General features: G+C 40.3%; 2 protein-coding genes across 2 annotated transcripts; both read left to right on the forward strand.

Annotated features, from left to right (window-relative positions):
• Nucleotides 1-15,335: 15,335 nt before the first annotated feature.
• Nucleotides 15,336-354,079, forward strand: usp43a (ubiquitin specific peptidase 43a). Its single transcript, XM_052033131.1, has 16 exons — nucleotides 15,336-16,292; nucleotides 23,147-23,284; nucleotides 110,245-110,330; nucleotides 157,925-158,017; nucleotides 218,723-218,858; nucleotides 220,999-221,146; nucleotides 293,261-293,408; nucleotides 307,718-307,829; nucleotides 315,503-315,606; nucleotides 331,432-331,509; nucleotides 334,232-334,361; nucleotides 336,326-336,445; nucleotides 339,663-339,891; nucleotides 346,722-346,880; nucleotides 349,694-349,852; nucleotides 352,295-354,079. The coding sequence occupies exons 1-16, from the start codon at nucleotides 15,645-15,647 to the stop codon at nucleotides 353,554-353,556; spliced, it is 3,750 nt and encodes a 1,249-aa protein (XP_051889091.1). The 5' UTR covers nucleotides 15,336-15,644; the 3' UTR covers nucleotides 353,557-354,079.
• A 15,118-nt stretch (nucleotides 354,080-369,197) lies between these two features.
• pik3r5 (phosphoinositide-3-kinase, regulatory subunit 5) lies at nucleotides 369,198-466,254 on the forward strand. The gene is made up of 20 exons (XM_052033187.1): nucleotides 369,198-369,250; nucleotides 376,517-376,642; nucleotides 400,611-400,717; nucleotides 417,020-417,120; nucleotides 420,846-420,914; nucleotides 421,895-422,033; nucleotides 429,409-429,478; nucleotides 432,913-433,087; nucleotides 434,660-434,813; nucleotides 439,750-439,833; nucleotides 441,628-442,321; nucleotides 445,119-445,263; nucleotides 449,121-449,252; nucleotides 451,919-452,047; nucleotides 453,455-453,548; nucleotides 454,364-454,440; nucleotides 458,154-458,247; nucleotides 458,545-458,627; nucleotides 459,935-460,050; nucleotides 461,424-466,254. The coding sequence occupies exons 3-20, from the start codon at nucleotides 400,624-400,626 to the stop codon at nucleotides 461,569-461,571; spliced, it is 2,598 nt and encodes an 865-aa protein (XP_051889147.1). The 5' UTR covers nucleotides 369,198-369,250; nucleotides 376,517-376,642; nucleotides 400,611-400,623; the 3' UTR covers nucleotides 461,572-466,254.
• The last annotated feature ends 14,200 nt before the right edge of the window (nucleotides 466,255-480,454 follow it).

Here is a 480,454-nt window from a genome sequence, read left to right on the forward strand (position 1 = left end):
ATAAGCAGGTGAAGTTTTATAATGTCTGCCTTTTTGTGCCTTCCCTGCTGATTGATGTCATATGAGGTCTGTTGTAACTGAGGAAAGTTGATATGATTCAAAGACGTATCACTGGAGTTAAAGGCGATGTGATACTTTGCTCATCAGAGCTCTGAGTTAACCATGATCTTCCTTCTACAGGGTTTAATTGAGTATTTGCATCGCCTTGGAAAAATATGCTCAGTTGCCATTAATACAGTGTATAATCAGCATCGATATTACTGTTGCCAAAGTCAATGCAGCATAAATTCTGGAAAGAATAAGGTCTGTCTGCTAATCCTGAATAGGATTCTCACAAGGATGTTCAAAGGATTTGGAACAAACTCAAAACAAGCTCATTGCTTATATATTTAACAGCTTGCTTTCTGGAATCAGGACACTTTCAAAGATTTGGAATGATAAGAGTTGTACCAATATTCAAAAAGAACATCAGAAACAAGGTATTTTAGTTATAACACAGATTTGAGTTACATAGCATTTTCTGAACTTACTCGGGTATAGTACAGGCCGGTAAACTTGACAGGCTATTGTCTAGTTCCTATTAGGATAATGGAGGTCTCCTGAACCGGAAAAGGGTAATTAATGTCACTTCTCAACAGGAAGGTCCAGTGCAAGTAATATGGCTGAATTTTCATGAGCTATTAATTAGATTGGAGGATGAAAAAGCCTAATTGGGATGTATTCTTTCACTTTCGAAATGACATGACAGAGTGACACATGATAGGCTAATTTATAAGATAGAACCCTATAGACTTATAGGGGTTGAGTTGGGAATTAAAGATCCTAAGGTGAAATAAAAAAGGTAGCCACTGATTGCTGTGTTCAAACTGGTTTCATGTGGAGATCAGCAGTTAAAGCTCTTCACTAATCAGCTGAAAAGCAGAGCCCCAGTGGTGCAGTGATTAAAATCACAGGCGCACAAAAGCCAGAATTGGATAAGTGCACGATATAGAAGGGCTGGAAGAAGTTGAGAAGGGAGAATGGGGGTGGTGGGGTGCAATGTTAGGCCATGGAGGGACTTTCAAACAAATACGAGGATCTTAAAATCAAGGTGCTATTAGAATTGGAGCCAATGTAGGTCAGAAAGCATGGAGTGCTTATTGAACAAGACTTGGACTGAATTAGAATGCAAGCAGTAGGTTTTTGAATGGGCCAAAGATTTTCGAGGGTGGAAGATAGGAGATGTGCCAAAGTAACAAAGGCATAAGTGGGGGTTTCAGCAACACAGGGATGGAATGTGATCAAAAACATGTCTGGGTTAAATAAAACATCAAGCTTGCAAGTAGTCTGACTTAGCTCCAGAGATTTACTTGAAATAGGCATGGTGGTCAGGAAACTGTGTCTATGAAGTGGTTCAAAGACAAACCAACCTCACCATATTTAGTTGTAAGATATTACTGAGTATTCACTATTGAAACAGTGGGATGTCAAGTGGTGAGGTTGAGTTGAGTGTTATCAGCACACATGTGGTATTTGTTTTGTGCCTTCAAGTGATATTACCATGTAGTAAGGGAGAAGTAGGAAGGTGGCAAAGCTAGAACCTTGGAGAACTTCATTGAGGGAGTGGGAAGAGATGTCATAGGTGATCATCAGGCCAGGATCTAACAAATAAAAATGGACCCAAGTCATGGTGGTCAACCCAACTGAAGTGTGAAGGTCTGGTGGAGGCTTGAGAGTTCAGCTGTGTTAAAAATTGCTGGCAAGGCAAGAAAGATGAGGAAAAAGAGTTTACCACAGTCCTGGTCAGTCAGAATGTCATTTGTAACTTGGAAAGGATCACTTTAGTATCGTGGTAAATCAAGAAAAGGTTGAAGGGCTTCAAACTTAGGCAGGTGGGAAAGATGGACACAGATTTGAGAGGCAGCAAAGCTGTCAAGGACTGGAGAGGAAAGGAAGTTTGAAGATTGGGCTGAAAATAACAGACCAAGGAGTCAATGGTGGATTTTTGACAAAGGTTTTGAAAGTGAGGTGAGCTGTACTTGAGAAGTGAGATTTGGTAACAACATCAGCTAACGCTGAGAGAGTTGAGTGGTCAATAATTTGGTTAGAATAGGAGCAACTGAACACTGAAGTAGGCCTCAGTGACATGACATTTGGAGAAAACAAGGGAAGAGAGAGGACAGAATCTGGAAAAATGTGTAACTCAAGTACAAGGGTGTTAGGGGGACTTTGAACTGCTGAGCAAGGAGAAAAGGCAACTGAAGGAAGTAGCAAAGGCAACTGAACAGTTAGTCTGGATCACCGTGGTCAGCAAAACACATGAGCCTCTTCCATTTCTTGTTGGAAGGGTGAAGGAGGCAAAGTAGTGTGTTTAAGAAGACTGTGATGGAGAAGAGAAGCCTTGGATACAAGCACGACCTGTTCATGACAATCAGCTTTAGTGAGGGTGAGGAACACCCATTGAGGAGTAATGCAGTCCAGATATCTCTAGAAATTGATGCTTAGGCATTTTGATGCTAATGACATTCAAACCTAGGTCCCAACGTCCTAGGAGTGCTGAGATGAGAGGTACACAATGGGAATGACCGGCATGAAAGAGGGTGTTGGCTTCAGTTGGGAACAAGGGCATCAAAGGAATAAGTGAGGGAGATTTTGAGCTAATTAGCAGATGCAAAAATACTATGGTGATAAAGCCTAGAGGTATGCAGATGAAAATCTGGTAGGATTTGAGGGAGTATGTTTTGCTGGGGATCACGGAAAAACTGGGGTCTGGATGGAGATCAAAGGAATTGATGAGCAATTATCATATTGGCAGGGACTGATTAAAGCACAGGCTCATGTTCAGATCCACACATCCCAGCCAATCAGGTGCCCTACTAGGAAAACACAATTTTAGCCAAGAGGTAGCTGAAGGGGAAGGAATCTAAGTCCAGGAATACCTGAGGAGCAGCTTGGCATGTGCCCATACATCTGGGGTTCCTCCATGACCATGTGCACCTACAGGTCCTGGGCATGGTGGAGGGGAGCAAGTAGAGGATGTCAAAGGTCAAATAAGGTGAAAGTGGGTTCTTGCTCCTTTGGCAGGGGTCGCACCCACAGGATGTGAGTGAGGGTACTGCAGTGATCCAGGGGTCATGGATTTGAAAGAGTAAATATTGTGACATCATTCAAAGCACAGGGTGAGAATGCTCAATATTGTGCTTTCTTAAATGTATCCAGTTTCATTCCTTGAACAGCTTTAATCTTTGGAAACCCTACTTTTCCTCTAATTTTCTTTGTTGGTTAATGGTATATATGCCTTATACACACATCTGTGTAAAGAAAGAAAACTTAAGCAAGAAAACATTATAAATGCTTCTTTGCTTCAAAAGTTAGCAACCACTGTCCATTATTTCAGTGAGAGAGAGAAAAGAAACAAGAAACTGCAGACCGTGGAGATCACAGCAATGGTTTGGCAGACAGTGCTTCTGACGTTGTAGGCCTTCAGCACAAATACAAAGCAGCAGACCACAAAAAGGAGGAAAACAGATGAACTGAGACCAAGTCATGCAGGTGAAACAAATTCAATTGGTGCAGTGATTGTGGATTGTGGAGTAACACTGATGACAGTTACAGGAGTTTTTGCATTAATGCTGCCTGTTGAAACAATGTGTAAGAAAAATCTTTGCACCTGTTCAGTTGATTGGAGAGAAGGTACATACATTGAGATCTGTTTTCTTGTCAACTGTACAATGGTGATGATGTTATGCAAAAATAGCTTATTTACTCACCAACTTTTGCTTTCCCCGCAAACCTCTTTCTATCAAAGTGAATGAACTTATTTAAAGAGTTAATGATTGGAAATACCCTGAGTACCTTTTGGAACATAAGAGTAGCCCAGAACAACATGCTAGCAAGGACACAGTGTGCAAAAGCAACAGGGCCAGTAAATGCAGATCTAGGCTGACAATTTCAATCACAAAAACAGCATTGAAAAATGTGCCTTCAAGTCCTTAAGTGTTTGAAGCAATTATCAAATTCCTAAGTGAATGCCAACTTGCATCCTGCAGGCGTGATGAGCAGCTTGGATCATCACATAATGGAAACATTTGGGGGATTTTGGAATTGATTATTAAATTTGATCTATTTTTGGATGATTACTTGGCTAAGATTGGACAGAAGGGCAAAGCTAATCCTTCCTATCTGTTATCAAGTACTTGTGAAGAATTCATTAATTTGATGAGGTGGAAAATTAAAATCACATATGTAGGAGAACTGTAACAAGCTAAATATTTTTTATTGATCCTGAATTTATCAGCAGATTTATTATATGTCGATCAGCTGACTTTTGCATTCAGAATTGTTAATTCAAAGGGGGAATCTGTAGAAAGATTGCATTTGAACTACTGGAGAATCAGTGGTTCCAGATACAAGTCTTGCTGATTGTGTACTTGCAATGGCGAACAACTTTGGACACATCTAATTGCCATGGACAATTATATGACAATGTTAGTGATATGTCAGGGCGATACAACAGTTTACAGGTACACCTAAAATGATTGTCTACTAATTTGCTATTGTCCTTGTGTTGTCCTTTCTCTAAATTTGGTGAATGCTAACAGTATTAACAACAGGTCTTCAAAATCCATTTTTCTATCTAATTTGTCCGGTTGCTTTATGCTTTGTGTTCAACATCCACATTTCACTGAAACATGTTTTCCAAAATGTGTGTAGCCAATTATTGCTGGCACTCCTGTCCGTTGGACACAAGAGGGAGCCGTTGTGCAAATTCCATTAACACCATGTGTCAAAACGAGAATTCAGCAAGCTTCATCAAAACAGACAGACCAGACACTTGACACCCAACTGGAAGTTGAGCAAGATGAAACAATTGGAAACCCCCTGTATGGTATCATTTGGGGATTGCATTCTTCAATGAAAATCAAAAAAAAACTGCAGATGCTGGAAATCTAAAATGAAATTGGAAAATACTGGAAATATTCAACAGGTCAGGCTGCATCTGTGGGAAGAGAAAGTGCTAACATCTGCCACTAATGGGTTAGCTACATTTACTCTGATGATGAACCTTTCCATATAAGTGCCTCTGAAATGTCTCCCTTCTTCCATTGTTAACAAAGCCCTCGACTGCATTTTATCCATTTCCCGTGCCTCTGCTCTCACCCCTCTACTCTCGGACAGAACAAGGATAGAGGTCCCCTGGTCCTCTCCTTCCACCTCACCAGCCTCCACAGTCAACAGATCATTCTCTGCAATTTCCAACACCTTCAAAGAGATTCCACCACAAGACTCATCTCCTTCTCCTCCCTTTTTGGCAATTCGCCGGCTGTTCCATGAATCCCTGGTCTACTCCTTTACTCTCACCAACCACCCCTACCAATGGCACTTTTCCTTGCAACTGCAGGATATGTAACACTGTCCTTTCACCTCTTCCTTTCCCACCATCCAGGGACCCAAATTTACTTGAACTTCTTCCAATCTAGTGTACTGCATTCTGTGTACACAATGTGGTCTCCTCAACACTGGAGAAACCAAACGCAGATTGAGTGACCACTTTGTGGAGCACCTGTGTTCAGTTCACAGGGGTAACCCTGAGTTTCCCGTTGCCTGCCACTTTAATTCTCCACCTATCAGTCTGTTGCCTCCCCGACTTACACTGCAAGCCCAATGCAAGCTTGAAGAACAGGGCCTCATCTTCCATCTGGGCATATGGAAGTTGAGTTTATTGTTTCATCCTTCTGGACTCAATCTTGAATTTTACATCTTCAGGTAACTTGATTTCTCCGTCTGTATCTGTCAATCATCTGTGATTATTGACTCCACTTGTTTGATTTCTTCTCTTTTTCCTTTTTTGTGCTCTGGAAGTGGAGAACTTGCCTAACCTGACCTGCTGTTGAATGAGCTTCTTAACCTTTCCCTGTTTTGACAAAGGGTCTTCAACCTGATCTGTTAACTTGGTTTCTCTTCCCACAAATGCAGCCTGACCTGCTGAGTATTTCTGGCATTTTCTGTTTTTATTTTGCATTCATCAATTATTTTAAATGACTCACATGTGGAGACAGAAAAGTGACATTGAGCCTCAATACAGCATTTCAATTACAGCAGTTGTTTGAATCATTTAAGGCTTCCCTTCAAGATAAGTTTCAGCAGTTTAAAAATGGTGTTAAAAACACACTCCAAGCTATTTCACAAACGTATCAAAATGATCTGACTCATACACAGAATTATAAAGCTTGTGGTTGAACATATAAGACTTTGAGGGAAACCAAAATGTTTGCATTGAAACCATCCATGTTGTAATTGACCAATTATTAGTTAATCTTCATTACCAACTGGATGTCTATAAGATGCTGGACAATTGCATTGGAGTATTGTTTGAACACAACTTGTTAGATGTCACTAACATTTGGTAGTGTGCCAGAAGCATATGTGATGCAGATATAGACTATGTGATTCCTTGTGTTTGCTCTGCCAAGCAATAAGGTCATGGGCTGATCTTTTATCTCAGTGCCACACACCTGCACTAACCCCTATCCCTTGATTCCTTCAATATCCAAAACACCAATCAATTTCTGTTTTGACTATGCTCAGTGAAAGATTCTCCACAGCCTTCTTGGGTAGAGAATGCCAAAGGTTCATTATTTTTTGGTGACGGAGCTTCTCATCTCAGTATTTTGAGACTATGACCCTGAGTCTAGACCCCAGCCAGGTGAAACATCATCCCTGCATCTTCTCTGCCAAGCCCTGTAAAAATGTGTCATGAAACAGCCTTGAATGTATTTTTAGCACCATTTTGAAAATTCTGGAACAGATCTCGAGGAGGAATAGGAGCAGTGACTGTTTAAGAAGGCAGGGTCCAGGTAAGAGACTGAGCAGCATATAACAGGGACACAAGCTCTAGCAGGAGGGCCATTTTGAGATGGGCAGTCTTGAGGTGGAAGTGCTACTGTTGAGGTCAAAGTGCAGGCTTTGGTGAGCAGTGACAAGGTAAGATTTTTTTCCCTCTCTTTCTTACAGTCTTACTCAAAGGGAATAGTTATAAAGGTTATGGAGGGCAGGGCAGGATGTGGGAGATTGGGGACACCAGGAAATGTGCTTAGCTGCAGCTCCTGGCAAACCCTGGAGCACTTGAAGCTGCATACAGACTCACTATGGACCATCCAGGAGGCAGAAGTCATCTCCCATTCACGCAAACTTGAGACAGGCTCAGTCTAATCTTTCCTTATATGTAGAACCTGCCATCCCAAGATTTAATCTGGTGAATCTTTGTTACACTCCTTCTACTGCAAGTATTTCCTTCTTTAGTTAGGGAGGCGTGACCTGTACACAATATTCCTGAAGGTGTGTCTGAGGCCCCATATAATTGAAGCAAGATATCATAACCCTTGAACTCAAATCCTCTTGCAATAAAGACTAACATACTATTTGCCTTCTTAATTGTCTGCTGTACCTGCATGTTAACTTTAAGTGACTTACATACATGGACAATTAGGTCCCTCTGAACATCAACATTATTTAGAAAATATTCTGCTTTTCTACTTTTTCCATGAAAATGGATGACTTCACATTTGTCACATTCTATTCCATTAACTTCGTCCTTGCCCATTCACTTAACCCACCTCAATCCCCATTAATCTTTCTGCATCCTCTCATGACTTTGTTTTATTTGCAAACTCGCTGAACTTGTTGTGGTTTACTCTGATGAGTTGGAATCGAACTTTCCTGATAAATTCATACAACTCAAAGTCTTTGTAGAGAGAAGTCAGACAAACCTATTGCAAAATTACTGCCTGTTTTAGCACAAAGTGGCTTTGAGCCTGCATTCTCTGACACACTACATTGTTGTCAGACTTTTCCTGACCCTGCCAGTCACCAACTGTGAAGGAGAATATACTTTATTGATGAGGGCAAGGATAAAAATGAAACTGAGACCTAAATTTCTTGTGTCTGATGATGGTTGAATCAGAATTGGTGCACCAAATTGATTTTGATGCCATTATACAGGATTTTTCTTCTCTCAAAGCTCAGAACAAACTGATCATTTTGAAGGCACAAAAGGCAGTTGAGTGAGATTTTATATGTTTGCTTTCTTTCACATTTCAGTTTCAAAATTATAAGAAAGATTGATTGAGTATAAGAAGTTTAGTTCTTGTTTGGTGTTTCAGAAATTATTTAAAAAGAAGCATTGAGATGAAGGAAATCATCTGGCTAAGTGAATGGGCAAAGATCTGACAAATGGAGGACAATGTATGAAAAGGTGAAATTATATATTTTGGCAGGAAAAATAACAACACAGAATCATATTATCCACATAATGAAAGATTGCAGAGCTCTGAGCTGTGGAGAGATCTGTGTGTCCCAGTGTATTATTCACAGAAGGTTAGTATACTGGTACAGTGATGATATTGTTTATTGCTTTGGAAATTAAGTGCAGAAATAGGGAAATTATGCTTCAGATATATAGAGCATTAGTGAGACCACATCTGGAGCAATAATGTATCATATTGGTCTCATTTAAGAAAGGATGTTAATGCAATGGAAGCAATTCAGAGAAGGTTTACACAAGTAATACATAGAAAGGGCAGGTTGCCTTATGAGGAAGATTAGACCAGCCAGACATATATCTGTTGGAGTTTAGAAGAATGAAAGGGGAATTGATTGGAACATAAAAGATCCTGAGGGATCTTGACAGGGTGGATATGGAGAGAATGTTTCCTCTTGTGGAAGAATTGAACTAGTGATCAATGCTTAAAAATAAAGGACTACCCACTTAAGACAAAGTTATTTTTCTCTCAGGATATTGTGAGTCTTTGAAACTCACTCAAAGGGTGTTGGAAGCTGAGTCTTTTTAAGGAAGAGGTAGACAGATTTTTGATGAGGAAGGACATGAAAGGTTATCATGGCTACACAGAAATGCAGAGTTGATGTTACAAGCAGATCACTGATGGTCTTATCAAATGGAGGAGCAGGCTTGAGGGCTGATTGGCCTCTTCCTGCTTCTACTTCATATGTTTGTATGTGTGTTTGTATGTTTTGTGAGGGCCTACTGATTTATTCCAACAGTACTCTTGGGATCATGCTTGACGTTATTGGAATTGCCTGTACTTTTCCTACAGCAGTTTACCATGGGTTAGCTGTAATGTAAAATGCATATTTTTTTTAAAATGCCTCACATTTCTGCAATTTTCTCAAGGCAATTGTTCTCGTTAGTTGTGTGTGACAAAATTGAACAGTTAACTTAAAGATCACATATTCAGCTTTATTTAATATTTTAAAAATATTTAATGGCTTTAAGCTTTAATGCTCTTTGATACGTTATATTTTTAATGGGGTTGGGGGCAGGAAGGGGCTTCTGATTTATCATCTGCTCAGGGCCCCCCAAAATTCCCAATCTGTTTTCTTGTATTTATGATGATTACAAATGGAGTAGAAAAGCCACTTAAGATCAAGGGTTCATTGTGATTTTGAATGGGAGAGAAGATATATAGGGAGAGATTTAATGAGGAAGGGTTAGTGAAAAAGAGAAGCTGAAGAAAATTAAAATCCTTGAGAGGTTAATCAATGGAAAGGCCGAAGGAGGAACGCAGGGAAAGACTCATTAGGAAACTTGCCAAGATGGCTGGTGAATGAGAAAAAGTATTTTAAGTGAGAGGTGGGATAAATGAAACTGGATTATCCTCAAGAGCTGAGCAGTCGGAAAGAAATGAGGGAAATAAAAAAACAAGGAATAGTTTGGAGATAAATGCTGTGTGGGAATTTGAACAATGTAAGTGATAGAAATTTAGTCAGATGGGGAAACTTAATTCAGAGGAATGAAATAATCATTTCTCAGCTGTCTCCTTTGAGGCCAAGGTGTTAACCACAAAATGCATGTGGATGGCAAGGCTCTTGTCCACGATGTATATTGTGGAGACAGACACAGAGGAGGGGTGTAAACTAATCTGAAGAGCAGGGATTGGTGAGTGAAATGTGAAGGCTGGTGAAATTAGACCAGGGAACATGCACAGGGAGGGAAACAAAGGCCAAGGCACATTGGGTTGGCATTTGCTAACAGGCCATGACAAATGTCTCAGAGGTCCTTTTGGAGAATGCCAGAGAGGCTCAGAGGAAAGCTGTGGGATAATCCAAGCATGGGATGAGGACAGGATGTAAGAAAAAGTAAAGGAAACTGAAGGAAGGGGCAGAGAAAGGGGAAGCCAAGGGAAAGGGAAATAGGATTAAAGGGCTCAGCTTCTGAGCAAAATGGACACAGGGAAGATGAAATTAATTGCATGTTAATTCATTTGAATTAATAAATATGCCTGCTTTTAAATCATGTTTTTTTGGGGTTTGGAGAAAATCTTAGTACCTGAAATTGAATTTCAGTTTTGTACAAAGTTAAATAAGTTCATCCTGTGGTAAATACATGTTATTTCAAAAGTTGAAAAGTGAAATTTATTCTCATATGCACAAGTATGTACAGGTGCAATGAAAAGCTTACTTGCAGCAGCGTCACAGGCACATAGCCTCAGATACACAATATTAACAAGGAAAACATAAAGATAAATTTTACAAAATTATACAAGAAAGAATACAATTAGAACAAAAAGAACAAAGACCATTGCAGTGCAAAGTGGTCAAAGTGATCATAGTGTTGCTATACTGAGGTAGTGATTAGGGTGGTGCAGGTTAGTTCAAGAACCGAATGGTTGAAAGGAAGTAACTAACTTCTCTACCCTCAATTAATCATTTTTATCCATTCCTGGCAGCTGACAAAGAAATTGCCTCTGAGCTTTAACCAAAGAACATGTGATTTCTTTCTTCCAAAGCTTGCCATTTTTACCTGCTCCTGCATTAAATTACTGGATACCTTTACTGATCCATGTTCAGTTAAATCGACTGATCTTGGATTTAAAGTAATAGCTCTCCAGTCAAAGAAAAATATTTTTTCTCATGTTTTGAGACTGTACTTTGATATAACAGGGAATAAATTGGATAGCACTTGAAAACAGGCACCGGGATTCAGAAGAACAATTAACCCGTGCCCATTGATTGCAAAAGACCCAGCAGGCAAAATGTTGTGATACCTGCCAATTTGTATTGTGTGATGCCACACCAGCTGTTGAGAAACTAGTGAGACAAATATCATAAGTAGTTAGTATCACTTAAAGGGGCAGTGCATTGTAGCCCCAGTGGTTGTTGGAGTGATTATGACTTGCTAATTAGATCACGGAAAAACATGGGAGCGAGTGCGGTCTTTGATTCTCATCCTCTGCATTGGAGGCATGAGTGAAGGAGATGGAAAGGAAAAGAGATATTTTACATCCACAGGGAATCAGGAGGCCCTCAGACTAATTGAACAAAGGCAGAGGTTGTCGATAGGCTTACATATTGGTGTTGGGGGAGCAGTGTGGAAAAAAGAACAATGACCTCACACACACATTGACAAGGTTAGTGAATGCCACCTCCTTCCAACTTCACCAGTACCCTCAGACTTTGGTCATCACAGCACATTCCTGCCATCCACTTCTCAATGATCTCTACCTGTCAAAGATTATCCCAAGGTTTCATGTGTTTCACCTCAGCTTACATTGCTGCAAGCCCTGCATCTACAACTCACACATGTGCGCACTGCTAGCTATTCAATCACATTGAGGAAATGTGCTCATTGGATTCTATTTGATCCAATGATTTGGGTCAGCATTAGCTGGTAACATTGAAACTTTGTTGACAGCAGGCCCAAATTAGCACACCACAATGTTTAATCATTTTAAACAAATTACATATAATCCATTCAATCCTGAGCACTGAAGCATACAACAGTACTCTCCTTTCTTGATTGTTGTTTCTTCTACTACTTCCCTTTTGGCTGTACTCGTGCCCTATTTTGTAAGGCTTGCATTCTCCTGTTCCAAACTTCAGCATATGCCCTGTTATTACACATGTGTCCCAATATCATTTGACTACCAGCTTTTACATGTGGACCCTTGATCTAACCTTTGTAGTCCATCAGCCTGATCAGGTCAATGCCATGCAAGTAAACCACCACTGGTCTGAAGATATGGTTGATCTCCTGTGTCAATGTCTCTGATGATAACCGGTGTCTGAATTGGTTCAATTGCACACTGCTTCTTTACTCTAGTACCTGCCTTCAACATAGGTGAGCAGAAATCAAGTTGCATGTGTGTGAGTGTGCCATTTACTAACTTTTACTGACAATATTCAAGTGTAGATCCACAGATTATCTCAGACATGACAACCATAGCTCCTGAGCACATCGCATGACCAAACATATTTTGTGACGTCTCGGACAACAAGGTGGCACAGACCAGCTGCAGCAAGGGTTATCCGAAGGGGTGTAGATATGCATCCGTGACTTCATGCCAATGGAGGCGATGGTGCTTGCCATCATTAAAGAAGCTGTTGCTGAGACTGGAGCTGATGTTGGAGCAGAAATGACAGACGATAGTATCCTACTCCTCAAGTCCTGGCCATCCTTCACATCACACTCTCTCCTCTGATTTACAAGCTGCCCATGGTGTAAACATCCTTCTTGCTCACCTCCTTCACCACAACTTAACCCTTGTGCGCTTCTCCTTTAAGATATTCAAGAGCTCCAACCTGACCAAATAGTGAAAGCAGAAGCAGAAGCCAGTGAAGATGAAGGCACATTGTCACTGGATTTTACACCTGCAAACTCAAGTTTAGTTACCGAAGCGGTGCATTAATTTAGGAATTAGCTTAAGGACAAAGAGCCACTGAGCATGAATGAGCTGTGGCAAGGAATGGGGGAGATGGTAGAACTGTCCTAGAGGGTAACATTGTGTGTCACTTCTGCAAAGGACTGTAGTGGGGATTTTGAAGGGACTGGTCACAAAGAAAGCTGATGACATTGATAAGTTTGCTGCAACAGTAGGGTGGCAGGAAATCCAAAGGAGCATGGAGGTCTGGGAATAGTAAAACTTCATTCATCCAGTGCACTTGGGACAGTGCTGGTGCCAGACTGGCAGATTTTCCAGACTATTGGATGTTATTCTAATTAATGCTCCAACACACTTTTAATTCATTTTTTTTTCATTAGATGTTACACATTCTTTGAGTGAACCCAGTAAGTTTAAAGGGAACATGGGAGACAGAACCTGGTGAGTATCAAGTGAGCGCAGGAACTAGGGACCTCGTGAGTAAAAAGAAAGTGTGGGAACTGCAGACCCTGTTGAAGGGAGCATGGGAACCCCAGTCCCTGGTGTGTTGAGGGGAGAACAGAGATCAGTGCCCAGTGAGCCAGATACTGAACCATCATGATATCTGAACAGTTCCTTGTGTCTGCATTATCTGAGTTTTATTGTGATATTTTGTTACTGAGCTTGGAGATTTTTTCCAGCATGGAATTGGCAGTCAATTCCATTATCACATGTAGACCCATGTGAGACAATGTCTCACCTGAACATATATGGATGCACCGAATATTTGACTCCAGCAATGAAAACTTCCATTGTGGATGTGGACACAATGGATTGGGGTGCATTTCAAACTATCACAACAAACCGGGCAATGAGAACACTGATTTACCTGTTCTCTCTTTCACACTATGGCATTGTTGCCCTTATTTGAAAAAAAAGTAGTTCAAGGAGCAACTGAAACTGTGGAAGAGGAAAAGGATGGTGGGAAGAAATAGCAGAATTATAAATATGACTTTGGAAACAGTGAACAGAAAACTGTTTATCTCCACATCAGAGAGGAACGCATAAAAATACAATCTGGTATGTTGCACGGCAGATCATTGAGTGACCTCTGTATCCTGTGCGGTATAAACTTTGAGAAATTGTCCAATAAAGGACACATATTTGCCTTCGTGGAACTCTTCTGTTCTCCGATTAGAATGCCAGGATCCTTGTGTCGGTATCTGAGACTATTCCTGATACCACGATCAGTGTTTTGATTTGTTTTTATTCATCCAGTTGAGATGTAATTATTAAAGGTCGTTGATTTTAATTTGATTAATTTATTGGTATTCTGACAGAAAATATCCATTCTAAATGATGCCCGTTTCTCAAAAATAAAAGAAATTATGTTTTCAGCTTTTATCAATAAAGTGGAAAATATTCAGTTTTTCTGTTTTTAGCGATCTCATCGCTGCGCTGTTTTTCCTGGTTTTTAACAATTTTCTTGTACGCAACCTAAAGTTGGATAAGAGTCAAATTTCACTACAGCAGTGTTTCCCCCACTGAACATTTTGTGTTGAATTTGAAGCATCGTTTCATCAACAGATCAGGTATCGCGTTCTTGGTTCAACGATGGGTTTGAAGAAAATTCCTCACATTTTGGCTTACTTCCATCCATCCATCTACCTGTCCAGATCCCCTGGTGTCGACTGATTAACTTTCCCAGATGATACACTTGCCGCTCGCCCCGTGGAATAACGATAATAAAGATCCGACTCTGTTTAACGACTTGGCGGTTCATGTTTGCTGACCCTGTTGTTGAACGTTAGTAAAAAAAAATGATTTTGAATGTACATGGTGTTGTGAAACTTCGCAGGATAACATAATGTTTTCCGTTTCCTATGTGCTAAGCGTTTTGCCATAATGCCAGTTGCTCAGTTGAATGTAAACAGCCAGACCCTGACGAATAAATCTATTAATATTCCCGACGGATATCTATGTGATAGAATTTTTGTCTGCACCCTTGCTTGGACACCGGTACAATCTATATACCACTGCTCATGGGCACTTTAAACAGTCCCAATGATTGTGTCAGGGCAGATGCCAGGAAGGCATGCATAGCGCCTAGGATGTTGTGACACGAGTGCCCTAAAATGGCATGGGTTGTATCAGCCTACCGCATGCAACTCCACGCCTCTGAAGAGGCGCCAGTGCGACTCCTACCGTTGGGTTGGATTAACCTTTAAGAGAAACTCATTCCAAAGGTGGAGTTCTGGACTTGTCTGGATTTTGTCCAGAAAGGATGGATTTGAGTTGCTGACATGTCCAAGAACGCCAATGGCCCTCATATCAACAGGTGGACATGCACACTTTGAAATTCAGTCTCACCACAAACAAAATATCACGGGGTTAGCCGAAATAATCATTGCTTCACACTTCATATTTGCACACACACACGTCAGCATATCAAATGCACGAGTGTGAACTACCCACGGCACACACAATCTTATTTAGGGAAACAAATAAGGAGACATCGTAGAGGGACGTGAATCCTGGAACTGGGGTGCTGTCAAGTTTTTTTTCAAGTGGACGCGGTGTCGGGAGAGGCGGCGGCTCCGCGCTGAGTGACAGCCGGGCCTCCCAGCGGCCGGCCGGCGCCTCCCGTGATGGACTGAAGGGCGAAGGGGGCTGGACGGGGGAGGGCGGAGCAACGCGGCACCTCCGCCAAACAGCTGCACCCATTCAAATGATGGTTCAGCGACAACATGGAGTCAGGTAACAACACACCTCGCCTGCACTCGGAATTCTGCCAAAAAATAAGGTGGCGTTAACTGGCGAGGGACTCCGGCGATCGCTTGAACTCTTTTCGTTGTTGCATCGGGAAGGAAGCAAGCCCAGCCTGGTTGGATTGAGGGCGGAGAGAGGGAGAGAGATGGGATGGTGCGGGGGTGCGGCGGCGTGCTCCTGCCGGGAGATCTAGTGCGCTGTGCCCAGGTGATGAAGCCGCGGGGAGGGTGAAGCCAAGCGATGGACGCGGCGGCGGCGGAGGAGCAGCCGAAGGCGGCCAAAGCCACCCTGAAGGTGTCCAGGGCCAAGCGGAGGAAGAGCCTGTCGGGCAGGCTGTTCAGGAGGAGGTCGCTGAGGTCGGTCGGCAGCTTCGTGAGGGGGGTCTTCAAAACTTTGTTCACTTTAGCACCTTTCGGAGAGGCGGCGCCCACCGAGGGAGAAGAAGGAGGAGGCGGCGGAGGGGGAGAGGTGGAGGAGGAGGACGACGGGGGGTTCGGGGACGGCGCCGTCACCCTCGCCACCTGCAGCGAAGCGGGCACCGAAGGGCAGCAGGAGCCCGGCGCCGCCAGGAGTCAGCCGCAGCCCGGGAAGGAGCGGGTGTCCTGGGGCCACGGGGAGAAACCCCCCGGCGTGTTGGGCTTGAAGAACCACGGCAACACCTGCTTCATGAACGCCGTGGTGCAGTGCTTGAGCAACACTGAGCTGTTCGCCGAGTACCTGGGCTTGGAGCAGTATCGCTCGGAGCTGAAGCAACTGCGAGCCAACGGCACCCTGGGCAGCCGAGAGCCGCCGCGCCAGGGCAGCGCCGAAGTGACCGAGCAGCTCGCCGTGCTGGTCCGGGCGCTCTGGACCCTGGAGTACACGCCGCAGCTCTCCGTGCAGTTCAAGGTAGGAACTCATCCCGCTTGGGGAAAGGGTTGTGCGGAGTAGGATTGTTGCCCCGGTGGTGAGCAGACAGCCAGGGTGAATTTTCTCGGAAAGTTCCCTAAGTCACTCACTTTTGCAACTACCAAAGTGAGGAAAAAGTAGCGCACGTTGTGTTTCAGAATGCTGGGTGAGGTGCAGTCGACCGCTTATCATTTGGGGGAAGTTGGAAAGACATTTGGTTTCTAGGGGAAGGGTATTTAAAAATTAAAAGCAGAATCACACGCATAAATTTCAAACTTTTTTTTACACCGCTGCAGTTGCACTGTGGTGGTGTGAAATTACAGGATGAAGGTGGTCTTGCACTTTTGAACCAACGTGAATTACACATGTACCACTGAAACTCAACAAACCTGCTAATATTTACAGGACGTGAAATGAGGTGTGTGTTTCTGTCGATGTGATGTACAGTAATCTTTTCTGCACCGATTGAAATGGATTGACGTTTGCTGATTTTTAAGGTTTAGCAAATGACCAGAAATTTGTTTCTCTAACACTAATCGTCACTCGGTCAACTTTCAGGGCGTTGCGTTAATCTCCCAGCACTGCTGGGTGACTAATACTGATGGTCTGACATTAAACACAATACCACAGTCTTCGCTTTATTGTGCAGCAGCATTCAGTGTCCAATTCCACATCCTGATTTTTTTTTCGCCGCATCTAGTCTATCCATAACTTCGCATTTGCATCAGTGACAGTAAAGATTATTCTGCAAGTTATTTTTGGAGGTTGCTTCACTTGAAAGCAATGCTGCAAGTTTGAAAAGTTATCATTTTCCCCTCTGGTGAAATTGGGAATTGAAAGTGCAACTCTTTTACTTAACATAAGCAATCGGCAGTGTGGCAGTAGGAAATTCTAAAGGTGTTAGTGTACAGCCACTGGTAATGAGAATGAAAGGTGATGCGAGATTTACTTAAAATGGATTTTTGATTGCTTCCTGGAGTTAATTGTGTCAATTATCTGCCATTGAAATAGTTGCATATTTGATTCACACCTCCGTGGAGTTGTGATTTGGCGGGTGGTAGTTTCAGTGCAGTTCCTGCTCTCCCCAGAAACGCGAGTTTTCACATTTAGAGAGCTCTCACCGGCCTCTGGTTAAACTTTAATATTAGTAAAGTGTCACTGCTTCTTGACATAAAAAATGAATTGTTATGGACTCCGATTTGGCTTTCAAACTTGATTTTTTTTACACCACTGCAGTTGTATTGTAGTGGGTGTGAAATTACAGGATGGGAGTGGTCTAGAGCCAAGGTGAACACACCTACCACTGAAACTCAAACCTACTGATGTTCAGAGGACATGAAATGAACTGTTTGTTTCCTGTCTCATTTTGAAATTCTCCACCAAGAAAAGACGATGTGAACCTCCATTAAGTTTTACAAACAGCTATGCATAGAGGTATCTTCTGTCTTGGATAAATCCTTCCTCAATTCCAAGTCGTTTTGCACACTACTATTGGAGATGTTGAATGCTTCCTGGAATTGATCTTATCAATTGTTTATGTAACCTTAACCATTCCTAACATCCTCAACTGTCAGATAATTATGGGTTTTAACATTTCCCCAAGTCATTAACATCAATAAGATTTGGATTTCAGGGGGGCCATTAGTTCACAGTGAAGTTTTTGAAATGGTGCTTTTAAATCTCAGCAAAATTATGAACCAAAACCTTATTTATACAAAGCATTTCACATTTGAAGCATCTTAAATAAGTTCACAATTATTTCCTAATAGAGGTTGACATGGAGACAGTAGGTTTTCTGTCAGCAACACTTGCAGATGGCTGTAAAGTGGTTGGCCATTCTGTGGGAATAAAACAAAAAATCCTGGAAATGTGTTGAACCTTTAGTACTTGACTTTATCCCTTTTGTTATTGTCACATATCAACACCCTCTTCCTTTTTTTTATTCTTGCTTACCTTTGCCTGCCACTTACTGTAGCCTTTAATCTCTAATGTCCAGTTCTGATTTTAAAAAAAAAAGTCAATTTGTGATGCCAGTCATCTGCCTCTCTCTGCCTCTCTCTGCCTCTCTCCCTCCATAAACTGTCTGATCTGCTGTGTGTTTACATTATTTTCTATTTTTATCACATTTCCAGCATCTGTAGGATCACGTTTTCATTATTTGCTTATGTCGGTTCAACTAGGTCACTTCATTATTCTTTGGAATGTGTTACGGAATCTTTTACACATGAATCATAGGAACATGCAAACTGATACTTCAAGTTAATTTCTTATCAGGTATCCTAAATAGTACTCTGTTTGATTCTACCCCAGTGCATATTATCGCAAAGCAAATTCCATTGATTGAAAAACAGAATCCATTACCTTTAAACTGGTCAGCATTTCCTTTTCAGTAATAATTACATTAAATGTACAAAGACATAAGTGAAATTTCACCTTGTGGAGCAGCTGCCTAAACACTTTTCCTGTTGCGACAAAAATTGGAGAAAGGATATGCCGAATTCAAAGACTGTACTTGTTTACATTTTTGAATGTTTTTGATGCCTCTGATTATTAAATTTACAGTGATATTATTACTTGTGTTGTCTAAAATTGAGCATAAAGAAAGTAGGATAGACAGCTGGTTGTCCATTCCCTGTATGACTATATTAGGGCTTAGCAAGGTACATATATATAATACCTTTCTGCTTTTAAAAAGGCAGACCTATTGAGGGACAATAAGGGACAACAACTCTTTGTTCACCTCTTTTCCCCACCCCCCCCTTTCCAGTTGTAACCATCTGGGCCTCCAGCCAAAAGCCCACCTCTGGGCACCATTGCCCTGGCCCTGAACTTCCTTCCTTCTCTACATTTTCAACTGTTTCCCTTCATGTTGACCTTGATATTGAGACCCACCTGCCACTCCATTTACCCCACTTCCACCAAACTGATCACCAAACATTGTGAATAATGACCCCATTCTGCTTCAAGTTAGTAATCACTTCCTCAGTCAGGTTTCCACCCTGCCACTGCCCCAAGCAACCCTGAGCAATGGCAGTAATGTTGTGACTGTGGACATGGTCTCTCATCGATCCTTATCCAACATGACCTTGCTGCTGCTGTTTCACAGTGGGTCATACAGTCCTATTTGATGTGGGTGTGATTGACCGAAAGGCTTTTCATGCAATCACTGAAAGATCCTTAAAACTCTGGGGAAGCAAAGGACTGCAGATGTTGGAATCTAGATGAAAAAAACAAGAAGATGCCAGAGGAATTCAGCAGATCAGGAAGCGTCTGTGGAGAAAAGCAAACAGTCAACGTTTCGGGTCAGGACCCTTCTTCAGAACAGGAGATAGGAAAAGAGGAAGCCCAATATATAGGGGGGAGAAACAGCAGTGATAGGTGGACAGAAGTGGGGAGGCAGGGTGGGCCCAAGGTGGTGATAGATAGATGCAGGTAAGAGATAGTGATAGGCAGGTGTGGGGGAGGAGGGGAGCAGATCCACCGACGGAAGGGTCAAAGGTATGGAGGCAGGCAGTATGGGGGGAGGGGAGGAGAGGAAAAGAAGATGTTGGGGAAAGAGAGAGAGGCTAGGAAAGGGAAGAAAAGAAGAGGCAAGGTGGGGGTGTTGGGGGGGGGGGGGCGGGGTTTGGTTTACTTAACATGGGAGAATTCGATGTTCATGCAATTAGGCTGTAAGATCCCAAGACAGAAAATGAAGTGCTGTTCCTCCAGTTTGCATTTGGACTTCTCCCGGCAGTGGAGGAGGCCAAGGACTGTGGGAGGGGGAGTTGAAGTGACTGACAACAGGGAGATGCAGATCGTGGTTATGGACGGAGCGCAGGTGTTCTACGAAACAGTCACCTTGTCTGTGTTTGGTCTCACCAATGTAGAGGAGGCCACACTTGGAGCACCGAATGCAGTAGATGATATTAGGGGAAGTGCAGGTAAATCTCTGCCTCACCTGAAAGGACCGTGATGGAGGTGGTGTAGGGGCAGGTGTTACACCTATGGCAGGGGCAGTGGAAAGTCCTCGAGGTGGGAGCGCGATGCATGGGGAGGGAGGAGTGAACTAGGGAGTCGTGGAGAGCGCAGTCGCTACAAAAGGGGCTGGAGAGGGGAAGATGTGCTTGGTGGTGGGGTCCCGTTGGAGATGGTGAAAGTGGTGGAGAATGATGTGTTGCATATGTAGGCTGGTAGGAGGAAATGTAAGGATAAGTGGGATCCTATCCCTGTTGGGTCTGGGAGGGGTGGGGGTGAGAGCAGAGGTGCGGGAAATAGCAGAGAAGTGGGTGTGAGCTTTCCCGACCACAGTAGGGGGGAAGCCACGGTTAGTAAAGAAGTTGGACATCTCGGAGGTCCTGGAGTGGAAAGCCTCATCATGGGAGCAGATGTGGTGGAAGCGGAGAAATTGAGAGAAAGGGATAGCGTCCTTGCAAGAGACAGGGTGAGAGGAGCTGTAATCAAGGTAGCTGAGGGCGTTGGTGGGTTTGTAGAAGATGGTGGATAATGAATCTCCTGAGATATTTACTAACCATGGCCCCAGTTACTTTGAGAGTTTGGCCTTTAAATATACAAATACATAAACAATAGAAACAGTACAATTGTTACTTGGCTGTGCAGTGATTGTAGTAATTTATTAGAGATTTTCAGCAAAGTTACTGGCAACAAATGTTCTTAAATATATATTATGGTACCTTTTATTTTGCTCTTTTGTGACTTTTTTCCACCCATCCCCTATTTGTGGAACTTTCAATTTCTCTTCTGGTCAGCTTCCAAATTCATTTGGTTAACAATTTGTTGCCATTAATCCACTGATATGTTCCAACTTTTTGGCTATTCCTTCTCCAGAGGTTCAAGAGCACTCGAGGTCAGGACCTCATTATCCCAATTATGAAATTTTTTGTGACTTCATTACATTATTTTTATCTAGATGAATGAAATATTTACCACTTGTAAAATGATGAAAAACTAGAATGACTGCCTTGCCAAGCCACTTAGCAGTCCAGATGAAGGGTCTCAATCCAAAATGTTGACTGTCCATTTCCCTCTACAGATGTTGCCTGACCTGCTGAGTTCCTCCAGCAGTTTGTTTTTCGTTCAAAATAACAAAGTTAGTGACATATGTCTAGGAATTGGGGCTGCACAGTAGCGCAGCCAACAGAGTTGCTGCCTCACAGCCTCAGTGACTGGGATTCAATCCTGACCTCTGGCACAGTCTGTCTGGAGTTTGATGACTGCTTGGGTTTCCTTTTGGTACTCTGGTTCCCTCCCACATCTCAAAGACGTGCAGGTTGGTAGGCTGATTGGCCACTGTAAATTGTCCCTTCTATAAAGGGATGTGGTAGAATCTGGAGGAGTTGATGAGAATGCAGGGAGAATAAAATGAGATTCATGCAAGATTAGTACAAATGGGTGCTTGATGCTGGATATGGACTTGATGGGCTGAAGGGCCTGTTTCCATTCTGGATAAATCTGAGTCTAAGTCTTGAGATTTGCTGTCAGTGTTATTTTTTTTATTAACATTATTGGAGTTTTATTTTGTGAAGAAATTATGTGCATGCCATCCCTGGGTAACGAACACCCAACTTTCATAGCTGTTTAAATGGCTGTCTCCCTGAAAGTTGCCGCACAAGTTGATAGGGTGGTAAAGAAGGCGTACGGCATGCTTTTGCCTTCATTAATCGAGGCACTGAGTTCAAGAGTCGGTGAGCTATGTTGCAGCTTCTGGTTAGATTGCACCTGGAGGATTGCATTCAATTCTGGTCGCTCCATTATAGGAACAATGTGAAGGCTTTAGAGAGGGTGCAGAAGAGGTTACCAGGATGCTGCCTGGATTAGAGGGCATGTGCTATAAGGAGAGGGTGAACAAACCTTTGTTTTCTCTGGAGCAGTGGAGACTGAGGGGAGATCTGATAGAAGTTTATAAAGTTATGAGAGGCATAGATAGAGTAGATGGCTGGTATCTTTTTCCCAGGGTTGGTGTGTTTAATACTAGAGGGCATGCATTTAAGGTGAGGGGGGGATGTTCAAAGGCTGTACAGGGCAAGTTTTCTAACACAGAAAATGGTGGGTGCCTGCAATGTACTGCCAGGGGCAGTGGTGGAGGCAGATATGATGGAGACTTTTAAGAGATTCTTAGGTAGGCACGTGAATATGCAGGGAATGGAGGGAGATTGGCCATGTGCAGGCAGAAGGAATTAGTTTAATTAGGCTTAATTAGTTCAGCACAACGTCGTGGGCTGAAGGGCTTGTTCCTGTGCTGCACTGTTCTATGACATACAAGTACCCCTACAAACGAGCTCCATGATAGTATTAAATTCAAAAATCTGGCATTTGTATATATGTTTGTTTTTATAAATGGTAGAATTAGTTTCCCCCTCTCTCCACTTTTAGTAATTATTTTTTATCAGTCTTGTGTGTTTCTGGTGCCATTCATTACGATATTATAAGGTATGGTTACCATATTGAGTGACTTTTGTGTATTTTCGGACTTGCGGACAAAATTAACTTATGGACATCTGTAGGGATGGAACCTGTTCCTTAGGCCAGAGATGGCCTGTATACTGTTAATGGAAACACTCAGCTGGTCTGTCAGCATCCACAGAGAAGAGGTAGCTAACATTTCACATTTGTTTCTCCTTCAACATTGGATGCTGGCAAAACTCTGCACTTCCAGGGCTTTCCACTTTTGTTTCCAATATCCAGCATTAACTCTTGTCATTTTTTAAATCATCTTCACGTAGATAGTGTTTCCAGGGTGGATCAACTGAATTGCTGAACAAGTGATCTCTGGGTTTTAACAGCTACAAATTCTCACCTATTTTGAAGCATTGTGATGAATCTTGTTTTAATGAGGAATGATTATTTTGTTTCAGAATATAGTTGCAAAATATGGATCCCAATTTCGTGGCAATTCCCAGCATGATGCACTCGAGTTCCTTCTGTGGTTACTGAACAGAGTTCATGAGGACCTCAATTGTTCACCCAACAAAAAGGTGAAGCCTTCTGTAAAGGTACGTTAGTGCAAACTGCTTAATTCATTTTATTGCAGGAACCTCCTCTTACAATCACATTTTGTCTTGTTCAGAGGGCATTTGTCCTGTTCCCAATTCAGGAATAACAAATAGTCTGGTAAACTACTTCAAAATATTCTCCAAAAACCAGTTAGGTACGTGTGGATTAATGAAATGTTCTGGTCGTAATATTTCCCCCATGACACTTTATCTGTCAATTTCGTGGAGAAATTTTACACAATGTAGGCTTTAAATGTTTTACTGTTTGTCAATGTAGCCAATCAATCTAAAACTTGAATAAAAACAGAGAATATTGGTAATATTTACCAAATTAGTGAGCATCTTTGGAGAAAAACACGAAGCAGCTGCCTTTCTTCTTTTTTGATACAGAACCATTAGCCTGGAATATTAAATCCCTTTTTCCATGGGTGCTGCCTGACTTGCTATTTCCACCATTTTCTGTTTCTATTTTTAGATTTTCTAGCATGGACAGTATTTTGCTTTAGTATTTGAAATTTTGTTTCAGTAATCAACATTTACATGACAGTAATATGCGGTGACATGATTATTGCTGATAAAAAGTATATAAGCAATGAATGATAGTTCTTTGAATATAAAGGTGAACAATTATTCTTTTACATGAAATTATGGCTTCTGGTCTTAAATTTATATACAACAACAATGCTTTTGGCTTTTTTACTTATTTAAGAGTATGCTTAGAAATTTTAACACACACGAAATTCTGGAGGAACTCAGCAGGCCAGGCAGCATCTGGAGGGAAATGAACAGTCGACGTTTCGGGCCAAGACTCTTCTTCAGGACCAGAAAGAAAGAGGCTGAAGCCAGAATAAAAGGATGTGGGGGAGTGGGAGGAGCATGAGCTTGCTTGTGATAGGTGGATCAAGGTGGGGGGGGGGTAGTCGGAAAGATGTGAGAAGCTTTGCGGTGATAGAGGTGAGCTTATAAATATTATTGGTCATTGATTAACTACTATTAAAAGTTGCCATGATTAACGCAAAGCAATTTATCTATGATCCTTTCCTAAGCATTTTTGCACACTTTGTAAACAAAAATAACTTTTATATATTTGAAAGAATGAAAATTAAAATTTACAGGTGTCATAACTAAACATTTGGAGCCATTCAATTTGTCATATCTACCTTGGTCAGTGATCATTGCCAGCATATAATAAACAACACTGCAGAATTGATTATGTTATGTATGGTGGCACTATCTATGTAAGCACCAACATGTGATGTCGCAGGGTGTACATGTGGATCAGTGCCATTCTTTAATACACCTTCCGCAGCCACCTCAGCAAATGGCTAATTTGTGTGAAATTTCTAATTTTCGCTTTGTTTTGAACAAGGTGTGAATTAGCCATTTATTGTAATGTTAACACAAATTCAAATCCTGTATGTGGAGGAGAAAAAGCAAAATATTTCAGACCATAGTAATCCTGCTTCAAAGAATCATGGTCTTTGACTTCCTTGAAACTGCGGAGAACGTCATGGGAGGATCCAAAACTTTCCAATAGAGTGTTTGTGTATTATGTGTGTTGGTAAGGGCCTGTCTGTGCTAACACTCTATTTCTCTATAAATACCAGAGCAAAACAATTGATTATTGGCTCATTGTTCTTGCCAGTTGGAAACCAGAAAAGTACCTTGCGTTATTTCAAATGTACATTCGAATCCTATGAGGATATTCAGAAATTATCAATGATGCCATGTTCTTTGTGTGAGACTGAGAATTAAGTTTATTTTTAGCATTTTTATTTATCTTATTGTATGAGATAAGTTTTCTATAAGAAAACAGTCAACATTTCTGCCATGCAAATAAACTTCAAAATGGTCTTGTCGTACCCAGCAATTGCTTTCATTTATGAGATGTCATACTTCCTATTTTAGTAGATTTTATATTTATCAAAGTGTTTTTCTTTGCTGCCCAATGAGAAATTCGTTATGACTGATATCTCCTGGCAAAGTATAGATCGGTGAATAGTGGTTTCTAAATCGTGAATCAATTTGCAAAGCGTAATATTGACTTAAATCAAAAACAAAGGGTGTGGTATCTGCCTATGTGCTTTGTATCTGAGAATTGTTCTCTGAAATGTTGGAGGTGTACCTTCTGTAGCATGCATTAGTTCATCTTTGTTGCACATTCAGTGATATTTGGTGCTTAAGAAGTAATTTCCATCTTTTTTATTAGGAAAACGTTGGTTTGCACAATGTGACGGTGAACATTGCACCCTGCGAGCATTTTTTCCCTGAAGTTTTTCTAGTAATTCCCTTCATTGTTACACTATGACAGCTTTCAAATTGTTTTTGCTTTGTAAAAGTACTATTGTCATAGAAGCAAATTGGCTTAATGTATTTTGACAATGTTCAACAAATCACATTATTTGACTTCCATGTTATATCAAGAAGCATGTTTGCATGATTTGGTGGAAAATTTGTCTATCAATCAGTAACAGAAAGTTTATTATGAAATTTTTATTATGAAAAGGCTTCTGAGACAATTTTAGCCTTTATTGCCTGCAATATTACACCATCATTTCTGCCCCCTATTATGAGATGGAGAGGTTAGAAGAGAAGAGAAGAAATGTAATGTAGACAAATGCAACAGGTGCACAATGGAGGTAAAATGGGAAATGGGGACACTCCATGATTGGTGCTGCATTAATGACGTTGAATAAGATCCAGCAACTTAGTAGATTTGATGCTCAAAGTATCAAATCATTGTAAAAACAGCAAGGGTCAAAACCTACCGATTTAAAGGCAAAACGTAGTGATCAGAAAAGATCGTCATCGTGATGTTATTAATCTGCTTAAATCTTACCTGGAGTGCTGTGCATTTTGGGCCAATGGGGTTTGGGGAGCCTATTCAGACAAACCTAGCAGGTTGATCACTAATTAAGATGAGTCTTTTGTATTGGGTGTTTCACATTTGGAAATAGGCAAGTGAGAGTTGATCTTGTGGAGAATATGAACTTGTGAACTGAACAGAAAAGGTAGAAGTGGAAAATGATTCCAAGCTAAGTTCTACTAGTAGTGCAAGGAACCAGAGGTTCAAACTCATAAGGGGTAAATTCATGACTAACATCGGGAAGTTGCTCTTGTGACATAAGCATCAGTTTGACTCTGGCATAATGTAACATGTATTATTGTGAAGTGTGTTTGTTAGTTCTGTTTTAGAAACAAACCTACAGCACAACATAGGCCCTTCGGGCCCCAAAGTTGTGCCGAACATGTCCCTACCTTAGAAATTACTAGGTTTACCCATAGCCCTGTATTTTTCTAAGCTCCATGTACCTATCCAAAAGTCTCTTAAAAGACCCTATCATATCCGCCTCCACCACCGTTGCTGGCAGCCCATTCCATGCATTCACCACTCTCTGAGTAAAAAACTTACCTCTGATATCTCCTCTGTACACTGTACCTACTCCCCAGCATCTTAAACCTGTGTCCTCTTGTGGCAACCATTTCAGCCCTGGGAAAAAGCCTCTGACTAGCCACACGATCAATGCCTCTTATCATCTTTACACCTCTATCAGGTCACCACTCATCTTCTGTCGCTTCAAGGAGAAAAGGCAAAGTTCCCTCAACCTGTTTTCATAAGGCATGCTCCGCAATCCAGGCAGCATCCTTGTAATTCTCCTCTGCACCCTTTCTATGGCTTCCACATCCTTCCTGTAGTGAGACGACCAGAACTGAGCACAGTACTCCAAGTGGGGTCTGACCAAGGTCCTTTATAGCTGCAACATTACCTCTCGGCTCCTAAATTCAATTCCATGATTGATGAAGGACAATACACCATATGCTTTCTTCACCACAGAGTCAACCTGTGCAGCTGCTTTGAGCATCCTCTGGACTCGGACCCCAAGATCCTTCTGATCCTCCACACTGCCGAGAGTCTTACCATTAATACTATATCCTGCCATCATATTTGACCTACCAAAATGAACCACTTCACACTTATCTGGGTTGAACTCCATCTGCCACTTCTCAGCCCAGTTTTGTATCCTACCTATGTCCTGCTGTAACCTCTGACAGCCCTCTTTTATTTGCAAGAAAATAAAAATCAGAGGAGATGTAGATCACAGACTTGTTGATGAATGCTGTTGATACTGTACACTGATGTGTAAGGTCAAAATCTGCTGGCTGACTGAAAACACATGGGACAAATTCCCAGATAGGACATTGGAGAGAAAACATAAGATTTGTTTAATGATTGATGGGGGTATTGGAAAGAGTGTAGGGTCATTTTAGATGCATAAACTAAGAGTGACCAAATAACATATTCATTTGCAATTATTCATTGACACTGTTATGGTTGATACAGTGCTGCACCATGACTGGCCAATAGAAGGTTGAATTTGCAAGCTGACTGGCTTTGTACACAGGTTGTCTCTGGATAGTGAATGAATCTCTTTTTACAGACACCTGTAAGTCAATTTTTGTTCATAGGTCGAAAAGGACACAAAAATCACTCAATACCTCCACAGCATTGTAATGTATGACATCAAAAACACATGAGACTGATAAAGAAAGAACAATTACTAAAGGTGGAGAGTCAGAGGAAACTAGTTCTGCCATCTGTAGGAATGAATGTGTGTACATGCATTGGACTTTTGAGTTTAATAATATGGAAGTTCGTTTGCATGTAAGGGTGTCCCTTAGTCGGGCATTCGTAACCTGGGGGCGGCCTGTGTTCTTTTACCCTTCTGTACACTCAGCAACTTGAGCTGGGCTGAAGTGTTCTGATGGAGGTCGTGTGGTTAAGGCTTAGTGAACTAACAAATCATACTGCATTCAGAATTTAAACTGCAGATTAAAAATACTTCTTTTTCCTTTAGGGAACTGAAGGCAGTACTTTACAACAGGAGTTACTAGGCAGTTTTGTAAACTCAGAACGTTCTGCTGTTTTGGAATTGCCATTTCTCGAGATGGTTTCTGATATTTTTGTGTTTTAATTGATGCATAAGATCATTGTTTCTGAAAGTGGTTTCACTTGGGGTCGATTGGGAGTTGGCATCTAATTGTGCCACGTAGACCAGAGAGTTGGAAGTTTTATTTCTCATGCACATGGTATTGGCTAATCTCTGCTTGGTTGATGCTGACAGTGCTACAAATGCTGGAGTTGTGGGTTATTGTAAAATGTAATTTGACTACACTCCTGTTAAGTGCTTTGGCAAGTTACTCTACGCTAAGGATGCAAAATAAATAAAAGCTGGTATTGGAATGTAATGATAGTTTTCAGGGCAGTGTGGGGTGGGAAGAATAAATGGAAGAAGGGGTTCATAAGTTTACAAGCAGCATCACTATTTATTCAACAAGGGGATGTGGGCATCATGGGCAAATTCAGTGATTATTGTCCATCCCTGACTTGGGAAGATGCTGACGAGCCACCTTTTTGCCTTCTGCAGTCCTTTTGACAAGAACGCTCCCACAGTGTTGTTGGGTAGGGAGTTCAAGGATTTAGATCTAGCAACGCTGGAGAAACAGTGATTATGTGTTCAGTCTTTGTTTTCCGCAAAGGATGGGGCAAAGATATCCTGCAGATAACAAAAACCATGGGTTCCACTAAGGCCCTCTCTTTTGTACCCAATATTCCCACCCCTCAAACAAATGTAAATATGCCCTTTTAATGTTCTAAACACATTAACATGTGTTTAAAAAAAAGTTTAGCTAACAAACTACATCCATTGAAACTTATCAGCATAGATCAGTTTTGAAACTCCAAGATGTAGCTGTGAAACCAAAGTCTGATCTTTATTAGAACATTGCACAATAGGGAACCATTTAACACAGGTGGTCTGCAAACTGCTCATATTTACACAATGTGTACATGTATATAGGTGCATTAACTGGGGAAAAATTCGAGCTAGCGTCTGGGGCTGACCTGTTGAATACATGGATCAGCAGTTGGCAAATCAATGGCTTACAGGGACTGAGTGTATTTCTGAGTCAGGGTGGTGTGTGATTTGGAGGGGAATAAGAACATGAGAATCAGGAGCAGGTGTAGGCCATTTGGTCTTTCAAGCTGATATGAAATCTCAACACCATTTTCCATATCCCACGATTTCTCTAATATCCCAAAATCTATTTGTGCATTTTGAATGCAATCAATGACAGAGCCTTCATCGTCCTTCACAGTGGAGAATTCCAAAGATTCACTGCCCCTTGAAACATTTCTTCTCGTTTCAGTTGTAAATGACCTGTGATTTATTTTGAGACTTTGACCCTTAGTTATAAACTACTTAGACAGGGGAAACATCCACTCCCTATCCAGCTTGTTGAACCCTGTAAGAATTGTGTAGGTTTCAATGAGATTGGAAGAATTCTATGATTCTAAATAGAGGTCTGGCATTTTTTTTAATACAAAATAAACTTTATTCATAATAAAAGACAAACTATATACAATTACAAAACAGTGCAAACCTTTACATTCTTGTACTGATCATTCATTAGTGTTACCTTTTTATATACAAAACAGCACTGATGCCATACGTGTGGCTCCCTAGAAGCTACCCAGTCCCGTATTTACAATATTTAGGGGCTTTCTCGCCTGTCCCTGCCCCTCCCTTTCCAGTGGCAGAAGAACCCTAAACTATAGTCCTTCCCCACTGAGCCTTTGCGTTGGCTGCGCCCAGCTTCAGTACGTCCCTCAGCATGTACTCCTGCGGCGTGGAATGTGCCAGCCGGCAGCATTCCCCTACCAACATCTCGCAGTGCTGGAAGACCAACAAGTTTCGGGCAGATCAAAGAACGTCTTTCACCGAGTTGATGACCTTCCAGCAGCAGTTGATGTCCGTCTCTGTGTGTGTCCCTGGGAACAGCCCGTAGATCAGAGAATCCTGTGTTACGCTGCTGCTGGGAATGAACCGTGACAAGGACCCTTGCATCTTTTGCCACACCCTCCTTGCAAACCTACAGCCCGCAAAGAGGTGGGCGACCGTCTCGTCCCCAGCGCAGGGGTCTGGCATTGTCACTCTCTCCCTTGTGTATTAGTTATGTCACCCCAGGCAAATCTTTGCTGCACTCCTGCCATAACAATTATATCCTTTTTTTAGTTAGGGTGACCAGAATTATGCACAATGCTCCAGGTGTGGTTGCTCCAAGGCTACACTATTACTATACACCATATATTACTGTATACTGTATTACTATAATTGTAGTAAGGCATCTGTACTCAAACCCTCTTGCAATTAGAAGCCAACCTACTGGTTGCTTTGCTATTGATGCTGCACCTGCAATGTTAACTTTCAGTGACTTTTGTACAAAGACACCCAAATCCTTTTGAACATCAACATTTCCCAATATCTCACCATTAAACAAAAACTTGGCCTTTTTTTGCTACCAAAGTTGATAACCGCACATTTCCCACGTTGGAGTCTGTCATGTTGCCTGTTCATTTAGTTTGTCACTATCTCCATGAGGGATTTGCATCGTCATTACTGATCACATTCCCATTTTTTCCATATCATCAGCAAACTTGGAGGTGTTATATTTGTGAAGGTGGTGTTGCCCTAGACTGTCAAAGTGGTAGGGACTGTAGGTTTGGGAGTTGCTTTTGGAATAGCCTAGCCAAGTAACTGGTGCTTTTGCAGATGGTACACTTTATTGCTTTGGCACATTGACAGTGGAGGGAATGAATGATTTGGATGTTGTATGCGGGGTCAGTCAAACAGGCTCTGCTGTGGATAAAGTTGAGCTTCTTGTACTTCCAGGCAGGTGAAGAATATTTGATTCTGCTCCTGACTTGTGTCAACGCAGATTGGGGAGTAAGGATGAGGGTTACTTGGCACCAGATAACCAGCTTCTGACTTGCTCTTGCAGCTGTAGTATTTATTTGGCTGGTTCAATTAAAGTTCTTGCTTGACATTAACTCCCAGGTTGTGGACATGGCAATGCCCGTTAGGGACATTAGAATCTCTTTTATCAGTGATGATTATTATCCAGCACTTGTGTTGTAGCAATGAATCAAACTGGCTGCAGACTGGCGTCTGTGATAGTGAGGCCTCGAAAGGAGACCAACAGGATTACCCACCACTGGCTGAAGCTCATCCTCCTTACTCACATGCTGGACTCTTCTGTTCTTTGATCCTACTTCTCCTGGCTGTTTAATTGTTCACCATTCATGACCAAATATGTGAGGATTGTGGAGCACATATGTCGATTTCAGGTTAGAATAGAATCTGTCTTGATGTTTCCCATCAATGTATATTCTAGCAACACACTTTATCCAGATAGCTGCCTAGTAGCCGGAGTTATGTGCTAGTGTCTGAGGAATCTTATTGCTAGAGGGGTCAACTCCTTTTTGTAGGGAGGAAGGATCAAAATGGCAAAAGGAATTTAATTTAATAATAGGAGTCAGTCTCCCCTTTGTCATTTTTGAGCTGTTGAAACCATTTATTAGGAAATTAATCCAACACCTCATCCATGAGGCCATTTTTCAATGAGTGTTGGCAGGCGTTTTGGATATGTTAAAATAGCTAGTATACTTCACCTTCAGTGTCCTTTAGATCAACACGCATACATATTGGTAATGAGCCCCTAGAAGTAGTGACATAATAAAGGGAAATGATGGCAGCAATGTTCATTTTGCAAGGTTTCATGTACATATGAGGCAATTTTTTTTCTGTTTTTGAAGCTATCGTGAGAAAACCAGGTGGATTATATCATTTCAGAAAAAGTAGTGAAGAAAATTTACTTAATGCTGTGACTGTTATGTGCACAGATGCAGACTAAACGATCAAGTTAATATTTTGTGTTCTCACTAAATCCAGGTTTGTGTTGTAGCACATTGTGCTTGAGTAAATTCAACTTTCCATTCACAGCCTTTACCTAGAGATGGAGGTCCTTCCTCCCAGGGGTATGGAGAGTGACATAGGTTTTTAAATCACATTTCCTTTATTTATTGAATTCCTCGTACCTGCTTACAGAGCAACATTAGCAGAGCCATGGGAATAGGGTTCCTTTCTATTTTTGGTTGGCATTCAGAATGTACAACTTTGAGTCTCCAAACCCTTCTCCTTGCCTGATGCAGAAGACATTTTTCACTCAATACCAAATAAAAATCAAAGTTAAGGGATCTGAATCATTTGCAGCATTTAGTCCAAGCTTTATTGCTTGTTTATGAGTAGCACATGTATTGCTTTAGCTTCCATAAGCATCAGTAGCATTTGCTTGTGGCTTTTTGTTACATGGGTATTGGTACAAGGGAATTTGGGTTTCTTGTAAGAATGAAGGGTGGATGTTGGATAGGCTGCTAATGACCCTTAGACAACTTCCAACTGTCAACCATGATATACTGAACAAATGTCATGGCTCTGATTTTACTACCAATTTTATTGGTGATCTGAAAGAACTTTCTGAAAAGAATTGCATTGTGTTAGCAAGAAAGTGTTCCAAAGTAGGGAAGAATTGACCATGGGAGTGGTGCTTTCCTCACACTTTTATTGGGCTTCTATTTCTTTTGTTTCCTTTCTCACAAAACACAATAACCTCAAGTCATATGGTTTTCCCTAAAAATGTTTGATATTCCAGTCAAGGAAATAAATTTTGATAAAGCATTAATACCAGTCTGCTAAAACAAAATCATTGGTCTTAGTTTATTTATTTCTGACAGAAGGGGATTTTCCCAGTCATCCTTGCAACATCAAGGAGTTAATCAGTTACTGAGCATTAACTCCCTGATGGATTGGATTGCTGGAAAATACATTTTTTACACTAATTTATGCATTTGAAACCAACGTACTTTGCTGATCACTAATAATAGGGTCCTGCAGCCACTGAGAATTTGGGAAAGCTCAGGTGGGTAGCAAAAAAGAAAACAGGAATAAAGAAAGAGGAGAATGATCCCGATGTGAAGAAATCTGAAAGGTTTTCATCGGCATAAAAATAAACAAAAAATGGGCATTATCAGAGTTGAATGGAAATTCAAAGCTCAGCAATGAAAGCTTAAAATATTCTGAAGTAATGCATGATAACAAATATTAACAAAAGTGCTAGAGTAAACCTGCCCAAAATGCAACTTTAATTGTCCAGTGCATAAAAATATATTGTTTTTACACTTTGCTCTTCAAATTCTACTTGGTGCTTCCTCATTGATGTGGAGAGATGTCTCCCCTTGTGGGAGAATCTAGAACTAGGGGTTACTGTTTTTTAAAAAAAATAAGAGGTTATCCATTTAAAGCAGATGAGGTGACATTTTTTCTGAGCATTGAGCCTTTGGAACACTCTTCCTCGGAGCGTGGAAAAAGATTCTTTGAATATTCAGAGGAAGATGTTCTTAATAAGCAAGAAGGTGAAAGGTTACTGTGAGTATACAGAGATGCAGAATTAAGATTGGAGTACAATTAGCTATGATATTAAATAGCAGGGCAGGCTTGAGGGGCAGAATGGCCTACTCTTTATTGTAATTTGTGTGTTCTAAACTACGTCAAGGTATTTATCGAATGAAGCACTTTTAGTCATTGAGCTGGTGCATAAATGCATAAATGTCATCATTTATGTAGGAAGCTTTGGGCTCCTTAGAAGGTGTTTGATGGAATTTACCTTTGGAAATCTAAAATGTACAAGTTACCAAGGCTACCAGCTTTGTGTTTATATGTGGAAGGAACATCTCTTGATTTTAAATTGGTTCCTCTTCTGCCCTCAGTAACAATCAAAAACCTCCAGCAAGAAAATACTTCAAAAATAAGAACATAACATAAGAAATAGGAGCAGGAGTAGGCCATCTGGTCGTCATTTAATAAGATCATGATCTGTTCATGGACTCGGATCCACTTACCTGCCTTTTCCCCATAACCCTTAATTCCCCTACTGTGCAAAAATCCAGCTGTGTATTAAGTAATTTAATGAGGTAGCCTCCACTGCTTCCCTGGGCAGAGAATTCCATAGATTCACTGGGAATAGCAGTGTCTCTTCATCTCTGTCATAAATCTATTCCTCTGAATCTTGGGGCTATGTCCCCTGGTTCTAGTCTCACCTACCAGTGGAAACGACCTTCCTGTGGTAGGTTGCAAATAAAGGCCACCATGTTAAATCTATGGTGCTGTTTTGAAAATAATTATCTTACTTTGTCATTTTTAATAGAGCTTTGTGATGATTAACATTGTCATAAGCTCACTCCCTTTAAGATAACGTGCATTTAAAAAAAACTCATTTAAAGACTGCATCACAGCTTTAGAGTGCTGCCATTTTAATATTGAACTCAAAATAAAAAGTTAATGTGCTCACCACATGAATACTGAAAACTAAGTGTTCAACTGCAAAGTCTTCCTCGGGCCTCTGAATCAGAAAGATTGCTCTTCATTCTGTCACAATAACCCTGTCCAAACATTTCTCATAAATGTTTATCGAAAGAACACTCGCAAAGTCTTGCTTTAACTGTGCTGTATTATAAGGAATGAAAAGTGTGTTATTTTGTGTACAGAATGTGATCCGTAGGTAAGTTGGTTTTGAGCGGAGGGGCAATGAAGGGCTGAAGATGACTTTCTATCTTGTTGCTCTTTTATTTTGCACCAGATGGCTGTGTAGTAGTGACTTTACAGATGAGGACCATTCGCAACACTAAGGGAAAAATATGGATGGATAAAGTGGTGACTTATTGAACCCCTAACCTTCCCAGTTTCTTACTGAGACCAGAGGGAAACTTGGGTAACTAAAATTCTTTGCACGATGAATGACATTCATGATGCTAACTTATAGCATCAGTAAATTTGTTTAGAATATACTCATCCTTCACTCAAGTCAATAATATAAAGAGAAAATTGTTGAATCTCCAGTGCAGATTCCTGAAGCATTCTACTCCTTATAGCTTGTAAATCTGAAAATGAACTATTTATCCTGACTCTGTTTTCCATAAGTTGGCTAGAGATCTACCCATGTTACTATCTTACCTCTGATGCATGAGTTCTTGCCTTCTGCAGTAACTTTTTAAGTGGTATCTTTTCAATTGCCTTTTTGGAAATCCAAATGCATCACCTACGTACTCGTTTGCCTTTATCCACCTTGCTTGTTCAAAGACCAATAAATTTGGCACATTTTGTTTTCCTTTCATAAAGCCACATTGACTCAGCTTGATGGTATTATGATTTGCTAAATGTCCTGCTGCTGCTACTTTAATATAGTCTAGCATTCTCCTAATGATAGACATTGGGCTAACTGACTTCATACTTTCCTGCTTTCTGTCTCTCTCCTTTCTTGAATAGGGGCACTACGTTTGTTTTAACTTGTGTCTTCCTTTTGTAACAGTCCTTCCACATTCAAGGGCAGGCAGGAGCTCAGTTTATCACCTTGCCCAAAAGATGGCATCACTGACAGTGCTGAATTCTTCCAGCATTGCAATGAAATGTGGTTGCTCAGCGGGACTTGAACCCATGATTTTCTGTCTGAGACAGAAGAACACTACAAGTGAAGCCTGACACTTGCAGAAGGCATCCCTTGGGATTGTACCTGAAGCTGGACTTGTGGATGCTGTCACTGGAAATACTTGTTACTGAGATTCTTTGAATTAGTTGCTGTAACTTGAACGTAAACCCACAATGAATTACATAAACAGCCTTCTTAATGATTATCCTTGAGTTGCAACACTCAATCAGAAGGGCTGCCAAAGAAATTCCTAACTGAAACTTTTACAGTAACAACTATTTTATACCTGGAGACCACACGTTGGAGCTATCTGGAAAATAGATGCCCATGACACACTTGTGCATTTGTGAGCTATGTGACAGGTTTAGTATCTGTAAACTACTGGCTCCTGAACTTGCTTGAAACAGTAGGGATTACTGATTTATATGGTAATATTTCAGATGTATAGATAGAATTTTAACATCTCTCATAGATGGTGAAGTCACCTTCCACTTCATTTGTGTTTATGATTAATGTGTTTTCTTTAGTCAGGCAAATACCCTTTGGTGAAATCTTGTGCTCGCTTGTGAGGAAGGTATCTGCTCTCTGAAATTAATTGTTTTTTGTTTACAACTCCTAGTTCAGATGCATGTTGAAATGTAGACTAAAGCATTCTTTGCCTTCTACAGTGTATTGTCTTAAATTTAGAATTGTGTTTTTAAACTTTTAAAAAAAGCACAGTTGCCTATTAGTGTGATATCAGTTTTTCCCTTAATTTCCCACAACAAGTTTGATGCTCAGTGATCTATTTGTATTGCTTCTTGGAGTGGATTTTGGATTATTCTGATTTTTTTTCTTTTGTCCTTGATCAGACCTAAGGAATCCTGCAACCCACTAGTCAATGCAGAGTTGGGAGAATCTGTAGTCTGAATTATTTATACAGTCAATTGTAAACCAGAGCACAGTAGAAATTGGAATTGTTCCAATTTACAAGCAGGGCTTGAGAGAGTGCCTATTAGTTTTGTAATGAATGCAGAGCCACACCCTGGAATCTAGGTTCACATTGGCCCTCCTTGTATAAAGCCAGATCATATGACTGGCAATAAAAGGTTACTTACATTCATTGATTTTTTTTCTGTGCTTTCACATCCAGCCCCAGAACCGAAAGGGCAATGAGGTTAACTGAGGCTTCACCACACAGCTGTTTTCATTAAAAAGCAATCAGATGGTTATAACCATTTGTTTAAAATTTGTAACTTTAACCTCATAATAAGGAGATACATTTTGAAATAGATATGATTTCCTTCAGCAAACATCTTTAGGTTCTTTCTTACATTACCCTCGTGTGCTGTAAATCATGCAATGACATTTAACATATTCACTGTATATGTTTGCTGATGGGCTATTCCCTATTGCTGCTTCAGAATGTATTGTGACCTCGTATCATTCTTGGTTCTTTTATGCATCTGTCATACTTCAAAGGGTCACATTTGGAAGATTGGTGTAAGTAATTCATGAAAAAAGTGAGAGACGAACAGAGAATGAGGCCAAAAATTAACAAATGGCATCTTAAAGAATAGAAAGAAAACCATTCATTTCCTTCTGACCTTCAGCCAGGAATTTGTTGCTAAACTACTGCAACTACTTTAGCACTGGCAGTTGGCCTTACACCATAGGTTATTCCCATTTACAGTAATTAGACATTGTGGCCTTAAGAAATACATTGCAGAATAGTAGCTTGTAGAATGTGGCATAACTACTTATAACAATGCATCTTCTCAGTTACTGTGATTTCATGCTGTGGGGGATCTGAATGTGTATGCACATTGGCACAGCATTTTAAATGAACCTAAATGTGACTTAAAAGGAAATAGATATCCCCAGAATGTGTGACTCTGTGTGGTGTGAGGCTGAGAGTCTGACATTTGGTGAAGGCTGTTTTGGTGCTGTAATTATAGATACTGTAAAGCTTCTGAATATACAGATTTGACATTGGTCTGGCTGGCTAAGATAAATTGGATAATTGATGCTTTCAGTAGCTACTTTCATTTTCTTTAAAGCAATATTGATCTAATTATTTAAAGAAGAGAAATTGACATTTGAGAACATTAAAACACATTTACCAAAGTGAAAACTGAGCAAAAAGGAAGAGGAAATAAAGCAGGAATTGGTCATAAGATGACACGTTGGTTTTGGATGCCTCTGGGTAATCAAAGATTGCTTGATTTATCTTTCAGTCATTTTTCTGTGATTCAGTTGTCTCTGGAACACTGCGCTCTCAAACAATATTTGAATTTCTTTTTGAATTCCATTTGGGTCACTGGTGTTTGGCTTCAGGTTTAGAATCTACTTCTCTGTTTTTTGGCTTGTTTTGTTTTTCACTGGTGACTCTGCCAAATGGAAAGTAGACCAGGGTTAATGGTTGAATTTTCTATAAATAAGTACTGCAATGCCGGGTCACAACCTGAATGTTTGAGTAATGGAAGTTTTATTGCAGTGAAATACCTCAACAGTTACAAATCAATTCCAGGCTGCTTTCTAAAACTAATTTACAAATGCTATTTAAAACTCTGCTATGGAGTAATAACAATCAGGTCTGTTCCAAAAAAATGCCCGAACACCTCAATAGGCATGATGTACTCAATATAAAATTTAATGCACATTTTTACTGGGAAGTTTTCTTTGCCAGAAATTAAAATTATTTTTAATTAAGTGCTGGAAAAAATTGCTCCATTGAAAGTAAGTTTATTGTAGGCACATCTGAAATATAACTTGTTGAAAGATTATTCTTCCCCCACCTCATTTGAATTGAACTGTCCATCAACTAATGTGTGAGCAAATTGCTTAAGTTAGTTAAAAATAGTTTGATAGGTTTAATTGTGAGTGGAAAAACTGCTCTGTGCCACAGTTAAATTATTGTGATCCATTAATGGGTGATTAAAAACATTTTTGTCTTTAGTAACATTTTTCAGATTGTCTCATTTACCTGGCAGCAGTGGTTGGCATGATCTTAGTTCTCCATCATGGTAGGCACAGGTCTGGTCTTGGCTTCCTCATGGATTTTTTATCATTCTTCATTGTACCCAATGTTCGGGACTTTAGCAGTTGTTATGGGGATTGCTTTCTGTAGTTCAGTATATTTTTCCATGAAGACCTTGCGCTCAGGAGATGGGGGGAAACATTGGCAAGGCTTTGATTTCGTTACTTTGGTGTTGTAAATTAGTTTGACTGCATTTCTTAATTAAACTTTTAAAAAAGATAAATTCAAATTCTGTCCATCTTTCCATATAAGTGGAATTGGACTCTGGAGAAGGGAAAATATTATGTTCATTTAGCTGGTAGAGAAACTGAGAAATTTCATATAATTAATAATTTCATTCATTGAAGTGCTGTGTAGTTTCTATCCCTATGTTGCCCTGTTTAATTTTTCCATGTATTTCATTTCTACAGTGGAACTGGCCATGCAGCCCTGAGCACTGCACTCTCACTGAATTAAAAATGTACAAATCCATACGCAGAGGAGGCAGTGCAGGAATTCCCAATTGCTTCAGTACTCTAGCCAAGGACTTTGATTTTTTGCAAAAAAAACTCAGTCAACAGTGATCCCTGCCCTCTGTATGCTCTGAGACTAGGACTACTAACTCTAGGTACCCTGAGTAACTGGAGACAAACCACATGTCTCTTCAAAATTCTGCAAATGCACTTCAAGGATGAATGAACCAACAAAGCCAGCTTTGAGCCACTAATTGCACTCATTCAGCTCCATTTGTCAGGCCATGATGTTCATGTTCTCAACACCAGACCCCCAAAACAGACACTGTGCAGGGCTCTGTCATAGGAAGAGATTACCAGGTAGACCATCGAAAAGATCCAAAAATGCTTTTAAAGCCTCCCTGAGAAAATGCAACTTTCTCATCATCTCTTGTGAATCCCTGGTCTTTGACAGGCCAAAGTAGAGAAGGAGCATTCAGGATGGCACCAGGAACCTCGAGTCCTGTGCAGGAGCACACTAGCCCAGCATAAGTGTCCAGAAGGATCTCGACCACCCGTGCCATCAGGCACCTTCTGTGCCGACTGTGGAAGAGTCTTGCTTCTCCCACTGGCCTCATCAGTCACCTCAGAATGTCCAGAACCAGAGTGGAAGCAAGTCAGCTTTGATCCTGCCTAAGAATAAGAGTTCTAAAGATTCACCCAGCATTCTGCTTGTATGAGCACACTGATTGGCTGACTGTTTGGCTGAAGTACACCTTGGAGGTGTTGGCCTGGACTTTGTAGTTTGCCCACAATGCCAAATAGGTTTGTGCACTGGCATTTCCTGTGCTTGGAAATCCATGTGGCTATGGCTGTATCAAGGACATGGGACCTCTGCGGACAGGCCAATGGTTAGTTTGCTGGACTAGTGGCCATCGTACTGGCCCTTCGATCCAGAGATGTGAGCTTAACATCCCACCATGGCAATCAGGGAATATAAACTAAAATAATTAAGTAAATCTGCCATTAAGGTGTTAGTCTCAATAATGGTAAGCATGAAACTATGGGTTTACTGATGTCCTTCAGTAAAGGAAATCTGCTGTCATTGCCCAGTCTGACCCATGTATAACTCCAGTCCCATCACTGTGGTTGACTTTTTCTGCCTCGTTGGTCTGGGACAATTAAATTCTAGTTTTCCCGAAATGTGGACATCATTGGCAGTGAAGTTAAAAAATCCCCATTAATAAGTCATATAGAGATTGAAATAGTGAAGGAGAGAGAGTATTTAATGCAATGCCAAATCATTCTGTGATACAAAATGAATGTAGAGAGATTAAAGGCAGGAAAATGTAAACTTTATAAAACACAACAACAAAATTTAAGAACTGAATCTTAACACTCAGCATTTAGAAAAATGTATTTTCAGAGCCAGACCAATTGCTTGTGGGTAATTCAGACATGATGTCCCTTTTTTTAATTTGATTTGAATGTTTAAGCCCTAAGTCCTACTTATGTTTGAGTGGGTGTGAATCATGTAGGAATATCAGCTCAATGCCACTTTACATAAGTTCTGGTTGCTTTCTAAGCTGCCGGGGAACATGGCAACTCCTGACTTTCACATTTAACTGCTCATGTACAGTTGTGGAAAGTTGCTGTTAGATTTACCCGAATTAAGTAATTACTCAAGGCTTGGTTGCTATTTTGACCACAAAATCTAGACTATTATTTGCATATCAGAGGCAATAAATAAAAATACAGAAAGCTAATTGATAGAAGCAAAAACTGAGCACAAGATTAGAAAATGGCACAATCAAATCACAGTCTATAGTTGATGTCACTCTTCTAAATGAGGACTTGGGTCAACAGAGCAATCTTAACCTGTCTCAGTCAAATCATATCTGTTTATCTCTTGCTGCAGTGTCCATAAGTGCACCATATCAGCTGGTGTAATTATCACGGACACATACTGCAGAGAACTAAAGTAAAAGAGCCAAAAACAGTTTTCTGATGTGTGTGGCAAAACAATTCTCATTGGTAACTCAAGAAGATGAGCTGTGTGGTGAGAAACTTGAACAATATAATTGTAACTGTGTTTAGGGAAATATTCTTCCAGATATACCGAAGCCATGAACTTTGTTTTTATGAAGCTCGGAGCTATAGTGGTAGCTATTGTAACTTCGAATAAATTTGCCTCTGTAGATTAGCTCTGATGTAAAAATAGATTTTCCCCTGCAGCAATTTGGATAGGTATCTTTACAAGGCAGTGATGGCACTTAAGGGGCTAGCTCACTCCATGGTATTCCCTAAGTAGATTTCTAGCCCCGACACAATCTGGCTCATTGAATCACTAAATTTAAAAGTGTTTTCATTTTAAGCACGATGGTTTCATTAACTAGTTACTTATTTTTTGATGAGGAAGAATTGAAAAACAAGCCAAATTATGTCACTCTTCTATGCATCTCAACAATCCATTCAACAGTTCTGGGATGTGTCTGAGGTCAAATCAAGTCCCCAATTTCAGGTGGTGAGGAAAAATCCAAAGCAAATATGCAAAAGAATTTAATCAGTGGAGTGGAGAAACATGAAGTCCACCAAATTGAGTTTCAGAAGCACTATGATGCAGCAGTCAGTTGTTTGAAAGTAACAACTGCCTTGTGGTTCTTTTTATTACTTTGAAGTAATTTGCAGATGCACAATGACAAATCCCACAAATAGACTGTTTTGCTGTGCTGGCATTGACCAATTTATCAGCTGCTGCTTGCTTATTCTGGAAAAGAAGTTGTGCCCAAAATTATAATATGGTAAATATAGTTATAAACATTATGATAATATATTAACTTAAATCTTAATATGGATGCAATTAAAATGTATGCTTTGACCACTAGAAGACAAGTGTTTGCTTTGGCCTTTGAGTCCACTGAGATCATATTTTATCTTACTGTGAAGGGACCATGTGTCCAAGTTGTGGTAGGCATTCTGCTCTGGTGTCCCACTCGCAGCAGGAAGGTGAATAACTAGGTAATCTGTTCTAGAGGCGCTCTGAGAGACTAATGTTCTGTAGGAAACCTTTCTTCTCTAAATACTCTCATGAGATTATTTGCTTTTACTTGAACAAACCTTTCACTTCAGTTAGAAAGTTGTGACCATCAGTTGAAACTTGGGATCTTACAGCTTTTCTGTGTTTTATTTTACAGATGTTATGGTAAATGGATTGCTGATTATTGCTTCAGAGCAGCAATAATGGGGTTTGTGTCCCCTGTGCACGCTGGGTTCTGGGCTGCCAGTTATTATTATCTTTGATTCCACTTCTCCAAAACTTGCTCCTTTTCCTCTCCCTTTGCTCATTTATTCAACTGATGGTTGTGTTTTGTTTTTGATGAATTCTGCTCTGCTTGCGTGCTGTTGCTCAATTCAGTCATCCACTAGTTTATGCACGGATAATGGGGTGTATGTACATCTTGCAGCAGGAAAGGTCTTGGCAGATTTAAGAGGTGTTCAAAATGATGAGGGATTTTGAAAAATTAAAGGGAAACTATTTCCATAACAAGAAGGACAGACTCAAAACAAAGGTAATAAGGAAAGGCGAGAGGATCACTTTTAAATTGGCAAGCTGTCATGAGCTGGAATCTGATTCAATATTACCCTTCAAAAGAAAATTGGATATGTGTTTGGAGGTGGGACTTCAGGGCTATGGTAAAAGCAGGCTGTGGGATTAATTTGCTTAATCTTTTGAAGGGGAGGCATGAGTAATCTTCTTGTGTTGCACAGTTCTATGAGTCTAATTTTGTTTGAATTTGGGAGTCTTTGCAATAAGGAACTAAGATTGTTCAAATTTACAGAATTAACCTGGTGCTTCAGTGTAAGTACAGAGGGAATTTCTTGCTCGTTAGCGAGCCATCCAATTCTTAGTCTTAGGCCACTCTATGATGGAGCATCCTGACTCTCGCTCTTTTAATGAGCACAGTGCAATTGATTTAATTGTATGTTGGTTGGAAGACATCACCTTTCATACTAGAGGGAGAGGCAGTGGGGGGGGGGGGGGAAACTGAAATTAGGCATCAGAATCAGATTTATTATCACTGACATATGATGTCAAATTTGTTGTTTTGAGGCAGCAGTACAGTGCAAAGACACAAAAATTTATAAATTACAAAAATAAATTGTGCAAAAAAAAGGAATGATAAGGTAGTATTCATAGTTCAGAAATCTGATGGCAGAGGAGAAGAAGCTGCTCTGGAATTGTTGATTTTGGGTCTTCAGGCTCCTGTACCTCCTCCCTGATTGTAGTAACGAGAAGAGAGCATGTCCCAGATGGTGAGGGTCCTTAATGATGGATGCTGCCTTCTTGAGCCACCGCCTCTTGAAGTTGTCCTTGATGGCAGGGAGGGTTGTGCCAGTGGTGGAGCTGGCTGAGTCTACAACCCTCTGCAGCCTCTTGCGATCCTGTGCATTGGATCCTCCATACCAGGCTGCAATGCAATCAGTCAGAAAACTCTCTACCGTACATCTATAGAAATTTGTAAGAGTCTTTGATAATATGATACTCATCTGGCTTGGAAAACATTGGGGAGAACATTGTGCATCTCATCATAGAGAGATTGCAAGCATTCATGGCCCACAATCCAAATCGTGTTCATTTCTTTACTGATCTTAATGTTCTTAAAACCTTGCTGGGGAGCACGTTGCCATTATTTTTGTTTACTCTTCCCTTCTACTTCTTTGCAGTGTGGGCCTAAAAAAAAGTGTGACTGCTATAAATTAGAAAATCTGCAAACTTTTTTTTATTGCCATTCACGTAACGGGATATTTCTTACCACCCACTAACTTGAAGGGAGTCAGTGCCACCATTTTTTTTCAAAAGGCTATTAGTATCCAGTCATGTGCCTCGCAAAGTATTAGTGGGGCTATGTTGACTTTTGCTCTCCTCTGAGCATTGGCCAGCTGGTTCATTGCTATTTAAAGCAGTAATTAGAGTGATGAGGGTACAGGGTTAATCCCACTGGCAGTGTTCCTCAGGATTAACCAGAATGCTAATGTTCTGATTACATTGCAACTAAAATTAGCCTTTTACTTAAATCGTGGTTTTCATGGGCTGACATACTTGTGAGAAGACGTAAAATGATATAGAAGTGGTTCCAAATGATATGTGTCAGGAACTTTGCTGATGAATTTTGTCGGACTAGTATTTCTTTCCAACAGTGACCTGGAGATGTAGAATAATGGAAAATACCAGATTAAATTCTGCAGTTAAATTAAAGTCAAGAATAACGATGAAATATGTGTAGATATGAACCTCATTTTAAGATTGAGGTTGAATACTGAGAAAAGATGCCAGACATGATGCCATTAAGTACTGAATGCTATTTCTGTGGAAGTGGTTGGATAGTTCTTGGAGTTATAATCCAGAGGAAATAAGAGGAGTTCTAGAAGGCTGTTGCCACTGTTTTTAATGAACATTGCCCTTGACTCAGACTTTCTTCCTTCCCTGGTAACTCAGAACAGAAATTTTTTTGGGATTAAGTGCAGTGAATATTGTTAGCAGGTTCATTTACAGTATAGGTTGCAAACAATTTTCAGAAAAGCTTTCTCAAACTTTTTTCTGAAATTTGTTTGTAACCTATTCAAGGGTGTGCTCTACCACCACCGAGGGATGCTGATGGGGGCTAGCTGCAATTTCAGTAACTCGGGGAGTGGCGACTGGGGGATTGCTGTGCGTGAGGTTGGGCAATGGGGGATAAGCAGGGCAGAGTGAGCCCTGACTCGAAGATGAGCATGGAATTTACTTTCAGAGCTTTCCAAACTGCCTCTGCTGTGGAAACATGACTGGTATTGGTTTGCTATTGTCACTTGTACTGAGGTACAGTGAAAAACTTGTCTTGCATGCCGATCGTACAGGTCAATTCATTACGCAGTGCAGTTACATTGAGTTAGTACGGAGTGCATTGAGGTAGTACAGATAAAAACTAACAGTACAGAGTAAAGTGTCACAGCTACACAAAGTGCAGTGCAATAAGGTGCAAGGTCACAACAAGGTAGATTGTGAGGTCAGAGTCCATCTTATTGTATGATTGTCTCAGAAGTGACCAATGATTGGTTGTTCATGAGGAAGTATGATGTCCCCTCCCATGCTCCAAAAGGAGTGTGGCACAAAGATGATGTCATTCGATGTAATGTTGATGCAGAAATCATGTCAGATGTGCCAGCACAACTTGCTTGCAAGTGCCAGATCAGATATCCACAATGATGTGAAAAGATCTGTAATTGGCTGTAACCTGTTTCATTTCATCTGGAGTTTATTTCCAGAAACAGCATTATGTGATTTAATTTCTCTGCCTTTTGTCATAGCTGCTCTGAGTCCTTTGTCCACTATTTTCAACTAAAAATGTGTAGCAGGATATTGGCTGGGGTAGTGGTGATGGGGCTTCTTTATTATGTGCTGTGCTTTTAAAATAACTTGTGTGTGACAGCCCATGAACAGAAAATTTGTGTCAAATTGAATGCTGCTTCAGTCACATCATGCAGCTCAGTTCTCACAGTGTCATGTACAGAGAGTGCTGGCCACCACCCTCTGCCCCTATGAATGAAATTACTGCAGTAGAAATTCATGATGTTCACAAAAGGAGACCAGAAGGCAGTGGTGGGGGATTTAGTGTAATTGAAACAAAATTCTACACACAATGTCTGCTCCTGGGCCTGCTTTGCCTTAAAGGAGAACTAACAGTCCAGAGGAGGATTGAGAGAAGTGTGTGAATATATAGGAAACAGACTATTTAATATTTTGCATCACTTCCATTAGCTATAGCTCTTAAGCAGTAGAGTTCAGCTTCTAGCGGTGTGTTTAGGCATCAGAACTGCAAGTTGCATTTCAACACTGATTTATATGTGGTATTTTGTGATTATTATGTTCTATGCATATATTTTCTGCATCGTTGGGAAGTATTTTATCACCAGATGATATCAAAGCACCATTTGCTGCAGTACAAGCACTTGTTGAAATGTACAGAAATCAAACATAGCTCTAGATTATTTTCATCTTTTCAATTTTTATCAAGACACAAAATTTGCGATTTTTCACCCATGAAATCAGGAAGCCCTGGACTGTGGTCACTAGGTAAAAAAATACATAATCTTTGCTAAAGAGTAAATGGGAGCTATTGGTTTAAAATGAGGGAGGGGAAGGATAGGGGGTATTTCTGTAATTTTTTTTGTCAAAAGAATGCTACTAACTAAGCATTGCAAGTGTTCAGTATAGTGAATAAAAGTTATTTAGAAGCTAGACTCTTTTTAGCAAAGCCATGAAATTATTGTCCATTTTCAATTCATTGAACTGTATCACACAAGCTTTTTTAAAACTAGGCTCATGTGGAGTGTGGACTCCTTGGGCTGAATAGTTTGCCGTGTTCTGTAAATACTTGGTAAGCAGAAATGCTGTTAGCAGAAATGCATCATTTGTTTTGAATGGACAATAAGCACAGATCCCACTTGACAATTCCTGAGACACATTCCTAAAGGAGCTGCTGTGATGGACTTTGCTTTCACTGAATTAAAAAGCCTCTATTTCTATAGGGGAATATGCCTCTCTATTTAACTGTTAGCCAGGCTCGTCACTGCTTACTTTATAAAGCTGCTCAAGCTTGTGTTAAGAATGAGTCTTTTATTTCACCGATTTCTGGTTTCCTCAGTTTTATTGTGTATTTTGGCGGACAGTCAGACAAAGAAGTGGTGGCTAATTTCATCATCAGTACGTTTGAATACCTTTTCGTTTTTAAAAAGAAATGTTTTATTTTTGGGAGAAAAGTAGACTTCTTCATGTCTGAAGGGGTAACTTAATCCCACTACCACCTACTACCCTGGATGGCTCTACCCAGAGCTGTTCACATTTAGCTTGACCCACCCACTGTGGGTGGCGTGGTTGTGGGGCTGGGGTAAGCTGAGAGGGTGGTGCTTTCTCTGCTCCGTTGCCACCCTCTGCTCTCTTCTACTTCTTGCCCACAAGGTTTCACATTTTTTTACATCTTGGGCCTTGATTGGGGTTTTTCCACCAGATGTTCCATCTTTTATTGCACGAATCTTGCTGGGAGATATCTGAAGGTGTGGGAGTTTACTGCTGTAGGTGCTGGCAAGTTCAGACTTCATCCACATGTCTCTAAAGGTGGAAGTCACAAACTTGCTGACAAATTCCAGCTGGTGTATCTGTCTGCACGCTCTTGCTGGACTTCACACAGTTATACTGGTGCAGAATCTGCAAGCCCATTTATTGTTTACAACTGCTTGGGAGAAAGATAAGAATAAGGTAAATTACATTTTTAGAAAATTATTTGTCTTTGCAGCAACATTTTAGCGAATGTTTTTAATTTGGTAAAGCAAGAGCTTGACTGCTGTGATAAATGGCAAAGCTAGGCCAAGGGCTTAACTGTCTGTCAAACATTTTGTTAAAGATATTTATTTATTAGTCACATGTACATCAAAACACGCAGTGAAATGTGTCTCTTTACGTTACTGAGAATGTGCTGGGGGCAGCTTGCAAGTGTCACCACTCTTCCTAGGAGCATGCCCACAGCTCCTAACCTGTATGTCTTTGGAATGTGGGAGGAAGCCGGAGCACCCGGAGGAAACACACGAAGACACCGGGAGAATGTACAAACTCCTTAGAGATGGTGGTGGAATAGAACCCGGGTCGCTGGTGCTGCAAGAGCGTTACACTAACTGCTACACTACCGTGCCGCCAGTACAGCCTCAATGCTGATGCAGATTCTCAACCTGAAATGTCGACCTCTGCCTCCACAGATGCTGCTCGACCTGCTGAGTTCCTGCAGCAGTTTGCTTTTTGCTCCAGATGCCAACACCTGCAGTCTCTTCTCTCCATTTTCTTAATTTTTCACTGGCAGAGCTTGTTCTGGCCTACCAATGTGACTTGGTAGTGCCTCATGAAACACTGGCATGACAGTCAATTGCATCCAGGATGCTCACTGCCACCAAGTTTGGCCTTCCATATCTGAGTCGGGTGTGGAGTCTGATCAAAGGGTATGTGGTAGTCCATGTTACTTTTTTGTGATTCAAAGTAAATGTGCCAAAATTACTGCTGGAAGTAAATGCCCAATCCAAGTAAAATAAAAACAAATAATTAACTTTGGATCCCTGAAACAGCATAATAGAATTAGACCCAATGTCAAGTAATTCTCTGCTTTGGTTTGAGTTTTACTCAAGATTTAGAGTATCCAGGCTTTCATGTTGGAACAGTTGTAAGTAGCCAACGTACTCTATGTGTTTAAGACGCGATATATCATGAAACTATATAAGGACATATCGTAGCAGGAAATGGTGAGAAAATGTTGAAATTTTAACTGGAAAACTAAATAATCAGGAATAGAGGGGTATGGGGAGAGAGTGGGAAAGTGCTTTTTATGCCTAGATTGGATCAACTGTGATCTTAATGAATGGCAGAGCAAGTTTAAGAAGTCAATCTATCTATTACTATCCGTGTTTCTTATGTTCTTATGAAAGTCATTATTGTCATTATTTTCTGATAATTCAGATATTCTGAAAAATGGATGATATCTTTTTTTAAAAAAGCATTGTTTTTCTGAAGGTGAAACTTGAACAAGATAAAGGATTGCCTTTAATTGGTTCTTATTAATCACTATCTCTGTGCCATAATTATTATGTTAAAATTCCCATGATTTGGGAGTGATGACAGTTCAATATAATTTATCACAGCTTTTATGGATTGTATTCAAGATGAAGCAATCCATCGTTATCAGTGAGTTCAGTGGAAAAAAAATGTTGCTGATTTCTCCTGTATTTCTCCCTTTTAAACCCACATTCAATAACATGAATTAGTAGAACTGACAATTGAACAGAACCAAGTGAGTCAGCTCAGCTGGGACATCTAATTACTCTTCATTATTGCTGATCATTTTCTTTCTACAGCTGTACACTTTATTCTGCCTTGAGTTTCATTGTTGTATTTCTGTTACCCAACTGAACTTTTAAGCATAGTTTTGTTTTGACATTTTCTTTGAAAATGTTTTAACCCTTTATAAGCTTTAGTTCCACATTTCCCATTCCTTCACATCTTTGCAAAGCCAAATCAATCTGCAGCACTTGCATTGATAGTGGTCTTTATCACATGATTATCACAAGATTCCAGATGAATGTCTGGTGGCTATTTATTTAAACTCCATTTTTGTGGTTATTCAACTCTTCAACAAATTGTACTAGTTTGCTACCATAAGTCTACGCAAAGCCTTAAATCCATCCCTTCAGCTGTACTTTAAGTCCCCTGTGCTCACCAATATTAAATATTAATATACTTCTGTGAAGGGATCGGGGATGTTTATTGTGCCATTATAGATGAGATATAAACGCAGAGTATTGATCTCATGATTTGCTCCCAACCATGACAGGAATCTGCTTCCATTTGGTCTGCAGTACCCTTACTTGCTTTGTGTGACCTCATTTGTTCAGAGGCCTGATTTCTTGAAGACAGTATGGTTAAAGAGTTCCCTTGGTTCTTGCCTCACCCCACCAACCTCCACATCCAACGTATCCTTTACCATTTCCGCCAGCTCCGATGTAATCCCACCACCAATCACATCTTCCCCTCTCCCCGCTTTCTGCTCTCCACAGGGACCACTCACTTTGTGACTCCCTGGTCTGCTCATACTTTCTTGCCCTCCTCTCCCAGTCCCACTGCACATTCCCCTGCAATTGTAACACCTGCCGCTACACCGCTTCCCTCACCACCATCCAGGGACCTAAACAGCCCTTTCTGGTGAGGCAGAGGTTCACCTGCACCTCTTTTCACCCGATGTACTGCATTTGGTGCAGACAAAGTGGCCTCCTCTACATTGGAGAAACCAAGTATAGACTTGGCGACCGTTTTGTGGAGCACCTGCCCTCTGTCCACTACAGCCACCCCAAGCTTTTGGTTGTATGTCTTTTGAGCACTCTTTCCTACTCCCACAGCAACCTTGTCCTTCTCCTTTGCTGTAGATAGGCCAAATACAAATTGGAAGAACTGTATCTAGAATTCGTTTGGGTAGATCACAACCCAATGGTGTGAACATTTGAATTTTCCAATTTCTGGTTACCCACACCCCCTGTGTTCTTCTCCCACACATGACTGCTTGTCCAGTGAGGTGTTTTCTCCCTTTATTCTCTCTTCCCATTTCAAAACCCCACCCTCCCCATCTAGTTTTACCTATCACTTACAGCCTCTGTCCCACCCACCCCTTGTACTACTATTAACTCAAATTCTTTCCTTTTCCTTCTCAGTCCTGATGAAAAACCTCAACCCAAAACACTGACTTACACCTTGTGCCTCCATGGATGCTGCTTGACCCGCTGACCTCTTCCAGTCTTCTGTTTTTGTTCCAGATTCCAGCATTTGTGGTCTCTTTTGTTGTCTTATAACCATATTGGCAATTTCAGCAGAGCATTCTCATCATGCCTTGTGGTTACAATATGTACAGGTTATATATTAAATATTAAATAACCTAGCAAACTGTACAGAATTTGTTGAAGTTACTGGTTCTATTGTGCATGGTTGTGCTGTTTTGACATTTGCTGTGGAAACTTGAAAATTTGAGGCCTGCTTTGGCATGGGACATTTGAGGAATTGAGTTTCTGGCACGGAGATCCTTTGAGAATTTTGCTTAATGTTTGTTCCCATGCTAGACCCTCCCGCCCCCCCCAGCACCCCCCCTTCCCCCCACACAATCCCTTCACTAGAAACCCCAATGTTGTTCATATCTCCAAATGCATCTGACCAGATTGTGCATCCACCCTCTGATGAATCTTCCTCCATTGTTGTCACTTCTCTTGATGCTCTGGGATCCATGGCTCACACAATTGCCTTTTGTGCTTGTTTTTTCTCACGCAATGTCAGTTCTTTTGGGTCTTGTTTGAATTAGACTATGGCTAGCAGGGATCTGAGCTAAAACCCGTGCAGGCCACCCACACCATGCTGGTATAATACACTTTTTTTTTAGGTGTTGTGGCATTTCTAGTTCAGAATGTTTTAAGTCCCCTGTATCTGTGCCTATTAAACTGACAGCTTGAATCTTGAGATGGCCATTTCTTCCCAACTTTTTTCATGCATGTTTGTGAGGACCTTTCTTGTTCCTTTCCTGTAATTCATATAAAATCGGAAAATGCCATGCCAGGAATCATTGGCATAAGCTCAGCTGTCTATTTCCATGTAATATGTTGTTGCCATTAGACTTATCGAGTCAAAGTGCATGGAAATGGGCCATTCAGTCCACTACGTCCAAGCTGACCGTTAGGCATCCATCTGTATTAATCCCATCTTTCAGCACTTGGCCCGTAGCCTTCGATGCCCAGACAATTCAAGTGCCCATCTCGATGCCTCTTAAATGCTGTCAGTGACTATGCTTCCACCACCTGTGCTGGCAGTGCATTCTCGGTACTTCCCCCTCTCTGGCTGAAAAAGGTCCCTCTCAGATCGCTTCGGAATCACTTTTCCCTTACTCTAAATCTATGTCCTCTTGTTTTATTCACCTCTGATAAGGGGTGAAGATTCCTGCAGGCTACCCTATCTGTACCCCTCATAGTTTTATATACCTCACTCATGTCTCCTCGTAACCTCTTCCACTCCAGGAAAAGCAGATCTAGCCTCTCCGATCTCTCCTCATAACTAAAGCTCTTCATCGTAGGCAACATCCCAGTGAACCTCTCTCCAGTGCTATCGCATCCTTCCTATTGTGTGGTGACCAGAACTACATGCAGGACTCCAGCTAAGGTATAACCAACGTTTTATGAAGTTGGAGCATAACCTCCCGACTCTTTTATTCAATCCCCTGATGGTTCACCTTTTGATTAAACCATCGCTGTCACAATTGGATTGAAAACATTAAATTAAATTCAATTGAAAGGGCATTGCACCTTTACAACCTGAAAGCCTGTGGTTTGGAAACGAGACCATAGGAATAAGAAACATGAGCAGTAAGTTGATGGCTCCTTGAGCCTGCTCACCATTCAGTAACATCATGGCTGATCCTATGCTTCAAGTCTGATTCCCATGGGTCCAAAACATCATTCCCACTCTTGAATAAACTCGACCACTCAGCATCCACAGTCCACTGAGGCAAACTTTTAAAAGAAAAATTACAAAACTCTACAAAAGGAAATTTCTCCTCATTCCTAAACACCTGACCCTTTATCCTAAGATTATGCTGTGTAATTCTAGACTCTCCAGTCTGCGGAATTAGCTTCTGGGCATCAAAACTTCTCAGAATTCTTGCATGCTCCAATAATTTCACCTCTCATTCTTTTAAACTCTGAGAGGAGCCAAGCCGAAATCAATTATATAGAAGGGGAGAAAATTCAAAGTACAGAAGTACAAAGGGACTTGGGGGTACTCGTGCAGGATACCCTAAAGGTTAACCACCAGGTTGGATCGGCAGTAAGGAAAGCAAATGCTATGTTGGCATTCACCTTGAGAGGTATAGTGTATAAAAGTAGAAGTGTTGATGAGGCTCTACGGGGCACTAGTGAGACCTCATTTGGAATACTGTGTGCAGTTTTGGGCCCCATATCTTAGGAAGGATGTTGGAGAGAGTTCAGAGGAGATTTACGAGGATGATTCCCGGAATGAAAGGGCTTACATTCTATGAGCGTTTGTCGGCTCTTGGACCGTACTCACTGGAGTACAGAAAAATGAGAGGGGATCTCATAGAAACATTTAGAATGTTGAAAGGACTGGACAGAGTAGATGTGGCTAAGCTGTTTCCCTTGGTGGGCAAGTCCAGGATCAGAGGGCACAATCTTAGAATTAGAGGGTACAGGTTTAAAACAGAGATGAGGAGAAATTTCTTTAGCCAGAGGGTAGTGAATTTATGGAATTCTTTGCCACGTAGAGCAGTGGAGGCCCGATCATTGGAGGCGTTTAAGGAGGAGATAGATAGGTATCTAATTAGTCAAGGTATTGAGGGATATGGGGTAAGGCCAGAAGGTGGGGCTAGAAAGGAATAGTTTTTTCTCCCCATTTCTTTTTTCCCTTTCTCTTTCTCTTTTTTCTTTTCCTTTAGTTCATGGAGCAGACTCGATGGGCCGAATGGCCTACTTCTGCTCCCTTGCCTTGTGGTCTTGTGATCTTGTGAATTTATCCCTGCGAGACAACTTCACTTCCAGCTTTTTATAACATATGTATAATTCTGTTTTTCATTTCACCAGTGCATAAGCTTACACTTTCCCATGGTTCACTTTATATACCATCATCCAGTGCTTAACGTGTATATACCTCCTTACAGACTCTTTGCATTTTCCTCACGTTTCACTTTCCTATCTAGCTCTGTATCATCAGCAAACTTGGATGCCTTACACACTCTGGGAGAGTCACGAACAGGGGGATGTAGCTGCAAGATAAGGGTCCAGTCATTCAAAACTGAGGTGTGTAGAAATTGCTTCTCTCAGAGGGCAGTGAATCTCTGGAATCTCTTGCCCATGAGGGTGGTGGAGGCCAGATCATTAGAAACATTTAAGTTGGAGATAGATAAATGTTTTGAAAGATCGAGGAATTGAGGGTTATGGGGAACTGGCATAGAAGAGGAGTTGAGGCCAGCAGAAATTAGCTGCGATCACATTGAATGATGGGGCAGACTTGAGGGGCCTGGTGACCTACTCCTGCTCCTGTTTTCTTGTTCTTGTGTATGCTGTCTTTTCATGTAAATTATTGCTGTGGATTGTGAATGTCTCTGGGCCAGGTAACAGTGTGCCAACTTCAAACCAGCTCACTGTTTTGTTCAACACACACAAAATGCTGGAGGAACTCAGCAGGTCAAGAGAACCAAACAGTCGACGTCTTGGGTCGAGACCCTTCATTGGGACTGGTAAGGAAGAGAGCGGAAGCTGGAATAAGAAGGTCGGGGGAGGGGGAGGAGCACAAGCTGGCAGGTGATAGGTGAGTCCAGGTGAGAGGGGGAGGGGGGATGAAAGGGAGTGAAGTAAGAAGCTGAGAGGTGATAGGTAGAAGAGGCAAAGGGCTGAAGAAGAAGGAATCCGATAGGAGAGGACAGTAGACCATGGAATAAAGGGAAGGAAGGATGAAGGGTCTCAACCTGAAATGTTGACTGTTTATTTCCCTGCCTGATCTGAGTTCCTCCAGCATTTTGTGTGTGTTGCTCCAGATTCCAGCATCTGCAGAATCTCATGTCATTGTTTTGTTCTCTGTTCTCTACTTCATGTCAATTAACAAATTTTCCATCCAGGCCAACGTGCTGCTTATAAGGCAGGAGGGCCTTGTTTTAGTTAACTTTTATGTAACCCCAGGTGAGAGTGAAGTCTCCAATAGATACTGCAGAAGAACAGACTTTGCCACATGACTTCAGTGCCATGGGCATATTTGCAATTTAAAGAAAAATCTTTGGGGGGCAATTGGTTGAATGTGTGACAACTGCAAAATGCACACTAGGTCTGAACTAGGGCTTACTTTGGGGAAAAATGGAAGGGAATCCATGTTTTGGAAATGTTCATGTAGACCTTAGAGGTGGAGATTCACAACGTTAATGTAATGGAAACTGTCAGAATAGTGACAACATTACTAATTACTGAGGGGGTTGGGATGGGGAAAGAAAGAATACAACTTGTATAAGAACAATGGCATGTACGATGGTCTACATATAATAAGTAAACAAAGGTTGGTAAGTATGTATGATGCAAGGAATGTTTCCTGGTATTATTATTGACATGCTTCAATACTGATATTGAATTATTGGAATTCATAGGGGACTGAGAGATCAGAGCTCGTAAAACTTCACAAGAAAACAGTAGAGATTACCAAATCTAATGACAAATTACTTCAACGGTAAATCATTTTTTTGTGGTGCAAAGTTTTAGAAATGGACTATGCTGCCTGTGCCACTTGCACCAAGTCATCTTGCTCCACTGTGAGTAATAAAGAGTGGACTCCTTGTTCTCTGCTCACTTAACAGCAACTGGTTGAATACTACTGCAGTCATAAGGTGCATTCACGATCAGAACCTGGAAACAAGACCCTCAGTTCCAGTGACTGCCAGCTGTGCATTGCATTTGATGTGAAAATCCCAATGGAAAAATAAGATGACCGATATCTCAATGGATGCTAAAACACCCAGAAATGTGCAGAAAATTCTTCTATTCCAAGTTAAGCTAATTTTCAACAAAAAGCCATTTTCACTGCCATTTTCGTGAGAAACACACCTTGCTCTTGATCCAAAGCATGGGGGACAGGGGAGGGTGTGGGGGAGGTTTGTTCTTCCAGTCTGCATGAAGTTCGGTTCCGCTTAGACTTGAATGTAAGGAGTGGAACGGCTACAGTTGGCAGCGAGTATTGGTTTGTTGGTGGTGAGCTGCGATCACAAGTTGCCAGTGCTTTTGTTTGCCTTTTAAGTCACCCACTAATAAGAGCAGTTTTATCTTAATTTATGCTATTCTATAGATTGCATCAAGTAAAGCTATAGCTGCAGACTATTGCAGGTACAACATATTAAAAGACCAATTCAGGATAAAGTATGAAGAACTGTCATAGTAAAAATGCAAATCATTGTTTCCCCAAAACCCATAAATCCTCCACACTCACCATGTATGCACACAAATAACATTTTAAATTTTGAATTACATTTTCAACAGTGAAAGTAACATTGCAACCCATCATGCTGCCTGGCAAATCTTGGAACCAAATGAAATTTCAAGTAACTGCCCAGAATGGAACATAGATCTCACTTCAAAGTTAATCATTGCCAGTTAATTTAAGGTGTTTCTCAGATGTTAAAGTTACTTGGAACATAAAACATTACAGCACAGTACAGGCCCTTCAGCCCACGATGTTGTGCTGACCTTTTAACCTACTCTCAGAGTAATCGAACCGTTCCCTCCCACATACCCCTCCATTTTTTCTATCATCCATGCGCCTATCTAAGATTCTCTGAAATGTCCCTAATGTATCTGCCTCTACCAGCACCTCTGGCAGTACGTTCCACACACCCACCAGTCTGTGTAACAAAAAAAAAACTGCCTCTGATATCCCCCTGTACCTTCCTCCAATAACCTTAAAATTATGTCCTGTCGTGTTGGCCATTTCTGCCCTTGGAAAAAGTCTCTGTCTGTCCACTCGATCTATGCCTCTTATCAGCTTGTACACGTCTCATCCTCCTTCGCTCCAAAGGGAAAAGTCGTAGCTCGCTCAACCTAGTCTCATAAGACATGCTCTCTGGTCCAGGTAGCATCCTGGTAAATCTCCTCTGCACCCTTTCTAAAGCTTCCACATCCTTCCAATAGTGAGGCAGCCAGAACTGAACACAATATTCTAAGTGTGTTCTAACCAGGGTTTTTATAGAGCTGCAACACTACCTCGTGTCTCTTGAACTGCTGGAAAATAAAGATTATTTTGATTGCTTTGGAGAATAGGAATGCAGGAGGCTGGCCTTTTTTTTTAGATATAGCAGCTAAATACCTGGTTCAGCACCCCACTCAGGTGTTTGGTCTCCTGGTAACTGAGTCATGGCTGGTTTGCAATTTCCCTTTGAAGCCTTTAACAGAGGAGTTTTGATTTTCCGTGGAGCACGTGCCTAGTATTGCAAAAGGTTGCACACTGGCCAGCCCCATGTGTTTATTGTGCATTCGTCAGCCAATCCCATCCCCAACATAACCACTGATGTTACACTTGTCCATATGTCTGCTTCCTCCGGACTTGACTGTCCCAGTGCACTTCCAGCAGGTGCCATTTGTCCTAGTCTGCATAAATGTGAGGTCAACGGAAACTCTGCTGCACCAAGTCCTACTCACCTTTGAGTGGCACAGAGCCGCAGCGAGTGGAGCTGCTACTGCACAGCTCTGGCCACTCAGCTTTAATCCTGACCTCTGGTGTTATTAGTGTGGTGATTTCACACTCTTCCTGTGACCATGTGGGTTTCCCATGGGCAATCTGGTTTCCTCCCACATTCTGCACATGTGGGTTTGTGGATTAATTGGCCAGTGTTGGTGAATGGTGGAATCTGGAGAGAGAACATATTTGCCCATGGGGTGAATGTTACCAAGAAAGTTAGTGGTGGAAAGAGGTCGAGTCTCTGCCAGCTCACAGAACAATGAGCCCAAATGGCCAGTTACAGGGAAATACAGAATATACTGGCCCCTACTTGTTGGTCTGCATCACTTGTACAATGTTGGTAAATGCGGAGTCATCCACTTTGGAAGGAAACATAGAAGATTACATAGATTATTATTTAAATGGTGAAAGATTGCAGCATGTTGTTGTGCAGAGAAACTTGGGAGTGCTTGTGTGTGAATCGCAAAAGGTTGGTTTGCAGGTGCAACAGGTCATCAAGAGGGCAAATAGACTGCTGGCCTTCGTTGCTAGAGGGATTGAATTCAAGAGCAGGGAGGTTATGCTGCAACTGTACAGGGCACTGGTGAGGCTGCACCTGGAGAACTGTGTGCAATTCTGGTCTTCTTACTTGAGGAAAGATGTACTGCCTTTGGAGGCGGTGCAGAGGAGGTTCACCGGTTTGATTCTGGAGATGAGGGGGTTAGCATATGAGGAGAGATTGAGTCGACTGGAACTATACTCACTGGAATTCAGAAGAATGAGAGGGGATCTTGTAGAAATATATAAAATTATGAAAGAGATAGATAAGATAGAGGCAGGGAGGTTGCTTCCACTGGTAGGTGAGACTAGAACTAGGAGACGTGGTCAAGATTCGGGGGAATAGATTTAGGACGGAGACAGGAGAGAAGGGTTAGATAGATATTAGAACGGGATAAAATGTCAGCACAACATTGTGGGCCGAAGGGCCTGTACTGTGCTGTAATGTTCTATGTTAAACTGCTTTTCCCAGGGAGTAGTGAATCTATGGAATTCTCTGCCCAGGGAAGCAGTGGAGGCTACCTCATTAAGTATATTTAAGATACAGTTAGATAGATTTTTGCATAGTCGTACAATTCAGGGTTATGGGGAAAAGGCAGGTAGGTGGGTCTTAGTCCACGGACAGATCAGCCATGATCTTATTGAATGGCGGAGCAGGCTCGACGGGCCACATGGCGTACTCCTGCTCCTATTTCTTATGTTCTAATATTTTTATGTTGTGTTCCACTTAAAGAGAAAGCAGCTTCACTGGCTTAATGGAGAGGTGGTGACTGAGAAAACTTTATATCTACCTTAAAACTGATGTATTCATGAGAGATTATCACTAGACTAGTCAGGCATAGTGCCCTAATTGGCCAGTGGAATGAGAGAAACCTCTGTTTCATGGTGGTTTAAAATATTTCAGTGTTGATACATGCTTGCAATACTGACACAGCCCTGGAGGCTATCTGTCCATTGCTACTGCTAGAAATATGAAACATTATACAAAAGTGCTGAAACTATGCAACTGATCCACCAGTATCTATATAGCAAAGGACAGGATAAGGTTTTGGGTGTAATCATCAGTTGGTGTGAAGGATTATGCCTGGGACACTAACCTGTCTTCATAAATTCTCAGTGACCTGTCTGATTTCCATCATGTTCTGTTGGTATCCCTTGAGAGGGTATTGGCTAAAGGAAACATTCTGTTGCTGCAGAAGGATTTTTTTTTAGTTGTGGTAGGGAACTACAGAAGGGATGGATACTGCTTGTCATTTTTACCACCCAGCAGAGAGGCTCGTCCAGCTGTTGGAAAACTAGCTCTATTTACATCCCATTGAAATCTGTGGAGTGAAAGTCCATTGGGCAGACTCTGTGCTCTGCCGAACCACAATCCGGGTAGTGAGGGCGTAAGTCAACCCCAAGTATTCCTTGCACCTTTCCTTTTCTTCAAGCAAGTCAGCAATCTTGGGGCTCTGATCTCTTAGACCCCCAAGAAAGTGTTTTGAAGTGCTTTGTGCAATGTACTCATGAGAACTCCTCTTGGTGTTCCATTCCTGTTCAAAAAGGAGCTGCACACAATGCAATTGGTGTAACTCCGTGAAACAGAATGATAATTTTGCCAATGTTAATGTTTGCTTTTTCTGTGTTTCCTTTGTTAGCATGTGGCATTTGCGGTTTACTGCACTGAGTGCACATTTCTACCACAACTGCATCACCATGTGGAAGACTTGGTATTCTCAGAAACTTTCAATTTTGCTTAATATTTGGGAAAAAAACCCAAACAGTTTGTGTTTTATAATCTGCAATCAGAGCTCATCAGTGACAAGATTCAGCCTAGAGCTGGAGATTACTGCCTCTTCTGTGTTAATACGCTGACCATGGTAGATATTGGAATGTCAACTATTATTTTAAATGATCATTTTGAATCATACATTACAATATTTAACCTACTTTACACTGAACTGTGAATGTTAACCATGAGAAGATGCAGGTTCAAAGGAGTGAAAGGCACATTTAGGACACACTGGGAGGGGTTAAGGTTAGGGTTAGGCTGTCTGAGCCGCAGCTGTCACCATTCACCGGGAGGTTTGTGGAGACTTTGGGAATATCTCCGAATTGTGTCTTTTTAAAAAAAAATTCACACATTGCGAAACAAGTCGACCAAATCTGACTAAATTTAATCAGATAACTTAATCTGGGAACTGGCTGGCAGGAGTTTCCCTGCAATATGGAAGTTGAAATAATAGTTGACAAGGACAACAGGGATTTGTAACTTCAGTGTCAGCTTAGACTGTAAACTGTGGAGTGTGGCCCTCCCGTGAGTGAAAGTCTGCCACTTTAATACTCTGGTAAATTCACCACCTGTTTGGAGAAAATGTGGTAGCGGATTGACAGTCAAATTGCCCCAATTCTCCCATATGTTTCTGCCAGCTCTTTCAAACACCTTTAATGAACAAATCTCAGCTGCTTATTATTCAGTCAGGAAACAAAGATCTAGAAATTGGATGGGTGTTGCAGTTGCTGCTTGTCCTGACCCACCCCAGTGCTGCAGACTTCAATTACGACTGAGGCCCAAGGGCTTGGCCACAATTAAACGAGTGTTTCACATTCAGGATTGAAAGTCCACCGGCCAGTATTTAGTCTTCAGTCTGGTTTGGGGTTCGAATGGCTGGTGGCCATGGACCCTATTGGGTTTGTGCTGTGTTCAGGTGTGGTGGTTGTGGACAACTGCCAGCACCTGTGTTGTGTGATCAGGGGGTTCGAGAAGGTCTTTGGGGGGGAATCAATGCCCAGTCAGGGAGGGGGATCACACTGACTACAGTTTCTTCAACAGCACCTCCCAAATCTGTGATGACAAATGTGACTTGAGGCAGCAGGGACATGGAAGTTCCACTGAGTTTAAATTCCCCTTGATGTCACAACCGTCCTGACATGGGCATATGCCATCATTCCTCTGTTGCTGGGTCTAAATATTAGAGCTCACTACCCAATAGTCCAGAGGAAATACCTTCACCAAAAAGACTGCAGAGGGGTTTAAGGGTGTGGCTCACCACCACCACCTCAAAGTCAATTAGGGATGGGCAGTAAACATTGACTTTTGCAGTGATGTTTGTGCCTTGAATGAGGGAAAAGCTATAGATTGGTCAGCCATGAGTCTGTTCACATCACAATTCCTCCTCCTCCTCCTGCTTCCTGCTGTGATTGGAGCCTCCTGGTAATCGAAGACATGGCATCTTTTGTCCTAGTCTTATAATGTTCCTTATTGGAACAAAATCTAAGCCTTTTATTCTGTTTATACCAGATGCCTATATATCATTATTCATGAGTTGTTTCCTTGCTTTACTCTGATAAATCCTGCATTTATCCCAGTAGAAGAATATAATCCCAGTGTTTTGTGGTTCTACAGATCTCGCAGAGAGATGTAGAAGCCAGGTTTAGTAATGTAAATGCCAAAAATTGTTCACAAATGTCACTATCTTGAGTTTGACCTATAAGATGAATTGAGAAGAATGATGCACAAGATAGAACTCAAAGCAACTGCTTGAATGGGGCTTGATTTACTTCTTTAAGATTCTGTGTTGAGATGGTTATAAAAACGTGAATGAATCTTAAATGGGGCCTCTGCACCCATCTGCTTTCCTTCAGTTTAAGCAGGGCATTAGTCCATTTGATTTCATCTTCTTACACCGCCTGACTTCCAAAACCATGTGAAGGATACAAGGGTCCATCGTGTTTTCCATTGTTCTGTTTGTGCGGGCACACTCTCCGATGGAACTTTAACTGGACTAATCCTCTAGTGTTTTTATAAAAGACCTCAGCCAGCGCTTTCTGCAGAGGAAGTATCGATTTTGATGTTTGAACTACCCAATAGCTACCTTGAGTTCTGCCATTTAAGTAATGAATGTTTTATTTTGGAAATTCCCATGTAGTAGCTGGCAGATGTGAGTTAATTGTTTGCGATTGTTGTCCCGCTTGTGACTGATGCCATCGAAGCTGTGTATTTTCTTAAATGAGAGCTCAGTCTGGTGCCCATTGAGCTTTCTGAAATCTGTTTTGATTGACAGGTGTGGTATCCAGGGCTTCCTAACAGAGATAAATAATGCAGTCTCTGCTCAGTTTGGCAGTTGATGTGTTTCAACTATTTAGTTCCGTGTCATGGGTATAAGCTGGAACTCCATGGTGTTTAGAGCTCAAGCAGAGCGTATAACTTAAGCTAAAGAAGCCTGATGAAAGAAAACTAATCTCTAAATAATTTATTTTGTTGAATTTGGGAAGTTGATTAAGGTACATTTTGAAAATAAAGTATTTATTCTTCTGTATAATTTTACTCCTTTGCAAAGGATTGATGATACATAATCTGCCAGTAAATGGCCTATTGATGAGAGTTCATTCATCTGATACCTTCTATCCCAGACATGTTGTGCCTGGTTCAATTTTAGATTCATAGGTTAATTTATGGAACTTTATAAATTAAAAAGAAGCCTGAATTGTGCAGATAAAATTATTTATTACAATATCCGTTACTATCACTTACGCAAGGGCTGAAGAATTGTTGCATCAAGTAGAATGGGGAAAAACCACAACATGATAAAGATTATTTTACTGTCTTGATAAGCCTTTGGTATGAGAATTTATGCTGTTGGTGATTCTGGTCCAAAGTGAAAGGTGCTTTGTCTGCCTCCATTTTCATCACTAATTTGCAAGTGCAAAACCTTCATGAATTAGTTTGATCAACAATGTTTTAAAGCATAGTTTATAAAAATTGAACTTCTAAAACACTATAAAAGCATATTTTATATTGAGTTGGAAATTGATAAAGATTAATAAACACTACACAACTATCACCAAACCCGCACTGTTATAAATAATCTAATTTTTATTTTGAATTATTGAATTTTAAGAAACAAAAAATACTTGCTCGATAATTTGGAATATTGTTGCTTTTTGAATTTTTTTTTCAGAAGGATTCAGGAAGTCATGTTGCAGCTTTATGAAACTCTAGCTAGGCTGCATCTGGAGTATTGCATTCAATTCTGGTCACTCCATGTGGGAAGTGTGTGGAGGCTTTGAGAGGATGCAGAAGAGGTTTACCAGGATGCTGCCTGGATTAGACGGCATGTGCTAACGGGTTGGACAAACTTGGGTTGTCTTTGGAGCGGCGGATGAGAGGCATAGATAGAGTAGCCAGATTGTATCTTTTTTTCCCAGGGTCGAGATATCTAATACTAGAGGGTGTGAATTTAAGGTGAGGGGGAATGTTCAAAGGAGATGTGTGGGGCAAGTTTTTTTTAACACAGAGTGGTAGGTTCCTGGAATGTGCTGCCAGGAGCAGTGATGGAGGCAGATGCGACAGAGGTGTTTAAGAGGCTCTTGGACAGGCACATGAATATGCAGAGAATGGATGGATATGGGCATTATGTAGGCAGAAGGGATTAGTTTAATGTGGCATCATTAGCTTAACAACATCATGGGCCAGAGGGCCTGTTCCTGTGCAGTCCTGTTCTATGTTCTAATGTGAAACCTTTGAAAGTAGATCTCTTGGTGTTCTTGAACCCTGAACAGGTGAACGTATGAAATTAGGAACAAGATTAGGTCACTCAGCCCCTTGAGCCTGCAGCACTATTCAATGATGGCTGGTCTGGTTGTAACCTCAACTATCCATTCCTGTTCACCTGCTCTAACCTTTTCATGTCTTTACTTATCAAGAAGCTATCTACCTTTGCTTTAAAATTACAAGTTTGCAGATGATACCACCATTGTCGGCCGTATCTCAAACAGCGATGAGTCGGAGTACAGGAAGGAGATAGAGAGCTTAGTGGAATGGTGTCATGACAACAACCTTGCCCTCAATGTCAACAAAACAAAAGAGCTGGTCATTGACTTCAGGAAAAGGGGCAGTGTACATGCACCTGTTCACATCAATGGTGCTGACGTCAAGAGGGTTGCGAGCTTCAAGTTCCTGGGAGTGAACATCACCAACAGCCTGTCCTGGTCAGATCACGTAGAAGCCACGGCCAAGAAAGCTCAGCAGTGCCTCTACTTCCTCAGGAGGCTAAAGAAATTTGGTTTGTCCCCCTTGACTCTCACCAACTTTTACAGATGCACCATTGAAAGCATCCTATCTGGATGCATCACAGCTTGGTACAGCAACTGCTCTGCCCAAGACCGCAAGAAACTGCAGAGAGTTGTGGATACAGCCCAGAGCATTACAGACACCAGCCTCCCCTCCTTGGACTCTGTCTTTACCTCTCGCTGTCTTGAAGCAGCCAGCATAATCAAAGACCCCACCCACCTGGGACATTCTCTCTTCTCTCCTCTTCCATCGGGTAGAAGAAACAGGAGCCTGAAGGCACATACCGCCAGATTTAAGGACAGCTTCTACCCCACTGTGATAAGACTATTGAACAGTTCCCTTATACAATGAGATGGACTCTGACCTCACAATCTACCTTGTTGTGACCGCGCACCTTATTGCACTGCACTTTCTCTGTAGCTGTGACACTTTACTCTGTACTGTTATTGTTTTTACCTGTACTACATCAATGCACTCTACTGACTCAATGTAACTGCACTATGTAATGAATTGATCTGTATGATCGGTTTGTAAGACAAGCTTTTCACTGTACCTCAGTACAAGTGACAATAATATACCAATACCAAAAATAGGCTCTACTTCCAGAGTTCCAGAGACCTGCGACATTTTGTGAGGGGGGGTAAAAATTGCCTCACTCTGTCCTAAAATCCCTAGCTCTAGATTCTCTCACTCAAAGAAACAACGTCTTTGTGTGCAGCCTGTTGAGACTCCTCAGGATCTTGTATCTCAATCAAGTCCCGTCTCACTCTTCTAAAAATCCAGCAGACAGAAGCCTAGCCTTTCCTCATTAAGGCATCCATCCACCCAATCCAAGTATTAGTCTCGTAAACCTTTGAACTGCTTTCAATGCATTTATGCCCTTCGTTTAATTAGGGACTAGTACTATGCACAGTATTCCAGATGTGGCCTCAACGATGCCCTATGTAGCTGAGGCGCAACCTCACTACTTTTGTAGTCAATTCCCCCAGCAACAAGCGTAAACTTTCTGTTTGCTTTCCCAATTACTTGCTGTATCGGCATAATAGTTTTTTAGTGAATTGTGCACAAAAACACGCAGATCCCTTTGCATGTTAGATCGTTGCAATTTCTCTCCAATTAGATTGAAAAATTTCTATTGCCAAAATGGACAATTTCACATTTTCCTTCAGATCCATTTCTCACTGACTTACAGTATCTATATCTCTTTCCAGTCTTTGTGTCATTTGCAAATTTAGTAACTATACTTTTGGTGTGTTCATTGAAGTCACTTATTTAAATTGTAACAAGTTGCAGCCTGGTGCCAGTCCCTGTGGCACACCACTCATTAAATCTTGCTATCCAGAGAAAAGACCCTTTTGTGTCTACTTGCTGCTTCCTTTTAGCCAGATAATCTTCTATGTATTGCCAGAATGTTACCTTTTACACCATGAGCTTTCGTTGCCTCAGTAACTGATGATGCAGCATCTTATCAAAGGCCTTCTGGAAATATAATTTAGTACATCCACTGATTCGCCCCTATCCACACCGCATATTATTTCTTCAAAGAATTCCAATGAATTGCTCAAATATGATTTCCTGTTCAAAAAGAGAGATTGACTTTGTCTGATTACCTTGAATTTTTCTGTCCGCTATAACATCTATAAAAATGAGATTTTTAACATTCTAGCATTTATGCTTCTAATTATGCTTCTAACATTTTCTTTACAACAGATGTTAAGCTAACTGGCCTGTAGTTTCCTGACTTCTATTTCCTTTCTTAAGTAAAGGAGTTACATTTGCTGTTTTCCAATCTAATTCCTGAAGTTCTTATTTCTTGGGAAATCTGAAAATAAATTGAAACTCCCATTGGTGATAATTTCACATTTGGCTGCAAAGTCATCTTCTGGGTAGGGCTTGCTTTGAGTGCGATGTTCTTAAAACCACTTCCAGAAATCACTGAAACTCTATTGTACTGAATCTAATTTGTGCTTTAATATTCCAAGATCTTGTGTGACAGTTATGCCAATGTCAAGGGAGTTACTTCAAAATCAGCTCAATTCAGTAGCAGAAAGAATGCTCTGTAGCACTTCAATTCCATATTCCAATGTCAGGCAGAAGAACTACATTTTTCATTTGTTTCCACTTGGTGAGATGTGGAGTAAATGTAGCTGGGGATATATCACTAGCCAGTATAAAGCTATTCAGATGTTTTGAAACAAGAAGAATAAAATGCAAGTAGTTTAAGCAATCTCATCCACTGCTGGAGACTTACCAGTCTTCAACCTTGCTCTAAGGATAGTCTATGTGACTTTTTTTTTAATGAGGGTCAAAGACAGGTTTTGGGGTCCACTCGTTTTGTCAAGAAGTGTCCATGGGTGTGCTCTGCTGATTGGATGCAGAAGAATGACTTTAGACATTAGATATGAGCTGAACAAAATAAAATTTCCTCAAATGTTTATTGAGTGGAAGTTTACTTGTGATTGGACATCCAATGTATTCAAGTGCTAATATTGACATTAAATACCAAAAATAATTGTGCTCAGAATATAAAGGTGCAAGGTTTTGGTTCCCAGTTTTGTTATATTTAATAGGTTGGCTGCTGAATTTCAGTCTTGACTTGTGTACAGCTGACCTCATTTACTATAACTGGTTATAAAATAAAAATGCATGTCTGTTGTGAATGACATTACCTGCCATTTCGGGGCTAGAAACAGAACTGAATTTCAGTTGATAGCTATGTATTATTAAAGCTTGCTTCAGTCACTACTACAAAATCAAGTTACTGTATATTGTTTTGGGCTGTAAGTTATTTTGCCAGCTTGTTGCCTGGAGAATTTTGTAAATTGTCATACAAGAATTTGTCTCAGCCTTGAAAATTATTTTCCCTATGATGTAAGAGACTGTGTACAAGAAGCTGTATTGTGACTGTTATGTCAAGGGCCAGGCATGGGGAAATGGGCCACATTTGTATTAGATCCCCAGGCAATGATATTTGATTGTATGAGGCCCAAGCTGAGATGGTGCGAGAGAGGATAATGGGTGCCAGGGAAAGAAATTGTGGAATTGAGGAAGATAGTCATTTGGGGAGGGGAAGTGGAGACAGTATTGGGGGTATCAAAGGACTTTGCCAATGAGGAATGGGGACAGGAAGAAAGAATTAAAGGTCCTACCTCCAATAAGATGGGCAGCTTGTTCTCCCTGCAGCATCTTGGGTAAACTTGGGCTTTCTTTAAATAACCCTTGTCTGAGGCCTGCTTCAGTGCACAGGGCCTGTGTTAATTGCTGACCTCGTGCGTGCTACACAATTTTGCTCTTGACACCAAAATGAGTGCTGCCACTTTTGATGTCACTTGGCATGTCCATCAATGCCATAGGACATAAATGTAATAATGTTCTGCTGATTTTTGTTTTGTTTCCTTTGTAAAGTTGAAATGACAATAAAGGTGATCTTTAATAAACTTTGGGATTAATGTTGGTGACTTTCTGCGGATGCTGTTCTTCTTGGGTGTCCTATGTCCAGGCAGGCTATCTGCGGTAATTGCACTGGAAAAGTGCACTGAGAGTACTTGAGTGAAGGCTGACACTAGTGTGCTGCAATTTGAATTTTTTCACTGTATTAAGGTGTTGAAATTTATGCAGTCAAAGCAATGGTGTCACCTTTTATGTTATGAGTCAGATAAAACAAAAGACAGCAGCTAATTTCAAGGTTGCCTGTTTTATTGTTGGGAATCCAGAAGTAGTCTTTAATGTTCAGCACTATTATTTTGGTACCTTTTTTAAAAAAAATCTGTTTTCTGTTGATAAGATTGTGGAATTATGTCCTGGTGTTTTGAGATTGGGCCCTGCAAATCTATCATCTTGTAATTAGTCTCACTGGTTTATGGTCAGTGATGAGAATAAATACTATTTTTGTTGTGAATTTGCAAGAACGTTGCAAAATTTTAAATGATATTCAGAGGATATGAGAAGAGCCAGACCATTCATCTTTAGTTTTAGAGGCAGTTCACTAATCTTTTTCATAAAATACTGAAGCATTTAAAAGATATGTTTGTGATGCTGCTTGCAGTGAAGTGAGTTGTGGGAGCTTCAATTTGTTCCTTTCTCCTGAGATGGTATGATGAGATGTGTGGAGGTGCTTTAATGTGAAGTCTGGCCAAGTGCTGACAGAATTCATTACACATCTGGTTGGCATATTGTGTTGACAACCAGCACTGGGAAGAAACCCATGACCTCTCCATGCTGACTTGAATGCTTGGCTGAACTCTTGGGTCAGTTACTTATTAGAAAATCACTTCATTCTGGATGTTTTTGACCTCATTACTCCAACTCTCATTTGTACCCAGTTGGCATCTCTCTCAAACTTCCAGACTAGCAGATTGGACGGCAAGAGACCCTTGGTGGCTTCTGTTCCAACAAGCAATGTAATTCCATAGAAAAAGCTGTTCGTGACTTAGATGCCAGCTGATGGGCAAGAAACTGGTTTGCTGGATGTTCACATGAAATGACTGCTATGATCCTAATATAATTTGTCACTCCTTGTATGAATGAGGTTTCGCTCAATTGCATCCATCTCAGGGACCATCACCCTCCCCATCCCACCCCACTCACAAACCCCCTACCACCTCTAGCCACAGTCAGCTAGCTAAATGCTGACTTATGATGGAACATGTTTCTGTTAGTTGACCATTTATAGCTAGATTGTTCTGGCGATGTAAACCAGGACAACTAGGCTTAATGTGGTGCAACACACAAAGTACTGAAGGAAGTGGGTCAGGCATCATCGATGGTGGGTGACAGGCAGATGGAGAGAGAGTGATGGGCCAGGTGAATCATGAGAGAGAAGGGACGGGGGGATTGTGGGGAGGCGGTAACTGGAAGTTTGAGAATTAGATATTCATGCTGCCAAGTTGGATGCTGCCCAGGCGGAGGTACTGCCCACATGAGGTGCTGTTCCTCTAATTTGCATTTTAGCCTCGACTTGGTAGTGGAGGAGGCCGAGGACAGACATGTCGGTATAGGAAATGGAATTAAAATGGCTGGCAACGGGGAAATCCCGGCTGGCACAGCAGATGGAGTGAAGGTGCTCGGCGAGGTGGTCACCCAGTCTGTGTCCAGTCTCACCAGTGTAGAGGAGGCTGCAACAGGAGCACTGAATGCAATAAATAACACTGTACGTGAAAGACCGCCACACCTGGAAGGGCTGTTTAGGACTCTGTATATCGGTGAGGGAGGAGGTGTAGGGGCAGGTGTTGCACATTTTTTTTTTTGCAGGTACAGGGGTGAGTGCCTGGGAAGGGAAGGGGATGGGTAGGGAGGGATGAGCTGACAGGGAGTCACGGAGAGAGTGATCCCTGCAGAAAGCTGGGCAGGGAGGGGAAGGTGTGTCTGTTGGGGTCTCCTGTTGTAGGTGGAGGAAGTTGTGAAGAATGAGCTGTTTATTGATTCCAGCTTGGTGTTCAATACCATCATCCCTTTGCTTCACCAAATCACCAAGCTTCAAAAACTGGGCCTCTGTACCTCCCTCTGCAACTGGATCCTCGACTTCCTTATCAGGAGACCACAGTTAGTGCGGATTGGTAATAACATCTCCTCCTTGCTGACAGTCAACACAGGCTCAGCCCACTGCTCTACTCTCTACACCCATGACTGTGTGGCTAAGCACAGCTCAAATGCGATCTATAAATTTGCTGATGAAACCACTGTTGTTGGTAGAATCTCAGATGGCAATGAGGAGGCGTACAGGAGTGAGATAGATTGGTTGGTTGAGTGCTGTCGCACCAACAACCTCGCGCACGATGTCAGCAAGACCAAGGAATTGATTGTGGCGTTTAGAAAGGGGAAGTCAGGAGAACGCACAGCAGTCCTCATTGAGGGGTCAGCGGCGGAAAGGGTGAGCAGCTTCAAGTTCCTGGGCATCAAGATCTTAGAGGATCTAATCTGGGCCCAACACAATCACACCAGTGTCTCTACTTAGTCATCAGAACTAAAGAGCTGATTGTTGACCTCGGGAAGGGGGAGGAGGGTGAAGATGCACCAGTCTACATTGGGCGATCAGTGGTGGAGAGAGTCATAGCTTTAAATTTTTCAGTGTTAACATATCGGATGACCTGTCCTGTGCCCAGCACACAGATGCAATCATAAGGAAAGCGCACCAGCGTCTTTACTTTCTTAGGAGGTTAAGGAGGTTTGGCTTGTCACCCAACACTCTAACAAACTTCTACAGATGTACTGTTGAAAATATCCTGACTGGTTGCATCATGGTCTGGTACAACAATTCAAATGTTCAAGAACGTAAGAAGTTGTAGAGAGTAGCAGACTCTGTCCATTACGTCATGGGCACATCCCTCCCCACCATTGGTAGTATCTACAGGAGACGGTGCCTCAAGAACACAACATCCATCATCAAAGATCCCTACCATCCAGGCTATACCATCTTTTTCAGCTACCATTGAGCAGGAGGTACAGGAGCCTGAAGTCCTGCACCACCAAGTTCAAAAACAGCTATTTCCCTTCAACCATTCGGTTCTTGAACCAACTGGCAAAACCCTAATCACTTCAGTTTAGCAAAACTATGAACACTTCGCACTAAAATAGACTTTTTGTTTTGTTCTAATTATGTTTTTTCTTGTAAAAAAAAATGTATATAATTTGTTTAATTTATGTTTTTTCTTGTGAATACTGCTTATATGATGCTATGTGCCTGTGATGCTGCTTCAAGTGAGTTTTTCATTGCACCTGTGCATACACGTACCTGTGCATATGACAATAAACATGACTTCAACTTTGACTTCATTAGGAGTTTGAGAAGATTCAGTATGTCATCAAACACTCTTACAATATCAATAGATGTACGGTGGAGAGCATTCTGACTGGTTGCATCACAGCCTGGTATGGAGGCTCCAATGCACAAGATTGCAAGATGCTGCAGTGGGTTGTAGATTCAACCAGCTCCATGAAGGGCACAACCCTCCCCGCCATCGAGGACATCTTCAAGAGATGGTGCCTCAAGAAGGCAGCATCCATCATTAAGGACCCTCACCATCTGATATCTCTTCTCATTGGGGAGGAGCTACAGGAGCCTGAAGACTTGCACTCAACTATTCAGGAACAGCTTCTTCTCTTTCGCTATCAGATTTCTGAATGGTCCATGAGCTCATGAACACTACCTCATTTTTCCTTTCTTTTTGCACTATTTATTTTTGTAATTTATAGTAATTTTATGTCTTTGAACTGCACTGCTGTTGCAAGACGACAAATTTCACGTCATATGAGTCAGTGATAATAAATCTGATTCTGATATGTTGGATGTATAGACTGGTAGGGTGGAGGTGGGTGAGTCTAGGGGAATGCTTTCCCTTTTTTGCCTGGTGGGGGAGTGGGATGAAGGCAGAAGTGCGGGAAACGGATGAGATGTGGGTGACAGCTCCATCAATAGCAGGGAGAACTCTGGTTCCTGAAAAAGGAGGATATCTCAGACGTCCTGGAGTGGAAGGCCTCATCACCAGAACGGATGCGGTGGAGCTGCAGGAACTAAGAAAAGGCCTCCTCACGAGAACAGGTGTTGCCCATGTGTATGTATTCAGCCAATGCCATTTAGTAATGCTGGGAATCCAGTCTATTTTGTTCACTTGGCTTTGTAAGGTCTGGTCAACTCCAATTCAACCTACAGTTTTATGATATGTTTCTTTACGGGGGTAGAGGTTTTGAACAAGTTGTTCGTACAATTTAAAATTTAATATAGAATTGGGTGAAGAGGTCCTTCAAAATTCATCTGAGCAAACTAACATAATAAAACAAAATGGAACTATGGAGTGACAGTCTTTCAAGCAATGTGGTTTTTATCCCAAGGTTTAAAAGAAATAGATGTAAAATTGCAGATAATCCAGCTACAAGTTCTATTGTGTCATTAGGTCAGATGATTGAAACAAATGAAACTGGAGGCAAATTCGTGACCTGCCCAAGAAATTGGCTGAGTGACAAAAGACTGAAAGTGCGATGAGTACGCACGGAGGGTATCACGCATTAATTGTGTTGGGGCTACAACTATTCTCAATAGTTGCAAGTAGTGCAATTGACAGGATAGTAAACCTGATGCCCAGGTTTGCTAATGACATGAATGTAGGCGGCAAGCATTAGATTGCAAATTGTCATTAATCGAGAATGGCTAAAACTGCGCCAAATGGATTTCACTGTGTGCAAATGTGGGGTCATCCACTTTGTTCCCAAAAACATCAGAGAACAGAGCCTAGAAATTAGTCACATCGACCTTTTTTATTGCTACGGTACTGAAATAACTGTTTACTCCTTTCCATAAATCTGACTGAAATGCCTGGTGGGGATCACTCATCAGGATTTCTGTGATAGGCATACATGAAATCATATTGTTCCCCATGCAAACCTCCTCCTTCCTTCCCTTCCCTCTTCCAACCCCCCAAAAATCATTGATCTCCAGACAGAATTCACCACCTTGCTTCCTTGATGACCAGCCATCTATCATTACCAATGCCTCCCACTAGTGATTCAGTGGTACCCAAGGCCTTAGTCCACTAACATTTGGTATTCCAAGCTCAATTGCCAGGTTGGAGTGCTCTGTAAGTAGTAAGAAGTAGAGCAAGAAAATCCAAATGTCTGTGCGGGATTGGGGTTCAAATTCTTAAATTATTAGAATTGCATGGCAGTTCCAGAAGATGATCAAAAAGTCAAATGGATCGTGGACCTTCATGATTGTACCTTGAAGACGAGAATTATAAAGGAGAAGAAATTATTACACAGTTAAACAAACCCACTGGTCTGATGTATTGTTAGCAGTACTAAGCCCTGCACCTCAGGAAGTATCTCAGCCTAGGATGGAATGCAGCTTGGATTTACCAAAATAGTGCCAGGGTTCGAAGGATTAAAACACAAAATATGGTAGAAATTAGGGTCGTGTTCCATTTAAATTTAGATTGAAAGTTGATTTGATTGAATTTTCATGGTACTAGTTAGAATTGGTTGATGAAGAGAAACTGATTTTGCAGATTTGGAGTCCAGGATTGGGGTATGTAAACAGAAACTTAGAGCCAGGACTCTCAGGACTGAAGTTGGGAAATAGTTCTAAACACACAGAGGGCAGGTGAGATTTGGAACTCTTGGAAATTTTAAATCTGAGATGGATGGATTGTTGTTAACCAAAGGTGTTGAGGGATGTAGGGAAAAAGAAAGTTATATGGAGCTGTCATAGATCACATCTTGAGAATGGGAGGATAGTGATTTTGTCATTTGAACTAATAATAAAGAGGCTCGATCTCATTTTCCAGGCATGAGTTCATGTCCCACCAGCTCATCGGGGTAATTTAAATTCAGCAAAATGTATGAATCTAGGATAAAGAAGATTGGAATCAGTAATGGTGACAATGAAACAAGAGGATTGTTGTAAATGTCCATGTATTTCACTAACATCCTTGAGGGAAGGTAATCTGTCATCCTTATCTTGTCTGGCTTGTGTGTGACTCAGACTTGCATCAATTTGTTTGACATTTTACCAGGTGCTGAAATGATTTAGCAAGCTACTCAGTTCAATGGAGTTGGAGATAGTCAGTAAATTCTGGCCTTGTCAGCTACTCTTGCGTGCCATGAATGAATCTTAAATAAATATTATGATCCATTGTGGGAGAAAAGGGTCTGGGAACCCAATAGCCTACTCTGGTTCCAATGGTGAATAAATCCTAAAATTCTACACTAGGTAACAACATAAGTTTTCAGCAAATTAGTGGACTTTAACCTTATTCTTGTTACCTGAAGTCTGTAGGAGTACAATAAGTTCAAAGTTCAGTCTAACATTATGTGACAGGTTCTCATCAGCGATTGTTTGCTGTGCCAGTCACCAAATGCACAATGAACCATTTTTGATTATGAGTGTTATGTAAAATATCTGTAAAAAAAAATGTTATCTCCTTGTTATTTCAATAGTTCTCTTGCAATATGTTGAAACATTCAAAAATAAAGCTCATTTTGACAGGTTCCTGGTTCTATGACCAGATTCATTTTTTTTAAAAAGGCAGATACTCTCTATTTCTGGATGCCTTTTAATTTTAAAATTAATTTATCTTTGTAGGAAGTGGGGGGGAAAATCATTGTGTCATTAAGGATGTCATAAGATAACTTCTGATTACTGTATACAAGCCTGCTGAAGAGTTGAGAGAATGCGATTTTTGGCTGCAACTGGGTTCATTATTCATCCAGTTACTGGAGTGAGACAGATGCACAGTGATCTCTACACTGCCTATGTGCCCCAGGGGAAAAAAAATAAAAGCTTTGTCCCTAATCGGTCTCACTTTACTGGCTCTATGAAAAACATTAAAATTGAAGAGATACAGAAATTCTTTGACTTTCCAGTTTTTGTTATATGTAGTTCCTTCACAGAATTTTAACATGTGACAGTACTCTTGCTAAAGATCAAAGCAGTTGAATGCTGTTGTCCTCTATAAGCTACATATTCAAGATGCAGTTATTCAGACTTTATTTCAAATGGAGGCAGCCCTGAATGGCTTTAACACACAAAACATTGTGTGTTCCAGCACTATAGACAGGAGTTTTTTTTTATATGCGATGGGTGCCAGGTAAAGAGACTGTTGGATTATGCAAAATTGCCAAAAATAAATGTATATTTCTGAACAGCAATTTCATAGCAAAACTCAAAATGAAATAATCATTTACATTAAGTTGACACTTTTCATTTGTTTTGCATTTAAAAAAAAACACAACCTTAAACCTAACACACAATGTTTTCATGGTTTTGTGTCATCCTATTCAATACCTTTACTACTTTTCACTTCATTACTCCACTGAACCTGTCAAAGTGGAAATTCAACTAATTGGATTTCACTGGCTTAATTGTAAAGCAATCTAACTCTGGAGTAACAGCTGATGTTTCTGTGTTTCATCAAGTAATTGTTGGCTCATTTGAGAAGTGTGGTTCAATTCATTTTTAAAAAAAATCTGGCAATTATAATGCATGTTTGAACATCCACTGGCAGGTCAAGTGTTGATTTGAAATCCTAGTAGTACAGATACACATTGAGAATGGGAAAGAAGTGCATGATAGATTACAGCTGAAAACCCATCATTACGTTGCCAATGGATGTAAGTTCTGCTCAACCTTTAAGGTGAGCAGGGAGGCTAGAATGTCTTGACATTAAGCCAATATTTGACAACGTGAGATCAAGTCATCTGGTAAAAAATAATGAGAATCGGGGAAATGCCATTCTTCTGGAATTGTACCAACCACAAAGAAAAATGATTGGGATTGTTGGAGGCCAATCATCTTAGCTGCAGGATGTCACTGTGGGTATTCCTCAGACTGATGTCTTTGGCCCAAACATCTTCAGCTAATTTCATCAATGACTTTCCTTCAGCCACAAGGCAGAAGTGGGAATGGTCAATTGATGGTTGCAGTATTTGAGTTCATGTACAACTCTCTTTGAGAATGAAATGGCCTCTGTCACAGGAAGCAAGAGATCTACACAGCATTTAGACTCGAGCCGATGAGCAACAGGTAAAATATAATGCCAGTCACCAACAAGAATAAGCTTTAACTCCTCCCCTTGATAGTCAATAGTATTACAATTATAGGTTCAGCCATGGAAGTGAGAAGAGCAGGTCAAGTGCTGGGTATCCTGTGGTGAGTGACTCACCTGCTGACTCCTCAAAGAATTTCCACCATTTGCAGTGCACTTATTAGGAGTTTGATGGAATACTTTTTATTTGCCTGGACGAGCATATTTCTTGTGCTCAAGCATTCAATGCCCTACAGGACAAACCACCCCATCCTTAATTTTTCGTAGTAACTCCTTCCACCACTGTCACACCATGGCTGCAGTTATAACAGTCTCCTAAATATATTGCAATAATTTGCCAGGGCTGCTCTGACAGCACCTCCCAAGCAAATCACCTTTAACACTTAGTAAGCCATGTGTAGGAGATTCTTGGGAGACAACTCAACACTTCCCTTCAAGGATCCACTCCACAGTAAAACTCCGATAATCTGCCATCCTGATGATTTGGCACCTGGTTTGTTTCCCGCGCTCCTTTTAGACTCGCTGGGGCCCAGGTTCCTGCTCCTTTTAGACTTGCTGGGGCCCAGGTTCCTGTTCCCTTTAGACTTACTGGGCCCCTTGTTTCCCACTCCCTTTGGTCTCACTGGGGCATTGGCTCCCGCTCCCTTTAGACTCACTGGCACCGTGGTTTCCCACTCTCTTTGGGCTTGGGCATTGGTTCCCACTATCCTTTTAAACTTCTTGGGATCATTGCTGTGAAAAACCTTTTTTCTTAAAGTAAAGTGAGTTAGAACTGAACTGGGGTATGAATGGAAGTAATATCCATAGTCCAGAAAATCTGTCAGTCCAGCATCACCAAAGTCTCAAGGGTGCCATGTTATTGAAGCTTTACAGTATCTTGATTTGGAAATCTATCTCTAGGCCTCATCAACTTGGGTTGCAGGGCTTTCTCTGCCTTGTATTTCTTATTTTCGTTGTGGCATATTATTGACATCAAATAATCCAAAGCAGCATATTTTCTTTTGGATGGGGGTGGTTTTCATTGGTAGACAGGATGTATGCTCACCTTCGCAATGCTAAGAGGACTGAGTATAGACGTGTTGGAAGATGATGAAGGAATTTGGAATCATTTCTTGGCAACTTTTCAGAGCTGCCAGTGGAGTTCCTGCTGCACGTGAAATAGCCTCATTCCTAAGGGCAGACCTGAGGTCATCCTGGTCTTGCAGGGCATTCACCTCCGTGTTGCCGAGATGCCACATGCCATGTGTTTTTTTTTTGTGGTTTTATTACTTTTCCCTGATTTTGGTGGAATGAAGTTGGACTAGGTCATCAGTGAAGGCTGCCTTCTCATCATTAAGTTGGTAGATTTCCACCTGTTCATCATCTGCGGTGGAGTCAAAAAGGTTTATGCAGTAAATGTACTTGCTATTCTATTCCTGTCAGCAAATTCTGTTTGTTATCTGTGAAAACCTCCCTCAGTCTCTGACCTTAGTGGCCTGCTGCAGTGAAAGAAGGCAGAGATGTGGAACAAGTATTGATCCTGCCCTTGTCCCTAGTGGCTGAAAATTGGGGCATGATGTGGAGGAGCAAGAAAACTAAGAGGAGAAAATACAACCAGATTTAACTTGGATTTGAGGCCATGCACTTATTTATGTCCAACAAATTCTGTCTTTGAAGTCGTCATTTAATATGATTATCTGCTCTCTGGATTTTTTTTCAAGCTGCTATATGGCTTTGTATCTGTTTAAGTTGTCCAATGGAAATAAAGTATACTATTTCAAAATTTTCCCCTGCGGGGGTGGGGGGATGCCCTCCTGGTGGAGAGGGCAGTGTGTACGCTATGTCAATAGATTTAGGTTTTTTTTAAATGATTTAAACTGAACAGTTGTTAAACTTTTCAACTTTCAATTGACGTCTCCTTAATGATTGTACTAATGTTTGTTCAGGATGGTGTGACTGATGATGCAATTTGCATTGGTCATTTTTGTGTGTCTTTTTTTTTGTGTGGCTGTGATTTGAGTATTACAGTATCCTAATTGAAGCAATGTCACCAAAGAAGCAACCTGATTTGAGAAATGATGCACATATCTATGACCTCATAGCTATTATGTTGGTACTTTTTGCTTTAAAGTTTAGCATGTGAAAACATTAAGAGGTTGCCCCTTAAGTGGAAAATAGTTGTTAGTTTATTTTCTCAGGGAAAAAGGCACATTCTTGTTAATTTTCTGATCAAAATTTTAAGAAAAAAGGAAAAATATTTTAAGTTTTCTGAATAATTAAATGCTTAATCCCCTTTTTTCTTAAAGTTGCCTATGTTTGCACATGTGACAATTAAAAAAAACAAACGGATTGGCGATATGTGTAGGGCTCACAGTCACTGTTGATTTTGGGGAAAATAAATGTTCCTTGGTCAAGATTTGATTCATACTTAATATGTAGATTGCACTGGCAAGACTGACATTTATTGCCTATCCTTAGTTGCCTGTGAATGGCTGGTGGTGAGCTCCTTGCATGAACTTCTGTGGTCCTTTGTGATCCTTGCAGTCAGAAACATGTGGGTTATTTCACTAACTGTTTGCAAATCCATCACACAACTATGAGTCTTGATAGGACTTTCTGTAAACTACTGTGGAGTGCTAGTATTATTTGGATGCATAGCTGGGCCCTATTTCGATTTGTTTGGCTCTTCGACCTCACAGTTCCAGTGAAGTTCCAACCTTTGGTACTCAAAATTAACTTCAATTTCGAGCCAAACCTACTTTGTTAACAGTTAGCAGGTGCGGTTGATGGTCCTGCTGTTGCCATTGACTGTTTTCCCCAGACCATGTCATGTTTCTTACATGATATATTGCTGCAGAGTAGTTGAAGGTGTTTGCTGAGCCAGTGTTATTGTAGTGCTGGTAAGTGCTATTTAACATCTCCAGGGGAGTTCAGGTGCTTCAAAATGGGTGCATCCTTTATTGAAGACAAACAACAACCAAACTGTACCTGTGTCATGTTTGATGACAACATTAAATGATGTCCATATGTGGATCCTTTATAAACAAAGATACTGCATCACTTTTGCATTCATACAGTTATTAGAAATTCAGTCTATTAACTATGTTTCTCAGATACTCAATCCTCTTTAACTATGTTTGGGCTTCTGACAGTGTAATTACTTCTTGATCTCAAGAATATGTGACATTCTGACTCTGACTTGTCTCTTCACATCAGTAGTTTGTTCTGTATTCACTTATGGAATAAATTTTTCATCAACTACTGTTTCAGTATGTTCTGATATATCTGTCCCTGCCATCACTTGGTCAATGTGGATAAAAAGTGACTTTCCTCAAAGTAGATATCCTTCTGTTCCTGCATCCCTTCTAGAACAGTATCCCTTATTCTATACTGCATTTATTTAAATTCCTCAACTGTTAAACTGGGATTTGAAATCTAATCACTGGTTTGTTGGACCAAATCTATGGATTACTAATTTTGTAACTTAATTGCTTCACTGTCACTGCACCTTGCTTTGTTTATTTCCTTGCTCTACATGCTCTCCCTTAGCTGAAAAATGAGTTGATGAGCTGCTTCTTAGATATTGCCAGTCATAGAATTATACAGAGCAGAAGGAGGCCATTTGATTCATTGTGCCTATGCTTGTGTCTGTGCCAGAGCTGTCCAATTAGTTCCACACCCCTGCTCTTTCCCCATAGCCTTGCAGTTTTGCTTTCTTTTCAATTACATACATTTTGGCATAATTATGGGATCGGTTTCTTTGGCATTTTCAGTGCAGTGCATCCCAGATCATAACGATATGTAAAGCAGTCTGCCCTCATCTCTTCTTTCATTGTTTTGCCAAGTTTTTTTGAACCTGTATCTTGTTCTTATCAACTCTTTCCCACCCTTGTCAGCAGTGATACTTTCACTTTAATGACTTTTCATAAAACTCTTCATAATTTAGAACACCTCTATTAAATCCCAGCCCCCAACCACCTCTACTCTAAGGAGAATGCTCACTATTTTGTAAAGTAGATGTTGCTGGTAAGACTTCGATAAATTCGTTCCTTCTACACTCTCAAACCATGATTAGAAGCTCAGTTCAGCATTCAAGATCTCATTATTTATCATGTTGTTACCTGCTTCCTTACGACATGGAAAGAGGCCATTTCAACCCATCGCATTTATGCTAGCTCACAGTGAAATCCTATTTTCCCCACTGGTTTTCCTTTTGATCTATTCTCTGCCCATTCCCATCAGTCCCCCCTCCCTCCCAGATTTTACTACTCACCTGTGCACAAGGGGAAATTTACAGTGGCCAATTAAGCTACCAACTTGGACGTCTTTGTGATTCTGAGCCAGAATGTTCTGGGCTGAAGTCCCACTCGAGACTTGAGCACAAATATCTAGGCTGACAATCCACAGCAGTAGTGAAGGTATGTTGCATTGTCAGAGGGGCTGTCTTTCGGATGAGATGTTAACCCATGTCTTTCAGGTGGACATCATAAGGAGCCCATATTGGTATCTTATTTGTGTCTTTACCTCCAATCCCCTACCTATATTTGCTCCTTCCTTATCTGTTCATGATTACATTACTGCTTGTGAAACCATTTTGAATGCAAATTGACTGCAGTTTTTCCTATATCAGAACAGTAACTGCACTTTACAAATACTTCATTGGTTGCAAAGTGATTTCGGATATGAAAGTTGTGTGTATTCATTGCCTCTTATACATGCAGTTCATTAGCTTGAGAAATTAAGAAGTGCAGTTGTTTATTTGTTGTGAGGATGTACAAGCTGGGTGTATAGGCTTTAAAATCTAATCACTTTAATGGCAATTAAGGAATTTTGAAAGTATAATGTGGCTTTGAACATGATTAAAATGGATTCTGATCCTTGTGTAATCTTACAATGACACGTGAAGGAGATAAATTCATCCACCATGCTTAAGTGGCTAGCTATAGTACTCATGTGCCCTAGCATTTCTGATTGTGTAGAATTTGATTATCTGAAGAGACTCAAGAAGAGCATTACAATGTAGAACATAACTGTGTCGAATACAATGGCCCACTCTTTGCTGGGTATGTAACCCAATGACTGGCGGCACTGATGAGATGAGCTGGATCATTTGTGCCACTTCACTGTTGGCCCTGATGGGCGCTTCTCCATGATGATCTTTAAGCAATTGGTGCATTTAAAAACACAAATACCCCTTTAATGATCAGATTTATTATCCTGGAATGCAATTAATATCTGAGACCTAAAAAGGGAACAAATGAAGCAGTACAGTCCATAATTGCAGGGAGTGAATTAGTTTGAAAGAGTATTTTTGACATGGTTCTCCTCCTTGTCTTTTTCTCCCCTCAGCCATTGATGTATTTTCCTCTATTTCAGCCTGCACTGCTTTCATTCTAATTCTTGCTCTTCTTGGCTGGTCCTGTTTTTTTATCCATCACTCTCACTTGTTAAGGAGACTTGTATCATTTTCAACTTGTTGCACAATAATTGTGGAAGGAAAATAATCAAACTTACTGGTCTCGTCACAAACTGCCCCACTCCAAATTCTGTCTTAAAACAGTGTGAACTGTGCTGTTATGTGGAAGATAATCCAACTTGCATGAATGATTACTATTCTCTTTGTGTTTTGCAGACATCGTCACAGTTAGGTAGTCATTACATGAGTTAGGTTCAGCTAGTTGCTGGCACTTTGCAATACAGCATCTGGACACCAAAAGAAAGGGAGTGCATATGGGCTGGTCCAGGAACAGTCATGATGGTGAATGGCAGAGCAGGCTGAAGGGATTACTGGCCACTCCTGCTTTTGTTTTATTTTGCTCTACTTGTACAGTGCAGTGAGGATGTGCCTGCCATTTCCTTCCCTCTTGGCGTCCTCTTCCAGATTGCCAGAAATGTGAACTTATTGGGAATCAGAGAGGTAAATTCATTTGCCATTGTGACATGTACTTTGTTAGTACATTGGTCCTGATATCTCCCTGCCCACTATCTCAGAATAACATTTCAAAATAACATCCAAAAGCAATCTCATTTATGTCAGATTCTGTATTGTTAAGATGTGCTCTGGAAACTCTGATCTCTCTCTCCCTTCACCACAGTCACCAAACCATTACAAAGGAATTGGCCTGTTAACATTGTTTTCAAGTACATTCATTTTAGCTGACAACTTTCATTAAGACGAGCTACGTTTTATTTCCTTTTATTATTTCTTCAAGCATTGTGCCCATTGATGGCAAGGCCAGCATTTATTGCCCATCTCTAATTGCTATTGAACTAACTGGCTTGCTTGGTCATATGGGAGGGCAGCTAAGTATCAACCACATTAATGTTGGTTTAGGGTTACAAATAGGCTGAACTGGATACGGACAGTAGATTTCCTTCCCTAAAGGGAATTGGTGCACCGGCTGGGTTCATTATTTAATGTTTTCTATTGGAGATACATGCATTGTACTTTAGATTTATATAATTAATTGAATTTAAATGCATCTGTTTCTGCAATAGGATTTGAACTTCTGTTTCTAGATCATCAGTTCAGGTCTTAGAATTAACATAATTAATAGATTAGTTAATAATATAACAGCTACACAACTATACCCTATTAAGAGATCAAGCACCTACTGAGATTTTCAGAAGTGCAGCTTTATCTCAGATCCACTTGAGAACATTGTGGGTGCCATTGTTGAACCAGCCCATTAATTCCTGTTTATACCATTTTACAAAGTGGATCAAATTTGTCATCTTTCATAGTGTGCAGAGAAAAACAGCATTCCTGCCAAAGTGCTTTATTTAATAAAAAGTGCAAAATGAAAATAAAGTCTCCATATTGTTCACAGTCTCGAGTCGGTGGCATTACTATGTTTGACTGTGAAAGTTAAGTCCAGTGTTTTCAATGTTACTGCGTCAACAACAAATATCTATAATTGGAGTGTAATTGTGAGTGATAGTGCTATTATGTCCTGCTAAAAGTAGAACAAGCCTTCTAAGATGTCTGAGGCACAAGAGATTCTGCACTTGCTGGAATCTGGAGCAAACACAAAATGCTGGAGGAACTCAGCAGGTCAGGCAGCGTCTACAGAGAGAAATAAACAGTCGACATTTCAGGTCGAGACCCTTCATTGAGACTTGGAAAGGAAGAGGGCAGAAGCCAGAATAAGAAGGTTGGGGGGGGGGGGGGGGGGGGGGGAGGAGTAGGAGCACAAACTGGCAGGTGATAGGTGAGTTCAGGTGAGAGGGGGAAGGTAGGAGGCTGGGGGAGGGGGGAGATGTAAGAAGCTGAGAGGTGATGGGTAGAAGAGGCAAAGGGCTGAAGGAGGAGGAATCTGGTAGGAGGGGGCAGTGGACCATGGAATAAAGGGAAGGAGGTGGGGAATAGATGGGCAGGTCATGGGGGGTGGGGAAGGGAAAGAGAAGGGAGAAGGGGGCCAAAGGAATGAAAAAGGACAAAGGAAGGGGGGAGAAGAGGGGACAGCTTACCAGAAGTTAGAGAAATCGATGTTGAGGCCATCAGGTTTGAGACTACCAAGACGGAATATAAGGTATTGCTCCTCCAACCTGCATCTGGCCTCAATGTGGCAGTAGAGGAGACCATGGATAGACATGTCAGAATGGGAGTGGGATGTGGAATTGAAATGGATGGCCACCGGGGAGATCCTTGCTTTTGTGGTGAACTGAGCGAAGGTGCTCAACGAAGTGGTCACTCAGTCTGCGTCGGGTCTCAGCGATGTAGAGGGGACCGCACCAGGAGCACCGGATGCAATAAATGACACCCTTGGATTCACGGGTGAAGCGCTGCCTCACCTGGAAGGACTGTCCAGGGGCCCTGAATGGTTGTGAGGGAGGACGTGTAGGGGCAGGTGCAGCACTTAGTGCAGTTGCAGGGATAAGTGCCGGGAGGGTCATCTGTGGGGAGGGGTGGGTGGACAAGGGAGTTGCAGAGAGAGCAATTCCTGCAGAAGGCAGGTGGGGGGCGGGGGTGGTAGTGAGGGAAAGAAGTGCTTGATGGTGGGATCATGTTGGAAGTGGTGGAAGTTGCGGAGAATGATGTGTTGGATGTAGAGGCTCGTGGGGTGGTAGTGGAGGACAGGAGGAACTCTCCCTGTTATGTCAGGGGGAGGGGTGTGTGGGTGAAATGGAGTGAGGGTGGTTATGAGGGAAATGGAGGAGATGCGGGTGAGGGGAGCATTGATGGTGGTGGAAGGGAAACCCCGTTTACTGAAAAAGAAGGCTCTCTCAGATGTCCTGGAGTGGAAAGCCTCATCGTGGCATCATTTCTCTAACTTCCGGTAACCCCTCCCCTCTGCTCCCCTCCTTTTTTATTCCTCCCCCGCCCCCCCCCCCCCGCCACCCTTTATCTTACCTCATTCCTGTGGCCCCTTCCCCCGCCCTCATGACCAGCCATCCTTTCCCCCGCCCACATGACTTGCCCATCTATTCCCCACCTCCTTCCCTTTATCCCATGGTCCACTGCCCCCTCCTACCAGATTCCTTCTTCCTCCCTTTTGCCTCTTCTACCTATCACCTCTCAGCTTCTTACATCTCCCCCTTCCCCACCCTCTCACCTTCCCCCTCTCACCTAGACTCGCCTATCACCTGAACTCACCTATCACCTGCCAGTTTGTGCTCCTCCCCCTCCCCCAAACTTCTTATTCTGGCTTCTGCCCTCTTCCTTTCCAGTCCTGATGAAGGGTCTTGACCTGAAACATCACCTGTTTATTTCTCTCCATTGATGCTGCCTGACCTGCCGAGTTCCTCCAGCATTTTGTATGTGTTGCTTCTAAAATGACCAATATTTGTCAATTTTATTTAATAAGGCTTCCATTTATTTCCATGAGCATGACCTTTAGTGATGTGTTTATAATGCTGGACTAAATTTGCACCAATATATTTACTCCTGAAGAAATTTCTAGTGGTATTTAAGCAAAAATAGGCATGTTTCATATTTCGTAATAACATAGAAGACCGTTTGGCCATCATATCTATGCTGACTCTCAAAGCAATTGCATCAGCTTCATTCCCTCACTTACTTCTCGGCAATCTATTCACTCGTATGCCTATCAACGCCCCTGTGATTTTCCTTCCACTCACCTACGTTAGGGGTAATCTGCAATTAATCTACTACCCCCTTGTGTCTTTGGAGCATGAGAAGAAACTGGAGCACCTGGGGGAGACTCGTGCAGTCATAGGGAGAATTTGCAAACTCCACACAGATGGCACCAGAGACTAGGATTGAACCCAGGTCACTGGAGTTGTGAGGCAGCAGTTCTACCTGCTGCGCCACTGTTGCCTTTCTTTAAATATACATGTTCTTATACTTACTACTTCATTCTGTGTCAGATGATGTACTTGTTTCAAGCAACTTGCATCAAACAATGTAGTTTGGAAAAAAAAGTGCAGCTGAGAACTGCCTAAGCCAAAAAAACAAAATGATTCTTAAAAACTTCCACTACAATTGTGAAGAAATCATCACTTCATATACTGGCCTGAATGAGGGAAGGATATCATTGACCCATTATCATTGCTCTGGTACCAAAAATGCAAAGTGACCATTGGCAATGTTCAGCCAAGTCCAGCAAGATCACACAGAGGTGGACTGACTGCTCCTCTACTAAGCAGCTGGTTATGTCCGTTATCATTGCGAACATGCCTGAAGCATCACGATGGCTCTTGATGGTCCTCAGAGTTGGAAATGCACTAAAACATCAAACAGCAGCAATATCGAGACAGCATTGCAGAGCATGATGCATCAAACGTTCCAGAGGAACAAATGGATCAATCTGCTGACCCACAGGTTCAATGGGCTTAGTGTAGTGCGAAAGAGATCCAACCTCTCTGCTGTTGGTTTTGGTGAGAGCCTGCACATTAGTTGACCTTCAACTCTAACTCCAGTCAGGGACTTGATGCATGGAAGCACTTGCTGAATATATCCATTGTTGAACCTGAAATAAAATCTCCCTTTCCCTTTTCCCTGAAATTGTTTCTTTTGATGGTCTACTGCAAAACTTTTTTTTAAAAAGAACAGATGGATATTCATTTCAAAAGATCAGCTGATATACAATATTACCTGGCAGCAGGTCTAACTGGAGTAATTGGATGTGACTGTTCACATGTTTGATGCTGTTCATTACAAATCCAATAGTTAGTCCAGTTCTTCCATGATTTTCCTGAAGCATCTTACAAAGGTGTATTGCGGTAAGTTTAGGAATGAATGCAGTGAGATCTTTTTTCATCCTGAAGATGCTTTGAACAGGACTGCAAGGTGACGATGAATATAAGAAGTCCACCTGAATTTTTTAATTGGAATTCTATTTCACCATTCTCAGATGGGTTAATTTGTCTAAATGAGAACAACATTCAATGGATTTAGCTAATTTCTTTAATTGAGAACAACATTGAAAACTTTGCCTATAATATTCACATCTATTATTTCTCCTAATACAACTATTGATTTACATTAACTGCTTTGCCTAGTTTGTGTTTTCATTGCATAGTTTTGAATGTATCAAGTGGGGTATTGCAATTCTGTATTTTGGAAGAAAAAGGAATGGCTAGACTTGTGATCCATGATTTTTGTGCCACATGGGTAATTTTTAAATTGGAATCTGTAGGAATTGTTCTGTACTTCATTGGATTTAAGTTTCCAGACAAAAACTTGTTTCACTCTTTTGGTTAGTTCATACTTTCCACTTAACTCAGTATGTGTGCTTATTTTGAGGCCTGGGCGATCAATAGATTTGTCCGATTCCCAAAACAGGTCATGTTGTATTGAAGGAGCAGTGTGCATAAGATCATGAAGAAAATGCTGGTTGAGAGTAATTTACATGAGAAATGGGGTTAAGAATTAGGGATTATTGTCTTTGTTTTTAGGTTTGGCTATGGAAATGAGGATTATTTTGCGTTGGGGCGATTTTGTGTTTAGTAGTCGTGTTCAAGGCTCATTAAGTATATTTTAGGCTGAGGATTAAAAGTTAAAAGGGTAATGAGTGCTGCTATAAAATAGTTGCTATCTGTTCCTGCCAACCATCCGTTTCCATTTGCCACTTGTTCAAAACCTCTTGTTTGCCTTCCATGATAGACATATTACACAATGCTCAAGATGCATATTGGTGAGATTCCTTTCATTTTTACAACTAATCCTATCTTAATATAATAGTCCTCTTGATGTTGTAACTGACAATCAATGTAACTTGATATTCACACTTCTGTATTAGATGTTAGTCTAAATTGTGGGCCTGAATCCTCATTGAGAGAAATTCGTGAACTGAGATGATCTTTATTTATCCACTGATCCCTGGATGATATGAGAAATACTACTAGATTTGGCCTGGAGTTTGCAGAACCTATTAGACCTCTTCCCATTGCACTGGGATTCCCAGGTCTTAGTCAACTCCATTGGAAGGGCTAGGTGATGTATTGCCCTATTCTTTGAGCCCACACTTCCTTTTTAATTCTCACTTGGTCATCTCAATGATTTGGTTTCTTGAGGCTTGCCATTACCCCTTTGTTATGCATGGTTGGTTCAAAGCTTGCTGGGGTTACATCATCACTTGGTACATTTTAATGGTATTTATTTCAAGAATGATAACTGATGGCTAATTATGTTTCTATTTCTTGGATTGTGATTTGATATAGTTTAACTATTATTAAAGTTCTGCTCAGTTCTATATCTAGTATTTTTGAGTTAAAATTGTTGTTAGTAATGCTTAGAACAGACTTTTTATCTTCATTTTATTATGAAATTACAATGTGAGTGTAGCAATAAACAAATTTTATGTATGGTGGGGATTCTTCCTGCCATTTGAAATGAATAGAGAATGGCTTGGTGAGAATGTAAGGATAAAGGAAGACTAAAAATCTCACCTGATTTGGGCACAATGGAATACCTGAAGGGATATTGTAGTGGTTATTCCATTCTGCCTCTTGAGAGAGAGATTGCTTTTGGCATTAAAAATGTTTGAACCACTTTAAAACTGCATTGACTGCCTGTTTGTGGAATCAGTTTAAGAAGATCAGGTTGTGGGTGCTGACAGCTTGAAACCCACTTCATAAGCCTCCTGTGTATACTTGTCTTTGTGTAACTGTGATACCATGAAAAAAAAGATTAATTTACTGGAAGCAATAACACTGAAAGATAAAACCAATTCAAATACCCGCTGGGGATCTTGAATGATCAGTGGGGGGGGACAAAACTGCTGGAATATTTCAGAGAAGCTTTGGAATATTTTATTTAACATGGGGTTAGATCCAAGTTGGATTTATAAATTTCAGATTGAATGAAGATATTTGGGGAAATAAGCACAACTAAGGCAACAAGTTGAAAATCTTAAGTATTTAATTTTCTTTGTAATGTGATGCCATCAGGACAGCTGCCATTTAGGATGGGATTTTCCTTTTCCTCTGTGAGATGTGGGTGAACTGGGTGAAACCAGGAGCTGAATGGGGAGCGGCATTGTCCTTCAGTTGTATGACTGAGGTTACAAACTCACTGAACGAAGCTGGGAACATGATGAAGAAGGTGAGAAAGTTCCATAGGCAGAGCACACTGTATCCTAGCATGGTTGCATATCACCACAATAAGCTGCTGAGTGAAAATTCCTGCATTTCCTGCTCTTTACAGCTAAATAGTTGGAATTGGATATGCATTCACATGTGGATTACCTCGCCTGAGCTCTGCTCAATTCACTTTATTGAGGACATTAAAAAAAATTAATTGCCTGTTGTTTATGATGCATAATTCAAATTATTAGCTAATTCAAATGTGTAGAGCAGAATAAATAAAATAAAACCTTCTTGAAGTATATGGAATGGACTATATCCTGATACATTAAATGTACTTTACCCTATGGACTGTTTCTATTTGGTCAGAGCCCATTAGTGCAACGGTGGTGGATTCAAATGTCAAAACTCCAAAACTATTTGATTAGTTCCCCATATCAAATTGAAAACTTTAATCAGATCATCTCTGAGGCTACATTCTTTAGAAGAGAATAATCCCAACTTTCTAATTTTTTTATTTTAACAATTATTATTTATTGCATGCTTCTGTGTACACCAATGATTAGACGACCTGAAGGGCACATCCTTAAAAACACTGAACGGACATTATTATTGAAGCAGATGTATGAGGGGGTATGATTTCTAATAAGTTCTATTGAGCCTTATGATAACATTTGTGAGAACATTTTAATTGTATCGTTATGATCTGTTTTGACCTTCAATATAATTTATATGAATTTTGAACAAGATGCTGCAGTTGTTCAGGCAGAATTGTAATTTTTGAAGAGTTGTAATTTTTAAAGAATGCAGAACTGCTTTTACAACAGAATCACAAATAGAATAGAATCAATGCTTCTCAAGTAACCACTGAGCTCTTTAATCACTCTGTCAAAAATACCAATCTGCGTGGTATGTATAATAATTTTGAGGAGTGGTTTCATGAGCAAGACTTGTATTATCAATATACTGGATAATCAAAGATACACAGTGCAGCTTTTGGTGAGGGGAAGGTAGAGGAACTGCTGAACATGGCTATAGAGCAAGTGAAATTGGTTGTCTTTGTTGGAAAGAATTTGGCTGGAGGAAAGGAAGAACTTGCACAATTTCGAGATATCAGGGCTTGACTGTTACTGTGAAATTAGTAGCTTATGGAATTGATTGACATGAAGAAAATTTGGTTTTATTTATTTTTAGTTCATTATGTTTGATGTTGCACGAGCAACGTTTGTTGCTTTGAGTAACTGGAGAGGAAAGGGACAATCACGTTCATCATGAAAGCTCATTATATTGCACATGTGGGTAAACTATGAAGAAAGGAAGCACAGGTTCAATCGATGAACCATCTAGGTTCATGACATTCAGCTGATTTGAGGCTGAGTACCAGCATAAAGTGCTAATGGATAGACTGGAAGTAATCAACACTAGAAATCCACAATAAAGGAAAAAATATTCAACTTGTTTTCCTCTGGTTTCAAAATGGTTTGGTGGTCAGAATTCGGTATGTGATAATGATTGCAACATTAATCAAGTACAGTCTTATTAGAACTTATGCATCCTGTAAATGCTGAAATTGCTGCATTAAATTTTGGACTTCAGGATGGATTGGTGATTTACTTCAGTTTTTTTGATTGGCTTTGGAGCAATTCTATGTCCACGTTTTTGATCTCTGGTTAGAAGACGATGCTGTCTAGCCATGGGGACTCATTGAATAGCCCAGGAACAACTGATTGGCATCAATATATAACAGGCAAATTCTGCTTCTACCAAAACAGGTTACATCGCTTCTTTGTACTTGTTGCAGTTGCCCAGTCCATTCTGCAGCTATTAGTGTAGTTACTTCAAATAACATTGTGGAGCATTAGGAGAGTGGACATTGAAACCTAATATGGAATAACATTTGCTGTGAGAGATGTTGAGATCTCCTTTGGATATTCAACGAAACAAATGTGCTTTCAGAAGAGAAGCATTTCATACACTCTCAAGTTAATTGCATAAAAATCCCTTCCAGTCCCTGAAATTGTAAAACTTGTCAGCTTCCATCAATAATCCTGAGTTACTTTCAGAACCAAGTCATCAGAAACAATCACACACCAAAAGGGCAGGTATGCAGACAGACCAAACTGTCCTTTTCTCCAGTGCAATTTGCATTGTATTTTGAACTTTCTTTTTAATATTTGACAACTGAAAGATAATGGCTTTTTTGGAAATGAACAGGATGAGAAGGAAGGAGGCATATTATGATGAAGGAAATTCTTGACTACCTCACAGCATCCATTGGGTGGGGGGGGGGGAGCAGAGGGTCTGTAGGTTGAGGAAAAGAAGCAAAAAGATACATGTGCTGCTGGAAATCTGAAATAAGAACAAAAAGTAATGGCAATACTTGGCATGGCATGCAGCATTTGTGGAGAAGAAAATGTATAATGTTTTGGGTCGATGCCCTTTCATCAGAACTTGAAATTATAAAGCAGTTTTTTTTTGAATTGCAAAGAAGGGGAAGGGATGGAGACAACAAAAGGAATGTCCCTGCTTGGGTGGAGAACAAGGAAGACTGATATGGTGGCGCTGGCTTTGAGATGGTGTGGAAGGCTTATTGTTGGCTTAGGGAGAGACAAGTTCGACAGTGGTATTGTGAGATAAACCACTGCAGCATCTGGAAAACAAATAAAAGAAGACTAATTTCCCACACTTTCTGATCTTATTATTAAAGTTGTGAATCGTGGAATAAATAACTGGGTCAGGGGAGAAGAGGATCTGTGGTGCAGCAGAGAGTTTAGAGGTATATAATCTGGGTAATGGATGAAATTCAGGAGATAGAGAGTTAATTGGAAAGCAGAACAGCAGATCGAAAGGTAGTGGCTGAGATTTGTAGTCACATTTTTCAGTAATTTTTATTAGAAGATGCAATTCTGATTTTTTTTTGTTGCAATAACAGTGTGCTGCACTGTGACCTCACATCCTCCTACCTCTCTGTTTTGGATATTACTGTTAGAGAATAAATTGCTTTTGGTAATACTGAACAAGACCCTTTTTCCACTGTCACAGAGGTATCTCTTGGTCCACCCACCTATGATATACCTTCTAAACTGAAAATAAAGAACAACTAAAATGTTTAATTACCATTTATGAATGGCAATTATTTCTGATTTTGTACTTTCAGCATCAATTTACCCGGCTTAAAATCAGAAGTCTGCCATAATTCATTTTGTGCATCTGCATGACCAAAGGAAGGGGTGAAATGAAGAGCAATTTGGGTTGAATGGTAGGCAAGGTAAAATTTGGCTCATTTTTCTGCTTCAGAAACTTTTGGAAGTGAGCCCATTGTAAAGAATTAATTTGAAGAGTTTGTTCCCTTCTGTTCACAATGATTTCTAAGTCTGGTAAGTCATAGGGTACTGACCCAGAACCTAGTGCAGGAGTACAGCATTCTCTTTGAAAGAGACTGAGATACAAGCAGAACATCAAAGACACTGTGTTCTTTGTGCTTGGCTTATTGAGAATTTTGCTGAAGTGCTTAGTGAAGCATTTTCTAAGGAGTTGCAATCACAGTGATGGAAATTGTGCACATTTTAATTGGAAGCTTTCTTTATTCTGTAAATTGCAAGTGCTATAATTCAAACAGTGATCAGTTAATGATGATTCCTCCATAATTACAGTTTTACATTGTCTTAATTATGATTTTCAACAAGAAGCAATTAATGAGTTTCAGAAATCCTTAAATGTACAGTAGCAACAGGAAAATGGTAGCTAATTATAGTGTTTGCACAAATGGAGAGAAACAATTGGGCCACAAATGTTTTTTTTCTGCAATATCTTGTTTTGTTGTTGAAATGGTTCTTGATGGCAAATGAGAATAAGAATTCTTTACACCTCCGCAGTTGTTTCAGTGGAGTTTGTTAACTTATCCGATAATGCTTTGTCCATCTCTCTTGCAACATCTGTAACAGTTGGCTTTGAAGAGAATGTAGGGAAAGAATCTGGATTCTTAAACTATTGTTAAGGTTGAAGAGATGAGCTTTGGTTCAGATATTTTCAAAAAAAACTATACAAGAAACTAATGGCAAAGAATCAATATTTAGGCCTCGGATTTTTACAGTTTCTCAGGTTAGAATCAGCATGTGCAAGTCATGCACACACAAGGCACAAGCCACACGTTCACACCGAGAAATTCCTAGGGGGCACTATAAAGTCACCTGATCCATCAAACAGGTAAAACTTTGAATATGTAAAAGAAAATGCCACAGATTTTCAGCAGGTCAGACTGCAGCTGTGGAGTGAGAAGCAGTTAATGTTTCATCTGATGTCCTTTCATCTGATGACCATCAACAAATGTGTTGAGTCATGGAATCGTAGAGATGTACAGCACAGAAATGGGCCATTCAGCCCAACTCGTCCATGCCACCTGTGATGCCTGTCTTCACTCATTATGCCCTTATCCCTCTACTCCTTTCCTATCCAGGTACCTGTCCAAATGCCTTTTAAACACTGTACTTGTATCTGCCTCCACCACCTCCTCTGGCAGCTCGTTCCAAATTACCATCACACTCTGTGTGGGGGAGAAACCTGCTCTTCAGATCTCCTTTAAATTTCCCCCTTCTCACCTTAAATCTATGCCCTCTAGTGTTAGACTCCCCTGCCCAGGGGAAAAAAGCCTCTGACTACGTACTCTATCCATGACCCTCTATAACCTCTATAAGGTCATCCTTCAGCCTCTATCACTCCAGTGAGAACAAACCCAGCTATCAAATCTCTCCTTATAATAAAAGCCCTCCATTCCAGGCAACATCCTGGTGAATCTCTTCTGCACTCTTTCTAATGCTACCACGTTCTTCTTGTAGTGTGGTGACCGGAAAAGTACATGATACTCCAATGTTTTGTATAGCTGCAAGAAGACATCCTAACTCTACTACTCTTAGCCTCAACCCATGAAGGCAACCATGCCAAATTCCTTCTCCACCACCCAATCATCGACCTGAAAAACTAACATGTTTTTTTTTCTCTCAACAGATGCTGCCCAACCTGTTGAGCATTTATGGCATTTTTTTGAAGTTTCACATTCCTGGCATCTGCAGTATTTTACTTTTGGTTTAAAATCCTGATTGTTTGAAAATAGGGTTTTTCATTCACCTGTAATAAGTAAGTTCATAGATTCTTTTTCTTTGCAACTTCCTTCATTGGAGAGAATGGATTTGTCTATGCTGTTTAATTCTCTTAATTGTGACAACTGTTCCAATAACTGCAAACGTATTGATTTCAGTCCGCTATGCCATGTGGATATGCTATTTGTTCATGAAGATTACAGAATAAAAATGCAGATCAGAAGGACTTTGTTCACAGCCTTGCAGAATTTCAGATCTGAGACTTTGAAAACTGTAAGGAGTTAGAAGGGACCAATCATCCGTCCAAGATATCACAGTTTCTTGACTTGAATCAATACAAATTCCCAATGGTGAAATAAATATTTAACTAGCAGCCAATTGACAGTGCTTTGCTTAATGAAGAAACTTTTACATTGCAAAGCTGGTGTTCTACTGGGTTTTGATCAACATGTTCTTTTGCTTTGGTGACTTGCGCATGTCCTTATTTTTGTTTCATACCTGTTTGTGTTGAATCCAATATGTGCAAGTTGCAGGCCAGGCAGCATCCCCTCTTCTGACCACCTGTCACTGCTCTGCTTTTCCATCCTGTATATTGGAGGAAAAAAGGGCTAGGAAAGGGAAGAAGAGAAGAAACATGGTGGGAGGGGGGTTGTGGGGAGGGGGTGGGTTGTGGGGAAGGGGTGTGGGGGTTACCTAAAGTGGGAGAATTCAATATTCATGCCATTAGGCTTCAAGGTCCCAAGATGGAAAATGAGGTGCTGTTCCTCCTGTTTGCTCTTGGAATTCTCCTGGCAGTGGAGGAAGCCGAGGACTGTCATATCAGTGATAGTGTGGGAGGGGGAGTTGAAGTGACTGGAAGATGCAGGTCGCGGTTACGGAAAGACTGCAGGTGTTCTGCGAAATGGTCACCTAGTCTGCGTTTGGTTTCGCCAATGTAGAGGAGGCCACACTTGGAGCACCGAATGCAGTAGATGATGTTAAGGGAGGTGCAGGTGAATCTCTGTCTCACCTGAAAGGACTGTTTGGGTCCCTGGATGGAGGTGGTGCAGAGGCAGGTGTTGCACCTATGGCAGGGGCAGTGGAAAGTTCTCAGGGTGGGAGCAGGATGGATGGGGAGGGAGGAGTGAACGAGGGAGTTGCAGAGAGAGCGGTCCCTGTAACAGGCAGAAAGGGGTGGGGAAGGGAAGATATGCTTGGTGGTGGGGTCCTGTTGGAGATGGCGGAAGTGGCGGAGAATAATATATCGGATATGTAGGCTGGTGGGATGAAATATGAGGACAAGGGGCACCCTATCCCTGTTGGGTCTGGGAGGGGTGGGGGTGAGAGCGGAGATGCAGGAAATGGCAGAGATACGGGTGCAAGCTCTCTCGACCACAGTTGGGGGGATGCCCTGGTTAGAAAAGAAGTTGGACATCTCGGATGTCCGGGAGTGGAAAGCCTCATCGTGGGGACAGCTGCTGTGGAGGAGGAGAAATTGAGAAAAAGGGATAGCATCCTTGCAAGAGACAGTGTGGGAGTAGCTGTAATTGAGGTAGCTGTGGGCATCAGGAGAATTCCAAGTGCAAACTGGAGGAACAGCACCTCATTTTCCGTCTCGGAACCTTGCAGCCTAATGGCATGAACATTGAATTCTCCCACTTTAGATAATCCTCACACCCCTTCCCCACAACCCCACCCCCCACCTTCTTCTCTTCTTTCCTTTCCTAGCACTTTTTTCCCTCTCTCTTTTTTTACCCATCCCCCGGTGGATCTGCACTCCCCTCCCCCGCACCTGCCTATCACTATCTCTTACCTGCATCTACCTATCACCTCCCTATGCCCACCCCACCTCCCCTCTTCTGACTACCTATCACTGCTCTGCTTTTCCCTCCTGTATATTGGGTTTCCCCTTTTCCTATCTTCAGTCCTGAGTAAGGGTCCTGACCCAAAACGTTGACTGCCTGCTTTTCTCCACGGATGTTGCCTGGCCTGCTGAGTTCCTCCATCATTGCAGTGTTTTTCATGTAGATTCCAGCATCTGCAGTCCTTTGTTTCTCTTGCAAAGTGCAGGTTTTTACAGTTGATGCTTTGTGTCAGACAATTTTGTAACCTACCTGGTAGTCATTCAGTGAAGTAGTAGGTGGCAGGTACAGACTTTGTGGTTGACAAACATGTGGGTTACACAGAGCCACTGGAAAACTGTGGCACCAATTTTGGGAGTTTTCATGCTACTTTAATGGAGACATTTCTGACCATTATGTTGTTTCTCTCACTAAATCTAATCGAACATCAGAAGGCTATTGGTTCTCTCAGTTTGAGGAGTTACTGGGGATAAAGTTAGGCAAGAGCACCCAAGTCTTCAGCCAGTTTTACCTTTTATTACCAATTTATCAGGCAGGCTGTTACTCAGCTGCTGTTTTTTTGGCATTATTCACATTGCACATCTGTCATTGTGAATTTTACTCCTTCAGAGTCTATAAAAGAACCTTGCTTCTCCCTCCCTTCCACCAGTGTTTCTCCCCCTTTTCTTTCACCTCTTTCCTCACCTCCTGCCCCATGTGCATGCCTCTCCCCCAACGCCTCACACACATTCTTTGTACGCTGTCTTTATTGTTTGCCCAGGAAAATCCCACTATCTCACTTTGCTGCATTCCAGGATTCATGATCTCTCAAAACATCCACAAAATTTGGAGCCACAGGGTAAGCAGCAGGGAGATGGTGGGGTGGGATGGGTGAGGTGATTATAGTGGTGGAGAAGAATGAGTTTCCTCGCATATAGTCTCTTAAAAGTGCATGTGTATGTGCTCAGAAATATTTATGTCTGATTAAATATCGGCTCTGGGTATAGTACTTATCTAAAGTCAAATCTTGAGCATATCACTGCAGTATTCAAACAACCAGTAATGACACTGACACAATTCTGTTCACTGGTTATATTCTGTTAGATTTTGACATTTAAGCTATCAATAAAAATTCTTAATGTATCAGCTATATATATATCCTGCCATTCTCGAGTGTGATCGCTGCAGGCTTTATAAGGGCCAAAAGATTACTCTGGTTTGAGATTAAAATTTTGCTATTGGTGATTTGAGATACTGGGAGACAGAGATTTGTTCTTTCACACTGGATATAGCATTATGAGAGAAAAAGAAATACCAGAAAATGTTTGAAATATTCAGCATATCAGGCTATGTAGGAGAGTTGATGTTTTAACTTGACATTTTCATCAACTAAATCAATCTATTCCATGTCAAAATATTGGGATACCTTCTGTAGCTTCTCTGATATGCTGGCCACATCTGCTTCTGCTCGTATTATAAACAGTTTAGTAGCTCCAAAATTGGATTTGAGAAATAAGGTATCATGTAAGTAATTGTAATAAATACCCATGTCTCCTAATTGCAGGGCCCCTAATTACTATATAGAGGTGTTTCAAATTGACTGACATTAAGTCAATGTCAGTACTGTTGAGAATTCCACCGTGTGACCAACAGTGCACAAAGCTGAAAAAGTGCTGTTAGCTAATGCCAGTAATAATTTCACTGCGTTACATATCAGTACAATTATGAATTGTCAGATTTGGGCTTGCAACATTGGAGTTGACACAAAGATCTATGAGCATGTTGAAATGAAATAAGAACAGAATGCAATAAATACTCAGCAGGTCAGGCGGCATCTGTGGAGAGAAAGAGAGTTAATGTCTCAAGTCAATGGTCTTTCATTAGAATTTGGCAAGCTTAGAAATCAAACATGATTTAAGTTGAAGAGAAGGGGCAGTGGTTGAGGGAACACAGGGTATGTGTCAGATGGGGTGCAGTCCAGGAGAGACTCGTGATGAACACTATTTAATTGTAACTGATCTATCTGGAGAGATGCAAATAGAAGGTGAATGCTGGAACTTGATACAACACTGCAGTTGCTTGAAATCTGTAATAGAAGGTTCCTCCCATGCTCCAGTTTCTGCTTGCATTCCAAAGATATGTTGGGAGGTTAATTAGCTGCTGTGAAGTACTCTTTTGTGTAGGTTGATGGGAATGTGGGAGAGGGAATAAGTTGCAGGGATACAGGGAAATGAGAAGGGAAATGGTTCTGAGATGATGCAGGCATGGACCCGATGGGGGTGAATAGCCACTTCCTATGCTGTTATAAGGGCAGATAATGCATTCCACAAAGCGGTCACCCAATCTGCAATCTGCTTTTCCAATGCAGAGAAGACCACGTCATGAGCACTGAATATAGTACACCAAATTGGTCGAACTGCAAGTGAATCGCTGCTTCACCTGGAAGGAGTGTTTTGGTCCGTGCATGATGGGGGTAGTGGGAGACCTATTAAGGCAAATGTTGCAGTTCTTGTGGCTGCATGGGAAGGTGTCAGGACAAGAGGAGTGGCTGTATCCTTGCTCAGGGAGGGGTGAAAGGGGCAAAGCAGAGGTATGGGAAATAGAATAGATGTGGTTAAGAGCCCTAATAATTATGGTTTAGGGAAACTATGCTTAAGGAGAAAGAAAGACATCTCAATGGCAGTGATATAGAAGGTGTCGTCATAAGAACTGATACAATGAAGCTGGAGAAACTAGGGAAAGGGAATGGCATCCTTGCAGGAAGCAAGCTTGGAAGAAGTCAGCTTAGAAAACTGTGAGAATTTGTGTGCTTGTAATGGATATTGGACACCAACCTTCCTCCTGAGATGGTGGTAGAGAGAATAAAGCATCTCCATTCAGTTTGTAAGAGTGACCCAGATTTTTCATTTGCCTGTCACTTTAACTCTTCATCCAATTCCTGCCACTCTCTGGCTTCTTGTTACCAAATATTGAATCACCAACTTCAGATAACCAACCTTTCCAGTTTGTATCAGAACTGGCTATAGTTCTGGTGAAAGGTCATCAATTTGTAATGTTAACATTATCTTACTCTCTCCGCAGATGCTTCCTGACCCACTGAGTAATTCCAGCTTTTTCTTTTATTTCAGGTTTCCAGCAACTGCAGTGTTAAATTTCTCACAGTTCCAGCTTTGTTTTGTTTTCCTCCTTCAGATCTCATTCATCTTCAATCTGTACCTCCTCCCTTCAGATCATCTGCAGTCACTGAGCTTTTTACACTCTCTCTCAGCTTCTTGGCTGGCACCATCCCTGTCTTGCTATTCAGATTCTCTTGGTCTCCACTCAATCACAGACATTCCCATTGTTGTCCCCCATCCCTCATTCTTCGAAGCTCAAAACATGTTTGTTTTTTTACTTTTCCTCTATGTTCCTCTCTCCACAGGTGCTGCCTGACCCTCCAAACTTTTCCTTCATTTTCTAATTTCAGATTTACAACATCTTCAACTTCTTTTGCTTTTTAGTATTAACTTGGAAAAATGACATGGCATTAAAGCCACACAGAGTGTGAACCTTGCACCACTCCCTAACAGACCCAGCACCCCCCACCCTCACCTTGCCACTCCCATCTTTCACCCAAAGTAAGCCAAAGTCTCTGCAGGTTTTCAACGACTACGTTAAGGCTTGGGTGTGCTTCAAATACACGATTCTGAATTCTCAGCCATCCATTATACCCTTTGGGAACTTCATTCAAAATATTTTTAACGTTTGAACAAAGAAATGTCTGCCATGCACTTGGCAGCAGTAAGTATTTATATGGCACCTTTGATGTGGTAAAGTATCCCATAGCATTTAACAGACAAAGTCATTATCAAACAAAATTCATCACCGAGCTACATGAGGAAGTATTGGGGCAGATGGGCGAAAGCTTGATCGAAGTAGAAGCTTTTGAAGAGTATCTTAAAGATGGAAGTGCTGGTGGAAGGTTTAAGGGAAAGAATTCCAGTATACAGAGTGAGACACAAGAGACTGCAGGTGCTGGAATTTGGATCAATGAACAAATTGCTGGAGGAACTCAGCGGGTCCCGAAATGTCGACTCCACAAATGCTGCCTGACCCGCTGAGTTCCTCCAGCGGTTTTTTTTCCAATATACAAGATGATAAGAGGCATAGATTGAGTGGACAGTCAGAGACTTTTTCCCAGGGTGACAATGGCTAACATGAGGAGACGTAATTTTAAGGTGATTGGAGGATGGTGTAAGGGGGATGTCAGGGGTAAATTTTTCACACAGAGAGTGGTGGGTGCGTGAAACGCACTGCCTGCAGAGGTTGTGGTGGCAGATACATTAGGGACATTTAAGTGACTCTCAGATAGACACATGAATGATAGAGAAATGGAGGGTGATGTGGGAGGGAAGGTTAGATAGAATGTCTGCACAACATTGTGGGCTGAAGGGTCTGTAATGTGCTGCAGTGTTCTATGTTCTATATAGAGACTTGGGTGGGCGAGAGCACAGCTGCTGGTTTTGGAGCAATTAGCATATGTTTAGCTGCTGGGGAAGCAGAACTCTTGTGTCCTTAGCAAGAACATGGAAGTGGAACAGTTCCCCATGCATTTGAACTGAGAATTGGCTGTAGCATAATGAAAGTTCCTGTGCAGCCATGTGTGGTCTCAGATGGGTTGTTGCATTGCACTCTACAGATTAACTTCTTTATACAGAAATCCATTTTGCCACCTGTATGGTTCCAAGATAGAAAGGGACATCTGTACTTCAATTCCATTTATCTACATTTGTTCCATCTCCCTTGATATCCTTGTCTAACTGAAGCTTAGCCTTGAAATTCAAGGACTTATCTTAAGAGTGAGTTTCACACTCACTGCCCTTTGAGAAAAAGGGGGCCTCCTGTTTTCTAGCTAAGTAGTTCGTCTGACTTTTAAATTATGTCTCTTATTCTGAATTTCCCTTTCAGACAAAATACTTTCTGAATAGCCACTCCTTAATTCCTTAATCATATTAAATATCTCATTTGGATATTTCCCCCCCCCCACACCTCCTCACACGTTCAGAGAATACAAGGCAAATTGATGGTATCTGATGTATCAATTTAACCCTTTATTCTCTGGTATAATGCTAATGAAGCCCCAGAATTTCCTTCCCAAGGTGTAGCCTTCAACATTGAATGCAATACTCCAGCTGTAGCCATGCCAAGGTTTTGCACAAGTGAAGCAAAATTTTCTCCCCTTTTACTTTCAACTCTGTTTAAGTTAAGGTGTTCAATACCATTACATTTTGATTTGAAACACTAAAGCCTACAGATGCTGGAAATATGAAGAGAAATGGAAAATGCTCAGTGAGGCAGGCAGCATCTGTGGAGAGAAAAGCTGAGTTAGTGGGCTGGATCTTGCCGGACTAGACTTGCCATCTGTAGTCTCCCACAAGGATGTACTCTTGCTGGGCCTCTGGATCTTGGGGGCACTTAGCAAGGTGTCATCAGTCAATGAATGAGACCCCTCCCATCCATGAATGCCCTGAGACAAACTTTGACCATTGGCCAAACTGTTAATGCATTCAGAGAAGTTTTAAAAATTATTAATATTGACATCGATATATTGATATTTAACATTAATTAAAAACAAATACTTTACTGATTTTCACTTTTGTGGATTTATATTTTAAATAAAAATTCAGTTGTCTGTTCCATTCCACAGGCCAAGAATCCCCATTGAAATGAATGAGGCCACTGATCCTATGCCAGGGCTTGGTGTAGAATTGAAGTGGCAATTCTCTGGCGTTATCCTGGACATTCCCAGTAGCATTGGGATCTGTATGGAGCCAAGTGACAGATGTAGCATTGCATGTCCCAATACATAGATGGTCTGATTCTCCAGAATATTTGTGTGAATGGCTGAATGCTAGTGGTTCCCTTCTGAAATCACTGGCCACAGCCAACACTCTTAGGCCGAATGTTTTGGGGAGATGAAAGTTCTAATGAACATTCTTTCATCTGAAACATTTTTTCAGAACCTGCTGCCAGTGTCAAACAACCCACATATACTGCTGACATACAGAAAAAGTGCAGGCTAACCTTTTGTGGATTCCCTGATGTTGACTTCCTGGTAACCGAGGTTCAAACTGTAATTGACAATACCCCGCAAGGCAGAAGCTTTTACATGATGATCCCTTTATCCTTGCTGTCTGCCTCGTAGCTCCTAACCAGCACTGCTGCAAGATGGATTTAAGAGGCTATAATTTTTGCCAATAAACTTTTGTGCAGATCCTTATTGGAAAGCCTCTTGGAGACGATATCTTGTGCACCATGTTATTCCTCATTCTTATAAAACTTCACCTTGCTGAGATTTAACCTTTTGGTTTGTGATTCATTTTCCTTCTCAAGCTAGCATCAAATTCAATCATCATATAATTGCAAGATGCTTCCCTACCATCAGACTATTAACCTTTCCTTGTTGATTATTCATTGCTTATTCTAGTGTGGCCTACTCCCTTCTGGCTCTGGAAAGCTAAATGCATTTCTAGAAACTATTCATTGCCTTTAATCCCTGAGCTGTTCTGTTTCTCCCAATCCATGTGCAAATAAAATCTCTTGTCAGAACTTTATTTACTGTGAGCTTCCCATTTATCAAAAGTTGGCAAATAGTTCTCTTGCATGCTTTGTGTTCTTTACTTCTACCCTAACTGTTCCTGCTTCTTGATCGCCATGACTGTGGTAATTGTGTCTTTCATAGTTTTTGCTATTTTTCTGATCATTTTGTATGTTCTAAAGGCTTTATAGCTTAGATGTGGTTTCTGGTGCTGATTTTAGCCTTTTAACTTGCTCATTTTGTTTTAGAAGCTGTGTACTTTCTTTGTTGAGATGACAAGCTTCTGTTCTACTGGTGTGTGTTTTAAAGTCCTGTTTGAAGCCTTGTTTATCCTTCTAAGACATAGGACTCAGCAGTTAAGCTGGAATCTATTCCCAATGCTAATTCTGAGTATCTCATCAAATGGAGCCCTTCCTTCCAACATACCTTTATCATTGAAAATCAGAAAAAAGAAGCAGATGCTGGAAACCTGAAACTCCTGCTGAGTTTTTCCAGCATTTTCTGTTTTTATGGAGGCACAAAAGACTGCATATGCTGGAATCCGGAACAAAAAGTTCAGCCGAGCAGAACTTGTTCTTCTCCTTAACTACTTCCCTTTTGATTCCTCTCACTTCCTACAAATCAAAGGTGTAGCCATGGGCACTCACATGGGCCCCAGCTTCGCCTATCTTTTCATTGGCTACGTGGAACAGTCCTTGATCCAAATCGTCCCTGGTATCACTCCCCAACTCCTTCTCTATTATATTGACTGCCTTGGTGCTGCTTCCTGCACCTGTGTGGAACTCGTCAATTTTATCACCTTCACTAGTAACTTCCACTCCGCTCTCAAATTCATTTGGACCACTTCTGATATTTTTCTCCCTTTTCTGGATCTCTCTGTCTCCATCTCAGAATACAAACTATCCACTGACATTTACTACAATTGCACTGTCTCCCACAGCAACCTAGACTACACCTTTTTTCACCCTGTCTTCTTTAAGGATTCCATTGCTATCTCCCAGTTTCTTTGTCTCTGCAGCATCTGCTCTCAAGATGAGGCCAAAGAACCATAGAACAAAACCATAGGACAATACAGCACAATACAGGCCCTTCGGCCCACCATGTTGTGCCATCAGGACCTCTGAAATGTCCTTTTTTTTAGGAAACGTGACTTCCCTTCTACTGTAGTTGATGGAGCCCTCTCTTGCATTTCCTCTGTTTCCTGGACTTCTGCTCTCACCTCACCTTCTTCTAAACGAAACAGAGCTCCCTTAGTCCTCGCCTTTCTCCCAACAGTCTCTGCATTCTGCAGAGTAACGAGAAGAGGGCATATCCCAGATGGTGAGGGTCCTTAGTGATGAATTCTGCCTTCTTGAGGCACTGCCTCTTGCAGATGTCCTTGATGGTGGGGAGGGTTGTGCCCATGATGGAGCTGGCTGAGTCTACAACCCTCTTCAGCCTCTTGCAATCCTGTGCATTGGCACTTCCATACCAGGATGTGGTGCAACCAGTCAATATGATCTCCACCGTACATCTATAGAAATTTGTAAGAGTCTTGGGTGACATACCGAATCTTCTCAAACTCCTAACAAAGTAGAGCTGCTCGTGTGTCTTTTTCATGATTGCATCAATGAGTTGGGTCCAGGATAGATTTTCCAAGATGTTGATACCCAGGAAGCTGAAGCTGCTCACCCTTTCCACCACTGACCCCTCAGTGAAAACTGGTGTGTTTCTCCTGACTCTGTCACCACCTTCACCCTTCCCTTTACTACTTGGTTCCATCTGCCTCCTTTTCTTTTTCTTCCACCTATCACCCACCTGCCTCTGTTCCTCAACTCCACACCTCCTCGCTCCCTCTGCCAATCATCCTTCACCTCTCCTTGATCTCCTCTTTACATAGGCTACCTTCCTTCTCCACTGTCAGTTCTGATGTTGAGTCTCAACCTGAAACTTCGACAATTCCTTCCTCCCCCCACAGATGCTGCTCAACCTGCTGAGTTCCTCCTGCAGTTTGTTGTTTGTTCTTTTCTGTTTTTGTTACGCCCTTAACATTCTCTTTCCTTACCTGTTCAATCATTAAGCCTGTAACAAATAACTTGGTGATTTATCAGACCAATCATTGAACTGACATGGAATAATGGTGCAGATCTTCCAACAAATCCACACAGATCTGCTGGCAGCTACGCCTGTATCAGGATAACTCCAAAGTAGCCGCTGTAGTGTTGTCTCTGCTCAGCAGACTGTTGGCTTCTGGGCATTTACATTATATTGGTGGGAACTTAATGTTCAACAGATTTCCCAACTCTTAGGCTTGCAATCCAGTTGTAGAACCCTCATCAGGTTAACCTGGTTCAAGTCCAGGAATCCATTCAAATAATGGGAGAAATGAGAGGTAAGTGGAGCATTTCCTCTTTTGGGTGTTTTAATGAGAGATCCGGCACAGAGACCAGTCCTACAGCCCACCAAGTCGAGCATCAAGCACAAATTTTTACACTAATCCTACCCTAGCCTATTGTATTCTTCCCATGGTGTGTGTGTTTACTCTTGAAGCTTTTAATTATTTTTAATATATATTTTTATAAATCTTCAGTGAGTTTACTGTATGAAAACATAATTGACATTTGCAAACATTCAATTTAAATGGCGGCTTTGGTGAGTTGGGGAGGTGGGACCTCATTGGGACTTTCAAAACTCTTTGTCACCACAGTTGATCACTTGCAATTAGGAGAGGCACTGCACTGACTTGGACCTCACTGCTGAGCTCAGAACCAGGCTCCCAGTGGACCCAGAAGTAGCATGGCTCAGGGTGCAGGTGACCTTGGGACAACAGAAGATCTGCCTCAATATTGGCAGAATATGGCATCAGAGAAATCCCGAATGAAATTGCATTGAAAGTAAATTGCTCAGCTGAGCAATTTTATTTGTTACCCATCAATCACATCTGAAGCATTAAGGTATTTGCATGGATATAGTAAACACAATCTAAATCTCTCACATTTGGCATTTCTCATGATCTTTAGTCTTTTACATTTTCAGAAATAGCTGCATCATATTGTCATTTACATAGCATCCATCACAGCACTGCCGGATTGTACCTTATGATAAGCCTATTACAATAGACAGTAAATCTGGATTATAACAATGTGTCAATTTTAATGGAAAGTCTTGTATCTATTATACTGCATTGCATGTTAACCATATTTGATGCCAAGAAATTAGGTCATGTAGGCACTTCTGCAAACTTTGTGATTTAGGTTCCAAGAGAAAAATCAACCCTAAAGGAGAAGTGAGGACTTGGTATTTGTTGGAAGTTGGTGCCTTTCTTTCATTGAGAACTTTGGACATGTGCAGTGGCATCACGTATTTGGATGCCAGTTCCACAATTGTGAACCATGCAATCATGACCTGCAGGTAACGTGAGGCATTTGTGTGGAAGCAAGCCTTCACAGCACCTGAAACCTACATCAGCACTACTTAAAGAACACTTGACTCACTTGGTCCCTGCATGGGGATTCCAGGGCTAGGAACCCACTTCAGGTTGGTCCCTTTTTGAGTCATGAAACTCTCCTTTGTCTCTACAGTGACAAGGAGCATGAAGGCTCAGCCATTCGCTGTGGAAGATCTCTTGTGAATTTGTGGAAATAAGACACTTCTCACCCTGCCTGCATTGCCCCATAATTGTGCCTTTGTCAGTGTTCTCTGGCCATTGGTTCTCAGGCCATTGGCCGTAAGGTGAATGGTATAGCATTTACTAGGCAACTGCACCTATGTCATCTGGAATAAAACTGATTTTGCAGAAATGCAAATTCAAGGAATTTTTCTTTTCACAAAATGTATAGGATTTCAAATACTTCCTCTCCTGCAATCCTGACTTTTACATTTCTGACCAGATATGATCTTCAAAAAATGTATTCCAACTTGCAGCAAATTTCAATCTTTATTTACTTTTTTGAGAATTGAGTCCTAAAATCCAAGATTGAATGAAATGCCAGAAGTTGAAAAGGGCTCACTGAGTGTGTAAAAAAAAAGCATGTTATGAATACCTTTGCATCCTCTTCTTGTGTGCATGTAATTAAGAATAAAGCACATTGAAGAAGAAACTGTTGAGTCAGTGAACATGTTAATATACCAATTTTACTGTGTGCCAACTTGAGACGGATTCATAGAGTCACAGAAGAGGCCCTTTGGTCCATTGAGTCTGCGGCAACCATTTTTACCCTAATCCTACCCTAACCCATTTTATTCCTCCACGTTCCTATCAATTCCCCAACACCCCCTCCCAAATTCTATAACATGTATACATCCAGAGCAATTTACAGTAGTCAGTTAACCTACCAACTTTTACATGTTTGGATGTAGGAGGAAACTAGAGCACCCAGAGGAACCCCAATGGTCACTGGGAGAATGTGCAAACTCCACACAGTGCCAGAGGTCAGGATTGAACCCAGGTCATTGGAGCTGTGAGGCAGCAGCTCCATCAGCTGTGCCACCCATTGCCCATTACAAAAGATCACAAGAAATAGGCGTAGAAGCAGGTCATTCAGCTGCTCAATCCTCAACAAGATGGCTGAACTTCCATCTCAAAACTATTTCCTACCCAATCTCCTTTCTCTTGATTCCTTAATATTTTTGATGTGAACTCATTATTTTGAAAAATGTATTCTTTTAAATAAAACTTCAGGTTGCCATTTACTTGGGTGAGGACAGGGGCAACAATTTGCAGGAGTAACAATTTGCAGAAGTCTAGAAAGAAATTGGTGGGGGGGGGGGGTAGAGAGAAAAAAGGACTGCTTGGTGATAATCAATTTGTACATTGTGATTTTGGTATTATTGCAAGAGTAAGGGTTTCTCATGAATAGTCATTACAACTCTGTGAAAGGCCAAATACATCTCTGTTTTTCAGAAGATGGTCTTTGTGGAGATTTCCTTATCTGCCTTGCCAGGTTTGGAACTTTACCTTAAATAACCAAATGATTTAAGAAAATGAAAATATACATTTAAAATAAGTCTTTGGCTTTCAAACTCTCAAGATTTAAGGAAATTTCTAGTTTATAATGGCTGAGAAATAGAGATTTTTATAAAAGTGAGGACCTGATGATCTAAATATAGCTTTGTGTACCATTGGTTTCATTATGGGAAGCTGTTGGAGAAAGTTGTAGAAAAGATAACCATTTAAAATGTGAAGAGCTGGAAAATGCAATGTTTTCCATAACAATAACAGAGAATCCAAGTAGTTAGCTAGTGACATTTATCATGCAGTTCATTCCATTCACTCTGCTTCACAATTGACCACTGGGGTGCTGATGACATTAGAATTGTTTCCATTAAGGCATGAATAATTTGCTTGCCAGAGAATAACTGCTTTCACAAGCTATTGTGTGGTTTTGTAAATATAAACTGGAAAGCCAGTCTCTGCAGAGGGCAAATCCTAGAAACTCCTTCAGTCTGATATTTTAAAGTTTGAAAGGAAACTTACTTGTGCTTTAATTTTGTCCATTCCACTACCTCCCTTCCCACCCACCATCCTGCAGCCCACTCTCACCATAACCTTTCACTAGCTTCAGAAATTTGCAAAATCTTTGCATTCCTCTAACTCTGGCCTTTGCACATTTATCAATTTTCATTGCTTCACCATCGACAAGTCTACTTTCAGCTTCCCAGGCCCTGAACTCTGGTGTTTCGTCCCTAAGCTGCTTTACACTTGCATTTCATTTCCTCTTTCAAAATGCTTCTTAAAACCCACCTGCTTAGCCAGGCTTTTGATTTCCTGCCCTTATATCTCCTCTTGTGGCTGGTGTCAAATATAGTTTGACGAATGTTTTGTTTCAGGGGCCTTGGAATGCATTGCTTTGTTAAATGTTCTATAGAAGCGCAGGTTGCTGTTGACATAACAAACTATCATTATTGGGCAGTTCTGAGGTTGCTCCTTTAACAGAAGACTAGATATGCAAGATTTTAATCACTTAAAACATTCCTATCCTCAACACACGCCATGTTTGGAAATGTATCATTGTTCTTGCATTGTCATGAACAGAATCTTCAAGCTCCCTATCCTTCCACACCATGGTAGGAACTTTACTTGAGGTATTTGCAGTGGTTGCAAAGCTCTCATTCTGTATATGAATGGGGGAGAAAAATTCTTTGGGTGAAGCAGAACATATATTGTCCATTTAGTTGTGAGAAAGCAAAGCTTCACCGGAGTGGCATATGAGACCTGGGAATAGAAGAAGAGCCAGGCAAGCTGTGTTGATGTAATTTTATGTCATAGGTCAAAATGGGTTAAGCTTACTAAGTGCTACGTTACCAGAATATAAACAGAATGGTCTCCGCAATACTGACAGCGCCATTGGTGATACAAGGTCCAGGAGTTTGTTCTGCTTGATGCAGAAGTGTTCTAAATCGTGAACAAGACTGTTTAGGTTTTAGCTGGTAATTATTCCGAAAGAAATATATTAGCTCATCAGTCTTATTAGATATAAATTCTTGCTTTAGTTTCTCCTGCATTGTCTAAAGATGCACAGTGGATTTATTGGCTCCAGGTTCTGAGGAGTTGCTTTGGGATTCTATTCTATGCAGGAGCAAGGGAAGTAAAATCTTAATGAACATTTATAAAATGGTCAGCTAATTTCGATTGATGCATTATGATATTGTCAGATTTAACCAGCAGCATACTGTCTTTGAATTTTTCAAAATCCACCTCAGCTTTAACAAATTGACCCTTGTTGGTAGAGCCCACTTGTACTTTAGCAACAGCAGTGCTTTGTACTCTGCCTCTGAAATTCAGTTCTGTTGACTTATATGGAACTAAGTTTCGTGAGCGGTGCAGCTTGCACTTCTGCTATTATGTGGCGTGTTCAGCATTACTGACCGAGGATGAACTTCCAGGCAAAGGTGTAAGTGTTACTTTTGTTTGTGTTCATGGTATCTCATCTTTCATTTTATTATTCAGTTGTCATTCAAAAAGATAACCGTGGAGAAGGCGTCATCTTCTAAATGTCTACCTTGCTGTCAAAGAGGCAAAGGTGATTCTGAATAAGCTAATTCATAACATTGTTATGGATAGTTTAAACAGTGAAGTAGGTTAGCAGTTAATGCTGTTATTTTTTTTGCTGATCTATATTTGGTGATTTTTATCATTTCTTGAGTTACACAAATATTTATACAGTTTTAATAAAGGAAGTAGAAGAATCATGGGATGATGCAGTGCTGGAGACCAATGGAATCAAACTTCTGTTGGGAAGAGGTCATCCAAGTAGTGTCAGTTTTCCCATAACACTAAATTTTATTCCTTCATCAGCATTTGTCAAACTGTCTTTTGAAATTGAAAATAAAAAAAAATTGCAGGTGCTGGAAATCTGAAATGAAAACAGAAAATACTGGAAAAATTTAGAGGGTAAGGTAACATCAGTGGAAAGAGAAATAGGAAAGGTCTTCAACTGGAAAGGTTAACTCTGTTTCTTTGTCTGCAGATGCTGCCTGACTTGCATTTCCTTTTGTTTTTAAGTGCTATTTTAAAATTTGCTGTTAAACTGGTTTTCAACTCCTTTTCAGGAGGTGTACCTTAACAAACATTGGCAAGCAAAGCAATAAGAGGAAACTGTTGGATTAAATCTGCATGCTGTGGCCACTGATTCTTTTGTCACTAGACCTCTTTTCTACTCACTTATTCGCTCTAACATCATCGTAGTTTTTTTTAATCAAACAGCTTCTTAAGCTTCCTTGCCTATGGAAAACAGCACCAATGATTTCATATTACTAGAGTTCCCCATTCCTGCTACCCTCCTAAATCTATCCACCAGCAGAGTCTATAAAAAGAGTACCTTGCAGACTTTCATTAATGGGATCAGCCCTCTGAAAATGGACAGCATGAGTTGTTGTAAAGGCAGCAAATAACTTTATAAACAAGCCATTTTACCTTTTCACATAGTCACCTTCTTTAATGCTATATATATATTTTTTGTTGTTAATTTTTGGGAACCTCCACATTTATGGAAGATCTGCCTTGTGAGGTAATGTGCATGGCCTTGACTTGACAAACCTACCTAACTACTTTCTCTGAGAACTTTCTCTTGTTCCCTATTCTTTTTTTTCCCTCCTTTGGACCCTGTTTTTCTCTCATGATATTTCAACAGGCCCCACCTCGTCTCTCTTTCTTCACTAACATGGGGAGTCCTGATCAGGCTCATGGTTTGGTCAGTGGACAGTCACATGATTTAGTTCAGTCCATAACCACCAGGAAACCAGGGTCCACGAGGATCATAGATTTGCAGGGTAACCAAGTACAAAGGAAGACTTGTTTATTTAGGGCAAACTCGTTTCATGTGTAAGATTTTGTCCCCCCACAGCAGTGCATAGTTTTGATGAGACTGCTATTCTGTTTATAGTGACTTTATTAAATAAAACTGGATATCACAATATGTGCAAGATTAACCAGGCTTAGTTGGCAGCATATTACCACTGCAATGTTGGTCAGAAAGGTTAGACAGTGTCACATGAGTGGAGTGTTTTTTTTTCACCTAATTCATCTCATTTGCCTCTGACCAATCTTTCCATTCTGTGTGATGGTTAAAATGTTTATTTATATACACTATGTTAGGGATTAATGATCCTTCATGCCTTTATGAAACTAATTAATCCACCCTCCCAATTACCCTTTTTCAAGGGAATGTGTACATGGCATTCCATTTTATTACCCCAATCCTTATAAACGTTCCTTATTTTACAACCCCAGTCCTAGGTCTCCCATTACTTAATTGTTTTATTGTGGTTTGGTTATTTGGATTTGCTGCCATTTGTCTGCGGCTGCAGCAAGGACTGGAAGGTTTATACTTTCAAGGATGTGTCGACAGAGTGTATGAAGGCACATGTGAATCAGATTAGTCAGGCCATCCTTTTGTACTTCAGAGATTCTTGCCTCAGTCTTGTGTGCATTAATTCCATAATTTAAACATTTACCTAAGGTAAAGTGGAAGACCGTATTCAATTTTCTGAATCTTCATAAAGAAGATGGAGTGCAGACATAATTTTTTCACAGTCATTATCATTTGCCTACTTGCACAGCGGAACTATGCAAGATCATAGTTCCTGGTAATCCATCTGCTGCTATTTAAAAAGGCATTATAGAAAACTTTATGTCCCCATGTATGACAAAGATCAATAATGAATGTTTTTTAAGAACTTAAGTCTTTGATTAATCTTGAAATTTCATTTTTAACTTGATTTTTAACAATTTTTTGTTTCAGTCTTCCATTGGTGAAAATTCTACAGGAAGCTCCCAGCAGCCTGGAATTCAGAGTTTTGTTCAAGAACTTTTCCAAGCACAGTACAGGTAATTTAATTAATCTTCTATCCCACCAGCAGGTGTAAAAAAAGAATGGATCAAAGGATTTTATTTTACGCATCCCTGAAACACAATGGGTAGTTTATCAGCAGGGATTTGGAGATGGCACTGCATTTTCACCTGCTAATCCATTGATGTCACGGATGGTGGATGGCTGTCTTGCATTCTGAAACTGCTTCACAATAAATAATGTTTCACAGTAAATAAATGCTAGTTGTAGACATACTTGAAATTTGTACGGAACCACAGGACCATGGAATCCTTGTAGAGTGGAGCAGCTCCAGTTTATTAAAGAGGCTTCTGAGAATTTTGTATCTCAGGACCAGCTCTGAGTTGTGTATGAAAATTACAGCACTTTCCATTTCTTATGGAGCTGCACTTTTCGTTAATCCTGCTATTGGTATGGCTAATTAGGGATGTTTCCAGACATATCTAGTGTGTATGTGATTTTGTTCAATACGATGGGCTGGTACTTTGAACACTCCTTCCCTGTCCTCCAGTTTATGAAATACCTGCTGAGAGACAAAACTTAATCAGATCAGTTTTCTCTATTCAAAGAAAATATACCAGAAATTTTTTGCCCAGGAGTATTGATTTATTTGTGTTTAAATGCAACATAACTTAATCATTAATGTACATAGAAAACATTCTTGTCAGTAAGTCAAGTGTAACAAATTAAGTTGTTTATTGAATACATGGAGAAGATCTCCTTTGTTAGTTTATTGCAGTCTGAAATACCTAGTTGAGGAAATTCCTTCCACATCACCCATGGGTGTCACAATCTACAGTCATTTATAGTATGTTACTGTAGAAATTAAAGATGTATTTGGAAATCTGCTTTAGTGATTTATAGACTCTAATGTTGTCAGGGCATAAACTAACTTGACTACATTTATTTCAGTTAACCTTGTAGTCAAGTTGGAGACAAACTCAGAAACTTGAAAATCATCATTCTTCTGGAGATTAGTTTGTGAGGAAGAAGAGGCAGGAAAGTGCTAACAGATTCTAGATTTGCTGGATTCTTTTCATTGCACTGATGCATGTTCCAAGCATTTCATTTGCAAAAGCTTTGGCAATTAAATCTTCCAGAACAAGGTAGTTTGCAGTAAGAGGCAATAGTATATTTGCTTCATAGAAAACCTTTAATCCTGCTTTATGTCATGAACCAGCAACAAAAGAAACACACTGAGTCATGATTCAGTGTTAACAACTATTTTATTAATCACTACTTATAATAATACGTAAAATAAAAGTAAAAATGTTAGTATGTTAGAATTCAAAAATGTTAAACCTTGAACATTAACCCCAAAAACTAAACTCTTCGTATGTGTGTGTGTGGCAAAGTCCCAAACTCCAAGTTCAGGAATAGTTCTTAAAGTTCAGTTCTGCAAGCCATAAGGTGAAACATGAGCAAAGGCTGCTTTAACAACCACCGTTGTCTGAAGATAAGACGTAGATGTAGAGAAACATAGAGAGAGTAATTATGAAATCCAAATATTCCACGATGGAACCCAAACGACACTTCAGTGTTTACTCGGTAGTGACTTCCTCACCCTGAAAAGCATCAGAATCGTGGTCGTCCACACACAAATACCTGTTTCCTTCTACAGGTCAGCAACAAAGTGAACTCCACCGGATTACTTCCAATTTCCATACATGGATTTCTGTGGCAGACACAGTTATTGTTTCTCATCCATCGATAGAGAAACTAGCAGGCTGGTGTCTCTCTCCCTTCTCTCTCTCTCTCCCTTCGACTGACCTCTTCAACAACGTCATTATGTCCTTTATCTTCTGTTGACGTAAGCACGGCACACACGCACGCGCGCGCGCGCACACACACACACACACACACACAAAATCTTAAAGGGACTTTCACCGAGTCCGTAACATTTATGATAAATTCTTTTATGTTGGAAACGTGAACTGCTTCATATCAGCATTGTTTGTGAATACTCCAGTGATCTGCTTTGAAGTGCTTTACTGTGCTATATGGATCCAGATTGTGATATCAATACCTGAGCAAATTTATACATTGAATGGTTTGCTTTCAGTTCTTTTCGACATAAAATGGCTTGCTTGTCCTCTGTTTCTCTTAAGATTGTTACTGTATAACGTAGAAACTTATTGTGCATTTTAAGGATTTTCAGTTTTGTGTTTGCTTGGACATTTTACAGCATGCTTGGGTGTACATTAATCAAGCTGAGAGAGGTTAAACTTCAAGGCAGTAGAGTAATTTCCTTTGCAAATTCTACTTGTGTCGTGATGCAGAAACAGGACAATGCATAGTGAGTCATGCTGGAGGTAATCAGTAACAGTTCTTGCATTATTCAGCATTCTGAGATTGAGCGATGGTGTGGCCTTGGTGTTTGGGACTATTGCATTATTTGGGTGCAGTTAATTCTGGGAAGTCAGGTGGGAGAGATGGACCTATAAGGAAGGCTGGCCAATTTTATTTCATTTAAATTAGTAGATATAAAGTTATCTGGAATCTGTGTTTGCATATCTCCTCCCTCACATTTTTAAATTGCATTCAGTGCCACAAAGTGATTCAATAGACCAGACACAAGTTAAATTGGCTGTGGTGGACTGTGTAACTCGGTAACAAAGTCAATGATTCCAGTGAAAATCCACCTCTTTCGTGTGTCTGTCTTGTTTGTTCTCTGTGTGCAAATTGCAGATTGAATACTGATAATTTCAGTCATTCATAATTTTCATTGAAATGTCATAATTTCTATGACTCTGTGACTCCATTCCTACTGCTGTGGTTAGCACTTAATTGATCCCTGAAAAGGCCGAGCAAGCCAATCTGTTCGACCAAGACAGCAGCTACAATCAATTACAGTAATAATGGACCACCATCAGCAGTGACCAAGGTACAAGAATCGACCAGGATGGCAGTGTACCCAACTCGGTTGACCCTGCAAAATGCTCTTTTCAGACCTCCATGGACTTGTGTCAGAATTGGAAAAGCTTTACCATAGACTTGTCAAGCAAGTCTGACATGATCCTACTCTCAAAATCATTTCAGGACCTTTCAGCTAGTATTCCAGACTCTTCCGGTACCATCCTTGGGCATGTCCTGTCCCATCAGCAGAACAGTGTGATCAGAGGTGATGTGGTAATGGTACATTCAGGAGAGAAGGACTATAGTAATCCCCAACATGTCTCCAAACCCATGAAGTTTCATGGCATTGGATGACACATGACCAAGAAAACTTCTTGCTACCGTCCTTGAGAGATGGTCATACAGCATAGATACAGGTCCTCTGGCCCAACTTGTACATGCCGACCATCAAAAACCGATACTAAGTAATCCCATTCCCAACACTTGAATAGTGTTCAAAAGGTGCAACTTAAGTGTTGTGAGAGTACCTGTCTCTACCACCCCTTCAGGCACTATGCTCCTTTGCTTGATGAATCTGTACACTTACTTGATGAACAACACTTGTATAAAACAATAATGGCAGAAAGGGTCGGGAACTTTCATGGCCAGAACCAACAGGGATTACGTAACTCCAAGACAGCCAAGCCAGCTATCATGAAAGACAGGATTTAAATATTTTTTATATGTTGCTATCCTTTGTTTATTTCTTTAATCAAAATTGAAATTGCTGGAAGTACTCAGCAGGTTAGGCAGCATCCATGGAGAAAGAAACACAATTAACATTTCAGGTTGATGACCTTTCATCAGAACTAGGAAAGGTTAGAAAATATGCACGTTTTAAGTTGCAGAGAAGGTGAGGGAGGGGAACCATGGGAGTGAAGGGGTGGAGACCAAGAAAGAAGGAATGATGTAAATAATGGTGGTGTGGGCTGAGCAGGTGGTGAAGGCTTGTTGGTTGCAACTGATCTGTCTAGAGGAGAAATAGACAGAGGTAGATGAATGAGAATGCAGAAGAGAGAAAAGAAGCTCTGCTGGAACTGCTTTGTACATGATGTAGTTTTTGCTGGGCATCTGAAGTAAAGGAGAATGCTTGTCAGCTAGCATCTCTGGAGGGAGAAAGTTCAAAGTTTGGAGCACAGAATGATGACCTTGCAACAGAACTAGCTCATTCTGACAAATAGTAAAAGCTAGTTATCTGAAATTGTAGAATTCAGTGTCGTGTCCTCATGATGTTTACTTGAGAAGCTGTTCCTTGAGGTAAAATTGGGCTTTATTGGAACAGAGTAAAGACCAAAGATGCACAAAGCTCAGAGTGGGACTAAAATGGAGAACAGAAGTGACAGGCAACTAGAAGCTTAGAATTGCCCTTATGGGCTGAATTGAGATGGTTTGCAATGTGGTCAGCCTATCTCCGTTTAGTTTCTTCATGGAAGAGGAGACCACTTTTTAGCGGTACGCTAAAATGAAAGAAGTGCAAGTGAATTGCTACTTCACGTGGAAGGAGTGTTTGGATCTCTGGGTGGTTGGAAGAGCAGAGGTAAAAGGATAGGTGATGCATCTCCTGCAATTGGATAGGAAGGTGCGATGAGAAGAGACTTCCAGGGACAGCTGTGTTCTGCATCTCACTGTTCCAGCATTGATTTCCCCCCACTCTGTCCTCGCTCATCTCCCTTTATTTATAACACCACCAGACAGATCTTCTGTGATTAACAAGCCTTTGGGCTACTGTCCTTTCATCAGTTTCTTAAGTCTGTTTCTCTCTTCACGGATACTGCCTGACTCCCTGAGTATTTCCAGTATTTTCTGCTTAATGGGAGCAATTGAGGTCATTAGGAAGGTGGAGCGAAGCACTGGCGACGAGGTGAATGGACCAGCAGGGGGAGAATAAGGAGGCAGTGAGTGAAGCAGTCAGACATATCGCATTTGTATTTTTAAACTTGTCTGATAGGATCAGTGTCTGATTATGTGTGACTACAATAAAATGTGTTTGTTGTGATCGTCCCTCAGAAGTAGTTTGGATTGTAAATCTGCCCCCACTGCAAAAACGGTGTGTACCACTTGTCTTGCCCTCAATATTCTGATTCTTCCAGCCTACATGTTCTGAATTCTTTTACTTGATTTTTTTTGTGCATTTACCCCACCAGTGGTAGATGATCTGAAGTCCTCTGCCACTCTAATTCCTATTTCTCTTTTAAAATTCTCCTTAAACCCAAGTCATTGACCAAACTTTTCTTTCTTCTTTGGCTATGGATTCATTTTAATAGTGCAAAGGAAATGCAAGTCGTCAGTACTGTACAGTTCCAGAAAATGTGACAGCTTTGTTTCCACAGTCATGATTTTCTGCTCGCCATATGTCTTTATTTCGTGACATTAACTTGGATTTAAAGCAGAAAATGCAGGAAACAGTCAGCAGGTCAGGCAGCGTGGAAAGTGAAACAAAGTTTGCACTTTAAGTTGAAAACCTTTGGTTAGAATGAAGACCCTTCATCGATTTCAGATTTCTAGCGTCTGCAGTTTTGCTTTGATTTTTATTAGCTTAGATTGCTTATTTTATTGTATTGCAATTTTAACTATTCCTGAAAATGTACATTTGTGTAAATTAACAGATACTGCAGGAATTGTTATGATTCCAGTTACTTTAACCTTTATTGTTTTATTGTTGGTCAATATAAGATCTTGGTTCTTCCAAAGTGTTCACATTTCATTTTGAATTGATAACACAAAATCGTTCCACTGAGCTTGGGTAGTCTGCTGCAACAGTGGCTTGCTGTGCCAATATGCTGCCTCATCAGTAACAAGGTGGACACTTAGTCTCATGCTGGCATTTTAGTGCTAGCTGGTCAACACAGCAGTTTAGAGGTGGGAACCCAAGTAATTTATTTGCTGCTTGAATACCTCCTTGTTGGCATAATAATTACCTCTTTAACATAGAAGAACATGCTGATGGATTCGATGGGTATAACTGGAGTTGAGGTTGGGGACTGAGGTACTGATGGAACCCCAAAACATGGGTTCCTGTCGCTGTTTGCTGTGTAACTCTTGTGATCAATGGTAAATTAACTGAATTTAAAATTGTCATTTATTGTAGTTGATAAGCAGATTCCAGGGGAAAGGACAATTGCAGAATTACCTTAAAGCAATTTAAGAAATAGTATAAAATGCCAAGATTCTAGAAGTCAGCAGATTTTGACTTGTTCAGTAACTGTAATGCAGACAGGTCTAACACAACAACAACAACTTGAGCTTGTATTTCATTTTTAATACAGCAAACTTTTCAAGGCTTTTCACGGGCGCATCATTAGACTAATTTCCAAAAGGAAAATTCTGCAGATCTGGGAAATCTGGTGTGGAAACAGTGTTGGAAATGCTCAGCAAGTCAGGCAGCGTCTGTTGAGAGAGAAACAGTCACTGGTTGGTGAAAGGTTATTGATGTGAACCATTAACTCTTTCTCTTTGCAGAGATGCTTCACAACCACCCGGGTATTTCCAGCATTCTATCTTTATTTCATCATCAGACAAATTTTGACACCAGGCCACATGGGAAGGATGTGGGGTCAGATGAGCAAATTTTTGGGCAAGATAGGTTTTAAGTAGCTTCATAAAAGTGGAAACAGAGGCAGTGAGGTGAAGGTTGAGGGACTCAACTCAAGAGCATGGAGCTTGCCAATGGAAGTCACTGTTGGCAGTGGAGTGATTTCATTTGGAGATGGGAAAGAAGGCAGAATTAAGTGAAGGCAGATAACCGGGAGAGCTTTAGACCTAGAGAAGATTACAAATACGAGTAGAGTATGGCCACAGAGAAACATGAGGAATAAAATGGGAATTTTGAAATTAAGGCATTGCTTAACTTGTGCAGAAGGCAGACAGAAAAATGTTGGAATAATTAAATTCAGACACAAGCTCTTCTTGTACTGCACAATGATTGCAATTCACTTGGGGAATGTATAACCAAATGCAATATATTTAGATTGCAGATGGAATTTTCATTTGCATTAAGTTAATTTCTCTGAGTATGCATTGACCTGAGATGATTAAAATTTGTTGGTTCTTGGAGAAATGTTGTATGCTTTTATTCAAGCCAGTTAAACCATTCAATCATTGTTTGACCCAATAAAGGGAAACTCTGAATACTGTGTTTAAATCAAACTTGCCTACTATAGTATTATCCTTGAGCTGCAAATAAAGCAGTGGTAATTATTTGATCTGTAAATATTTGCTGTTTTAATATCTACCAGTATTTTGCATAAATGGAACCTTAAAGAAAAATATATATTGAGTTCTTTGAGCTAATGCATCATATTTCTTGGAAGGAGATTGTATGTCATGATTACAGCACTTGCACAAATTTTTTCAATACAGTCCTTCTCTAAACAGCAAATTTATCTTTATGTAGTGTATTTATGATTGCAAACTCTCAAAGTGCTCTATGCAATTAATAATTTATTTTGAAGTCTCATTCACAGTTGTAGTTTAAGAAAACGGGTACTTTCCAACCCCAAGGTCCCACAACCAACAATGTAATAGGCAGATCATCTTTCTGTGGAGTTGGCTGAGGGATGTATTTTGTCCATGTAATCGGGGGTTGCCTGGTCTTCTTTTTGGGGGCGGGGGGGGGGATGGTTGTGGGGGAGAGAAATGAGATCACAAGACCACAAGACCACAAGGCAAGGGAGCAGAAGTAGGCCATTCGGCCCATCGAGTCTGCTCATGGCAGAAGAAACCTTGGTTTGAGGCCTTGTGCAGAAGATACCATTTTCGATGGAGCTCTTTTTCTCAGTACTGTGCTGATCTTTCAGCACAAATTATATGCTAAAGCGACTGGAGTTATCTTCAATCCACAGCATGAGGTGATCAAGGAAGAATCCTGCCATTGAGGGAAGTTTCACCAACATCTTGCACACAAGGAACAAAATCCTCCTAATAATTTCACCGAAAAGTGTGGCATGTGTTTCATTTTCTACTTGTACACCTACTCATTATTTTGAGTAAAATTAATTAGCAACATATATGCTATTCCAAGTAAATTGTAATGCGTGCTTCAGTGCAGAAGTACGTGCAGGTAACATTGACATTGGTCAGGTCATGCTGCAAGCCAATGTATAGTGCAATGTTTAGTTTATTCTCCATAGATCTGATAATTATCTTCCATCAGATCCACAAGCAAAGCTGGGGACTGCTTGTTCCAGTACAGTGAGTGTACCAGTGATGCACAAATCCCAATGCTGTGTGATATCCAATGGCTCCCACTGTGATATCAAAGTATTTTTATATTACAAATAACTGTAAAGGCTGAGGTAAATTCACCGTGGCTGAGCTGAAAGAGAGTACAGCACAGCATTAGTACTGCCTGCTTGTCTGCTTTAGGGAATGCATTATCGATGAATCTATGCCACCACACTTCGTCTTTTCCGTCAGGCTGAATTCTGTCACTAGCATTCCTGAACACCAATAGGACAAAATTTGCTTTGTCTTGCATCTACATCTCAAGCTCCAGCATTTCCGTCCTTTAAGCTTTCTGCTCCTTTCTCTCTTAGTTTTTGTTTGCTTCGCATCTACATCTGAATCTGTAATGTTTGGGAGCCTGCCTAATACTCCTTGCTTTGAAGCATTGTCAGATTCTGATACTGCTCCTCTGAAGTACTTCAGGAAATTTTACTACATTAAACAATGCTATGTAAATATAAGCTCTTGCCGATATATAATTTCACCTCAGAATCAAGTGTAAAACAACCAATCCCAATAGAGAAAACAATGACCGCACCCCATGTTTTGGAGTTCTGTTCATACTTCAGTCCCCTACTTCAGCTCCAGTTATACCCACTGAGTCCAACCAACAATTATACCTGGATATCTAGCACCCAATTGCTGTGCACTTCTCACTTCTCAGATAATGCCTAGCCATGACCATGAGGCAAAACAATACTATGAAAGGAAGTTGTTGAGATGGAGGTCTGGGTTAATGTCAAACATCCTGTTGTGCTAAACAGGTCCTATTGCATCACATCATTGTACTGTGATCCTTTTGACCCTGGCTAGTTTTTGAACTAGTTTTTGACAGAGCTGTCCAGACACCAAATAGGTTTAGATGTTAGCTCGAGAGAAGTCACTTTGCCAGTATTCTCCCTGTGTTGAATGGTCATGAATTTCATTTGTATGTAGCATTTTGGATGCATGCCCATGGAACTCTGCCTTTCTGTGTGTGTTTTTTGAAGTCGAGAGTGCTTTTGTTGGACAAGTATGCATCGTTGCTTATCAATATATCCAACATTCATTCCAATACAAATATAACAAGGGCTGCAGATATTTTGGCATTTACTTAATAATTCTGACATGTACTGACATAGTTTTTTTTCTCCAGAACCAAGTGCAACAAATTCTCCAATAAGTGTTTAGAAGATTCACATCTTCCTGTTGTTAAGATGGCTAATCTACAGAAAGCAGATATTTTGGTCTCTGACATTCTAACTTTTTGCCAACTTGTATATTGCAGCTGATCAGTCTGGAGGAGCTGTAAAATTTCATTTCCTTCTATGAAAGAGGACAGAGAAGAGGGCAAAAAAATCAAGAATAAAAACATGCTGGAACTGTGAGGTAGAGCACTGCAGTTCCTGGAAATCTCAACTAAAAGAGAATTCTAGAGCAGCATTTGTGGAGGGAGCAAACCTGAGTTAATGATAACCTTATGTCAGAACTGTTCACTTCTAATGCAAAGCACTACACTGCCATCATTTGCACTGATTTCTGTTCACCCACTGCATTTGCATTATTGGCATATCTGTCCTCTTTATTTAGTTTCTCATCTTAAAATCCAGGGCATTTAGTGTGACGAGTCAGATAAGAAAACACCCAGGGTTCACTTGCAATAACCAGATATGCAAAGTCCTACGAGCTTGTTTGTTGATGAAAGAGAATTAAATTAAAAAATGATAACATAATCAGAAATCAGGCAAAGGATTGTGCTCTCCCTACTGGGTAGTCCTATATTCTTTTACTTAATGCAACCAATAGTACGGCCACTTGGCTGACAGTTTCACCCTTGGTCTCACTATAGTCTTTTGCTGGGGCTATATATCGGTTGATTGTCCAGATCTGTCTTTGGCAGTAGATGGCCTGCTTGGGAAGAAGATATTGTGAGGACCTAATGACAAGATAACTTTTCATTTTCTAGGGCTGGTCTGCTAGTCACTGATATCATTGGCTGGTCTGTGATCCAACTCCACATAGATATATTTTCCCCACCTTCCCTATTGCAAAAAATCTTATGAATTTTGGATTTTAAGTTGATTCTTAGCTTAATGTCACTTCCCACTTACTGAAGAGAGTTCCAAACGTTGACCTTCCTATGCATTTAAAAGTATTTCCCAATACCAGTTCAGAAAAGCCTAACTCTCATTTTCAGACCGTTTCCACTAGTTATGGACTCTCCAACCCATGGGAATCATTTCTTTTTATCTACCCTAACACTTGCCCCTTAACTCTTCGACAACTTCAGTCCAACTGCATTATAACCATATAATCACAGGCACTGTCCTTGTGTTTCTGCACATGAATAGTGTGGAAATCTTGTGTTAATGAAAGTTATAGGAATCGAATGCTAGGCTGGACTGTTATATGGACGCTATCAATGAAGTTCTGGGGAATCTTTCATTTTGTTACTGGGTTTCTAGGGGAAAATGACACAAGCTGTTTGCCTCATCATTAACAATTGGATTGACATTATTGAAGTTCCCCTTGGGAACTTGGATTGAAGATCTGACATAGAAATTCAGGGGCTTTGGTGATGTTGACGGCCATCAGCAATTCTAACTGTGCTGGAGGTTATCTGCATGTCAGCTTCAAGGGAGAAGCCACTTCTGTCACTGGCCCCTTGTTGAAATGGAGCCTGCAACGGCAGTTTCCTTTGAAATTCTCAGCTGGATTTGTCTGCATCTTTAGGTGTAGAAATCACAAAATGGATATTCTGCTATGAGTGCATCTCCCATTCATCCTTCCTCCCAGAACATTTGTCCTCCTTTAAGTGAGGCAAGAAATAAATGCCTTTTGAAATTCCCGAATCTGGGTTTTAGATTGCAGCAGACATTTATTTCAGCCAATACTCTGGGACATAAACAACAAACACTTTCTTAAAAAAAAGCTGCACTTTCAACTATGGTAAACCTTAATTTAAAATACACATGGAAATTAAAAATGCAGTTTTTCCCCTCTGTAAACACTTGTCAGTGTAGACTGTGTTTGACCTTCGACAACCATTTCCTATAATTAAACAGAGTACACACTCCCAGGGAAAATGAAGAAACCCCATCTATTTTGCATGAACAATTTAGACTTAGCCATGCGAGCTAACTAACAGATGAGGAGGGCAGAAGCTGGGTGCCGATTTGGAGAATTCTGTTTGATTTACTAGTCACAAGGTTGTTTGTTCCACTGTTATAAAATGGGTCAATGCAGTTGGTCTGCCCTTCTTTACAACTCAAGGCTGGGATTTTGGCAGGTTTTTATAGTAGCCCCCATGTAATATTTTTGGTACCTTTTTTGTTTCCTTTCTTATATGTAAATTCAAATTTCATTACATGCCTTGTTACCATTTCCAAAGATATTTAACTGTGCCATCTTCTAGTGTCTAAGCTTACTAGTAGTTTGAAATCACGTAGAAACTTGCCTGGAGCATTTTGTTAAATAACTGTAGTTCTGATATTTCAATATCACATTCTAAAGTTTTGTCATTTTTCCCATTGCACTTCAGAGAAGTCATCAGAATATTAGTTTAAAGGAAAAACATGGGCAAAAACATAAGAAGATCAGAAATGCATTCATGTTGCTTCATTTTCCAAACCTATACGTCCCCATGTTTAATGAAATAGTTTTTGAAGTAATGGCATTCTAGAAAGGCTCTACCTTCTCTACACTCATGACTGTGTGGCTAGGCACAGATCAAATGCCATCTATAAATTTGCCGATGACACCACTGTTGGCAGAATCTCAGATGGCGATGAGAAGGTGTACAGGAGTGAGATAGATCCACTGGTTGAGTGGTGTCACAGCAACAACCTCGCACTCAATGTCAGCAAGACCAAGGAATTGATTGTGGAGTTCAGGAGGGGGAAGTCGGGAGAACACACACCGGTCTTCATTGAGGGGTGAGCAATGGAAAGGGTGAGCAGCTTCAAGTTCCTGGGCATCAACATCTCAGAGGATCTACCTTGGGCCCAACACATTGATGCAATCACGAAGAAGGCACGCCAGCGGCTCTACTTCATTAGGAGTTTGAGGAAATTTGGTATATCACCAAAGACTCCTGCAAATTTCTACAGATGTACAGTGGAGAGCATTCTGACTGCTTGCATCACCGCCTAGTATGGAGGCTCCAATATGCAGGATCGTACGAGGTTGCAGAAGGTTGTAGACTCAGTCAGCTCCATCACGGGCACCACCCTCCCCACCATCGAGGACATCTTCAAGAGGCGGTGCCTCAAAAAAGCGGTATCCAATATTAAGGACGCTTGTCACCTTGGTCATGCCCCCTTCATGTTACTACCATCAGGGAGGAGTCTGAAGACTCGCACTCAATGTTTCAGGAACCGCTTCTTACCCTCCACCATCAGATTTCTGAACAGTCCATGAACACTACCTCATTATTCCTCTTTTGCACTACTTATTTATTTTTGTAACTTACAGTAATTTATATTGTCTTTATGTCTTGCACTGTACTGCTGCCACAACACAACATATTTCACGGCAAAAATCAGTGATAATAAACCTGATCCTGATTCTGAGGTGCTTTTATTTCCCTGACCTGCTCAAAAGATTGATGTAGAGATGTGATTCTTCATGTGATTGGCATTTGTTCACTTCTCACCTCAGATAGACATTGTTCACATGCCAAGCTAGACAATGTTTGGCAGCAAAGTAGTTGATGATTGTGACGAAACAATCATTGCTGAGTCTGATTCTGTCCATGTTTATGGGGACCAACATTTTTGCACTACCTGTCATTCAAAAATACCTCATTGATTGTAAGGGTTCACTTTTAGTGCACCATGTAAATGCAAGACTCACAAACGTAGAAACCAATTTCTGTCCTCTAAGCTGTTATACAGTGCACCAACAGTTGCTTTGACCGTCTACCTGCCAAGACCTGAGAGACACAGAATTGTCATTGGACAGTTTGTGCACCGAAGGGCTAACAAAGGAAAATGTGGCAAGCAAAGGTGAGGGAGGAGTGGTGGTGGCTGGATGAACGTAGGGTTGGAGGGCTGATCGCAATGGGAAGGGGTGGGAGTATACAGGGTATGGGAAGCTGGCTAGTTGTTGAGCATCTGATTGGAGTCAAAAGGGTTGCTGATGGCAGGAGTGTTAGTGACAACTGGACAGAGATTATTGCCCTGTGAGCTTGTTCAGGGCCTGGGCCAGCCTGAAGTTGAGAAGATGGAAGTCGGGGGGGCGGACTTGTGATGGAGTTGGAAGGAAAGAGTAGATATACTGGGAGTAAGTTCGTAAAGGGAAGGAGGTAAGTAATGGGAATTAGCTCAGGTGTTTCATTGTTGAATTTCTGGTTGTTCTGGGAAGGCATGATGATGGATGGGCTTTGGAACAACATGCACTAATTCCCTAGGTAATGCTTACAAGGAGAATGATTTCATTCTGAAAATTCTGACATGGAAATTGAGGCACATGCACAAGGTGATTTATGATTGGATGTGACCTGTCAAAGTTGTAGTGTAGTTTTGTTCACTGTGGATAAATTTTTTTTTATGTGTACAACTGAAGAAACCTTTGTCTAAAAATTCTAGACTATTCTCTGTGTACATGTTAGGAGGTGATGAACAGACTAAATTCTTCTCTGCAGAAAGGAGGCACCTCAGGCCGACTTGAAAGTGACCTGTAGCATTATAGAAGAGTTTGATCAGGTATACTTAGAGAAGATGATTTCACTTACAGAAGAGACCAGAGCAGAAGATGATGCAAAATAAGAACAGGATTATAGCCCCTTGAGCCAATTCCACCATTCGGTAAGATCATTGTTGCTCTAATCTTGGATTTTACTTGCACAGGATGAACCAAAGTTCTTTAAAGCTAATGAAATATTTGCTATATGTAACCACTGAGGCGATATAGGAGTAATTATTGACTGCATCAATCAATGAGTTGGTGATAGTAGAATCTACTTCAGACCAACCAAAGGGCGCTGGAAAACTATTTAAAGAATGGAGGAAACAGGAACTACTGAAACTTCCACCAATAAAAGCAGGATAATTTATCCAGAAAAATGCTGTGAGTGGAGGATGGTTGTACATTATGTGCATAAAATTAAGCTCAGTCACAAACTTGTTTGACAGGGACATTACTTGGTCACCTACTCTAACTGATTTGCAGTCTATACATTGAGTGCAGCCTTCCCACAAACAGTGATGTGATAAGACCAGATAATCATTAAGGGGTAAAACATTGGATAGGATGCAGGTGATAATTCTACTGCATTCCAAATTAGTTCCATAAGGATGTTTTACTCCAACCTGGGCAGCTGGGACTTTGGTTTTTGTCTCATTGAAAGAAGTCACCTTCAATGGTAAATACTTTCCTCAGCGCTGCAGTACCTTCACAGTAGCAGAATGCTTCAAGATACTCAGGACCGACAGAGAAAGGAGTGAGGTAGGCAGGAGTGTGGACTTGGTCAGATGATGAAATGAAAATTATGCTCATTTATTAAAACTCTTCTCATTTGGTGTATAAGCAGGAGAAAGTGACAACTGGGAAGATACCTTTTTGTCTTTACAAACTGCTTCTGAGTGGATGGCTGCCTTTTAGCGTGTTCAGCCAAATCGTACTTGTGGGTGCAATAAACTGGGAAAACAACCTTCAGCATTGATAAAGTAACCTGATAGAATCAAACCTCTAAAGTGGGTTATCTTAAGCCAATAAACTGTTATTTTATTACGCTCACGTTACTAGAAATCTGCCTAGGAAAGGAAATATGACACTCCTCCACCTCTGCCATGCAGTCCCAAATTACAATTTTCTGTTGCAATGAGTTAAATGAACTACAAAGAGAATTGTTTTCAGAGATTGAGAGCAACTGCTTATTGCTCTCCAGGGACCATCTGCAGTGTTTCCATGCCCTGCAAGTGAGGAGCCAAGGGCAAGTGTGCAGGACATGCTCACAAGTGAAAAAATCGCATACACAAGCAATAAATCAGCAAACAAGGACTAAACAACACCATGCATGACTCTTGAAATATTGCTGGTTGAAATCTACTGTTAAACTGCATACTATCAGGCATAGGGCTTCCAGGATTCCAGAAGGGCATTCCTGGCTTGCCTAGGTCACCTGATCCCTGACTCTCCATTAGCAGATCAATGCTTTCTTTGGTGTTTTCTTTGTTTTCCTAGAGGTCAATGTTTACAGGACATCCTGGAGGATGGTTTAAAGAAATACGATGGATTTTGCAGATGTAATGATAGCAGAACTGTCAATCTAGCCATTACATCGTGAAACGGATGGCAGCACATGGTGAATGAACATGCAGTTAAATGCACAGATTCTGAAGTTACTCTCAGTGATTTCCTGCTGTGAAACTGCGCCTCTTGACAGAGTGCATGGTTTCCCAGCTTTCTGCACTGCATTCAAAGGAGACAGGTGATCTGTCAAGACTTGAGGAATTTGCAAGATACTCTTCCTGTCAGATACCCAGAAAGTATTATGCTTTATTGCTTCAGGAATATGTAGGTTATGTTGTACTAAACCCAGATTACTGTTTAGGAAAACCTCTGCTTCTAAAATATTAAACTGATTCATGTAGATTGTAATCTGCTCAGATATTTTAAATTTAGCAACTGCCACCTTAGTTTATCTGTGTTCCCATCTTCATGCTCTGTAAAATGTTTAAGGTTGCGGGGGACGATTAGGTTATTTGCTGCTGGTACATTACCCATGAGAATTCTGTGATTGGCTATGATTGGATGACATCACAGCTGCAGGATGCCATGGATCCTTTTGAATTGATGGTGGAAAGGAATATGACGAGACATTTGTAGGGCCCTGTCATTGAACCTGGCAGAAAGCAACGTCGCCTAACAACTCAGTACACAACCCAGGCCAGGTTACTGCTGTTATAATTTCTCATCACTAGGCAGTTTGCGGGAAGACTTACTTTGAACGTTTTCATAATAAATTCAGGCTAGAGCTGAGGAAATATTTGCTGGCACAGATCAATGAAGTGGATGATATAAGAGGATCTGAAATGGAGAGAAAATGGAATTGAGCATGTGGAGAGTATCTAGGTGGGACTGATTTGTGGAAGAAACAAAGTAAGCTTCCATGTCATGACCTTTATCCTGTTCCTCCATTTTTCTTTTAAGTCTTTTAACGTCAACATCTGTGCTGGAATTTTAGCCTATGTGGAATGAAATGGAGGAAAAAGGTGAATAAATGCAAATGTGAAATTTAAGCTTATAAGATTGAAAAGTCTGGTTCAATAAAACTTCATTAATCCCTCTGGATAATTGAATGAGATGAAGATTTTGTAACCAATTGCATGTCAGTTCAGTAAAAATGTTTGTGTTTTCTGGGGCCCAAAATGGTTTCCCTTTGCTTCAAGGGAGTCATTAAAATGTCAGAAAATAAGTAGAATTTATAAATTAAACTGAATAGTGTCTTCTTGTGTAAGAGCTGCACAAAAGGAGATTGTTGCTGCTATGCCATCCATTCAGAAAAAAAAGTTTATTGCATGTTGTTTAAGAATGGACTCTTACTACATTTTCAAAACTTTAAGCTCGTGTTTTGAATCATTTCCTTCAGAAACTTGTGTTTGTTACAGATAAGTAGTCTTTTTTGTGTTGAAGTTTTTAATTTCAACTGAAAAATGAGGGGATTGGGAAATAAAATATACCAGTTATCATTCAGCTGTTGAACAAAACTCTGTTCATTTCAGATTCGTTTATTCATTTGGTGGTGCTAGCCAGAATTTTATCTTTACAAAGCACTCCGTCCATTTGAGAATGTGACTTAACAAGGTGATGTTTGGTTTAGCTGGTTTTGATAAAACTGAATATTTTGTTTTGTTTGTGAACTGAGGGATTTTATATTTCATATTGAAACAGGAATTTGAAAAATGATTTATCTGTGGAGTAAAAATAATTGGTATTTGCCTTCTAATTCTCAAGCTGTGTGCTAAAGAAGCAAGTTGTTTAAACATGAGCCAGCAATAGGCATAAGCTATTGGTTGCTGCCAGGGGCGAATTTCAAAACTTAAGTAGAGTTGTGTAACTTTTTTTTACTCTCTATATAACAACACAAAAGATCCTTTTGAGAAGATTAAAAATGTCTGTGTTTTTGAGCAGTTAATTTTATACAAGTGGACTCTTAAAATCCCACATGGATCAAGTTGCACATGTGATAAGTAACTCTTTGATTGACCCCTCTGTTAAGTACTTCAAAGTTTGAATTTTTATTCACAGCAGGATGTGATGATATTATCCATTGTTCGATCCCAGCACTGCAGTCACAAGCAGAGGAGGACTTGAAGTGCCACTGATGCTTCAAGAGGCCAAATCATCGTTCTGTTTAAAACCACCCATATCATTTGAGGCAGGTGAAAACCGGGGACCCTTACAACTGGGTCTTGAATGAGTTCCTTCATCTTTCTTGGTGGAATGTGACCTAACTCTCTCAGTTCATGACTAATGTCACCATATCAGTGACTGGAAGTTAAGAAAAGAAAAAATCCCAAAGGAACACTTTCAAAGCTTCTCAGTAGTATTTATCTTTTACCTTTTGGGGGGAAAAAATCTAGGTATCCACTATTGGATGAAAAATAGATTGGTCATTTACCCCAAAGTGTTGATCAGTCGTTGGAGCCCTCTGAGGAACTGGGTACAAAAGCAAACCTATTACTGTTGAAAATAGTTGGAATAATGAATGTCTCCTCCACTGGTATACCACTAGAGATTATAAACCAATTTGATTAGCCACGAGATAACATGAATGTATATCTAACAGGAGATAATATCATAGACTTTTTCAGATCAGGAAGCCATATATCTTCATGTCTGTTCCAACTGTCTATTCGAACAATATAAAGTTAATCTCACTATTCTTCTCTCTCCGCTAGGGTCCATACATTCTGTACTTCATAGAGTTCAGACTGTGATGTTAGCTTTTTAATAAAGAAACCAAATTGGATTTGAACTCCCACAAAGGTGAGAAATACTAAATAGATTAGATCATTTTATCTTCAGAAGCCATTTTATATTTCTCACCTATGTGAGGAAAGCTGTTTCATTGGGTGGAGGAATACTTAAAATGGTTCTGTTAGCAGTACAAGGAGCAAAGAGTTGACTTAACCTCCTGTTCTGATCCTGGTGATTTTCCAGTTTACCTCATTGGGGGAAATGTTAAGCGGAGATGAGCTGCCATCCTATAAAGAGAGAAAATTGAAGGCAGTCTGGTCACTGAGCTTCTGTTAAATATCTGTAGTTATCTGGCAGAAGAGTTGTGTTCAAAGATCCTTGAAACCTGGCTTCAGTTTCTTGGCTGCAGTGGTGTATGGCTGGGAATGAACTTGGCCCTTGTCCTTGTTTTACTGCTTCTCTTGGTTAAACAGATACTCTTTTTTTGTTACTGATTTAATGGTGATGGCTGCAGGCTCCTTCTGAAAGCCTAAGTAATGATTTAACACAACATGTTGCATTTTAAATTTGGACTATTTGGCACCTGTTTTATCCTTGTGAAATTTTTCCTGAAGGGATTGAGTAAGATTGTTTCCTTCTGGTATTAGAGGTTCTGAGGTAATTCACTGAGGCCGCTAGAGGTTGGCCAGCAAATTCCTGAGTGGATGGATAGGTGGATAATTTGTGAGATGATGTGCTCCTTCTGCCATCTATACTGAGCAGTTTTTGATGCACAGACTCGAGGTTCTCAGCATCATCTTCCATGCTCCCTTTCCTCTTTGAGAGGTCATTGGCCTGGGATTCTGAGAAGCTGGTGGAAGTGTTGCACTTTTTCAAGGAGTCTGTAAACAAACACTCGATTGTTTTTCCTCTATCCATCTCTTCCTGTGACAAAGCTTGGACGAGTGTATCCATTTTCGAATCTGGTCTTGGACATGCAAACAGTGTTGTTTGTGATAAATGGTTTGGACAAAATTGTAGCTAGTCTAGTAAGTTTGCAAATGACACAAAAACTGATGGGGTTGTGGATAGTGAGGAAGGTTGTCAAATGATACAGCAGGGTATAGACCAGTTGGAAATTTGGGTGGAGAAATGGCAGATGGAGTTTAATCCTGAAAAGTGTGAGATGTTGCATTTTGGGAGGTCAAATGTAAGAGGACAGTGTACAGTGAGTGGCAGGACCCTTAAGACCACTGATATACAGAGGGATTTTGGGGTGTAAGTCCATAGCTCTCTGAAAGTGGCACACAGGTAGATAGGGTGATAAAGAAGGTGCTTGGAATGCTTGCATTCATCAATTGGGGGACTGAATATAAAAAGTAAGGAAATCATGTTGCAGCTGTATAGAACTTTGGTTAGGCCACATTTGGCATATTGCATGCAGTTATGGTCCCCACACTATAAGTCGAGGCTTTGGACAGGTGCAGAAGAGATTCACCAGGATGTTGCTGGGATTCTAATGTATTCGCTAGAAGGAGAGGTTGGAAAATCTTGAATTGTTTTCACCGGGGTGTTGGAGGGTGAGGGGTGACCTGTTACAAGTATCTAAAAACATGAGAGGCAAAGGTAGCGTAGATAGTCTTTCTCCTGGGGTGGAAATATCAAATACTAGAGGACATAGCTTTAAGGTGAGAGGAGGAAAGTTTAAAGGAGATTTGCAAGGTAAGTTTTTTTTACACAGAGAGTGATAGGTGCCTGGAACATGCTGCCATGGGAGGTGGTGGAAGCAGTTACAATAGTAATGTTTAACAGGCATTTAGACAGACACGTGAACAGGCAGGAAAGAGAGGGAGATGGACTATGTGCAGGCAGATGGGATTAGTTTAGATTGGCATCATTTTAGGTGCAGACGTGATGAGCCGAAGGGCCTGTTCCTGCGGTGTACAGTTCTATGTGCTGAACAGTTGACTGATTGTAATTGGGAACAGCCTCAGTAACAAGGACAAAATTCTAATCTGTGTCCCTGATGAACAGCAAGGATATTCCAAGCATCACACTCCAGTGCCTGTGAAATGATTTGAAGCGAGTGATTAACAAGCCAAAATAATTTCCTTTGTTTATTAACCTCTTGTTTACAAAAGAATTGTCTCTTTAGACAACTTCCTCCTATGGAGAGGCAATGACCATGATTCCTTCTAATCCTAGGTTACATTCTACCTCATGAACAATGTGCTATTTTTAAACAGCTGTGTGACCATCTTCTTCATAGTTCATTTCAAAGTGTAGAGTTTATTCTTATAAGGACAGGCTTAGCCTTTAATGTCACACCTGATGCTGCCCTCATGAGGACACTGATTTCAGCATTGTTGCGCCAATCCCAGCTCATGATACTTAATGAATACTGCATCATATTATACACTCCAATGAGCTGGAGAACAATGAAGCTTTCAGAATACCTCCAGCCAGCAACTTACCAGCAGAGATTCACCAAAGGGCAGCCAATGTATCAGTCTGAGTGCACTTCTTTTCATGAAGAAAAGTGACATGTGTGAATTGTCCAGAAATCCTTCAAGGAATAAAAGGAGAGCAAACTAGACATTGCATTCCCAGGGGCAAGGATCAGTTTTCCATTCTAGATACACTGCACATGTACTGCACATCATCTACCTGACCCACATGGGCATTTATTAGGCTAAAAGCTCATCTGCAGGAAATTGGTACAAATTGTTTCAGTTGAACAACATTGAAATGGGAATTATGTGCTATGAAGTTTTAATATCAGACAAGTAAACTGAGTCTCGCACTCTCACTCCTCCTTCAACCCCACCGCCCCCCACCACTTCCCCAAACCTCCTTTGGATTCCAACTCAGTCAAGAACCTGTTCCTTCTTAGGGTCGCATTCAGAGGACCTCTTGCCACTCAGCTTCCCAGGTGATCTGGAAAATCTCAGTGGAAAGGGGAGGCTGCCTCTCAATGGATAGACCTGGGTCATTACGCTCCCAGCAGTGTGGCAAGGGATCCTCTTCACCAGTGGCTGGTCTGATGATGGATTTCTTTATGAACTCTTTTGGGTTTCAGCAACCGGGCGAACTTCTGCTGGGGGGGAGGGGGTGGAACTATGTAAAGGCAGTTATATTCACAACTGCTGGCTTGTGCCTCAAAATATATGGTTAATAAAATGGCAGCTGTTTATGTTGTTTGATGTGGATGTCATACACCCATCTCATCACACTGACCTTACTCCCAGTTGTGATACAACATCTGAAACAACAGATCCTTCATTCTTTATGCAAGGGAAGTGAAAGACAGAATTTTGATACCTGCCATGATTATCCCTTGATTACCTGCATTAAAAAAAATCATCTTATCGTACTGTTTGTGCAAATTTTTTGTGTGTAAATCTTTTGTATAACAACAGTAAACCCTTCAAATTTACTTAAAGATGGAAAATATTAAAGACACTCAGCTGGTCAGTCTGCATCTGTGGAAAGAGAAACAGAGTTAACATTTCAAGTTGAAGTCTCTTCAACAGAACAGGGAAAAAGAGTAAACAAGTCTGTTAAATTATAAGGAAAGTGGGGGTGGGTGGGATAGGGCAAGGGGAATGTCTCTGATAAAGAGAAGCCAAGGTTGCTTTGGGGTTAACCTGTTGATGAAGTTAACTGACTGATGTATTATTGAGGGCAGTTAGAGAGAAACTGAGCAAAGGAACACAAAAGATTTGAATTGGAGGCTGTTGGAAAGTGAGAACAAAATCAAAAGAATGCAAAAGTTGTGAAATGCAGAGCTGCAGGACATTCCTGGCGTGGGAGAGAGTGCAACTGAGCCAATATCACAGATGGACTGGCCAGTTCTGGTACTGAGAAAGCAAGTTACCTAAAGTTGTGGAATTTGATACAAAATCTGAAGGCTGCAAAGTCCCTAGAAGAATGATGAAGTGTTATTTCTCAGCCTTATGTTGGGCCTCACTATATTAGTTTAGGGGGCCAAGAAAGAGAGTGGGATGAAGAATTAAAATGGCAGATAGTAAGAAGCTGAGGGTCACCCCTGCAGACTGCTGGAGAGCTCCGCAAAGCAGTCACCAAATCTGCATTTGGTTTCTCCCGTGTAGAGGAACCCACATTGTGAGCACCAAATGCAATACAGTTGATTAGAAGAAGTGCAAGTGAAACACTGCTTCACCTGGAAGGATGTTTCTGAGATCGTGGATGGTGGGAAGAGAAGAGGTTAGAGGGCAGGTGGTGCAGTTGTCTGGGGGAGTGGTTGGTGGAGGTGGTGGATCAGGGAGCAGCAAAGGGAGCAGTTCAGTGAGATTCCACTATCGGACACATATCATCCCCCTCTTTCTTCCCTTCCAGCATTTTGAAAGGATCATTCCCTTTGTGACTGCCCGGTCCACTCTTCTGTCTCCACCAGCCACTCCTCTTACAGCACTTTTCCATTAAACTGCAGGAGATGCAACACCAGTACTTTCAGCACCTAGGGACCTACTGTGGGAAGAAAAGTGGATCCTTCAGTTGGGAGGAAGGATAAGAATGTCTCTGTGAACTAGGGAGGTGAGGAAGACTATGCTCAGGAAGTGACAGAAGCACGTTACAGGGGGAGCAGAAGAAGGTGGAGGATGAATGAATGCCATGTTACTAACAAATGGAGAACTAAAGTAGTATGTTTAGTGAACAGATTTCAACAAATAGTTCTAATTTCTGTACAAGAAATGAGGGAAAGAACTCTCCTTTTGTTGCTGTTGAATTAATAATTTTTTTCATACACCTACATTGTAAATCATAATAAGTTCATACCCCACAGTACTTACACAATGCAGGTTTAAATCTGGTGGTAGACTCATCAATTTTTCGTGCTATTTTAGCTTTTCCAGGGCCAATATGTTCAAACTGAGATGGAGTATCCAGAACTGAATTCCAATTGCAATCTAACCACTACTCTGTATCACACCTTCAACCCTCTTGGGTTAGACTTGCTGTTAGACTTCTAAATTATTTTTTCTCCCTGTCCACTAGAATTAGTAATTCCTGTGCTTGGATCCCTAAATCTCATTGCCCATCCATAACCTCCGGGTTCCCTTGGATCCAAAGTGAATCTGTCAGTCTTTTTGCAATTTTCTGTTCTCATCTATTTACCATGGTTCCTAACTTGGTGTTGTCAGCAAACTTCGATTTACAAATTTTTATTCCTTCAAACAAGTCATTTATAGCTGCAATTAAAAGCTGAGCCCCTAGTGTGGGTTCCTGAAGGGCACCATTTGTCACATTCTGTCAATTTGAGTCCAGTCTCATTATTGTTACTCTCTTGCACTTGTTTCCTAACCAATTTCCGATCCAAGACAATAAGCTTCCTTCAATTGTTAATGGTCTCTTATGCATTTGCTCGTTGAATGCCTTCCAGATGTCTATGAAAATAATGTTATAGACAGTACCTTGTTTGCTTTACGTCAAAAAAGAGTGACATTATTGGACAAGATTTGCCCTCTATACATCCATGTTGGGTCTTCAGAATATCTATTTACATGGATGCTCATTCAAATAACTTTTTTGTCATGTGAGACTAAAAGAAAATGCTGGAAAAACTCAGCAGGTTGGGCAGAATCTGTAGAAAGAGAAACCAAGTTAATGTTTAAGGTCAAAGACCCCGTTATCAGACCTTATGAGTGTTTTCAGCATTTTCAGTTTTTATTTGATTCCCAGTATCTGCAATTTATTTTTGATTTTCAGTGTTTTATCATCTGTCTGACAAATGATTTTAGTGCAGCAGTTTCATTTCTACCACCACATACGAAATTGACCATGCCATTTTTAGATTTATTAGTTTGCATTTAAAATAATGTTACCTCATTAAAGCAACAACCATCCATTCTTTTAAATTAATGAGTGGCTTCTCTTTGAATGGTTTGATGCCTTTTTTTTGTTTGTTAATATCTCTGGGAAGTGCCTTGAGATATTTTTGCTGAGCTGAAGGTTCCATATAGATGTTGATATTGAAAAATCAAGGGAATATTTTTGTCATTGCAGGTAACGTATTATTTATTTTCTAATTAATAACTTGATTTCATTTTGAGTTGGTTTGTCTCTTCCTACCTTCTGTTTTGGATTTCTGAGTGGACTACTTATAGAAGTATACTTGGCACAGTTTGATAGGATCTTTGCCACTTCCACTCCCCAGAGGGTTTGTGCAGTGTCAACAGCTTTTTACAATCTGTAATTACTTCTGGAGTTACCAGCAACCCGTAATGCCTTGGAGATTATCGAGAATTGATGCATGCTTGCAGGAGAGGCTGTGTGTGTTTGAGAATGTAAGATTATGATGTGTTCAATTGTTCATCAAATCAGGGAGGCCTGTTGGAAGTTTTCATTTTTGCCCTTTATCAAAAATTAAGTAATGTTCCAGAAGACTGGGGAAAAAATACATAATATTAGAACAGAATGCTAATAAAACAATAAAATCTTCCATAACTGTCATCTCAAAATCTCATAAGGGAAATTAAACAAATCAATATTAACTATGGGCAGCGACATGAATCAATGACACATTCATGCTGTAAGCCTAGTTTTGATGAAAAGCTGATTTGGGTTTAGACTGACATTAAATTTGATGCATAACGTGTCAAGAATGTCTGCCTTCTCGTTCTCGCTCTCTCTACAGTTGGAATGTACCTGGGTATGATAATAGCCTGGGTTCTGACAATTTGGCTTAACGAATATTTGACATTGTAAAGTGTAAACCATGTTCATGTCAAGTGGAACATTAGAGAAAAGGGATAAGTCACAAAATGAGGACAGAAAAGAACAGTTTAAGTTGGAATAGGCAGTTCCTCTGACTTGAAGTTCATCACAGATTTCCTTCGATATTAACTCACTCAGGGAAGGATCACTGAGAACGAAAGAGTTGCTCAATATACTCCTCAATATAAGGAATAGAAAATGGTGGATGGAATGATGACGATGATTAGTTAGTGTTCAGCACGTCACCGAACATTCTAACCTCTACAGATATACTGTTGAAAGTATCCTGACTGGTTGCATCATGATCTGCTACGGCAGTTCAAATGCGCAGGAAAGTAAGCTGCAGAGAGTAGTGGACTGAGCCCAATACATCATGGGCACATCGCTCTGCACCATTGGTGGTAGCTACACCAGGCGCTGCCTCAAGAAGGCAACATCTATCATCAAAGATCCCCACCATCTGGGCTATGCCATCTTCTCGTAGCTGCCATTTGCACTACAATGGGCTTTTTTTTTGTTCTAATTGTGTTCTTTCTTGTAAAAATTGTGTATAATTTGTGTTTAATTTATGTTTTGCTTTTGAATATTGTGTACCTGATGTTACGTGCCTGTGATGCTATTTCAAGTAAGTTTTTCAGTGTATCTGTGCATACATGTACTTGTACATATGACAATAAACTTGACTTTTGAATGCACCTAAAAAGTCACCACCTGTTAATAGAATACTTGGGCTTAAAGGAAAGCTGATTGAGTTATTCTTGAGCCTCTGAGAAAGCCAAGAATTCAAGTTGCTGTGCTTTTGGATACCCTAAAACTGAAAGGGCTCACTGTGTCCCCCACTAGCTGCTGGATATAGTTGAATGATAGAACAGAAGGTTACATGACATTAGAGCTAACATTGTGCAAGCAAAAAGAATGATCTTTTGACCTGGTGAGGTCTAATGAGACCGGTCCATTAAAAAAAGAGCAAATATGAAAGAGAAACAAACAAATGGCAGTCAACAAGTCTAGAGATCAAAGCAATCATACAGACTGAAAATAATGCAGATTATTGAGCAAGGCCATCCACTTGTCAGTGCTTTGTTGCATGGAGGTTTGTGTGACTTCACATAGAAGTTCCAATCGATCCTCAAGAATGATGGGATGGTGGATGGGGAAAGTGTAAGGAAAGTGAAGCATTGAAAGAAAAAAGAGGAGTGAAGAATAATTTGCTTTGAAGTATAGATTGGTCAGAAGAGAAAAGTGGGTGCAGTGGTGGTTGGTCAGGGTAGTATAACACCAGGTGCAGAGTAGGCGAGGCACTTTGGTTGGAATGAATAGGTCCTTACAGAAGACATTTTTGTCTACAAACATCAAAGGCTTGAGTCAGTACAATGAAGGGAAAAAAAACTCAGAATTGAAGCAGCTGAGCGTATCCAGGTCAATGGCCCCAGCTTGACGAGAATCATTATCCTGAAAATACTTGAGCAGTCAGGGAAGAGAGAGCTTGGGGATAGAGATATGTGAAAGGACTTTTACCTCTTTTTTTTCATTTGCATATCTTTTCCTTTCATGTGCTTCATCTTCAGTGATACTGGGTTAATTACTGTTGTGTACTGGTTCCACTCGGAATCTTTCCACATGCTGCAGGTGCTGTTTCCTGAGCAGATGCACACAATTATAATACTGTTGTTGCCTTGGTCTACTCTTAAGGATGTATTTTTTTTATTAGAGCCAGGAAAGTTGAAGGCAGTCATGTGAGTCAGGGACTTTATAATTGGTAAACACAGTGATGAGTGGAATTTCTATTATGCAGTTTTGACCTAGGTGGGACAGAAGTAGGTAATATATTACTAAGTGGCATTTTAATAGCTTGGAATAATTACCTTTTAGAGTACAGGCAAATATATTAATTTGCAGGATGTTATGGTTTAATTAATACCAAATTTTAAGTTCGACTTAATTGTTCACCTTTGATTGTTTGCCTTCTCCTGCAAGCAATGCCACAGGAGACATCTGTATTACAACAGATTATATTATTATTTGTATTAACAGAATTAATTTGCAGTGGCTCTTTTAAATATTGTTTTTCTTCTTGTCTACAAGGGTTCAGTGAAGTTTTCAACAACAAAAAAAACAGCAGCAGCATAGTTCTTTGGTATAGTTAAGCATTCCAGACATTTCGCAGAGCATTACTGAACAAGCCATGACACTGAGGCATGCATCCAGCTTTCAGGACAAATGACCAAAAGTGTTGTCAAAGAGGTAGGTTTTAGGGAGTGTTAACAAGAGTAGAGAGATTTGAGGTGGATCCTCCAGAGTTTGAAGCTTAGCAATTGAGGGCATCTCCAGCAAAGAAGAATGAAGAATATTGGTAAAATCGTTATGTATCTATTAATTAGGGAAATAATAGTGAAAGAATTTATTGGATGATAGGATCTGGTATTGCTACACTGGTCTATTCACAGTGGAAACTTCACCATTTGGACTGAGCAGAGCCCAAAAGGACAATTGGTTTAGCAAAAGGAAGAATAGAATACAAAGAGAAAATGCTGGAAACACTCAGCAGGTCAGGCAGCGTCTGTAGAAAGAGCAACAGTTCATATTTAAAGTCAAAGATCCTCTGCAACTTTTATATTCCTCCATTTGTGCTTTTACTCACTAACTGCCCTCTTTATCCCCTCGACTGGAAGTCCCTGTTTACAGCTTATCTTTTGGCAATCCTGGCCTTGCTTTATAAGAAAGATTCCCTTTGTCCTATTTATTTTCCCACTCCTGCCCACCTTCTCTGGAAACTTAAAACCAACATTTTCTCTTTTTCCCAGTTCTGAAGAATGGACTTCAACCTGAAATATTAACTATGTTTATCTTTCCACAGGTGCTTCCTGACCTTCTGAGTGTTCCTCACATTTTCTGTTTTTATTTCAGATCTCCAGCATCTGTAGTTTTTGATTTTCATTCACAGAAGGATTAAGTGTTGGCTTTGTGACTTCTCCCCCATTCGAAACTGATAGCCAGTCAAATCAATGAACCACACACACAAAGTCAGACCATCATCCCTTCTCTCAGAAATTTCCCCCCAAATTTCAGAATGAAGCCAATGATTCAATATTCTTTCAAACAGTCGGGGCTACTGCTGATTCTGTACACCCTTTTGTTCTGCTTTGACCCTTTGTCGTTCAGTCACTTCTGCCTTCCACATGATCGCAGGCCCTGCATTTTTTATTCTTGCGTCCCCTCCTGCCCCCTCCCCCCCCCACACACATACTTTCCCTGACTCTTGTTTAAAACCCATTCCATCAGTAACATTTACAAGGGAAGCTTTCTCTGGCTGTCTTTCTGCAGATGTTGCCTGACCTGTTGAGTACTTTTGTTCTGACTTTGGATTTCTAGCATCTGCAAGGTTTTATATTTTCACCTTTTGATGGATCTTGCTTGTATTCTTACATAGGAATTTTCCCTTTTTCATATTTAATGTCGTGGAACCAAATATTTAATTGAATTTGCATTCAAGATGGGATCATATTAGTATAAGAGACAATGATGACATATCATTGGATCAAACTGTTGGACGTAACAAACAAAATGGTAAAAACAAAATACTGAAGAGACTGAGCAAGTTGGGCAGCATCCCTGCAGGGAGAAATACCCCTTTCCATTTTGTGTCCTCAAAAGTGCCCACGTTGCCTAATGCAGGCCCTATTGCATCAACCTTTCTGTGATTCACACACCAGTTGCACAGGTTTTGAATTTGGGTTTGAAGTAAGTCAAATATTTTTATTAAATCTTTCCTCCACCATAGTTCAAGAACACTCCTATTAAAGGATAGGCAGCATATGTAGCTCTTCAATACTGCAGAAATAGATCATTCCAAATATTTAACGCTGTTTATACTAATACCTTTAATTAAATGTACTTTCCATGGTATTTCATTTATATCCTCTGTTTTCCTTTCCTGGATACTTTGCAAATATTGATAAAAAGAGAAATAAAGAATTTAAAATGAAATTTACAAGTTTCTCTGAATTGCTTCACAACCTGAAGTGAATCTAATGTTACAATGGAAAATAGCAAAGTCCTACAAATGACAATGCAACAGATGACCAGTCATCTTTTTAAGGTGCTGGTTGCAGGATAAGACTTGGTCCGGACAGTGGGAGAATTCATCTGTTCTTGTGCAGGGTCTGAGAGGGCAAACAATTCAGCACATCATCTGAAGGAAGACAGCTCTGATAAATGCAGTACTCCCTGAACACTGCACTGAAGTGTCATATTGGATTATGTGCCAGGTCTTTGGAGTGAGGCATGAACCCACAACCTTTCAGTTCAGTGCAGTGAGACCCAGATTTGGGTTAGACATTTCACATTTATCCTTAACAAGACACAAAATTGGTCCTCATTTCCCTCCAATTTGATGCCAGTGAAATGGGCGCAAAGTGATCAAATCTCTAAACCAGAGATTTTACATTTATAGTGGGAAATTGGGGGAAAAATCCTTCCAATGGTTTCTACTTTTAGTGTGGACTCCCTAAGACATGTTGCTGCGTGAGCTGAACTTTGCATCTTAGTTTGTTGGCAGTGACTGCTCAGAGTGAACAGTAAGGTTTGGTCATTAGCCTTTGTAGCCTATTATGCCTCGTATTAAAAATATCTCATCATTGACCTTGCTTTTCTCCAAATCCATTAATACATTTGCTTAAAAAAGTCTATTAATCTTAGATTTAAATGTGATTGTTACATTTGCCTTTTGTGGAAGAGAGATCCAATTTTTCACAGCGTCTTTTCCAGTTTTATTCCTGGAAAAACTGACAGGATGGCCCCTGGTTCTGGATGCACCAATCAGCTAGAAGTTTTCATTTGATTGATCTTATCAGTTTCACTTAATAACATTGAAATTTTCAAGTTTCAGCCAATGCAACTCCCAAGTTGTGCCATCCCTCCTCATATTTTAGCTCTTGAAGTCCACATATCCTTCTGATCCATTGCATTTCCCAGGTAAAATATGAGGTACTGTTCTTCTAGTTTGTATTTGGTCTCACCCTAGCAGTGGAGGATACCAAGGACAGACAGGTTGGTGTGGGAGTGGGAAGGGGAATTAACATGGCTTCCAACCAGGAGTTCCAGATCACCACTGCGGACACAGCGCAGGTGCTCGGCAAAGCAGCCACCAAGTCTGTGTACGTGAAGCCCCAAGGTTAAGAGTCTCCACCTACTGTTCACCAATCTATTAGGGTGGGGGGCTCTTACCCTGAACATTTCAGCTGATGTTTGGTTAGGCCATCCTTAATTTAGACTCTAGTAATTTATTACTGTTTTCTTTCCTCAAGTAGGAGAGTGACCTGTCAAATTTTCCAAACTAAGGGATTGGTTTCAGATTTTGGAAAAAAAAAGTAATTAATGAAGGTGAGGAGATCCACAGTGTTTTCACCCACTTCCTTCAAAATCCTGAGATGGGAACTGTCTGTTCTGGGGATTTGGTGCGCTTTATTGCCATTGTTTCTTCATTATTGTCCCTTTGCTTATGTGATTTCTAAAAAATTTTGTAGTCCCTCATCAATCCCATAACAACATTTAAAAGACATTCAGACAAGTATGTGGAAAGGAGGGGTTTCGAGGGATATGGGCCAAGCACGGGCAAATGGGACTAGCTTGGTGGGCACCATGGTCGGCGAGGACAATTTGGGCCGAAGGGCATGTGTCCATGCTGTATTACTCTATGAGTATAGCTAATCCCTGATTCTTCATTAGTACCCTTGACATATCCAATATATTATACTCTTCATCTGCTCTGAGTTGAGATTCAAAGCCATTTCCATATATTTTCTCATTTGACATTATCACTTTTCTGAGCAATTCCTCTGTTGGGTTTTATACTAGTCCTGCACCACATTGAATTCTTTAGAACACTTCCTGCTGATCTGTTGTCTTTTCACCCATTAACATGCTAATTTACGATGGATGTTTGGTCTCAACTTATTGAAATTGGCCTATGTCTAGGATTTTGGTAGCTGATGCAGCTTTCTTCTTTTCAAAGACAGCAATGAACTCAATTATGTTATGATCAATGTTCTTGCAGCACTTGGCTATTAGTGAAACTTGGCTCATTCCACTAATATTGCCAGGACCCTTGATGGTTCTAGGAAGTATTGTTGCAGAAGGTTCTTTTGAACACTCTCAGGAAATTTGCTCCATTCTGTCATGCTTATCTGCTTTCCTCAAGTTGAGATCTGCTGTTATAACCATTTTGCCTTTACTACGTGCTTGCCTAATCACTCCATTAATACTCTGTGCTGCTAGGGAAGCTGTACACAATTCCCACTGCAGCCTTCAATCCTTTTAATTTCTTTGTTCTACCCATAACATCTCCCCTGTCTGCTCATCCTCTGTTACATCTTCTTATCATAAAAGTATACTGCTCTCTGAAGAACAACAGGGTAACTTGCATGTCTTGTAATTTGATAGTAGCTGTCATAGCTTGGAAAAACCAAACCCTTGAAATTTCACTGTGGTATAATTACTTCCCATCATATCTTACTGTAAGAGCTAACCTATTTAACACAAATGTGATAACATGATTGCTGAAATAACTAACAGTGGAGCTTTAGACAAATATATTAAGTGTTAGTATATTGTTGCCCCATGGTGTTATTTCAGGGCAAAATTATTAGCTGCCACTTTGTTAGGGAATAAATCAATAGGTTAATGTAAAATTGAAAGCAACTGAAGTCTCCATTAGTGACATGAGCTTATTTCTTGTCACACTGAACAAGGCCACTTATAACTCTCAAATTTGTAATAATCCCAGATGTATGACCTTTATATGTAGCTGAGGTAATGGTGTGAAACAGTACAACTTCACCTTTCCTTGTTATTATATTTTCAGCTTTCCCTGATTTTTATATTACATCTGACTGTGACAATTCATTGTTCCCGACAGCTGTCCTCCCTAATTGACAGATAGCAGCTGACAAATTTTTTTCTGTTATAATTTTGCTGTGGAACAAGAATGCAATGTTATAGATATTCAGGTTAGTTGGATTGGTTGAACAGGCAGCAATCCATATTTAACATGGTCGTTTGCGGTATCTAAGTACCTGTGAACTACTTCACAAGTGTAGGCTGCAGATGATAATTAATAGCAAGTGCATTAATTTGATTAAGAAAGATGCAGGCCATCTGTGCAAAGAAATAAATGCCAATTTTCCTTCAGACGTTACAAAATATTTCTTTTCACGAATGACTAGGTTGAACTTCAGGATACTTTTTTAAAAAGGAAATATGTCACCATGTTATTAAATCAAGCAAGTACTGGTTTTGGAAGAAAAACATGGAGTCTGTTCATATGAGGGGAGGGGACAGCAAATCAGAACAATCAAGCAGGGTTGAGAATATCTACAGTCAGTGCAGGAAACCTCTTAAGTAAAAATCATAACACCACCAACAAAAGATAGGAGCAAACTGAGACATGTTAAATGCATCAGTAAAATCTATTATTATGTGGACCTATGAAATTCCAAGTGGTTGTTTAAATCAGTTTGACAGTTTCTCAAGTTAACTTGAAGTAAGTATAAGGCTAATGCTCTAAACTGATCTGGACAAAATAGGCAGTTTGAAATAGGAACAAATGCATATGAATCCTGGTTTGCCATTTCATGTCCAGGCTGGTAATGTGGATACAAATAACCTGATGCTTCATCAGACAAGCAAATCTTTCGAGATGCATTACCTATTTTTATTCGTATGCTGGAGCATGCATCTAAAATTTTAAGGTTCAATAATATAAAATTGTGTCCCTACTGAACTTTGTGTGGGAGGATGCCTCTGGCTCCAAGGACGGATTTGTCCCAAATAAACCTGACAGTTTAAAAAGAAGGCTTGTTTAGATGAGAAAGTCTTGTCCTAAATAGTTTCTATACTGAAACAAGGAAATCAGAAGTTATGCTTCAAAATTCTACTTAAACTCTTTTGAATGAAGTTTGCTTCATGCATGTTCAGCATTTGATAATAGGTTGTACAAAAGTAAAGATGAGGAATTAGCTAACATAGCTGGAATTATGGTTCTCAAATGTTGTGTAGTGTTTAACATCTAGCTTTTAACTTATAGCTCCAGCCTCTGCAACCACCAGTACAACCTATAAATTTACAATTGTTCTGTCAAAAGAATGAGGAGTAAATAACACACAGGAGCACTGAGGTACAGTGGCACAGCAAAGGATGAATTAGTCCCCATCACTACGGTGGCAAAGTGACAAGAATTTTGCCACAATGAGAGGAAACCAAGGAGGAGGAATGTCTCCAAGCTATGTTTGCTTATCATTTGACGGGAAACATTCAGAGAGCTTCATTATGTGATTCGCCTGAGTTGCATCCAGTGGAAACCATCCATCAGTTCTTTCTTGGTTAACTTATGAGTTTGATCAGATAATCTGCCTTGGTACTCCAGTGCATTGCTGAGGAAGTGCTGAATGTCCTATCACTTGGGTGATTTATTAAACTGAACTCCTGGCATATCTTTTCTGATTAACGTTGATGATATTTTATGAAATATAGGCAGAAAATTGTGGAAATACTCAGCAGGCCAGGCATTGTCTGTGCAGAGTCTAACAGTTAACCTTTCAGGTCAATGACCTTTCATCAGAACTAGGAAAAGTTAGAAATCGAACTTGGTTATATTGTGGAGAAGGAGGTAGTGTGGAGAGAACAAAGGGAATGGCTGTGATAGGGTGGTGACCTGGAGACATTGAATGGCAAAGCGGTGATGGTGCTTGCTGAGTGAGGTGATGGGCTTGTTAATTGCAGTGGATCTAGAAGCAGGGATTGTTTGAAAGAAAATGGGGCAACCTCTTGTGATCTGGCCAATGTTTCTTTCTCAATTAATGCCCGACATATAGATTAAGTGCTCATTCATTGTTACTGAAGAATGGATGAAGATTTCTCTACAAAATAAATGTCATTATAGTTTAAAAGAAATGAATAGTGTGAAGTGCCTTGAAATAATTTAACATGAAAGATGCTGGATTCCGGAAAGATTCCAGGATAATGGAAGATTTTATTACTCTGCTATCAATGTTATTAACCATAAAGACTGCTAGATGCTAAAGTAATTCGTTGACCAGAGATTAAATGTGGTATAAAATTGCCTTTTGGTTTTACTTTGAGGATCCAGACTTTATACAACAAATGGAGACAATTTGTTGATAATGTGGGTTCAGGTGGTGAAGGGGGCTGATGAAAGGTGTATGGTGCTCAAGCAGTAGAAAATAAATCAGGGATCTCCTTGGAGTTCCAGCTTTAACTTGTCTGGTGATGCAGAGGAAGTCCATTTTATCCATCAACATTTCTGCTTTAAATTTAAATACTGTATCATGAAACTTATTTCTTCAGTTTAATTAGAATTATTTCCAAAATGGGATGACTTACACATTGCCTTTTTGTAGTTCGATAGATTGCAAATTACTCAAAAAAGCAAAATCATGCAGTTTGTTTTAAAGAAACATACTTGTCTGTCTGTTATTGTATTCTAATCAGAATCTTAACAAATAATTTGGTACAGAGAAGTTGAGAAGTCATCTGTAATGATGACATAGACAGAAAAAAGTAGTTCCATTTATTGAGTGTGCTTTCACACATTGTTGAAAGATTAAAAATTGACTTACTTTCTTGGCAAACAGTTATGAGGTGAACATCCATTAATTCAGTTATGTTATGCTGGTTGCTGAGGGAGAAATGTTAGCTGTTCTGTTAAGTAGCTGGGGTATTATTAATATTGACCTAAAGAGGCAAGCAGTTTTGTTTTATTCTTTCATGGCAAGATCAGCATTTATTATCGTTCTCTAATTGTCCCTTGAACTGAATGGTCAATTGGGCCATTTCAGAGAACTGTTAAGAGAATACCATATTGGTGAGACTGGAGTCTCATTTAAGCCAAAGGATGGCAAAGTTCCTTCCCTGAGGGAGCTTAGTGAACAAGATGTACTTTTAACTCATTGAAGTCATCATTGTGGATACCAGCTTTTTATTCCAAATGCATTTATTTTTGCCTGAGGTACAGGATTACCAATAACTAAGCACTCACTCAATACTGCATCAGGCAAGATTAGTGAACTCAGGTCCTTTATATGAATTTTGAATATTGCAGGGAAGAAATTGAAGTGGAGTTAATATATTCACAAATGCTAGGGCAGTATTTTCCTTCACAAAACATCAGTGTGCTGGAATAATTATAATTGCTCTTGATATCAACACTAGCAAAAGTTGCAATTTACATAAAAACAACACATTCATTTTTTTCGACGATTAGTGATTTTTGTCTGATAGATTTTCCTTCTTGGCCTTTATAAAAGATGGGTTAATCTTCCAGAGGCCACATTTTTCTGTCAATGGCATTACATATATTTGTTCAGGGGGCAATTTTACTTGTCACACACACAAACATCAGTAGGAACCATTCCAGATTTGCTTCCCTCCCCTATTCTGATGACACAGATTTGGCCTTTGGATGAATTTGGTGCCAGGTGCTCCCAGCTACCATATTTGTGCCTAAATGTATTGATGAGTGTTGATTGACTATTTGATCACCAAGATGTTTTTGATGAGCTTGATTCTATCATGGAATTATATAATAACTCTCGAGGATATCTTACTCCAATTACATTGGCCCATGGTGAGACCACGTATGGAATAGAACATGCAGGTCTGGTCTCCCTACCTAAGGAAGTATATACTTGCAGTACAGGGAGTGTGGCAAAGGTTCACCTGACTGATTTCCTTGGGGGGGGGGAGTGGGGAGGAGGGGGGTGGAGAATGGGGGCGGTGGGCGAGTGGTGTGGAGGGGGGAGTTGTTGTATGACAGACAGATTGAGTAGACTAGGCCAATATTCTCTAGCATTTAGAAGAATGAGGGGTGATCTCATTGGAACTCTTTCAAGACTCGCCAGGCTGCTTGCAAGGAAGATGTTTCCTCAGGCTAAGGAATTTAGAAAAAAGGGTTACAGTCTCTCATTGGGACACAGATGAGACGAAATTTCTTCAACCAGAAAATTATGATTCTTTGGAATTCACCAGAGGTGGTGAAGACTCAATTGCTGAATATATTTCAAGATAGATTGATAGGTTTATAAATACTGTAAATGTATTTACAAAAAGAATTAAAAGGATATGGGTTAATGTGGGAAACTTGCAGTGAGGTAGAAGATCTGCCTTAATCTTATCAAATAGCAGAGCAGGTCCAAAGGGGCAAATGGCCTTATCTTATTTTTTATGTTTATGTTAGTGTGTCACAGAAGGAGGCCATTTAGGCTTTTGAAGCAAAAGGCATTTCAATTTGTCCCATTTGCAAGTTTTTCATAAGTCTTTGTCCAAGTCTTTTTGAAAGCTATTAATGAAATGTACTGCATGCCAGGTCCTAACTGCCAACATCATCTTTGGGGGCCCCATATCTTTGGAAGATGTACTGATGTTGGAGAGGGTTCAGAGGAGATTTACGAGGATGATTCCCGGAATGAAAGGACTTAGGTACGATAAGCATTTGTCGGCTCTTGGACTGTACTCACTGGAGTACAGAAGAATGAGAGGGGACCTCATAGAAACATTTAGAATGTTGAAAGGACTGGACAGAGTAGATGTGGCTAAGCTGTTTCTCTTGGTGGGTGAGTCCAGGACCAGAGGGCACAATCTTAGAATTAGAAGGTACCGGTTTAAAACAGAAATGAGGAGAAATTTCTTTAGCCAGAGGGTGGTGAGATTGTGGAATTCTTTGCCACATACAGCTGTGGAGGCCCAGTCATTGAGGGCATTTAAGGAGGAGATAGATAGGTATCTAATTAGTCAAGGTATCAAGAGATATTGGGGACAAGGCCAGAAGTTGGGGCTAGATAGGAATAGTGTTAGTGTAGCTCATGGAGCAGACTCGATGGGCCGAATCGCCTACTTCTGTTCCTCTGTCTTGTGATCTTGTGAGGTGTAAGATGCCCTTACTTATCACAGACATACGTACTGTACCTGAGCATGGATTTATCTTCCACAGATTCCTGTTGTTAACTTGCTGATCCAAAATGTTGAGGTCCTGCAGAGTGTCAGGGCCTTGTGTGAAGCAATTCTATCAAATGGGGTGAAAGGGAAAGCAGAGGAATGAAAAAATTTTGACAGGTGGCAAAGCTAGTCCACTAAACATTGCCAGCTGTTAATACCTCAAGAATGTTTGTGAATATTCCAGCCATTTAGAAACATTCAAAAACTATTAGAAAACAATTATTAAACAACTACAATTTAGAAGAAAAATACGCTTGTAAACAATTTTGAACAATTAAAACATTAAAGCAACTTCAAATACTTCAAGAAAATGTAAATTATGTCACATTTAGCCTTCTCTCACTCAGCTATTCCACACCTTCCAAAGGGCTCACTGGTCCTGCTGCAGCCCTGGGCTGGCACAGGTTTAATGGTCAGATTATCCAGCATAACTGCTGGAGTATTTCTCAAGACTGTGTTCCAGCAGCTGGATTCTAGAGTTTGAGATGGCTGGAAAATTGCTAGCGGAACAATCTGAGTGTAACTGGGGCTTCAATGCTGGAAATGTTGGCCTGGGAGAAGATGATGATGTTGTTTGCTTAAAATTCTTGTGGATTTGGAGTCTTTTGGAGAGATGGCATTTGTGCCATCTTCCTGGTGCCTGCTGCACGTCTCGGAAGCAGTGGGGGTGGGAGGTGGGGAGCAGGAATCACTGCTGCCTACTTGACCTTGAGATTTGTGTCAGATATGAGGCCTTGGTCTTCAAGCACTCTTTCAGCTCAGTTGACCAGAATCTGTCCTGGTGCATTTACCATCTAGACGATGGTAAATTTCATCACTGATATTATCCACTGAGGTCGCTTCTGAGATAAAGGAAATAGTTCACATCTTTCAGGGTTTTGGCATGTTTTTTTGTCTGAAGGTGGTATTGCACAGTGGGGGCAGGTTGGTCAAGGACCTTCTATCTTGCAGATGTTGAATGATCCACCCAGCAGTCTTTGGTACCTGTCACGTTACATGTATCTTTGTAATCTTTCTCTCTGGGTGATGAAATAATTTAACAGACATCTGTGCCTGGACCAGGGGTATTTGCCATGAGGTTTTCTGTTTATCTCTCTGACAAAATAGGCTGCTGGATGAGATGAGACTGCAATCTAATCACTTTGTCAGGAGAAGGAACCCACTGAAGTTAGACCTCACTATTCCTCCTTGCCAATTACACCTTGTCAGAGGTTGTGTCCCTTCCCACCCTGACACCCAGGAAGGTCAGTATATCTCCCTTTGAGGTTTTTCTAAGGTCAGAGTAAAAGTCTACCTTGGCCTCATCCATAGATTCCAGAGTTTGGGCATGTGCGCTGATGACTATAATGTGTTTATTCTGTGTAGAGTGAGCTGAAGGGTCTTAAAGGCATTTATTAATTTCTGCTAAGATGCCAGACAAACTTATTTTTGATGGCAAAGTCCATTTCATGAAGGCAGCATTCCTCTTCCATTTTGGCCCTTGCAAATAAGGTGTATGTGCTACCTTGTCCTGTAAATTGGTCAGTTTGTGCCAAAATGTCTTCCTGCCCATTCGATCTTGCCTAGGGTGGCAATATTGCAACTACTGTTCTTGACCATTGATCCAGATAAATGGGTTTGAATCCCATTATGGCAGCTGGGAATTTCAATACAAGTAAACAAGTAAATCTACAATTTAAACATGGGGCTAATCTCAGTAATGGTAACCACAAAACTGTATGATCATCATAAAATCCCTTCTGGTTCACTGATGACCTTCCTTTAGAAAGGACATTCTTCCTTTCTCCCTCGTCTTCCTCCAGGCCCTAAACTGTGTTCTCAGTTCAGGGACAATGAACACGGAATTTATTATATTACATGTGTTGCTCCAGATTACCGCATCTGCATCTTCCAGATGCCCGCATTTTGTGTCTCTGAAATGCCGGTATTGTCAATGACATTCACTCCCCCCTGAGCCAAGTCATTTTTTTAGTTTGTCTGTTTAGGGAGTTGAGGAAAGAAACTACAGCAACTTTGCTCAGTCGAAGCATGGTAATTTCTCCAGGAAAAATGCAGAAAGCAAAGGATAGTTGCTTATAAATTGTGTACAAAAAAGTAATCTCAGTCGCCAAGCTTGATTGATGGTGGAATTACCCAATCATCTCCCAAGCAGTTTGCCCCTTGAGTTGTCACCTGTACAATCAATGTAATGTGACTTCTAAATGGAATGTACATTCCAGTGTGTTTCAGTTTTGAAATTATTGCCTTACTTTTTTTTTGCAGTTGAGTAGTTTAAGGCTTTAGTAGTCGTTTGCACCTTTTAAAATCAGTTTTAGTGAAGGATTTACTAATGAATGGGACATAAATGAAGAGGCAGGCTGAGCTTCACATGATAATTAATCACCCTGAGAATGCATGGACGCTGGCTGCTGGCCACTGGTAGTGCAAGAGATTTAGTCGTTAATTGTAACATCTCAGGGGAAATGAAATTAGTTGACAATCTACCAGTCATATGCTTTAAATTTCAGTGAATGAAATTCAATGAACGCTTGAACACTTGTGTTGATTAATTAAACTGCATTAAGATTAAACAATCTATTTTAATGACTTGGTAAATCTGTTTGTTCTCTGCAATGTCTGTCAAGCAGTGTGCTATCAATCTCAATGAAATAAAGGCTACAACTGATGTACTTCAGTTACATTGAGAGTTCACAGTGTGTTTGCTATTCTGTGAAGTGTCTGTTACTCAGTCAACTATTGATCTGCAACATTAAATTTCAACAAACTAATGTATTGGAACATTCATCCCATAGCTGATGTGCCACTTTGTATTATATCTTCTCTGTAAAGAAAGCACTGAGGAGAAACTGGTGGCTATTGAATGCTATAGGAAGGTGGAAGGGTGGTTAATAGTTTACACAGATCACAGGATGTCTGGGTTGAACTCTTCTAATTGGTCAGAGCTGCAAACTAATGGACAACAAACTCCAAATCTGGACTGTGTTGTAACCATAATCAGGTGAAGATGCACAGGAAGCACTACTGTTCTGTTGACTAAGTCATTAATGGAAGTAGAACATAGATCAAAGAAAATTACAGCACTGTACAGGCCCTTCAGCCCACGATGTTGTGCCGACATTTTATCCTGCTCTAAGATCTATCTAACCCTTCCCTCCCACATAGCCCTCCATTTTTCTATCATTCATGTGCCTATAGAATCATAGAACAGTACAGCACAATACAGGCCCTTCGGCCCACAATGTTGTGCCGACCTTTAAACCTCACCTAAGACTATCTAACCCCTTCATCCCACATATCCCTCTATTTTAAATTCCTCCATATGTTAATCTAGCAATCTCTTGAATTTGACCAATGTACCTGCCTCCACCACCACCCCAGGCAGCGCATTCCATGCCCCAACCATTCTCTGGGTAAAAAAACCTTCCTCTGATATCTCCCTTGAACTTCCCACCCATTACTTTAAAGCCTTGCCCTCTTGTATTGAGCCTTTCTAAGAGTCTCTTAAATGTCCCTAATGTATCCGCCTCCACCACCTCTGCCGGCAGTGTGTTCCACACGCCCACCACTCCCTGTGTAAAAAAAAAACTTACTTCTGACATCCTCCTTGTAACTTCCACCAATCACCTTAAAATTTTGCCCCCTTATGTTAGCCATGTTTGCCCTGGGGAAAAAGTCTCTGGCTGTCCACTCGATCTATGCCTCTTATCATCTTGTACACCTCTGTCAAGTCACCTCTCATCCTCTTTTGCTCCAAAGAGAAAAGCCCTAGATTGCTCAACAGAACCTCATAGTACATGCTCTCCAATCCAGGCAGCATCCTGGTAAATCTCCTCTGCACCCTCTCTAAAGCTTCCACATCCTTCCTATAATGAGGTAACCAGAACTGAACACAATACTCCAAGTGTGGTCTAACCAGAGTTTTCTAGAGCTGTAACATTCCTTTGCAGCTCTTGAACTCAATACCACAACTAATCAAGGCCAACACACCATACGCCTTCTTAACAACTCTATCAACCTGCGTGGCAACCTTGAGGGATCTATGGATGTGGACCCCAAGATCCCTCTTGTTCCTCCACACTGCTAAGAGTCCTGCCATTAACCTTGTATTCTGCCTTCAGATTTGATCTTCCAAAGTGCATCACTTCACACTTATCCGGGTTGAACTCCATCTGCCACTTCTCAGCCCTATCAATATCCTGTTGTAACCTACAGCAACCTTCTACACCATCCACAACACAACGAACCTTTGTGTCATCTGCAAAATTACTAACCCACCCTTCCACATCCTCATCCAAGTCATTTATAAAAATCACAAAGAGCAGGGGTTGAAGAACAGATCCCTGTGGAACACCACTGGTCACTGACCTCCAGTCAGAATATGCTCCATCTACAGCCACCCTCTGTCTTCTATGGGTGAGCCACTTCTGAATCCACACAGCCAAGTTTCCCTGGACCCCATGCATCCTGACTTTCTGAACGAACCTCCCATTAGGAACCTTATCAAACACCTTACTAAAGTCCATGTACACCACATCCACTGCTCGACCTTCATCAATGTACTTTGTTGCATCCTCAAAGAATTCAGTCAAGCTCGTGAGGCACAAATAACAATTTGCTTTGTATTTACAGTTGCTTTGCAGCAGGATCTTTTATGTGGCAGAACATGTCAAGACACTTCACAATAAAACTGAGCTAGTTTAGAAGATAATGCAGGTGACCAAATGCTTTGTCAAGGAGAGAGATTTTGAAGAATATTTAAAGAGAGACAGAGACTTATATTGGGAATTTGAAAGATTTGTGCCTTAGCTACTGAAGCCACTGCTGTCAATCATGCAGGAAATAAATTTGGGTTTGATCAAGAGGTTAGAACTGGAAGACCACAGGTATTCTGGAGGGTTTTAGGACTGAAGGAGAATTAAATAAAACTGCAGGCTGAACTGATCCACACAAGGATTCTCACTCAAGATAAACAAATAGAAGAAGCTTTTCACACAGTAGTGAGAGGCAGTGAATTCCAGTTTGAAGTTTGAATTGTATAACCTATGACCTGTTCCTTCAGCCAATCACATAATCTATCCTTAAATTGATGCCATTTTAGGGACAGTTTTTCTCAACTGGTTGATGGATAACTAAGATGATCTGAGAGTATGACAGGCACACAAAACCGGGACTGCACCATTCTGTATTGTTTTACTTTGTACTACCTCAATGCACTGTATGATGAGTTGATCTGTATGAGCAGTATGCAAGACAAGTTTTTCACTGTACCTCGGTACATGTGACAATAATAATAAACCAAACCAACCAAGTTGGATAATCAGCAATGCAGACTGGTTGGGCCGTTAGGCCTGTTATTGCCTTGTAAGCTCTGTTTGGGAATTCCATGACTCACTGGGGTATGTGCCTGGGCTGCTGACATTGAGAATTAGTACTGAAAAAGATTACTCTTTCCAGTGAGATTAAATAAATTGACAAAGATATTGCTTAAGCATTTGCTCCCCCTCTGGCAGTCCAGATGAAGGGTCTTGACCCAATATGTTGACTATCCATTTCTCTCCATAGACGCTGCCTGACCCGCTGAGTTCCTCCAGCGCTTTGTGTGTTATTGCTTAAGCAGTGTGGGTGTGGAGGGAGAATACAGTGCCAACTGGAGTTACAACATAGATAAAACTGCTCATGCAGGATATTTTTAATACAGGTGCATGCAGGTGTAACTGGAGAAAGCCAACAAGAAAATAAAAAGCTTTGGATTTAAACTTGATAAAGAAAAGTAATATTAGTCTCAAAAAATTTCACAGATCAAAGAAATTCCTTATTTGGTTGGGGGGGGCTGGATTTGGGCCAACCCCACACAACTTGTTTTGCAATAATGGCAGTGATATAGATGATTGTTCCTAAGATTCTGCGTACAACAGTCCCATGACATGAAACTATTTTGCTTTGCCATCAATTCCCCACAGCTGTATTTTGTATAGGGCTCTGAGGGGAATAAACACTGCTTGTGCCTTGTACAAGGAAGAATATTTCTGAAGTATTACTGCCTGTCTAAAATAAAAATTCCTCACGTAATTAGTTTTTCCACCCTGATCAGTTTAGTTAACTTCCTGTTGCCTCACTTGCTCATTAATCAAATTCTGATTGAATAGATCTTGGAGGTCTTGCTGGTCATTATCAATGCTATTCTGCTTTCAGAAATAAGGGATTAGTTTCTGTACAGAGGGGTAATAACAAGGCAGCTCAAGCTTAGTTGCTTTTCAGCAGGATCTTTTTTAGAAAATCGTTTTAGAGGAGATGGATTTATTGGTGATAATGTGTTTAAGTATGTAAGTCAGAAGAATGTTTTGCTTTGAATACTGATTGAGTAACTAGATACAAGAATCCTCTGAATATTGATAATATTGTTGTTTGAGGGAGAAATTGGCCTTTACCTTTTGGGTATTCTGTTTACATGAATTATCCTTTGACTTGGGAAAAGTATTACACTGCCACTCTCAAAGTACGTAACTTAAACAGTAAAGATCTGAGCTTTATAAATTATCTGGAAAACTTTATTTAGCTGTCCCAATATTTACATCTGAATTGCTTCAACTTAAACCATTAATAATGTTTGTAGGGTGCACAGCATTCTGTTTCCTGGTCCAACCCACTGTCAGTTTTAAACATTTTCAGAAGTTGGTAGTGTCAGTTGAGTAACCTCTTCAGTTTATTGTGTTGTCACCATTCTATGGAAGAAATTGGTAATCATTAATGGTCAGCATAATTTTCAGAGGAAGGATTTGGAATGAAAATGAATAGACAGTGAATTCCTAAGAGGGAATACAAGTTGTGAGCAGTACCCGTGGAAAGGGACTGAACTGATGTGAGAAAATAATCAAGATTACAGAACATGGGAGCAACAGTTGGTAGAGCAAAACTGCAAATGTGTTGATCCCAGAATTCACCCAGGAATGGAAAAATGCAGTTATGTGCTGTTTGACAAAAGCGAGGAATGAGGATTCATTTGTATTCACTGTTTGGAATTAAGGATCTACTGTGAAAAATCCACTCTTGCATCATGATGATTTGTAGGTGTTGTCAGTGAATCATTCTTTACTCCATGGGATCAGTCTCAGAGCTGTAAATTAGTCTGAGAATTCCTTACAATAGGCAGGTGGAAGCAAAACTCAGTTTCAGCATGAAAGTAAACTTCCATAATATTGTTCTGTACAGTACTGAGAGGTTTAGATTCCAGCAACCTAATGCCCTCAGGCTGGTTCTGCATTTACGCTGTTAAATCCAATTCCATTTGTCGGATTTTGAGTCTGCTTGCCTTCCAGCACTTTGATGAAACTGAATTTGACAGCAGAAATACCTAGAGCTGGCTTTCAGAAATTTGGGTCCTAAAATATTTAATAATGAAGTTAGATTTAGGGTGCAGTTAACTGCAGGAGACTTGTACAACTCATCTGTTATATTCCTGTCATGTAAAGGCACCTTAATATAATGAGACGGAAGAGGGAGTCCATGAACTCTTGTTTGGTAGAACCTCATTGCCATTCTTTTTACAGCTATGTGGAATTGGAAATTTATTTGACTGCCTCATGGTGACAATTAGTGTAAAATGAAGCTAACTGTCCAAATTAACAATAATGAAGTATTCAGTCAGAGTGACTGTTCTAAATGTGTAAACTTGTGGCCGTGAATCTATCTCTTCCATTTGCTTGAAAATTACTTCGAATACAATATTTTTAATGCTTCTAGTCCGATATTAAAAACCTGAATGCAAAATTAGTGGACAAAGATTGAATTGACCTGATTTGTGAACCAGTACAACATCAGTTATGGTGATTGGAGCATTTGCTGCCATACAGCTAAAGCATTAAACTTTAATGAATACTGCAGTTTTATGAAGGGAAATATTACTTGACAAATTTGGAGTGAACAATTTAGATTTCAAATTTACCTTAATTATTCCATTTTGGGAGAATTAATAATTATGTGTCTACTAAACTGCTTTGCTGTTTTGATTTGTCAATTGAATTTGTGCTGAGTAACCTTAAAATAGATTTTAAATTGAATATTTTAAATTATGTTTTATAGTGGTAATTACAAAAACACAAATCTAAGCGAACTGCAGTAAAAAAAATTGCTTTCTGCAATGTTGCTTTCTGTCATTACCAGCCTCCTAATGAATTTCTGTTCGAAACCTTTTCCCTACGTATAATTTGCTATAATGGAGCCAATTTCTAGCCTTGCAATTTGAGTAATTTGGATTTTGGATAAAAGCTTAGGTTTCAGACCCAAACTAATGTCATTCCCGTATTTTCAATTGCAAACCAAATTGTTTTACAAATAAGGTATGCTATGCAATTTTGTATTTGACATTAAAAACTCTACCGAGATGACAGGAAAAAAATGAGTATGTATTCCTCTAGATCTCTGTTGACCTATTGTATGCTATTGTGTGGTATGTAGACCTTTTTTACTCATTTGCAGAGCCATCACTTCCAATTGACTTGCAGCTCCTAAAGCAAAGATGCATACAAACTTGCCAAGAGATATTGGCAACTGGGTCTCCTGATTTAATGCTGGTATTTTGACATGAACAGATTGAACTGTTCAGCATATCAACATGACTTACCTTGTGTTGCAGAAAAATCAATTGTTGTACATTCCACTTATATTGACTCCCCCTACCTGCAACTCCTGTTCCCCACATCCTCCACGTTCTTATTCTTCACATTGACCACCATTGGATCCTTGCATTAGATGTACACATCCAGCACAAGGAACTTAATTGTATGTATGCCAAACTGTAGCTTTTAGTTTTTGGGAACAGTTTGTACAGCTGTGACAAATCTGCTGCTTTTATTTTCAGCACAGACAAATCAGAGTGTACATCAATCATTGAATGCTACGTGACTATGCTTTATTATTGCCTTTATTATATTGATAAAATATATCAAATTTTATATTCTATTTTGGAGAAATGTTTTATCACTTGTAGTATAATTATTTCTTGCTTTATGCTGTTTCTTTTCAGAACACCACAGCGAAATGATGTTATGACAGTAAAGATTATATGAACCACTTTGTGCAAAACATGACTCAACAAGATTTCCTGAACAACCCACTTGAGAATTGGCTATAAAGAGGCATGTGTCATTAATTGTGACATGCCTTAATGTACCATTATAATCTAACTGCAGGCCTCAAGACTGTTAAGAAAACTGACATATTTGTAATGAGGTTTAGATTTTTCAGCACCTCATCCAGATCTTCTGCACTGTAATGCTTTTAGAGATGGTGAATGCATTACGTATAGCCAAATTTCCTAGGAATTCAAGTGCTCCTTTAAGTTCTTAAAAGCTTTGGGTTGGGGCACTCAAAATAATCCATTAAATTGAATCACAAATTTACTGTTGGTGTATTAAAAATGTGACCATTGTGAAGAAAATGGAATGAATATATAGATCTGTTGATCTACTGTTTACACTCTGAACAAGCTGTAGGCTTAAATGTACAGAGGAGGTCTGATGAGACTTGCATCAAACTACTTCTTAATGGGTTTGTCCGTCGCAGATGGAACCACTTCAACAAATTGACCAATAATTGCATTCATCAATATACAGTCTTTAATATATCCAAAAGCACTTCAAAGAGGTTAATCAATAAATTAGACAAAAGTCAAAATGAGTATGTTTGGAGTGCTGTTGGAGAAGCACTTATTGATTTTCCAGACAAGCACACATAATCCATAGGAGATTTACATCTTAAAGATTCCTACAAGACCTAATTAAAAATAGAACCTAAACTAGGATTAATAAGTGGGAACTTGTGTGTCAAAATCTCCTTTTCTAAGGAAATAGTCTGCATCTGAGTGATGCATGTTGGCAAAGTACATTCCATTTGGATGATCATCATCTCACAGAGTCATATTAGGAACCCACTTGAAATAGAATGGTACTACAGACACCATTTGGCCCATTCTATTTGTGTTGGGTCTTTGACGTAGCTATCAAAATTTTCTCTCTTTACTCTTTTTCCACAATCATCCTTTCTCCTTTTCAAGTATATACACCTCTACTTGCATAGCAATAAACCATAAAGATCTGGTAACTCATTTACTTCACAGTCTACTTGAGCTTTTACTTACAAAGAGTTATGTACAGAACACAATGTAATTAGCTTTTACTATCTGCAGAAAAGGTTCAAATTGTTTATGTTCCATATAAATCCATTCTGAGGATATATTTAAATGGCATTAACCGATGAAGTTATTGAGAAGAGTGGTTTAAGAGTCATTGTTCATGAAGCAAAGAAGCTAGGGCTTACCTTATCCCTTCAAGATGATCTGGAATAGCAGGCAGTTTTGCATTAAATACTTAGGGCCAGACAGTGCTTGATGTGGTTCGGCCAGGTCTGGTGTTAGATTGCTAAACTGATTATGGCCAGATGTCCACAAGTCGAGGCAGATCACTGGCATCAGGGGTAGAGATGATGACTAAATGAGATGCTTCCAAAATAATCATATTGAGAGAAGGGCCAATAGCTAACCAGTTGGGAATTTGTATTTGTATAATTTGTATATGTGTCTCCAAAGATACCTAACTCCCTTCATCAATAGTATTTACCCCTGATTTGCTTCAGCTATATTTGGATACAGTACAACCACCTTATTTTCGTTCTTCAACGGATTACCAAGGTAAAATATGTGCTTGTTAATTCATGTTGTTGATGAGTATGTATAAATCGATATAGTGTAATTATGATTCTGCAAGATGGTTAAAAACTGTCACATTTCATGTCATGTATATTCTGAGCACTTAACTTTTCTATTAACTTGTTGGCTTTTTCTCTCCATTAGGTCATCTTTAACCTGCCCTCACTGCCTTAAACAGAGCAACACATTCGACCCTTTTTTGTGCATCTCCTTGCCCATCCCCCTACGCCAGACCAGGTATGTTTGATGACACTAATTTTAATACTGTTACTTGATACTGATTATTTGAGTGTGTTTTAGTGGAGATGGACAAAATCTATATAATTTTGTTTTAACTTTTATATTTGGTAATGACCCCTTGTATTTCCCCATTGACTATTCCTTGTTGTCTGTTTATAGGGAAGCTGATACAATGCTTGCTTATTTTGAAGAGAAGTGTTGCATTCATTATTATTGAAGTAGTTTAATATAACGAGATTACTGATACTGTGGCCCCTGTCTATCCAGCAAGGTGAATTTCATGGTGTGGATCAACTGAATGTTGTACCTTACTAATTTTGTATGCATTAAATTCTCGATATCCGCAAAGCATAGGAGCACAGACTTCTTGCAGATAACAAAAAACTGTGGATACCCAATACACCTACCAAATAACTACAAGGATGTCCGATAATGTTCTATGAGCATTTAGAAACAATAATAAACATTAAAATGTTTAAATACATAAAAAGAAACAATATTAGTTACCAAATTATTTTCGTTGAATGTATTGATGCTGAAAAGCATTAAGGTTTTGAAATCCCATATGTCTTTTCATTCCTTGAATGTCCCAGGGTGATTCGCATCAGTTCAGATGTGCTGGCAAAGACAGCAATGCATTTGTGCACAATGGCGCTATTGAGATAAAAGGCTAGTTAATTTGCTTTGATGGCCTGGTCAGTGCATTGAATGAATTCCTGCTTTTCATCATAATTGCAATGAGGGTTTTCACAAGAGCAGATAAGGAGTCCATTTACTCTTTCATTAATGTCAGTGGTGGCTGAGTGTTGACATTCTCATCGCTGGTGTTAGTGGGTTCATGATCCACTCTAAAGTTTAAAGTAACAAAATCCAGGTTGACACACCAGTGCAATGTGGAGAGAATGCTTCACCAATGAAGGTACCGACCTTTAGATGGAATGTTAATTTGAGATCCTGGTTTCCACATTCAGGTATGTGTAATAGATCAAACAACAAACTGCTGGAGGAACTCAATGGGTCAAACAACATCTGTGGAGGTAGTGGGATGTTTGACGTCTTGAGTCAAGACCCTTCATCAGGACAGAGGGTGTAAAGGGGAGGTAGCCAGTATACAGAGGTGAGGGGGAGGGGTGAGGCAGGAGCTGGCAAGGGATAGGTGGATCCAGGTGTGGAGGGGTTGATGGGCAGATGGAGCCAGCGGGGGGAGGGAGTGGTGGAGATAGGAACAGAGGCTGGGAGGTGATAGTGGAGACGACAAAGGGCTGCAGGTTATGGAATCTGATAAGAAAGGATGGTGGTGAATGGAACCAACTAAGGGAGGCATGCTCAGTAAAAGGGGAACAGTGCAGGGAGGAGAGGGGATAGGGGACTGAGTTTATGGAGTGTTTGGGTGATGGGCAGACCAGGTGGGAGAGGGGAAAGATATTAGGTAACTGTGGGCTGGGGGGGTGGGGGGGAGGGGGGGGGAAGGAGGAGTTTGGAAAGGAAGAGATGTGCGAGATCAGGAGAGAGAAGGGAAGAGAGGGGGTGTGGGTTATCTGAAATTGGAAAATTCACTATTCATATCATTGGGTTGTAGACTACCCAGGCAGAATATGTGTTGTTCCTCCAGTTTGGCTTCACCCTGGCAGTGGAGGAAGCCGAGGACAGATAGGTTGGTGTGGGAGTGGGAAGGGGAGTTGAAGCGGCATGCAACTGGGAGTTCAGGATGGCCATTGCAGATGGAGTGCAGGTGCTCAGCAAAGCAGTTGCCCAGTCTGTGCTTGGTCTCACCAATGTAGAGGAGGTAATCTGCACTCCCTATGTTCCTTTCTCTCTCCTCCTAATCCACTCAGGTCCTCTCGCACACGCCCTTCTTTCTGACCCCACCCCCTTCCCACTCCTCCCGCCAAAACGTCAACTAGTCAACTATCCCTTTGCCTCACTGATGCTGCTCAATCCGCTGAGTTCCACCAGCAGTTTGTTTTTTTGCTCCAGATCCCAATCTCTGCAGTCTCTTGTGGCTCCGTGTGAAATAGATCATGTGGCTCTATTTAGAACAGCAGGGGCAGCTTCCCCTGGTGTACTGGTGTATATTTAACCTTCAGTCAATACCACAATAAAGAGATAATTTGGGCATTATCACATTGATGTGAGAGAGAGCTTGCTGTGTGCAAATTGGCTGCCACCTTTTTCTCGATTATAACAATGACTAACCTCAGAAGATAACTGCACTGACAGAAAGAAACTTCGAGATGACGTGAAATTATGAAAGACCTTTATAAATGCAGGGATTTTTTGGAAAGAAGCAACATCTACTTTTGCAGGGCCTCCTCAGCATTGCCAGCTGAGATTCTGAGCTCAATTACCAATGACTTTTAATGACTTTAAACCCCAAAATCAGCTGGCCCATTGGAAAGAGTGCAAACAACTGAGTCAAACTGCAATAAGAACACACTAGCCTTCAAATGGAAACTCAAAGCTAATTAGCATATGTTCAGAATATAGTGGTATACTTCAACAATGGCAACGTTAATATTTGCTTTCTCTGTCTCTACCACTGCAATGCAGCTATTGTAGTTAGTCTCAAGGGCAGTAGTGCTGTTTCATTCATATTACGGTACCTATTTGCTGAATGTGATGCTTAAATAAAATATAGGTTCAATCAATTCAGGGCTTTTTATTTTGGGCCAGTAGTGCGGGGTTAAGAAGCACAGAATTGCCAGACAATAAAGGACTAATTAAGGAAAGTAAGACATTCTTGCCTAGAAATTCATCTCCAGTTAGAAGTACTAAACTCACTGGGCTAGAAATCGCATTATTGCCTTTTAGTGGGATTAAAACATCATTGTTGGTCACGCTAGCATTGTTTTGTGAAAGATTGAGAACTTTGTTTCTAAGGTTCGTGGAACTGCATTGTCAAGTTTGCTATCATAATGTCACACTGAAACTGACATTGTCTCTTTCAGCATGGCATTGTGTCTTGATGCATTACAATTTCTTGCAGTTATCGGAACTTAGCCTAGCAAATGCAAGCTCTGAAGCTGAGTCTTAAAGGGCCATGCCCTAATGCAAGTAACATTCTTCCAGCCATTAGGGAGCGATATGACTAAATGAATTGATGCTGCAATGAGGGGAGGGGGTGGGAGAGTGCTCCTGGAGCTCAGAGTAGTGGACAGGTTGGTGAAGACCATTCCCTGTAGGAGACATGTCCTTGTTGCAAGAGGGCCACAGACATCCTCCAGGTCTACAGTCAAGTGCTTCTGAATGGAAGTTGTTGGTAAGGTCATGACGGCAGTCTCTGAATGCTTGCACTTCGGAGAACCGTTCAACACAAGCAATTGAACCTGCTCCTGTGGGCTGAAGGCAAACAAGATGAAGCCTTCTTTCCTTGACTATGGAGTCTGTGAGACTCCCCTAATGCAGCAGCGAACAGCATACTGTGAGATGTGGCAATAGTCAGCTTCCTAAGTGATCCTGAAGCTGGGAAGCTGGCCTTGACCACTGGCAAAGCAGTTCAAACATGTGAGGCTGCATTTGGGTTGCAGAAGATCACAAATCTCAGTGAGGACAGAGAGTCATCTTTGAGTAACTAATGACTATCATTTTTCACACCTATGAAATTGTAAATCTTACTGAAGACACATTTTGGGTGTTGTTGAGGAGATTCACACTGAAAAAGCAATGCCAAGGTGGCAGAAAATCATGCTGAAGTATCAGAATTGAATTTCTTGCTTGGGCACTATGACACTCAGAAATGTGTGCAGACCTTGAACATAAAGGAAAGCTCTGATGATGTGTCACACTGGTTACTTAGGTTGTACCAGACCTGGGCTATTGGATGTTATGCCTGTTAATACCAAACACACTTTTTTTCACATGTTACATGGTAGTATAATACATCTTACAGCAAATTCGGTGAGTTTAAAGGGAGTGGGAAATATACAAGCACTCAGGACCCTGGCACCCAACCACAAACTGACCCACATTCCTGACCCTGTTACTCTGGACCCCAAGTCAGGCTCGGGCCGCACACACTGCCTACAGTCTGGAACCCAAATCCCGGCCACATGCCAGACATCCAGCTCACATTCTGGACAAATGAGTGAGCCACATACTGAACCATCAGGATCTCTGAACAATCGAATGCTGGATTATTGGAATTTGACTGTGTTTCCAACAGCTCAACTTTTTTTTCCAGAGTTAGTCAAACAAATTTTTAGGTCTCTCTGTATTAGTGTTTGTGTGCTGTACTTAACTTTTGAAATGTGGATTCATTCACTTCAATAGGATTGAATTTTGGAACTGAAGTGGAATGCAGAGAGCCACTTTATGGCTTATTTCGGAGGATAAATTTCTAGTCACCTGTTTTTCATAATGAGACAAATTCACATCAAGTGCTCAAGGGGTTCCAAAGAAATGCATGAAATATAAATGCTTTGAAATTAGAATTCACCCTCATTTGGTACATGAAGTAGCTGCTGCATTTAGTCCTAACATCCAGTTGAGGGATCATTTCCCAAAAAAAATAGCGAAATTAAGAAAGATTCAGTTTTAAAAGATGTGTTAAGATGGTTTACAAATTGATTGCTGCGTTAAAACACAGCCTATACACCTCCCATTAACCACTGCATGCAAAGTCCACAGTTGCCACGTCTTTGCCACCAGATATTATGGGAAGCAGGTCTCTGCCTTAAAAAAATTATCCCTCTCCATGACGGCCATAGTTGAGCAACACAAAAAGAAGTAAGGGAAAATTTGACGAGAGGGAACACATCTTTTTTTAATGGCCACCCCCCCCCCCCCCCCCACACTTCTCACACCCCCCCACTGCCCACTACCATAATGGTAACGTAGATAGAGTCTCCTGCCATGAATGGCCCGAAACTACTATAAGGCACAAGCTCATCACTGTATAGAGACAGCAGCATATAATTGTGCTGTGCAAACTGCAATTCTCACTGTGAATCCCAGCAATGATGTGTGAGCTGTTCAAAGCATTAAAAACAGGCAGGCAGATGAAGACAACTGCACATCAATGCTTTAGTCAAGATCCTTTCATTTCTTGCTGACTTGCTGTGGGTTTGTGTCTTAATGTAATGAACAAGAATGGGGCTTCAACCTCAGGTATGCTGAACTCCTTTGATTTAAGGGCCCAGGTATTATGATGCTCCTTAAAGGAATTTTGATGCTACCCTTCATCAGACCTGCATTTTTAATGATGATATTCTCTGGTGAAAAGAATAGTTCCCCTACCTGGATTAATTAAATATTTCCACTGGAAGAGATGCAAGATTGGTTTAGCATCAAGAGACCACTGTTCATGTGCATAGAGACCTCTCTTCTGCTGACTGTCAGTTATCTGAAGATGGTTTGTCGTATCTCATTTGGCATGGTGGACTATCTATTTTATCTGGTTGCCCCTAAAGATATTGAGAAGGGTATGAGGGGCTGTCTTGCATAGGTGCATCTGTAAAGTATTGGTATTGGTTTATTATTGTCACTTGTACTGAGGTACAGTGAAAAACTTGTCTTGCATACCGATCGTACAGGTCAATTCATTACACAGTGCAGTTACATTGGGTTAGTACAGAGTGCATTGATGTAGTACAGGTAAAAAAATTACGGTACAGAGTAAAGTGTCACAGCTACAGAGAAAGTGGAGTGCAATAAGGTGCAAGGTCACAACAAGGTAGATCGTGAGGTCAGAGTCCATCTCATCGTATAAAGGAACCGTTCAATAGTCTTATCACAGTGGGGTAGAAGTTGTCCTTGTCTGGTGGTACATGCCCTCAGGCTCCTGTATCTTCTACCTGATGGAAGAGGAGAGAAGAGAGAATGACCCGGGTGGGTAGGGTCTTTGATTATGCTGGCTGCTTCACCAAGACAGCGAGAGGTAAAGACAGAGTCCAAGGAGGGGAGGCTGGTATCCGTGATGCGCTGGGCTGTGTCTACAACTCTCCGTAGTTTTTTGCGGTCCCGGGCAGAGCAGTTGCCATACCAAGCTGTGATGCATCCAGATAGGATGCTTTCTATAGTGCATCGATAAAAGTTGGTGAGTGTCGAAGGGGACAAACCAAATTTCTTTAGCCTCCTGAGGAAGTAGAGGCGCTGGTGAGCTTTCTTGGCTGTGGCGTCTATGTGATTTGGATGGGATTTTGGATGTTTGTGCCTGGACTTGTTTGTTCTCACCGGAGGGCTTTGGTTGGCTTGGTGTTCATAATCACTGCAATATGAAATTTGTATAGTAGATTTCATGTCCCTTGTCATACCAGGTTAGTATCTTTATTCCATTCTTTGCAGACATGTACATTGTTTGTCCAGATATTGGCATGTCTTCTTAACATTCTTTTTTCTGGGGTGGGGTATTAGTCCATGCAGATAGATCATTAAAATGTCATGGATAAATACAGAAAATAATCAGCAAGCCTAGTAGAATACTGCATTTTACGTCGGGGAGTAGAATATGAGAAGTTCTGCTACAGCTATAGAAAGTCTGGTTAGACCACATCTGGGCACTGTAAGCAGGTCTCATCATTATACCAGAATGAAACCTAGACTTTTGCAGCTAATTTAAAAGGAGTGATTATAGAAACCAGGGTTTTGGTCCAGGAATTTAATCAGACATATTGAGGGAAGCTGGTATGTTAGGTAGCAAGAAACTATTTCTGCTAGTTGGCATGTCTCAGTCTAGAAGCCTTGTCTAATAATGAGGTCTTTAAGTAGTAAAATTAAGAAACACTTGCAAATGCAAAAGGTGTTAATGTCTTTGAATTCTTCCAGAAATGGCATTCATGCTGGGTGAGTAGTTAATTTTTAGTCAGATTGTGATATATTTTTGTCAGGCGTTTGGAGATAAGCTGGGTCCGTGGATTTAATAGAATCATGGAGAGATATAGCACAGAAACAGACCATTCAGCTGACCATGCTGACCATCATTTGCCCATTTACACCAATCCTACATTCTCATCAACTCCCACCCCTGAGGTTCTCCCACTCACAGACACACTTGGGTGGTTTACAGTGGCCAATTAACCTACCCACCGTCATGTCTTTGGGACGTGGGAAGAAACCCACATGGTCACAGGGAGAACTCCAAACAGATAGCACTTGAGGTCAGGATTGAACGCGGATCTCTTGCATTGTAGCCAGTGGTTCTACCGGCTGTGCCACTGTGCTGCCCAGTGTCAAATTAGCTACAATCTCAAATTGGGGAACAGGTTTGAGAGGCTAAATTGCCTTTGCCTATTTTATCTTCTGATATATTTTGTGCTGTAAACCAGCTATTCAGGTATCAATAGGTAAAGTAAAACTTTCATACATAAAATCTTAGATTAATTTCTGATTCCACCTTCAAAGGAATCACTCAGAGTAGCTGCTAAGCACCTACTTCTCATTGATCGTTAGATCTGTGTTTTAAGGATTTTGCATGGTTTAATATATCTTTCTTCAAAGTAAGACACAGGGTGAAATCATAGTAATTGTCATCTGTTTTCTGGTAGTGTGTGTTTAATCCCCACGTAGGTGAAGTATAAACAAGTGTATTTCAAGGATCATCATTCTGACCATCATCCTGGCCATTTTCTTTGAAATGTACTTCGCGTTGTATCTGCCTGTGTTCCCACTGTCCTCCTCTGAATTAGAGTGCATGGACTTCATCGGTTCTTCTGATGAGGTGATTTAGGTTCCTCTTCAGATCCTATCATCAAAAAGAATGGAAGAGAGCTGCCAGGCCCACATGATTATTCAGCTCTGGAACAGATGAAGCAGCAATTTACTTGTACTACTTCCAATTCAGAATATTCCCTTCAGTGCTTTATGATGTGGTCTCATCTACATTGGAGAACCCAGCAGCAAATGGGCAATAGCTTTACAGAATTCAGTCTGTAAGGACAGCCCTGAGCTTCTTGTCACCTGTTACTTTAATTCTGTATCCCAGTCCCACTCCGACTTCTGTCTTTGGCCTCCTATATTACGCCAGTCGTGCCTATTGTAAGCTCGAGGAACAGCACTACGTTTCCCAAGGGACTTAATATTCAGTTTACAATTTTGGATAACTTTTTTAGACTCCACAGATGTGGTTGTACATTTCTGTTTCAGTGCGTCTGCCCTATTTTGTTCCAGCTGCCAGTACTTGTTATCTTGACTGCTTTGATCTGCACCCAATCACAGGCACTTCTTTTGTTTTCCCCACCTTCCCCACTCTGCATCTTCAAACACCCGCGTCATCTTGCTTTTCCAGCCACGATGTAGGATCCTTGATCTGAAATGTCAACTTGTCTCCTCAAACTTCTGAGCAATTCCAGGACTCTCTGTTATAGTTTCAGAGAAAAATATTGTTGCTGAAGTGAGGCCACAGCCAACAAAACCATTATGGGGTCCGAGGAGTTGCCAATACTTAATGCATCTACAGCATAATTTACAAGGAGTATAGTAAATATAAAGGAGTATAGTAAAGATAGATCATTGTTTTTTGTGCCACAAATGATAACTGTGAGACATTTTTATGATTTTGGTTTGATTCATTGTTTTTCTCCAAAAAAATTGAGATAATTTGCAAGCAGTTTAATGGGGTCCGGAAGAAGAAATAGGTCAATACAGACTAACCATAGGTCTAGATGCAAGTCAGCTTTGGGAGAAAGAATTAGCCTTTTCACAGCGCCAGTGGAAAAGGCCAATATTCATTATGTGTCTAGCTGACAATAATTAGTTCTAAATGTGAAGTAATTAACTGTGATAATGAAATGAATGCAATCATTGGAAAAATAGAAAGAAGTGAAGGATCTTGACCTTTGAAACAAATATTCTCTGGACTTTGCTCTACGTTGCAAATTGGAGTATTAGGAGATTATAATGGTAGCCCGAGAAGACAGGAAATGTGAATTTTCAGTAAAATGCAATTAGGGAAAAGAATAAAAAAAAATTAATTCTTGCTTCGAGAAAATGCAGATGCATAATGAGAAAGGATTTCATTATTGTATACATAAATGAGGTCTTGAGGGTGGTGGATGAATATTTGAGATTCTGAGACATGAATTTACATGACAACATGTATAATGCTTACACTGTTGTAAAAGAGTCCTGATGTACTTTATGGGAATTATGTATAGGAATGATGGGGCAGGTGGTTGGAGAAGTGGGTTTTAAAGAGAATGATCAAGGAAAAGGAGTACAGTGGCAGAGAGATTGAGGGAGGCAACTGAAGGCATGGACATCAGTGGTGGAAGGAATAAAACTGAGGATCTCCACAGCCCAGAATTAGAGGAGCGCAGGTACCTTGGAGGATTATAGGGTTGTAGAATATTATTACGATAGGAAGGAACAAGGCCATGGAGGGATTTGAGAAGAGATCAGAGATTTAAAATCGAGCAGCTGCTGAATTGCGAGCCACTGCAGTTTAATGAGCACAAGGGTGTTAGTGGTGGATTTTGTGTGAGTTTTGAATGATCTCAAGTTTACAGAGAGGAGAGTACAGGATGCCAGGAGTGTGTGGAATCGTCAAGTCTGCAGGTATCTAAAGCATGGATATCTAGCAGTTGATGAGCTACTGTGCAGACAGAGTGGGGAGGGGTAAGGTGCCATCTTTGGTGTTATGTGCTCCAAAGCTCCTCAGGATTAAATTTGCAAACAGCCTGATTGAATCTCAGGCATGGTTGGAATGGATGACAATGCAATAGAGTTGGTGGAAAGTCTGAATAAGTTAGGTTCAGCATTCCTTAAGTCCCACACTACCAGGTTCAAGAACAGCTACTTCCCTTCAACCATTTGATTCTTGAACCAACTATCAAAACCCTAATCACTACAGTTCAGCAACACTCTGACCACCTGATCACTGTACTAAAATGGACTTCATTTTTTTTGTTTCATTGTGTTCTTTCTTGTAAAAGTTTTTCATCGCACCTGGCCATACATGTTCTTGTGTATATGACAATAAACTCCACTTTGGCTATTATTTAGTTGGAGGAAATTTTTCTCACCTGGTATTGTAGTAAGCAGTGATGATTTGGAGCTAATGGGGGAGTTGAGGGGAGGAATGAAAAGTGGTGTCGTCACTGCTGGGGAAATTGATATGGCACCTTCAGAGAATGTTGCCAAGGAGCAGTAAGAGAAATAGAAGGGCCCCAAGGATAGAACTTGATTATAGGAATGGGAGGGGAAGCCATTGCATGTAATTCTCTGGCTAAGATTGGATAGAAGAGAAAGGAATCAGGTCAATGGAGTCCCATACAGTAGGACAATGCTGTAGAGTGTTTGGAACGTAATGTTGTGGTTAACCATATCAAAAGGTGCAGATGTCAAGAGGATAGGGAGGGTCATCAGTCACAGTCACAGTGAAAATGATTTGTGGTGTAAAGAACTGCCTTGTTTTCGTGAACCTAAGTGGATAGATTCGGGCATGGAGTTCTGGAAAAGATGGCCATTGTACTGGGAGCATGCAACACATAAGAGGACTTCAGAGAGGAAATGAAGATGGAGTGGCAGTTAGAGGAGAGAGACGGTCAGGGTTGATTGGTAGAGGAATCAGGACCTGGAGAGATCACTCAGTTGTGTCAGCTAATTTGGAGGCCATGACAGGAAATTGGGATTAACGGTTTAGTGGGAATATAGTAATTGATTTACTAGTGTCACGTGTGCTGAAATGCAGTGAAAATCTTTACTTTGCATGCCATGCAGATAAATCAATCCAAACATAAGTCCATTGGCGTAGTACAGAAGGAAAGACAATACCAGAATGCAGCGCAGTGTTACAGTTACAGAGAAAGTACAGTGCGTGTAGGCAGACAGGGTGCAAGGGCCATGACAAGGTAGATTGTGAGGTCAAGAGTTCATCTTTATTGGACAAGAGTTCTGTTCAAGAGTCTTGTAACTGCAGAATAGAAGCTGTCCTTAAATCTGGTGTTATGAGTTTTAGAGCTTTTGTATCTTCTGCCTGATGGAAGCGGGGAGATGAGAGAAAGACTGGGTTGGGAGGGGTCTTTGATTATGTTGGCTGTCTTCCTGAGGCAGTGGGCAGTGTAGACAGAGTCAATGGAGGGGAGTCTGCTTTTCGTGATAGACTAGGTTGTGTTCATAACTCTCTGCAGTTTCTCACAAAATGCTGGAGGTACTTAGCAGGTCAGGCATCATCTGTGGAGGGAAATAAACAGTTGACGTTTCAGGTCGAGACCCTTCATCAGGACTGGAAAGGAAGAGGGCAGAAGCCAGAATAAGAAGGTCAGGGAGAGGAAGGAGCACAGACTGGAAGGTGATGGGCAAGTCCAGGTGAGAGGGGGAAGGTAGGTGGGTGGGGAAGGGGGGGTGAAAGGGAGTGATGTAAGAAGCTGAGAGGTGATAGGTGGAAGAGGCAAAGGGCTGAAGAAGAAGGAATCCGGTAGGAGAGAGCAGTAGACCATGGAAAAAAGGTGGGGAATAGATGGGCAGGTCATGAGGGCGGTGGAGGGGAAAGAGAAGGAGTGTGGGGGCCACAGGAACGATGGAAGACAAAGGTGGGGGGAAGAGGGGAGGAGTTACTGGAAGTTAGAGAAATGAATGTTGAGGCCATCAGGTTGGAGACTACCAAGGCGGAACATGAGGTGTTGTTCCTCCAACTTGCATCTGGAGGATTCTGCATCTGCAGAATCTCTTGTGTGCTCCAGATTTTAGCATCTGCAGAATCTCTTGTGTTTCTGCCATTTCTTGCAGTCTTGGGCAGAGCAGCAGGAGGTAGTTGGTCTTGTGTTCAGAGAGAGAGAAGAGAAACTGGAGAAGAAGCAATCTGGGGCTCAGACAAGGAGAATGTTGGGGCAAGTTTGGTCAGGTGCACAAGGGGAAGGGAGGATGTGAGAAGCAGCTGATTCAATGGTCTCAATGTTAGTGGCAAAGAAGTTCACGAGCTCCCCTCACATTTTGGTGAAGGATACAGGGGAGGGTGTCTTAATGAGACCTTCTCAAGCAAGGAAGCTTGGGGGTGAAATATCCAATCCAAAATGAGGCTGGAATTGTGAGCAGTTTTGGCAGACCAGAACTTTATCTCTCCAGCCATACTTGGCTGTGAGCAGTAACACGTTGGTGTAGTGGTTAGCTTAACACTATTACGGCACCAGTGACCCGGGTTCAATTCTGCCGCTGTCTGTAAGGAGTTTGTACATTCTCCCTGTGTCTGTGTGGGTTTCCTTTGGGTGCTCCGGTTTCTTCCCACATTCCAAAGACGTACAGCTGTGGGCATGCTATGTTGGCGCCGGAAGAGTGGCGACACTTGCAGGCTGCCCCCAGCACATTCACAGTAACACAAAAAGACGCATTTCACTGTGTGTTTCGATGTACATGTGACCAATAAATAAATATCTATATTCAGAGAATATTCATTCAAATCTGCCTGGGAACAGGGATGAGTGCCATCCCATGGAAACAGCCAAGGTGCGAGATTATAATGGTATTAAAAGGCTTTGGAGGTGGAGTAGAAGGCATGCTGGGCAGAATGCTAGCTGCAAAAAAGTCAATGTGAATGGAGGGCCCTTGGGTCCAGATTAAAATGATGTTCTTTCCTTGGAACTTTACAAGCCACAGGAAAAATCCTGTAAATAGGGATAGTTTCATGACTAATGGCAGTGAACTCCAAATGCCAGAAGTGGATTATCTCGGGTAAATGCATTCAGTTCAATTCAGACTTAGCTGAACAATTCCCTAATGTTTTTCTTGTGTCCAACATGACCTGTCAGTGATTTTTCAGCAATCGGCCACACAGCCATTTCACTTTTTGAAGTCAACTGTTTCTATTTGGAAATGGTGCCTAAAAATTGGATTTTAACCTTTGTGGCATACAAAAGTTTGTAAAATTGGACAGAAAACATTAGAAGCAATGCTGTGGCATTTTATACTCAGAATTATGTGTTAAAATAGGATCTGTGCATTGCCCAGCAGGAGCTGCTTGAAGAGGTTGCAACTACCGAGTTATTGCCGCATCGATCATTGGGAGGGGCCTCAGATCTTAAAAGAACTCTTTCCCCATGGCAGCCAAAGAAGAGCTGCATATGAGGCTCCACCACGATGAGGGAAACCATGGGAAGGGGGGACTCTCCCCACATGATGGTCTGCCTCAGTTGAGTCCCAGGCCGAGGGATGCCCCATAGCTTTGTAGTACTGTGTAATCAAGGGAGCAGAGATTGGAGTGTGAACCTGTAATGTGAATTGTAGAAAAAGGCCTCATTCAGCGATGGAACAAATGATGAGATTTAAAATAACCTGAACGTTGAAAAGAGAGGGTGAGACATTCAGTGTAGGAGATATCAACATCCAGAGTCCAGATCCTTTAATTGATGTCTCATTGCCAATCTCAGTGAAATATGCCCGTGATTGTTTTGTGACTGTTGAACAAAGGTTGTAGTTTGCACCCAAAAGTTCCAATTTGTGCTGCCAATGGATGAAATATATGAAGCCTGACTTGTGAGTCATTGGGTGCGTGACTGACGGTAGGAAAATGTAAGATGTGCTCAGGTGAATTGTGCACAGCCATGCCTGGACAGTTTCCCACTGGGGACAATTTCATGCAGAAGTGATTACTAGCACAATTTCAAACTGGATAAAATTGCTTTTAGGCACGATTCGTACATGAAAAATGTGCACAGATGGGTCTGGTTTCCAGGCTGAGATGTTTCCTTTGTATTGTGATGTGTGGTAATTGCTGTGTGGTTAATAATGCAGAGTGATTTTTAGAATGGAAATGAATGCCATTGAGATTTTTAAAGTGAGGGTTGGGCTTCCTGTCTGTGACTGAAACACTTCTGTGTACTGTGTTCCTGTTTCAATCATCCAGTCACTTTTGTTTACAAGTTCAGATGTTAAACCAAGTTGCAACTGCACCAGATGAGTATAGAATGAAACTTTTCCAATGAGGAAAACTGTTGCTGATTTTGGGGATGAATATCAGGAAAAATTATTTCAAACTTCCTCCTCTAATCTTTGCTCCCTCACCAGTTACTGCTCGTTAAAAGCAGTTCTATGACATGTTATTGGTCACCTGCTTGAATATATCCCTGTATACTGATTGTAAACTTTCGTTAGGAAACACTCCTGTTAAGAACCTCAGGACACTTCACCACATTAAAAATAAAAGCAAGCTGATGTTGCTATCCACGAGCTCAACCAGGAGGCTTCAGAAAAAGGGCTGTTGGCTTTGTGCCAAATTCCATTCAGAATTGGTGGGTCAGGAGCTACAGGCAGAATATACTGAAGCTTAAAAATGTTATTGCACAATGCAACGTTTTTAAAAGCTATATGCTTGAATTTTATAAAAATCCTGAATGCCATGTGATGAGGTACCTTGTCTGGCCATTATAAGCTTCTGGATTTTCACTCTGGGTCCTCCCTGTATATATGGAGACCACTGGGTCATTTCATTCACAGCACTCATTTCAATTTTGCATGCATGAAATTCTGCCTTGTTCACAAGGCTCATGAACAGCTTGAGCTTTGGGCATAAATGGGTCTTAGCCAGAGTGTTGATGTTGCTTTGGAGATAGACGAGAGACTGCAGATGCTGGAAATCTGAAATAACACACACAAAATGCTGGAGGAATTCAGTGGGTCAGGCAGCATCTATGGAGGGAAATGCACAGTCGATGTTCTGGTCTGAGACTCTTCATCGGGACTAATGAAATGTCGACTGTTCATTTCCCTCCATAGATGCTGCCTGACCTGCTGAGTTCCCCTAGCATTTTGTGTGTATTGATGCTGCTTTGGGGTTTGTGATATGAGTTAACTTTCCCAGGACTGCTACTGGGAAGTTCAAAGCATCCGTTTTCATCTAGGTAAGGTTTCTTTAATGTTTACTTGTCAATGATTAGGTCCACTGCACCTCCCAACCCCTTCCTTATGATTTGGTAAGGAATCCCCCACTCTCTACCCCTCAGAGTACGTTTCCACTGACTCCACCTTCTTATTTCCACACCCTATGTCCCACCCACACTCCCTCAATAATCTTCCACACTATGAAATCCCTTCCTTCCACCTTTCCAACTGCCCTCACTGTTCACTTAACCCCCACCCAATCCCATACCCTTAACACTTTTTCTACCATCCCCTGTTCTCTACAGTGGTGGTAGATCACAGAGGAAAAATGCACGTTCATGTTTGCTCTAATAAGATCCAATCTGCTGCAGGTGAATTCTTGGCCTTGCGTGTTAAAAAAACATTGAGCTTATCTCGGGCCAACCATAAAACTGCCTGTCACCTTATCCAATGTAAACACATGCTGATTAAGTTCCACGCCTGTAAGAGAAACACTTACAGGTCCTCCCCAGGTTGCGAATGCCCGTCTTCTGTATGGTCTGTACCTATGAATGAGCGTCTGGGAGATTGACGGGATGGATTTGCTGGGTGCTGTGGAGCTGCAGACATCTCCTGCCATGTTGGAATTCTGCGGCAATATCTTTGCATCTTGCAGAGAATTCTGAATGGTTGCATGTAGCATCCACATTACTCTTGTTTGGCCTCCGCTTTTATTTAAATATATTGCTGGGTGCCTGCATTTCCAACTTTGAACTATTCAGGTTACAAACTGTTCTCAGGAACAGATCGCTATTGTAACCTAGGGAGGACCTGTAATGGGAACTTTGAATGGGCTATTTACCTGGATTGCCCGTGATCAAGCAAGTGTACACAGTATTCATTGCCTTGGATCTTCACTGTGCTTGTCTTTTGACTTGGGGATTCATTTACAAGCAGTGGGATGGTTTGGCATTTGGCTAGTGTTTACAGTCCGTAATACACAGGAAGTGGAAGTATAACAGCTGCTTGGAGAGACCTGGGGCTGTTTTCGAGGTTCTCCAAGATTAGAAGCATAGCTGATCACCCCCCATAATGCCACAAAACCTTCTTGCACAATTCCAGTACATTTCTATTTGGACAGGGATCTTCATAGCAATAGGCAGCAGAGAAAAAAAATGTTTTCAAAGGTACCAAGCAACTTTAAGAGGCAATTAGTATCTTCACAATTGCCACAGTATCATGTTTTTACGGATGGCTCTATTCCTGACATGCAAGCAGTGAAAAAGCAAAGAGATGGGCCACAGATTCAAGATGTCTGTTTGAAAGAAACTTGCTAGTCTATCCCATTCCCATTGCAAGTTTTTGTCTTAAGGTGTACGATTACCTTTGAAAGTTAACATTGAATGTGCTTCTACCGCCTTATTTCAAATTATAACAGCTTGCTATATTTATATGAAAAATCCCCTTCATTTCACCCATATTAAATGATAATCAAAACACTGCAGAAATAAAAACAGAATGCTGGAAATACTTAGCAGCTGAGGCGGCACTTGTGGAAAGGTTTCAGGTCAAAGACCCTTCGTTCGAACTGATGAACTGTGAGCAACTGCACTCTTGAGTATTTTCTCCCAGATGTTCAAGTTCTATTGGTAAAGCTTCAAAGCCATTAACATCTCTTCACAATGCAAAGTGGTTTTAATAAAAAGGACTCTTGAGGCTAAACCTTTCATGTCTATGCTCCCCGAGTGGAACTTTATCTACCAGGAGTGCACATGATAAATTGATATCACAAATGAATTGATCCTGACAAGGGGTCGCAGACCTGAAGCATTGACATCCAAATAGTCGTTAAATGCATCTGAGGCTCTATGTTATCCAGTTTACTATGAGAGATTTTTGCCTAGGTTATGCTTTTGCTCAAGTGAGATAATTTTTAGTTTTGCGGAAAGCTTGTAGTAGGGTGTCGTAACTGTGAATGGAGGAACTCAGCTGGCTGTTTGGTGCATGTGAAATGGTGGATAGGACAGCTTTATCAAACAGGAGCCTTCTGTTTTGAATCCAGCCTGCTGGCAGCACTTTTAGAAACCAAGGCACAGGCTAAATTAACTGTGGTTGTGGAGAAGTCTGCAGCTCACATTCCATCCCACTTGTCGTATCTTGGAATGCTAATGAGAAATTTGATGGGGTCAACCACAAAGTGATGGAAACAATGAAAAGATATAGAAGAGGAAAATAAAAATTCTCAACCACACTGGGTCAATGTAGAGGTGAAAGTTACACTATCTCTGTTGTCTACATAAAGTGTGCATCAGCTGTCTGGAATGTGCAAAGAATGTCATGTCATCAGGGCAAATTTTCACTGTTCCAACACAAAGCCTTGCTGCACTGTTTTTGAGACTGGAAAGCTTTTTGGGGTCTACTTAAATTTTGCTATGTTATGACTGAGAAAAGTCTTTTGGTGGGGATCTTCGTGCTCGACAATTGAAGAACGTATTTACTCATCTGGAGCCCCTCTAACGTACAAGATGTTTGTTGGTGGTTTTATCCCAAGCCTGTTGAGCCAGTTCTTGTTTTCCTGTGGTTAGCCCTGGCAGTTTTTTTTGTGTCGGGTGTTGCTGACAAATGGTTCAATGATTGACCTGCATTTTTGGCAATGCAAACAAATACAAGGTCAGTTGTTATCAAATTAAAGTGATTTATCCATAGCCACCCCCCCCACCCCCCCCCCCCCCCCCCCCCCCGGGCAAACTCCTTTGAGAAGTAAACTGGACAGGATATATTTTTACAGTATGTTCAATTATTTTCAGCTTTCTTATCTCCTGATATTTAGACACAAAGGGATACTGTTAAACATAGACTCTTTGTTCTGAATACCAGTAATTCCAGTCTTTGTGCAATAGTTCACAAAACAGATTGATCCACATACTGGTTCTTACAGAAATCTTAACTACCTGAGAATATTTCTTTCCTTTCCCACGATTATAGAGTTTCACCTGCAGACAGTAATGAGCCTGCTTATAAAACACTTCAGTGTGCAATTTAAAATGTTGTCAGTCAAGGCTGAACAGTCTTTTAAACGGCTGCTGTTAATTTTAGGGACTAGTTTCTTTATCATCCTCATCAAGTGGATCTTAAAACCACATGTACTGAAGTAGTTGCTATCATCCTTCCAATTTTAGAGAGACCATTTGGTTCAATTTGGTTTTATTTCTGAATTTACTTCAAGAATATCTACATGTTTAAGATAGATTTGGATAGCAGTTGCATTACCAGAGCTTAATAAATACATTTTGCTTGATTGGCAGTGCGAATGAACATCCTTCAAAGTTGATTAGCAGTAGATTGGTTTTGAAAGGCAATTCCTTGAAACTGATTTTATTTGCTTTAGCAGACGTTGGAACTCTCACATCTTGTCCGTGACTCAAAACTACAAATTGCATTGTAGTACAACATTTTTATGAAGATAACTCACTGTGCTAAGCCAATTATATGAAGTTCTGAATTTTTATAAATGAAATTGTGGTGTTGTAGTGTGCTGTACCTTTCTTTAAAATATTAAGAAACCAGCCATCTTAAACAGTCTGGCAAGTTCAATCAAGGAAACTACCAATAATTATGTATTTTTAAATAGTTTTTTGATTTTAATAAGTATAAATGTTTTCTCATTGCTATTCTAGCAACATCTAAAGGAAGCTGCATTGGTGTAATATTTGTACAATAATTTTACATAGAATTACATAGATATGGCAACATTCTGCTTGCCCTAAGCAGTCAATGTTGGCATTATCCTCCACATGAGTTTTTCTAAACTTTTCTGCCTGACCTGTTCTGTTATCCCGTTATCACCAACCCCCACCTTTCCAACTAATACTTCAATGTTTCTGCTTCAGCCACTAACTCTAGTGATGTATGCTGCAGTCTTACATGTCTTTTTAGGGGAAAAATGTTTTTCCTGTTCTCTGTTCTAAGCCTTTTATGTTCAGACTTCTATCTCTTCCTTGATATCTTGGCCACAGAAAGCAGATATTCTATTCATCCTGTCTTGTCTATTCACAATTTTATAAATTTTGATAAACCACTTTATCATCTGTTCTGACAAAATAGGCCTAATTTTGCAAGTATTTTGTTATGTCACTTTTTCCTCACAAGACCATCATCTCTCTACACCTGTATTGAACCATCTCTAGTGTCTTGACATTTTACATATGTGTGAAGCTAGGATTAGGTCTTTAACCTATTGTGATTTATATAGATTCAACCTTGAATTTTGATACTAAGATTGCACAGCCTAGAAATTCTTACACAACTTTAAAATGGGCTAAACAACAGCAGGTGGACCCACGCTGTTTTATACAGGACTGTGGGACACAAAATTTCTAACAAGCATGAAATGCAATGTATCATGCGTGTAGAATTACAAATTCTGAGCCTTCTGTGAGGTTATGTAAAAATAACAGCATAGAGCGTTAGCTTTATGAGTCACAAAGTTTTAGTTCTACATGAATACATTTTATCAACACATAAATAAGAGGTAAATAATGCTCTTAAATAATGGTATTGCTGATTTATTCTTCTTCCTCACAATAACACTGTTGTTTGCCTCAAAGATGATTAAGTGTTTCTTTCGGACCCAGATGGTGGGATGGTTTTAGCTGGGGAGGTCAGTGTCCTGTTGGTGGGGGAATGGGTTTAGTGGGGTATAGGTGAGAGATCCATTGATTAACAAGTTCATAGATCAGAGGATGAGATCAGTCGAGCAGTGGTTTGAGCTAGAGTTTGACTGAGAACAATTTAGGTTTAAGATGAGAGGGGAGAGATTTAATAGGAACCTGAGGGTCAACGTTTTCACCCAGAGGGTGGTCAGTATGTGAAATGAGTCGCCAGACGAGGTGGTTGAGGCAGGTACGTTAACAACATTTAAAAGGTATTTGGACAGGTACACGGGTAGGAAAAGTTTAAAGGGATAAGGACCAAACGTGGACAGATGGGACTTGCTTAGATGGGGGCCATGTTGGCCATTCATGGGTCTAGGTGGCGGGCAGTCGCGGGTTCTGCCCGAGCCGATTGCCTGCCCCTCTTCCGGGGTTACGTCCGTGCTCATGTGTCCCTGGGGAAGGAGCACGCGGTATCCACGGGTACAGTGGGGAATTTCCGGGACTGGCGGGCACCTCGGGCTTGAATGCCTTCTGGATAGTGTTGACTGTGTTATAATTTGAAACTGTAAATAATGTGAATCATGAAGTACTGTAATATTGTATTAATGTGATTCTGTAATCACTGAATAAACTGCCTTCAGAAAAGGGGACAAAAAAAGGCCAGCAAAAGAAAAGCTTAGATGGGAATCTTGGTCAGCATGGACCAGTTGGGCCAAAGGGCCTGTTTCTGTGCTGTATGACTTTATGAATCTATGAATATGTGGAGAAGGGATGGGTTTGAAGGATTAGTGGAGAGTGCTTTAGGAGTGCCCAATGATCAGTGCTCCCTGGACAGGGTGGACTGTTCTCCCAAGCATTGCTTGTAGCTCATGTAGCATTGAATTAAGCAGCATCATGCTTCCTCCCTCACTCACTTTAGTGGCTTGTTATTAGTTTGTAGTTTTGTGGGTACTATTTATTTTATTAGTCACTCTAAAAATACATTCCTGGATAATCATCAGTACATAACCCAAGGGAGAATGGGAGCAGAATGCAATCGACTCATCCATATTTTCAGCAGTCAGGAGCTGGAGAGTGGTTTTGAGGGTTCTGATGTGGCTAATGAGGCCATATTGAGAACTGCAGAGGTACAATGGTGCATCAACTTCTGCCTCACAGCTTCAGTGAGCTGGGTTTGATCCTGACCTCAGCTGCTGTGTGGAGTTTATATGTTCTCCTCTAGCTACATGGATTCCCCCACCCCCTCCCCAATGCACCAGTTTCTTCCCACAACCCAATGATGTGTTGATGGGCTAATTGACTGCTGTAAATTGCCCCTCGTCTAGGTGGGTGAGCAGGAGGATTGGGGTGAGTTGATGGGCATTTGAGAGTGCATAGTTAGGGACTAAGTCAGGGTATTGGTATTGGTTTATTATTGTCACTTGTGCCGAGGTATGGTGAAAAACTTGTCTTGCATTCCGATTGTACAGGTCAATTCATTACATAGTAGAGTTACATTGGGTTAGTACAGAGTGCATTGATGTAGTACAGGTAAAAACAATAACAGTACAGAGTAAAGTGTCACAGCTACAGAGAAAATGCAGTGCAATAAGGTGCAAGGTCGCAGTCATTCCTGGAGGTCGGAAGATCGCTAGCCCTGTAAGAAGATTTAAAAGAACATTATTAGTTATAGTTAGTGACATAGAGTTTAAATTTAAAAGTGTAGAACGATTATAGTAAGGGTAATGAGTAGATCTGTAGAGAGCAGCTTGCAATGAGTTGCCACGCTCTGGTGCCATCTTGCTTGTCCGAATGAAGCTGATGGAAATGCTCTTAGAGCCAGCATGGGCACAATGGGCCAAATGGTGGTCTCCATGATGAGATATGAGAACAGATGGGGCAGGAAGTGCCTAATAGGGAAGGTGGGTGGTAGTTTGTGAGCTGTTGCCCTCCATCTGGCACTTAAACAAGGCTATTGTGTGCTTCTGATGCATAGATTTGAGGTTCTTGACACCATCCTGAATGTTCCTTCTTCACTTTGAGAGGTAGTGGGTCAGAGGCTCCTGGAAGTCAGTGGGGGTGTTGGATTTCATCTAAGAGGCTTCGAGCACATCCTTGAGTTTTACCCTCTGTCCACCTGGCAATCTCTTCTCATGACAGAACTCAGAATTGAGTTTCATTTTGGGTGCCTGGTGTTGGGCATGTGAATGATATATGACTGAGTGTCATTTGTACAGCTCAGCAGTTGCATTAATCAATTGAGCCATCAAGAAATTTATTACTTCACTAATAATTTAGGATGAACTTGTTAAACATGCCTGCTTTTGGTTATTAACAAATGAGAAGGGCAACTTAAGTCAGAATCCAAATGAATGTTATAATGTGACCGAACTGTGAACTCGTTTAATCTGTTCCAGAAGGTGCCAAATTTTGCACATTCTAATCTAACATATTCTGCTGACTTCATCTTTTCAGTTGTTCTTTCCTTTCTCTTTGTGTGATGCTGATCCTTTACTCCAGTGTGGAGATGTTATATTCTAATGTAGAGAGACGTACTGTATTGTCTTGGTTACAAAGTGATCAACTTGCTTCTCCCTTCCAGTAGTTGCACGCTATACATTACTGCATCAATTAAATTGTCACAGAGCTCCCCAAAAGGAGATGGCAGGCAAGAGTCCTCTACAGGTAACACTATCGCACTATTGTGCATCAGACACAAGGTTACCTATTATTCATGTGAAAAAGTATGCAGTGATACTGTAGGAAGAAAACACATTGTATATCTCGACTGTTGAGTCTCAATGTACCAAGGATGGTATTGGCATTGCTGGACCAACTTAGACTCTTGAAAGCCTATAAAGTGAAGGCACTATTTTTAGACAATACTTTTTGATGAAGGTTCCTAACGCATGAATTGAGTTAAGATCTGGACTAAGCTTTGAACCCGCTATGTTCTTCTTGTGTGCCAGTCTGCGTGAGAATTTTTCTCCTGTTTGTATTATGAGTTTATCAGGTTTGAAGGATTTGAAAACAAAACTCTGTTTATGGATTTAATGGAGTTGGTTTTCTTTAACCAATCATATGGTGGGCTTATGCCACTTATTGATTCCCATTCTTTCACAAACCCCTCCAGGCCTAGGACATTCAACCTGTGACAACAGACAAGATGGGGCAGCACATACCCATCAGAATGTTACAAATTACAGACTAGTTGATGTTAAAATGATGTGAAAAGGTCAAAAGTCCTTAAGCCATCATGAGCAAGCTCCCAGTGGTACCAGCCAGTCAGAACACACGGCCGTTCCAGGGAGCACATGATAGAAAAGATTGATGAGGCAGTAAGACCAAGTGGAAAAAATTCAATGTGGTGACAGTATTGTGGATCAGACACAGTGATCATGATGTTGTGGAGCAGACTCGTTCAGGTAAATGGTAGCACCAGTTTAGGCTGGGAAGGGAGCAAAACTTACCAGGGTATGATTTTTATGGATGATTGATGTTAATGTTCAATCAAGGGAGGGTTTGAGCATCAGTGTGTAAGGGTTTTGAGTCTGATTCTTAGAATGTTTGATGAGGTTTTGTTTTTAGTGATTGGAAATTTTATCTTTGTAGGGAAACTTCAGTGCTTTCATGTTATAGGTTTCAATGTGAAACAGCTTTGGCTACACAAATTTAAACAAAGGGAGTGTAATTGTCCAATGAAGAGCAGAAATAACCTTGAATTGAAGTGGAATGGGACTGTCTCTTCCAGCAAGTCCTGTTTTCCTTTGCTTTGATGTTGTGTTGGGCCCTAATTGAGTCCAATTGTGTGGTGCAAATAAACTGTTTTACAAAAACAGTGTACATGTACTGTGAATACATCTTTTGTGAATGAAGTTGGTTAAGAGTGATTGCGATGGTGGTGGCTGGATGAGGGGAGAGCGAGGAACTGATTTGATTTGTGGTGATTGTGCAAGGAGACAATTTTAGTGTTTATCCATCCAAGTGTTTCTGTCAAGGTACTTGAGGAATATGAGTAATTTGCAGACTCTCCTCCTCTCCAGTGACCAATCCTGTCTATCACTGCTTGACCTTTCTCAGCCAGCAGTTGCTTTGCACCATGTCTCTATTGAAATTTAATGATGACTGAACTGGCACTGTTTAGGTAAGAAATCTTTTAGCAAGAGTTCTCCAGTGGGTCCTGTCAAGCTGCTAATTAACCATGTGGTTCCCATTATGAGTTGAAATCTCTCCTTTTTATTGAAAATAAGCTCAGGTTCCTTTGACTGAATTATTACAAGCACGTTCTCTGTGAAATACAGACATGCTCACTACATAGGAAATTAATCATATTTGATGCATCGTTTACTCAGAAATCCTACCTCATCTGAAGGCATTTTATTTGTGAGTGTCACATTCATGGTTTTTGGTAATTAGATCAGAACACCTGGTTGGATACACCTGTTTGGGTGTGACAATTCCTTTTAAAATTTCTGTTAACCACATGTACCTTGGTGAGCCCTGAACTTCCACCTCCACCTTCATGTTCCCCAGTAAGGAGTAGTGTGACACTTAACAGCTTTGCCATCTACAGCACATAGACACCTTGAAAGAACAGAGAGCTCCAATGAAACTTTAGCAAGAATGACTGTAGGTGTTTGTGGAATTCAGTATTATTCCTGTTTGTATCTTTTGGGAACTGTGGTTCCTAAACTAATCCAGCAGCTCTTGCCATTTTGCATGGTGAAAACAATTAGCACCAAAGGATGGGACTCTGGAGCTCAACATCTTCCGTGAACAATATTGCTCAACCTGTTGACGCGAGAGATCTTGAACACTCAGTTCAGGAGGATCAAAAAAAGGCTAAGTAAGATCTTGTAGATTAAAAGTTGCTTTCCTTTCACAAATGTTCTCATTTAAGTGGAGCGAATAAAACAAAAACCTGCTGTTTATATGTTGGTATTTGTTGCAAAGGTCATTACAGTGACCCGCTGTCGTTAGAAAGGAACATTTTTGTCGATTTTATTGACACACTAACCTTCCTGAAAAATCAGGGTGAAAATCGATTTACAAGTGTGCTGCAGTGCCCTGTACAATGTTTGATCTGTTTAACTGCGTAGTGTCTTCTGTCATTTGCAATGAAAAAAAATTGTCAAATAAGATGCAATTTTTCTGCAAGACTTTGGTTCTTTTTTTGATAATGTTTAGATTCAGCAAGTCACAATGAAGCTGAAAATAGCAAACATTTGTATAATTGAAGCCACTCTTGACAGATTTTTCAATTGAGAGTGATTTGATCCACAAGGTATAAGTGAATAGAAAAAGATGATGCTGATAGAGCACAATGTGGTTTATTTTTAGTCTAAGTGCTTACAATTCTTATGTTAGATCTTGAATGTATTGTCTTATAAGATGTTATAATACTTAGTGCAGGAATTAAAGATTCTAAAGAACCAACTGAAGAAGCTTCAAAAATGATAGATCTCAGCACCTTAAAGCTCTAAAGCAGAATGATTGTGGAAAAATAAGCATTTTTTTGTGTTGACTGGACTGTTCTGTCTGTTGCAAACAATTGGAAACTTATGGTACAATAAAATAGTGCACAAAGATGGCAAAGTGCTAGACAAAAAAATCTGGTCCTCCCAATATAAATCCTCAGCTGTTAGTTAAATAAGGTCATCACCTTTTCAAAATGTTAATGTGGGATGCATGGCATTTACAAATGGGGGATGTGATTTAGCCATCTTTACATCTTGTGTTCATTGTTGGCAACGCCAGCATTTATTGCCTATTCCTAATTGCCCTCAAAGTTGGTGGTAAGCTGTTGCCTTAAACAATGAAGTCCTTCTGGTGAAGGTACTCTGGCAGTACTGTTGCATAGGGAATTCCAGGGTTTTGACCCAGTGACAATAAAGAAAGGGTAATATTTTTTCAAAAGAGCAAGTTGTGTGTCTCTTGAAGAGGAACTTGCAAGTGCTGGAGTTCCAAACACAGACACAAATAATGTGTCTGCTGTTCTTATCCTCGGTAGTAGAGGTCACAGGTTTGGGAAGTGTGGCTGGACAGGTCTGAGTGAGTAACTGGAGTGCATTTTGTATATGACGCTGTGCACCAGCTGTGTAAAGGAAGAATGTCAGGGTAGGTGGATGGTGTATGAATCAGAAGAGGCATTTCATCCTGGATGGCACTGAGCTGCTTGAGTGTGGCTGGTCCCATTGATCTTCTGATGCGTAGTCATCCCTATGAGTTGCTGATGTTTTTGATGATGGTAAAATAAAATATCAAGGGTAGGCAATTGGTTTCTCTATTGTTGGAGATGGTCATTTTCTGGCACTTTAGTGGTGTGAATGATACTTACTACTTATAGCGCCACACCTCAACGTTGTTTATGTCTTGATGCACACAAGTGTCAACTGCTTCATTTGCTGAGAAGTTGCGAGTCTCACTCTAAACCAGAGCTTTAACCAAAGCTTCCTTCCTTACTGCCAATATCCTCAAGCTCCAATACCCTCCTGGGCATCATCATCACTGTTCAGTCCCAATCCTCTACCCAACCCATCTCCCCTGACTGACCTATCTCCCCCCTCAATACCATCCCCACCCTCCCTGTTTGTCTCCTCCTTCTCCCCAGATCTTTGCCAGAATTCACAGGCACGGTAGTGTAGCGGTTAGCGTAATGCTATTACAGTGCCAGCGACCCGGGTTCAATTCCCGCCGCTGTCTGTAAGGAATTTGTACGTTCTCCCCTTGTCTGCATGGGTTTCCTCTGGGTGCTCCAGTTTCCTCCTATATTCCAAAGACGTACGAGTTAGGAAGTTGTGGGTGTGCTATGTTGGTGCCGGAAGCGTGGTGACACTTGTGGGCTGCCCCGAGAACACTCTGCGCAAAAGGTGCATTTCACTGTGTGTTTCGATGTACATGTGACCAATAAAGGTATATCATCATCGTCATTCTCTGCATGGGCTCAGCCCCTGAAGGAAAGTCCTTTGTGCAAGGTTTATTGTATGAGGCTGCCCCATTGCCTATGATGTCTGGGGCAGCATTTGGACAGAATATCACTGTCAGCGGTCTTGTGTAACATTTTCAGGCAGTTTCCAACTTCTTAGCAATGGAATGTTACAATAGGAAGTGGGACATAATGCCTGCACCAGCTCTTCGAAACCTGTCCAGTTTGATCTCATTGCTTTTCTTTTAATACACGTTTCTGATCTCAATAACGTCATTGGGAAGAGACAACAATTTCACTTAAGAAGCTAAGAGGAACTGCACCTGGTTTCTTCACTTCTATCAGTATTGCTGTGCAATCACTCCAAAGATTTTTGGACAAAATTGACAAAAGGCCAGAGTGTTTTAGGCTCACCTGTTACTGTTGTCACAACAAAATTATTAGTGTAACTCTGAGGGTAATGCATTGATCAGAGCTGAGCAGGTGGCTTCTGTAAAGAGCAAGCCGTTCAAGAGAATATCGGAATCTTCAAGATGATTTGTATGTGGAGCAATAATGTTTGGAGTTCCTATAAATGCGATCAAGCTATGATTATTTGGAGTAACATATCTTTAGTTGAACTCAATTAAGTGGTGATGTATTGAAAAGGTCAATAAATTGAATAAACAAACTTGTATTTCTTTATTAATCAACTAAAGAATTTAGCTGATGGTTGAATAATTGTAAAAAAAAAAATTGGTAATTTGTAATGCTGATTTCATTTTTGGATCAATTGACATTTTCACCTAATTAATTTTAACTGCTGTGAAGGGATGATTAAGTATCCTGAAAAGATTTTGGGTTTTTTAATAAAACATTCAACCACCTGTCATTTACTGACAAAATAATAGCGTGTGAATGCTGCTTGCTATCATTAATGTGCAAGCCAGCCAGCAACTCTGGAGGAGGAAGAGGTAACCCACAAAGGGCAACACGATGTGAGTTAATGGCAGATTTGTGCTGTTTTCACCATTAGCAAAAACAGCACTCTGTCCTTAAACACCCTGTGAGTTTCAGGACATTCTTGCATTTACACATTAATTTCCCATTAAACTCGCTACAGAAAATTATCTATTAATTAGCTGTAGAACTACCCAGTTAATTGCCATTAACCTCTCTTGCCTAGAAAATGAACAGTTAAAAATACATCCACAAGTTATTTTAGATTATAAAAGTGTTAACTACAATATTTTTCTTTCCCTTTCAATCGCTGTATTTTTTCCCCTCTATTCCCTCACTTTATTTTGCTGATTTGACATTTAGTTTAATCACTTTAATTCAGACCACTCCTCACTCCTTCTGTTTATGTCATAATCCTCAACTCTTATTGACTAAGGAGATAGACTGTTGGGTTGGCCCCATGCTTCACTAAAGTGCAAAATGCATTCATTGCATTCAGCCAACATAACCAAAGACCCCACCCATCCCAGACATTCTCTCTTCTCCCCCCTCCCATTGGGCAGAAGATACAAAAGCCTAAAACCACATACCACCAGGCTCAAGGATAGCTTCTATCCTGCTGTTATAAGACTGTTGAACAGTCCCTCAGTACGATAAGGTGGACTCTTGACCTCACAATGTACCTCATTATGGCCTCGCACCTTATTGGCTGCCCACACTGTGCTTTCTCTTTTACTGTAAACTTTATTCTGCATTCAGTTATTGTTTTTCCTTGTACTACCTGTACTACAACAGTGCACTGTTGGAATGAAATAATCTGTATGGATGGCATGCAAAACAATGTTTTTCACTGTACCTCAGTAATGTGACAATAATAAACCAATTTACCATTGTTATCAGATTATAGTTCCAACAGTCTTATGGACCAAAAGTAATGAAGCCAAAGCCTGCATGAGCAGCTCAGACTGAACTCAGTGAGATGCACATTTTGGGCCATTAAATTTTTTTTGAGCTACAGTTGCACTGATTCTTTTATAAATTATTTCTGATTGCTGGTCCATGGAGCTAAATGATAAGTAATAAAAGTTTTATTATTTTGCTGTTGAGTTCGAGTAATCAATGTGTTCATGGTAATTAATTTTAAATTAAGCTGTGTGAACATTATATTTCAGGAGAATGGTACTGTCTGATGTGTCATTTTTTTTCTCAGTTGATCAGGCCAGGCATCTCACAGCAAAGTTTGACACATCCCTTAGGAATGTAGTAAAAATCCTTCAACCCACATACTTAAAAACTAGGTTACTTAACTGCCAGATGCCCGATACAAGTCTAAAGGTTTGTGTTGTCTCATTTCTGCGACAGGTTACTTAGGAAACTGTGTTACCAGAGATTTTTTGAAGCATTTGAGCTGTTTGATGATGAATTAGGTGGTGGATTGTCTTGGTCATTTGTGGGAGTATGGGAAGATTATATGTGGAATGTGTTAATGGGATTTATGCCATCTATTCTGTTAAGAGTTATCTTTTGCTGTCACTTCATTATCGGTAGTGTTTCTAGATTCTAAGAAGTGCACTTTAGTCTAAGGTATTTGCTTTGTAGTAATGGCTGATAAGGGAATGAATTAAACAGGGGAGCAGATTGGTGGTTGAGATGTATGAGAGACTGGAGTCTTAGCCGTTGATTACTTTTCTGTTATTGGGAGAACATTGCTTTGGCTTCTTTAGGATTTCAGCCTCCAAAAGTGGCAGGAGGGTCAAAGAGAAGGGAAAACTTAGATGCACTGTCCTACTTAAGGAATACTATCCTCATAGATTGCTCAGAGGTTTCACAGCTGAAGTGAGTAATTGTCTCAACTCTGACCTGGATTTCAATATTTTGCACAAAAATTAAACATATGCATTTGTTTTGTACTCTAAAGGCACAAACTGTTCACCTGAAAGGAAAAGTATGGAATTTTTTCCTCAGTGCATATACTCTGATGTTGAGCTAACAGAAGCATAAATCTGCCAATGTGCTTCCAGGTTAAAGGATAATGTCTTGGTAATTACCCTTACTAGAAAATAAGGAAGGATCTTTCATCAACATTGAACTCTAAATGTGCATATCATAAATGCTGAACATAATTTCTCAGCTTTTTAAATGAATGGTGAAAAAATTGTGTGTCAGTGCAAATCATCTTTCTGATATGTGCTACCTGAGGGCAAAGCTTGAATAATCACCCCATGGATCTCTGCCCTCCCAAGCAAGGCACAGGATCAGTCACAAAGGGAAATGATCCAATGGCAAATCATCTGTGCAAAAGCTTCTTTAGAGCACTTTGCTATTCTGTGATTTGTTGAAACTTCATAGGCACATAGGGCAGCTATATTAACTATTCCTGATGCACTGGTTCCTAATTTTTCAATTCCCTGCACACATCCATGATGGATCAATCAATGTGGAAGAGATCTGAGTCTTTCCTACCAACTTTATAAGTCTTTAAGGAATATGTTTTTCAGAAATAGCACTTTGATCAGGACTTTGAGAGCGCTATTATTTGCCTGGGCAACCTCTCCTCTCTAAAGGGGCTCCAGTTTGATGGATCAACAACTGCTAGTTAACTGCTAATTAATCCCTTCTGAACACAACAATGCAAATAGAGTTCAAATGACCTTTTTCAAACAGAGCAGCGTCTGTATCATAAATTCAAAATAAAAAAAATGTATATCTGAACTGAGGAAAGAATTCCAATTTTCCAAACCATTTCTCATTCAATCTTATTCTATGGAATTCCTCATTCAAGCATAACGTGATCTTATTAATTTTATTCATTGCTTATGCCACTATTCCACCAACTGTCACCGAGCATAAATATGTTTTAGAACTGTAATCACAGCTGTAAAATTTAATATTATTAGGTTGAATTGCTGAAATAATTCAAATGGGTTGTGGTACAGAAATTTGACAATTGGTGACTCTACAGGAGTTTTTAGAAACCTGTATGGAGAGGTAATCTGAATTTAGAACATAGAACAGCACAGTACGGGCTCTTTGGCCCACGGTGTGCCGACCTATATACACCTACCCCACGATCAATCTAACCCTTCCCTCCTACACACCCCATAACCCTCCATTTTTTCTTACATCCATGTGCCTATCTAAAAGTATTTTAAATGTCCCTCTTGTATCAGCCTCTGCCACCAACCCCGGCAGTGTGTTCCAGGCACCCACCACTCTGTGTAAAAATAAAACCTACCTCTGACAACTCCCCTAAACTTTCCTCCACTCATCTTAAACAATGTCATTTGCTATTGGCCATTGCTGCTCTGGGGAAGAAGGTGCTGGCTGCCCACTCTATCTATGCCTCTCATAATCTTATACACCTCTATCAAGTTGCTTCTCATCCTCCATCGTTCTGAAGGGAAAAGCCCTAGCTTGCTCAACCTTTCCTTATAAGACATGTTTCTAATCTGGGCAGCATCCTCTACACCCTCTCTAGAGCAGTGGTTTTCAACCTTCTACATGCTGCGGCCTCCCAGAACATGTCCTTGTTAGATGGTGGACCCCCAAAGCCCACAAAATCAAATAATCGATAATTCATGCATACAACACTTAAATTACTGCACATAGGCCCTATTGAAATAGTGACTATTTCAATCACCGATAATTACCAGCAGTGTCTTTCACTGTTCAGTTCAATGTGAAGGTTGTGCCTGTTTTGCACTGCAGAGTTTCTCCAAACGTGGTGGTATGTGCGACAAACATATGCGTATGTCATCCTCAATATTCAGTCTTGATATGTATTTGGTTTTCATTGGCAGTGACTGCAGAAAATGCTATCTCGCACAGGTAAGTGGTTGCAAATGGTAACAGAAGATTGACGGCTTTGCCGGACAGCAGTGGATACTCCTGGGACTGTGCTATCCAGAACGACAACAGTGACATTCGGTTGAACTGCAAGCGCAAAGTCCTGTCAGATGACAATTCAGCCAATTCTTCTTGTTCACGTCCAGTTAAATCAGTAAGCATGCATTCAAATGGATTTTGAATCCAATCAAACGTGCTCATGTCATTGTCACCGAAATACTCATGGAAATAATGTGACAGCTGTTGAATATGGTTCAAAATGGTGCTCACAATGGCCTCTGTCTTAGTCTCCTTCACTGTCAGAAAGTCAGCCAGCAACGGAAACATATCATAGACGCCTTGCTCGCATCTTCCCTTCCAGATACGGAGTTTTTTCTGGAAAGCATTGATTTTGTCATGTGTTTTCAGAACATTTGAGCCAGGTCCTTGCAATGATAGATTTAAACTGTTCAAAATATCTGCAAGATAAGCTAATCTGGCAACCCACGTCTCATCTGTCAAGAACTGTGCCAATGATGTTATGCTCATTTAGAAAAATGAGCAGTTCATCTCGCAATTCATATACACGCTGCACAATGCGGCCTCGTGACAGTCACCTGATTTCTGTATGTAGCAACAAATGCTTATGCTTAGCTTCCATTTCGCGGCATATATTTTCAAACAAACGATTGAGCGGTCTGGCTTTGATGAAGTTAACGATTTTAATGCACGTGGAAAACACATCCGCAAGATTTTCATCCATATCCTTTGCAGCCAAAGCCTCATGGTGTATCATGCAGTGGGTTGCTGCTACATGTGGAGCTACTTCTTTCACTCGTGTGACTAGACCCGACTTCTATCCCGTCATTGCGGCAGCACCATCCGTGCATACTCCAATACACTGTGTCCACACCAGTGCTGATTGTACAAAAAAAGTGTCAAGCACACGGAAAAGTTCTTCACCGGTTGTACGCCCTGGGAGTGCCTTGCAAAACAAAAAGTCTTCCAAAGCCTCTCCTTCCCAGCAATATGGAACATGAACCAACAACTGCGCAACACTGGTAACATCAATACTTTCATCAAGCTGAATCGCAAATCTGACGGGCTATCAGCTGGCTCTGTATATCTTCCGCCATATTGCCAATTCTTCTGCTTACTGTGTTATCAGACAGTGGAATGGCTTTCAGTTTTTGACTGGATTCTTTTCCCAGTACAACTTCGTACATATCTACTGCTGCAGGCAGTATAAGCTCTTCTCCAATTGTGAGAGTCTTTCTGGAACATGCTATTCATAATGCTACCGAATATGATGCGCAAAGAGCCTTCTCATTGACAGTGGCGCAGGCTGTCATTTTGCCTTTCTGCTTGAGCTGCAGCTCCTTTTGCCACTCAAAATATTCCTTCGGCTTACTGGCAATATCTGGATGCACTGTTGTTAAATGGCGCTTCAATTTCACTGGTTTCATTGCATCGTTGGACAGTGTTTGCAAACACACAACACAGAGATTGGTCCGCATTTGTCCCCACTGCGATGATGCCATATGAAATGTATTCTGGATCGTACTTGCGTTGTTTTCTCTTTCGGTCACCCCTATCCCCTTCATCATCAGAATCTTCCGATTTCTGGTCAGCTTTTCTCTTCAGAAATTTCTCCATACTCAGCAATACACGCTGGACAGTTTAATTACTATTACTGATAAACAAAGTTATCAAAACTAATCTAAAATTTACACGCTTGCGCACTTTTCGTTTAACAGTGACATCACTGTGGCGTAAATGCACGATAAGTGAGCAATATTATTAAGGCACACCAACAAAGTCACTCAGTCTCGCTAACACTACAGTGCACAACAGAATAGTAGTGAGTAGTGAACACTACTGACTACTCTGACTACACAAATCGAATATTAAGCGGCAGCTTACCAGAAGGGAACATTGTCAACAAATAGAATAGATATGGCCGATTTTCTGAATAGTGGAAAACTGGAGCAAGCAAGTAAGCTACGTCTTTGTAATAAATCGCTTTTCCATTTTTTTCTTGGCTTGCTCATGGACCCCCTGGCAACCCGCCGCGGACCCCCAGGGGCCCACGGGCCACAGGTTGAAAACCTCTGCTCTAGAGCTTCCACATCCTTCCTATAATGAGGTGACCAGAACTGAACACAATACTCCAAGTGTGGTCTCATCAGAGTTTTATGGAGCTGCAATATTACCTCACGGCCCTTGAACCCAATGCCCCGACTAATGAAAGCCAGCACGCCATACACCTTCTTAACCACCCTATCAACTTGCATGACAGCTTTGAGGGATCTACATACTTGGACTCCAAGATCCCTCTGTTCCTCCGCATTGCTAAAAATCCTGCCATCAACCTCGTACTCCACCTTCAAGTTTGAACTTCCAAAGTGTATCCCTTCACACTTCTCCGGATTGAACTCCATCTGCCACTTCTCCACCCAACTCTGCATCCTGTCTATATTCTGTTGTAACCTACGACAACCGTCTACACTATCCACAACACCTCGAAGCTTCATGTCATCTGCAAGTGTACTAACCCCCCCCCCTCCACTTCCTCATCCAGGTCATGTATAAAAATCACAAAGAGCAAGGGTCCTAGAACAGACCCCTGTGGAACACCACTAGTCACCGACCTCCAGGCAGAATACGCTCCATCTACTACCACCCTCTGCCTTCTGTGGGCGAGCCAATTCTGAATCCACACAGCCAAGTGTCCATGGATCCCATGCCTCCTGACTTTCTGAATGAGCCTTCCATGGGAAACTTTGTCAGATGTCTTACTAAAATCCATATATACCACGTCCACCACTCCACCTTCATCAATTTCTTTTGTCACCTCCTCAGAAAACTCAATTAGGCTCATGAGGCATGATCTGCCCCTTACAAAACCATGCTGACTGTCCCTACTAAGATTATGCTTCTCCAAATGCTCGTAAAGCCTGTCTCCAAGAATCGTCTGCAATAGTTTGCCCACCACTGATGTAAGACTCACTGGTCAATCATTCCCAGGATTATCCCTATTACCTTTCTTAAACAATGGAACAACGTTTGCCATCCTCCAGTCCTCTGGTACCACTCCTGTGGCCAGGAAGGGTGCAAAGATCAGTGTCAACACCCCAGCAATCTCTTTCCTCACTTCCTGTAGTAACCTGGGGCATATCCCATCTGGCCTTGGGGACTTATCTATCCTAATGTTTTTCAGAAGCTTCAACACTACCTCTTTCTCAACCTCAACATGTTTCAGCACATTAGCCTGTTCTACGCTGACCTCACATTCATCAAAGTCCCTTCCCCTCGTGAACACTGAAGCAAAGTATTCATTAAGAACCTCCACCTCCAGGCACATTTCCCCCTTTGTCCCTGAGCAGTCCTACGCTCACTCTAGTTATCCTCCTGTTCTTCACGTATGTGTAGAATGCCTTGGGGTTTTCCTTAATCCTACTCGCCAAGGCCTTCTCAGGTCCCCTTCTAGCTCCCCTAGTTCCCTTCTTAAGCTCCTTCCTGGCTACCTTATAATTCTCAAGAGTCCTGCCTGACTTTTGCTACCAAAACAAGTATGCTTCCTTCTTCCTCTTGACCAAATGTTCCACCTCTCTTGTCAACCATGGTTCCTTCACCCTACCATCCTTTCCCTGTCTTAGTGGGAGAAATCTATCCAGAACCCTATGCAAGTGGTCCCTAAACATTTCTGCTGTGTATTTACCTGAGAACATCTGTTCCCAGTTTACCCTCATGTTCCTGCCTAATACCATCATAATTAGTCCTCCCCCAGTTAAATACTTCCTCATATCACCTGCTCCTATCCTTGTCCATGGCTATGCTGAAGGTCAGGGAGTTGTGGTCACTATCTCTGAAATGCTCGTCCACCGAGAGGTTTGTCACCTGACTAAGTTCATTGCCTAGTACTAGATCCAGCATGGCCTCTCCTCCAGTCGGCCTGTCCACATACTGTGTCAGGAATCCTTCCTGGACACACCTAACAAATACTGCCCCATCTAACCCTTTTGCACTAAGGAGGCGCCAATCAATATTAGGGAAGCTGAAGTCTCTCATAACAACAACTCTGTTGTTTTTGCACCTTTCCAAATTCTGCCTACTTATCTGCTCCTCAGTCATGGTGGCTCCTGGTGGTGGGGGGGGGGGGGGGGGGGGGGGGGCTATAGAGTACTCCCAACAGAATGATTGTTCCCTTCCTGTTTCTGACTCACACCCACACTGACTCGGTTGATGATCCCTCCACGACGTCCTCCCTTTCTGCAGCTGTGATACTGTCCCTGATTAGCAATGCACACTCCACCCCTCCCTGCTTCCCCCATCTTTTACCTCTCTCCCTATCCCTTTTGAAATATCTAAGCCTTGGAGCATCAAGCAGCCAATCCCGCCCATGCAACAGCCAAATTTCTGCAATAGTCACAACATCCTCTACTGATCCATACTCTAAGTTCATCACCCTTATTTTAATGCAAGTATTAAGAATAAGCACATTTCAACCCATCCAACTTACTGCATTTATGCCCTATCCACTGCCGATCCTTCCTCACAGTCTGCACAATGCATCTACCATTACACCAACTGCTCCATCATCTGACCTAACACTCTGGTTCCCATCCCCCTGCAAACCTCGTTTAATCCCTCCCCAACAGTTCTAGCAAACATGTCTGCAAGTTTGCTAGAACTGTTCAGGTGTAACCTGTCTCTTTCGTACAGGTCATACCTTCCCCAAAGAGATCCCAATGATCCACAAATCTGAAACCCTGCTCTCTGCACCAACTCTTCAGCTATGCATTTGTCTGCCATATCTTCTCATTACCACCATCAGGGAGGAGGTACTGGAGCCTGAAGATCCACACTCAGCGTTTCAGGAACAGTTTCTTCCCCTCCACCATCAGGTTTCTGAATGGTCCATGAACTCTACCTTGTTATTCCTCTTTTGCACTAGTTTGTTTATTTATTTATTGGTAACTTATCATAATTTTTATGTCTTGCACTGTACCGCTGCCAAAAAACAACAAGTTTCACAACATATGTCAGTAATAATAAACCCAATTCTGATTCTGATTCTATTCTTACCCTCACTGATGTGTGGCATAGGCAGCAATTCAGAGGTTACTACCTTTTGACGTCCTGCTTTTTAGCTTCCTTCCTAACTCTGTATATTCACTCTTCAGGACCTCATCCCTTTTCTTCTCTATGTCACTGGTACCAGTGTGTACCACGACTTCTGGCTGCTCACCTCCCCCTTAAGAATGATGTGGACTTGATCCGAGACATCCCTGACCCTGGCACCTGGGAGGCAACATACCACCCGGGGGTCTTGTTTTCATCCACAGAATCTCTTATCTGTTCCATTAAGTAATGAATCCCCTATGACTATCGCTCTCCTCTTCTCCCCCTTCCCTGCTGAGCCACAGAGCCAGACTCAGTGCCAGAGACCTGGCCACTGTGGCTTTCCCCTGGTAGGTTGTCTCCCCCCCCCCAGTAGTATCCAAGAAGGTATACTTGTTATTGAGGGGAACGGCCACAGGGCTACCCTGCACTGACTGCCTATTCCCTTTCCCTCTCCTGAAGGTCACCAGCTACCTGCATCCTGCAACCTAGGTGTGCCTGTCTCCCTGTAACTCCTGTCTATCAACCCCTCAGCCTCCCAAATGATCCAGACTTCAACAAGCTCTAGCTCCAGTTTCTTAATGCGGTCTGTAAGGAGCTGCAGCTGAATGCAATTCTGCTTGAACATTGCTAGTGAGTGAACTAAATATATTGTTACTAAGTGTTTAAGTGATATGGGGCCATCGTGTGAGATGAATATCTCAGCACTTCGTTGAGAATTTTCAAGGCCTGCTGCTGTTTTCTCACATGGTGAGAAGCAGTCAGCAGAGTAAATTGGTCACTTCTGTACCCAGTAGAATTCTCAGGTAATCCTTCAAATGCCACTCCAGGAAATCAGGCTATTTAACTTTGCCAAAAGGGCACTCAAAACAATTGCAGAATCAGTTTGCAGGTTTCCTTGTGTGTGTGTGTGTGGCGTGATTACGACAACAGGAGATGGTTTCCACGATGGAACCCATACGACACCTCAGTCACTGATGATCTCCATTCCTTTGTTCCGAAGTATCTGCCACACCGAAAAGGCATTCGCGACATGGCCGTCCACACAAATACCTGTTTCCTTCTACAGGTTAACGACAAAGTGGACTCCACTGGATTATTCCAAAAATCCATACGTGGATTATAGTGACAGACACAGTTATTGTTTTTCATCCATCGATACAGAGACCAGCAGGCAGAATGTCTCTCTCTCTCTCTCTCTTTTCTCTGACTGACTGCTCCAAAATGTCATCATGTCATTATCTCCTGTTGTTGTAATCACGCCACACACACACACACACACTTCTGTGCTATGTCTTAAAGGGACATTCACCAATAGTAACTTAATCCGTAACACCTTGGCAAATTAAGGAGAACAAGTTATGTACTCATCAAAAATATTTAGGCCTTGAGTGCCTCTTACATCACCTTTTTATTCCATGTCCATAGGTTCATCATTCATAAAAACCTGCAGCAGCATACTCATGGAAATTCAAACCTATGGGCAAATCTTACCTGCTGCAACATATGCTTTAGAGTAAGTATAATAAAATAAAGGCAGCATTGTGCATTTGATAATTAGTATCATAATATAAATGCAAGCAAAAGAAGTTAATGGCCCTATCTGGGGTACTGTAACAGTGAATCCCCAAGAACCCATTGCCCTTGAAGGATGTACAGTGCAGATGTATTAGAATGACATGGCTTAAAGAGTTAAATTATTTGGGACGGTTGCAGAATCTCAGTTGGCTCTCCCTTGAGTTTGGAAAATTGAAGTAGGGCTCTAATTGAAGTGCTTAAAATGACAAAGAACTTTGATAGGTTAGATCAGAGGAACTCCTTCCTTCTCTGGGGAAAACCAGAAAATGGTATAATCTTATGGTTAGAGCTAGTAGCAAAATCAAGTAGCAAATGCTCCACATAAAGGGTAATGGAAATCAGGTATTCTTTCCCACTAAAGCCCTCTGGGCACTGGGTCAACTGAAGTGAGTTGATAGATTTTTAAGTTTGGAAAAGGTATTAAGGGAGTTGAGCTGCACGTCTGTCATGATCCAATTGAATGGTGAAAATTGCTTGAGGGGCTAAATGGCCTTCTCCTGTTCCTGTACATGGGGCTACGCACACTTACTTTGTGTCCTTGTCACTCATTCAGCTTGTGGAAATGATTTGATTTATTTTGTTTGTAGTTTTAAGCAACTTCATGATCCAAATAGGTCTCTGCTCACCAAATTAAGGGCTGCTAACAAAGTTATGAGCTCAAATTTCATAAAATGAATGTAACCCTTTAAAACTGAAAGAAGTTAATCCAGAGAATTAAATGTTGGTAGTTAATTAATAAACTGTCTTGCAACCTCAAGGCTGCAGTTCTTGAACTGGGAAACGTATTAGAATGTTATAAGTGAACAGAACAAAGAAATGCTGAAACCCCACCAAAGGCATGTATAGCTCTAATAATACATGAGATCAGTTATTATAGAGCACAGTTCTTTGAATAGATTATCACAACATATTGATGAAGTTGGAAGAACAATATTAACTGCTCACCCAGTTAACCTTCAGTGCAGTCACTCACTGGAGTTGCAATGAAATTATACAATTGCCTATGCCGAGGGTGGTCAATTGTGCTATTGAGATAATTGCAAAGCTTGAAGCATCTTGAATTCAGCAGGCCTTGAATTGGCTGTAGCTGGATCCAACAGTATCAGGAAGATTCAAAATGTCAACAGGATCATCCCTAAATCTCCCACACTACTACTGGCAGTATTCTGGTAGACAATAGGAGTTGGACCTTTCCTTTCATTAACACAGGCTTCCAGAGACTTCTAACACTGCACTTTCATTGATATTGCAAGTTGAGGGATCCAGTATGGTTTTCTATCCATTGACAGAGCCTTTTCATGCAAAGACCTTAATAATCATTTTATTCCCCCTGACTGAATATTTTAAAAAGTTTGTGATTAAGCCCAGAATTAGTCACAAGTTTGCTCATAGCTTGGCTTTTATCAGTCTGCTGTCAGTACAATGAAAGCCGTTTTTTTTGTGTTCCTGGTGTTGTCATATCATGTATCCAAATGCAAGTTCCTGCTTTTGTTTTTTTCTGGCTGAGTACAAGTAACCAATATCAAACTGTGCACTAACAAAGAGTTGTTTAACCACAGTGTGTTTAAAACACTTTATTTTTCTATTCTGTGTTGTATTGGAGCTGTTGTATTACTCTGTTATATTGTAGCCAATATTAAAGTTTTCATTTTTAGCATTATATATCAAAGGAGATTGAACTTCACCAGTCTTGATGTTTGATGTGTGAAGACTTTGCCACTATGATCCACTTTATTTATCCTGCTCTTTTCATGCCATAAATTGCTGTTTTGTTTTTGTAATGCACATTTATCCTCTCTACTTTTTTTCTGAAAGATTTCTAGACACCTTTACTAGTTAACCAAAGTTGTAATTTGTATTTTATTAATTGAATTATGAAACTACTTAAAAACTACAGGCATTTAATGGCTTGCATAATAGGTTTGTTTACACATTTCTTTGAAGCACTAGATTGTTGATTGCTTTCATTTAAACTCCAAGGATTCTAGCCTATAAGGGGCATCCAGAGAAATGAGACCCCATAGTTCTCTTTCAAATATTGATTGACGTGCTCCACATTTCTGGAGCGTAACCATTTTCAGCCTAACTTTTCATAGCTGAGTTCCATTTGCACAGTGATCAGAATGCAAACTTTTTTTTTATTATAGACAGGGATGAAAATTGAGAATATGTACCAACAGCATGATTTGTGCATTACCAGCAATTTCTGTGGCAGGGCTTTTGACGTGTTATGTATGTAGCTGGGAAAGGGCTGTGATTAAGGAACAAAAGCCTAAAATTAACTTGTCACCTGCAGAGGCTTCCTGCTGTTGCTCTGTGGTAGGCTGGAGGTTAGTCCCCTTTGCTAGGAAATACGCTCTCAAGGACTGGGCATCAAGTTGGGTAAAGGTTGGTTGAATGTTTGTGCCAGGGATCAGCTGTGGGGGGTGGGGATGGTGCAAGTGGGAGTTGTTGGTCAGAAGAGGCAGTTTGAGGCCCATCACATGCTTGATTGACAAGGTTGTTTGTTGATCTTTGATATCTGTTTGAAGTGTCCCGATGTTCATATATGATCATTATCAGAATAAGTGCAAAAGGTTTAGCAATAGAGAAGATTGGACCAACATATGCACTTCCAACAATTGTCACCAGATAGAGAGCACGTTCTGGCATTTTGCTCCTCTCCCTTGGGGAGCATTTGATTCCAAGTGTTATGTCCCCAGTATCACTTCAACTACCTAAAGCAAACCAAGGATTTGAGCCAGGAATTGCCTGTTTGCATGGTTCAGCTTTATTATCTATAACATGCAGCCCTAGGTGAACATTTCTAAACCACTGTAACAATCCTCCTATCAATTAACGTCAATCAATTCACTTCAGTCCACAATGTTTTCTCCTCTTCACACTGAAAAAAGCAGAGACAATTTCCTCTTACAATTATAACTCCAGCCCTGACAACATCCTCATAAATTTTCTCAATACCCTCTCTAATACTCAGGCCTCCTTCTGTAGTATATTGATTAGAATTGTACACACTGCTCTAGCTGTGGCCAATCAAGTCTTTTATATAGTCCTAGCATGTGCTCTCTGCTCGTGCTTTGTATGCCCTGGCCAATAAAGGCAAGTATTCAGTTTGTCAACTTAACGTTATGTACATGAACTTCAGCATCATTTTGTTCCTTTGTTTGTTGTGTATGCCCTTGCCTCATTTACCCTCCCTCAGTATATCATCTCGCACTTTTCCAGATTGAATTCCACTGCCACATTTATGCCCATTTGACCAGTCCATCATCCACCCAGTCAATTTTGGTATCATGACTTCTACATTTGTAAAGATTGGTTTTATATATTAAAGGACGAATTTCTGAGTCTTGTGGAACTCCACTGCACAACGTCTTCCTGCCATTAAAACTCCTATCAATCATTCTCTTTGCTTTCTCTTGCTGAGCTAAATTTGAATCCAGTTTGCCACTTTCCTGGATCCCGGCTTATTCTGCAAAGTAAAAGCCCAATATTTGGAACTCCGACTAGTGTCTGCTTAAATCCATATGGATTGTGTCAAATACAGGGCTCTGATCAACCCTCTTCATTACATCCTCAAAAAAATTAGTCAGACATGACAGGCCCATAACAAATCCCTGCCTACTGTCCTTGATTAACCTATAAATGTTTACTTACACAGTCCTTTTGTATTTTTTCCAGTAATTTTTCCCACCATCAGCATTTGGCTGACTGACATTCACTTATTCAGTCTATCCCTTGCTCCCTATTTAAAACAACACCACTGCATTATCAATCTTCCAGTCCTCACAGTAGCCCAGGCAGATTGGGCAGTGATGATCAGAGCCTCTGGTATTTGCTCCCATGCTTTTTAAGAGCCTGGATACATTTTATCAAAGGCTGGCAACGTATCCACTTTCAGTGATGTTACACCCACCAACATGATTTCTCTTTCTCTGTTTATCATAATCTTGTATTTAAAGTTCTTCTTCCTCAATGTCTGTATCATTCCCCCCTTTCTGTGAAGACACACCAGATATTCATTCAGGATGATAAACATGCCTTCCACCTGCACAAGTTACTACTTTGGCTTCAAACAGGCCGCACTATTTTCATTGCTGTCCTCTTGCCCAAACCATATTCAGTTTTTATTCCCCCAGAATTTATCAGGTGCTAGCAGTAGTAGTTTAAATAATCATTGTGTGGGGATTTTTGTAGGCTCACTCTAGAGATTAAAGAGCATCCTTTCTTATTCCTTGTTTAATTTTCCTTTTGAATTCCTCCCCTGTATCTACAATACACCTATAGGTTTATTGCAATGTTAGGCTCTCAGTGTTTCTTATTTCTTTTTCTGCCTTATATCCCAACATGCAGGGTGGCCTGGATTTGGGAATTCCTCCTTTTGTTTCTCAAGGGATTGTATTTGGCTTGAACCCTCAGTATCTCTTCCTTGAATGTTCTGCACAGCTCTAACACTGTTCGGGAGTGGGGGATGCAGTGAATGATGGTGGTGTCTATTAGCCAATAGAAAGACAGCTCCACATTCTGCCTCAGTAGAAATTATTTTGAGCATTACATAAGAAAAAATGTATTGTACTCTATGACTAGTTCAACTTGCTTTGTTTAACAACCAGGACAGTTGTCAATACATTTCTTTTAAAAAGTCTTATTTAGTCATGAGTGAAGGAATTGCAAGACTTGTATCCACTCTGAGTGCTCTTTTATAATATAAAATAAACCAATTACAGTTTTAATTTCACAGTTGGAGGAAAAATATCAACACATTCATGCAAGTTGAACAGTTACTTTTCATTTTCTCTTCATGCATGCAGTGAAGGGATCTTGTTTGCCTCCTTGGCATTCATGTGCAAGTGTGTTTGGAGCAATTTAGTATAAATATTTCACGTGGAAAAAGCCATTATGAAAGATTATCCTGTAAGCTTCAATTTCAGATCTTGTAATACTTCCGCTTGTCAGCTGCTGTTGTTAACTGATGAAAACGTGGGCAGCTGTTGAATTGTTTGTGCTATACATGGTATTTTCAGAATATTAATAAAGAAAGTGGTTTAGTGTAAGAATTAAGGAAGAATCAAATAGTTTACTCAAATGCGCACATTGAAAGAGCAATTCTATTCGCATGATTTTCCAGCTGATTCATAGTTTATGAGAGTAAAGGAGGTAGAGTTGGGTGTCAGCAGGAAATCCTGAAAATTCTCAGCATGCCAGGCAGCATCTGAGGAAGTGAAATAGAGTTAACATTTTGGGTCCGAGACCCTTTGTCAGTGGGTGAGCAAGGCAAAAGAGACAAACAGATGTCATGCAGAGGAGAACTTCTTCAAGTTCAGTATTTCTGGAAGAGCATTGGCTGTGAATTCAACAGTAAGTAAATAAAAATGTTGTAAATGCTGGAAATTTGAAATAAAAACAGAAAATACAGGAAACACTCAGCAGGTCAGGCAGCATCTGTGAAAGGAGAAAGACGAAGGGTCTTGGATCTGAAAAATTAACTGTGGTATTAGGATGACAATTCTGCTGGGTGTGCTGCCAGGACAATGTATTCAGAGAATTGCTGGGCATTTGTTTGCTGGGCATTGCACCAGTGTATGTCCTAATGGAGTCATGCCTAAGGTGCTGCTCTTGCATATTTACATAAGCCCCATGAATTGGTGCAAATCAGCAGCATCATTGATGAGAATTGTCTGGAGTAGGAGCTCAAAATTATTGAATTAAGCTAATTTAAATTGATAATTTGTTCAAGTAATTGTTGCAGCTGAAGAATAGGCTAATCTCTCATTTCATTTAACTGGTAGCCGCCAGTTTTGTGTATCAAGGTCAAAGCAAGTACGACTTACAGTACATTTCATAACCAGAATGTTCCACAACACTTTATAACCAATGAGAATCCTCTCGATGTATTGTCAGAGCTATTGACTTCTGAACTCATTTGACCTTCAATTGAAAGTAGTTGTGGCATCAATATGAGAATTCCTCAACAGCCTTGCACCTCCCTGTCTCCCTAATATCTTGAAGCACTGGTGTCCTTAAAAATATCTATATTTCTCCAATTCTGATCACTTGATTAGCCCCAATGAATCATTTTATCAATAACAACTGTACCCTTGGCCACTGATGTCCTAAGCTCCGGAACTCTCTGCCTCTGCCTTTCTGCTGTCGTCCTCTCCCTTAAGATGCTTCCTAGAATTTACCTCATCGACTAAGCTATTGATCATCTGTTTGAGTACCGTCTTATGTGGCTCTGTGTTAAACGTTGTCAGGTAACACAGCTGTGAAGGGCTTGGAATGTTTACTGCATTAAAAGTTGTTGTTGAGTTCTGCTTTAATTGACAGCACAGGTCACTGCCACTGCACATCATTAATAATAGATTATTGTGACCCTGGATTGTTAAGTCTGTGTGCAATGCGACAAATAGTTTCAACAACAGCCAGGGCTCACCATCTTGACCTGGAGGTGTGACTTGTTATGTAGGCATTTGTCTCTGAAATGTCAGCCACTATTGCGCCTTTAATGAAACTCCCAAAACTATTATAGTGAACTTGCGCCTCATTCCTTCATAGTTTATTTGATTAGATTGGGGATTCTAGTTTCAGACTGAACTGCATCACTTTCCATCCCAATGAAGAATTCTATCATGTTATGGTTACTCTTTCCTAATGGACCCTACATGACAAGATTATTAACTAACCCTTTCTTGTTGCAAAATATCCAGTCTTCCCTAATTGGCAGCTCAACATATTGGTCAAAAGCCATCCTGTGCACACTCCAGTAATTCTTCCTCTACAGTGCTATTGATAATTTGGTTTGGCCATTCTTTTTAAGTCACCCATAATTATTGTGGTATCCTTGTTGTATGCATCTTTAATTCTCTATTTAATGCCATCACCTGCCTTACCACTACCTGATGCACGTCTGAAGACAACTTCCAACAAGGCCCTCCACCCTTGGTGCTTCTTATCTCCCACCAAGACATCTTCAGTTTCTGAACAAATGGCCCTTCTCACCATTGCATTGACATCATCCTTTACTAACAATGCCACCCCATCTTCTCTTCCATTATGCCTGTCGTTTCTAGATATAAAATCACTGTGGATATTTAGCTCCCAGTCACAGTCATACCCTCCAGCTGTGTCTCAGTAATAGCAATCACATTGTATTCATTTGTGCTGTTAATTTTTCCGCACTGGTATGAATGCTTCACACATTTAAATAAAGCACCTTTAAAGTTCTCTATTTAACATTATTATTCTGTACGCTACACCTATTTGTCTTACAGCTGTCTTTTTTCTTGCCGGAACCTTATTTGTTACTTCATTCTTTTGCTTATGTGCTCGGTCTCTTCCTGACACGATCGAGTTATCCTTATCCCAATCACCTTCCTCCTCTGTTGCCCTCTAGCATTTTAGATTTCCTTCCACTGAAACCCTCACAGTCACCTTACCCCCTACTGTATGTAGTTTAAAGTTTATCTCCACTGTTTGATTTGCTGGAACTCTGATCCATGAATAAGCTGTTGTGCGTACAGAGGGCTGAGCTGAGGACAGAGAGTGCTGGATGTGACTGCCCTTCAAATTACATCCCATTGCTTAGTGCATGGGAAAGAATTTGTGGGCAATTGCAGGTCAGCTTGCAGTACAGATCATTGTCCAAATGGTCAACAAGTGTACGAGGCTCTCTTGCTGTAGCCAAGCATGATCCTGTCAGCAGGAAGTCTAGAAGAGAGCACTTGGTTCATGCAGAAATGTTAGATGTGGCTCATGTCTCTTTCCTAACTCAGGTGCAATTGTACCTTTACCTGGCCTGGTTTGAGAGTAACCAGTTCAGGCCCATCTCATGCTTGATTGACAAGTTTCAGCTGCTCACAGGTGTTTCCTTGGTGGATGTAAATAATCCTTTTTACTTTGTAGTGCGGTGGAGAGGAGAATGTATACTCATTCATATGGATTCCCAGAGGGCATCCAATAGGTTACCTTCCAAGAGACTGTTAACTAAAGTTGAAGCTCATTGAATGAAGACATATAATTAACCTGGTTAGGAAACAGGATGAGTGGTAGGAGACAGGTGTAGGGATAATCAGAAGGCACTCAAATTAGCAGGTTATGATGGGTAGCATTTCGCAGAGATCTGTGTTGGAACCTCCTTATATTAACAGTGACGTCTCCAAATTTAAAATTGACACCAATAAGGCAGCTTTGCAAACAGTGTTGATGGAAGAAATGACAAAGATAACTTCATAGATTAGTGAGCAGGCAAAACTTGGGCAGATGGATTTCCATGTAGACAAGTGCTACATCATCTGCTTTGGAAATAAAAATGCCAGGTTACTTTCTAAGTGCTGAAAAAGCTAGAACTACAAAAGACGGAATCCATGTACACAGATCATTAAGATGCCATGGGCATTTAAGTGGAGCAGCTTCCCAGGCACAATTTTCTGCTAAAAAGCGGGCTTTCAGCTGATCAGCAAGCCCCAGTGTGGTGCAGAGCCTTTCTGTGCCTAAGCAGAGGCTTCTTCTCCAAAATTGCCTTGACTGTTGGTTAAGCCATATCCCCAAGGCTAAACCAGCTGTCAAAGAGATCGACTAATTATAAGTATCTCAGAAGGTAGCCCTAAATATTTAAAAACTTTTTTAAAAACTAAAGATGCTCTTCAAAAATACAAAGAATACATTTTTTGAAGTTAAAATCTTAGAACTATTGGAAAACAATTTAAAAGCAAATTGATGTAAATCAACTCAATTAAATCAAGAAATGGAAAATCATACTTGGCCTGCAATTCCTAGCTAATCCATCCCATTCAGATGAGTAGGTCAGCCGGACTAGTACCGAGTCAGCCTGACTTGCCCTGCATAAGTATCTGGAAATCTGTGGAAGTTTCCACACCCCCTCAATTCCACATGGAGTCCAAAAGTGAAATGCACTTGTACCGAGAGCACTGATCAGCTGAACAAAATATCAGGCATCCACAACCATACAGCAGTCCCAAGCATCCACATACTTAAGTAAGCAAAAGCTGGCAGTACTGAGTGGAGCTACAAGCTTTTTAGTGGGAGTTCTGAGCCATTAAGGGGAACCGATGATTTCTCTCAACTACTCTATATCCACTGGTACAGGCTTCTGGAATGAGTGGAATGAAATTCGCTATAAGTTAAAGTCAGGCCTTTAAAAATGGATTTAGAAACTACATCTTGTGTAGAGAGGGGGTGGTAACACTTTGGAGTAGTCTACCGCACAGGGTAATTTCTTAATTTTAATTTGGAACTCAACTTCTTGTTAATCAGAGGAAAGCAGATGAAGTGAGTCAGGTCAAAACAGAGTCAAGGGACTAAACTGCCTGAACCTTTCACTATATTTGTAGGTAAAATAAATACAGATATTTACACTATGTCATTGGTGGAATACAGTATTAATCCATCTATAATTTACAGGTTGTGTGACAAGTTGGTAAGGCAGTTAAATAAAAAAGATCACATGGCTTTCTGGTGTTTATTAATAGAGACATTCAATATGAAAACAATGTGATCAATGGACTTATAGATCAGTGGTTAGACTTCAGGAGGGGCATTATGGACAATTCTAGGAACTACATCAGGAAAAAAACATAGAGCCCTTGAAACCTTGTTGTTTAGCACAAGTTTTAATGTTTTTTTACGCAGTTGCTAACTGAAATTAGGTATTTTGTGTGCATAGCACGTTTCTGTAAATTTTATTATGATCCTCAGTGCTTGTGGGAATGTACTGTGATATCAATTGGCATGCAAAGCATTGAAGAATTTTTAAGCCAAACTGTGTAAAGTGCTGGTTAGAGCATTATGGACTGTTCAGGGTACTGCACCTCAGGAAAGTTTGAAAGAAAGGGTATACAGGAGATATAGGGGCATATTATCAGGGATGAGGGACTTCTGCAGAGAAATTTGAAAAGTTTGGGCCGATTTATAAGGCAAGACTAAAACGTGACCTAACAAATGTTTTCAAGCTGTGGAGAGGGATTGATGTAGCAGCTGAAGTAAACTTTTTCTTGAGGTGTCGGGGATCTCCAGTGCCTTAACTGAAAATGTGCTGGACGCTGATTCCATAATTATTTTTAAAAGCAGTAACAGGGTTGAGAAACTATGAGCAAAAAGCAGGTCGTGAAACTAAGCAGAGCTGCTCTTTCAAAGATGCAACATAGGCATGATTGCTCAAATGACCTCCTCCAGGCAGTCAGTTTCTGATACTCTCAACAGAGCAGAGCTGAAGCAAACTGTTTCAGAATGGCTAAATTCGAGGTAGATAGAGAAGTGTCCTCCTGATGCAACGTGGGTTACACTGCTCACTGTTCGAATAGGTTTGAGGCTCCCTTGTTCAGGTTGGAAAAAAAGAGCATTTTATCTTTAATTTGAAGGATGGTAATACTGACGTATAAGTTTTTGATGAATATGTGCAATGGTTAGTATGCATTCTGTCTTTACTTCCAGCTCAGTTATTTTTTTTATTCCTGTACTTGTGTTGCCGTAATAATAGGTACTATAACTGAGTAGCATGACATAAAAGACGTAGTGAAGCAGAAAATGAAAATTGCAACAATGACCAAGATCTTCTAATGAGCAAGGCAATAAATTTTTCAGCTTAATATGTTTAAGCTGGCTGATGTGAGTAATTATAAACTGGAGTATTGAACTCTTAACCTCCTAAGTGTGGAGCATTGGTGCCTTTTCATATGTAAGAGTTTGAAGTTTAAAACAAATTGATTATTTGGTGTGTGTGTGTGTGTGTGTGTGTGTGTGTGTGTGTGTGTGTGTGTGTGTGTGTGTGTGTGTAATTCTAGGAAGTTGAGTCAAATGCGTGGAGCTGGCAGTGTGTAGCTGAAGCTTCTATATTAACTACAGTGTCAGAATAGTAGGCTCTGATGAATTTTAAAAAATCTATGGTTCTTCTGATTTTATTAACTCAGTGCCTTTCCTTCTGATCACCAGCAGTTGATGTAGCCCATCAGAAGAAGGAAATACTATAAATGCCAACTTGACTGGAAACCTAACTAAGCAGGCTCCCATCTTGTAAATTCCATCAAGAACCCTAAAAATGATCAAGTCAAAAGTTTTTGGTATGGGCTCTGTGAGCCTGGGAGATTTGACTCTGCTGATTCTGCTTCAAGTTGAGCGAGTAGACCACCCAGCAAGTCTGGCAGGGACTCCAGCTCTACAGAGGCACAAGTTATTGGGGCAGTTTCATTGCTGGATCCTGACAGAAGGAGGCTTTTTTGTCTGAATTCACGGTTGACTTGAGTTTTGAACTTCACTTAATGGAGGCTCCTCTATCAGTCTCTGTGGCTCTTTGGAGCACAAAGCTTTTTTATCTTCTAATTTTAATACTTGTGTGCACTTTGGCATTGAATCAAAGCTGCCTGCCAGGGTCCTGGCTATTTCTCCACATATATATTCCACCTCATTTCTCATCCTTCAAACAACAAAATAACAGCCAGGTCTGAAATTCTGAGAAAAAAAAGGTAAGGCTTTATGTCAATGTTTGCTCCAGGTATAAGTAGTACAACTCTATTGCCCTACTGAAATCAGTGGGAGTGTGAGAAGCAGGTTATGAAAGGAGAAACTTTGTACTGTAATTATTGCTTTCTTGGCTTCATATCGTGTTCAGAAGCTTCGAACAGGTTGACTAATAGACCAGTTAGTATCAAAGAGTCTAACAGCACTGAAGGGGGGCATTCAACCTGTTATGTTCATCCTGATTCTTTGAAGGTTTCTCAATTCACTCCCACACTGCAGCCTTTACCCATTAACCCTGCAAATTATTTCTCCTCCAAAACATGTCCAAACACCCCTTGAAAGTTTCTGTGCAATCTGATTCTGCCATCCTTTCAGGTCAGGTGTTCCAGATCGTAACAACCTTTTCTGCTGGGACACATTTAAAATCATTTCTAAGTGAACAACTTCTATGCAAAATGTTCAAAATCTATGCACAGCTTTCAGTGTTTATAATCCCCACTTTCACATGTTTTAGCTCTGTTTTCAAGCTACAGCTTCAATCTTGTCACCACTCTTCTGAGTTATCATGGATCCCCTCACCTGCTTCTTTCCACCACAAACACTGTACCATCAGTTTCTATCTCCTCGACCATCTGATTCAGAAGCCCTTGTCTAAACCTTCACCAATATACACTCTGCTAGACATTTAAGTTCAACCATGTGGTAACTCCAGCATCCAGCTCCGTCACCCACAATCTGCAACTTTCCACTAGCTTATCAACCTGATTCTTACTGACATCCTTAAACACTCAGTCCTTCAGCATGTTGCTTTTAAGATCATCCCCCTTGCTGATTTCCACCAGTAGAGTATCTGTGAGCCCTGTCCAAACAATTCAGTCTTCTGCGATTTAGCTTGTCATCTGTTCCTTTTCTCTTCCACACCGTCGGGGCAGAGCCTTCAACTGACGTGGCTTTGTGCCCTTTGACATTTAGTAAGGAATTTAGTAAGGAATTCCCTTCCTAATTCCTGAGTAAATGTCAAAAATCCATTCAAACCCTTTACATTTTTCCTCACCTTTTTTGGCCCACTCTCAAGCAGTGTCTGAATGAAAAATGGAATGACTGCATCTTTTCAGTTTGAGTGACTGCATCTTTTGCATGTTGAAGGAGGCCAGTGTGTTTTAAAGAAATCCTTGCTTAAGTGGTAATGTGTACTGAAAGCCAAAAAATGGCAGGGATTTGGGTATCTCTGTAACTGTAATACTATATTCTGCATTTTATTATTACTTTTCCCTTGTACTACCTCAATGTAGTTATGTTTTGAAATGATCTGTATGGATGGCATGCAAAACAAAGTTTTTCACTGTGTCTCGGTACATGTGACAGTAATAAACCAATTACTGGCAGAGGTCAGGGCATATTTGCCCATTCTTAGTTGTCCAAGGAGATGTTTGAGATCACTGATGTCAAATTCAATGAATGCTTCAAAGAGAACTGTTGTCAGTAAGAGACTGGAGTTGTATATTGGCAAAAGCTGGTAGGGTAAGTAGTTTTTTTCACACCTTAAATTAGTGAACCAGTAGGGTTTTTTTTATGACAGGCAGATTTGTGGCTTCTTTTACTAATACTAGCATTACAGTTCCAGAAATATTTTAAAATGGAATTCAAATTTTCATTCTGACCTATTGAGATCTAAACTTATATTTGCTGAATTTATAACTTCCAAGTTTTAGATTACTAGACAGTACCAAACAATATACTCCTGAATTCTTAAACAGATTGCAGGGGAATTTTGTAGTATTCTTGCCCTTGGTCCCAACCTGCCTAATATAATTAAAATACCTTTTAAAAGCCTCACTTTAGGACCATCACTTTGAACAGCAAATTGTGTCTAGCCACAGCACTGTCTCCCTAAGCATCTGAAGACTGAGTTTGTTTTTGGTCAGAAGCCAAATTGAAAGACCAAGCCTTATGGTTGAAGGATGAGATAAATGAATGCTCAATGTCAAGAGGTAACAAGCTTCAGTTCTGAAAGTCTAAAGATTGCACCAGCAAGGAAAACCTGAGCTAGATGAGAGGCTACAGTTTGGAGCCTTGCGGAGAGTAAATGAGTTGAGTGGGAAACAGTATGAATCACTGATTTTCAATAAACCTTGGATGTAGGTAGGATAAAGTGAATGTAGGGATGTGCACTTTCTATTTCTCACAGTATCCATGGAGAGTGCAGGGTAACTTTTTGTCTGACTGAGTGGCCTACCTACCTATTAGCGAAGCCCCATGATTTTCATTCTATTTATGTCAATCAGTGATTATAATAAGAGGTAGCTCCACTCTGCCAGATTAATATCAAGTAGCAATTATAAAATGTTTCCCATTAGAATGACTCAGATGGTGAGAGAGGCGTTAGCTTAATAAGTAGGAGTGTCTTCGCTATGAATCTGAGAACAGTGCTTGGAGAGCTTATTAAATCTGGAAGCCATGTTCATGATTAGTGGTTTCATATCTAATCAGGTCTTTCAGGAGTTTTAAGTGTTTGTGAGAGAGGAGATTCTGGTGTAACATTTTACAAAGCTTTTTGTTGAACAAATCTTTCCTTGATGTGACAGCTTGCTCATTTCCATAGAGAAACCACAACATATTTTTTAAAAATATCTTTACTAAGTGTGACAGATGACCATGTGAGTAATTTACTATTTATTAGAAAAAAAATCCAGCACACGAATAATAGGAGGAAAACAGAGGGTATGCATGACTTTAAATGCATTTGTGTGCAAATTATTCATCACATTTCCGATGTTACCAAAGTAGCTACTCTTTAAAATGACTTCAGCTGTTATAGACCACTATAGGGCTTCTAAATAGTCCTACATAAATGCAAGTCTTTGTAATGCTGTCAGTGAAATTCTCTGACAGTGTAGACTTAAATCTTGGTAGTTGTTTCCTGCTACACGTATTGCTGATCGGCAATGTGGAGTGACTTAATGAAGTCCAGTGAAAAGTTTGCTTTCAGTACATTACACAGATCTAATCTCATGTGAGTAGGACAGTGCATTTGTCTGAGAGGAAGACACTGTAATTATTGAGCTTCACAAGGATGCCACCTGATAACAGGCATTTCAGATTAGATTTAGCATTTTGCAATTCAAACCAGAAATGGTCTCTGCCCTAATAGTCTGGGAATGTCTGTGTTCTAGCAATCCTGACACTAGAATTGACCAGTTGAGAAGGATTGACCCCATGATGCTGGACTTTGGAAAAGATCTGGAAAATGGCTTTTTGTAGGAAGTGATCAGAGAAACACTGATAAAAGTTAGAATTCCCCTGGATTTTAATATTACCTGCATTTCAAAGAAGCTCATTCCACGTTAATTGCTTTGGGTATTTCTAAAACATGTGATTAGGTGTTATATTAATTGTAAACTTTCTTATAATGTGCAGAAGCAAATGGCCAATGCAATTAGTTTTCGGGTGATGGTTGACTGGAGTGAGAAAGAAAACAATCAGGAGAGTAGTTTAACTAAATTGGGACAAGCTTGGATTTGGATGAGATTCAAAAGGCAGTTAACAGGAGAAGATGGAGATTCTCTTAACATTTTTAACCTTACAGATGGCATTAACCCAACATGGAGTTATACAGCATGGAAACAGGCTCTTCAGTGCAATTTGTCCGTGCCGACCAAGATGCCCATTTAATCTAGTCCCACTTGTCTCCTTTTGACCCATATCCCTCTGACCCTTTCCTACTCATGTACCTGTCCAAGTGTCTTTTAAGTGTTGTTATTGTACCTGCCTCAACCACTTCCTCTGGGAGCTCGTTCCAACATTTGGAGCAAAATGAAAAGCTGAAGTGCTCATAACCATTTGCAGCCAAAGTTGATTCTTCCTTGCTTTGTCCTGAGGTCCCCAATTTGTATTTAACAATTCAGCCAATTTGTATTTAATATCATGTAATAGCTGATTATCCCAGGCACACAAAGACACTGGCCACCAAAAATATCGTGGCTGCAGTGATCAAGAACTACGCTGTAGAATTGGTCATGCCCACGACAGTGCTGTTCCAAGCGGCATTGGCATCTACTCTATATTGTGGAAACTTGCTTGGGTATGATCTGTCTACAGAAAGGATACAACCAAACCACCCAATTACCATGCTCAAAGCCTGCCCTCAGTCATCAGCAGTGATAGAAACACTACTTCTTCTAAAACTACTACTAGTTTTCGAGCACTACTTGCTCATAACTAACTGCTTACCACTATTCAGTCTTGGTTCTATCAGAACTACTCATTGGAATAATGGTTCAAAAATGCATCCATGCTGAGTTCCAGATGTGTGTGACTGCTCTTGACCCCAAGATAACAATGAAAATGGGAGGTATGATGTGTTCTTGATGGCCTCCGCCAGCTATAGGAACCAAGGAAGGTGGTGAACAAAAAGCCATTTAGACTTGGAAATTATGTGCAGTAATTTTTTCATTGTGGTTGGACAAGATTTCTAGTGCTGGAGGCACAAGAGACTGCAGAATCTGGAGCAAAAAGTTCTAGTATTCCCTGCTTAACAGCACTGTAAATGCCCCTTCACCAAAGAGTGTGCAGCATGTTCATAAGGCCCACCACTGCCTTCAAGAGGGCACTTTGGGATTAGCAGTAAATTTTGACCTTGTCAGTGATGCCCAGATTTTGAGAATGTTCGAATGTACTAACATTAAAATACATTCTGATATTTTAAACTTTACAGAGGAGGAGATTGAGATTTTTCTTGGTCTGGCACACCAGATGGTTGGAATATTCAGGAAGTGTGCAAAGAGAAAGATATAATTAAAAACCTGGATGCACCAAGAGTAAATAAAACCTGCTGGTTCAATTTGCTTCAGGAACCAAAAGAGGAAAAGGGGAGGACCTGGCAAACCCTTCTGTGACTTGTGATGTGAGATGGAAAACAAGGATTGAATGTTTACCAATTCTCATGTTGCTTGTAAGGTGGGAGGGAGGGAGGGACGAAGATCGATAGATAGATATGAATATAATTGAGTGAATCTGTGCTGAGCTTTGGAATACCCTTGTTCTGATTTTAGTCCCTATATCCAGTTTGGAATCTTTAAACCTTTCAGCATTTAAGTTGCAGCACTTAATTTACAAACACTGTAGTTACCTGACACATTCAAAGCATACTGGATAAAATCCACCTGGATCTGAAAAAAAAACAAATCCCATCTGAAAATGGGATTAATAAACAAAATTACAATTAAATTTGAGAAGGTGGTATGCATACACTGAGATTTCTTAGCAGAGAAATTCACAGATTTTTGGATGTTAAACCATTGATGCATGGCTCTTGAACTCTCTTTTAAAAATGTATTAAAGGATCATGAAATATGAAAAACAGCATTGTCAGGATTGTTGGTGTTACACCACTGTTTCAGGAATATGGGTATTACTGGCTGATTTTCTCAGTCACCAACACTTAGACATACAATCAGAAGCTCATTAGACAGCCCTTAAAGGTGCAAGCACTTGACACAGCAGTTTACTGGTCCCTGCTATTTACTTCACTGCAGCTGCCTCAGTGGTTCCTGTGGGCAGTGTGTGTGCTCCTGGTTTATTGACGAAGAATTCTGGATCATTTACTGGAGGAGGGATGTCTTCTGTTCAAAACAGTCACCCTGACAAATACCTTCCAGGGCTGAAGCAGGGAGCTGTTGGCAGGGAGGGATCTCTGAGGACAAGAGTGCAATCTTTGAACGCCTGCACTTTGGAGAAGCCTGTAATGTTGGAAGATTACTGTGTACATTCAGCTGTTACTGTGGTGCAGTAGATGATGAAGTGTGGACTGAAGTGTCACTGACCTCCTTAATGCAACAACGATTGGCAAACTTATCAGCAGATGTGAGCTGGGATGCCTGGGAGATACCTTGTATGTGTTCATGTTGTAGGAGTTCTGGGTCTCGACAAATGGACATTTTAAGGCAGTTTTGGTTTAGCAAGGTGTTGGAGGATGCAAGGAAGGGTCAGTGCACCGAGTGGCGAGTGTGTGGGGGGGAATTTAGCAGTCTGATTGTGGGTGCAGGTTTATAGTGATTGACCCTTGAAATAGCATTTAGCGTGAACCTTCAGCATCAGTAAAAGTTGATTCCTCCGCGAAATAACAGCACCTGATGTTGTTCAGACTGATGTTGAAAATCTCTCTGGAGACAAATTTTAGGCCTTGCACTATTGGGTAAGCTGGATGCTGGAAAAACTGCGAAAAGGAATAAGAAAATCTTGGACCAGAATGAGTGTGCAGTCTTAACTTTTATCAATGGAAAATAGCTCAGCCTTGTATTAATGACTTTTCATCTGGGCACACCTTTCTGTCTTTCTGATGTTACGTGGATGAATTTCTGGGCCCTCAACACAACACATTTGTTCTTTAAAAAATAAAATCTATTATTCTCTATCTTACAATTAATTATAATAAAGCATCTACAGGCCTGACGTTGCAACAATAAATATGGTTAGGACATTAACTATCTCACAAGACTGCCAGTCTAGAGGCCTCAGCAGGTATTTCAGAGACTTGAGTTCAAATCCCACTGCTTTCTGGGTGTTTAAAACCATTTAACTAAACAAATTTGAAATAAAAAGCCAGTATCAATAAAACTGAAACCAGCTGGTTCACTAATGTTCTTCAATGAGGAGGGCTCCCACTCATAAATGGTCTGAGCAATACGCTACATCAGAGCCACTCAGCAATGTGGCTGACTTTTACCGGCTCTTTGAATTGGCCTAACGAGCCACTCAACTTGCAGTCATTCAGGGATGGACATTAAATACTGGTCTTCCTGGTGACAGCTGCATCTTATGAATAAGGATTTGTCCTTTATGATGCTGACAGAAATCATTTCGTCAAGTAATTTAAATATGCACAGGCATGCAGATTAAGTACATGCTGGACCTAGTTAAATAGAAGGAGATTCACCAAAATTCAGCAAATGGGTAATGATGTGCAAGTTTTGAATTACCATGATTTGATACATTCTTTGTAGTTCTTCCAAATATATGACAAAGGACCAGTATGAATTAAAATGAGCTTGGGTAATAAGAGAAGATGTTGCTCCATATTATGTCCTGGAGAAAATAATTTTAGTACAATGTGCATCATCTACATTTGCTTTATTTATTAGTTATAAAACCTGAGAAACAATTGCATTGGCATGGTGCAGTACATTCATTTATATACTTGGGGTGTTAAGGCATGAAATTCTTTCATTATTTTCCATTGCATTTTTAACGAGGGGGCTTTCAATTATCTACCCACAGATTTCCCTTAATAATCGAGGTTCCACTGTAGGTATCTCAGGAGACAGTTCACCATTAATCTTGCCTGCTAATCGGACAAGTGCTCTATTAAATTCTGCACCATTTACTGGATAATTAAACAAGCTATTTTGCTAATTTTTCTTTTCTAAACTGCAGAGAGCAAAGAATAGCACTAGGAGACTGATTCTAGGGTGTAATGTATGATATTCGCAATTAAAGTGGTTTCATTTAGTTCAAGGTGACTTGATTTGTGTTGTTCTCTGCAAGATGGATCCATACAAATTTCTGCCCAATGATTTTACAATCAAATGTTCTCTAATATGTGGAATTTAGCTGTACAGATACTTGTTTTTATTTGCATACACTCGAAGGAGTTGGTTGAAAAGGCACATTAAAGTGGAGTTGCACAGGAGTCTGTCACAGTTTCAGGCAGGGCCCCTAAGGCATTGTATGAGAGAACAGATATAACACAATTTAGGCAAAGAGTTTCCTTTCTTCAACTCACTCTGTCATAGTGGACTGGGGAAGAGATGGTTCAATGAGGGGATTGGACCTGGATTTGGTTTGGGGGTGGTGGTGGACGGAAGGGAGGGGGGGAGAGAGAGAGAGGGGTGTGGTCAGTGCCATTAGCGGATGTGATCAGAAACAAAAAATGTGGTGTCAATATGATTGCACATACATTGGGCTGATTAAAGATAAGTTGATAGTGGTGGTGGGTGCATAGGCAAGTGATATACTGGCATCTAGCTGGTATTGGGATTAGAGCTTGTGATTGAGCTATAGTTTAGTGCATGTTGGGGTGGGGAAGTAGAGAATGTGGAGTTGGGGGAGGACAGTGAAGTGGGTGTAGATACCAAAAATTGTAGTGGAAGTAGGACCCACGTGAAGAATGAAGGATTTAATAGAATCTTTGCAGCTGGCCAGATAGGTTTGGACCACCTAAAACTAAGACCAAAGCGGTCCTCAAATCTCCAGTTTGGTTTGTGCTGCTTGCTGACTGAGTGATGTCACTGAATGTGCTGGATACACGGAAGACCTGGGTGGAATTTGCAAAAAGTATGCTGCACGTGTACTAAGGACCCGAATAGTCTCGGATAAAAATCATTGTTGCTGCATAAAAAAGCTTTGACTGTGCAATGGTGCCATAAATCTATCTTTGGAAATCTAACATGAAGGATGGAAATCAATGTCACATATTTTATTATTCAGTGTCTCTTTAAAAAAATATCATCTGTGGCGCAGAGTCAGAGGAGGTGTCAGGACATTGATATTCTTTTAACAACCTTAACAACCTCTCAATTTTTAAACCCAAAAGGAAATTGTGGAGAAATCTATTTGCCTTGGTAAAGAGGGTGGAGGAGGAGTAGAATGGAGTTAGCCTGAGGGGTCTGCTTCTCTGCTGCCAGCTCCGCCCAACATTCTTTTATACTGCAGTCATACTTCTAATTTTGAGCCCTTTTTGTTTCTTGCTTGAAGAACAATTATTTCTGTGTGCTACAGGAATCTGTGTTTAATGCTGTATTAATTCATTAATTTGCAGCAAAATATATTAAAGCTGTTGTGCTGCTGCAGAACTTAGAAACCAGTGGGGAAGAGGAATATCTGGACACGTTGGGGTGGTGGCTTGTTTTTTGGGGATTGATTATGTGGCTTATAGGGTACATGTGAATCACTTGTACAGCTACAGGCCAATAATAAAGACTTCTATCGCAGATACAGCTTCTTTTAACTTGTCAGCAGGGGTAGGCGCAAAGGTCAGCAAGCAGGGGCACAGGCCTTCTCAATACTTGTTGAAAAATAGCATGACGTTACAGGGTGGGGTGTGCACACAGTCAGCCTATAACTTTAAAGTTCAACTGTGTGTCCCTCCAGCACCTGGCAGATTTGAATCCTTATGCACACACCTGCTTGTCAGGGTTCCCAAGGACCGAGATTCCTGATCTCATTGAGTTGAAAGTGCTGTTAAAATGGAGGTCACTATCTCCTTGCAAGATTTTAGTGGCTGACCCATCTCCTGAGAGCAGATTGGATTCATGCCCACTCACTTGGCCTCCTACCCTCCCCGCCTCCTGAAGGCAGATTGGTCACCTGCTTCTGTTGAAACCTAAAGTGGGTGGGTTTGAGAACTGTTACACTTTTGTATTGACCTAACACAACAAGGTGAGAAATGGGTGACAGATGCAGCATAACCCATCCTTCTCTTGGCAAGTAGAATTTTACCTTAAGCCACTGTTTTTACATAAAGGTTTGATATTTTCCAGAGGGGAATGCTCCTGGGCCACCTAGTCAATGCAAAACAAATCCTAGACCCTAGGTATTTGGATTATTCCTTTCATTTTTTTAGTGCAGGCCTGAAGCTAATGCTTAGCAATAGCTCGTTTCCTAGGTTGTTGCTTATTAAGAAAGTACATATATTGGCGCTCTTTAGTACCGAAGGATGATTTATGATGGACTCAGAATTGAGTTAACGAAGAACAAATTGATTTATTCTTTGAAGCCACTTATATTTGTCAGTCTGTCATGCACAGGATCACATGTGAGACAATGCATTCAAATCTTTGAGTACACAGTCATTGATTACTCTCATGGACGTGGAATGCAGACTTGTGATTTGGAACAGTGGAATCTGATCGATTGGTTCGTGCTCTGATTCTGCACAATGAATTCAAATTGGCTAAATTTGGGTTTTTGTTTAATGCTACAGCCATCAGTGGTTCAGCTTAATGTTTATAAATGTCACAAACTCTGAGGGAGCTGGATTTGATCGGGGTTAAACAGTAAGTTTTATACCAGTGACATCATTGACTCTGATGCTGTGCTTTCAGCCTCTACACTTGTGCATGGAACTTGTTGAGTGGTGACAGGACAGGATTCTGAATTTGAATATATGGCCAAGGCCAAAATGAGATATGATCAATATCTCTGTAATTGAGGCATCTTACAAACAATAAATGACCACATTGAACCACGGCACAGGTGTATTAATCATGGTGGTCATCATAAGCTCCTCCATAAGTTGAGCCAACCCTCAAAGATCTCTCATTGCTGTAATGTGTTTTCCAATGATGCATGTGCTACCCCTTTGGCAATTTATTGGTGATTTGTACAAAATTCTCGCCACCTCCTTGGATTTCCCCCAGTTTTTAAAACCTAAGATGTTGCCTTTAAATTGCTTACAAGTCCTTCTCCTCTAACACAACATCAGTGAGGAGATACTTCCAACAATTAGTTGGCAACAATCTATGAGCACATTGTAAGTTGTTTTAAAAAATCTAACCTTTCCTGAAGACCATTCTGCATCAGGCCTCTGCTCTTTGTGGCCATCAGGTGCCCCCTTTAGTTGACTTTGTTTTCTCACCAATAACTCCGCTACTTGTCAGGTATTCTTGCTTTCTAATTAAGTGTGCTTAAATTTTCATTTCCGTTCTGTGCTCCATTCTGCAGTTTTGCCGAGTTGTTTTTATTTCTGTTATCTTGGAGTAGGCTTTTCCCGTCTGACATTATTGGAATTCCTCTGTTTCACAAACGTAGATCAATGGGTGCCAGGCACATGCTACAAATGAGCATTACCCTTCATTCATCAGTTGCCAGCATTTAGGGATTACACTTAATCTCATGGATAAATAGGTATTCTTGGCAATTTGAGTGAAAATCCAATGCAATCCTCTTAAAAGAGAGATTTGTTTTTGTTTTCTTTGAATACTTTTGAATATTGATTATGATGGTGTTTGAAGGAGCAGGGAATGTGATTGACAATTAATGCCGGGAAATCATATGATGAAACTTCCAAGAATATTTCCAACAAGATCAGGCAAGTCTACTTGTACAGTACCCACAGGTCTTCTAGTGGAAATGTGCTGTGCAGCCTATTAGAAAGAACAGGGGCCTCTTGCCCTAATTCAGAGAGTTTGTGATGCCTCAGATCCTGAATAGAAGAGAGTGAATATTTGTGCACGTTGAGTGATATCTCGAGAAACGCAAGCTAAATTGGACTGAATTTATTTCTCAGAATTAGGAGGGGATTAACCTTATTGCTCCCTTGCATATGATCTGTAAAGTTTCTTAACTGACTGTGTTCAATGGTGCAGGGTGGAGTGAAAGTCTATCCCATTAAGTTCTTCTCATGGATCATCTCAGTGAAACAATGCTGCAACTGTGTCTGTGCACATTTAGCTTACTTCATGAATTATTTCTGTTTACTTCTAGGGCTTTGAATATTATCTTGGTTTTCCAGTCTAAGAATCAAAGATATTTAAGGATAGGCCTGGCAATCCCGCTCCTTGGAACTGTTGCAGCACTTCGAAAAATGGTGGCAGACGAGGGCAAAGTGACTCCAGATCAGGTACAGATACAGTCTGAGGCCAACGTAATTAATGAATTGTCTTAATTATGTTATTGTTGGACTAGTGCATTCATATTCTTGATTATTAAATCCCATATTTACAAATCTTAGACTTAAGCCAATTGTGAATCATCTCATCTTATAGCAGTGAGATTTTTTTGCTTTGCTAATTAATGTTGATTTTCACTAACTGCAGAACAGAAAAAAAATGTGGCATATTAAGACACTGTGATGTCACCAAGCAACAACGGCAAGGCTCAGGTACACCCTGCTCGCCTGTGGCCAATTCACAGTTTTAACCCTGTCACTGTAAAAAGGATGAGCTGGAGTGAAGTGCCTTCATACAGCAGAAGACTAAAAATGTTCGGGGAAAAGGACCTCAGCCAGTCTTGTAGAATTTCTGATAACTGACTCAGATCTGGGATGGGAGTGGGTTAGTTGTTCACTTGGGCACAGTTGACAGACATCGTAGTAAAGAGAGAATAAACTGGGTAATCAAGGAAAATGAAGAATTTGAGGAGTGATGCCTGTGGCCCTGTTGACCACTTTGTGCTGGTGGAGGTTGTTGACTTGGTACTGCTGAAGAAGACTTGAAAAGTTACTGTAATGCATCTTGTGTGTAGTGCCCATTGTAGCCATAGTGTGGGGATGATGGGGAAGTGGATAAGACATTTATGCTAGTTTACAAAGTTTGGATCTAGCCAGCTGCACATTCCTGATTTTAGCTTAAATTGATTTCAATTTTGCTAGAGTTCCTTGGTCCCATCATAATTCAGATGCCACCTTAATGAAGAAGAATCTGACTGATACGCTACTATTCTGTACTTGCATCCACATTTACAGCAAGGCAGTGATGAAATCTGGAATTGAGTGCTTAGTTCAGGTTCCACCATTGATGAACAGAGCTCATTTGATAGATCTTGTTGATCTTTCACTTGATTAATGACAAAAAATATAAATAAACATGAATTAAAAGAAATATTAGCAGTGTATTTCCTGTTGGCTTTTGAGTTACTGCATTTGTCACACATGATAAGTGACCTAAAGCTGGGTTAGTGAAGCAGGTTTTAAGAAGGGTTTATGTTGGAGGATTGCAGGAATAGCTTAGTTTTCTAACAGCATTGTTTCAATAATTTAATCACTAACAAATTAGTGGTGTTTTACAGATATTGGATAGAGAGAGGGGTATCTTCAAGTAGAAAAAACACCATTGCAAAATGCAAGAAGAGCTACGGGAATTGGTAGAGAGCTTTTAAGATTGAAAGAGTGTTAGTAACATGGATAAATTAATGATGACTCAGTCCAGATTAACAGTGCAGATGAAGGGTCTCAACCCGAAATATCGACTGTTCATTTCCCTCCACAGATGCTGCCTGACCCGCTGAGTTCCTCCAGCATCTTGTTTGTTGCTAATGATTCATTGTTTATCTTAGCTACAAAGAAGAAGAATTGCATATCATTTTGTTATTATTCTGTTATACAGTGATGTGTTTAAACCATTTGCCATGATCGGAAGATACAAGTTTGCTGAACTCTTTTCAAGAATGATCTTTAAAATTCCAGGGCTCAAATCACCAGACCTTGTTGTACTCACAGGGCAGGCCTGATTGTCATGGTTACCAAAGTGTTTACATTGATCCCTCTACCTTATTTAACAAGAATGAATTAAAAACGGGCAGTGACATCAACTTGTGAGTTTGAAATAAGACTGCCCATTGGTTCTAAACACACTACATAGATTGATTAACATCAGCTGAACTGAATTTTGGAGGCAGAATACAGTGCTGCTGTTACTATAAAGCATAGTTAGCATCACAGATTGGCAATCTATTTTTAGGCAGATGTGTTTTTTGGCTGTGGAAAACATAGTTAGTCCTTGCCTCATGGGAACTTGTCATAGATCCTCCTATTTTAAAACCTGTGCATTATAAATAGCTATGCTGCTTTCTACATAAATTCAAAAGTAATAATCACTGCATAAAGGAGATACATTGACTGTCCATCTCCCTCCACAGAAGCTGCCTGACCCGCTGAGTTCCTTCAGCTCCTTTGTGTATATCACTGCATTTAAGGTACTTTTTTTAAACCAACCAGCACTGTCAGTAATCTTCTGAGCAGGGTTTCTTTATTAATTTTCCAGGTAATTTTAACAGAAGTTTACACAAATGGATTTGAACGCTCCTTCTCGGACGTGGAAGATTTGAACACAATTGGCGAAGGGGACAGTGTATATGCATTTCAGGCTCCATTCATCCGAGGCAACTTTAGTGGCCCTACACAACATTCAGGTGTGTGACCAATCAGATTTGCTCAGCTGTTAATATGCTTCTGTTTTTTTATTGGATTTATGCGTAGTATATTCTATTTAATATCAGAGGCAATTACACATGGAGGCACAGGGCTAATTTGTGCAAAATTGGTTGGTGGAAACTAACTGTATTACTTGGCCTTTTCACCAGTCTCTCTGCTCATAGTGAAAGCAAGCATTTTTGTGACTATGCTGCCTTTATACATCCACCCCTTGCGTGATACATCTTCTGTTCCTTTACACATGCACAGACACTAAGTTAATGTAATTTGGCTTCACAAGCGTCCGTAATGTTTGTCCACAGTTGTGTACTAGGAAAGTAGATCAGGGCTTTTGGTTACTTAAATGACATTTGATTCAGGTCCTGCTTCATAAGTTGCATTTACACAGGGTGCTGAGTGCACTTAGGATCCAAGTGATCGTTCATGAGCTTGCATTGTGCTGGTGCTGCTCTGTCCTCTTAACGGTGACCACACTTTACATTAGTGTGAGTTGACAACAAAATGTTTTAGTAGCTGAAGTCCAAGTCCAGAGCTGAGAATTTGGGTTCATGGCAACAATAACATCATTTAAATCTGAAGGTAAGTGGAAAATGTCCTGTTGTGGTGTGAGTAAATCTGTTAAAGAGGAAGTGGTAGCTCATTGTTTTGTTTTGATCTCCTCAGTTCAGCTACTGTGGTTGTTTAAAGTCTCCACCTCCAGTGGAAATTCATAATTAGTAATGGTGACCACCCACTACTTTGGCAAATCATTGGCAGTGAGCAGTTTTAAAGTTCATACTTAGATTGATGCAGGCCTGATTTAGCCTAAATCTTCAATGAGACCCTCCCTGCTGTTGGTGTTCATCAGTAAATTGTTGGATTCCTCATCTGTGGCATGCACTCGTTAAATTACTCTTGTCATTTTATTGCATTTCAAATTAATGTGCAGTTGAAAAAGCTGACAGCAAGTACAGGATTTCAGTTATACTTTAGAGTGTGCACTTGCAGTAGTGATACCTGCTGAGTCTGCACATTAACAGTGCCCATACTCACATATTCTAAGCCCAACATCTGTTTTTGCTGCAGTATAAACAAAAAGTACCACAATTTCAGACTTGAAGGTGCTAGCATTCAAAATTCATGAAGGACATGCTGTTTGTCTTTGGAACTCTAATTTATTCAGTCACTTCGTGTTGAACGATTGGGGACAGAGCTGAGGATAAATGCATGCTGTGTGGAATAATTTTGTGGATAATTATATAATACAAGACTGGAAATACTCTGGCATTTAAGCACTGGAAAAAGTGACTGATCTCACTGCTGCGTTAAGATAATGCATGATTTGCTCCAGGTACATTTGTAAGTTTATTTGAAATGAACATAAATTTAGGAGATACAGATTCAAATTTAGGACCAATATGTAAAAGGGGTGGGTGGGTGTGGGGGGGAGTCAACACATGGATGGACTGCAGGTAGAAAGAGAGGGAAAAGCTCAAGAATCATTTCTGAACCACTGATGAGAGGATGCCGTGGAAACTGCAGGGTCCTTTCATGTGAATTGTCAGGTCAGGTCATCACCATCAATAATTTGTGTGCAAAAGAAAGGAAAAAGAAATTGAAATTGTACTATAATGACCACTGGAGGTCTTAAATGCAGTATTTTTTTCTTGTTTAACTTCAGCCCTCTTTCTGCTGTGCATCTGTCAGTATTACCGTATCTGTATCGGTTGCAAACAAATTGCATACTTTTGCATATGTTTTCTGCAACATGTGTAAATTATTATGCTATGTTTCACTTAGTAATTGGAAACCATTTGATGTTTCCATATAAGTATTCCTGTTGTAAGCAGCTTGGCACAATCAAAGAATCTTATAGCACGGAGGGATTTTTTCAGTTCACGAGGTCTGGTTCTTTCGAAGAGTGATAGAATTATCCCCAGTACCCTGCTGTTATCCCATATCCCTGCATTTTTTTCTCTTTCATGTTTATTAATTTCTGCTTTAAAAGCTGTCTTTGAATTTGCATCCATCTTTCTAAGAGGCATTCTATTCCAAATCTTAACCACTTGTTATATGAAAGAAGTTTCTTTATGTCATCTCTGATTCTTTTGGCAATGATTTTGAAGCCATTCCTTTTTGTTATTCTTTTCAACCATTAGAAACCTTTTTCCTACATTTGCTCTATCTGAATCTTCGTGATTTTGATGGATCCTCGAGACTTAGAACCAATAGAAGTTTCATTCAAGTAATATTTTTACCACACAAGTGCAGGCAGCAACCTTTTTCAAAAAGAGATTCTCTAACCATCCCTCCTTGATATTCAAAGGCATTACCAGAATTGGACCCCTACTTGCCGACAGTGTGGCCGGGATTTTAAATACCACAAAGTCTCACATTTCTGTCAGAATGGAAGGAATGCCTGAAGCAGTTTCTGGTGCAGTGGCTCCACTACATCATTCTTGAAAACAATTTGGGAAACGATGGTGCTTGGTAAATGCTCAAAAGTACATTGCAATTGTGAGAGCAGGAGATGGGTTGAAAATTTTCTATTGCAAATAAAATTAAAGAAATTACTGAGTTATATATTTATTAACTTGCAGTATGTGAGGCTGAGCATTTAGTTGTGGTTACTGACTGATGGTGTCTTGTGGACAACTGAGCAGTAAAATGTGATCATGAGTTTTGATGGCTGGGTCAGGTTAACAGAGGGTCATTGTGCTATGGATGATGAATTAGTGGCTTGAGGGACCTAATCAGCTCCTGTCCACTGTAATACCAGATGATACAGCCAGTCTGCCATCTGAAAGATGACACAGCTAGTGTGAAGTGGGTGAGGGGTAGGGGGAAAAATGGGGTTAGTGCCCCAGGTTGCCTGTTGTTATGGAGCCTACAGGAGAGCTCCTGCCTCTCCTGGTTGCACAACGATCCCTTTGGCTAGCTGATTCTTACTCGTCCCAGGGGGTTCCCACTACTACCCTAACATGGCAACTGGAGCCCTACTTATGGCATTACATTACAGTTTGTAGAGGTAAATGACCAACCAATTGATTCACGTTGGTGACCCTGGAAAATTAGGACAACCATTCGATCACTGGCAATGGGGCAAGAAGACAATTTGCCCCTCCTGGGATTAATTACTCTGTTTCCAATGGAAAACACGATGATGCTGGAGGAACTCAGCAGGCCAGGCAGCATCCGTAGAGAAAAGCAGACAGTCAATGTTTTGGGTCAGGACCCTTCTTCAGGACTGAAGATAGGAAAAGGGGAAGTCCAATATATAGGAGGGAAAAGCAGAGCAGTGATAGGTGGACAAAAGAGGGGAGGCAGGGTGGGCACAAGGTGGTGATAGGTAGATGCAGGTAAGAGATGGTGATAGGCAGGTGCGGGGGAGGAGGGGAGAGCAGATCCACCAAGGGATGGGTCAAAGGTAAGGAGAGAAAGGGAAAAAAAGGGTAGTAAAAAGAGAGATGGGCTAGGAAAGGGAAGAAAAGAAGAAGCATGGTTGGGGAGGGACGGTGTGGGGATTACTTAAAGTGGGAGAATTCAATGTTCATGCCATTAGGCTGCAAGGTTCCAAGACGGAAAATGAGGCGCTGTTCCTCCAGTTTGCACTTGAAATTCTCCTGGCAGTGGAGAAAGCCAAGGACTGACATATCTGCAATAGTGTGGGAGGGGGTGTTGAAGTCCCACACTATCACAGATCTGTCAGTCTTCAGCCTCCTCCACTGCCAGGAGAATTCCAAGCGCAAACTGGAGGAACAGCGCCTCATTTTCCATCTTGCAACCTTGCAGCCTAATGGCATGAACATTGAATTCTCCCACTTTAGGTAATCCCCACACTGCCCCTCCCCAACCATGCTTCTTTTCTTCCCTTTCCTACCCTATCTCTCTTTTTACTACCTCTTTTTTTTACCTTTCTCCTTACCTTTGACCCATCCCCCGGTGGATGTGCTCTCCCCTCCTCCCCCGCACCTGCCTATCACCGTCTCTTACCTGCATCTACCTATCACCACCTTGTGCCCACCCTGCCTCCTCTCTTCTGTTCACCTATCACTGCTCTGCTTTTCCCTCCTATATATTAGGCTTCCCCTTTTCCTATCTTCAGTCCTGAAGAAGGGTCCTGACCCAAAACGTTGACCACCTACTTTTCTCCAGGATGCTGCCTGGCCTGCTGAGTTCCTCCAGCATCATCATGTTTTTCATCTAGATTCCAGCGTCCGCAGTCCTTTGTTTCTCTGCTCTATTTCCAATGGTGTGATTCCTTAGAACCACACGTCAATATATCAGATATTTCTCTGTTCACTTTTATAAGACTGTTATTAGTCCATTCACTTGAAATAGATCCGTGCTGCCAGTGAAATAGCTGATTTGAAGAATTCCAGAAGATCATATAGAGCATTAGTCTGCAAATATTGACAACTGTGATCGGAAGGCTTAAGTAATTTTTTGAGAGTGTTTTTCCATTTGGTCCATTATTGTAGTTGAAGAGCTGGGGTTAATGAGTACTGTATTCCCATGAATGGCCATTAAAGGGTTCCTTTAGAACTGAGGTGCTCTTTTGCATGAGAAAAGAAAAGATTGCAAGAATATGAAGAGCCCAGTTGTACGTGAAGGTAATTTATTTCACTCTGAGATTTAGTTCAAAGAAAGAATCACAGCTCTGAAGTCGAAACAAAAATCCATTGCAGAACAAATGATACGCCACATGGGTAGTTCAAAATTTAAATATTAAAGAACAGATTTTGATTGAAAGTATTTGAAATTCTAATCACTTTTATTTTTTCTGACTGCTTTGCTAAAGCCAGATTTTTTTTTCTGGGCAATCAGCATTAGTGATACAAATTCATCCCAAATGATATATACAGGAACATGGCAAGCTGCCACTGACTGCCAGCAACATCACATAGATCACAAATCTGTTATCGTCTCTTGTTGAAATGGAAACCAGATAGAGGGAGGTTAGGGTTATTGCTTTCTAGGATTGATCTTCAGGTATTTTTATACTTCATCTATTCTGGAAAAAGTAATCTCAATGCACAATTCATGGCTGTTGAAATTTGTCTTTGCTCTAGTTTGCTCTTCCCAATGGCTCAGAATTGTGCTGCTTCCTCAGGTTCTTGACAAGTGTGTGTGTTTTTTTTAAAGCAACTAGTGAATTTGCAGCAGATGCTGAGAAGTATTAGGCAACCTGAGCAGATGTTTATTGCCCACTTTATTTTGCGGCCTGTGATTGATTGTGGTACTATTTTTTGAGAAACCTGAATGATGTGTCAAACCCGGCTGCACCCATTGCCAAAATAGATCCTTTTTAAAGGGAAAGAGCTATAGAAGTGAGAGAATGCACTTTGAATAAAATTTGGTGTAAGCTGGGAATTATACATTAGTTAATTGATAATTAATTTTTATTATGATATGTTGCAGTAAAAGGATAAAGCAAAATAGGTAACTGTATACCTAATATCATAAAGTCTGCTGACAATTCTTCGAGAAGTTGATACCAGTATGCACACATTGCTCTTATTGCTGAACAATGTCCAGTCATTGTTTTGCCCTGAGCAGGATTTCCTGGAAGCAGCACGCTAACCAAACATATTACTCTCCTCCTCACTAGGTCTGTGTTTGTCAGGATCGTTGAACACCGACTCGATCCATGAAGCCGTCTCTGACTAGGTCAGCTAGTCCTTAGTCATGAAGTGCTGTCAGACCTTGACAGGGATCATGTGATCCTTGTGCAGAACCGGCTGCCAAAGCTGTCATGTAGTTTGAATACCATGATGTGACAACTTTCTAATACATTTGCAAGTCTATGAAAAAGTAACCACACACTAATTTTATTTTAGTTGATAGAAAATTGAAAATAATACATTAAAATGCTGAAAGTACACCAAAAAGCACTTAAATACAATAACAATCCACTTATTTAAACAATTTAAAATGGTGGATTACCTGAAACTCAGGAATAATTAGAACTGCAGAACCTGTGCCAAGTCTGATCCAAGTAAAACACACAAAACTTTACATGTTGGAATCTGAAACAATAGTCGAAATGATGGAAGAACTCAGTCTGTCAAGCAGCATCTGTGGAAAAAGAAACCAGTTAACATTTCAGTTCAATGATCCTTCCTCAGAACTGCGGGGAAGAGTGGAGGGCTTACAGTTTTCAAAGCAGAGCTGGGGGAAGGAGTGAGGTGTAGCACAAAAAACTACATGGAAATAGATTAAGACAGATCAGGTGATAGGATCATGAGGTCTGAATGTAGCAAAGCATTTTAAAGAAACAGGGTGAGAAAGGGACATAAGCAAGGTAATGGGAAACGATGAGGGGACAGTTTACCTGAAGTTGGAAGATTCAATATTCATTGCAGAAGTTTGCAAGGATAAGATGTGGTTCCTCCGGTTTACATCGGCCTCAGAATTTCAGTGGATAAGGTCGCAGACAAGTTGGAATGGGAGTGGGATTGAGAATTAAAGTAGCATGCAACAGAGGAAGCTCCCTGCAGAATGAGCGCAGGTGCTCTGCAATGCAGCCGCCCAATCTGTATTTGGTTTCACCAGTGTTGAGGAGGCTACATTGTGAACACCGAATACAGTACACTCGTTTGTAATAAATACAGATGAATCATTGCTTCACCTGGAATGACTGACTGGATCCCTGGGTGGCGGAAAGAGGTGATCCAAGGAGTCCAAAGTCAGAGCACTGTCAGGAAAATTGTGAGTGAGAATTAATCAAGAAGTTTGGCAGTCCCAAGAAACCTTTCAATTGTGGAAAGTAATGTCAGGAAATCCATCTGGAACTGCTGCCATTTTGCAGCAAGTTCTGGGCTGTTATTCCTGCAACGAAAGTCTAAGAATATCCATTAAGGATCTTCAGGGGACTACAACTTTTCATCCCCAAACATCTGTTGCAAATCAAAAGCTGCGGAGCAGATGGGAGTTGTCAAGGGGGTGAGTTAGGTGGTAGTCGGTGTCAATGAAGACAGAAAAAGGGGCCCCATTCAAAAGGGTGCTCAAGGAATTTGATATTTCCAGTTAATTCCCTTATTGTCACAGTAAGGCAAGGAGAACAAGTATAAAAAATTTGATCTCATACCCAAAAAGGAACCCAGACTTTTGCCTGCTTTAGATTAGAAGACCTGGACAGCACATTGGAAAATTTGACCATCCAGCTTTACGATAGTCACCTTACCAGTCAATCTTAAATCAGGTTCATTATATCAAATATAATATCATTATAGCAGCCCAATTTAAGACACATTCTTCCAACAAATTGGCACTGATCTTAACCAGACTCTGCTATACTCTCTTCAGCTCACAGGTAATGCTGGGCTGAAAAAAGAATCCTGGGTTTGCACTTGACATGTCACTGTCAACAAGAATAGAGGGTTTGAGAAAGAATCAGAATTGTTTGGGTCTAACCTATACATTGATTGGTGTTGTACAATGTGATACAGTGACTTGTGATGGAAAGCCTGCTTCCTTTCCAGGAAAATAAATCTCATTGTTTATTTGCAGTTTTGCATTATGCAAAGGATCCTGGAAGAATGATGTGAAGTTAAAAACCAGTGAGTGTAGACACTGTTATCCTTGATTTATTTTTTACTCCATTTCAGCAGCATTGACTGCAGATTCAACATCAAATTTGGAGAGGTGCCAGAGATTGGGATACTAATTTTGAAATGTAACAGTGTGTCTGCCATCAAATGCACTAATTACAAAGACAACTTCTGCCATTTTGCAAGTTACCACTTGGTCAGTTTATATGCATTGCATTGATGTGCATTTATTTATGTGCATTGAATTTACAGCACAGACATTTCAGCATACCTTCCTTGCAGATGCTTTTTATACTTCATACAAGCCTCTTCCCACCCTGATGCATTCAGCCCATCCTTCTATTCTTCATGTATGTACCAAGCTTGCCCTTAAATGCAGCCACACCATTCATCTCAGCTGCTCACCCTGCTAACAGTTTCCACTGTCTGGGTTGAGAAAGGTTTCACCTTAAACCCTTATTGGATTCATTTGTGACTAACATATCCATAGAACTTAGTATTTTACACCACCATTCACCACCATCTCTTCTCTGCCTGTGTCCTTTCAAAATGCTTTAGAATTGTAACAATTTCTTACATTACCCCTCAGCCTTAATGCCTAGAGAAAAGAGGCCCAGCAATTTTGTCCATCCTGATAGTTACAGCTGTGGTTTCATATTTTTAAGTAGATTCTCCAGTATCTTCTTTATTTTTATATGGACACCTTAACTGCGCACAGTTTTGATGGTTGTATGCATAACCTTACTGCTTTCCAATTCTATTCATAGAGTCATGCAATTAAACAGCTTGGAAACAGGCCCTTTGAGCCTATGCTGACCATCAAGCACCCATTTACTCTGATCCCATTTTAATTTTTTTATTCGTGGAGAAATGGTCTGGAATTCAACATAGAGTCATACAGCACAGAGACAGGCCCTTTGGCCCAGCCAGTCCATGCTGACCAAGGTGCCTTCCTGAATTGGGCTCATATCCCTCTAAACCACACCGCCAATTTTGGTGTCATTTGCAAACTTACTAATCATAGCACCTACATTTTCATCCAAATTATTTATGTTAGTGTTTTACTTTGAAAGAGATGCTGCCATTAGTGAAGCATTTTAATGTTGTGACCTTGGCATTGTATAACGTAGTTCAAATAAACGAAAACACAAAAATAGGCTACGTGTTGATTCTTTTTCAGCTCATGTAACACATTTTAGTATGCAAACTTGACATATTGTCACAGAGGGGGTTGTGAAACAGTAACACTACCTACTCAGCAGGGTCTACAACCACTTCAGAATTACTATAACTGACAGAGAAGGTCATTTCTGATGCCAGGTGCATGTTGCAAGAATTTACAAGAGTACAAGCAACACAATGATCTCCTCAAAAAAATTAAATGCTTAAATATATTGTGTGCAAATGAAATGTATGAACATGCACATTGTAATTCTGCAGTTCCAGGTTTAATACTTTTTGTCCTATTTCATGTTTTTACGTCTTCTCTGCTAATGTACCAGAAATATTTTTCAATGCATTTGGTACATTTGATTCCTTGAATTATTCTGTTTACTCCTTGAGCTACTAGAATCAGGAGATTTATGTTATGACGCAAATTGGCCCCATCTGCTTGGCTATGAACAATGCCTTGTCATCTAAATGGCTTCAAAACGTTCTCTCAATATTAATCCAGCTCTATAAATAATATTCTGTCAACAGACACTGGGCTGCTTTAAACAAATAGGCAAGTTGAGAGCGACCCATATGTTCTCTTTTTCTTTCTTTTGGAAGAATTGTGAATTAAGTGATAAAGTTCTGTTTTCTGTTGAATTCTGCCAGCATCCTAGGAGATATGATGTTTGGGGAAAAGTATGGAATAGGAAGAGTATGTGATCTCATTTGGATGTTTTCTTTACTGACCAAGTTGCTGTTTAATAACCCAGAGGCCTCGGTGTTTAATTTATTGCTGCACTTGTGGAAGATTCTCATCAGCTGTGTACTCTTCTGTACATCAGTGGCAAGGTGTTGAGTTACATTTCCATAGAGCCTTCTAGTCAGTCATTTTTTGAAGCAGGTGGGCCTGTAGGAAACTTGTAAATGCTTGAATAGCACTGATTTCTGCATAACAGACTTTAGTTGGTCTATAGTAGCAAGTGATAGTTAACGTGCAGTGAATTAAAGAAGAGGAGCAGCAAGAAAGATTTCTTGTCACTTTGAATTAGCTACACTTTAAATTTAATAAGTTTTCCATGTTCAGTCTTTGTAGAAAATTATAACATTTTCTTAGAGCACCTCAAAAGCAGTGAAGTGTTGTTCCGAAATGTTGACAATTCCTCCCCCCCCCCCCACAGATGTTGCTCGATCTGCTGACTTCTTCCAGCAGATTGTTTGTGATTAGTAGCATGTTCACCAACTCGCCACAATGTGCATTATATTAATGGTACATTACCATTTTTACTCACATTCAGAAAATTCCAGATAAACATCATATTATGGCACAAACCTAGTGCCTGATTCTTGATTTCTTGCACAACAATTCAAGACAATGTAGCTTTTCTTCTTTTCCAAGTCCTTGTTACCTTAAAAACACCTTGTTTAAAGACAAGTTTGGCAGAGTTGACAGAGGCCCATTGCTAATCACAGCAGATGAGATTGTGGCACTATTGGCACAAGAAACCTGAATGTGGTTGTCATGTTCCTCATTCGAAGTTCATTAGCAGTAGTAGGTATGGAAAGTTAGAGAGTGCTGGGAAACATTCAGTCACAGCCCACAGAGAGCTGTCAGAGTGACAATGATATGATGCATTCCACTTATCTCATCCATGCAAGATGGTACACACAAATTTCTGAATCAAAATTGTTAAATGGCAATGCACTTTTGTCGTGTGAATGATAATTGGAAGCAGAGGAACTATGGGGAAAAATTACCCAATAAATTCCCAGACACCCAGGCCTAGAAATCTTATTGTCTAATACAATGGTGACCTATGGTGTATAGTGCAGGTTTGGCCATGACCCTGGCATTGAACGGGCCACTCATGCAGAAGCTGGCAGTCACAGCAAATATGAAGTCTCCTTTGACAAAACCTGCAGGATGTGCCTCAGCAGGTGTCAGCCCATGCTGGCAAATGGCTACAGGTAGGCAACCTTAACTTACTGCATATTGTGGGTTTCCCCCCACCAGTATCCCAGTACCACCATCACTTTAACCTACCTTTCCAACATCATTATTTCCCTCAACTCACTCCCTGAATATTACCCTAACCTCCCCCAGTCCTCCATTGCCCTACTCATCTCAGTGTTCTGTAGTATGTTTAAGTAAGCTTTGTTATCCATGACAGTGTACTTGATTTGCTGTGAAATATACTGTTCCATGCAAGTTCAGCCTTTAGCCTTAACCCTCAACTAGCTCAAAAGAGTTGACACAGTGTTAATAGATGCTTTGATCTATTTATTAGTAGGTTGTTTTTCCACATCTTGTGCTGGTGTTTCAGTTTCTCTGTGATTGCAAGCTATGACTAAGCTATGGTTTTCACTGTTTGTATTCCTCCTTTCCTCTCCTGCATTCCCCAGTGGTTGCCTAGTCGATTAAGCAGCATTCATGTACGTGACTTTGGATTGGGCACTTTGAACGCTTGTCCAGATTTTGCAGGGAAATGCCAGCATTTCCGCACCCAGCTGTTGGCATTTCCTCATGTAAGTGCTGCCATTATAAGGATTCCTACATTTGTGCGTAGTTGAAGAAGCCTAAACTTTCAGACCTCTGTTAGCCACTGCTTTCCTGGCTGCACCCCAGTCTTGGTCCTTCACATCGTCCTAAGCAAAGGATAAAGTTGCAGAAATTCCCAAGCACTTAATCTGGGTAATTCTCCTGAAAAAACCCAAGCAGAGATTACACACTTGATGTGAGAGCTAAGGGCTAGAAATTCTTCTGCCATTTTGCCAGCATTAAAATGGTATTAGCAATCTCCCTAACATTGTTTTTAAACAGTTCTCTAAGAAACTTGATCGTGCAATATAGTGCTGGAGGCTCCCATATTTTGGGAACAGTCGGCATTAAGGGTTGAAATTCCTGCATTAGCAGTAGACTTTCTAACAGCTCTGACCTCAGGAAGCAATTCTTAAAAGGTTGCACCAGAGTATAGTTGACACTCCTTCGGAGACTGGGAAGTATTGGCAAGGAATAAGTGTACACGAATGATGGGAGAAGAGAGCAGAGTCCTCCCAGGGGCCAGAGAAACCTGCATAGGTTTTGAAAAACTGTCTGCACAGGAGGTAGCCTTATTGTGCAAAGGGGATTATGGCAGGATTTTGCCAAGGATTTGTCTGTAACGGAACAAATGCCTTCTCTAAATGCATTGCACTATACACTGCAGCTCAACGCCCCTTCCAGGTGTGAATGCAAAAATTTTCAAAGATCAAAAATTGCTACAGAGCACTTTGCTTTAAGATTTTATTGATATTCACAAAGCAGCTGTGAGCAGTGCAGTGTCATTTGTGGCTTTCCACAAGGCTCCTGAAACAAGGTTTCTGAGAGAGAGGTTCACCAGACTTTAAGTTGGAGCAAGAATTTATTTCTTGGCTACTTGTGACCTGTGAAGAGCAGAACCATAAGCTGGACACCAGTGAAACAGCGGGAGGGTACTCTGAAATCTTGCACTAAAGACTATATCAACAGCAGACCTAAATTCTGATTGAAATATGCCAAATTAATTCATGCTACACTAACATAATTTTGTCTGTGCATCATGGATTTTTTTTGGCAATGGTGAGATGAATTGCTAGACCAGAGTATATTCATTTGGATGGAAAGGAATGGCTACATGGGACCAAGTCATTCGATCATTTGTACCTGTTGAGTTGAGTTAAATGATTTGAATTACTTGAAGTCCTTTGTTTAAACTTGTGTCGTTTTAAAATTAAAATTTAATTGTTTGATTTTTAATGGTTTTTGAATGCCACATACATTCAAAAACACTTACTGTTTTCAGCATCTTTTACAGCTGACTGAGTTGGGAACTGTGGTTTAGCCAACTGTCAGCTTCTTCATGTGCTTTTGGGCGGGACTTATTCTGACCACCCTCCTATTGTGATGGCACATGTCAGCATTTTGCAGGAAACTGACATCATAGGAAATCTAAAAGATCTGTTCAGACCTACTACGCAAGTCTAGAAATTCTGGGCTTTTATGTTTAGCATGTGTACATTCATCTAGGTGTCCAGAATGTTGGGAAATATACTTGATAGAACATATATTCCTATTAAAGCACTCTATTGCATAAGAAAATATTGTTACCGCTACTTGTATGCCTTCTGGATCAGAGACCTGAAACATTAGCTTGGTTTCTCTTGCAAGGGCCTGACCAGATCTTTAGGCTTTTAACTCAGATCTCCAGTAACTTTGCTTTAATTGGCACCTCGAATGCTAAAAGGAATTTCTGCTCAAACTGATGGGCATTGCTATAAATTCATTATCAACCCACGCTTCTTATGTGAATAACTACTACTTGAAATCTGCAGAACATATTGCAATTAGGAGAGAGAGATATCTTAAAATGATGTTTATCCCAGAGTTTCGTCTGTAGTAAATCTCAACTGTACAGGGTGGAGAGGATTTCTTGGATGCAAGGATATCCTTCCAAGATGGAGGTGTGATTTTGGAAAAGAATGTGGGCCTGAAATTAAGGGTCCTGCGATATTATCTCGAAGATGCTGGAAGCACTGTTCAGAATTTGAGGTTGTTGTGATATTAAAATATTTGACCTGTAGCCCCCTTAGAACAGAGCAGTACAACACAGGAACAGGCCACAGGCCCTTCAGCCCACCATGGGTGTGCTGACCATGATGCCAATCTAACTAATCCTAGCTGCTTGCATGTGGTATACATCCCTCTGTTCCCTGCCTGTTCATGTGTCTGCCTAAATGCCTCTTAAATGTTACTTTTAAGTCTGCTTCTACCACCTCCCTTGTTCCAGACACCTACAACTCTAAATAAAAATGACCTTATATCTTCTTTAAACATTCCCTTGTCACTTTAAACCTATGCCATCTAGTATTTAACATTTCCACCCTGGGAAAAAGATTCTGATTATCCCTTTATGGATATCATCATGTTCAGTAATGTGCTCTGAGTTTAGGCTGATACAACTTACTTCCAAACATTTAATGTTCGGGCATAATGGGTTGTTAAACCCCTAAAACAAATTAAATGTTTATTGCACTAAGATATTTTCCTATTTAAATAATATGGTGAGAAATAGCAAAGTGAAATTTAAGAATTTCATTGCTAGCAAATAATTTGAATTAAGTGCAACACCCACAAAATGCTGGAGCAGTTGACATTTCGGGTTGAGACCCTTCATCCGGACTGGTAAATTTGAAATAAGTGACTAAATTAAAAAGCAAGTTGCAGCTGATGTAAAGGCATACTTTGGATCATGAACCAGGTATTCTGAGGTGCCTCTTGCATTTCAAATGCTTCCCTCTTCCCTCCATCTTATGCCATTGGTATTTCTTCACAATTTTAAGGATGAAGTAGCTACATGTGTTACTCTGGTCATTTACTCACCAGCAGTTTGTGTTGCTGCATCTTCTGCCTGCATTCCTTGTTTTCACCCACTTGTGGTCATTTGCAGCCTGTGTTTTCCACACTGCCAATTCTGCTGCTCCGTTTCATTTACTTCCATACTGAATTCAGACTAATTGGTGTGTTGGCTGTAGACATCAAAATGTAAATTTAGAAACGGAAGCTGTTGGAAACATGGCTGTCCATCAAAGGAATAAGAAAATATCATTGGTCCTTTCCCAGATCCAACTCCCACCTACACCCCACTTGCAGCTATTAACCAACTCACGAGTAGTGTTTCCTTTTTGTTAACAGTCTTACTACTGCAGACACTTCCAAGTTAATATCGAAAAGACTGGCACAGAATTGAACCTTTGTTTACTCGTAGAGGTTTTGAGTCCACTTGCTGGTGTGTCTCAGCTGAATAAGGTCCTTTCTTTAAAATTTTATTTACAGCATGGTAACAGGTCCTTCCGGCCCAACAAGTCCGCGCCGCCCATTTTAAACCCAAATTAACCTACCCGTACATCTTTCGGAACGTGGGAGGAAACCGGAGCACCCGGAGGAAACCCACGCAGACACAGGAGAACGTACAAACTCCTTACAGACAGCGACGAGAATCGAACCCCGATCGCTGGCACTGTAATAGCGTCGCGCTAACTGCTACGCTACCGTGCCGCCCCTATCTGTCTAGGAGCTCCAGCCAGGAACTGTTTCTGTATTTTAATTAAGACTGGAGTTCAGCGAAGCTGGAAGGAAAGTTGTTATTGTTTTTATTCTTCTGATGCTAATGAATCCTGCTGGGACTTTTTTTCCCCCCTAAGTGCTCAGAACTTTTCAATATGAAGCTGCCATATGAATCACTTTGACAAACATTTCAATATACAAACTTGACACAAGACAGTGTGGCTGCTGCTGCTCTGTGCTAACCATCTACTTTCCAAGTTGTGCTGCTGATGGACCGTTACTAAATTCATACCAGGTTCTTCATCTGTCAGTCTACTTTGCATCCATTTAGGGTATCTTTGTAGAGTCCACTCAGACAGTCCTCTGAAAGAGATCACTAATCAGAGGCATTCAAGCAAAGAGCTGTGGGTGGTAGAAATCCAAAACAAAAGGCTGGAAATACTCAGCAGGCCAGGCAGTGTCAACAGAGGAAGATTAAGGTCAATGATCATTCATTATAAATTGGAATTGTGATGAAAGATAAACAGCCAGAAATGTTAGGGCAAATGGTGTTGGACCTGGCTGGCATTTCTCATTCCTCTCTGATGGGGTCCTTGTGGCTACATAACTTCCAGTCTCTTGGAGGTGCTGCAGCCACAGCTGTTCTACAAGGGGAAGTGGTCTGCAAGCATTTAAGCACAGCCTCTAAATGTCTCCAGTGATTCTTCATTGTCCTGTAGCCCTTCTTCAGGATAGCTAATCTGTTTATTTATGTTGAGGCAGGTACTAGAGTCATACAGCACGGAACCTGACTCTTTGTGCCGACTCATCCATGGTGACCTGTACAAATGTCCTTTAAGCATTGTAATTGTACCCATCTCTACCACTTCCTTTGGCAGCTCATTCCATATACCCATCACCCTCTGTGTGGTAAAAGGTGACCCTCAGGTCTCTTTTTAAATCTTTCCCCCTCTCACCTTAAATCTAGGTCTTCTAGTTTTAGACTCCTGTATCCTGGGATACACCACTCATTATTATCTTATCTGCACCACTCATTATTTTATCTACAGTACCTCCATAAGGTCACCCCTCAGCTTCCTATGCTCCAGGGAAAAGAGTTCCAACCTGTCCGACCTCTCCTTAAAACTCAAGCCCTCCAGTCCCAGTAATATCCTCATGAATCTTTTCTGCAACGTTTCCAACTTAATGACATCCTTCCTACAGCTGGGTGACCAGAACTGTGCACAATACTCCAACTATTGAGATTTTCTGTTAATCGATTGCTCATAGTAGCAGATATGACCTTGGGGGGTGTCCAAAACTCAGTTGTTAGATCCTATTCTTTACAGAACACTTTACCGAAGGCAGATTATGTGGTGCCTTGCTTTGGTGCACTGCACAATTCACTTTCAATGGTAAATGAAACAAAGGAAAATTGACTTACTGTAAGGATTTCCTCTTGGATCCACTGTACATCTGGTGCACTATTGCACAGTAGTCCAGGTATATGACAGTGAAGGCCTGGCCATTGGCTGTATCCCTTCCCAAGGTTGGTTTAAACCCTACAAAGGCATACCACTGATTTTACAAATTTACCAACAAAGGAATGTTAACATTTTAATAAGTTTTATTTATAATTTTAAGTTTATATTTGTCATATTTTAATTAATCAATATTTATTATAAATTGTCATATTAACTATTAATTTAAAAATTTAATTAATTTATAATTATATTTATAAAAGTTTTATTTATAATGAGTGTATTTGCCTGTGATCTGTGGTTATAATGATGAAACTATCAGAAAGCAAGAGGTTCACGTCCTTCCTTGTGGAGTAGCTGAAGGAAGTTGCAGAATGAGACTGCTGCATGTTTTGGTATCAGCCTTCAGAAGGAGATGGCTGTCCTGTTAATCACCCATGTTCACGCTTCAAGAGCTTCCTGTGTCATGAAATGCAATTCTCAAAGCCAGCAGGTGCAAGGAGATCAGGTTTACACCCACAACTGATGATCAGTCCAAAACCTAATGACTGTAAACTCCAATGGATTACTTGATCTTATCACAATGCTGGTGAACAAGTGGAGAAAGAAATCCACCTGAGCAGCAGTTTCACAACTTTAACCACAGGTTTCTCAGTGTTAATCCACTGGTTTTGTTTGCACTTAATAATTGTGTCCAGTTGAAATTTTATTTGATCCAAACTGATTCTCCCTCACCCTCGACTATACATTTTGGACTGCCAACACAGTTTGTGCACTTTTGATTCCTTGGCAGCTGTCTGATTGGCGTCACTTTGGGTTATAAAGCTGCTCATTTTGTGTGCATTAGAACATAATAGAAACAGAAGCAGGAGTAGGCCATTCGGCCCCTTGTGCCTGCTCTGCCATTCAGTAAGATCAGGGGTATTTTTTTTTAGAAAAAATGCTCAGCACCATTTTCTTGCATTAACCTCCTGTCCTCTGATTCCTTTTGTACCTAAAATGTTAGCAGTCTTTATCTTGAATATATTTAGTGACTGAGCCTCCACAGCTCTTTTCAGTAGAGAATTCCAAGGATTTGGTACACTCTGGGTGAAGACACTTCTCACCTTAGTCGTGGATTGCTAACCTCTTGTATTGAATCCATGACTTCTGGACATCCTTGACAGAATTCTGACTAGTCCCCTAAGAATTAAATGAGATCTCCCCTAATTCATCTATACTTGAAAAAGCATGAGCCTAGTCTGCTTAACCTCTCCATGTGACAAATTGTCATCCTGAGAATGAATCTGACAAACCTTTGCTGCACTCCCTCTATTCCAAGTCTGTCCTTCCGAGGAAAGAAGGTCACACATGCACACAATATTCCAGATGAGGTTTCACCAGGGTTTTATATAACTGGAGCTAGATGTCTCTAGTACTCAAAGCATCCTACAATAAACATACTGTTTACCCTCCAAATTGCTCACTGTATCTGTGTGTTGCTTTTCACTGACTGTGTACATGAACACCCAGGTTCTTCTGAACACCAACAAGTATCACTATCTCATCATGTAGAAAAAGTGTTTTTTTTTAAAAAACGATTTTCTAACAACTATTTCCTCACCCATTCAGTTAGTCTTTCTCTATCCCATGAAGCTTCTCCTACTCCTCGCAGCCACCCAATTTTGTATTATCAGCAAGCTTGATATATTCCACTTGATTCCTTCATCTAGAACATTGATATTAATTTTGAACGTCTAGGACCCCGGCACTGATTGAAGGACACCTCACTGGTCCCAGCCTCCAAACACATATTTCTACTGTTTTCTGTCTATTATCCAATCCACACCATTGTGGCCAGTACTGTTACCCCCCACTCCAACCCACCCATCAACTCTTTAGTTTAAAGGCTTTTCCAGAACCCTAATTATTGGAGTCACAAGGACATTGGTGCCAGCCTGAATCTAGTGAAGCCTGTTCCAACAAAACAGCTTCCTCTTTCCCAAAAATCTACTTCTACCAAGATTATCACCTTCGTGGTTCTTCATATCAGTTTGAACCCTAACTGCTCATATTCCTTCAGCAGAACCCCCATCTTTTCTGACCTTTGCTATTGGTTACCATGTGGAACACATTCTTTATTTACATTCTTGACTTAGCACCGGGCAAGCAACACAACCTTCAGGATTTGAAATCGTGGTTATAGAGAATAGTATGTAGCACCCCAACTCCACTGACTCCCATTATCACAACATTCCCTTTTACTTCCCTTCCCTCCCCACCCCCCTCCCATGAATGGCACTCCCATACAGCAGTATCGTGGCCAGTTTGCTTACTCACTCTGCAGTCTCTGCTCTGATCCACAGAGAATGCAAGAAACTCTATCCTGTTCGAGAAGTGCAGGACCTGAGGCTCCTGCAACCCAATCTTCTGGATCCCCATACCAGCATCACTCATGGTCACACCTTCCTGGCCCTCCTGACCGACCAGTTCTGTAGTACTTAATACAAGGAGTGAGACAGTTTCCTGGAACAAACAGACCAGACAACTTCTGTCTCCCTGAAGCAATGCAACATTTGAAGCTCAAACTCCAACCCTTCAACTCTGAGCCATAGAAGTGATGGCCAGTGAATCCAATGGGTTCCATCAACTCCCATTTACTGCAGCTGGAAAACAACCACTACCACATCCATCCTAAAACATTAATTTAATAATCTTAGTTAACTCTGTCATTGTTACTGTTATTATTACAATTATCTTGCCTCTCCTAAGTCCTTATTCCCCAAGATCACACTCTATGGATGCTGTGTTTTTTTATCTGGAAGCACAGATTTGTATTCCCAAGTAACAACACAAGTCACCTGACTTTAATTAACCAGTTCTGGTTTGTTATTCAATTACCTGGGAGAACTGAAATTCATTACAATTTAAAATTACAGAGTTAAGAGAATTTAACTGCAAACTGAATTAAATCAGTAAGTTTAAAATGAAAATCAAATCACCTCACCAAAGTCGACACTTTGTGGATGCTGAACCATTTTGAATACAGCACATATCTGCAGCCCTCCATTTATACTGGCAGGTGACGAACGAATGTCATTTCCCAAGGTAGATAAAGATGAATAGCTTCCTCATTCTTATCCGTTGCAGCAGTGGTATGGAAGCTCTGAAGGGAATTTAGAAAAACAAAATGGTAGAAATTGAAATGAAAGAAACTTAACAGAATAAAAAGAAATAGTTCCCTAATACAATGGGGAAGGAACAGCTTTTGAGAGGATTAAAAGATTAACTGGGAACCAAGACTTGCTCTACCTCAGTGCAATCATGGGGATAAGAGGCAGACCATTTGTCCATTCATTCAGTGCTAAAGAGCTTTAGACATTGTCCCATGTGCAGTTTTAGATTTTTGCAGCAAAGTGAATTTCAGTTTAGAATGTTCATGCCCATGACCAAATCCTGCTGGAAGAATTCTGCTCTCTCTGGTTTGGGTGCTGAACTTGAATTGTGGGAATTTTCCATAAATCAGTATTATTGACAACATTGTGTTAGTCAGATGAGTAAGAGGTGGGATCTTTAGTTTGATTGTTGTCAGAATCTATGCATTTAGTGAGGAAAATCAGACATGCTTATTAAAAAAATCAGATCTTTCTATATTGGGAATTAATAGAGTAACATAGCATGGGAACAGGCCCTTCAACACACTGAGTCTGCACCAGCCATCAAGCATCTACTTAAACCAATCCCATTTATACTCCCCACATTCCTGTCAACTTCCCTCACATTCTACCAGTCACCTACACACTCGAGACAATTTTTAGTAGCCAATTAACCTAACAACCTGCACGTTTTTGGGATGTGGGAGGAAACCCATGCAGTCACAGGGAGAACATGCAAACTCCATCCAGAAAGCACTAGAGGCCAGAAGCAAACCTGGGTCGCTGGAGCACTGAGGCAGCAACTCCACAAGCTGTGCCACAATGCCTGGCCACCTTAAGAGAATGACGCTTCCTTCTCTAATCCATGGATGTCCCCCTCTGATTTCAGAACCTCTCCACTTGGGTACTTAACTGGTCTTTTGCTCGGTCACATTCTCATATTTATGATCCACCATTCCTCATCACTTCCCTTTTTGCTTACACTTTATCCCCTTCCTCCTCTCTTCATTTGTTCCTCTCCTCTAGCATGTTCCAGGTAGACCCCACAGTATTTCCAACCTGACAATCTGGAAGCAGTATTTGGTTTTTGCATCACCATGGGAAATTCAGGAACAACTATTCTTTGGTTTTGCTGAGTGACTGCTTACAGTAATGTGTAACTAAGTTCTGAGTTAAAACAGCAACACTGAGATCCAGTGCAAATGAAAGGACTGACAACCTTTAACCCAGAGTGAAATATAAAAGCTTTCAGGTCTCTCTGATAATGACTTGAAATAAAATAAGCAGATTTTGCTGTAACAGCATCTCAGCTGTTTGCTGGACCTCAACTGGAAAACAAAATCAATGAATGAAGGTGCATGCTTCTCGCCGTGGAGCTCATATTACTGAATCAGTAAAATTTTACCTGTGAGAATACATTTTTGTACAAAAGTTTTTAAATGAAAAGGCAAGTTAGTATTTACCAAAGTTGCATGGTTTCTTCTACACCATATGATGAAACAACCAGAGGCAAAATAATTCAAATGTTCGCGACACACAAGATGCTGGAAGAAGTCAGCGGGTCAGGCAGCATCTGTGGAGGGAAATGGGTCGAGACCCGTCACCTGCCAGATCCACTGAGTTCCTCCAGCATCTTGCGTGGTGCTCCAGATTCCAGCATCTACAGTCTCTCGTGTCTCTAATTCAAACATTATTTTTATATGCCTTGAATGTTTCCTGAATCATTGTATTTTGCTTTGGAGAGGTCTGCTAGACTAGAATTTACTGATATTTCTGATTTATCAAAGATTTGCCACTCTTTCCTTCTGTGTTTATTTGGTCTCAACTTAGTTTGGATATATTGCTATAATAGGGAGCCAACTGCTCCCAATCTTCAGTTAGCTGTCTTGAGAAAGTTAAGTGACCACCATCTCCTTAGTGATATTTCTCTCTTTTGGCTATTCTCTTTACATAGTTTTATATAGACTGCAAGTTATATTTCATCAGTTGCAAGTCTAGTGGTTTTGTGCAAATGAATATTAATATTTTAACCATCTGCAGGCTTCTGCTACTGTCTTTCAGTTGTCAATAAGAGCCCTGAAATTCTCTTGAGTCACCATATTTCTCCTGACAGCTGGACATTTGCTGTTATCCGCAAAAATATAAGTTGGCAATTCAAAAGATTTGTACAGCGATTCCAGGATGGAGATAACATTGCAGTTAAAATGTTAAGCTCAGCCAAAGTTAAACAAAGTTAACAGACATTTAATGCTCAGTTTTTTTTAGAAAAATACCATATATAAAAATGGGGTATAATCTTACACATGGTTCACTCTTCCATCTCTACCAACACCATTCTCACAGCACCTTCCCATGAAACTGCAGGAGATATAACACCTATCCTTTTATCTTTCATCCTCCCAGCGTATAGACAGCGAAACACTCCTTCCAGGTAAAGCAGTGATCCACTCTGCAGCTCTTCTGATAAACTTCTTTCTCCACAGATGCTGCTTGTCCTGCTGAGTATGTCCGACATCTTCAATTTTTATCATAGAGCATGCACTATTATGTAAACTAGGGCATATGTTAATTAATTAAAATGGAGCAAAAGAAATGATGATTTACTTCCTGTTTTCTCCAATTTTTCCTTGAACATCATTGAGAAAATAAAATAATTCCAACGTAGTCAGATAAGACACAGTATGGCTCACAGTTCATCAAATAACGGCATGTTAATTCAACCACAATTGTTACAATAATGCATGCTATATAATAAAAATTGAAAATCCTGGAAATATTTAGCATTTAAAATGAGACTATAAGCAGACAGCTTTGATGGTGTTATAACAAGAGCAAAAACTTGTGCCTTCAACATACCAAAAGGTTTTAAGTCCTTGGTAAGAGTGTTATAAAACAAATTTTCATTCCAGCTATCCATGCAGATGTTTGGGTAGATGTTAAAGATAGTAAGAACTGGAGAACTTTAAAGATGGAATTTCAGACCCTTGGTCAAAAGCAGCTGTGAGTCGTCGAGAAAGTAAATTTGGGAAGATCGAGAGGCCCGAATTGAAGGAGCGCTGAAATCTCAGGAGATTGCAGGGTTGGGAAAAAAATTACAGAAATAAGGAGGGGCAAGAACATGGACAGGTTTGAAAATAAGGATGAGAATGAAGATCATAATGGTACTGCACTGAGGCAGAGCAGTTAGTACTGTTGCCTCAGCTCCAGCAACACAGGTTCAGTCCTGACTCTGGGGCTATTCATGTGGAGCTTGCACTTCCTTCCCATCACCATGTGGGTTTCTGCTGGTTGCTCTGGTTTCCTCCCACATAGCAGGGATGTGCTTGGAAAATTGGCTGCTGTACATTACCCTTCAGTTTAAGAATTTTCAGAATGACTCAAAGGGGAGTTGATGGGCATGTAAGAGAATAAGTTGCAGGGCCACTGGAGATGGGAGCTGGCATTGATTAAGTGGATTGAATGGCCTCTTTCAATTTTGTAATAAGTAAGAAAGATGTTGCTTAACTGGGAAGTAATATTGTTTAGAAGCAAAAGGGTGAATAGGGCATGGTGAAAGTTAGAACATGCATTTTGGGTGACCCCCAAGTTTATATAGGGTAGAATGAAAGAATATAGTGGACATATCAGTAGTATCTACAGGAGGCGCTGCCTCAAGAAGGCAACATCCATCATCAAAGATCCCCACCATCCAGGCCATGCCATCTTCTCACAGCTACCATCAGGCAGGAGGTACAGAAGCCTGAAGTCTCGCACCACTAGTTTCAAGAACAGCTACTTCCCTTCAACCATTTGGTTCTTGAACCAACCAGCACAACCCTACTCACCACAGTTTAGCAACATTATGACCACTTTGCACTAAAATAGACTTTTTTTGTGTTAAGTATGTTCTTTCTTGTAATGACTGTATAATTCATGTTTGATTTATGTTTTTCTTGTGAATGCTGCTTATATGACGCTATGTGCCTGTAATGCTGCTGCAAGTAAGTTTTTCATTGCATCAAAACATACACGTACTTGTATATGTGACAGTAAACTCTATTTCAACTTCAAATGTCCCATGATCATTGCAATTGAGGATGAGAGCATTCTGGTAGGCTTGAATAATTTGAAGCCTTTTACTCAATGAGAAACTCGCATGCTGATTTTCAGAATGTGTGGAATCTGGACTGTTTCTGCAGAATTCCCAGTTTTTTTTCAAGGTGGAATCCTGTCTTAAAATTCTGTCATAAAACACTGAATAAAAAAGACAGGTCTTTCATTCTGTAGGCCAGTAAATAGGACAAAGACATCCTGGTAACATGCTGTGCCTGAAATGCAATTTTAACTTGTACTTCTTGCAGGAATGTTGCCATTTCCCTGAATTGAGGAGAAACTGATACTTTCAGTAAGGTTATTATTGTCTCCCATGAAAGAGTACCTGAGCTTCACAAAGCTGAGGCTCATGGCAGGAACTGTCGCCTCAAACAATTGGTCTCTGTGCTTGGATTCAGATTATTCAGCTGAAACAGTACATAGTGTTAACCAAATGAGAATCACAATGTTCCATCAACAAATGTTTTTTCGCAATAAAATAATTCGGTAAGTTTGACGAATGTTTTACAAAATTAGAAGAGTTACCGATGAGGATGACATTTGCTTGAAAGAATTTGATCAGCACTCAGAATTCCTTCAGAAAGTTAGTGTGGTTGTATTTTAAAAGTATGTCCCCTGGCTGGTGATGTATAGAGTTGACCCTCTATGATGTGAATTTAAGTGCCCCTGTTGTGGGAAAGGATTGAACGGATAGTCAAGGATTTCCTTAATGGGACATAGTAGTTTGACAGAATGTAAAGTTGGGCATATAATAATTTTTAGACTACACACCCACTATTCTTATGAACAGTGAATGATCAAACAGATGCAGAGGTTTGGAGCCACACTTTTCGGTAAAAGCCCATGAGCTAGCAAGTGAATCCACTCTGTAAGTTAGAATCACTGATACAGAATTACACTCTGACTAGAGTTGAACTCTTTTTAAACCTTGTCAAATTCAATTTTAAATACTAAATGTCATTGTCTTTTCAGCTGTATCATCAGGTTTATGTAGCACTCCCTGTGCTTTGTGGAGAGTTCACTGATGGAACAAATCCAATCTCCACCATGCTCCTAGCTTAATCTGTTCCAATGACATTGTCGTAAATTGCTTCATGTGAGGGGAGAAAAATGACAGCGTTTTAATAACACTCAGATATTGATTTAGAGTTCTGTGCCAATGATTTTAATAAAAGGTCTATTACCTGGGGAATTAAAAAGAGAGGTCTGATTAGATCAGAGATTTACTTCCTTATTACAGCTTGAAAATAAATTTGTACTTTGGTGTTTGTTACTGTGAAATGTAGTTTGGGGTAAGCACAGATTATCAAGTTTAAAGGAAATTTAAATAATTATAGGATGTAGTCTGGTCATGTTATCGAAACATATTTGGTTAGTAATGAGCGGAGTGTCTATTTGTTGTAAATTTATTACCTGGGTAACTGAGTTAAGTTATTTTTTTGCAAACTGTGAGCACATATTTGTCCAACTACTATGTGTCTGTATTTCAAGTTCCCATGGTTGCGAAGGGGAAAAAAATGCTGTGGCATACATAACTGAATTACAGCAGCTCCATGCAGCCAATGACAAGCATTTGAGTTGTTCCTCAGGAGTTTCTGGGGAGATAAGAATTTGCTGGTGAACTAAGCAGAAAGTTAAAAGTTTTACTGGTGAAACTTCATTGGTTAACTTCATCGTCAACAGGGCTTGGTAATGTCCACATTGAACTTCTTGTAGGGAAGGAGGGGTGTACAGATTATGCATGGTGAATTCTGCTGATCTTGGCATCAATGTCTTCACATTTGTGTGAATAAACTAAAGCTTAAGTTTCACAGGTGTTTTAACTTCATACATGCATCTTGTGAAACAGGATTCAAATTGAAGCTGCAAGGATGGATCCTGAGGTTGGGTGTCTTCTATATATACTGCTGACACCCAACCTCAGGCCAAATAGAGCAAGTATCAGTGGGGGAACAGCTAGGAAATGGCTTTTGTAGGGTTTAGAACAGCTGAGGAAGGTAGTTTTAAGTTGTTTTTCATAATCATAGAAAGAGACAGTCCAGAAACAGGCCCTTCAGCCCACAAAGTCTGCACAGACCATCTGCCACCCATTAACACCAATCCTACGTTAGTCTCATTTTTTTAAATTCTCCCTACGTTCTCATCAACTCTCCCCAGATTCTGCCACTCACCTGCACATAGGGGCAACTTACAGTGGCCAGTTAACCTACCAATCTGCATATCTTTGAGATGTGGCAGGAAACCAGAGTACCCAAAGGAAACCCACATGTTCACAGGAAGAACATGAAAATTTCACACAGGCGGCACCCACGGTTAGGTTTGAACCCAGTCTCTGGTGCTGTGAGGCAGCGGCTCTACTCACGGTGCCACCCATGGCAAAGTAATGCAGTAATAAATAATGTATGTTAATGACTTGGTGTCTGGTTATAGAGCACAATTTCCAATATTGCAAATAACACAGAACTTGGAGTGTGGTGACCTGTGAGAAGGACAGCAAAAGAAATGTAGATGGGTTGGTGGAATTGGTGGAGAAGTGGCAGATGGAATTTAATGCTGAGCAATGTGAATCGTTGCATTTTGATCGGAAGAATGAGAGGAGGCAATATAATCTAGGAACCACAATACTAAAATAGATACAAGAACAAGAATATCTTGGGTGCATATGCATAATTCATTGAAAGTGGAAGGGCTGGTTGAGAAAATGGTTGAAAGAGCAAATTGGTCTTTAAAGTAGAGGCAGAAAATACAAAAGCAAGAAAAGTCAAGATGAACTTTTATGTAAAAAAGAATATGGTTTGATCGCAACTGGAGTGTTGTTTCCAATTCTGGGCACCCCACCTTAGGAAAGATGTGAAGGCTTTAGAGATGATGCAGAAATGATTTATCAAAAGGTTTTTGGGGGTGAGGGCTTTCAGTTATATGAGCAGACTGGAGAATCTGGGGCTGCTGTCCCTAGAACAGAGCAGTTTACGTGGCCATCTTATAAAGATATTTAAAATCATGAGTGGAGGCAGAGTAGAAGGAGAGAATCTCTTCCCTTTGATGAAATCAAGAATCAGAGGATGTAGAATAAAGGTGAGATGAGGTAAAGCTGTTAGTGGTTTGGGTCTGGAATGCACTGCCAAGGTGAATAACGGAGACTAATTCAATTGTAGTGTTCATGAACAAACTGAATAAACATCCAAAAAAAATATTGGATTGTGGTAAGAGGATAAGAGAAGAACCAGCTGGATTTGTCTTGCTTAGTGCCAGTAGAGACTTGATGGGCTGAATGGCTTCCTCTGGATTGTAAACATTCTGTGATTCCATGATGCAAAACTCTTTTTTGCAATTAATACTGAGTGATCTGATGAATTCTTTGCCTAAAAGCGAATATAAATTAATTCCATTATGTCACGTTGGCAGTAGGTGCATTGTAAAAGTGAATGATATATTTTCCTTTAGCAATGGAAGTTTTCTAGTCCTTTCGCTAGCTTTGTCAGTTCCACTGTAAGATGCCAATTTGGTTCAGTTATTAGACAGGGATTGTGTAACTCAGCACACAGTCTTTTAATAAAATATCATAAGGTAGAGATATGTAAAATGCATTCTATGTGGATCTGATTTCTGAGTGATTCTAACATGAACACATTCTCTTCAAAATGCTCCATTTATTACTGCTTTGGTCCAGATTCAAATCCTGGGGTTCATATTTTTTAAAGGCTTTTCCTTAATAATAAAATGCGTTGCTGAACATTAATTTGTCCATAACTAATTCTCATGAATAGTTCAGCAGTGTGAACCTTCTATCTACAATAAAGTGAATCCTGCCACCTTACATCCTACACTGCCGTCTTGAATCCTGCAGTTGATAGCGTGCTTTGGATCGTCATGTTCTTACTGCTGTGACGTTTCAGCCATTCTGGCGCTCCTGCCTGTGTTAGCATACAGAAAAAGGCTTATTAAATAGTACATCAATGAATTAGCCATAAGCTGGGCTAAAGTAATTTCTATGAAAAATCTACAATGAAAGTAGATTCATTTCAGGCCTTTGGGCTATAGAATACCCCAAAAGATTTAATATTTTCACATATCTCAATATATTCTTTAAGACTCCATGCACCAATTCACAATTAAGATGATCCCATCTGTCCTGTGGTTTTTGTATAGATACAGATGTTCAATGTAATTCTTCAGCACACGTATCCACCTGCTGAGAGTTCATCACTTGGGCTGCGAGGATGCTGGCTGATGCACTGTCTAAATCATCAGCTCTGAAACTCTTTTCACTCCATCTCTGGATTTGCCATTTCTTTTGCAGGAACCAGTTTCATTGCTGTGCTTTGATTGCTCTTAAGCACTTCACTCTTTGATCGGATGTGAAGTGAGATATGAAAATAGTTGCACAGCTACACATGTGCTTTCCCATCTGCTTTTGCAACATGCCATTGACTTTTATATCTGCCCCACTAGCTGGTATTTTTCTACCCGCCACTTGCTTTCTAACCACTCCATGGTCTTGCCCCTCCCAATCCCTGTAAGCTCTTCTCTGCCTAAAACCCTATGAAGTATCTGCACCTCTCCAAGCTGAGACTCTTGCACATTTCCACCTTTACAGGCCATGCCTTCATTTGCTGAAATCTTAAGCTCTGGAATTCCCTTCCTAAACCTCGCCCTACTTCCACCTCCTCCTTTTCTATGCTTCTTTACACCTACCGCTTTGATAAAGCCTTTAGTTTATGGCTTGGGGATCAGTAACCTTCATTGGATAATGCTCCTGTAAAGTGGTGTGGAGACTCTTCTGGCCACATTAAAGTTACTACGTAGATGAAATGAACAGTTATTGCAGTTATAGCGTGGTAGGTGAGGCTATTTTCACAAGATCATTGTTTTTTGATTGATTAAAACTCACATATGTGCTTCTTCCAAGGTTTACAGGACATGATGCATTGAGTTGCACCAGAATGGAAGGTGATCTTAGTAGGAGTCATTTTTAGACTGGTGGAGTTTGTAAGTGAACTGTTTATGTAGACTTTGGCCATTCTATCAATTGTAGGGTGCGTGATGGCATCTATTTGGGCTATTGTTTCCCTGGTGATCTGATTTTGTATGCTGAATTTTGTTTCCATCAAAGTTATTATGATGGATATTTAAGCCACCAGAATTATAAAAGAGTGTAGTTTTAAATGATGAAATATGGTAAATTTCAATTTATGGTAAATATGGTAAATATTTGAAAGAGATCCTTCCTTAATGTAGACCTGGTGAAGGAAGATAAACTACTTCCTTTAACTTGTGAATGTTAGTGTTTATTTAGTTTCCAACATTAGGACCCATCCTCTTGAATTTCTGAGGTAGACCAGGAGGCATAAAATGTGCCATTAATTTTGCTGCTGGGAGCCTTCTGCCATTGTAATTGTTTTTTTCCTTTTACCTAGTAAGGGCTGCTGTAATTCCTAGCACTGTTCCTCCAGATGAAACAGGAAGATCACAATATCACAGGTTGATCTACACACCAATAAGCTTATTAAAATTGCTGTTAATGCATGCACATTTGAAATAAAAATTTTAAACTTTGGTAAAAAACAATAGAGAGGAGGTCATTTTCACACCCTTTATTCATGCTAGTATCTGCGGGCTGAGCAACAGATAGATTGATGTCCAGCATTTGTTCTCATTGCAAGTCACTGGTCCTTGTGGGAGGCTCCAGCACACCTGGTCATGATAGAATAATAACATTTTACCTAAAGGCACTTTCACTACACATTAATAAGTTGTTCCCATTACAAGAAAATAATTATTGTGTTAAGCGCCATTCTCTCCTCTCTTTTGGGATCACCTAGCAAATGCAGTAGTGAGTTGTAAGCCTGTCATACTGGCTCCTTGCATTTAGTTCACTGGAACAGGAGGTGGGGGTCCCTTAATCTGACAGCAGAGTTGTCGACCTTTAAACCAACTGCTGATCCCTTGCAGGCATTGTCGTTCATATTTCAAAGTGAAGCAGACAGTGGCATGAGCTATTCGAGGGAAGTTGGCTGCACATCTCTCAAACTAAAAATGCTTTTGGTGACTGCCGAGTTAATTGACCAGTACACACAAATGCTCGCTGTTTGAGGACAGTGCATTGTTATTGTTGTAGAGGCAGGAGATGGAAATTTTTCAACATTTATTACTCTACCGCATGAAAGGCCTGAGGCGGTAGAAGGAGACTGAAAGACACAGTTGTTCATAAAAGCCTTCCTCTTGATTTCTCTGGAGATAATGAAGAGGGTTGGATGGTGGGTGGTGTGTGATCTTTCCTCGGGAATGGTGGAGGAGAGGTGGTGGAAGGGTTGCGGTTATCGGTTAAGTGGAGAGAGGTTCAGTGATGGGGAGGAGATGGGGCAAATCGGCTATGAAAATGTTTGGGAAAGGGTTGTTGGTGGGACTGGTTACCAGAGAGATTATTAGGGAAGTAGGAAAGATTACTGGGGACAAAGAATTCTAGGGATATAATTGGGAGGGGGTGAGGCATTCTAGCAATGAATGGGAGGTAGTGAGCTGTTGGGGTAATGGGGGGCTGGATGGTGGGAAGGTGATTGGGACGGGTGCTGGGGAGGGGTGATAGGGAATGTGATTGGAGACAGTAGATACTGGAGGTTGTTCGGGTGGGAGTGAGGAACTCTGGAGTGATCTCCTGCTTAGAAATGTATTGCAATTCTCAGTTGAATATTCAACTGCATCATAGGGAGGTGATTGGAGAAAAGGTGGGTTCTGGGGAGAAGATTAGTTTGGGGTGGGTGCTCAGGAGATGATTAGGGAGGACGGTGCTCGGGAGCTGACCAGAGTGGAGGTGACCGTCCAGTTAAGATCTGCTACAAGGCCTGTGCTGATAGCAAACTTGATATGCACAGTGAAATCGTGCACCATATCATTCTTGCACTGCTGATTGATACAGGTGGCCACAGTTCGAACTCAGATCGAATACCTGGAGGTGTGTGCGTGTGCACAAAATACCCAAACGTATTCTCTTAAAGTATGATCTGTCAAGTCCTTTTAATCCTCTGGTAGCATTTTAATTGCAGGCAGCCTTGGGCATATAAAGTAGAAATTTATCTTCCCCAGGTGTTTTTTGGATATAACATTAACATGAGTAGACCCCCACCAAACCTTATTCACCTGGAAAATACAATCGGGATGAAAATATGCAAATTAGGGTCCTTGCTCTTGTTTGATATCTCTGCTCTGAAATTCAGCATACACTTGGAGTGTGTGTGTCTCTGCTCCAATATTGCAGGCTAGCATACTTTAGAGTTGTTCCCTCCCTACCAGGCCATTACCTTGAGACCAGCTTTGTGTTGGAGCCTTTCGAACTCTCGCCAGCTCCGACGGTTGAGGCATGGTGGGACAGTGGACTGGATTCTGCAGCCAGCTGGTTTCAAGGAAGTGAGAACCCTGGCCTGGAGTATCAAGAGCCACAGAATCTGAGGGTTCATGTTTAATGTGAACTGAAATGTTAGTACTAGTTTCCAACAGCACACTGATTTTTTCCCCCATAATATTGAGAATTCACTTTGCATTGAAGAACTGTGTGACCTGTGGCAACACTTGGTACCTAGAAAGCTGTTCTCATCTTGATTCATGCATTCATTCTGATGTGGGTTATCAGCATAAGATCCTTTAATAAAGGTTCGGTTATGCATGGGAAGTTCATCAATGACACACTTCATTCCAGAAAGAGAGTGATATGTGATGGTGGAACTAATTTTGTTACTCAGATCTGGGCACGCATGCATCGTCACTTACAAAAAGCCATAAGCAGGCAACCAAGTAATAGTGACAACTGTGGATAAATATTATTGGGGTTTCTCTCACTGTATTGCCTTGAGGCATTAATGCCAGATATGTAATACCAAACTAAAGCACTTAATATAAAATCTGTTTATGCCTCTACCTTGTTTAAAAAAATATCAATTGTGTCCTCCACTCTCTGCATAAAACTGGTCATAGCAATTCATATGACCTGTGCTGCATTTCCCGTTCTATGCTCAAAATACTCCATCAGTGGTTTCTGTGTGGACTATTAAAGAGCTTCCAGGTTACCTTTAAGGCTAATTACACTCAATTTTCTTTTCCCATTTTGAAGTGTTCTTGTACAATAGGGACCATTAATTACATTCAAATTCTTAAACTGACTCAGTGTTGAACCCATGTTATTATTCTGAGAGATACTCATGGTTTCATTGTGCACCTTATTTATTGTATTTCACGGTTCAAAAATCAGCCTTCTCTCTCACCATTCCAAAGCTGATTTCCACATTGCAGTTGCATAATCTTTCTTAATAATAGGAAACAAAGAGCATTGTATTTTGTTCTTATTTTACAAATGGCATGTGATGAGCGTTTCTATTATTTTCATTGCTTTGCCCTTTTGAACTGTTTCAGCTAGTTATCTTCCCACCAACCTCTTCTTCTGGTCTTGAAATCTTTGCTTGGATTGATCTGTGGAGGCTGTATGTGCACCTTGCCCTTCACCAGAGTTGCTATTCAGCCACTTGAAGGGTTTGGAGCTGAGCTTGAAACTGACCACATTTGATGTAATCTCCTTTCCTTCCCATCACCCCACTCCCCTCTCCTTCCCTCTGTCATCTCATCTCATGGCAAGGAAGAAACAGACTCTCACACATGCATTAAATGGCCTTGCCTTAGCATTGACGATATGCTTGTTAGAAGACTACATCAGTATGTTCTCTGTGGTCTTTAAGTGTTGCCAGAGTATCCACCCATGCAACCCTTCATCACTACTTTAGTAACTGCAATATCTGAATTTCTCATTTCTTTATTTTGCAATTTAGCTGCAGGTTAAGTACAAGTAAGAATCTTGGTTACTGAAGAGCGATAAGAACTTTTCCAATACTTTGAATGCATTAACATGGTCACAAAACCAAACAGTCGGTTGCAAAGCAATATCTTTAGGAAAGAATGTTTTGTTTTATGACACCCAGCAGGGAACTTGGGAATAATTTCTACTGATGTTTTCGCTTCCAGTAAAGTTTATTAAATGAGGTAATAGCAAAAGAAACCAGAGCCAAGCATTGCTGTTAATATTAAAATGATTGCCTGAAGGTTATAAATGATCTTTGATGTACATAACACCATATCATGTGTTGTTAGTTCTCCACAAAGGATCACAAACTATGTACAACTTAGCACACCATAGCCTGAAGTTTTGTTTGTATTGCTTGTTTGAAGCCCAAGTTATCAATTTCCCTATATAGCCAGACGTTTGCTGGAGATATGTAACAAATTTGGGTTTGTTTCTTAAACCTGTTCAGGTTCAGTGGTGTCAGCCATTCCTTTCATCTGATTTTGCCATTTTGCCTTATCTGGGTTTTGTCTAACAGTGTCCTACATTTATGAGCACAGCAGCAGAACCTGGGAGTATATAAAAAAAATCCCTTTTGTGTTCCATGTAGGATGTTCATGCTGCCTCAAGCACATATACTCATTCTGTCTCTGCAGAACAAACTGAATTTGAACACTGAAACAATGCTTGGTTTAAATTGAACCTTATGCTACTTTATATAGACAGGCAATTTAAACAGTGAAATCCATAGTGCATTTCTGCTGATGCTAAAACGCAGCTGTCTCTCTGCGAGAGCACAGATTCTGATAAACCACTCTGAACAGTCATAATGATAGTTGCTCAATACAACCAGTACAACTTCTGTTCACATACTCATACATAATAAAGAATGTAGAGGTGCGAATCCATTCTGGTGAGACCTCGAAGCTAATTTAAAAAGACAATATCTCCCTTTTCCCTATCGACCCTGAGATAGAGGTTTCCTCTTTTAGCAGATTTCTGCTGTGTGACTCTATTTGGTATCTGCTATGCTCTTTTAAAACTCCTCTCAGTCTGTAGATAGACCACAAAAGGTTTCCAAAGCCCAAGTGTAAAGAGTCCTTCAGAATAATCAGACATTGTAAATGAGTTGTCCATTATTTGGCTCTTAGCAAAGTACACTCTATTTAAATTGTAATTTTAATTTGCCTACCAATCCAAAACCCCAATTAAATGTTTTGGCTAAAAAGAAAGCACATTTTAACATATTTCATCTTCAGGATTCTCCAATCTATGACAAGATTATTCCCTTCAGTTTCTGACTGAAATTTTAATTTTAATGCAATGAGGTCTCTTTAAGAGTGCAAATTGAAATTATTATTATTAAAGTTGGAACACACTTAAACTGTGTAGTTCAGGTAGCATTGGAAACCACAAATTAAAAGTTTCAAAGTGGAAGTCAATACTGGCATTTTTAAAGGTAATTTTGCTTTTGCTGATGATTTACAGCAATACCACACAAATATGTAAGAGAAAGCCTAACAAGTTCCCTTGTCAAGAAGTGGTGTTAGCAACACTAAATCCCAAGTCATTGATATCCTGGGAGTTACAATGAGCAAAAATTTGACTGGAACAGAACCATAAATACTGCAGCTAAAAGCATAGGTCAGATCCTAAGTATTCTTCATTGAAAGACTGAATTCCTGATGCCCCAAAGCTTTTCAATCATCTAAAAGTTATGAGTCAGCGGGTGAAGGAATATTCTTTTCTTGCCCAGGTAAGTACAGCTCCAACTACCCTCAAGAAGGTCAAATGATCCAGAACAAAGCAATCTAGTTGATGTTCATGGAATCCTCCCTTACCATTTACTCTCTCCATCATCAACACACAGTAACTGCAGTTCATACCACCTACAGAGTAACACAACTGGTGAAGGCTTCTTTGCAGCAACTCCCAAAACTGCAGCTACTGTGACCTAGTGGGACAATGACAGCTGGTACAGTGGTAAACTGTTAACTTCAAGTTCAAATCCACTGTTAACTTCAAGTTCAAATCCATGTCACACATTTGGAAACATATTACCATTCCTTCATTGTTGTTAGGTCAAACTCCTATTGTATCTTCCAATGACTGGGGTGGTTCAATTACTCATGCTTATCTTCTTGAAAACAATTAGGGGATGGGTGATAAATTCTGGTCCTGCCTTCAGGTCCATATCCGATGAGATAATAAAAGTCATTGAGAAAAGTTGTGATAGGTACCTGGAGGCTGATATCTGGTGTGAGATAGATACAAGGCTTTTCAGTACATTTGTACCTCGTAAGGCATTGTTCACAGTTAGGTTTCTTGACGACCTTTGTTTTTATATAAGAATGACTTTTAGAACACAAGGAAGTAGGAGCAGGAGTAAGCCACACGGCCTCTCAAGCCTGCCCTGCATTATTAGTCTGCTAATTGTATTACACTGCTGCTAAAATGGAGTTGGCCATTTTATGGCTAGAAAATATAATTTTAACTAGACAGTGGCTTGTGTCTATCTGGGTTTTATTGTTGCTTGATCACAGGGATTTGCAAATTGCATTGTGTTTGTCACTTTCAGCTTTAGATTGGAAGCATGCAATATTAATTAACTGATTTTCACTTTTTTTAAATAGTTTTTAATCTGAGGTTAGGTATGACATTGGAATTTGATATCTCAGTGAAATGGTTCGTGCACTGATTTACAATTTTTAATATTTTCAGAATGCAGAAAATAATTTTATTACTGCATATACAGGACAATCTTGTAACACAATCCCCAATGTCTTTTGAATGATGAATCACCAACTTTTGTTATTGTGGCTCGTGCACTGAACTTAAATTAGAGTATCTTAAGTTTTTGTGTTGAACATAGAAAAAAATTGTCTAAGAATACATGTAAATTTTATGTAAATCTTGACTAAATTTATGTTGGGGTGCTACAAAGGAAACATAATCAAAATTAATTGTTGCATATTTATATCTTGCCTAGGATGTATGTTTTAAGAACACTTACACTTCACAATGTTGCAAATTGTGGTTGTGCTTTTATATCAACATCGTAAATTGCTATGTCAATATTACCCATTCAATTCCATTAAGTCAACATTCATGTAGTTGTATACTGCAGCCACCAGGTAGCTTGGTAGAACACGTTTGTGAAGTCTGTCTCTCAGTCCTATGGATTGGACTGACCAAGTGCTTGCTTAGTGCAAGCTGAATCCCGCCATAATTTGATATAAAAACAGAATATGCTGGAAACATTCAGCAGGTCAGGCATCAACCGTGGAAAGAGAAACCGAGAAACCATTTTAGTTGTAAGTTGGGGTGGGGAGGAATGAATAGGACAAAGGGAATATTTCTCATAGGGTGAGGCCATGGTTACCATGGTGATTAGACATTGATGACGTTATCTGGTGGATAGGTTAATGAGGGCATTGGAAAGTGAAAATACTTCAGTCAGGGCATTGAGTACAGGAGTTGGGAAGTTATGTTGTAGTTATATAAGATGTTGGTGAGGCTGCATTTGAAGTATTGTGTATAGGAAAGATGTTATTAAACTAGGAAGAGTGCAGAAAAGATTTACCAGGATATTGCCTGGACTTGGGGGCCTGAGTTACAAGGAGAGGTTGTGTAGACTAGGACTTTATTTCTTGGAACATAGGAGATTGAAGGGTGACCTGATAGAGGTATAGAAGATAATGAGGAGCAGAGACAGGGTGAAAGCACATAGACTTTTTCCCAGCTAGGGGGTGCTAAAAACAAGAGGGCATAGGTTTAAGATTAGAGATGAGAGATTTTAAAAGGGACTTCAGGGGCAGCTTTTTCACGCGGAGGGTGGGTGCGTATTTGGAATGAGCTGCAAGAAATAGTGGTTGAGGCGGGCACATTAGCAATATTTAAAAGCCTTCTAGATAAGTACATGGATAGGAGAGGTTTAAGGGCTATGGGCCAAATGTGGGCAGACGGGACTAGCTAGCTGGGCAGCACAGTTGGAATGCATGAATTGGGCCGAAGGGCCTGTTTCCATGCTGTATGACTCTGAGTGGAGGAAACCATGTGGCAAGCTCCAAGCGCGGGGCACTGGATTGGAGGAAAGACGAGTGGACTTCTGCTTCATCTGGAAGTACTTTTGGGGTGCCTGGAAGGGAAGAGGTGAAAGGGCAGGCGTGTGAGAAGGGGAATGGTTGGTTGAGATGGAAGAGGGGGCCAAGGAGCCGTTAAAGGAAAGTTGCCTTTGGAATGCTGAAAGGGGAGGGAAGCTGTGCCTGGAGATGGAATCTCAATGAAGGGAGCAAAAATCGTGAAGGATGATCCATTGAAAGGAAATCTCTATTCTTGCTCTCTCAGGAGAAGGAGGTGGAAGCAAACATGTGGAAAATAGATGAAATGCGGTTAAGGGCTCTGTTAACAGTGATAGCGGGGAAACCCTTGGGGAAGACATCCTGGAGACACCTGGGGAAAGTCCTGTCAGTGGAGTAGATGTGACAGAGACAGAGGAACTTGGAGAATGGAATACTTATATGAGGCATTGTGGGAGAAAGTATAGTTGAGATAGCTTGGGAGTCTGTGGGTTTGTGATAGATTAGTGACAAACATCCAGTCTCCTCAGATGGGGACAGAGATTTATAGAAAGGGAAGGGAAGAATCAGAGATGGATCATTTGAACGTGAGACCAGGGTAGACATGGGCAACAAAAGTAAAGAAATCTTTGAGTATTGTACGAGTTCAGGGAGGGGGCCCAGGTGGAAGGGAAACAAAAGCTTTACTTTGCCGTTACTTGTCTGTCTCGTCAACTCAAGCTTAATTATCTAGTTGTTCATTTATATAATTGAGGGTATTTTAAACCTAGCAGATCTGACTTCGTGTGGAGAAAGAAAAACTGAGATACATCATGTCGTTACAGGCCTTGGGGCTCAAAATTGCATTTAACAATTTCAGATAGCCAACCTTTCAGTTTGTGAAACAACTGGCCTGTCTGGGGGTAAGAGCAGTGAATGCTGGTGAAACCTGGAAAGTTATGTCGTGTTTACAGGGTAAGGAGCAGGGTTGGCATTTAATGCCGATGGCTTTTGTTTGGAGTTTATAGATCTGGTTCTGCTGTGCTCTCTATGGATGCTGCCTGATGTACTGAATGTTTCCAGTACTTTCTGTTTTGATTTCAGATTTCCAACATCTGCAAATTTTTATTTCTCCACCCCTGGCGAGTTCTTAAGAAATTCTCTCTCTACAGATGCTGCCTGATCTGCTGGGCTTTCCCAGCATTCTCTTCCATTTCAGATTTCCAGAAACTGCTGTGTTCTGTATCTCGTGGTGCCAGTATACAGTATTTTCCATGTGTTCCTCTCTCTGTTCTCCTTCTATTTACACCTCCACTAACAAGCTGTCTTGCTGTCAATATCAATTTGTGTCATATGATTTTTTTCTTGGTCTTTACCCACTTTGTTCTGCCAACCATAAACCCTCCACTGCAACTTAAAACATGCCCATTAACTGAATTTTCTCACTACTAATGAAACATTAATTCTGCAGGCATGATAGTGTAGCAGTTAGTGTAATGCTTTACAGTGCCCGAGACCCTGGTTCAATTCCAGCCACTGACTGTAAGGAGTTTGTACATTCTCCCTGTGTCTGCATGGGTTTCCTCCGGGTGCTCTGGTTTCCTCCCACATTCCAAAGACGTACGGGTTAGGAAGTTGTGGGCATGCTATGTTGGCGCCAGAAGCATGGCGACACTTGCGGGCTGCCCCAGAACACTCTATGCAAAAGATGTATATCACTGTGTGTTTCAATGTACATGTGACTAATAAAGATCTTATCTTATTTATCTTATCTTTTGCACTCCACTGATTCTCCCTCTCCTGTTGAGTATTCCCAGCATTTTCTGTTGTTATAAATATTGAATGACTTGGACTTGGTTCCCAGAATTGGAAGCCATAATAAATAAGTCCAGTTCAAGACTTTTGTTGACTTTTACTTTGCATTGTTGTTTTTAATTATGTAGCATCACACTCAATAGAAATGTTAGATCTGTTCACATACTTATAAGTATCCTGGATTTCAAGGTACAGGTCCTCCCAGGTTACGGCAGGGTTACCCAAACAGCTCACAAGTCGGAAATGTGGGCACAAACCGAGTTTCCACATGGCAGAAGATGACTGCAGCCCCGCAGCAGCCGGCAAATCTATGCTGCCGGTCTCCCGAAAGCTAGTTTGTATGTACTGCTTGTACATAGAACCATAGAACAGTACAGCGCAGAAAACAGACCATTCGGCCCTTCTAGTCTGTGCCGAAACGTTATTCCGCTAGTCCCATTTTTCCTGCACCCAGTCCTATAACCCTCCAGACCTCTCCCGTCCATGTATCTATCCAATGTAGGTCAGGGCATTTGTGAGTAGGTGGTGGGGGTTGGACCTATATTTGAATCATCAGCCAGCTGTAAATGTAATTCTGGTTACCCTTATAGTAAGTCCCCTGTTATTGATTTTTCATTCCTATTTCATCATTTTAAATGTTTTTTAAGTATCACCAACTTAATTTTTCAAACAATCACTATCAAACTCCACTTGGAACGGTTCTTCTGATTTCTCCTTTGGTTGTCATGACTGATGCTTTTCCTGTTTCTGAAGGAGTCTGCTTCTGTTAGTGAATCTTTTCCAGTTTGTGTATTGTTCTGCCAAAAAAACTCTTACTTCATCCTTAAACTTCAAAGTGATTCAAAGCAACCTGGTTTAGCTCACAAATCTGTTTCAGAGTGTGGTTTTTCTCATATCCTGAACTGGAGAAAAAATTCATTGCGTAGATATTCAATATTTTATTGATGGCTTTCTGTGCTGCCAAAAATTCTGCGCACCTGCATGCACAGCAACCATGATTAGATCGTTGCATCTTGCCAAATTGTCAATTTTAATGTTGGTCTGCAACTTATTAAAGGCTGCCCTCTCCTGGCCATTCTATTGATGATTTCAAATGGAGCCCAAAGGGGTGGCTTGGTTCCTGATCTGGAGATGCTCTAGCAGTTTTCAAAAGCCCTTTCAAAATTATGCACTTAGATTACTCTGTGTTACAAAAATTACATCTTCTATGATCTTGGTATATCTACAATATATTACTTGACTTTATTTGTTGGATATAGGCCTTTAAAATGAGACATAATCAGCTTTTTAAATAATAACCTACAAGTTTAAAGAGATCAGTTTAAAACCTCCTCAACCCCTTCTTTCAGTGGTTTCCATCTGGTTTTCCATTTGCCCTACCAGTGGAAATAATCCTTCACTTCTACCCCTGAAATTTCTTCCTTCTTCCTGAAACATGGCTTGTTGCCTTAAGACTGGACCGGGCCCTTGACTACATTTCATCTGTTTTCCACATCTCTGCTCTCACTCCCTCTCCCCCTCACAGTGCAAGGTTTCCTGGTCCCCGTCTTCCACCCGCCCAGCCTCTGCATTCACCAGGTCATCCTTCACAATTCTCGCCAGCTCTAACAAGATTCAACCATCAGACACATCTTCCCCTCTCTTTCAGCATTTTGACATGACTATTCACTTTGTGACTCCATTGTCCACGCTTCTGTTCCCACAACGACTCCCAAGCAACTACACCTGTCCTTGCACCACTTCCTTTCCCACCATCCGGTGACCCAAACAGTTTTTCCAGGTGGAGCAATAACTCATCTGCACTTCTGCCAATCTAGTGTGTTTTATTCAGTGTTCACAATGTGATCTCTACGTTGGAGAAACCAGATGCAGATTGGGTGACCACTATGCAGAGTGCTTGCATTCAGTCAGCAGGGATGACCTGAGTATCATGTTGCTTACCACTTTAACTCTCCATTCCACTCCCACACTGACCTATCTTTCTGAGGCCTCCTGCTCTGTTATAATGAGGCCCAATTTAAGCCTTCTGTCTGAGGACGTTACAACCTTCTGGGTTCCTTATCAAACTCTACAGCTTCAAGTAACTCGTTTTCTCAAACTGTGAGTCATCTATCTATGATAATGGTTCAGTTGTTTTTCTTCTCCATCAGCAGACCCTGATGTGTTAATTGCCATACATTGCACTTCTTTGTCACCTGAGCTGTCCCATTAGCAGCGCATCACCACAGCAATCCTTGTCTCACTCTATCATAGATATTCCCTCTGTCCTCTCCAACCCTCCCACCACATTCTCTGCATTTTAAAGCCAACACCTTTCTTTCCCAGTTCTTACAAAGGGTCTTTGATCGTAAATATTCATTTTTTTCTCTTTCCACAGGTGCTGCCTGACTTCCTGAGTGTTAACGACATTTTGTGTTTCTGTTTCACTTTTACAAGCAGTTATTGCCAAATGTTCCACTCCCAGTGTCTCACCCAGTACTATTGTCTCAGCTGCTCCTTGCTCTGCAAGTAAGTCAAGCCCTCATGTCTATCAATAATTCATTTCTTTTTCTCAATTTAGATATTCTCATTCCCTAGTCTTCTTGTTACCCAGAGACATAATATCCTGTATCTTCCCATTTGCCCCATTCAGCAACCTAAGTATTGCTCTAGGTTACCAATCAACATCTCAAGTATTCTCAAGCCAATCTCAAGTATTCCTAGCTCTTCTGAGGCCCATGCTGCATTCCTTTCCACATCCTCTCTCCACTGCCCCTTACCCATTCTCCCTTGTTGCTCTCAAACTCCTTTTCCAGTGGCCCCATTCCTTAGGCCCCATTCCTTAGTCCCCACATTCAGGGATTCATCCCAATTTCAAAGATCTCTGCACTTGCTCCTAACCATTCTCACTCCAGCCAGGCCAATACATCAAGTTGTAAGTTACAAGTTACGAAGCCTTGTGAGGGAAGGAAATGGGCTTCTGGTCCACCAAATCAACATTGGAAGTAGTTCCTGCAATTCACCCACATTCAGCTTTTTTTCAATGAATTTGTAAGTATTTTGCAGTGCTAACTTTATGAGGTATTATTCCCAGTAAGAAATGTCCTGAAGTGGGTGCTCAATTGAAGAATTCTGCACTTTGTTGTTGTTTTCCCTTGTCCTACCTCAATGCATTGATGTGATGAAATGATCTGTATGGATGGCGTGCAAAACAAGTTTTTCACTGTATCTCGGTACATGTGACAATAATAAAACAATTTACCAATTTACCAATACTGCTGCTGTTACCCATGTGTAGAAACATGGGAGAGGGTGAAAGGCTGGTGAAATTAAATCTTTGTTCCAGTTTTGAGAAACCTCTGCTTTGTGAGAAATGATTTTACTGATAGATTATGTTAAATAAAATCCAGGTTACTGGTTGAGTGAGCTGAGCCATCAAATCCAAGATAAGTATTGAATTGTAGAAAAAAATACCTCAACTGTGGACTCAGCACTACTATTGTCTTTTATAATGTACACATCCTCAGCTCTTAAACTGGTAATTGAGATTTGATCTACGAGTGATGTATATGACTGCCATCCTAAATTCAGCCTCTTAAGATTATTTAGCAATTCTTGTAGTGCTTTTGGGCAGGTTTTAATTGTTTTTAATTGATTTTGGCTTGGAGAATGTTGGGTGTGGATCAGAACTAACACTAAAGAATGAGAAGTGAGAATATATCTCGTTAGATTACATGCTGGTTATTGTTCTGATTCTATTGTTTATGTTGCTCTTAATGAAAGTAAGCTTTGTATTATGTACTGTACTTTCATGAAGTAGCAGGAGAAGTTCTGGACATCCTTGTTGTTCTTATATAACTATGTTTAATATATTGGCGGTCGTAGTATTATTAGTCCATAGTAATGAATTTATCAAGATTGGGAAGAGTTGTGGTGAACCCATTTATTTGCTGCCAGATCTGGTCTTTTTTAGATGCAGGAGAAATGTAAAAGGGTACCCATTGCTTTAAAACATTAGGGAAAGAAAGACTTTCAGAAGGAAGCAGTGCAGGCACGATTGAGAGATTGACCATTACCATCATTGGTATTAGTTTTTGTTCTCAATGTTCTTCCTCCGTGTCTGAGGATGGTGATTCTGTGCTGGGGTAGATTCATGGGTACTCTGGCAATTCACCCAAAAAGCAGTTTGTCTCAGGAAAAATGTATTTGGATGAGTTGTAATTCAGATTATTTGCCCTCATCTGGGATATCCCACATTCGTTGCTTGCTGTCTGGCAAGCAAACTGGACCATTTTCCGTTCCCACCCACGGCACATTGAGGAGACACAAGAGACTGCAGATGCTGAAATCTGGAGCAACAATTAAGATGCTGGAGGAACCCACTGCTCAGGCAGCATCTGTGGAGGGAAATGGACAGTCGACATTTCACTTTGAGACCCTTCATCTGGACTGAAAGATAGAGGGGGGATAGCCAGTATAAAAAGGTGAAGGGAAGGGGTGGAGCCAGAGCTACCAAGCAATAGGTGGATCCATTTCCCTCCACACATACTACCTGACCCAGTGAGCTCCTCCAGCATTTTGTTTATGGCACACTGAGGCCAGTTATGTCAGTCTTCCACACCTTGACTTAAGTTTCTGGCTCAGCAGTAGACATGATAGAACTTTGACACTTCCTGTACCTGATGCTCAGCCAATAACTGGATTAAGTACTTGAGACATTAGGAACAGCCAATTGTATAGATCAAGCCAATCATGTGATAGCTGCGCAAATAAATCATACACTACTCACATTTAATGAGAGGTTTATCCATTATTGCTAATAAGCCACCAAATCATTGATCATTTTACAATTGTGTTTGAGAATTAACACCGTCTTAGTGACTTCATCAGCAAATAAGTTAAAATGGATATTTCCAGCTGTGGCTGAGACATCTTCAACCAGATGAAAGGTGGATTGACTGCCATATATTCCCTGCTTGATTCATTTCATGATTCCATCAGATAGTGTTGGAAGGCTGGAGAATGACAGTTTAAAAAAAAGCAGATGCCTCTGTAGCCTTGAACAGGGAAAATATTTTTGTGAAACCAGTTGTGCGGAGATCTGTGAATCAGGCTTCATTATTGTGAATAAACTGCCAATAATGCTTCAAAGAACTCAGTATAACCTTAGCTTTTTTAATTGTAATTACATACGACCACAAATAAATTTTAAAAATAACATAATTGAAGATTCCTGGAATAACATACATTGTTTCTTTCAGTATCTTGGGACATTTTACTTCCTTTGTTAAAGGTATTATATATATGGTATTGATGGGAAAAGCAATGAAATGATGTTATCTGGAGCTCTTGAGGTTACTTTACAGCATTAGTCATTACATTGTCTTTGATTACTTCAGGCCAGTTTTCTCTGCTCTACTTGGACATTAATTGACCATATCTCTCATCCCTATGGTGGGAATTAAACTGCTAAGAGTAGGAACAGATGGTCACACTGATGACCACTGCAAGTCCGTAATATTCTATTGCACACTGATTTATGGGGTACAGTAGATTAGAGAATGGGGCAGTGACCTGCAGTACTGGGACTGTGTTGTTCTTTTCCAGAGGACTGGGGTGGGGGTTCAGGTTACAAAGCTGAACTTGAGGATTTTATTACAGTTAAGTAGCACAAGTGTGATATCATACAGAATTACACTTGAATATCACTTTGAAATGGTGTGCTCAATATGTACACCACTTCAAAATCACACCTATAAATAATGCATATCCAGGGTACGTGTGACTGAATTATGAATAAAAAGGATGTAGGTTGAAGATTTAAGGCCTGTACTCTGCTGCTATTTGCTTATTTTTGATTGTTCTTCCTGCCGTTTCTTTGGTTCTCATGGTGTTGAAATTGTTGGTCTAGTTAAGCTTTCTATCAATGGTACCCTCATGTTGTTGAAGTTAATGGTGGCATGCAGGAGAAGGGGACACATTTGTCATTTCTTGTGCAGGTGATCATTACTCAGCACCCATTTAGCACAAGTATCATCTGTCTTTTGTCAGCTCAGATCTGGCTGTTGCACAGCTTGTGTTATCAGTTGGCAAGGGCTCATTCATTATTGGAGGAGCTGCGAATGAAGTGTGCACACCTCAGCAAATGACAAAATCTGTGGACTGACTTTGGGAAGTTCATTAACAAATCTTGTCAAAATATTCGGAAACCATTGTGTTTTCATTCTATAATGTCAGTCACATTTCTGTAGGTCACATTAGACACCAATCCCCGGAAGGTTCTCCCTTGACCTCTGTTTGCTTCCATTTTACTCCTTGATGACAAATTTAGTTGAATACTCTATTTTGAATACTCCAGTTATTAGGCATTGATGAGACCCCATCTGGAGTACTGTGTATAGTATCACTATTTAAGGAAGGGTGTAATGTGTGGAAAGCAGTTCAGAGGTTTGTAAGACTATATCTTGAATATCTTATATTGTCTTATCAGGAAAGATTGGATGGGTTAGGTTTGTCTCTGCTGGAGTTCAAAGAAGTAAATGGGGACTTGACTGAAACTTATAAGATCCTGAAGGGTCCTAACAGGGTGGTTGTGAAGAGAATCTTGGGGAAAATCTAGAACCAGAGGGTCACTGTTTAGAAAAAAAGAGGTGACCCATTTATGGCAGAGATGAGGCAATTTTCTTTTCTCTCAGTCTTTTTGACATTCTTCCTCAAAGGGTAATGGAAGTAGAGTTTTTGAGTATTTTGAAGGCAGAGGTAGATAGATTCTTGAGAAAAAAAGGGGTAAAATGTTATCATGGTAAGTGGGAATGTGGAGTCAAGTTTACAATCAGATCAGCTTGACCTTATTAAATGGTGGAGCAGGCTTGAGGGTCTGACTGGCCGACGCCTGCTTCTAATGCTTATGTTTGTCCGTTGATCTCCAGATTTGATTTTTATATCTTATCCATAGTAAGGATCTGACTGGTTTGGCCTCAGGGCTACAGGAGAAGCTCAAGCTATCCGTTGATGAGAACTTCTAATGGTGAATTTGTTCTACTTGATGCCCTTGTTGATGACTGTTTCTGTCACTTTGCTAAAAATTGGAAAGAGGCAGTTTGGGCAGTAATTGACCAGTTATATTTTGAATGTCTGGAGGATTTTTGATGATGTTAGTTATATATCGTTATCATAGCATTAAAGTAGCTTGGTTGGGGTATCAGCTGGTATATTGAACAGCCCTTCAATGTTTTGGCCAGGATCTTGTCAAAGGCAATTCTTCTCTCTCATCACTTGTGTGTTCCAACAGCTACATAATGTGCATTTGGCAATATCAATCCTAATGCAAATGGACTAAGTCATGAAGCTAAATGTTGGTAGTGTTCTTGGTACATTCTTTTTCTGGTGAAGATAGCTATCTTTTGTTTCAGTGTGAAAATCAGATTATTTTCTCTTTTATTTTTATGTAATTTTATTGATGCTTTGAACCTTTCACATACCTGAGTACCTCTTTCCATAGCATCACTCAAAATGCGGGTCAGGCAGCATCTATGGAGGGAAATGGACAGTCAACGTTTTGGGTCTTGACCGGGTCTCAACTGTCCATTTCCCTCCATAGATACTGCCTGACCCACTGAGTTCCTCCAGCATTTTGTGCGTTGCTCCAGATTTCCAGCATCTGCAGTCTCTCTTGTATCTCTTTCCATATATTTTGAGTTTGATTTTGTCCTATTTTGGTATGCTGCTTTGAAATTTTGTGTTTTCACAATCCTTGAGTTTTTATTATCTTTTTTAAACTATCCTTGATATCAAATTCTTGAATGCTGAACCTTGTAAGCCACAACCAAAAAACATTCAGTGTGTAGAAAAAAAAGTGTCTATAATAAAATAATTATTTTAGAATACACTGCTAGCTATCTATAAGTGTAATCATCAGGGATTCGAGACTTGTGGTTGTTTTTGTTTAAAACCAAGGGACTGTTAGGAAGTGAAGCTCTGAATTGTGCTTTTTCTCTGTGTTACCACATGGTCCATAATGTAATCTGTCACTTACCAGTCATCTGTTTCAGTAAGCCAGTAACTGTTAACAGTTGTAGAATATGAGGATATGGAGTCGTGCTCCATATTTCAGAAAAAAGCAGTGAGCTCGGTGCCCATGGCCCACTTCCCCAGCTGCACCTACGTTCAGCTGATGGAATCATTGAAAGTGACAGCACAGAAATAGGCCAGTTAGTTTGCTCAGCCGCTTCTCTCTCCAAGCACCTCCTATCCCAGTCCCACATTCATTTCAGATGTTTCCCATCTTTATGCTGTGTAACAGGTTCTGAAAATCGTCTGTTCTTTTGAGTTCTTTTGCATTGCAAATACGCTTATTCATATGCATGGCAATTAAACAAACAAGATGATGATGGGCCAGAATATTGAAGCATTGACTTTCCTGAATGAAGCTTCTGTGATGATTGAGGGAAACCGGTTTATAAGAAAGATTAAAATATGTGACTACCTATATCAGCCACTATTTTCAATACAGTTCAGGAAAAGTCCTTGTTCCTTTCAGTTACATATGCACGGAGCAAGAATGATAATGGTGCAGTAGAATAAACGTTTTTACTGAGTCACATTAACCAAAGTAAAGAAGCTAAGCAACTTACAGTTGGAGATCAACGAGAAGACAGAGACAAAAAGCGCGTGAATCCCTGAAGTCCCGCGCGAAAAGTAACGTTCTGCGCGTAGGGGAGCATCATTGCTCTGTGGAGCGATCGACTGGCTGATGCGTTCATGCGCACAGGCACGCGCATGTGCATTCACCGCGTTCTCTGTACGGTTCACTTTCCTGTAACCTATCAGCTCTGACCAGATGAACAATTGTAAAATATTTGTCACTATGTGTGCAGAGGAGAGAACATTAATCATCTAGTCCAGAAGGACAATGGTTGTAGGACTCTGATATCTGACGATAGACTGAGGTGATGCTGCTCAGTGAAATTGCCATCCAGTATCTTTGATTTCCTTGCTACGTTTTCTTAATGCAAATGTGCTGTAGGGTTCAGTAGCACTTGTGGCAAATGTCTTCTATAAATGGATATTGGAAGCAATCATATGCCTGCTCATCTAAGAACAGAATCCTCAAGGTGGTTGATATAGGTTGACCAGACATCATTGTTGTTATGTCAGCTCCAGCTGCTATGCGCATTGGTGACAGCATAGCAGGGAAAGCACAATGTCATGCATTTACTGGGTCTATGTAGAGAATAGTACCCCCAATATTATCGTGCTGATCTAGTGCAAAAATTACACAGACCCCAGTCTAACCCCAACACCAAAAGGGTCTCATAACACCACGGTAGTATGCCATCTTGTGGAACAACGGACCAATTACTATTGAATTGAATTGGTTTATTATTGTCACTTGTACCAAGGTACAGTGAAAAACTTGTCTTGCATACCATTCATACAGATCAATTCATTACACAGTACACAGAGGTAGTACAAGGTAAAACTATACAGAATGTAAAGTGTCACAGCTACAAAGAAAGTGCAGCGCAGGTAGGCAATAAGGTGCAAGGTCATAACGAGGTAGATTTTGAGGTCAAGAGCCCATCTTATCGTACTAGGGAACTGTTCAATAGTCTTATAACAACGGGATAGAAGCTGTCCTTGAGCCTGGTGGTACATACTTTCAAGCTTTTGTATCTTCTGCCTGATAGGAGAGGGGAGAAGAAAGAATGTCCTGGGTGGGTGGGGTCTTTGATTATGCTGGCTGCTTTACCAAGGCAACGAGAAGTATAGACAGAGTTCATGGAGGGGAGGCTGCTTTCCATGATGTGCTGAGCTGTGTCCACAACTCCCTGCAGTTTCTTGCAGTAACAAGGTTAACAAAAGTAACAATATTAAAATGGGTTTTGTAGTATTTTGCACAGAAAGTTTGGCTTAGTAAACAATTTTACTTGTGTTTCCATGTTTTAAATGTAAAATGTACTGTATGTAGTTTTCAAGCATGGGAGGTAAGGTCATAAGTTGACAGAATTACTAAGACCTTATCTTGTCCTCTTATTGCTATGGGAAGCTTCTAATTAAGTTAGCTATAACTATTTCTTAACTTGACCACACTCTGCACCTTACCCAAATCTGTACACTGAGATGATCAAGCAACCTATTGAACTCTGAAACTGAAATCATCTTTCACTTCTGCCACATCCATTGATCTTCCCAGAGAGTATTCTATTTGGGACTAATAGTCTCCAGAAATGCCACCATCAACATAATTTGCAAGGATCAAAAAATAAACTGCTGGAGAAACTCAGCAGGTCAGGCAGCATCTGTGAAGGATGCAGTGTCTTGACCCAAAACATCAAATATCCCTCTGCCTCCACAGATGCTTCCTGACCCGCTGAGTCCCGCCAGCAGTTTGTTTTTTGCTCCATATTCCAGTATCTGCAGTCTCTTGTGTCTCTGTAATTTGCAAGGAACTGACTTTGTGACTAAAATTCTTCCATCTTATACAAGTGAATTCTAAAAATAGCTGAATTTTTATTTGAATTTTTCCCTAAAACCATCTAACATCGTATCAGCCATTTTAATACATAAATAATACATATATTTTCTGAGCACGGTAGCGTAGCGGTTAGCGCGACGCTATTACAGCACCAGCGATCGGGGTTCAGTTCCCGTCGCTGTCTGTAAGGAGTTTGTACGTTCTTTCGTGTCTGCGTGGGTTTCCTCCGGGTGCTCCGGTTTCCTCCCACATTGCAAAGACGTACGGGTAGGTTAATTTGGGTTTAAAATGGGCGGTGCGGACTCATTGGGCCGGAAGGGCCTGTTACCACGCTGTAAATAAAATTTAAAAAAAATTTAATATTACTGAACTAGTTTTTACCAACTTTCTACAAAAGTCCTCTTCTGTCACTTTGAAAATAATCCATGCCTTAACCATCCTCCCTGTAATATTATTAACAACTTTTTGGCCATGTATGACATGAATTTAGTGTTAAAAATAATGTTTTGCAGAGAAAGAACTGAATTTTCCATTGTATTCGTGTAACATTCTTGGCCGTCTCCAGTTAGGAATCAACACAATTGAAAAAGTACATTCAAAATCTCAAATCTTTTAGATTAGTCCATTTTTTTTGTGTTATGACCTGCAGGAGAAGTATCCATCTCATAAAGGTTATTGTATTATGATTCCATGCGGTGATCTCTTCAGATGCTGAAACGGAATATTTATTGGATATTGTGTATGATCGACTCTCTTTCTTGAGCAACAGCATCCAGTTTAGCCTGTTGATAGTGATTTGGGATTAATTCATTGCATTTACTTCACTTATCCTGAATTTGTATGACTTCTTCGTTCTAATTCTTGGTAGTCCGCAGTTTTGGAATTTGCAGTAAACCCTTGCACCATCGAAGTAGATGGACCCATTGTGGGAGTTATGGCTTCTTCTGACTGCTCCTCATTTCGTTTGTATGTAATGGGAGGGATCTATATTAAACAATCTTCTGGCTTCATCTACCCCCTTCAGTCCCATGGTATCATGGAATCATTGAAGATTTATAGTACAGAAGGAGGCCATTTGACCCGTTGCTTCCACACTCACTCTCTATCATTAGCAACACTTTAGTTCCACCCACTGGTCCCTTCTTCATAGCTTTACAAATGTTTCCTCACCCTATATTTATCCAATTCTCTGTTGAAGGCCACACAGAACCTGCCTCCACCACCACATCTGTGGGCAGTGCATTCCAAATCCAACCACATGCAGCATAAAAATGTTTTTCCTCACGTCACTATAAATCCTCTTCTCCTTTTTGTTCTATACCTGTGACCTCTAGTCGTTGACTCTTCCACCAACAGTAACAGCTACTCTGTTCAAACTGCTCATAATTATATTCTTTCATCTAATCTCTTATACATCTTCTTTTCTCCAAAGAACACAGTCCCCATCTCTCCAATCTATCCTTCCAACTTAGTCCCTCATCCCAGGAACATTCTCATAAATATCCTGTGGAACCTCTCCAACCCCTTAACATTCTTTCTATAATGTGGCAACGAAAATTGAACACATTACTCCAGCTGAGGCCAGACCAAAGGTTCAGCATGACTTCTCTGCCTTTATACTCCATGCCCCTTTTGATAAAGCTTAGAATTCTGTATGGTAAATAAACCACTTTGTGAATCTACCCTTTCTCATTTAGTGCTTTGCACCTAAATGCCTCTGGTCCTGTACCCCTTTTAGAACAACATCCTTTGTTCTGCTTCACCTCTCCTCATTTTTCCTACCAAAATATATCACCTTACATTTCTCGGCGTCAAACTTCATGTGCCATGCATCTGCCAGTTCTACCTGTCTGTTTATATCATGCTGCAATCTATTACTATCTTCTTTGCTGTTTACAGTACGGTCATCATCCAGAAATTTTGAACTTGTGGCTTGCTCCCCTGGTCCAAATCATTAATATAGATCAGAATAAGTAATCAATATCAGGTGCAGCAGCTTTGCTGGTAAGCATCTTGCATGGCACTTTTTCAAAGTCCCTCTGGAATCATGTACACTAAGTCATCTGCATGATCCTCTTCATCTCAGTTTCCCCATCAAAAAGATTCCATCAAATTGGTTAAAACACATTATGCCCTTATTCAGTGGACACTGGCTAGCTTTTGTTAATCAATTTCCTTCAAGTGACCATTAATCTTGTCTCAGATCAATATTTCTGAAAGCTTTCCATCACTGAGATAAAACTGACTGGCCTGCAGTTGCTGGACTTATTACCTTTTTTGAATAAGAGAGTAGCATTCACCACTCTCATATTCCTCTAGTATCACTCTGCTATCCAAAGAGCATTAAAGGATTGTGATCGGTGCCCTGACAATTTCTTCCTGTACCTCCCTGGAAAATCCTGTTAACTCATTAACTACTTTTCCCTAGATTTTGTTGAATTGCAAGCACAAAAAAAGTTGTTTAGCTTTATGTTGAGGCAGAGCAGATGAGAATAGCCTCTCCTTCTGACTACATGGCAGTAATTCTGATCTGGGCTGAAGCAAGTAATCACCGTAAATTCAGAATGTATTCACACCAGCTTGGGTATATCTTGCAGTATGCTATATCTACCTACCTTGCCATTTCCCCTGATCTCTATTCTCCAGTCCCCTCAATACACACACACATACACACACACACACCACGCATGCCAGGCAGCCAGAAGAAGCATTGTTGGTCAACCATTAACTGGCCAAGCAGTGCCAGTAACCTTCATGCCAGGCTTGACATTGGTAAGAACATAAACCAGATCCCCAAATAGGCATCACTTTCACTGCTGAGCTAAACTGAACACTGGGACCAAGGGAAATCATTCTGGCAACCATGTTTTGGTAGCAACTCTGCCTGTGCACTGTGAAAACTGATTAGCTGATGCCTTTTAAGTGAAGAATCACATAGCATCGCACAGATCATACAGCCCACCTGCTGCTTACTCTCCACTGGAACTTCCTTTCATCCTTCCTCATCTAACTCCATCAGCATAACCCACAATTCCCTTCTTCCACTTGTGCTTCCTCATCAGTGCGTCCATACTCTTCACCACAATTGCTGCTTGTGGTATCGAGTTCCACAAAGGCCACCAATTTTGTTCTTCCTCAAGTAGAAGGAGACTCAGTCTTATCTACTCTTTCAAAACCATTCATGATTTAAAAGAGCTCTATTAAGAAACCCTTCAAACTCATTTAAATAGGATAAATAGAGGGAAGCTGTTTCTATTCGCAGATGGTTCAAGGAGTAGGGAGCACAGGGGAACTGAGGAATTTTCTTTTGTACTGAGGGTAATTATATTCTGAAAGGCTAGTCTGCAAGGCTAGTAGAATCAGAATTAATGATGCTTTCAGAAGGAATTGGATAGGCACTTGAGAGTGTTGACCCTATTACCTCTATAGGGCATCAAATGACATGTCAAACAAAGAGACTCTCAAACTATGGTTTAGTACAACTAATTTTTTATTTGTTCTCAAGTTAATTGGACTTTCCAGCATAAAATTAATTTTGAATAACTCCACATTTGATTTACTGTTCTAACATCACTCGTTATTCTAAATCACAGGAATCATAGCTTGGACTTAAATACTACCTGTGTGAGGTGAACTCGCCAGGCTCACTCCAATGGGGGTTGTAATCTTCTATGAGTTCCAAACTCAGGGTCTTCCTTCTGTGATAATTATTCCCGGATTATCACTATCGATGTCCGTGACAAGTTTTATATGGTTTCTTCTGATCTTCCAGAAGGTCCATTGACATCCCCCTGCCTAGGACCTCATGACTGAGGTCATTCATTCAAGGGTCAGGGAAGCAGGACACATCTGTTCCATTGTTCCCTTTTCCATCCTTAATTTAGTGACCTGGGCCTCCAGCAAGATTGAGCAGTCAGTTTAGTTAGCTGATTGTCTACATCCACTTCCTCTTTATACCAGGCTAGAGAGTTTGTGTAAAGGTGACTCCTTTTCCCAAAATTCATGTGAAGTTGACTTCTTTTCCCATCATGTTCAGAAAGATTGAGCTGTTAGCCATATGACCAAAAGAGAGAAGAATTTGCAGGACTGCATGGAAATAGCACAGAAATGGGATGAATGGGATTATTCTACAAAGTGTTTAACATGGACTTGGTAGACCAAAAGGCTTTTTATTTGCTTTAATGATTGTATGATCTTTTTCAAGGAAAATGAGATCCATGTTGTCCATCCCTTCTAGATAGATACCTCTTCACAGTTTGGTGGTCATCACTGTAGGTCTATTTCGCACCCTCTCCAGTGTCTACCTCTTATAGCAGAGATTGGTTATCCCACTGGAGGAGGATATTTGGCCCATCTACCTGAGCAACTATCTAGTTCCACCCACCAAACCTTTTTACGAAGCCTAGCATTTCTTTTTCCACCATATATTTATGTAATTCCATTTTAAAGGCAACAGTGGAACCTGTCTCCACCACATCCTCAGGCAGTGTGTTCCAAATTCCAACCACACGCTGTGGAAAAACTTTTTTCCTCATGTCACTTACAGTTCTCTTCTGGTTTTGTACCTGTGACTTCAAGTCCTTGACTCCTTCACCAAATGGAACAGACTCCTACTATTCAGTCTGTCCGTACTTTTCATCATTTTATATACTTCTATTAGATCTCTCCACAGCCTTCTCTTCTCCAAAGGGAACAGTCCCAGTCTCTCGAATCTGTCTTTGTAACTACAGACCTTCATCCCAGACACCATCCTCATAAATCTTTCCCAGACCCTCACTGATGTCTTCACATCTTTGGTATAATGTGGCAACCTGTATTGAATGCAATACTCCAGCTGAGGCCAGAGCAGTTCTTTAAAAGGATTCAGCATGTTTACTGCTTTGATACTCCATGCTTCTTTTGATAAAGCTTAGAATTCTGTATCCCTTATTTACTGCTTTGGCAGCCTAACTTTTCACATTCAATGATCTGTGCACACATTCATCCCTGTTAGAATAATATCATTTTATATTGCCTCTCCTCATTCTTCTTAGCAAAATTCACCAACTCGCCTTTCTCCACATTCAGCTTCATGTGCTATGCGTGTGTCCATTCCACCAACCCGTCTATGTTCTGCTGCAATGTACACTATGTCCTTTGTAGTTCACATTACAGCCAAGTTTTGTAGTATCTGCAAACTTGGAAATCGTGGTTTGCATCCCCAAGTCCTGGTCATAGATATAGACCAAAATATAGATCCTTGGGAATGCAACTGTTCACCATCCTCTAGCCCAACAAACAACCATTTAATGTGACCCTCTGTTGTCCATTACTTCATCTACTTTGTATCCTTGCAATCAATGTGCCAGCTGTACCATGCACTTCAACTCTGTTGATAAGCCTTATCAATAGCATTCTGGAAGTCCATGTATACCACATCAACTTTATCTCTCACCTCATCAAAACTGTATATGAAATTGGTTAAATTTGATTTGTCCTTAAGGAATGCATGCTGGCTTGCCTTATTTAATCCATCTTCTTACAAGTGACTGAAAAGGCATTTAGACAGGTACATGGATTGAAAGGTTCAGAAGGATATGGGCGAAATGCAGACAAATGGGACTAGCTCATGTAGGCAACTTGGTCAGTATGGATGAGTTGGGCCAAAGGTCCTGCTTCCAGGCTGCATGACTCTATTACTGTTAATTCAACATCACCAAAGGCTTTCCCAGCACTGAGGTTAAACTGGCTGTCCTGTAGATGTTGGGCTTTCCTTACTCCCTGTTTCAAACAACTGAGTAACGTTCACTACTCTCCGGTCCTCTGGGACTCCATCCACTCCCAGTGACGTACCTGCTTGACTGGGGACGAACAATTCTTATATCCAATATGTTGAATAGATCTGTGTTTGTGAGTCCATATGTAATCTAACCAAGGTTCAAACAAGTTCAGCATAACCTCTCTGGTCTTCAGTTCTGTTCCTCTAAGAAATAACCTTAAATTTAAAACTGCAGCACTGCTTTCAGTAGTTTGTGTATTGGTACTTCCAGAATGTTTTACTCCTCTACTTCATTTAAGTTTTTATTTAACAAATAAAATGTAGTCTTATTTTTCTTATCAAAATATCTTACACTTATCTATGTTTGCATTCATTTGGCATTTATGTGCCAATTCTCCAAGTTTACTTATGTATTTGTTTAAGCTTTAATGGGAATTTTCTGAACAGTTGTTGAAGATTATCAGTTTGATCTCTTATCTTTGAAGAGAAAATTAGGTTTGAAAACATTGAGCTTATTGTACTTAAGGAACATGAAAGTTTCTATAGATTCTTCTGCACTTTGAGTTTTATTCCATTCAAAGAAATCCTTTAATTTCCTAGCAGTTCTCCAATTGGGAATCACTTATTCTCTGTTCTTGCTAACACAGGGACAAAGAAAAGTAAGAATGCTATCAGCAATATCACTTGCCATTCAAATCTGTATATGTGGGAAGATATTTACATAGTTGGCTACACGATGATATGTAGGACCAGATTGTACTGACAATGTAATTCCTGTAGCTGGACTTTTTATGGCCCAAGGATTCTCCAAGCCTTGCATTCCCTGGACTTTCCTGATGGCCACCTGACAGTCTTAATTATTCAAAAGTAATTAAATAAATTAAACAATAGTAAAAGCACCTTTCTTTGTTTCTGTTTTAGGAAGCTCAGAAAATAAATGATTCCTAAGTTTAAATGCTAGAAATTATTTAAAATCATGAGGATTAAGTTCTCTGCACTTGCCTTTCCAGTCAAGACCAGCAGGTCATGTACATCTGGTCCCTCAGCTCAACAGGCCTGTGCTGTACCAGTGCTCAAGGAACTATCTGACAGGATTCACCATCTCCTTTTCCCACAGGGCCTTGAGAACATTCAATGCAAACCACAACCCAGTTGATTTTTAGTCAAAGGTGTTCTTCTGCACAGACTTTTATATGAGACATGGGCGGTCTGCCTGCAAGAAATATTTTGGGGCAATGTGGCTAGACCTACCCTTTGCAACACTGGGAGCAGATAGAACCTCAGCACAGAGTTATACCTGGTGCTTATGTCCCTTGACACAGCACAGACTAAAGGAGCTTCAGGATAAATACCACACCAGGCACATTTCTGTGGAAATTTGTACTTTGCTTGTTTATGGTCGCAACCTATTTCTGATCTGCATAAAATGAAAGAGGCCAATTGGAACCAGTCACAGATACACACAGCAAAAGTCTGATTCAGGTGAATCACCAGCTCTAAACAAACCTGATTTAATTGACAATGACTTTGGATAGAATCTTGTACCCCACATTAAGCAATGAGACAGATCATCAATTTCTGGCCATTTCATTTGTGGATGAAGGTGGTGATATTCCTCCTCATGGATTCTGACATGGTACCAGTTGGACTGATCCAATCCTATGGAGTCCAGTCAAATTCAGCTGGAAAACTATTGCCTCAGAAGTTTTATTTGCCTTAAGGGAACAGATAGATATTGTCAGATCATCTAAAATTAATAGGTGGTCCAGACTGTCCTGTTTGCTGTTGTTTTCAGCCTGCAATTAGATCGGACATCTTGGGAGGTTGTAATGTCTATGGCCTTCTGATCAAATAGTCCACAATAGAATAATTTTTTCCATTCCATCATTTGCTTCACACAAATGGAATCATGTTTTTAACCTTGCCATTATTTTTAAGGACTGGCTGGATTTGCACATTAATTGGCCATTAAATTCAGTGCAGAAAGTTAAGGCTGGTAATAGAGAGTGCAAGTACCTTTTAAATGGTGTGGTAATTGATAATAAAAAGATATTTAACCTCTCTGGCCCACAAAGAGCACTACTTAATGGGCTTAGTCTCATTACCTATGTAGTAATGGAATTTTAAAATTGTAACATTTTTTGCATTTATGAATTTATTTCCTGTCATTTTTTTCTCTCTCTCTCTCTCACTCCAATCTTTTTTGTCTGCCCGTCCTGAACCTGTCCTCTAAGTAACATTCTTTCTCAGTTGTTTCCACCTGTTTCTTAGTGAAGCTGATACTCCTTGTACCAGCTGCCCCACTGCCCTCATTTTTCATTACACTGGCAAAACCTTCTGAACAGAAGATAGCAGGAGAAAAGGTCAAGCTTAGTGGGGTGCTTTGCAAGATGCCAGATCACAGCAAGATCCAGTTCAGTATGGGTGATGTTGAAAATTTAATAGCACACATGGAGATAATTTGTTTTACCTTCTTATGCTGTATCAGAGTTTATCCTTCATTATTCATAATTGCTTGAGAATATTTGGCAATTGAGTTTTTAAAAATGTGTAATCAAAACCAAAATACTGGACATCTGAAATAAAACAGGAAATGCTGAACACACCAGTGGCTAAGAGCACATTCACATAATGGCAATTGGAGCGATAGAGCCAGGTGAAAGAGTGGGGAGGCTCAGTGAGTAACAAAAGGGAGGCCTGAGGTTGTGTAAATATGTGAAATTACCAGCAGAAAATGGAGAAAATAACTGGGTATTAGGAACATGAGATATAAAGACTTAAAATCCTCATAACTAAAAATTTTGGTTGCAGTGTGCCTAGTTGGAGGAGGATGAACTGTTCCTTGAATTTACACTGGGGCTTTTGTTGAAACAGTGAGGTCAGAGAGGGAGTAGGTTTGAGGATTAAAGTGACCTGCAGCTGGAATCAAGTTTGCAGATCGAATGGAGGTGTTTTGCAAAGCAGCCACCCAATCTGTTGTTGGTTTCACCAGTGTAGAAAACACCATATTGTGAGCTCTGAATGCAATGCAACAAATGTCTTAAAATGTAAAGGAGTTACTTGGCAGATATAGTGACATAGCAATGCTTATTTTATGAAGGTGACTCAAATTTGCATGATGTGACAGTGTGAAACCCTCGGTATTAAGGCTGCACCTCCAAGCTTCATAGTAACGGACATGACAAGTTATTGCTCATGGCCACATATAGGGGGAGAGCATTTGATACAGAAATGGGGAAGGATAGATTCTGAAGTATCTTGAATACTTAGGAAATAAATTACCAAGAGAACCCCACAGGTATAGCAGCACATCTTTGAAGATTCCTTGAAAAATATTTCTCTCTTCATAAGCATCAAATGTGTTATGTTTTTGTTCTCTCTGAAACAGTATAGGCAAGGCTGGTTTAGTGCAAACATAATTTTTATCAGACTTGCAAACAAATATAAGAGGCCTTGAAGTATGCCTTCAGCAGTGAAACATTGATGCTCGTTCACCACAATGAAAGTTATCTACTAGATCTAGTGATCTCTGTGGTGTGAGTTTCCTCTTTTCCAACATCTTTTGCTATCAATCATCAGTTCAAAGGGATTCATTAGCTGTAATATTACTGTGCCAGGCTGAATCAGAATCACATAGAATTCTCACATTCATCAATCCAAGAAGGAAAAAGCATAGATTTTAATTACTTTAAAACCCTTTTACATAGTGCTAAATGAAGAAAAGAACATTCATAGTTATTTAAGATTTTAAAAAATGACTTTAATTCTAATAATTAGAAAGAGCAAATTTGCAATGAAATAGTGGCTTCCATTTTCTGAGAACATTGCTTCAAAACTAATAAAATCCTTTTAAAATATGGCCTCTTGCAAACTAAAGAGCAGCCCACCTGCACACATATATTGCAGAAAACATTCCTTGGTTACAATGACAGAGTACCTGTTGAATTTAAATTACTGTCGTGCAACTTACAGTGCATTTCTTATCCTACATACAATCAAGTGCTTCGCTCTAGTTTCATCAGAATGGATTTAACTTGCCAGGTTCACTTTGTGTTAATAAAATCCAATGTTTTAAAATGTGATTTTTGCATGAAATTTCTGGATCATAAATTAATCTGTTAAAAGAAATCCCTTGTTTTTAAAACACATTTAGGGTGCTCAGTAGGGTTGTTAGTTTTGTTTAATGTGAGTCGCATGAAAGACCACACAAATAGCAAAACTGCTATCTAATCCTGATTAATTTATTGATTGGTTGATTAACTATGTCTTCACTCATAAAGAAAAATAATTGAAATATCCTCTGTACAACTTTCTCTGCTTATCTTTCACTTTCTTATTCTTTCATTTATATTCATTTACAAGATGTAGGTGTTGCTGGCCAAGACCAGCATTTAGCTCCTACCTCCAACTGCTGAAGGAGGTGGTGATGAGCCACCATCTTCAACCTCCTTGAAGGAACTCCTACAATGTTCTTGAGTAGTCAGTTGTCTGAAATAGAAGCAGGTGTAGACCATTTGGCCCCTTGTGCCTTTTTCACCATTCAGTAAAGCTATGGCGTACCTCAGCACCGGTGCACTGCACTAACACCATGCCCCTTGATCTCCCCAATGAATAGGACTTTTCTTCTGGAGGATAAACCCAATGACAAGGAAGAAATGGCAATATATTTCCAAGTCTGGATGTTGAGTAACCTAGAGGGGGATAGTTCCATTGCCTTTGTCCTCCTTAATGGTAGAGGTCATGGCTTTGGAAAGTGCTCTGGGCATTAGCCTTGATGTATAATAGCAGTGTGCCAGGGGTAGAGGGAGATGGATGGAATATTAATCAAGCAGGTTGCTTTGACCTGAATGGCTGTGAGGTTCTTGAGCATTGTTGGAGCTGCAGTCAACAATATTCCATCGATATGTAAACTTGTGCCGTATTTTAACTAATGGAAAGATCTTGAGATATCAGAAGGTGAGTCACACATTGCAGGATTCTCAACCTCTGACGTACTATGGTGCCACTGTATTTATATAGCTGATCTATTTAATTTTCAAGTCATTCATGAATATCAAGTGTTAGGTAGTTATAGCATCATGCAGCACTGAAACGGATCCTTTGGACCACCATGTCCATGCAGACTGTCAATTAGACATGTGTAAATCCCTTCACCAGCACTTGGTTAGAATTCCCCTCATTGGAGATGGTTATTGCCTGGCACCTCTTGGGTGTCACTTATTAGCCATGCCTGAATGTTGTCTAGAACTTGCTGCATGCAGACACGGACTGTTTCATTCTATAATCAATTGTGGAATCATTAGCGAACACCCCCACCTAGAACACAGAAGAGTACAGAACAGGAACAGGGCCTTCAGCCCACAATGTTGTGCCAAACTGACCTTATGTTCTCCTGACCTCATGTCTGACCTTATGGTGGAAGGAAGGCAGTGATGAAGCATTTGGGCTTGAGATCCTGTGCTGAGGAATGCCTGCAACTATGAAACAGAAGAATAATAGTCATGTGGTGAAAGGATCATACAATTGCCTATGAATAGTGGAAAAAATAAAGGAATCTTAAAAACTTCAGAAACATTGATGGGGATGGTTGGCAGAAGATAATATTTTGTTTAAATCACCAGTCTAGTGTGACGCGTATATTAAATCAGACAGTAAACCATGTCACTGAAAGGATTATAAATAAAGGATGGCATCTCATTATCGAGGAAGGAATTAGTATCCAAGAGAAATTTCTCACAAATGTGCCAGTGGCAGTTCGCTAAAAACAAAACATCTGCATTCCAAGATTGAGAATTAGAATGCCATGATTGAATTTCCATCTATTATTTGTTTTAAAGAAACAATTGAATTTCATTTTAAGTTGATATAAATTTTAACATATTTAGATTGAATGAAAAGCCAGCACAAAGCCATCACATCACACTCTGAATTTAGTCAGCTGCAGTTCCTTATGTTGCCTTCACCCAGAATGTAATCCCAAACCTTTGTGTGCCTCGGTTTATTCAGGTTCTGCAGACATATAATATTTGTTTCCTGAATTCATTTTATTTTGCAATAGCAGTCCACAGATCAAAATTCTGAAGGTTGATTCAAGTTACAAGTAACGTGAACTATCGATTGTGCAAGATAAAGCCGATTTAATGTTTATTTGCAGTTGGCGCCCAGGTGGACCTGGACTGTCTGGTGTGAAGTGGTGAAAGGGCCTCCACATCAGTCATAACCTGAACAGCACGTAGGCTTCTAAAACAGCAGCATGACTGAGAGAGGAATCAAGACATGAGCAACATGAGTAAAGTGGGAAAGGGGGCAAAATGGCAGTTACCTACTGTATATTATGAACAGACTCTTCAAAGTTTAAATTTAAAGCTGTAGCATTGGAATCTCTTGCCTAGAAGTTGGATTTCATCTATTTTTGATGTGTTAAATGGCTGCTATTACATTTCCCCATGCAAAATTGAGGATCACCTAAAGAATCATAAAATTGGGATGTTTTCTCTTTCAGAAATGGTCATCCCAGTTTAGTCCCTTCAAGAAGCATTAAAACTTGACTTGTGTGTTCTCAGAGGGCAGCTAGTGCCTGAGATCATGTCTGCATGTTGCTCAGGTGATCCCTCAACAGTAGTCATTGAGGTGAGTGAAGGGATGTGTGGAGGAAGGGCAGGAAACGGAGCAGGAAGGGAGAAGTTCCGGGAAAAAGCCAACATGGGAGACGAGTATGACAGCTAGAGTCATTGCGGGTCCCCCAGTTAATGCAGTAACCTTTGGGCCCCTCCATGGAAGTCTTCAGAGCCACAGTGGTCTGCAGATGAAGGAAACAGGTGGTGTGGGGGTGAGAGGAGAGGTTAACGATGCACAGGTCTCCAGATGGAGATTACCCCTCCCTCACTGACACAAGGAGTGGATCAATCACACCCCCCTGCCACAGATGGATTACAGATTGAAGCATCGGCAACTTGAAGGTATTAGGGCACAGGTGCTTCAGTCTATCTCAGTGCTGACACGATGTGTCTTTTAATACATTAAAATGACAGGGAGGGATTTATAAATATAAAAATGATGTCCTAGCAAGAGCACTGCTACTTGAATAATGAGTTAAATTTTGACCTTTTGACCTTTCTGTCAGTAAGTAAGTAATGGGCACTGGGCATGTTGATGATGTCCTCACGTATAGGAGATGGGATGGGGAGGTGATATGAGCATTAGGTTGAATTGCAGCAGGAAGTGTCTGGGTCAGTTTCTTAACGAACAGTAAGTCAACAGGAAATGGGTGCAAACGCTTCAAAACATGCACACAATATCTCTTACGTGTGATTTAACCATAAGTAAAGGGTCCCGACACCTTTTATTTAGTCAGATCAGCAAGAATAAAAACATACACCTCTTGTATTTCAGCCATTCTGGTTCATGAATTTCTATCTGATTGGATGCAAAGACTGTTAATATATTCATTTCAATACAGATTCAGATCTCAAAATATTTTAAGTAGAGATCTGTTTCAGTTTGGGCTTTATCCAAATGGAATGTTTTGTGATGGGTGAATAGATTAGCATGCCTTTGGAAACACAGGAATTTAATCAAAAGCACAATTGGTAAGGGCTCTTGGGTGCTTCTTACATACGTAATGAATTTTGGAAGACTTGTTCAGGGTCCTCTCTAAGTATGACCGTCTCAGACACGGAGATGTCTGGATGTGCAGTGACATCAAACAGAAGGTAACCCACATTTCGATGTCATTAATGCAAAATTAATTTGCATATAGATGGCCCGTGAGCAGAGTGGGCCGCACACAGAAGCAGGGCTTAATCAGACTGGTGAGGCCTGCTTCTGAGTAATTTAAAGAGGATGAGCTTGACCTTTGATTCACAGCCACGGAGACTGGCAGATGGATTTCACTGACTGAAGGCTTGACTCTAACCAGCTTTGGAGCCTTAGTGCATGTTCACGTGAATAAAGCACGATTTATCATGCACAATGGCTTGACTCTCATGTACAGTGAAGTATTGCTTTAGGGGACTTCTCTTTTGAGGGATGGAACAGGCAGAAACCATCATGATGCCATAACATATATTTCAGTCTAAGCTATAAATTAAACTTATTACAGGAAATAGTTTCACAGCAACAGAATGAATGTAGCAAAGCAACGTTCCACTTACTTGCAATTTACTCCTGAGTTGGAATAAAGCAAAGCTTTCTTGAGCCTTACTGCTCATTTTACAGAATCTTAAATCCTTTTGAAAATATTTTGGACAGGGCACATGAAGAGTTTTGCCTCACTCCCTCAGCACAGATAACATTTCGAGCTCTTGTCTTGAAACAACAGTTTCCTTTGAAAAGAACAATGCCTACTCAGCAGGCTGCTAATTACATTAAATGTAGGGTCTTCTGTGGGCTAGCAGATACTAGCACCAGAGTTCCAGTCATAGAGTCACACAGAACAGAAACAGGCCCTTCGACCTACTGAGTCTGAACTGTCCATAGAGCACCCATCCACACTAATTCCATTTTATTCTTCCCTTTATTCCCATCAACTTCTCTCAGATTCTACCAATTAGTGATCTTCACTAAGTTTTAGACAAAGCTTTTGAAACATATTTATAATATCTAAGATAATTTCTCTATAGTTGTTGCAAACAAGCTTGGTTGCTTCTGAAAAGTAACTTTGCCCACATTACCATTTTGACATTTGGATGTACTGTTCAAATGACCTGGGCCAAAATAAGTACATTTACAGACAAACGTGCATGAGGTGACTTCCCTTGAGCTGAAAACCATGCTTGGTTAAATAAGCTAAAATATCAAAACTTTGCATAACTAAAAACTAAAGTTTTAGCTTGAATGAGGCTTCATAACATGCTTTTGATGACTTTAAAGAGAAATTAATTATTAATCAATGAATGAAACAATATTCATCGTGCAGATTACAGTGTCACCTGATCTCTTATCACACATGATCAATTGTCTTGTGTCAAATCAAAGTTCTGCCAATCTTCCCAGAAGAGCATAAGAGACGTACGGGTAGGTTAATTTGGGATTAAAATGGACAGCGCAGGTTCGTTGGGCCGGAAGGGCCTGTTACCACGCTGTAAATAAAATAAAAAATAAAAATAAAATTTACCCCTTGCAATTAAGTAAACCTTGGAATTCTCACAGGGATTCCGGTTAACGTTTGTTTCTCTGCCACCAGCCACTAAACCATGAGCTTGTCATTTCATGTGTTGCCTTGTAGCAAATGGCAGCTGTATTTTGCTATTTGCTTGAAGTCAATGGAACAAAAGTCAGGCATGGTATTGAATGGACTCCCAAATTACCATTGCTCAAGATTGGATTCACCAAAAATGCTCCCAGGCAAGCAGATGAGTTGTGGATCAAGATGAGAGGGGAAAAAAGACAGACTAGCAGAAAGCACAAAACCAAAAGAAGGCAAACAGGAGGGAAGATCATGATGGAATTTAGCAAGTTACAACACTGGCATCAACCTGATAATGTGTCATGTTTCCCTGGAAAGTCCTGTTCACAAAATAAAGAATGAGTTCAACTGACAATTTCAATCATTAGCAAAGTGGTGGAAGGTGACCTCAACTGTATGATCAAGGGTTTATCAATAATGTGCTCAGTCTGGGTTACACCAGGAACAGATGGCTCCATTCCTCATTATAGGCTGGGTCCAAACAAGGACCAAAGACCCGAATTCCAGAGCTAAGGAGAATAACTGTCGTTATCATTAAGGCAGAATTTGAATGTGCACCCTCCTGGGGTCATGGTAAAACTAACTGGTCTGCAAATCAGCAAGGGAAATATAAATAAAATGTTCTACCAATTGACTCATCCATTTTGCACAATTATGCAAACTCAAACTCAACACCAGTAGGACTCGAACAATGTTCTATTGGAAGGATATTCAAGTACCGAGTGATTTTGCTCTTACTTAACATGGGTCTGCTTAGCAGCTCTTGGTGAAAGTCAGTTGGAAGCAAGATTTAGCTATCTGTTCCCAAACCAGAGAATAAAAGTTTATTATATTGCCCCTACCACTGGCCTGGCTGTATCTGCACAAACTGTAATGGAAAGTGTGGATCCAAACATCCTCCTGTGACAAATTTCCAATTTTGGATGTATCACTTGGGGAAGGTATCAAAGTCCAAACTTTCCCCAAGGAAAGAGAATTTGGTAAGCATATATTCATGCTTCCCCTTGTCCACATCCTGATGCCCAGATCAACAATGATGGTCATCACTCTGACACCAAGCTTGGCTATTAACCAAAATTTTCAGCATTTGTGTGGGATCATCTGATCAGCCGGGGAAAAAAAATTCTTTGAAATAAATGCAGCCACTGGTAAAAGTTAACATTTACCTGTAAGAAAATCTTGAAGTTGCTATCAGCTGCATAATGTATTGGTGGCAATCATCAGTTATCTATCTTTCATTTTCACTGCAAAATCTAGACCATCGTTGTTTCTTGGTTGTTGATGTGATTTATTTTAGGTTGAATATTGTGGAAAGCAGGCTGACAGTTAGCATAGAGAACTATTGTGTAAGACATCTGGCACACACCATTAAGTAAATGTATTATTGACAAGTTTCCATAGGAGACCATTAAATTTTGATTATTTTGAGGGTAAGTGTATGTTCTGTTACCCTGTTTTTTTACCCTTTGAATGAAAGAAAATATTCTCTGTTTTGTGTCTAAACATATAAAAAGAAACTGGAAATGACATCTCATTTATGCTCTGTTTTCATGATGCATAGACAAGCAAACTGGGAGTGAGAAAGAATATCGCTTGAGGTTGCCTGGGGTAATGATTGAAGGTAAAATGCCGCTTGTCTGTCATTTTGTTTCTAAATAAAAACACTTTTTTAGTATCAAAAATAAGGACATTTATTTTCTGTGTGCAAATATGTACAGTCAGAAACAAAGATGAGGTCAGTAGTTTTTAAGTGATATTTTTCCAGTGGTTTGAAGTCGCATTCTGGAAATACAGTAAATGAAAGCAAGCTATTGTTGTTTGCTACAGGCAATATTGCCAACTGTAGTAGAGTGCACTTCTGGATACTGTTCCATTTTTGAATATAATTTAAGGCTGAGTGCCAGGGATTTTGAAGACTAGCCAATTGTCTGCTGAAATATTTTGGTCACACAAACCTACATGTTCCATTAAGCAATAACCCAGCATTATTAAGTAATAACCACTTGCACAAGTGGCCTTTTAGCACCTGTTTATTTTTATTATTTCAAAACTTCCAGCTTTATTTTGAGAACATTTTAGCTACCTTGCATTTTTGATGCTCTTTTTCACTGCATTGGAACATGCATGAGCTGTAAGTTTCCAATAGATAAACAAAGAAGTTGCATTCTGTTTGCTCTGAAAATGAATGGTAATTGCAAGAATTGCTCAAGTCAGTTGTGCAAACTGGACTAATGTTTGACCCTACCACTTGTAAAATTTCTGTCTCTTGTTCACCTTTAAGCTGAAGATTGTTTTCTGATTGCTCAGTGCCTGTCAAGTGGTGTTGTCAGTCGTGAAAAATAAGCTGTGCCAGTTCAGTTAATTGTGGATAAATTTGGGTTTGACAAGCAAGCAGCCAAATGACAGTGTGAGAAGCCTTCTCTTATAGAATTCAAGAACTGGATTTAAGAGCACTTTCTTTTCATTTAGTAATGGAAATCTGATGAATAAAAAATCTGAGGTGCTAATCTTTAATGTTTCATGGATTCCTGAAATAAAATGCCCTTAGCTCACTTGAAATTACTGATTCTATTTAGAATGTAGATCCATGATATTAGGAGCCTTTAGGAAGTATTTGTTTGAAAGAGAGCCTGCAACCTTTGTGGGATCAAAGCTGGTGCTAAACTTGAGCTGTCAGTTGCAAATTTTACAGGTTCTATGATGCCATTACAAACTATGAATGGTGTATGTGGTGGCATTTATTGTGCTCGCAGTCCTTGCCACTGTTTAACAGGTTGTTAAGTCACTCGGGTTTTGGTCCAAGTTGAGTTTAATTGAAAGTCTGTGCCAGCATTTATAGTACGGAAGGTAGGAAAAGGGTAAGTCCAATATATAAGAGGGAAAAGCAGAGTAGTGATAGGTGGACAAAAGAAGGGAGGCGGCAGGGGCACAAGGTGGTGATAGGTCGATGAAGTAAGGGATAGTGATGGGGAGGAGGGGAGAGCAGATCCACCGGCGGATGGGTCAAAGGTAAGGAGAGAAAGGAAAAACATGGGTAGAAAAAAAGAGGCTAGGAAAGGGAAGAAAGGAAGAAGAGAAGAAGCATGGCGGTGGGGGGGGGTGGTTGTGGGGAAGTGGGGGGATTACTTAAAGTGGGAAAATTCAATATTCATGCCGTTAGGCTGCAAGGTTCCAAGACGGAAATTGAGGCACCGTTCCTCCAGTTTACACTTGGAATTCTCCTGGCAGTGGAGGAGGCCGAGGACTGACATATCAGTGATAGTGTGGGAGAGTTGTTGAAGTGATTAGCAATGGGGAGATGTAGATCGTGGTTACGGACAGAGTGCAGGTGTTCTGCGAAATGGTCACCTAGTCCGCGCTTGGTCTCACCAATGTAGAGGAGGCCACACTTGGAGCACCAAATGCAGTAGATGATATTAAGGGAGGTGCAGGTGAATCTCTGTCTCACTGTTTGGGTCTGTTTGGGTCCCTGGATAGAGGTGATAGAGGGGGTGTAGGGGCTGGTGTTGCACCTATGGCGGGGGCAGTGGAAAGGTCCCGGGGTGGGAGCGGGATGGGCGGTGGGGGGAGGACTGAACGAGGGAGTCGCTGAGAGAGCGGTCCCTGCGAAAGGCAAAAAGGAGTGGGGAGGGGAAGATATGCTTGGTGGTGGGGTCCCGTTGGAGATGGCGGAAGTGGCAGAGTATGATGTTGGATAGGTAGGCTGGTGGGATGAAATGTGAGGACAACGGGTCCCTATCCCTGTTGGGTCTGGGAGGGGTAGGGGTGAGAGCAGAGGTGCGGGAAATGGCAGAAATATGGGTGCGAGGTCTCTCGACCATAGTCGGGAAAGTACGGGTGTGAGCTCTCTTGACCACAGTCAGGGGAAAGTACGGGTGCGGTTCACTTCAACTACCCCCCCCCCCCCCCCCCCCACACTATCACTGATATGTCAGTCCTCGGCCTCCTCCACGGGCAGGAGAATTCCAAGTGCAAACTGGAGGAACAGCACCTCATTTTCCGTCTTGGAACCTTGCAGCCTAACGGCATGAACATTGAATTCTCCCACTTTAAGTAATCCCCACCCCACCTTCCCCACAAACTCCCCACCCCCCCCACCTTCTTCTCTTCTTCCCTTTCCTAGCTTCTTTTTTTCTACCCTTATTTTCCCTTCACTCCTTACCTTTGACCCATCCCCCGGTGGATCTGCTCTCCCCTCCTCCCCGTACCTGCCTATCACTATCTCTTACCTGCATCTACCTATAACCACCTTGTGCCCACCCCACCTCCCCTCTTTTGTCAATCTTTCACTGCTCTGCTTTTTCCTCTTATATATTGGGGCTTCCCCTTTTCCTATCTTCAGTCCTGAAGAAGGGTCCTGACCCAAAACGTTGACTGCCTGCTTTTCTCCACGGATGCTGCCTGGCCTGCTGAGTTCCTCCAGCATCCTCGTGTTTTTCATCTAGATTCCAGCATCTGCAGTCCTTTGTTTCTCCAGCATTTATAGTGTTGACAGTTTGCCAATAGTCCTGTAAACAAATAATTTTGTCATTCTCCAGAAATTTTAGCGATAGAACTTGTCAGAATTTCAGATAATTTCAAACTAGGAGAGGAAATGGAGTTCAAGGGACCAGCCTACAATCTATTCAATGAATCAAAGAGGGAACATGAGTGGATTGAATAATATCTGGTGCAAGTTATTGCACAGACATGTTTATAAAAAAAAGAAATCTTGCATTTATATGGTGTCTTCCACATCGATATCTAAAACAAATGATGTCGAATTGACGTGTGATCACTGCTCTGATGGAAGGAATGCAGACAGTTCCTTTACATCAAGTTCCCACAAACAGCAATATGAAAATGATAAGTGATCTTTCAGCAATGTTGAGGTGCTTAATAGAACCAGTGGAATTCTTATGTCCAGCCAAGAAGCAGGCGGAGTGACAATTTAATATCTCATCAAAAACAAAATTGGCCTGGGAATTCTGAGACACCCAAACAGGTGGGTCTATGGTCATTGAAATGATGTGTCAATGATTATTTTTGGATATTGTCCCCACCATCCCAATCCTGCTGCAGATTTCAGTTATATCTAAGGCTTCAAGCACAACTGAAGGGGCATTGCAGGTTTTCTTCGTTGGAAATGCAATGCCCAGTAGTCAGTCCCAAGGCTGGGTGTGGTGGCTATAAGCCTTATTCGGCCTCGGATTTGGTTGGAGCAGGTTTTGAAAATGTGCACTAGAACGCAGGAAAATAGGAGTAGGAGTAGGTGACCAAGCCCCACAAGCCTGCCCCAAATTCCAAATAATCATGGCTGATCTGCCCCAGGCCTCATCTCCTGTTCTGTGCCAGTTCCCCACAACCTTCAATTCCTCAATCTTTCAGATATTTATCTATCTCCACCTTAAGTGAATCTAATGATCTGGTCTCCACCACTCTTGGGGGCAGAGAATTCCAGGGATTCTCTACCCTCTGAGAGAAGAAGTTTCCATGTACCTCAGTTTTAAATGACCAGCCCCATACTTTGTAGCTATGTCTCCTTATTTGTGACTCTACCACTACTGGAAACATCCAAACATCTACCCAGTCAAACCCCCTCAGGAGCTTGTAAGTTTGAATAAGGTCACCCCTCAATTCTTCTAAACTCCAAGTAACACAGACACAAACTGTCCAGCCTCTCTTGATGGGACAACCCTCTCACCCCAGGAATTAGCCTGGTGAATCTCCTTTGGACTGCCTCCAATGCTACCATATCCTTTTTAAGGTAAGGGGACCAAAGCTATGCACAGTATTTCTGGTGAGGCCTTACCAACACTCTGTACAGCTGTAACAAAATCTCCCTACTCTTATCCAACCCCTTTGCAAAAAAGGCCACCATATTGTTTGCTGTCTTAACTTCTTGTTGGACCTGCTTTGCGAACAATTTGTGATTCATGCACTTGAACACCAAGATCCCTCTGTACTTGCAGTCTCTCTCCATTTAGGTAATAATCTACCTTTTGATTTCTCTTACTTAAGTGCAAATCCTCACACTTCCCAACATTAAACTCCATTTGCCAGGTGTTTGCTCAATCACTCAATCTATCCATATCTCTTTGCAGAATCACAGTGTCCTCATCACAACATGCCCTTCCACCTATTTTCATATCATTGGCAAACTTGGAACTTTTACATTTCATTCCGTCCTCCAGGTCATTAATTTAAATAGTCAACAGTTAAAAGCCAAGAACTGATCCCCAGTTCATCCCTCCCACCTAAAAAGATCTAATTTATTTCAACGTGATCTTTTTTCTTCAATCTGCTTTCTATGTGATGGACAGCTTACAATCCAATCTAACATTTTATCCAGTACCTTAGGCTCTTAATTTATGCATCAGCCTCTTCTGTGGCACTTGGTCAAATGCCTTATTGAAAATCTAAATGTACTACATCTATAGGTTCCCCTCTATCAACTCTACCAGTCATGCCCTCAAAGAATTCAAGCAAATTTGACAAACATGATTTACCTTTCATGTTCAGTTGGTTTGATTTTACTCAGCTTTCCTAAATGATTTATTTCCTCTTTATTTATTGACTCTATCATCTTGCCAAGATGGAGGGTGAGACAGGGGAAGAGATGTTGGAAGATAATTAAACCTTTGCTTTCAATGTGAGGTAAGAGCAGGCCTCACTGCTGTGGTGGTGGTGGGGTGAGCAGAGGGGGAGGTATTCACAGCCTGCACTCTGATTGAAGGGAGGGGATGGGTGAAGACATTGGAGCCAGTGCTGGGATTGTCAGGGGTGCAGATGGAGGGACATCGGCTGCTCTTGGGTAGCTGTTGTCGTGGAGTGGCGTGGGAGAGTTATGGAGGTCTATGCCTTCAGCAGAGAAAGGGGAGAGTGATCATTCTAGGTGATGGTGGGGAGAAATCAAGACCTCTTTTGGAGGATGGCAAGGGCAAGAGTTTTGTTAGTGGCAGGGGATCAGAGGGTTTATGCCTGGACCTGGGCCTCGGGGATGTGAGGTACTGCAGTTATTGCCTGGGTCTCAGAAGGTTAGGATGGAGATCAGGGGAAGTTGGTGCAGTACAGGGAGGACACGAAGATAAAAATAGGTAGAGATTTTATCTGACTGAGATCCCAGTACTCTGTTGTGCTGGTGAAAACCAGGATGTCCAGGGAGTGTCCACAGATGGTGCTCCTGGGACAAATGGTGCAAGTTCTCCCATGGTGTACTGAACTGAACATTACGTCATCAACTGAGAAAACATATCCACAAATAGAGGTGACTCATACCCAAAGTGCCTGCTGTAAAACAACCCACAACAATCACGTAATGTTGAAAGTAAAGCACGTTAAGAGATAGAATATTTAGACGATCAGTATAAATCCCTTTGCTGAGGCCTGACCAGTGTTACATAAAGGTTTACCATAACTTCCAAGGTATTATGTTATATCCTTCATACTTACTAAAGACAAGGATCCTGTATGCTTCCTTTATTAGCCTTCTCAACTTTTCCCACTACCTTCTAGAATTCAGGTAGGTTTCCCATTAAAATGGTGCTCTTTATGTAGCATTTCACCTCCCATGTGTCTGTCTATATCGTCAGTCCACCGATACCTTCCTGAAGTTTGCTCCTTGCAAATTTGAGATTGTCCTGCACGCCAAAATCCAGTCGTTGATATGTATCAAAAGGAGTAATGGTCCTACATCTGACTGCAGAGGAACACCACAGTTTGCATCCCTCCAATCTGGCAAATCAACCTTAAATGCAACCCTCTGCTTTCTGTCCCTTAGCTGGTTTTGTATCCATCCTGCCACTTTAATCACACAGGTTTTCAACTTTTATATCAAGCCAATGTGCAATACTTTATCAAATGTTTTTTTTGAAAATCCACGTGACATTTTCCAAGCCACCCTCATCAAAGTTTCTGTTACCTCATCAAAAGGCTCCATCAAGTCATTCAAACTCAGCCAGGCTTTAACAAATGTGGGCTGATGTTTTTTTTATTAATCCTTCTCTTTACAAATGCCAAGTAATTGTGCTTCTGATAATTGTCCATTAATGTTTGGAAGCATTCAGCACTACCCAAGATAAAACCAAGACTACAAGAAAGCAACATATATGGTTATTAAATAGAAATATGTAACAGTATGTGATGGAAGGAAAGTAGAATTTCACCTCATGTTAATGCATTGAGAGTTGGGTAAAAAGACAGAAGTTCAAGATGGTAATATATAATTTAGAAATGATATCAGGAAGTTCTTCCTTACACAAAAATGGAATGGACTTAACCACAGAATGATAAAGGTAAAATGTCCTTTCAGAAACAATTGGATACAGCAGTGTGAGGAGCGTTGTGTCTCAGTGGATAAGTTAACCATGGTTGGATGAATTACCTTTCTCATTTATAATTATCCCAAAAACATAAAGCTTTTTATTTGTACAAAACATAGAGTCTTAAGTAGACAAGCAAAGTTGACTCTTGAGGAATTTTGTTTTACCTTTAATTTTTTTGGTAAATGAGATTTGATATTACAGTTCAAGAATCTTAATATCTTCACCTTCCTGCTTTACAGGGCGCTACCATAACCCAAGTGTATCTTCTTCCAAGTCTGCTTCCAATAGCTTTGAAGGAAATCCAACAGATTTCATTCAACATGGAGCAACTGGACAAGTGCTTCTTCTCGTCTGCAACACAGCAGGAACCAGCCAGCAAGCTGTCAGGTAACGTCTGATGCAAGGAGTGAAATTTCTGCCAGCTATGCTAAATTCAGTCAAAAATTGAACATGTATAAGTGTATTTAAAACATTTTAAATTCTCAATCTTTGTTAAAGTTGACAAACACTTGAACTTATTTTTTCTTCATGCGTTGTTGGCTAGGCAAAATTGTTCATTCGTTTTGGCACTTCATAAGATAATAGGGTCTCGAACCACAGTGTACTTCCTCGCAGCCTGGAAATACTGCTGGAATACTGAAGGTACTTCCACAGTGCAATTTGGTAAGGATTTCAAGTGATCATGGCCCAGCAATAAAAGAATAGCAGTGTCCAAGATGGCATGGTTTATGATATGGAGGGAAAACTGAAGCTGTTAATGCTCCCATTTGTCTATATCCCTTGTCTTTCCAGGTCATGGTTGTCATAGGGCTTGGTAGGTACTGCCAAGGAAGCTTGAAGCTATAGATGGTAGGCACAGCAGCCATACTGTGTTACTGATGGAGGAGTGAATTAAAGCTTAGGGCGGTGGATGGCTGTCAATCCAGTGGGAAAATGGTGTTGAGCTACTTAAGAGTTGTTGCAGCTACACAAGTAGAAAATAATCCATTATGCTCCTGACTTGTACCTTGAAGATGATGCAAAGACTGAAGGGAATCAGAGGGTGAGTCACTCACCGCAGTATACCAGTCCCTGACCTGCTTTTGTTGCCAGAGTATTTATGTGGCTGTCCAGTTAAGCTGCTAATCAAGTATGACTCTCAGGATATTGATAGTCTGAGATTCAATGATGGTGAAGCTGTTGACTTTTAAGAGGTGGTGGTTGGACTCAGATTGGATGCGACTTGAAATTTACCTGTCACCTATAGAGCCAAATTTTAATTTTCTCCAGGTAATCACAGACTACTTCATTATCTTCTGAGTTGCAAGTGGAACCAAACATTGTGCAATCATCAGCAATTGTCCCCAGTGTCTCTAAAGTCATGACAAAAAGAAGATTAATGATGAAGCAGTTAATGGCAGTTGGCTCCTGGAACCACTCCATGAAGACCTCTGATGTACTGAGGTTAAGACCTTTGGTTGAGTTATGACTGAAGGCTGTGGAGAGTTTTACCCCGTTGACTTCAGTTTTTACCAGGATCTTTGACTCTACATTAGGTCAGATGCTGTCTTACTATCAAGGGCAGAGACTAACATTGCACCTCTGGAATTCACCTTTATTATCCAATGTTGGACTCGGTCTGTAATGAAGTCTGGAGCCGAGTGATCCTGGCAGAACCCAAACTAAGCAGGTTATGGTGAATCAATATCTTCCAAAACTTTGCTGATGAATGAGAGTAGAATGATCAGGCAGGAAGGATTTGTTCTGCTTTTTGTAGACAGGGTATAGTCAAGCAAATTAATACTTCTGGGTAAATGTTAGTCTTGTAGTTGGACTGGAGGCACGGCTGGTTGTGGAGTATGTCTGCAACACTACAGTCAGGCTGTTGTTGGACACGTGGCCATTGTCATACCCAGCACACTTGGCCATTTCTTGATATCTTGCACAATGAATCAAATTACCTGAAGACCAGCTTGTATGATATTAAGGACCATAGGTGAAGGTCAAGATGGAACATTCCCTTGGCACATCTGGCTGAAGAGGGCTTTAAATGCTTTAGTTTTGCCATTGAAGATGGAGATATTCATGGAGCTACCTGCTACTATTGGTTCTCTTAGCTGTCCACCACCATTTACAGCTGATGCAACAGTACTGTAGAATCTGTCTTGAATGTTATTTTTATGATTTTAACAGTCTGTTGTAGCTTCATTAAGTTGGTGCGTCATTTATGGGTATGCCAGGTATTGAACCTCTCATTGACCAGCAAGCCTTGGCATCAGTGTGGTAAACTCTTTAACAGGTTCTCTCAGGTTGGATGTGCCTGGCACAACACACTGCCACCCAGTTGGTATGTGCTAGTGTTTGTCATTAATTCCATCTATTTTTAATGTTTAGTCTCAAATCATCTGATGTAGAATGATTAGACAACCATGCACACAGAGTGCAGACTTCAGAGAGACTGCAGGTACTGAGGCTGTAAGCGCTCAAAGTCCAGCCACAGCACAGGATCTTGCTGAGAGCAGTTTATTCAATGGGAGTCTAAACGTTGACAACCATTTCCTATTAACTAATATTAGTGAAAAGGAAATCAGAGGCAGAACATCTTCAGTAGTGCTACAAGGCCTTGTGCAGTTCTGCTTTGTATCTTTGTTGAATAAGAAAGTGAAGAAAATGCTGGTAAATGGAGTTAGTACAGATGGATTCTTGATGGTCTGCATGGACTTGGGCCAAAGGTGTTTCATTGCTGTGTGACTATAAATGTAAATTTAAAATTTAATGTGATAATTTGTTGGAATGAAGCACTAATATTATGCAAGAATTGTCAGTCAGATTATTGAAGCCACCTGTCAGTTGTTCAGCAGTCTGATAAAATTGTTGGGAATTGCCACCTTTCACTAAAAATGGGCAAAGCAGTTTTAAAAAGGAAGCAGTTTAAAAATCAAAGCTGTTCCCATGTTCACAAGTGCTTCCAATGATGACCTGCTGGATTTATATCAGTCCTCACTCTCATTGTTGTCACAGTGCTAGATCCATGAGAAATATATGATGCCATTTGTTTTTGCTGTAACTTTTTATTACTGACTGTGACAGAAAAGAAATGGCATTTGTCTGCAGCAAGGATCTCAGTCGTGGGAACGTGGGGGGTGCTGGAACTGGAGGATTGCCTTCTGGTTAAGATGCTGATCAGTATCTGCTTTGAGCAATTTTTCCAGCAAAATGTAGTGCTCTCAGGCTGCTCTCAATGAACAGGTATTTGAACTCTGCCTTCAGAAGAGACCTTGCAATTTACTTGTGTTGTTTGACCGTTGTGATACATTTCATTCTACTGTTGCCCTGGGTATTTCCTGTCATAAACATTGTGAACAGCAGATCTGTGTTTATGTCCCTAAATAAATTACTTCAGAAGTCATGTTCTTTCTCTTCGAATTGGCACAACATAGCAGTGCGAAGTTTTTAGGCTGTTCGAAATGTACAAGGGTATTGCTGCTTGAGAAGCATCAAGTGCTAATTGAATATCTTTTTCTATTCATTTGTCAGGCCAAATAAACGCAGATTCAGTAAATGTAGATTCAGTTTGTATTAGTGCAAGCACTTGTAAGAGATGTTTTAAATTAAATATAGATATAAAAAATACACCATCCAAAAGAACTCCACAGTTCTCTTGAAAGACTTTAATATTTTATCCTGCACTGAGAGTTCTCCCATACTCAAGTGTTCAATGCCATATCAGATTCCCTTTTGAATCAAATGTCACATTTGATAATGATGTATCCTTGGAAAGTATTTTATAATAAACAGAGCGAGGTTCAATTTGCTGTGGTCCACCACTCTAAACGAAGTCATCTTTATAAATTGCTTAAATGAGATTGAATCAGTAAAATATCATGCATTTTTAATCCACAGTGACCAACTACTTTCTGTGATTTTACAAATCTATCTCTTTGTCTTCATAAACTGGCTACAACTTCCTTTCACTTCAATTATGATTTTAGAGAAATTCATTTTTGCTTAAAATACTTATCTTACAGGGCTATGAAGAAGTCTGAAATCCAGCCAACTCTATTTTGCAGTCATTTCTTCTGAAGATTTGATTAGATGAAAGTTGAACCGTAGACCAGTGGTCCAACATTTCTTTGAATAGATGAGATCAGGGCACCAAGGTTTACCACTTAGACTGTTTCCTACTTATGAATTATATTGACCCTGGAAACTTACTAAAAAAATTATATTGAATTTTCAATATAATCTGCTTGGAAGTTAAATGCATTTGAGGTTTCTGCACTGATTATTTTGATCTTAGCCTTACTGAAGGAGAACACGCTACAATTGGCTTTAGTGCACCTAGGCTTAAGAATAATGTATTCAACTATGATGCTTGCTCCTGGCTGTCTTTTGTTAAAATAGAGTGCAGGATGGAGCTCTGCTGTGATGCTCAACAATTAAATAGCCATTTGGCATTTCCAAGTCCACCATTTGGGATGGTACCAGAGGATTTCTGTCACCTGAGGAATTACATCTGTAGCTGGAAGTGAAGAAAATCTGTTTAAAAAAAGAGGGAAATGAATTGAAGGAGCGTACTGTATCACAGCAGATAATTGTCCTCTCATAGTGACTGTAATTTGACATTGTACATTGAGTAAAGTAGTACTGGCGGAACTGAGACACTGTTTTATGTGCCAATTCCAGGGAGCTTGTGACAAATGTTTTGCTGCAGGGAAAGGGAAGCAGAGATACAGAGAGCCTCCTGGATAATATTAGGTAATTTGATGTACATTAGCTTTGTAGATTGAGATGAAAACAAATTGTGGAAGTGACATTATTACTCAGTATTAGATGATTTATAAGTGTTTTATTTTAATGGCAAGTAATAAATTCTGCTTCATATTTTTTCTTGAAGCCCTTTCTACTTGCAAAAATCCCATTGAAGGACCTGGAGATAGCACCCACTCAGTTTCTCTCACTCTCTCTCTCCCTCTCCCTCTCTCTCTCTCTCTCTCTCTCTCTCTCTCTCTTAATTCTGCCATTGAAATTGCTCCTATTGGAATAAACCATGATTTTTTTAAAATATGCAGAGCCTTAAGTGCCTTTATTTACCTCCAACACTGCAGGGAAAGATTTGTGGATGCAGTTGGGCAAAAGTAATGTAGGAGAATGATCACCTGTTCATCCAGTTCTTGAACAAATTTGCTTGTCCATTTCCACCAAAATATATGGTAGCATTAGCAGAATCTCACTATTTTAATAATTGTAGATTATGGGAGAAATGATGATAAATTTTGGTTGCATGTCTGGTGGAACTAAAATATTTTGCAAACTCAATCTAAAAGGATGGTTGATGCAGCTATGCTTCTTCATCTCCAAGTGATCAAAATATGTCTATATCCTCTTTTTCCAATCCTATGAAGTGTTTTCCCATCCAGTGCATATAGTTTCAAAGGGAGAGAGCTGCTGAGCTTCTATTAAGGACACGTTTAATAGCCACAATGGGTTACCTTGAGCATTCTATTCTTTGGGGACTTGGCTACTGATGGCTGGATCTTGGTGTGAACCAAGGTAACCTAGCTGTGGCATTGACAAGGTGACTGACAGATTGTGTGTCAGGGATGGAGAACTGGCAGCACAGAGATACAAGAGTGCAGATGCTGGAATCCGGAGCAAATAACAAACTGCTGGAGGAACTCAGTGGGTCAGGCAGCATCTGTGAAGGCAAAGGGATGGTGGACATTTTGGAAAATTGGTTGATGTGTTCTATATACTCATGGATACTGAGTGCCAAACGCCCCGTGTAGCAGACAACACAGCTGCATGCATTCTGATACACATGCTCTGTCTGCGATTAATAATGGAAGTGGAAAAAGAGGCAAATCTGGCCAACTCTTAAAGCAGGCAGGAGAGTTTCTCGACATGTATGTAGAGGACGTAATACTAATTTGAAGTCTGCTGTCCAAAAGTGGGCTGCCCTGAACACCATTGGTATGGCACCAGCTGTATTCAGGGGAACACAGCTGATGAGCCACCTTATCAGCAGTCCTTGGAGGGACCTTTGGCTGCCTCCAGCAAAGTGGATTGATTGTTGAAATTCACTTCCTCCTTACAGTTTCCTTTCCACCTTGCCCCCTGCACCTCCAGGACCTAGCTGAGGACTGATGCTGAGGATGCAGGGACTTAAAATCCAGTATTAATTCACTAAGCAGCCATTTGGAAATGGCCAGCATGTATCTATCTTAATGCTCTTTCATTTAAAAGATGCCCAAGCTCCAATATCTGTTGACACTCCAGACTGCTGTTTGAATGCAGGCCAAATTCCAAGCCCATTTATCCAGTTCTGTTTGGAAACAGACTGATATGATAATTAGTGCTCACGTTATTGATTTTCCAAGGATTTGAACGTCCACAGCTTGTGTTGTGTGATATTCAAAAAGCTTGTCCACATTGAAGACAGCTGGACAGTTTCAATGGGAACGCAGATGTCCCAAGTAATTATACTGTAGCTTTAAAACTTCATTTATCCGGAAAATATCATTGTGGTATAATCAAAATGTACACTCACTGCACTTAAGATCAGGAAATAAATGCAGGCATATGCATGTTTTAAATGGTGCACATTATCCCACAGAGTGAATGTGTTGATAGGTGCAGTGACATGCTAGTGAGACTTTCTGCCTCTAGTTGTGCTTTTTTAAAAAAAAATCTCTTCAGCTGTAGTTCCATCTTCTCCTCAGTAACTGGCTTGGCGCTTTGGGCAATGAGAATACAATTTATGAATGTGATCAGGAAATCTGGTCATGGATTTTGATTCTAAATTGTTGGCACAGCATACTGGTATACACGAAACAGGGCAACCTAAGTATTTAGAAAAAAAGTTCCAAAGTAAAGATTTAGCAATCTCGTGATTTCCCAAAGGCAATTTGGTTATTGTCCAAACTATTTATAGCTTAACAGATTTGTTTTGATTGGTATTTAAGTTAAGATGGATGACTATACCCTCACAATGATCCAGATTATGGCTGCATCACCTGCCTTTGGGAATGATATTCACAGACCGTTGTATCATTGAGCACTTGTCAGCACTGCCTGTGGCTCTTTCTAACAATATTTTCATTTGTTTTTGTAGCTTCTTCCAGCTGTTCTTTTTCATTCCATTATAGCTGAGTTAACTCTCTGAACACCAAAATGAGCTGTGTACATTGGCTACCTTCTGTGATTTTAAGAGTAAGTTAATGTGTCTGTGCCAGCATCTAGCAGAGCAATCCTGTCAGTCACTTCACCCTGCTCCTTTCCCATTGCCCATCAGATTACTATCCCTCAAGTGCCTAGACAATTCCTTTTTGAAAGCTACAGTTGACTCTATTTCCATCAGACTACAGGCAGTAATTTACAGATCATAGCTACTTACAGCTTTTAGCAGTTTACTGCCTTATCTCTTCTTTGTTTCTTCATAAAATTATACTTCCATTATATCTGCCATTTAATTATTTTGGTGGTATATTTCACTTTTAATTACTTCTTGATCATTTCTGATAGCAACATCACCAAACATCATAATGTTAACCTTTGACGATCAGAATATCAATTAATGCCTTAAACAATAATTTCCAGGGTAATACATTGTATATATTCCCTGTCAGCATTAATCAAAATCCTTTTAAAGCTTTATGGGAATAAATGTTAAACAACAATCTTTCAATGTCATGCCCCTTTTTGGGTGCCAGAGCAAGATTTGATCTTATGTTGGAATCAAAAGATATCTTAGATTCATTGTTTTAACCTGAAAGCGATATGATTAAGCACAGGAATAAAGGAGAAGTCCGGGAAATATTTATTAAATCAGGCACCTTCTATCAAGAAAGAATTAACGTTTCAGGTTGATGACGCTTTGAAGGCTTACTGGTGTGGCAGGTGGCACAATCAGCATGAGTATGGCAGCTCTTGTTTTCCTTAGGACCATAGAGAAGTTAGGCTCCACCTCTGAAGTTATCAGGTTTGCTTCACAATGACCTAAAGACTATGATCTTATTGTAAATATAGAATAAGATTTCTTCCTGAAGTAACTAAATAATAATGGAAAATGTGTTTTTACTGCTTGTGGTCCAAAAATGCTTTCACTCACATGGTCCAGATTGGAAGGCCAATCCTGATGCCCCCCCCTCATTCGGGACAGACAGAATTACTGTACTGGAAAAAGAGACCCCAGATCCCACAAAAAGGAATGAAAAGATAAGATAAGATCTTTATTAGTCACATGTACATGGAAACACACAGTGAAATGCATCTTTTGTGTAGAGTGTTCTGGGGGCAGCCCACAAGTGTCGCCACTCTTCCAGTGCCGACATAGCATGCCCTCAACTTCCTAACCTGTACGTCTTTGGAATGTGGGAGGAAATTGGAGCCCCCGGAGGAAACCCAGGCAGACACGGGGAGAACGTACAAACTCCTTACAGACAGCGGCGGGAATTGAACCCGGGTCGCTGGCACTGTAATAGCGTTACGCTAACCGCTACACTTCTGCTGAGATGATCGTACTGATAAGGTCACAGGTGGCAAAGTGCTAAGGGCTTGAGAAAGCAAAGCTGACTCAGAACTTTGGCTATTGGCAAAGCTGTGTAGTTCTAAAAATGTATAAACATTTCATATTCGAAGTCATTTAAATACTTAAGTTAAAAAAATTAAAGTATTTAAAAAGATAAAAACTCATTGAAACAAAAGATAAAACAAATCTAAACTATTTAAAAATATTAAATAACCTTTTCCATGCTGCTAGTTGAGACTTCTCAGTGCATTCAATGGGGTCTGACAACATGAGTCCAGCAATGGAACAACCAGTAAGTCTGAGACTTCAAGTGAATCTGTGTAATGGGCATGGCTAAAAACCTTTAGCATCTGGCTCTTGTCGATAAAAATGTTTCCTCATCCCACAACCTGTCCTTGCTGGCCATTTCAGCAATCCAGACAGCCTGCACTAGCATTCAAACCTAGCATTGCCATTGGCCTTTTTCACAGTCTAACGTTCAGGTGCCTCTTTTTATAGTTACAGAAATTTACCTTACCAACATACTCTTACACTGTTGTTTTAATTTGGAGAAGTGAGACCAGAACAAATGGCTGCTGACATTTGTTTCTGCCTGGTCAATACTTAAATCAGAAACCATTAAGTGAGAACCAGGATATGTCTCTTCATCTTCTACCAATTACCCTCTTGCTGTTCTTCTCCTGTGGTGGGGCCTCATCTCCTAGACCTTCTAATCGGATCAGCCATCCATCAACTGTTCATACCTCAGGAAATTTTGGACTGAGAACACCAGAAAGTTGAATACCAGTGCATTTGACTTCCCAATGGAATCGCCACTGAGCCCAGCAGTGATAACTCGCTGAGGGAAAGAAGCTGGATGCTCTTTGCATCTGGACCTAAGCTTTACTCCAGGGAGGGCTAGCGTAGAACGGAAACTCCATTCATTTGGGGGAAAAAGGCAAGTCCAGGTGTACTGGACTTACTGTATTTTAATATTTTTAATTAATTTTTCATCCATTAATAGGTTTTTAATTAACTTTATGTTTTTAAATCTTTAAAATTATTTAAGTAAATTTTAATTGTTTTAAAGGTCTCTTGCTATTGGAACCATCTTGAAACTGTTAAAAAAGAAATATTTTTTACAACCTTTGGCACCCAGGCAGCTCTCATAGGCCATGGAGACATTCTCGGAGCTGGGCCTCAGGATATGAAGCCAGCAACTTGGTCGTTGCTCATAGCAGCTCCACCTTACATGATATCTCCAGCTCATTCAGCCCTCTGCATTTGGAGAAAGTAAATGCAAGTGAGTAGGATTGTGGCAGCAAATCCAGTCAGCAGGCTGGGTCTAGGATGAACTGTAATACTAGAAATCAGTATCTGCCTCTGCATTGCAGGTGATATTGGTTTATACCAACCCTCCTACCGTCAGCCGAGGTGGGCTTTTGGTTGTTCTTTCTACTTCCTTTATTGCAAAATGCCAAGCAATTAGAATTATATATTTATCACAATAATGGAATAAAAAGGATTTCACTAAACTAAAATGTTCTCATTGGGAAGCATCTAATAATCTCATCTCAACCACAGCTTATCAGAGCATGCCACTGGCTCCAGTGATTTAAAAATTTTACATAATTATGCAATATTTCACTGTACATCTTGTTGCAATAAAACATTTGCATTCCTGTGAGATGTACTATATTACTTTAATCTTACTGTCAGCTGCATTTGTTTATTTGAGATTGTATAAAGAGTACTCTTTGGTTGCTCTAACTGCATCACATTGCAATGCATCTGCATTGAGGCCACTTTCTTGTCACCCTTTGCTAACTGTAACATTCAGAGCTGTCATATAAAGATGGTCATTAGTGGTAAAATGTGGCTATTTTTATTCTAGTGCCTTTTTCCCTGACCTGTAATTTAATAATAAGAAAAAAATCCACCTCAAGGGAAAATCTCATTTGTCTAGTATTCGAAGTCATGCATAAATTAATAATTGATCCATCCCCCAGTTTGAATAATTGAAGTAGTTGGAAAATAAATTCTTCAGCATTTTGATCTTTATAAAATACTTTTGTAGTGCATCTTTTGGGAAAATGTAATTCTTGTGGAAATCCAAAACCAAGCAGGAATAGTGCCAATTAGCACATGCAAGGGGCAGAGAAGGTAAGTACCGATGGCTTGGATTTTGCAGTTAAGATGTGAGAGATACTGTCAGCACTGTATGAAACTGACAAAGCTTTGTCATCCGTATACATGCAGACAAATGTGGAAATCCTGAATTTAGTACAGGTGAAACCATGCTGCTTCACAGGGTGCACTGTTGTAGGCTTTATGTGGTCAATCAATACAGAATTAATGACATGAGCTTCAATTTTTTTCTTGAAACAGCTTTATAAAATTTAATTTCTCCATTGACTCTACATGTATGCTCTAATCTTTTCTGGACAATGATTGAAATATGAATTACTTTCTGCTTTTTTGACATGGGATCTCTACTGTCTGATTGGCTGAGCAGGATGTGTGGGGCTTCTGGATGCCATTAGTCCATCATAGAGGACAAAATCTGAAGTCATCTCAAAACAGGAAATCCTCACGATGGAATTAAACCTTATAGGCAGTGCTTTCCTCAAGTTCAGTGACAAGTGCTATTTGTTTGCCACAGACTTCAAAATCTGGGCTGTTATTTTCAAGTAAGGTAATAAAATGTAGATGGTAGCCCTTTTAAGGCTGTGAATTGTATTCAATGAGTGTACGTTTGGGTGAAGGGCCAAGGCTTGTTTGATTCACCACTGCTCTGAGTGGGAAAATGTAATGCATTTGGTAATGCATAATGCAGCCAAGCAATAATAGCACCAAATGGTATAGTGAATGGGGCAGAGGGAGAAAAATATCAATGGTCTGGTATTTGCAGTCATGATGGGGGTTGTCAGCACTTGCATTTCATTTCAATGTAAAACTGACAGGATCATTTGTCACATACAGTTAAATGCAGAAATCCAGAAGTTAATGTAGGTGAACCACTGTTCCTTCAGATTGTAGAATGAGCGAATTTCAGAGAGTGGTTTAATTTTAACAAAGTAGTTTCCTGCTTCTGGAAGTGAGAATTTAATTTTAGGTATGTTCTTAACTCTTTCTGTGAGCTAATGTCATAAGAGCTTGGCAGTATTTTCTAATATTAGATTTTAACAGCTTTCAATAACAAGAATGCTGGAAAATAAAAAAGGTGAATTTATTTCCCAATGTAGTATTCTCTCGGAACTTCATTGGTAATTTCTTCTTCATAGTCCTTTACCAAGTTTTTTTGAAAAGAAAAGACCAGGTCAACTGTTCAAATTCCACCAAGGAAGATTTTTCTTAATTGGAATTAGTAAATAATAACTTAAAAATGAAAGAGAAAAGGAAATGTAGAACCAGGAGTCACCGTTTAAAAATAAGTGGTTGCTTACTGAAGACAGAGGTGATTCAGAATCTTTTATCTCAGGGGGGTTATTAGATTTTGCTGAAGTTCAGTGGAAGCAGAATCATCGAATATTTTTAAGGCAGAGGTGGAAAGGTTTGTGACAAACCAGGGGTGAAGGGTTACTGTAGGTGGACTGGAATGAGGAATTGGTTACAGTCAGACCAGCCATGATCTAATTAAGTAGCAGAGCTGGCATTTGCAGCTGAGTGGCCTATTCTGGTCCTAATTCTTATGCATGTACAGATATAGTGTAATGTTTGCTTTCTAGCCATCCATAAAAGCTCAGGTGCCTGAGTCACCCAGAATTAACAAATAGAAGGCTTTGCTCTGTGTTCAATCCACAAATAAAGAATAGTGTCAGGTTCTTACGAACATTTTATCACAATTATTGAACAACATTCCAGGATCTGGTATAGAACAAAGAGTTTGCTTTTATATATTGGCATTTAAACTTTCTGGATATAACAACCAGTGCATTTTCTTAGGGTGCTATTGTTGTGATGGACAATGGCATTCATCAATTTGCACACTGCAGGTTTCCAGACAGTATAACAGTAAATGGTTTCATAGCCATTGGTTACAGCATAAATGTTGGCTTGAGTACTGCAAGAATTTTTCCCAGTGCTTTGAACTGAGCAGGCCAAATGTCCTTGTTTTAATGCTCAATTAGCAAGGTAAGCACAAGTAATGATGTGCTCTCTGTCTGTTGTGTGGTTTCATATTGCGGCTTGGATCCACAACCTTGTATATCTGTAGTACAAATCTTGCCATCACATAAATTCCAATTTGTTCTCGCAGCTTCTTTTAAAATGTGAACCTCTAAAATTTCCTATTATCCACAACAACAATGGTTACTTCACAGCTTTAAGCCTGAGTGGCATAAAAGTAAATCAAAGGTATGGATCAGCTGCACCAGTTGGCAGGAAGACTGGTCTTAACTCAAGCTTGAATAGTCCTTTTACCCTTATAGAAGCACATTTATAACAACTGGATTTTTTGCCCTGTAAAGTAATATGTCATTTAACTTGTCAAGTCTATTGCTGTGTGTTTGAGGAACTGCCACAAATCAAGGATAAGGAACAGAAAACCTAGTCTATATTTGGAAAAAAAATTGTCCACTCTTCTCTTTTGTGGACTCATCTCAGTCCTTGGAGCTTTCCCCCTTCACCCCTCACTCTGAATCCCTTTCTGTGCATTACAATGTTATTTACAGATGGCTGCATATGAGTCACAGATGTGAAAAGTCAAAGTGTGCTGATGGCAGAAATGGGTTTGTGAAACTACGGAGCAGCAGGATTAAATTTTAACAACTTTGGCTGCTATTTGTTCAGAGATAAAGGCTAAAGAAAGATCTCCCATGTGGACCTGGTGGCTCAGTGGTTGAGTGCACCATCTGCCTTTACACTGAACTGCACAGTGCAGGAAAGTTTAGAGCACCTTGTGGAAGAAACTGATCTCAGTCAGCACAATGATAGGATTCTCAAAAAATAACATCCTACTCTGTCCCTACTGTGGGAAGGAAGAACTTGGGTGGATGTCTTACTCCCCATCATTATGACAGACCAACCCAAATGGGTGGACTTGAGTGACAATGTATTTAGGTCAGTTGTGTTCTCATCTCATTCCTGTCCCCTACAGTTAAATAACTCATCAATACTTAGTATCTCGGGTGGATAATGACCATTCTGTGGAATTGTACCTCTTCACAAACCACCGTCTACTTGAGAACGGAAAGGTAGAGGAAGAATGGATCACGCTGTGTTTTAACCCATATAGTATCTGTCATTGTTTGGCTGTGGATTGAAAGAAAATATGGAATATTCATTTAGGGTAACTCAACAAAGTATCAGCATGCTAAATCACCTGTTGGGGCCTGGTGCCTTTTTGTTTGATAATATTCTTGCACATCACATTGGGTGTGTCGTTCTGCTAAAGCCGCTCTGAAAGTGCAAGTTATTTTTGCTATTTCAGTCATTGATCCATAGACTGGTGCACTAGTCTTTGGGGTTTGTATGTGTTGAGTCTGGCATTAATGATCAAACTTGTATAAACAAATAGATGCTATTTTGGATCGCACATTGCTTTGAATGTCTTGTTTCACCTGTTAAACATCTTGAGAAGCTTTATTCATATCAGAAGACTACGTACAGGTAGGTTGTGTGATCCAGAAGTGAAAGACAAAATGTGAAGAACTCATTCCAAAACAGTAGTGCCTTCTAGTGATTACAAGATCTTTAACAAACCATATTATTGCCTTGAGAAATTTATTCTTTATCAATAAAACTACCTCAGTTCTAGTACAAGTTGCACTTCCTGAATTAATCTATTTTTAGATGAAAGTTTAATACAAAATGTGCAGAGCAGTTAATTACATTTATTGTTTTTGATGTATAGATGTCTCAGTATTTCAATTAATTAACAAAAATCCCGTCACAAAACTTGCAAAATGAATGAACCAATCAACCCTTTGTGCTTTTGTATTGTGGAGAACATTTACTAAACTCAACTTTTCCACAGAAATGACTCACTGAGGAATGACTCCATGGACAAGCTTACCAAGTCCTAATTCAGCTGTGGTTTACTATAAAAGAAAACCTCTTGTAGTAGTGAAACCTGTTATGGTGATACTGTTGCTCTAGAAGGATGGAAATGCATTTAATGTGTTTGGCTTGTTACAACTGTACTAACCAATAAGTATCTATCAGTCAACAGTATTTTACTGAAATAATTTTATGTTGATCTTTTTAGGTTTGGTCCACCGTTTTTGTTAAGAGAAGATCGCTCATTGACTTGGGATCAGCTACATCAATGCATCCTCAACAAAATGTATTATCTGATGAAAAATGAGACCCATTCGCAGGTCAGTGGAGTTAAATACAAACTACAGAACTCAGGGCCTCTGAAGTCACACAGTCAAACAAAAGTAAAAAATAGATATAAGATGTGGGCAGTAATTCATTCAAGTAATATAATAGTTGTACTTTGAGTATTTCTGCCAAATGATCTGATATGATTCAGATCAACATTCATACCTGGACCATATTAGAAGTGGCCAGGACAAAAGTGGTATTACAAAAGCAGACATGTAAAAATGCACAAGTAGATATATTACAAAATGGAGATTATTCACATACTATGTTACAAAATGGAGAACTGACTGGGTATTATGAGACTTGACCAAATTCCATTTCTGTGCTCTCATAGACAGAACTGATTAGTAGGGCCTTTGTTTATCAGTACTGAGGCAGTTCCACAGCACTTGCAGCTCACTTCCTGATCAAGCTGCCCAAAAGATCAGATGATGCATCAGCAGCTTTAATCCTCAGAGGAGATAGCTGGACTGCGTAGTTGGAAGTCCTTGCACAATATAAGCCATTGCCTTGCTTCAGTAAAGTGCAACTTTTAAATGTGATGTGACCAAGAAACACATTCTAATTATGGAAAAAAGAAACACAGGATTTGTACTCGTTTGTAGCCTAACATCTTATGCCTGAAGTCATTTCATGATTTAGATTTATGGTTGTTTGTTTCCTATATGAAAGATGAAAGGTAAACTCTCGATCTCTCAATCTGCATTATCAAGACTCTTGCACATTATTTGTTTACCTGCACTGCACTTTCTCTGTAACTGTAACACTATATTCTGCACTTGTTTTGTTTTCTTCCTTTTGTACTACCTCAATATACTTAGTTATGGAATGATCTGTCTGGATGGCATGCAAACAGAAGCTTTTCACTGTACCTAGGTACATGTCACAAGAATAAAAAAATTAACCAATTATCTAAAGTAACATTCATAAATATGTGAAGGATTATTCCATGCATTTGGAGATTAGATGACAAATAATTCAATACTTTCATTTGGGTATTAACTGCTTAATTTTGCTGTAGCTTGTATTGTACTCCAAACAATGGATCTACATGCAGTTATTGACAGGTGGAGAGTGTATGTTCTGACACTATGCTTGAAATGGAAATGGACCCTACAACCTTCTCTCAAAAAAAAATGTGAAGTTTGAAGCATTGCCACCAGGAAAAAGAATTGAGGTTTCCCAGAGGTCACTTACCACGTTAGTGCTTAACAGTTCAGAGCAGGGATGATTTAAAATATTCAGCAATGCACTTTCTATTAAGCATATTTACTAGAACTTGCATTAGAATTACATAAATGCTCTGCTGTGGTCTGAAGGAAAGGCAGTTCAAATTGCCTGTAAATTTTTGACTGTTATAGAATTTAATTTGGATTTATTCAAGGCTGCCAAAAAAATAGAATGGATCAATATCTGCAAGGACCTCTTGGAATATAAAACTGTACCTGGTCTTTGATTAATAATTACTTATAAGTAGTTAATTCCAGTGAACTTGTGAAGAAACCACAGCAATTCTTTTGTTCTTATACCTTCCATTGCAGCTTCTCCTGTTATCATACATCTGTACGTAAACTGACAAGCCATTAACCACTTCCTCACTTGAATGGCATAATTTTCTTGCCAGTACCTGGGAGCAAAATAAGCGGTTTATTTGTTTTGTGCCAGGACATGTATTTAGGTGACTGTAAACTATCCATAGCTCTCCCATAATTTGATCATATTTTGACCACCTTCCATTCAAGATTCAAGATTTGCTTTATTGTAATTTCTGAGTATTTACATACACAAAAAAACTGAAATACTGTTTCTCACCAGCTCATATCAGTGCAACAAAAAGAACAGTGATAAATATCTAAAATAGTCTATAAAAACATCTCTAAAGCAAAACTAAAAACATAGCAACACCACATATTCATATCTGTACCTTTCCATGAGTTTTTCATTGCAGCTAAGTAAATGCCTACCAGCAACAGGATTATAAGATTGGCTGGAACTCGTTCTGGGGTTCCATCTTTTATCAGACTTCAGTTGCACATTAATTTGGGCTTTCCAAAAACCTCCTCAGTTCTGAAAGAAAAATCATAGAATCATGCAGCACAATACAAGGCCATTCATCCCAACTTGTGTCTGCTATATGTTTGGAAGTGCTCTGTAGCTGAGTTCCACTTTCCTGTTATTCTCTTATAGCCTTGTGTTTTTTCCCCCATTTTAAATATATACCCACTTCCATCTGGAAAGTTACTGTTAGATCAATTTCTACTGCTCTTTCAAGCAAAATCAATCCAGATCATAGAAAATGAATAAATAAAAATTTTTCTAATCTTCCTTTTGATTTTTTTTTGCCATTTATAATATCTGTAACCTCTTGTTTCTCTAGGGCCAGGAGTCCATTCTGTTCCTTAAATGAAATTATGACTAATCTGTGACCCAACTCTACATTCCTGAACAAAAATTTGTCACTCTAGAATGTGACATTAGCATTTATTTCACATTATGAATTCCATTGTCTCTGACACCATTCTGGTAAACTTCTGCTGTACCCTCTCCAAGTCCCAGAATTGGATACCATGCATATGCTGATAGTGAATTGGTAATTATAGGAGGTACTCAGTTTTCCGTGTGTTTGGTATAAAAGTTGAGCAAGATCATGCAGTGATTTAACTGTATATCGACCATCCTTGTGTTATGACCCCTAAAATGCACAGTACAGCAGTATTCTGCAGGTAACTATTTATGCTGCAAGAAGAGACGCTGGTGATGGTATGAATGGGTTTGGTATCAGGGAAATGGTGGATGCAATCCAAATCCCAGCATTAGTAATGGTAGCTCTCGTTTTGTCACATGTTTAAATTCTTCCTTAACATGTTGAACACTGATGGACGGATCCCTCGTAATGTGAAGATTGAAAGCCGCTTCCGCGGCATTGAGTGGATTTGATTTCTTAATCTGCTGCTAACAGTTTATTCAGCTGTCCCCTGTGGTCATATCAGTTGTACGTTAGAGAGCTCTGGTGAATAAAAACAAGACCTGTAAAATAAGCCATGATTCACACTGTCAGTCAAAAAGCTTGTGAGAGAAAGACCTGAAGGCATGTGTGGAAGGCAGGGATCAATACCGAAGCAAGAGTTTAGTGCACAAATACATACGCCATAGCAGATGAATTGGAAGCATGAATTCAGGTGAAGGGGTATGCTGTAGTAACCATTGCAGGGACATGAGCACTACCTGAACAGAGGCAGGTGCAGGAATTTAATTATGATTGCTTTTGGAGAGGCACGTTAGTATCGGCTCTTAATATAGTTGATGAAGCTGCTCAGCGTGCACTTAAGCATGATTGGGAGCTTATGCCGAGTAATTGATTTCCCCTTTCACGGGTGCGCTGAACGTGTTTGTGTGTAGAACTAAAACCAAATCAAAGGTAATCAAATACGATTATAAAGTTTGGACGACTTTTTTTTAAGAGAACACTATTGTGCTTTTCTCCCTTTTTGCTGTGGTAGAACACAACTTTTGCATTTACCGATTGCTCTTCCTTGCTGAACAAGCAGCTGTCATGTCATTCATTTGCTGCCATGGAGATAAAATAAAAGGCAGGGCAGTGTTGCTGGTGAGAAGATTGGGGGAAGAAGCTTTGGTTTCCTCAGGAAGAACAACCTCTACACCCCACCCCCATCCCTTAGCAGGAGGTGGAGGCCAACAGCCTTTTGCCGCTGGTAGCTCCAAGCCACTGGGATCAAAGTAGCCATCAGGACCAGAGATTGAAGCTTCTTCCACTGATCAGATCAGTGCACAGGTACTTTGATCTGTGGTCAGTACTACTGACAATCATATTTTCATTAAATTAAAATAACTGGGAGGAGATTTTACATCCAGCAATGATGACCCAGTGGGGACATGTTATATCACATCTAGTTCCCGATGTTCTTAAAAGTTGCCAGTCACAACCTCTTGATCTAATTTCCCTTGGTAAGAGCCATGCATGCTAATGATGTCATCCTATCCATAAAATACGGTGAATAAACAAAAGCCACATTAGGGTGATTCACCATAAGAAAGTCCCAATCCAGTTTCAAAACATGTGAAAATTGCTTTTTAAGCACAAAAAGATATCTTCCTGGGACCTCCTGCAATGTTTTTAACTTCTTGCCTTCAGAATTTTTGGATGTATCCTGTCAGGTCTTACACTTTGTCTTATTTAGTTTAATTATCACCTCTGATATGCTCCTGCACATCCAGTGTTTATCTCCTCCTAGTATTTTTCAAACATTAAAAACAAGTACAATTCAGTCCCACTAATTTCCAATCATCCTCTATTTATCCAATATTCTCTCCACTCAGAATTTCTCACAATTAGTTGCCGTTTGTTATTGATATATTTCTATTCTTCTTCACTATTTTTAATCTTCTTGGGCATTCTTTCTTCATGCTCCCTTGCAGATATCCTTGTACTTTTCCCCCTTCCTTTCTTGTATTCTGCTGTTCTACTGTTACTGGTCCAAATGCCCTCTTCTTCAATTGTAGAGTCTGTCTGATTTTATTAAGTGTCAAACTAGTAGAAACTACTGTGGTGGTTTGGGGAAATCTTCATGGCTTAAAAATATTACATTCATTTATGGAATAATTGTGTAAATTTGATTTAATACTATTGAATATGATTTGATGGAGGCTAATAAAGAGCAAAACTATTAGCAGGACTAATGGATGAATTCAACACCTTTGTCTCAGTGACAGCCAAGCTGTGATATATATCTTCCTGCAGAACTAGTAATTTAACCTGCGCAATGCTGTACTGAACTTTATAAAGTGACCTGGGTGCACTAACTCTCATACATTAAAATCCCATCTTGCAGGTGGCAGCAAAGGTAATAAAATAAATTCCCCCTTGACAGCAAAGCCATTTAAAAAGTTTGAGCACATTGAAAACATCTCAGGGAATTAACCCCAGAGTTGAAAACAACTGCTTTTGGTGACTGCCTGGATCATTACACACATTGCAGGAGGGAAGTCATACACTAAATCAAATTCAACTTGCGTGTAAGTTTGTCAATCTAATTTCTTATTAGTGATAGCAAGTTTGAAATTGAGTGATGTAGATCCCAAGAAAACAAAGTTTATCAACTTTCTTTTTGCTACTACTGCTTGTCAGTCAAAGTTGGTTGCTGTTGCTGGCGTCGGTCCGTCTGTGAACTTCTCTGCAGCATTGAGCAAACCTGCAGCATTCCCAGCAATACAAACAGTGCTTCTGTCTTTTATCGAAAGTATATTATGAATTGCACATCAGTGTATTGATCCCCAACTCTACTGCCAAACAATTATTGAATGCAGTCTCCACACATGCTGTGAGAGGGCAGTCCAGTCAAGATTCACCATCAACACCTGGAGTGCAAGAGTTTGAGCAATAATGTTTCAGCTTTACCACATGTTGATTTCTTTTAAATAAGTAGCCAAACTTAAAATCCATTTTAATACAAATTCATTTAGCTGTCTCCTGGTGAACATATTACTATCCTAACTACTATGCTTTGAAAAGTAATTTGTTCTTTTTTTTAAACAAAAGCCAAACCTGAAATAAAGACACTATTACAGCAGTACATGATAAATGACTCAATGCCAGAAGGAGAAAGATTGGTTAATACTGTAGTTATAAAAGAGTTATACTATCAACTTGGCTACCTTGAGTATTTCAGTGATTCACTGTTGAATTATAGAAACAGTTTAATTAAAATCTGTAGACATTTAATTATTTCCATAAGCTGATGCACAGTCGAAATTTGGCAGACAATATAAGAAGTGGTGTCTGAGAGAGGAAGCAATCTTACTGTGCTGATAAGGTAACTGCCAGTTTATTTCTAAGATCGTCCAATCTCTGACTGTGTAATTAGCTACAGGTACATTGAAGTCAAAGAGAATTTAGGTTGCAAGCCACATACAGAATTGATATTGCAGTGTGAAATAAAACATTGCTGTGCTCAATGAGTGAAACCCTTTTGACATGCTTGATATGTGGATTGTCTGAGTGGCAGGAAATGGAACACTCATCCCATGAAGTTAAAAGCAAAATCTGTCAAATGTTTAATTTGCACATAGTTGCAGCCGTCTGGTTTGAAATTTCTTCAGCACCTTGATAAGCCACAAATGAGAGCTGTCTCACACTTTTTCTTCCACTTTCAGATTTTTTTTCCTTCTGACTCTCCTGAGGAGATGGGTTAAAAGAAATGCGTCCTATATTGGTTGTGCTAAATGTTCATGTATAGTAGTGGCTGTGCATTGAATTCCAAGATTGGCTTTCGTTAACATATCTGCAATAAAAACTTTGAAAAATGAGTTTAAGTGTGGACAACACAATATTACATACTTAGCAGAAGCAACCAAGGATGAATTCCTACTCTATTGACTCCATCAGATGATGGTTTTCCCAGTCAATCTTCTGATATCAATGTTGACTGTAACCATCACCATATTATTCTGATCACGGGGACCTGATTGTATTTTCTACGGACATCTACACACTCCCTTTTCTAGCAAGCATTGCTCAGTGCACTCTCACTTTAATCCAGTTCACAAAAGAAATGGTCATGCAGTCCCTTTAGTGTGTTCTTTTATTCATTGTGCTTTATTGACACTCAGCCCTCGAGCTAATGTCAGGTAAGACTACTTTTTTGGAGGGTGGTAGAAACAGACCAAAACCACAGTCCCTAGATATCAGCTTCTGCTTAGGTTCCCTTAGGATTGAAGATTATTTATTTCCTCTCCAGTTCTGTGGATTCTAGGATAACTGACAAAGCTAATTTGGAAGCTACAGACTCTGCCACAGGCAGGAATGCCTGACAGTTGAGGCAGGTGTGAAATATATTGATGCTACAATTTAACAAGTTGAAGTTTTAGTATAATAATCCTGAAGGTGTGACAGGAAAGACTTTGTGAAGTTTATTTTAAAAGTAGGTTAAGGTTTTCACCAAACTAGGAAGCACTCCCATCCATGTGGATCTTGAACTGAACAGTTGCATTAGTTGACATACTATTCCATAATGTGTGTTTAGCAAGCTGTCAAAGTGGAAAGCAATAACTGTGTGCAGCAGGGCTTGCCACAGGCATACCTGACTCTAGAGTTATTTTAATCACAGACAGTAATCTGATAATGCTCAAATTCCAAAATAAGTCTTACAGCAATATTTCCTCAGGAAATATTGCTGTAAGACTTACTTTGCTTCTTTTTGGAAAAAAAGAATTCTTTGAAGCAATGTTTTTGACTTTGCTTTTTTCAGTGAGAGTGGCTATTTGACAGGTCTAGATTGTAGAATTGAGTTGTAATTCAGTGAATGGATTTTATTTTGTACCAAGTATAAAGGGCCTGCAGAAACTGAATTTGGAAGTCTCAGTCCTGAATGTTCTGAGCTTGCCTTCACTGTACCTAATTCATGATTAATTTGAGATTATTTCACCAAGAGACTGAGTAGTAGATTATGGAAATGAAGATCTGTTATTGGAGATTATATACATTTCATATAAGGTACCAAATTTAATACAATAATACTACTTTGATAACATTTTTCCTCAAGCCAATCTGATGGGTTAACTGAAGTTGCAGTGCTTTTTAACAACATGCAAAGTCAGCATGTACATGATCAAAAGGAGTCACTGTAAAATTTTTCTTCTGCATCAGAACTTTGGACACTCTTTCCGAATACGAGTGGTTGGAGGATTGACAACCAACTGTTACCTCTCCTCACAAGACATTAGACCACTTTACCAGCCAGCAGCTGAGAGGTGAGAACCGTGTTTTCTCTATGATCTATCATCAAACCAACTTAATACCCAGTTTTCCAAAGAAGCATTATTTAAAATGTTTGCCATGTTTGGACTTAACCTTAGCAACCTGAAATAAAAACACAAAATGTTGGAAATGCTCAGCAGGTCAGGCAGCATCTGTCGACAGGGAATCAGAGTTAAAATTTCAGATCAAAGACCCTTAATTACAGTTTGTCAACCTGAATCCACTTGTTCATTCAATTTTTATTGTACCTGCTGTTTACATTGTACATAAAATCCACTTGATAAATTATCAAGCAAACAATACCTGAACAATGAAAATGTTGTTGCAATAAACTCTTTCATGAATGCAATCTAAATTGAAATGAATGAAGATATTTGTTGTGAGATTTTGCAATGTAGGCATATATTCTTTCTTTTTTTTTGTTAAATTTGGAATACTATACGCATTTTTTATGCATTTGAAATCTAACCTGATGCTCCAGTGTGGCATTAAGAGAATGCTGCATTATCGAAGTTTCCATTTTTCAGATGGTAATCAAACCAAGGCCCATCTGCTTCTCAGGTAACCATTAAAAAAAAATCCAAACCTAGAAATTTGTTCTTGGAAATGTCTCTGTACCTTGGTTATAAATGACTGCTTTCTTATCTTGAATCTATGTCCCCTCATTCGAGATTCAGTCGAGACTATAGCATTGTCGCCTTCCCCAAAGTAGAGGCATTCTGAGTCAGTGCTCACATGGTAACACTCCCTACAGACACTTCTCTGGCACCTTCCCGCCAAGAGAGCTTATCTCTAACCCTTGAGGGTTACTGTGGCCACCTCGTACAGGGAGCATCATTCTTGTGGGTACTTTTCTCCAAATTGCTGTTTTAGTGTAAGAATAAGGTAGGAAAGGAATCTTTAAGTTCCCTTGTCACTATTTTTAAGGGCAAAAATTTAACACAGTGCCCTGCCCAATAGTTATTCTTCAATCAATGCACTTAAACAGATTGTGTGGCCATTATCCCATTACTCGATAGGAGAGATTTCCACGTGCAAATTGGCGACTGTGATTGCTGCAGAACAGTATTCTGGGCATCCTAAATGGATAAGCAAAAGGCCCAAATAAACACTTTTTCTTCTTCTCTCACTTTAATACTTGACATTCATTCCATGTGAGCTTTTAACTTATTTTCTGGTACGTCACTGAGGATCAACTATAAAATGGTTGGATCATCTTTGGCCCCAGCCCTTCACCAGTAAGTCTCAGAGATTCTAGGAGGATTTATTATCTTTGTAGCTCAGAAGCCATCTTTATCCTCTTGTATGCTGAAGACTGTTCTCTGATACCAAAGCTGTCCTTTGTTTTGTATGAAAGCTGGTGTTGAGCATCGACAAATTGTTCGTACATAGATGGCTGGACAATTGAATTGGATCCTGTTTCCACTGAGCATCACCACATAAGTATTTCTGCCCATTCTGAATATGCTATCATTACTGAATTCCCCATTCTGAATCTCAATGTATTTGCCTAAATCAGCAGGCCAGCTTCAGTTGAACATGAATCAGAGATGGGCCCTTAGTCAAAACAAGGTTGGGGGAAGGTAATATGTGGGTAGATTAATGGATCAGGAATCCAACAGCCTGGACTAATGAGCCAGAGTAAATTTAAATTCAGTTAATTGAAATATCTGAATATTAAGAAGATAGCATTGGAAGTGGTGACCATAAAATTAACAGGTTGTTGTAGGAATCCATCACTGATGTTATTTGGAGAAGAGAATCTGTCATCTTGACCTGGTCTGATCTGTTTGTGACTCCTGACCCACCAATATGAATGACTCAACTGTCTTCTAAAATGACCCTGCAAGCCACTTGGGTTCCAAAGAGCAGCATGCTATTGGTCTCTCAGAAGAAATTAAGACTGGATGTGAAAGGTTGGCTCTTCCAGAAAAGACTTGGAAAAAAAGGGCATTGTGTTTCTATCGTGCGAGAAGTAGGAAAATCTCTGGGATGTGTTTCATCCCATCTCTATAAACGTGACAGTGTTTCTGTAGCATGCTCATTAAATCAGCAGGAATGTGAAATGCACTTAGCGTTTATTGCACCTGGATATTATGACACTGTTAGCACAATGTTGCAGGAGTGAGAAATTGTCAAAAGTAAAACAGAACCAACTTTTAGAGAATATTATATTTCTTACTGTGGTATATTGTCACAGCAGCTGGCGCTCCAGGTTTCAACCCATTTATTTTTCAAGCAAGCTCATCTCTCATTGTTTTTTTGTCTTTCTGGCTATTTGTTCTTGGCTTATTGCAGATATTTTTAATTCACAGTCGTCAGTAAAATTTTAATATCCATTGGAAATGTTTCTGAATCTGTGAAGGCACCGGTGCCTGAAATTGATTCTCGGTTTTACTGGCATTGAGAGAAGATGCTGATTTTCAAGAGTTGGCAAGCAAGCAGAGATCAGGAACTCTGGTGCAGAAGTACGAGTGTGAAAGAAACGTAAAGTAACATTATGCATTGGTTGAAATCATTTGATCAAATATATTTCAAAAAGCTTCTATCCTTACCATCTTCCTTCCGACTGCGTCGGGCTTAGGCAAAGGTACCTGGTTATTTATCTCACAGATGCTTTCGAGGAAAATATGCCATTGAACAAGGGTGATTATCTTATCAACATTGGCTGGATTGACAAAACCCAACAAGAAAACCACGTTTTATTTCCAGCAGCGCTGTAAAGAGAACTAACATGCTTTGGCAATCTTCTGTGCAGTGCGTGTTTTTATACACAACATACATGAAGAAATTTAATCTGAATCCCAACTACTAAACGTAATTAGGTCTTTTGTGTGGTATATTTGTTCCTCATGGTAGAGGGAAGCAATGGTGGGGGAGGTTTGCTGGTGCTGTTGCAGAAATTTAAGCTACCTTGACAGGGATACAGGAACCTAAAGGTAAAAGGGAGAACAGCTAAGTTGGAAATGGAAGTAGGGGTTCAGGTGAGGGGAAAATATAAAGCCAATGAGAGTGGAGAAGGGAATAGTGCCAGGTGTAACAATAACCACAGTGTATTGGGACAAGCATTAGCATGCACCAGCAAACAGAGTTGGAGTAAAGAAAAATAATAGGAAAGAATTCAAGGCTCTTTATCTGAATGCACACAGTATTTGTAACAAGATAAATGAGTTGATGGTACAAATAGTAATGAATGGGTATGATCTGATAGCATTTACAGAGGCAAGGTGACCAATGCTGGGAATATTCAAGAATATTTGACATTTAGGAAGGATAGATAGACTGGAAAAGAGGTGGGGTGGATCTCATATTAAAGGACAAGATCACAGCAGTAGTAAGAAATTATATTGGTTCCGAAGATCAAAATGTGGAATCAGTTTGGTGAATGTAAAAAAAAGCAAGTTTAAGAATTCACTGCTGGGAGTTGCAGCTAGATCCCCTAACAGTAGCTGTACTGTAGGACAGAGTTTAAATCTAGGTATAATGGAGGAATGTAAGAAAGAGGGGTGAGAAAGCTAGAAACTATGGACCAGTTAACCCAGCATCTGTCTTTGGAAAAATGCTAGAATCCATTATTAAGGGGGTAACAGCAGGGCATGTAAAAAACAATTACAACACAATCAGCTGAATAAAATCGAAACTAATCAATATGGCTTTTTGGACTTGAAACTGTGCTTGACAAATTTGCCACAATTCTTTAAGGATAAAATAAACAGGGTGGCTGAAGAGGAAACCAGCTGATATAGTGTATTTGGAGTTTCAGAAGGTGCCATATAAAAAGTTAGTGCAGAAGAGAAGAGCTTGCAGGTTCTGGGGTAATAAATTAGGGTGGATGGGGGAGTGGTGAACGAATAAGAAACAGAGTCGGGATAAAAGGGTCATTTTTGGAGTGGCAATCAGTAACTTTGAGAGTTCCACAGGCATCAGTGCTGGATCCTCAACTATTTGTAATCTATATTAATGATTTGGATGAGGGGACTGAATGTTCTGTAGCCAAATCAGTGATGCTACAAAGAGTTGGCAAGTTGTGAGCAGGACACAAAGACCCTGCAAAAGGACACGGGTAGGTTAAATTAGTGGGCAAGAAGTTGTCAGTTGGAGTATAATGTGGGAAAATGTTTGATTATCCACTTTAGAAGGAAGAATGAAAAGCAGATATAAACAGGATGAGACTGCAAAATGTTGTGGTACTAGGGTCCCATTACATCAAAAGCACAAAGGTAGCATGAGGGTTCAGGAAGTAACACCGAAGTCAGTGAAACTTTGGCCTTTATTGAAGGGTCTCAGAATAAGAAGTCACTCATTTCAGATCAAGACAAAGAGAAATTCCCTCTCTGAGGATCATGCATTTTTGGAATTCTCAACCCCAGAGAACGGGGAGGCTGAGCCATGGAATATATTGGAGGTGGAGGTTGACAGATATTTTAAACTACAAGGGAGTCAAGTGGTATGGCAGGGGATAGAGTGGGAGAGTGACATTCAAGCCAATATTGGATCAACCATGATCTGATTGACTGTCAGAGCAGGCTCAAGGGGCCAAATGCCCAAATGACCAAATGACCAAAGACTTGAGGTGGCACGGTAGTGTAGCGGTTAGTGTAATGCTATTACAGCACCAGTGGTCGGAGTTCAATTCCGCCGCTATCTGTAAGGAGTTTGTACGTTCTCTCCGTGTCTATATGGGTTTCCTCCAGGTGCTCCGGTTTCGTCCCACATTTCCAGAGACGTACAGGTTAGGAAGTCGTGGGCATGCTATGTTGGCGCCGGAAGAGTGGCGACACTTGCGGGCTGCCCCACCACATTCTCAGTAACACAAAAAGATGCATTTCACTGTGTGTTCTGATGTACATGTGACTAACAAATAAATAAATAGATGAGTGGGTAAATAAATAAATAAAATGGCCTCCTCCTGCTCCTTTATCTCATGTCCTCAATGTATATTGTCACATCTATGCAGCAGATTAATCACATAGAAGCCAGTCTTAACAAGACATTTGAGGTCTCCTTCTGAATTATTTTAAGGGAAGTAGCGTAACCTAGTCCATGGCCATTGAGTTTGAGTTGGTGGCCTTCTGTCAGACAAGTCCATCTTTAAGATTTTTACTTACAGATCTCTCCACCCCACCTGTATTTGCTGCCAAAGGGGATCTCCTATTTCTTCTCTGACAACCTTCCCCAACCCTGGCACCACATTGATCCCCCCTACCTTGTTCCATTCCTCACTCCCACAATTACCTGACACATTTCAGACAGAATCACATTCCCGATCCTCTATATTCTGATCTGACCTTCTAAATCCCAGTTTCCCTCCCACTGATGCCAAGCACCTCACCCCTTCCCATCCCCACCAATTAAAGGTTTGACCCTTCCTACATCACTCCCACCCCACTCCCCTGCCACCTGCCGTGCTTCTCAGTCTCTGAGGTTCTGATGACCTCCTACCCACGCACCCCCCCCCCCCCATTGATCTGTCTCCCTCTCCCAGCTCGACTTCGCAGTTATGAAGACCTGCCTCTGGAACAAGCTCACTTCCAGTACAGTTTCCACACTGGCATCCACCCAACAATGTGGAAACTTTCCCAGATACGTCCTGTTCACAAAAAACAGGACAAATCCAACCTGGTAATTACTGTCTACTTTAAATCATCAGGAAAGTGATGGAACTTGTTATTGAAGTGCTATCAAGTGGTACTTACCCATGAAGAATCTGCTCGGTTATGCTGAGTCTGGGATTCAGCAGGACACTGGGCTCCAGACCTCATTACAGCCTTGGTTCAAATATGAACCAGAGAATTAAATTCCAGAGGTGAGGTGAGACTAACTGCCCTTGACATCAAGGCAGCATTTGATCCAGTGTTGCATCATGGAACCTTGGTAAAATTAAGGCCAATGAGTTTCAAGGAGAAAACACTCCAGTGGTTGGGATCACACTTCATACAAAGTAAGATGGCTGTGGTTGTTGGAGGTCAATCATCCTGTCTCCAAGACATCACCACAGGAGTTTTTCCACTAAAGTACCAGGCAAGGTGATCTTAAAAAAGTGTCTTATCAACAATTCTTGACTTTCAATGGCATTGCTGTCACTGAGTCCCTCAGCACCAACATCCTGGGGGGTCAGCATTGACCAACTGGTTTGAAGAGTGAAAGAATTTCTTTACTAAGGTCTGTAAATGGACTTTTGTTTGCTTTGTATGATAACATAAGATGAGGTTAACATCCTTTAATTTGAAATTTGCTGAGTCTCCTCATTGCAATATAATATCAGTGGCAATTTAATTATTTTCTGTGATCCAGCTTTCCAATTTAGCTTGCCACATTTGGAAAGCTGCTCAATTTCTGTTTCATCTCCCTCTTTTCCAATATAAATCCCCTTTCCCTCTCTTAAGCACCCATATCTCTGAGCTATTTACTGTTGTATCTCATTTTTGCTCCACTTTCTTCAGCCCATCTGTCAACTTTATTACTTAATTATTGTCTTCCAAATTTTGTCCTCTTCCCCTACTCTTTTGCTTCCACCTCCTGTTACAGCCTTGAAAATTCTTGTATCTAATGGTATTCTCTGCAGGATAGAGAAAATAGTAACATATTTTCATAAGGCCACATATAGACTCTAGCTGTACAAGATGACTCTAAGTAATTGCTGCAGAACAATCTGGCTTTATCGGTTCTGACAGTAACTGGGTTCTTCATTTGAATTCATTGTGCAGTCATTCAAATCTCTGGTTCAGCTCTTGATTTGTAACTCATTGCAAATGTGGGGACAAGGTAAATTTACCCAATTACATAGTGGATCAAAAGTTAAGAATTTAGAGCATGGAGTAATATCTTCCATTTAATTTCAACTCATCATGAGCTTTTTCTCACTTACAGCATTGGCAGGCTTGTGATTGCAGCAATTTTCAAGTCTTTTGTTAGAAATTTACAAAAGGCAGTCTGTCTTTTGTCAGTTCCATCTGCAGAAGGTCTCTGTTGCCTGAATAAGAGGACAATAAGGTGAAAAATCCAATACTTTTTTGCCGTTGTGCGTTGCCTCAGAGAGTCTCTGTTCCTGCTTTCTGGATTCTAGCATGCCATCATTTTTACTTGTGTATAATAGCTCACTAACATTTGTTTAAGACAGGAATGTTCATCTCTGCATGAGAGAGCTAAATAAACAACACAGCAGATGGTCAGTAACCCAGGGTGCTACAGTAATCTTTTTGGAAACCTGTAATGTCTGATTCAGTAACTTTGTTCCTCCAGTAATCCCAGGTTAAGCTCAATATACACACTTTTAAATATATATTGTTCAGTGCTATTTATCCTTGATCTCATTGTCCAAACATACAGACACCATGTACTGGAGACTAGGAAATTATTCATGCTTCCATAGCTGAGGACTGGATGTGAGATTTTTTAAGGAACCAATGTCCATTGGTCTAGTGGGAACAGAAGCTCACTTACTCTTGAGCTTTATATACAGTTTTTGGACTAGCTGTTTCTGGCCTGAGCTGCTACTTGTACAGTTTAGCTTGTTTGATAGTCATAAAGGACAGGGCTTTCAGTATAGGAAACTGTGTGAAATTGGTGACATTGGATCAGCTGTCAGTCATGTACCTCGCCCAATTTTCCTTGCCCCTGTCTATGGATGGGTTGCAGCAAAGATTCACTGAAATTATAAATCAAATCTGTGTAGATTAGAATGACCTTATGAAGCTACTTAAGACAGCAAGAGGTGTATTGGAATAGATAGAAAGAATAATTTCCTCTGGCTAACAGTTCAGAATAGGGAGCATAACTTTAAGCTATTTAGCCTGCTCAAGGGTGATGTCAGGGATCATACAAAGTGCAGTGGAAATCTGAAATAGCTTCCACCAAAAAGCTGTTGAAGTTAAGTCAATGAAAAATCTTAACTGGGGTTGATAGATTTTTGTCAGGCAGGGGCATGAAGGGTATGCAGTTGAAGTGTCAATCAGTTAGGGCAGGCTCTAATTGCATTGTGAAACAAGCTCAAAAATCTAAATAACCCAACCTTCGATCTTTGATTCTCCTTAGTAATACTTATTTTCTCCTCTTTCTCTCTTTGGGGACTTTATTTGCCAACCAACATGAACTTTTTTTCTAAAAGAGAAATCAAAATGAAATGAAACTTTTGTCTGTCTTGGTCTTAGTGGAGTCTTCCTCATGCTCTGAGTTATTAAAGATTCTAATCACAATTGTTGTAATGGTGTAGTGGGTTCTGTTTTGTGCATTACAGTGCAGTATTACAACTCACATGGACCAGGAATATCAGTAGTTCTCAGCTCCCTGAAGGGTAGTACTTGGGCTGTTGCAGTGAACACGTGACACAGTGCCTTAAGGTAACAGTGACTCCACTGCCCTTAAAGCAGTACTTTTATACAATATTGACCTATTTTAGGTGTTTAATAATTGGACAACTTCAGTTTGCTTATTTGAAAACTGATAATCTTTAAGGAAATATTTTCTGAAAGAATATTACATTATTAGATACAAATAAAAACTAAGATTTGAATTTCAGTTATGCCTTTCATAGCCTTGGGTCATCTCAAAGCATGGTTGCAGCCAATGAGAATGGACACCTGATCTACTTCCTCAAGGTTTCCATCTGGTGGTGAATGTTAAAGTTTGCCCAATTTTCTTACTTGCTCCTCATTTCTCATCCAGCTATGTTACCCTCCCTCTTAATCCTCCTTTGCCTCATCTCTCTACTTTTCATTCTTAATTTGATGCATCTTTAACCGAACACAATATAGATGCTGCATGACCTGCTGAGTTCCTCCAGCAGATTGTTTGTTTGTTGCTCCAGATTCCAGCATCTGCAGTCTCTTATGTCTCCACTAAGAGAGTAAAGCTATTTGGTACATTCTGGTAAATTAGGTAAACGTACCACTGTGCAAATGCACAATCTTAATTTTGGATACTGAAATTTTTTTATTAATTCAGTTTGAAGTCTGAGCAAAATTAACAAACCCAAACCTAGTCTGTTGAGAAAGGCTGAGACCTTCAAGATTTTTTTAATATAAACATTAGTTATCCATTGAATTGCTATTGACCACCAAACTGAAATGCATGATAACGTTTTGTAAAATCATGACTTCATGAAAGGCATGATAAATACAAGTGATTCTTGTGTAAAGGAGGTTTACCAGAATGGTTTTAGGGATGAGGAATTTTAACTACAAGATTAGGTTGGAGAAATCACAATTGTTCTTTTTGAAGCAAAGGAAGTTGAGAGGTGATTGGATAGAGGTGTAAATATCATAATTGATTTGGTTAAGAACATGAGAAATAGAGCACAATTAGGCCAATCAGTGTCCCTTGAACCTATTCTGCCATCCAAGATCATGGCTGAACTTCTCTTCAAAACCATTTTTGTCCCCTACCCCCATATCCCTTGATTCCTCGAATGTCCAAAAATCTGTTAATTTCAGTTTTAATTTAAATCAGTAACTAAGCCTCCAGAGCCTTTCAAGCTCAGAAAATTCCAAACATTCACCACCGTCGACTTGAAGAAAGGTAGACAAAAGGCAGGCAAAGTAAAGTTGTTCCCATTACCTGATCATACAAGTAGGGGACCCAGATTTGAGGTTTTAGGGAATGCAAAGAAGAATGATTTTTTGCAGCAAATGGTAGTGATCTGATGCTAACTTCCACAAGGTTGGGAAAACAAAGACAATCAATGATCTGAAAAGAAAATTTATAGGCACTTGAAGGAAGTAAATTTACAGGACTGTGAGAAAAGAGAGTTCTGACTGGCTTGCTTTCCCGAGACCTGCTAAGACCTCCTTTTGCATTTTTACAAGTAGGCCTTTGTATTACTAATCAGTTAAATTTTACATTTTGTGCTGTTATCTCAGCATTGGTATATTTCTTACACATTTTATCACATATATATAATACATGTGGATATTTTAAATAAAAAGCATGCAAATCAGTCTGTACCAAATTAAGTTTTATGAATCCTGTAGTGAATTGGAAATCATTTCTATATTTCTCCTTCAATAAATGTGTCTAATGTAGGATAGAAATTCAATTAGTTGCATGTATTTTATGCTGCCTTTTAATGGTTGGGCAGTGAGATTTTTGTAATGCTTATACTGAGGTTTCTGGCAGCTTCTTGATAAACCACATCAGCACCATCTGCTGGCAAAAGGACAGCTATGTCAGCATTGTGGCATTTGAAATAACAGAAGTATTTTTCACACATAAGATCAGGGTCACTCCTTTGGCTGAGTGCTAGTGCTCCCTAAAGCGATCACCTGATCTGCATTTAGTTTCTCCAGTGTAGAGGAAGGATTCCGCAGAAGTCACTGTTGAAGACTTCCTGTTGCCTGAGACCTTAATTCATCTTCCCACTGGCACTCTGCCCTTTCAGTCTGTGATCTCCTGAACTGTTACAACAAGCAAGCTTGAAGAACACCACCTCATCTTCCCTCTGGACTCGTTGCAATCAACAGCACTCAGTATCAACTTCAGATAATTCGCTCCTCCTTTCTCTCTGCATCAGAACTAGCCACTTCTGCCTACCATTATTTCGGATCAGTTTTTCTGTTTTTTTCCTCTTTGTGTAGTCTAGCTTGATAGGGCATGTCCCACAGCCTTAGCATTGGCAATGCATTACACAGATAAACTTAATCTGATCCCAACTAAAGGCATAAGGTCATGCAGTGTCACCCTCTCACAGATATTCCCTTTGTTCCACTCATCTCCTTCACCCACCTTCTCTACTACCTAAACTAACTTGTTAAACTAACAGTCCTGGACCTGAACACTAACTGTTTCTCTTTCCACAGATGCTGCCTGTCTGACCTGCTGAGCGTTTCCAGCATTTTCTGTTCTTGTTTTAGATTTCCAGCATCTACTCTATTTTAATTTTTGAAGACGGGATGAATTTTGACTAATGACCTCTTAATTCATCAAAACAACGTAGATCTCTGTAAGACTTTACTAATTCCTCAGGCTACCTCAAGGTACTATACGACCAATAAACTTTCAAAGGAGGAGCATTTATGTTTCTTATAGGCAAGTGTGGCAAACAGCATGGCTTCATCACAAAGGAATCAGTTTTGTTTATATTGCCAGACAAAGGGAAGTTGGCTCCGTCAAAGAAAGCTTCCAGCTCTTACTACCTTTTACAACAGCTTCTTTCCTCAAGTGCCACATACGTCAAATGCTTATAATGAGGTCAGGCCCTCTGCCTTTAGTTTGCATACTGATGATTTTTAGTCTATCATCAAATTTCCCCTCAATTCTCTCTGTCTAAACAGCTCCTAATTTTTCAAGGGACTTAGGACACATGGAGGTGAACATTACTTGGTGCTTTCTACATCCTTTATTGTTTCTCCAGTCTGGGTGGGGAGAATATGCACTTTCGGGAAAAAGCAAATGAGTAGCAGTAACATCAAGGATGTATAGTTTGAGTGTATATGACGTGGTATTCTCAATCAGTGTGTTGATGAACCAATGAGAGAACATGCTGTTTTAGTCTTAGCATTGCGTAATAAGAAAGAGCTTATTCATGATCTGGTCATAAAGGAATAGAGATAACAATACAATAGCATTTATGTACAAATTGAAAGTAATTTAGTTTAATCCAAAACTGCGGTCTTGATCCTGAATGAAGCAAACTATGAAGGTGTGAAGTGTGAGTTGGCTATAGAAGATCGAGAGAGAGAGAGAGAGAGAGAACAGGTAGCTGTAAATCTGTTGTTCTGACATCATTAAGTGCTGGAATCTATTACTAGGGAAGTGTTAACAGGGCACTCGGATCATAATAAATTTATGAAATTTTATGAAAGTGAAATCTGATGTCAATTCTTTTAAATCTTGTAACGTGCAAAAGAGATAAGGGTGAATTAGTTGATATGATGTGTTTGCACTTTAAGGAGGCTTTCAATAAACAAAATTATTATAGGTAATATAATAGTGTGGATTGAGGATTGATTAGTGGGAAGAAAATAATGAGTAGTACTAAACTGGCTGTAATTAAGTTGGAAGGCTGCTGGGATACTATAGTGTCAGTGCTGGGCTGCAGTTGTTCACAATCTATATCTGTGATTTGGATAAGGGGACGAAGTGTAATATAGCCAAGTTTGCTGATGATGCAAAGCTGGGTGGTAATGTGGGTGGTGAGATGGGTGCAGCAAGATTTCAGCAGGATATAGAGAGGTTATTTGAAGGGGCTAGAACATGCGGATGGAAATGTGGAAAAGTGTGAGCTCGTCCACTTTGGAAGCAAAAATAGAGAGATGGGGAATCTTTTAAATGGTAAGATATTGAAAGGTGGTGGTGTCCAGAGGGATCTGGGTGTCTTTGTACATGAATCACTGAAAGTTAACGTGCAAACAGCAAGAAATTCAAAAGACAAATAGTGTGTTGTCCTTTGTTGCAAGCAAATCTAAAGTGAAGAGTGGCGATGTCTTGCTGCAATGACATAGAGCCCTGGTGAGATTATATTTGGAATATTGTGTGCAGATCTAGTCCCTGTACCCAAGGAAAGCTATACTTGCAATAGAATGAGTGGATCAAAGATTAACGAGATTGATTCCTGCATGGGATACAAGGATAGATCAAACAGACTAAGCCTATACTTACTTGAGTTTAGAGGAATGAGAGGTGATCTTATTGAAATGTACAAGATTCTTATATGGTTTAGTAGAGTAGCTACAAAGTTAATGTTTTCCCTGTCTGGGGTGTGCAGAACCAGGGGTCACAGTGTCAAAATAAGGGATCTGGCATTCAAGACAAAGATAATACAGGTCAAGAGGGAAGTCCTGTGAGCCAGGTCCAGGGATCTGCTGGACTACCCTAATAAGAAACCTGACAAGAAGTGGCTCCAGTTATCTCCTCCGGGTGTGAGAATCCCTACCTGCAGGAGTAACAGAGAAATAAATTTTAAGTCCTCACTGGAATCATGTGGACCACTAAAAACATGAGTGGAGATCCATTTTGATAATAGATCAGGGATTCATTCATTGTTGTGTTGTAATCAGTGCAGGTGGTCCTGCAAAACAGCATGGGAGGAATTATTATCATTATCAGGGCTTCTGCACCTGAGTATCACTGCACTATGTTGGTGGTAACGATTGAAGTGTAAAGAGGATCACTTGGTTTGCATTGAGGACCATGATTTTGCAAGCTCCTCTCTTCCAGGGAGTTCCTCATATCCCATGGGGGTAATGCTTCCATTCTTTGCTTAGCTGGGAGGTCAAGCCGTGTATTCTGAGAATCCTCATGGTAGCTACCTTTTTCCTCCTACTCTTCTTCCTCCTGCTGTTTTCCAACCTCTGCCTGGAGGGCTTGAAGCTCTGGGTCTCCTTTCTGCTCTTCCTCTGGCCCCAGCTGCAAGGTTATGCTACACACCTCCACATAGTCTCCACATCTGGTGGTGTACACTTAAGGTGCCTAGACTGACGCAGGCTACAAAATCTTAAGTAGGCTTTTTCCACTGCCATCCTGGTACTTTAGTTTCCTCCTTATATCTGTGTTCAGCTGGTGTTGATGTTGAGTCTTCTGGTGTGAGTGTCCATGAAGTAGAGGGTACCCCTTGCTGCCCCAGCATCTATCCTTCAGGGCAGTTCCAGCTGCTGAACATGTCCGGTTCTGTGACCTCTCTCAGGATGGAGTCACAGATGCTGTCTAGAGATTTACAACCACCTGCATATTGAGGAAGTGAAAAGTTTTTCCTGTTCATAAAAAGGCTCACTGGTCATTGCCCTGAAAGCTTGAACCTGCAAATACATTGTTCACAAATGCAGGATACAGTGTCTCTGAAGGCACTGTGGGAGTAGGTTCTTGGCTTATGGACATGCCTTTGCCTCCTGTCCCGAGGTCCCTGACTTACTAAGTGACTAACCATGGCAGGAGCAACACATCCAGTAAAGGAGTACTGCAGCAGTGTCACTGCTGAGGCACCCATTCATTCAGTAACTCAGCAGCTAGTCTCCAGAGGAAGCACTCCCTATTAGTGGTAGGACAATCTCTGGACTTTGCAAGGTTCTGCAGGGATCCGGTCAGGTCTCCTGATGTCAATAGAATACCCTTCTAAATAACAAAGTAATGAACTAGCAGGGTGTGCTTCTTGTTCTACAGTGGGGTCAAAGTCGGAGCTTTTGGCAGATATGGAAGCGGTGTGAATAGTGATGCCATTAGGTACACATCAGAAGCCGGGAACAGATCATCATGGATTGTCGTCTGAAATGTCCAGTCCAGTTTTGCAACTTGTATGGATTCACCTCGAAATGTTCACAAAATGGAATTTTTCTAATTAAAATCAAAATTTGATTACATAGCACTGCTTTTCTTCTTAGCTTTCTGCAATTCATTTTCTAAGCCAAAGATTTTCAAGATTTTTATTTTACTTTAAGAGCCACCTGCTGCAAACATAGCTGTAAAGTGTTTGCTCGGCTGCATGTAGGACATGTGCCCTGATTGTATTTTGCCTAAATTCTCCGCTGTGTGGTATTTGCTCTGCAGGCAGATCTTTTGCATAGATTATTCAAGGTTGCATATACCCTGTAGTTGTTGTCTTACGCACAACCTTGATGGCTGTTTGACCTTGAACTGGGTTTCGAGTGCCACTTCCTTCTTACCACCAACACCATCTGCTGGCCTCTGCCACCATCACGTTCACTGATATTTTTATTTGTGTCTTCATCAACTCTAGATGCTGCTGGTCCTCTCTTTGCCAGCCACAGAATTCTTCCATATAAATTGTAAATAATCGATATTTCCTAGCCCGGCTTCTATCCCACATTACCCCCACTTCTTGCCACACTTCATTTGACTCCCTGTTTATTTATAATCAAGTTCGATGTCTTTGTTTTCCTCTCCAATGAATTCACAGTCTAACTCTGCAACCTTATGAGACGTGTGCATCCATTGCTCTTCTCATTCTGGTGTTCTAATGTTGCCTTTTCTTCATTCCTCTTCATGTTGCAGACTCTTCAGCTATCGATACGTTACCTTCAGAAATCTCCTCAAGATCCACCAGTTTAATTTTGCTTTCAGTCATTATATCGCCTCTTTGAAATCTTACAGACATTTTATTATATTAAAAACACCATTTAGGATAATAACTGTAAGCATGGCTAGAAATAGTTGCTCTGCATTGAACCACAATGTGCAGGAGGTGTGCCCTGCTTGTATTTTGTTTGGTGAAGCACATTTCTAATTGTGCAAGAGTAGCTGTGGGTTTTCAGAAAACAGTCTCATTTTGCTCAAGTTTTGTCAGATCCCAAATCTTGATTTAACCACAACTATCTTGAGTCAGTGATACCAAAACAAATTTTGCACTATTACACCCATATAAATGTGAGTGTAGTTAAAATTGGATCCAACTGCTTCTTGGACAGTGCAGTTGTGACAAAATCAAGAATCATTTGTTTCACAACATTCCAAAGTAAACCACTGACAATTGGATAATTACTGTGGTTGTAGGAAAGCAGACATTTTCATGTAAGCTCAAAACCTGAAATAAAGGCAGAGAATGGGTCAGGCAGCATCCATGGGGAGAAAAAAAAATCATCTGATTGGTTCTGTTGTCTTACAGGGAAAAGCCCTGGATCCTTCCCAATCAGGTTTTAATTGATAGCCATTGCAAGAGTACTCCATAGAGGAATCTACTAACATCAAACAAATATTACTGACTACATGGTGCCTTTGAAAGACTGGTGATGGGGCAGCTGTGCATTTGTTGCACCCTCTTAAGTTTGTACTAATTTGGTGTGAGGAAGAATAATTCCTTTTGGTGTTTTCAATATAAGGGCCACACATGAAAGATTTGTCAGTAATTCCAATACGTTCTTGTTATTTTTAAGGGCATTGCGTTCCTGTGGTCCAGGTGGGCCCCCACATATAAAACTCGTCTTAGAGTGGGACCAAAGGATGAAAGACAGGTAAGTCAGAAGCTGCAGATGTTGAAGAAATATTTACTGAAAATCAAAAAATTCTGCAAATGCTGGAAGTCTGAAATTGAAACAGAAAATGCTGGACCGGCAGTATATGTAGGAAGAGAAACAAAGTGAACATTTCAGGTCAAAGACCCTTTGTCAGAAGCAGAACAGAGAGAAATAAGAAAAGGTAGTTTTAAGTTGCAGAGAGGGTAAGTAGGACAGAGCAAAGGTTGGTGAAATTTAATCTTGATAACTGTGAAATGATGCATTTTGGTAGGTCAATAAGGTCATATACACAATGAATGGCAGGGCGCCAGAGAGTAATGAGGAACAGAGAGACCATGGTGTACAAGTCTAAAGATTCCTGATGGTGGCAGCAGAACTAGATAGAGTGGGATGCTAGCCTTCATTAACCAGGGCATAGAATATAAGAGCAGGGAAGTTATGGTACATTTATAAGCATTGGTGAGGCCACATCTGGACTGTTGTGTATAGTTTTGATCGCCACAGTACAGAAAAGACATGATTCCTCAGGAGAGGGTGCAGCGGAGGTTCACCAGGATGGAATGTCTCAGTTATGAGGAGAGACTGGATAGGCTGAGTTTGTTCGCTTTTCTTGGAGCAGAGAGTGGGCCGGGGCGGGGGCAGTGGACCTGATAGAGACGTACAAAATTATGAGGGCGTAGATAGTACAAAGTGCTTCCCCATAGCAGAAGGACCTCTAACCTGAGGGCATAGGTTTAAGGTAAGGAATGAGAAGTTTAGAGAGGATAGGAGGAAAAATGCTTACACCTAGAGGGTGGTTGGAATTTGGAGTGCACTGCCAGAGGGGCAGAGACTCTCGCAACATTTAGGAATCACATTTGAATCGCCAAGTCTCAAAAGGCTAAGGACCACGTGGTGGTAAATGGGATAAGTATAGATGGGTACTTGACAGCTGGCACAGACAGGATAGGGAGAAGGGCCTTTTTCTGTGCTCTATTACTCTATGAGGTGATGGGAGGGATGGATGGGATGAAGGGTGAGTCCATGGGGAGATTCAAAAACACCGGAAAAGCTGCTTATCTGGGAATGGACGTAAGTCAGCAATGAGAGGGTTAATGGGTAAATACGACATTGTGAATTAGGTCACGGCACAATGTCTTGGATGCATGTTGTTTATGCAAGACAGATCGTAAGAGCTGGCCCAGGAGTGCATTCAAAAAAACAGGGTTACAGGGAGAGGCCAGGTTTGCTGTCAGAATGAGTCATCCAGTCAAATGATTACCCTTCTTTGTGTTGCTCATATAGCAGGGCTGCTGATGTGGGCAGGACGGGCTGTATTACTAGAGAGAAAAACTGAGCCAGTATCACAGATAGATGATTTAGAGCAGAAATGACCTGTTCTGATACAGATGTAGAAAGCGAGTTACCTAAAATTGGAGAACCCGGTGTTGGGTCTGGAAGACTGAAGTGTGCCCAAAAGAAAGATGAGGTGCTATTCCTGAAGCTTGCAGTGGACCTCGCTGTAACAGTGCAGAAGCTCACAGACGGATGAGTTAGACTGCGAGGAGGAGAATCAAAGTAGCAAGCAACAGGAAACTCTGGGTCATTCCTGTAGACTGAATGCAGTCTATGTTTGGTTTCTTAATTGTGGAGTAAACAACACTGTGAACATCACAGGTGGTACACTATATTTGAAGAAGAACAAGTGAATTGCTGCTTCAACTGGCTGTTTGGGTTCCTGTGTAGCATCAGTCTTGATCTTTTATCTACAAGATTGTGTTATTAAAATGTAGTACAACGTGAATGAGCAGTGTACATGAACTGAAAGAAAGCATCCTGACACATTATGAATATGAGATAGTGGAAACTTTGTCAAGCAAAATGATACAATACATCTAATAAAAGTGAAAATGGTAAAGTTCCTTGCGGATCATAAAATCTTGTATTGCAGAGTACAGATCTGATAGTTCTAACAGCACTATTACAAATTCAAATCTGACACATATACCCACTAAGGTTTAATGGTTCCAAGAAGCCTCTTAAATTCTCATCATCCTGAATCCATTAACACAGGATCCAGAAATATAAAATGAGATTCCCTTGAATTCTGGTCCATATCTCTATGCCTTGCAGATGCACATGCAATCACAGTGAATGTAGTCCAAGTTAACACTGGATGAGATGATGCGGAATTCAGTTCATTAGTTTATCAATCCCATAACAGGTTAAACAAATAAGCCAGTGAGTATGCTAAGAGACATTTGGTACAACTATTGTAACTTTCTATCCATGCACCTCTGCTAAAATAAGTTAAGGGCTTACATTGACATGGGACTGGATGTTTGAGCTGAGAGGAAACGCAGGCTGAGCTGAGAATGTTCACCATGAAGACAAGACAGATCAAAGTTATAAGAGGCACAGTTACTTAAGATAATAAACTCTCCACAGCAAATTGAAATACAGAAGTTAGATGGACAGTTTTGAGTTACTGAAGATTGATATCTGTCTGAAATAGATTGACAAGAAAGATGAAAGGTCCTACAAGAGAACTACCTTTCGGTAAGAGGACTGATTGAGAGATATGCAATTGTGCTTAATGTGATATGGTATGAAGTTCTAAGGGCTGGTCATTAGGACTGCAATGTATTGTATGGTTCAATACGTCTCTGCTGCTCTGTGGAAAGTGCAACAGGCATTATTGGAGCTTGTAACCCCAGTGGAATATTTCTTTGCTTTTCAGCTTGTTTGGAAGTATTCAGGAAGAAGTAATCCAGGACGCAGAGAGTGTTCGCATGCAGCAGCAGGCACATCAGCAGGCACACAGCTGTACATTGGCTGAGTGCTTCGAGATGTATACAAAGGAGGAACAAGTAAGAAGGGAGTTAGGGCTGTCAGTCATGTAGACCATGGTATATCTGTTATACATCAAGGCTGCAGGTCCAGAAATTTCCTTAATACATTGTAATGGCATTAAAATGGCATTGTGAGTCAGCTAACAGTATTTCCAAAAGCTCTGTAAACACTACAGTGTTTGACTGAGAGGTTTCCAGAACAGTGTTGTAGGTTTCTCTGTATAACATCATGCTGCAGCAGTTTCAGCATTCGCTATTGTTTGATTTACAGGGAGTTCCTTGTAAAAGGAATAGAGAATAGCTGATCTTAGTAACAATGACCATGAAACCACCAGACTGTTGTAAAAACTCATCTGGTTCACTGATATCTTTCAGGGAAGGAAATTTGGCATCATTACCAGTCTGATCCACTTGTGGCCCCTCATCCACAGCAATGTGGTTGATCCTCAACTGGCCCAACAAACCTCAACTGCCATGTAGCTTAGCAGCCACAACCTCACCAGCCAGCCCATAAAGGAACATACTACAAGCAAGACTCTTCCAGCTACAAGGAGTGGTGCTGCTTAAAGAATAGATTCTGCAGTAATTCGGATGGGGTGTTGGGGGGTTGCAGGGCAGGGGAAGGAATGAGACCACCCTAGGTAGGCTGGTGCAGAGTAGTAACTGTGCAGGGAACCACGGAGACCCTCCAGCGATAGAGTTAGTTACCCCTGGCAGGTTGTTGCTAGGGAGGCCTCTGTGAGGAAGAATACAACAAGAGCGTAACGTACGGAAGCTTGGAGTGCAGGCAAATCTCCAAGCCCCCTCTGTCCCCTCCTGAGGACCAAAAGAAAAGTAGATAAGGCATTCTGTCCTTCAATGTGGAGCTTGGGTAATCTCCCTAATGGAACTGTGAGCAGCAGCCCGTTGAGACGTGACAGAGATCAGCAAAGCAGAATGATCCTGAGGCAAGGGAGCTGAGAATGACCATGACCTTGTCCTTGATGAGTAAAGTGGTCCAGGCTCACATGAGAGACTGTATTTAAAGTCATAGGAAGTGACAAGTCACAGCGAGGACAAAGAATGCCTATAAGTGCCAGTCCTTTAAGTGGCAAATTGAAGCAAAAACACAGTAAGCAAAACGTGGTTGTTTAGTGAGGGAATAAGAACTGCTGTTTTTCAGACCTTTTGGGTTGAAAGTCAGCCCAGAAATGAATTCTGGGTGTTGCTCTACTATTGGATGGTGGGGAAGAGGGAGAGGCAGAAGGTGGATTATATTGGAAAAGAGATGCTACCTCAACTAAGAATTGGGAGTTGAGTTTCTGGCAAGGTACTAAGATAACTGGAACTGGATGCAGCTTTGATCTACTCTGTGTTAAGTCAATTTTCAACTGTGTTATTCCATTTTTTGTTTGGAAATAAGAAAGAATAGCACACTGCACTCTATATAGGTATAGAAATTAAATCAGCTGTATAAATAAAAATCATCAATGGAAGCTGAATTCTGCATCCTATAAAGGAAATTCTCAAAAACACATCTGGAGCTTAATTGGGTTTAATCTGGCTGCAGGCAAGTCTTTAGTTTACTCATTTCTCCCATATTGTTGGATTGTTCCTCACAAAGTCAACCATTCCCTATGGCAGTTTGAGCAATGACTTAATGCTGGATCTCTTCCATGCTTATAGCTCAACCAGTCCCCACGAGCTACATGAGAATGGGTTGCCCTTCTGTTGATGCTTGTGATTTATCGTTTACTTTTTGAGCTTTTGGCACCCAGCTTCCAACAGTCCAGCTGAAATCAGCATTTTGCCAAGTGCTGAACTGCTGCTCATGAATTATTGGTTGTACATCACTGATGTGGCACAGTGTTGTGTCAGTGCACTCACTGCAATCTATTGGAGTACATAAGGAGCACACTCTAAATATGAAATCTTATTTTCTGGTGCAAGCTATTTCTCAATGATGAAAAGCATGACAATGCGGGTCATTTCTTTCTCTACAGCTAGCCCCGGATGATGCCTGGCGATGCCCCCACTGTAAAAATCTTCAGCAGGGAATGGTCAAGCTTAATCTATGGACTTTGCCTGACATTCTTATTATTCACCTGAAACGATTTCGCCAGGTATTTATGAGTAAAAATATGGCAGCGATTTATTTAATATTTATTATTTGGTGTGCATTGATGTTATTGGATACCATAGTAAAGTGTGTTGTGGTTAAGTTTACGGAACATTTACTTAATATAGTTTTTATATTGGATGGATGAGTAGTGCATCATTTTTCAAAGGAAATTGCAGCAAAGTGTTCAGATCTGTACTTTTCAATGATTTGGTCCTGTATAGTGTATCACAGTGCTCTCTGTGCAGTGGGAATGCATAAACTTAACTTTGATCCTTATTTGAGTTGATAGTGTGATTAATGATGCCTTTTAGTCTTACTATTAATTTTTTTTTCTTTTAAAATAAGCAAATGCTGCAGTTGCCTAGTGTGAACAAGTTTATGCCTCTTTATTAAAATTGCATACAGTAGAATTAGATTCACACACATTCCTGCACATGTGAGCTAGTTGCAGCCTGCAGTCCATCTCACCACCTGCATTTCCCATCCGCCCAGATACATAAGGTTCCCTGAATCTAAGAGATGTCCCATGTGGTGGAGCAGGCCTCAGGTACCAGATCCTGAGACCCCCTTCCCCAGAAAATCTTGGTGACCATTTATACCTGAAGACATCTAGAGACTTCTTGAGAAGATTTAAATAAATACACATTAGTTGGAAAAATTAAAAAAAACAATTAAACACATCTTAAAATTTTAATCAATGATTAAAAGTACTTAAGTAAGTAAAACTTCTCCCTTTACTTACCTTTCCTTATGGGATCGATGACCCCATTCAAAAGGATGGAGATGCTGCTCTTCTACCAGCCAACCCTGGTGTGAAACTGAGGAGCCCCATGCAGAGTCCATTCATCCCCTCTGCTCTAATGCTCCACCACTGGGATTGGTGGAGACTCCAATAGAGGAACATCTCATCTCGGATTTCCATGTTTGATCATGAGCAAGCATCCGAGGTGTGCTGAACATGGAGTGGAGGGAGCAGGTTGTTCTCAATGGAAAACTCAATCAGGCCTATTATCTCACAGTGTGACATTAAACCACTTTTTGTTGTTACTGGGAACACTTAATAGTAATTTGCACGTCTGTTTCAGAAATTGTACAGAACACAGTTTCAAGAATCAGTTCAACAGTTATAGCTGCTATCTCTGACTCACATTTGCACCTGGCAAAGTTTAAAGTGTTCAACAAGAAGGGTGTTGTCACTTTGCTGAGGATGTATTACAGACCTCCTAACAGTCAACAGAAGATAGAGGAACAGATATGTAGGCAAATAGCAGAGAATTGTAATAAAAATAAGGTTATTGTACTAGGGGATTTCAATTCCCGAATACTAACTGGGAATACCTTAGCGTAAAAGGCTCAGAGGGGATGGAATTTTTGAGGTGTGCCCTGGAGAGCTCTTTGTACCATGTAGATAGACTAACAAGGGAAGGAGCATTACTGGACCTTGGGGAATGTAGCTGGTCAAGTGTGAGTGGGGGAGCATTTTGGAGATCGTGACCATAGCTTCATATATTTCAAAGTGGTTGTGGAAAAAGTTATAGATAGACCAGTAATAAAGGTCATAAATTAGAGGAAGGCCAATATCATTAAAATAAGGTTGGACCCCATAAAGGTAGACTGAGAACATTTACTTGCAGGTATGTTTACCTCTGTACAGTGGGAATTATTCAGAGGAGAAATAGCAAGAGTTCAAGGCCAACATATTCCTTTAAGGGTAAAAGCCATGGGTAAAAAGTACAGGGAATCCTGGATGGTGACAGATATCGAGGGTTAGATAATTTGAAAAAAGGAAGCATATGCTAGGTATGGAGAACTAAAGAATGGGGAGGCCCATCAAGGGAGCAATCTGTGCGTGGAATCAGAAGAGATAGGTAAAGTCCTAAATGAATATTTTTCATCAGCATTCACAAAGAAAACAGACTTTGTTGTTGGGGGATTCAGTGAAGAGGAAGGTAGAATTCTAGTGCAGGTCTCCATAAATAAAAAGAAGATACTCAGTGCTTTAGTGGGCTTACAGATGGATAAATCCCCAGGGCCAGATGAAATTTATCCCAGGCTCCTATGGGAGGCAAGGGAAGAGGTTGCTAGAGCTCTGACTGAGATTTGTAAACCTTCGCTGGCCTCAAGTGAAGTACCAGATGATTGGAGGACAGGCTAGGTCTGTTTTCTCTGGAGCACAGGAGGTTAAGAGGGGACATGATTGAACTATATAAAGTTATAAGGGGTATAGAAAAGGTAGATTGCAGGAAAGTTGTCCCCATATGAAAGAGAGATAAAACTAGAGAACATAGATTTCGGGTAAAGGGTAAGAGATTTAGGGGGGATCTGAGTGGGACCATTTTTACCCAGAGAGTGGTGAGTACCTGGTAAACACTACCTGAGAGCGTGGTGGCAGCAGAATCGCTAACAGCACTTAAGAAGTACTTAGATGAACACTTGAATCACCGAGGCATAGAAAGCTATGGGCCAAGTGCTGAAAAGTGAGATTAATACGGATGGGTGCCCACTGGTCAGTGTGGACATAATGGGCCAAATGGCCTGTTTCCACATTGTATGACTCTAAAACTTCTTTAATCTAGCAAAAGGCAGTTAAATGAGATCCCCATTATTTGTTCAATCATCTACTTATCATCTTTTTGTGAAAAGTCTTCATTTTAGTCTGTTTTGAGCAAATTTTCTTCAACATAGAAAAGATTTGCGTGAAATTGTCTTATATGAAGAAGCCTTTTGAACAGCAGTGACCTTGTGTAAAGGTTCATTAAATGAACTTTCGTTTGAGTCTGGGAGTTAACTTTAAATTCCGCTAAATCTATAACACTGCAGTTTACCTGGTTTAGGTTTGTTTGGATATTTGTTAATGAGCCACAACCATTTCATACCCACACAGGAAACAAATAATTATACACCCTTAACTGAACCCGTGCATCCTCAAAGTAAATATTGCACTTATGGGGTTGTGGATTCTATAATGTTTCAAAGAATACAGAGTTGTCAACATATAGTTATTTTTTTGCATCAGTATTTTCATGTAACTAACTGGGACATACGGAAGAGTAAGGATATTTTGTTTTCCTTGTGAATTGTGGGCACTAGAAGGATGATGACAATCAATAACCTGTTAACAGTTATGCTGCCAAAAGGTTTTATTAAGGTTTTACTGTATTACAATGTTGGACAAAGCATAGAAATTTAATATATGGTTTTATATTTTGGTCTTTCAGGTGGGAGAGAGAAGAACCAAGCTGTCCACCCTGGTAAAATTTCCACTCATTGGCATTGACATGGGGCCACATGTAGTGAAGAGAAATCAGAGTGCAAAGAACTTTTTATCCCATTGGTCACCATGGCGGCGCCCACGTACTCCCTCTGGGAGTAAAGAAGAAAACTTTGTGTATGACTTGTATGCTGTGTGCAACCACCATGGGAGCATGCAAGGAGGTCATTATACAGGTAGGATTCCATTATTCTCGCACTCTGGCATACAGTATCCATGATTAAAAATGTTACATTAATATATGCAAGTGTCACACAACAGAGCAGCCTTAAGATCGTTAAAAAAAATGCAGGGTCTTGACCTGAAACATTGACCATTCCTTTGCCTCCACAGATGCTGCTTGACCCACTCTGTTCCTCCAGCAGTTTGTTTTTTGCTCAGCCTTATGATCATGTATAGATTGAAATGAGTCCAAAACAAGCTAAGTACATTTCAACTTCTAATCTTCCAGAGCAAGCCACACTAAAATGGCCTGATTCTTTTTGTTTAGCAGTAAGCTTTCATGGCCTTAAAAGGACCGGCTTACACCTGTGTTTATAAAGCAGAGTATCATCCAATTCTGTTCTCTGCACCCCTGAGGGGGCTGGGTTGCTAACTAACTAATTTCTAAATTTTGCTGAAGGCTAATTTCTGCCACATTACATTCAAAGTATTTTCTTAAAGAAAAACAAACAGGAGAGCTAATCATTTGCACAGCTTCAAGAAACTTATTCACTTGAGTCACAACCTTGCAGTTGTCGACATTAAACATACCCACAAAAGCAGATTGGTGTCAGATCCCTGAAAGGAATGAGGACTTTTGATGCCATAAACCTGCAAGACCAAAGAACAATTAACCTGTGCTCATATTTATTTAGCAGTATTTTGTGGCTTTTGGCAAGGTTCACCTTAACCAACAAATGATCATATCTTGTGCACAGACGCTGGTTTACATAAAGCATCAGATCATGACCTTCCGTGAGCAACTTCACCGACAAGCTGTTTGTGTGCATTTTATTTAGGGCTTTTATTAAGAGCACACACTTCTTTCAAGCATCAAACACTTCCCCACCTTAGCCATTACATTTAATTATATCCCCTGACTTATAGTGAGCAGTATCATATTTGACCTTCAAGTCCAAGGACTAGTTTCTTAAAAGTGTATCCACTAAGAGTCATAGAGTCATAAGCAGAGAAACAGGGCCTTCAGCCCAACTGGTCCATGTCGACCAAGATTCCCATCGAAGGTAGTCCCATTTGCCCACTTTTGGCCCATATCCCTCTAAACATTTCCTATCCATGTACCTGCCCAAGTACCTTTTAAATGTTGTTAAAGTACTTGCCTCAACCACTACCTCTGGCAGCTCATTCCATATACTGACCACTCTCTGGGTGAAAAAGTTGTCCTCAGGTTCCTATTAAATCTTTCTCCTCTCACCTTTAGTTCTTGATTCCCCAACCCTCGGAAAAAGATTGTGTGCATTCACCCTGTGTATGCCTCTTATAATTTTAAACACCTCCATAAGATCACCCCTCATTCTCCTAAGCTCCAATGAGATAAAGTCACAACCTGCTCAACCTCTCTCCATAACTTAGTCCCTTGAGTCCCGGCAACATCCTCATAAATCTTCTTTTCATTCTTCCCAGCTTAATGGCATCTTTCCTATAGCAGTGTGACCGAAACTGAACGCAATATTCCAAATGTGGCCTCACTAACATCTTGTACATCTGCAACATTACATCCCAATTTCTATACTCGATGCCCTGACTGATGAAGGCCAGTGTCTCAGAAGCCTTCTTCACCACCCTGTCTACCTGTGACACCAATTTCAGGGAACCATGTACTTGTACTCCTAGGTCCCTCTGTTCTACAGCACTCCCCAGGGCCCTACCATTCACTGTGAATGTCCTACCCTCACTTGTCTTCCCAAACTGCAACATCTTGCACTTATCCAAATTAAACTCCATTTGCCATTCCTCATCCCACTTACCCAGCAGAACAAGATCCCCCTGTAAATCCTGATAACCATCTTCACTGTCAATGACACCACCTATTTTAGTGTCATCTGCAGACTTACTAACTATGCCTTGTACATTCTCATCCAAATCTTTGATATAAATGAAAAATAGCAATGAGCCTGGCACTGAGCCTTGGGGAACACCACTAGTCATGGGCCTCTAGCCCAAAAAACAACCTTCGACCATCTCCCTCTATCAATTCCTCATCAAGTCAATTCTGTATCCAATTAGCTAGCTCTCCCTGGATCCCGTGTGATCTAACTTTACATAGAAGCCTACCATGTGGAACCTTATCAAAGGCCTTACTGGAGACCATATAGACTATATCTACTGCCCTGCCCTCATTGAACTTCTTGGTTACTTCTTCAAAAAACTCAAAATTCATGAGACATGATCTGCCATGCTGACTGTCCCTAATCAACCCCTGTCTTTCCAAATGCTTATATATCTTATCTCAGAATCCATTCCTGTAATTTATTTTTGCAGCCCTTCTTAAATAAAGGCACAACATTAGCCACCCTCCAGTCTTCTGGCACTTCACCCATTGCTAATTATGATGCATATATCTCAGCCAGGGCTCCTGCGATTTCTTCTCTTGCTTCCCACGGTGTTCTTGGAAGTTCTTACCACTTCCAGAATAATATTTCATTACTTTAATAGTCACTGTTATTTTAACAAAATCATGACACTAGTAATACTCGAAGTTACCTCTGCTTGCATTACCTTTAATTGGTTGTGCTGTAATCCCTATTAAAATGGCCATTGTACTTGCTGATACTTACAGTTCAATTATTGTGGTTCTGTTTCCAAAAGTCCGTTTCCGAATTTGGTCACATGCAGCTTCACAGCTGTCAGTTAATTAATTACAGCCTCAAGACACAATTTGGACTTTAGTGAGTACTTTAATTCAATGATAAATACACCTTCATTTCACAGGCCATGGTTTCTGGGACAGTAGGATAGCGGGCGGTTAATTAAATGCCAGCCAATCTCCAAAGATACTTTTCAAGATCAGTCAGGAGATTGAGAAGAACTGGTGTATTTTGCCAAGTTGGATTAGTAGGAGCACTGATTTTTCAGCTTTGGAGACAACTCTTAGAACTGAGGAGCCTTAAGAAGAGGATTCAATTGTCTGTAAGGAGAAATGGGTAGCAGTATCTGGTGCAGGTCTCCGGGACAGCTAGTGGGAACCTCTGGAAAGATTTCAGGGGCTGAAAAGACATGTCTCAGCATCATTTGGATGGTTCTGAGACTGGAGAGAACTGAGTGCAATGTTGAAGGTTTGTGGACACTGTCAGACAGCCCCAGGATTTGGTTGTGGCTGGGAGATTTGTAGAACACCCTCATAAATTGCGCAAGAATTGAAGAAAGGGTTTTGTAATGTGAAGTGACATTGGCAGGATTGAGGGATGGAGGATTGGTTGCATTGATGGAGCGAGGGCAGAGCTACCTCTGTTTGGGGAAACTCATTTGCAGATTATGTTCCACCGGCCTCCTGAGAGGGCAGACAGAGGAAATGGAACACAAACTGATCAGCTTAAACTCCCAGAATAAAATCCTGCCCTGTTCTCACAATTTGATCTTACCATCCCTGTGCATGAGATGGTGTTCTAGCAGTTCAGTGGAGTTGCACTTTTCCTCAGCAACCCGCGCATGAAATAAAGCTTTCCTTGGAATGGGACATGTTACAAAGGTTTGCGGGTTTATCTATGTCACTTTGGAAATTCTACCTGGCACCATGGGTAACACAATGTGTTACGCAGATGATGGGCACAGTACCCATTCAGAACATTCATCAGATGTGGGCGTGGCCGGCAATGCCAGGATTTATTATCTATCCTGAATTTTCCCCTGAAATGAAGGGTCATCTAAAAGTCAACCACATTGGAGGGTCTGGAGGCGCGTATCGGCCAGACTGGGTAAGGAACATAGGGTTTCTTCCTGGGAGGACACTAATGAAATGGATAGGTTTTATGACCTCCCAGTAGACTTAGGATTAATTTTACTGAGGCTAACTTAATTTAAATTCCATTTGAATTCCCCAGCTGCTACAGTGGGATATAGACTCGTGTTCCTGGATCTTTGGTCCAGAACCCTGACTGGGGGACCCCAGATATGCCAAAAGTCCAATTTCTAGGCTCGCATGTCTTAACTCAAGCAATTAGTTATTTATCTGTTTTTTTTATTTTGCCGCAGCTGTTCACAGCAGAATGGGGCAATAGAGATTGTAAATTAAAGTATTGAACCAAAATTGCTGGATATTGACAAGGAAATTAATCTCTGTTGTGATAGCTCAGTGTGTTTGGCATGGTTCTTTTGTCTCTTGAGTATTATTGTCAGATGATGGAATTTTGTCTCTTTCTTACTGGGAGAATCCCAATCTGGAGCATTTATGACGTTGTAGGACAATCTGCTGCTTAACCACCAGTTTTATATAGGAATGATCATAAAACTGCAGTCTTCTTTAAAAGCAAGTTGAAATGTGCAACCAAATATCTCCTTTAGCATTTCATCAAGTACAAAAACTTCACTTTGTATGCTGTGCCATTAGTAGGGTTGTAATAACAACAGGAAGTTATCTTTATCAGATTACATGTGGGGGAGACTGTTATTGACTACTTCCCGATTATATCTGCACCCAACAAACCACACCTCTGTAAGTGTGTCTTTTTTTCTCTGCATAACAAACCATGAAATTGAATTTGCACATCTTTCATAAATTCTAAAGCAAGTTTTATTTTGCATCCTGCTACACAGAGAGGGAGGAACCATTACTCGGTAAATGTGGTTAAAGACAGATGTATCATTTTATAAGTTGTACACAAATGAAGGTAGAGATGATGCACAATAAGTTCATCGTGTTAGTTTCACAGTAATAAAGGTTGTGACTTTCTCGTCCCTCCTTATCCTCCTGAACCCCTCTGTGGCCTTTGAACCAGCCGATCAGCTCCTTCTCCTTCCTCACGTCTCCATTGCCTAATATACTGGAACAGCTCTTTAACTCCAGTTTTATATTTCCAGTTATAGTCAGAATGGCCACAGCAACGTCACTGAAGACCCATGAGATATTCCCTGGTTCCTCTACCTTACTGGCTGTTGCAGCCCACCATGGCATTTATATCAGTGTGGTTCTACCTCGCTGCCATCCCTCACTGCCTCTCTGTCAGATCGCTGACCTGACATGTTCTTGGATGAGCAAGAATTTCCTCTAAACTGAACAGCAATTGCACAACCCAGTGATATCTGGACAACAGGGTCTAATATTAGCATGTCAGTGCTTTTAGTAGTTCCATTGATTCCAGTGGTGGCTCCATATGATTTCACAGACCTTCTGATCATTTGAAAAATAGCTTTAAATGTTTCTGATAGACTGAGTCTGTCATTGTTGTCTGGGATTTGAATTTGAACATTGAGAACCGGAAGACCCTTTATTAAGTCACGACAGATTTTTTTTTCAGTATGAAAACCAGCCAGCATCTATTTTTGCTAATGGCCTGTATTGTTCTTTGTAGCCGTTAGAATATACATTCATGAGTTAAACAAGAGAAATGTTTGTAAAGTTGTGCCTTTGTAGAGTAGGAAAAAGAAGATTCCAATCATCTATATTTATTAGCAACAAACAATCTGCTGGATGAACTCAGCAGATTGAGCAACATCTGTGGGGGCAAAGGAATTGTCAACGTTTCAGTTTGAAACCCTACATCAGGACTGTATAATGCAAGCATCTGCAGTCCCTTGTCTCCATCTATATTTCTTCTGTCTTTCACAACGTCAGCATGTCCCAAAGTGATTTGTAATCAGTTAACTGTGAGTGTAGTATGGTATTTCGGGGAAGCACAGCAGCCAATCTGCAGGGAGAAGTGTCAATCAAACAGCAGTGTGATAAGTCATTAGATAGCCAGTTTTTTATAGCATCGATTGAGTGATAAGTTTCTGATGTGACACCTCGGGAAATCCCCTACTCTTCTTTAAACATTCCCATGTCCATGAAAGGGGAAATGGAGTCTTGCTTCATCATCTCATTTGAAAGGCAGTATCTTCAAAAGGACAGCATTTGCTCAGTACGATTTGATTATGTCCTGACTGTACTGGAGTTGAAGTTGCACTCGTGACCTTCTAATTTGAAGGAAATTGTTTCATCAACGAGTGAAGATGGACGTCATATTAAGTGATTCAGTTGGCCAACGCACAGCTCAACCATTTTGAAACTTTGAAACACACCCTTATTGGCCTGCTCTGTGTACTGACTATTTGTAGAACTGAAAGGATGTCTTTTGCTTGGGGTATAACGTTTCTGAGAGAGTAAGGGTGATGTTGCATGGTAAACCTGGGTATAGGTCATGTGACATCTTTGGTTGGACAAAGTAAGGAAACATTGGTGGTGTGTTGGCAGTCTATGCCCATGGAGAGGTACAGGCTAAAGCCAAGAGGGTAACTAGTGAATAAAGTTATATTGTTGGAATTTGTTTCATTTTTCTTCTGTTCATAAATCTCTCCAACCACCTATTTTTCCTCTCAATGGAAGAAAATGAAATGAGTGACGTCTCCAACTTAGCCACTCACAGAAAACATCTTTCTGTTGCACAGTACGCATTCAAAAAGAGCAAACTCTCAAAACATTCTAAAAAGTGGCAGGGTGGGGCAGGGGTGAGAAAGTGCAAAACCATCAACATATAAAGTTTCAAAAAAATACAGAATGTTTCGTTGGACCTTCATGTAAATGCCAGTAACCCAGTCAACAAATGACCTTCTGGCCCATGTCAATTCTATGATTTTTACCAAGTGATAAAGGCTGTGTGATAGAGAAGATGGGAGCTCCAAATGCTTGTCTCACTTCCTTTATACATCAGCCATGTGCAGTAATTATTAACATTCCTACTCACAAAATAAATGTTTTAAAGATGTTAAATACTTAATGAGCCTACTGTGTAACTGGGATGTTTTGGAAAGAAATGCTTAAGAACAGCTATTTGATTCTGATTTATTGATTTCACTCTGTGTTTTCCAGCGTACTGCAGAAACTCTGTTGATGGACAGTGGTATGGCTATGATGACAGTAATGTTGAATTGATTCCAGAAGAAGAGATCTGTACTCGTAGTGCTTACATACTCTTTTACCAAAAAAGGAACACCATTCCACCCTGGTCAGCCAACAGCTCTGTGACAGGTGCGTGGGGTTTGTTACTGTAATCATGTTGTATTCAATGTGCTGCCCTTTTCAGTCAAGATTGGGCCTAATGCACCTGGAAGTGGCACTGCAAGATGCCCAAGGTAGTGTGTGCAGTTGAGCAGGCCTTGCAGGTAAGTTTCCTGATAACCTGGAGATAGATCATGGAACAAATGAATTCAGGAATGGGGTGAGCAGGGACGGGGAGGGGGGAGGAGGGAAAAGGGACAATATTGAGCAGGATGTGTTAAAGATGACTGGGGGGAGATGATCAAGGTTGAGATAAAGGTAATTGGGTTGGTAGAGAGGAAACTCGAGAGAGAAATCTGCACTGTGGGGAAATGAACAGGAGATGGGGGAAGAGGGGTGGTATTAGGAAGAGAGTTACAGAGTGGGAAGATAATTGGAGAAGGTCACAAAGAGGAGGGTGATGGTGAGTCATGAATTGGGAGATGTTCATCAGTGGGATGGTGTTGAATGGACGATCAGTGCATCAGCAACCGGAAACTGAGTGGGATTGATCACTGAGAAAGAGAGCCTACCTGGACGAAGGTGGGTGCTTTGGGCTTCCTGGCAGTAACCCAGATAAGGTTGAGCACCAGAACAGACTTCACCCCAGGCCAGTGTCATTTTCAGGCCCAATCTGTTTAAATTTTGCAAGTGACATCAAAACAAGCTTGTGTGCTGCTTGTGATCAGTGCATGTGTTCAGTGGCTTCCACATGTGTTCAGTATGCACATGTGTGTTGTACACAGGGAGAACTCTGACCAGAAATGTGATTTGGGCTCCATTCACAACTTCCTAACTCCAAGAATGCACTGGAAAGGTTGCAAAGGAGATTTAAAATGTTGTTTCTGGGACTTGAAAAGTGTAGTTATGAGCAAAGCTCAGATAAGGTAAAGTTATTTTTGTTGGAACATGGGAGAAATGAAGATTTTGTGCCATATAGTCAAATATCTAGTTAGTACACAATACATAAAAAGTGTAGACTGTTGGTAGTCTACACTTAATACTGCAAAAATTTTGACAAGCGATGGTTTAATGACAAGCAAGCACGGGATGTTACAATTAAGCTTATGAAGTTAAGGATAAGGAATTATTTTGCGTGTAAGTTTGTGCAAAGAGACTGAGCTGGATTTAGTGGCAAGAGCTGGTATATTTGAACAGTTCAGGAAAAGGGCATGAAGCAACAATGAGCTGAGAAAGTGGTTCATTAAAAAGGATCTTGATGATTCATGATTGGTCACGAAGAGTAAGGTACACTTCTGCAAGATATTCATTGGATAGGTGGTGTTCCATGTAAACAAGCTAAAACCAAGATTTGAGTGAGTGGTGGTATAGGACAACAGGTTGTTGTTATAGTTAAGAGGATGTGTAAGATAATTTGTAACTTCTGTGAAGAAAGATGCACCCGCAAAATGGTTTTATCAACTTGCAAGTACTGTGTCACGTGCTTTTAATTTTGAAAAAAGCACAGATGTCGTTGAAGCAGCAGGTAATTGTTATATTACATTAATGAACAATATTTTCATAGTAACAGCAGATTGCCAATGAATTGTGAAATGGAAATTCTTGGTGAATTTTGCCCCAATTGTATTTTATTGCTAAACGCTGAAAGCTTAGCTTTATCTTGTCATCCTGAAAGTTGATCATTGATACTGATAACGTCTGCTGTTAGGAAACATTTGAGTATAACTCTTGCCTTTATGAGGCTGCCTTTTGACATTTGAGAGACAAATAGGCAACTATTCATACACATTGTTAACCATGATGACACAATAATATATTTATGTTGCTTCTCTGTAGTATATATTTGTAGCACAGAAGTCTCAGAGCAACTTGCTTTAGCTGGGTGTCTGATTAGTTCATGATGAGTTAAGCAGGAAAGCCCTCAGTAACTGTCCTAGTTTGCTTGTAGTCCTGTAATTATCTGTGTAGTTGCTCTGATACATCAATAAAGAAGTATTCTTTCCCTCATCAACAAAATATGATTTCAGAATAAAATTCAGGTACTTTGAATCAGATTTCCAGTTGCAAAAATAACTGAAACGTGGGGCTCCTGCTTTTAAGTGTCTTTAGTTAGTGTAAACTTGGCCAGTTAGTGGGTGAAATATTTGCTGTTCTCACCTTGTCCCCAAACCAACCTACTCCTGTGAGCTGGCTTCTTCAGAAAGAAAATGGAGTCTTATTGTACATATGCAAATTGGATCTGATGACATAATTAAGAACTTATATGCAGTCAGAACCAGAGGTTAGAGTGGTGGGGATAAACACCTTTGTCAGCTTCTCTTGTGGGCCCACTTGTAGCAGAAGATCTCTACTGGGTCTCACAAGCAGCAATGGTACTTCCTTAACCTTACCCTCCTAATTTCAACCCCTGATCATTGTCCTTTTATTTTAAAGCTCACTAACCCATTAATCTGCAGTTCTGGCCTCCAGCTCTGCTGGCATTCAGTGACCATGCAATAAATCTGCTCAGCATCTGGGCAGGAGACATGAGTACATTATTTAAGATCACTAGGACATCCATACTTAGGTTAATCAGGACCTTCGGCCTAATACAGCACCCCTCACACCCTCCCTAATTTTGGGAAGAGTTTTGCTTTGGAGGAGTCACTTAGGAAATCATGATCATCAAATTGTAATTGACTTAATGATGGCACTGCTAATGAACTAATTGCTCATTTCATCCAAAATGTAATTGACAAATATAATTCCCAGAGTTGGCCAGTGTGGTAGCAGGCCCAGAACGCTTAGTAGAAGAGCTATATTTTAATCCTGTTGATTTTATATAATTATTTCTTTTCATGCAGGCTCCACAAGTTCATCAATCTCTGATCATTGGCTTAACCGGCTAACTGGAGACAGCAAACGAGGGAGCCTAGTATCCCGAGGGTCCACGAATTGCACATCCCTTCCTTCCTCTCCAGACTCTCCTGTCTTCCCTGATAATCCGATAAAGGATAAAAATGGTATGATGTGTTCAAAGTAGGGACCTTCAGACATTAGAGTCAGGGAGAGAGTTCCTCTGTACCACTCAACCATAACTGGAGACACAAGAAACTACAGATGTTGGAATCCGAGCTGCTGGAGGAACTCAGCGGGTCAGGCAGCATCTGTAGAAGGAAGTGGACAGCTGAGCTTTTGGGTCGAGACCCTTAATCTGAACAAAATGAATACAAAGAAGTGAGGGGGAGGGATGGGGCAAGAGCTGGCAATTGCCAGGTGGATCCGGATGAGAAGGGGTTGATTGGCAGATGGAGTTAGGTGGGGAAGGGAAGGGTGGAGATAGCGACAGAGGCTGGGAGGTAGTAAGTGGAGACAACAAAGGGCTGCAGATAATGGAATCTGATCAGGAATAAGGGAGGGATGATGGGCAGTTGGGAACAGTAGCGGAATGGTGATGAACAGATGGAAGAGGTGGGGATTGGAAAGAAACTGGCTGATAGGGGCTGAGGTGGGTTAGAAAGAAGGATGTGTGTGAGAACACCTGGGTAGATTAGAAAGAAAGAAAAAGGTTCAGAGGAGGAGAAGGTTACCTGAAACTGGAGAATTCAGTGTTCATGTCATTGCATTGTAGAACCATGTAGGCAGAATATGAGGTGCTGTTCTTCTGGTTTGTATTTGGCCTCATCCTGGCAGTGGAGGAGGCTGAGGACAGACAGGTCGGTGTAGAATGGGAAGAGGAATTAAAATGGCTAGCAACCAGGAGCTCCGGATAGCCACTGTGGACAGAGTGCTCAGCAAATCAATCACTTAGTCTGCGCCCGGCCTCACCAATGTTGACGAGGCCACATCGAGAGCACCAGATGCAATAGTTGAGGTTGGAGGAGGTGCATGTGAATGTAGCCATACGGGTGCCCAAGGCTTGATTTGTAGGAAGTGAGAGGAATCGAAAGAGAGCTTGTTCAGGGTAAGAACAAGTTTTGCCAAGCAGGGGAGAGTGTCAGTAGAGGCGAAATGGTTGGATCTATGTTCGAGAAAGAAATCGAGAGCTCTAAGATCTTCTTGATGGGGAATGGAAGTGTATAGGGATTGGATGTCCATGGTAAAGATGAAACAGGAGAGGCCAGTGAATTGGAGGTTGTTAAAATGTTGGAAAGCATGAGAGGTGTCCCAGATGTAGGTGGGAAGGGACTGGACAAGGGAGGACAAGATGGAGTCAAGGTCTGAGGAGATAAGTTCAGTGGGGCAGGAGCAGGCAGAAACAATGGGCCCATGAGGGCAGTCCTGTTTGTGAATCTTGGGTAGGAGATAGAAACAGACAGTGTGGGACTGAGGCTGTAGAGGGGAGATCTCCTGAAGTGATGGTATGGGAGACAGTGGCCTGATGATCGTTGTTGGGGCCATGCTTTGGGGGGATATGAAGAGGTGTCCGAGAGCTGTAGAGATCAGTCCGCCAGTCATGATTTTTTCATCTATGTCTGAATTGATAGCTCACTGATGTGAAAGCTTTGTAAGGTAAGGGTGTGTGGCCAGAGCTGGCGAGTTGTAATGTGTGGTTAGGATAGGGAGCATGACCCAGTATGCAGCTGGGCTCAGGAGCTGGTAGCCAGATTATAATGGGAGCAAGAAGAGGGTGAGAAGCCAGGAGGGAGACAATGGGCAAAGGCCCCAGTACTTGAACCCACATGTGTGCATGAGTGAGGGAGTGTGCAGATGCTGGGCAGCACCTTAATGTGTGCCCACTGTTTTGTGAGCATCAATTCCCATGCAGCGGAGCCTAGTTTCCATGTCAGTGCATTAAGATAAGATAAGATCTTTATAAGTCACATGTACAGACCTTGCTCTGCGAAGCCTGTGTGAAAGCTGGTGTGCAACAGCTACCTCGCATTAAAAGAAACCACACACAGCCACCGTCCACTCCACAACATGAAGTTCAGGATGTGGAACATAAGGATCCTCGTGAGCAATCCCATGTGCAACAAACCCAAATGCCACTCTGCTATCGTAGCTCATGAACTCAGAAGTTCTGACATCAACTTTGCCGAACTGACTGGGGCACATTGAGCTAGAGGTGGTTAGTTTAAGCAACAAGGTAGGAGGCACACCTCCTTTCGTCACAAGCTACCAAACTGCCCACCCCATAAATCCCCAGCTGCCCCATCTGTGGAAGAATCTGTAATTCCCACAATGGCCTCATTAGGCACCTCAGAACCCACCTAACTAGCTGGAGGCAGTTCATCCTCAATCCCAAGGGACTGCTGAAGAAGAAATTTTGCAGATATGAATTCCTGGCCCTCTTGCATCTTTGTGTCCTGCCTTTCTTAATATTAATATGATTTTTGCAATATTGTACATTTGGTATTAGTAAAAATAAAATTATTTTCAAGTGTACTAGATTTTGAAAACATTCAACTGGAGAAAGTAAGTTATTAACAATGCTTTTCCTGATGGTCTTCTTATCTTCCTAGGGGGTTTTGAACTACGTCCATTTGTGCGTGGTATTCAAGGAAGGAGCATCAGTATGAAAGGATCATCTTCTGCTGCTGTACCTAAAGATGCAATTCTAAAAAACACAACTCTACGTTGGTCACTGGGGTCCAAGGACAGACCAAAATCAATGCCTGGTGCCCTGGTTGAATATTTGGAATCTGGTCGCAGGCCCAGGTGCACAAAAGAGTCCATTGTCCCAATAATGACAGGTTCTACAGACCTTGACTCTCTGCCAGCTACAGACAGAGCAACACAGCTTAATTCAGATTGTTACGTTGACAGTGCAAAGCAAACAGGAATGGGATCGAGTGTAGATCACTGCATAACTTCTGCTGGAAACAGGGATGGAAATGTATCCATTGAGCGAACATCTGACTCTTCAAAGAACCTTCAGAGAAGCTGTAGCAAAGAGAATTCCATAGATGAAAAGACAAGTACACTGAAGAGAAATAGTAAACAAAGAGGCCCTGGTACCTTGCAAAGAAAGTCATCTAAATTAACAGTTGATAAGTCAGAAGGGTTAAAAGGTACACCACTTGTCAAAACAGAAGAACCCTTACAACCAAGAGAAGACAGAGTAAGTAAGAGTACTAGTGGATATAGTATTGGTTCTGTGAGCAGCTTGGCTCTGAGTGACACTTTGAAGAGAAGAAAAGGACATCATGGTGTTGAGAAGTTGGAAAAATCTCCCTCCTTCAGGAGTATGGATATTGAACCAATTTCATCTTCAATCCTTCAAGAAGCAGAGAAGGATAGTAAAACAGAAGAAGCAAAGCTAAATGACAGAAAATTTTCATTTCTGAAAACAAACTTTTTGAAGAAGGATTCCAAAAGGCAAAGTGACTTTGACAAATGTCGGACTGTCGAAAATATCAGTGTATCATCCAGGATCTCTCTCTCCAATGGAGCTTTGAATGGGAAGCACAGGGCAGACTCTGTAAATGAGTGCAGGGCAAAAGTAGAAGTGAATGGAGCCAAAAACTCGACCAAATGTAGGGAAGAATTAAACAATGGCAGAGTAAGTATTTCAGGAGAAGAAATTCGACGATCACAGAGCTCATCTAATATAGTGATCAAGGATGACTTGACCTTGAAGAGATCAACATCACTTCAGAAGAACGGACCAATTTCTCAACAGGCCAGAAACCTGCATATGGAAAGGTATGGTACAATGCAAAGGATGAGATACAGCACTTCCTCACTGGGAAGGAAAAAACCTGTGCCTGAATCAAGTTTTTAAACAACTGTGGATTGATTGAACATAATGAAGTGATTGTAGTTTTATAATTAGCTGCACTATTTTTCTGTTCCTTATTTTACATTCTTCAATTAATATCCAATATTTGTAAGTAATGTTTGAAATTTTACACCTATCTAAAGACAAATGTAAGATTATATAGATTTGTTAACTTTCTGTGTTATGAGCTCAAACGTTTCCCTTTAAAATAATTGGCTCATTTTAATCAGAATGCAATAATATGTTAATGTAGCTGAAGCTCTCAAGTAATGTTAAAAACCTACAGCAGTCTCATTAACAAATTTTAATCACTGATTTGTTATAAAAGAATACTTTTGTAAAAATAAATTTGTATTGTAGATAAATTTTAATGGTGTAACCAAAATGTTAATATTTACAGAAGAAGTCTTTTTGCTGCCTAAAATTGAATGTCAGCTGTTAATATCTGCTCTGTATTAAATCATCATTTATGTAAAGGAACATGGCACAAGGTTTCATATTGATTAAACACTATCAGAGTACTGCACACTTAGTGTAAAGTGCCTGTTTTGTTCAGGAATGAGTCAAATTCCTCAAGCCATCCAGAGTCATTATTCTTGCAAGTTTAACTTCACGAAGCTAGTGGCTAATGTCGGGGTACACATCTGTGAAGCTGTCTTCTGATACTCTGCCAAAGTTGGTATTCTTTTTATGCAAGTCTGATCAAGCTTATTCAAATTTACAATGAGATTGGTCTTTCCCCAAGACTCATGCAAATGCAGCTTCCAATTAGGAATAAGGAGAGAGAATTTTGGTCAAGGCAAAGTACGATTCACATCAGTATGCTGCCCCAAGTGGAATTTCAATTGAATTTGAAACAACTCGGGATTCAGCCTAGCACCTTTAATTCTTTATTGGACATTGTGTTTGGTAGCTGAATCAACAGAGTGCATGTAGTTACCAGTTCATTTGGAAAGAGGTCTAAGTGCTATTTATATTATGGTAATAAACTAAATTGTCAGTGTTTGGGAGAATCCTTTGTTTTTTGTAGTGTATTTTGAAGTGCTAGTGGCATGATTAACATGTCCTTCATCAGCCCTTTGTGATTTGATAAGGAAAAGTTCATGCCAATGGCATACCATAGTAGTCTATGTATTTCTTCCTATAAATGTGCAATAAAAAACATCTGGAGCCAATATTTCCAGTGGAGACACAAGAGACTGCAGATGCTGGAATCTGGAGCAACAAGCAATCTGCTGGAGGGACTCAGGACTGATGTAGGGTTTCGATCCAAAACGTTGACAATTCCTGTACTCCCAGAGACGCTGCTCGACCTGCTGAGTTCCTCCAGCAGATTGTTTGTTGCTCCAATATTTCCAGTACTTGTTACAGCTCCAAGAATAGTGAGAACAAGAAAGGTATAAAAATATAATCAAATATCTAAAAGTTGAAATGATGAGAGTGGATAAGGGGCTGCTTGTTGGGAATTATGCAAAAGTAAACATAAAGCAATAGAAGGACAGAGGAACACACACAAAATGATAGAGGAACTCAGCAGGTCAAGCACCATCTGTGGAAGGAATTAAACAGTCGATGTTTCGGGTTGAGACCCTTCATCAGGGCTCAAAAGGGCAGAGGAGACCTCTGACCACCAACTCCTCCCAGCCTATCCCACCCCCTCTGAAGTACTGTGCTGGCTCATTGGCTCTTGATAGGGCATGACCATTGGTCTGACTGCCCTGCTCTTTTCATTGCCCTGAAGGTGTTTTTCAGTATACAGTATATCACACTCCTTTTTGTAAATGCATTAAGATTACACTTTGTAAAATGTTATTTTCTTGGTAGAATGCTAACATTCTAAGAAAATATGTACAGGGAAAATATATCATTCATCATGTATGGATTTGAAGAATTTTGCAGCTTGTAACGCTGTAATATGTTATTTTTTCTTATAATCTGCAGATGTATATTTAGTATGTAACAAAGCTCAGGATTACAGTGATGGAAAGCTGCCAATAGCATTCGATGAAAATTTTGAAGTTATGGTTAAGAGATAAAAATGTAATATCTTATATGTGTGTAAATTAGCATAGCTCATTTTCAGAAGATTTATGGGTAAGTTTGCCTCTAAACCATACTCAGAACTGTGCACAAATCAGTTGTTTCACAGCCCTCCTGAGTGCAGGAGTACAGAAAAAATGATAGAATGAGCAGGTGTCCAATCCTGACTGATTCATCGATCCAGTTAATGTGCTGTATGGACAATCCAGTCAAACAGATCAGAGTAATGCCATGCAAAAACAAAATAATTGTTCTTGATGCATAGAACTTGAATTTTTCAGGTTTTACCAATAATAATTGAAAGGCACTCCCAAAGGCTGACTAAAAAAAAGATTTTTATTCATAAAACTCTGTTGGCAATATATCTTAAATGCTCTTTGCTTTAAGAATGCAGCTTTTAAATGCAGATATTGAGCATAGACCACTGACCAGTTGTTATTTGTTGATGCTTAGCCCAATACACTAATCAATGATGTGACTGGATAACTCAGGGAAGGATGGAAATACTGATTAATAAAAGAACAAATACTATATATGGTCGTCACCAATTGAATTGCAGTTTATTACAAAAAATGAAAGTAGATGCATTTGCCTTAAAAATTTTTAATAAGCCAACATAATAATAATAAAATGCAAAGTGATCCAAAATTAAAAACTGAAAAAAAAATCAGTCCTATACAATGAGGGACAAAGCAGAGAGGTTCTTGGTGAAGAGTCTAGGATGCAGTCAGGAAGACTGACACACCCAGTGAAGTATGAAGCCACTGGACTGTCCAAATTCAGCTACTTCCACCAAGCAGTGTAGAGGTGGTAGATGTGTAACAGGCTCTATTGCTGTTGGGATTTTACAACAATCCTTCCATGCCTGCAGGCATTTCTAAACTGAATTCAAATATTCTATCAACCTTGGTAGGATTTACCCATCTTTTCTGAATTTAGTCTACTCATCTGAATTCAAACAAAGTAACCAACAAAGTAGCCACTGCACTATCTTACCTGCCTTATAAATCTAAAAATATCAGGATTGCATGGGATTAGGATGGGGGTGTTAAGAATAGATAAAATAGCCAAAAACGAAAGTATACTCTAACTGTTCCATGTTGTGGACCAGTGTACTGGTAGTAATTGTTCCAATTTTTGCATTGGTGGATAGCTGCACAGTAACAGAAGATTATAAGTTCTAATGAATTTGATTAAAGAGGAGAAAGTTATAGTTGAAAAAGAATCTTAAGCAAAATCAATACAGGTACCTACACAGAAGATGCTGATGATGTTGTACACCCCCAGAGACTTTACAAGCCTGTCATTTTACATGATTCACTTTTAAAGGTCGAATTGTATTTCCAGTAAGGGTAGTGTGTGTGACTTGGAACTTTCAGATGTGGCATGACCATGTGCCTGCTTCCCTCATCCTAGATGGTAGCAGTTTGGGATGCTGTTGAATTGCCATGGTAAGTTACTGAAGTATGTTTTGTGCGTGGTGCACATTGCAGCCATGGTGTGCAGGTAATGACAGAAATAAAGCTCAGAGTGATGAATGTAGTGGCAGTCGTGGGCTACTTAAATGTTGCTGGAACTTTGCTCATGACACAAATGAAATTATTGCATTACTGTGCCTTGTAGATGTTGGAATGATTTTGTGGAGTAAGGAAGTGACTCACTCACTGCAGGATCCTCAGGCTCTGCCCTGCTTTTGTCAGAGAATTTACAAGGCTGATTCAAATAAGTTTGTAGTTAATGGCCACCTAATGGTTTCCCCCCCCCCCCCCACCCCCCTCACCAACCAAACCTCAGATATTGATGGTAGAGGAATTTATGATAATAATTCTGTTGAACATCAAGAGAAGGTGGTTAGAAACATGCTTAATGGAGATGGTTATTTCCTGCCACTTATTTTGGAATTTGTTTATTATTGTCAATGTACTGACGTACAGTGGAAAGCTTGTCTTGCACACCGTACACATCAATTCATTACACAGTGCATTGAGGTAGTACAGGATAAAACAATAACAGAGTGCAGAATAAAGTGTAACAGCTACAGAGAAAATGCAGTGCAGGTAGACAATAACATGCAAGGTCATAATGAGGTAGACTGTGAGGTCAAGAGTGCATCTTATCATACTAGAGAACCGTTCAATAGTCTTATAATGGCGGGAAAAGTGGGACCACTTGAGTGGCATACTTGCTACCTGCCACTAATCAGTCCAAGTCTGAATATTGTCCAGGTTTTGCTGCATGCTGACATAAGCTGCTTCATTATCTTTCGAAAATAGAGTAGAACATTATCAACAAGTGACCTCAAATAAAGGGTCAATCTGAATAATGGCACTGGCGATGATCATATTTTCAAATACAGAATACAAAAGCAGAGAAGTCATACTCAACCTTAAAAAACACCAGTTATCCACTTGTGGATTATTGCATCCAGTTCTGGTCTCCCACTTCAGCAAGGATGTGGAAGTCCTGGATAGAAATGCAGAAAGGTCTTCATAGAATAGTTGCAGGGATGGGAAATTTGAGCCACAGGATTGCACTGGATAAGCTGAGGTTGTTCTCCTTGGAGCAATGCAGGTTGAAAGGAGATTAGATAGAGGTGCACAAGGTCATAACTGGTAAGTAAAGAGAAGTTTGCATTAGCAGGAGGTTCAAAAGAGTACAGATTTAAAAGTTTGGGCAAAAGCTACAGGTGGGGGGGGGCAGTGTGGGGTTGGTGAGGAAAACCTTCATTTCACAGCAAATAATTGTGACCTGTAAGTATTGCATGTGAGTTGGTGAAAATAGAATTAATCAGTACCTTCCAAAGGAATTGGATTGACAAAGTATGATTAGAGCTATGTGGAAAGATAGGAGAATGGGACTAAAGTGACAACCAGAAACCAGCGTAGACTCAATGAGCAGGTTGTCTTCTATGAGGGAACATTGTGGTATTATGATGCTATTCAATGCTTATCAAATCAAACTTGTAAATTTATCTGATCACTAAGATCCCTTTGGAGGTAGATCTGCCATATTCTTGTCTGTGGACACATAATGTCAATGTCTCACAAAGGATTTGTTGGATTTATTACAAGTGTTCAGATTGACATAAACCTCCTGTTCAAATGTTTCCAGCATTGGCCCAGGGGACACTTCTGACTCAGAAACAGCAAAAAATCTTAGTTCTCAATTTGTGATATTGTCTCCAGGTAAGCTAATTTTAACACCTTTTGTGCTTCCTAGCAAGATGAATGCAACAGAGTGGTATTTAAGTATATAATGGTTTTATACTTATTATATCCAGTACCCAGAATTAAGAGCACCCAGTGTGGGTTCATCAGAACATAAAGCATCTAAGGCAGATGGTGATGTGGTCCTGCTCTGGCAACTCGTAGCTTTGGCAGATAGATCACACAATGGTAATGCTCTGAAAATGAATTAAATAAATCTGGCAGTCTGTGGGGTAGCACCAGAAAATTACTATAGTAACTGACTGTTGTAAAACCCAGCAGAACTTCAATACATTTTTACCACTTTATTTTTCTACTGCATTCCAACATTCCTAGAAAATCACATTAGAGGTGATGTTAAGTCTGATAGAAAAATGTATGAAATAGCAATACTTAATTTCATGTCTCTTGGTGATCTAGTTGTTACAGCAGAGGCCTTGTGACTACCAAATTGCTCCTTGTTACTTTTCACTGGTCCTTTGTTGTCTAGCGGTAGTCCCCACCTCCTCATCTCAAGATTGACTTGTCTCACAGCCAGCTCACCCAGTTCTCCTCACAATTTCTGCCTTGATTGTGAGAAGAACGCTGCCCCCTGACCTGCTGCTGTACCTGCCCAAGCAGAATCTTGCCTCTGTCCATGACTTTTTTAGATATGGACCTGCTACACCTACAATCAAAACAGCAAGTACTGAGCAGATCGGGCAGCATCTGTGGAGAGAGAAACTGAATTAATGTTGCAATTTGATGACCTTTCATTAAGTTTATTTCAAATTTTCAGCATCTGCAGTTTTTTGGCTTTTCAATGCCTATGGTCTACAGTCTCTGACCTCAGCCTAAGTTCAGGATTCATCCTGTACTCTTCATGTGGACCAGCACCCAACCATGGCCTGATCTTCAGCCCCAGCATTCTGCCTTCAACTTGATTTCCAACACCTATATGTGGCCCAAGCCTAAATACATCTCCAATTCCTGGTCTGCAATCTCCATTGGTTAATGTAGTTCTGCCTTGTGGTATCCTTGGTCTGCAGGTAGAATACCAGCAAATTCTTGTGTAAGCTGCCTTAGACTCTACCATCAAAATATTTCTGACTTTTAGCTTAAAGTAGTTCCCAATATTCAATTGAAGTGTATAGAAATTAAATGCATGTCTCACCAAGTGATTGAATGCTGCCATAAGCAAGCATTTTGAAACTAGGAGAAGACTTCTTGTTCCTTCACTATTTCACAGTCAGACAGTACAACCTAAAGCTAAAACCTGTCAAACCAAGTTGGTCTCTAATTTCTGTTGCTTCATGTCACTTCTTCATCCCTTGCAAACCATACCACCTGTTTCAAGATAGATTGATCAAACTGGAAAAAAAAGATTGAATACTGAGAAGAGAGAACAAGGAGGCGCAAAATGTTTCATTGTGTTATTACAACCACATACAAACATTCTTTCCAGAAATGTGGCCTGTATTTTGATGTGAGCTTCATCCTATTGCTTTTGGATTCTGTTACAATAAAATCTAGACAACAAGACAAGGACAGATAACATGGATATCCAGTGATCTCCCTGTTGGCTGTCATTTTGAAGAATAATGATTCTGCCAGTTACAATTCAGTCTCCAGGAGAAATCTAATAGTAGACCACAAGGAGTTCTTCAATATGCTAAATGTGCATTTTAATGGGAAAGTCCAGTATATCAACTAACCTTCTTTATACTTAATCTGGAAGTGTTTGATGCCATATTTGGATCAAAAGATTGGAGATTTTTCAGTTGTAATTTTTATTTCCACATGCATATGCAGGCAGAATAAAATCCTCAGATCTTTGCTTAATTTTTCAAGCTTTTACATTTAATGTTCAAATACAAATGAATTATAATTAAAAAAGAATGTTCAAACTCATTAAGCCCTAACTTAACAGATACAAAATGTGCACAGGAAGTTCATGTCTAGACAAATACCCAACCTTTGAAAGTTCAATATGAAGTGAAGCAGATGAATGTTAATCTCTGTTGCAGAGCAATAGAACAATGCTGTTTTTTTTGGTAGATGTAGTCTTGGGAATTATAATCTGCTTTATTTTATTTGACTCTGAACAAGAGGTTCTGTACTTAATGACATTGGGCCAGGCTTTTCTCGAGCAAGGTATCTTGTGGCATGCACTGTTTGTTAGCCATGCTCATACATGCTTAGGTTTTAAAAACCCAACCACAAAATTGTTTGAGATGTATTGGTAATAACAGTGCAGCAAAGGCAAATAGATACGTTGGACCTTGGCCAATGATGATATCAGCAACATGTCTCCTTAATGAGATGTAAGGATCAAGAAATAAACAAAGGACTGAGCAAAGACTGATTACTGAATTCATTCAAATCGGGTACAGGAAGAAAATAGAAAGTTTGAATTATGAGAGAAATAAAAGTAAATCTTATAGAAAGATTGAGATGTTTATACTTCCTTAGATGCATTAAATTGTTTACTTGCAGCAAGAAAGATTGATTGATAATCAATAATTATCAAATTATTTAAAGGATACTTTTGCTATTAGTTACTAAACAATTTTCCACAGTGACTTTAAGAACCAATTAACATGAAAATGCTGCAAATTCATCAAAGTCATGGGACAAATAAGTAGGATTTATTGTATTTGTGAAGTCAACAGCAGAAACGTGCAAATTGGCCGGCAACTGTGGCAATTTATAATTCATGGAATATTAATTCCTTGCAACAAGCTACTGCCAATTTACATATCAACAGCAACATGTATATCTCACCTACTACTACTTTTCAGCAAAGTCAAGGTTCATTGAATAAATAATTTTATTAAAATGTATGTTCATTTATTTAAATTATAGTGATATTGACATTGATCTCCATTGCCTTTAATCTTGACAGTTTATAAAAGTCAAAATAATTCCTTCTACTTTGAACAGATTTATCAAGTGTCTTCATTTTATGGGATATTGAAATTTAATTCAACAAATGGTGTGTAGTTACTTTTGTTACATGGGAAAGCATGGCAGCCTATTTGCACACAGTAAGGACTCATGAAATTTATCATCATTATCACTGGTTACTTACCCTAGTCAGGGTGTACTGGCCCCCACAGGACATTGCCAGGTGACCCTACATTGTGCTCACCATCTTGATGAGTACAGGTCATTAGGTTGAGTCTTGGAGTCAACCTCAATTGGTCAACCTCAACTTCAGGGTCTGCTCCGGTGTTAGTCCAGTGATGATGGTTGCAGGGCCCTGGTATGACCATGACAAATGAAGTGAATGAATGAGTTTAATTAAGAGTTCTACATGTCAATATGCTCCAATACCCATTTTACTATTTAGATAGTACAAGGTTGAAAAGCTTCAGCTGAGGACATCTTATTCTCATGGAGTAGGCTTAATAGATCAATGGCATACTTTAAATCAATATTTTTAGATACGTTTTAGTAAGATTATGTTATTCATAGGTAAAGTAGAATTGCGTGCAAGTAAAACAACAATTGGAGTATTAACCTTGACAAGCCTATTTCAATGGCTAGGCATGATAATATTAATTGACTGTTCTTCATGAACTATTCCACCTTGCTCATGTTTTTCAGTAAAACATTCTGTTTACAGAAGATCTGTTGTTTCCTAATTTTAGCAATGGCAAATATTTTTGTATGATGTGGCATTGGGCCTCCTCTTTGTCTTTTATATTCTGCGGTTGTTGTTCTACTTGCTACACTCAACATATACTATTGGAAGGGATGGATGTGAAGTTCTCCTGACTTCAGTGGTGGTTTATTTCAGCAAAGAGAGTTTTGTATAAATGTGACTGGTCTGTCCATTCAGACAAGACTGAGTGTTTAAGGGTGTCTTTTGCCACTTGCCCAAAGATAACAAAGGACTAGTGGGTTTATAGAGATTTATCCATCTGTTACTGTGCATACATGTTGCTGCTGGAACTCAAGTGCTTGTTTTCTGAATGAAAGTGGTTGCTCCCTGACCTGGTCACATAGACTATTTCATCACTTGCATGTTTCCAAGAATGTTAAAGTCAACTACTGCTGATTTTGGAAGGTGCACGTTAGCAATCTGCATAAATAGACAGGATGTACTTGCTCCCTGTGGGTTTGAGGTCACTTGATGATCACCCAGATCAGGTACTGCTCAGCAGCAGTCAATGAAGTAGAAAGCATCTTGGTACATAACATCATATCTGAATGGCTTGCATCCACAGTCACTCCAATTTGTGTCTATTCGCCAAGAAATTAAGCACTTTCATAGACAGGCTTCCTGTGTGGTCAGAATCATGGTGAGATTTGGGGACCGTGGTTGTGCTATGCTTCCACTCTGTGACAGCTTGCCCATTTTCACCCAAAACATCATTCACCAAGTAGATCCTTGCCAATATTAGTCTAACCTTTGGTACCTATTTCTTTGCAGTTGGTGAGTTGAGGGTAAGGGCAGGACATGTAAAGTTGGAGAAGTGTGACCCAATTATAAAAATAAATGGCTTGTACCCGGTGTTTATAATTTGAGTCTGGGCACCTTGCAGCCGTCTGGGCTCAATATTGATTTGTACAAATTAAGGTAACTTGATTTCTTGGTCTGTATCAGTCTCCATTTATAAAATTAGGTCAGCTTATTTTTTTCTCTCTGGGAGTGAAGGACATGCTCAACCTGACCTGCTGGGCACATCCTCCTGCTCTGCATTTTGAAACTCCCACATTCTTCCATCTGTGTTCTTTTGTCTACGTTCTCACTCTCAGGCACAGTAGTGTAATGGTTGGCATAACGCTATTACAGCACCAGCAACCCGGGTTCAATTCCGGCCACTGTCAGTAAGTAGTTTGTACTTTCTCCCCTTGTCTGCGTGGGTTTCCTCCGGGTGCTCCAGTTTCCTCCCACATTCCAAAAAGGTACAGGTTAGGAAGTTGTGGGCATGTTATGTTGGCACCAGAAGCGTGGCGACACTTGCGGGCTGCCCCCAGACCACTCTATGCAAAAGATGCGTTTCACCGTGTGTTTTGGTGTATTTGTGACTAATAAAGATATCTAACTGCTCCCATTCACTCATTGACCAGATAACCTTGTCCCCATGTGGTTACATCAGTTTCACCCTATCAGAGACATACCCCCCTCCCCCTGCAGCTTTACAAGCTTTTATCGTCTCCTTTACAGTTCTGACAAAGGGTCTCTGACTTGAAACGTTAACTCTGTTTCTCTCCCCAGTGATGCTGACTATTTCCACCGTTTTCTGTTTTTGTTAGAGAATTGTGGGTGTTTAAGGTGGGAAATCAGCAATGAAAATCTGCTCTCGGTCAACAGCAAAGTGATGGAAGGTGTAATCAACTGTGCGAATGAGCCACATTTACTCTCCAATAACCTCAGCACTGTCCAAGTCTGGGTTTTGCCAGGACAACTTAGCTCCCAACCTCATCACTATCTTGGTCCAAATATGGACCAAAGAGCTGAATTGCAAGGTGAGAACTGAATGACTGCTGTTGGCATCAAGGCCCACCAGTAAAACTGGTCATCACATGGAATACGCTCCTCTGGTTGGTGTTGTACTTTGTACAAATGAAGGTTTTTTGTGTGGGAGGGCATTCATTGGGCCCAGGATATAATTGCAGACCCTCCTCAGGGCAGTGTCCGAGGCCCAACCCTGTTCAGCTTCTTCATCAATGACCTTCCTTCCATCATAAGGTCTGAAATGGGAATGTTCCCTGATGGTTGCACAATGATCAGTTCCAGTCACAACACCTCAGCAAATGAAGCAATGCTTGCCTGCAAGCAGCAAGAACCAGACAGCATTCATACAGAAGCTGAGAAGGGGCAAATAAGGTTCATGCCACAGAAGTGTTAATCAGTGATCATCTCCAACAAGAGAAAGTTTAACTTCTTTGACATTCAATGGCTTTACCATCTCCAAGTCTCCCACCATCAACAACCCATGAGTCAGCATTGACCAAAAATTCAACTGGACAAGTCACAAATATCATGGCTGCAAGACCAGATCAGAGACTGGGGATCCTGCAGCAAGAGATGTACCGCTTGAATCCACAAAATGCAGCTCTGAATGCAGCTCCAATCATTCTCAAGAAACTTGACACTGTCCAGGGAAAAGCAGCCTCCTTGATTGGCACCCCATCCACGAGAGTCATAGAACTATGCAACACAGAAAATGGCACTTCGGCCCAACTTGTCCATGCCAACCAAGTTGCCTAACCGAGCCAGTCCCATTTGCCCACCTTTGGCCCATATTCGTCTAACCCTTCCTATCCATGTCCCTGTCCAAATGTCTTTTAAATGTTGTCATTGTATCTGCCTCTACCATTTTTCATATACACACCACCATCTGTGTGGAAACAGTTGCTCCTTAAGTCTTTTAAATCTTTCCTCTCTCACTTTAAACCTATGCCCTCTGGTTTTGGACTCCCCTGCTCTGGGGAAAAGACTGTGACTTTTCACCTTACCTATTCATTCCCTCAATACACTGGTGTAGAGTGGCTGCAAGGTGTATCAACTACTAAACTGAGCTCACTAATCTGATAGCACCTCCCAAATCTGTGTATTAAGAAAGTCAATGACTTCAGGTGCATAGGAACACCTATCCAAGTTCCCAATGAAGTCAGGCACTATACTGACTCGGAAATGTGTTACCATTCCTTTATTCTCACTGGATAGAAATCCTGAAACTCTCTCCCCAACAGCACTTTGGGTGTACCTTCTAGAAGGACTGCACAGGTTCAAGGCAGCTCACTCCCCCTTCTAAAGAAATGTCAGAGATGAACAATAAATACTGGTCTTTCCAGCAATGCCCTGACCCCAAAAAATGAAAAGATCATTTTTAAATTGGATGCAGCAAAAAAGTCAGTGACAATCTCCTTTCAAGTGGAGTGAATTAGCATTCTGTGGTAAAGTCTGTTTCTGGGAGAAATCAACTTGTTTCTAGGGTCCTGCTACACATTCAGAAATATTGATTTATTTATGGCAGATGTGTATTTTGGTGGCACAACAGCTGTGTCCTTGCATCTGCTGAAGCAAAGGTGAGAAGGGTGAGCATTATTGTGAGAAGCAGCAGTATAGTCCTCTCCTTCAGCATGCTTACTCCCCAACCCCCTTCCCAACTAGCCTCTCCCCTCAGGAAAATTAAATGGTTTAAATTGTAACACTTGCTTGGTGTTTTCTGATAAATGCTTCTTTTCCTTCAAAACGGAAAATTATATTGAGTGGGTTTCAGATGGCTGTTGTTTTATGGTGGTTGTTCAGCTGAATGTAAAATATTTCACCAAAGGAATACTTGAGAGCTGATTGTGGCATTGGGATGGTGAACTTGTTTGTTTCTTCAGTTTAGTCATCTGTTTTTGACCAATGGTACAGATTGTCAATAATGTTTGTTACTTTCCATTATATTGCAGTTCAGTGGATCCATTGAGGGTATGTCTATCAATTCGATGTTTATTCTACTGAAAAACCATATTTATTCATTGCCATTATCACCAACTAACCTGGGCAACTTTCTTGCTGTTAATATATATCTCCAAAGATTCCTCTAATTTATTAATATAATAATTAATATTGCCGACCTTGTCTCTGTAGCGAAAACAACAGGTTTACAGGCCTTATTTACCCTCTGAGTAGTATCTCTGTGCCATAGGGTATTTCTTATAGCATCAGATCGAGATATAGATCTTCAGCTGTATATCTGGGTTTAGCATTTATTCCCCATCCCACCCCCCCCCCCCCAACCTTCTCTGTATTCTGCCTGTTGATCGCTCCCAAACATATTCTGATTAAGGAGGTATTTGACCAATATTCTTGAACATTAAATGCAAAGACTCATCTGAATTTGAGAACATGGGAAATAAATGGAGTAGGTCATTCGGTGCCCCCTGCCCGTATATGTTCTGCATCACTCCCCTGCACTAAACACACATCCCTTGATTCTCTTTTCTAAAAATATTTCTTGATTTCCTGTCTAAAAAACTATTGATCTCTTTCTCGAAATGTTCTCAGCAATTAAGCCTCCAAACCCCGAATGGGGAGATTCACAATGCTCTCGGCGAAGATTCTCTTCTTATTTTGAGACTATGCCCACTTGTTCTCAGCAGGTCAGCTCGGGGAATATCAATACTGCAGCAGAAACCACACTTGTGCAAACATCCTGCATCCTCACATCATAAAACCTCAGGTGAACTGCTGAGGTGAAGATAATCTTTTGAGTGGAACAAGACAATATTCATCTGGGAGCTGGGCCTTTATATGCCTGTGGATCTGATGACCTATTTTGAGGGGTTCAGCAACCAAAGATTGTAGTTTATGGATTCTTCTTACAGAGGTCAAAAGCATTACAAAATCTGTTGACCTGCACTGGAAGGGCTGTGTCCTGTTTGGAGCCATTCTTTAAAAGTAGTCTTTTCTCTCTCGAATGAGATAGTGGTTTGATTGTTTGATTTGTCTTCTCACCAAGAATTTGATTTATGCAGAGTTCCCTCCCTCCCTCACCTATTCATTTCAATGACATCAAGGATTCTACCAAAATGCATGTAAATTAATTTTTGTCCTGTGTACTTTAACAGATATTGTTCTTGTGCTAATCCACTAGGTGGTATGCTCGTGCTTACTAGTCAATATTGACAGGTGAGAACACAAGAAATACAAAAGCAGGATTTGGCAATACAGTCCCTGCTTTGTTATTCAAAAAAAGATTATGACTGATTTTCATGCTCCATTTTGCCACTCGCTCTTCCTGTCCCTTAGTTCATGTTATAACCAAAAATCTGTTGATCCTAGCTTGAAAGTAGTTGACAAGAGAGCTCTCTGCTGTACAGTAAAGGTTCATGATCCTTTGAGTAAAGAAATTTATTGTTATCTCAGACCTAAACGACTCTTTATCCTGAGGCCACACCACTAACCCCTCATCACCCCTCACTACCGTTCTATCCAGTTCTTGGTACTTCAGCTAGAACTACAGCTCCTTATCATCAAACCTATCAATTTCTCTTAGAATCATTTATTTTACTAAGAACTTTTCATTCTTCTAAACTCCATGACATATGTACTCATTTCTTCTCATGTGACAATCCTCTCAGCCCAGGAATTAATCCAGTGAGACTTTGTTGCCCTAAAGTAAGTATATGGGTATATAGTACTTCCACTGAGATCTCACCAGAGCCTTATCCAATTCTAGCAAGCCTTTTATTGTATTCCATTTGCAAGAAAGGCCATCATAAATTATTAATGCATACATGTTAACTCTCTGTGTTTTATGTATGGGAGCACCCAAATGCATCTCAACACCATCATTTAATAATTTCTCACCATTTCAAGTAGCTTAGCCTTTCCATTTACCAAGGTAAGTCATCTCACATTTGCCTACATTACCATTTTCTGCTACCTAACTAGTCTGTTAATGGCTTAATTGTCTTAAAAGAAACAGATGTTTTAATAACACTTTAATAAAATATTTGCATTATTTTAAAATAAAGTAATTCTCAATATGTGAAGGCTATTTTCTCTGCATGTGATTTGATCAGTGAAATCTCTACAGGTTGATCAGGACCAAAAATTATCCTTGTTATAATAATTCAGCAAATTTATTTTGATGAGCCATTTAATTACATCAGGTAATGTCCCTACTTCAATATTTGTCCAGCAACTCCCTCCAGTTTGGGTTTCAATGGATAATTCAGATGTACAGTGCGAAGACCAGAAGAACCAGGAATGGATTACAGCTTTGGACTCCGGTTCATTTGATAATTTGTCCATTTATAATATTATCCTCAGCACTCAATCTGAGACCAGGTAACAACAAATTAAATCGTAACCTTCCTTTTAATAGCATCAGTTTTTAATGTTTGTTCAGTCGGATGTTAGCCTTTTATATTAAGGCAAATTGGCTTGGATTAAGCTACCATTCATTTCTCCCACAGTTGATGTCTGACTGCATTTGTAGAATTTAATAAATTGAGAAAACCATCTCAGCATCACTTATCATTTTCATATTCCAGTCATTTTACAGAACTACATTTCTCTATATCACCTTTCCCTTCTTCCTGCTTGTTAATACCATAACCCCAACCTCTTGGGTCTGACCAGCTGATTTTTCAATGAAGACACTGTCTCATAGTATTTATGCATAAACATTCAAAGTCAGAAATGCTAATGACTATCATAATTTCCTGTAAGTGTTTCTAAAGGGACCCCTTCACCAAGCCTAATTAAATGGAATCAGAACCACAATTCATGTGTACTATGTGTGGTCTAGTGATCGTAAAGTATTAGTGATGAGTAAAGGTTAATATGCTGGCACATTTGATTGTTATCTCATTATTGGACTTACTGGAACCCTGACATGGAGCAATGACATATTGCAGGGGGGGGCCAGATACAGCTTACCTCAAGGAGGGAGGGATGGGCGAGGAACCGTGCCCTCATCAATTTGAATGGCATCACCAACCTGGCTAAAAAAAAGGTAAGCGCTTGACTTACTTCAATGTTTTAATTGTTTGCTACTATTTTAAAGATTTTAATTAAATTTATTTTACTTTTTAAAATTTATATCTCTTCAAATGATTTTTAAATGCCTTTACTATCAGAGCAAGCTAAATATTGTCAAATGCTGTTTGGACATTGTGGGGGCAGGGCTGCTTGATGCCTACTCACTCACTTCATGTTTACTCACTCGCTCCATGTTTACTCACTCACTCCGTGTTTACTCACTTGCTCCATGCTTACTGACTCCGGAGTGTCAGCTTGTCCACCTCTCTAGATTTGGGAAAATTGTCCCAGGTCAACTCATTGCAATAACTGGTCTATTTTATTTTGTCTTTCTTTCATGTTATATATGTTATATTATTCTAGGCAAGTACATTTCATCTGCAGATAACTTCATAGTATTAACTTCCAACAGTAATTCTGTATTGCTGCCTTGCTGTTACAATTTAGGATCTTCTTTGCTAATTTTTATCAGCTACAGAATAGAAATGGAAATCATATCAGGCAAACCTTAGATTTACATAGAACATAAAACAATGCAACACAGGAACAGGCCTATCAGCTCACAACATCTGCACCAAACACAATGCCAAATTAAACCAAATCTCTTCTACCTGTACCTGTTTATTTCTATGTATTAGCAATATAAATTACTTTTTTAGCAAACTTCGAAATCAAAATATGTTTGGAAAATCAATGGAGATTTAAATATCTTACCTTCATTTGTTCAAAGTGATATCATATTAAATTGAACTCTTGGGGACATTGCTGTCAATCAGGATTGGCAGAAACCACTTGTGTTTTGTTTGTGGAGAGTTTAGGTTGTCCATAGAGATTCTCATTGAAAGATTGCAACTGCTGTAAATCAAACATAAGTTTCATTTACCTTCAATTTTTATTTGTATTTGCTTAGGTTTGCTCTTCCAAAGGTGTAAGCCTCTTATGCTAGATGACAGCTCCAGTAAACCCTTTCTCATATCTTGCCAAGCTAACCATTCTTCATAGTGAGGGAACATTAGCAGGGTATTCAAATTTACAATTGTCCCCAATCAAAGCTGATCCTGTGCTTCCACGGCACCTGTACACTATGTCATCTCCAGAAAGTAGCTGGAAAACAATTATGGGTCAATTTTTCTTTCCGCCTACCCCTTTGGGATCAGATTATGATTATAGGACTTCCACCATTTTCGTTGAAATTAGCTCATTCAGTACAAAGCAGGAACGCCTGTTTGGCTCAGCTCCAATTCCTCCCAAATCTTTTATCTTTTCCATAAACAAATGCAAGGGAAGCAGTCACCACCACCACTACGAATTTTAATCCAAATTTTCAATTGAAAATGCATCTCCTTTCTTTCATCGTTATTGAGTCCAGTTATAGGGGCTCCATATTCCACAACACTGTGAAAGTACCTTCACTAGAAGACCCACATTGGTTCATGATGGTACCTCACCCACCTCATGGGAAATTCAGGATGGGCAATAAATATCAGCATTCCAGCCAGGCTCGTGTTACATGGAATAATGAAATAAAATCTCTGAAACTACGGCCAAGATACAAAATCAAATTTGTTGTAAAAAAATGTTGGAAGAACCAAGATTTTTAACCAAATATTGACAAGTACCAGTCAAACATTTTACATATCAAGAAAGCAGTATCCATCAAAGCACTTTACCATCTGTAGATATTATTTACAGAACCAGTCCATTGAGGTCGGGGCTGTCAATTTTTAACCTCAGTGTATTTTATGTGGTAGAAATGTTTACTTCGGTTTTCAAATAGTTAGCAGAAGTTCAGAACTGCGCAAAACAGTTGCAAAGACTTGTCTGGTTTCACGTAGCTTCCTGTTTTTTTGAATATAATTCTCACTATTCCTGTTTCTGCCAGTTAGGTTCGTTCAGGGTGCCCTTTGCCCTAAACATAAGGATCGGCATGCAGCTTCCTAAAATAATTGTGCACAGATGTTGGCATCATTTAATTTCCCATTTTATGTTAATGAAAATGAATAGATAAGCCATATGGTTGTCTTTCTGTTTGAAAGATACAACGGCTTTGTGTATCACTCATTCAACATGAAATGTATTTGAAAGAAAGCAGTCTTAATGTTTTCTTCCATTTGTGATTATTCCAGGATAAACAAGCAGGGCAGCTGAATCTAGGCTTTTGACAAATTCCTAAAGGCAGTTGCAGTTTTTCTGTCACTGACAAGGAAGGACTGTGCACATTAAGCAACATCAGCATGTTTTTGTCTCTTTTTGAAGAAATTTTGGAATTGATAAAACGGTTCTGAATGTATCTTTCATGAGGATTTATTTTATTCCTTGAGGATCAAGATCAACTGAAAGCCAACAGCAATAGAAAAGAGGATTTATCTTTGCACATTTTAAAACCTGCACAGAGTTCGGAGTTTGGGGATCCTGGCAAAATGGGTGGAGATGCAATCACATCACAGATGACTGGCTGAGCAGAGAATTAGGTTACGTGGATTTGCAAGGATTATGTGCTTCCATGGTTCAGGGAGTGGACGATTTTACTCATGTGCCATCCTTGACATCTCCTATGAAAGCTCACATAAATCACAAAGGCTCTTACCTGGACAAAAGAAGATTTTACAGCATTTAACATTAGAAGGTCAAGGTCAATTACACAAATAATATTGTACCATGCAGTGCTTTAAATTTATACCTGCTTATTTTATTTATCTGGTTAGGCTGGGGAATGTTTTAATGAGGGTAAACTTTTGACCACTTCTGCCAAAGAAAACTTAAAAAATTACACAATCATATGAACATCATTCTTTTGCCATCTGTAAATGGCTGTTTTCCAACTTGGCTTGTTGGGACGAAAAGTTCCACGCAATTCCCTCAATTGCGGATACAGCCAAGCTGGTGGAAGGCTGCGAACTTGCAATGACAGCAGATGCCTGTGATAGATTATAGAAAGCAGCTCTAGGCGTCAATTGACTCCTACATTGTCTTGGGTCGAGTGGCTGTGGAGCAGGTGCAACAACGTTGCTGGAGAACCAGTGATGGAGTCCTAAGAGAGGACAATACCTTCTAGCTTCATGATGCCACTGGCACTGTCCTGGAAAGGCCCTCCAATGGTGGCTATCACAAAGAATATGATCAGCCCCTGGATAGTACCAGTCTGATCTCTGATAGCAGCAGTGTATTGCCAGGTAGCATCCCACTGCTCCTGAAGAACAGCAGTCTGCTTCTGGGTGGCAGAGTGAATAGCTTGAACTAGAAAGGACTGAGTCTGCTGAAGCATGTTGACATGGGGGGCCTCTACTGGTATCTCAGTGGAAGCAGAAACCTCTTGTATTAGATACTGGACTGTGGTGGCATTAAGGTGTTCACCATTTCCCGACCTTCTCAGAAGGTCCTCTGGTAGATTAGAGGAGGACTTAACCGTGCTCATTGACTGCGGGGCTCTTGCAGACTCCCTTGCAGAAAGGTCAATGCAGCAAACATATCAATGTAAATCCACAATAGCCTTCCAACATAACTTTCCTTATTGTAGTCCTCACCCGAGTCTCTTAGTGCAGTACTTAGACATGACCTCTACCTCTGGGGAGCTAACATACTAGCTTATCTTGACCTCTTGTGGCAGTGGTCTCCTTGCACGAAATATGACAATGTCTAAGAAGCTACTTGGTGGTATCAGGCCCTATGATAGTGTCATAATTGTCCTTCTCCTCCTCAAGGACATTCCTCCTGGTTGAGAGGGTGAGGTGGGGGGACAAGCCATATATACTGAGATTGCACTGCTTCAGGCAAAACATCCAAAGGGACATACACGGGCAAACCTTCATTGCTGGGCAGAGGAGTCACCTAAATTCCCAATAAGGAGAAGCACCTTCTGCTAGCTGATGAGCATTTGAGACTTGTAGGGCCTCTTCCTGGTTGCCAGGAGAGCCAATGGTTTCTCTCTACTTAACCTGCAAACTATAATGTGGTTATAGAGCCAAGAGGTAACCCAGCAGTCTGAACTAACAAGCCAGTGATGTGAGCTCAAGTTCCACCATGCTAGATGTGAAATTTAAATTCAGTTATTACCTTTTTTTCATTACAAAGAATAACTAACCTTGATGATGACCAGGAATCTACTGAATTATCATGAATACCCATCTGCATCACTAATCTCCTTTAGGGAGCAAGTCTATCATCTTTGCTGGAGATGGACTTTCTATGACTCTGAGGTGCCCCCTGAACTGGTTTAGCAAGCCACTCAGTTATACCATAACTGCTGTGTTGAAACAGATAAAGAATTAACCTGGACAGAACATCCAGCATCAAAATCGGCATTGAATTTGGACATGGAATATTTGCTCCCAGTCCCTTCTAACTTCTGAACTTCTCCTCACACACGTGAAAACTGATCACGTAAATTGGGAAGAGTTGCCCCACACACCAGTCAAGCAACATCATGATGCAGTTGTACTCACAGAAACATACCTTACAAACTGTGTGCCTGATTCCTCCATCACAATCCCTGGGTATGTCCTGTCCCACTAGAGTTCTGCATATAGAAAGACCTAGCATTGGCTGATAAGTGTTTCCGAATATTTCCTGTTCATAAAAAGCAGGACAAGCTCTGTGTCTTAACTGTAGGTAGGTAAATTAAATTTGGCTAATCACCATTCAGTCAGTCTACTCTGAATGATTAGCAATATGGTGGGAGGTTGTCACTGATGGTGCTATCATGTGACATTCTCCAATAATCAGCTCACCATGCCCAGTTTTGGTTTTGTCAGGACCACTTGGCTCCAGACCTCATTGTGGCCTTGATCCAATATAGGTCAAAGAGCAGAATTCCAGGAGTGAGGTAAGAATGACTGACTGCACTTGATGTTAATGGAGCATTTGACTGAGTGTGACATCAAGAAGCCCAGGAAAATTGAAGTCAAAGAGCATTGGAAGGAAAGCACTCTAATGATCAGAAAGGAAGATGAATATGATTGTTGGAGGTGAATCATGCCAACCCCAGAACATCAGGACTTCCTCAGAGCAGTGACCTTGGCCGAGCCATCATCATTAGAAGAAAAATGCGGATGTTTGCTGATAATCCATTCTTAACTCTTCAGTAATATATTTGCAATATAGAAAGACTTAAACAACATTCCAGGCTTGGGCTGATAAGTGTTTTTACCACAATGACAATCTCCAACAAGAGTGATAGTCTGACCACCTATACTTAATGTTCTGTGGTATTGTCAGTTCCAACATCCTTGTGCTCAGCACTGACCAGAAACGCAGTAGGACAAGCAATATAAACTGTAGCTACAACAGCAGATCAGAAGCTGGGTGTCCTTCAGCAAGTGATTCACCTCCTGACATCCCAAAGCCTTTCCAACATCTGCAGGGCACAAATTAGGAGTGTGATGGAATACTTTCCACTTACCTGAATCAATGCACCTCCAAAAAAAATGAGACACCATCCAGTCCAAAGCAGCTCGTTTGAATGATATCCCATCCATCACCCTAGTCATCCACCATCGACGCACAGTAGCTGCCGTGTGTGCCAGCTGCAAAATATACTGCATTCATTCTCCCAAGTTACTCCAACAGCACCTTCTGAACCTGCACCCCTTTTCCACCAAGAAGGGCAAAGCCATTGCAACACCAGCATTTGAACGTTCAGGTCGCACACAACTTAATTTGGAACTTTATCACAATCAGTGCTTGGTCTAAATCCTAGAACTCCCTCCCCAGCAGCATTGTGGGAGAGAGTTCACAGAAGGACTATAGTGGTTTAGGAACATGGCTCACCACCCCACCTTCCCAAGAGCAAGTGGGGATGAGCAATAAATTCTGGCCTTGCCAATGATGCCTCTATCCAAAACAAAAAAATTACTGTTACTACACGACTGCCCTAGTTCATTTGTTGTGACTGACTGTGACTGTGAAGAAGTGTTGAAGCTGTGCGTGTTCTGTTAGGGTAGCTAGAGAGATTGCTGCCATAATGGGGGAGCTGTCTATGTTGCATTTGTTGTTGCTGCAGAAAGTGTACGCTGCAAGGAAGAATTTGTCAGTTGCAGTTGGAACAGTCAGAACGCTCCACCTGACAAAATGAATGAGGTCATGGAATTTCCCTTCTATATTGCTCCCAATTCCCTGTTCCTGGTGTAAGCTGACTGCTCATCTCCAACCACGCATGCTTCTTTTCAGTGCTGGGGGCCCTCCTGACAATACTGGGGTCCAGGCACATGTTGTCTCCTCCTGGTTAGCAGGGATGGTCTGCTCCCTGTCCCTGGAGCAGAGGCCATACTATCCCCTCAGCTGAGGTTTCCTTGCACCATCTGTGAAGAACTCACTACCAGAAGCATGCGGTTTCATGCGCAGGTGCTCCTGAAGGTCTGGAGCTCTCAAGTCAAGTAGTAGACAAGTGGTTTGGCGGGTGTGCATTATTGCAGGATTAATGATCACTAACTGGTTTGTAGTAAAGGAACTGATAAAACGCATGCTGAAAAATGCACTTGTCCCAGGGTCACAGTGAAATATTTTATCCCAGAGGAGCCAGCATGAACAGGCATAGGTTCACCATGCAAACATAGGGTTAGTACTTCTGTTTAGGGAAGAATAAATTTCTGATTCCTGATTTAATAATTCATCAGGAACCCTTCTGAATGGAAATATTAAGATAAGATATCTTTATTAGTCACATGTACATCGAAACGCACAGTGAAATGCATCTTTTGCGTAGAGTGTTCTGGGGGCAGCCCGCAAGTGTTGCCACGCTTCCAGCACCAACATAGCATGCCCACAACTTCCTAACCCGTACGTGTTTGGAATGTGGGTGGAAACTGGAGCACCCAGAGGAAACCCATGTAGACACAGGGAGGACATGCAAACTCCTTACAAACAGTGGCCAGAATTGAACCCGGGTCGCCAGCGCTGTAAAGCGTTATGGTTTAATAAAAGATATTGAAGTACAATAAAAATCAAAGGTTTGATTTTGCCAGAATTTATCACCTGCACTCCATGTAAAGTAAGCACCTAATGGTAAAACTGACCCACAGCAGATTAAAAATGTGAAAAGCAAATGAGTGATTGGATTAGAAACATAAACTCCACTCCTCCTTCTGACTTAGTTACCAGCCTCCGCCCCCTACTTCCTGTTCTTGAGGCTATATATTTTTTCAGTTCCTGTTTGTTTTAACTGCATAGATATAAGACAACTTACAGACCGTGGATTTCAAATCGTAACAGCATTTTTCTTTTACTGAATATCTTCTTCATCAAGGATGTGGTTAAACTCCAGTTCATTGGTTATGTACAAGGGTGCGAAGCTACACTGCAGTCAAAAAAAGAATTAGAGGAAGTTATCCGAGAGGGAATAGGAAGTCTCCAGATGTCTTGGATACTACAGGTTAGTTTAGTAACTTGGTTCATTACATTGCATGTCACTGTGAAACACTTAATTGAATAATAATGAGAAATTCCTGAACATTTTTGCATAAATAAGTCTATTAAAATAATATAATGCAAACCTCTGAGATCATGTGTGACAGCACCATCTAAACACACTTCTGGAATACATCTTTCTGAAAATTTCAACCTTATTGAATATTAAACGACAAATCATCTTAAATGCCCTACCCCATGTTGAGATATTTCCCTTGTCTGGTAGGTCTGGAATGAGGGGGTCAAAGACTTTGGATATGAGATAAGACATTTAGGACGGATATGAGGAGAAATTTCTTCACTCTGAGTGGTGAACGTGTAGAGTTTTCTACCACAGTCACTGAATATATTTAAGGAGGAGGTAGATTGATTTCTGGACACGAATAGCTCAAAGGGGTATAGGGGAAGAGCGGGAATCTGGTATTGAGATGCAGGATGAGCAATGATCATGTTGAATGGTAGAGCAGGGCTAAATAGCCACCTCCTGCACCAATTTTCTGTGCTTCTATATTTAACAATGCAGTGACCACAAGGTTATTTCAAGGTAGTGTAAATTTAAGTCATGACTTTGTTTTTCAATTTATTACCTTGAAAAACAATTTTGGTGTTTCAGCACCCAACAATACTAAGTATTGTAACAATACTAAACATAACAAAATGAAATGTCGGGTTAGCATATTACTTTCACTACCAGTTCCTAAATTTTAATTCACTCCAGTATACAGGAGTGAGAATATTTTCTCTTTGCCTGAAGTGATTCTAAATGGTCCATTTAAATGAGGCTGACCTAATCTAAATCTGACCAGACTTTGGAGTTGGGGGAAGTTGGGGGGGAGCTGAAACAGCTGTGTTTATATGACTGCAGTTATGACGCAGTGATACTTCATGCAATGGATCCCCTGCACTAAAGTGGAAATAATTCAGCAGAAAATAACAAGCACAATTTGGCAGAGCATGAAGTTTGCAGATACCAAAAAACACCTCATGGCACAACAGAAGATGCAGTTGATATAATTAAATTTTTCTGTTGTAAGAGACCACAAAATTCATATTCTTAGAAAAAGCCAAGATTTCATAAGTTGTGCTTTGAAGGTGGATCTCAGCGACATCTTAATCCCTTATTCCTTTAATTGATTGGGACATTTATTCCCTGGTTATCATATTTATCTCTGTAGAAAGATATTTTTAATGCTTTTTGTTAAAAAAAAAGTGTGGGGTTTGAAGCTGAATTTTTGTTAACTTACATTATTGAGGTGTCTCTGTACCAGGCCTGAAGTGAAAGATAATTAAGTTTTCCTCTTGAGGCTTATACCTTTTGTGATTAACTAAGAGTATTTCTGTCATTCTTCAGAAGGGGTAATTTTTTTAAACTAATTTAAAGGCAAGGCTAAACCTTCCAATGAAATTGTACTGAAAAATGGAAAAGAACTCTAAGGTTTTAATTGTCAGAGTTGATAATACATAGTAAATCTTGTAGTTATGTCACCAGGTACATCATTATTATATTCAACATGCAGATGCACTTGAATAAAGTAAGAAAATTCTATTATCAGGTGAAAAGCTTCATGTGTACTAACCATTGTCACTTACGACCAGAGACAATTTGAATTGCCTAGATTTGTTTCCACTGAAATCACTAAGGTCAAGCTGGCTTAACTCATTGTTTTATACACTATATGAATAAAAGAAACCAACCACTTTAAATTGAAAAAGTGTTGAAATGCAGTTGGATGTTGCTTTAGGGAACAAAAGCAGTTCCATGAGAAACATGAATAATGCATGCTATCTGAGGGTTTAACTGCATAGAAATACTCTCTTAAAATAATGCTGGAGAAGTTCTTTAGGCGCTTTGATTGAAGTTCAAACTGGTGCTATTTTGACTCTGGGCTCTGCTATAACCCTTCAATCACAAGCAACATTCCTATATTCAGCTCACCTGCAAATCAGTCGGGATGATGAGCTCAACTCCACGGAAGTGTCAGTGTCCCCACTCGAATTGCAAACTTTGCTCTACACAGTGATTAAAAGAATGCCCATTCCTGTGTCAGTGGACGCTGCAAAACCATGAAGCCAGCTAGGCCAGATCCAGTGACAACTACCAAGGTGCTGCTCTCTGTAGTTGAGTCCTCATATGGAATTAGCCATATATTCTAAAGCAATAGTTAACAGCACTTTGTATTCCATGCTTCTGAGAGAGGAATTTCATAGGAATGAAATTTAACAGATGTTGAGCTCAGTGCAAATAGGAAATAGGAGATATGGAATGATTGATTTGTTATTGTTAATTTTATACTGTTTCACTATGGCAGAGTTACCCATTTGTTCTTTCCATTCGATAATACCCACTGCTGATCGGTAGTAGTTCTAGGCTCAGCATGTTTTAAGGGATGGTTAATTGGTGGGAAGGTCTTCACTAGAATAGGTGGAGGCTATTAGATAAAGTTCTTTAGTGGTTTGTAGTTGGAATTATTCTGGCTACAGCAGTGATCTATAAGCTTCTGGTAAATGGCTCTGACTGCTGCCACTGCATTTTGTGGTCATCAGATTTCTCCTTCTCCTTTTGGTGAATGACTTTTTAAATCTATTGCCTAAAGCATTTCTCTCCTTTGTGTGACTACGTTAGTGCAAGATTCATCACACCAACACTTACTGTTGCATCCAATGAGTGATGTGCTGAATGAAACCCTGCCTGTGTTACTTATTTCAATATTCTGATAGATTGCTATTGAGTGCCTGGGTTGAGCTAAGACAGATGGTATAGGGCATTTCCACAGGTAATGCTCTAGTTTTTGGTCATGTCTTATGCCATTACTGCAGAGGAGATTCTCTGTCAGCCTGTTATATAACAACCAAATCTAGACCAAAGTCTTTTCTTGCTGGTTCCTAGGGTTCATTGATAACATAAGTAGCCTTGGAAATGGTGACTGGGAACATGTACTGCAACATAGAAACGTAGAAAACCTACAGCACAATTCAGGCCCTTTGGCCCACAAAGCTGTACCAAACATGTCCCTACCTTAGAAATTACTAGGCTTACCCATAGCCCTCTATTTTTCTAAGCTCCATGTACCTATCCAAAAGTCTCTTAAAAGACCCTATCATATCCACCTCCACCACTGTTGCCAGCAGCCCATTCCACACACTCACCACTCTCTGAGTAAAAAACTTACCCTGACGTCTCCTCACAGATATTATGGATAGATACATCCACTTTCTGCCTGAAATTACTTGGAGGCATCGAAATACAAGGCTGTGATGACCTAATTTATCAGATGAATTGCTATGTCAGCTGTGGTAGTGGGCAATAGGTCCTGTTGAACCATATGGCATATTGCAGTTTTCCAACAGTATCCAATGAGAATCTTACCCTTCTCCACCATTGATCCTCACTGAGATTTAGCTAAATTTCTGGGAGATTGTAGATCCTAGAAACAGGTTCAATCAATCTTCCACCTATTAATCCCCTTTGTAGGGCCAAATCCTGTAGCTCGAAGATGCAAATACTGTAATGCTGCATTTCCCTGGACCTAGACGTCATGTAACACATTGGTAATAAGATGTCTGAATGACTTCATCCTGAAAGATAGCATGACCATCTGTACAAGTTTTTACTTTCTCCTGATGCTAAGAATTCTATCAGTGTAGGAATAGATTACCAGGCAGGATGGTGAATTCCTGTTGTATTGCAAATCAAAAAAAAAACTGCAGGTGCTGAAAATCTGAAATAAAAACAGAAAATGCTGGAAACACTCAGCAGGTCAGGCAGCATCTATGGAAAGGGAAATAGAATCAACATTTCAGGCCAAAAATCCTTCATCCTGATGTATTGTTTGCCCCAATATGGCAAGTTCGGACCAAACTACCTCATAGGTTTGAACCTGAGTTATCAATCAAAACAAAGCATGGTAGAATTTATTCCTGGCCGTAGAATTTCCACCAACAATGGCTTTGCTGCAAAAGTCTCTCTGAAGTGATTATACTCCATGGGTCCTCTGGAAACTTAATCATGAGATGTGAGTTGACATCATGTCATTTGTGAGTTGTGGATGCCTCAGTAAATGACCCAAAGTTTACAAGTTGCTTGGTGGACTCTCAGAAATCTGAAGGTACTACTGTTGCTGGCTATCAAACTGAACCTATAGGCAAGTACTGTGTGGCTTACACTCTTGGGCACCGCTGTTAAAGAGGCCCATAACATGGCTTCATTGATGACAAATATATATGCTGGTCTGTGTAAAGTTACCAATGTAGTTGTATCCAAACTAGGAACAATGTAATAAGGAAATGAAAATACAGGTCCTCCCCAGGTTATGACAGGGTTCTGTTCCTGTGAACTGTTCATAACCTGAACAATTCTCAACTTGGAAATGTGGCCTCGAACCAAGTTTGCACCCAGCAGAAGATGCCTGCAGCCCCGCAGCAGCTGGCAAATCTATTCTCCTGGTCTCCCAAATGCTCATCCATATGTACGGGCTGTACATAATGCAGGCATTTGTAAGCTGGAGAGCACCTGTAGTATTTCAGTGCAAACTTGGTGGAGCATCTCATCTTGACAATGCACATGACAGTAGCAATTATTTCTTTACCTTCCCAATGCACAAGCTCTATCTACCAGTTACATGTCTTCCAATTTTATATGAAGATGTTCTTCCTCACCCATGCGAAATGGTTCAACTTGTAACCATGTCAACAATTAACATTATGAAAAGGATATATGCATCTGCAAAATTCACTGCTCTTAGTCTCCTAAACTACTTCAACAGCACCTCCCAAACCCACAAGTTCTAACCAAGCAGAACAAGGTCAGCAGGTGAATGGAAACATTACACCTTGGAAATAAATCGCTATTCCTTCAGGGCTGCTGGGTCTAAATCCTGGAACTCTCTCCCAGCATTTTGGGAGTGCTTTCACCAGAGGGACTGCAGTAGTTCAAGAAGATGGCTCACCACATCTTTAAAAGGCATTTAGGGTTGGGCAATACAGTTTGTGCCAGTGATGCCCACATCCTGAAATAGTAATGGGTAAATAATTTTATTGGTATTTTTCCACTGGAAAGAGAAGTATACTTACTTCCATTTTACAGTTCTTGAATGTACCCTATTATGAGACCTGGGTAATGCACATGAATGGAATCTGGATTTGGGATCAGTAACATCAGTTGTTACTCATACCATTCCAGTGATAGCTACTAAATTGGAAAATAAAAGTGACAGGTGCCTCCAGGTGGCACTTATGCAAAGGCAGCTTCTGTGGTTATATTGAATGATTATTTGAGGTCATCAAACCTAAAGCATCTGGATTTATTGCAAAGGGATTGAATTTAAGAGCCTATTTACTTTGCTGAATTGGGATAAGAAAGTATATAAAACCAAAAATGTATGGTTTTTTAGAATATGCTATATCCTTGAAAAAGGAAGTAATTTGAAACTTCCTCTTGGAAAAAGAGTCATTTCCCCTTTTCAATTGGCAGGAGCAGTCCATTGGCTCTTCGCTGCACAAATGGAGAAGTTGGTTAGCATGGAAAATGAACATCATAAATTAGGGGACATGATTCATCTCGTTGTCTTACTTCAAACAATCTGTGTTTGTACAAATTTGGATCAGTCTTTGACATTGCAGGAGTGAGCAGATAAAAATTAAAAAAATACTGCTGATGCTGGAAATATGAAATAGAAAGATAAAATGCTGGGAAAGCATAGCAGAAAAGGCAGCATTTGTGGCAAGGGAAACAGAGTTCAGGCCCTAGACTCTTTGTCAGACAGGGCCAAATGAAGGGTCTTTGATCTGAAACATTAACTCTGTTTCTCTTTCCACAGCTGCTGAGTGTTTCCAGCATTTCTGCTTTTGCTCAAATTTTCCAGCATCTGAACTTCCTTGATTTTCATTTGCTTTTGAATTCACTGTCACTTCTCTTGCAAGAATGCCACTCTTAAAGAAGTTCTCCTTTGCTCTCTGGTGTTATCTCCATCCATCCCTTTCATCTTGTTCACCTTCAGTGGTCTCAGTATCTCTTCTAGTCTTCAATAAAATGTTGACCAACAGTTGTTTTTACAGCCACATCTCTTTCCTTAGCAAATGTCTCTGACTCCAACTTGTCTCAGGTGGATTCCAACTGAAATTCCACCCGTCACAATTCAGGTGCACCCAGGATCATGGGGATGTTCAAACTATCCAGTGTTTCTCAAGGCAATGTTCTCGTCACACCCTGAGATTCATGCTTAATGTCATGCGTAAGCACATGCATGCTCTTGAACTCTCTCTCCAGTAATGCAACACCACCAATGCTCTATCTCAAAGCTGTTAGGAATTGCAGTTCCACTTTATTCACTGGCAAATTTGGTGCTGCCTCTCATGACGATTTTCCTTCTTTTCAGATGTCAAGATTCCAAACTTCAGCTCTTGAAATCCTATATCCTTCATGACCCTTCTCCCTCTTCACTTTCCTCTGACCCCCATCTCTCCCATTCATTCCCACTTCCTGCAGTATTTTTCACCATCCTTTCTGATCTCTTCCCAACTCTGATCATGAGTGATCAGCCCTCAGTCGAAGCCTTATTTTCACCGCATACTTTTTCATTAATGAATTCTGAGTCTGGCATGACATTGAACCCTTCCTCCACCTCTGTGTCCATTTGTTTGGCCAGGAATCGTCATGCTATACTTTCTCCCATCTCCAAAATTCCCAATCCACTTGGACCCCTCTCTCTGGCTATTACCCACTCCAGATCTATTCATTGCAAACCACCACCAGGACATTGACTGCCTTGATATTCCCACTCCCCTCACTCACTCTAACCTACCCCCTTCTGAACTTGCAACACTCTGCTTTTATCATCAAACCTGCCAACAAGGGTGGCACTGTTGTGGTCTGGCAAACTGAACTCAATATTGCAGAGATAAAACATAAGCTCTCAGATATATCCTCATATCTTCTTTTGAACCATGACTCTTCCACCGAACCTCAAGATATTGTCTCCCAGGAATCACTGACTTCACTTCCTCAAGAGATTCTCTGTCACAGCACCCAGACTTGTAGTCTTCCAGTCCGTTTTCACCAACTGCCCAAGATCCAACAGCAGGACTATTCAGGCAGATGCATTGTTTCAACCTGCTCTTGCCCCAACAAACTAATTTCTTTGTACATTGACTCCATTATTTCTTCCATTCCAATCCTTCCCACTTACATTCCCAAAACTCTGATAACCTCTGCCTCTTTGAGTTTCCAATGCCCCGTTCCCATCAGGATGTATGATCCCTTTATGCCTTCATCCCCCACCAGGATGCTGTGAGGGGCCTCCACTTCTTCCTTGAATAGACTCAGTCTGTTCCCCGTCACAGCACACCCATTCACCTGGCTGAACTTATTCTCACATTGAACAACTTGTCCTCGACTCTATTCACTTTTGCTGGACCAAAGGTGTCACACTTACACCTGTCTTTTTGTAAGATACATGGAACAGTCTTTGTTTCAATCTTGCACAGACCCTCTTCCCTGAACCTTTTTCCTGATACACCAGTAGCCTCTGCTTGCTGCACTCAGGCAGAACTCAAATTTTATTTCCTTTCCTGCCAATTTCTACCCTGCTCTGGCCTTCACAGGGCCCATCCCTGATACTTCCCTACCCTTTCTGGATCTCTCCATCTCCATTTCAAGAGATGAGCTGGCATCAAACATCCATTACAAATCTACTGACTCCCACACGATCTTGACTATGCTTCCTCCTGTAGGTCTCCATTCTATTTTCCCACTTCTACTGTCTCCATTGTGTTTGTTACAGCTGCCTCTGAGATGTGTTCTTCCTTCCGGAACCATAGCTTCCCCTCAGCAAGAGCAGAGCGAGCCTTGACTATGTGTTATCTGTTTAAACTCCTCTGTTTTCACCCTGTCTCCTGGACCGTGCAGAGATAGAGTTCTCCTGGTCCTCACCTTCTATCCCAACAGCACCCACATTCAACAGATCATCCTTCACAATTTCTGCCAGCTTTGGCAAGATGCCACCACCAGGCCCTTCCAACTACGCCCCTCCTTATGGCATGTTCCCTTGAAACTGCTACTCCCATCCTTTTACCTCTTCTCTTTCCACCATCTGGGGACCAAAATAATCCTTCCAAGTGGAGCAGTGCTTCTTTGGAACCTCTTCCAATCCAGCACACTGCAGTCAGTGTTCACAATGGCAGTCCACTCCATATCAGATTAATCAAATGCAGATTGGGTGACTGCGTTGCAGAAGCACCAGCGTACACCTGTAGGGATGACTCAATGTTTTCTGTTGCCTGCTGCTTTAATTCTTCATCCCACTTCAACCTATCTGCTTGTGGCCTCCTGCACTGTTTTACTGAGGCCCAATAGAAGCTTGTGGAATAGCAGCTCATTTTCCTCCTGAGTAAGTTTTAGACTTCCATATCCAACTACTGCACTTTGCCTTTTTGTATCAGAACTGACGTAAGATGTACATATTTAGTTCAGTTTTGCCCTCTGCATTAGCACAATGTTACCTGCTGGGCATGTCCTACAGCCCTGCATATCTCAGCTTTCTTTGCTTGCATTCCCTTCCCCTCTCTCCCCTCTCACCCCCTCACCCTTACCCCAAAAACCTCTACAACTTATCCCCATAGCAACCCTGTCAGAGATTCACTCTGTCCGATCCATCCCTCCCACCTCCTCTCCAAGTTAAAACTGATTTGTTTTCTTCCTGATTCTGATGAAAGGTTTTTGACCTGAAATGTTATCATCTTCTCTTTCCACAGATGCTGCCTGACCTTCTGAGTGTTTCCAGCATTTTCCACTTTTTACTGTAGTCAGGAGAGATAGACATAATACCTTGCATGTAAAACCAAAACTTTGATCGATATCTAACCAAGAAACTATTCCCCAGACACTCTACAAAAACATCATCAAACAAAAATGGCTGGCTAGATAAAGAAAGAAGTAGTGTAGCGGTTAACGTAACGCTATTACAGTGCCAGCGATCGGGTTCAATTCCCGCCACTGTCTGTAAGGAGCTTGTACGTTCTCCCCGTGTCTGCGTGGGTTTCCTCCGGGTGCTCCGGTTTCCTCCCAAATTCTAAAGACGTACGGGTTAGGAAGTTGTGGGCATGCTATGTTGGTGCCGGAAGCGTGGCGACACTTGCAGGCTGCCCCCAGAAGACACAATGTAAAAGATGCATTTCACTGTGTGTTTCAATGTACATGTGACTAATAAAGATATCTTATTATTTGTAGTGGTGACCAAACACATGATCAAAGAGATGGGTTTAAAATAGGTCTTCAAAGATAGGAAGGACATTGTTGAAGTTGTTCATTTTTCTGGATCAGGGCATCATTGGCTCAGCCAGGATTTGTTGCCCATACCTTCATGTCCTTAAGAGAATGATTGTGAGTCACCTACTTGAAGCATAGCAGTTTGTTTGGTTAAAGTAATTTGAATACTAGAGGGGAGTTCCAGGATTTAGACCCAGCAATGATGAAGGAACATCAATATATTTCCAAGTGAGGGTGGTGTGAAACTTGGAGGGGAATCTTCAGGTGGTGGTGTTCCTAACCATTTAAAGCCTTTGTACTTCTTGGTGGTGGAGGGTCACAGGTTTGGGAGGTGCTGTTAGAGTAACTGCGGTGAGTAACTGCAGTGATATTTGCAGATTGTACACACTGCAGCCACTATGCATCAGTATTGGAGTTAATGAATGTCTGGGGGGGATTGACAGGGTGCCAATTAAGTGGGCTGCTTTGTCCTGGATAGTGTTGATCTCCTTGGGTGTTGTATCCTCATTCATCTGCGGAAGTTGAAAATAATCTAATACACTTCTGATTTGTGCCTTGTAGATGGTTGGAGGCCTTGTGATATCAGGAGGCAAGTCACTCACGCCAGGGTATACAGCCTCTCACCTGCTGTCCTGGCCAAAGATTTATGTCATTGGCCATTGGAGTTGCAGCAAGATGCTGATGTGGGGAATGGATGCTAATTCCACTGAATACCATCATGGACTTTGGAGATGAAGGCAATTTTGAGTTGGGGCAGAAGTTTTCATGACTGACAGCACTGAGAGTGGGTTTTGTGAGGACTTGAGCAACTACAACAGTTTTCCAAGAAAAGTCATTAGTATCAAAGGACAGGAAAAATCACTATGTTTATCATATTGAGGTTGTAAGGAGAGGTTGGAGGGAGGGTGTGAGAGTCGGCCATTGTATGGGAATCAGATTAGGGGGAGGAAATTAGTCTTGTGCATGAGATGACAAAAGGAGTGGTATGAAGGGCGATAGGAAGGAGTAGCACTTGAAATTCAATCTGGTGCCGTTTTTGCTCTGATCCCAATGCCTCTCTGGCATCAGTCACAAGACTATTTCTTATGCTTTGCTCATCAGTAAACCAGTTGGGATGATGTGTCATGCCACTGTAACTTCCACTGCATTACAATCTAACTGTCTGTTCTCATATCTGTCCTTTGCCAGCAACAGTAAGAAGCAAGCAAGAGACAGGGGTTTAAGGAGCAAAAAATCAAACTGCTGGAGGAACTCAGCGGATTAAGCAGCATCTGTGGAGGGAGAGGGACAGCTGATGTTTCAGGTTGAGGCCCTTCATCTGGATTGTAGATAGAGGGGAGGTAGCCAGTGTAAAGAGGTGAGCAGAAGGGGTGAAGCAAAAGCTGGCAAGCGATAGGTGGATCCCGCTGAGGAGGGGTGATGGGCAGATGGAGAAGGCATAAGTGGGAATACTGAGAGAGGCCAGGAGGCAACAAAGGGCTGCAGATGATGGAATCTGATAGGAAAGGAAGGTGGAGCCTGGAACCAAATAAGGGAGGTGGGGGTGAGCACATGGGAACAGTAGGGGGAGGTTTAAGGAAATGGTTGAAAGTTTTCCACATTTTGAACATTTTCACCCTGCCCCAAGGTCTTGTCCTCTGTTCCTACACTTCTGCATTCACCTGATTTTCAAGGTCGAATCTCAGTCAGGGCAGAGTAAGCTAGAAACTGAATGGGGTTAAAAAAATGCACCACTGCACCATCTCTCTGGAGTGTTGCTCCTCGGGGCAACCAAAGTGGGAAATTTACTCTCATGCCTGCTTCTACTGATGTTTAAAAACAAATTCTTCAAGTTTTCTAATTTTTGCATTGACTTGATTTCATTTTCCTCATGCTTGGAAAACTCAGGCAATAAAAGCCATGCCATTGCACCATATCAGGTAACAGTTAATGCTCCTGTTCATACCTTTATCACCTGTCCTGCTTTTTCATATTTCAGTAAAATGTTGAGGCATTTATTTTTTAATCTATATTTACTTTGTCCAACAGAACATTGTCAAAGGATACAGCAGGATACACATGGGTTAGAAATTTGGGCAGAGAAATGGCAGAGGGAGTTTAATCCAGGCAAGTGTGAGGTGCTCCATTTTGGGAGGTCAAATGTAAGGTGAAAATATACAGTAAATAGCAGGACCCTTAGGAGCATTGATGTATAGAAGGATGTTGGGGTGCAGGTCCATGGCTCCCTGAAAGTGGCAACAAAATTGGATATGCTGGTAAAGAAGGTGTATGATATGCTTGCCTTCAATGGTCGGGGCATTGATTATAAAAGTCGAGAACTCATGTTGCAGCTGTAGAAAACTTAGTATTGTGTATTATGGAGTATTTTGTGTAGTTCTGGTTGCCACACTACAGAAAGGATGTGGAAGCTTTGGAGACGGTGCAGGAGATGTTCACCAAGATGCTGCCAGGATTGGACACTATTAGCTATAAGGAGAGGTTGGACAAACCTGCATTGTTTTCTCTGGAGCATCAGAGGCTGAGAGGTGACCTGATAGAGACATAGATAGGGTAGATAGCCAGAGTCTGTTTCCCAGGGTGGAAATGTCAAATTCTAGAGGGCAAAGGTTTAAGGTGTGAGGGGAAAGTTTAGAACATGGAACAGTACAGCACAGGAACAGACCCTTCGGCCCACAATGTTGTGCCAAACCAATTACATTAGTCATAAAATGCTCAGCTCAACTAATCTCTACACAATGTCCATATCCTACCATTTCCCTCACATTCATGTGCCTATCTAAGAGCTTCTTGAATGCCCCCATCATATTTGCCTGCACCACCACCCCAGGCAGTGCATTCCAGGCACCCACCACTCTCTGTGTAAAATACTTGCCCAGCACATCTCTTTTGAACTTACCCCCATCACCTTAAATGCATGCCCTCTGGTATTAGATATTTCAACCCTGGGGAAAAGATACTGGCGGTCTATCTATGCCTCTCATAATCTTATAAACCTCTATCAGATCTGCCCTCAGCCTCCGCTGCTCCAGAGAGAACAACCCAAGGTTGTCCAACCTATCCTCATAGCACATGCCCTCTAATCCAGGCAGCATCTTGATAAACCTCTTCTGCACCCTCTCCAAAGCCTTGACATCCTTGCTATAATGGGGTGACCAGAACTGAATGCAATACTTCAGGTGTGGCCTAACCAGAGTTTTTAAAAGCTGCAGCATAATTTCCTGACTCTTGAACTCAGTGCCTCGACTAATGAAGGCAAGCATGCCATATGCCTTCTTTATCACCCTATCAACTTGTGTAGCCACTTTCAGGGAGTTATGAACTTGGACCAAAAGATCCCTCTGCTTCATCAACACTGTTAAGGGTCTTGCCATTAACAGTGTACTGTCTTTTTACGCTTGATCTCCCAAGGTGGAACACTTCACATTTGGCCGGGTTGAACTCCATCTGCCATTTCTCCGCCCATATCTGCAACTGATTTATATCCCACTGTATCCTTTGCCAGTCTTCTACGCTATCCACAACACCACCAATCTTCGTATCATCTGCAAATTTATTAACCCACCCATGTACATATTCATCCAGGTAATTTATATACGTCACAAACAGCAGAGATCCCAGTACGGATCCCTGAGGAACACCACTAGTCACAGACCTCCAGCTAGAACAAGTCCCATCGACCACTACCCTCTGTCTTCTACGGGCAAGCCAGTTCTGAATCCAAACGGCCAATATACCTTGGATCCCATGCATCTTAATCTTCTGGATGAGCCTCCCATGAGGGACCTTGTCAAACACCTTACTAAAATCCATGTAGACAACATCCACAGCTCTACCTTCATCAATCACCCTCGTCACCTCGTCAAAAAACTCAAACAAGTTAGTAAGACACGACTTGCCCTGCACAAAGCCATGCTGACTGTCCCTAATTAGGCTACAATTTTCCAAATGCTCATAAATCCTATCCCTAAGAATCCTCTCCAGTAACTTCCCTACCACTGCCGTGATACTCACCAGTCTATAGTTACCAGAATTATCCCTGTTTCCCTTCATGAAAAGTTTATAGGAGATGTGTGAGGTAAGAGTTTTTTTACACAGAGTCTGGAATGCGCTGCTGGGGGAGGTGGTGGAAGCAGATATCACAGCAAGGCAATTAGGCAGATACATGAACAGGCAGGGAATGGACGGATACAGACTACGCGCTGACAGATGGGATGAATTAAATTGGCAGCATGGTCAGTGCAGACATTATCACAAAGTCTTCCAGAAGGGCTTGTTCTTGTGCTGTATTGTTCTACATTCTATGTTAATGCCTATTCACCCCACCCCCGAAAACCTTGCTTCATTACCATTATAGCATCTCTCAAACTTTGGTGGGTCAAACTGTCATTGCATTTGCACTGATCCTGGACAAAATATCACAAAATTGGCCAAAGCAGAGTGTAAGGATATTTTATTCCAAAGAAGATGCATCAAGGTGGAAACTATAGGCTCGTTTGAACACAGATTCTGATGCTTTGTTGGGCTTCAGTCTGAAAGGTGATGCAGCACGCTGTGCATGTTGATGAAATCTCCTCACCTGCCTGGTCTGTATGTCAAGGCACACATGTATTGATGTAGGCAATGGAATCAGAACTCACCACAATCAGTGGCATTTTCCACTGCTGTCTGTGTACCTCAGTGGCTCTCTGCTCTCAGTTGCTGTCACACTGGTTTGAGCATCCATTGAGGTGGGAGATCCCTTTTCCCCAGGATCCAATCCTGAGAACACTGCCAGCTATCAGACACGCACAGCAGTTTGAAAGCCTCAAAATGAAGAAGTCACCTGTACTTTCTGAAACATACCAGGAGAGCAATGGGAACCTGAGCTCCTTGAACTCTACTCTCAGCTCGGTGACTGGGCTGACTGCAGTTGGAAGTTATGGGAAAATTCTTCTTGTAATCCATGAAGCAGTCCAGGTTATTAATGGGAGCCCCCACATGCACATGAATGGAGTCAATAGCTACTGGTACTTGTGAGAAGCAAGGAATGCCACAAATCCCAATGCCCAACATGCCATCTGGTCTTCACTGAGGTCAAAGATGATGGATTAATTCCTTCATGGATATAGTCTCTTGCTGGCCTCTCTGTGTACTTTACCACAAAGCCTTGTGATGGATTGGTCGATGGATTATCCTTCCAGGTCAAGCCCTACGCCTGTTACTCCAGTCTGGAGTGCTCTCCTCCATCACGAGTTTGTTGAGTTACCATTGTCTTCTTTCACATTTGGTGTTGGTCCGATGTGGTCTGCATTCTCACTGTGTCTTCAAGGGTGGAGGATGTTTGGCATAACTGTGGTGGTAGTGTGCCTGTCTTTTATTGGCTGCCACCAGGATGTTGTTGTAGTGTACCTTTACCCATCCCATCTACATTCAAGTATTGGTATCTCATCTTCCTGGTCTACTATTGGAATCAATATCATGTCTCTCTCTCGATTGTTTGGGTTCACCATCTTCAGAAAGAATTTCCCAGCTGACTCCAGTGTAGCCTTTTCATACATCATTTTCATGCAAAGCACATGGAAAGTTGGCTTATGATTGATAGCTTGTTTTTAGAAGCCATTATGAGTTGCTCCCAAGTCCAGCTGAAATATCATTGGTTACCTTTGCACCAATATCTTGGCACCCAAATGGATGGTCCTTCCACCAAATAGATCTCAATTGGCACTGGGGATATTGTGTTCAAATGGTACTCTGAATTTGACTCTGTCTCTCCCAGTACAGTTCATCATCTCCATTCCATGGATTTTCACTGTCCGCTTCATTGCGCATTTTGTAGAAATGATTTTCCCATTGACATCACACACATTTTTCCACATATACAGTGCACTTCTTTTTCAGCCTTGTATGTGTTGTTCACAATTATTGCAGCATTTAACATGTTTTGGCAGTGTTTTCCCTGTTTTGCCTTTCATCTCACACTTCATCACGTGTACTTCCTGCTATTGGTCAACCACCATCAGTAGCCTGGTTTTGAATAGTTCCACAGCTTTGCATGTCTGCATGCACTCTTCTAGAGTTAATTCAGTGTTATGTGTTAGTTGTTTCTTCACTTGGACTTCCGGATTCCACAAAAAAATCTTGCTCCTGATAGGCAAATCTTGAAAATTTCCAAATCTGCAGTTATTTGTAGCTTTGTTAAGAAAATCTGATAGGATTCTCTCTGTTCAACTATTTCATTTTTGGATGGGCTGCAATGGTTGCCGCAAATATTGCTGCTGTAATGCTGCAAATAATGCAACCAATACATTCTTCAGGATCTCATTTCAGGGTTTTATGGTATGGTTCAATTATCTGTCTTTGTGGCCAATGAGATACAATCTTTACTTTCATCTCTTCCGGTTTATCTTGTTTACACCAGTGCAATTTATACGTGAGTATGTTATTGTATAAAGTTTTCTCTCCACTGTCTCTGTTCTTTAGAAGGGTTATTTGCTTGGAAATCCAGTGGCTTCGGTTTGATGAAGAGTCACGGACACAAGAAGTTGACTGTTTCTCTTTCCACTGACGCTGCCTGACCTGCTGAGTTTTTCCAGTGTTTTCCATTTCTGTTTCAAAACTTGTTTTTCTTTTTCATTATTGATCCAATTTTCATTGGAAGAAAGCTAAATGCACGTTAACCCAAGATAAGTGTTTTCCTAACAGAAGCGGGAGCAACTCATACACTGGTGTGAGTCGTACACCCGATTTTCTGTTTTTTGTTGCTGGAAGTGTAGTAAGAACACTACATTTGTAACAATCATACAAGAACACTGCTGGAATTTTCACTAGCAACTGGTGAAATTCTAATCTTTCAAGATATAATTAGGTTTGCAGAGTGGTTGCTCAATTATTTGTCATTTTGTTCAAATTTCTACATGTCCTTTGAAGTTACATGTCTTGGCATTATTCTGGTGATTTTTTAATATATCTTCTTCAAGGGCAATACATCCTTATTCATCCTCGTGTAATGCCTAAATGCCCCAGAGCTCTGCACAATCAAAGCTAAACATCCTTTGTTTTGTATTCCAGCTTCCTCAAGATAGAGGCTGATGTTCTATAGTCTTTTTATTCACGTTTTGAACCTGTACACTATGTTTAAGTGATATATGTATTGCAATATTAGATCTTTAAAATCTGTTACTCTTCTAGATCTCACGCCATTAATAATATATTCAGAACCAAAGACAGTGATCTTAATTTGCCCACTCACCAAATCTGTCCCAGCACCTCTGTAACTTTACTCCAACTCCTCACTTAGTGCCATCAGAAAGTTGACATACAACTATCCCTTCATCTAAGTAATTGATGTGCATGGTGAGAAGCTAAGGCCATTGCCCAGATCCCCAGAGAAGACCACATGTTCCATCCACCAATATTTGTGCTCAGCACTGGCTGTGTGTTCCAGACAATGCCCTCCATTCATCTGATTCCATATCCTGTCTGCTTCATCAGCAGCAGCCACTTTTTTACTCTTTATAACTTTGCTTTTAAAACACAGTCCCAGAACTACTTTCATTTGTTATCATCCTTTCCTTTTGAAAGACTTTTTAGAAAAAAAATCTTGGACTTAGCCTTTAACCTCAACTTTTACTCCTGCCACCTGGAACCACTGCCTACCTGTATTCAACCTGCGCCCATTGCAGGGAGCTGATCCCACTGACACTCCGAACTCAGCAGTCAGGTGCTGAGGGCTCAACAGTGACCTGGCCTCAAGTAATGAAGTCCTGAGGTATCAGTTCCAGAATGCTGCTGTGACAGAAGGCCAGGTTGGAGGTGGACCTTCACCTCCTGTCAAAATCATGAAGTATTTTAAAAGTCTCTGACATTCAAAGATATTTAAAAACTATGAACGTTAATGAAAATGACAAAAACAAATAATATGGATGACATTCATTTAAATACATGCAAATTGCAAATACATTGCAAAAAAGATCAAATATAAAAAGGAATAAAATTGCAAAAAGTAAACATGGGATTGAGGAACCAAAGAGAAATAAGAAAATGGTATAAACTCTGATCAAATATTCTTACCTATCCTCGTGGCTGATGGCATTGAAAGCACCCCAATAATAGAGGAAAATGAGGGGAGAAGAGGGAGGGAGCAATCATTATCACTAATAAAAATGCAAAAAGCAAACTAATGTGACTATAAACTGACAAATTCTCTGGACCTTTTATCTTACCTTCTTAAAAGAAGTGACTGCAGAGTTAGTGGATACTTTGGTTGTGATCTTCCAAAATTCCTTCAGAAAACCATAGGCCTGTCAGTTTGCTTTTCAAGTAAAGAGCAGGTTGGATTGAGGAGAACCAGTAGAAGTAGTATATGTGGATTTCCAAAAGGCATTTGATGAAGTGTCACGTACAAGGTTGGGGCTTATGGTGCTGGTGGAAACATATTACCACAGGGAGAGGATTGGCCAACTGAAAGAAAAAAAGAGAAATGTTATTAACCAATTTGGCAAACAGTAACTAATGGATTGCCACTGTGATCAGTACTGGGGCCCCAACTGTTTGCAATTTAGATGAAGGAATTGAGTCTCCTGCAGTCAAATTTACCGAGGATACAAAGATAGGTGGGAAAGCAGGCTGTGAGGAGGACACAACTGATGACAAATTGAACTGCACCCATTTCCCGTGCCTAAAGCATGGCTATACTTAGAGCTAAAGCCCAATCAGGTTCACCACAAAATTTTGCAAAGTTGGTCTAAATCCAGTTTGAAATGGCATTAGCATGGTTTACACACATCAGCAGGCAGTGAAACAGAACCTGAGCAATTCCCGGTGGGATCCCACCCACCTTTGTGCATCTCATGATGCTTTACTGTGCAGCAATTTGAGAAGGCTGCCAGTCCTTAAAGGCACACCGCCCCACAGCAGCGACAGCCTCTTTGGCTGGATGGAGAAGAGAGAGGCTGTAGGGTAGAGGAAAATAGCTCCTGAAGGGAGTTGAAATTTACGGTCAATGAGATAAACAGCCAGAGGAAGATTCTGTCCAGCAGGTACTAATGAGACCCAGCAGGCACAGCAGCCCTGCAGGAGGTGGCTACAGTAGTTTTCACCTGCTGTGAAAATTCCCACACAATGGAGTAATGGTAAAATAGATCGTGGTCTCACAAAACATGTCAAAGTGATTGGCAAACCACTGTTTACACCTGTGGAGTGGGGGAGAAAACGTATTCTATGTGGAAGTCTGATTTCTTTAAGTGAGGTAGCATTCATCAGGAACTATGGAGATGTCGCAAATTATTCAAGTAATTGGAGCCGGGATGCTGGGATTTACTCTTCCATGTTTTTTATTCAGTGCAGATGGATCTGCACAGCTGAGGGGATGTTATGTGTCATCTGGTCTCTCCTGGCTGATATTGGTGTACCTTGTTGGTGTTAAGCTTTGGCATGTGGAGGGGATCGCATGGTTTGCATTGAGAAATTTCATTTTACAGGTTGCTTATAAAACTTGTCTTTAGGAGCCCTTTATGTGCTGTGCAGCCATTGCCCGTCTCTGCTGCTCAACTGAGAGTGGAGACTGGCTGTGATGTCCTCTGATACCCTCCTCCTTCCTCCTGCTCCTCCTGCTCCAGCTCAGGCTCCAGGACTCTTCCTCTGGCACCAGCTGCTGTTTACAATTGGCAAAGTTGTGCACTTTGCAACAGTCAATGATGAAGTCCCAACATCTGCTTGGTGGGTACTGCAAGGCACCTCTCCAAAACAATGCAGACAACAAAACCACATCTTGAGGAGACCAATGATATCTTCCAATACTATCCTGGTATCTGGCTCTTGGCTCTTGTGTAGGTGGTCTCAACCTTGTGGTTGTACAGTGTACTCCTGTGAGGAATGGCGAAGTAGACAGTGTCTCCTGTAACAGACTGCTCCCGGCAGTGCCACTACTGAGGCACCCATGGAATTAGTACCTCAGCAGCTAAGTGGTAGAGAAAACACCCATGTAGTTTTACATATTCTGTGCATATTGGAGGATATTTGAAGAGACTATGGTCAGTTGTGAAATTTCCCAGTCAAGTATCCCAATGGCAACATGGTGTCCCTTTAAATATCAAGACAAGCGACAAACTAGTGCTATGTGCTCTTATTTCTATTGAGAATGATGACTGTAGTAAGGAATGGTCTGCTTCAGTTTACCTTGGTATAGGTGGAGATGTGCATGGTGCAAATAACCATTGGTTGTGCGCTCAATGCAGGGGAAATATCAGGCATGTAAATGTGAAAAGCTCACAGAAGTGCCCAATCTGATCGATTCTGCACCTGATACAACTTCACTTGGAAATGGTCTCCATTATAAACTACTCAAGGTAAAATCAGAATTGTCACACATATTACCTAAAGAATAGGATAGGAATTTGAAGTCCAATTTCTAGGTTAGAGTCTGCAAAGGAATACAGATGGGTTGATCGTATGAGCAAAAATTTGGTAGGAAGAATAGAAAAGCTACTTAAATAGAGAAACCACAGAATATTGCTGTACAGAAGTATTTGTGCATCTTTGTACAGAACTCAGAAATTTAGTATGCAGGTTTAATTAAAATAACAATTTCTATTTTTCATCAGCCAAGAATCCACATTGAATTGAATGGGGCCTCTGATCCGATGCCAGGCCAGACTTGATGTAGGACAGAGAGGCAACTCTCCAGCAAGGCAGCTCCACTACTGGATTCGATCTTCCTTCAGAAATGTTGACCAAAGCCAATAAAATCTGGCTTATTTACTATCTATCTCTGGCTCAGGATTCTTTTACCTTTTTGTTTATAGCAGCCAAAGGTATTAGAAACAAGACAAGGGAAATCCAATGTATTGCAAAGATAGAAACAGAAAGTTCAAGGCAGAACTCTTAGGTTTTAACAGATAATGATACTGGAGCTGTCACTGTTTCTGTCAGATGATGTGAAGCTACACAATAATGTTACTGAACTGACGCCAAAATAAAGGAAGATAAACATTTCAACAGTCATGTTCTGGTGGGTGTATATTTGGTTTTACAAAGAGACCTTGCCATATATTTAGGGATTTGTGGAAGTTTTGCTGTTTGCAATTATTTTAATGAACACTGGCCACAGGTTTATGAAGATCAAATGAAAGAAATAGCTTACAGTCTCTTAGGAAATAAGCAGATATTCTCCATAGATTACACTAATATATCATGAGTCTGATAATGATTATTAAAATCTGACAGTAAGTAAACTTATTGACATACAACATAATACGTGGCCGGCTCCTCCATATACTAACTTAATTCTTTCCCTTCCTTGGTAAAGTGAGAATCCATTTTAACTTGGATTAAAAGGTTCAGTCTGAGCATTAGCATTGGTACATGTATCAAAATAAATATGATTGAGCCAGATTTCTAGAAAATGATTCTTCCTTCAGTGCCCTGTGCTGATCCACAAGGTCACCATGACCCAACTATTTCCTTCTGCTCACTCTGTCTTCGAAGTGTGAGAACAGGAATGGTCACTGTTCATGTTCAATGGTAAACATTGGGTTCTCTGCACAACTTAATTTTGCAGCAGTGAGCTCCTGGAAGAAGCATTTGTTGGCCCGTTCAATATGCCTTTCCAGGCACAGCAGGTTTCGTTGATCAGCAGCTACAGTTTCAAGATGATTGAAGAATGTATGTTTGGTTGATTTATTGAGCTTTTCCTCTGCATGTGAAAGTCGTGCAGTAGGAATTAAGTGTGAAAAGCCACAAGTCAGAGTCAGCTGTTTCTGACAACAGTTGAGATCAGTTGATGCAGGAAGTTTTACAAAGTCAGCACAATTCAAAATACTTCTTTCGTGCCAAGAGATATCAAATTATCTTATAGTTTGAACTGATTGACTTAAAATTAACAAGAATATAGAGTGTAGGATGAGTGGTAATTAACATGTTGGATGAATTATATTTAATTCATAAATGTAATTCAGCCAACATTTTATTCACCACTCAATGTTTGTTCCAAGGGTCCAAAAGAAGGTGGCTTCCATGGGGAAATTAAACGTTTATTGTTGTCATCATTTCAGTCCCATATTCCCAATATTTGCTAAGGAACTATCACAGAAATGATCTCTGATTTGAAGCGGCAGCCTCCACCCACCCACCTATCAGCCCCTTTGAAAAATCAAACAATTTTATTGTTATTAATTTATCTTACAATCTTCATGTCAGGGCTGACAGGATAGATGATGTGAAGATTGAGCTGGCAAATCTAGAGTGGGCAGTTAAAGGGCTCAAGATAAGGGGTCCACCAGTTATGACTGGGATTAGGAAAAATATCTTAATGCAGAGAATGGTAAATCTTTGGAATTCTGTACATCAGAGAACTCTGGACGATCAGTCTTCCAATACATTCATTACTTAGGTCAATATATCTTTGAACATTAAGGAGGACAGAAGACATGGGGATCAGGTAGGAAAATGGGTGAGGCACATGATCTTATTGAATGGTAGAGCAGGGCCAAGTTACCATATCTACTATTCCTGTTTAATATTTCTTATGTTCTTGACCAGTTGCTTTAACTGGCTCTTTCCCTCTGCAGGGTCTTAGCATGCTTCTCACAAATGCGAAGATCAAATTTCAAGCAGTTGAATTCCCTAATTTGTAATTAAATGTGTTGTTTAAATAATAAATATCTATTATTTGATAGGTTGGTGAAACCTGATAAGCCATTTCCTTAGTTGACATGTTTTAAAGCAACAAACAATCTGCTGGAGGAACTCAGCATGCCAAGCAGTATTTGTGGGGTGGAGGGGGGGGGGGTGGGGTTGGTGGAAGGAATTGCCAATGTTTTGGGTTGAAACCCTGCATCGGGACTTATGCAGAGTTGATGTCCTGATGCAGGCTTTTGACCCGAAATATGACAATTCCTTTCCCCCCTCAGATGCTGCTTGTTCCACTGAGTTCCTCCAGCAGATTGTTTGTTGCTCCAGGTTCCAGCATCTGCAGACTCTTGTGTCGCCTTCGGTTTCAAAGGCCTCCATTTAAATAATAAAAGTTGATTGAGGCACCTCATTGAGATTGCTTGTTTGATGCTAAACTTCTCCATTGAAAAATCCCATCCCATCCTCAGAAAATGAGTGATTAGTGAACAACTGTTGCAAAGGCTACAAGTTAATGGAAAAATATAATTTAAGAGATTAGGACCCCCAAGCCTGGGACTTTGGTTTGCAATATTATTTCATTGATAGTGAATGTATTCGTATAAAATTTCTCTGTCCACCGTTTCTACTAAAATAGTGGTCAGAGGAGCATGCTGGGAATGTGCTGTTTCCATGGCCTAATATTCTATTAATATTGAAAGGTAGGAGTGAGCCTTCAGCTAGCTGGTAATGTGCCTGTCTCTGAGTGAGCATACAATAGGTTAGAGCCCATGGTGCATGTGGAAGCAAGAATATGCTCTCTATATACTCAGCTGATGATGAACAATATATCCATGGCCAAAAAGGGTGATCACTACTTGAGAAAGGCAATGATATGAGTGCACCACATTAACCTAAATAAAAAATTCTGCCAAATAAACATTATTAACTTCCCTACAAAGTACAAAAATCTTCCTAAAGCAGGTTATGGGAATTTTCTTTGTTTACTATTTGTAACATGATTAGAAGTTTATATACATGCATCCTGTTAATACTGTGTGTTACTTCCTACTGTGTTTTCCAAATGAAATCCACATCACTCAAAGTTCAGCAACTTCTTACATTCTCTGCATTACGTTGATAGGTTTCAGGAGAAGTTACTAATGCAGCAGTATCAGACAGCAACTGCCTCAGTCCCATCTTTAATTCTGCACGTAGGGTCACTGAAGAAGATTGGACTAGACAATACAAAGCATTATCATGATCTAGAATGCACTTCCTGAAAGTGTTGTGCATGTAGATACAATTGTGGCTTTAAAAAGGGAATTGGAAAAATATTTGAAGGTAAGATAATAGTAAGGTATTGGAGAAAGAACGGGCAAATGAGACTAGCTACTTTGCTCTTTCAGATATGGGTGGTCTTGCTGGGTCAAATCATGTCCTTTGGTATTGCCACTATTCTACCATTCTATTTAATGCTTCATTGGCAAAAGATTGGATTTGTGAACACCTGCTGTAGTTTCAAGTTACTTATAATTTTCATGCTGTCCCCTTTTTGTTAGACTTGATGAATCACTTCTAACAGAAGAAAAGGGAATTAGGGTCTTAAACATTTCAGTGTCCTCATCCTGCTTATCAGAATTGTCTGTTTGAGTTGGCTGCATCTATTGATCAAAGATGGAGCAATTCATCTTTTTTGTGTATTTCTTTTATTTGGCCTGTCCAAGTATAAAATGATGAAATCAGCACATCCTTGTAACTTTCGTCTTGACAGTGAGTGCTCAACACTATGACGTCATTTGCTAGCTCTTGTAGTTGCTTGGACTCTCTTACTTTAGTAATTTACTTGAGATTATGTAATTAAGGAAATGCCATCCTTTCCTCCACAAAAAAAAACTCTTTAAAGGATTCTAAAAAATGAAAAAGACTCATCAAAAGACTGAGGCACCACAGTGGTCACTTTAAGAGTTTAAACTCTTGGGTTGCCGTGGTTCTCCTTTATTATTCTATGGTCTCTAACCTGAATAGTCAGTTCTTCTCTATTGGAGCACCAACAACATCCTTTTTTGTCTTTTGTTTCTTTAAGGAGATGATATAAAATGCAGCATACCTCCTGTACAGAGGATCGCATCCATCATGCCCTGGAGAGATGTTTGCATGGATTGGACAGAAGTACCTCTTCTAATTGGAAGGGTAAGCCTCTGTTTTGAAACGTATTCCTGTTGTATGTTCCTGGTTTGTTTATCTTTTTGAATTTCAAATCCTTTATTCATGCTTTTCTATAAGGACTTACAATGCCTCTGGTAAGATAGTGAGCTGGTTGAGATTTGCATTTAGATTTTCTTCTCAAAGAGAATTTAATAAATTATGAAATTGCTGTATAGGAAATATCAAAAATTAGTTCACTGATCAATGGGAACTGTCAACTCATCCATTTATTGAACCTTGGATTGTAGATATGTATGTGCTGCCCTCTGTACTATACTGGCACACTGCTAGTTTTTTTGGTTTTGGTCTACTATAGTCACTTGTACTGAGGTACAGTGAAAAACTTGTCTTGCATACCGATCGTACAGGTCAATTCATTACACAATGCAGTTACATTGAGTTAGTACAGAGTCCATTGATATAAATCAGGTAAAAACAGTTCAGAGTGAAGTGTCACAGCTACAGAAAGTGCAGTACAATAAGGTGCAAGGTCACAACAAGTTAGATTGTGAGGTCAAAGTCCATCTCAACGTATAAGAGTCTTATCACAGTGGGGTAGAAGCTGTCCTTAAGTCTGGTGGCATGTGCCCTCAGGCTCCTGTATAAGGACCAGATGTGAGACTTTGTAACAGAAATCTGCTTAAAGTGGGACAATGTCCTTGTCACAGTATATCCAGTCCAGGAATGAATGCACAGAAATGATTTCATAGATATTCATATTGAAACTTGCTGATCTGATAGAGACTCAAACTATGTAACATCCTGAAATGTTTCCACATCCCTTTTGAGTGCGTAACAAAATGAGGTCATTCATGAAAATTTATCTAACGTAGCTATTTCAAATATTTTTGATTTTAAATCATAAATTCTTATAATTTATAAAGAGTGTTATGGTTGGGATTACCCAGTGTTTTTCCCATTATCCTGCCAATTATGTCTCTTCAAATAACTGTCCAATTGTTATGTGAACGTTCCCATGGAATCTGCTTCCACCACACTTTCAAGTAGTGCTTTTTTGATCTCATGCACTATCTATATCTCAAGTTCATTATAAATCTGTGACCTTTAGATCCATTTGCAAGAAGAAGCAAACTGCTTCTCTCAAACTGCTCTATTCAACCTCCTCAGAATTTTACATACAATACTTAATTTCCCTTAATCTCTGCTGAAAGGAGAATGATCTCAGCTTCTTTCTCATCCCTCACCAAGGCTTCGTTAAGCGTGTTTCCCAGAACTGAGCACAACATTACAGCTGAGGTCCAGCCACTGATCTGTTAAGGTTTAACATTGCTCTTTGGTTTCTGTATTAATTGCCTCTACTTACAAAGCCATGTATCCTACACAATAATTGCTCAATATACAAAGGAATGTTGTGAAGTGAAATTTTGTAAATCACAAAGGCGGGGTAAAATGCATTGGAGGTATTTTGATACAGTGTATTCCAATGTGCAGGGAGTGGCATGTTTGTTATAGCAAAAAGTAGCTTCACGTTGAAGACGCATATCCTAAAGTCATTGGCATTGTAGCAAAAACTTGTAAATCACAGACTTGCAAACTGTGGAATTACTGTACATATTCTTATTCATGTTTGTCAAATTCCTGCAGCTTCAAAGATTTGCGAATGTGCATACTGAGAAACTGCTGCATTTGCAAATCATCCCTACTCCCCCATCCCCCAACTGCCCACCTTTTCCTGCTCCATTTAGATGAAGCAGCCTGTCAAAGGGAGTACTGTCCCTCCTTATTCTTCCACACTTCACAGATCAGGATTAAGCTGCACGCTGCAGGTCTGTTCATCTTAGCTGCATCTTCCTGAACCCTGCTGGCATCCTGCCCACAAGTTACTGTATTTTAAAGTTTTGTGTGATTGAACTTGTGCTTCCTGTACCCAATTATCAAATGCAGAAAAAAAACAGTGGACTTTTCACCATCCCATAAGAAACTTTGCCAAGTCATTTTAGTCTGTCAGAAAAGCATTCATTCACTCCACAGTAGCCTCCTATTCTTTGTCTAATTGCCTAAAACCCTTCAGCATTATACATAGAAATAATTTTGCATAGTATGATTTTTGTGCACTATACAAAGGAATTTTATCGACATCTTAATTGCTAAATATGATTGGAGATGCTTATGTTGCAGTTCATAAAGATCACCAAATTGCTTCTGGATCTCAGTACACATTTCACCCTTACAGAGGTGCCCACGAAAGTGCAATGATGTCTAACAGCTTAGTTTAGAGGTTACATCAACAGAATCCAAGATATCGCTTTGATAGTGTTGGCCAGTCATGCAGAAGTAGGTTTCATAGCCTATTAGGGACCTGCTTCCGGGAAACTTAATTGGGAACTTCTTGCAGAGGCAAGGCTTTGGAGTCCAGAACCGGAACAGCCTATTGGTATGTCCCATTTTAGTTTTCTATAAGTCCAGCTTTCAGCACCATTCCAACACCACTCTCCCCCTCTCTTCCCATCCCTGTCTCTGGACTCTAGCCAATCCAATCCACTCCACCACCTAACAGTGATCTTAATCCCTTCACTCCATGGCTAATTATGAGCCTTGCTCCACCCAATCCTGCACAGCTAACTGTGACCCTCACAGTGGGAAGAATCTCATTTGAACTCCACGTGTAAGGCAAAATCAATAGACAAAATATATCTTTATTAGTCACATGTACATCGAAACACACAGAGAAATACACCTTTTGCATAGAGTGTTCTGGGGGCAGCCCGCAAGTGTTGCCATGCTTTCGGCGCCAACATAGCATGCCCACAACTTCCTAACCAGTATCTCTTTGGAATGTGGGAGGAAACCGGAGCACCCGGAGGAAACCCATACAGACATGGAGAGAATATACAAACTCCTTACAGACAGTGGCTGGAATTGAACCTGGGTCACTGGCGCTGTAATAGTGTTATTGCTAACTGCTACATTACCAGGCCTGCCCTGCCTATTTAGGCCTAATAGCTTCGGCCTAAGTGCACACAGAAAGTTACAGTGGAGTTACATCCAAAACATGCATTGGCATCCTGTGCATCGTTGATTTAAAGTGCCTTTCCTGGTTTAGAACAATTTCTTGGCTCAACGTTTGGAATAAGTCAATTATGTGACACTTTATCAAATGGATCTTGAATGTTTGTATTTGCAGCCACTGCATCTCTTGCACCAAAGAATTCAATCAAACTTGCAGGACATGACTTACCTTTAAAGCACACTTGTCCAAGTAAAGATGTTATGTTTTTTGAGGACACTTTCAAAATGCCCTTGAAATATTTTCTCTGTCCTCCTGGAAGTCTTTTGCCAAATTGTTCAGAGTACATGTTTCCAGAGTCTGGCGTTAGGCATTCAGGCAACGTGTCCTGCTCCACTCTTGTGGGTTGAGTCTGAGCACAGCTGGGGATGTTGGCCTCGGAGAGAATGCTGACAGTGGTTCACTCACCTGACCAATTAATTTAGAGGATTTGGCAGAGACAGCATTATGTGTATCTGTTTATTTTTTTAAGAAAACTTTTCCCAGTCTTTCCACATAGCTAAAGTGCCTTCTTGGTTTTGGGCCTTGGCCTACAGATGCCTGCTGATCTGTCCAAGAATGTTATATTTTGCCATTAATTACCTCTCTGGATTTCCTGGTAACTCTTACCAAACCAGTCCTCATGTTTTCTTGTAGAATGATGAGACACTTAGTCAGGGACTGCAGCTTCTGTTGGTTGGGAGTCACCAGGTTGCCTGTGAGGAGCTAACCATGTAGAGGTTTTTTGAGAAGTTCTTGGAACTTTCCACATTGATTTACCTGCAGCAGTATTTTATTGTCATTTTTGCTTGGCAGTCAGGCTGATGGAGATGACATACCGGATTAGGTGGTGGATGGTCCAGTAGTTGTCAATACCTGCCATGACACAAGTGATGGGGACACATCTGTGATGTCTCACTCAGTTGATAATATAACCTAACAATTGCCAATACTTGGACATGAAGCCTTCTACTGATAAAACTAGTGTTGGTATGACAAGACCATGTTCCAAGTATTTTGTCAAGAGGACACTGTTGGATTTAGCTTTCCCTTCTCTTTCCTTGCCAATCACAACTCTGTAGAGGTTTATGCCTTTTTGGACTCTGGTATTGAGGAAGATCCAAGAAAGATTGGGATGTGGGCCAGAGCTTCCTAAGGTTGCATATGAATCCCTCTTTGTCCCAACCATTGCTTCCAGGGTTGGGGCACGTGACCTAATGATAGTAGCACTCTGGTTCCACAATAGAGAGAGCCAGAGGTCATGAGATGTTTGTTTATCCAATGAGGGAGTCACTGAGATAACATTTCAATGTTGGTTCTCCCTCACTAAAATGCAAATTTATTAATCAGATTACCCACATTTTCATCCAGGGATTCATCTCCTTCACCACAGGGCATTGGGCACTTTACAGATTAATAGACTTCATTGAACTCATCATTATTTTTGAAAATAAAATCTGGGCCATTTGTTGCAGGTACTGTCTATGACTGACTGGATGAGAAACTGGGCTCAGTAAAAACCTGTTTGCTGGTGTCATGAATGCTACTACAAATCCAAAATAATGTCTGAGGCTTGTGTGCAAACTTTGGGGATCTAGTGCCCCAGTTGCCTTTGTGTCTATTGGAAGAGTACAGAGAAGGAACATCATGACATTAATCAAACAATGCTGATTTGATGCCACATTGCCACTTAAATCTTCATGCCCCAGCTGATGTCTTACGTTTGAACAACTGAAAGCATGTTAAGCCACATGAAGAGCCCACACACCCCCACACTAACCTCCTAACAGCATTATTTAAAAGGACCATCAAAGGCATGCAGGTTTTTTGCTGGTTTACTTCTTCCCATTGTTGATACAACTCTACACAGTTTTGGTGCTTCTCATGGTTGATTCCTGTTTCGAATGACTACAGTGGTGCTGCTGCTGGAGTAGATTTTGCTGACTTCAAGGCTTCTGACAAACCATTTGCTCCCAGTCAATGCATCCAAGTTGGAATTGGGAATGACTGAGGAATCGTGTCGGACAGGAGCAGCTGCTAGAAGAGGGAAGAGAAGGGTAACAATGGGATGGGAACCTTAGTCTCTGTGGTTCTGCAGGGACCTGTTCTTCTGCTTGAAATTTAAAAGCAACAAGTATTTGAGATCTCTGCATCACTGCAGAGGTCATCAATGAAACTTACCATCTGCTGCAACCACAATTCCAGTATCAGAGGTGGGCAGGGATCATAATGCGGGTGGCTTTGAATGGTTCCCAGACTGGTACTGGAGGTATTCGCAGCATCTTGCAGTTTGCAGTCCACCACTACAAAGAGAGGTCCCTGATGCTCTCCTTTCAAAGAGAGGAAATTCCGTTTTATTCCCTTTTAGTGGAGCCAAGCAGATGGACTGGTCATGGAGGGGTTTGCAGACTTCCCTATCTTGTGACATAGCCATTGACTGAATGCACATTATTTTGTGAGTGTGACATACTGTCACTGACGTGTCTTGGTGCTGAAGGAGATTCTACTCACTCAATGACCATAGGCTTATGCAGTTGAATGCCACTTACCTAGGCAGCAGCCACGAATGCTGTCAATCTGTGGTAGTATGCTGTTCCAACTGAATTTCAGACACTGAAGAAAGACTGGTTTCTGGGAGATAAGAGCTATAAGCAGACACTCATTTGCTCAGATTGCAATGAATTCAATCCTGCCACAACAAATTTGTTGGTATTGAGTAGTTGTGGAATGAGGTGCTCTGCATAAAACACTCAGGTGAAACCCTTGATAGTCCATTAGGCTGCCCTCAACAATGATGGTTGCATCTGGCACAAACTGATCACCATGAAGGAAGAAACCTTGCTGCCATCCACCAGACGAGAAACTGAGGAGCACAAGGTGGATTGGTGACGGAAGAGAAAGGGGGACTGCAACCTAAGTGGTCTCTTTCTAGCAGTGCTGTTCACAAAGAACTACATCAGGAACAATGTCTGCAAACCTTCAGCCCCAGTTTCTCAATCAGAAGCTCATGCTCTTTATCTTCCCTCTGCCACTGACCATCACTGTGTCCTCTTGGCCACAATTCAAACATGAAAATCATCACAAAGTAAATATTCCAAGCAAAGATGTAAATCAAAGCACGCTTTTTTGCATATGAACTATAAGCACCTTGTGCATTCTGCTCTGGCCTGCCTTCCTGGTGTTTTTGCTTGTCCCGCTCCACTTTTCAGTGTTACCCCACTGGCTGTGGCATGCCCGGTGGAAGATCACTGGCTTTAAGTGGAGGAGGTTACAGATGGGGTTGGAAGACGACCTTCAGTAGCAACATACCTCGAATTGTCAATGACACACGGCATCATTTTGACATGGCTGGCAGCCATTTTGACTGGCCGGCTGATGGGTACCAGTAAGGGAAATGGGGAAATAGTGGGGAAGACAATCTTGAGAAAGGCAGTAAGTTTGTGGTTTTTGGAGTCACTACCGGGTCGCTGGCGGTTTTCCCTCAACCATGGTGATAATCTACTGGTCGACAAGTTGCAGGAGTTAGATGATGCAAGCCCTTTGGATACTGACATCCGACCTGAGCTTGCATGACTTCACTCTCAGTTTCAACCACAGCGTTCAAGCATGAGATGGAATGGGAGCTGAGGCACTGGTCATCAGATGCTGAAAATGGCTACAAACTTTGTTCAAAGTTCTTTGCCATATTTGTGCTTTTTTCTTCCATGCACTTGGATATTAACAACTAACTGTTGTCAGGATATCAATGAATCAAGCAGTTTGCTGTGTACACTTAGCAAGCTTTATCTGTGACCTAACTCATTGCGGTCCTTTACATTTTAGTCCTCTGCATGAGAACTGTACTGAGTCTTTCTTCTGCTACCTTTATCTCTTTTCTTGATTGCAGCTGACTTTGTTTAGTGGTGTTTGCTCATTGATTCACTTGAACTGTCTTCCATTCTTGTAAAAAGAGACCTACTGTCTTTCACTGTTCATTCAGATTGAATGAAGATGGAACTTGCATTAATGAAAGTGTGTTCTACAAAATCAGGATACTGGTCAGAGTATTGGGCAAACTCCTTTTATCTTCAAATAGTAACTTGGAATCTCTTACATACACTTGAGTGAGAAATTTGGTCTTGTGTCTCAATCATTTAGAAATGTAGACCTCCCTCAGTGTCGCACCAGAGGGCCAGCTCAGAATGTGGATTTAAATCCTTGGGGTGGAGCATGAAATTATCAAACATCTCAGCCAAAGGCAATTCCAACTGAGCCAATCCTAACCCAGAAAATATTTTTAATTTGAATTTTTAATTCACACCATGCAGGGTGTAATTTAGTGAAGTAAAATCATTTTATTGACCCACAAGCACATTAAAGTGTTTTATTATATTTACCGTATTTCTCACATTTAAGGAGCATTCCATTGTGTTTAGAATCATTCCATTGCATTTCTGTCACATTTCTGCCTTCTGTCACTGTTTAACGGGTTAATAATGGGCCAAACTGAGCTAGTTGTGGCTGGCTGTTCCAAAACAATTAGCTGCTTGCAGTTAAGTATGTCCTGGACTAGCAGGGACCCAACACATGAAGTCTGGTGGCAGAGCCTGACCTTACTGGGATTCTACATTATGTTGGAGATCCTGGTTCTATGATCCCAATGGCAGCTCTATCTGGTTTAGGATCAGAAATCCCCAACCTGGCGATCAGGAGGAAAAAGATAATTTCAATTATTTATTTTTTTAATATTTCTAATTATTTCATATGGTCTTCATTTTGATTTTACTTTTTAAAAAATGGTGCTAAAATTATTTTTTAATTATTTATAAAATTTTAATAACTTATAAACTTTTTAAAAAATGGTGCTAAAATTATTTTTTAATTATTTATAAAATTTTAATAACTTATAAATGTCTCTGTATATCATTTAAAAAGAGCTGAAATTCCTCCCCACTTTGGCAGGGGTCTCTTGTCGTGCTGCCTGTCAAATGCTGTCAAACTGCTCTGAGGGAGGGGCCTCAGCAGTACTCAGTATGAGGGCTAATCATTGCTGAGTCCTCACAGTCTAACTCCCAAGTAGGAAAGAGTGGGTGAGAGCCAGGAGTGGCAAGTCCAGGTAATGTATTGAGGCCAGCTCAGTTTGGTCTATTAATCTTTAAATTCCTTCTTAAGACAGATTTTAAACCATCAATAACCGGGAATTGCCATAATACATTTATGCATTTTTATCATCAATAATCCGTCTTCCTTCACTTCTCTCAAAAATTTTGCAATCTCATTAATGCAAATACAAGCTTTTAAATAGGAATTATATAGTAAGTGGAAATGATATCATGTTCATTTCCAGACAGTAAGTCCTAGAGTAATATTTGGAAATATCCAGTTTCACAATACCACAAAATGTTGTCAGTGCTCTTACAAATCACCATTCTTCTGCCAGTTTCTTTAATGTTGTTATACTTTCTCTAAATATGAAGAAGACCAAGTTTCAGTGAACTTGGTAGTAATCAATTTCCAAATAACAGGATGTGGATAGATTGAATGAATGGCTGAAAACATGGCAGACAGAGTTTAACGTGGAATGGTATAAGATCATGTATTTCGGAAAAAGGAATCAAGAGGCATGCTATTATCTAAGTGGAGAGAAATTGCAAATGAGTGAAGTACAGAGCGATCTAGGAGCTCCTGTGCATGAATCACAAGATGTTAACAGGCAGTGCAGCAAGTAGTTAAGAAGGCAAATGGCATCTTGGCCTTTATTGTAAGGGGGTTGGAGTTTAGAAATAGGGAACTATTGTTACAATTGTACTGGGTACTGGTGAAGCCACGCCTGGAAAATTGAAGGCAGTTAAATGAGATTCATTAAGCAAATTCCTGGGATGAAAGGTTTGTCATATCATGAGCCATGAAAGAAGTTGGATTTGTATTCTTTGGAGTTTAGAAGAATGAATTGAGATCTTATTGAATCAGAAAAAATTCCTCGGGGAGTTTGACAGGGTAGACATTGAGATGTTTCCATTCAAATGTGGGGACATACTTGCAAGATTAGGGGGTCAGTCATGTAAAACTAAGGTATGTTGGAATTTCTTCTGGCGGAGGGAGGTGGATCTCTGGAATTCTCTACCCAAGGAAGTTGTGGAGGCTTGATCACTGGAGGTATTTAAAGAAGAAGTAGGTCAATGTCTGAAAGATCAGGAGATTCAGGGCTATGGGACTCTGGCACAGAAGAGAAGATGAGGCCTGGGGTAGATCAGCCATGGTCATATTGAATGGAAGAGCAGATGGCTGACTTCTACTTCTATTTTGTTGTATCCCTGTGTTCTATTCCCATCTGAACAGATTAACTCGGCTTTCATTCAAAGCTGCCAAGATTGTCTCTTTTGGAATGAGGTCAATATAGACATTGAATTTTGATTCACTTCGCAATGCACTGTAACAGGAGGAAAAGCTTTTCCCGAGGTAGATGAATCTGATTAAGATGTGCCATTTTCTGTTATTGGGATTTCATCCATAATGTACAAAGCTGATTGTGAATGACCTGCATGTGGTGACAAATAGGTTGTAGCAAAAACAGGTAGAATTTTTCACACTGTGCCCTTGGTGCTGAGGTGTTGGTTCTAGTTATGCTTTAGACATCAGGAGGAATGATAAGATATCTTTATTGGTCACATGTGCATCGAAACTCTCAGTGAAATGCATCTTTTGTGTAGAGTGTTCTGGGGGCAGCTCGCAAGTGTCCCCACGCTTCCAGCGCCAACATAGCATGCCCACAACTCCTAACCTGTACGCCTTTGGAATGTGGGAGGAAACTGGAGCACTCGGAGGAAACCCACACAGTCATGGGGAGAACGTACAGACAGAGGCTGGAATTGAACCCGGGTCGCTGGCGCTGTAATAGCGTTACGCTAACCACTACTCTACTGTGCCTAATGACCTGGATTGTTCACTGACCAGAGACCCACCAGAGTCAACTGGCTATGTGCCTTCAAAGCTCAGCCTTGTCTGGAGCCAGCCCTTGATGGTAGTTTAATAAACAATTAAAAACATTAAAATCAACTCAATTTAGAGGAACTTTGCTTGCACTTCTGCCTCTCTACATGGACGTTTCTTCCCATTTTTTTTATACAAAATAAACTTTATTCATAATAAAAGACAAACTATATACGATTACAAAACAGTGCAAACCTTTACATTCTTGTACAGATCATTCATTAGTGCTACCTTTTTATATAGAAAACAACACCGATGTCACACGTGTGGCTCCCTGGAAACTACCCGGTCCTGTATTTACAATATTTAGGGGCTTTCTCGCCTGTCCCCGCCCCTCCCTCTCCAGTGGCAGAAGAACCCTAAACTGTAGTCCTTCCCCACGGAGACGTTGCGTTGGCTGCGCCCAGCTTCAGTGCGTCCCTCAGCACGTACTCCTGCAGCCTGGAATGTGCCAGCCGGCAGCATTCCCCTACAGACATCTCGCAGTGCTGGAAGACCAACAAGTTTCAGGCAGACCAAGGAGCGTCTTTCATTGAGTTGATGACCTTCCAGCAGCAGTTGATGTCCGTCTCTGTGTGTGTCCCCGGGAACAGCCCGTAGATCAGAGAATCCTCTGTTATGCTGCTGCTGGGGATGAACCGTGACAAGGACCCTTGCATCTTTCGCCACACCCTCCTCGCAAACCTACAGCCCGCAAAGAGGTGGGTGACCGTCTCGTCCCCAGCGCAGTCCTCCCAGGGGCAGCGCGCGCTGGGAGTGAGGTTCCAACCATACAGGAAGGATCTGACTGGCAGGGCCCCTCTCACCGCCAGCCAAGCGAGGTCTTGGTGCTTGTTGGTGAGTTCTGGTGATGAGACATTCTGCCAGATGGTCTGGACAGTCTGCTCAGGGAACCACCCCACAGTATCCATTGAGTCCTTCTCCTGCAGTGCCTGCAGGATGTTCCGTGCTGACCACTGCCTGATGGACTTGTGGTCGAAGGTATTGGTCTGGAAGAACTTTTCCACCAGTTGGCTTACTGAGCTCTGGCAGGTTAACCAGACACAGGTTCAGTGGCAGATTTCCCAGCCTAATCTTGAGCCTGTTCCATTAGAGTCATAGAGTCATACAGCACGGAAACAGGCCCTTTGGCCCAACTCATCCATGCCGACCAAGGTGTCTTCCTGAGCTAGTCCCACTTCCCAGCATTTGGCCCATGTCCTTCTAAACCTTTGCTATCCATGTACCTGTCCTAATGCCTATTAAACATTGTAATTGTACCCACCTCCACCACTTCCTCTGGCAGCTCATTCCATAAACCCACTATCCTCTGTGTGAAAAACTTGCCTCTCAGGTCCCCTTTAAATCTTTCCCCTCTCACCTTCAGCATATGCCTCCTCGTTTTAGACTCCCCTATCCTGGGGAAAAGACCGTGAGAATCCACCTTATCTAAACCCCTCCTGATTTTATTAACCTCTATAAGATCACCCCTCAGCCTCCTTTGCTCTATAGTAAATAATCCCACCCTATCCACTCTCTCCTTATAACTCAAGCCCTCCAGTCCTGGCAACACCCTTTGAATCTTTTCTGCACCCTCTCCAGCTCAATCAAGTCCTTCCGAGAGTGTGGCGACCAGACATTATTCCAGGTGCAGTCTCACAGCTGTAACATGACATCCCAACTCTCACTGCCTCGATAAAGCAGCCAACGTAATCAAAGACCCACCCACCCCGACATTCTCTGCTCTTCCCCCTCTCATCAGGCAGAAGATACAAAAGCCTGAAAGCATGTATCATCAGGTTCAAGGACAGCCTCTATCCTGCATTTATAACACTATTGAATGATCCCCTTGTACGATAAGATGGACTCTTGACCTCACAATATACCTTGTCATGGCCTTGCACCTTATTATCTGCCTGCACTGCACTTTCTCTGTAACTGTAACACCTTATTCTGCGTTCTGTTATTGCTTTTCCCTTGGACTACCTCATTGCACTGATGTGATGAAATGATCTGTGTGGATGACATGCAAAACAAGGTGTTTCACTGTACCTTGGTATATGAGACAATACTAAACTGATTTACCAGTTTACTCAGTACCCCATCCAATGAAAGTGAACAGTATACCTTCTTCACCACCCTGTCTACCTGAGTCACCACTTGGAAGAAAGCTGATCTTTATCGTATCTCCATCTGCTCTCCATTTTTCTGAAAAGCTTAAAACCAGGAAGCACTAACCTCAATTTGAAATAGGGGACTTTTGGGGAAAGTATTCTAGATTTGCACTGCACCTTGTGTTGTGATTGCTTTGTGACTTCACCCTTGAACTGCCTAAGGAAAGCCATGGTGGTGTGGTGTGGTGTTAGTTATCCTCATTGGTGTTCAACTGCCTGGGTAATGCCAACTGTTCCTGACTCCTGAATTAGAGGGGGTTCTTAAATTGTTTGAAACAGCTCAGTTAAACCACCATCTTTATCCTTTATATGTTGGGGTATATTAGTATTGCCCATGTTGAACATGTGTTGCCCCCATACTAAGGATTGTGGTTCCTACAATGCAATCCTCAGTGTTACAGATGGGGCCTAACCTGAGTTTTAAATGATTCTAACCTACCTCCTGCTCCTTTATAGAACTAAGATTTGAGATGAAGGCTTTACATTGGCCTATTTAACTCCATTTTGTTCTTGTGTCAAACTGAACAAGCAGCCATTTATCCTGCAATTGAATAAAGTTTACAATATTTATACTGGTAAGTTTTTGTGGATTGATGAATGTTCAAAAAAGTTTGCTTTTATACCAGTCACAGATTGGCTTAAAATAATGCATTCAACAGGCTTCAGCATGGCTGGTCTTGAAAGTCACCCCAATGAACATTTTGAAAATATATGTCATTCAGTTATCTGTTTACCTGTTCTGCAGGCAATGAGCAGGCATTTACTCAGTGGCAGTAAAACTGTAACTAAAGGGAATATGAGGATGACACACTGGTTTCCCTTTCTGTCATCTGAGGGAAATACCTAGCCTCTGCTTCCCACAACTTTCAGACAACATGGTCAAAGTTAAGAAATCCCCATGTACAAAGTTATCATGAATACAAAATGGCATCTTACCACACTGTTTCTCACAGTGAATAGTATAATGCATCAATCAAGACTAACAAAAATGAAAAGGATATGTTTCATTCATGCTACTCACTTAATGTTCTTTGTGCCTTGTAATAGCTCATGTAGGAGCTGAGAGGAAATGAAAATAAGACCTGCAGAATTTGATAACCTAATACAATTTAAAGCTTGTGTTAAGTTGAAAGTATAGCTAAACAAAGGACAATAGTTTTTCATGATGGATCATGTGTTCTCCAGTGAGATAATGGCGCTGGTTTGGAAGCATGAATTAAAAAATGTTCTCACTGAGCAACTAATTTAAGTAGTATAAATCTTGTGAAATGCAAACAAAAGAAATTTAATGTTTTTCAAACACTAATTCCACTTTTTAGCCTCGCAAGATGCCATCATTTTTAAGAAAAAAACATTACATTAAATGTTATTGAATCTCTTAGTAAGGGACACGGCCCAATACATCTCGTGGTCTCGAGGCCTGTCATTTACTGATTTGACAGTATACTTTAACATTCTGATTTCACGTTAATGACTGTCTTGCTTTAATTATCTAACACTCACATTTTCTTTTTGTCTCTCCCCAAGCTTGTTTGGCACTTTGCCTCTATTTTTAAGAATGCATATGGCCCTGCAATATCTCTCACTATCTATAGCCCCTCTGCCACTCTTTATTTTCCCCTTTGCGTGACTCTGATGCCATGAAGATGTACATATGGCAGACACTAAACCAGTGGCCACCTTTAGAACACTACCATTTACAATGCACAAACAATGTTGATGATCTATCATTAATTCAGTTAAAGTAAAGATAGTGATCTGAAAATGTTGTTAAAAAGTGTGTAAATTAAACAAGCCAATACTTTTCCATCAACTAAATTAACTAATATGATTTTCTGCTGTTGATGTATTTCAGATAATGAATGATATTTTGTAAGTATCTCAGTGAATAAGAATTCATTATATTCTGATTAAATCACACTGATAATGGGTGTAAGATGGGGAGCTTGATAAGTGGATGAGATGCACATATTTGCATCATTGAAGTGATGTATGATATTAATTATCAGTGATACAAAGGCTGTGTTTGCTAAATGTTTTTTGATTTTCAGTGATAAAAGGCCACGTTTACCAAATGCTATATGCATTGTTAATTCATATTTCTATTTTTATTTAGACATCCTCTCCATTTCTAAGAACACATATGGCCCTGCAGTATCTCTCACTATCTGTATCTTCTCTGTCATGCACAGACATAAATGGTTTAGTGCCAATGTCTGCAGTGTACTGTTAACGACAAATATAAGTTCTGTTAGAAAGCAAGAAATGTTTCTGGAATACTAATCCTTTGTTAATTTACAAAATAAAATATTTGATTTACATAGAAAGTAGACTTGTTAGGGCTAATTTTAATGGCATAAACAGTAACACCTAAAGCCACAACCTATTCAGTCCAAAAGGTATTTCCTTTTTCAAATTTGGTCAAGTAATTTGTATTGTTCATATATTTTCTTGTTATCACAATAGCACAAGGTTTAAGTTGCTGCTTTGGCTCAGTGGTAGCACAGACACAGTTTGAGTAGGGAGGTTGTGAGTTCACATTCCACTCCAAGACAATGAGCCTAAATACAGTGATGAGTATTGATATGCCAGAGGTGCCATCATTTGGATGAGATGTTAAACTGACATATGATAGCTCAGGTGGACGTAAGAGCTAATATGGAGTCATTTGAAGAAGAACAGGCAAGTTCTCTTAGTGTCTGCACCAACATATTTCCCTCATGTGACTAATTTGATCAGTACTTCACCACTGTTTGCAGGATTTTGCTTTTACTCAGATTGACTGGAGTGTATCTCTGCATTGCTACAGGGAATATTCCAATGACAATAATTAGAATGGACTGGTCTTTGATTATAAGACAAATGTTTTTTCTACCACAGTAATTTGGATACCGAAGTGCACTATGAAAATTGAATCATATATTTTATTCCTTACATATACTCTCAGCCAGTCAAGTTAACCAGAATGGGTGATTCACTAGAAAAAAACTTCTGCCTCTAAATATGAAGCCAAATGTTATTGTTAGACTGGTAGAGGGAAACAATAAGCACGATGAATATTTTCACTTAAGAACATTAAAATTGCATTCCAAAAGACAAAAAACATTTTAAATTTGGCTCTAAACCTACAGTAATAAAGTCTATAATTAGTGTCTTGATGGTAAGTAAGACTACTCTGGGACTACATTAATTACTCAGCACTGTAATGACTGGTTTGCGTTTGACCATCTGTGTGGAAAATGGGAACTGGGTTGAAATACAGTTTTCAACACAGTTATATTTTAAAATATGCAATGCATTAATTTTTTTAAAGTATGCATCAAGTCATTACATTCTCCTATTACCACATGACGAAAGGAATTTTTCCCATAAACAATCCTAAAGAAGTAGTTTCCTCAACAATCATCAGTTTTCCAAAAGATGAAGCATTATGTGGTTCCAAATTAATGTGCTTATTAGTATGTTTGTGTTCTGCTGTGTCTGTTGATTTGATCAAGCAATTTTATTTGAATGGTGAACTGAGAAGTTTTGATATTTAGGAAAGACAGTCCTATTAGTGTTACATGGTCCAAAGCTCAATCTTTGTCTGCATGCAATAGCTGATGTCAACCAGTAGAATTCAACAGGCATTAAAATTGGCTGTGTTATTCTTGGGCATAAAGCAACAAACACAAGACATATTAGCACAGGTAAATGTCCTGTGGTGTCACCTGACTTGTATTTGTATAAAGTATTAATTGCATTTGAATAAAATTTCAATAAAACAAAATTTGATAAAGGAGCTAGGTTTTAATGAGTCTTAAGAGATAGAGAGGCAATGATATTTAGGGATTCCTGAGCTGAGACAGCAGAAGGTGCAGTGATTAGTGTGGAAGCATTAAAACTGGGAATGCACAAGAGGCCACTTTGGCATCTTCCTATCTGGTGACCATCACTGAGAGAGGTTAACTGAAGGTGGGGGATGGGCAGGATCTTGATAACCTGGTTTATATGTTGAAGCTGCCGGAAATGAGAATCAAACAGGGTTCAAAACAGGTGACCAATGTAATTTCTTCCATTTTTCCATCCTAAAGGAAAGTTACAATTGATCCCAGCAAATCAATGCAAGGAGTTATTCCTGTTCTTACAATGGTGAATAAACCTGGTTTTCTTTTTCAGCTGGGCTCTGTGTGAACCGTTGGAGCCTGGAAGAACTCGTAAGCAGAGATCCCCAGAGCTTCTTAATCCTGATTGAAAAGATATTGCTCAAAACTAAGGAGGTAAGCATAATAAAGCACCCATATTCAGGAGGTTTTGGGGGATTTTCTAACTCTGAAATTAAAAGATTTGACATATGAAATTTATAACGTGTTAACCAAGAAATGAAACTAAGTGTTAGTTTGACGTTATGTGCACATGCATCTTCAAAAATTGATGTTCCAAATCTGTGTCACAGGCAGTATTTTGCCAGAAATTATGTTAGGCATCATGAGCTTAATTTTTCATTGGGGACTTGAATCTGAGGATTAAAAGTTTATAAATGATTTTTTAGATTAGTTACATAGTATGTTTTCTCTTGATTCTTGCCAATTTGGGCCAAGATATTTGGAGAGAAATATTTGATCAAAATATCAGGGTTAACCTACATTCTGTGATTAGTAATCCGGGGCTCTTTTGCCAGAACAACAGACAAAAAAGAATGTATTTAAGAAACTAATTGAACAGCTCTGTCACAGGGAAAATAATTGCTTTCCATATTCAGATGTGGGAAATTTCTGCTCATCCAATACTTGACATTGGACAACCATTCTGGCAAATTTGATGTGGTAGATAGAGCCTGCAATGGAAACTAATGTCCTTTTGGGTGATTTTGTCAAGAGACATCATGATTTACCAGCATCTGAAAGTTAAATGTTGTAACATTGTAAAATTGAGAAATGAACCAATTGTTGGAAATAAAATATTCCCATCTTCATTTTGTTGACTTGCTCCTGCTGTGAGTTAGTGCATTGTTTTGGTGATGTGGTGTTAACTATTCTCATTGCTGCTGTCAGTGCACTCATTTATGCTGGTGATGGTGGTGCTGCTGATGGTGTTGGTGTTACCTTTACATGTTAGTCCATCTTCACAGATGCACCTCCCATTTCTTGTTTCTTCTGGAGCAACAGATTTGATGGTCTTTCCTTGCTTTGTATTTCAGTGTAAAATCTGATATGCTGACAATTTCAGAGAAAAATTAAAAGTCAGTGCCCGGATTTTTACCAATTAAGGACTGCTGATTTCTTTTTTTTAGGATGTCAATGAACCAGATGAGTTTTTTTGGGACAATTCGTAACTTTTATGGTCACTATCACAGATGTTCAATTTTTGTTTACATTTAAATTCCTCAACATCCACAGTGAACTCTTATCAATGTAAATGGTTCCTTAATCCTTTGTACCCTCACATGGTATTCTGTTCATGTCACCACAACCCAGACTAAACGGTTTCATATCACTGAGACCAAATAAACCCTAAGAATTACGGAATAATATGTTTGGAAAATAATTGAAATAGAGAACTATATTTTTCCAGTGTTTGAAATTTGACCCAAAGCCTGACTTCCTGCTGAATGTTTGAACGTATTGTGGGGCAGATATTCTGCACCAATGCCAATGTGCCATTATCTTAAAATGCAAACCAGTTGCAAATTTGCAGCTCATTTATAAACAATGCTTTGAACGAAGTATGTCTCCCTGTTAGGTCTGTGTGAAAATTCTTGGTAAATGATTCACCGCAGAATGCTTTCATTCAGTGGTTCGTAGTTTTTAGTTGAAGTCATAACCACAATAGGTAAAACATTACCTTCCCCAAATGTTTGTCAAATTTCATCTGTAGGTAGCTTCTCCCAGTGATACACAAGTAAGAACAAGAAAATCAGAGCATGTGTTATTCTACAACAACATTGAAAGTGATTTGGTGAATATTGAGGAATAGTTTTCAGAGTCCTTGTTTAAACAAAGTTAAAGCACAAAGTATTGACAATAATGTACTGGAGTGGATGAAGGATTGGTTAAGGGAATACGTGGCTCATTTTCAGTTTAGGAGTCTATGACTAGTGAGATACCACTGTAGTTGGTACTGCATCCATAATCATAATCCATAATTCATAATCCATATCAATGCCTTTGGATGATGGGATGAAGACTTCTCAACTTTACTGATGATACAAAGTTAGGTGGAAATGTGGGCCACGAAGAGGATGAAGACAGCTTTTAAGGGGAAATAGAAAGGTTACATGAATGGGCAAGGACATGGCAGGCAGAAAATAATGTGGAAAGTCGTGAGGCCATCCACTTTGACAGGAAAGCATGGAAAGGTAAAATAATTTTTAGATGATAAGAGATCAGAAGTTGTTGGTGTTCAGAGGAACCACGGTGTCCTTGTACATGAATTACTGGAAATTAATATGCAGATACAGCAAGCAAAAATAAGTAAACAATAGACTGGCATTATAAATACTTGAGGAGCAAAGGATGAGAAAGTGTTGTCAAAAATCACAAACACATTCTTGGTTTAAGGAATTATAAGGATCTTATGCCCAGAATTTGGATTAGCGTGACTCTATTTATACTCATTATTAAGCTTTAATGGCACGTGAAGCATGACTCTTGCCATGTTTTGCTGTAATTACACATTTCCCAGTGAAACCACCGACATTGCAACATTGGATCCGGAACTTCTTGGTGTGTTTCACCAAAACTTCCTGCTGCCATTTCCCTGCTGGGTCTTGCGCACATAATGATGTCATCAATGTGTGAGCATGTTTTATGCACTTAGTGGCAGAAATTGGATTAAACTGCCATTGTAATTAGCAGGTGGAACAATAATGGATATGTTGTGATAACAGTAGTGAAATGGGTTGGGGCAATGATTTGAGGTGTAGTCTGGGGTCTGATCGCAGTCCCTGACTCATCCCATTCTGATTCCTGCTGATGGGGACTCCTGCCTCCTCCCTTAACCCAGCCAGCCTGACTGTGGCACTAACACCCCCTAGTTGATCTGCCCTCCCACTCCAACCCCCACCTCCCACCACAGCTGTTCCATGGCTCTGGGGGCCTTCAGGTTTCCCCTTCCCATCTTCCCCCCAATTTCCCATTGTCCATCCTAAATTATCCCCCCCCCCCCTTCCCATTCCCCATCCCAGCACGCTGTTTGCTGTCCACATCACTCCATCCAACCTCAGGCTACCATGTGGAGATCTTTTTAACAGAGCAAGGATGCCCTGGTTTTGTGATGTTGTTTTCTCTTGGTGACTTCAGATTTAGCGTGAGCACAACATTAGCACATACTTAGTGCACTAAAAATGTGTACAATCCCATTTCAGGGCATTAGTTTTTCAATCTGAACTTTGACATTTTATATTTAAGTGTATTTTAGATTGAACTTACAGCATCAAATCAGGCCATTCATTTCAATCTGATTATTACTCCATGTGCTACACGCGGATGTTTACCTATTCCCTATAACTGTGTGCTACTTCCAGGTGGGAAACAAGCAGAAAATCTCTTCTCAGGGTTCTTTCTTAGGTCTGATTGATACAGGTAACTAGAATGAGGACCTACTAATTTATTTGTTTTATTTTTACCTTTGGTGGATTGGTATATAGCTAAGTTTGACTGTTGGCTACAGCTAATTTCTCTTCTATTTGCAATTGTAGTAAATTTCTGAATGTAGCTTCACAATAGACCAAGGAAGTCCTCCTCCCATTTTGTGGTTTATTGCGCACATTAACCTGCATCCTGCCTGTTTAAGACATGGCAAACACAAACACACAACACCCTTTTTTGGCACTTCATATTTCTTAAAAAAGCTAAAATTTCCTTCAAACAACTGAGACACAAATAAATGTCAATTTACCCACAAGTATTATGTACCCATTTGTTTGTATAACATTGCATAAGTAAATGGTAAATCACTTCTGATGATAGCAAAATGTCTTACATGTATGAATAATGTTTTGCAGGTGCAAGAGATGTGTCAATATGACTTATTGGTGCCACTGGCTTTAATGTTTTATTCTTCTGCATTGAGAGTGAGTATTAAAGATATGCATCATAGAAGATGATTGGTGTTGTGTGACAGTACTTTATAGAATTTAGGAAGTTAGAGTGATTTATAAAATAATGGAATTCTTCATGAGTGTTGGTTTTTGTTCATTTTTTCTTAAATTGGCTCCTTCTCTGGAAAATATCCACCCACAGATTTTCTGCTACCTCTGATCTCCTTGTGCAGCCTTTCTCTCATTCTTTTTGGCTGCGCTTTCAGTGAATTCCTTCTCCAATTCTTCAACCTCTCCCCATAGAGTCATGGAGAAGGACAGCAGGTAACCAGGTCTTTTGGCCCTCTGTGTCTCTGCTGACCATCAAGCATCCATTTATACTAATCCTACCCTAACCAATTTTTTTCTCGCCACATTCTCCCCAGATTCTACCACTCATCCACACACTAGGGGGAAATAACAATGGTCAATAAACCTACTAACCTGTATATTTTTGGATGTGGGAGGAAACTGGAGCACTGGGGAGGGGGGAAGAATGTGCACATTCCAAACTGCTCCACCAGCTGTGCCACCGTACCACCAAAATTTTACAATCAGAAGATCCTCCATCAGATCCTCCAAGAAACCTTCCCTTTGATCCAACTTCATCCCCCCATCATTATTCAGACTCTGTTCACATCACTGTGAAGTCCCCTCAATATATTTTACTACATTGAAATACTATATGAATGGACTATCAAGAAGAGCAACTGAAGAATTACGTTAGTTTTACATTCGAATGATACAAAATTACAAATTAATCAATTAATTTAAAAGAATTTTTTACAAGATATTCTGAAAATTAAGTAATTCTTCTAATTAAATGCATTTTAAGATAAGTTATCTTTATTAGTCACATGTGCATCGAAATACACAGTGAAATGCATCTTTGTAGTATTGCTGTTTTAATAGTATTGTTTGATAGTATATTAGTCTTTTCACATTTGCTTATTCTGCTGTCTGGTGGTTTGCAGACACCATTTTTTCCTCCAGAATCTAACCTGCTGAACAATGCATATAGCATCTACCACAGTCTCCTGACTTGGCCTGTACCTTACTGTAACGTTTGCAAGGACCTTCTAACATTTATCAATGATGAAATGAAGGCACCAGGTAAGAACAACTTACCATCAAAAAAATTATACTTGTTGAGTAGTTGAGATATTATACAAACAGCATACAATGATTGAGGAATGTCTATTTTAAAACTCAACATTAATATGGACAATGCAACTGTATTTTACCAGGCAGCTAATTGTGTGTTATTTACTTGCATGATTTATGACTTCCTTTATCAATCCTCCATAATGCAATGCATGGAAGCATACAGACATGCATTTTGCTGAGCAACACCCAACCAAACAGAGTAAGGACTTAGAATCATACAGTGAAGAAACAAGGCTTTCAGCCCACTGAGTATGTGCCAGTCATCAAGCTCCCATTCATTGTAATCCTGCACTAATTCCATTTTATTCTCCCCATGTTCCCACATTCTTACAATCAGCAACACACAAGGGGAAATTTACAGTAACCAATGAACCAACCAACCTGCATGTCTTTGGGATGTGGGAGGGAGCTGGAACATCTGGAGGAAACCGATGCAGTCACAGGGAGAATATTCAAACTCCACAGGGACAGCACCAGAATTTAGGATCAAAGCCCAGCTGCTGGAGCTGTGAGGCAGCAGCTTGACCGGCTGTGTCACTGAACCACCCTCTGAATAAGATTCACTCAGACAAGCAAGACCTGCAGACGAAATGGATCACTGATCAGAAGTGAACCCCCATCATGAATGTGAGGGCTGATCCAGTGAAACGTTAAATGGAGCTGCCTGAGGAGCCTCTGAATTCCAGCTTCATAGAATTGGGCTTTAAGTATTCATATTTCATTGTGACATAGAAGGCCATTTAATCCATTGGGTTTATGCAATCCCATCAATCTTAACTTATATATTCCTCTGTTACCAATTCTCCCTCACGTGCCCATTGATTCTCCTAACACTCACCTACACTAGGAATGTGGGAGGAAACTGGAGCACCTGGAGGAAACCCACATGGCCACAGGAAGAACTTGCAAACTCCATACAGACAGCACCCAAGGTCAGGATTGAATCTGGGTCACTGGAACTCTGGCAGAAATCCCACAAGCTCCCCATTGTATTCATGGTGAGCACATCCAATGCAACGACCTTCCTCCTGCGCCCCTGCCCCCAAACCCAGCAGATAATTATATCTCGCACAACAAGCCCCAAGCCAAACTAAAACGATGCCCAGGCCTTCTTTTATCCTTGGCCCTTGAGCACAATAGAATTTTGTAGCAAAGTGTCCTGATAAAGCAACATCCATTGGCCTGCCAGTCCTTACCCATTTAATGCGTCTTTGTGGACATTGAAGAATTTTCTCTTGAGGAAAGAAATCTGGAAGGAGATCCAGTGGAGGTCTTTATATTTGTGAAAGGTTTTAGCAGACTGTAGACAGAAAACATGTTACCAAAAGTGGGAAAAGCGTAACTAGAGGCCATCAGTATAAAATAATCACCAAGAAATTATAAAGGAAATCTAGAAGAAGCTTCTTTCCCAAAAAGTGGTGAGAATGTGAACTCCCTACCGCACAGAGGCAAATAGTTTGGATGCATTAAAAGGGAGGCTGGAGAGGTGTAGGTGGTAGGAAAAGGGAATAGAAGGTTACACTGACAGATTTAGCTGAAAGAAGATGAGATGAGGTTTGGATGAAGCATAAACACCAGCTATGTGGGCCAGCATGTTTTTGGTTTTGCCTCTTAAACTCCTGTTATTTCATCAAGTGCATCAATTCTGAAACTGTTCATTAACTAAGAAAGCTGAGGAGTTGATTTCCACTGGGAAGTCTTGTTTTTTGTTGTGTTCCTCATGTATCTGGAAAATGTGTTCATCCAGGCCAACTTTCCTCAGGTGGTCAAACCAAGAAAAGTTATATTTTTTTCCATTGAAAATAATATAATATGAACTCATTCAAATGTCTGTATAATACCAATTCAGAGGTCTGTGGCTTACAACATGAATTTTAAAGGTGTTCTTAGAAAAACAAAGCATCCTGTACAAATATAGTAAGTGCTTGTGGTTAGTTTTTTTATACTCATGCAAAATGCTTTGGGTATTGGTCTGCCTCAACTAAACAATGTTGCATCAGTTGCTGCTTTCAAAAGACCATATGCTGTATGTACTTTGCATTGTCACAGACCCAGACACACCTTGTTTAGCTCCCTTAAAAGTGAGTTACTAAGAATCATTGAACCTCAGAATGATACAGAAGAGGAAGTGCTTCAGCCCAGTTTGCCTCTGCAAGAGCCCTCCAATTAGTCCCACTCTTTAGCTTTTTCCCCACTTCCCTGAAGGCTTTTGATTTCACACAGCTCACTTTTAAAAGCTATTATTAAATCTATTTTTAGCACCTCTTGAAGCAGTGCATCTCAGACCATTGTAACATCCTACCAAAATAATGCTTGTCATGTCACCTCTGGTTCTTTTGGATTCTCCTATCCAGATGCATCGCAGCTTGGTATGGCAACTGCTCTGTCCAAGACTGCAAGAAAATGCAGAGAGTTGTGAACGCAGTCCAGTCCATCACGCAAACAAACCTCCCCTCCATTGTCTACATTTGCTGCTGCCTCTGGAAAGCAGTCAACGTAATCACCTTACCGTCTGGTCATTCTCTCTTTGCCCCTCTCCCATCAGGCGGAAGATACAAAAGCTTGAAAGCATGTACAGGCAGGCTCAAGGACAGCTTATATCCCGCTGTTATCAGGCTCTTGAATGGACCTCTCATACACTAAAGATGAATTCTTGATCTCCCAATCTACCTCGTCCCAGTCCTTGCACTTTATTTGCTTTCCTCTATTGCACTCCCTCTGTAGCCTCAATACTATATTCTGCATTCTGTTTTCTTTTTTCAACTTCGATGTACTTGCGTATGGCATGATCTGCCTGGATGCCATGCAAACTAAGTTTTTCACTGTATCACACATGACAATAATAAACCAATAACATTAAATCTATGTCCACTACTTATTGTCTTTCAGCCACTGGGAACAGGTTCTTTTAACTTGCTCAATCAAAATCCAATTAAGATTTAAACACCTTTACCTTTTTTTTGATCTAAGGAGAACAATTGCACTTTTTCTAACCTAAGTTACTGAAGCTCCAAATTCCTGGTACCAATGCAGTGTATTACCTCTGCAACCTCTCACACTTTGACATTCATTCAAGATGCCCAGACTAAGACAAAATATTCTGGAAGGAGTCTCGTGTGTTTTATGAATATTTGGGAAAACTTCTTTGTTTTTTCATTTATTTGCAAAGCTGCAGAATGTGTTTGCTTTTTCATAGCAACCTGTTTGATGTTGCCTGCCACCTCCAAAGATGGTGCACACACCAGGTCTCTCTAATCCTGCTCCTTTTATACATGGGGTCTTTGACTTGCCATATCCTGTCCCCATCCTTCCAACCACTTCACCCTTCCCTCTGCTAAACTTAACTTGCTATACACCTGGTCATTCGCCAGTTTGTCCATATCCTCCTGAAGTCAAGTGTTATTCTCATCTGCACTAAGAACATTTTTAGGTTTTGTGTCATCTGCTAGCTTTGAAACCATTCTCCGTAACCCCAGGTGTAGATTATTAATCATTTACAAGTCAAGTAAAAGCACTGACCCATGGGGTCACCTTTACACTCCAATCTGAAAAGTCACATCGACTTTTATGGCTAGAATCTTGTGAACAGCACATTCCACTTGGACTAGGTGACCAACCTACCTTGAATATTGTCATCCTTTTCAGTGAGTCCTCCAAATTTTTATCCAAACCAACTTCTCTATACTTACTTTCCTGCTGCAGCATTCTCCCCAATGGAAAATAAGTGCATATTTTTAGCACCTCAGTCATGCCCTTTGTTTCAATAAGGTTTCCTCTCAGATCTTCAATCAGCCCTCACTGACTTCACAATAGTAAGGGTGATCACACCTTTACTATTCACATGGTTTTTATAAGACATGTTGTTTCCCTTTTACATTGCCTACAAATCTATTCTCAAACATTCTCCTGTTACCTGTTTTAGTTCTCGTACTAACTATCTCTATTCAGTTTGGTTCTCTACTGAATAATGAGCCTGGAATTTGTCTTCCTTTTTTTGTTTTACTATAATAATTATATCTTTAATCATCCGGGAAACGTTGAATGGATTTCCTTAGTCGTAGTCTTGGACCTGCACATTTACTGTTGAATTTGTCAAACTTTGATTCCATTCTACTGAGGCCAAATCTTCTCGCAAGATACTGGAACCAATCATTCTTCAGCTGAGTATTTCCACATTCAATGTTTCCTTTCTCTTTTCCAAAGCTACTCTTATCCTGATGATTCCTGTTTCTTGGCCCATTTCCTTTTTGCAACAAGACCCAGTACTGCTTCCTTCCATGTTGAGTTGGAAGTTTATGAATCAAGAAAATTTTCCAGCATATTTTTCATAAATTCCTTCCCTCCTCTTTGCCCTTTACATTGTTACTTGTCAAATTAACATTAAGATAATTGAATATCCCATTATTGTTACTTGAAAGTTCTTGCATGGAAATTTTCTCCACTATCTTCTTTCAATTATTTGCTTGAGTGGCATAAAATATGTACTAGGGGATAGGAAAAGTAGTAGCTCCTTATGGCTGCTTAATTTTAATGCTAAACCTTTTCTCTTTGGACCCTAAGGTATATCTCACCTTCTGACTGCTGATGCAGTGCTCTTATTCAATACTGATACCATAATCCCTCTGCTTTTACTGTCCTTATCCTTCTATTGTGTCAGGAATATTAAGTGTCTATTATTGGAGCTCTTCTGTTATCCAGTATAGCTACTCATGTACTGAATTCTGGGCATTTGTATTGTAAACACACTCTAGACTATTGCACTTTTCTCCCTGTCTAATCCTTTCCATTTCTGAAATTGACTTTATTCCCTATTTGTCTCATCTGGTCCTCTGACCAGTTTGTGTCTCCTTTCCCATGCTTTATCCAGGTGTCACAATTGTGAAATGCAGATAAAGTTTCCTCAGATTGATTATGTTTATCAAAAACTTCAGGTTTTTAGTTTCACTTTTCAACATCCAAGTTCAACTGGTTGCTGAACATTCTTAGCAATTGCAAGTCCTATGTCGAACAGAATGAATGTTCTGTCTCAACACCCGATTAGAGTTTATAAACTAATGTTGGTTCAGTTGATTTTTAATTAATACAGCAAAGACTGCTTTTGATGGTATTTTTATTTGTCCTCTATACTTACCAGTTTTAAACTTATAGTTTGATTTCAATCATTAGAGTTGAATTAAATTAACTAATGCGGATTTTTGCTCTGGCTGGTCAGTGGGGCTCCACAGACAATAAACCTTGGGTTCTGATTATGAGGACAAGAGCACTCTTCAAAATCTCACCTAAATCACTTGCATAATCTGTGAAACTCTGCACAGTGGTCCCATTCTTAGCCATGCCTATGGCATTAAAGGCAGCAGTATGTTTGAGCACATCGTTAGAATCTGTGGAGCTTTATCACCCATTAATCTAAAATTACTGGAGCTCACAGAGCTGTAAGTAGCCTTGTCTTTCAAGGGCTTTCCCAATGATGGCAGTGTTATTGTTCTGGTCTGATGTGGGTAACAGGAGGCTTTGATCGACTCCGCTCTATCACTTGAGTTAATTCTATGGTCCTCACTTTCACAATTCTCCAGCAAAATTTGTATGCATGTGTGCAAACAATGATGATTATGGAGTAAAAATGCATTAATTATTTCCCACCATTCAATGATCATGAATTTCCTAAGTTTCGTAATTCTTAGTGTATTACATACTTTAAGTTTTAGATACTGGATCTCTTGGAAGGTTTGTCAGAATTTATGTTGCACACAGAGCAACATAAAACAAAATACAGCAAACAAACAGGTTGAAAAGCTCCATTCCTCAATTATGCTCCACGTGGACCTGCTCACATCTTTCCTTGTCTAATTCCCATCGCCAGAACTATTCATCTCTTCTTCCTCAATTACTTATCCAGTGGTCCTTGAATGAATCAATATTGTTCACTTCAACCATGAGTAGCATCATGAAGGACTCTTTTGTTTATCATGAAATGTTTGGAGGACATTTGATGAATAAGAGTTCAATGTGTATCTGCAGTCTGGTTGGCCTTCCCCACCCCCTGACTGTTGCAGTCTGAATTGTCTGGACCCAACCAGAATGTACTCCAAAAAACTGAAATCTCTTCTTCATTTTACCCCCAAAGAGTAACTTACTTATCCTAATTTAAATACTTAAAATGGGAAGCAGAAGTGAAAATTTCCCAGCAATAGAAATCTGAGTATCTGAACAATCTTTATCAATGGGAACACAATATGGTGCTTTTACAGGGGAATTTGGAGTCTTTTTAAACAATTTTGAATTATTTCCTGCAACAGAACACTTCCTTCCGTGCTGTCCTTTCTGATAATCTCTGAGTGGCTAGGTTCAAAATACCCTATAATGATACTGTGTTTAGTCTTTAGTTTTATGGGTCACCAACCCAATTGGAGTCATTTAAACGTTACTAAAGGAAGTTAAACACCCCATGCATTGAGGCTGTGGTTGCATTCAATCAGCAGCTTTAGATAGACCATGTTGTTCACATAGCCAACACCAGAATGCCAAAAGTACACTCTATTTCTAGCCTTTCATGGAAGGAGATTACCAGATAGACAGAGGAAAAGATGTGAGGTTGTGCTTAAAGCCTCTTCAAGAAACGCAATGTCCCCACTCATTCCTTGGAACCTCTGGCCGATGATTGCTAAAAACTGGAGAAGGAGCATTTGGGATGTTATTGAGAACCTTGAGGCCATGCATCGGGAGCACACAGAAGTCCTGTGTAAGTGGTGGAGGAGTGGACCTCTCACAACTATCAGCCATTGGCTGCCCAACTGTGCAAGACACTGCAATTCCCTCAACAGCCACCTCAAATCCCACAAAACCAGTGTGGAAGCAAGTCATCCTCAATTCTGAAGGACTGTCTAAGAAGACCTGGGGAATACAACACACTGCTCCTTAATCATCTGGTTGAAACTGAAATCCTGCAATACTTTGCAAAATAGTCCTTAGGACTGCCAAGAAGTTTCAGGAAGATTTATTTTCTTGGTATTCACTAGAGTTTACGCAAGTGAAGAAGGTCCTTTTATATTTTCTATTTGGGATTGATAAATAAAAGTGATATTGGTGGTATTTCAAATCTGGAAAAGTGTTAGAAATGGGATTGATTTGTTTCACAGTTCAGGAGGAACTGATCTCCCAGAATTTATACTTCAGAATGAACTGCTACATGTGAAGTTTCATGTTTTTAATATATTCTTTCTAAAACAAAGTTATTTATTTTCTAATTGATAATGATTGTTATTTGAAGGATTAATTTGCCTCTTCAGTGTGACTCATATTAATTAGATTGTTTCACCTTTAGGAATCTCATTCCAGAGGTTGGTGAGAGCTGAACAAGGATTAACAACCAAAAATCTTCAAAATAAAACAATGTAAGGACCAAATGATTCAAGAAGTACTTTCAATGTCTATGTATATGTAACACTTCACCCGAGTATTTCAAACTGACAACGTTATTCCTTATTTTCGGCCTTGTCAAATGAAAGTTCTACTGAGGGGAGAGGAGCTGTTTAGTGGGATGTTTAGAACATGACATGATAAATAACTGCAGATTTCTATACATGCTTTAGATAGTGTGTTTTCCTTTCCCTATACAATAATTGTGCACAGGAAGTTGATGGTAGCAGTGTACATGCTGGCTTATAAGCAGATCTGATTATAACACATCACCTACTTGGGTGCACAAATTTTAAGTATGAAAAACTTAATTTTCCATTGCTCTGGACAACCTCCCAAGGAACACTCAAAGCACGTTGTATGAAAAGAATAGAAATAGGATCGAGATCTGAGTGACTACTGATGCTGTAATCTGCAGCAAAAAGTTAACAGCTGGAGGGACTCAGCTGGTCAGGCAGCGTCTATGAAGGCAGAGGGATGGTTGCCGTTTCAGGTTGAGACCCTGATCAAATAAGATCATTGTAGTTATGGAGAAAAATGTAGCAATGATCAGAACTTCAGGTCTTTATCTATGTTTTCGTCTCAATTCTGCCATCTACTGGCACTGTTGCATTTTTTCTTATTAAATGCATAACTTATCGTTTGAAAAAATTGCATTGCTCTGCATTTGAAAAATACAACCTTTTATAATCACAAACCCAATTCATTGATTAATGAAATCTTTGAGGCTTTATCTGAAACACATTCTTTTCCAGTGGATCTTTATACAGTTTCACTTATTGAGTAAAATTTTAATTCCAGTTGCTTCCTTTTAATCTTAATCATACATTGTTTGCTTCAAAAAAAATTACAGACCAGATATGTTTAGAATAATGTTTTTGTGCATAGCATGGGTGAACTTTATCTTGAGTCCAGCCACGTGCTTTCTGGAATGACTGGAAATACTGAAAGCCATTTATCATAGCACTGAAAAGTAAAAAAAAAATTGCATTTGCTGAATATCTGAAATAAAAGTAGAAAATACTGGAGATACTCAGTAGGTCAGACAGCATCTGTGGAGAGAGAAACAGAGTTAATGTTTCAGTCTACTAAAAGGTCCTTTCATCTGGTTCTGATGAATGGTCATGGACCTGAAATGTTAACTTTGTTTCTCTCTCCACAGATGCTGCCTGACTTGCTGAGTATCTCCAGTGTTTTCTGTTGTTATGTTATTAAGCCAGCTTCATTTGACAGCACCAGCAAATGTTTCATACCTTGGAGGAGCTACAGTACTTTCTGCATCACTGGTTCTTATGTATGCAGTGTACTTCAGTGAATTCAGTCTGGGCTCTCTGTATATAATACAGGAATACTTAGAGATTTCTGAGCAAGTACAGTGATGCAAAAACAAGTCACACGTGTTTTGACATCATGTGCAGGGGAGAGTTGAGACCTCTTTCACCATTGGTTAAAGGCTGCTCAACATTATGTAATGAAATTATCATGGATTCTGTAGTGTCCAACGACCTTCAGGGTAGCTTTCCCTTGAGTACTTTTCTCAGCACTCTCAGCATTTTCTCAGGGTTTTCCTCCACCGTCACACTGCCAGAGTCCTGCAGGCTTCTCCTATTTATCCTATTGCTCACACACTCTTACCCACATTCAATTGGCCTGCTGAAACCATCCCAATCCCTATTCCTCTCTGACAGTAGTTTCCAGACCTGATCACCCTCAACCCCAGATCCTATTGATGCCCATTGCTTCTGGCACTCCCTACTGAACCCCAACTCCAGATTCTGTTTATTCCTCCCCATCTTTAATCCACACCATCCCCACCCTAACCTCTCCCATCAGCTCCACCATGGCAGCTCGCTACACAGCAACACCTTAACACTGCAGAATCTCCAGCCTGTGCATTTCTTACAAAAGCTTTAGAACATCAGCTAATTCAAGTATGCAAGAACACAGAGGAAAAAGGCCAGATAAAAAGCAGCAATTAAATAAAAGATTGCCAACTTTAATTTTATTCTTATGGAAAAAAAGGTTTCTCAGCTACTTCAAGCAGTAGACTCAGCTCTTCAGGACTCTGACTCTGTTTCAGGTCAGACATTAATCTTCCTTTATCACTGTGTTTTAAATTTTCATAATGTTTTGTTTGGTCTGAATCTTTCAACATCTGGAGTATAACATCTCAGGGTTGAGCCTTGCTATGGATGCATCTGGTTTAACACTGCCTTAATTATTTATGTTAGCAGTCAGAGTGAATGGGCTAAGCTGGATTTGAAACAGTAGTTCAGTGGTGAAATTGGAATTGGTTTATTGTAGTCACTTGTTCCGAGGTACAGTGAAAAACTTGTCTTGCATATCGTTCATAGAGATCAATTCATTACACAGTGCATTGAGATAGTACAAGGTAAAACAATACAGAATGCAGAATAAAGTTTAACAGCTGCAAAGAAAGTGCAGTGCAGGTAGACAATAAAGTGCAAGGTCATAACAAGTAGATTGTGAGGTTAAGAGTCCATTTTATCCTACTAGGGAACCATTTATTAGTCTTATAACAGCAGGATAGAAGCTATCCTTGAGCCTGGTGGTATGTGCTTTCAGGCTTTTCTATCTTCTGCCCGAAGGGAGAGGGGAGGAGGGAGAATGTCCAGGCCGGGTGGGGTCTTTGATTATGCTGGCTGCTTTACTGATGCAACGAGAAGTGTAGACAGAGTCCATGGAGGAGAAGCTGGTTTCCATGATGTGCTGAGCTGTGTCCACAACTCTCTGCAGTTTCTTGCGGTCACGGGCAGAGCAGTTGCCAAAACAAGCTGTGATGCATCCAGATAGGATGCTTTCTATGGTGTATGAATAAAAATTATTGAGTGTCAAAGGGGACATACCAAATTTCTTTAGCCTCCCGAAGAAGTAGAGCTGTTGGTCAGCTTTTTTGGCCGTGGTGTCTACGTGGTTGGACAGAACAGGCTACTGGTGATGGTCACTACTAGGAACTTGAAGCTCTCAACCCTCTTGACCGCAGCACCATTGATGTAGACAGGAGCATGTGCACAGTGCCCCTTCCTGAAGTCAATGACCAACTCTCTTGTTTGCTGACTAAGCTCTCTATCTCCTTCCTGTACTCCGACTCATTGTTATTTGAGATATGGCCACTAGGTGGTATCATCTGCAAACTTGTAGATGGAGTTAGAGCAGAATCTGGCCATTCAGTCAGAATGCTCAGCCCCTTGTCACACCCAGCTCACAGACAGCAGGTCCAGGTGTTTTGTTACTTTTTCTCATGTAACAGCTTCCAGTCAAACTAGATTTAACGTCAAAAATAAAGGCATCTTGCCCAAATTTTGTCTTCAAATCCTTCGTTGCAATGGCAATTGAATGTGTGCTCATGACCTCACACGTGTTTTTTATTTCTTTCTCTCTCTTGCAGAACAGTCCTTCTGCTTAATTCCTCTGAAGTACCCAGTGACTTTCTATCAGTCACCCAGAAGATCAGCAGCAAGCGTCAGTCCCCGGGAGATTCTCATATCACCCTGATTAAGCACATGTACCAGGCAGTTTTTGGTGCTAAGTACAACTTGAATGATATTCAAAGTGCCCTTGAGGTAAGGAAGCTTCCTGTTAATAGGAATGAATGTGAAATGATTCCATTATGTGATGATGATGATTTTAAAAAATAATACCCTTGAGAATAGCAGTGGAATTTTTATTAAGTTTAAATAAAACGATCACAATAACTCAGTCCGGATGCTATTCAGTCAGAGAATAATGTGAGGCAGATTTATGTTAATGCTGAAGACTCAAAGCATGTAGATGAAATAAATCAAATATGAATATTGATATAGAGAAAGAGACATATAACTGAATAAGCCAACCTGTGTCATCCTTTGAAACTAAAATACTGCAGGTGATGAAAATTTGAAATAAGAACAGAAACACTGGAAGTACTCAGTAGGCCAGGTAGCATGTATCAATTATCTGTTGAACATTCACTATATAAAAGAACCACATATAACTGAACCCTGAATTAGAGCTGTTCACTTCAATTAGCCAAAGATCTGGGATTTTTTTGATACAGCTGAGGCCTTGTTGCATAAGTTCTGATTTACTGTAATGAATTTGTTTTACATCAAAGTGCATCACAGCCATCTGTAGTACCATAGTTGCTGCTTTACTGGACTAGAACTCAAACCTGCACTGGTGATCCAGAGATAAAATTTCAGATCTCAGAAATAAAGCAATCCCTGCAATGGTGAAATCCTCAAATAATGAAGTGAACAGTTTTTGGTTGCATGATGTAATTCAGGGAAGGAAATGTGCCATCCGTACCCAGTCTGCTACGGTCTGAACCACCCTCTGATATGGCTCAGGGTGCTCAAGGGGCAATTATCAATGGGCAATAAACAGTGGCGTTGCCATCAACCCGGACAACCTGAGGACGAACAACACTGGCTTGTTATTGGCCCCCGTACATCCATGTGGAATGTACACATGCTGTGTTCAAACTCTGGTGAAGCAGTTTCATGAACTGCATTGGAATTGATGGCGAAGTGACCTGATTCTGGGAAGGAAGAGTCTGCTGCAACCATCAGTGTCAGCGGCTGATGGTGTTGGACAACATGTAGCCTCATCTCAAGCGCTGGTATCTACAATGGAGCTGTTGAAACTGCTGGTCGTCACGGTTACACTCCCTGACCCACAGCCAACGTTGCTACTTGCTTCTGTTGTCAACTATAATTTCTCACTTGTCTACATCAACACTGAAGAGTTTAATTTCCCTTTTGCCAACATCCTTAAAGTTGAGCTTTGGGTGCCCCTCTGGTCATTAGCTGGAGCCACTTCCCCTACAACTTACCCTTGAGGAAGAGGCGACCCTAACTAAATCTGAAGAGTGATCAGTAGCATTTTGCAGTCAACGAGGTAGCCAAATGGCACATGGCAGGAGCCCACAAGAAGAACCAGGTTATCCATATTACTGATGCTAGGTCCACAATAACCATTGGTCGTCTCACCGGGAGAAATCTTATGTTTCATTTTGAAAAGTATCAAAGGATTTTTTGCATCACTGTGAACAGGCAGATGGTTACTTGTGGTAGATCTATAACAACTTAAAATTACAGTAAATAATTAAAATTCTTAAATTCATTCTACATGAAGCTGTTTTGCCTTTTTTTCAGTCTAAAACTGCAAATGAACTCTTGGAAATTTTCTCAAACTGTTCTGATGCTATGGAAATCACAGCTGCTATGAAGGATGTTACCAAAGCCAGAGAATATTTAATGACCAAATTAGAGGAGATTAAAGAAAGGTTTGGGCTCCTCCCAAAAACAGGTACGTAACTTATTGTCATCATCATGAAATGTTTGCGTTTCATGCTCCAAAACCTATTCCAAACAGATATCGTAAGAAACACCATGAACATAAGAATAAGAAGCACAGTAGGCCATATTGGCTTCTCAATCTTACTCCAATATTCAATAAAATAATTATCACCTTCCTTACTTATTAGACTGCTGCACTGGTAGTCTTTGTGTTCCTGCATCTCGTCTTCCAGCAGCCGTCTCCACCTTCACCCTGCCCTCAGCCCACCTGGCTCCATCTTCCTTGTTTTTGTCTGCATCCATCTATCATACACCTGCCTTTGTCTCCCAACTCTACCCCCCCCACCCTACTTGGCTTGATCTACCCGCCATCCAACCGCACCCCACCCCCCCACCGTCTCTCCCCCTCAGTAAACCAATCACCTCTGGCCTTTATCTCAGCACTCCTCTCCACCCCCTCATTTTATACTGGCTATCTATCTCCTCTCTTCACTCAGTCATAATGCAGGGTTTCAACCTGAAATGTTGATGACCCCCCCCCCCCCCTCCACACCCCTCACAGATGCTGTTCGACCCACTGAGTTCCTCCAGCAGATTGTTTGTTGCTCCAGATTCCGGCAGTATCTTGTGTCTTCAATAAAATAATGACTGATTTAATCTTGACCTCAACATCACTCTCCTGCCTGTTCCCCATAATTGCTGACTCTCCTGTAGGACAAAAATCTATCTCAGCCCTGAATGTACGGCTCTTCACTGGTTAATGGAGGGGTTAGGTTCCCAAACAATCCTTTGTTATGCAAAAATCTGTCTATCAGGATGTACAGTGAACCTTAACTTCCAAGGGGTATGTGTTCCAAAAACAGCCGTGGATTCCAAGAACCGTGAATCCCACACTCATGTGTTGTGCTGGTAACTCTGCTATTTGCTGTTTAGCTATCAGCTGCCATGGATGGTGGGAAATGTCCAGGGCTAGTCACTCTCTCTCCTCCTTGTGAGGATTCAGTATATCAAAAGCAAACTATGCTTGGTTTGATGCATGGCTAACACGAGGGGACATGATTGTAAGACGATTGGAGGAAGGTATAAGGGGGATGTTAGGGGTAAGTTTTTTTACACAGAGAGTGGTGGGTGTGTGGAACGCACTGCCAGCAGAGGTTGTGGGGGCAGATACATTTGGGACACTTAAGAGACTCTTAGATAGACATATGAATGATAGAAAAATGGAGGGCTATGTGGGAGGGAAGGGTTAGATAGATCTTAGAGCAGGATAAAATGTCAGCACAACATTGTAGGCTGAAGGGCCTGTAATGTGCTGTTGTTTTCTATAAGCTGAGAGGTACAACTCATTCACCAAATGGCTATTATTGCCAGATGGAAGAGCACAGGTGTTCAAGAGAGTTTTGTTCACCATTTTACAAAGCTTCTTTATATAACAAACTCCTTTCCATTGACCTAGTCAAAAAGACTGTTGAACATAACTGATGTTAAGGGACCTGTATTTGAAAGACAGTCTCCAAATGCTTTTGCTCTCCTTCATTGCAATGAAACAAACTTTCATTATGTGCTAAAATAAATTAAACAAAATCCTTTGTTGTAGGGAAGATTCATTAAGTGAATGCTTGCTAACCAGGGGAGAGCTGCATTGAATGATTCAGCCTCCAGAGCTCTTTGGGGTAGAGAAAAGAAATTCTTCCTTATCTCAATCATAAATAGAAAATTTAACGCTTGTTCTCAAATCCCGTACAAGTGGAAATATCTTCACAGAATCATGTCCCCTCATAATCTCGGATCGAAAAACAAAAGATGTTATAATTTTATAGGAGAACTGTCAGCATCTAAAAAGGGAAAAAAAAACTTTGAGGAAGAGCTGAGATTTTCTGATCAGCATTAATGTTTTTATTACAGAAAAGTGAACAATATTAAAATAACCCAGATTGGAATACCTAGGCTTCAATCTTTTTCCTTTCAGGTGGTGCTGCACCATTGGTATTTATTATGTAACTTTCCCAATTATTTGCTACAATGTTTCTATGATTTTACAAGTGCTATTAAATCTGTGCTGATCAGACAACGATAATGCAAACAGTTGTAAGACCATGAAATGAAGAAGTTCCTAACTCTAAGTTCCTAGTAATTCTGAGAACATTCTATTTGAACAAACTGTACCGGTTTTATGCCTGAACTTTCTTTTAATTTCTTGTATTTTTTTTAATCATCTTGTCCTACTGCCAAATGAGGGCAACTTTTTAATCTTCTGGTCCTTGGGCCAAACACAGGCAAATGGGGCTAGCTCAGATAGGCAGCTTGGCTGGGCTGAAGGGCCTGCTTCTGTGCTGTTTAACTCTATGACTCTGTAACTCAGGTCTAATTGGTTCCTCCCGCCCTCATGTTTCATGCAGCAGTTATCAATTATGTATTGTGATTTTCATACTCACTGGACAATAATAAGTTTTTTGGGCCCTTAAAGGATTTTATCTTTGTCGACCTTTTGCCTTGTGGGTTTCTGCCTCAACAAAAATCACGTCGATGTTATGGGTTTAATGCCAGAATTTAGTGCCAGTATTTCTTCCACTCAAGATAACAAGAGATTTTATATAGCCCATAATTGCTAACACAATTGGTCAGCCAAAAAAGTATATCAGGTGGTGAATGTTAAATATGAGTTCATTCAAGCTTGACCCCTTGTCTAGTGCTGGCTCTTGGTAGTTGTAAAAGTTTCTTTGATTGGTTTCAGTGTTCCTGTGAATCGGGAGGGAGAGCTGGATTTCCCTCTCCTCATCACAGTCCAGTTTCAAAATGTACTCGTGTGTTTAACAGCTCAGGGCAGGATCAAGTTCATCTGTCTTGCCCCACCAGTTGAATAGTTTCCTAACACTCGACTACCTGAAATCAGCCTCGAAGAATGTATGTCTGAGTAGAGTGATGGAGGACACCAACCCACTGCGAACCAGACAAAGCCTTCTCCTTTTGGGGAGAAAGAAGAAGCAGCGTTCTTGTTGAAAATACAGAATATTAATTTACTGCAACTTCTGTGGTGGAGGTGATGTTGGGTTGGGGTGGAGGGCTTGAGAAGACAAGCTGTGTGTGCGTTGAATAAATTACTGCTTAAGCACACAGGTTGACATGCATACATTTGAATAATGGGCACTGTGTAAGCTGATGGAGCACAGTGCTGACTGCATAAGTTATTGCCTTATTATTCTTCTCCCTTCATCTGTGATATAGTTAACATTTTACAAGGCAGTTTTATTGCTAAACATTGAGATGCTCTTTTCCTGGCTCACCACTTAGTGGTGACATTGATTTGTCGAACAGATATGACACTGAATGACACCTCAATCTGGTTAGTGGGGCTTCTTGAATTCTGCATTAACAAGCAGGATGGAGAGGAACATCAGCAAATATACAACGTTGTTTGAAAGTTTTAGCTCTATAAAACCAAATTACACCCATAGAATTAGTTCATGAATCTTCAGCACATAAAATTTCAACATAGTCACAAAGAAATCCTTTGTCTGCACGTCTATCGTAACAGATACCACATTTACAGTATACTGAAGTAATAATATTGGCAAACCCACAGTACCAACCCTGTGTAGCCACTAGGGGCGATGAAGAGCTATACACCGAGGGTGCCCACTGATCTACAACTACAAAACGGTCCTTTGTGTGAAGCGTTCAAAACCAGTTTCAATAGGGTAAAGAGGGGACATTTCCTGAAATCAGATATAATTCCAGTGGTATGCAGCAACAGAGAATCTTAGGTCCATGTCCTAAATTGGTTGCCTGGATTAATTCCAATTAACAGGGAGTAGTGACCAGATTCCATGGTTGTCAGGCTGTAACCAATTTCGGCTGGCAAAGCATTCTGTTTTCCATATTTATATTTTCTCTATATTCTAAAGTATATTTTTCTTTGTTAGAGGTATTATGTACTGTTGCTATTGTTGTTGATTTACAATCCATTCACAGTAGGTGGGCCATTAGAGGGATTGCATGCACAAGTCTCCAGTCTGCAGGCTGGGTGAAGTCTGTCAAGGACATGGGCTTTTTGAAAGATTCTATTTTACTTCCAAAGTTAAAGCCTTTATGAAAAAAAGATTTTTATAACACTCTTACGCAGGAGTCTTAGGGGCATTGATGTACAGAAGGATCTTGGGGTTCAAGTTCATTGCTCTCTGAAGGTGACAACACAAGTAGATAGGATGGTAAAGAAGGCATATGGCATGCTTGCCTTCATCGGTTGGGACATTGAGTATAAGAATCAGGAAGTCATGCTGCAGCTGTATAAAACTTTGGTTAGGCTGGATTTGGAGTATTGTGTGCAGTTTTGGTCACCCCATTACAGGAAGGATGTGGAGGCTTTGGAGGGTGCAGAAGAGGTTCACCAGGATGCTGCATGGTTTAGAGAGTATTAGCTATAAGGGAGAGGCTGGACAAACTTGGATTGTTTTCTCTGAAGTGTCGGAGGCTGAGGGGAGACCAGGTATGTTTATAAAATAATGAGAGGCATAGATAGGATAGATAGTCAGAGTCCTTTTCCCAGACTAAAAATGTCAAGTACTAGAAGACATAGCTTTAAGGCGAGAGGGGGCAAGAGCAGGTTTAGAAGGCAAGTTTTTTTTTACACAAAGAGTGGTAGGTGACTGGAGTGTGCTGCCGGGAGTGGCGGTGGAAGCAGACATCTAGTAGTGTTTGAGAGGAATTTAGACAGACACATGAACAGGCAGGGAATGGAGGGATATGGATCATGTGCAGACAGATGGGTTTAGTTCAATCTGGCATCATGATTGGCACAGACACCATGGGCTGAAGGGCCTGTTCCTGTGCTGTACTGTCCTATGCTCTACAAGTATATATGGTTTGAAACAGAATTACTTATTTGTTTTAGTATTGAATTGTCACTATATTAAATGGTATGTCTAATCTCTTATTGCGTTCAATAGCCCAGAATGGGATGGCTAAGCTGCAAACAATTCCACTGCCAGTTGCAAATTGCTACAGCTATCACTGGGACCAGGATAACTTTGGTAAGCACACAGCAATGCGATAACATTCAGGCAGTTCTCCATATCATGGAGTTATCAAGAGAGCTATACAATTAATGCTAGGACTGAAAAGTGGATTGAATTCAAACACGTGTAATAATCTACACCTTCATATGCTTGTTTATGTTATTCTATTAACACTGAGTTAATCCTCAAGTTGTTAAAATTAGTCTCTTCGTATCATGAAGCATATTTCTAAATTTTGAAAATATGCGATTCACTATCAATTTAACAAATGAAATGATAGCTTATTCTTGAAATATTTATGGTTGAGATGTATTAATATTGCTAGAATTTTGCAACAAAAAGCATTTCAGGTTTGACAAAAGAATCTTTAAAGACATTTTAAAAAATAGAAGCAGGAACAGGCCATTTGGCTCCTCATGCATGTTCTGTCAGGGAATAAGTTCCTGGCTGATTATTTTACTCACCACTGCTTCCCTGCACTAGCCCCATACTCACTTGTTTCTTTATTATCTAAAAATCCATTGATCCCTGTCACCAATATACTCAGTATATCCACAGCCTTATGGGCCAAGTCTGCCTAACTTCTTCTCGTTCACCAGCCCAACAATTAAACTGGTGAGCCTTTGCTGCAATCCTTGAGTGCAATTGCATCTTCCTTAGGTGGGGAGGTGAGACCTGTGTGTAATATTCAAAGACAGTCACACCAGGGCCTACATAATCAAAACAAAGTGTTTCTATTTTTGTATTCAAATCCTATTGAAATAAAAGCCAACAGACAGTTTACCTTGCTGATTGTTTCCTATACCTGCATACAGGCTTAAGGACAGCTTCTATCCCACTGTGATAAGACTATTGAACAGTTCCCTTATACGATGGGATGGACTCTGACCTCATGATCTGCCTTGTTGTGACCTTGCACCTTATTGCACTGCACTTCCTCTGTAGCTGTGACACTTTACTCTGTATTGTTATTGTTTTTACCTGTTCTACATCAATGGACTCTGTACTAACTCAATTTAACTGCACTGTGTAATGAATTGACCTGTACGATCGGTATGTAAGACAAGTTTTTCACTGTACCTCAGTACAAGTGACAGTAATAAACCAATACCAATACCAATATTATCTTTCACTGATTTGTGTGCAAGGACATCCAGGTCCCTCTGAACACCACCACTTTTCAACCTTTCACCATTTACAAAGTACTCTGCCTTCCTCTATTTTCTACCAAAGTGGATGACCTCACATTATGTTCTGCATGCCCTGCCCATTCACTTTTCCCGTCTATGTTCCCCTCAAGCCTCCCTGCATCCTCCTCACAGCACACACTGCCACCACTACTGTGTCATCAGCAAACTTGAATAAATTACACTATTCATGAACTTTTGAAATTGTTAAGCTTCTCTGCTGCAGCAGAAAGACTGGATTAAGTAAGATTAAAAAGACATAATTAAATTATACTGCAGTGCAAAGATGTGAAGAGTCATGTTCACTTAACTATTTTAAGGCTATTTCCCAGGCAATGACTCACAAGCATAGGTAACAGTAATTTTTCCAATGGGTTAAGGTAGGATTGGTATAGAAATGAGTGCTTGATGGTCAACATCGCCTTGAAGGGCTGAAGGGCCTGTTTCTGTGCTATGTCTCTCTATAATTCTGTGGCTGTGCTTGAGAGATCCAGAAACTGCCTGATTTAGTGCAGCATTGTGGGCTTAGTTTGAATTATTGCAACGGCATTCTTAAATCTGTTAAAATTATGGATCAGTTTGTATGCCACAAGATAATACAATATCTTAATTTTTATTTTAGATATTTTACAGGAAGTTCTCCTGAAAGAGTGTGAGTTTCCTGATACTGTCTTGCTTCCCATGCACAACAAGAATAAGGAAGGGGAGGAGGAAGATAAAGACGTTGAGGAAGAGGAGGATGTAATTGAAAATGAGCGAGATTCTGTGCTCTCTACGATATCCCTAACATCCAAGGACTACATGAAATCATTTGTCTCAAATCTCTCAGATTATATGGACAGTGGTTATGCAGAAGATGGAGATGAAAGTTCACCTGAAACAACAGGGATGTCAGAGCAGAAAGAAGAAAAGCAAAATACTGTGGGAAAGAAATTGACAAAAAAATTAACAAACTTCTTCAGAACCAGAAATACCCTGACACATAAAGCGGACCCGAAATACAGTCTAAACAATTCTTACTCAAATCTGTGTAAAGGGATGTCTATGTCAGGCTCCCTACCTCTTCGTCGAGCAGAAAGTTTGGGCTGCACTGAAGTGAAATCCAAGCCTCCAATGAAGTCCAGGCGCTCAAACTCGTTACCGCAGCATGCAAGCTACAATTGCCAGTTTGAACGATGTTTACAACAGAACACATGCTTCAAACGTCGGCCGTATCTCAGCTTTGAGGATGATTGTAAAACCATGACACTGCGAGTTGTTGTATTTGGTACTGACAGGATTCTAGGAAAAGTTGCAAGAGCCTACAGCAATCTTAGGTGAGAGATACTTACATCTTTAATCTGTCTGTAGTTCTATGTAAAGTGAGCATCTTTCCCAGAACCAGCGCTAACCGTTAACTGTCAATTTAGGGCTCTAATCTACTTTTGAGCTCCTACGGTGCACCAGAGGAGAATTCAACTAATTTGGAATTGTCAAATGAATCCAGAGATGAAATCAAATTTGTATCTAGCAATCTGGTTTCTTAATTACCGTTTGACATAGTCCTGATGAGCAGCTCTTCTGCAGCGTTATTTCTCTCCATGCAAAATGTGATCAATGGGATTTCAGGACAGAGCTGAGTGTGCATCACCCTTCTCCCAATTGATCTTAAATCTGTTATTTTAATGGATGTGAAGTCCTTTAAGATGTGCCAGTATCCACTCCAACTGGAAGAGATGGAGCTTTAGATTCACTGTAACTTCCCCACTTCATTCTGCTTTAGACCAGTTCTTCTCTTGATTGTGGGAGTTGGTGTGTTTCTTTGGATTTTCTTCTGCAGTCTCGCAGCAGCTTTTCCATGCAAGAACAGTACAACATAGCGAGCGGTACTACTGAGTGCAGACACATTGTCAGTGTATGATGGTTCAGAACAATATGTTTTCACATTTAAATCCTTTAATTTAAAAATGTGAACACATTAAATTGTAGTAATTAATAACCTATCATCTGAGGCCAATACTACATCTGAGATTATGAACTTCTAGCAAAAAACTACATTATATTACATTAGAAGAGTTTTACATATCTAACAAATAGTTTTTATTTGTCCTTCGCTATGTACTATCCTACATGTATGGGTTGAAATTAGAACTTTTAGAATCCCTGATTGTACCTTACACACAATACACTGAAGTCCTAATAACAAAAATAAAGGCAAGTATAAAACAAGCAACACAAATTCCATGTCACTTCTTCTTTGAGATAGAACCATAGGATAATACAGCACAATACAGGCCCTTCGGCCCACCATGTTGTGCCGACCTTTAAACCATGCCTAAGACTATCTAACCCCTTCCTCCCACATATCCCTCTATTTTAAATTCCTCCATATGCTTATCTAACAATCTATTGAACTTGACCAATGTATCAGCCTCCACCACCACCCCAGGCAGCGCATTCCATGCACCAACCACTCTCTGGGTAAAAAAACCTTCCTCTGATATCTCCCTTGAAGTTCCCACCCATCACTTTAAAGCCATGCCCTCTTGTATTGAGCATTGGTGCCTTGGGAAAGAGGCGCTTGCTGTCTACTCTATCTATTCCTCTTAATATTTTGTATACCTCTGTCATGTCTCCCCTCATCCTCCTCCTCTCCAATGAGTAAAGCCCTAGCTCCTTTAGTGTCTCCTCATAATCCATACTCTCTAATCCAGGCAGCATCCTGGTAAATCTCCTCTGCACCCTTTCCAATGCCTCCACATCCTTCCTATAATGAGGCGACCAGAATTGGACACAGTACTCCAAATGTGGTCTAACCAGAGTTTTGTAGAGCTGCATCATTACCTTGCAGCTCTTAAACTCGATCCCACGACTTATGAGAGCTAACATCCCATAAGCTTTCTTAACTACCCTATCCACCTGTGAGGCAATTTCAGTGACCTGTGGATATGAACCCCCAGATCCCTCTACTCTTTCACACTACCCGGTATCCTGCTATTAACCTTGTACTCCACCTTGGAGTTTGTCCTTCCGAAGTGTACCACCTCACACTTCTCCGGATTGAACTCCATCTGCCACTTCTCAGCCCAGCTTTGCAACCTATCAATATCCCTCTGTAAGCTTCAACAGCCCTCCACACTATCCACAACACCATCAACCTTTGTGTCATCTGCAAACTTGCTAACCCACCCTTCCACCCCCTCATTCAAATCATTAATAAATATCACGATAAGTAGAGGTCCCAGAACCGATCCCTGTGGGACACCACTAGTCACAGCCCTCCAATCTGAATGCACTCCCTCCACCACAACCCTCTGCTTTCTACAGGCAAGCTAATTCTGAATCCATACGGCCAAGCCTCCCTGGATCCCTTGCCCTCTGACCTTCTGAAGAAGCCTACCATGTGGAACCTTGTCAAACGCCTTACTAAAATCCATGTAGACCACATCTACTGCACTACCCTCATCCATCTTCCTGGTCACCTCCTCAAAGAACCCTATCAGGCTTGTGAGGCAAGATCTTCCCTTCACAAAGCCATGCTGGCTGTCCCTAATCAGTCCATGATTCTCTAAATGCTCATAGATCCTATCTCTTAGAATCCTTTCTAACAGCTTGCCCACCACAGACGTAAGGCTCACTGGTCTGTAATTCCCTGGACCATCCCTACTACCTTTTTTGAATAAGGGGACAACATTTGCCACCCTCCAATCCTCCGGTACCATTCCCGTGGACAATGAGCAGAAAATTTGTAACAGAATATATGATTTTGGAATGTGACAACAAATCACACAGACCTTTAACTGTGTTAAAATTCGGTGGAGATCAAGGACAGTCAAATAAATTCCATGGAAATCCCACAAGTCACCCTGATGGAAAAAGACTGTAAGGTACTTATGAACAGATTTAAAGAGCAAAGTATTCTAGTCAAAAGGTGCTTGTCCTTGTTCTGAAATTTCCTCCAAAGCTGTAAACAAGTCACATTGCCATTCTGCTCAGCAGTCCAAGGCAGAAGACGACCATAACAGTAATGTTAGCTAACCTATTTCCAATTTGCCTGCTTTGAAAGGGTTAAAATATTTTGGCTCTGTCAGAAATTTGGTGGATATCTAAGTAAGAATCTTTTTTTCCTTCCAGATTCCAAGAAAGCAAAACTCCCTTTCTAACAAAATACTTCAGGATGCAATTTTTTTATATTCCTCTGCAAAGAAATTCAATCAGCAGCCCTGTGCAGAACACAAATTCACCCTCAGACAATCAACACAGAACATCCATGCAAGTGGTAAATAATTCGACTTTTGTTGCATCGAATAACAAGTAATAGTTGGATTGATTGTAGACTCAAATATTAATGTCCAATTTTTTGGAGACATCCATTACAATCATGATATTGTATAGGTTCTATTGAATGTTGTTTCTCTTTACCATACCATCAAGTGGTGTTTCACTGCAGTTTGTGCTGTGTTAAGAATAAACATTCAACAATTTTCTCTCTCTCATAATCTCAGAAAAAAAATGTGATGTGGATGCAAATCTTTCTGTAGCATTCTTTGGGCAGTCAAAAATTAAGAAAGATACTTCATTAAAATTGATGCTGTACTCATAGAGTAATACAGCATGGAAACATGCCATTTGGCCCAACTTGCCTATGCTGTCCCATTTGTCTGCATTGGCCCATGTCCCTCTAAACCTTCCCTATCCATGTACCTCTCTAAATGTCTTCTAAGCATTGAAATTTTACCACTTCCTCTGGCAGCTCGTTCCAAATACCCACCACCCCCTGTGTGAAAAAGTTGCCCCTCAGGTCCTCGTTAAATTTTTCCCTTCTCACCTTAAATCTATGCCCTCTAGTCTAGACTCCGCTACTTTGGGGAAAAAGTATTCTCTTTACCTATGCCCCTCATGATTTTATGTACCTCTATAACGTCACCCTTCAGTCTCATATGCTCCATGGAAAACAGAACCAGCCTATTCAGTTTCTCCTGATAACTCAAGTCCTCCAGTCCCGGTAACATCCTTGTGAACATTTTCTGCACCCTTTCCAGCTTAATGTCATACTTCCTAAAGCTGGGTGAACAGAACTGCTCATAATCCTCCAAGTGTGGTTTCACCAATGTCTTGTACAGTTGTAACATGATGTCCTGTACTGTGTCCTGACTGATGAAGGCAAGCATGCCAAATGCCTTCTTCATCACCCTGTCTATCTGTGTCGCCACCTTCAGGGAACTATGTACTTGTACCCCTAGGTCTCCCTGTTTGATACTAAAATGTGCTTGCATTCATCTCTGAATTTAGGACATGGTTTTGGTTCTAACTGCTGATTACCTTGCTGATTAGCCTGGCCGTGCTAAAATGGACTCCCATCAGTTCCTCACGGGAGTCCTGATAAGGCACAATTTTGATGGTTTCAACATCTACTTTCACTGAAGCTGTGTAGAATACCGGCTGACTCACAGTTGCATCTTAATTTAAATATAATTAAATATTTTAAATGCTCTAATTTTTTTTAAATTTCTAATTGCTTACATATCGTAATTTTTATCTTTTTAAATCGTTTGATTAATTTTTAATAGTTTTTGAATATTTTCCAACATAATGAATATCAGAGACACAGAAACTCGCAGACCTATTGACAAGTGATAACGCTATAGGTGGTGCTTAACCAGCTGACAAACATTCTGAGGAGGGCTGTGTATTTACACCAGGACACCCCAACACTAAGCAGGGCAGTGCTGAACAGGAGACAAATTGCCACTGTAGGTAGGGTAGCACTATGCATGTATGTCTATTGCTCAGTGAGGAAGGGTAACTGGCCATCATTGTATTAGCAGATAACTTTGGGAAGCGTTATCTATCATCTTTTTCTTGGGCAGTCCTTTGGGATTGAGGATCAGTTTTGTGAGATCTGAGGTGGCTGATGAGGCCAGTGTGTGAACCACAGACTCTTCTACAAATGGGTGGAGGTACTTGATGAGGTGCAGTAGTTTGTGAGCTGGTGCTTTTGTGTGCATGCATAGACTTAAGTCTGTTAATACTATACTAAATGTTTTTATCCCACTTTGACCCAGCACTCCCCAGGCATTAGTGGGGTTTTAAATGATTTTTGAAAAGCTCATTTTTTGAATTAATGTTTAAATGTTTTTCAACTGTTTCCATAAGTCTCAGGTTATCAAAGACATTTTGAAACAGTGTAAAGGGTGGTCCTTGGGTAGGGCCTTAGTTTCCACAGTCTTGTTTAATGAGGTGTCACTGAGTTTTTAATGGTGAACTAAGTTTCAATATCCCTGGAATAATATCCTAAACCTAATTTTATTTATGGAGTGCACAAGAGGGGATGCAGAGGACATGCACCAAGATGTCTTGGGTGGAGCTTTTCAGATATGATAAGAGGCTGGAAAGGCAGGGTTTGTTTTCTTTTGGAATGGAGAAGGCCAAGGGGATGAATGAGATGTTATGAGGACCATAGGTGGGGTAGAGATAAAGAAACCTTCACCCTTAGCAGAGGTGTCTATAACCAGATAGCGTAGGTTCAAGGTAAGAGGTAGGAGAATTTGAGGGGATTTGAGGAAGAATTCTTTTCACCCAGTGGCTAAAATCTGGCACCCATTGCCTGACGGGTATGTGGATGCATAATATTGAAGAAGTAGTTAGATGAGCACCTGAAACACCGTGGCAAAGAAAGCCTTGGGCCAAGTGGTAGGAAATGGAATTGCTGTGGAAAGGTACTTGATGGCCGATATGGACATAGTGGGCCAAGGGCCAATTTCCATGCTGTGTGACTCTGAATCTCCCTCAATAATTATTTCAAAATTCCACTGAAACATTGAAAAAAATCTACTTTTTAAGTTTGTTTACTAATATTTGAACTTGCCTCTTAATTCATGTATATATCCTAAATTTTATTTCTCTCTCTGGAACATATTAAAATATTTATATGAGAGCTTTTTACTTCTGCTTTGCTGTTGAAATCCTTCAATCTGAATAGCCATTGATCCACCTTGATGACTTCACTACCGTTGCATACCATGGGTTCCCCTAAGGTGCCGGACTATGGCTGGCACTGGAAAAAAAAATCCACGCCCAGTAAAGCTTTGGGGTCAGTCTCCTGAGGTCACTGGCATCTTGTTACAGCGTGGAAATTCCAGGCCAATGTTTAAGTGACAGAAATGGAGGAGACTGGAATTGTTTTCTCTGGAGAAAGGATGGCTTAAGGGAAGTAATAAAGATTTCTGAGCAAGTGAGTAAGTTGCATTCTGATTATGTGTTTGAGGTTCTCACAAACTCTACAACATAGGCTGGGGGAAGATCTGCTGATAGTTTACATTTCATTATTAGTAAATCCAATATCCAGGCAGAGAATAGAGGGATATGACTTGGAGAAGTTTAAGGGAGTGTTGGATTTTTAAGTCAAGAACGTAATTCTGGAAAATTCAAAATCAGCTTGGTTGATTTTCCATTTCCTGTGCAGGTTGAAAACAGACACCACAGATCAGCCATCAGCCAGAGAAATCCCCAGTTTTCCGTTCATAGACTCAAGGGGACAGAGTCATGGAGCATGGAAAGAGGCCCTTAGTCATGCTAACCATCATGCATCCATTTACACTAATCCCATTTTATTCTCCCTACATTCCCATCAACTCGCCCCAGATTCTACCTCTCACCTACTCGAGGGGCAATTTATGTTGACCAATTAACTTACCAAGCTGCAAGTCTTTGGGATATGGGGGGGAACTGGAGCACCCAGGTGAAACCTACATGGTCTCAGGGAGAAGGTGCAAACTCCACACAGACAGCACCAGAGGTCAGAATCAAACCTAGGGGCTGGTGCCAAGAGGTAGCAGGTCTACTAGCTGTGCCACTGTGCTAACTTTCATTGCAGCTTTGGGATCTGCTCAATGAACCAGCAAATATAACAAGCTAAGGAGTGCATGTGGAAGATATAAGGGTTTTCTTTCTGAGCATAAATGGGAATTTCCAGCATAACATGAAATTTGTTCACTTGTTTGCTTTGACTTGAATTGAATACCTAGTAATGCCAGCAGTTCTGGATATGTTGGACAAAAGGAATAATTCAAAATGAAATGCAGTTCAGTAGGTATTATTCTTTAACAACTTATTGTGGGTTTATGATTACTTTAGGATTTCAGCTCACTTGAGCCTGCAGAAAAAGATAGTACCAATAATATTGCCCAATTCATTGGCATGTTGGATTCTTGGTATGAGCGAAATATTCTAGATTTACTGACCTTACCAACAACTCTTCTTTGCCAGGTAAGCATAAATGCACTCATATTGTGCAGTTAACATTTGTGAGTTCTTTTTTGGTTTCTTTGTCTCTTTAAGTTTCCATTTCTCTGTATTTGCCTTCCTCAACCATTCAAAGGAAAACCACTACCTTTCATACATATTTTCTCCTGATGAGCTTGTTATTTAAAGTATCCTTCTTAATTATTCCTTGTTGAACCTGATGAATATGGCTATTAATGAGAAACTGAGAAAGGAATTTATCTGCAGTGACAAGACAATAGTTCATGGAATGAACACAACACAAATGTAACTTTATATCTGCCTCAGCAGGAAGTCATATTTGATTATCTTAATGACTACTTCCTGTCTAGATGCATTTTATGAAAACCGTTTGCAATATTCCAGTTGCCTTAACTTTGTCCCCTTTAAGCTGTACATGCTTCACTGGCCCCTTCAGATACTGAGTTCAGGGTGACTGTTGGCCCTGCTTGGGTATTGGCTTCTGATACGAGAAATGTCATTGCTTTTGTCTATGCATTTCACAGGATATCAATATTGTACCTCATTGTCAGTCTTTTCTTGGTAGTTGTATAACTAACTACCTTTGGGGAAGAGATACTGCATCCTCTGCACTCTGCACTTCCAATGTGAACTCTTCAGCATTTATCTTGTACTAGCTAAATAGCTTGGATTTGTTAAATGATCATTCTGCAATTGCACAGTTTTCTTTTTATTCCCGTTATTGCATTACAATAAATAGTACATTTGAAAATGTATTTTCCTACAATATAAAGTAATTGTCAATTTTTAAAATGGGGGCAATATATTATATGATACTTCTATAAATATTCATAAAATGTCCCTCCCATTCATGCCTCAGCCTTCTGCTTAGTGATGATTTGACCACAGCCTTGGTCTATGATTCATTCTCGGCCTCCGCTACCAGGCCATGGATCCCCAGGTTATGTTTTCTCATAAATGTTACAGCAGCACAATGATGATGCAAACAGCAACTCCAGACCAATGCAAAAGAGACTCAAAGGCAGTCAGCACAGAGTCCAAGTCTATCCCAGCCCCAGGTCTGGCACTGCTGACCCTCATCAATTTTTATAGATGCACCACAGAAAGCATCCTATCCAGATGCATCACAGCTTGGTATGTCAACTGTTCTGCCAAAAACTGCAAAAAATAGAAGAGGGTTGTGAACACAGCTCAGTCTATCATGAAAACCAGCTTTTCCTCCATTAATTCTGTCTACATTTATTGCTGCCTTGGGAAAGCAGCCAACAAAATGAAAGACCCCTTCCACCCAGGTCATTCTCTCTTCTACCCCCCTCCATTGGGGAGAAGATACAAAAGCTTGAAAACATGTACCACCAGGGTGAAGGACAGCTTCTATCTGATTGTTGTAAGACTCTTGAACAGACCACTTGCACAATAAAGGTGAACTCCTGATCTCTCATTCTACCACATCATGGCCTTTGCACCTTATTTGTCTATCTGCACTACACTTTCTCTGTAGCTGTAACATTATATTCTGTATTGTGTTACTGTTTTTCCCTTTGTACTACCTCGATGTACTTATTATTGGAATGATCTGTCTGGATAGCATGCAAGCAAAAGCTTTTCACTGTATCTCGATGCATGTGACAATAATAAACCAATTATCAAACACCAATTACTGAACTCACTTAACTTCTGCTCCAAACCTTTCTCACTTTCTCTTCTTTGTCCTTCAACCAACCCCTGACCTGAGACCCCTGCCACAAAAGTCCTAGCCTTTCAACTCCCATTTCTTCTAGGGTATTCATGGGAGGGATACCTAGTAATGATACCATCTGCCACCAGATCCTTGTGAGAAGAAAATTAACAAATAAGAGGCATAAAGATGGATAGAGAGCTAAAGGCAGAATAGAAAAATAACAAAAAAACAGATACTGGAAAACTGAAATAAAAGCAGAAAATGCTGGAGAAACTCAGCAGGTCAGGCAGCATCTGTGGAAAGAGAGACAGTTAATCTTTCAGGTCTTGGACTCTTCAATGGAAATAAGAAAGGGAAACAAGTTAGCCTAGATAGTAGAGAAGGTGGGGGTGAGAGATAGAACAATTTCTCTAATACAGTGAAATAATGAGGGAAGTTAAAATAAGATTAACCTTTCTTGTCTGTGTAATTTGTTGCTAATGTTATATAATCTGTATAAAATAATAAAATACAACGGGTGATTCTCATTTCCCACGTTCCCAGTTGGAAACTGGGCTCCCAAAACTGGAGAAACCGTGCAGTGTTATTGTAATGCAGACTATGATCAGTGCATTCCACAAGACTGGTTTATCCACTGGGAACACAGGGTCACTCCTAGGTGTGTGTGATATGTGAACTGAAAGAGAGAGGACCCAAAAAGAAAGCAGGAAGGTGAAAGAGTGGGCTCAGTTGACAACAAATTCAGAGCCATAAATATTTTAAAAATGTGGAAGATTTTTTTGACACCAGTGTTGCAAGAGAGATGGGAGAGGGGAAGTGGGAAATAAAGAGAAACACAACAAAAGGCTGAATGGAACATATTTTTTAAATGTTACTGGCTATTGCCATGGAGATATTTTCTAAATTACTAATGACCATTAAATATTATTAACCAAGTTTTTCTCATGAATCTTACTACTACCATGTCATTGTAATCTGTTTTCTGTAGGAACCTTCCAAGCCAGAGAATTATACAGCTGAAAGGTTACCAGAGAAGCTTCCCATCATGGGTGACCTGATCCTGTACTATTGTCGAAATGCTACTCGCCCAGTGTTAATCCAGCTTTACCAAGCAGAGGTGAATCTATAATCTGCATTTGTCACATTTGCACTGTTTGACCATGACTAAATGTGGTGAAATCAGAGATCGAAGTCTGACCGTAGCAAGATTATCTTTATTTCTGGAAGTATGTAAATGGAAACAAAATACACAGCCACTTTAATCAATTTATTTGGAGTATTATTTTGTATATATTTTATCCATGTGATTTGCATATTATATTCTGTTAATGTGTTTCTTTTGGGAAATCTTTGTGTCTTTATGCAGTGTAAAGTGAGTTTTCCCATTAATTATTTTTTTATATTGGAACTTCCTTAAGTAATCATATGAAATAACTTCTATGACATTTCTTGAACTGCTTGCCTGAAGCAGAGTGTGAGTGCCCAAAGTGGCCCTCCATTTCGTGAATCAAGAGATTTATTTGTAGAATAAAAAAGAATAGTTCATAGTTTTGTAAAGATTATGGTGTTGATCACCCAGAAGTTGCAAGTTCATATCCTGCCATTGGGACACTCTCCCCGGTGAAGTCTGTATGTGATTTTAGTCCAGAATATGTGGTTGACTCTTAATGCCCACTATGAGGTATCCAGTCAGCTTGGTGAGCCAGTAATCAAAGATCCACCACCGCTTTCTTAACCTATCCAGATGCCAAAATAAACAAAAATGTTAGTGTTGGAGACTATCTGCCCGTCCTTTGATTCTCACCCTGTCCAATGAGACCATGTAGAGCACAGCTCTCAGAATCCAATTGCACAATCCTTGGCTCAATAGTTACATTTTTCACATGAGTCAGAAGGCTATGAACTTAAGCACCACCAGAGACCTGAGCATATGCTAGCAGTTCAGGGTAAACAGTGCTGATCTGAGATTTTGACCTCAGTCCTCACTTGACTCATGAGTGGACATGAAATATCCCATGGCAATGTTCATAGTTGGGCAGAAAGTTCTCCCCATGCCTAGGCCAATATTTACTTCTCAAACAGTACTGTATCTAAAGCAACATGTCTTTTATTTCAAATGAAGTATTGCAATCACTGAACTAATATCTAAACTCATGTCATTACTTCCTCTTTTTCTTCTGAGACATTGGACTCCCCAGATAAATGAATTCATAGCCAATGCAACTTCCCCATTCAAAAATGATAAATGACTAATCACTTAATTTTAGTTCATGAAAGTGTGATAAAACTTTGATTCAGCAGTCCTTATTGTCATGCTGAAATTAAGTAGCTATTCAAACTATCCACACTGTTATTCGATGGTGCATCCATTTAAGATGTACAGTATACATGGGTTATATTATTCAGTCTATGTCCCGACAACGTTGGTGCTCCTTGACATTTTGCAAAGGCAAGTCAGAGAAAATTGTGTTTCCAAACACAAAATATGGAAATAATTAGGATGAATTGCATCTTCTTTTGACAGTTAACTCTGGCTGGGGGAGAGAAGAAATCTGAGGTCTTTGTTTATTCTCTCGAGCTTGGACAATCAGCTGCGACAAGAGCGATTAAAGCTTCAGGTATGCTTTATTTGCTGTGATTTCAGAAGAATTGTCTCCCATATCTTTGCAGAAAGGCCGATATGTTACTCAGGAAGACGTACATATCCAATTAGCAATTCTTTGACACTTAGATGGAGTTGGACTGGACAACAGTTGAAAGTTTGAGAATGCACAGAGCGTGTCTATCCCCAAAGACTGTCAGGGTGACCATGACAATAATCACATTCTGCTGCACTCGGATACACTTTTGTTAATTTTTTGAAGTCGGCGATAACTTTCAAATGCAAATAATTATATTCAATGAGCTGATTCAATATCTCTAAGTTAGTTTATAAAAACATAAATTTTTCCAACAAATACATTCTCGAATAGCTGGAAATGTAAAAGTTAAATCTATTTTGAACTGTGCTGTTACATTTAGTTAACCTAGTGTTACATTCAAGCTTCTGTGGAACTGGACTTCTACTTGGGATTAGGCCTGATTCATTTTGTTAAAATATGCTAGTCTCTGTTTAAAAGGGAGAAGTTTCTGTTGTGTTGAAACAAGTGATCAGTAATGCAGCTGGGTGTAACTAGTGAAGAGCCATGAGGTAATACCGCATAGTTATCTTAAGTCTGTACCAACCTAGGTCCCTGCATTCATTCCATTATGTTGAAATACCAGCCTAGAGTGGTTCAAAGTCATATCATGAGGAGATCTGAACACTGACCAAATTTATTGTATAAACTGTATTGTTAGAAAAGTCTGAAGAACAACTGCACGGATTTGTTTTGGTGTGATTTGCAGATTCCTGTATTTAATTTGATTCTTTTTTAATTCCAAAATAATGTAGGTCCTGGATGTAAAAGACTTGGAATTGATGATGACAGAGAAGCAGTCCCATTAGCACTGCAGATTGCCTACTGCAAGGTATGCTGTGATACATGCACCTAGAATTCCTAGAAAATGCTGGCATAGGTTTCAGAATTATTTTGTAACTCGAAACAAAGGTGCAATCTAATTGAGAAATGAAGTACATGGCTAACTAAGGAAGAGCGGTATGATGTCAAATTGGAAAATCAGGCACAGAACATCAAAGATTAGCAGTGAGGCTGGAAGATGGAGAACATATTAGAAGCTAGCAAAGGATGAACAAAAAGATAGAGGGATAAATTGAGTATGAGGATAAACAAGCAAGAAATATAAACACAAACAGATGGTCTGCAAGTATATAAAAAGGAAGAACACAACCAAAGTAAATATTGGCCCCTAGGACAATGAGGCTGGGAAGTAATTATGGGAAAGAAGTAAATAGAAGAGACTTGAACAAATAGTTCTATCCGCATTCACAGTAGAAGGCACTAAAGAGTTTCCGAACAATAGTAGAAAATCAGGGGGCAAAAGGGAGGGAAGCATTTAAAACAATCATCATCCTACAGAAAAGGACTGGGAAAATTAATGGGACTAATGATTGGCAAGGGCCCTGGATCTAGTGATCTTTTTCTTTGGGCCTTAAAGGAAATGGCTGCAGAGATGGTGGAGATGTTGATTGTGATATTCCAAAATTCCCTAGATTCTGAAAAGGTCCCAGAAGACTGGGAAATATAAGAGCTCTATTCAAGAAAGCAGGGGTGAAGAAGGCAAGGTGCTATTGGCCAGTTAAGCTGGCATCCAACGTTGATAAACTGCTGGAATCCATATCAAAGAAGTAGTGGCAAGACACTCTGTAAATCAGAGTACAATAAGCAAAGTCAATCTGATTTTTATGGAAAGGAAATTGTGTTTGAAAAATAGCATTCATTACAAGGAACCATAAAGGGCAAGTAGTAGCACAGTAGTGTTGCGGTTAGCATAATGCTATTACAGCGCCAGTAACCCAGGTTCAATTCCGGCCACTATCTGTAAGGAGTTTCTACGTTCTCCCCGTGCCTGTGTGGGTTTCCTCTGGGTGCTCTGGTTTCCTCCCACATTCCAAAGACGTACAGGTTAGGAAGTTGTGGGCATGCTATGTTGGTGCCGGAAGCGTGGTGACACTTGCAGGCTGCCCTCAGAATACTCTGTGCAAAAGATGTATTTCACTGTGTGTTTTGATGTACATGTAACTAATAAAGATATCTTATCTTATATTATCTTAAGTGTATGTGGATTTTCAAAAGACAATTCAGTAAGATGCCATGTCAATCGTTACTGCACAAAGCAAGAACACTTGGAGCAGCAAACAATCTGCTGGAGGAACTCAGCAGGTCGAGCAGCATCTGGGGGAGGAAAGGAATTGTCGATGTTTCGGGTTGAAACCCTGCATCAGTCCCAATGCAGGGTTTCGACCCAAAACATTGACATTTCCTTTCCTCCCGCAGATGCTGCTCGACCCGCTGAGTTCCTCCAGTAGATTGTTTGTGGCTCCAGATTCCAGCATCTGCAGTCTCTTGTGGCTCCATAGGAACTCTCGGCCTTGGACGTAACATATGAGTATGCAGCGGGGATTTGACGAATGAACAGTGTATGGAAAAATGAGTAATTTTCATGTCACACACTTGGAGTTTAGAAGAATGAGAGTGGGCTTGACAGGACAAAAGCTGGGAAGATATTTCCACTCATGGAAGAATCTAGAACTAAGGATCATAATTTAAGACAGAGATAAGGAAGAATTTCTCCTTTTTGGAATTCTCCGCCCCAGAGACCTGGCAGTCATTGAATATGTATATGGTCAAGCTAAATCTTTCGTCTATAGATCAGTCATGGGTCATAAGGAACAGGCATGAAAATGGAGTTGGTTTGATGACAGAAGGTCTTACTGGATGGTTCAGGAGGGTTGGAGGGGACGTGTAACCTTTTCTTCTTACTATTTCTTATATTCCTAAGTGATTTAATGTTACCATTTTAATAAATGAATACAGAAGGATAATCATCCAGCAGTGTAGTTTTACTTACTAATTTTATCTGATGTTATTATTTGTTATAGATTTCATAAAACAGAAGTATGAAAGTCATATTAATGACGTTTTGAACACTATCATTTTCAGAAAAAATAACTTGTTCTAGGATTCAAGCAAATAGGAAGAGTTTTTAAAGCCCTTTAAAAGTAGGTTTGTGAAAATGATTTGGATCACTGGGTGAGCAGACATTGGGCCATGCCACTGCACCAGTTTAATGATGGAGCAGAGGGGTGCAGGTCAAAGTTGAAGAAAAATGGCGCTTTTGTGATTTTTTTTGATGAAATGTTTTAAAATTGAGTGAAACTTGAGAATTTAATCTGGAACATATAATTTCAATGTATAATTATTTTTAAGATATGCATCTCAGAAAGAAGGAACTGGTTTCAGGGTTGATTTGTTCCTGTTTTCATGCAGTCCATTTTGCAACAAGCCTTTGCTTGCAATGCAGACTCCTGTTAACTGGAAAGCTAACTGTCTGAACAACTGAAGAGTGCTAATGGAAGCAGTTAAAGCTGTGCAAATGTTGATTTCAAAATATACAGAGTTACGTTTAATTATAGTATCATTCCTGAATTGACAAATATACTCTTACCCTGATAATCAAAAGTAGAGAAAATACTACACAAAATATATAATTTATAAATGTTTTCTTATTTCTACTCTTCTTTAAGAGCATAAAAGGGATACTTTGGTTTAAAAGGGATAATCTCTGAAAATATAGAGGGTAGCAACAAATGACAGACAGCCTTAGCTTCAACCAAGTTAGAAGGGTTCAAATTTGTCCAGAGACCTGAACACTTAAATAAAAAAAGTATACTGGAAACACTACACAGATCAGGCAAATCTGTGGAGAGAGAAAGAGTGATAATGCTTCAGACCTATGACATTTCATCAGAAATGAGAAAAGTTAGAAATCATGTTAGCAAACATGTTTTAAGTTGCAGATAAAAGTGGAGATAACAAAGATGAATGTCTGTAACATTTTGGAGACCAAGAGAGATTAAATGACATAGATAGCCCTGGTGCCAACTGAGAAAGAGTGGTGAAGGCTTATTCATTATAACTGATCTGTGTGCAGGGGATGTAAATAGAAGGAGATGAATGAGAACAGAAGAAAAAAAAGTGCTGGGATCATGGCCAATTGCAGTTGCTGGAAATCTGCTGGAAATACCCAGCATATCAGGCAACATGTGTGAAGGTAGATTAAAACTGAATTACTGTGATGGTTTGATGACATTTCCTCAGAATTTGTCAGTTCTTACACAAACCAGCAGAAAAACTATCAAAGATTATGTTGTCAATGAGCACAGCAGTGAGATTAGTGACTCGGTTACTTTTAAATTTGCAAATAAACATTTTTCAATTAAATATATAATAACATGCAATAAGAACAGAAGATGTTGGAAACACTCAGCAGATCAAACAGCATCTGTGAATAATGAAGGTTCTAGGACCTGAAACATTGACTGTTTCTCTTTCCACTGATGTTACCTAACCTGCTGAAAGTTCCCAACATTTTCTGTTTTTATTTCAGATTTCCAGGTTCTGTGTGTTTTTTTTATTTTTATATAAAGACATGCAAATTTAGTAAAATTGCAACTCTAAAAATGATTGTTTAAACATCTATTAAAGAAAGGAAAATACGTCAGCAACATGTTATTCATCTCACTTTTTAATAGTTTATAATAAACATTTCTCTTCCACCAGGCAACAGTCAGCAGAAGAAGCCAATGGAACAACGTGGAAAAAAACTGCACATCTGTAAACCTAAGCAAGGCTTGTAAGAAATATGATGAGCTAGGTAATATTTTTAATTGCAATCATTTTGCTTTCCTGGAATGAAAAATAGGACCATATCTCGATTTTTGCTGATGGGAAAACGATATTGTTCTGTAAATAGCACTTATCACTCTATCATGGAATTTGAGTCATTCTATGCTAACTCATTACTTAAGAGTTTATAGGTACAAGTACTATTATTGCCATTCAATCACATGCACAGTATAACTATATATTTTAAACAGAATTCTCTAGCTTACAATTTTACAAATTTTAGCCAATATAACTAACTTCTAAAATAAATTCCTATTTTTGTTAGAATTCAATACAGAATATCTCCATCTTTCCATGACTGAGGTGGTAAAGCGACAGAACTCCAAATCCAAAAAAAGTTACAATCAGGTAAGCACAGGCTTATTGTGAGATTAAGAATTCATGGAATTTGCTTTGAGGAACCATAATTGATCAGCAAGGTTTAGCCACTGCATTGAGTAATTCAGGAAATGAAAAAAAAATCAAAAATGTACTTAATATTTCAGTGACCTTCAACTTAATTTTTGCACTTTGTTGTTCTGGTGGGGAGTATTGTCTACTGGAAGCACAAATTAAAAGTGGTCGGAAGATCATGTACAATACATGGTCACAATACACATGGCACAATAGTATACAATTAGTCCTTTAGTTCTTGTTTGTAATGGGATTAATGAAACCTTTGTTTAAAGTACAGTAAATGGCATTAGCAAATTTAATTGAAATGAAAGAGAAGGTTTTAATTGTTTTAGGTTATTGGCAGCAAGTTGGTAGGAGTACTGTGCTTTTAGTTGCATCTGTTCTTTTAAAAGTTAATAGGGTGAATACAAAATGGCATAACCTGCTCTGGTAAGAATCACCCAGAAAAAAAGTGAGAAGGAGCAGGTATTAAATCACACCATTTACATATTAACAATGGAACAGAGCTAATACAGATTTTAAACTTTTGTAATTTTGTAATTTTTGTAATTTTGTATTCACACACTCCTACGTGAATGTGTTTAACACAGACAGGACCTAAATATTTTGACAGGAAGCAGGATATTATCAAACAATCTTCCAAGTAAGCACCAGAGATGAAAGAACATATTTCACCCCAATCTCTATTATTATCATCTTTCTCTGTAATCTATTCATTCACCTCTATTCCTAACATTATCATTGAAGTGCAGTTCTATGGTTTGTGGTCATCCTACTGCACAAGTGGCCTTTATTTATATATTATACTTGACAATGATTGCCTTGGGCTGTCTGATAGTAAAGATGCACGACCAGGTGGACCTCTGATATCTCCCAATCATCCTACGAGCACTTGTTGTGTGCCACAGAGGAGCAGGAAGTCTGGTTGATATTACTCTTCTAAATTTGGCACCTTATTGAGACTTAACTAACAGGTAACATGCATTAACTCAGCACAAACAAGGGAGGTAGAAAATAATTGCCTCATGCTGTAGCAGCCGAGAGGCAAAAAGTGTTACCTCTGTCCCAGGGAACTAACATAATTTATAAATAACCAGAATTAAAGTTTGTGATTGCTAAGAAAATGCAAGCAATTGCATTGAAAGGGAAATTAATTAATGGTGAATAGAACATTTGATAATAAGTACATCTTCCACAGAATGATTGTCTAATCCATATACCGTCAGCATTATTTGAAATGATATTTTCTGTTATTTCAGCAAATAAATATAACACAAATCAAGATTGACAAAGTACAGATAATTGGAGTCAATAATACCACATTTGCAGTTTGTCTGGACCAGGATGAGAAAAAAGTTATTCAAAGTGTAACCAGGTAGGTGAATTGTTTCATCACTTTCACCTCTGTTATTTATTCAAATTTATTTTAATATATTAAACAAAGCTGTGGTCATACTGTGATGGTTTGTTATTACTTTTGCTCATATATAACATTTCATCATAATGTAGCTACAGTTTTGTAGGCAATTGCATCCTTTTACAAACACAATAAGTAGCTAGTCAATCTATTTTCTGGGGTATTAATTGAAACAGTGTTGACCAGAACAAGTCCCTATCCTTCCTTAAATGTGTCATGGGATATCTAACATCCTTCTGTAAGTTAGTTTCACTCCTTCGAGAGAGGACCCCTGGAGTATTGCAATAACCCTTTCTCTCCTAGTTCTGTTCTGGATTGCTAGCCTCACTTATATGCAGTGAGGCCTGCATCTTTTGCCTTCTAATACAAGACAAAAGTGCTGTCCACTGAGATGTGACCAAAATCAGCCTTCAAGGCTGTAGAATTAGCTGAGGCAGCTTTTCCACTTTATTCCACAATCTCCAGTGTTCGATTTGCAAGCTGTTACATTATCTTTAACTTCATACATTGCACTTCTGTTGATCAGAATCAATACAATGTTCTTGCTTTGGCATGTGAGTGTTATTTTAGTTTTGCAGTTTAAGGATGAAATGATGTTAATAAATGATAAGATCGGCACTTGTGGGAGCCCGAAACTACAGGTCAAAAAAAAAGATCAAAAAGAATTTAGAAAACTTTATTTAAGAGAGTGATTGGAATCTGAACATACTTTACACCTCTGAGATGCCATAAAGGCAATTCACTACTTAAAAATGATCATGTAGTTCCAAAAAGAAGTAGTTAGAACTGTGACATGTATTTAGCTTTTTCTGCATTTATCTCATGTTATATCTAACTAAGGAGTGTTTACTGATATCATTAAATGCCTGATCACAATGAGTACATATAACATATATAAAATATATAAATGTAAACTAGTTGTTGGTCTACTATTTGCTCAACATTATGTACAATTGTTGCACTTTTGAAGGACCAACTGGTCTCTCTTAATTTCACTAAATGAGTTGGCACCCTGTATCGTATTGGGACATTCACAAATATATGAACAGTGATAGGTAGGAAAAGGTCATCTATCCCATCTAGAGTGCTCTGTATATCACACATATGTACTTTCTAGCCCACCAACAATCACGTGACAAGTGAAAATGCTGTCATACATAAGCATCTTCAAAAGAAGTTAAATGTTGCTGGAAGGTCAGAAAATCTTAGGTGAAACTGTATTAAATTATTAGAGCAGTAAAATCTGTAGCATATTGGTTTAAAATATGCCTCTTTTTCTAGTTTGGATCCTTTATTTTAAATGAAATGTTATTTATCTTTCTTTTGTTTAGATGTGAGGTGTCCGTATGTTATAAACCCGAAGACAGGATGCCTGAGAAACTGAGCAAACACACTTCATTCCAGAAGTGGCCGCATCCATCAAAGTCCTACTCACTTCTCTGTCTTCCAATCGTAACCTTCAGTGGAGCTTTACCATAAGGATGGCAGATGATGACTCATTATCCCTACGGACCGAAAATATGGCCAAAACAATGGACCTGATTTTATATTTTGGTCTGGCACTGTTACAACTATTTATTGCAATCAGTATATATATATTTTTTATTGGGCCTTAAAAAAGGTATCAAGTGAAATAGAAAGGCACTGCCAATTGAAGTTGAGCTCCAGCTGGTAGAAATGGCACCACATAGGCTGTTTAATAGCCATTGCTAACGAGGCTGCTTGGGAAGGGAGAGGGAAAATGGTTCCTTGATAAGTGGTGGCTATTTGTTCCAGAAACTGTTTCAGAAAATGAAACTTTAAGTGTCATGGCAAAAGCTAGCTCATACCTCAACTTAAATGCAAAATGACCCATCCCCTTTTCATATTGACACACTGAAGCAGATGGTGCATCCAGAGGTCATTAGGTTAATTGAGTAGTTTAGCTAATTTAGAATTAGATGAGGATAAGAATTTGGTGCAGAGGAAAAAAGGTGCTTCTTTTCATCTTTAACACTTATAAGCAATTAGTGTGTAAAACAAAATTATATCGAAAAAGCTTAAAGGTAAATACTTAAAAATTTTAAATATGTAAGGATGAAAGGTTAGGGTATCTAAGCTACATTTCACAATACACAAGATTTTCCATTAGCATCACTGAAATGAGGTAAATTTCTGGACATGGTGATACTGCAGGACAGTAGCTAGTGATTGGTTATTGAGTAAAACAGATTTATCAGTCCTTTTGTGAGTAAACATTAAGAAATTTATTTTTCATAGGTATTGATATCAAAACTGCACATGGTACTCCAGGTGTTGCCTCACTAAAGTCCTCTTCAATTGTAGCAACTTTTTCTCACTTTTGTACTCTAATCCTCTTGCAATAAATGCCCACACACCATTTCCCCTCCTGAGTTGCTTGCCTCTCTTCCTAAGATCTTTTACCTCAGCACCACTTTCTTGCACTAACTACATATCCATGAATAGGAGTGATCTACTGACCACCAAATATTGGAAAATAGGTGGAGCAAGAAAAATACAAATAAATTGAGGACATGTATTAAAAACACAGAATAGTAAAAATAATTTGAATTATCCTGAAATTAATCGTCCAGATCAAATGGTTACAGGGATAAAGGAAATTACTTCCTACGATGTGTAGAGGACTCCTTTTGAACTCAATATTTTAATCACCAAAAAAGGGAGATTTTATTATAGGATTGAGTGAAGGGGAACTTCTCAGTAATAATCACCATAATATAATAGATTTTTAGATAATAATTCAAAGGATGTAAGTACAATGAAGACTCAATGGTTGATAGGCTGACCATGAGGATCTATTATATTAAATTATAAAGGGACATAAAATGATAAAAAAATTCTGCAGCACAAAAATTTTAAAAGAGTTAGGATGGGTATAAAATCAAATTGATTAGAAGGACAAATATTACAGGTAAAGATAGTGAAATGGCAGAAATATTAAAAAGTAACTTGGGTTCAGTATTGGCCCAAGAGACAGATCACATTGTCATGACGTTGGAAGGCAAGATTAGAATTAATATAATTACATTTAATATAGAAAGAACAATAATATGAAATGAAATAATCAAAGTCAAAGAGAAAAATCCTTTGATCCAGACAGAGTGCATCTCCAAGCAATCTTTTTAAAACAATCCAGCGAATAGTTAGCAGAGACATCAAGGTAATACTTGATTAAAAAGTGATGTATGCCAGAAGACTGGCAGATAGCTAACCCAATATGCATATTTAAGAGGGGAGATGGAGCATGTCCAGGCAACTATTAGTGTCACGCTATTACAGCGCCAGTGACCTGGGTTCAATTCCGGCCGCTGCCTGTGAGGTAGTTTGTACATTCTCCCTGTGTGTCTGTGTGGGTTTCCTCTGGGTGCTCTGGTTTCCTCCCACATTCCAAAGACGTACAGGTTAGGAGCTGTGGGCATGCTATGTTGGTGCCGGAAGCGTGGCGACACTTGCGGGCTGCCCCAGCACGCTCTCAATAACGCAAAAAGACACATTTCACTGTGTGTTTCGATGTACATGTGACTAATAAATAAGTATCTTACATGTTGTAGACCAGCAGAGGAAACATAATAGAATTCCCACTAAAAGAGAAAATTGAAAGATAGTTAGAAATAAATATTTCAATAATGAAGAGAGAGCATGGATTTCATGAGGAAAGTCTAGTCTTATCAATCTCAATGAATTCTTCAAACAGCTGAGAGATGGAGTACTTAAAGGTAGTGTAGTTAATCTAACATATGAAGGTTTCCCAAATGGCTTCAAGCTACCTTATAATAGATTGATGTATAAGGTCAAAGCATCTATATTAGATTTTGGAATTAAAGATTTGTTATAAAATTTATGGATGACACCATGTGTCAATAATAGCAGTGGTGGTGGATTAGTGGAGGGTAGTGTGGTTTGGGGTAGTAGCTGTTACAGAAGAGATAATGATAAATTAAAAGAGGGTATTCATAGATTTGCAGAATGGGAATATTAATCAGTAAATTAAGCGAAACACAGATACTAATATGAATAAGGAGGTTACAACTCATTTGGAAAATTAGTACTTGTATAGGTGGTGAACCATTGGGACCTGGGAGTATAAATACAAAATTCACTAAATAAAGCAATGCTGTTATTAGAATCATTAAAAGTACCAAACCAGGCACTACGTTTTTTGTTTCTCAATGGATATCACTGAAAGATAGAGAAGTCATGCTCAGCTTATATTAAACCTTGGTGAGGCTTCACCTGGAGTATTGTACACAGTTCGGGTCTCTACATCATGGAATGAATATAGAGACACTGAGAAGGATAAATAAATGATAACCAAAAATGTAAAGTTATATCGTGATAGGTCGAGCATTCTGGGTCTCTCTTCAATTGAAAAGAGAAACCCAAAGTGGGACTCATTGGAAGTCTTTAAAATTATGTCAGATTTTGTCAGAGTAGATGCAGAGAGTGTTTCCACTTTATGCGGAATCAGATAGGAAACACACTGGAAGCATCTTCAGGCAAAGAATGCTAAGCATGTGGAATTCATTTCCACACAGTGTAATTGAAGTAAACTATACAGATTTAAGGGGAGGCTAATAAGTAAATGAAAAAGAGAGTTAGAAGAGGGAGGTTATTGGGGGCATGAATCAAGCATATTGGCATACACTGCTTCTGCACTCTACATTCAGGGCAATATTACATGGTGCAGATTCTAGCCTGGAATTCCTCACATTGGCACTGTGCAGGAAGTAGACACCTTAAGCAGAGGAATGATAAAAATGTGGTTGTGCTATTCTGTAAAACTCTTATGAAACACATTGCATATGATTGCTTTGGTGATTTTGGGCAATGCCTAGAATAGTTGTCTGTCCTTTTGACTAGAGAATGAAATGTGAAACTATGATTGTGAGAACAAGAGCTAAGTAAAAATGATAATGAACACAAATTATTACCTCAGTAAAGGACACCTTTCTAGTATAATACAAATAATGCATGATAAACACGATATTATTGTGTTTATCATGCACGGTAGCATAGCGATTAGCATGAAGCTATTACAGCACCAGCAATCGGGGTTCAATTCCCATTGCTGTCTGTAAAGAATTTGTGTATTCTCCTCGTATCTGCGTGGGTTTCCTCCAGGTGCTCCAGTTTCCTCCCACATTCCAAAGACGTACGGGCAGGTTAACATGGGTTTAAATGGGTGGCGTGGACTCATTGGGCTGGAAGGACCTGTTACTGTGCTGTATAAATAAAGAATTTTTTTAATTGCCCAATATTCTCATTCAACGTAAATATATATCCACTTGATATATTGTATTAAATTTTACAGCTTCCTAAATACATGGACTTAATTTGAGGTATCCAGGCACCCAGTACAGAATCCCTTTGTACTGATTGAGTCACAAAGTATAAACAAAGAATGCTGCAGGTAATTTTCACTGTACAATCAAACTCCCATGAAAGGCATCTTTTTTGAATGAGGGTAGGTCTTGACTTTGTACAATAACAAATTTGGTGAAACAGCAACATACTTAATGTCTCTCCCATTTTCATTTATATCCAAGTGAATTAGTCCAATAAACCAATTAGGCTTCAGTTCAATTACTGTGCTTTAAATGAACTCAGGATAATTAATACTAGTTCTTGTGTTAAAGATTTTAAATGGCCCACTGAGTTGCTGAGGTGGATTAAAATGTTTGGGGAACTAATGAGGCATATACCAGGATTCAACTGTGCTGGCGAGTAAAACTAACCAGTATTCTTTCATAAGACTACTTCTTGCCTTTATAGAATTATTTGTATTACTTTTGTACAAACATGTCACTGATGATGAGTCAAGTTACTTCAATTTCCTTTACTATTTATAAATGCAAACAGAAGTTACAGCATTGAAATAATTTACTGTCTGTGTTAAAAGTGGTACTGCACTGAGGAATTGTGCCAATTTTGTGTACTTCCCAGCACCATTATTCTGTCATGTAAGAGAAAATCAGTTCAAGAGAAAACTATGGAGCACTGAGAGGGGCTGATGCAGTGAGAGGGATAGGGAGAATCAGCCTGAAGTTGATAGAAATGGAATTGAGAGCAACAGAGTATGGGCATCAAGGGAAGAGGCAAAGAAAGAAGGGATAGCAGGTGATAGGGGATGTTGGATAAGTGATTAGACTAAGGATCTGGTTTGGTGGGAGGGATTGGGGTTGGGGGGGTGGGAGGGTGGAGAGGGAAGTCAAGCACTCAGTTGGAGGCCCAATTGATATTGGCTATGAGGGATGAGGATGGGGATTTGAGTGAAAGTGAAGTAACATTTTTAAGGAGGACAACCTAGAAAATCAATGACTCAAATTTGCTAGTTTTGGGTTAAGTAAGTCTGGTCCCCTTTATTTAAAAAGAAACAGTCCTGAATTCTCCAGTTAAGTCATATTCTGGAGGAACTAGAATAAATATTTGAAATCATGAGAGTTGTAATTGCACATAGCAACTGGATTTTAGATTAAATTCCATTGCGTAGCACAAAAAACAACTTTGTGCTATGTAAAAGAATTTCTAGCCCAATGATTTGTTTTATGTCAAGAGGAAAATTTCTTGGTAGCAAAATCAGGACTGCATTCTTTAGATATACAACAAGCAAACAAAATCTTCCCTTGTTGTCTCTAAAGCTTTGCACCTTCCTCCAATTAGTTTTTTCTAATAACTTGTGTCATCATGACAACTGATTATATTAGAATTTTATAAAATATTTTGAATATGAATGTCACTCTGGAGCTCATTTAAAAATGATCTTTATATTGTATTTTTTAACCTGGAGTTTGGAGGTTCCAAAAGACTAACCATGATGGAGCTGTGGCTAGGCTGATTGTTGTCTACTGTCAATGCAATCAGAAAGCAGACTGGGGAATATTCCTGACTATGTTAAACAAATCTGACCTCTTTTGGATTGACCAAATTAATCTGATGTTGAAAAGCAGAATATTAGGAGCCAGTGGTCTGAAGCTTCAATTCCTGTCTTCTCAGACATAATATAAAATGTGCAATAATAGTACTTCTGTTCTGACTTCTTGGATTTCCTCAGTAGGTGCAGAGAATGCATTGGCAGTTTATTTCTTTCCCTTATTGTAGGGCTGTACATAAAATGTTCAGTGATTCAGATGAATTGCACTGTCTTTGTGATATCAGATTGCACACTAAACTGTAAATAATTGTATAATTGAGGTACACTATACATTTCTGCAGCATTGATTTAATAAAGCTTATTAAAATTTATACAAAATTTGCAATGTGTTTGATTGCTTTTGTTAAAATATGAGTGTAAGTAATTGGACCTGATGGCTTTGGAAAGGCAGGGGGAGAGGAAATGTTTAACTGTTGGGAATTCTGGAAATGTATTAAGGTTCCTTGATGCCACAGTCAGTCAAATGCTGCTTCAATGTCATACACAGTTATTCTCACCATGCCTTTGGAATTCTGCTCTCTTGTCCACATTTGCACTCATAAGATTTAGAGCTACAAACAATCTGCTGGAGGAACTCAGTGGAGTGAGCTGCACCACCCTGGATTTGTGGCAAATAGTGAGTCAATCAACATGGGGGATAAACTTACATGATCTCGTCCTCGACAGTCTACCTGTGGCAGATGCATCTATCCACAATAGCATTTGGTAGCACTGCCCTTGTGGATTTAAAGTCCCATCTTCACACTGAGGACACAGTCTATCTTGTTGTATGGCACCACAATCAGGTTAAGTGGGATAAGCAGATCTGGCCACTCAAAACTGGGCATCCATGTGGTGCTGCTGCAGAAATGTACTCCACTACAATCTCATGTCTCCACATATCCCTCACTCTAGCACTAGAATGAGGCCAAGAGGGTGAAACTTGGTTCAATAAGTGTAGAACAGTGTGCAAGAAGCAGCACCAAGCATAAATAAAAATGAAGTACCAGACCGGTGAAGCTGCAACACTGGACTAAATGCATGCTAAATGGCAAAAACACATGCAATGGACAGAGCAAAGCAACCTCACAACCTAGCAGATCAGGTCAAAGTTCTGCAGTCCTACCACATACCATCATGGATGGTAGTAAATTACCAGCTAATGAGAGGAGGAGGTTCCACATACAATCCTGGTCCATGTAAGGGTGGGGTCCAACGAGCGAGTTCTAAAGAAAAGGCAATGCATTTGCAACTATGTTTAACAGAAGTTCTGATTGGATGATTAATCTTTGCATCCTTCTGAGATCTGCACCATCTCAGATATTGCTCTTTAGCCAATTCTATCTACTCCATGTGATAGCAAGATGTGCTGAGTGCACTGAAGACCCTTCTCCACTGAAGACTCATTCTGTTCCAGTATTCCAGCACAGCTACCGGATAATTTGGGAATCTGCCCAGGTATGTCCTGCTTACAAAATACAAGACAAATCCAGTCTGGCTAGTAACTGCCCATTTAGTCTACTCTCAATCATCAGCAAAGCAATGGAAGTTATTGTCAACAGTATTATCATGTGGCACTTACTCTACAATAATCTTTTGCTGATGCCCCGTTTAAATTTTATCAGAAATGCTTGGCTTCAGACCTCATCATAGACTTTGTCCAAACGTAACAAAAGAAAGTGAATTCCAGAGGTGAGCTGAGAGTGCTTATCCTTGAGGCAACCTTTGAACTAGTGTGGGATCAAGGCATCTGATAAAAGAAAAACACTTCAATGTTTAGAATCATACCTCATACAAAGAGTGGTTGCTAGATATTAATTATCTTAGCTGCAAGATTTCAGTACAGGAGATTTTTGGGGACAGCATTTTTGGCCTAACCAGCTTCAGCTCCTCCAGCAATGATGTTCTTTCCACTGATGATTGCGCAATGTTCAATTCCATTTGCAGCACCTCAGCAACTGAGGCAGCCTATGTTTGTACACAAGGTCTAGATGGCATTCTGGCATGGGCTGATCAGTGATAGGTAATTATCAAGCCACAAAAGTGCCAGATAATGACCATTTCCAACAAGGCAGAGTCTAACCACCTGCACTTGATATCAATGACATTGCCATCACCAAGTTCCCCACCATCTATCTGGAAGTCACTATAGACCAGAAGCATAATTGTACCAGCCACATAGATACTATAGCTACAGGAACAGATCAGAAGTTGATTATCCTGCAATGAGTGACTTACCTTCTCTACCCGCCAAAGCCTTTCCACCATTTGCAAGGTGCAAATCAGTTGTGCAATGGAATACTATCCACTTCCTGGATGTCATTATGGGGGACGTCAGGGCAGCCCAGAAACTGCAGACACTTGACAACTACTTCAGGCTGTTCGATAGGTTGTTTGTGGAGCAGTATCTGAAAAGAGCTGCCTTTGTGGGGTCCTTTAAGCTTGCAGCAATGCTCCTGTTGACGTTGATGTTTCGGGGACAGGTCGTTCTGGGGATCAGGTAGCGGTCTATCCAGCAGTCATCAGTGCCTGTCCTGCCTCGTGTGACGTGAACACCTTTGCGGTTTTTAGCTTGAATGCTGGTATAATCTAATAGGTGCTCATGCTTGGACTGGCGGGTATTGCATTTACACCTTGTGCTTGTCTCTCTGATGAAACAGGGCATTGACAAAGCTATGCTCCAAGCATTTTGTCAAGATAATGACCCAATTGGAGTTGGCCCTTTCTACTCCTTCCTTATGCACATGAGAGCCCAGGAAGAGAAGTAGGCCACTTAACCCCTTGAGCAAGCAGTGCCATTCAGTAAGTTTGTGGGTGATTTGTGACCTAACTCTATGTACCTGACTTTTCACAAATATTTTTTATTACATTTGGTTAACAAAGGTCTATTTAACTCAAACCTGAATTAACAACTGACCTAACATTAATTAGAATTGCAAGAGTTCCATATTTTCTTCCACACTGCCCATGTACAAGTGTTCATGGGCAGTGTGGAAGAAACACAGAACTAACACAGAAATCACCCACACTAAACACAGAACCAACTAAATTTAAGGATAAAGTCAAATTAAAAACAAAAATAAGGAGAGGAAAGAATAATTATGTGACTTTTTTTTTTAAAAATCACTGTTCTGAGATTTATTCTTATTTATTGTAAAAATACAGGAATATTTTAATACTTATGGAATGATTGATAAATGGTATATCACAAAGGTTCATCGAATTGGATTCTACACTCTCCAATGTGGTACATCAATTACATATCACTCCTCATTACACATCCACCCAGTGGGTGCCCTCGTGTGTATTGGCATTCACAGTGAAACAGGTCAAAGGCTAGGTTGCAAAACTGGGCAAGATACAGAAGATGAGCAGTTTGTTAAATATGTGCAGAATTAGGAAATTTAGCCAATATAACACCTTGTTAAACACCCATGTGTTTGGGAGTTGCAACTTCTTCATTTTCTGCGGTTTATATGCCATCCTTCAGTGGGGGCTGAGACAGGCTGTTCAGATCCCTGCGCTGATTACTGAGATATTCTTGACCCTTGAAGGCTTTGTGAGTAATAGGCGTGAAACAACAGAAGTGGAAGTGCTCTGGGTAGAGTTCCTGATTCCATTTCCTCTGAATTCAATCCTATTCTGGGCCAATGCTAAATCACTTCTACTGTAGTGGTGAGAATTGGTGAAGATCGGTAAGATGTTGTAAGATCTATTATCATACCTAAAATAGCAGCTGGAGCAATTCAAAGTCTGGAATTAAGAATAAATCTCAATGCGACTTTTAAATTAATCACCTATAAATGTTTTATTTTCTCTTTATTTTCCTTTTAAGTTTGACTTTATTCTTAGACCTAATTAGTTCAGGAGAAAATTTCCCGTCACAGATGCTGCCTGATCTGCTGAGTTCCTCCAGCAGTTTGTTTTTTTGGACAAGTTACAATCCTTTTATAAATGTAACTGATTCAATTATATCTCTTCAGAGCTTATATTTATCCAAGTAAGACCCCCAAGCTCTCTGACCCTGTTCAGAGAACTAAAAACCCTTAATCTAGGTTTCAATCTTATGGTTTATCTCTGAACCTTCTTCAGAGCTCTTACAGTGTTTGTCATGGGAGGGGAATGATGCTGGATCTTGTATTCAACATATGGCCTGACCAAGGGTTTACTCAGATGAGAACCATTATTGAAGCTTAGTGGAGTGGGACCCTCTCTTTCTTCATGCTGGACTTCATACTTCCCTGATCCATCAGTCCAGTAGACATTGTGTTTGACTCCACCATCTGCTCTGTTATTGGAGAGAGTGTACATAGCTCATTTATGAATTACTGATGCATCTCTGGCATGCTTCTTCTCAATAATGGTCCTCAGGATTTAGCATCAACATATTGGTGCGTAGAGCATGGAAACCATTCTAACCCTCCTGCTGTTCCCAGTCTCAGGTGGAGCAATGGGAGGCCCCATCACCATTAGGTACTCATGCATATGTGAGGTGTGAACATCTAGGTGAAAATATAACTAACTGCCAAAGTCGACTCACTTTAGTGCAAGCAGCTGCACTGGTGTATGGCTGTAGGTCTGTGACGGTGTACAATCAAGAGAAATGAAGACCTCTGGATTTCGTTTATTATTATTGTCACTTGTACCGAGGTACTGTGAAAATCTTGTCTTGCATACCGATCATAAGGGCAATTCATTACACAGTGCAGTTACATTGAGTTAGTACAGACTGCATTGATGTAGTACAGGTAAAAACAATAACAGTACGGAGGAATTATCCTCTGAGTTCCTCAGTTCCTCTGAGGAACTATCTTCACAGATGTCATATGACACTTAAAAAATTCAGATGCTCGTAGACAAAAGAAATATGATTTAGTTGTGCCAAAATCATAATTAGGTAGATAATTATAAATGGCTTTCTTGCATTTTCAACCACTGTTGAAATGAAGCCAGCATGTTGTATCTCCATGCTTGTCTTATTTTGCCTGTTGTTATTGAGCTCTGTCTTTTGATCTTTGATTGAGAGGGATGTGGATGTGCCACTAATCTCCATGAACTGAGCTGGTTGCAGTAAACCACCTTCAGTTCTGCCCCTTTATTGACATGTTGTCCCTCCTTGTCCCATTAGGAGCAAAGAAACAGGCCTCTAACAGAGTAAGGGTGAGTTTTTCACATGGTGGATTCAGGGCATTCCAAGACAGTGATATGAGACAGATGAATCACACTGTGTAAGGATCAAGATGACGGCCAATGGTAGATGGTTAAATGGCGAGACGATGAAGTGGTTCAAAGAGAACATTGGATGCTTTTGGAAGCTGGTGTGATACAGAACACATAACATGTTCACATGGCCAATAAACTTGCATCAAAACACAAAAGTAGATATTATTTGGCATTGTATTTGTATGAGAAATATTACATTTGTTTAGCTATTTGAATTATTGCTTCCTCACTAAGCCAGTAGAACTTGGTTGACGAGTATGCAACATATCAACTACACAAAGGTTATGTCACGAACCAGCAACAAAAGAAACACACTGAGCATGATTTAGTGTTAAAAACTATTTTATTAATCACTACTTATGATAATACGTAAAATAAAAGTAAAAATGTTAGTATGTTAGAATTCAAAAATGTTAAACCTTGAACCTTAACCCCAAAACTAAACTCGTCGTGTGTGTGTGTGACAAAGTCCAAAACTCCCAGTTCCGGAATGGTTCTTAAAGTTCAGTTCCGCAAGCCATAAGGTGAAACATGAGCAAGGGCTTCTTCAACAACCACCGTTGTCTGAAGATAAGATGTAGATGTAGAAAAACATAGAGAGAGTAAATACGAAATCCAAATGTTCCACGATGGAACCCAAACGACACTTCAGTGTTTACTCGGTAGTGACTTCCTCACCCCGAAAGGCATCCGAATCGTGGTCGTCCACACACAAATACCTCTTTCCCTCTACAGGTCAGCAACAAAGTGAACTCCACCGGATTACTTCCAACTTCCATACATGGATTTCAGTGGCAAACACAGTTATTGTTTCTCATCCATTGATAGAGAAAACAAGCAGGCTGGTGTCTCTCTCCCTTCTCTCTCTCTCTCTCTTCTTCTTCTGACTTCTTCAACAACGTCATTACGTCCTTTATCTTCTATTGACGTAAGCACGCCCCACACACACATACACACACACTCTCTATCTTAAAGGGACTTTCACTGAGTCCGTAACACCTCCCACCTAAAAAAAAATTTTCCCAAGAAAATTTTAACCGCGCATACAGTTAGTAATGTTAATAATTATCATTCTACACAACTACAGACTATCAGATTAGTACAGATACATGTTTCCCATTTAACATCGGGAAAGACAATCAGCAATCACATTATCTTTGCCTTTAATGTGAGTTATCATGAGATCAAACTCTTGCAAAATTAAACTCCAGTTTAACAGCCTTCTGTTCTTGTTTTTGACTCGGCTCAGAAACACCAATGGGTTATGATCTGTATACACAGTCAATGGTTTCTGAGCGGTGCAAACATATACACTGAAATGTTGCAAGGCTAAAACAAGCGACAGTAATTCTTTCTCTATGGTGGAATAATTCTTTTGATGCTCATTAAATTTCTTTGAAAAGTAAGCTACAGGATGGTCAATATCATCAAGGTCACCCCTCTGCAACAACACAGCTCCTGCAGCTTCATCACTGGCATCTACTGCTAATGAAAATGGCTTTTCAAAGTCGGGTGTTTTGAGCACAGGATGGTAGCATAAAATGGCTTTCAGCTTCTCAAATGCTTCTTGACAAGAATCTGTCCAAACAAACTTTACTCCCTTCTTCAGAAGATTAGTTAGGGGAAGAGCAATATCAGCAAAATTTTTACAAAATTTTTGGTAATATCCAGCCATTCCCAAAAATCTTACCTGTCCTCATACCTGTGGGAATAGGGAACTCAGATATTACTTGAACTTTTGCCTGAACAGGAGCTTGCTTGCCTTGACCTACAACATAACCAAGATACGTCACAGTGGCATGGCCAAATTCACTTTTAGCCAAGTTAACTGTAAGGTTAGCCTTGGAAAGTCTTTCAAACAACCTTTCTAACGCGGAGATGTGATCCTCCCATGTATCATTCCCAGTCACTAAGTCGTCAATGTAGGCATCTGTATGTTTTAACCCATGAATCACCGAATTAATCATTCTTTGAAATGTTGCCGGAGCATTTTTCATTCCAAATGGCAAAACATTGTATTCATACAATCCAGAAGGGGTTACAAAGGCTGAAGTCTCCCTTCCTCTATCTGTTAATGGAACACACCAGTACCCTTTTAATAGGTCAATCTTTGTAAGAAATTTTGCCTTTCCCACTCGATCTATGCAATCATCCACCCTAGGAATAGGGTAAGCATCTGACTTCGTTACAGCATTCACTTTCCTGTAATCTGTGCAAAATCTAACAGTTCCATCAGGTTTAGGTACAATAACACAGGGCGAACTCCAATTTGAAGTAGAATGTCTAATAGTATCATTTTCCAACATGTATTTTATTTCCTGATCAACAAGTTTACTTTTTTCCACATTCATTCGATATGGGTGTTGTTTGATTGGTTTTGCATCCCCAACATCAACATCATGGGTAATTATCGATGTTCTGTTTGGAACATCTGGGAACAGATTTTAAATTTTAAAATTAATTCTCTCATCTGTTGTCTTTGTGAAACTTGTAAATGGTCCAACTTCGTTTCAAGGTTCTCCAGGATATTTTGGTTTTTTAGTTTCGATGGAACAATATTTGGTCTAAATTGGCCTTCCTCAACATCAACATCAGGCATTCTAGAAACAACCTTTACATCATCCACCAAGGCCACAACTGAATCCCTCTCATAATAAGGTTTTAGCATGTTTACATGACAGAGTTGTGTTTTCTTGCGTCTATCTGGTGTTTTGATTATATATGTTAAATCAGTCACTCGAGATTCAATAACATAGGGTCCAGAAAAACGAGATTGCAAGGGATTATTTTGGCTAAGGAAAAATACCAACACCTTTTGCCCCACTGCGAATGTCCTAGGCCGAGCACGTCTATCAAAATATGTCTTCATTCTTATCTGGCTGGTTTTCAAATTCTCTCTCGCTTGCTGGCAGACTCTCTCCAACCTAGTTTTAAATTTTTGGACATAGTCCAACAGACTCAAGTGCACTTCCTCATTAACCCATTGCTCTCTTAACAACTCCAAAGGTCCTCTCACCCTATGTCCAAATACAAGCTCAAACGGACTAAATCCTATTGACTCCTGGATTGATTCTCTAACGGCAAACAAAAGTAAATGGATACCTTCGTCCCAATCCTTGGTGTTTTCAAAGCAATAAGTCTTCAGCATATTTTTGAGAGTAGAATGAAATCTCTCCAGAGCTCCTTGAGATTCTGGGTGATATGCAGATGATACAATCTGCTTTGCTCCCAGCTCATAGACTATTTGTTGAAAAAAATTTGACATAAAATTACTACCTTGATCAGATTGGATTTCTTTTGGCAAACCAAACAAGGTAAAAAATTTTACAAGAGCCTTTGACACCGTCTTGGCCTTAATATTTCTAAGGGGTATTGCCTCTGGAAATCTAGAAGTGGCACACATGATGGTTAACAAATACTGATTTCCAGTCTTAGACTTTGGTAATGGACCAACACAGTCCACAATCACCTTCGAAAAGGGCTCCCCAAAAGCAGGAATTGGTTTCAACGGAGCCACAGGGGGTTTTTGATTTGGTTTACCTACCATCTGACATGTGTGGCAGGTGCGACAAAACATCACCACATCTTTTCTCAAACCAGGCCAATAGAATTGTTTCAAGATCTTCCCTACAGTTTTATTCACACCAAAATGACCACCCAAAGGCATACTATGGGCCAGGTTTAAAATTTCATCCCTATAAACCTTTGGAACAACAACCTGATGAATAACTTCCCATTCCTCAGTAACAGGAACATGAGGAGGTCTCCATTTCCTCATTAACACTCCATTTTTGACATAGTATCCAATTGGCACTTTTTCAATCTCCTCACATGAGAGCACTTTTTCTTTCAATTCTGTCAACTCAGGGTCCTTTGTCTGTTCCACCATAAAATCCTTCCTCGACAAAGACAAATCTTTAAATTCAGGCTCACTATAAGGATGTTGATCCTCCAGTGAAGACAGAAAAGTCTCAGATAAGGCATCATAATTTTCTTCCTGTTTAGGACTGTCACAAGGAACCACATCAGACTGCACCGGACTGTCTGTCTTGGCTAATTCTCCAGCTCTAGCTCGAGTCACCGCACATGATGGGTAAACATCTGGATCATTCTCAGACTCATCAATCCTTGGTTTGGTCGTTAACCGTACCACAGGAACAATTTCTCCATCTGCAAGGTCATTTCCCAATAACAAAGAAACTCCTTCCACTGGCAAACTAGGTCTTACCCCAATCTCGACTGGTCCTTCTACGAACTTTGACTTTAAAATCACCCTGTGAAAAGGGACAGACATGGTGTCACCTGTAACGCCTCGTACTAGATTTACTTCACCAGTGTCACTTTCTTCACCAAAATTTAAAACACTGTCCAGCAAGAGAGATTGACTAGCCCCAGTATCTCTAAGAATTTTCACTGGCACCTGGGGTGACTCATCATTCAGTGAAACAAAACCCTCTGATACATACGAACGGAATTCTTTTCTCACTTCCTCCAACTTTTCCGCTTTTCCCTCTTGCAAGGACTGATCTTTAACAGTATCTCCCAAACCTTTTTGATTTTTAATTGCCTGAAAGCAAGCATTGGGCACAGCTTCCTTCTTTTTCTTCAAAAGGGCACAATTAGATATCACATGGCCAGGTTTCTTACAGTAATAACAAATACGCTCAACAGGTTTCTCCAGCCCTGGCTTCTTTTCATCTTTTCCTTTTTGATTACCTCCCAATTTAATCTCCTGTTTACCTGGATTGTCTTTGTAACTCTTTTGAAAGGTTTTAGGTTGTCACCATTTGGATTTATGGGTTAAAGCATAATCATCTGCCAACCTAGCAGTTTCTTGTAAAGTTTCCACTGCCTTTTCATTTAAATATGTTGTTAACTCAGCTGGAACACATCTTTTAAAGTCTTCCACTAGTATCAATTCTTTCAATTTATCAAAATCCCCATCTACATTTTTAGCCAGGCACCATCGTTCAAAACACATTCTCTTTCCATTGGCAAATTCCATATAAGTCTGATCTGCAGATTTCCTCAAGTCTCTGAATTTTTGTCTATAAGCCTCAGGTACCAATTCATAGGCCTTCAAAATAGCTTGTTTTACCTTGGTATAATCAGCTGCATCCTCAGCAGACAAAGCAGAATAAGCTTTCTGAGCTTTACCTTTAATCACACTCTGTACCATAAGAGCCCATCCTTTCCTTGGCCAGTTTGAACTCACAGCAACCTTTTCAAAATGTTGGAAATACTGATCAACCTGATCTTCTTCAAAAGGAGGGACTAATCGAACCTCCCTGCTGGCTGAAAAACCATCATCAGAATCAGATTCCGAACTCCTACGCTTCATTTGTAACTCATGCTGCCTCTGTTTTTCCTTCACCTCACTATCCAGCTCCATCCTCTTCAATTCCATCTGCTTCATTGCTAGATCAGCCTCTATCTTCATCTGAGTTATCTTTTGTTCGGCCTCTAATTTCTTTTGCTCTCGTTCAGCTTCTAATTTATTTTGCTCTCGTTCAGCCTCTATCTTTGCCAGCTGCACCTGTGCCTCAGAAATTGCTATTTCACTGCCAGGAAACTGTTTTAACACTTCCTTCTCAAACACCTTCTTTTCCACATAATGGCCAGCTATCAGTCTCTGAATATCTGCCTTTCTCATAGACTGCTTTACTTCTGTAAGGTTTAGCCTTGTAGCAATCTTTATCAGATCATCCTTTTTTGCCACCTCCAATCCCTTCTGGGTTGGTGACTCCAAAAATGCCTTAATATCCATTGCTGCTGGTTTCCACACACACAAGCCAATTAAAAAGAATTTATCAGACCTCCCTCAAAAATCTTTGGATTGAACCCCGAACAAATCTTGTCAATCTGGGGAACGATCCCAGACGACACTCGTTAATCTTTGGATTGGATCCCATACAAATCTCGTTAACCTTGGGAACTATCCCAGATGAGCCCCCAATTTTGTCACGAACCAGCAACAAAAGAAACACGCTGAGCATGATTTAGTGTTAAAAACTATTTTATTAATCACTACTTATGATAATACGTAAAATAAAAGTAAAAATGTTAGTATGTTAGAATTCAAAATGTTAAACCTTGAACGTTAACCCCAAAACTAAACTCGTTGTGTGTGTGTGTGTGACAAAGTCCAAAACTCCCAGTTCCGGAATGGTTCTTAAAGTTCAGTTCCGCAAGCCATAAGGTGAAACATGAGCAAGGGCTTCTTCAACAACCACCGTTGTCTGAAGATAAGATGTAGATGTAGAAAAACATAGAGAGAGTACATACGAAATCCAAATGTTCCACGATGGAACCCAAACGACACTTCAGTGTTTACTCGGTAGTGACTTCCTCACCCCGAAAAGCATCCGAATCGTGGTCGTCCACACACAAATACCTCTTTCCCTCTACAGGTCTGCAACTAAGTGAACTCCACCGGATTACTTCCAACTTCCATACATGGATTTCAGTGGCAAACACAGTTATTGTTTCTCATCCATTGATAGAGAAAACAAGCAGGCTGGTGTCGCTCTCCCTTCTCTCTCTCTCTCTCTCTTCTTCTTCTGACTTCTTCAACAACGTCATTACGTCCTTTATCTTCTATTGACGTAAGCACGCCCCACACACACATACACACACACTCTCTATCTTAAAGGGACTTTCACTGAGTCCGTAACAGTTATGACCGCAAAGTGCTACCAGATGTAAACATGATGTTTCTTTAACCAGTGAACTCCATTATAGATTTAAGGTAACTCTAAGTAAAGAATTACTCCAATAATTAACAAAATCACAAGCTGGATTTGGATGCCAAAGTTTCTTCTTGGCCATTGTAGTTTAGCCCTCTAAAAGACCCTGCATGGCATCTCATTCACAACATCCAATGTTTCCTTTGCCTGAACTGCTCTTTAATGCATTGAACTTCCTTGTGTTTGATCGAAATTTGCTCTTTCTTTCCCCTTTAAACCTGTGATCCTTCGTATTTACACGGTTAAGGTAGAATCTGCATATTGAATCTACTCAATCAGCATGTATGACATTCTTCAATTTCCACTTTACTACTTTGATTACACAGGGTAGCGTGCTTTTTGTTCCACTGATCGCTGATTTACAGCAACCAAATTTACTTAACACCAGTTAACTAATTACCCACTTAAGTCTTGCATTCACATTACCTTACATTCACCTTCACTGAGTTCCATATGTCACTTAATGTATTTCCTTTGATTCATTTTCTCCACCCTGGACTGATTCATTAGCCAATATTTCTTTAGAGCATAGATCCATTGGGATGTAAATTTTCTTATTGTTTGATATGAAAATATTTGTTGCAGCTCAAAAAACATTCAAATCTTGGCAAAAAAATTCAAAACATGGCATTGAAATGGTACAAGAAGCTTTGCATAAAGTCTCAAGCTTGAGTGATACAGGAAATAAGGATGAAATTATAACAAATTTAATTTCTCACAAAACAAAAAAAATGATTAAAATATTCAACGGGTCGGGCAGCAGTCGTGGGGAGAGAAGCATTTCAGGTTGATGATCTTTTATGAGAATTACAAAGTCAGAAATGAGACATGCTTTAAGTTGCAGAGAAGGGGAGAGGTGGGAGAACAAAGGAGATGACCTGTGATAGTGTGGAGGCCAAGAGAGACTGAATAACACAAAAGATGGTGGTGACAGTTAAGAGGATGGTGAAAGCTTGTTAATTGTTATTAGGGATTATTGTGGAGTTATGAAATTATGGATAGTGGATATTAATTAAAATGAGAACCAGTCTTCAGGAAATAAAACCTGTTCACAATTTAACTTCAACTGATACTTTAAGGCTATTGAAACTAATCATTGGGTGTCAGACATTCTGATTCTGTACCATTGAAACCATGCAGGGGAATATAACAGAGGAGAAACAAAGGACTGCAGATGCTGGAATCTGGATGAAAAACACTGTGATGCTGGAGGAACCCAGCAGGCCAGGCAGTATCTGTGGAGAAAAGCAGGCGGTCAACGTTTCAGGTCAGGACCCTTCTTCAGGACACAGTGTCTGCAACTTGAAAATAATTTTGTATCTCCTCGCCAGTTCTGACCGAGGGCCTTTGATGTGAACCGTTAACCGTTCCACTTTCCACAGTCGCTGCCCGACCTGCTGAGTGTTTCCAGAATTTTATTTTGTTTTCACTTCAGATTTCCAGCATCTGCAGTTTGTTTTGG

This window comes from Pristis pectinata, chromosome 18 (assembly GCF_009764475.1).
Source record: "Pristis pectinata isolate sPriPec2 chromosome 18, sPriPec2.1.pri, whole genome shotgun sequence".
In the NCBI taxonomy this organism is placed as follows: domain Eukaryota; kingdom Metazoa; phylum Chordata; class Chondrichthyes; order Rhinopristiformes; family Pristidae; genus Pristis; species Pristis pectinata.

What these genes read in the sequence shown, in the direction of transcription:
- usp43a (XM_052033131.1), top strand. Translation starts at nt 15,645, where the DNA reads ATGGACGCGGCGGCGGCGGAGGAGCAGCCGAAGGCGGCCAAAGCCACC. An exon ending in AGGTGAAGCCTTCTGTAAAG is followed by an intron (nt 23,285 to 110,244) that starts GTACGTTAGTGC and finishes TTTTTGTTTCAG; the next exon opens with TCTTCCATTGGTGAAAATTC. An exon ending in AAAATGAGACCCATTCGCAG is followed by an intron (nt 307,830 to 315,502) that starts GTCAGTGGAGTT and finishes CTTCTGCATCAG; the next exon opens with AACTTTGGACACTCTTTCCG.
- pik3r5 (XM_052033187.1), top strand. Translation starts at nt 400,624, where the DNA reads ATGCAGCATACCTCCTGTACAGAGGATCGCATCCATCATGCCCTGGAG. An exon ending in TGATGAAATGAAGGCACCAG is followed by an intron (nt 422,034 to 429,408) that starts GTAAGAACAACT and finishes TTTCACCTTTAG; the next exon opens with GAATCTCATTCCAGAGGTTG. An exon ending in AAGAGCGATTAAAGCTTCAG is followed by an intron (nt 453,549 to 454,363) that starts GTATGCTTTATT and finishes AAAATAATGTAG; the next exon opens with GTCCTGGATGTAAAAGACTT.